Raw genomic sequence first — 566,194 nt, 5'->3', positions numbered from 1 at the left:
AGGCAATATCTCCAAGTTTGCGGATGACACTAAGCTGGGGGTCAGTGTTATCTGTGAGGAGGATGCTAGGAGACTGCAAGGTGACTTGGATAGGCTGGGTGAGTGGGCAAATGTTTGGCAGATGCAGTATAATGTGGATAAATGTGAGGTTATCCATTTTGGTGGCAAAAACGGGAAAGCAGACTATTATCTAAATGGTGGCCGATTGGGAAAGGGGGAGATGCAGCGAGACCTGGGTGTCATGGTACACCAGTCATTGAAGGTAGGCATGCAGGTGCAGCAGGCAGTAAAGAAAGCGAATGGTATGTTGGCTTTCATAGCAAGAGGATTTGAGTATAGGAGCAGGGAGGTTCTACTGCAGTTGTACAGGGTCTTGGTGAGACCACACCTGGAGTATTGCGTGCAGTTTTGGTCTCCAAATCTGAGGAAGGACATTATTGCCATAGAGGGAGTGCAGAGAAAGTTCACCAGACTGATTTCTGGGATGTCAGGACTGTCTTATGAAGAAAGACTCGATAGACTTGGTTTATACTCTCTAGAATTTAGGAGATTGAGAGGGGATCTTATAGAAACTTACAAAATTCTTAAGGGGTTGGACAGGCTAGATGCAGGAAGATTGTTCCCGATGTTGGGGAACTCCAGGACAAGGGGTCACAGCTTAAGGATAAGGGGGAAATCCTTTAAAACCGAGATGAGGAGAACTTTTTTCACACAGAGAGTGGTGAATCTCTGGAACTTTCTGCCACAGAGGGTAGTTGAGGCCAGTTCATTGGCTATATTTAAGAGGGAGTTAGATGTGGCCCTTGTGGCCAAGGGGATCAGAGGGTATGGAGGGAAGGCAGGTACGGGATACTGAGTTGGATGATCAGCCATGATCATATTGAATGGCGGTGCAGGCTCGAAGGGCCGAATGGCCTACTCCTGCACCTAATTTCTATGTTTCTATGTTTCTATTTGAAAACCCTTACATTTGTCTGATAAGAAGATGTCATATTCACCGTGTTCATCTTGCAACATAAATACAGGAGCTTTTATTAACTCCTGAACCTTTTTAAACATTTGATTAGAATGTTGATGATCTGTAGTGTAACCTTGATTCTGTAATCCTGGGTAGGTCTAACAAAACCCGTCAAGATCAGTTCTGAAATTTTCATTTGATGCAGGCTCAACTGCTTTGTGTGTTGAATGTGGGCAGGGGTGAACTCCCGGTTGCTGCTACCTGCCTCTACAATGTTTCTTACAAAGGATGTGTTTTACATTGTAAATGCTTCAGGGACGAGCAGTGATCGGTTGTACAGATTTTTCAAAGCTGAAATGGACCACAGGCACTAAAAAAAAATGTATTTACGTTAACGTTACCACGAGCAATTAAATATATTTTTGAATCCATTTGTTGTCATGATTTCCCAAGCTTTTGTAACAGAAGTCTTTGAGCAGACGTCATTGACCTCCACGGATCCAACGTCATATTAATGGGTTAATATTGATCTGAGGGAGTATATTAAAACCATGTTTGTGGTTCCTTGGTGGCAAATCCTATTAATGTCTCTGAGCTTAAATCAAACATATCCAAGTTGTAGGTCAGCAGTATGTGGTCAAGGCCCTCGCTGGTTGGACTTGCGCGTCATCCTTCACAGCTTGGTTTTCTGGGATCAGGTCACTCCATATCCATCAGCAAGTTGATTTTCAACCAGAAATAAGGCATTAGAGTCTAAAGAATAAGTAGAAGGCAGATACACTGTGCACTGGGGAAGCTGCTATCTCTTCATTTAATGGGTGCATAGATTGGAAAGTGTTTACAGATCACCAGTCATAACCTCAGGATATCAAAAAATACTTTGCAATTAATTATGCTGACTTGGAATCTTTGTAATTTTTCTTACAGAGCAACCAATGAATATACAACTCATGAAGTAATAATGATCAGAGTAATTTGATTGGAGAGGAAAATATTGACTTGCGGGAAGGTACGAAATTGGACAAAGGCAAATGACAATGTTATTAGGCAGGAGGCCACAAGGGTACATTGGGAGTAGTTGTTGTTGGGGAAGTCCACATCTAACATGTGGGCATTGTTTAAAGGCCAGTTGATCAAAGCTCAGGACCAGCATGTTCCAGTAAGGAGGAGCGATAAGGGTGGCAAGGACCAAATAGATCATAAATTGGGTCTAAAAGAATGAGAAGCGTAACCAGGGTAGGAGCAGTCAGGGTTAAAGGAGGGAATTAGTGCTTGTAGCTAGGGAATGTATGTAAGTTACTAAGTGAGTAGTTTGTATCTGTATTCACCAAGGAGAAGGACATGGAAGACGTTGAGTAACAGAGAATCTCAGTAACAGAGAATATTAATATGCAAAGACAATTTGTGATTAAGAAGGAGGGGGTGTCGGGGATCTTGAAGATTTTAAGGTGGATAAATCCCCAGGGCCTGATGGAATTTATCACGTTCTTTAGAGAGGCAAGAGAGGAAATACCAGAAGCCTTGATGAAGAACTTTGCCTCTCCTCTAGCAACAGATCTCGGAGGATTGAAGAGTAGCTAATGCTGTTCCTTTACTTAAGAAGGCAAGTAGAGAGAATCCAGGAGATTATAGACCAGTGATTAAGACCCCTGGTCTGTGGTCGGGAACTATTTGAGAGGATTCTTTGGGATAGGATTTGCTCCCATTTGGAAGAGAATGAGCTAATTAGGGACATCCAACATGGCTTTGTAGGTGACCAACTAACGATTGAGTTTTTGAGGAGTTGACAAAGGTGATCAATGGGGGCAGGGCAGTGGATGTTGTCTATATGGATATTAGTAAGCCATTTGATCAAGCATCCTATGGCGGGCACTTGGATATGCAGGGAATGGTATGATATGGAACATGTGCAGGCTGATAAGAATAGTTTATCTTGGCATTGTGTTTGGCATAAACAGTGAGGGCTGAAAGGCCTGGTCCTGTGTGGTAATGTTCTATATTCCAGGACAGCACAGCAGGGATAATTTCTCTGCAAAACAATGTCATGAGTCTTTTATGTCTACTGGGGAGAACAAACAGGCACTGAAGCTAACTAACAGTTTATCAACTTGGCCAAAATATGATACTTCTTCAGGCAAACCCTCAGTACCATAAATGAGGTTTAGCATAGATTCAGTGCCCAAGTCTCTGGAGTGAGATGAACAGCCAACTCCCTGCTCCAGCAGTGAAAATCCAATCACTTGGCTATGCTGGCACTATATCTCTCACTCACAGCATTAAAACAAAATCAATAAATCACATTCAATGTAAAAGATTCTTTATCTTACATGCTGCTTTCTGCACTGCACATAATGGCTGATAAATTGCAGCATAATGGAAAGCACTGCATATCATAAGGAGAGTAATTTAGTCTTGAGTACACAGGGAGCTTTATCAAATCAACTAACACAAGGCAAATATTTCTTGACGGGCAGACGTTTAGTGGAAATGGTTGATGTGAGTTAGCTTTTATGACATGTACTTTTGGCTCCCCTCCTTACTTCTATGGGTCAATACTGACATCTGGGCAAGTGAACTTAGTATTTTCCATTTTTGTTTGTAGCATCCTTCTTAAGATTTAAAACGCTGACCATTTTAACTTCTGAGGTCTGATCAGGAGTTAGTTTTGATGGATGAAGCGCTTGTGCTAAATTAGCAAATGGATTATAGAGGCAAAACCAACACCAGCCCCAGTTTTGTATTATCAGCATCATTCAGACACTTTAAGAAATAGCTATCTTTATATTATTATTCCAGTGAAGCGTTTGTAGAAAATGGGAGAATTCCTATGTTTTTTGGAGATCCTCAAATATATGGAAGGCACCACATGAGTTTTGCAAGAGATTTACAAGATTCTCAACTACAGCTGCTGATGGGGTTTGACCAAATAGGATAGGAGAAGGATTACATGGTGTGTGGGGGGCTGGCAGAGACTGGTTGGGCCAAATAACCTGATACTGTGTTGTAAATCTGATATAATTCTATGTATTAAGCCGTTTCAATATTTTGGGCATCCCACAAACTTATGTGCCTGCATTCTTGTAATAATGCAGTGACGTGCATGGTATCCATTCTTCTCTCAATAATGTTATTATTTACTGAATGCTTGCTGCAATAATAATTTGTAGATTGAAAGAATATATCATGATATTGGGCACATTTTTACTCCTCTATTTCAATATTCAGTCCTTTTTTGGCCGAAGAATGTTACTAGCTCCACCTTTTTTTACAAACACAAGTTTTGGTGCTGCAGAAAACTTGTTAAGAACTTCCCCTGGTATTATGTGCTGAGAAGGGCGCCTTTATAAATTACTGTGTGGGAAGGAGTCGCAGATGATGGCTGGCTTCCACCAAAGATAGACACAACATGCTGAAGTAACTCAGCGGGTCAGGCAGCATCTCCGGAGGAAAGGAATAGGTGATGTTTCGGGTCGAGTCACTTCTTCAGAGTAGAGGAGAGGGAAGCAAAAGGCATGGAGGTACAAAGAACAAATGAATGAACGGTGTGCAAATGGACAAATCAAAGCCACAGCAGGTCTATCAAGCACATTAAGGCTGGACCTCATGCATCATTCCCTTTCCCATTCGCCTCCCATCCCATGGCCAAACAACCATCAGGAGATTCAAAATGTACAGACGAAAGGCAATGGCAATGTACAAAATTCCAGGATGAGCCCTTGATGAAATCAAGCAAGTTCCAAAAGATTTCAGCTACCAGCCTTTTTTTTCCTCACCAACCACTGAAACAATGTTTTCCACCTCTGCAGTGGCTGGTGGACAAGAAGCAACAGGCTTTTCATGGGTGCGATCTGACACTAGCTGATATCATTATTAAAAAGGATATCCTTTACGTTCTCAGACTAGTTTCACTGATCTCCAGATTAAATTTACTGATTGGATGCCTTGTTGTCAGCTTCCTCTCAGCCAACAATGAACCATTCCACATTTACTTGATCATCGTCTGCTTTGATCTGTCGTTTTCACACCTTACCCTTCCATATCTCTAGTTTTCCTCTCCCCGGACTCTCAGTCTGAAGATGGGTCGCGACCTGAAATGTCACCCACTCGTTCTCTCCGGAGATGCTGCCTGAGTTATTCCAGCGTTTTGTGTCTATCTTCCACTAGCCTGGGATACATTTGCTGCTTTGTGCTTTGCAAGCAAAGATTTTAATTTTATAGTCTTTCCATGTAAAGACATGTATCTCCAGAAATACTGCCTCACCTGCTGAGTTACTCCAGCACTTTGTGTCCATCTTCGGTATAAATAAGCATCTGCAGTTCCTTTCTACATACGAATGAGATGGCGTTCCTTGGTTGAAGTGGAGCCATCACTTTTGTTGTTGGAGTCGCTCTCCATTGCACTGTTCACAGCACATCACCATTTCACCATGTTCTGGTTCCTGGAGAGCAGTGCTCTGGCACACTGACACTCCGAGGCCATCTTGTGTTGCTGGTCTGGGGCTCCTGTCCAGGCTCTCAGTGGGGTCTGCACTAAGTGAGCATTGCACAACATGTAATGGGCATGCAAAATGGTCCACCAACGCATATCAAATTTACAGCCCACCATTTGGTGCGTCCTCCCCAGCTTACACTGCTTAGCAACTTTGCCCCTTTTGAAAGTAAACAAAATACCAATTACCTTTCGGAATTTTTAAGGATTTGTCTGCTCAGGTGTTCACTTTAGCAGGCGGAGGGCCGTTAGTGCAAGTGTGATGAGAGAGAATTGAAGGGAGGATCTTAATGGTGACCCTGCAGAGAAACATTGCAGCATAAGGAGACATTGATCGGTTAGTCCTTTGTTGGTCTGACAGCATAATTTATTTATTCACCCATCCAATAAATTACAAAGAAACGGCTCTTAATTTAGACAAGCACAATCTGTCATTACTTTGACAATGATAAACACTCGCAAAATTTTAGCTGGGACAAAGTTTTCTCTTTGGTCTCTTTTCCTTGCACCCGCATCATTGATTCCCACAGGGTGGGGTTTAAGGTATGACTGGGGCATCACTTTGGCATTTTGTGATGAAAAGATTCAGAACCAGCTGCCTCTTAACTGCTTCTGCCACGTGCCATGCTGGATAAGAGTATGGGAGATCAGTGTACGTCTGCCAGGTTTTGCAGCAACCTCCACTGCTGGTTCAAGGCTCTGTGTCCTCTTGTCGAGCAATGTCCTGTAAAGTATAACAGCAATGAGTATTCCTGCCTCATTAGCAGGAATTAGCGGGCACTGCATATTCCCACCGCAGCAGTCCAAGAGCTGGAAGTGTGACTAATTGCTCCCTTAACTAGTTGTTGCACTTCTCATGGGGTAGATCATCCATGAGAATGATGTGATTAGTCAATGCTGCTGCTGGTAGCCCTTGGTTCCCAAAACCCATCACCCTCTCTACCTCAATGTACCAAGGGTGTCATGCAGTTTAGTTTAGTTTAGATTAGCAAAACAGCGCGGCCCTTCGGCCCACTGAGACTGCACCGACCAGCGACCTCCGCACATTAACACGATCCTATACACACTAGTGGCAATTTACAACTTTAACAAAGCCAGTTAATCTACAAACCTGCATGTCTTTGGAGTGTTCGTAGGAAACCGGAGCACCTGGAGAAAACCAATGCAGGTCACGGGGAAAATGTATGAACTCTGTACAGACAGCACCCGTGGTCAGGATCGAACCTGGGACTCTGGCGCCATATGGTTCAAAGGTTCAAAGGTTATTTTATTGGTCACATACACCTAGGTGTAGTGAAATGCTTCTTGCCATGCAGCACATAAAGAAAGAATACAGACATAACAGTTATAAGGAAATGTAAACATAAAACATCCCCCCACAATGATTCCCATTATGAGGGAAGGCACAATGTCCAGTCCCCATCCCATGTCCACCCATAGTCGGGCCTATTGAGGCCTCCGCAGTTGCCTTTACGGAGGCCCGATGTTCCAGTCCGTTCTCGCCGGATGATTGTACTCCAGCGTTGGGAGAATCCTCTCGGTGGCATGGGAAAACTGGAACGGCCGCTTCCCTCACCGGAGACCGCGTCTTCCGAAGCCAACAAGGTCACGCCGGATGGAGCTCCACCACTGGCGATCTCATCGAGAGATCCCAGGCTCCCGATGAAAAGTTCAGCGCCGCCGCCCGCGGCTGGCCGCTCCACAGTCCCGCAGCTCCGCGATGTTTTTCTTGGCAGTCTCAGTTCCAGCGCGGTGACCCAGGCAAGGCATCGCCCGCTCAGCAATAGCACTCCAGCGCTGTGCCGCCGCCAAAGCCGAGGTACTGGGCGGTCCCCTCAGGAAACGCCGCTCCAGGCCCGCTGGTAGGCCGCGAGGACGGGTCGAAAGTGCAGCCTGGAGAAAAGCTGCCTCTCCGATCAGGTAGGGACCCTGAAAAGTAGTTTCCCCCTTCCTCTCCCCCACCCCCCACCCCCCACATAAAAAGACTAGAACTCCAAAAAACAAAACACTAAAACTCGCTAAAATTTTTTAAAAAGAGTGAAAAAAGGAACAGCTGCAGGCTGGGCTGCCACGCCACACAGGACGGCGCCCCGTATAAGGCAGCGACTCTACCGCTATGCCACCATTCCAAGATTTGAAGTACAAAAGGTATCCTGTGCACTTCCATGGTAGACGTCACTGGGTGAAAGGATTCATAGACGGGCATCACAGGGCATGGTCACAGTCACAGTCTGGCACGCCCGTGGCTGAAGAAAAATGACTTGCTATCTGATGCCTTTATGGTAATGTGGCTAGCACCCCCGACTGGGCTCTGGTCATGTTGGGGGCCCCGACAACCGAACCTCCCTCGGGCGCCAGTGCCGAACCTTGGAGGCTCACTCACACTGATGGGCTGTGGGAGCGACATATTCAAGTCAGCGCAGACGGAGGCAGAGAGAAGGGGAATACCCCCCGCAGGAGAGACTGCAAACCCCGATGGACAATTGGGTTTCAAACCGATTCGTGACACTTGCTGCAATGTGCGTTGCCCCTCAATGGGAGACTTTGCAACACAATCGCAATGTATGCCCCAATCCACACACCCCACATACACCTGGAATGACAAACAGAATTTCAACTCCATGGCAACTGTCAACGTTGAGTATAATTCTGACCATTAGCCACACGTTGCCTTGAAAGACGTCAATACCAGTGACAATACCTGGAGACTTTATATGCAGGTCACCTGGGAAGATTTCCATTGGATGACTCGGTACCTTTGCTGATCATCTGGTCGATGATGTCCAAGTCTTACCTACTTGCTCCATGCACACTATAGATGAATGTACTACTTTAGAATGGAAAAGATCACCAGGAGAAAACCAGCAGAGAGGTCAAACAGTGAGCCACCAAATTAGCCATGAAACGAAAATTCTAGTCTGCATGTTTAGAGTCACAGCGTGGAAACAGGCCCTTCAGCCCAACTTGCCCACGCTAACCAACATACCCCATCTACACTAGATATATGCAAAAAGCTCGGGTTGAGACCCTTCTCCAGACCCAAGATTTCAGTCTGAAGAACGGTCTTGACCCAAACGTCACACATTCCTTCTCTCCAGAGATGCTGCCTGTCCCTCTGAGTTACTCCAGCATTTTGTGTCTATCTTCGGGTTAATCCAGTATCAGCATCCTACACATACGCCAACCACACTAGTCCCACCAGCCTGCTTTGGGCCCATATCCCTCTAAACTAATCTTATCCATGTACCTGTCTAAATGTTTCTTAAAGACTACAATAAGAAATCAGCCTGAACTACCGGCCTCAATTACCTCCTCTGGCAGCTTGTTTCATACACCCACCAACCTTTGTGTAAAAAAGGTTATCCCTCAGGTTCCAATTAAAGCTTCCCACCCTAACCTTAAACCTATGACCTCTGGCTCTCAATTCCTTTACTCTGGGCAAAAGACTCTGTGCATTTACCCGATCTATTCCTCTCATGCTTTTGTACATCTCTGTAAGATCACCCCTCAGTCTCCTGCTCTTCAAGAAATAAACCCATAGCCAGCTCAAACACTCCCTGTAGCTCAGTCCCTCGAGTCCTGTCAACATCCTGGTAAATCCTCTCTGAACCCTTCAAGCTTGATAACATCTTTCCTATAACATGGTGAACAAAACTGAACACAATACTCTTTACTCAGACAATTATTTTATTTTCTATTCAAAAAAACGATTTAGATTTGCATGAAATTGGTACTTCATGGCTGTCTGATAGGTTTAGTCAGTTGGCCACTGAAAGCACCATTTATTCCATTAACTTTCTCAAACCCTCATGAGCTCCACAGATTGATCCTTATGTTTTAAGGCTTGGTCACCTGCTAATTCATCATCTGCATCGTAGATATGTAATCTGGCTAAATATTCACAAATAAAGGCAGTTTTGATGTAAGTGTAGGGAGTGGATGAGAAAGTGAAATAACATGGAACTAATTTGGTCGAACGATTAATGGTCGCAATGGACTCGGTGGGCTGAAGGGTCTGTTTCCATGCCTAAGGTCTATAACCTTTAAGCTCTAAACACACGGTTTCACCACCATTTCTGAAATTTGAAAAAAAAGCTTGAAACCTTGTAAACCAAAGGCTCCTCACTATTTGTGACAGATGCACTTAAATATCCTTATAAAAGAGAACAGAGCTGTTTTTTTTCTGAAGGAAATGTTCTGGCATTCAACAAGAGAGATGAAAATCAATTAGGCTACATAAAAAGCATGTCTGCAGTTTTGCCTTCAGGAATTCTGTAACAGACATTTGCAAAACTTAAACAAAATAATTTTCAAGGACTGTTTGTAATGGAATGAAGTACAGTATGTTCTATGGGGAACACATGTCAACAATGCAGGTGCGTGTAGTGGGACCAGTTTGTACTGACGGTTGCATTATCACTGGGTAAGCCACTGTGGTCGGGTTGCCAGAATCATTATTGCTAGATGCATGGACGTTCAGCATAGAAGATCAACCCCATTGTCCTACGAATTATTTCCTCCCTTGGGTTCTCAAGCTCTTTGCCTTCATATTTGGTGATCATGGTCCTCTACTCCCCCATCCCCATCTATCTCAAATGAGCATTTCTGCAAGACAGTATCTAGGTTTGTTATCTAAGGAGCTACATTATATCATCGTGCACTTTCCTCCATTCCCCTCGGTAACAGCAAAGCTGGGACTTGCCTGGAACAGGCACCGCTCATAGGAACTGGAGGACTTTGAAAATGGTAACAGCCTGGGACTTGCCTGGAACTGGAGCGTGGACTTTGAAAATGCTGTCAAAACATGGCGCCTCTTGCATGCAGGCTCAGTAGACTATTTCTGTACACTTGCTATTCAAAGATCCGGGATATGGCAATACTCTACTGGACTGTTTGTCAAGAAAACAATTTAATTGTGTTAGCACTTTGCAGGTGTGATAATAAAAGCACAGTTGAACCATTGAAAGGTTTCCTATCCTTTCCCTCCTCAAATGCAGTCTGACCCGCTGAGTCCCTCCAGCACTTTGTGTTTTGCTCAAGATTCCAGCACCTGCAGTTCCTAGTTTCAGCATTGCAATCAGTTTGTTTGCCAACCACCTCAATGTGCCGAGCTATGAAAATAAACACCTCAGCTTCCCCAACCCCCACTGATCCGAAGATCCAAAACCATTTCTGGTAACTTGCCATTGCTATAGGGCGGCACGGTGGCGCAGCGGTAGAGTTGCTGCCTTACAGTGCTTTCAGCGCTAGAGACCAGGGTTCGATCCTGACTACAGGTGCTGTTTGTACGGAGTTTGCATGCTCTACCCGTGACCATATGGGGTTCCTCCGAGATCTTCGGTTTCCTCCCACGCTACAAAGATGTACACGTTTATAGGTCTATTGGTTTTCTATAAATTTAAATCATCCCTAGTGTGTGTAGGATAGTGTGAGTATCAATCGCTGACCTAAGGCGCGGACCCGGTGGGCTGAAGGGCATGTTTCCGCACTGTATCTCTAAACTAAACTAAACTAAAATCTATGAAGTCAGAAAAACTTGTGTTTCTTTTGTTTCAATGATGCTGGGAAGAACAGGACCACAATGTGAGATCAGAAAAGGACTTAATTCCAAAGAAATTTCAATTTACATCAGTGCTACAACATCTGCGATAAACACATTACATTGCTGATGGCAAAATGCTTGTTGGGAAATAATGTATTTGTGATGTCAGTTTTCTTTTCATTTGCCTTGTCACTGAAGTAGTATTTCTTTGAAAAGAACCTGATAAGATGTGACAGATTTTGCCTGAATTAATACACTCACATGAGCAGGTTTGATTGGCACCAGAATATTTAAGTTTGTATTATATCAATGCACCCATTTTGAAAGTCATGACAGCACACTTCCTGAAAACAATGATTTATCTGCAAAACATTTTACACATTTACATGGTGCACCCATGATCTGTCGGTGGAGGTTTGCGTGGACAATAATATATTATAGTGGGAGCTAGTCTGATAGCAAAGAGACGCAGGTGGAGGGGAATTTCAACCAGGAATGAGGTTACTAGTAATTCCCGCAGAGGTAAGGCAGCATCTCTGGATAGAAGGAATGGGTGAAGTTTCAGGTCGAGACCTTTCTTCTTGACCCAAAACATCACCCATTTCTTCTATCCAGAGATGCTGGCTGTCCCGCTGAGTTCCTCCAGCATTTTGTGTCTATCTTCGGTTTAAACCAGCATCTGCAGTTCCTTCCTACAACATTCAGCAGTGGCAATCCTGCCCAGAAACTAATGTTTTAGATGAGAAGAAAATTAAAATAAAATAGTATAATTGTATAATGTAAAATCTCAAGCAAGATCATTCGCTATGTCAGCATAATCAACTTAAAGGGAAATTAAAAAATACATCATCATGGGGTGACATGGTGGCACAGCGGTAGAGTTGCTGCTTCACATGCTTACAGCACCAGAGAGCCAGGTTCAATCCTGACCATGGGTGCTGTCTGTACGGCGTTTGTACATTCTTCCCGTGACCGCGTCTGAGATCTTCTGTTTTCTCCCACACTCCAAAGACATACATTTGTAGATTAATTGGCTTGGTATAAAATGTAAATTGCCCCTAGCGTGTGTAGGATAATGTTAATGTGCGGGGATCGCTGGTCGGTGCGGACTTGTCGGGCTGAAGAGCCTGTTTCCATGCTGTATCTCTAAAGTAAACTAAAACGAACTATATATATGTATAATATATGTATATATATATATATATATATAAGTGTGTGTGTGTGTATATATGTATATATATATATATATGTGTGTGTGTGTGTGTGTGTGTGTGTACGTGTGTGTGTGTGTGTGTGTGTATATTTATGTGTGTGTATATATATATATATATGTGTGTGTGTGTGTGTGTATATGTGTGTGTGTACACATATATACACGTATACTTGCACATATATATATATATGTATATATATGTATACCTGTGTATATATATATATACCACCAGGTGTTGATTAGAGTGCAGACCCCTTCACCTCTAAGCTATTCCGAGGATGCCGTGCAGACCGCCAGATGAAGGGAGAAGCGCACATGTTGAATGGCAAAGTCAGGTATGATATGGGTGATTCATGTCTCTGTGAACAGAGCACGCGGCAGTCTCTCAGTACTTTAAGGTACGTTAGTCTGGTTTGTTCTCTATAACTTGCACATTAGCCAGTAGTATTGCTGAAGAGGGGGGACTGGGAAGCACGTTGTTTCAGTCTCACCTGCAGGCATCCTATGAAGTTGTTTCACAGTGGAGCAGTAAAATGGAGTTCATTGAGAGACACAAGGAACTCGAGATGCTGGAATCTTGAGTCTGAAGAAGGATCCTGACCCGAGATGTCGCCTAGCCATGTCCTCCAGAGATGCTGCCTGACCCGCCGAGTACTCCAGCACTTACTGTATTTATAGGCTCGGGCTTCCCTCGACTGTTGCCACGGACAGGAAGATCTTCAGCCATGCGTTTCAGCCTGTACTCTTCCACACATGATGGTCATGTTGACCTTCAATCTACGCACTGCAGAATTGTCCAAGTGATCACCGCAGATCACTGTCTGCTACATCAGACCGGTAGCCCAAGGCACTGTGTTTCGTGCAAAGCAGCTGGCATCTTGAGCACTGCGATTTACCAGCGTTTATCTGCAAGCAAACAAGCATTGAAAACCTTTCATCTTCATACTGAATTTGATGTTAGTGATGAAGCCCCTCGTGAGCATGTGAATGCAGCCATTGGCTGCATTCACATGCTCACGAGGGGCTTCATCACTAACATCAAATTCAGTATGAAGAGGAAAGGTTGTCACTCTCTTGTTATGTAAATTATTGTGAACCATAAGCAGAATTCCCTCATGGTGACACCAGGGCTCTGAAAGAAAGTATCACTCTACTGTCCACAATCATACTGTGAATGGGAGCTCCAGTAGAAGTAGAGAACTATGACGGAGGAACCATCTCCACATTGTCTATTCTTCAGGATCTCCCCTCTCTATGGGAGATAGATATAGGTGAAGAAACATCAATGATGAATAATTAATCTGTGCAGGAAGCATGATAAAACAATGATCATCCTCAACGAGAGTCTCATGAGTTACGTTTAATGTTCACTGGAGTTACAGTTTAGTTTACTGTCACGTGTACCAAGGTACAGTGAAAAGCTTTTGTTGCGTACTATCCAGTCAGTGGAAATAGAATACATAATTGCAATAGAGCCATTTACATGATAAGGGAATAACGTTTAGTGCAATAAAGCTAGCAAAGGGCCAAGGATAGTCTGAGGGTCATCAACGAGGTAGACAAGGTACCATCACCATGTTCCCTCTGTATCAATGTCCTGTAGATGTTTTTGACCATAAATTCAACTGGATCCTCACATGAATACTGTATCTACAAGAATGGGTTAGAGACTGGCAACCCAGTGATGAATGCTCCCTCCTTTACATTGCAAATCCATTCTGTCATCCATGTCAGGGCCATGGAGGATTATTCAATACTTGCCTGGGTAAATAAAACTGCATAACAGGTCAAGGAACTCAAACTATCCAGGACAAAGCAACCTGCTTAATTGTCATCCCCTTAAATGTCTGAAGCATTCAATCTTCCCACCTCCAGCAAACAGACGCTGCAATGTTAAGCCAAGTACAAAATAGAGGTACTCACTCCGACAGTACCTCCAGAAACTGTGAAATCCACCACCGTAAGGGCGAGGACAGGAGGTGCATGGGTACATTACACTGTATCCATGTACCAGACACCCACCATCATGACTGGGGAATATATAGCTGATCTTCCCTCCTCACGGTCGAAATTCAGAAATGATCATCCGAGCAGAATTGAGGAATCACCTGCACCGGAAGGGTTGCAGTGACTGAATTAGATGGCTCACTGATTCCTTCTCAAAGACAATTGGGGTGAGTAGTAAATGGTGGCTTTAAATGTCTACAGCTTCTGAGGCCCAATTAGCTGTTAAATTAGATGCTTCAATTGAATGTTTTTACAGAAAAATCATGTTTCCATAAGTAAAGCATCATTTCATATAAGAATCATATTTGAAGAAGGGTCCTGATCCAAAATATGACCAGTCCACGCCACAGATGTTGGCTGACCTGCTGAGTTCCTCCAGCACTTTTTGCTTTACTCAAGATTGCAACATCTGCAGTTCCTCGTTTTCTCCTTGTCTGTACTTCTCAAATATAAGTAATGGAATTTTGGACCCTCTTTCTGTGTTTGAAAAGATTTGGTGATATTCTGGTTGTAGGTTGCTCCCTCTTCAAAGCTAACTACCTCTCAGCATGAACACAGGGGTCCAAACTCAGATTTAACAGCCCATTCACCACATAGATAATGTGCCTCGCTGTATCCTTGTGAATCTTTATTTAATCCTCCAAATTAAATGATATTCCCACTTCAGTCATTCGACAAATTGTTAATTGAAATATTGAATAGAAATGGTCTTGACATTGAAAACTGAATAACTGATCAAAACCTTATCCAAATCACAACGGGCCATGAACACAGATTGTGTAATTTCAATTAGCTGTATTCCGTGTAATAGCTGCCTTTTATGCAAATAACCAATTATATCTTATTTCACCAAATGTTTACAGGAGATTTATAACATCAGCTGAACCATTACAGTTGCTCCAAATGATCACATATTTCACTCAGTGGACTAGTTCTTAACAACTCTTGTTCTATCAAGTGAATTGCTTCCATATGTTCGTTGAAGAATTTGACATTATTCAACATCCTTACATCCACTGTATTTAATCTAGACCTCCATGAGTTACTACTTTAAAAAAAAAATATCAATGGTTCCTTCCATTTCTAGACGCATACCAGGACTGTGGGAACATAGGGACAATGAGGGGATATATTCCAAGGGATAAATGACTGATTCCTTGCAACATGTCCCATCATTCAATGGTATTCTCGCCAATATATTGCCTCTCTATAATTTCCCAAGCAAACAAAAAAGAGAGCTGCTGGGCAAATTTAGCAGGTCAGGCACATCTGTAGTGGGTGATGGATAGCCAACATTTTGGGTTGAGACCCTTCATCTGGACTGAAAGAGTAGAGGGGAGATGGTCAGTATAAAGAGGTGAGGGGGGGGAATGGGGCCAGAGCTGACAAGTAGGTAATGGATCCAGCCAAGGAGGGGTCGATTGCCAGATGGAATCAGAAGGGGGGTCTGGTGGGGACGGGTGGGGAGGTACGACAGGTGCTGGGAGGGGATATGGAAACAGGATAGGAAGAAAGGGATGCAGATATGAAATCTGATAAAGGGTGGGACCAAAGATTGTGGGGAATGGTGGATAAACTGGAACAGTGAGGGAGGGGATACAGAGCAGGAGTGTATGGCTGTAAGTGGGGGAGGGGTAGGAAAATGTGTGATAGGGGGATGGTTTGGAAAGGAGGTGTGTGAGTAAATCAGACTCAAAGATAGTTACCTGAAATTGGAGAGTTAATGTTGTTGGTTTGTATACATATGAGACACATAGATTGGTAGACCGTCAGAACCTTTCCCTAGGTTGGAAATGTCCAACACGAGAGTGCATAGCTATAACATGAGAGGGGTAAAGTTTAATGTGTGGGACAGGTTTTTTACACAGAGAGTAGTGTTAGCCCAGGACGCACTGCCAGGAGTGATGGTGGAGGCATTTATGAGGTGTTTAGAAAGACACATGGAAGTGCAGGAAATAGAAAGATATGGATGATGCGGTCATGAGATCAGTTTAACCTGGCATCATGTTCAGCACAAAAATTGTGGGCCGAAGGGCCCGTTCCAATGCTGTTCTGTTCTATGTTCTATGTTCTATTCAGGTGGATTATAGGTGCTGTTCCTGTGTTTGTGTTTGGCTTCTCCCTTGCAGTGGAGTGGACAGACAGATCAGTGCTTGCAACCGGGAGCTCCAGGTGGCCTTTGTGGACTGAGTGAAGGGTCTCAGCTAGTCTCACCGATACAGAGGAGAAAATGTCGGGGGGTAAATTGATAGGTTTGAGAAGGAGGATTTCTGGTTGGTAGTCTAAATTTGAGAGCAGAGCGAAAAATTTACACCCAGGCCAATCATGATTTAGGTCAGAAACAAAAACGATGGTAGAATTCTCATCTACAAATGGCATTTATACCCAGGTAATAACAGGTTTGAGGATATGGCACCAGAAGGCAGGAACGGGGTACTGATTTGGGATGATCAGCCATGATCACATTGAATGGCGGTGCTGGCTCGAAAAGCCAAATGACCTACTCCTGCACCTATTGTCTATTGCCTTTTGTCTATTGATATGGCAGATACCTGGAGAAAGATTACAGACCAGCCAAGATCCCATTAAATGGCCGAATATATTTGAAGCGATAATTCAGATCACATGCTTTTGAACTCAATAAATCTTCTTCTGTTTTGTTTTACTGGTGCTCAGAAAAAAAGATGGCTTGTCATTGGGACAGATAAGACTTGTCATACAAGTCATTGGGACAGATAAGAATTGCGAATGGATCCCAAAGGATCCAAAGCAGCCAGCACAAAAGCAGCCATCGCTAAATGAATGCAAGGCACTTTTGTTGACAATGTTGCTGTAATGATGAAGTGGTAATGGTTAAATACAAGGAGGTAGATGAGGAGAAGGTGAGGTGCAGAAGGGTTTGGTTCAAAGATATGAGGGGGGCACTGTCTTAGCATTGCATGCAGTGGGACTGGTTTCCATGCACACAATGCATTTGTTCTGTAATCTCAACCGCCAAATGCTGGGAGATTGTATTGTATAATCTCAATCTCCCAGTACTGGGAGGTGGAATTGAGAGTGGCTGGAGAACAGATTATGGCAATTGGAGAGGTAATTATAAAGATTGCATTGGGGAAGAAGATGGGTGGGAGAAGGTTGAGGCCTGGGGGAGTTGACAGAGGGGAAGGAAATTGGGAGGATTGCATAGCAGGTTGGGGTGCCGGAGGAATGTGGCCATTATGATTCAGCAGTGGGGAGGGAATCGAAGGATTGGGGAGGAGGTTACAGACCTTACCCAGAGTAGGCGAATCGAGGACCAGAGGACATAGGTTTAAGGTGAAGGGGAGAAGATTTAATAGGAATCTGAGGGATAACTTTTTCACACAGGTGGTGGGTGTATGGAACAAACTGCTAGAGGATGAAGTTGAGGCTGGGACTATCCCAACATTTAAGAAACAGTCAGACAAGTACATGGATAGGGTAGGTTTGGAGAGCTATGGACCAAATTAAGCAGGAGGGACTAGTGTAGTTGTGACATGTTGGCCAGTGTGGGTAAGTTGGGCCGAAGGGCCTGTTCCCACACTGTATCACTCTATGGCTCTATGACCAGATCAAGGGAGTGGGAGGTTATTAATCTTGGAGGATATCAGAAAGAATGGGGATCAATCCTGAAGGTGTAGGAAGTGCTAAAACGATCATTCTAGATGTTAAAGCAGTTCCTTGCCTTTATCAACAGCTTGAACTCTCAACAAAGGCTCAGGTATGAAAAGGTCCATTAAGACACGTTTACATCACATTTTTACAATAACTAAAATACATGTATGAAATATGTTATGTTTTCTATACATATTAAAGTATCTACCCAGTAACATAATTTATAGGTCCATTTGTTTACTGATTCGTTCATAAGTTCTTGGAGCAGAAATAGGCCATTTAGTCCATTAAGTTTACTCTGTCATTCAATCATGGCTGATCTATCTTTCCCTCTCAAGTCCATTCTTCCTGCCTTCGCCCCATAACCCCTGACATCCTTAACAATCAAGAATCTGTCAATCTCAGCCTTAAAAATATCAATTGACGGCCTCCACAGCCGATTGTGGCAATTAATTCACTGCCCTCTGACAAAATAAATTCTTTCTCATCTCCTTCCAAAGGTACATCTTTTTATTCTGAGGCTATGGCCTCTGGTACTAGACTCTCCCACTAGTGGAAATATCCTCTCCACATTCACTTTATCCAGGCCTTTCACTATTCGGTAAGTTTCAATGAGGTTGCCCCTCATTCTTCTAAACTCTAGCGAGTAACGCAATCATTCCTGGGATAATTCTCTGCGATACAGATCATGGTACAGGATGTTTCTGCTAGCCCCAGCACCAAAGTCTTGCACTACTGGTCCAGTTTATTACTTGTCCTTGTACCGGCAATGAGGCACGCAGTCACCACCATTAACTTTCAGTTAATCTAAGGTCTACCAATATCCAATCACAGTGCGATTGCCAGAAGAAGAAAATTTGATGCTATGTTGCTTTATCACCCTCAACAAGGAAAAGTGGGCAAATCTTTCACCTTGAAGGGAGACTACACTGTTTATCTACGCTGCTCCTACAGGGTTGCAGGAGACAGGAGACAGCAATCAGAATGGTATTAAAAAAACAGGAGATGCCTTTGATGGCGACACTCATGAAGAGATGAGAAGTAGGTTAATATATGAAATGCCTGTCTGTCAATTGTGACTTTTTAATGAATAACTAATTAGATGAGTTGCATCGGAGTAGCTAAGGTTATTATTCTAATTACAAATTGCAGCACACACTCTGATGTTCCTGCCATGGTCTGACCATTTAGATATTTTTTCTTCAGCCAAACCGTAAATATAATTTGCAACTTTCCACCCCACTGCATCCACACTCTATCCCATTACAATGGGTGCTTGTATATTTTTGCCGATTCCCGCAAGATGGCTTTCCGCTGCCGTCCCCGTTTTTTTATCACTGTGCTTCTACAGAAATTGTACTCGCACTGAATGCTACACCAACTATTGTGACTGGGTGTCAATCCTCACCAAGTAAATGGTTGCACGCTTCAACAAGCTTAGCTCTGGCACATATGAATAAATTCAGCAGTTTACTTTTTAAATGGCACTTTGCATCTATTTCTCTTATGTATATTAAAATCAAACTTGGTCTGAAGGACAATCACTAGTTTATATAGTGCAGGTAAATATTACATATGCGGAATTACATGGATAGGACACGTTTGGAGGGATGTGGGCCAAATACAGGCAGGTGGGACCTGTGTAGATGGGACATGTTGTGGGCAAATTGGGCCGAAGGGTCTATTTCCACGCTGTAAGACTCTATGATTATATAGAAATTATGATATGTAAGTAGTTCTTTCAACCCATCAAGTCCATGCTGTTATTCATCCTCATGTTAGTAGTTATCCTAATCAATGAGCCCACCCTGCTCAATTTATCTTTCTACCTGCAATAGCTTAGGTAACCTGTTCTAAAATGTTGACATGTCTCTAATATTGCAATGCAAAGCCTCTAACTTAGAAAAATGATTTCCCTATCTCTTCCATTGAATCCTTACATGGGAATCCTCATTCACTTTCTCTCTATTTACTTCATCCATACACTAATTTAAATTGCTTATGTAAATAAAAACTTAATCTCAACTGTGAGACACTTCAGTGCTGACTCTTTAATCAAAATGAATGGGCATCACAGAGCTGAACATGTTACGCACATTTTCAGATATTTAAATGTAATTTATGTTGGTATGTAAGTGCTACTAAGTGAGATTGTAGGGTGATTTGATAGACCAATAGACAATAAGTGCAGGAGTAGGCCATTCAGCCCTTCGAGCCAACACTGCCATTCAATGTGATCATCCACAATCAGTACCCCATTACTGCCTTCTCCCCGTATCCCCTGACTCCGCTATCTTTAAGAGCTCTATCTAACTCTCTCTTGAAAGCATCCAGAGAACTGGCCTCCACTGCCTTCTGAGGAAGAGAATTCCACAGACTCACAACTCTATGTGTGAAAAACGTTATCCTCCTCTCCATTCTAAATGGCTTAGCCCTTATTCTTAAACTGTGGCCCCTGGTTCTAGACCCCCCAACATCAGGAACATGTCTCCTGCCTCTAGCATGTTCAAATAACCCTTAATAATCTTATATGTTTCAATAAGATATCCTCTCATCCTTCTAAATTCCAGAGTGTACAAGCCCAGCTGCTCCATTCTATCAACATATGACAGTCCCGCCATCCTGGGAATTAACCTGGTGAACCTATGCTGCACTCCCTCAATAGCAAGAATGCCCTTCCTCAAATTTGGAGACCAAAACTACACACAATACTCCAGGTGTGGTCTCACTAGGGCCCTGTACAACTGCAGAAGGATCTCTTTGCTCCTATACTCAACTCCTCTTGTTATGAAGGCCAACATGCCATTTGCATTCTTCACTGCCTGCTGTACCTGCATGCTTACTTTCAGTGAATGATGAACAAGGACCCCCAGATCCTGTTGTACTTCCCCTTTTCCCAATTTGACACCATTTAGCTAATAATCTGCCTTCCTGTTTTTGCTACCAAAGTGTATAACCTCATACTTATCTACATTAAACTGCATCTGCCATGCATCTGCCATGCATCTGCCCACTCACCCAACCTGCCCAAGTCACCCTGCATCCTCATAGCATCCTCTTCACAGTTCACACTGCCACCCAGCTTTGTGTCATTTGCAAATTTGCTAATGTTACATTTAATCCCTTCATCTGTTCAGTTCAGTTCGATGCTGCATAACATTTCATTTTGCCTTAGCATTTTTCAAGGTTCCCCATAATCTTTGATTCAACTGCAAAAATGCTTTTCACAAAATGAAATTCATTGGTGACTGCAGTTATCGGGTAGATAGTTTATTGTTTATTATTTTTAGCAGTGCTTTTCGGTCATTGTGAATTACATGGCCTCCAAGCAAAAGCTGGTAAAAAGTTACAGAAAGTAAATAATGTACTTTTAACAGCGAGCTGAACCGTTTCGTAGCTGCAGCAGAGACGGTAAAGAATTTATCTTTCAATATAAACCATGGTCAATGTGGACACCTGGATTTGGTTCCATTACCTGAGGGACTAGGTAAGGATTATTTTGAAATTTTGAACATTATATGATCATTTCTTCAGAGGTTGACACCCTCCTGCTCCGATCTACATGGCTAATACTTTGTTCTTTGGCCTGGTAACAGTCTTGACAGACAAGCATCAAACTAGTGGAAAGGCCCACAACATCATAAATTAACATCACATTTCCTTTCAGTGTGTGTTTTTCTCCTTATCAAGATAAGGTCTTATATGCAGAGTCTGAAGCATTATTTATTTTGCTTTGCAGCTGCTTCCTGCCGCCTGAAAGCAAACATTATCTGTATAATCATTGCCCTATTTTTCCCTCTGTGGCCCTGGGTTTCTTTGTTTCAGTTTTGCATCTCGCAGGAAACCACGTGGCTGAGTGGATTTGTAAATATCCACAGATGATTCTCCAGGCTTCGTGAATGTGTGGCATGCATGGGGTTGTTTTTCCACGACAGGGTAGATGTTGAGATCTTTCCATTAGCGAGAGAGTCTCGATCAAGGAGATATAGCTACAAGATAAGGGGGCAGCATATAAAACTAGGGAACATGGGAATTTCCTCTTGCAGAGTGTAGTATGGTGAATCTCTGGAACTCTACCCTGAAGGTTATGGAAGTTGAGGCCCAAGTCCATAGCCCAGTGAAAGTTGTAACATTGGTGGATAAAGTGGTAAAGAAGGTGTATGGTATTCCTGCCTTCATTGGTCAGGGCATTGAATATAAAAGTTAGGGAGTTATGTTGGAGCTTAATAAAATTTTGACCTGATCACATTTGGACCATTCTATGCAGTCTTGGTTACCCTATTTACAGGAAGAATGTGGAGGCTTTGAAGAGAGTGGCAAAGAGGTTTACCAGGATGCTGCCTTGAATAGAGAGTAGTTTAGTTGACGGATACAATGTGGTAGTCAAAGGAGAATTTGGACAAGCTTGTATTGTTTTCATTGGAGGTTGAGAGAAGACCTAATAGAAATTTATAAAATTATTAGAGACATAAATATGGTAGACAGTCAGAATCTTTCTCTCATTGTGGTAATGTCAAATACTAGAGAACAAACAAGGTGAAATGGGATACGTTTAAAGGAGATGTGCAGGGCATGTTTTTTTCCACAGAGAATGGTGAGTGTCTGGAATTTGCTGCCAGCGTTGTCAGCAGATATAATAGTGGCATGGAAGAGGCTTTTAGCACATGGATAAGTAGGGAATGAAGGGATATGGATTACATGCAGGCAGAAGGGATTAGTCTAACTCTGCACAGGTGTTGTGGGCCAAAGGGTCGGTTTCTAATCTATACTATCTATGCTCAATGATAAGATTAGCATTAAAAAAACATGCTTGATGGTTGGCATGGACTTGGTGGGCTGAAGGGTCTGTGTCCATGCAGTGTCTCTGAGATTCTACGACTTACAGTTTCCGTCGGCTCTTGCCAGGTTGAATATTTTAAGCCAGGGTTTAGGCAGATAGATCAATGCTGGAGGCAGCGATATAAAACAAAGACAAATTAAAAAGGTGGGTAGACACTAAGACAGGCCTTCCGCAGAGGTAAGCAATCAGACGTATGCTGATTCTGTAGTTGTTTCCTCTTCCCTAGTCTGTCGATCCAATGCAGGGTCAGCTTGCAGTGTCAGATGTTCCTCAAAATTGCCAAATATTGCAGAACATGCTTCTGCATCTGTCAACCTGCATAAACAACCTGCTGCCTTCACCCAGGTGACTAGCCCTGCAGACCCCAATGCCATTGTTGATGTGGGTGTCAGTCCCAACCTAGTTTACAGTCTTTACGTTTTAAGTGACCCGGTTTGATATTAAAAATGAAACATAGAACACTTACCTCCTCCATTGCTTGAATTTATTGAAAGTGATATTTTTCCAAGCGGCAGACTCCTGTTCAGGGGATTCACTTTGTCAGGTTATACATTAAAAAAAAAGAATTAATGTCTGAGTGAATTTCTCCCTGTTTCAATTTGCTCCATCTGCAGGCAGTATTCTCAGGTTGGGAGTTTGAATGCTGTTTGTTTCTATTATATTTTTATGCACTCTGTCACCGCACTGGGTTATATTGATATGAGCAAAATTACAATTATGACTTTGAAAGGATGACATTAAATCACAATAATGTATCCTGTTGCCTTCACTCCCCACACATTGATTGCCCTTTCTTTTACGGAGGTCCAATGTATTCATCAATACCCAGTCATAGAGAAGGTTAATGGCTCTGATAAAGTTCCTTTTGATAAAGGACCACTGTTTCTGTTCTATAGATTGTGCCTGACATGCAAAGTATTCCCATCATTTTCATTTTTCATTTCAATTTTTTTTTTTCTAATTTCTAATTTCCAGCATTTGCAGTTTCTTTGATTTTGGCATTATGGCCGCTGGCTATCAAGCGAAGCAACCCACACGAGGCTTCCTCCAGTGTTGTACTTCACTGTGGAAGGTCAAGTGTGCTAGATGTGGGTGAAGGGCCAACAGAGAGGAACCATGGCCTGGCCCAGAATATATAATGGCAAGTGATTCACTTCACTTCCTAACATTGTAGTGACTTTCTACCACGAGTCAGGAGTGTGAGGGAATATTACTCTCCACTTGCCAACACCAACCTCACAGGGACAAAACACTAGCCGGCCCCACGATTTGTATCCCTCCACTACTCTAGGCATATATTTTTTCTATCAACAACGTACTGTTGCTACAGTGTGTGGCATCTACAAGCTGCACTGCCGTTACTTGTGCAGTGTACTCCAGCAACACCTGGCAGCCACGGTGGCACAGCGGTAGAGTTGCTGCCTTACAGTGCTTGCAGCGCCAGAGACCCGGGTACGATCCCAACTACGGGTCAGTCTGTACGAGATTGTACGTTCTCTCTGTGACCCGAGTGGGTTTTCTCCGAGATCTTTGGTGTCCTCCCACACTCAAAAGATGTACAGGTACGTAGGTTGATTGGCTTGGTGTATGTGTAAAATTGTCTGTAGTGTGTGCAGGATAGTGTTAATGTGCGGAGATCGCTGGTCAGTGCGGACGCAGTGAGCCGAAGGGCCTTACCGTGCTATATCTCTAGAACTAAAATAAAATCTCTCTCTCTCTCTTTCTCGCTGCTTCCAAAAACTATAACCAATGGCAGAGGACTGCATCCGAGCAAGGCCCCCCCCCCCTTTTGGGAACAAAGCACTATCAGCCGCAGACTGGCACGTAAAGCAATACACAATGCTGCAGACTTGGCACATAAATCAATACACACAGCGCTACAAACTTGGCTCGTAAAGCGATACACACGTCGCTGCCGGTTTGGCGCGCAAAGGGTTAAACTGACGCTGTTGGCTTAGTGCGTGGGGATTTAAACAAAGAGCTGTTGGCTGCAGCGATATATGTTCTAAATATAGCGTTACCGGCCACGCTATGAGCTTTAAACATAGCGCTGTAGGCACAGCACTATGTGTCACGGACAGTTTGGGTAAAATTCTCATATAACAAAGGTCTACTGTGGATTTGCTGGGAATGGAGGTGTATGGTTCAAGTGCAGGCAGATAAGATTAGTTTATTTTGGCATTATGTTCAGCACGGACATTGTGGGCCTAAAGGCCTGGTCCTGTGCTGTACTTATGTAGTGGCTGCACCGCTTGTAGCTCACAGCAGAAAAAACAACTGGGTATAAATCCACAACACAAAACTACCTTAAGTTCAATGCTAATGCGTCTCTCTCTTCACAACTGTGCATAGGGTAGTGATTGAGTCTGACAATGGGAGTCCAAGATAGTATAGAGGACATTGCTCATACCGTTTTTTTCATCTTGATGATCAATAAATTCACTTTAATATTCTCTATTTCCTTTATTGCTTGGTGGTTGGAGAGCCTGACTCAAAAAAGAAACAAATTATAATATATATTTTTTGGAATTAGATATATTTTCTAACAGTTAGAATATATCTGCTTTACAGCAGCATACCTGTGTAAAATTAATTGCATAGATCTTTAATGTTGGTGTCAGGAGAATCATGGACTCTCCATGATAAAATGTGTATATTTTCATATACAGATAATTTAATTTGTATTGAGTTGAGGAATATTGAATCATACATAGTGAAATGTTATGTTGGAATGTGTTGTCTGAATAACTGTTCAATGAAAATTCAGTCAAAGCTTTCAAAAACTAATGTGGTATTTTCTACAAAAGAGAAAAACTGTGGGTGGAAGAGCAGGGGAGTGGGCTTAATTAGGTAGCTTTTCCAAAGCAGCGAGAGAGATTTACTGCTCTGTGAGATTCTAGCTCGAACCATGTAATGAAAAATTGACAGGAAGAATTTCAATGCTGGTTTAGCATTGTGCAACAGACTCTGCGCATGTCAATGGGCAGAGTTTAGAACTGGCATTCTACCCAGCTTGATAAGTAAGTTAATAGAACAGTACTGCACAGGAACAGGCCCGTCAGACCATGATGTCTATGCCAAATATGATGCAAATTAAACTAATCACTTCTGCCTGCTTAAGGGGCTGTCCCACTGCGTCAACCTAATTCGCGGGTTTAGGAGAGTGAAAAAATTTCATGTTGAATACCTCCTTCAACTATGTAGAAGACCTCCTTCGACTATGTTGAAGACCAGCTTCGACTAGCTACGACTAACTGGGAAAATTGGACACTGAATAGTGGAGAGTGAAGACGACCTCCTTCGATCTCCTTCGACTATGATGAAGACTATCTACGACTACCCTCGACTACCTTCGATTACCTACAACTAACATGCCGGCCTACTATGACCGACTACGACTAAACCTACGAGTAAAAAAAGTATCGAATTTTTCCATGGCGACCTTTTTTTACCCGCTGGCATATTTTAACATATTGAAAAAAATGCCACGACCTAGCTGAGGCCTCGAGCACGCGGAGCCCACTCTCGAGCATGAAGGAGGGTTACGAAGACCTTCTACAACCTCGTGTCGACCATGCTGCGAGTATGAGTCGAGGGCAAACTCGCCAGAACTCGCGGATTAGTTTGCCCAAGTGGGACCGGCCCTTTATGATCCATATTCCTGATTTCCTGCATTTTCATGTTCGGACTGTATGTAAAACCCACGTAAATGCAGTGATAGTACCTGCCTCCACCACCGTGCCTGGCAATGCTTTCCTAGCACCCAGTACAGTCAGATAAAAAATACTTTATTGCACATTACTTTTCAACTTCTCAACTTAAACCAATGCCCTCCAATTTTTGACATTTCCACTGGGGAAAAAAAAGGTTCTTACTGTCCACCTTAACTATGCCTCTCATAATTTGACATACTTTTATCAGGTGACCCCTCAGTTTCCAAAGCCCCAGTGGAAGCCCCACTCTTTTATGACTCTTTTATGAAACAGAAACATAGAAACATAGAAATTAGGTGCAGGAGTAGGCCATTCGGCCCTTCGAGCCTGCACCGCCATTCAATATGATCATGGCTGATCATCCAACTCAGTATCCCGTACCTGCCTTCTCTCCATACCCCCTGATCCCCTTAGCCACAAGGGCCACATCTAACTCCCTCTTAAATATAGCTAATGAACTGGCCTCAACTACCCTCTGTGGCAGAGAGTTCCAGAGATTCACCACTCTCTGTGTGAAAAAAGTTCTTCTCATCTCAGTTTTAAAGGATTTCCCCCTTATCCTTAAGCTGTGACCCCTTGTCCTGGACTTCCCTAACATCGGGAACAATCTTCATGCATCTAGCCTGTCCAACCCCTTAAGAATTTTGTAAGTTTCTATAAGAAAGCAGTGAAGTACAGGCTACTTAGCTGAACATCTATCACGGGGAAAATGTTAGAAGCTATCATTAAATATATTACTGCTGGGCTTAGATAAATGTACGGTTATCATGCAAAATCAACAGGTTTTTGTAAGGGATAAAGTTCTTTCACCAATTTATTAGAGTTTTTTGTAAAAATGTAACATGTACAGCGGGTGTTCTATTATTAGATTTGATATGGTGCCTCATCAAAGATTATTGCAGAAAATAAAAGCACATGATGTAGGCGGCAGCATATTGGCATGGAGAGAAGATTTATTAAGAGTAGAGATAAATCAGTGGTTTTTTTCAGGTTGGCAAAAAGTAGAATGATGTACTACAGAGATCAGTGCAGAGCATCGATGTTTTACAATTTATAAGCTTAGATGAAGGCATTAAAAGGCTGGTTGCTATGTTTGGTTCCTCTATAGCAACCAGACTTTTGGTACCTTCATCCAAGTTTTTGTAAATTGTAAACATTGACAGATGAGAAAGTAATGAGATGGCCAATCTTTGATATTCTGTCCCCTGAAATGTTGTGAGACTAGCTCATTGAAGTTATTTAAAGAGGAGTTAGGTGCATTTTTGAAACAGTGGGAATTGAGGGTAAAAGGGAACTGGCCCCGCGAAGAGGTTGATACCTAGGGCAGATCACGGCATGGGTGGCATGGTGGCACAGTGGTAGAGATGCTGCCTTACAGCGCCAGAGACCTGGGTTTCAATCTGACTATGGGTACTGTCTGTATGGAGTTTGTACATTCTCTCCGTGACATGTGTGGGTTTTCTCCGGGATCTCCGATTTCCATCCACACTCCGAAGACGTACAGTTTTGAAGGCTAATTGTCTTGGTATAATTGTAAATTGTCCCTAGTGTGTGTAGGATAGTGTTAGTGATAGTGTTAGTGTACCTAAGAAAGACATAAAATGCTGGAGTATCTCAGCAGATCAGGCAGCATCTCTGGAGAACAAGGACAAATGACGTTTCTGGTCCCTGACACCCATATCCATGTTTTCCAGAGTTGCTCCCTGACCCGCTGAGTTACTCCAGCGTTTTGTGGCTTTCTTTGAGTGGCTTGAGTCCTGTTAGAATTTTTACAGGTTTCTATGAGAAACCCTCTCATACCTCCGCACTCCAATGAATACCAATCCTGCCATCACTGAAATTAGACTATTAACCCTTTATTGCACTCCATCCATTACAAGAACGTAATATCTCAGATATTACATGTGTGCGGTCCACTTGCATTAAATCCCATTCATCTCCTGACCTTTTGCTCACTGATTCACAGCCTTACTTCCTGCACAGCCCAAGCACATGCTCTGGGAGCAAGGCACAGCCTCCTGAAGCAATGTAGGCCAATGTTACCTGACATTTAAAAGAATGGACTTGTATTGACTCCGATTTAGCAGTTTTCCAATCCCACCCTGGCTTCTCCCACACAGCTGTGCAACTCTGGAGTTGAGATCTCAGAGACCAATCCTTGAGACCCAGACTCAAGGATCGGACTCTGGCCCGATAGGGCTGAGGAGTTTTCTTTGCACCCAAAGAGAAGTGAGGGCTTGGAATTCACTGGCTGAAAGGGCACGGCCCCACCACATTTTTAGGGTCCAGGAATAAACGTTTAGGGTACAGGGAAGTTGGAAGAAACAAATTTGTTCACTCTTTGTGGCCAGCATAGATGGACCAAATGGCCTTCTTCTGTGCTGTAAGTTCTATGAATGTATGTCTTCCCAATTGCACCATGAAAGGCTATTCTCTGCAGTGTCTCACCTCCCAACATCGGCTGCCCAAGTTAATAGAAAAGGAAGGCTATGGACCAAGTGCTGGTAAATCAAGTTAGTATAAATAAGTTCTTGATGATTGACATGGACTTGATGGGCTGAAGGGCTTGTCTATGTGCAGCATGATTCTATTCTGTTTAGAATTTTCTTTCTGAAAATTCCCTATGCGATTGTGGAATGAGTCGGCAGCTCCCAGATGCTTAATGATATCTGTCTGAGATTGTGTATGTATTTACAGAGCAATTTGGCTCATTTTCTACCCGGGAGTTCTTCCCACTCCAGTCTGCAGCTCTCAAGTAGTGTTATTACACTGCCATCAACACAAATACAGCACTTTCCCCATCTCTGTATGCACACAAATTGACGTAGACAAAATTGCTAATGATGGATCAAAGGACAGCCATTTCAAGGATTAGAGACGGTACGGACTGAAATATTTAACTCTGAATCGGGTACATGAATAACCTACTACTTTTTATTGAAATACACGCAGTGTGCCACACTGGTGCTGATCATCACTAATAAGTGGAAAGCCAGCCTCCTAACTCTGCTCTTCATTGTGTATGAAACAGCAGGGGTTTCATATCCATAGATTACCAGCATCAGAGAACGTTAGGCACACTGCTTTCGGAGGTGCTGCCTTACTCCCAGAGCATGTGCCAGAGGTGAGGCTGTAAGGAATGGCAAACCATGATAGATGCAAGCTGACGGGTTGTTGAGCACTACAGGAGGAGGTGAAAAGAAGATTTACACTATCTCACAGGAGCTCAGGGAGCCCTGCAGACGCACCTCAAAATGAAGGGTCTCGACCCAAAATGTCACCTCTTTATTTTCTCCAGAGATGCTGCCTGACCCGCTGAGTTACTCCAGCGTTTTGTGTCTGCCTTCTTATATTTTGGATGGCTGTGGGTCTTGAATGCACATCTGTACACACCGGCTGCTCTTGAACTGTGACAACCACTCCGCGCACACTGATCAGAAAAGGGAGTGCCGGGTTTTATTAGAACAGTGAAGCTGCAATGAATGAATTTGTCCCTGTCCTACATACCTGTCCATCCTTTTCACTCCTCCACTCCACTCCTCCATCTTCCCTCAGTCTTACCTGACAGGCTGTGAGTGACTGGAGCGCTAATGTCTTCCTGTCATTAGACTTTAGACTCAAGAGATACAGTGTGGAAACTGGAAACAGAACCTACCGAGTCGAGCAACCACCCCACACACTAACACTATCCTACACACGAGGGACAATTTACAATTTACAGATGCCAATTAACCTACAAACCTGTACGTCTTTGGAGTGTGGGAGGAAAATGGAGCACTGGGAAAAAAAGACACGCGGTCACAGGGAGAACGTGCAAACTCCGTACAGACAGCACCCGTAGTCAGGATCAAACCTGGGTCTCGGGATAGTTAATGTTTCGGCCTGAGACCCTCGTCACGTTGATAGAGGCAGAAGGAGAATGTTGGAAAAAGGAAGGGGCTGGGACAAAGCCAGGCAAATGATAGGAGGATACGGGTGAGGGGGTTTAGATGAGCGGACTGAGGCTAGAGAAGGAAAGAAGACAAAGGGGATCTGATGATGAGAGAAGCGGAGTGAAATATAAAGCCAGGAGGGAGATATGTGAAAGGAAACAGGAGGGAGAGGAAAGGGTAGTGGGAGGAATGTGAGCACACCAGGGTAGTAGGAGGGGGAAGGGGGGGGGGGTTGTTGTGGGAAACAAGAAAGAGAGTGTGGGGGGGGGGGGGGGGGGGGGGGGGGGGGGGGGGGGGGGGAAGGGGAAAGGGAGGAGAAATTACCTAAAATTGGATAATTCAATGTTTATACCATTGGTTTGTAAGCTACAAGAGTGGATTGTGAAGTGCTATTCCTTCAGTTTGAGTGTGGCTTATTCTAGCAAAGGTTAGAAAGATTGATTATGGAAATGGGGAGTTAATATGGTTAGCAACCGGGTTACTGAAGATTCCTGCATCCGAGGTTACTTGTGTCTTCATGCATGGATGACTCGGGGTGCCGAGATCTGTCCGGCACCGTTGCCCTTACCCACACCCACTAGCCTGCTCGTACTGATGCCAATCACACAACTAAAGAGCAGAAGCAAAGCTAGGTTTTCTGAGCCTGGGGCCCATGTACCGTCGCCTTCCAATCTGCCTTTGGTCTCCTTTAACAGAAACCCAGCAAAGGCCAGGTTGCTTTTATTTGCACCGTAATTCATGTGACAATGGCAGAAGGCAAAGTATGAACTAGTAGCAAACGAGGAGCAGGAGTTGTGTTTATTGTTTTCATGCCCCTCAATGAAGTGAGAGCGTGACCAGGGTGGTGTGGGTCCATGATGATGCTGGCTGCCTTTTTGAGGCAACGACCTACAGATCCCTTCGATGGTGGAAGGTCAGTACCTGTGATGGGCCAGGCAATGTTCACCACATTTTGTCGCCTTCGTTCCTGAGCATTCAGGTTTCTGAACCAGGGCCTGATGCAACCAGTCAACATGCTTTCTACCGTACACTTGTGGAAGATCTATAGAGTACTCATCAGCATACCGTACCTCATCAATCTTTGGAGGACAACGAGGCTTTCTTTATGATTGCAGTCATGTGTTGGGTCCAGGACAGATCTTCACAGATATGCTGAAGATAGACACTAAATGCTGGAGTAACTCAGCGGAACAGGCTGAGTTACTCAAGTCTGTGATGTTTTGGGTCAAGAATTTTCTTCAGACCTTCCTTCATAGAAATGTTGCCCAGTTGTGCCCTTGACTGCTGCCGAAACGTTGTCATCACTTATGCACAGACCATGGGCATGCACCGCTGAATGCTGGGAGAGGGAAATGGCATCTTGATATGGTGCAGAGTTTGCAGCAGTGATTCATGCAGAACTGGCAGCTGGCACCGCGTTTCATCTGCAAAGCCCCTTGTGCTCAAACTGGTTACTTGTCCCCAAAGAGGCAGTAGAACAATGGAGCGATCTCCTTTTGAGCAGAGAGACTGTGTAGGAATGGAGTTATTAAATGCCCCAAGTATCTCCAGTTCCACTGTGGAAGGAGAGAAGGCATTATCACTGTCACATTGTGCCTAATGCAATAACAGCCTTTAGAAGAGATTTGGACAGGCACATGGATAGCAATAGTTTGGAGGGATAAGCATCAAACCATGGCAACATGATCATGGCTGATCATCCAACTCATGTATAAGTTACCTGCCTTCTGTGCATGACCCCTATGACCCTTAGCCACATTGGGCCACATCTAACTCCCAGCAGGTAAAAGATAGCCAATGATGATCTGGCCTCACTGAGGTGCGGGTAGAGTTCAGAGCTCTCACCACTCTCTGTGTGAAAAAAGTTCTTCTCATCCTCCAAAACTGCATTTCCCCCTTATCCATAAGCTGTGACCCCTTGTCCTGGACTTCCCTAACATCGGGAACAATCTTCCTGCATCTAGCCTGTCCAACCCCTTAAGAATTTTGTAAGTTTCTATAAGATCCCCTCTCAATCTCCCCTAAATTCTAGAAAGTATAAACCAAGTCACATTGTCACATTGTGCCTAGTGCAATAACAGCCTTTAGAAGAGATTTGGACAGGCACATGGATAGGAATAGTTTGGAGGGATAAGCATCAAACCCTGGCAAATGGAACTAGCTTAGTCTGGTCAGCATGGATAAGTTGGGTCACTTTCTGTGCTGTATGACCCTATGACAATTATTGACATTGGTCTGAGATTTGGTTGCAGCAGGTAACAGATTGCAGTGATGATCTCCTCACTGAGGTGCAGGTAGGAACATTGCTCTCCCAACACTGTTCAGAACACTTTCCTTTCTCTTCCTCCAAAACTGCACCTGCCGACTGTACTCTCTGCTCATTGTTGTATTCCAATGCAAGAATTCTTGCTGAATTCAAATCTTGTAGCAAGAAATTTATTCACAAGATTTGCCGAACAAAAAAGCTTCAACACCTGCTTGTAACACCATGTAGCCTCGGTGACCATTATCCCCACATCACTGGCTATCCATGTGGACAGTCCCTATGCTGGTGCAATGTCATCTCCCTATCACTAACATGCCTCACTGACAATGTTCACAGCACTCCCTATCTCTGCCGTCACTCCCTATCTCTGGTTCTTCACATTTTCCAAGAGTCAAGAAATTTAACGCATATATCCCGAAGCAAACTATGGAAAGTCTGAGAATCTCAGTTATACAGTTGGACCCGCATGTCCATACACTTCTCAACCATCTGTCGACACCAGTTATACGTTACTCCAATGATATTCCCATCAAATCCAATCCTGCAATCCATTCTACCAATCATGCCACACAAGAGGTGACAATTAGTGCATACAGTGGCCGATTTTTAGGTACGATCAACCACGTGATTGAGTGTATTATTTTTAGAACAAACCAGCAAACCTGGCAATAAATTGCACAGTGCACAGGGAGACCACCACGTGTTGATTTGGCCACAGAGAGCACACGTTGAGGGGGCATTGGGATGAGCATGCACTATACTCTCTGTGAGTCAGCAACTCGGGCATTTGTCATCTGTCTGGCCCCAGTATAAATGAGCAGGTAACATGCAAGTAGAAGTCCTCTCTAAACTCTCATCCAAAATCTCAATCTCCTCCCTCATGAAACCCTGAACTCAGTAAATACGAGGAGGTGACTGATGCACGGAAGATTGGTGAGTGCTCTTTCCTCCAGCATTGTCCTCTGCTGGTAGCTGTGGTCCATGGAACAATGCACTGCTGTAGTTACAAAGTCCCCCTGACCAGCTGAGTCAGTAACTGTATTTATTTACAGTAACTAAATAGTAAATGGGTGTATTTTGGGCACGAGCTGATTTACACACTGAGGAATTGGATTCCCGCTGGGTAATTTAAACTAAAAAGCATTATGTTCTCAGAGCTAATCACACACCTATCAGTGAAAATTGGCTTTTGTGATGTATAAATGTTGAGATGTAATGGAATATGTACCCACTATTTTAAAAGGACGGAGGGAGATGTGGCCAAAGCATTATTACTCTCATTACCTGGAAGACTAACTGACAGCTAACCTAATGCTAGGTAGACAAAAATGCTGGAGAAACCCAGCGGGTGAGGCAGCATCTATGGAGCGAAGGAATAGGTGACATTTCGGGTCGAGACCCTTCTTCAGATAACATAATGCTAAGATTTAAGGAGAAATACAACGTGAAAATGGTCTCTAGCTGAGAACTCCCCTCCATCCAACAGTATGTTTCCTTGGTTTAACCCCCTCCATGTTGGAGTCTTTACTCATTCTCTGGCATATCTACACGATAATGCTGTCGCTCAGTTACACAGCTGAGGTCTACATTCTCCACTCTGTATCTTCCCCTCTGCTCTACCTACTGTACTTCAGTTGGACTAGATTGCATTTATGTATAGTATTATCTGATTCGATTTGGATAGCATGCAAAATGAAGCTTTTCACATGGCAATAATAAATGCAAAGCTAAACTTTGTGGAAAGGATTGATAGAGGAAACTAGCCACCTGTCAGTTTGAAATTCATAAGGAAAATTATGGAATCATAGAACGCAGAACAGTACAGCACAAGAACAGGCCCTTCAGCCCACTATGTCCGTGCTTAACACAATGCCAGGTTAAACTAAGCTCCCCTGTCTGTGTATGATACACATCTCTCCATTCCTTGTGTATCTATGTGTCTATCTAAAAGCCACTTTTGTGTCTGCCTTCACCTCAAAACTGACAGCCAGTTCCAGGCACCCACCACTCTCTGTGTAAAAAAAATTGCCATGCAGGGTTCCCCTTTAAACATAAATCACCGCTCATCCTATTGTTCTGAAGTCTCGATGTCAACCTGCAACTGAGCTCCGCCATAACTCAAGTTCCGCTCAACCAAGGGGTTTGGGGCCTTTTCGCCCGTCATTTCTTGCTTCACTGCCCCTCATTTATCTCCAGCTTTTGGGTCTCACAATGCCCTGTTTATTTCCGTCAAATTTCCAACCCAAGGAATGCCTCAGGCAGATGAAGGCTCTGCCAGGCTCTGAAGCCACAAACCAGAGCCAAGGTGCTTGGAGATTCTCATAAAGCAAGACTTTGCAGATGGTGGCAACCTGAAATAAAACAGAGAGTGCTAGGGTTATTCTACAAGTTGGGCAGCATCAGAGGAGAGAGAAACAGAGTTAATGTTTCTGGATGATGGCTTCTCACTGACCTGAATCTGCTGTGGAGGCAAAATCTGTGGATATATTTAAGGCAGAGATAGATAGATTCTTGATTAGTACTGGTGTCAGAGGTTCAGGGGGGTAGGCAGGAGAGTGGGGTTAAGAGGGAGAGATAGAACAGCCATGATTGAATGGCAGAATAGACATGATTGGCCGAATGGCCTAATTCTACTCCAATCACTTATGATCTTATAATTGAGCAAAGCACAAAGTGCTACTATGCTCAAAACTAGATTCTGCACCCTGTATCTTTCCCTTTGCCGTATCTACTGTGCTTGAGTTAGACTTGATTGTTTATAAGTACAGCACATCTGATCTGTTTGGATAGCAAGCAAAACAATGCTTTTCAAAGTTCCTCGGTACATGTGGCAGTAATAAACCTAAACCTAAACGTAAAATGCTGGAATAACTCAGTGAGTCATGCAACATCTGTGGAGGGAGTGAATAGGTGACATTTCAGATCGGGAGCATTCTTTAGACCCAGCCTGAATAATTAATTCTGATTCTCTCTCCACAGATGCTGACTGACTTGCTGAACATTGCCAGCATGTTTATATTTACCAGGAAATTTTGTTCAATTTAAAATTTACTGGGGTAACAGGAAATCAGGAAGCTAAATTTCAAGATCAAAGCATCCAATTAGAATTAGAATCAATAATGGATTTGTTCCAAACTGACAGAGGACATTGGGAAGTTTGTGATAGCTTTATGTTCTAGCAAACCACCATAAATACTGTAGAATGCTGCTTAATGTGGTCGATTTGCATTTCAAAATACATTCCACAGTGACCCTTGAGAGGTCTTGCAAATGTGCTACCACAATTAACAATGCTACCTAGCAGAGACTGTCTCTGCACAACCCAGGACCCTTCTGTTGCTAACAGGAAACTGTCAAATTGTCTCATTTTAATAAGCATCAGGAAAGCACCATCCACAATGTGCAGAGAACTGAGCTTGCTGCATAATTAGTCCAAGAGATGAAGACAGCAAAACCAACCAGGCAATCAGAAGCTATTAGCAGTTGCCGGGGGAGACTGTGGCGAAGCTGCCTTGAGCTGTCTTCAGAGAGAGGTTAGCGTTGCGAGGGCAAGCTAACAAACTGCAGAAAATAAACAAGGTGTGCAGGAGGAAGAACTAATCTCAGCGATGGTCCAGATCATTACAGCTCGCAGCGTGAAACCGCCGCTCTCTGTTTACCTCTGGATTCATGTCCAAATTATCTTTCAAAAATATGTTCTTAGGATATCAGACTGCTTGCTGGTGAAAGAGTTTCTATCTTTCATTCATTAAATGTGAATATCTTCATTAAATCTCCTTATACTGTCTCTTCTTTGTGTAGGATTTCAGTTAAATTCCCATTGGATATAGAGGCATCATCTCTCCAAATAATTCCTTCTTTTTGCTGGTATCATTCTAGTATCCTGATCCACATCCTCTCCAAGACCTAGGCATTCCTGGCCCTGGGTTATGTGGAGGCACTCTCTACCACACAGTACAATTGCCAAAAGTAGTGGTTCTATGTGGGAAAGAGTAGGGCTTCCTCCAAAGAGCTATCGGAGAGAAGATAGCTTCTCTTCTCTCTGTGGAAGTAGCCTCTCTCTATTTTTACATCTGTTTTTGCCCTGGAATGATAGAAATTTGCTGAGAAGCCTGTTGCACAGTGCCAAGCTCTGGATTAACTTTGTGGATCAATGCCCTAACCAGAGAGAAACCCAACTGAGTGGCTGGTGGTGGTGGGGTGGAGCTGGGCCATGGAGACCTTGGCAAGATATCTACTGGAAAGGAGAGGAATCAAGGAAATGGGAAGGGGCGAATGTCATGGAGTGAAGGCTGTAGACATTGACATATGTTGACTGGTGGTGAAGGGTACAACATAGAGGATTCTGATTGCAGGTGATTGTGGGGAGGGGGGGGGGTCTTCAGATTATGGATGAGGACCATATGGATGAGGATGATTGTGTTGACTGGTCCGGAGAATTGGAGGTTCTTGACACTGTTTCAGATCATGGTCCAAAGTGAAGTCTCTAACTCTCGCTCTCTCTTTTCCCTGAAGATGATGTCATGTGAGCTTGCTCAAAGCATGTAAGTATATAATCGATATGCCTGTGTTTCTATCCAAATCAACAAACATCTTAGTTGAAAGATCTATTTAGCCCTTAAAATACAGGAAGTAAGGTTCATGGAGGCGTAGAATTGGGATGATTAGACACAAAATGCTGGGATAACTCAGCGGGGCAGGCAGCAACTCTGGAGAGATGGAAGGGGTGATGTTTTGGGTCTCCCCTTCTTCAGACTGAGAGTCAGGGGAGAGGGAGTCTAGTGATATGGAAGGGTAAGCTGTGAAAAGAACAGATCCGTTGGTGAACCCCTCTCATGCATGAACTACTTATGGCTTACTGGCTCCTGCCTCTATTCAGGCAGAAATTAGCCGTTGAAATAGCCGCCTGTAAGTCCTGGCCAGTAGCGCCTCTCCCAAATTCAAACTGCACCCAATGGCAAGAGACTGCATCTGAGCAAGGCTCCCCCCCCCTTTGGAAACAAAGCGCTACCGGCCACAGACTGGTGCGTAAAGGAATACTCAGCACTGCAGACTTGGGGCACAAAGGTTTAAACAGAGTGCTGTCGGCTTAGTGCGTGGGAATTTAACCAAAGAGCTGTCGGCTGCAGCGCTATGGGTTCTAAATATAGCGCTACCGGCCACAGCTCTATGGGTCGCAGACTGTTCAGGCAAAATTCTCGTATAACACCATTCCCATACTGACCTCTCTGCCCCAGGCCTCCTCCACTGTCAGAATAAGGCCAAATCCCACTAGTTTCACTGTTGTCTTGTTTAGTTTAACCTGTTTGTATCTGCTCATTGACCCAGGGGGAGTGTGCAAAACTCTAACAGACAGCACCTGAGGTCATGATTGAATTAGGCCTCTGGTACTGTGAGGCAGCAGCTTAGTTTAGTTCAGAGCTTCTGTGGGGAAACAAGCCCCTTGGCCTAGCGAGTTGGCATCGGCCAATGATCCCCGCACATTAACGCTATCTACACACACTAAGGAAAATGTACAATTTTACCAAGCCAAGCTATCTACTAACTTGTACATCTTTGGAGTGTGGAAGCAAAACGGAGATCCCGGAGGAAACCCACGCAGGTCACGGGGAGAACATGCAAACTCCATACAGACAGCATCCTTAGGCAGGATCGAACTCTGCCGCTGAACGGCAGCAACTCCACCACTGCATCACCATGCCGCCCTTACTAAACAACAGAGAAATGCAGCTCTGACCACATTGCTGCCCCTGAACTGATGAAGATTGACAATTAGATAGTGCTGTTTGTATCGTTCTTCTGCATGATCCAACAGTAATCACAAGAGTTATTATGGTTAAGATTTTTACAAAGTAGTTGTACTGCAATATATCCTAAATATTTAACATTTAGCTATTTGAGGAGTGAGTGAGTTTCTAATTACACATGCAGGCATTACTATTGCTCAATATTTACTTGGCTTTAAAAAATGAACAATTTTGTGCAAATGCATTGCATTTTCTGACATGAATATTTCAAAATGTAAGGAACATTAAATTGTTTTTAATTTTCAAGAGAGTTTATTTATGATACTTCTGGTTCTATTTTAATTACGTGTAAATGCCGCAGTTGTTAGTGCTCAGGATAATGTATAACATTTTCATTAAAAAAATCTTCCTAGTTTCCTGTGATGATGGGCTGCTCAATCAGCTTAATGATAACATAACTGCTGAACACCAGGGATCCCACAGAACTGATGGCTGATTGCAATTGAAGCCCTCAGCACAGAGGTTGTTGAATATTTGTGGGGGGCTTTAGGGAATGCTGTCTCATCGCCACTGTTTTTTTCATAACATATCCATTCACGTTGGAAAGAAATGCATTTCCCTATTTATCTCTCTCCTCCGATCATCATTCATCTCCGAACTGAGACACAGAATTGCCATTGTGAGTGCCACAGTGGGCTTCACTGGATCCCCGTTCTAGCAAATTTTCACGCAATGAGTCATTGAGTGTTGAAGAGCTGAAACATTAGCTTAATTTTCATTTTTTTAATATTATAGAGGTGCATAAAATCATGAGAGGAATACATTGTGTAGATGCACAGAGTCTCTTGCCTGGAGTAGATAAATCGAGACCAGAGAACATAGGTTTAAGGTGAAGGGGAAAAGATTGAATAGGAATCTGAGGGGTAACATTTTCAGACAAAGAGTGGTGGGTGTATGGAACGAGCTGCCAGAGGAGGTAGATGAGGCAAGGACTATCCCAACATTTAAGAAATAGTTAGACAGGTACATGGATAGGACAGGTTTGGAGGGATATTGTCCAACTGGGGGCAGGTGGGACTATTGTAGCTGGGACATGTTGGCCGGTGTGGGCAAGTTGGGCCAAAAGGCCCGTTTCCACGCTGTATCACTCTACGACTCTACAATCAGCAATGCAGGAAAGGATATAGCTTCTATTTTATTTTATCTCAGATGCTTCTAATAAAGATGCATGTCCAGCGCAGTACAGGCAATTCTGCTGTAATGCATGTTTCCACAACTCAAATTGGATATAGGGAGCACTATTTGTGTTAAGCGGGATGAACTGGTTACAATGTGATTTCAATTGGAAACTAAAAAAAAACACTTAAAAGTTACTTTGGAAATTGGCACACAGAAAAAAAAGCTGATCTTGAAAAAAAACAAACTAGGGGAAAAACTGTTTCCATGCAACCCCTCAGCAGTAATCATACCATAGTCTATTAAGAGCATAGCTACTATTTTTATAGGGGGTGGCCATAGAAATCGACATTTCTATTGAAACTTGTGCAGTGATAATCCAATAAACAATACAGGATACAGTCTTTAGTATGTTTTATCTTGCAGCTACAAAATAGACTTAGTAAAAGACTTAGTAAAGACTATTATTTTTGAAAATGCTGCCAGAAAAGTAACTGTTATAGTGAGTCTGAAATTCTTTACCTTCTAACCTCTATTTCCTTAATGCTATATTTGATTTTGTTTTTCTATATGATTTTCTATAATTGATGTTTCGTAGCAATGCAACTATTACATTACAACAATACTACTACATCATAAATACTTCTTCTGAACGCCAACATATTTTCTCCACTGGAGTTAATTATGCTTTTCGGGTAGAAAGAGCAATGAAAAGAAGGAAGGATGAGTGGCACAGTGGCAAATTTGGCAGATCTGCTGCTGCACAGCTCTGGTAACATGGGTTCAATCATAGTCATTGAGTCATATAGCCCACACCAGCCAACATGTCCCATCTATGCTGGCTTTGGCATTGGCAAATAAAAAAAGGATAAATGTCCCAAGAGTGTAGGATGGTGTTAGTGTATGGAGTGATCGCTGGTTAGCGTAGACTTGGTGGGACAAAGGGCCTGTTTCCATGCTCTGTCATCAAAGTCTAACATCTAAAGTCTAACTTGTTGGTTGCCTACCGCAGGCTACACTGTGCCAGACTGTGTTGGGTTTAAACTGTTGCAAGTGCAACAGTCTCCACTAATGAAATGGAGACATCAAAAAAGTCAACAGTGTTTTATTGTCATGCAGCACAACAGAATATGACAAGAGACAAGACAAGATACAAGATACAAGAGACAAGGGACATTTATTGTCAAACGAACCAATTGCCACAGTGAAATTTGGGGTCACCATACAACCATACGAATTAAAAGAGAAGAACAGAACACAATAGACTTTAACATAAACACCCCCCACACAGCAGAATCAATGTTTACCACTGTGAAGGATGACCCAATGTTCAGTCATCCTCCTCTTTGACGTTAATTGATATTCACCCATGGTCGGGGCCTCCCGAAGTCCCCCGCAGTCGCTGCAACAGGCGGCCTGATGTTCAGGCCCTCTCGCCGGTATGATGGAAATCCAACGCCGGAACAGGAGAACATCCTCAGTAGCTTCGACACCCGAATCAGCTACTTCCTCCCGAAGTCCACAGGCGGAGACTCACGCTGGCGGCCCTCGGCAAAAAGATCCCAGGACTCCGCGATGTTGGTCAGCGCCACCCGTGGTGCAAACATAGAACACTGTAAACAATATATAATAAACAAGAAATATAATGTTCAGTGTGTGTATCCTAAAAGTTCAGTCCCATGCTGGGAAAGTGGTAAAAACATATCATTTATATAGGTTGGTTCTAATTGGTTTGTAGTGCGCAGGGGTGCTTTTAAGGTTTTTAGAGATGTAAAGAAAAAAATTACCTATTTACCAATTTATATTTATAGTTGTCCCAATGTTTGTGAATTCAAAGATGCCTGCAGCTGTGACCAGACTCCGGTTTCAACAGCTCCTGAGATTATAGGGTGGGGGGGGGTGAGCAAGAAGGAAGGGTGGGGGAAATCAACAACTGCCAAAGTCATCTAGTGAGGGTAGCAGGCTGCCATTCTGGGCTGCACTGCAAGGGTGATTGTATCTTTATGTCTGTTAGATGTCGGCTTCATTGCAACTCACCCAAATTTTCCCCAAATGGTGGAACAGCTTTACCAGCAACTGCTGGTGCGGACCAGATGCAGACCAATGAGCGCTGTCCTTTTAAGAGGTGCAACCAAATGAGCGCTTTCGCATTATGAGCTTCAGCCAATGGGCACTGCTCCATAAAGAGGTGCAACCAATGAGCACTGACCCAATATGATATAGAGCCAATCAGCATTGCCTTTTTTAAGAGATGGAGCCAATAAGCATTACCCCTTTAAAGGGTGCAGGCAATGCGCTGCCCCTTTAAGAGGGTGGCACAGGGGTAGAGTTGCTGACTTCCAGCACCAGAGAGCCAGGTTCAATCCTGACTACGGGTAATGTCTGTACGGAGCCTGCACGTTCTCCCTGTGGCCGTGTGGGTTTGCTCCGGGTGCTCCAGGCTCCCCCCACTTTCCAAAGATGTACGGGTTTGTAGGATAATTGGCTTCTGTTAATTGTCCCTAGAGAGTAGGAGAGAACTAGTATACAGGTTGATATGTTGGTCGACTTGGTGGGTCGAAGGGCCTGTTTCCACGCTGTATCTATAAACTAAAAAACGAGACTAAGAGCAGCTCATGAACTCTGCCCCCATGACAAGGAGCAGCCAATGAGCATTGGCCTTCTAAGAGGTGCTGCCATACTTCAATCCGCACTCTTTAGATTTGATAAATGCTCACAGTTCTTGAAGTTGGATAAGTACAAAGGCAATAAATAGCAGTCAGCACTGCCCTGGTGCTAAATCCCCGCATACATTTTATCCTGCATCAGGTCAAGCGGGTGAGTGCCCATCACACGTTCCGATTCTGGCTCATATTTTCCACCACCACTTTATCCCTTCTGGTTTATTATGACTTATGGCTTATTTGGAAAGATGTGGGCTGGAGCAGAGTGTGTGGGACCTGAAAATGTAGTTCAATTTGAAATTGATTAAGCCAGCTGAGGCAGCTACAGGCTCATATCCAGTTTCTTCAAGACACTCGTGTCTTGCTGCTGCCTGGGACATTACCTGGAGGTTAATACGGTCAGAACCCATCGAGAGCTGCAGATATGATTGCCAGATACTAACCTTGCAAAGGGAAATGTGAGGAATGATTTATTACTCAATAAAGTCAAACTGTAGGAAGGGATCTGCCACTTACTTTTTAAAGATTGAGAGGCCAGCAAGGTTACTTCTGCTCTGTTACCGATTAACGTTCCTCTTTGAACTGTACTTTTAGTTTAATTCAGTTTAGAGATACAGCATGGAAATAGGCCCTTTGGCCCACCAAGTCCGTGCCGACCGTCAATCACCCAACTACACTAGCTCTTTGTTATCTCATCTTTGCATCCGTTCCCTACACATTAGGAGCAATTATTTTACAGTGGCCAATTAACCTGCAAACTCGCACGTTTTGGGGAAATCAAAGCACTCAGAGGAAACCCATGCTGTCACAAGGAGAACATGCAAACTCTTCACAGATTGCACCAGATGTCTGGATCAAACCTGCAGTGAGGCAGCAGTACTAGGTTGGGGGTGGTTGCAGGTGGTTGCCGGAGGTTGCAGGTAGTGGAAGGTAAGATCTTCCACTACCTGCAACCTCCGGCAACCACCTTCAACTAGCATCGCAACCGGCTTCGACTAAAAAAATTACCGATTTTTAAAACGGCAACCTATTTTTAGTCTTGGCCGGTTTTTAATTTTTTGAAATAATCGCCGGAACATAGAAGAAGTGGAAACCACTTTTGACCATTAAGGAGTATGACAAAAACCTTCGGGAACCTCCGGGAACCGCACGGAAACCTTGGGTGGGGCGCAAAGTCTCCAGAGGTTTCCGTTCAGGTTTCCTAAGTGGGACAGGGGCATAACAGTGAATGGAATTGATTTTTGAGCTGACATAGACTAGATAGGCTAAAATGGTCTCCAATGTTGTAATTGAATATTGAGATTCTGCTAATATCAGAAGCCCAATGTATCAAGAATTGCCGATAGTCCATTGCCACCCACTCACCTTGACACCCAAAAACAATTATGGAGATAAACAGGACATTCTCATGCAGCCCATTGCCCCAGTTCTAGCCTTTAGCAGAGCTGTTAAATAAGCCCAATGCCTCTTTCTATTCACAGCCCTGCGCATATCTCCATCTCTATAAGTATTTGTCCAGTTCCCTTCTGAAAATATCTGTTGAATTCTGGCTCATAATAACTTGGTTTAGTGAAGAATCCACCTCATTTTTGTCTCCCATTCTTTATCTCATAGCCCTAAATCCCGGTGGTCTGACTGTCAAATTAATTGCCAGTGGAAGCTTATTTAATCCATCAAAATCTCTTGAGATTTGGGTCTTTATACTGTAGTTCCTCAGACTAATACCAGGCAGATGTGCTTTTCATTAATTGTCAGTGTTAATTCTGACAGGACCACAGTATCCTCGGGTCATTTCTTCCTCGGTAATTGCTGGCCTAGGGTTACACCCTCTTCACCTTCCCGCACACACCGGGACTGTTTCATAGCTGCAGGAGGCTTTGGCTCCTTCACGACTGCATGTTAGATGAAAAAGCTTTTCAGAATGAAGGCAGCAAAGGATCAAGATCACTGATGCTGAGGTAGATGCTGGTGGAACCTTACCCTTTGACTACCTCGGGGAACCAACGGGTAATTTGTGCAACTAAACCATATACTGTAAATACCGCTCAGAGACACAAAAAGCTGGAGTAACTCAGCGGGACAGGCAGCATCTCTGGAGAGAAGGAATGGGTGATGTTTTGGGTTGAGATGAGTTTATAGAATGTGATCTGGCTTATGTAGCTGTCTCGGAGCTCGTGGCTGATTTTTTGCTCTTTTCAGACACTAATTGAAGCTGTTGCACTTTTGCAGAATGTTCTGCCTTTGTTTCTGACGCTGTAAGCCAGGCTGCAAAGGTTAGTGTGTGTGAACAATCTGACACCATTGCTGGTGCTGAGCTGTAAGTACGGCTTGAAAGTGGGGGGGGGGGGGGGGGGGGGGACAGTTTGGTGCTAAACCCAGCAGACTGCCTCTCCAGGGCTGCTTTCTCACAGTCCTGGACACAATGGGAAAGGAATAAAAAATAACCTCCTGCCTTATTTTTAACATACTGTCAAAAAATCAATAGGCACAGAATATATTTTAACAAAAGAAACAGGTTAAAGGATGACTCGAGAATGAGTGGTGGTGAGCCCTTTTGGCCAGACCTGCAGCAAGAATGCATTTAACTCAAAGAAAACATTAAAGGGGCAGGTGGCTCTACTGGAAATGCAGTTTTATGACCTTGATGCATAAAGCTTCATATCTAATAAGGAACCACCAGGAATTTTAAAAAACAGGCTATAAGATGGAAATAATAAATAAAAAATACAGATTCATACACAAGGAACTTGGGAAATGAGAGGATGGCGAATCTGTGGAATTCAATGCCACAGAAGGATGCGGAGACCAAGTGCATGGATATTTTTAAGACGGAGATTCGGGTCATTTCTTCCTCGGTAATTGCTGGCCTCAGGTCACACCCTCTTCACCTTCCCGCACACACCAGGACTGCGGAGACCAAGTGCATGGAAGTTTTAAGACGGAGATTGACAGATTCTTGATTAGTAAGGGTGTCAGGAGTTATGGGGCGAAGGGTTGAGAGGGGAAGGTAGATCAGCCACGATTGAATGGCAGAGTAGACTTGATGTGCTGAGAGGCCTAATTCTGCTCCTTTAACATGAACTTATGAAGATAACACAGATCCTAAGTTCAGTACTATATTCAATGAAACTTAATGAAGATAACACAGATCAATTACAGCACGGAAGTATAAGTTGTGCCGAAACAACCTTAGTCCCACCTGCCTGCACTATACTTCAATGCTAAATTTATTTTTACCAGTCTCCCTAAACTGGAAGCTTTCCACAGTGAGTAGGGGAAGTTCCCCCTCAGGATTTCTGTCCCTTATTCTGAAGTCAAATCCCCTGAGGGCTTGCAACGTTTCCCTCACACAGTTCCCCCTTAACCTGGGGGCTGAGAATTAGAAACTTATTCCAGTGGTAACTTAGCTGTGACAGGTACACAACCTTCCTATAATTGGGCGACCAAAATTGTACACCATACTCCAGATTTGGTCTCACCAATGCCTTGTACAATTTTAACATTACATCCCAGCTTCTAAACCTGAGGGGCAACGTTTTCACACAGAGGGTTGGGGTGATTAGAACTGCCAGTGGAGGTAGCTGTGACAGGCACAATAAACACAATTCAAATAAATTGGACAACTACATGAACAGGATAGGTTTAGAGCGATATGGGCCGACACGGGTAAATGTGACTTGCTTAGATGGGGCCCCTTGATCAGCATGGATAAGTTGGGCCAAAGGTCCTTCATCCATGCTGCATGACTATGACTCCAATGCTATAATCTCCCTGGTCTGATCAAATCAACAGGAAAGCAACAACCATAGTTCCTTCAAATTTGGATCACCCCTAAAACCTGTTGAAGGTGTTAATTTTAACCAAAATAGACTTTATTCGTTAAATATACATTCATAGAATCAGGACATGCCATTATTTTCATTTGCTGTACAAAATAGTTTGATGTTAGAATATTTCAGAGTTACGTATGTTTCCTCAAACATTGCACCCGTTCTAGTGGCTGTTAAACAGGGGCCAGCCTCTCCGTGTTCAAAAGTGAGATCCTTCTATGAGATCAACAACATTGAGGCAGACCAAAGCTAATAATGGTCTACCAGCAGCAAGGGGTATTTACATCAGTATACATCTGAGAATAGCACAGAGTCCAATGTTATGCAACTACTCGGGAGTGCATCGGGTAGTACATTGATCCTGCCCTGGTCAAACAGATACAGCAGTGAAATGCATCAGGCTTGCAAAGTGTTAATAAACCTAGAATATTTCCTATTTCAACTTCTCTGCCTGGCAATGGTTAAGAGTTGGAACAGGATGATTTTCTTATCGAAGATAGAAACAAAATGCCGGAGTAACTCAGCGGTACAGGCAGCGTCTCTGGAGAGAAGGATTGGGTGAGAAGGAGAGTCATGGTTACTTTTTTACATATGTATCTTTCATTCATTTTCTCTCTACATCTATACCTCTCGTTTTCTGACTCATCTGAAAAAGGTTCTCGACCTGAAACGCCACCCATTCCTTCTCTCCAGCGATGCTGCCTGTTCCGCTGAGTTACTTCAGCATTTTGTGTCTAGCTGCAGTGTAAACCAGCATCTGCAGTTCACCTACACACTATAATTTTCTTATCGGTGGGCAATGGACTAATTCACTAACACGGGATTGGGAAGGAGACACATCACAAGCTCACAGTTAAGAAGTGTCTATGTAAGAATATTGAATCGGCAAGGCATGGAAGGCACTGGGCTAAGAGCTAGAAGGTGAGATTAATATACTGTAAATGGGAGTCACTGGTCACTGTGGATGAGGTGGCCTGAGCAGCCTATGCTTGTTGACTATCTGGTTAGGATGAAGATGGGACAACCAAAGTTAGGAGGGGACACATGGTTTGAGAATGTGTGGAAGTTGCTTTAATCAAATTATCAAGGGTTTGACATTTAAATTCTGAAAAGGACAGACTTTAGTTAAGGAAACCATGGATAGAATTGATAATCTATACACACAGGAACAAATTCCAGTACAAATGGGTGTGAAAAGTTAAAGATGACAGTAAAACACAAATTGCTGGAGTAATCAAGTACGTGAACTATATTTCAAGTTGGTAGGAGAAAGTATGCTGAAGATTGGTAACAAGAGCAGAAAGGACCGGAAACACTCTGCATGTCAGGCAGCATCTGTGGAGAGAGAAAGAGATTCAACGTTTCAAGTTTGAGACCTTTAGACAGAACTGGGAAAAGAGAGATTTATTTTAAAAGCTGATTTTAAAAAGTTGCAGAAAAGTTGGAAACGGTTAGTTTCTGTAGAGTTATTATCAGTGCAATAAACAATTTAATAAACATTCTGTTTTGGAAGCCTAGGCAAGTTTTATACCAGCTGGATGTGTACAGGTTGAATGCAGGAACTAGAGTATCAGAATGGGATGAGGACCACTCATCCATATCATCAACAGTAACAAATAATGAAAGCATGGTATATATGTGCCTGCTATTCAGAGCTTTGCAAAATACATTTGAGGGTCATTTTTCCTTGCTTGTTTCTCTTTGAGTTCAACTTAGGCCAGCACAATAACAGTTGCCTTTCCATTAACATCAATACTCACTCCCTTCTCCATGGTGTGTCCCAAGTCCAATACCATAGATGTACACTGTGATTTAACATCGATTAGCCTGTGTACAACACCATAGATGCAGTGCCGTAACCAGCCAACGTTTCTTCAGCAGCACCTCTCAACTTCTGGATCTCCACTACTTCAAATAACAAGCATAACCGGTGCATAAGAACACCATTGCCTCCATTTCCCTCCATCTGATACATCCTCCCATCCCAGATAAGCATTAGAGCCATTTCTTCACTGAAGTTGGGTTGCATCACTAAATACGTTATAGCACTTTCAGAAGCCTCACCATCTTCTGAAGGGCAACTAGAAATGGAAAATAATTGTTTGTCTTCCCAAAGCCATTCAATTTCGCACTGACACTTTTTAAAATGCTGATTATTGTTCCACTGACATATTGTGCTCTCTATGATAAACCCTGTGTTGTTTGAGGTAGGTGTTGGTATTCAGGTCTGATAAAAGACGTAAAGGTTAGTGTCAATGTCTATTCAGTTCAATGCAGTAGACAAGGACGATGTATAATTGTTAACCCTGAGTGAGGAGAAAGTGCTTTTAAAGCATCATGTATACCATTGATTCAGCAGTGAGATTTCATTTCATTCCTTTTGACGTTATAAGCAATTTTCAGATCACTGAGAGGATTTTGACATATATGTGTGAGTGGGTTCACACAAGAGTTTGTGTGAACACATCCTGACTCAGCACGCTCTGTCGCTATGTTCCTCTCTGGAACAATGGCAGTCTGGGAGAGGAGGTAAAGCCAGCAATGACGTACAGGTAGAAACATCTTTCTGCTGGCTGTCATTACACTCAGAAACGCAAGTACAACAACATTTTTTTTAATATGTATTAAATCGGCTGCTATTGGCAGGTTCTATAACAAGAAAGATAAATGCAGTGGACATGTTGACCTTTTCAATAATGCAAATAAATTTCCAGTACTTTGCTTTTTCAGTTTGATTTGGTGCTCATTAGGCTGAGAGATGTCGGTGTTGATGGCAGAAATCGCACACCCACAAGCCAACTCTCTGCAATCCATCAGCTCAGCCTTCGATCACAGCTCTGCCGGTCGAAGGAACAATCGGTAATTTAGCCTTTCGAGCCCTCAAGGTTTGTGAGCAAAATTCTTGTAAGCTCTGCGCAGCTGAGGAATGGTTTCTCTTTACTGGCCGGGTCTGAGACTCCTGTTTGTGCCTTCTGGAGAGTGAGAGCAAGAGTCAGAGAGAGATCCCACCTCAGTGCACCCTTCACGTCCTAGCAGTAGTCTCTATGGTACCAACAGGTTAACGCATTCACGTCATGGTCAATGAGGACATCAAGGTCAACAGCTCTCTGTTGCCTCCTGGTGAGCAATCGATGATAATGTTACAAATGTGCTTATTTGCACCAAGGGATAGTCATCAACATTGGAAGAGGGAATTCCTAGATCAGTGGGAAATCAAACATGGGCAACAAACATAAATGTGCCCAAATTGTGGAAGGCAGAGCACTGGCATTTGCAGCTCCCTGAGTTAAAGAAAACTTTAAAACACACCCAAAAGATCAGGCAAAATGCAATCAGGGCTACATTTTATTTAAGAGCGTTGCACACCTCCAATAAACACAGAGCAACAAACACAACTCAAGCCAACTCCCATGGCAGCTAAACCATGCTACCCTTCTGACCTCTTACAATTTTTTTGCAATTTGTTATTTTGCACCTGCAATCCGTAATCAATACAACCTGGAATAAATCACCTTGCCATTCCCAGATGAGTCAAGAGTCAAGAGTCAAGAGTGTTTTATTGTCATGTGCCCCAGATAGGACAATGAAATTCTTATTGCTGCAGCACAACAGAGTATGTAAACATAATACAAAACGGAAGATAAAAGTTCAGTGTGTCTATAGACCATAGACCATATATACACAATAAATAAACAGATAAAGTGCAATAATAATGATAGACTGTTTTGTTCAGAGCTTATTTGACGTTATGTTTAATAGCCTGATGGCTGTGGGGAAGTAGCTGTTCCTGAACCTAGATGTTACAGATTTCAGGCTCCTGTACCTTCTTCCCGATGGCAACAGTGCGATTAGTGTGTGACCAGGATGGTGTGGGTCTTTGATGATGTTGGCAGCCTTTTTGAGGTAGCAACTGCAATAGATCCCTTCGATGGTGGGGAGGTCAGATCCGATGATGGACTGGGCAGTGGTCACAACTTTCTGCAGTCTTTTCCGCTCCTGGACGTTCAAGTTACCGAACCAAGCCACGATGCAGCCAGTCAGCATGCTCTCTATTGTGCACCTGCAGAAGTTCGAGAGAATCCTCCTTGACATAAGGACTCTCCGTAATCTTCTCATGAAGTCTAAGCGCTGATGTGCCTTCTTTATGATTGCATCAGTGTGCTGGGACCAGGAAAGATCTTCGGAAATATGCACGCCCAGGAATTTGAAGATTTTGACCCTTTCCACCATCCGTTGATATAAACGGGATTGTGGGTCCCTTTCCTTCCCCTTCCAAAGTCCACAATCAGTTCCTTGGTTTTGCTGGTGTTGAGAGCCAGGTTGTTGTGCTGGCACAGTTTGGTCAAGCAACCGATCTATAGTGCACTGATTGCAAAGTTGGACCATGCAGTTGCTTCCTGGATCCACACTGCCCATGTCTGATACTTTCTCACTCTCAGACATGCTAATGCAGTGATCATCATACACTTTATATTTGAAGATTTCCCTTCATAATTCTGCCCAGGTCGCTGGGATGTCTGATGAGAAGAAACTGACCTGAGTAAATTGAAACCAAAGCTTGATAAGAAGTGAACATAAATAGCCTTTAGGTTGGAGTTGTATTAACCATAGTCTAGGTATATTCCCAAGAGGGAGAAGCCGAGAGGCAGAAGATCAGATCCAACTCGGGAGCGCTCCTGCGCTACCATCTCCTGCACTGAAGATCCTCGGACCAAGGCCGTCTTAAGGCAAGGGCACGCCATGGCCCCACGAGCATCGGGGCCTCATGCTAATCTATGTATGTTGTGACTTGCTGTCAATAAATAAATACTATACTATACTAAACTATAAATATTTATTATTGGAAAATGCATATTTTGCATGTGTTCCACTAAAGATAATGAACAATATTAGTGATAATTTTTAAGATAACAAGTGGACATTGGCATTCGCCTCTGATTTAGTATCACGGTCACCTCTGCAACCACACGTGCATGTATGTGTACGTATCTCACGCGCTACATAATTGGAAATCCTGGAAAGGGGAACCCATCGTATTTATCACAAACATTTGTGAGGAATTTATTGAATTAATGGGACAACTTGGTCTTTGTGCTATTCTTGAAGAAATAAAGTAAGTAAGTAAATAAGTAATTTTTATTTATATAGCACTTTTAAATCAAATCACGTTGAAGCCAAACTGCTTTACAGAGAAGAAATTAGATTTCCATACATCCAAATAAAATAAAAAAGCAAAAAGACACAGTACACTATAGGATTCAACTTGAAACGTCCCCCCACAGCAGAATCCACTGTGAGGGAAGGCACCAAAAAAATCCAGTTCTACTTACTTCTCCTCATAGTCCACCCGAGGTCTATAAAAGTCAAAGTTCATGTTCATGAACTGCTGTTCATGTTCTGTATGGGGGGTTGGAGAAAATTAAACATGCACTGGATTCTGTATCAGCTGACACTGAACAGGAAGTGAACACAAGGCGAGAGGCAGAAGGATTGAGCGAGAAAATGGAGAACCTGGAAATGACCTTTCTCACAATTCTTTGGAATTACATTCTTGGACGAGTGAACAAAACAAGTAAGGTTGTGCAGTCAGAGGATGTGAACATACTTGGTGCCAAGAATCTTCTTGAGTCTCTGAAAACCTATCTTCAGAAAATTAGAGACAAATTTAGTGAATACCAATTGAAAGCCAGTAGTGGGTGTCCAGATTCAGATTATAGCCATGTGAAAAAACGGGGAACGAAAACGAAATGTGTTGGTAGGGGCCCCAGTGCACTGCTTTGCCTGGGGGCCTATAATGCTGTTAAGACGGCTTAAGACGGCCCTGCCTTGGACTACCTTTAATCGGATTTTATTCTGCACTAAACATTATTCCCTTTATCCTGTATCTGTATACAGTGGTTCAATTGCAATCATGTATAGTTTATTTCGCTAGGGCGAGACCCTTCTTCAGACTCAGATAGTCTTTTCGCTGACTGGATAGCACGCAACAAAAAAGCTTTTCACTGTACCTCGGTACACATGATAATAAACTAAACTAAAACATTTGAAATTAAAACAGCAGAGAGACAAAAAATATATGGTAGAGATCCATTGTTAAAATTAATGAGAACCAGCTCTATGTTAAACAGGAAGTTTAACATAGAGAGATTGGGTAAAGTCTGGCAACAAACATAACTGGGAATCCAAACATATTTTATGGGCACGTGAACAAGAACATGGCTGCAAGAGGCGATGTGGATCCTGGGACCTAAAAGGAAATCTACTTATGGAGTTAGAGGGCATGTCTGAGGTACTAAATGAGTACAGTAAACTCTTGTTTTAACAGACCTCTTTATAACGGATTTCAGTTATAGCGGACCAAATCTATAGAAGACCAAATCTGTTGTTTCATGGGATTACCACGAGGTGGATGTAGCAAATGGTGTTTTTGATCTCTGCTTTAGTTTAGTTTAATTTAGAGATTAAGCATGGAAACACCGGGTCCGTGCCTCCAGCGATCACCCATACACGAGTTCTAACCTACATTCTAGGGACATTTCACTGCGTGTAGGATAGTACTACCGCAGTGGTTCTATCTTTCTTCCCACATTGCAAAGACAAATACATTGTGACAGTGTGTGTTTCCCCTGGGTGCGTGAGTTTACTGTACTGTACATCATGAAAACTGGAGAGTCAGCAATGTGGCTGAGGTTCTGGATGGGCTAACTAGGAAGGAAATGACAGTGGAAGGGGATTACTCACCTAGTCCAGGTCTAATGTATTTTGGATTGCTAAGGGAAGTAAGGGCTGGAATTGCAGGTACCCTGATCTGAGAATTTCCAAATAGATTTTGGTATGGTGCCGTTTTACAGGTCCAGAAAATTGAATAGGTTACACAAAAAAAAAAAAATTCACAAAAACATCTGAGGAAGTCCTAACTACTGCAAAGCACTCAGTGGGAAAGTACCAGGAAAAATATTTAGAGGTAAAATTAACAGTCACTTCTCGAAGTTTAAATAGATTATGGAAAGCTTTCATAAAAATGTTAAAAACTAATCATGATTCACTAACGATAGAGATTTGTGATCAGGTAACAGAAAGGGTCAATGAGGGTTGATGAGATATGAAAAGGACTTCAGCAATTTGGATAGAGAATTAGCCAAGTAGCAGAGAGTAAGTGTATACACATGGATTTATATGTATGTTCATTTAGGGACGGCACGGTGGCACAGCAGTAGCGCTGCCACCTTACAGCGCCAAAGACCCAGGTTCAATCCTGCCTACGGATGCTGCCTGTACAGAGTTTGTATGTTCTCCCTGTGACCGTGTAGGGTTTCTCCATGTGCCCCTTTCCCTCCCACACTCCAGAGACATACAGGTTTGTAGTTTAATTAGCTTTGGTAAAATTGTAATTTGTCCCTAGTGCGTAACGCAACCGTGTTAGTGTACGGGGCGATCGCTGGTTGGTACGGACTCAATGGGCTGAAGGGCCTGTTTCCTGCGCTGCACCATTAAAGTCTAAATTTATTACACATATATGTGTGTATAACCATGTGTACACACCTACCTGCATTAAAAATATAATAAGATTACTCAAAATGTTATTTTAGGCTGTTGGTTTATAAGGCCCATATGATTAATAAAAATACTTATTCACTATAATTGTAGTGCATTGTGTGTAGGAGGGTAAGTGCTTTATCCAATTCCACCGATGAGTAGGAATTGCCATTGATGGCATTACCTATTACATTGTGGCTGAGATGCGGCTGCCTCCAGCCATTGATGACATGCAGATGGATGACAGAAGCAACTAATGTTGGTCTATAATGCTACTCTATAAAAAAAAAAGCAACAAACTATCTTTGGTTCTATTGTGAAGCAACTTTCAATACAATCTAACTGTTAAAAAACCAACCAGGTGTTCTATAGCTGTCCTACTAGCAGTTATCAGCAGAATGTCCGCAATGCTTTTCTGGATCATGTCCAGAACTTTGAAGACATGCTGATAGAAGCGACAGCTCCGGCCCCAGGTTGCTGGGGCATTGAATCTCAACACCGTTAGTCTTTTCACAGAGAGTCACGCACCCATGGAGGCCTGTCATATTTGTGCACGTTTTTTGCAAGAGCTGTCGTATTTAAACCCCACAGCTCTGTATTTTGTCCAACTCGCTGTTAAAATTATCAATGGAATCAGCTTCCACTCTCTCTTCAAGTAGACATTTTAGACTCTATCAATCCTCCATGTGAAAATATTCTCAACTCTCTGTTAATGATGGTGGCGCAGTGGCAGAGTTGCAACTCTAACAGATGGTGTTATTTATCGTGTATCTTTGAACATAAGCGTGAACGTTTCATGCAAATACTTTTTTCAGCAGAGGATTACAGAAGGGTAAGAAGACAAACTGATCATTTTCTTTTGTTTTAAAGAGTATGAAGCACAAGGCAGTATGGCTTCAACAAACAGCCCTTCCCTCTCAGGCACACGCTGAGCAGGTTTCGCAACGTTTCGTAGTTGCCCTCTGGAACTGCAAGTGACAGGATGCAGAACTTGAACAGAAAAATTACAATGGGCAGCACCGTGGTAGTGTTGCTGCCTAATAGCGTAAGAGTCCCGGGTTCGATCCTGACTACGGGTGCTGTCTGTACGGAGTTTGTACGTTCTCCCTGTGACCGCATGGGTTTTCTCCAAGATCTTCGGTTTCCTCCCACGCTCCAAAGACGTGAGGTTTGTAGGTAAATTGGCTTTGTAAAATTGTAAATTGTCCCTAGTGTATAGGATAGTGGCAGTATCAGGAGATCGCTGGTCGGTGTGTACACGGTGGGCCGAAGGGCCTGCTTCCGTACTGTATTACTAAACTAAACTAAACCAATGCTTTTTAACATATGGCCTAATTCATGTTGGCTTATCTAAAATTCTCAACATCTTTAACATTTTTATCAGTTCCAATGAGGGCAAGTTATGTTTTACAACCTTTCTCATCATTGAAGTACCTCACTGTTCATAACATTTTGATGATCTTCTCGCCACAATTTAGAAACATAGAATATAGGTGCAGGAGGTGGCCATTCGGCCCTTCGAGTCAGCACCGCCATTCAATATGATCATGACTGATCATCCAAAACCAGTACCCCATTCCTGCTTTCTCCCCATATCCCCTGATTCCGTTAGCCCTATGAACTAAATCTAACTCTCGCTTGAAAACATCTAGTGAATTGGCCTCCACTGCCTTCTGTTGCACCAGATCTCAGGGTGAAAACGTTTTTCATCATCTCAGTCCTAAATGGCCTACCCCTTATCCTTAAACTGTGACCCCTGGTTCTGGACTTCCCCAATTTATATGTTTCTAATTTGTGTGGCTTTTACATATTTTCTTTAATGTGGTATTCCTGGTTATCCAAAGATTTTATCTGCGGTCTAATTAATGATTTATAACTCTCCAACATGATCCCTTTTGCCAAAAAACGTATGTTTATTTTTTTATGGACAAATTGGAACATAATTTGTGTTTAGCCTGATGTGTGAAACATTTCCAGGTCAAACAGTCTTATTGGGGAAGTTGAAGCAGCCACTTCTGAGTGCTTTGCACATTGGTGTGCCAAACCATTTCCAATGCCAGTCACAGATCACAAATCACAAGTTACACAATGCAGATTTCATGAATTTGAAAAGAGAGTTGGCCAAAATACATTAAGCATCCCCTCCTTTGTGGACTATTCCTTGTCTATTTAGGAGTATGTCGAGCTATTCAATATCTTTTATTTAAAGGAACTTGAGAGGGCAGCATTAGAACAGATTGCAGGCTGTTCAAACATATTTGAAATTTCAGACTGAGCAAAATAATAACATGGACAGCTTTGTCCATCATTTGGCTACTCTTTCAACGGATTCCTCACTGGTGACTGTATTGGCAAGATTTTGTTATTGGATGAGTGCTACCATGGCTGTTCTTGGACTATTAAGTGTGGTTTGGGGATCTTTATTCAACCCATTAGCATACAACCCATTAGCATTAATTCCCTCCCACAAACACTATTACGTGGCTGAGTTGTTGCAGGCTGGCTGGAATGGGTAGTTAGTTTTAAAGGCTGATGGCTTTGTCATAGAATTACGGAAACATACCCTTCGGCCTAACTTGTCCATGCTGACCAATTTATCTTCCTGAGTAGGCCCCATTTGCCTGCATACTTCAATGTATCCCCATTCAGCAGTTGTTTCTGGCTAAAAATCACTATAATACTGTTTCAAATTGTCTCTTTGGCCTATTTCACAATTTCTTTTTGCAGAGAAACCATCTGACTATTAGCACCAAATGCAACAATGTTTTAAACACAGCCAAAGCTTTCTGTTTGTGGCTCCAATTGATAATTGTGAGCAACAGCTTGACTATGGTATCACTTTATTAAGTTTCTCTGACACATTTCCATGGATGAATACTTCCTTTAGACAATGTTTTTCAAAAACAAAACATTTTATTCACAAAGGAACCGATCCAACTTTTGCGCAATTTATTATTCCACTTTAATAAAAAAATTAAAATAAAAAGGTTGATTGAGGTCTTGCAGTGCATTGCACAATTCCATGACATTCATTCCTGCCCTTTATAGCCCAGGATAAAGGGAATATCTGTGATAGAGCGAGGTCAGGATGCTGTAGGGGTAAGTTGTGCACATCCTTAAGTCAGATGGGGGAGTTCATGGCAAATCTAGAGGATGATATCACAATAAAGTGCAACATGGAACAAACAGCAGGGCTGTGAGATCAGAGTGTGAAATCCTTGCCTTTCCCAATCGCAAATGTCCAGCCCACCCAACACCTTCCCCACATCGTAAAACTAACTTGTTTTCTCCCTACTACATTTCTGATGAAGAGCCATCAACCTGAAAAGTTAACCCTGCTTCTTTTTCCGCAGATGCTGCTTGACCTTCTGAGCAATTCCAGCAATTTTCCCATCTTGCTTGTATTGCAGATTTCCAGTATCTGAAGCTTTTTTTGATTTTTAAGGGAATATTTTTGGTCTTACTTTTGTGAATCTGAACGTAGTGCCTGTACCAGGAAACTGCTTCAGTTAAGAAGTAATTGCAGCACAGTGGCGCAGCGGTAGAGTTGCTGCCTTACTACAGGTGCTGTGTGTATGAAGTTTGTACGTTCACGTTTGTACGTTTGTACATTGTATTTTCTCCGGGTGCTCCGGTTCCCTCCCAAATTTCAAAGAAGTACAGCTGGTAGGTTAATTGGCTTTGATAAAAATTGTAGATGTTCCCTATTGTAGGATAGTGCTAGTCGGCGCGGACTCTGTGGGGCAAACATCATGTTTCTGCACTGTATCTCTGAACTAAACTAAATTAAACTAAACTAAAACTTCTTTAAAGAACATTTTTCCTCAAGACGTCCATGCCTCACTGACCCCTTAACCTCTGACCTGCGGAGGTGACAATTGTTGATCAGAATACCAGCAGCAATCCTCTCTCTGACCCTTTTCCTGATCCGAACCTCTAAAGCCTTTCTACTGCTCGTCCATCTCATACTCTCCCATCAGAATCCTGTCCCTGCCATTCCGATTCCAACCTGACTCCAGTGTTTACCATCCCTGATCGTATATAACATCCGATTTCTCCCACCACACCCGCATCAGGATGGATTGCAAACATTGCAAAATGTAATGAAGTTTGGAGAGGACCCTTGCAATTTATTTAACAGTCTAAATAAATCTTTCCATGTAAATGGGAAAGTTTACCATATGGTACACAAAAAAGCTGGAGAAACTCAGCGGGTACAGCAGCATCTATGGAGCGAAGGAAATAGGCAACGTTTCAGGCCGAAACCCTTCTTCAGACCCGAAACGTTTCGGCCCAAAACGTTGCCTATTTCCTTCGCTCCATAGATGCTGCTGCACCCGCTGAGTTTCTCCAGCTTTTTTGTGTACCTTCGATTTTCCAGCATCTGCAGTTCCTTCTTAAACACAAAGTTTACCATATGCTGTGGGAGAGTGATTCAGTTTCTGGATCAGTCTCCAGGCAGATGAACATTAATCCAGAGACATGGCTCTCAATGCTGCCAGTCATTTGGAGACTTTAAGTCCAAGTAATTAAATAAAGCAGGAATAAAGAGCAAGCATCAGTGATAGTGACTATACAACTACTGGATTGCCAGAAAAACTCATCCATCCTCGGGAACGAAATCTGTCATCCTTACCCAGACCCATCAATGTTATTGACTCTTAACTGTCTTCTGAAAGAGCCCTTCAACTCAGGCGTAATTAGAGTTGGACAATAAACGCTGGCCTTGCCATTGATCTTTACACCTTGTGCACAAAGAAAAATAATTGAAGGCAAATTACAAACTGCATACTGCTTTCAGTGCTCCTTAACGGCAAATGGATTGCTAGTCTTAGCTCATCACCTATGGACTAATTCACTTTATTTGCATAAACGCAGATCAGGGTCAATATATTATCAAATAGTGGTCAAGTTCTAAGCATATTGGCATCATATTACAAATGGCAAACCAAACAGAATCACAATGGGATCAATACTCTTATCTTATTAGTGCACATTCAACACAACCTAGATAGTTGGGTAGTTGGGAATCCTGGTCGACTTGGTACTGAACTTTTGACACTCTTTTAGTAAAAACCTTCAGTAACAGAAATGCACACCATACCTTGAAATTAAATAAACATGCCTATAGAGTGTTTGAAAATGACCACCTGATCGTCACTGATCAAAACATTTATATTTCTGATTCATGATATCCATTCATTTAAAGATATTTGCAAGTTGTTTCTCACTGCCAAACAATTAACTGTTTAAATAGAAATAGAATGATACAATAAACTATTTACTAAAAAAACAGAGGGCAACCATGTTGTAAAGAGTGAAACAAGGTTGGGATAGAGACAGCCAGTTTAGTTTAGTTGAGTTTAGTTTAGTTTAGTTTAGTTGATGAGAATGAGGACGGTTGACTAATAGCCTGCAAACATTTCTCCTCCCCTTCCACCCCCAATCTGCCAAAATGTTGGTCTTTGTGCATGATGGGTCCAGGGAAGGCCCCGAGTAGTTAGTGGTCTGTTATTTTTTCATTATGAAATGGTGTTTAATCAATCAAGTAAATGTCTGCATTTTTGTTACTAAATGTAGTAGCTTTCTGCATATTTAACAAAGTCTCTATGTTCAAGAAGGAACTGCAGATGCTGGAAAATTGAAGGTAGACAAAAGTGCTGGAGAAACTCAGCGGGTGCGGCAGCATCTATGGAGCGAAGGAAATGGGCAGCGTTTCAGACCGAAACCCTTCTTCAGACTGATGGAGGGTTTCGGCCCAAAACGTTGCCTATTTCCTTCGCTCCATAGATGCTGCCACCCTCTGCATTACTCCAGCACCTTTGTCTAACAAAGTCTCTAACTCACTGTTCAAACCATTGGATGGAAAATATTCAGAAAATACAATCTGTAATCAGATGGCAACAAGAGTTTGGGCTCTGGAGGTAGTGGGTGGAGGTGCAGGTGGGTTATTTGAGCGATTTAGACAATGTCATATGTCATATTAGGCAAACAAAATAAAAATCTCAACATTTCAGGAGCTTACTTTGGTAACCATGGTGTATTTTGTGGTCAGAAGTCAAGCGAGTGAGAAAAAAAATCAAATAAATTGTGGTTTAGGCTGGTAGGAATAGTGGAAAATTGGTACTGTCTCAATAATTGATGTTTAATTTGACTTGTAAACCAGTGAGCGTTTTAAAATCAATAACATGATGCTGTTTTGAAATAGGGCCAAACTGCTAGTGAGTGTCTGGCACTGTTGAAGAATAAACACAATTTCGTACAAACACATAAAACCATGGTATGGTCATAATTCCATGCATGTTAAATAATGAAACATTATTCTGTTGCTGTTGCTTTTGTTGAAATCTGAACAGAAGCCAGATTGCTGATGAATTTTAATATTTGAATTAGGCACAGAGGTATGAAAACGCATACCTCCAGATCCAGGGACAGCTTCTTCCCAGCTGTTATCATGCAGCTGAACCATCCCATCACCAACATGAGAGTGGTCCTGACCTACCATCTACCTCATCGGAGATCCTCGCACTATCTTCAATCAGACTTTGCTGGACTTTATCCTGCATTAAACATTATTCCCTTTATCCAGTGTGGGTACATTGTGGACAGCTTGATTGTAATCATGTATAGTCTTTCCGCTGACTGGATAGCACGCAACAAAAAAAAAGCTTTTCACTGTACCTCGGGTACATGTGACAATAATAAACTAAACTAAAAACTTTCTAGAATCTTTAAAATGTCTCATTTCCAAATAAGAAATACTTTAGGTAAGGGTTAGTTCAATAGCAAAAGGTAGTGACGTACATTGTATGGATGTCCTTGGAATAAAGGCTTTGTCATCACCTTCAAAGGTATAAAAATGTAAATCCATTCTCATTTTAAATAAATCAGTGAAGGAGGGTCAGCTTGCTTAACCCTTTTCCGAACAGAGATCAGATTCGTCGATTCCCCTTGGCCTTTAATCGTGGTGGAAGAATTTGAATAATTAAATCTATAAAATGTTTACAAATTCTCTGCCGACACATGGATTTTGCATTTAATCTGTGGATATTGAAGAGAATGGGAACGGAAATAGAAGGAGGATGCAGCTACAATAACACTCTGTCCATGTTCCCTTTCCCGTCAACCCCATTCCTTGCAATATATTCCTTGCAGTGCAGTCTACACTGCAGCACATAAGTGTGAAAACGCACACCTCCAGATTCAAGGACAGTTTCTTCCCAGCTGTTATCAGGCAACTGAATCATCCTACCACAACCAGAGAACAGTGCTGAACTACTATCTACCTCTTTGGTGACCCTCGGATTACCCTTGATCGACTTTGCTGGTTTAAACTCGCACTAAACGTTATTCCCTTATCATGTATTTATACACTGTATAAATGACTATACAGTGGCTCGATTGTAGATATGCATTGTCTTTCTGCTGAATGGATAGCACGCACCAAAGTTTTTTACTGTACCATGGCACACGTTACAATAAACTAAACTGAACTGAATATCCTCCATTTAAGAATGTATTCGTTCACGTTTCATGTTGAAATGCACTTTCAAAACATCAGCCAACTATCTTTTGACTGTTAATTAAATGTGGCATGTCTGTATGTACTGAATTAGCTGGTCACACCCATGCAACCTTCGATCCTATTGAACATTTAATTTCTCTTATCTTAAATGCTGCCTTTAATCCATCTCATGAACTAAAGTTGATCAAATCATGCAGACAATTGTAGTAACGAGGAACTGCAGATGGTGGTTTGGACCAAAGATAGACACAATGTGCTGGAGTAACTCAGCGGGCCAGGTAGCATCTCTGAAGAAAAAGGATGGGTGACCTTTTGGGTCGGGTCCCTTCATCAGCCAGAAATCTGAAGAAGGGTCCCCTAAGTATGTTTCTGTCCCAGTCCCACTCCCTACATCGATTCAGGGCATTGTGTGACTGACACAAAGGCAGCGTATTCTCCTTGCTATTGCCTGCTGTTTTTGAGACCGTTCAATGGCATTAGATAGGTTAACAGTGAGAGGGGAGAGATTTAAAGGTGACCTCAGCGGCAGATTTTTCACACAGGGGATTGTGAAAATATGGAATGAGCTGCCAGAGAGATTGGTGGAGATAGGTTTAACATTTAAAAGATACTGTACATGTACAGGTTTATAGACAGGAACGATTTGGGGGGAAATTTACAAATGGGACTAACTCAGGAAGGCACTTTGATTGGCTTGAACAATTTGGGCCCGTGGACTCGTTTCTGTGCAGGGGCTGATCTACTATGAAATGAATTAAGGTTAAGCTTCAGGGCCCCTAATCCCAGAGTGGCCCCAGAAGCACATTCTTCCGATTTAAATCCCACAGCTCCTCCCGTGGGGCGGGAGCGGGAGAGAGGCGGCGATTAGTAGAGGCACGGATTAGGTGTGAGGTTTAGTTAAATTGAGGTAGGGTTAAGGTGTGAGTTGAGGTGTGATGTTTATTTGAGGGGCGAGGTTTAGTCGAGACGAGGTTTAGGTGCGAGGAGAAGTTGGGTAGTGAGGTATCGTCGAGGCGAGGGATTTAGTGAGGCGAGGAGATTAGTCGAGGTGTAGGTGTGTAGGTGAGGGGAAGTGAGCGTAGGTGGGGTGAGGAGAAGTGGGTGCCTGAGCTCAGGAAGGGAGACCGAGGTCCTGTTGAAGGAGACGAGACCACTGGCTTCTATGGCAGAGAATTCCACAAATTCATAACTCTGGGTGGAAACTTTTTTTCTCATCTCAGTGCTAGGCAAAGAGACATTTCAGGTAACATATTTTTTGTAAAGATTTTTTTAGCTGTATGAGGCCTTTATTGAAACGTACAAGATTATTAAGGGTTTGGACACGCTAGAGGCAGGAAACATGTTTCCAATGCTGGGAGAGTCCAGAACCAGGGGCCACAGTTTAAGAATAAGGGCTAGGCCATTTAGAATGGAGATGTGGAAATACCTTTTCACACAGAGAGGTGTGAATAGGCAATAGGCAATAGGTGCCGGTGTAGGCCATTCGGCCCTTCAAGCCATTCAATGTGATCCTGGTTGATCAGCAACAATCAGTACCCGGGTTCCTGCCTTCTCCCCATATCCCCTGACTGTTATCTTCAAGAGTGGATTGGCAGTGGAGGCCAATTCTCTGGAGTCTTTCAAGAGAGAGATAGATAGAGCTCTTAGAGATAGTCAAGGCTTATGGGGAGAAGACAGGAATGGGGTACTGATTGTGGATGATCATAGAAACGTCTATTGTCTATTTCATGGAATATATATCTTTTGGGGGTTATTTTACTGTTTATGTGTTAGAAAAAAACTAAGCTTCTGTTTTGTAAACTACCAGCAGAAAGCTTGAGAATCACTTTAAATGTATTGAAAATGCAGGAGCTTCAGGAGGTGTTGCCCCCTGAACCCCCACCGGGGCACTGCCCCAGGACCCCGCTGGGGAGCGTAACCAGCCTGTCATGGAACAACCCCATTGAAGAATATAACAGTTGTTACCCAGACCTTGTTGCTGGTTGGCGAAGGAGCGCCCCATAAGAGTTCAGCTTCAGCGCCCCAAAAATGTAGGCCCACCACTGTTTCTTTGCTGTATAACTCCATAACCTTCTAGCATCTGGCTGTTGAATCACACTCACATGATTCCATTCCTGTCTTTGTTTATCTGCTGCTGAAGTGATTAACAATGCTGTCGTTACTGCTAATCTTGGCTGTACTAAGACTCTTCTCTATTTGCCAGCCTCTTGTACTTAGAAATCTTAACTTTGTTTTCAAAAACCTGAATCCTTTGATTCATCCCACTTCTTTATCCCTTATATCTCAAGGGATTGGCTCCCCTCCAACTCTAGCCTTCTGCTCAATCTGAAAGTTAATCATATCATCAATGGTGGAGATAACTTTAACATCTAATTCCCCAGACATTAGAATCCCTTTCCTGAGCTTCTTCATTCTTTATGATGTGCCTTAAAACCTCATTTCTTTGGCTTGGCTTCTAGTCATGACTTCAATATTTATCTTGTGGTTCAAAGTCAAGTTGTATTTGATGACATTCCTTTGAAATGCCTCGTGACAGTTTGTTTTGATAAATATAGCGGTAAAATACCGAAGTTAGACTGCGGGAGTAATTTAGCGGGACGGTCAGCACCTCCGGAGAGAAGGAATGGGTGATGTTTCAGGTCGCGACCCTTCTTCAGACTCAGACTTTTCCCCATTGGTGCTACCTGACCCGCTGAATTACTCTAGCATTTTGTGTCTATCTTCGGTGTATAATCGAAACATCCGCAGTTCCTTCCTACACGTACCGATTAAATACATTGTTGTTGCAATTCTAAAACATAGGGATTGGCTTTACACTATAGAATAGAACTGAGAAGAACATGTTCTGATCCACTTTAATCACTTGCAAACACAGTAGGCAGTAAGTGTCTGTAAATTCTGTTTAATTTAAAAAAACTCAATTGAAGACTAGGAAAAGATATCACTGCTCAATCTGAGAGCACAGAATTAATATTTTCTAAAGGCTGAATCCTGGCATTGAAAATGACACGGTCTAACTTGTATTGATCATCTCTACTTACAAAGGAATGAAGGAATGGCAGGGGGTAACTAGTTTCATTATTGATACTTGTCAATTGGACTTGCTGAACAATTTTGATAAGAAAAACTGAACACTTTACACTCTCAGTGGTTCAAGTGTCAGGAAGGCAATATCATTCAGAGAACTCCTCTGTGTGATTCACAGCTAAAGAGGTATTTGTTACACAGGTGATCACTTTCCACTGCAAAATGAAAATTTGTGATACAAAAACTGCTGAGAATTCAAACATAGAACATGGAATATAGACCTGCACACCACAGGAACAGGATCTTTGGCCCACAATGTCTGTGCTAAGACCAACTCTTATAAGTCCGCACATAATCCATACCCTTCCATTCTCTGCATATTCACGCGCCTATTCAAAACCCTCATAAATGTCAGCACCATATTTACATCCACCACTATCCCTGACAGCATGTTCCAGGCACCCACCACCTCTGTATATAAAACTTGCCCAGCACACTCATTTTAAACTTTGCCTCTCTCACCTTGAAGTATAAATCTCTGTGACTCCAGCGGTCACAGAAGGAAAAAAAAAAACAAATTTAGAACTATTCTGTGCAGATATTAAATTAAGAAATGTATAATATCATGAGGGACATAGATAAGGTGAATACACATGACCTTTTTCCCAGAGTCGACGAAAGAAGAACTAAATGACATATGTTTATAATGAGAGGAGAATAAGTTATAAAGTTAATAGGAACCTGAGAAACAGCGTTTTCATACAGAGGATGGTGGAGAAATGGAACAAGGTAGGGCCAATAACAACCTTAGAAAGATATTTGGACAAGTACATTGATGGGAATGTTTTAGAAGGATATGAGTCAAATGTGGGTAAATGGGACAAGTTTAGGTGGCGTAACTTGGTCAACATTGACGAGTTAGCCCAAAGGGTATCTTTCCGTTTTGTGATATACAAATACTCCATGAATATGCATCAGATTGCAATAAATCTATTTTATTATAAATTTTTTCCCTTTCTATTTTTTTCCAAGAGATTACCTATTGGTGCAAAGTTATCAAAAGTTTTCTGCTGTAAATGGGTAGTCAATAAGAAAGAGATCACAACTGGAATGTGATGCCTGATAGGGTTGATGGAGGCAGGTACTGTATTCTTTAAGAAGGAACTGCAGATGCTGGAAAATCGAAGGTACACAAAAATGCTGGAGAAACTCAGCGGGTGCAGCAGCATCTATGAAGCGAAGAAAATAGGCAACGTTGCCTATTTCCTTCGCTCCATAGATGCTGCTGCACCCGCTGAGTTTCTCCAGCATTTTTGTTTACCTACTGTATTCTTTAGTTTAGTATAGTTTGTTTTTGTCACCTGTACCGAGGCACAGAGAAAATATTTTTTGATGCGTACTATCCATTCAGCAAAAAGACTATACATTATTGTAATCAAGCGTCCACTGTGTACAGATACAATATAAAGGCAATAAAGTTTAGTGCAAGATGAAAACCAGTAAACATAGAAAATAGGTACAGGAGTAGGCCATTCGGCCCCTCGAGCCAGCACCTCCATTCAATATGATTATGGTTGATTATCCAAAATCAGTACCCCGTTCCTGCTTTCTCCCCATATCCCTTGATTCCGTTAGCCCTAAGACCTATATCTAAAACTCTCTCTTGAAAACAACCAGTGAATCGGCCTCCACTGCCTTCTGCGGCAGAGAATTCCACAGATTCACAACTCTCCAGGTGAGAACGTTTTTCCTCACCTCAGTCCTAAATGGCCTACCCCTTATTCTTAAACTGTGACCCCTGGTTCTGGACTTCCCCAACATTGGGAACATTTTTCCTGCATCGAGCCTGTCCAATCCCTTGAGAATTTTATATGTTTCTATAAAAATCCCCTCTCATCTTTCTAAATTCCAGTGCATATAAGCCCAGTCGACACCTTCGAGTCTGATAAAAGATAGACTGGTATCTCCAATGGGGTACATGGTAGGTCAGGACCGCTCTCTAGTGGGTGATAGGATGATTCAGTTACCTGATAACAACTGGGAAGAATCTGTCCCTGAAACTGCATGCGACAAAAGTTTTTCACTGAGCTCTGAGCTCTATGACTCTATGATTCTTTAACTGCACAAACACATTTCAATTGGATCTCGATAAATGGAAGATATTCAGTCCCTAACTCTAGACTGGATTTTGAAGTTGAGTTTTCAATAATAAAATGAATGGTGAGAGTTAACCACATAAATATCCAATCTACTTTGCTTCCTTCTAAATAAAGTAACTATTCCCCTGACTTTTATTCGCAAAGTATAAGTAAATTGGCTTATGTTTTTTAAAAATGTCAAATGCAGTGAATTTCAATCAGTGCTTTCAATTCTCAAAGTTAAAATACTTAATCATACTTGCAGAAATGTGACATTTTCTAATTATCCTCAAGACTCTGAGTGTGACATTCTTCAATGCAATACAATTTTCACCGCATGCTGATTGCATTTTACACGTCTCACCCTAATATTTCTAACGTGCCACGGGTTTCTTATTAAATGAGAAAACTCATCTGACATCTTTCCATCTTGTTCATTCTGTTACACATTTTCTTATGTTGTGCTTGGCTCAAAAGATAATGACCCAAAAATACACGGTGTGCAAATAAATCGAAGCCAGTAAACTATCAATGTTGTAGTTCAAACACCTCACCCATAATTGGTGTGACAAAAATTTAATAGAGGGCTCTAATAGGTAATCGATACTGGTTCCTTTTTTGCCACCTCAAGCAGGGAGGTGCTTGGTGGGTCCATTGTTGGCTCGGGAAGGTGTGATCTCAAGAATGAAACAATGTGGTAAACTGTGGACAAACACAAAAATCTGGAGTAACTCAGCGGGGCAGGCAGCATCTCTGGAGAGAAGGAATGGGTGACGTTTCAAGTCGAGAGAGGAACTAGTTAAACGACTAGGGTGGAGGATGTGGGCAAGAAGGGAGGGGAGTGCGAGTTAAAATTAGAGAATTCTATGTTGCTTGGGCAGCTTACACCTCAGTGCTATAAATATTGACCTCTAACTTCAAGTAGCCCTTGCTTTCCTGCTCTCTCCATCCCTCCCCCTTCCCAGTTCTCTGACCAGTCTGACCGTCTCCGATTACATTTGCTGTTGCCTTCTCCCAGCTAACAATGATCTATTCGACATTTTCTTTGATCTCCACCCCCTTTGTCTCGTTTTCACACCTTACACTTCCTTATCTCTGTATCTTCCTTCTTCCCTGAATTTCAGTCTGAAGAAGGGTCTCGACACAAAACATCACCCATTCCTTCTATCTAGAAATGCAGCCTGTTCCGCTGAGTTACTCCAACATTTTGTGCCAATCAAAGTTCATACCGTTGGGTTGTATGCTAGCCAAGCAAAATATGTGGTGGTGTTCCCCAATTTGCAGATGGCCTCACTCTGGCAATGGAAGAGGTCCAAGACAGAAAAGTCAGTATGGGAATGAGAAGGGGAGGTGGAATGGTTGGCAACCAGGAGATTCCATAGCCCTGGGCGGACAGCAAGGTAACTGTGCTTTGTGTCTGTAATGAATTGAATATCTAAGCAACAAACTTTCAGTATAGGACGGGATAAAATGCTTTTTTTTCTTGGTATCAACATACCAACAGGCCAAGTCAATGGATATTTTTAAGGCAGAGATAGACAGATTCTTGAATCGTACGGGTGTCAGGGGTTATGGGAAGAAGGCAGGAGAATGGGGTTAGAAGGGTGAGATAGATCACCCATGATTGATTGGCGGAGTAGACTTGATGGGCCAAATGGCCTAAAACTATTCCTATCACTTATGAACGTACAACAGTTATAGATAACATCAGTTCATGGCAATGGCACAATGTCATTGAGAATAACTTGAAATTGCATTCTCATGCACCATGTTTGACATTGCTGAGCATCGGACCACTGTAATGATTGCAGGCAGTACACTGCAATGAAATTGAAGGGCTTAAGTTCCACACCTCACCCTCTCTTCCCTCCCTGATGGAAATAAAACATTTAGTGACCCAGAGGAGTATTTGCTGACATTGAACCTTCATTGATCATTGTTGAAACAGATTATCTAATTATCCCAATGCCTCATCTTGTGCAGTTTGAGCGTTTTTTTTCATTTCTCAAAAAAATCATTTAAAAGTGTAGCCTTGGCCGCATAGTGCTTTGAAATACCCCACGGTTGTAAAAAGCATTCTATAAAGGCAGGTTCTTACACTTGAATAATTTGTGCTGCTTGCCTTTCGCTCCATTTACAATAAAGCTGTTGCCAGTACTATGGGAACTGAATGAATAAAAGCTTTGTAGAATCAAAGCAGTGGAATCAAAATCATCTTGCATTTGCAAACTCTAGAGCAGATATGAGGCAGGAAATTGAATTATTGGGAATAAATTGACATTAACAAGAGTGGATTGGGATCTGTTGAATAACACTTGACCGATGGGGGAAGTGATTTTTAACAGACATGATTTGATTTCATTCTCCAGATGAAACCGAGAGGTTTTTAATAGAATTCTTTCATACCTTTTGAAAGAATGTCATTGGTATCAAATTATTGGGCATATTTGTCACATTGAGAACTTAGCTGTTAACTTCTTCAGAACAGTAATAAGAGGATCTAGACACTTCAGTCTTCAAAACCCTATGAATGTGGTGTGGGTTTGCAGGCTGAATTTTGATTTATTATGGGCCTGTTTTACTGTAAGACCGTGTGTATAAGCTGCACTGGTGTAGGTTTCAGGAAAATAGTATTTTACATGAAGACAAGTGAAACAAAGTGGTTGGAAGATGGACATAAATGCTGGTGTAACTCAGCGACCCTGGCAGAATCTCTGGAGAAAAGGAATAGGTGACATTTCAGGTCGAGACCCTTCATCAGACCGACAATTTCTCCAGATATGCTGCCTGACCCGCTAAGTTACTCCAGCATTTTGTGTCTATCTTCTATCTTCGGAAGCAGCACCTTCCAACTCAGCTTCAGTCATTTCTTTCAATCTCCCTTACCTCTGCCACCAATGTTTCCCACTCCCCTTCCCTTATGCAACAATTTCGGATGTCACCATGCAATATGAATGAAGGTCTACCAGTCTGATTCAAGTATATTGAAGTTGATTCCTTTGAAGGTAATGGAATTTAAATATTTACTTGAAACTGTAAATATTTACTTACAGTTCTCATTAAGCTACATTCTGCTTTTCCCTGACAACTGCTAAAATCCATCAGCAACTAGTTTGGGATGTGTTCTTAGCTTGGACATTGCCTTAATGCAGTATGTGGCATTGTTGGAGGTATGGGATCCAATAGTGGTGGAAAAGGAAGAAGAAAGTTTAGTTTAGTTTAGTTTAGTTTAGAGATATAACATGGAAACAGTCCCTTTGACCCACCAAGTCCACGCCGACCATCGATCACCTGTTCCTACAAGTTCTATGATATCCCACTTTCGCATCTACTCCCTACACACTGGGCGCAATTCACAGAGGTTAATTAATCTACAAACCTGCACATCTTTGCGATGTGGGAGGAAAATCATCGCCCAGACGAAACGCATGAGATCACAGAGAGAACGTGCAAACTCCACACAGACGGCAACCTGAGGTTGGGATTGAACCCTGGCCTCTGGTACTGTGAGGCAACAGCTCTATCAGCTGCTCGACTGGATCACCCCAAATAAAAAGGCAATAAAACAATACAATAACACTGAATACAATTAGGTCCAATCGTATAGTGTGTTTCATTAGAAGAGTTGTTTCAGTTATAATATACTACTTACATCAATGAAGCCCTTACATGTTGAACTTGAACATGTAACTTGCACAAATGCAACAGCACTTCCGCATTTACTTACATGGTCATGCATACTTGATCATATTTGACGAGCTTAAAATGCTATCGCAAGGAGCACATCCTGACAAAACTCACTGCACTTACTTATTGTTTATTCATTTTAATGACTCTCTCCTAACAAACCTCAAGATTCTGCATTACAGAAGCACTATATTCCATGAAATTAGATTTTTTTAAAAATGTTTTATTTATTTATTTATTTATTTATTTTTTATTAGAAGTACAGTAAATTACAGTAATACACATCACATATATCTTATTACATTTGTTGTACCACTTCGTTTTTTGAGCTTTAAAAAAAGGTAGAAATAAAAGAAGTAAGGAAAGTGAGCAAGAATCGTGAAGGTACAGGAAAGTGTTGAGAGAAGAAAGCCCCTTAGGGAAGAAGTTAGAGTAGGAAGTAAAGAAAGAAAAAAAAACCCTAGAAAGAAAAGAAAAAAAGGAAAAACAATCGCTCTATTATAACACAAAACTCCGCAAAAAAGGATATACCAACCGTGCTTTTTTATTTGTATTTTTATTTTATACCCCCCGTTACCAGATCCTGGTACCATTTATATTTTAAGTTACTATTGCACCTTATGCTTGTAATAGTTCCATAAATGCAGACCACGTCTTTTGGAAGTGGTCTGCTTTGCCTGCTAGGAGGAGTCTCATCTCATCCAGGTGTAGTGTTTCAAACATGTTTGAAATCCACATTTTTATTGTTGGTATTGGAGCTTTTTTTCCCATTTTTAGCCCGTAATTAAGTAAGTTCTTTTGAAACACGTTTAATTTGGGGTTACCTTCCGATATTCCAAAAATGATCCATTCTGCTTTTGGTACAAGTTTTATTTTAATTAATTTTGTGAAGATTTCAAATATTTCATTCCAGAATTTTTGGATTTTTATACAAAAAACAAAAGAGTGCGCTATGGTAGCTTCTTGTGACTGACATTTATCACAAATGGGTGAGACATTGGGGAAAAGTTTATTTATTTTAGTTTTTGAATAATATAGTCTATGTAATGTTTTAAATTGAATTAGAGTATGTCGTACGTTGATCGAGCATTTATGCACATATAGTAAGTGTTTATCCCAGCTCTCTTTTGAATTTTTTATAGCTAGTTCTTGTTCCCAGTCTCTTCTAATACCATCGGTTGTAGGTATTTCTATATTTAAAATAATATTGTATAAGTATGATATTAGATTTGCTGATTCAGCCTTTGTCTTCATGGCTTCATCCAATAAGTCTGGGGGCATGTTATGATAGTCTTTTGTGTATTTTTTCAGATAGTCACAGATTTGAAGATATTTAAAATATTGATTATTTTTCAAATTATATTTCAGTTCTAATTGTTGAAATGATAATAATTTTCCTAATTCATACGTCTCCGAGCGTTTTGATTCCCATTCTTTCCCATTGTGTAAATGATTTATCTATAATTGAAGGTTTAAACGACGGGTTATTAACTATTGGCATTAAAAGAGATAGATTTCTTAATTTTAGATTCTGTTTTATTTGTTTCCAAGTTCTAATTGTGCTATGTATCATTGGATTTTTATTATAATTTTTGTTATTCAGATTCATTGGTGAGAGGAGAGTCGCTCCTGTATTACACGGAGAGCAGTTCTCTCTCTCCATTACAATCCAGTCCACCTGCTGGGCAGAATTGTCCAGCAGGTGGATCATATTTTTAATATTTACTGCCCAATTATAGTACATAAAGTTAGGGAGCGCTAGACCACCCATCTCTTTTGATTTACTAAGGTATGCTCTTTGTATTCTGTGGGATTTATAATCCCATATAAAATTTGTAATGTCAGAGTCTAGTTTTTTGAAAAACTTTTTTGGAAGATATATAGGTATTGATTGACATAAATATAGGATTTGTGGTAAAAAGATCATTTTTATAACATTTATTTGACCTATTAAAGGCATCGGGAGCGTTTTCCAGAATTTGATTAGATTATTTAGTTTCTTAAGTAAGGGGCTATAATTGGCGTTAAACATAGAGTGATAATTTCTAGTCATTTCAATTCCTAAATATTTAAATTTTTCTGTGGCTATTTTAAAGGGGAATTTCAAGAGATGTGTTGAGTCTTTCAGTTTTATCGACATCATTTCACTTTTGTTCCAGTTTATTCTGTATCCTGAGAAAGATCCAAAATCCTCAATTAGATTTAATATGTTTGGTATACTGATTTTGGGTTTTGTGATATACAGTAGTACATCGTCTGCGTATAAGGATATTTTGTTATTTGAGTATTTTGTATTATAACCGTAAATATCCGGTGTGTTCTGATTATTTCAGCTAAAGGTTCAATTACCAGAGCGAATAACAGCGATGATAATGAACATCCTTGTCTATTACCCCTTGTTAATTGGAATTTCGTAGATAGTATATTATTAGTTAATATTCTAGCCGTGGGTTTGTTATATAATAATTTTATCCATGCGATGAAGTTCTCTCCCATTTGAAATGTTTTCAATACTTTAATCATATAATCCCATTCTACTTGATCAAACGCTTTTTCTGCGTCCAATGAAATGATAGATAACTCTTGTTCTTGAGGTTTGTGAGAGTGCATTATGTTAAGCAGACGTCTCAGGTTATTAAATGAATGTCTCTTAGGTATAAATCCCGTTTGATCCTCATTTATTAATTTACTAACATATTGACTTAGTCTTCTAGCTAGTGTTTTCGCTAATATTTTTTGATCCGTATTTAACAAAGCAATAGCTCTATATGAGCCTGGTTCTTCTATATCTTTAGCTTTTTTAAGTATTAATGTGATCGTTGATTCTGCTAGTGTTTCAGGTAAGATTTGTTCTTTAAAATTGATTGAATTGACTGAATTGATTAAATTGATTGAATTCCTTTATTGTCATTCAGACCTTATGGTCAGAACGAAATTTCGTGCCTGCAGTCATACATACAATCATACAATAATAAACAACTCTAAACACAAATTAACATCCACCACAGTGTGTCCTCCAAGCACCTCCTCACTGTGGTGGAGGCAAAAATCTTAGGGCTGCAGTCTCTTCCCTCCTCTTCTCCCTCTGCGCTGAGGCGATTCCCCACCGGGCGATGGCACAAACAGTCCCGCGGCTCACCGAACCCCGCAAACGGGCCGGCTCAAACACCGCGGCCCGGGGTGGTCGAAGCTGCTGCCCTCCAGTCCAGCGGACGCAGCCGCTGGCCCGCGGCTGAACCCAGGACTCAAGTCATAGCCGCCAGAACGCCGTCCCAGCCACCCGAGCACCGTTCCAGCCCCGAGCCGGATCGCCCTAACGTGAGTGCCGTTCCTCCCTCGAGCTGGGCCGCGTATGTATACATGTATACAAAAGCGTATGTATACATTTTCTGTAGACGTGGTGTAACTATGTCGTAAAAACATTTATAAAATTCATTACTGAATCCGTCTGGTCCTGGTGTTTTTCCATTCTTAAGTGTGTTTATTGTGTCTTCTATTTCCTTAGATGTAATTTGTGCTCCCAGTTCCTCTTGTTCCTTCAGTTGAATGAGAATTAAGTAGGGTTAATAACTTTAGTGTTAATGAGTTCATTTTACGAGACTGGTATAAATCTTTCACTCTGCTATTTTGTCAATAGTTTCCCACTAGTTACATATGATGGCAATTCCACCAAATGAAAGTTTTAATTAAAATTCTGGATTCGATTAGTTGTTTTTTGTCATATCAGGCATCCCAAGAGTTTGCACTTTCTAAATTGACCTGTTTTCCTGGATTAATAGGTACCAATTAAAGTTCTCAGATCTCCATTAGTCAGTGTACACCAGGATTATTTTAATGAGGTCTACTGAAGTAGCTAAACTAACACTTATTTCATGGTCAGCAACTCAATTCAGTCCTCTATTGCTACTCAAAAGTAACACATTTTCCTGCTTAACAGACAAAGGCTGAGCTGTAGCACATAAAGGAATAAATCATATATTGACAGATTCCATGACAGTCTAATTACTCTTCCCATTCCGATAAACTAGAAGTCAGATTTCTACATACCTCTCCATTATCCAGTCAAATATCACCCTGACAGTAAGCCTGCTGAGTCTAACACTGTGGGATGTTTGGTGTGCAGGCAAACAACTAGTCACTGTTGTATCTGGAGTCGCAAATACTCTCAGCTACTTCCCAACTCAAAGCAAACATGTTTCCAATGATGGAACCCATCTGCCCTTAATAGAGACCTTATTCTCCAATTACTTCGAACTCTGAGCTGGAATATGGCAGTGTTTAAGAAAGAACTGCAGATGCTGGAACATCGAAGGTACACACAAAAAAAAAGAGCTGGAGAAACTCAGCGGGTGCAGCAGCATCTATGGAGCGAAGGAAATAGGCAACGTTTCGGGCCGAAACGTTGCCTATTTCCTACGCTCCATAGATGCTGCTGCACTCATTGAGTTTCTCCAGCTTTTTTTTGTGTACCTGGAATATTGCAGGCAGCCTGCCCTCCTGACCTATGTCAAAATATCTTTGTGATGAAGGGAGTGCAGTATAGCTCAACCAGATCGATTCTTGGGACGGATTTTAGCTCAGCAGACTGGGCCTCTATTTTGTTGAGTTTTGAACGATGAGGGGTGATCTCATTGCAATAAGCAGCATTCTTCCAGGGGTTGACAGGGCGGATACACAGTTAATGTTTAGTTGGCAATGTCTTGGGGCCACTCTCATGAAAGACCCACCATGTGTCCAGATCATTTGTAACACTCACTCAATACTCCAACGGTCCAATGACCCAAACCAACCTGCACTTCACAGTCCACCACCACACCTACCACCCAGCAGTTACCCCAGACCCCAGTACCAATTGCCAGCCTTCACATATTTCTCACAGCTGCACCCTCACCCAACCAGCATTAAAAACACTCTTCCTATCAAGCCCCTTACAATCTTAGCTTAAACCCTTTCGCTAGTAGCCCTTAAATACTTGCAGTCTGCAGTTCACCCCGTGCATAGCTCAATCTCCTTGCAAGCCCTGAACCAAGCGTCACACAAATTACACAAAACGCTGGACTAACTCAGCAGATCAGGCAGCATCTACGGAGAAAATGGATAGGTACCATCATACTAAAGAAGTCTGAAGAAGGGTCCAGACCCAAAATGTCACATCTATTTTCTCCAGAGATGCTGCCTGGCCATCTGCATTACGCCAGTATTTTCTGTTTACCTTTTGTATAAACTGGCATCTGCAGTTTCACTTTATCACACAAATGTAACTTCCTTATTGTCCTCTGCTTTGCCTGAATTGTAGCCAAGTTGGAGGCTTGGAACAATCAAGAAAATGAGGTGAGGTGAAGGGGCTATTGGTACAGTGCGTGAAAGATGGAAGATAAGTACGGAACATACTTTTGTAATGTTTCATTGTAATAATGTATTTTGTAATGTATCTTTGCAATAAAAAAAAACATCATTGTCTCTTACGTGACCAAAGATGGTAACCACCGAGAATAACATAGACCAAACTCACTCACCATTATCCAAATGCATTCCTAACAGACATGCATCGAATGATACCATACTTGCATCAGATGCACTTGCCCAACTCAATGCAGGTTGAATCACAGAGCAATGGAAATATTTTTCCAGAAATAAGTTCTATTCAGTGTAAAAATATAACCAAAACCAGAGCTGTGCTAAGCTCTTTTCTCAGAGTCTGTACATTCATTAGTGCCATACTCAGTAGTGTTTGCACTACCATCTTTAAACAAAGTGTGCTAGCTACCCATGTGGCCCCTGGGTGATACTTTAAACATTAGAGTACGACCTCTTTGGCGACTCAACTCCCTTTTGCTTTCTAATGAGAAATTCTGCAGTTTTGTATCGGCTGACATGGACACATTCCTCGAGACTAATAAAACTGAGTTGGTATCATGTAGCAATGTTACAAAATTTTGAGATTTTAAAAATCAAGTCTGTAATTTATCCCATCAGATAAAGCATAAAAATAAGTTTAATTTGTCACCTAATTCACTTTCATATCTTCAGTATTAAAAAAAGTTATAGAAACATCAGACATAGAAAATCCATTGACTTAACACAAAACCTGTGATCGAGGACAGTCAAATGGCCATAACTTCCTTAAAAATTAAGAGAACTAAAATAAATTTTCAGTTATTTTAGATTGAAGCATTCTGAAACAAATATGAAACAATCTTACTTAGATGACTTGAAATTAAAGCATATAATTAGTTAGTTACCTAATTATAGCTAATTACAAAATTCAATTACTAGATCTAAACACCTATCAATTTCTTAAGAATAGATTAACATTTTTAAATAGCCTAAGTGTCCAAATAACATTCACACAAGAATTCACAATATAACATCATTTTAAAATCTCATTGTCATGGATTTATAGGCCAAATGGAAGGAATTTAATGTTTAATACCTGTAAATTAATGGCCATTTAAATCAACTTGCCTGTGGGTTTTTCTGGAACGTGACCACTTGGAACGTTGCGGTTTGCAGTGATTTAGATCCCCATATCTGCATGGAAAACACTGCCCATTGGTATGGGGACTAAATCACCATTTCGCAACATAAAATGAGAACTAAAGGTATCTTAAGGACCACTTTTATACATAAAAAATAAACCGCTTTCTTTTACCTGTCACCTACATGAAATCCGTCCCCGTTGTCGGCGTTGACGGCTTTAGAAGCCGATTTTATAATTAATCCAGCGCTGAACGAGTTGGACGATTAAAAAAAAAAAATAGACAGAACGCCGGTCCGAACGATTCTTCAACAAAAGCTTGCACTCCAACCAAATATAATCCAGGACAAGGTAAGAAAAAAAACGCGTTTTAACCCCCCCCCCCCCCCCCTCAAACGCGCCAAAATCGCGCACACGGCCAGTGGCAGAATTGCAGCGCCGCTGAAGGTAATTATTGTAACATACCTATATCATGCTCTTTACTTTGGGAAACTTTAAAAGCTTACTTGAGAGTTCAAATCATACCTTATACCTCATAGGCCAATAAAGAACATAAGAAGAAAATGCAAACCCTGTCACAGTCCATCTTGGTTCTGGACAGGCAATACTCTGAGGCACCCACTGCTGAATTATATCAAAGCCATGCTAATTTACAAGCAAAATTCAATCTTCTATCTACTAACCAATCAGAACAACTAATTCTCAGGACTCGTGGTCTCTATTATGAATATGGTGACAAGGCGAGCCGGCTTATGGCTCACCAGCTGAAGCGTCAAGCTGCATCACGACCTATTCCTCAGATAAGATTCACACACCAAAACATAACAAGCAATCCAAAAGAAATTAATAATACTTTCACAGTCTTTTATTCTTCTCTTTACACCTCAGAATTTCCATTAGATACAACGAATATGGAACGTTTTTAAAATTATTTGGAAATACCCACTCTTGATCCAGAAGAGGCAGAAGATCTAGATCAGGCTCTCGGGCAGGAAGAGATTAATAATGCCATTATGGCAATGCAGAGTGGTAACACCCCGGGACCTGGTGGCTACCCATTAGAATTTTATAAGAAATGTAAGGATAACCTCACACCAGTTCTTCGAGAAATGTTTCAAGAATCTTTGGAAATTGGTTCATTACCTCCCACCCTTTCACAGGCTTCTATTTCACTTCTTCTCAAAAAAGACAAGGATCCGACTCAATGTGGATCATACCGCCCCATCTCACTTTTGAATGTAGATGTAAAAATTTTGGCGAAGACGCTGGCTTGCAGTTTAGAATGCCAACTTCCCAAAATAATCTCAGATCAAACAGATTTTATTAAAAATTGTCATTCCTTTTCTAATATCCGTCGACTGGCTAGTGTGGTTTATTCACCCAGTGCTTCTCCATGTCCGGAGGTTGTTATCTCTTTGGACGCAGAGAAGGTGTTTGATCGAGTGGAGTAGCCATATTTGTTTAGTCTTGGAGAGATTTGGATTTGGTAAAAAATTTGTAGTATGGGTTAAGCTACTATATCATTCACCTTTAGCATGTATAAAGACAAATTATTCGCGATCTGATTATTTTCCATTAACACGTGGCACTCGCCAAGGCTGTCCATTGTCTCCGCTTCGATTGCAATTGAGCCCCTTTCTATTGTACTTAGGTCAACCACATTATTCCAGGGCATTAGGAGAGGAAACATGGAACATCGTGTGTGTCTATACGCCGATAACCTCCTTCTTTATGTGAGCGGCCCTACAGTCAGTGGCCCTGGAATTGTGTCCTTGTTAGATCAGTTTGGAACTTTCTCTGGCTATAAACTAAACCTCCGGAATGGTACAAGCTTGTACTGCTTGCAATTGTATTTCACCCCCATGCTATGCACTTGTACAGTTGCGTCGAGCTGAACCAAACACTTCTTACTTCTGGCCCATGGAATTTCACAGCAGAAGAACAATTAGCCAGAACTGAGTTACAGATAAAAATTGTTGTAAAAACAAATTACCGGGAACACTCAGCAGGTCAGGCAGCATCTGTGGAAAGAGAAACAGAGTTAGTGTCTCACATCAAGGACAATGCCCTAAAATATCATGTTCCTTACTTCATGTCATAGGAGCAGAATGAGGCCATATGGCCCATTGAGTCTACTCCGCCACTCAACCATGGCTGATCTATCTTTCCGTCTCAATCCCATTCTTCTGCCTTCACTTCATAATCCTATAAACCTTGACAACATTATAAATCAAGAATCTCCATTTAAAAAACCACAATCAATTTCACAGATAAGCAACCCTCTGACTAAAGAAACTTCTCCTCATCTCCTTACTAAAGGTACTGTACGTCCTTTTATTGTAGGGTATCCTCTGGTCCTAGATTCTCCCATTTGTGGAAGCATCCTCTCCATGTCCACTCTATCCAGGGCTTTCACTATTTGGTTAGTAAATCAACTCTGTTTCTCTCTCCACAGATGCTGCCTGATGCTAGATATATGGAGAACTCTTTATTTTCATTTCAGCATCTGCAGATATTGCTTTGCAGAGTGGCACAGTTTGCTGCCAGGAAATAAAATAAAAAGTGAAATGAAAGATGAAAGATGAAAGATGAAAATGGAAAATCAAACTGGAGCCCAACCTCGTTTTTCCTGGGATAGAAATTCATCCTTACTGCATGCAAGCTTCCAGATAGTGTCACCTAGGTCTGAAAGTTGAGTGCCATTGGGATGATTGTGGCTCACAGAAGCAAGTACAATGAACAAACTCGGCAAATGGAGTTTTCTGAGCATGACCTGCGTGGTTAAGTTTCGAGAGAGGTGTTAGCAGCACAATTCATTCTAAACAAGCTCAGACAAGCAGTTCTCCTCTCATGTGCCACAGTGACCCAGCACACTCCGAGCATCATGACTTAACCCCTGCCCCTTCACCATTCAAACTGCCTGACTGGATAGCACAACCTCCGATGGATTGGAGCTATAGCTTCATCACTGTGACCTCTGAATCACACAAAATACCACAACCAACAAACCACCTTCAGTTAAGGTAGCTTTTAAAAATAAAGTCCAAATCCCACTTGTTCTAAGCAGGGCTGACACCGCTGCATGTGATCAAGGGCAAAAATCTGTGGACTTTTAACCTAAAACCACAACCAAGATGATGTCGAGTCAATAATTGTTTTGTACAAATATCACCCATGACCGACTGAAACATTTGTTTGCTGTGTCCACATGTGCAGCTGTTCAAAGTTAGTACCAACTACTCTAGACTCCGTCTGGTTGCTATGGTAAACCATCCACTGCGGTGCCGTTCTTTGCAACATGTCCATGGCCTGGCACACCAAAATTAAGACAGCAGGTGTTCAAATAACTAGTTAGAGTTACAATAAACCGCTTGTTTTTATGAGCTTCGGTTTTAGTGGACTGACCTACTGGCCTTCACCGCCAGGCAGGGCTGTCAATGCTACCCCCGGCCCATGGCACCTCCACAGCCACTTCCAGGCCATGCCTGCCACTTACCTCCACTCTGGCTGGCAATGGGCCGCGCCCAATGACTCCACCGATCCTCATCTCTCTCCTGGTCCGGAGCCATCAACTCATCTCGATTCCAGGTCCAGTTCCGGACCGAGCGTCTGACGAATGGCCTCGACCCAAAACGTCACCTATCCATGTTCTCCTGACCTTAGTTTAATTTAGTTTAGGGATATAGCGCGGAAGTAGGCCCGTCGGCCCACCATGTCCGCGCCGACCAGCGATCCGAGTACACTAACACTGCCCTACACACACTAGGGACAATTTTCAATTATTCCAAGCCAATTAACCTACAAACCTGTATATCTTTATAATGTGGGTGGAAACCGGAAATCCCAGAGAAAATCCATGCAGGTCACGGGGAGAACGTACAAACTCCATACAGACAGCACCCGTAGTCAGGATCAAACCCGGTTCCCTGGCACTGTAAGGCAGCAACTCTACCGCTGCGCCACTGTGCCACCCTGTTAAGTTACTCCAGTATTTTGTGTCCTTTTGAGTATTAACCAGCAACTGCAGTTCTTTGTTTCTACTACTAATACAATGATAATCCCTTACTCAGTTATAATGGACAATCGACATTAATGGATACCTATTCCTTTTCTCCAGAGATGCTGTCTGACCCGCTGAGTTACTCCAGCTTTTTGTATCTATTTTTTGTTGAAACCAGCATCTGCAGTTCCTTCCTGCACTTCAGAGAGTATGCTTTATTCAACCAATTCCCCTTCCTCAGCACTCGGGCTGTCTCCTCCCATCCCTCAGCCCTCGGGCTCCTCCTCCTCCTTTTTCCTTCCTTCTCTGCGCCACCCCCCTATCAGTCTGAAGAAGGGTTTCAGCCCGAAACGTTGCCTATTTCCTTCGCTCCATAGATGCTGAGTTTCTCCAGCATTTTTGTGTACCTTCGATTTTCCAGCATCTGCAGTTCCTTCTTGAATGCTTTATTCAAGGTTCTTCTCATACGGTGCAGACATGTGCAACAGAATACTCCATGTTCACGTACATCGCACAGAGATGCCACACCTGTTTACACATACAGCGGAGGGTGTATCAGAGCACTCAGAAATATTTCAACGGATCAGAGAGAGTCACTTTGATCTGTGGGAAAATCATGTCTGAATATTTTAGCTGCAGCTTTGATGCGAGTCCCCGGCATGGTGAGTGGGTAGAGGAATGCTAATGGATGCTGTCTTCATGCATTTCCATAAGTCATTTGACACGGGTCCATGCATCAGATCATTTAGAGCTCAGTGCTCCAGGCAATATCCTCATTTAACCTCAAAAGCTGAACACGCACTCAAGCGCTAATGGGGAGCCCAACAACACTATGTAAAGTGAGCATCATAGTTAGGTTCGTTATGAATTGCCACAGTGCCCATAGATCAATTACTAATTCTTTCCTTCCTGTTTTCTGCTAATTTCTTCATGGGGTTTGGAGACTGGAGCCCTAGTGAATGGGAAGAGTGTGCAGGAACAGAGACTGTGCAGGAACTGGGGAGGGCGAGTGGGAAGGGGGTGCAGGAATGAGGATCCTGGGGCCTTGGTGAATGGGCGGCTGGCTGGTGAACCAATTGCCAAAGTATCAGAATTACCAAATATAGAGGGCGGCACAGTGACACAGCTGGTAGAGCCTTTGCCTCACCGGTGACCCATGTTCGATCCCAGCCTCGGGTGCTCTCTGCGTAGGTTTTGCACGTCCCCCATGTGTCTGCATGGCTTTCCTCTGGGTGCTCCGGTTTCCTCCCACATCCCCATCGACGTGCAAGATTGTGGGTTAATTGGCCGCGGTAAATTGGCCCCACTGTGTCGGGAGTGGAGGAGAAAGTGGGATAACAGGACCAGTGTGAACGGGTGATCGACGGTCGGCGTGGACATGGCGGGCCGAAGGGCCTGTTCCCGTGCTTTATCGCCAAAATAGAGCAGGAAAAGGGTGGAGAAGGAGAAAGAGGTGGAGAGGGAGATGGAGCAGGAGGAGGAAGGTAGAGAAAGGGCAGAGAAGGAGATTGTTTCATAATCAAACCGGAGAATATCATGAGCAGGTGCTTTGCATTCTGTACAGGTGATGTGTTCACAATGCCTTCTGGCACAGATCTGGAGGGCTGCCGAATCCTAATGGATGCAGCACTGGTCTCCATCTCCCACTCCTGCACAATGCAGTGGCTGAATAGAAACTTGAAATCCTCCATCTCTCAAGCTGTAACATTATACAGTTTCCCAGGTTAGATGCAATTGTAAATCAATTCCAACACTATCAATTGTTCAACAGTTCTTTATTATTACATTTACCATGAAATTCTTTTTTGCATAGTAGATCAGTAAGATTATTGCCTCACAGAAATACAATCCCCGATTAAGTACAGAATGCATGGAAACTGCCCATTGAGACCATATATAAGAATCTCCAGGTTTTGGTGCCATTTTCAAAGTCCCAGCAACTGCCGGCCATAAAGGCCAGTTGCAGGCGTCACTTCCACTAGATCGTCCCACAAACCAACATCCCTCTCCTCACCCGGCCACGTTCAGCCTTTGTGCCCCGAGCGTGCTGCTCGCAGCCGAACTTGAGGGCGCGTAAGGTAAAGACCCCCTGGTTCTTCTTACCAACCCTTTGTTCCAGCGTCCGCTGCTGTCGTCAATTTTCTCCATCCTCTCTCTCCGGTTCTCGCTCCTCAGGGGTGAACAGGTGCCGGGCTCGGTGGATTCCCAGTTCCACGGTGGGTGAGCCAGGCCTTTGGCCCTTCGGGAGCACATCATCCTGTTTGTGGGTGCAGGCTTGAATTAATAGAGGCCTGTTACTGGTGATATCTCATCGGAGGTCACTAGAAACGAGTATGGCTGTTTTCCTTGGAGGTCGCCTGTGCGTGACTTTGTTTAACATGGGGAGACTGGTGCACAGACAGCCACCACATGGCTCTTGACAGATCTGGGTCAGGATCCAGTGGCATGGAGTCCAAATGACCGGGGACCTTTTTCTGCTGCAGCCTTCATCCGCCTTCCCAGCCGTTGTGCCGCTCCACTAAGGTCAGCCATCATCCTCCGCCTGTTTCACCATTGAGGTCTTGGTTGGATTGCTCTATGTCAGGGACCTCCCCCGACCTTACCGCCGTGGGTGGCCCTACCAGGAGCATATCTCCAGAGGGCATCGCTCTCAGGATCTCATGACCACACAATCTCATGACCACCACGACAAGGTGACAATCCACGGACAATCCATGATATCTAATCCTGCTGATTTAGAGGCGGCACAGTGGCACAGCGCTAGAGCTGCTGCCCTACAGCGCCAGAGACCCGGGTTTCATCCCAACTGCAGGCGCTGTCTGCACAGAGTTTGTACGTTCTCCCTGTGGGTTTTCTCCGGGTGCTCCGGTTTCCTCCCATGCTCCAAAGATGTACAGGCTTGTAGGTTAATTGGTAAATGGTAAATTTTCCCCAGTGTGTAGGATAATGCTAGTGCACGGGGTGATCACTGGTCAGCACGGACTCCGTGGGCCGAAGAGCCTGTTTCCACACTGTCTGTCCAAAGTCTAAATCTATCAATAAAAAACCCGATTGCTATAGACTATACGAGGTGATTACAATGAGCACAGTACTGAGTGAGCACATGACGCATGCTGGAATCAAGTCTGAAGAAGGGTCTCGACCCGAATCGTCACCTGTTCCTTCTCTCCAGTGACGCTGCTTGTCCCACTGAGTTACTCCAGCATTTTGTGTCTCCCTAAAGTGTAAAGCAGTATCTGCAATTCCTTCCGATACATTGCATTGGTTCATCGTTTCTTTACAAATCTCGCACCTAATTTGGAGGCTTTGGTAACCATTCATTCCTACAATCCAGGGGGTTATTCAGGGGCGTACTGATGGAACCCCACATTATCGGAGGTTCATTCTTTTCAACGAGATATTGAAATGAGACTTTGACTGCCGTCTAAGTAAAAGATCTTGTGGCAATACTTTTTCATGAACAGGGCAAGCTGTCCAAGCCAATGTTAAACCTTCAACCAAAGCCTGATGCATTCCGTCAAATATTCTATTACTTGATGTCCTGAGCTATAGGGGGAGGCCAGGCAGACTGGGACTTTATTCGTCAGAGCCAAGGAGGATGAGGGGTGATCTTATAGAGATGTATAAAATCATGATGGGAATGTACAGTCTTTTACCCAGTAGGGGAATCAAGAAACAGAGGATATAGGGGAAAGATGTAATAGGAACCTGAGGGGTAACTTTATTACACAGAGGGTGGTGGGTATATGAAACAACCTGCCAGAGGAGATGTTTAAGAAGGAACTGCAGATGCTGGAAAATCGAAGGTACACAAAAGTGCTGGAGAAACTCAGCGGGTGCAGCAGCATCTATGGAGCGAAGGAAATAGGCAACGTTTCGGGTCGAAACCCTTCTTCAGACGGATGGGGGGTGGCGGGGAGAAGAAAGGAAAAAAGAGGAGGAGGAGCCCGAGGGCTGAGGGATGAGAGGAGACAGCAAGGGCTAACAAAATTGGGAGAATTCAATGTTCACGCCCGCAGGATGCAGACTCCCCGCCACCCCCCATCAGCCTGAAGAACGTTGCCTATTTCCTTCACTCCATAGATGCTGCTGCACCCGCTGAGTTTCTCCAGCATTTTTGTGTACCTGTCAGAGGAGATGGTTACAATTACAATATTTAAAAGACATTTGGATAGGTACATGGATTGGAAATGTTTAGAGGGATATGGGCCAAACCGGGGCAGTTGAAACTAGTGTAGCTGGGGAATTTTGGTCAGCATAAGCAATTTGGCCCGAAGGGCTTTGTTCCCATACTACATGACTCTACTCGTTGTAGGATCTTGCTGTATGGGGTTTTAATTGCCACAAAAAGTACTATATAAATACAACATTTGTTTCATTTAGTTCATCATGAAATATGTGAAATAACTAGTTTGGATATTCTTTGCTCTACCTCAAAACTTTACTTGGGATCTTTCTTGCATTTGGATAGCAAAATATTGCAGCTGATAGATGTGGTTTACATGGGCTTCAGTCAGCTCCTCGCCAAGATCTCACATGGGAGATGGGTGCAAAAGATTTCAACCCATGGGACCCAGAGCAAGTTGACAAATCAGGTCCAAAATTGGCTCAACAGTAGAAGACAGGTGGTGACAGTAGAGAGTTGTTTTTGTGATTGGATATCTGTGAATATTGGTGTTTCACAGGGATAGAAACATAGAAACATAGAAAATAGGTGCAGGAGTAGGCCATTCGGCCCTTCGAGCCTGCACCACCATTCAATATGATCATGGCTGATCATCCAACTCAGTATCCCGTTCCTGCCTCCTCTCCATACCCCCTGATCCCTTTAGCCACAAGGGCCACATCTAACTCCCTCTTAAATATAGCCAATGAACTGGCCTCAACTACCTTCTGCGGCAGAGAATTCCAGAGATTCACCACTCTCTGTATGAAAAAGGTTTTCCTCATCTCGGTCCTAAAAGATTTCCCCCTTATACTTAAACTGTGACCCCTTGTTCTGGACTTCCCCAACATCGGGAACAATCTTCCTGCATCAAGCCTGTCCAACCCCTTAAGAATTTTGTAAGTTTCTATAAGATTCCCCCTCAATCATCTAAATTCTAGCGAGTTTAGCTTGGTGCTGGGATCCTTGCTATTTGTAATATATGAATGATTTTAATATCGGAGGCATTATCAGTAAGTTTGCAGATGACACAAAGATTAGTGGCATTGTTGACAGTGCGTAGAGGAGTCTTGGGCTACATGGTGATGTTGATATGTTGGTGAAGAGGGCTGAGAAATGACAAATGGAGTTTAATCCTGGTAAACGTTAGGTGATGTTCTGTGGGAGTTAGAATAAGGGTTAGACATACACTATGGATGGTAAGGTCATAGGGAGTATGTTGAACACAGAAACCTTGTCAGCGCATGTAATAATAGGGTTAAGAAGACGTATGAAATAATGGCCTGCATTAAAAATGTTGTAGGAAGGAACTGCCGATGATGGTTTTAACCGAAGATAGACACAAAATGCTGGAGTGACTCAGCAGGACAGGCAGCATCTCTGGATAGAAGGAGTAGGTGCTGTTTTGGGTTGTTGTGGTATGTGGTGGGAGAATCCTGGCTAGCCGCAGCCAGACCCACTGGCAGTCCCGGCTCACCCGCTGAGGACCCGCGCTGGGGACCGTACTGGGAACCCAACCGGATGGTCGGTTCACGTGCCACGGACCCAGGACCCACCGGGAAGGTCCGTCTCACCCACCCAGAGTGGAAGGAGCTGGATGGAGGGCTGGTAAGCAGACTGGCCGCAGGGGTGAGCTCACTGCCTTGACTGTGGAGTGGGCCACTGGAGACCCTGCAACAGCCTGAGGCTTGGCTGGACGGGGCGCTGCTCCAAGAGGCCGAGCACGTGGACCGTACGGGGCCTACAGCGGTGGAGAATACCACGGCTATGCTTTAGCAGGCCAACCCTGCAACGCCACCAGGACAAAGGGACTGGATGGTCAGGTCAATAAAGTCCCTGTCCCACTTAGGAGACCTAAACAGCAACCTCTGGTGACAAGGTTTCCATGAGGTCACCGGAGGTTTTGGTCACTCTCCCTAATGGTCGAAAGTGGTTTCCGCGTGGTCGAGGCTTCATCTAGGTTGCTGCTATTTTTTCATCGTGATTAAAACCGGCCTCGACTAAAAATAGGTTGCTGTTTTAAAAATTGATAATTTTTTAGTCGCAGGTCTGGTCAAAGCCGGTTTTCTTCATAGTCGCAGAAGGTTTTCAACATATGCATGCGAGGTGGTAGGAGGTTGCAGGTCACCTCGACCTTGATTTTTTTTTGGGTGGTGGGCAAGGTCACCAGAGGTTGCTGTTTAGGTCTCCTAAGTGGGACAGTGCACTTACAACAACTGGGACTTGAAAATGGCGCCCAATCTGGTGACTGTATACTGTCTCAGCGTGCTTCTGCTATACACATACTGTATCTGTGATGCTTATCTAAGGTATACAAGTGCTTTTGTATTGTGATACTTGTATTGAATTGTATATACAAATGAGCTTCACTGTACCTCGCTACATGTGACAATGAAGTGCCATTGAACCATTAAAGTTATGCTTCAACTTTATTAAACATTGCTCTGACCTCAACTGGAGAAATGTGTGCAATTCTGGTGTCCAAACAATAGGTAAGGTATGGTTATGCTGGAGAGGGTGCAGAGGGAAATCGCTCGGACGTTGCCAAGGATGGAGCATTTCAGCTTTGAGGATGGGTGGGTCTGCTTTCCCTGGAGCAGACAAGATGAGGAAAGTACATGATTGAGGTATATAAAGTTATGAAGGGATAAGACGGGGTCAACCCCAGGAAATCGTTCCCCTTATTAGAGTCGGATAAAACTGGGGGACATAGATTGAGGGTTAAGGTAAGAAATATAGAGGGGATCTGAGGGGAACCTTCTTCATCCCGAGAGTGGTGAGTACTAGGAATGTACTGCCAGAGAGAGTGGTGGAAGCAGAGTTGCTGACAGTATTTAACAAGTGTCTAGATGAGAACTTAAATTGCCCAGGCAGAGAAGGGGATGGGCAAAATGTTGCAATCTCACATTCATGTAGGTTGGTGCCAACTGGTTGCTATCGACATGATATGCCGAATGGCCTGATTCCCATGCTGTATGTTTCTATACCTATATCCAAGTGTCCTTCCTTCTCTGAGCGGTAAGTTAACTTTGCAGCAAAGGATGGGATGGGTTGCAGTTTGACACAGCAGCTGCACAATTAGTTCATGGATTCAAACCTCTCTCAAATGCTTGTACATAACAATGGAAGCTATAAATAGCCACTGCGTTTTTATGTTAAACCTGGAACAGAAGCTCTCAGAATAGAAAATAATCCATTCTGTGCATTAGATTCCACTAACCAGGAATCAAAGGAGAGAGTTTGGTCCATTAAAATCTATTGGAATTTGATATAATGCACGTGCTTGATAAAAAGTTTGTCCAATCAAATGTCGCACGTGGTTTTGGAACTTAAATATCACAGTAAATCAAACAAACAGAATGTTAAAAGTAAAAGTCAAATTAATGTTACATTATCGCTCCATTCCTGTGATTTATTCTGTAAAGCCATGAACCCATTGAGTTATTGACTCGTGGACAGATTTGTTCTGGCACTTCATGTATTAAGATTACACATAAGAGAAAGCCTGCCTCAGAGAATTTTTGCCCTGAGCTGAAGGCTTTTCTCCGTGCTAGGAGTAGGGCGGCCTTTCACAGCAAGCTGTTGTATTCTGAGTGACATAAACTTGTAATAAGTACAAGCTGACATAAATCATCCTGGGGGGCCCAGATATCCAAATTATTTGTGCTGCAGAGTGAACTGCTGAAATGTCAAGTCACTGAGAACCCATCAAGTAGCTAAAGAATAAATGCCTGGAAATTCAATTGCATGACACTGTTTTCTTTCATCATTGTTCAATTGAAAATTGATTTTATTTTTCCCAGAGTGAAGTGTGATAACAATTATTTCTGAGTTGCTCTGCTCTGCAAGGGGTACATTATACCATTAGTCTTATGTAGGATATAAGGCATTTCTGTTTCAGGCTATAACGCCAGTTCTTGGGGTTTGCAGGGTCACACAGGCCAACATCACTTCCTGGACATTGTAGGGTCAGGGTCATGCAGGATGACGTCATTTCCTTAGGCATTTTGGAGTCAGAGTATGACATCACACCTTAAACATTGAGGGGTTACACAGGATGACATCACTTCCTTGGGCATTGCAGGTCTTGAACATTGAAGGGACACATAGGATGACATCATTTCCTTGGGCATTGCAGGACCACTTAGGATGACAATTTCAATGGAATTTGCACTGTCATATAACATAATTCTGTTGGGCATTGCAGAACGGCTTTTATTTAGTTGGTGGTTTCTGAGCATAGCTGAGAAGGCCCATGTTTATTGTCCATCCTTAATTTCTCCTGAGGAGGTGTTGGTAAGTAGCTTTCTTAAGCTGCAGCGATCCTTCCAGTGAAGGTGTTCCTGCTGTGCTGGGCACAGGGAGTTAAGACCATTGATGATAAAGGGCCAAATATATATTTCCAAGTCAAAGTTGCGTAAGATCTGGAGAGAACCTCTAGTTGGTGGTTTTTCTCTTGTCCTTGTCCTTTTAATGATAGATTATTTCATCATGTCCCTGACCTATACACCAGAGAGATAATGGAGAGGCTTTGGGGTGTCAGGAATAAAAGTCAGGAATCGCACATTAGACTACATTTGTAGTCACAGTATTTATGCAGCTGGCCCAGTTGAGCTTCTAGTGACAGTGAACCCAACTATGTTGGTGAGGGGGGCACCCAGCAGGGGTAACACCATTGAATGCCGAGGGGAGGGGGGAGGTCCTCTCGTGTTAGGAATGGCCATCACCTGGCACATGTGCAGCATATATTTATCAGACCATGCCTCAATGTTATAAACAGGGACAGACCGATTCATTTGCTAAAGTGTTGTGAAGGGAATTGGACATTGTGTGGTCATCCGCAAATGTTCCCACTTCTAATCTTATGATGGGAAGGAGGTCATCTGAGGATGATTGGACTCTGAGGGAATCCTGGAGCTGCAATAATTGACTTCCAATAACTATAACCATCTATCTTTGTGACTTACAACAACAGGGTTGGCTGGTTTCCATTTGATCTCCATCGACCTTGTCTGGGGAATGCCAATATTATAACCACACTGCAACAGTTTGCCTGGAGGGGTGTGTAGAAAGGGACTGCCGATGTTAGTTTATACCAAAGATAGACACAAAGTGCTGGATTAACTCAGCAGGTTAGGCAGCGTCCTTTGGAGAAAAAGGATGGGTGACGTTTCGGATCAGGACTCTTCTTCAGACCTTCTCCAGAGATGTTGCCTGACCCGTTCAGTTACTCCAGCACTTTGTGTCTATCATGCGTGGAGGGGTAGCAGGTACACAGGCAGAGGTCTTCAGTCATCTGACTAGATCCCACAGCCTTCATCTTATCCAATCATCGGACATTCCTAGGCCAACTTGGTCTTCTCAGATGAGTGGGACCCATATCAAGTAGCTTACTAAGTTACCTTTATCCTTTGGGCTCCATCCTATCTTACTTAATATCAACGGATAAGCAAGAGGAGGCATCTTCTGCCCATACCAGCTAATGACATTAATCTAAATTTGGCCAAAACCAAAATACCAACAAAAGCAGAAAAAGCTGGAAATTCTCAGAGTTAGGAAGCATCAGAACGTTTCAGGTTGATGACTTTATTTATGGATTATTTATAGTTTAGTAGGATATTTGTCATTTTAAATAAACTGTAGCATGCATCATTAAGTGCTGTACAAGATATCTGGCAACAAGTAAGATGATGAATGAAAACCGTTTAGCCTATTTGCATCTCATAAACAACCCTCTGTGGCAACATGTAATTAATTGCCCGAGACACATTCTCCTCATGCAACTTGTTTTCCATCTCACCTCACACTTTATGAGAAAATATTAAATGCTCACAAACTGTGCAGAAGACAAATGGGAAATATAGATCGCCAATTGCTCTTTCCATCTGTTGATGAGTGTCAGAATTGAATTCCACAGATATCATTTACAAAAGGTTCTTTACTTAAGAAGATAAAACAAAAATCAATACCTCATGCTTTGTGTGAATTTATTGCACCGAGTAGGCTAGGTCATTATTTAATTCTCACTGATGAATAAATGATCAAATCAGAATATTTGTGAATGAAAATTCTGTGCAATCCCAGTTGATTTCACAGACAAACTTGAATCGGCTGCCATAAATCAGATGTTTGAATGTTTCCTTTCATAGGAACAATTATTCCATTGTTCGCATATTAAGAGTTGGCATTATATCATTGAAGATGGGAAAGCCATCCCTCATCGAGATTATGAAGAAGCACTCTCACACCACAGAGTCGTAGGTCAGGATAATCTAATCAGTACTCTAACCACCATTTCTTTCAGTCGGAAATTATACACGATGTAATGGACTCGTCCAGAGTACAGGGCAAGATGTTTGGCATTTCTGGATATTGTTTTATCTGACAGTGTTTCAGCACCACTTACAATCTTTGTAAAACGTTTCCTCATTTCTGAATTTTTATTATTCCTTTTGTCATTTTCTCATCATGTCTTGGCAGTTCTTTATCTTAATTTTCCTCCTGCCACTCTATTATATTCTAAATTGGTATTCGTATTCCATCTGAAACCTCATTATCTGCTGGATACCATTGCAGGTTTGACAGGACTCCGATAGGATTACTGAAGAAGGGTTTCGGCCCGAAACGTTGCCTATTCATAGCAAAAGGATTTGAGTATAGGAGCATTCATAGCAAAAGGATTTGAGTATAGGAGCAGGGAGGTTCTACTGCAGTTGTACAGTGTCTTGGTGAGACAACACCTGGAGTATTGAGTACAGTTTTGGTCTCCTAATCTGAGGAAAGACATTCTTGCCATAGACATTCTTGTACAGAGAAGGTTCACCAGACTGATTCCTGGGATGTCAGGACTTTCATATGAAGAAAGACTGGATAGACTCGGCTTGTACTCGCTAGAATTTAGAAGAATGAGGGGGGATCTTATAGAAACTTACAAAATTCTTAAGGGGTTTAACAGGCTAGATTGAGGAAGATTGTTCCTGATGTTGGGGAAGTCCAGAACAAGGGGTCACAGTTTAAGGATAAGGGGGAAATCTTTTAGGACCGAGATGAGGAAAACATTTTTCACACAGGGAGTGGTGAATTTCTGGAATTCACTGCCACATAATTCATTGGTTATATTTAAGAGGGAGTTAGATGTGGCCCTTGTGGCTAAATGGATGAGGGGTATGGAGAGAAGGCAGGTACAGGATACCGAGTTGGCTGATCAGCCATGATCATATTGAATGGCGGTGCAGGCTCGAAGGGCTGAATGGCCTACTCCTGCACCTATTTTCTATGTTCTATGTTTCTATTTCCTTCGCTCCATAGATGCTGCCGCACCCGCTGAGTTTCTCCAGCAATTTTGTCTACCTAGGATTACAGAACACTGGCCCTCTGCCTCTGCTATCTGTAATGGAAGGGCATCAAAACTGATGATTTGTCGACTGTTATTTCTCCCTCTCTCTCAAATCGTAGATTCATAGAGTTTAGCAGCACTGAAAACAGGCCCTTCAGCCCAACTCGTTCATGCCAATCATGATGGCTATCTAAGCTAGTCCCATTTGCCTGCATCAGACTCATTATCCTTCTAAACCTTTTATATTCATGTACCTGTTCAAATGTCTTAAAAATATCGTAATTGTACCGGCATCCACCATTTCTACCCACCACTGTATGTGTAGTAAAACAGTAAGGCAACTCGTGCATTGTGAATAGAGAATGGAGAGGATTGGTAGGATGAAAGGTGTACATGGATGAGTGAAGAAATGGTTCACACAACAAAGCAGATGACAAAAGGGCATAAAGTGCTGGAATAACTCAGCAGGTCAGGCAGCATGGACAGGTGATGTTTCAGGTCAAGACCCTTCTTCAGACTGATTGTGGGGGGGGGGGGGGGGGGGGGGAGGGGAGAGCTGGCAGAGATGACAACACGTTGCAGGTAATAGGTGGGCAGTTAAGGAGGGGGTTTAATAGGCAGATGGTTGGAACAAAGGCAGAATACACGGGTAGACTTAGGAGAGGTTTAGAAAAGCCTAGTTAGAAAAGTATCAATTAGTTCAGTTTTAGCAGAGAGATACAGCACAGAAGCAGGCCCTACAGCCCACCAGGTCCACCTTGACCAGCGGTTCCCATACACTAGCACTATCCTACACACTACGGACAATTTACAATTTTTACCAAAGCCAATTAGCCTGCAAACCTGGACGTCTGTAGTGTGGGAGGAAACCGGAGCACCCGGAGAAAACATATTCGCTCACTGGGAGAACATACAAACTCCATACAGACAGCACCCACAGTCAGGATCGAACTCGGGACTCTGGTGCTGTAAGGCAGCAACTCTATCATAGAAACATTGAAAATAGGTGCAGGAGGAGGCCATTCGGCCCTTCGAGCCAGCACCGCCATTCATTGCAATCATGGCTGATCATCCCCGATCAATAACCCGTGCCTGCCTTCTCCCCATATCCCTTGATTCCACTAGCCCCTAGAGCTCTATCTATTAAATCCATCCATTGATTTGGCCTTCACCGCCCTCTGTGGCAGGGAATTCCACTAATTCATAACTCTCTGGGTGAAAACGTTTTTTCTCACCTCAGTCTTAAATGGCCTCCCCTTTACTCTAAGACTGTGGCCCCTGGTTCTGGACTCACCCAACATTGGGAACATTTTTCCTGCATCTAGCTTGTCCAGTCCTTTAATAATTTTATATGTCTCTATAAGATCTCCCCTCATCCTTCTAAACTCCAGTGAATACAAGCCTAGTCTTTTCAATCTTTCCTCATATGACAGTCCCGCCATCCCAGGGATCAATCTTGTGAACCTATGCTGCACTGCTTCAATCACAAGGATGTCCTTCCTCAAATTAGGAGACCAAAATGGTACGCAATACTCCAGATGTGGTCTCACCAGAGCCCTATACAACTGCAGAGGAACCTCTCTACTCCTATACTGAAATCCTCTTGTTATGAAGATCAACATTCCATTAGCTTTCTTCACTACCTGCTGTACCTGCATGCCAACTTTCAGTGACCGGTATACAAGGACACCCAGGTCTCGCTGCACCTCCCCCTTACCTAACCCAACCCCATCGAGATAATATCGTTGTGCCACTGTGCCACCCCACGTTCTTGTGGCATCTTGGGAGGTTGCAACCTCCATAAACCTGGTGAACAGTAACATCAGATCAAGGGTGAAAGCCAGGCAATGTATGGCACATGGAAGTGTGCTCTCCAGCAGGCATTTAATTGAATTAATTGTTGCATTTTTTTTCGCATTTTAAGTAGACAGGGTAATAGTGACACTGCCCTCAAACTGTAGATTGAACTTCTTCTGGGCCCAATAAAGTAATCTCATGCAAAAACTGTGCAGGTTATTGTCAGCAGCCATCTCAATTACTGCGCCAGTTGGCGTGCGATACCTCTGGCTATCACGTTGACGAGGATGCAGCGAAAAGGAACAGAGATGTAATGCCATTGACAAGTGCCCAGATTGATATTTACGCCATTGCCTTGGGCTGCCCTGGCTCTCTAATTGTCTTATTCTAATCCAACTAATAATAGCCACTGGGCATTCAATACATAAAGGCAATTTCACCGCATCATTTCTCCCAGGGTTGGGCATTGCAGGGTAGATCTTAACTCTGGGCAATGTGGAGGAGATGAGAGATAATCACTAGCATGCTTTACATCTCTCCTGGTTTTTTCTTTTGATTCAGTTCATGCACTCATGAGTCAAAATGCTTATTGGAGCAAGGAATATGTTAAGAGATAATCTTTCTGTCTGGACCCAGTCAACATTTTTCATTTCAACAATAGTCTTCCTCGTTCTAAACGCCAACCTTTAATTAGAATAGTCTGCTTTATGGTTTTAGAGAAGGGGTTGGGGGTTGGGGAAGCAGTGAGTGGTGCTGAGTGCTCAGAGTATGTACAACACTGCCTAGGGGATGGGACAATTCACCTTCACATTGAGCCAGAAGGAAAATCAGGAAAAGGGTCACACAGTTTGTGTCATTAAAAGAATTGCAGTACAATGTTTCAGCTGGAGGGATGGTGGTGTTATTAATGGACATGTTGGATTAGCCATTCATATGCCACCCAGTGGCTGGCATATGAATGGGTTTCTTTGATGCTCAATCAGGAACACTCGACTAGTCTTTTAATGATATGGCGTTTGACCAGCCCCCTCGGCCCAGCGACTCCGCATCGACCAGCAATCACCCGTACACTAGTTCTATCCTACACACGATGGACAATTTACAGAAGGCTATTAACCGACAAACATGCACATTTTTGGAATGTGGGAGGAAACCGGTGCACCCGGGGAAAGACCCTTGCAGTCACGGGGAGAACATGCAAACTCTGTACAGACAGCGCCCATAGTCAGGATCGAACCTGAGCCTCTGGCGGTGTAATGCAGCAGCTCTACTGCTGCTCTACGCTGTCACCCTCTGAGATGATGAAGTCAGGTACAATCATTACCTTCAAAGACATTCGGACACGCACTTAAATAGTTACGGCATAGAAGGATGCAGACCTAATGCAGCCAAATAGATGAGTAAAACTATGCTAGGACACCATGGACTGAAGGGACTGTTCCCTGCTGTGAAATGTGACTATCACAGAATTGGAAACACTGATTTAGGGGTAACACAGTAGCGCAGCGGTAGAGTTGCTGCCTTATAGCACCAGAGACCCAGGTTCAATCCTGACTACAGGTGCTGTCTGTACGGAGTCTGTACGTTCTCCCCGTGACTGCGAAGGTTTTCTGTGGGTGCTCCGGTTTTCTTCCACATTTCAAAAACGTGCTGGTGCGGAGGTTAATTGGCTTCTGTAAATTGTCCTTTGTCTGTAGGATGTAACTAGTGTACAGGGATCGTTGGCCGGCGCGGACTCGGTTGGCCGAAGGGCCTGTTTCCACGCTGTATCTCTAAACTTAACTCCATTTTGCACCTTTTATGAAATGCAGGGTCAAGCTCTCAGACAGGGCAGCAGTAAGTGGTTCAATCACCGCCTCCTGTAGACACAGACAGACTTTGTGGAGATGTTTCTCCTTCATCAAGTAGTCATCCCACCAAACTCTACACTATTCTTGCAGCCTATTTAGCAAACACCAACATTCTGAGGCATTCTGTCCTGAGGTGCCAAGATGCGGCACGTCGGAGGCCTTCCCGAGGAACCGGGAATCCAACAGAGGAACTGAAGGCTCGACTGGCAACGGAACGGGGAGGGAGCCACTGGAGACAACGGACACGAGGAGCAAGTGCCGCTAGGAGGGTTGAACCGCGGTAGTGAAACTAGTGGGAGAACTAGGGTGGTGGAGGAACGGAGAGAGAGGGAAAACAAGGGCAACTTGAAGTTAAATAAATCAATAATCATACCGTTGGGTTGTAAGCTACCCGAGCAAAATATGAGGTGCTGTTCCACCAATTACTGTTTGACCTCACTCTGACAGTGGGAGGAGGCCCAGGACAGAAAGATCAGTGTGGGAATGGGAGGGGGAGTTAAAGTGTTTAGCAACCGGGAGATTGTATAGGCCTAGGCGGACTGAGCAAAAGAGTTGAGTGAATCGATCGCAAAGTCACGGTGGCGCAGTCACGGTTGCGCGCAGCGGTAGAGTTGCTGCCTTACAGCGAATGCAGCACTGGAGACCCGGGTTCGATCCTGACTCAGGGTGCTGTCTGTACGGAGTTTGTACATTCTCCCCGTGACCTGCGTGGGTTTTCTCCGAGATCTTCGGTTTTCTCCCACACTCCAAAGACGTACAGGTTTGTAGGTTAATTGGCTTGGTAAATGTAAAAATTGGCCCTAGTGGGTGTGGGATAGTGTTAATGTGCGGGGATCACTGGTCGGCGCAGACCCGGTGGGCCGAAGGGCAGCGCTGTATCTCGAAACAAAAACTAAAACTGCGCTTGGTCTCGCCGATATATAGTATAGGAGTAGAAAAGCAATGGACAACAGCAACCCCTGCAGAACCTTGATGCTGAGAAATGAAAGATCAGCACAGCCCTCCATCACCTGTTGCTTAGCCTCCTTCACATCATTACTGCTCATATCCATTTATGGCAATTTGCTTGAACTTTGCTGATAAGTATTATTCAGACTGCTTTATTGCAGTAGTATTTTATTGCAAGTAGCGTATGTCCTAAGTGACCAACATGAGGCAAGGAGCTTATGCATGTCAGCACTGGAGCAGACATTACCTCAGTGTAGCATAGAACCCAGGATCAACAATGTCCTGACCCACCAAGCAACCTCAGGCGGGCTCTTCATCCCTGAAATGGACTCCTGGCAGCAGAGTAATTCTCGGTCAATATTAAGTACACTTTATCAGTCTGTGCACATAGTGTGGGAACAATGAGCAGTTAAACTGTCTGGCCTTTATAGCAACATACCTACAAACAAAGTAATAAAAGGTCAAAATTGGTCCATTTATTTATGCTGCACCGTACATTACAAGAATAAATTGCCAGAATGTCAACCAATACTTTTACTGTTACATATTTCAAAGAATAGACTGAAGGAAGATTAATGGGCTTGCAAAGCACTATTCTTTCAGCAGATTCATACTTACCTTCTCAACCCCACAGCAAAAGACAGTAAGTACTGGAAATCTGAAACAGAACAGAAAAGGAAGATCTTATAGAAGTGTACAAAATCACAAGAGTAATCGATCAGATAAACACAGAGTCTTTTGCCCAGAGTTGAGGAATCGAGAACCAGAGGACATAGGTTTCAGGTTAGGGAGGAAAGATTTAATCGGAATCTGAGGGGTAACTTTTTTACACAGAGCCTGGTGGATGTACGGAACAAGCTGCCGGAGGTTGTAGTTGAGACACGTGCTATTGCAATGTTTAAGAAGCATTTAGACAGGTACATGGATAGGACAGGTTTAGAGGGATGTGGATCAAAAGCAGGCAGGTGGGACTCATTTTAGATGGGGCATGTTGGTCGGCATGGGCTGAAGGGTCTGTTTCCACACTGTATGACTCTATAGTCAGTATTGAAGGTAGACGGGCAGTATATTTGGTGAGGAGTAATGGAACTGTCCCACTTAGGCAATTTTTCAGGCAATCGTCTGAAAAAACGGCGATTGGAACAGCAACTGTCAGAGCGGAACACACGCACACATTGTTTCCTTCACCAGCCCGTTATACAGGCAGGGGACAGGGCAAGCGGGGGGAGCACTGTCTGAGTGAAATTCACACGGTGCTAAGCCAATGTCATACAGACATACACCGCAATGAACAGGAAGGTTGGCGCTGTAATTAAGACGGTGAAAGCACAGTGTACGGGAAGCGTCACGTAAGTCCTTCCTTTAAATGAGGGGGGGAGACGGAGTGGAGACAACTTTTAAGAAGTCAGATATACACGGCTGTGAAGCCCAGTGGACATTGACATTACCGGACGGTTATCCTTGGTTCTGAAAACTACTGCTTACATTTTTTTTCCCAATGAAACTCACCGGTCAGCACCGGCTACAACCTACGAGAATGTACGACAACCTTCGATCTCCTGGCAACCCACTAGGACCTCCAAGCGACCCATCTACAGGACGAGAATTCTCGCTACTCTCCATGGCGGCTTCATTCTGGTCGCCCCTAATTTTTCAACATGTTGCAAAATTTGCGGCGACCATAATGAGGCCGCGACTAGTTCCCAGAATACACAACCATGAAGGCGACTCCCCGGCAACCACCTGTGAACATGTGGCGACCGCATAGTCTCCTGCAGTCGCCTAAAAAGTTGCCTACGTGGGACAGGCCTATTAGGATTAATGTTTCAAATGTGTTTTCCAGAATGGGATGATGTAACATCAAATAGAAAATAGGCCCTTTCTTTGCACTCATCTCCTTTCCAACCAAACACATGTATTATTTCTACCTTCCCCGGTTCCAATGAAAGATCATCAACCTGAAAGGTTGATTCTATTTCTCCCTGCCCAGGTGCTGCCTGACCAGCTGAGTGTTTCCACCATTTTCTCTATATATTTATTCAGGATTAAATCACTGATGTCCAACTAGTTTGTGGAGTTCGTTTCATTGTTTTTAGAGATGCATGAACAATAATGTATATAATGGCAGAGAACCTGAATGTCTTGGTGTGTGAGAAACAACTGCAGATGCAGGTTTAAATTGAAGGTAGGTACAAGACTCTTCGGGACCCGACCCGAAACGTTGCCCATTCTTTCTCTCCAGAGATGCTGCCTCACCCGCTGCAACATTTTGTGTCTACCTTCTGAAAGTCTTGGTGCTCCATTCTGGGCTGCAGACTGATTCCAGGCACATACACACAAGCTGCAAACGATACTTAAAGTATTGTGAAATTTTGCTCAGATCAAAATCAGAGCAATTGAGTTACAGCTACACTTAATAAATATTCAATGAGGCCTCTCCAGGTCATTCACAAGATTTATTTCACATTAGATCCTTTCCATTATCCCCATTAAGTAATGGCATTAGTGAGCAAATTATTTCAAGTGGTGTTCATGCTAATCCATTACTACCAAGGCTTCTTGAGTGCCACTGTGCATTATTCGACTAAACTGGAGAGTTGTTATGGAACTATCTCAGAGCCACGATATAACTACATCTACCTCAGTCCTAATGCACTGAAGGATTTGACTTCATAAGTTCTTTCCATATCCTGAAGCACCTGCTGCTCACTTTCTTTTGCACCAGCTATTTTGACTGAAGATTTGTACATCACATCTTGTCAATATGGTCATAGACTAATACAGTACGGAACAGGCTCTTCTACCCACTGAGTCAACACCAATCATTAATATAAATCTCTTTTATTCTCCTCACATTCTTCTTAACTCCCCCAAGATTCCACATCTCATCTACACACTAGGGGCGATTTAGTGACTAATTCACCCAACCACCTCCACATTATTGGGGCACCCAGGAAATTGCAAACAGTCACCAGGAAAATGTGCAAACTCCACACACAACCGGAGGTGTCTAGGAGTAAACATCATCAGCAACTTCGAAGTGATGGCCACGAAAGCACACCAACGCCTCTACGTTCTTAGAAGGCTTAGGAACTATGGCATGTCCCCAACAACTCACACCAACTTCAGCAGATGCGCTGTAGAAAGCATTTTATCAGGATGCATTTCAGTATGTTTGGGAACAGCTCCATCACAAGACTGCGAGAAATTGTAGAGAATTGTGGACGCAGCCCAGACCATCACACAAACCAACCTCCCTTCCATCGACTCCATTCATACCTCACGCTGCCTCGGCAAGGCCAGCAGCAGAATCAAGTTCAAGTCGCACCCTGGTCACTCCCTCTTCTCTCCTCCCCCATCAGGCAAAAGGAACAGAAGTGTAAAAATTCATATCTCCAGATTTAGGGACAGTTTCTTCCCTGCTGTATCAGGCAACTGAACCATCCTACCACAACTAGAGAGCAGTCCTGAACTACTATCTACCTCATTGAAGACCCTCATACTATCTTTGATCAGACATTATTGGCTTTATCTTGCACTAAACGTTATTTACGTTAATCCTTTGTATCTGTACACTGTGAGTGGCTCGATTATCATTACATATTGTCTTTCCGCTGACTGGGTAGTATGCAATGAAAGCTTTTCACTGCGCGCATGACAATAAACTGAACTAAACTAAACTTCACTGGTGTGAATAACCAGAATCTGCATTTTGTTATTCATACCTTATAATGACACCTGCCACAGAATCAGGCAAGCAGATTAATCTTCAACTTCAAACCGTGGTGGCCGTTCACCATTGTCCTGGGCTGCAAATGAAACAAGATTGATGGTATATTTTAAAAGTTATTAACGTTTAAAAAAAAACTTAAAACTGCGCCCCCACCCGCACATGCGCAGTTGGCGGAGAGTTCCCGTGCACGTCCCCCATGCAGAGGAGGGGGGAGGGAGGGAGAGGGGGGGAGGGAAAGTGGGAGAGGTGAGGGAGGGAGGGAGGGGGGAGGAGGGAATAGAGCGAGAGGAGGGGGGAGAGTGGGGAGATCAGGAGGGATAGTGGGGGGGGGGGATAGGGGGAGGTGAGGAGTAGGGGGGGTGGGGAATAGAGGGATAGGAGGGGGGTAGGGAGGGGAGAGGAGTTATGGAGGAGGGAGTGACTGAGGTAGGGGAATGAGAGGGAGGGGAGGTGAGGGAGGGATGGGGGAGGGGAGGAGGAGAGAGGAAAGAAGAGTGAGGATGAAGAGGAGGGGGAGGGAGTGCTGGGGATGAGGGGAAATGAGCCGCGTCTGCACAGTTGGGGGAACGGGTGAGTGGTGGAATATTGCGCTGGGGAACAGGTGAGTGGTGGAATATTGCGTTGGGGAACGGGTTGCATTGGGGGACCAAGCCTCCTGTGTGACATCGATCCAACGGGTCCCATTTAGTCTAGTTAGGCAATAAAGCTTTGATGGTAGTGTGATATTTTGTTGTTGCCTGAAGCCTAAAATCTCACAAACAATTCCATGGTAATAATTGGAGCATAATCTTTCAAGCCAGCATGAGATATCTCATTAAAAATGTTTTCTGATTGACTGCACAGATACATCAGTGAATGTATCTGTCTTCAGCAAGCCTACATTTCCAGTTCCTAATTATTGACTAAATGCTCCATCAATTATTTTCCCCTGTTAGTGCCATGTTAACATTTGAACAAAGGTTTCAGCACCTAAGGGTCAAGATGACAAATTGCTTCACTTCGAACAAAATATACACAAATTGCAAGGCCCAGGAGGGTGAGATGATGTGAGATAATTTTCTGGCGTTACTTTCTGAAGATACAGTATGTCCACTGTGTTCAGCTTCATTTGCTGTCAGTAGCAAACTAACCCGTTCAAATGGAATAGTACATGTAATCAGGGAGATTGAGTAGTTTTGCGACAGGGAATGGAGTTTATGTACACGAAGAATTAACAGCCCTGACAGAAGCTAACAATGTGCGATGCCTCTCAAAGCCACAACACCCATTACAAAGGGCAAAGGTTTTAGCAGTTTAAGTTAGTGACTGAAGTATCTAATTAAGGATTAGTAGAGGCCATCTACCCATCCAAAATTATACCCTTTTGTTCTGGGGGAAACTGCAGCCAATTCCCCAACTCCCCACCATCCACCTAGCCAAGTGAGGTTCCCACTAGTGGAAGAGTCTAGGACTAGAGGTCATAGCCTCAGAATTAAAGGACGTTCTTTAAGGAATTCGATGAGAAGAATTTTCTTTAGTCAGGGGGTGGTGAATCTGTGGAATTCTTTGCCACAGATGGCTGTGGGGGTCATCAATTGATATTTTTAAGGCAGAGATAGATAGATTCTTGATTAATACAGGTGTCAGAGGTTATGGGGAGAAGGCTGGAGAATGGGGTTAGGAGGAGAGATAAATCAGCCATGATTGAATGGTGGAGTAGACTTGATGGGCCAAATGACCTAATTCTACTCCTGTCGCTTATGACCTTATGACAAGATTGCACACCTCTCACAGAGCCAAGCCTGGCTGTGATTTCCCTTACTCCCTTACTGTAAAGTCATTCACAGCATCGTCAGAGGGAGGCAAATAAGGGATCTCATCTCTCCATCCCATATTTCCTATTCCAAATGCGGTGGGAGATGATATCTCTGTGATCTGTGGCCTTGTTGGTCAGCATAGTGTGTCTGCTTTGTAATAGTGACATAACCAGCACTGCACAATAAGGAAATCTAAATCTACAAAGGGTAGGACTCAGCCTTGTAAATAAACTCTTACCTGTGTGGTATCTCAGCTGCACGGAAGCGGAGAGGAGAGCTCTTCAGCGGGTCGTCCACAGAGCGCAGAAGATATTTGGGTCGCAGCTACCAGCCTTGGAGGGCATCTACAATACACGGTGCCTTTACATCCGGCAGACGTTACAAGGCCTTCTACGTCCGCACCTCCAGACTTAGGAGCAGCTTCATCCCCAGAGCTATAGCTGCTCTGAACCGGCCCTGCTGAGTGCCCCCCCATGAACTGTCTTCCTCGGATGGTCATGTCACACATCAACCCGGCACAGACCTATTTGCACTTTATACTGCTTTAACTGGTTTTTTTCATCTTGTTTCTCTGGGTGTCTAAATTTTTAGCTAATTAAGTTATTACATCAGATGGAAGTTGCATTCCAAATCTCATTGTACCTCTGTGCAATGACGATAAAAGATATATTATTATTATTATTATTACTTCTTTTTGTATGTGTGTTTTGAGTGTTAATACAAGGTGCTTTATTTGTCACATGTACAACTGCACAGAGAAATTCCTCTTGCATATCTACACATGCAGACGCCGCCAGGTTTTGGTGCCATTTCCGGAGTCTAAAGTCTGGTCTGCTCCTGCGCTCAGTCTAGGTCAGCCCCAGGGCACCTGCAGGGCCTTCCTCCGTCACCTTTGACCTGTTTGGCCCGCAAACCAACATCCCTCTCCTCGCTCGGCCATCTTTGTATCCCGGGGGCACCTCCTGCAGCTGACCTTGACAGCAATGCCCCAGTTCACCTTCCGACTGGCCGTTGGTCCTAGTGTCCTCTGTCTCTAGCGGGCCGCTCCTGGTACCACTGTTCGCCGAGCCTTTGGGTCCTTGGGGTAGTTCCTGGTTCCGTGGCCGGCCGAGCCTACGGGTGGGGTCCACGGTCCACGGAGGCTTCGGGCAGGTTCTCAGTGTATAAAGACTGGACCTTGCAAGAAGCGAGAAATAAGAATGGTCTCTGAGTTCGGTCATAAGGAAAGGTCTTTGTGTGCTGGGAATCTAGGGAAGATGGCAAGAAGGCATCTTTTTACATGAGGAGTTTCTAACACATATTAAGAGTTCTGTGCTTCATGGACCAGTAATACCACAGATGGACGTGCAATTGCAAAGAATGCACAAATGCTTAACAAAGCCATTCAAGAGAAGAAGAAAGCAATCCTATTAGCTGAAATGTGACCAGACACATCATACAATCCTCCAATTTACTTACACGTCAAGAAGCAACTGATGTACTCTTTGCAGAGGTCATATGGAAATTAAGCAGACACATTAATTGGGTGCCTTTAGCAATAACAGAAAGCTGCTGGTTTGAAATGCAAAAGCAAAAACATGGTGAGTAAATCAAAGACAATTCGGAGGCATTGAGGAACCTTTAATTACCCTGGAACTTCTCAGACTTTTCTCAACAGAGCCCAGAGAGTTGTACTGATTTGTCAATTGATTGCTAAGACGATTCAGTCCACATTATTCAGTATCTGAACTTATTTTTGCACAATCCCGTCAGGCAGCAACCGATGGATTCAACAGCAAGGGCTTCATCCATCCCAAGTGTCCAGGGAGCATTAGTGGCTGAAGAGAGGCAGAGAAAATGCGAGAAAATGCTGAAACAACTTACTTGTGGGAAATGCAATGGCAGTCATCCGGAACAGCTATGTAAATTAAAAACTGCCAAGTGGCACCGCAGCCAACTATCGGGTCATGTTGCAGCAGCTCGCGAGGCAAAGACCACACTGAAGATGAGTATGTTAATCTTCACTCTGTGGAAGCTGACCGCAATCACAATGAGGGTATTGGCTTTCTGAGTGCACGTACTGCAAATGGATGAAACAAAATCAAATGAACCAAGATTTCAAGACAAAGTTTTTAATTAACAGAGCATTGATTATTTTATATTCTTCTCAACTGTGAACCAGTATAAATTCATTGCCCATCCATAGTTGCCAATAAGGTGATGGTGCTGAACTAGTTTAGACTGTCAAGAGAGTCACACAGCAGGAAAGCAGGCCCTTTGGTCCATGCACCCATCTACACTAATCTTGCCCGAATCCCATTGTATTCTCCACTCCCAGAAACTACCATTCATCTGCATCTAGGGGAAGTTCACAGATAATTTTACCTACCAAGTATTTGAGATTTGGGCGTGCAAAGAAGATTTACAAGGATGTTGTCAGGAATTGAGGGGTTGAGCTGCAGGGAGAGGTTGGACAAGCTAATACTTCATTCCTTAGAGCACAGGAAACTAGGGGGTGATCATACAGAGGTCTATATAATTATCCAGGAACAAATAGGCTGAATGCACAGAGTCTTTTACCCAGGCTGGGGAATCAAAAACAAGAAGACATATTTTAAGGTGAGCTTAATACAAGACAAGACAAGTCCAACATATCCCAGCTATTAATACAGGTTAATACAAAACTTGAGGGGCAACTTTTTCACTCAGAGGGTGGTGATTATGTACAACAAGCTGCCAGATGAGGTAGTTGAGGCAGATACTACAACAGAATTTAAAAGACACTTGGACAGATATATGGACAAAATGTTTGGAGGGATATGGGCCACATGGGACTAGCTTCGATGTGGCATTTTGTTGGCATGGATAACTCGGGTCAACAAGCCTGTTTCTGTACTGTGTGACTCTGACCACTCTGACCAGGGCAAATCCACAAGGAGATTGTGCCTATAATATTCCCCACATGGCAACGCTAGTGGTCTGGATTGAACCAGGGTACCAGAGCTGTGGGTTGTTTCTCTTGCGATGCCACTGGACCACTGACCAATGGTTCAATGGTGCGTTATTGTCATGTGTGCACTGCAGTGAAATTCCTTTTGCATCGATCACACACGCACGAGTCATAATTTTTTTGCGCCATTTACAAAATAAAAGTCCAAAATTTGGTCTTGCGTTCAATGTACTGGAGCAGCTCGTGATCCAGGTTAGCCCCAGGCTGCTTCAGGGCCTCCTCCGTCGCCCTCGACCAGCTCGGCCCATGAACCCACGCCCCTCTCCTCACCTGACCACCTCTGCGTCCCAGGGGGTTCATCCTCCATCAGGCGCTGGAGGCAACATCTCGGTCCTTCGCCAACTGTCCCACCCCTCGCTCTAAGTGGCTCCCTCCTCCTTGGATCTCCAGTCTTCGGGGCCGAGCTCGGCGGCTTCCGATCTCCCCCCCCCCCCCCCCACTGCAGGCTGCGGACGCTGGGTCGTTGTCGTGGCAACGAGCCAGGCCTGTCGCCACACATGGCCACGGAGGCTCCGCCATGTCATCCTTCACAGGGAAGCACTGGAGACCATGTGCTGAATGGACTTCAACTGTGCTGTCAGTGAGTTGTAAGATTCTGAAGAAGGATTAGTGAAACATTTTCATGTTAGAATGGCACAACATTTGTGGGAAATTTGCAGAATAAATTTCAAGTCATAGAGTCAGCTCACCTCATCCATGTTAAACAAGATAGAGAGTCATAGAGTGATACATTGTGGAAACAGGCCCTCACCGGCCAACATGTCCCAGCTACATTAGTCCCACCTGTTTGAGTTTGGACCATATCTCTCCAAACGTGTCCTGTCCATGTATCTGTTTAACTGTCTCTTAAATGTTGGGCTGGTCCCAGTCTTAACGACCTCCTCTGGCAGCTTGTTCCATACACCCACCGTCCTATGTGTGATAAAATGTCCCCTCAGATTCCTTTTAAATCTTGTCCCCTTCACCTTAAACCTATATCCTCTGGTCCTCGACCGAAGATGCCCATCTAAGCTAGTATGATTTGCCCAGGTCTGACTCATATACCTCTAAACCTTTCCTATCCAAGCACCTGTCCAAATGTATTTGAAATAATATTATTGCATCTGTAAGGCAACAACCCTACCACTGAACCTCCTTGTAGCTTCTCAGTCACAGGAATTAAAATATGTTCAAAATAATGATTTCTATAGATCACAGAGTATTTCTTCTGTTCCCATCAAACCACCAGATAACGTTCATTTTGTCCACACAAAAATGAAGTCAACCTTTCCCATTTTCACAACTTTTTCCTCAGAGTTTTCTTACAGTTTAATGTACAGTATCTTGAAGAATTTAATTTATCGTAGCCATTTCAGCTGTAACATGCCGCAAGCACTTCACTGTGAGCTGTTTTCAAGTTTCAAGACGGAATCTCAATACAACTGTCCAGCACATAATTTAATTCCTCAGAAAGTCCAAATGGAAAAACCAACATGCCTCCTTTGTTATTTGCTTCCATTAAAACCTCTCGGCTTTGACAATGTATGAACATGAATAATGGGTGCAGTGCTCAGTGAATTCGTTCAACAGAGGGTTTAGGGACACACAAATAATAAAACATACAATGGTGGATGCATTCTGAAGTTACTGTTGGATATTAAATGTTCTCAGGTTTAGAAAATCCTAAAATTGAGATGTCACCATGTGATTTGATGGCATAGGAATCTTTGGATTGTAGGATTAGAACACCCTGTTCTAAAGCTCCAAATTGTGAGCTACCAATGTTAGGTGCACAGCTGAAGTAAGAATCCTTCACCCATCCCGTTTTGTAGCTGTCCATGTTGCAAGCACACTTTGTGGTATCCCGTCAACTACTGAGGTGAAAATCACTATTGTAACCTTTTATCAACAAACTTTGGGGTTTTACAATGTAGTCACGAGGAACTGCAAATGCTGGTGTTAAAAAAAAAGACACAAAGTGTCGGAGTAACTTGTGAGGCAGGCAGTATCCACCTATCACTGCTAGGATTTGTCATGCCCCCAATTTGCTTCCAGCTTTCTCCCCCACTGCCACAATCAGTCTGAAGAAGGATCCCGACCTGAAACGTGACCTATTCATGTTCTCCAGAGATGCGGCCTGGCCCGACTAGTGGAAACATCCTCTCCACATCCACTCGATCCAGGCCTTTCACTATTCGGTATTCACCTCTTCTCCAACACCAGCTCATCCTTCCTAGGATATGGAGCTCTAAACTGCTCACAATACTCCGAATGTACTCTGACCAGTGCCTTATAAAGCCTCAGTATTACACTAAGCATCTGATTAAGGACCAACTCCGATTCTCTCTCTGACCTGCGAAGTGTTTCGAGCATGTTCTAAAGACGAGATGGAAGCTTTCTCTGTACCTCTAAATGAATGATAATGCGAGTGATTACAACAGGGACCAATCTGAAGTTATACAAGAATACTTTGTTAATTCTTTGTGACTAATTAACAGCTAATTAACAGTACTCCTCATTCAAATAGCTCATCTGTGGATATGATTACAAGCATTCTCAAAGTTACACAAGCTCATTCTTCTGAATGATGTGGGCTGAATCTCAGACTTAAACTTGTCAGCGTACTCTTTCCCACCACTCCAGGTTTGTGTGCAGTGTTTTTACCTGTAGGGTCATAGACTCATACAGCAGGGAAAGAGGCCCACCGGCCCTGCTCATCCATGCCAATCCCATCCAAACTTGTCTCATTTGCCTATGCCTGGCCCATATACCCCTAAATATTTCCTATGTGCCTGTCCAAATGTATTTTATATGTTGATACTGTACCTGCCTCAACTACTTCATGGCCTGGCTATCACTGGCATGATCCAGAGTATTTGGTCACTTCAATTTCAGGTGCAATGCTGCATATGCCACAGAAACAGGCCCTTCAGACCCTAATTTACAAAAAAAAGAACCATAATGCGTGGAGTAACTCAGCAGGTCAGGCAGCATCTCTGAAGGACGGTTCTGACCTGAAATATCGTCTATCTGTGTTCTCTGGAGATGCTGCCCGACTCAGTTTCTCCAGCATTTATTGGCTTTGTTACTCCATGCTGACCTTACTGTCCTGAACATCCTCCATTGCCAGAGTGAGGCCACATGAAGGAAATTGGAGGAACATCACCTCATATTGTGCCTGAGTATATTGTAACCCGACAGTATCAACATTGGATTCTCCAATTTTAGGTAACTAACCTACAAACACACCCTCTTGCTTGTTACACCTCTCTTCCCTGTGCTAAAATTGCATGCACACCCATTTCTCCCTTTCCCCTGTCTTCAACCTGTATTCTTTCCTCTAGCTTCACATGTCATACCTCTTCTATCCTTCACTCATACTTTTTCTTCTTTTCATCTCTGGCCTTTGTCCAACCCTGTGCCAATAATCCCCGCCCCTCCCCCCCCCCCCCCCCCCCCCCCCACCACCTGCATCCACCTAATACTTACCTGTGGTTGTCCCACCTGCCCACCCTTTCTAGCTATCTCCCCCTACTACAATCAGTCTGAAGAAGGGTCCTGACCTGAAATGTCATCTATCCATGTTCTCCAGAGATGCTGCCTGTCCTGCTGAGTAACTCCAGCACTTTGTGTCATGAACTGCACCATATTGATGCTCACGATCTGTTCCCTTCCTTCCTCCCTTGATTTTCAGTCATGTTATTTGCTGCTAGTTCCCATAGAGTACCATGGACTGAGGCAGGTTGGCCTCGATCAAGTACAACATACATTCATACATTGTGGAACAGCCAATTCAGAAAATAAAATTGGCTTGGGCTTTTATTACAGTCAACTACAGTGGTTTTCATTTCTATAACATCCTCCAATATAATGATTAAAGTCAAGTTTGATAACGTTGAACAATGATAAAATTTATTGGGGATGTTAAAGCAAAGACACTTTCATCGCTTATTGTCAATAAAGAATCGACTTTATGTTCTAACCCGAGACATTTGAAGAGTGTGTCAGGCAGATATTTAAAGTCTAATGCAACTGGCAGAGAATAATTCATTGTGAACTGATAGCTCATATTAATGAAGGAAGATAAAGCAAAATTAATGAGGAATGAACTGCAGTTTTGTTTTGGTCCATAAGCAAGTGTTACACAGCTCAGTTAAGGCACAGAAAATGTGTGAATTCATCGGTTGTGCATCAGTGCAGAACACGATTGAAGGATTAGTTGAATGTCTCATGTCTGAAGAAGGGTTTTAACCCAAAACATCACCCATTCCTTCTATCCGGAGATGCTACCTGTCCCGCTGAGTTACTCCAGCATTTCCCCATTTCAAATAAGACCTTTCTAAAGTTGTTTTATTTCAGAATAAAATATTTCAGAATAAAATATTTCTGAAGAAACATCCGTGTTAAGGGTTAGTAGTCAAGGCATCTCTGTACAGTGATATCTGACTTTGACATCCAAACAAGTAGCCTTTGGAGAAGGTGTTATGTGGCATCAATAGAAAGGGCAACACTTAGTTCTGGGCAATGATTAGTTCTGACTGCTGAGATTACAGACCAATGTTTCAGTATGTTGTATGATTTGGATGTGATGGTGTGCAACAATTAGTGATCCCTCTCACCTCACAGAAGACAGTGTCAGTTTATAGAGTGCATATTTCTGCAGTAGTTAGAAAATGAACTGTTATTAAATGTTAGTGTGGCTTTACAGAGGAAACCTGTCTCCGAGTCAAATGGGAGCACACTTCACATTTCACAGGTGTGGCATCAAGCAGACCTGGTAACTTTAAAGTCACCAGAATTAAACAGGGAAGCAGCAGGTGAAATTTAATACTTATAAATGTGAAGATACATTTTGAGTGAAAGACCATGAAAGACAATACTGGGTCTCCTCACGTTGCAGATGACCTGGCCTACAGAAACCCTGGCCTACAGAAACACAACTTTATGCAAAATCTCCAATACAGCATTTTTCAAGTTAGTGATGCTAATGATTCATGAAAGACACGATACATTACAAATTCTGTTATTTTAATTATGGGTAGTATAAAAATGATTGTTGAATAGAAGGAAAGTATTATAGTAAGTGTATGTAGAGCTACACAATATGGATTACAATAAAGAATGGACATTATGATTCACAGAGAAATTGGCTTACGGATAGTTCCCAGGAATGGAAAAGCAAAATGCCACAAAGGGTGAACAGGAATAGAGGAACCTGGGTGTTTTTGTGCATAATTTTTTTTTAAAAATGGTAGATGGTGAGTGGATGTTTAAAGCAGTATATGGCAACTAGCCTTCATAGAGATAGTAAGTACAAAAACAGTGAGGTTACATTAAAACCTTATGGGCTAGATCTGGAGCAATGCATCAGTTCCCATCACCACACTTCATTAAGGATATGAAGGGCAAGAGAAGATATATTGAGAACAAGGAACTGCTGATGCTGGTTTACAAAAATTTTAATAGACACAAATTGTTGGAGCGGGTCAGGCAGCATCCCTGGAGAATGTGGATAGGTGACGTTTCAGGTCAGGATTCTTCTTCAATCTGAAGGGTCCCGACCCGAGATGTCACCGATTCACGTTCTCCAGTGATGCTGCCTGATCCTCTGAGTTACTCCAGGACTTTGTGTCTTTTTATATTTTGATCAAAAGAGTAACTGTACTGTTTACAGAAACGGGGGTTTCAGTCATACGGTTAGACTGGGGACAATGGAGCAATGAAGGTTGCGAGATTTGGAGAGATGTACAAGATTATGATGGATTTATTCATGCTGCTTAGCAGAAGTTGAATGAACAAGGGCCACAGATTTAAAGTGAATGGAAAACAAACGTCAGGGATGGGAAGGAGAATGTTTTACGTTGAGAAATCTTACAATGTGGAACCCGCTGCCTGTCTGGCTGCTGGAAGTAGAATCCATCAGTGCCTTCCAAAGAAGCTAAATTGGAGGACTACAGGGAAAGAGCAGAAGAATGGGACTCAAATGATACGACTCAAACTGCCCCAATTAAATCTGCATAAGGATATACGATCTCCTGAGTTTCCTCTGAGCGAGCCAGTTTCTTCCGAATCCCAAAAGCATGTAAGTTGTAGGAGAATAGGGTGGGATGGATGGGCTTGTGATACACGCAGTGGTTACAGGAAAATAAGTGGAAGCATTGGAATGCTCTGAGAGCTGATATAAACTCAACATGACACGAAGATCCAAAATAGTTCCTCAAAATAACAGGGTTGTTGATAGATGGATGAAGACTGTGGTGGAAACAGTGGAAATCACCCAACATGTTATAGCCATTTCCAATACTCCATCACTTAAGCAAAAGACAAACTGCTGGACTAACTCAGCAGGTCAGGCAGCATCAGTGGATTGATTGTGAATTAGCCTGAAGAAAGATCCCGACCCAAAACCTCATCTATCCATTTCCTCCACAGATGCTGCCTGAACCGTTGAGTTACTTCAGCACTTTGTGTTTTGCTCAATATTCCAGTACAGGTATCTGCATTTCCTTGTGACTGCATATCATTGTTGCATGAATTTGTTGTCTTATCTGTGAACATATGTTGTGAAATAGCCACGTTTTTTTCTAGGAAGATTAGGGCTATACTATACTAACTCTGCGAATATCTGAACAATATACTTTTGAGATGTTTTGAAATGACCAATATAAGATCATGGTCATATTTTCTTGCTTCCTCTTCACTTCTATCGAGAACAGGGAGCCCTACTACAACGGTGCAAGTTCCAACTGGCTTTGGAGTTGCAAAAAAAAATAAAATAGCCTGAGTTTAGTATTTAATTAAGGTTGGCATGACTGTGAGCCAGTTTCTGCCTAAATTCAAATCATATGCATTCACTTCCATCCACTTTATTGCACATTGGCTGGTGATCAAATGTTGGAATCATTCTGTACGTATACCCGTCATTGTTTACATCAACAACTTGGCAAAATGCTGGAGAAAAGATTTATGATGGGAAATTAAAATTAGCTCAAATTTTACATTTCATTGAAAAGTGGTATGGAATTCACCACAAGGCATTGCGACTCCTTCTCAAAGATGTATCCATGAATTCTGCAGTTAATCTCTAACAGCATCTTTGTATTAATTGACTTGCAAACATTACCATTGTGCACAATGTGCAAGGTGAAGGGGATTCTTCTTTCCACATATCAAGCAAATGATGCAACTATTTAGTCGGGTAGGATTTTATTTTTCACTTTCATTTCAAAAGACATTCCATTGTTGGAAGTACATGAAAAAAGAGTAAGCCATTAGAAATTAATGCTTTGTGAAAATCAAAGCACCTTATCAACTTTTGGAATGTAAATTAATTCAATGGGACTTCATACTACACAAAGTCGTTGCATACAATAGGAATGTATAAGGTGGGAAAGGTTGCAATAATTTCCTTGAATACAAGAGTTTGGTAAATTGTACTGAATGAGAACGACTTCAGAAAAATACGAGTGTATACACTGGAAGAGATTTCAGAATAGTTTACAATGGCTGTAAATGGGGGTAGGGTTACTGCAGAATTGTGCATAATACCTTGAGAGTGAAAGGGAAGTTATTAACTGGACCATTTTTTAAAAACTTAGCTGAGCACCATTCAATCCCAAGATACCACATTCAATGTAGAAAAAGGATAGAAAATACTAACATATGTGATTTGAAACCTCTGCGTCAGATCTCTCAATTCAGCCATTATGATAGGAGCCACCTTTCATTCAACAATAGGCCAAAGAGTTCCATAATCACTAGATGATGGACACTGATTGCTATGTGCAGCAGTTGAGACTTTTAGCAGATGGCCTGCCATCTACTTCCATTCATGTTGCTACTAATTTGTCTTCATTTTGGTCTCAAGCTGTTCCTTTATATGCAAGCTGTCTTGGTGCGAGCAATAAACATTACATATTAGAGAAAAGTGAAAATAAATTGCAAAAGGGTCCAAAATTTACACTCACAGTAGGATTCCAAAAAGTTAATTAAAACATTTATAGGTGTTCAGTATGACTGGTCTTTACATGGCAATCATTCAGAATGATAACTGCAGATCACTACGATTATAAACTACTTGCAATCAGCATTCACCTTCAATGTAATAGATGAATTATGCATTAACCTTTCTTTTAGCACATTCTGCATTGCAAATAACGTTATCTCTATCAAATAATGTTCCACAGCTTCATTCAAGTATTTTCTTAAAAACGATTTCATTATGTCTTTGCTGTCCAGAGACCTTGAATGAGTTGTGGTCAAATAGAAATCAAAGGGGAATGAAAAGAAAACAGCAGAGAAAGTGTTAAGTTCTTGTTTGGAATTATCAATCATACAAACTCTGACATTGGTGCAAAAGTCAGTGGGCAGGATCAGGAATGTCTAGTCGGATGGCGTAACCAGGAGGGAGCTGGAGACGTCGGGTGCTAGGAGTGGACCGGTAGGAGGGTGAATCAGGGTAATGTCTCTAGCGCTTTCAAAATAGGTTGCAGGACACAAAGATGGCCAGGCGAGAAGAGGAGATGGACCACTCCAGTACATTGAGTGCGCAGGCCGACTTGACTTTGAATAATGGCGGCCAAAATGGCGGCATTTGTATTTGTAGTATATGCAAAAAGATTTTCACAATGCAGTTGCGTGTGACAAATAAAACACTATTGAACAGGTCTCAACTGTGTAAAAAGGGATGACATTTTAATCTCCCTTCTCAATTGGAATTATAGTATTTTCTCCATATCACTTTCCTATAGAGAATGTGGAACGGACTGTCATCAATAGCTAACAATTCTCCGTTAAGCAGTTTGCTTATCAGAGAGCTGAATAATATTTGAGTTACAATTGCAGAGGTAGGTACCAGGTGGGTTGTTAAAACTTCACACAATGCAATCCTGTGCTGTTGGCAGAAGGGGAATGACATGTGAAGAATTGTTAATGTTGGATCAAAACGGACAGCTTCGCTAAATTACCTTTGGAGGTCAGATGGCATTTTGCACAATTTCCTCAGAGCAGATTAAATGAACGGGTTGGAATCGACGATAGGGCAGACTGTGCATGGTCTGGGGAAAGTACGTGCGAGCACATTGCTGTTCCACGTTATAACGATCTACACACAGATGCCCAGAGAAAAACACACTTTCATCACAACCTAGTAAGCAGTGTGAAACAAAACAGGGCAAGCAAAAAGCTGTAAATATATGCAGCAGAAATTTCAAAGTGTTTATGCAAAATCAATTTTCTGTGTACTGCTGTTGCTGGTAAATAGAGAAATGGAACAGGTATTTTGCACCTAAGGTTCCTCAAAACAGCTTATAAAATAAATGATCAATCTAAATATCAAGAGAATTGTCTTCTCTTTATGAATTTTAACGTTATGCTAAACTGATGGAAATATAATCAAGGGCTTAATTTAATACCTCACTAATGGTGTTGTACTCTCTCTGTAGAACATCATTATTGATTAAAGGATGGTTACTAAAGAGGCTAAGGACAAAACTCAGAATATTGTCGAATGCTGGTTTTATTGGTTGGTGGTTATGTAGCATTGATGTTGACACCACTAATTGTTACGTTTATATTTGTGTTCTGATCCTCCGCAATAAGGCATTACTGCAAAGTTGCCCAATGATCTGATTCTTGGAAATGCAAGAAACAATGAGGAAGGTTAAGACTACAGAAGGACACAGGCTGGTGACATGGAAGACAATGTATAATGAAGGAAAGTACCAAGTGTTTATTTAGTAGGATGAGGTAAAGCAATATAGCACAGGGCTTTGAGTGTACAGAACAGATTCAGCAGAATGATGTTAGGGTTGGCTGTTGGCAGACCAGCAACAATGAGGTAGTTCTTCTTAAGAGAAGGTACAGGAGGTATTTAATAGATCTCAAAATCACGACTCCTGCTTGAGTAAAGAATGCTGCTGATAACAGGAAGGGTTAACGACTCAAACATACATACTTAAGGTAATTGGCAAAACTACTTGCGATTACAGAAGCAAAGGAAATATACACAACAGGTTGTAATCTGTAATTCACCAACTGAATGTGAGGGAGATGTTTCCATAGAGCTAAAGGGAGAAGTGGATGTGGCTATGTGGACAGATTTGGACACTCTGGGGTTGGGGAGGGAGGGGGTGAGCAGGGAGTGGACCTGATTGATTGTAGTTTCAAAGAGGCAGTACAGCTACGATGGGCCAAACCACCTCTTGCTCTACTATATCATTCATATTTGATTCAAATGTTGACCATCCCTATGCCTCCACAGATGCTGCTCGACCCGATCAGTTCCTTCAGCAGTTTTCTATTTGATTTAGATTGCAGCATCTGCAGTCTCTTATCTTTACATTAACTCAGAATAACATTTATGGCACCAAGAATATATTATCATTTAAATTGATGGATTATTTTTCTACAATATTAATAAATGGAAGATACCTTGTTTCAAATAGTTGGTCTTTTTATCGGAGAACACTGCTGGAATAAAACAAAGTGCTGATCGTGCTCAGGTCACCCAGCATCTTGGGGGGGAGAAGTCAAATAACAAAGTTAAATGTGATTTGGGAGAGGAAGATGTTTGAGATGAAAGGTTCCAACCCAAAATGTCAATTGTTCATTTCATCCCAGAATTGCTGAATTCCTCCAGCAGTTTTTTTTGTTGAGATTGTTGACTTCTCATCAGAACACTCATGTAAAGTCTGATGATGCAAGGTCGTCATCTGAAATGTTAGCTCTGTTCCTCTCTCCACAGATGCTGCCCAACTTTGAAAATGTTTCTCTTTCTGTTTCACTTCACACTTTCTGCAGCTACAGCATGTTAAGGGGGGGGGGGGGGGGTTTAGACTAATAGCTGAAAATGACACAAGAAACGAGAATGACAAAACTTTTTAAGTTCGATTTCAACAAGGTTTAAAATAAATTAATCACATCGGCAAAGGTCGTCTTCCAGTTTTTAAAGAGTTTTTATTCGTTATTGTGATCTTTGGTGTTCACATAGGTCTTCGTTGCTTGCACTTGACTAGATTCCATTTCTCTAAAATAACAAGTTACCAGTTTACAAAAAAAAATAAAAGAAGAAAAACAACTTAAATCACATTCTACTGAAAACAAGTAAGTGGAATTTCCTTGGCTGTTTTAGCTAGATTCTACACATACAAACCATGGGACATGCAATTTTATTGTTTCTTTCACCCTGAACATCAGAGCACCTAATTCTACCTCGTGTCTGAGTCCCTGTTGTCAGTGCCATGATTATCAGTATTGTCAACAATATTGGGGCTGTGTGCGTTGACAGGGTGGAAAAGGGCACCTGTGTCCATCGAAGTGGTGGGCTGTTGACCAAAGATCCCATCATCCCCAAGGGCACTACTTCTGCTGAGCTGTTCTAACGTCTGATCCCTTTCGTTACTTTCTCTGAAGTCTGTTACTAAGCTGCTGGAGCTGCTAGGGACAGCTGAGTCCACCACAATCTGACTGTAACTGCTGTCCATTTCCGCTCTGCCAAGGGTACTTGGAGGGTGTGCGCTCAGTCGCATCAGGGCTTCATTGCCCGTCTGCGAGCCTCGGTGTATGCGGTGGCTGACAATGATGTTGTTTCCAAAGCCTCCCATGGAGGCAGTGGTGGTGCCTTGTTCTCGCTGTACGACTGCTGTCATCCAACCCTCAGCGATCAGACGGCGGATGCGAGACAAGGCATCCTCTCCTGGAATGTACTCTGGAGCATCTCCTGAAGAAGGATAAACAGAAAACATTCATGCTTACTTACAAGTTGCTTAAAATGATGTTCCGAACATATTTTGAAAGTACCATTGAAAGTCAATCACCAAATGGCAAAGTAGTTGCTTGGAAACTTATTCTGTGTGTAGATAAAAATATACTTTGATCATTCTCCTCAGCAAATCTCATTAACGTTTCATTTACTGCCCAACAGCAGCCAGCAAATAAATCCCTGCTTCTGTGTCACTCTATCCTCCCAGCTGCAAAATTGCAGAGCCATTTTGATCTTTGGTTTCTTCCCCATACCAGAAGCAAAGGTGTGTCACTGTGGCAATGATTTAAAAGCAGTAAACTGCAGAGATCACGCAATCTTTGCATTTATGATAGTCATGAGATTATATGGCAGTGAAATGTAATTTTGTCTGACACAAGACGAGATTCCATTGCACCTTTTAAATTAGATCATCTTTCGTCAAGAATGTCAGGAAATCATAAACTGGGCTTTAATTATTGGGATAGAGAAAAAAAATTGGGATCAGTTTATGGGAAGGACAAATTATGCAATCTCTCTCAAACCTCTTTCCAGATACAACCAGCTGCCATCTTGAATACCTTATTAATGAGATAAAATATTAAATATTTTTATTCCAGATCCATCAAAGAATTTGTTCGTCCATGACCAAGTTACAGGGCATGGCAAGATGATTTTAAACCTGACTCTGTAGAAAATCAAAAGCTTGTTAAAATTCATCGGGAGTCTTGGGTCAGAATAAAATAGCAGTAAAGAAAAGTCTTGGATGATTTGGTTCCATCGAGGAAAAGCAGATCAGACAAATGAAGGCAGGTTACCATGACTGATGCCATGCATCAGTTGGCACACAGCCACAGGGTGGGACTGGAGAAAGCAAACTATCTGCTACACAGAATGCAGATGCATGGAAAATCTAGAGATATAAAATAAAAACTCCACTGAGACAGGAAAGACAACATATTAAGATGAATACACTGACTCACTTTTTGTGGACCTTTAATGATTAAGCCCCCCCACCCGCAATTTATTTATAGTACAGTAAACCCCCATTATAACCGGCCATCGGGGATTATTGGTATCCGTTATTGGTGATTGTCTGCTGTAACTGAGTAGGATATTATTATTGCATGAAGTAGAAACAAAGAACTGCAGATGCTGGCTAACACACAAAAGGCCACATAATACTGGAGTAACTCAGCAGGTCAGGCAGCATCTCTAGAGAACATGGATAGGTGACATTTCTGGTTGGGACTCTTCTTCAGATTGATTCAGTCTGCTGAGTTACTCCAGCACTTTGTGTTGTCTTAACTTAAAACTGGGCGCCAATGCTGCTGGTCTGCACCAGTGATCCCTCTCTTTGTGCCGCTGCCCCCCGATGGGACATGCTTGGTCACTGTGGGGCTCCTTCCCCTCTCATCAGCTGTTGCTTCATCCTGTGAGCCGTTGCTTTGATTGCTCTCCGCTCCACTGCTGCCTCCTCCACCTTCTCCGCAGTCTCCGACATCTTCCAAGGTGGAGTATGTCAGTGACACCAAGGGAGGAGGAGGCGGTGGCAGTGAAGGGGGATAAAAGTTGAGTGGACAACGTGACGGGCAACAGGAAGAAGGGGCAGCTGAAGGGACAGGGGATGGAGCCCCACAGTGACCGAGCGTGTCTCGTCAGTGGCAGCACTGTCGGCCAGGGGCTACAATGTGAGCCCCAACAACCACATGTGCCGGACGGTGCGGCACAAGGTATGTGCTAATAGTAGCAAGAATAAACAAGACATTGGACAAAAGTGTTAGATGGTGTAAGTAATGAATTGTGATGAGTTGGTGCTGAGGGAGAGAGAGAGAGAGAGAGAGAGAGAAGGGATTGTGTGGGTATTGCATAGAGGTTCACTCATTGTGGTGGGATGAACAGAGGTTCAAACATAGGGAGGGGTTATTTAGGCAGGTAATGAGGACTGCAGGTGCCTCAGACATACCCACATTTTCCACGCTGGGGCCCAATATCTGAAGCCTACTCAGGCCTCAATGCTCATTTAAAGACACATCAGTGAATTGGGCGCCTCATTTGTGCAGTGGAATTTCGGACAGTAGAACGTGCACATGTGCATGGTCAATAGCCTTCAGCTACCAGTGAATCTTGCACATGGCAGTGCCAGAAAGACTTGCCTTATGGTCAAAGCCGATCACCAAGCCCAAAGGTTTGGGCACCCCAGAAAGAACAATCCCCGACAGCCTGAACCAATTACCCAATGTACAAACTTAGCCAGCCAAAGTCAGGCAAAATCAGTACACTACAGTACAATCCTAGTAAGTTTCAGTCAGATTGCATCCTCTCTCTGCATCCCTCCCACCACCCTATTTGCCCCAGTTTCACCATCGTCCTGCTTACTTTTACTGTTTGCATCCACTTATTATATCACCTTTTCCCCAGCCAACAATGGACCATTGGAGGATTCACCTTTCCTTGATCATCATTTCTGGCTTTGATTTGTTCTTTTCATACCGTTCATTCATTTTTTCTTTGTACCCTTTTCTAGGTTCCCTCTCCTACCTCTACTTTCCCTCTCCCCTGACTCTCAGTCTGAAGAAGGGTCTTGACCCAAAACTTCACCAATTCCTTTTCTCCAGAGTTGCTGCCTGACCCGTTGAGTTACTCCAGCACATTGTGTCTACTCACTGCACAACACCACTCAAACTCAGATACCTCATTGCAATCCCAATCAACGTCAGATTGACAGACAAGGCTTGGGCTTCCTAAAATTTGACCGGAACAAACTTTGGAGTTAGATGTCATATAACAGGATGCTCATGGACACCTGAAATCTGCTGACCAAGTCTTACTTGACCTTTACTGGGATTATGGGAGCCTTGCAGTTACCCAAACTGCTTTATGCCGACTCAGGGAAGGTTTGGCCCGAAGAATCCAAAGATTCTTTGGATAAATACAAGCATATTGTGGTTTATCAATATCTTGTGAGGCTCTTGTACATTTCAGATTGAAAACAGTTAGCAAAATTAACACAAGATTCAGGACTAAAGCAGGCCCTTAATTGAAGATGGTTTTGCATGAAGTATAGTTATTCATCAATAACATTAAACTGCATGCTAAGTCGGTACTGATCCGAAAGATTCAGCAAAACGGTGTCAGCAGTTTAAAGATGTGTGAAAAGGTTATCCACACACATTATTTAAGGAAATCACACAATACAAAGAGAATAACAGATATCTAGATGTGATTTTCAAAGCAATGCTTTCATCGTGAAGGTTAAATAATAAAACAGTTCTATCCTTACATTCTGCTTTATTTTATATTCAAATCATTTGAACAATCTACTTGATGAGCTATAATTATGCAAAGAAACCAATTTTTCTCTATTTACACGATCTGAATTCATTATGCAGGCTGCATCCTTGCAATTACCATGAAAGTCAAATCCCGTGGATGCATTTTCTAGCTCTGATGGGAAAACATCAACATAATCTATTAACTGGAAACACAGGAGACTGCAGATGCGGGAATCCGGAGTAACAAACAGTCTGCTGAAGGAACTCAGCAATTTGAACAACATCTGTTGGGGTGGGGTAAGGGATTGCAAATGCTTTGCATTGAAAACTGTTTTTCTGCACACTACTGTAAGCCTGCTCATCCAAGTATTGCTGTTCACCGACTGCCAGAGCTGCCTTTACATGTCACCATTGCATCACCCTGCTTCCTGCAATGACTCAATTCCATTTTCTTACCTTTTCTATCTTTGGCACACACGCTCTTAAGATGCCAACTTCCATACACAGTGCTTGAAATATTATCCACATTTCCTCAATTGCAGATTCTATTTCACCATAGTCTAGTGGGCCCATGAATGCAGTCATTTTGTGTTTGGCATTTCTGCTCTTCCCCTTTCATCTGCTTCAAGAACAAGGATAAGGCTTCACTTTGCTCTCATTTTCCAAATTCAGCACGTCATCTCTTCAATTTCCAACCTCTAATGTGATGCCATCATCAAACACAGCCACTACCCTCATCTTCCAGCATTTGAAACACTTTCTCCAGTAGTATCCTCTCTCCTACTTATGACACAGGAAATGCAACCCTGACACAGGAAATGCAACCAACTTGCACTTTTATTTCAAATATGTTCGCCTCTACACTAAGAATAAATGCAGAATAGCTGACCACTACGACCACTTCCATCCTTGGTCTCCCACGATGTTCCAATGAGGCTCAGCATCAGTGTGTAAGAAAGCTTCTCATCTTCCAATTAGGCTCATTGGCAGCAGTGACTGAGCTGGTGGAGCCGCTGTCTCACAGTTGCAGAGACCCAGGCTTGATCCTGACCTCGGGTGCTACCTGTGTGGTGTTTGCACGTTCTCCCTGTGACTGCATAGGTTACCTCCGAATGCTCTGGTTTCCTCTCACAACGTTTTTAAAAAAAGTTGGACAAGTACATGGAGAGAAGTTTAGAGGGTTATGGGCAAAACTCAAGCAAGTGGGATTGGTGAAGATTGGGCATGTTAGTCATTGTGGGCAAGTTGGGCCGAAGGCCCTGTTTCCACTATGTATGACTCCATGATATGCAGGTTTGCAGGTTAATGGGCCCCTAAATTGCCCCAAGTGTGTGGGGAGTGGATGAAAAAATGGGATAAAATAGAACTTGTGTGAATGGGTGTTCAATGATCGGTGCGGTCACGGTGGGCCAAAGTGCCCATTTCCATGCTGTATCTTTTAATCAATCAAACAGCCCTCTAGACTTACCATTAGACAACTACAACTCTGCTGTGAACTTGACAAGCAGCAAAACAGACGATTGACATTGAGACAAAAAAAGGGCTTGGTACATGAATAAGCCTACCCATGCTTTATTTAACAGTATTTAAATGATGATGGATTCTGTCTAGGGGATTTCAGAGTCCATCATCAAGGCCGTCTTGGCAGTTCCACCTCTGCCTAAATTGGCTGCCCTGGAGGGGAGGGTTGCCAAACTGGGTCTGTGGCAGATGGTGAGAAAAATCACAACACAGATTAACCTATTTGCTGGGTTTGGGTTAATCCAGAAGGACTCACCTCATTACAAATCTACCTGCTGATAGTGTTGTACAGCCAAAATCACATTGTTGACGTGCTCCTTTTTTCCATTGGTCTCAGTAACTCTGGTAATAACCAATGCTACTTGACATTAGGTAGAGTTGATTAATTTGACGAATAGGTGCTCGCATATTTGCCTCAGCCTTGACTGTGCTTGAAGATTAAGAACACTCTCACAACCTCAAACCAATGCAATCCTGCTTTACTAAGTTATCAAAGCCAGTGGGAAATTGATGAGATCGAGGAAGCTCGATGATTTTCATCGTTAACGATGGCAGAGCCCAACACACGGAAAAGAGTGAAGCAAATATACAACCATCTCTACTCAAATCAATCCACACTGGCCAATGCAAGCCGCAGAATTATTAGAGCTGCTATCTTACAGTGCCAGATATCCAGTTACAAACCTGACATTGGCTGCTGTCTGTGTGGAGTTTGAATGATCTCCCTGTGACTGCCAGAAATTCCCTTGGTGTGCTGTTTTTTCTCTTATATCCCAAAGACATAAAGGTTGGTAAATTAAATAGCCATTGCAAATTTCTTGTAGTGTGTAGGTGCGTGGTAGAATCGGGAAGGAGTTGATGGGATTGTGGGAAGATAAAAGGGGCGTGGGGTGGATTGATGGTCAGTGTAGAGGGCCTATTCCCATGCAATATCTCACTCTATGTTTTGAAATATCAAGAATACTAGCAAAGCAAAGACTATGTATAAATTATGTATAAATGTATAAATTCATTTGTAGGATAAATGACTAAAAATGTGCTTATTGTGGCCTTGACAAACATAAGGGTTAGCACTACACGCTACGAATCCCAGCTGTGGAGACACTGGTATTGTTGTCTCGTTGTAGGACATTGATCATCTTTTAATCTGGATTTTTAACTTAAATATTGTGTTTAAAAAAAAAAAAAATTATGATGTTTTTATGTGATATACCAAGATTTTATATGTATTTATGATATTTGATATGCAATGCTTTTTTAATGTAATGTTGCCCCTTGTCTGGACCTTGAGTCTGTAATAAAGTTTATTATTATTATGGCCCCCATCACCATCCTGGATGTATTGAAGAATACATGTGCTTCAGATCTAGAAGCTTGTTTAGGACTCTTTAGCTTCATCAGCTCTAGACTTTGTTAAATCCAAACATCAATATAGAAAATATATTGCATTGATAAGATGAGAGTGACTACCCTTGGCATCAAGGAGACTTATCATAACGATAAGTGAATCATAAAGAAAACAAATACTGCTGGAATCAAAACCTCATTAAAAATTGCTGTTACGGTTTATGTAATGTCATTTCAACCATATTACATGTTTTAGGAATTCTTCAGTGTCCTAGGTCCATCCATCTTTCTTAATAATTACAGCAAAGGGCATTCTGATCTTTTAATCCATGCCAGTTCTCAGCAGAACAACGACACACGTTTAATTACCTCTCATTTCCCTGAACGTTATTCTCTCTCACCCGCTCATCAATCTTGGTCATTATGCTGCTCACCTGCTAGGGGCAGTTTATGATAGTTAATTAGCCTATTTCAGCTACTTCATTAAAGAGTGCCAACCACACATGTTAAGCAGTGACCACCTTAGAACTATTGCAGCTAACACCCCTTCTTCCTCCCCTCTTACCTTATTCCTGGACATTCAATGCTATTGGGGCGGCATGGTAGCGCAGCAGTAGAGTTGCTGTCTTACAGCACCAGAGTCCCAGGTTTGATCCTGACTACAGGTGTTGTCTGTACAGCATTAGTATGTTCTTCCTGTGACACACATGGGTTTTCTCCGGGAGCTCTGGTTTCCTCCCACATTCATTGACATACAGGTTTGTAAACTAATTGGCTTGGTAAAATTGTAAATGTATGCGTGGAGAATAGTGTTAGCGTGTGGTGATCGCTGGTCGGCAGGGACTAGGTGGGCCTAAGGGCCTGTGTCTGCGCTATATCTCTAAATTAAACAATTGCCAAATCTCATGCTATATAGAGAGGGGGATTAGTCACCACAGATCAACCACATAAGAGCAAAACCAATGTGCAGGAAGGAACTGCAGATGCTGGTTTAAACTGAAGATTGACACAAAAAGCTGGAGTAACTCAGCCGGACAGGCAGCATCTCTGAAGAGAAGGAATGGGTGACCCTTCTTCAGACTGGTTAGGGATAAGGGAAACGAGAGATATAGACGATGACGTAGAGAGATAAAGAACAATGAATGGTAGAGATATAAAGAACAATGAGCAGGACCAATGCTGGGTAGCCTACATTAAGCGACTTGTCGCCTGACTTCTGAAAGCCTTTTCACCATCTACAAGGAATGTTAGGAGTGTGATGGAATACTCTCCATTTGCCTCCAACAACTCTCGGCAAAGCAGCCTACTTTGCTGACACCCCATCTACCAGCCACAGTATTCACTCTCTCAACCGCAGACACACTGCATTGCTAAAACATGTTCAAGATTACAGCTCTAAATATACAATCGTGCACCCATATAAAATTACTTTTCAATTATACAGTTTACTCTTGAAAATTATTCAAAGGAACTGTTTTTCTATTTTCTTCCATTCAAGCATCCTTAGTTTCAATCTCAGTTGTCATTGGTGAAAGCACCTCCCAGCAAGAAGAAACACTCTCAAATCCCTGCTGTGCTTGTAATGCACACAGCAGAACTCACAAGCCAGCAGTTAAACAGAGGAACAGATTTTATATGGCACTGAAACCTTCCGGTTGACATCAATTCAGCCCAAAGGGAATAAGCTTTTTGTACATGGTTAGTAAAGAGGCAAAATGTTGAACAACTCCAGTATCAGAAACTTAGACAGGCTGAAAGTATTTATGCAAACATTTGTTGAATCAAATTTCAACTTTCGTCAAGAACTGAAACTGAAACACAACTTGCTCTTTCCCCATGAGGCTTAATTTTACTGGATAGATCAACTGTGAAATTGTGTTTCATATTTAAGAGGATTAAAAAGGAAAAATAAAATATGCTAACACACAATCTTCTCAGGTGTCCTTGTCAAATGAAATGTTCTTGCACACACAACAGAATATCCTCTCATGCCAGGTACTGTTGTTCATTAAAGGACATACCATCTATCGCACAATACCTTCTGTTGCAAACACTACATCCTAATCGGTTGAAGGCTTCCACAGCATTAAAACATAATACCATAGTAATATTCTATCTAGTGTTGCCCAGAAAAAAATCCATGGTATTGGCTACCATGAGACGTCCTGCTTTGGTCTGATTTTACATTTGAGAATATAAATCTGCTTGAGCGCAAGGATTGGGGTCCATGCCCTCTTTAAGAACTATACCAAGTGGCTGATTCTGAAAGGCTGAGCACTTGGTAGCATTGGGGTCAAATGATTTGAGTCAATAACTTGAACACGCACCATATTTTTGTCCGAGAGACAGGAAAGTGGAAAGTTAACTAGCAACAGATCAGTCTCCCACCACGTAATGTATTCCACCGTCAAGCTGATCTGCAGGGGGCTATGTCTCAAAAAGGCAGCAAAAACCACCAAAAACTCACGCTACCCAGGCCACACTTGCAGCTTGTTACTACCAGTGGGAAGAAGGTACAGGAGCCTGAGAATTGTGACCTACAGCTTCTTCCCAGCACCATCAGGCTCTTGAACACTGCACAACTCTAAACGTAACCCTACTTCAGCAGCTATGATTTCTTGATTATTGTATATTTATTAGTGGGTTGTTGTGTTAATGGGTCCATTAAGCTGCAGCGAGTAGTAAATGCGTTGTTCTGTTGCTGGTACATATGACAATTAAACACTTGAGTCTTCACCCTGCACCCATACCATTCTTCTAATATTCTTCACTGACTTTACACACACCAACCAAGGCTGCTCAGCCGGCTCAGATGCCACTATCCCAGTTTCATCATTTGCACCACACAATTTAATCCACAGTGCTTCAATGCAAGTCTTATCCAATGTCCTTGCAGTCTATTTCTGTCTCTCCCTTCCAATTCTGCCCGTTTCCCACCCACAATTCCTCTCCTGTCTTCATATAGTATGTTGCAAAAGACAAAAAAAAGAATGCAAGATTATTGTGGTTGAGTTAGGAGGAAGACTGAGTGAAGCATTGACACTGGCACTTGCCAGTTAGATAATGTTAGGACTTTACATGTACATTCTATCTTTGTAAAACAAGTTTTATAAATTATCATGGGCAAAGCCAATAGAGATAAATAAGATAACAACATTACTTCATCTCTTGTATTTTAACCTGGAGTAGTAATTTTGGGCTTGGTCCAGATGCCAGCAAAAAGCAAAGAATATCTTATCCAGCCGATATCATGTCTTTTGTACATAAAAAAGATTTACAGGCAGTATTTACCCAATTATTTTTTTCGCTCCAAGGTAGATCAACCTGGCGACTATCAGCCATTAGTTTTGGTGAGATATGGAAATCTCAAACACTATTTTGATTCAACAGTCTTGCTATAAGTTTATTATTTTTACGTGCACGAGATAGAGTGAGAATATTTATTTGCGTGCTCTCCTGTTAAATCATACTGTGTACAACTAGAATGAAACTATGCACAAGTTTGACAGGTAGTGTGAATAGAAAAAAACAAAGTACAGAATATAGTGTTACAGTGTTATAGGGATACACTTACAGAGAAAATGCAGATGGGCTGCAATGAAATAGGTTGGGAGGTCAGGACTACACCCTTAATCTATGAGAGCATCGCTCAGTTGTCTGTTAACAGCAGGGAAGAAGCTGTTCTTGAATTTGGTGGCATGTGCTTTTAAGCTTTTGTATCTTCTGCCTGACCGGAGAGGGGAGAAGAGGGAATGACTGAAATGTTAATGGTTCTTGATTATGTTGGCTGCTTTCCTGAGGCAGCATGAATGTAGTCGATGGGCAGGGAGGCTGGTTTGTATGATGGACTTGGCTGCATCTTTCAACTCTCTGCAATTTCTTGCAGTTATTTGGCAGAGTTGTGATGCTTCTCGATAGAATCCATTGGGCGCATCAATTGAAGTTGATCAGAGTTGTTGCAGACATGCTGAAATCCCTCAGAGTAATGAGGAAACATCAATGTGGTTGGTCAGGACAAATTGTGGGTGATATTTATGCTTAGGAACTTGAAGCTCTTGACCATCACCACTTTGGGACCACTGATGCTGACTGGGATGTGCACACCACCCAGTTTAAGTCAATAACTACGTCCTTTGTTTGGCTGATATTGAGGGAAAATTCAGGCCAGAATAAAAAATAAATATTCTTCAACCATAAACTGACCACAAGAATATTCTACTTTTATTAAGGTTGATATTAATATATTGACATAATGTTTATATTCAATTTCTATGTCTCGTGGCTAAAAATAAAAGCCAGAAAAAACAAAGAAGAATCTACGTGCTTCAAATTTGGTGTGGCTAAGTAACCTATTGCTTTGATGTACTCTTTAAGTCATGCGGATAGTCATCAGAGTTAATTGACAAAGAATAAACTGTTTTTGGTCGGAGTACATCTTAGTAACTGATCAAAGACATTGCCCAGCTAAATTCAAATCAAGTGGAAAAACAAACAGGATTTTTCCGTCCGAGAATAAAGAAATCTGTGTTTCTTGTTCGCTATTTTCCAGATACTCATGAAGTCAAATGCTGTACTCTTTTCAAAGCACAGAGACTTTCTAATGAAAACACTCAGAATTTACCTGGTATTTCTCTTCAAAAAACGTGGGGGGAAAAATATCCAGAATAAAGTTTAGGATTCCCAGATAGATTGAGGCTTTGAAGCAAAGATGTTTCCAGAAAAAAAAAACTAACTGATACAAAAGATAACTGAAAAAATGAATATTTTTTGTCCTGTGACTTTAATTCTTAAAATTCTGTTTCAAGCATCAATTTGGAAATCAAAGGATTGAAGAGAGTTTAAAAATGACTGATTTAATTAATTCACCTTCTTCTTTGCTGTACTGATATAATCCCTTAATATGTTCCTCGGGATCGTTGGCTATTTTCCCAAGTCCTTGCCTGGTTCAAGTCGAGTCAAGAGTCAAGAGAGTTTATTGTCATGTGTCCCAGATAGGACAATGAAATTCTTGCATTGCTGCAGCACAACAGGATATTGTAGTCATAAATATAGATCAGATCAGTGTGTCCATATACCATAATAAATATATATACACACACACACACACACACGTATAAAGGGCAATAGGCTGTTATAGTTCATAGTTTGTTTGCAGATTGTTGCAGATTTCAGGCTCCTGTACCTTCTACCTGATGGCAGCGGAGAGATGACTGTGTGGCCAGGATGGTGCGGGTCTTTGATGATGCTGGCAGCCTTTTTGAGGCAGTGACTATGATAGGTCCCCTCAATGGCAGGGAGGTCAGAACCATCGTTATCCTTTCACCTACTTTCCTCCATTTTGATTAATATGTAGAAACTAACAATGCCATCTTAACCATCAGTTACGGTTTGCTTTGGTTTTATATTGAGAAAATCTTGGTGGAAGCATGAGAAATTTAGAACAATTCAATGAAATGGTACGGATGTTTTCGGCAGGATCACCAAAATGTAGAAGGCAAGACTTTGTGGGTCACCCTTGTTTATCGGTTTGGAGTGTAGCTTCTCCTAAGCTAGCACCAAACTCCTGTTCTTGATAAATCATTACAGGCAAAAATGCAATGATGCTACTTGCTGAAGAATAGTCACTATTTTGATGTTTTGCCTTAACTATACTAAATTGGAAGGAGCCCATCTTGTGCTTTTAGGAAGAGAGCTTATTGAAAATGCATCTGCTACTACAAGTAACTTGGAAACAGAGTCAGGAATGAGGCACATTAGACATGGGAGCAGTTATTGGTGATAGGGGGTAGTTTTGGAAAGAAAGTACCGACAGTGGATGATGGGGATAGATTGGTCAGTAGACTCTGGAAAGCATCCAGTGAATGGTTGAGGGGTTTGAGGGGCTCAGATTGTAAAGATAGCCAGCAACCAGTAATAGCAGCAACAATGATGGGCTTCAAGGTGCACGTGGTTGAGGGAATAGATGTTGACTTAGGTATGAAAATGCTACTCTGAAAAGGTTTGTTGAGTTTGTGGGCCAAAAAACAGCCGAGTAGTCAATAAATACATTTAGGAATCCAGCAGAAACAAAGAATAGTTAGGAGTTCAAACACCTTAAAACATGATGTATTTCTGGCAAACGGTATTGATGCAGCTAAGGGAAAATTAGATAGGCATCTGAGGAAGACAGAAGGTTAGGCTGATACATTCAGATAAAGAGGGACAGGAGCTGAATAGTTAGACAATTATACAAAAAGTTGATCTAAGTTGTTTTGTGATTGTAAAATTACTTGTATTTCCAGGAGAGGAAGGCAGTCTCCATGATGATATGAAAGGTGCAGGAAAGGGGAAGGTGGTGTTTGGCACCATACTGTGCGGTGCAGTTTGATGCAGCAGCAAACTGAACAATATGAGCTGCAAACGGTGGATGCAAGGATTGATACAAATATTAGACATGTGGCATTCACAAAGACATACCTGGGAACATGAATAATACAAATAGCTTTGACTATGGAGAATGGAATGAGTGGAGGAGGTTGATGCAGACAGGTGCTGGGGGCCAATGAGGGAAAATATATTTTTTTACAGCAAAGTGAAGTTTGGCATTCATTGTAAGGTTGTCGACCATTAAAGTGCGAGGAGTTATATTTTGGTGAAATCAGCTTATCCTGCTCATGATGCACCTTATTCAGAGTTCAAGACCTGCGAGTGTGACATCAGTGTTGGGGAAAATGCTGGAGCCCATTGTGAAGGATGTGGTATCACAGCATTTGGAGATTACGCCAGAGAGGAAAGATTTAACAGGAACCTGAGGGGCAATTTGGAAAGGTTTCGAGAGATGCTGGACCAAAAGCAGGCAAACTAGCTTAGATGGGTGATCTTGGTCGACATTGTCGAGTTGGGTCTAAAGGCCTATTTCCGTGCTGTATAACTTCTTCAACAGTGAAAGAAGCAATCAAAGTTAGTATGGATTTATAAAAGATAAATCACGCATCATATGTTTACTAGATTTTGTTTTGAGGATGTAATTAGGGGAGTGAAAGGGGGAAATACTAGTCTATAACTAAATGCTGTGCATCCCAGAGAGATGTGTTACAATCATTTCATCAACATGTCACTTATCCTGCCAATAGATCTAGATTTAGACTTAGATCTATAGAAGGCTTTTTGACATGGTTTCATACTAGGGATTAGTGTGCTAAATTGAAGCAAGAGATTGTGGGTAGTCATTGAGTCATACAGCGATGGATGAGTTGGGCCAAAGGGCCTATTTCCATGCTATGTCATATGACTATGACTATATTTGGATGTTCAGTCATGATCAATTTGAACGGTGCAGGAGGCACGAGGGGTTGAATGATTTTCCTTGTTCTACTATTCCATCTTTCTATTCTGGCTGTCTGAATGTGGATAGGCAGTAATGAGCCAAGATCTTGCTATGTAGTTTGTAAACAGCCGAGTATCATGGTAGCTGTGTCTGATAAACCTCTAATCACTCACCTCCCACCAAGAAACAGATGTAAGGCACAATTTCCACCTGTGATTGGGAATTGTTTGCGCACTTTAAAGTGCTCATTGCATTTTTCCCCTTTGGTGGCTTGGCATCAGGCCAGAGACACTGTAGGCGGTGATGATAATTTTGTTCCGTTTTAAGATATTGAGAACAATCCTGCAAATCTGTGTGTCATTCCATTTTGTTGCCAACCAAAGCTTCTTGTTGACAAAGTGAAATGTGTGGCTGGGGATTGGTAGACAAATTACAAATAAAAAAAATGCCTAAAACCAATAACCAGGAAAATGGCAGAAAAGTCACATTTACAGATAGAAGAGTGAGATATATATTCATAATAAATTAAAAAACAATATTAAGAATATATAATCCTGTCTTCCATAGGTCAAAAGAGAGAATCGGAAGGGAATTAGACAGAATCCTGTTGTCTCATAACTCGCATAAAATTACTCCCAAGGTTTATTGCAATTTTGTATAAATTGGGTGAATAACTCAAACTGCCATGTGCAGCAGCTATACAAAATAATTAATTGTTGTCATAATATCATTGCAAAGGAGAAAAGGGATTTTAGTGCTAAATGTGAATCATCCAAATGCATCAGATAATGATTCTCCTCAAAACATATTTGATCCAGTGTGTCTAATTCTTGCTCTAATACCCAGTCACAGAGGAAAAAGATGCAGCAGATGTGGTGCGAAGGAAAATAATCAGGGAAACCACAATGTTCAGGTACCACCACAGATGCCACCCAAAGACAAAATTCTGGTTTCACATTGAAGATGTCCTTGTTACTGCATCATATTAATATAGCGCTAAATTGGAAGAAAACACAGAACATATTTCCATTGTTGAACACGATTGTGGATGATCTGTACCCTGATTCAATGTACAAATCAGATTTTGCTTCAGGACAGATCAAAATGTAAAAATCATGCATGTTTAAGCTATTCTAATGGGGTCTTCTATGGCAGCAAAATCAACTTCAGAAACTATAACCTAATAGGCCAGGATCATCTGAGCCCTGGAGATGTACAACAAGGTAACAGACCTTTCAGTCAGCGTCTGTGCCGACCATCAACCTCCCACTTAGACACCAATCCTACCCTAAGCTATTTATTCTCCCCACAATACTTTCAATGCCACATAGATTCTACCACTCACCCATGCATTACGAGCAATTAACAATGTCCAATTAACCTGCCAATCTGCACATTTTTGGAACATGGGAGGAATCCTGTGTAGCTGGAAAACCCCCCACATCAATGGAAGATTATGCAAACTCCACCGGAATCTTCACCGGAATCTTCACCGGAATCTCCACCAGAATCAAACCCTGGTCATTACAGCCGTGAGACAGAATCTGTACCACTGTGTTACCCTCGCAACTAATGCTATCTATACCAGGGACCAACTATGAAGGTGGTAAAAAGTGATGCCAGATAGCAGCATCTGATGTACTTCTGGCATGGAAGCACATCATCTCCACCCTCCCTCTGATTTCTCCACCCTCTCTCTCCCTCTGCCTCATTTCTTTCCCTAACGTTTCCAGTACTGATGATCTGGAATGCTAACTCTGTTGCTCTCTCCACTTACGCTCTCGTTGCTAAGTGTTGGCAATGTTTTCCACTTTAATTCAGATGTTCAGAGTCTGCAGCATTTTGCTTTTGGATTATTGATTGCACAGTTCAGATCAATTCCTAAATATTCCGACAACAAAGCAGCTGATCTGGGCAGCATTTGAGCTTGAGCTGATTAGGTGGTAAGTAGCTCCTATGCCACAATAATAAAGGCATCTTGAGGAGGAAGTCTCATCTTGTACTTTGATATTACCATTGTCAGTCCTTCACAATCAATCTCTTGGGAAATTGAGGGATCAGCATTGACCAGAACCTTAACTGTATTAGCTATAAAAATGGAATAGCTACTAGTGCAGGTGAGATGCTGTTACATGATTCATCTCCTGCCTCTATAAAGCCATTCCACCATCCACAAGGGGGGGGGGCTCATGTTGTTGACCTCCCCGTGGTGAGCCCTGTCAACTGACTTCAGTCAGGAGAATAATAGTATAGTATATCTTTATTGTCATTTTCCTGAGTACTCACATACCCAGAGGAAACAAAAAAAAGTTGCTCAACCAGTGTCCATTCAGTGTGCAGTAAAAAATAAATAGAAATAAAAATACATATATCATGAACGAATTAAACACTCTACTCTCTACTAAACATCCAATATGACAACAACCAGAGACAGCAGCAGAAATAATGCAATCTCAGTTGTCGCAGCTTGCAGCCCTAATGCAATCTCAGTCGCTTGACGCCAACCTGGAGCATGCGCCCTTTTTAGGGCGGGCACCTACGGATGTCGAAACAGATGGCATCACCCTGTTGCAGCTGAATGTGGAAGGTCTAACTGGCTACAGCGCTTGGAGGGCGTTACATAACTTCTGCTGCCTCAAACGCAAGAAGAAGATCCACAAGGGCCACAAGGCATAATTCACAAATAGAGTGGGACCCTCGCTATTTGCCTGGATCTGTGCACCTCTAAAACACACAAACTCAGCAGCCACTTTATTCACACTCCATGAAAAATAATTCCCATCATCACTGGCACCTGTTTGAAGAATAAACACCTGATCTATCAGAGGGCGAGGGAGAAAACTTCTGGCAACTATTGTGACAGAGACACTAGCACAAGTACCGTTAGATTGAATCATCTTCCAAGTGAGAGACTGCAAGGATGTCTACCTCATCTATACCATTGATAAACGCTGATGATTGCTGGTCTGACAATTGCCTAATCTGCTCTGTTATCAATAGTAAGGCGGGGTCCAAAACATCAGTTGTTCCAGGAAGATCACTGTTCAAGTCCACAAGTATCTCACAGTCAACAGGGTCTACAATGTCCATAGTATTTACGCTTCATCTGAAGGCCACCATGATGGGTACCTGTAGTAAGACTCTTGGCTGCGACAGGAATGGTAAGAAAGACCAAGAGAATGAGGAAATAATTTACCATAAATATAAGGTGTTCCTGGATTGGAAGCTCCACCATTCAAGAGAATAAAAATAGTTCAGCAGACACACTAAAGCAGAGGTCCAGCAGAAAGCCTGAGTGAAAGAGCAGATGACAAGTGGAAAGAGCCTGGCAGGCCAGCAAATCAACTTCAGCCATGACAGATACAGGTTCTTCAGTGATCCAAAGGTCAAAAATCCAAGAATGGGTGAAATCATCAGGAACCGACAGCTGGAATGAACACATCAGAGATCTCCTTAATCCCGACTCTCCTAGATATGAATGCTTATGGTTTAATCCCATAGCAGCTTGGTCAACCTGGCCTTGGCATCATTCTTGATCAAAAATAAGTTGATAAGCCCATGTTCCAAATGAGAAAATAAAAATAAATGGTTGCCCTCGAGATGTTCTACAAGTCAGTGGTGAAGACCTTCAGTCAGAAGTCTGAAATGTCATTATTCACACCTGGCAATAGTAGGATGCACTAGGACTTTCACTACACTCAGTTGGCTTTGCTGTAACAAGATGCTGTATCATTTGCATGCGCGTCATCAGGCCTTTGAAACAGTTGCTCTATTGTATATTCTGTCGCAGGATGAGATTGCAAGTAGGCAGAGGTAAGCAAAAAAAAATTAAGGATGTGCTCAAAGCCTTCTTGAAAAATGTACCATCTTCACTGAGGTTGATGAAGGATATACAATAGATGGTATCTATTCTTATATCCATTCTCTGAAATGCTTCCAACACATTAACAAACATCCTTCCGTAAGTAAGGAGACCAATATTGCAACTGTACTCAAAATAAAGTCTCACCAAAGTCACCCACATTATTGAAATATAATATCTCACGAGCATTAATTCCCTTAGCAATCGCTGAAAATAGTAACTTGCAAAAGTCAAAAGATGCATTCCTTTCTGGCGGAATACAGATTAAACCTCATACTTTAAAAAAAGATTTTAATCAAATTATTAAATCTTACCAGTAGAATACTTTCACCCTTGTAATAAAAGTTTTTATTTTTCCCATATACTAGGTCCACCACTGATTTCCTGGCACCCTTGTTTCCAGAGCCTTGCTGGATGATCCATTTTGCCAGGTGTCACATAATAATGATACAATACACGTCTGACACACTAATTATATATAGCCTTCCCATGTCTCTAAAGCACCATATACTTCTAGAAATGTAAATAAAACAAAAATTAAATGTAAATTAAATGTGCTTGCGCTTGACACCGTGACTGTCACTTGGACCCAGCTTAAAAGCCTTAGCTAGGGTTTGATGCAAGCAAAATAAGCTAAGAATTACACAAAACCAAGGGATCAGCATTAACAACTGCAGATGTAAATAAATAACTCTTTCGGGACAGAGGGACACATGCCAAAAGAGCGTACACCACAGATAATGCCATTTGTGGCCGCCCAGGGAATTTTACGTGCCCTCTCGTAATTTTGTCTGGATTAAAGGATGTGCCGCACCATCAGTTGCAGGAAAATCATTGGTGGACCTGTGTATTCCTCAGTGCACCAACCTAGGGATGGGATTGCCTTGGCTCATTGGATCAGCTGTTGGAATAGGCTAGACTGAGATTAGATGGGCAGACAGCAAGTCTGGGAGGTTGGGTGGGAGACCTCAGGAGTGCCTGACTTGGAGGCCAGAGATTCTGTAGGCAGGGATGGGTCAGATGATCTGGCCCACAGAGATAGTAGTCACATATTACCGAGTGTGGAATTTCCATAAAATCATTCCCTTGTACTGCAATACACTGTAAATAGACTGTGCGGCTCGATCGTAATCACGTACTGTCTTTCTGTTGACTGGAGAGCATGCAACACAAGATTGTCACTGTACTTCGGTACACGTGCGAATAAACTAAACTGAAACAATTTACGTCACATCTCTCAAATCACCAAAAGCTGTTACATGGCTTCCTCAAATACTTAATTTTCGAAACAGAAAGCTCTGTGCTGATGCTGCTTGGGCACTGGTTTGTTACCTACCTGTTGACGCTGCACTGGCTCCTGGTGCTGAGGGGTTCGCCTCAGTCTGCTGGGCAGAGGAGGAGCTGCCCCCTGCATTCTCCAAGGGCCAGTCAGAACTTGTTCCAGCACTGGCCTCTGCCATCTGACTCGCCACAGTCACCAGTGGTGGCTCTGATTCACTCAAAGTCGACTGGCTCCCTGTTGCAACACAGTTATGATAAGCTGAATCAATTCATGAAATATCATAAACAGGAAATGTCTTTTTTAACCATGCTAATAGGATTAAATTGCACTTAAGAACAAACCAAATTATTTGTATGTCAATGTTATATATGCCCAACGAATATCCTGCAGAAGACTGATAAAAAAGAACCATTGAGAATAAAACAGATGTTGAAAGCAGGTTGGCTGTGAACTGAGGATCAACACCTGCAGATGGAAAACAACCTTTTACTGGAAAAAAAGTATCTAAACAAGTATAGACAGCCATATTTCTTGTATGCTTTGTGTTTTGGAGGAATGAAATCAGTCACGATAAAAAGGCATTTGATGACATTCAATATTCTACAACTGCAAACAAGATTTCTCTGCCTTACTCTTACTTCTGTGCATGGCCGTGTGCACTGTACAAGTGAAGTTCAACTTGTGCATAAGGAATTTCTGACTGGGCACCAGACTTGACAAACCTCAACAATTTCTCATAGGTGGCAGTTACTTTTATTATTTTTGTTTTATACAGTTATGTTCTTGTTTCTAGTACACTTCAGGTAATGTCCTGACATCCCGATATTTCTGTTCAGACAGTGAGAAATAAGGAAGTCACACTAAGCATGCTGCAATTCAGGAAAGCCGTACCATCATATCATAGAAACATAGAAAATAGGTTCAGGAGTAGGCTCTTCGAGTCAGCACCACCATTCAATATGATCATAGCTGATCATTCAGAATCAGTACCCTGTTCCTGCTTTCTCGCCTTATCCCTTGACTCCGTTAGCCCTGAGAGCTATATCCAACTCTTTCTTGAATACATCCAGTGAATTGGCTTCCACAGCCTTCTGTGGCAGAGAATTCCGCAGATTCACAACTTTCGGGGTGAAAAGGTTTTTCCTCATCTTAATCCTAAATGGCTTACCCCATATTCTTAAACAGTGACTTTTACAGGGTTTTGGACTCCCCCAACATTGGGAACATTTTTTCTGCATCTATCTCATTGGACACCGCTCATAAGAACTTGATCGTGGCCTGGACTTTGAAAATGGCACCAAATCATGGCGCCTCTTGCGTGCGGGCTCAGTGGACTATTCCTGTACACTTGCTAATCGGGGATATCCTTGGGTATGGAATACTGTACTGGATTGTATGTGAGAAAATAATTTCACTGAGTGTTTGCACGTGACAATAAAAGTGCCAATGAACCATTAAATTATTCCCTCAGCCTTTTCATTTCTATGTGACCAGATAGACAAGACCCGGGTTTAGCATCTCTTCAGAAAGCCAACATCAACGACAATGCAGCACAGTTCAATGTTGCCCTGAAACGTCAATCCAAACTACATAGTGAAATCTGTGACATGGTATTTGAATCCTTGACATTACTCCTGGAGATACACTGTCAAAATTGCCACTCGGAAAAAAAAGACTTGCATTTATATAGCACCTCTCAGGATAACTCAAAGCACTCTGTAGCCAATGACCTACTTTAAAGTGCTGTTTTTGGAAAACGTGGGAGTGAATTTGCACAACCAAGGACACACAGATAGCACTGCAGTGATCTCATAGAATATAGAATGCAGAAACACTGACTATTATGGCCCACTCAAACACCCTCTCATCCTGCCAATGCAAGCCTCCATTTTTCTTACCCAATTTTCCATTTAATGCATCAATAATATTCATTTCTACTTCTACCTGAAAATATATCACATACCACAAAATCATTTCTGAATTCACCTCTAATTTCACAGCATCTATCTTTTCATAAAAAGCCTCTGTGCATTCACACCATCTATTCCCCTCATGATTTTATACACCTCTGCAACATCATACCTCAGCCTTCTGTGAAAGGAAATTGAAGTGTTGAGATTGAGGCTCATTTGATAGACCTGGCATGTATCTGGCAAAATGGCTTTAGGAGCCACCAGCTGAGACAAGGTATTAACCTAACTGAAAAAGAGAAACTGCATCAGAAAAAACAGTAATCCAGTAATTAACATTTACTGACAAACGTGGTCTTGTTTCCCTGGGAGACATTGTCTCAATTTATAGTATATTCACGTATGCTGTCAGTCACTCCTGAGAGCAAGCAAACCCTGAACAATATCAAATTTAATCTTTAAACGAATGTGAGCCAATTTTTGCAAATCATTATTTCTCCTCGAATACAAATGAAAAGAACTCAATGACGAGATACCTGGGATGTGTGAATGTTTTAATTGCGAAAACTGTTTTACATCTTTCAACTTTAGAGTTGTGCAACCTGACATGGGGAATGACCACATTCTCATTATGTGCAAGGTTGATCATAGCAAGCAACTTGAAGGCAGGCTTATTGGAACAAGATGGGATAATGCACATCTAGAATGTTGGTGCCATCTGAAATTCTTTGTGTTCTCCAACTGCAGTAATGGGGATGCAAAATTCAGTATTACAAAGGTCAAAGCAACAGTACAGTGAGTCTGAGGGCTACTGTGCCACAGCTTTGACCATTCTAGCACTACATTGTACCTTCACATTTATAAAGATGAAGACAAGTCTTAGGAATTAGACTGCTAAGAATGATGACATCCAAAGACACTGGGTCATAGAGCATGGAAATGGGCCATTTGGCCCACATGATTATGCCGACCAAGCCGCCCCATCTACTAGTCCCACTTGCCCAGTTGGCCCATATCCCTCTGATCCTTTCCTGTCCATGTATCTGTCCAAATGTCTTTTAAATGTTGTTATAATATCTGCCTCAACTACCTCCTCTGGCAGCTCATTCCAAATACCCATCACCCTCTGTAAAAAAGTTGCCCCTCAGTATCATTCAAAATATTCGCCTCTCATCTTAAACCAATGTCCTCTGGTTCTTTATTCCCCTATCTGTGTAAAAGACTCTGCGCATCTACTCCATCTATTCCCCTTCTGACCTTATACACTTCAATAACATCACACCTCTTCCTTCTGCGCTCCAACGAATAAAGTCCGAGCCTGCTCAACCTTACCCTAAACAACATCTTTCCTACAGCATGGTGACAAAAACTGAGTACAACACTCCAAATGTGGCCTAACCAACCTTGAACAACTGTAACATAACATCCCAACCTTACAGCCCTTCTTAAATAGAGGCACAACATTAGCCGCCCTCCAGTCTTCTGGCATCTCACCCATATTTAATGATGATTCAAACATCTCAGCCAGGCCGCCTGCAGTTTCTTTCTAAACTTTACAGCGTTCTCGGATACATCAGATAAAGTCCGGGAGATATGTCTACTTTCAGACATTCAGCGCTTCCTTGACCATAACTGTGCTCAAGACACTTCCATTGACTGTCCGAGGTTCCCCAGTCTTCAGGTCTTTCTTCACGGTACAGAGGAAAAATACTCGTTGAGGATCTTGCCCATCTCCTGCGGCTCCACAATTTATTGAATTGTGGAAAGATTCAATTGGAAAGATTCAATTGGAAATGTCAGCAACTATTCCAACCATTAATAAAGCTTGGAAGAACATTTTGCCCTGATGCATTCTGTTGCACATGCCAAATTTAGTTTCTTAAAACTCAGTCAGTAAATAAAAAAATGTCACTTGAAATCAAATTAAATTGTATTCAATGCAAAATACCCAGAGATTTGGGCATTTAATTCAGTGTAATTTCAGTGTCAGGACTGTAAATTGTGATCTATCTACTTATCTAACACCCCCTCACCTGCATCTACCTATCACTCACCATGCTGTTCTGCTCCTCCTAATTTTCTCCCCATCCCCTAAAATCAGTCTGAAGAAAGGTCCCAACCCGAAACACTACCTATCCATGTTCTCCAGAAATCCTGCCTGACCCCGCTGAGTTATTCCAGCACTTTGTCTTGTAAACCAGCGGCTGCAGTTCCTTCTTTCTCCTGAGTAAGTTGTACACTGTTGTAAGTACTGCTTTAGGGGTCAGATGTTAAACTGAGGCCTGTTCTGTCCTTTGAGACGGACCAAAAAATTCCTAATCATTATTTTGAAAAGCAGGGTCCTCCAGAGAGCCCCGAGCCATATTCCTCAGCTTGGCCATTCTTCATTCTGTTGGGAGATCTCACAGTATTACCAGTACAGCACCCTTGTGTGACTGCACGTTAATGTTAGGCGCTCCCCCCCCCACCCCCCGGTGAATGCTATGTACTTACCTTTTTCTGTTTCTCTCCCGAGTACAGGCCTCGTGGCTGTGAGTCTGGAATCAAGGGGTTAAAGGCTCCTGTACTCGATTGGCCAAGCTGCGTCAGGTGACGGGTGGCTCATCTGAAGGTTAAATACCAAAGTTTCCCAGGATTCTCTCTCTTCTTCGTAGACCCTGACTTGTGAGCAGCCTGCTGGTGTGAGCTGAGGAAGGCTTGGCCACATGGCATAGAACTTTGTGTACTTTCACCATTACTTGTTAACAAATATTGAATTAGGACGGATAAGGGCTGACCTTAGTGTTTTCGTGTATTTTGTTTCAGGGTTATATCTCTTTAGGCAGGTTTTAGAGTCTCTGGTTCGACGGCCCATTACGTGGCTGGCTGGAGCACTGTTTAATTGTTTGTTAGTCCATCCATATCCCTGACTGGGTTGTTTGAATCAGGTTTGGGTTTTGTGTTCCATTGAATAATTAAAACTATTTTTGAACTTGAACCTGGTTTTTGACTTATGTTATGCGGCTCTGAAGTACCTGCATTCGGGAGTCGTAACAGTTAACAAGTTACTCACTGGCTGTAAAGTTTTTTGGGATGTCCCAAGGTCATAAACTGTGGTATTATGAATTGAAGTCCTCCTTTTGAAGAACCCATACTATGTTTTGTGGTAACATTTATTGGTGGTTCCCTACAAATTTGTTTATTTAATGCTGGCAATATATGCTGATTAACAGTAATTCTTTCTTGATTTTATTTGGATTTACACTTGGGGCAGTACAGTGGCACTGGTAGAGCTGCTGTCTCACAGCTCCAGGGTCCTGGGTTGGATCCCGACCTCGGGTGCTGTCTTTGTAGTTTGCACGTTCTCCCTGTGGATTTCCTTCAGTTGCTCCTGTTTCCTTCCACATCCCAAGGACACGTGGGGTTACAGGTTAATTGGCCTCAGTAAATTGCCCTTAGTGTGTAGGGAGGATGAGAAAGTGGGATTACATAGAACTAGTGAGAACAGTCAGTGTGGACTTGGTAGGCCAACGGCCCCGTTTCCATGCTGTTTCTCTACACTACGCGCTCATGAAAGGTAGCTGATCGTGCTAATGACAATCCTCCACTCAACATGATGGGTATGTTCAAAAGGCCCAAATGACACAAAACAGTTCATTGCCAGAGTAGCATGAATACAACTTCAAGGGAATATCATAATCAACACTCCTGGCTCGGAAGGCAGTAAGTCGGTATTCTGTCATGGGGAACTAGAGTTGCATGGAGATCTGATTTCTAAAGGTCATTAATGAACTGAGAATCTGGCAGTTTTTCCATGCCATGTTAAATTATCTTATAACTTAAACTCTATAACGTTCAGGAAAACAACCTCATGTGTATCAAGATTTTGTTGGGTAAAATAGCATGCAAGGTGAAGAAAAAAAAAATCACAATGGAATGAGCACAAATGACTCAGAATAAGATAACTTTTCCCTTACAACACCAAGGATCCTGGTATTGTAGTTGTAAATTGCAACAAATTGCAAGGTCAGCAAGAGGGCGGAAGAGGTCTTCCGAGATTTTACCAAAGATCCACGTGGACTTTCTTGCATACATTATAGAGACAGCGACAGGAGTCACATTTTAAAATTAAGTGTAAGATCTGAGGGAAAGGATAAAATTAATCTATGTAGTTTCTTAAAAAGTGCAAATGTCGTTAGGAAATACTAAATGATCTAGATAAAAGAAAATTGCATGACAAATGGTAAAAATATACACCAATGCACAATAAATCTTGACCAGAATACCACTGGAAATAATGCCCGCAACAAGTTGGCCAGGTACGAGATGAACTTTACCTACAGTTTGATGTCTCACCGGGAGAGATGCATGAGTCCTCAATTTTTCCAATATTTTCAAATAAGTGCAGCACCATTACAGCTGAAACCATGTTATATAATAACATTGCAGTTGCAATGTTTAATGTTCATCTCAGCGGCAATAAGAAAATCAACATCCATTTTCAGGGCATATTATAGGTGTATGTGTGGGTGTATGCGCAGTTGCGCGTGTACATGTGTGTGTGCGTCATTGGTATGTCCTACATGTCCCCTATTCTGCTTTCCAATATGTCGGTCTAGACTACTAAGTTGAATACAGAATGAAGGTGAAACAGAGAGGATGCAAATGAATATGAATATATGAAAAAATACATAACTCAAAAGATGCAATATCCTTGGGGGAATTATTGATCTTTTGAAAAGCAAAAATTTGTAGATGCTCGAGATTTAGTCTGGATTACTACTGTAACATGAACCAAGGTAAAGTAAGATTTTTTTTTGTTGCGTTCTATCCAGTCCGCGGGAAGACTGTACATGATTATCAATCAAGCCTTCCACAGGACAAAGTGAATAATGTTTAGTACAAGATAAAGTTCAGTGATCTGATTTTACTTCGGAGTCACGTGAGTGACTACGTGAAGAACCCACCCAGCGCGCAGGCGCGGCATTACGTCAGCAGTGCAACAGCGGCAGCAGCTGGAGCCAGGCTCTCCAGCTGCAGCATAAAGACGAGACCTCAGGTAAGTGCCTTTTTTGTTACAGAGTCGCGCTAGAGAGAATAATGGCCTCTCGCAAGCGACCAGCCAGGAGGACTGCCTGCCCTACTCCACCCGAGGACGGGTCCATAGCGGGACGGCAGCCTCTCGCAGCGGAGGAGCTTTTTCAACGCTCCCGCTCACCCGACACCGAGCCGCCCCCAGTGCTGCAGATTTCAACGCCCCGCACAGGGAGGAAGGCGACACAGAAAACCGACCGGCCGGTGTCCTCCGATGAATCGGAGGAACGGGAACACTCTCCCCCACCGAAAAGGGGAGACGCTCGGATAAGCTGCATGAGGCAGCTCCTCGAGCGTATGATTAATGAGGAGATGCGGCATCTCCCAGGAGGACGGGCTTTGGCCTCCTCCTCTCCACACCCTTCTGTACCCTCTATGTTCGAGGGCAGTAAGGGAGGCCAGGACTGGGCTGGCCTATCCCAAGGGCAGGCGGAGGATATCGTCAGCATGCCGGGCGTGCCGGAAGAAGAGCTACTGGGTGTAGTGGGCCGATATGCGGCACCACCAACAACTGGGATGGTGTTGCCACCCAGAATGGCGGCAACTATAAACAGGCTGTCCAACAACCCGCTGCAGGACAAGGCTGTCCAGCAGGCCCTTGACAACTACATCGCGCCAGAAAATTGCGAGGCGCTGAGGGTCAAGACGGTCAATGGGCAGATCTGGAACCAGCTGGGGCAGCAAATAAGGGCTCAGGAGGTCAAAATGCAGCGAGTCCTGAAGCTCCACTCAGCAGCCGTCACCGCCTTTGCTCGGTCCGTTGGGGATGAAGACCTGACCATACCCCAGCAGGATGCCCTCGCACTGATGTGCAGCACCACGTATGAGCTAAACAACCTACGGCGGGACAACATCAGGCCTGCCCTCAACCCAACATATGCCGGCCTCTGTAAAGCTCCAGCGCCCGAACGACAGGCGCTGCTATTTGGTGCGGATCTGGCCAAAAGGCTCAAGGAGTTGGAAGAGGCGGCAAAACCAGTAGGCCTCATGAGGGCAGGGCCAGGACCGAGCAGGGTGAAGACACCCAGTTGGCCGCACGCCTCGGCAGCCACCAGCAGATACCGAGCTGGTGAAAGCCTGGTGACCGCCTCCCACTACCCCCAGTGCTCTTTTTTAGAGCGGGGCCCAGGGCGGAGCCGTGGGAAGATGCGCCGCCCCACCGCAGCACCAACACGGACAACCTTGGGCCAGACCCACCGGAAACGACCCCACAAGTGAACATGGAGGTAGGTGGGTCTGGTTCCTGTCAACATACACAGACAAAGGGTGTAGTATTAACAGGGGGACGTTTGAGGTTCTTCAAGCATGTTTGGTGCTCCCTTACTAACAATCAGTTTATACTCAACAGTATTAGTGGATACAAAATTGAGTTCAAACCAGGCGTAGAACCGCCAGTTCAGCACATGCCCCAAAGGGTGTTCCTTCCCTCGGCAGTTGAGAAGGTAGAAGGACAAGCTGAACTTGATCGGCTCGTGGCTAAAGGCATCATAGAAATGACCACACACGAGCCGCAAGAATTTGTATCAAATATTTTTCTCAAAACCAAAAAAGATGGTGGATGTCGCATTATTATTGATCTGACATCACTCAATCAGTCTGTTGAGTATCAACATTTCAAAATGGAGACATTTGTCACTGCCAGACAACTGATCTCCAAGGGATACTACATGGCAAGCATAGATATCAAAGATGCTTACTATTTGGTACCCATTCATAAAGATTACTTTAAATATCTGAAATTTATCTGGAGGGGCCAGCTATGGCAGTACCGAGCTTTGCCCAATGGTTTAACGACAGCTCCCAGACTATTTACGAAAATTCTTAAAGTGGCCATGAAGAAATTGAGAGAACTAAAACATTTAGTAGTGGCCTATCTGGACGATGTTCTCATATTAGGAAGAACACGGGAACAAGCTGTCGCAGGAGTGTTAGCCACTAAACAACTCCTTGAAACTTTGGGTTTTATCCTTCACCCAGATAAATCAATATTGGAGCCTACTACTAACATGGATTACTTAGGCTTCACTATTGACACGATTCACATGACTGTCACTCTGCCCAGAAACAAAACAGTTTCACTCATTGAAGCTTGTAGCCATTTAATTGCTACACCGCAACCTAGAATACGGCATGTAGCCAGAGTTATTGGCTCTATAGTAGCAGCATTTCCGGCTGCCCAACATGGGCCCTTGCATTATCAAAATCTACAAAGAGCAAGGACTCATGCATTACGCCTTCATAGGGGGCATTATGATCGCAAAATGGATTTACCCGCTGAAGCCAAATCAGAACTTCAGTGGTGGGTTGACAATATTTGGCACAGTCACAGTCCTATCGCCGTAACCAATCCTAACATAACCATTGCAACGGATGCCAGTGCTTTAGGCTGGGGAGCTACTAACTCCATAGACAGCACAGGTGGCAGATGGACTAACTCAGAGGCATCGCTACTACAATCACTGGGCATTAACTTTTTGGAAATGCTCGCCGCCTTTTATGGGCTAAAAGCATATGCATCTGGTATGCGGCACGTGCATGTTAGAATTATGATCGACAACACTACGGCAGTATCTTATATCCAGCACATGGGTGGCATTAAATCAGTATCATGCGACAAATTAACTGCTATAATCTGGCAATGGTGTGTCGAGAGACATATTTGGCTATCAGCTGCCTATTTACCAGGCAAGCTAAATTTAGTGGCGGACACCAGGTCACGAAAATTCAACGACAACATCGAATGGATGTTGGACCCAAAATTATTTGCTAAAATTATCAAGCAATATGGTACGCCAGATATAGATTTGTTTGCGTCTAGGTTAAATCACCAACTACCCATGTATGTGGCTTGGGAACCAGACCCAGAGGCAGCAGCGGTAGATGCCTTCACGCTGGACTGGGGAAATTTCTTTTTCTATGCTTTCCCTCCCTTCTCCCTCATCAGTCGGGTACTCCAGAAAATTCAGGCAGACTCAGCCTCTGGCATTCTGGTCGTGCCCGACTGGCCTACCCAACCATGGTTCCCAATGTTCCACGACATGGTGGTAGAGACACCAATGGTCCTTCAACACCACCCCCAATTATTGACTCACCCGGTAACTGGCATTAGCCATCCATGCCACCAAAAATTGAAACTCCTGGTTTCCAGATTTTGAACAGGCCTTACCGGGGATTGGGGTTATCAGACAGAACAATCACCACCATGTCGGCATCCCTGCGAGTTTCCACCAAGAAACAGTACCTGACCTTCATCAGGAAATGGGAACAGTACTGTCTGGACGCAGGGACATCCTACAAGACGGCTTCGATCTCGGATGTGCTGGAGTTCCTGGCCCACCTGCACCATGATCTCAAGATGAGCTACAGTGCCATCAATACGGCTCGGAGCGCACTGTCCGCATACCTCATGCCGATAGAACAGCATAGTGTGGGATCCCACCCTCTAGTCATCAGACTCCTTAAGGGGATCTTTAATACCAAACCCCCTACACCTAGATACACTCACATGTGGGATGTGAGTGTAGTTCTGACACACCTTCGAGGTTGGCCTCCGGTGGGATCCCTGAGCCTGGAACAGGCCACTTACAAAACCCTCATGCTCATGGCGCTTGTCTCAGCTCAAAGGGTTCAGTCGCTCCATCAGCTAAATCTGAACTACATGGTGACCACCCCAGATACCATTACTTTCACCATGCCGGGGTTGGTAAAACAAAGTAGACCAGGTACATCAAACTCCCCGTTGATCTTCCGGGCTTACCCTCCAGAACCTAGGCTGTGTGTGATGACCCACCTTCATCATTATCTAGACACAACCCAAACGCTAAGAGGGAGAGAGAAAGCCTTATGGGTTAGCCACAGAAAGCCTTTTGGACGGGTAACCAGCCAAACATTATCCAGATGGTTGAAACAGGTCCTCAGCATGGCAGGGATTAACACAAATGTTTTTAAATCCCATTCAACCAGGGCAGCGTCCACCTCAGCGGCGGATAGGATGCAGGTTCCCCTCGACCACATCCTCAGAGCAGCGGGATGGTCAAGGGAATCGACATTCCAACGATTTTACAAGAAACCGCTGATGGAACAGGACGTCTTTGCGGATACCGTTTTAAAAACCGCAAAGTTATGATTTAAAGCCCATGGGAGCTATTTTGTTTTTTGTTATAGTTAATAAATATTTCTTTTATAACTAAACAAACTTGTTGGTCTCTAGCTACCACTTCCTCCCTCGATGATCTTTCGGCAGTGAGTGATATAACTGTTACACGGTTTGAAATCACAGACCTTTGAAGTCTTCACGTAGTCACTCATGTGACTCCGAAGTAAAATAGTAAGATTAAACGAGTACTTACCAGTACGAAGTTTGATCTGTATTTTATGAGGAGTTACGATGAGGGATTACGTGCCCTCCGCTCCCACCCTCATTATATAGATCAAATTCGGACTAATGTCTCGTTGGTCTTCACTATCTTTACTTCAACTAGTGTCTATCTGTGATTCCACACCGCTGCTTGGAAGTATGCCGCGCCTGCGCGCTGGGTGGGTTCTTCACGTAATCCCTCATCGTAACTCCTCATAAAATACAGATCAAACTTCGTACTGGTAAGTACTCGTTTAATCTTACTATTAAAGATAGACACAAAAAGCTGGAGTAACTCAGCGGGTCAGACAGCATCTCTGTTACGTAGATATTTTAAAGGTCTCCAATGAGGTAGGTGGTAGTTCAGGGCCACTCTCCAGTTGATGCTAGGATGGTTTAGGAGAGTGATAGGATAGGCCTCAAATAAAAGCAGAAAATGCTGCAAATATTCAGCAAGCCAGGCAGTATCCATAGAGACAGTCTTCTCTGGTGCTGCTCTGCCAGGCCTGTATTGCAGCCATCCTAAGCTAATGCTTGTTTTGGGGGTTAGTCCCCTTCAGTTTTCTCTTCAGTGTATAAAAGGCATGCTCAATTGGGTTCAGATCAAACGATTGACTTGGCCACTCAAGAATTGACCATTTTTTAGCTTTGAAAAACTCCTTTGTTGCTTTAGCAGTATGTTTGGGATCATTGTCTTGCTGTAGAATGAACAGCCGGCCAATGAGTTTTGAGGCATTTGTTTGAACTTGGGCAGATAGGATGGGTCTATATACTTCAGAATTAATTATGCTACTATCATCAGCAGTTGTATCATCAATGAAGATAAATACGCCAGTACCTTCGGCAGCCATACATGCCCAGGTCATAACACCCCCACCACCATGTTTCACAGATGAGGTGGTATGCTTTGGATCTAGGGCAGTTCCTTCTCTCCTCCATACTTTGCTCTTGTCATCACTCTGATATACATTAATCTTCGTCTCATCTGCCCACAAGACCTTTTTCCAGAACTGTGGTGGCTCTTTCAAGTACTTCTTGGCAAACTGTAACCTGGCCATCCTATTTTCGCGGCTAGCCAGTGGTTTGCATCTTGCAATGTAGCCTCTGTATTTCTGTTCAGGAAATCTTCTGCAGACAGTGGTCATTGACAAATCCACAACTGATTCCTGAAGAGTGTTTCTGATCTGTCGGGCAGGTGCTTGGGGATTTTTTTTAACTCAAGATAATTCTGCTGTCATCAGCTGTGGAGGTCTTCCTTGGCCTGTCAGTCCCATTGCGATTAGTAAGCTCACCAGTGCCCTCTCTCTCCTTAATGATGTTGCTAGCAGTTGATTTTGGGAAGCCTAAGGTTTGTCTGATGTCTCTAACAGTGTTATTCTCATCTCTCAGTCTCATAATAGCTTATTTGACTTTCATTGGCACAACTTTGGATTAAAGACTAGGTGCTGAGAGCTCTCTTATACCTGCATTAAGGAGGCATTTAAACACATCTGAGCAATTACAAAGACCTGTGAGACCATGTGTCCCAAACATTATGGTGCCCTGAAATGGAGGGACTATGTATTAACACAGCTGTAATATCTACATGGTGAGACCAGAACGTATAAAAATGGCCTTTAATAAAATCGGACAATGTGCACTTTAACCACATGAGATTTTTTCTATTATAAATCTCAAATTGTGGAGTACAGAGGCAAATAAAGAAATGATGGGTCTTTGTCCCAAACATTATGGAGGGCACTGTAACTAATCTCCAGATTGTTGGCTTTCCATCACTTCCATCTCCAAAATGGCACTGTTCAGTTCTCTCATCTAGTACTTTTATAGCTGATGTGTATCACTTCCAATCTCTTACCTTGGCTGGTCCCTGAAGTGGTAGCTTCCTGTAAATCCCTGTCTGTCTGGGTTTCTGCGTTCTGTAGCTGTGGCGATGGTGTTTGAGTTCCTTGGGAGGTAACAGAAGGGGCAGGGTTTCGCGGCTGCAGACCGATAGCATTCATTAGTCCCATGTCTCGGTCTGTTCTCCAAGACGTTCTGTTGGGCCTGGAACAGAAACAGATTTGTCACTCAGAAAAGTATTCCAATCATTGCTTGTCCAACTTGCCAGGTTCAGTGGTTGATGATTACTGCTTGCGATGCCATTTGCATTTTTCATCCCATCTTGCATTGCTTATTGTAGAAACAATGTACTGCATACGCTGGTTAATACACAAAGGGAACACAAAGTGCTTGAGGAATTCAGCAGGTCAGACAGCAGCTCTGGAGACTGACCCAAAACGTCACTTATCCATGTTCTTCAGCGAACCTGCCTGACCTGCTAAGTTTCTCCAGCATTGTGTGCCCTTTTGCTTTTTGTACTGCTCTCAAGCCATGCATCAATGTTCAGGGTGGCTTTCAGAATTCTTCTAATGATCGTGTGTGGATCAATTAGTCTTTTTTAGAAATTGTGGGTGAAAGGAGCTGGCTCTAGCAGCTTTCTTTTACTAGCGGGAAGATACCAACCATTACTGAGACTTCACACAGTGAGAGCATTTTATTGCCATTTGCATATTTGCGTATTGCCGGCAATAGCTACCTTTATTTCCTGTTGCTAACTGTCCTCAGGAAAGTCATGTTGAACCACTCTGTAATCTGTTGCAGTTCTTCTGTTGAAAATACTCCAACCATGCTGTTGAGTGGGGGGCTCCAGGGAGTGGACCTCAATGATAACAAAGGAAGAGTGATACATTGACACGTCAAGACAATGTGCAGCTTAGAGGTGTATCTGCAGGTGGTGGTATTCTCATGTTTTTCCACAACGTTGCATGGTACCAACTGCAGCCACCATGTGTCCATAGTGGAGGGAATGAATGTTAAGGGAGATGGGGTGCAACAAAGGAAGGTGCGTTATCATGAATATGCTTTATCATGAATGTGTAGAAAGGAACTGCAGATGCTGATTCATACCAAAGATATAGACAAAAAGTGCTGGAGTAACTCAGCGGGCGAGGCAGCATCTCTGGAGAGAAGGATGGGTGACATTTTGTGGGTTTACTCCAGCACCTTGCGTCTATCTGCGTAATCATGAATGTAGTTTTACATGTGCCTTGTAAATGGTGAAAATGGTTTGGGAGTGTCAGAATGCCAAGTCATTCACTGTAAAATACACAGCCTCTGACCTACTCGTATAGGTTTTTTTTAAATTGATATTTAGCTATTCAAAATGTAAACAACAGCAAATTCATTTTTGCTTTCATTTTTAAAGTTGTCTATGCTTTCAGAGAATAATCCATGTAATACGTCCACACAATTAAAGATACTTAAAATATATACATCACTCCATCGCATTATGAAACACAGTAGTAAATGTAAATAGCCACTTAGGAAATTTTGTTCCTTCATTTACAGAATGGCTTTATTTTTAACATAACCCACTTCAAACAGTTCACTACTGCATTGTTTAAATTGGTTGTGTTGTTGCATCTCAGGGCATTATAAAAACTAGGTATTGGGCAATCATCCTATCTCTGACCCTCAGAACTATTGGGTGTCACGGTAACAGAGAATAAAAATGACAAGGCAAACGTTAAGTGGAGGATGCACCAACCATGACTGGACCATTGAACTCAGAGCTGCGAAACCACTGCAGATTGCTTTGTAATACCAACTTGCAATTATCTTGCACTTTTGCTGCAAATATAATTTTCACAGTATTTCATGAATAACAAAATAGGTGAAATATTACCTAGTCAACAAAGGAGAAATTATGGACCAATATTGGAGTCCCAGAGATGCAAAATTAGATTCAGAGGGAAAGAATATTCAGGACAGAATATAGATGTGCAGATATAGGGTGGACTGGAGCCATAGAATCATTCAGGCGAGAACAGAATATATCCATGGCAGGAAGATAGCATAATTAGCAAGAGCAAGATAGCAGGACCTGTTGTAGGAGAGGACACAAACTGGAATTGATAAAGAACAGAGGATGAGAAGGTAGCTGGTAGAGTGAACTGAATCACATACTTCTTTTTACGATTGTCTCAAATTGTATTTACTGCAGGAGAGCATCAAAGCTCGGTAACACTGCTTGTGCTCAAATGTAGATCTCAGCCATAACAGCATGGCACGGTGGCATAGTGGTAGAGCTACTGCCTGTGTATGATCCTGACTATGAGTGCTTGTCTGTACAGAGTTTGTACATTCTCCCTGTGACTGTGGGTTTTCTCCAGGTGATCCAGTTTCCTCCCACATTCAAAAGACGTGCTTGTTTGTAGGTTAAATAGCTTGGTATGAATGTAAAATTGTCCCTAGTGTGTGTAGGGTAGTGTTAATGTGCGGGGATCACTAGTCGATGCCGACTCAATGGGCTGCGGGGTCTGTTTCCGTGCTGTATCCCTAAACTAAACTAAATAACACAGGTGGCGGTACAATGGCTCGGGAAACTCAGGTGCAACAGGGAATTGAGCACTCATACCAATCACAGTGGTGCAACGGTTGAGTTGCTGCCTTACAGCACCTGAGGCCCGGGTTCGATCCTGACTACTGGTGCTGTTTGTACAGAACTTTGTACGTTCTCCCCGTGACTGCGTGAGTTTTCCCCAGGTGCTCCGGTTCTCCCCCACGCTCCAAAGATGTACAGGTTTGTATGTTGAAGATAGTCACAAAATGCTGTAGTAACAGCGGAACAGGCAGCATCACTGGATAGAAGGAATGGGTAACGTTTCGTGTTGAGACCCATCTTCAGACTGGCAGCATCTGCAGTTCCTTCCTGCACATTTCATCTACTCCGCTGCAAAATCTCCTCAAGGCATGCCTACATTGAAGAGGTTCTCCTCCTCTTTCCGACAAGGCAGTCTGAAGAAGGGTCTTGACCAGAAACGCCACCCATTCCTTCTATTCAGAGATGCTGCCTGTTCCGCGGAGTTTCTCCAAATTTTGTGTCTATCTTCGGTGTAAACCAACCAGCATCTGCAGTTCCTTCCTACACAGGTTTGTATGTTAATTGGCTTCGGCATAGATTGTAAACGGTGACAAGTGTGTAGGATAGTGCTAATGTACTGTTTCTGTGCTGCATTTTTAAACAAAACAACAGATCAAGATTAATTGCCCAATTGTTGTCCTACAACAGGCTCAACTAATAGACGATGAACAGGGTTTGAGCTTTTGTAACTAGCGATTATCAGCCACGAATTATAAATCACATTAATTAAGCTCTGACGGCCTTTATGTGGATCCATCCGAATCACTGGTGGAATTTCAACACACAACGGCTTGATTATTTTTTGCTGAACAGAAAATCATCTGAGCTCAAGATCCTTGGATATGCACTTTCTTCATAAAGTTGCCGTTTGCTTCATCAACATGGCCCTGATTCTTGCAGAGTCAATCGATCACAAAACATCACTGAAGCACCTATCAGACTGAACCAGCAGTCATGGCTGTCAAAGAGTTCATATTTGTGACCATCTCAGATATTTGAACATTCAAGGTTCACAAAAAATAAAATGCACTACCGACATTTTTTAAATTAAAAAATGTAAACAATAATTACTTAAGCATTAAAAAAAAGAAACAGCTAAATATTAGAAGTCCCATGTAGAGTATCCTATGATATACTCTCTCCATGAATCTGCTCAGATATCAAATGCAAATGACTAAAATATATCTTCAGATACCTGGTCAGTAATGGGTTAGGAAACTATGCTGCTAATTCAACTGACTTGACAGTCTTAAAGGCCTGTCCACTTAGGCACTTTTTTAGGCGACTGCCAGTGATTAGGCTATCGCCACATGGTCGCCGGGGTGTCGCCTGTATGGTTGTGAGTAGTCTCCTTAGTCTCCCAAAGAGTCATAGTGTTTTTCTGGTTACCGCTGGATTTTGAAATGTTCAAAACTTTTCAGCGAGTCGGCAACTGTGGGCTTGTTGTAGCTTGTCTTCTCCTGACGTAGGTGCTGTCGTAGGTTGTTGCAAGGATGGCGTAGGTTGTCTCCAGTTACGTAGGTTGTCGCCAGTACAGACTTTAAAAAATCGCCTAAGTGGGACAGGCCCATTAGTCCAGTCGCCAGTTTTTCTGTGACCTGCTATGACTATGACAGTCGCCGTCAGTTGCCTAAAAAATTGCCTATTTGGACAGGCCCACTAGCATGCGACAAGCGCAACCTAACGTGGTCGCTTCAGCCGTACGGCCTCGCGGGGCCGGTCCCACTTCGATCGCCGGAGCCACATGGAGTTGTGCGGGGCTGGTCCCGACATCGCGCGGGGCTCCGAAGAACTGAAACTGTCCAAAAATTCCGCACGGCAACGGCCTGTCGGCCCGCAGCCGCATTGAGCCATACGCAGCGCCTCGATGGGCGTACGTACCGTCTCTATGCCGTACACACCGTCTCGACGACGTATGTAGCGTCTCGACGCCGTACGCAGCGTCTTGATGGCGTACGCCTAGCGTGTGGCGTTGCGCGATGACGTCACCGCCCGACTTCCAATTTCAGTCGGCCCGCCTCCTGCCCAGCTGATTGGTGAGTATGATGTTGGGACCAGCCCCGCACAACTCCAGACGGCTCCACGGTTGGAAGTGGGACCGGCCCCGCGAGGCCATACGGCTCAAGCCACCACGTTTGGTCGCGCTAGACGCATGCAATCGCATGCTGGTGGGACAGGCCCTTTAGTTATTCAAGTTTCAAATGCGTTCCCCCCTCATTTATTTTGAAAGCAGTATTAATTCATTCACCTCATCAAAGGACTACAGTTGGCCGGATTAAACACTGCTGCACATTATCATGACGCATAAAGACCATTGATATCAGCACAAAGGCCGATTCCTTTAACAATCTGTGTTGGACCTCAAAAGACAGTCAAAAACGGAATCCAAATTCAACTTCAATTCTACTTTACAGTAGAACCTATATGGCAACTGGCAAGATCTTCACTCTACAGGGAACTAAAATAAATAACCATTCTACTTGAGAGGGGCATGATTTGGGTCATACAATGGCATAACCATATCTGACAAACTTCAAGTTCAAAGATGCGGCTTTCTTAAGTTCAGGTAATACCGTGTAACCTTTGTGTTTACAACTGAAACAGTTAGTACCTGATTTATAATGAACTGGCTTTAAATTGATGCTTGCTTTAAATTAACTCCCATTGTGCAGGTAAATAATAATGATCTTGTAGCCAAGTGGTTTAATCACAAAGCAAAACAATTCAAGGGCTCTTAATCATTCCAATGTTTATGTCAGTAATGCCCTAAATTTAATTTTATTTGGATAATTTATGGTTTTAAACTTATCACAGAAATCTTATTCATTCAGAATCTCCCGCTGGCCTTGGATGAGACCGATAATTGTCCACTGGGGATGAGGAAAAATGTTATGTTCTTCTTCTAGCTACCCTTCTAATTTGCTATATTGCTTATTACATTTTATGTGTTTGTACTAAATTTCATTCATTTGTTCAGAACAGCAGATTTTTCCCTCTTTTGCACCCTGAATTCTATATTTTAACCTTGTATACTTCTAAACACCAATTCATGTAATAGAAACAGAAAACACTGGAATTGAGTGTCAGATTTCGAGTGTCTGCAGGTTTTTTTTTTCCATTTTCAGTTCAAATAAATAAAACTACAGTAATAATATCCATAACTGAAGTAGAATATTTGAGCCAGATTTACCCAGGTCGCTCATTGTTCCTGTTGCTGTGATGGGTGGAAACAGGCTCCGAAAGTTGTTCCCAATTGTTTTCAGTCTCCAGTTTTGATGCTCTGCAAAGCAGAAAAAGAAAACGCAGGTTAGGATCCACCTTGGGCTCAATACTTAAAATGGAGAACGAAGACTATCTGTACTCTGTACTGTGGCCTAAACCCGACTTGATTGTGTGTGCCATAGGTGCAAGTCTGTAGGCCCGTCATAGCAGCGCTACAGATTAACCTGTTCAGTGCCACCCCCAAGTGTACTCGGGTCAGAGTATACAAGTGAAAAATAATCTTGGCAGTGAATAGATTAAAGGATTGACCTAATAATACAATTTCTATCTTTTCCAAGTATTTATTCAATTCCTTTTTAGAATTTGCCATGAACCTGCTTGAGTCACCCGTTCGACCTATTCTGAGCAAAACACAAAGTGCTAGAGTAACTCTGTCCATTCCCTCCACAGATGCTGCCTAATATGTTGATTTGCTCTGGTGCCCTGCTTTATCAAGATTCCAGCATCTGTAGTTCCTCGTGCCTCCATTTCAGCCATTCCATCCAGATCATCATAATTTGCAGCATGATAACAATTTATTTTGTCCTACCCCAATACTCTTACTAATTATGTTGTCTTTGCACTCCAATTACAAGCAACCGCTCTCTTTCAATCTACAGTAAACCTCTTTCTTCCTGATCGGTCTAATTCATAACAATGTTTTCCCTGCCTTGTGTATAGTCTGCTGTAAGTATAGCCAAGCTACACCTGAGAAACAATGATGAGGCAGAACACCATTGCTTATTCAAAACACCACGGTACAGATAGCGCTCCACGCACCCTCAGCATCACGCTGACATGCCTCTCTGCATTATGGATTCGAATCCCTGAAATAAAGCAGGAACTGTCAACTTTCTGAGTCAGAGGTTTGAATGCCTCCACGAGGCCAAGCCAATTAACCTACAAACCTGTACGTCTTTGTAATGTGCCTTCCATTACAATCAAATAGAAATAGTAACACCTCAGAGCACAAATATTGCAGTAAAATACTAGTACATTACATACTTTCATTTGGCAAAACCCCAAAACTTCACAGCAGCAACATTGAAATTGTATTGAAACATCTCACAGCTGCCGTGCAAATTGAAGATTAATTAATCCATCATTCATTTTGAGGAAGAAATGTAATTATGTTTGTTGACATCAGCAATTCAGATATTGGGAATGGAAACAAGATTGGGAAATTTATCTTTCAAATTCCCCGCAGTATAAAGCATGGAGATAATGGATGAAATAATGATGTTGAAAGCTGCAGTGATGAATTACAAATGAAAGAAAGCTGTTCTCTGAAAAGGGAGAGAAAATCATTAATTGCACAAGGTAAAGAAATGAGAATCTGATTGACAAAAACAAAGCAACGTGTTCATAGATTTTAATAAAATCAAAGCGCACAAGAGCCAAAACTAATAGCTAAACAATCAGTGGGGGTGGAATGAGGTGAAGCTATGAATGTGGTCAAACGTTGGAGGTGCAGGGAACAGTCAGGATGACCGTGATAGACCGTCAAATGTTATACCATGTTTTTATCAAGGAACCACGTAAATACAGTGCCCTTCATAATGTTTGGGACAAAGAACCATCATTGATTTATTTGCCTCTGTACACCAAATTTGAGATTTGTAACAGAAAAAAATCCCATGTGGTTAAAGTGCACATTGTCTGGTTTTAATAAAGGCCATTTTTATACATTTTTTTTTCACCATGTAGAAATTACAGCTGTGTTTATACATAGTCACCCCATTTCAGGGCACCATAATATTTTGGACACATGGCTTCACATGCGTTTGTAATTGCTCAGGTGTGTTTAAATGCCTCCTTAATGCAGGTATAAGAGAGCTCTCAGCACCTAGTCTTTTCTTCGGTCTTTCCATCACCTTTGGGAACTTTTATTGCTGTTTATCAACATGAGGACCAAAGTCGTGAATGAAAGTCAAAGAAGCCATTATGAGACTGAGAAACAAGAATACAACTAGATGCATCAGCCAAACCTTAGGCTTACCAAAATCAACTGTTAGGAACATCATTAAGAAAAAAGAGGGCATTGGTGAGCTTACTAATCGCAAAGGGACTGGCAGGCCAAGGAAGACCTCCACAGCTGATGACAGAAGAATTATCTGTATAATAAAGAAAAATCCCCAAAGCACCTGACCGACAGATCAGAAACACTCTTCAGGAGTCAGGTGTGGATTTGTCAATGACCACTGTCCACAGAAGACTTCATGAACAGAAATACAGAGGCTACACTGCAAGATGCAAACCACTGGTTAGCCGCAAAAATAGGATGGCCAGGTTGCAGTTTGCCAAGAAGTACTTAAAAGAGCAACCACAGTTCTGGAAAAAAGGTCTTGTGGGAAGATGAGACAAATATTAACTTATATCAGAATGATGACAAGAGCAAAGTATGGAAGAGAGAAGGAACTCCCCAAGATCCAAAGCATACCACCTCATCTGTGAAACATGGTGGTGGGGGTGTTATGGTCTGAGCATGTAAGGCTGCTGAAGGTACTGGCTTATTTATCTTCATTGATGATACAACTGTTGATGGTAGTAGCATAATGAATTCTGAAGTGTATAGACACATCCTATCTACCCATTCAAACAAATACTTCAAAACTCATTAACCAAACGGTTCATTCTACAGAAAGACAATGATCTCAAACATACTGCTAAAGCAACAAAGGAGTTTATCAAAGCTAAATTGCAGACTTCAAGCAGACTTGCATGCAAAGGATATGCAACAAAATACTAAACATGACTACTTTAATTTACATGACATTGCTGTGTCCCAAACATTGTGGTGCCCTGAAATGGGGGGGGGGGGGGGGGGGGGGGGGGGGGGACTAGGTATAAACATTGTTGTAATTTCTACATGGTGAAACCAAAATGTATATAAATGGCCTTTATTAAATACTGACAATGTGCACTTTAACCACGTGATTTTTACTATTACAAATCTCAAATTGTGGAGTACAGAGGCAAATAAATAACTGATGGATCTTTGTCCCAAACATTATGGAGTGCACTCCATTATAGATTGACTCCAAGTGAGATTAGATTGAACTGGCTCAGTGCCAGAGACCCAGGTTCGATGACTACGGGTGCTGTCTATATGGTGTTAGTATGTGTGACCGCCTGGGTTTTCTCTGGTTTCTCCCACACTACAAAGAAGTACAGGTTTGTAGGTTAATTGGCTTCAGTAAAATGTTAATTTGTCCCTAGTGTGTAGGATAGTTCCAGTGTATGGGATGATTGCTGGTCACGCAGACTCGGTGGGCCGAAGGGCCTGTTTCCACGCTCTATCTCTAAAGTATAAAGTAAGGCAATGCATAGAAATTGACTTGTGACAATAGCTGCCACAGATCTTCAAAAGCAGCGCATATTGGAACCACTGAACGTGGCACCTCAAAGATGATAGCCCAACAACAGCCCCATAGATATCTGGTCGAGGGCCTTGGAAGAAAGATGCGTTTCCTGCCCATAATGCTGCACTCTATTTTGGGTAACGGGTAATTAGATTTACGAGGATTTTGCCAGGACTAGAGAGCTATAGGGAGAGGTTGAGTAGGCTGGGTCACTATTCCGTGGAGCACAGGAGGATTAGGGAGGATCTTATAGAGGTGTACAAAATCATGCTGGTGAGATTGGGTAGATGCACAGAGTCTCTTGCCCAGAGTAAGATAATAGAGGACCAGAGGACATAGGTTCAAGGTGAATGGGAAAAGATTTAATAAGAATCCGAGGGGTAACTTTTTCACACAAAGGGTGGTGGGTGTATGGAACAAGCTGCCAGAGGAGGTAGTTGAGGCTGGGACTATCTCATCATTTAAGAGAGTTAGACAAGTACATGGATAGGACAGGTTTGGAGGGGTATGGACCAAGCACAAGCATGTGGGACTAGTGTAGCTGGGACATTGTTGGCCGGTGTGGGCAAGTTGGACCGAAGAGCTTGCTTCCACACTGTATCACTCACTAAGTCAGTCAGCACATGTTGCTCGCTCTATTATCTCACTTGGCATAAAGACCACAACAGAAACAAGATTTAAGTATCTGAATTGTTTTCCAAAATCCGAGTGGGATAAGATATCAGAGCTACTTTCATTGCAAAGTGCCACACAGCTAATATTGGAGTTCAATACTTTCAAGAGCGAAACCAACAATAAGAAAACAAACTGACACCCAATGGCACCTGATTATGAAGATGAGTAGAAAGGAACAAAGTCAACCAACCTTCTGATCATTATGAAGCAGAAACAGATATCAGCAGAGATAATTGCTCTGCGGTTTTACATGGGAATGAAGCAGTATCTTTGAGAAACACAACAATCTGTCTGCAAAGTGAGCCGAATATAGAAAAGTACAAATTTTATCATTATTTAGGCTCATAAGCCACACAGTTTTTTAAAATTCATAGCAATTCAAAGCTAGTTTTTTTCCTTTATAATTTGCGCTATTGAATATTGACTTGGGTGTTTGAAGTAGACTTCACCATCAACTATTAATAAAATCTAGTTTATGAATGTCTCTATATAATTGCCTGTAATAATAGCATCACTAATTAATCAAACTTGAACAACATTTGTATCAAATATCAAATTAAAAATTTAATTAAGAGATTATTTAGAATTTCTTACCTGCGTGAATAAACTGAAAAAAACATTTGCCTTAATATTGTGGTTTAATCCAAGGCATTACAATATCGGCACATTATATTTCATTTGTGGAAAAAGCGCATTAAATTAATTTTAAGAACACCACCCAAAACAATAACTTAATAAGCCTCTAGCTGTAAAAGTAATAACAAAAATATAGTGAATTTAATATAATAGGACATTCTAAAGTGGTTGCAGAGAGGATTAAGATAGAGAGAAAAAAACTCATTAAGAGAAAAGGCACATCACAAAAAATGTTATGAGGAATGTCTTCAGTGAGTGGAGCAGATTGGAAAAGTTATGGAAAAAAATTCCAGGACCAGCTGTACTGGAAGTCACTGTTGTTTATCAAGCAGAGACATGAGCGTTCAATACTGGAAACTTGAGCAAAAAAAACCCCAAAGTGCCTGAGGAACTCAGCGGGTCAGGAAGTATCTGTGGAAGTGATGGACAGAGAACATTTAAGTTCAGACCGAAGAAGGATCCTGACCCGAAACATCGTGTCCATTCCCTCCACAAATAGTCACACATCATGGAAACAGGCCCTTCAGTCCAACTTGCCTAAGATGCTCCATCTACCAAATTCCACCTGCCCGGGTTTCACCCATATCCCTCTAAACTTTTCCTATCCATGTATCTGTCCAAATGTATTTTAATTAAGTTAGCGTCATACATGCTGCGGACCCACTGAGTTCCTCTTAAACGTAGTTTATTGGGTATCTGGGTTGGAGGTAAATGGGTCTTGGTGTTATGAAAAGCAGGATTTTGGATGAGTTTACGCCAATGGAGTGTGGAAGTGTGAAAACGCATATTTCCACATTCAGGAACAATTTCTTCCTACCTGTCATCAGCCAACTGAACCATGGAAACATAGAAAATAGGTGCAGGAAGAGGCCATGGTTGCCTCTTACTCCCCTTGGAATCTTTCTTCCTCTTTGGAATGAAGTGATCCTGCATCTTCTGGATTATGCCCAGAAATTCCTGCCATTACTGTTCCATCGTCATTCCTGCTAGGATCCTTTTCCAGTCGACCTTGGCCAGCTCCTCTCTCATGCCTTCATAGTCCCCTTTGTTCAACTGCAACACTGACACTTCTGATTTAACCATCTCCCTCTGAATTTGCAGATTAAAACTTTTCATATTATGGTTACTACCTCATAGCAGTTCCTTTACCTTGAGTTCATTATTATGGGGGGGGAGGGGGGGGGGGTAAATGTTGTTACCGAACTGAACTCACTGTGGAATGAATGCATTAACGGAGCCACTCTGCTGCTGGATCCGAAGTTGTCCCTGCCGCTGACGGTAAAGTCTGTGAAAGCGGCCCCATCAGAGACTGTGAGGCCTCGCATCCTCGGCGGTTCTGATGCCGGCTCTGTCACGCTGGTTGAACATCCAATGTTTGGCTTGAGGCAGCATGACAGAGCCGGGCCGGGCACCAGCGGTTGGGAAAAATGTCGGCGTTTTTGGAGCAGGGCCGGGCGTCAGCAGCCGTTATGGTCGCTGGCCAGCAGGAGGTGACAAAATGAGTGAGTGTGGGGGGGGGGGGGGGAAGGATTTTATTTTAAAAATGTGTACATAAAAATGTCCAAATGTTTTGAGGATTGTTTGAGTGAATGTAAAAGTGAATTAGCTAGCGAAATGGAAGAAATCACGGAGTTTCAGCGTGTGGTTTTGGTGGACCAGGGAATCAAAGGCCGAATCTGAAATACACCTACAATCACCTACACACACACACACACACACACACCTACAAACTCACACACACCTACACCCACACACACACACAGTTTTAATAGTATATAGATAGATGGATATAGATATATCAAGGGAGGTTTCTTTGGTGCAAAGAATATTGTAAACATTTAAGGTAAATGTGATGTGCCTGGAAGAGCATGTGAAAACTGAAACACAACATGAAGATCTTGACCATCATCAAGTATGCAGATGATACAACGGTGATTGGCCTCATCAGCAACAACGATGAGCTGGCCTACAGGGAGGAGGTCCAGCACTTAGCAGCATGGTGCGCTGACAACAACTGGCCCTTAACTCCAAGAAGACCAAGGAGCTCATTGTAGACTTCAGGAAGTCCAGAGGCGGCACGCACACCCCCATCCACATTAACGGGACGGAGGTGGAACATGTTTCTAGCTTCAGGTTCCTGGGAGTCAACATCTCCGATGACCTCTCTTGGACCCACAATACCTCTACTCTGATCAAGAAGGCTCATCAGCGTCTCTTCTTCCTGAGGAGACTGAAGAAGGTCCATCTGTCTCCTCAGATCCTGGTGAACTTCTACCGCTGCACCATCGAGAGCATCCTTACCAACTGCATCACAGTATGGTATGGCAACTGCTCTGTCTCCGACCGGAAGGCATTGCAGAGGGTGGTGAAAATTGCCCAACGCATCACCGGTTCCACGCTCCCCTCCATTGAGTCTGTCCAAAGCAAGCGCTGTCTGCGGAGGGCGCTCAGCATCGCCAAGGACTGCTCTCACCCCAACCATGGACTGTTTACCCTCCTACCATCCGGGAGGCGCTACAGGTCTCTCCGTTGCCGAACCAGCAGGTCGAGGAACAGCTTCTTTCCGGCGGCTGTCACTCTACTAAACAACGTACCTCGGTGACTGCCAATCACCCCCCCCCCCCCCCCCCCCCGGACACTTATTATTTTTTTTATTCAAATCGTTTGCTATGTCGCTCTTCAAGGGAGATGCTAAATGCATTTCGTTGTCTCTGTACTGTACACTGACAATGACAATTAAAATTGAATCTGAATCTGAATCTGAAGATATAGACACAAGGAATTGCAAATGCTGCAGTAACTCAGTGGGCCAGGCAGCATTTCTGAGGTGATGTTTCATGTCGGGATCCTTCTTCAGACTCACGAACTGAAATGCCACCTATCCATGTTCTCCAGAGATGCTGTCTGATTCATTGAATAACTCTAACATTTTTTATCTTTTTTATGACCATAAAAATGCCAAATGTGTTTAATAAAACTATCAATTATACCAAAAGCATTTATTTTTGTACTGACAACATCCAACTTCAGTTCAGATAATTAGCTCTGGAGAACAATAGGAAAACTGTAACGTTGGACATTAGGTGGCACTTCAATGAAGGCAAACCATAAAAAAAACAATATAGAATTTGAGATTGAAGATGGACATCCTTCTTTATTTCCAAACTAGTGAGTTGCTTTAGTTTTCAGCTTAAAGGTTATAAAATGACTCACCACCTCAGCACAGTGAAAAAGTATTGGAGGCAATGCTTCATCAGCAAAAGCATTGAAAAATTTACCATGTACAAAATCATGCTTGGGTAGATGTACAGAGGTTCTTGCCTAGAGTAGGGGAATTGAGGACCAGAGGACATAGGTTCAAGGTGAAGGGGGAAAGATTGAATAGGAATCTGAGGTGTAACTTTTTCACATAAAAGGTGGTGGATGAATGGAACAAGCTGCCAGAGGAAGTAGTTGAGGCTGGGACTATTCCATTGTTTAAGAAGCAGTTGGACAGGTACATGGATAGAACAGGTTTGGAGGTATATGGACCAAACGCAGGCAAGTGGAACTAGTGGAACTGGGACATAGTTGGCCGATGTGGGCAAGTTGGGCGAAGGGCCTGTTCCAACACTGTATCACTCTAATGCTGAAGAAACTGCTGCTCAATTCCTATTTATGTTTGTCAAGGTTATTTAGACACAAAGTGCTGGAGTAACTCAGTGGGTTAGGCAGGATCTCTGGAGAAAAAGGATGGGTGATGCTTTGGGTCGGAATCCTTCTTCAGACTCAGTCCGAAGAAGGGTTCCGACCCAAATTAAGAAGGGTTTCGGCCCGAAACGTTGCCTATTTCCTTTGCTCCATAAATGCTGCTGCACCCGCTGAGTTTCTCCAGCACTTTTGTCTACCTTCGATTTTCCAGCATCTGCAGTTCCTTCTTAAATACTTTACCCCTATCCATTTTCTCCAGAGATGCTGCAGTTCCTTCCTATACTGTCAAGGTTATTTTAATAAAATACTAAATATAATTTTAATTTTAGTAAAATACAAGGTTCAAATTATATTCTACTCCCTGCTGCCATGTAACTTCAGTCTCATTACTGTACAAATATGTGTGACTATTATAAATAATTTTCCATGATAAAATATTAAATCCATCAGCTCTTATTAAGTAATTTAACATGATGCTAATAAAAATTACATGGTGAATAATGGTTTTGACATTTTAGGTGGATTAATTAATGGATTTGCTGAGAAACATCTCCACCCTCAGCGAGAACAGGTTCAGCTTGATAATCTCATATCCAGGCAACCCTTCCAGCATTCATCTGCATCGTGAACTCTGCTTTTTCTATGACAAGGATGCAGAATAAAACTGAGCTGCATTCTGTTTAATGATAAACAACTGACAATAAGCCGGCATCTTAATTAATCAACAGGAATGCTAGATTTTATTTTTCTAAGATAACACGTGGCGTATCATTGCGTGCTTGTTCCCAAAGAGGATCAGGTATCTTACGTCACAATCGCCCCACTCTTAAATCTTTATTTATCTGTACACTGTGGAGGACTTGATTGCAATCATGCTTCTACTTTGACTGGAGAGCACACGACAAAAGCTTTTCACTGCATCTCGGTACACACATGATAATAATAAACTAAGCTGGAATTGCTCACTACAGTTCAAAGTTTAAGCTGAAGTCTGAAGAAGAGCGTGAATAAGGGTCCAGACCTGAAATGACACCTATCCATGTTCTCCAGGGGCACTGACACTGACTGACCCGCTCAGTTACTCCAGCACTTTGGGTCTTTTAAAAAAAAGTAAACCAGCATCTGCAGTTCCTTGCTTCCATAAATATTTTACTGTCGGTATGAGTTTGAATATTAGTGGGAAATGAAGATCTATAGTCAAGGATTTTTAGAGCAGTTGCAGCAGATCAAAATGTTGAAGAAAAATAGTGATTTTGATCAATATGAGAGCAGAGTAAATTTGATAGGACGGTCAGGAAAGATTTTGCTCTTTCCAGCAAAACATCAGGTTACCTATCGGGGGTGACAAATATAACAGAGTATTTCTAATGTGAGGCATTTATGTGGCACCTACAGACTCGATGTGAACCACAGTGCTTTACAGTCAAACTGTATCAATAGGTGCAATGCAGGTAACACAAACACTAATTTCTGAGTATTCCAATGTTTCTTGTCAACATGTTGAGGGAGATAGACACAAAATGCTGGAGTAACTCAGTGGGACAGGCAGCATCTCTGGAGAGAAGGAACGGGTGACGTTTTGGTCGAGACCCTTCTTCAGAGGGAGAAATATTGGTTAAATACTAGAGTGAACTACTTGATCAAAATCAAAATATTATTCTCGGTATCTTTAAAATAAAAATCCAACTGAGGAACTATAAGATACCTAATTTTAATGTCTCATTGGAAAAACTAAGTCCAGCACCACCGTGCATAACAAGAGTGCATATGGTCTCAACCTTGGTTAGGAAATGAAGTATCCAATCACTACATTTTTTTTTCAGTGCGTTACCGTGCATTGTTAGGCTTGCTTACTTCTTGACCTTCAAATAATGTAAATTCTTCAAAATACCTACTGAAAGGAAGATTTGCTATGACAAGTTCTTGATTCTTTTGCTGCATAATGCTCAAAGGCCATGAATCATCCTCCAATGCACAACATTGTTTAGTTTCATTTAATGCGAATCCTGACCAGCTTTCTGAACATTATGGAAGACAACATATGGGAAAGAAAAGAGCAAGTGGACCACCAGATAGATAAAATACTGGCATATTTAAGAAGTTGAATTGTTTAGAACATAGATGTGAGATGTACTTATGTTTATCATAAAGTATCCTTCTCCCCTAATTTAAATTTTAAAGATAGCAACCTGAATGTTGTGTGGTAAGTTGATTAAAAAGTTCCAACTGTTTTATTTCAAAGTGTGAGATTAAAATAGTGCAGTGTGAATTGGTAGAATCAAAAATTAAAGCAACCAGATGAAGGCGGGCGGCACAGTGGAGCAACGGTAGAGTTTCTGCCATATAGCATCAGAGACCCGGGTTCAAACCTGACTACGGGTGCTGTTTGTACGGAGTTTGTATGTTCTCCCTGTGACTGCGTGTATTTTCTCTGGGTGCCCCAGCTCCCTCCTACGTACAAAGACGTACAGGTTTGTGGATTAAATTAGCTTCTGTAAATTGTTCCTAGTGTGTAGGACAGAACTAGTGTATGGGTGATCCCTGGTTGGTGCAGAGTGGGTGGGCCTTTTTCTACACTGTATCTCTAAATCTAACATACCATATCCCTGTAAGAAAATAAGACCTGCGAACACCAATTCAATATTAATGATTCATGCAAGATATACTTGAAGGAGGACCATTTGGCATCCCGGGGTATGAAAATCTGGAACTCTTCCCCATTCACCAACCCACCACTATAAATCTGATGAGACTTGATTTCTTAAAACACTGAGACTGAAACTTTTCAATAGTTGAAAATGAGCCAAGGCTTCAAGGATAGTTGAAATTAAGATACAGGCTTCAAGGACAACTGGTCTATTTACCCTTTTGGACAAATATGTCCAAATAAGGACAAATATGTTTGTTCAAGAGGCCAAAATGGATATGGTTGGAACATTTTGGCAGCATGGAATGAGAGTGCCAACTTGAAGTAAGAGAAAGTAGACTCTGCATTTGCAGAGAACACAGGCAACTGTGCCATAAACTGCTCACTAATGCTTTCCGGCAATAATGATCACTTCAATGCCTGCTCAATTTGTTTTTAGTATGGCTGTATGGTAATTCGAGTTCTACTGTACCTTAACTGACACACATGATAATAAACAGATCTTTGAACCTTTGAATACCAAAGATAATTCCAGCCAGAGGCTGAAACTGCATGGTCACCAAGGAAACCATAGGCAAAGCAGATAAAAAAAATCACCGCCTTTTTTAAAAACAGAAAGTGTCAGGAGTGATGGAGTATGAGTGTAAACAGCAAATAGAAATGTTATTCACTATAAGTGTAACCATATAACCATATAACCATATAACAATTACAGCACGGAAACAGGCCATCTCGGCCCTACAAGTCCATGCCGGACAATTTTTTTTCCCCTTAGTCCCACCTGCCTGCACTCGTACCATAACCCTCCATTCCCTTCTCATCCATATGCCTATCCAATTTATTTTTAAATGATACCAATGAACCTGCCTCCACCACTTCCACTGGGAGCTCATTCCACACCGCCACCACTCTCTGCGTAAAGAAGTTCCCCCTCATATTACCCCTAAACTTCTGTCCCTTAATTCTGAAGTCATGTCCTCTTGTTTGAATCTTCCCTATTCTCAAAGGGAAAAGCTTGTCCACATCAACTCTGTCTATCCCTCTCATCATTTTAAAGACCTCTATCAGGTCCCCCGTTAACCTTCTGCGCTCCAGAGAATAAAGACCTAACTTATTCAACCTATCTCTGTAACTTAGTTGTTGAAACCCAGGCAACATTCTAGTAAATCTCCTCTGTACTCTCTCTATTTTGTTGACATCCTTCCTATAATTTGGCGACCAAAATTGTACACCATACTCCAGATTTGGTCTCACCAATGCCTTGTACAATTTTAACATTACATCCCATCTTCTATACTCAATGCTCTGATTTATAAAGGCTAGCATACCAAAAGCTTTCTTTACCACCCTATCTATATGAGATTCCACCTTCAAGGAACTATGCACGGTTATACCCAGATCCCTCTGTTCAACTGTATTCTTCAATTCTCTACCATTTACCATGTACGTCCTATTTTGATTTGTCCTGCCAAGGTGTAGCACCTCACATTTATCAGCATTAAACTCCATCTGCCATCTTTCAGCCCATTTTTCCAAATGGCCTAAATCACTCTGTAGACTTTGGAAATCCTCTTCATTATCCACAACACCCCCTATCTTGGTATCATCTGCATACTTACTAATCCAATTTACCACACCTTCATCCAGATCATTGATGTACATGACAAACAACAAAGGACCCAACACAGATCCCTGAGGCACCCCACTAGTCACCTGCCTCCAACCCTATAAACAGCCATCCACCATTACCCTCTGGCTTCTCCCATTCAGCCACTGTTGAATCCATCTTGCTATTCCTGCATTTATACCCAACAGTTGAACCTTCTTAACCAACCTTCCATGAGGAACCTTGTCAAAGGCCTTACTAAAGTCCATATAGACAACATTCACTGCTTTACCCTCGTCAATTTCCCTAGTAACCTCTTCAAAAAATTCAAGAAGATTAGTCAAACATGACCTTCCAGGCACAAATCCATGTTGACTGTTCCTAATCAGACCCTGTTTATCTAGATGCTTATATATATTGTCTCTAAGTATCTTTTCCATTAATTTGCCCACCACTGAAGTCAAACTAACAGGTCTATAATTGCTAGGTTTACTCTTAGAACCCTTTTTAAACAATGGAACAACATGCGCAGTACGCCAATCCTCGGGGACTATTCCCGTTTCTAATGACATTTGAAATATTTCTGTCATAGCCCCGGCTATTTCTACACTAACTTCCCTCAATGTCCTAGGGAATATCCTGTCAGGACCTGGAGACTTATCCACTTTTATATTTTTCAAAAGTGTCAGTACTTCTTTTACTTTGAACCTCATAGTATCCATAGCTACTCTACTAGTTTCCCTTACCTCACATAATTCAATATCCTTCTCCTTGGTGAATACCGAAGAAAAAAAAATTGTTCAATCTCTCCCCCATCTCTTTTGGCTCTGCAGATAGCTGTCCACTCTGTCTCTCCAATGGACCAATTTTATCCCTCCTTATCCTTTTGCTATTAATATAGCTGTAGAAACCCTTTGGATTGAACATTCCGTAACATTCCGTTATCTTGTCTTAGCAGTACTTTCCTCGGGTGTTCATAAGCCTCCACGGGCATCTATGATGTAGAAATCAACAAGATTCACTACTCTCTGGCGGAAAAAAATTCCTCTCATCTCATTCCTGAATGAATTCCAGAAAGAGGAAATGCCCTTCCCGCATCTCACCTGTCATGCTCCAAAAGAATGCCAGGTGCTTCAATGACATCACCACTTTTTATTCTAAATTCAAGAAAGAATGTCAACTTATTTTCTCTTCACAGCACTACGTCATGCATTATTCCAAGGCAGCTCTCACTGGGAGCCTGTACACTCTTGTTCATAAATCTCCTTGCTGTAAAGACCAACAAGTAGTTTACCTTCCTAATTGGTTGCAATACCCACTTATAAACATTCAGAGATTTGTGTGCAAGGGCATCCAGTTTCCACTGAACACCAAGGACTTTTAATTAATCATTATTTAAAGAATGCATTGTTTTGCTATCTTTTCCGTATAGTCAATAACCTTACATTTCCCCCCTATTATAATTCCACCTGCAGTGCCCTTGCACATCAACTTATCTTTAGTACATCTTCTAGAACCCTAGAACCATCAGTTCTGTATCATCAACCTTGACATTATGTACCTGGGTCCCTCATCCACATCATTGATGCACACTGGGTGTGCTTGTACATCAGTCACTGAAAGTAAGCATACAGGTACAGCAGGCAGTGGAGGAAGCTAATGGTATGTTGGCCTTCATTGCGAGAGGATTTGAATTTGGGAGCAAGGAGGTCCTACTGCAGTTGTACAGGTTCCTGGTGAGACTGTGTGCAATTTTGGTCTCCTAATTTGAGGAAGGACATTATTGCTATTGTGGGAGTACAACGTAGGTTGGTGAAACTGACATATGATGAAAGAATAGGTCGACTAGGCTTGTATTCACTGGAATTTAGGTTGAGAGGGTATCTTACAAAAACATATAAAATTCTTAACGGATTGGACAGTCTAGATGCAGGAAAAATGTTCCTGATGTTGGGAGAGTCCAAAACCAGGGGTCACAGTTTAATAGTACGGCGCAGCCGATTAGGACTGAAACGAGGAAAAACTCCTTCATCCAGAGAGTTGTGAATCTATGGAATTCTCTGCCACAGAAGGCAGTGGAGGCCAATTCACTGGATGTGTCAAAGAGAGAGTTAAGCCCCTGAACCATTGTACGAGGTAATTCCAGAGTTCTCCCGCGTTTTCCCCTGATTCGAACTCGGAGAATGTCCGTAGCGGGACCGTAGGAGTTCGTGGATGTCTCGTAGCGGCTCATAATGCTAACGGTAGGTACTCTGGAAATCCAGTAAACTCGTGACATTTTTTCAACACTGTGAAAAATGTCCACGAGTAAAAAAATACCTGTAATGAAAAAAATTGCTACTTTTTACTCGTACAAGCCGCTACGAGACATCCATGAACTCCTACGGGCCCGCTACGGACACTCTCCGAGTTCGAATCAGGGGAAAACTTGGGAGAACACTTGAATTACTTCGTACAGTGGGACAGGCCCTTTAGATTTATCTCTTAGGGCTAAAGGAATCATGGGATTATGGGGAACAAGCAGGAACGGGGTACTGATTTTAGATGATCAGCCATGATCATGTTGAATGGCGGTGCTGGCTCGAAGGGCCAAATGACCTACTCCTTCACCTATTTTTCTGTGGTTCTACGGGGACATAATGGGCAACTTGCTTGAGCAAACAATAAAATCCTCCACTTAATGCCTCTGCAGTCCACTAGAATAAAGGTGCTGACATCAGTTAATGGCGTTCTGTTAAACAGTTAATCTGTATTTGATTTGCAAGTCATGAAGTATATAAGATGTACAAACACCAGAAAATGTTATGATCTGTGGACTAACTTGAGTAATTATCTCTCCCTTAGTTTAGGAGATATTCATTTAATTGAGTTTACATACTACTCAGTTCCCAAGAGAACGTCGCCGGCACTGCATCTCAAAGTAACCATCATTACACCCAATCCTTCATAAGACAGCAACACTGGAATAATCAGAATAGAGGGCTGCTTCCTTCATTCATGACTGAACGTTTGCACTGAACAAACAAGAACTCAAACTGTGAGCATGCCTGTGTTTAATTTTCCTGAATTGTTAAAACCAAGGATTTATCCTTCAAAGGCAATGTCGATAAACCACCTAATTAAATCCCTCGTTGAAAGTCGTTGACAATTCTTCAGGCATTTAATGAGTTTCAACTCATTATTTTAAATTAGACTAAAAATACAGCCCATCCTCATGTTAATTCATTCTAATCTATACAATGATGAAAGTTACCACCAGCTGAAAGGCTACTTCATGGTGATATAGAACCGAGTAAAACGGAAGCCCCAGTTCTGAACTCCGGCCAGCAGTGAGCTAGCTGGCTGATGATATCCATCAAGTACAGTGCTAATTGGGCTGCCAGGACTCAACCGGAGAGCAGAAAAGGAGAGAATCAACTTTGGTTTTGGTCTGAGGGTTCCCGACCTGAACCTTTGCCTCCACAGACATTGCCTGACCTGCTGATCTACTTGAGCACTGTGTTTTACTCAAGGTTCCATCCTCTCATAGATTCTACCTCTGGGTTTTGGTATAATTGTTACCCTTGATGTTGAAGGGAAATTCAGGTCTTTGGCCATTTGGATGAAGGCTAGATCTGGCCTAAGAATTAGAAGCAGGAAACATCTATCTGGTCCCTCGTTCACCATTGAATAAGCTTGTGGCTTATCTTTCACCTCAACTCCACCTTCCTGCACACCTATCATATTGCGTGAAGACAGACACAAAATGCTGGTGTAACTCAGTGGGACAGGCAGCATCTCTTGAGAGAAGTAATGGGTGACGTTTCGGGATGAGACCCTTCTGAAGATGTGTCTCGACCCAAAACGTCACCCATTCCTTCTCTCCAGAGATGCTGCATGTCCCGCTGAGTTACTCCAGCATTTTGCGTTTATCTTCGATTTAAACTAGCATCTGAGTTCTTTCCTACATCTATCATATTGCTTGATTCCCTGAACATCTGTCTTGCATTTACTCAACCACAGAGTCCCCACTACGGTGGCTAGGGTGGGGAGGCCCCACTCTGGTACATTTAAAGTATAGGTTTTAGACATAAGCCCATGGACATGTTCTGAAAGCTTCACCATTTTTAAAAAAATTCACAAAGAAACTGAATTCTGCATCTCAATATTATGAGAAGGCTAGGCACATTATGTACAAGGAAATATCGTTTACAATTGGCTTTCCAAAGGCAGCACATTAAAACTGATTAATGTAATTGTAAGAAATCAAAAGTAGTGTTGATTAAAATGTAATATAATGCCACAGATTAAAAGGACGTACCTTCAGAAAGATGAGGAGGAATTTTGTTAGTCAGAGGGTGGTGAATCTGTGAGATTCATTGCCACAGACTGCTGTGGAAGCCAATTCAATGGATATTTTAATCAGAGATTGGCAGATTCTTGATTAGTAATGGTGTCAGGATTCATAGGGTGAAGGCAGGAGAATGAGGACTATATAAGACTCTCACCAGTGTCCTTTCTATACCCCGTAACTCTGCTCTCACTCCCCATCCCCCCCACTCATAACAAGGGCAGAGTCCCCTTTGTCCTCACTTTCCACCGCACCAGCCGTCACATACAACAGATAATTCTCCAACATTTTTGCCACCTCCAACTAGATCCCACCACTGGCCACATCTTCCCATCTCACCCCTTTCGGCTATCCGCAGAGATGGCTCCCTCCGTAACTGCCTGGTCAATTTGTCCCTTCCCACCGAAACCACCCTACTTTCCCTTGCAACCGCAGGAAATGCAACACGTTGCTTTACCTTCCCCCTTGACTCCATCCAAGGACCCAAGCAGTCTTTCCAGGTGCGGCAGAGGTTCACCTGCACCTCGTCCAACCTCATTTATTGCATCCGCTGCTCTAGGTGTCAGCTGCTCTACATCGGTGAGACCAAGCGGAGGTTTGGCGAACACTTCGCCCAACATCAGTTCGTAATAACCAACCTGATCTCCCTGTGGCTCAGCACTTCAACTCCTCCTCCCATTCCAAATCCGATCTTTCTGTCCTGGGCCTCCTCCATGGCCAGAGTGAGTCCCACCGTAAATTGGAGGAGCAGCACCTCATATTTTGCTTGGGTAGTTTACACCCCAACGGTATGAACATTGACTTCTCCAATTTCAGGTATTCCTTGCTTTCTCCCTCCTTCCCCTCCACTTCCCAGCTCTCTCACAGCCCACTGTCTACGCCTCTTCCTTTCTTCTTCCCGCCCCCACCACCCCCACATCAGTCTGAAGAAGGGTCTTGACATGAAACATCACCTATTCCTTCGCTCCACAGATGCTGCCTCACGCGCTGAGTTTCTCCAGCATTTTTATCTACCTTTGAGGGAAAGATAGATCAGCCATGTTTGAATGGCGGAGTAGACTTAATGGGTCGAATGAACTAATTATGCTCCTAGATCCTATGAATTTACGAAGTTATGTTTGTGATAAGCCAGTTAATGTTGAATGAAAACCCAAAAATGCGTCTAGGCTTCCTGCTTGAGCAACCATGACCAGCCAATATATATTACAAGTACAGGTCACCTCTTTAACCTGCAGCCAATGCAACTATGCATCACTGATCTGCTTTAAAGAAGTATCAGATAATCCAGCAAGATTCCCTCTGCAATGTGCCAGAAATATATATTAAAAAGTTATTTTTTGAGATTAATCAGTTACCTCAAATAAGAGGCAACATTTAAAAACATACCGGATGGTTTGGTATTAAAGGGTGCTACAAACTAACCACAATTTGTTGTACAAGACGTGTCCCTGTAATGTGAAATTTTATTTAGTAATCTACAGGTGGAGTTTTGACAATTTTTATTATTTCCCTCTACCAATTAGTTTTGTGTGTTTTACTTTGAGGACGCTTTGGTTTGTACAGTGGGTGTTGAAAACAATTCTACCATCAGCTTGTCAAAGTTTTTCAACCTGTGTTAAGGATCCTTGGGACTGAACAGTTCTGAGCTGTTTGTCATGGTTGTTCATTCTTTGCCATTTATAATGAATTTGGTGGAGGAATCCTTTAATGAACAAGAGCACTGACAGGAAATGGAGAGAGATCTTGATTGAGGAACAAAGAAACTGCCAATGAACTTGAAGACATGGCCCTTATCTTTTTTTAAAAAACAATGTTGAATTATAATAAATAAACATGTGGTTCCTCTGGCTTCACATAATTGGCAGTTTCTCAACAGGTTTTGTAATATTTCATAAAATTAAATGTATTCACTTATCATAAATACTCTTAATACTTCCATGTAAACTGAGAATCTATAACAAAAAAAGACTGAGAAAAATTAAGTATTTTGAGTAATATTTCACTGGTGTCTTTAATTCTAGCACAGGTATTTAAAAAATCTTCTTTAACATTATATTGAAATAACCTAATGTAATTGTACAGGCATCTGCTTGCCTAAGATGTCCTAATGAAAGAGAATAATTTAGTATAAACTCAAAAGTTCATTTGGAATTTCAATTGAACATTCATTGGAAGCTTGAATGGAGAGTTCCTTGAATCTGTTTAATGCCGATTATTTCCTGACAAATATTTCACAACTTGGTTTGGAAACTGGGTAAACATTTTAAGATGTTAGAAAGTGATCATTAGCCTGGGTTATCATCAGACAGTGAGAAATGGGAAAGTACATTATATAGTGCAACATCTGCGAAGTTCATTTTCTACATTCATGGAGAGAGAGTCAAGTTTAGTAAACATTGAAAGATTGGAGATGAGTAGTAGTTAACTTATCATTAATATTTCTTCCTTATAAATACATTTGCCATTTGACCTTGTGAGTAGAGTATGCAACCATACAGAGGATGAAGAATAAAATGGCAAATGCTTTTGGTCACTGGGTACATGACTAAATTACCTGGTACCTTTCAATTTGGCTAAAAAGGCTGATACTTATGCTCCACGACAAATTACAAAGAAAATTAAATTAAAAAAAAACACCCTTACAGTTTCAGTCTTTTGCTGTCGTTTAACTGTTTCAATGCAAATGGTGACATAAATAGCCAACTGTGTTTGCGTTTACAACATTTTGTCTAAAAAAAGAGTAGAGTTTTCTAATCTTCCACCACCCATGTTGATGTTAGTACCCATTAAAAATCAACGTGAACACGGAACAATGTCTTTTCAGGAATTGGAAACTGAGAATATAAATATCGGCATTGGAACTCAACAACAAGGTAATCAGTCTCTGTTGCATGAGAATATGTAAAGATTAATTTATGCAGCACCATTTTACATCTATGAGAAATATTGCAAGGTATCTCACAAAATTCTTGAAGATTAATTGACTAATGTAATTAATTGCGGTGTACTTTGAGACATTTGTGAGCAGTGGGAATGATACTGCTATAGACACAATATGGGTGCACACCTCGAGATTATTGTGATGTACGCAAAGTGGACAGTTTTGATACAGTAACCTTCCATGAACGGCAGTGAAATAATCAGCTTTTCTAACTTTCTCATCATTCATCCGTAAAACCAATGTCTATTTAATATGGAGAAATATCAAATCAAAAGTCAAAAGCCCCTCAAGCCTGTTCTTACATTTAGTTTATGCAACAGATGCATCTTTCAGAGTTATTGATGGTAAAGGTCATGCTGTTGAAGTGTCACAATGGTAAAGGTCACAAGAACCGCTTACTACTATTTCCAATATCAATCTAACCACATTGATCAATGTCAACTGTAGTCAATAACTCCCCTGTGAATAGCTTGTGATGTCTAAGTTAAAGGCTATATATTAATGAGTTGTTGTTCCATCTCAAACAGTTAACAATGACATCCAAACATGGTCAGAAATCAGTTCAAAGATGAAAATGATGTTAACTGAAGCCAATATATTGTACAGTTAAAATCAGCAGCTATGCACATTTTCCAACCATTGAAAAATGTCAATAGGTGTCAAGTATGATTCTGAATGGGATGTTTGTAGATAGCCATAAGAGTGATACAGCACCGAAATAGGCCCTTTGGCCCATCATGTCCATGCCGACCACACAGATGGCACAGTGGTGCATCGTAGAGTTGAGACCAGGGTTCAATCCTGACTACGGGTGCTGTCTGTACAGAGTTTGTGCCCTATAGTGACATAGGTCTTCTCTGGGTGCTCTGACTTCCTCCCACATTCCACAGATGTACAGGTTTGTAGGTTAAATGGGTTCTGTTAATTGTAAATTGTCCCTAGTATGTAGGATAGAAGGGACTGCTACCATGCAGTATCTCTAAAGACCAAGTTAGTATACTGGGCTAGTCACATTTGCCTGCATTTGGCTCATATGCCTCTAAAACACATGTCCACCCAAAGCCTTTTAAATGTCACAGGAACATGTGAAAAACAAAAAGTTCTGACAAACCAGGTTATTTTCCAATGCTTGAAGAACTTCAGAGTTGGAATCGGTGAGTCAATCTCTCGAGTCTGATCCACCATTCACTGGTGACCCGTGAGCCATATTGGCACAATGGCCAAATATTCTCAAAATGTGCATCACTGATTAATTATCATTTAAGCAAGAATTACCATTAACAAATGAGAGACAAATTTGTAATTCATTTTCTGGTAGGGATTTTGAAATTTCAGTTCTGGAAAAAAATCTATGGAAGATTTTTTTCAGACAAAATTATTTTTGAAAACAGGCACCCCCTACCTACTCATTACAAATGCTAATTATAAATGCAATGCCTTACTCCAGCTAAACCTAATGAAAGTAATATTTTAAGTTGATAAAATAAATGTTAAGAAAATCAGTCTATGCTGTCATCCTAAGAGTGCACACTATCGCTATTCCTTATTAGCCCACTCACTCTGATCACCTTTCATTGTACATTTCCTTCAGTACCCTACACATCATTTCCTTCTACTTGCATGCATCAGCAGTGCTTTAGTTTAATTTAGTTTAGAGAAACAGGCACTTTGGCCCACCAAGTCCACGCCGACCAGCGATCCTCGCACACATACACGGGACAATTTACAATTATACAAAGCCAATTAACCTGCAAACCTGTATGTCTTTAGAGTATGGGAGGAAATGAGAAATCTTGGAGAAAACCCATGCAGGTCATAAGGGGAACATACAAACTCCGTACAGACAGTACGCGTAGTCAGGATCGTACCCAGGTCTCTTTACATACTCTTTATATTGATGACTTAGTGCCAAGTAAACAGTTTTAGCACTAAGTCATGTATAAATTGCAAAACACAATTCCTTGCAAGCAATAGGTTCGGACAAAATGCATTTAAATATTAAAAGTTACTTACACAGGCCGGCAAATGACGAGGTCTCCCTTATTGGTCCCATAGGCCAGCCCCATCCCAGGCTCTGGAAGCCAGCGTGCTGAGTTTATACTGACATGTCTCCTTTGGTCTGGAGGCATTGGGTACAAAACATTGAACACTCTCTGCAAAGAGAGGAAATAGCAGTTAGATGCATGATCTGTATGCAAAAAAAAACCTCACTGTACCTTGTTACACGCAATAATAAAGAAACCATGGAAACATTGAAACAGACACACAGTTGGTGATTCTCACTTACATAAAATCTGACTTAAGCATGGATTCACGGAACATAATCCATACATACGTCGACAAGTGTCTGTATTTGGACATGGAAGTTTACCTCAGTGGAGGAATAGTTTGTTTATAATTCATAGAGCTCAATCATATGGAAAGATCATTGGTATTGGAATCTTACACAATAGAGATTTATTGGAAGACAACTGGTTGATAGAAAATGCAAAAAATGTTATTAATGTGCAAAACATAGTTTTTTAGAATTCTCCGCTTGACTGAGGGCTTGGTTGATCACAGTTGTTGCTTCCATTGAAATGTTAAAGGCAAGTGTTAAAAGTTTGAGAATTTTCACTCCAGATGTAGTAAGATTCACTGACAAAGAACTATTCAGCCTTGTCCTGAACACTATCCCTCACCTCAGTCTAACATTCTGTCACTAGCTGTATTCGTTGAAGAAAGGCAAGCTGCAACGGAGTGCTGAGGAACAAGTCTAGTATCATTCAATTATTTTAGAAGAGAAGCTGAATAATAGTTTTTAAAAAGAAACAATTTAAAAACTGACAACCTTAATATCTCATTAGTTTGTAGATCAGAAAGAATTGCTCTTCATTTATTTTAACTTATTAATTTAAATGTTATCAGTAATTACAGCATTTTAAGTCCATACACTGAATAAGTAACATCTGAATGATTTACTGATACAAATTAAATTAAGGTCAAGATCCTTAAAACAATAAAACATTTAAAGAAAAATTTTCTCCCGGAGTTATATATGCCAGATAAGGAAGTATAGATAGGATGCAACAGTTAATTACATTGATGTTGGGCAGCCAATTTTAAAAGCTGCAGTTGTCAACTCAATAATGACTTGACCTCCGTGCTTCATTGAAGATAAACAAAGTTTACTGTAAACTGATATTTTAACTGTAGCAGCAACTGGGAAATTGAGCTAGTGATAATGATTTATGACAATAAATGAGAATGCTTCAATATTTTTTTAATACTTTTTAGTGAAACGGCCGTTTGGATCTGGAATCTTTAGCATCGAAAGATAAAAATGTTACGATGTGTTCCACAGGAGGGTATCTTCCCTCAATCCGAAGACCAACACTAATGTATCTTGAAATTAAACATCTTCACAAATTAAGAGCACAAATTACACAATAAGCCGTGGAGAATAATGGTAGCCAAAGACAGAACCTGTGCTAAACCTCATCTCTGAACACAGATGACAAATGGTTAGAACAGATCTGGATCATCCATCTGCTCCCATTATTTTTGGCACGGAATATGAAGAAGAATTATTTCCTTTTCCATGAAATAGACACAATAATAAAATAATGGTAATTTGTTACTTTTTAAAGCGTCAATAATTTTCCTTCAAAGCATTTTGACTCAGTTAATACCAATCTACTACTTAAGTCTGTAGATTGCCCAATTCAAAATCATTTGCGGACACAAAGTTCTGGAGTAATTTAGTGGGTCAAGCAGCATCTCAGGAGAGCATAAATAGTTGACGTTTCGGGGCGGGATCCTTCTTCAGACTGAAGAAGTGTCCTGACCCTAAACGTCGCCTATTCATGTTCTCAAGAGATGCTGCCTGACCCACTGAGTTACTCCAGCACTTTGTGTCCTTTCGTGTAAACCGGCATCTGCAGTTCCTTGTTTCTCCAAGGTTTCCAGGTTGGTAACCTTGAGTGAGTAGAGGATGGCAGTAGAGTGTCAGGGAAGATGCCACATGGATAAAACAGCATACAATGTCCTATTTCACTCTCCCAACAAGTCAGACAGTTGCTGAAAGGTGAGCATGTATTTCAATCAAGAACAAACTTCTCACTGAAGGCTGCAATCTCCAAAAGATACACTTAAAAAAAACAGACAATCTCAACATTCGCCTGCTGCTGCCCTGATTAATTGATAATCATAAAGATATTTCAAAATGTATAATTCATTCAAAAAGCATCATCATTCAATGCACCTTCAAATAAACTTCAATTTTAATCTGGTCTCCACCTCCACCGTTCCTGTAAATTCTTTGAGGGCAACAACATTAAAAAAAAACACTGAAAGAAAACTAATTTGAACAAAATATAACTGTACTGAGACAGGCATGATGAGCTTTTCAACAGACTAATCCTCTAGTGTGAACAGATCACAGGGGTCACCACAATGTACAAAAATCCCCGTGCCTGGGAGAAGAGTTTATGCTAATTTTTGGCATGTCATTAAAACAATGAATAATAAATTGCCATCTTCAGTTAAAAATTGCTGCACACTGGGGCAGCACACTCTCAAATAACTGACAACGCCTGCCTCCGCGCTCTCCCAAGGACAGCTCCATGGTGAAGCTGCAGTAATACAGTGGAATAGGATTGGTCAACTACAGACTCGTGGTGACCTATTGCCATTCACTATATTCCACTTGCTTATCACAGGTTTTGATTAACCAAAAATAATAATTAATCCACATTAACTGAAGATTTGCTGTGCATGGCTAACTTCATCTTGTTGTCATTTGTTCTTTCCACTACAACTCAGTGGAGATTCGCAGTGAAGAAACTGCAGGAGACAAGCTAGCCAATTAAAACACCAAGCTTCTCATTGAATTATTGCCTGCATGTTTCATTCGGCCTCTGCTGACTCCACTTCAGACCACATCCCAGCAGCTAAGACATTCTTCCTAAAGGGCCTGTCCCACTGTACGAGGTAATTCAAGAGTTCTCCCGAGTTTTCCCCTGATTCGAACTCGGAGAATGTCCGTAGCAGGTCCGTAGGAGTTCATGAATGTCACGTAGCGGCTCGTACGAGTAACGGTAGGTACTCGGGAAATCCGGTAAACTTGTGACGTTTTTTCCAACACTGGGTAAAAAATTGTCTGCGAGTAAAAAAATACTCGTGATGAAAAAAATTGATACTTTGTATTCGTATGAGGAGCTACGAGCCATCCACAAACTCCTAAGGGCTTGTTACGGACATTCTCCGAGTTTGAATCAGGGGAAAACTTGGGAGAACTCTTGAATTACCTCGTACAGTGCGACAGGCCCTTAACAATATTCAAATGTCACAATCAACCAAATGTTTTTTTAAACTATTTCAATGATTGGTTAAAATCTATTTCCATTTTCTACTGTATGGTGAGAATGGAACAGGAAGAGGGAAGGGATATTTTTAAGGCAGAGATAGATAGATTATTGATTAGTGTAAGTGTCAGGGGTTATGGGTAGAAGGCAGGAAATGGGGATAGGAGACAGAGATAGATCAGCCATGATTGAATGGCGGAGTAGATTTGATGGACCGAATGTCCTAAGCACAGTACAGTGAGAGACAGTTATAAATACCACAGGAGAGACTCAGACCCATAAGAAATAAAACTATACATAACATTTCTAAAAATGAAAATCAAGACTAGTGCAAAATACAATATGAAAACTGTCCATGGTGATGCAATAAATGGACTGCAACGTTCTGTGTTGAGGTAGGATTGAGGTTGCGCATGTTGGTTCAAAACCTGGGCGTCGTAGGAATGCAGACAAAAGTGCTGGAGAAACTCAGCGGGTGCGGCAGCATCTATGGAGCGAAGGAAATGGGCAACGTTTCAGGCCGAAACCCTTCTTCAGACTGATGGAAAGTAGGAAAGCAGCTATTCCAGAACCGAATGATGTGGGACCTCAGGCTTCTATACCTCCTCCTTGAGGATAGTAGTGAGAAGAGGGCATGGCTTCCCGGATTCCCGGATGATGGGAATCCTTGAGGCAGGGCCTTATGTAGATGCTGTCGATGGAGGGGTGGAATGTGGCTGTGATGGACTGGGCTGAGTCCACCATTTGTAATATGCAGGTGTATGCATGGCAAAATAAAGTAGGTTGTTTCCAAATCCCCTTCTGTCTGTGTGCCAAACTCATCCTTCCATAGCGTTGGTGCTCGTTGTTTAACCATCCTTGCTCTGATGATAACACGGCTTTCATTGTGTCCCGAACCTTTCTAGTGAGCCTGCTGCCGTATTCTTTCTCAGTTAATATTGGCTAGCTTGTTTACAATTCCTTATCCTCCTACTGATACCAAGAGCAAAGCATTTTAAAATAATTCAAGGCATATAAAATGAAGACGAAGATAGCTGTAGTTGGTTTCACATAGTTGTGGGTAAAACAAGAGAGTACAGGTTTAAGGGGAGAGGGAGGTAGTTTAATGGAGATCGGAGGGATAAATAGTTCACATCAAAGTATATGGAATGTGCTACTGTTGGGCAAGAACTTCAGAGAGCTGAAATCGCACACCATCAGGTTTAGGAACAGCTATTTGGTCCATCCATCAGCTAGGATACAGTCTGATTCTCTACCTCATTGTGACTTTAACACTGCAATTGTTGCACTACAATGCTGAGAATTATATTCTGCATGCTGCATCTTTCTCTTCACCTGTTGTACTTAAGTTTGGATTGATAGTATTAATGTATAGTATTATCTCATTTGAAGAGATAGCATGTAAAAGAAAGCTTTCACTGTACCTTGGTACACATGGTATTAATAAGCCTAACCCAACTGACCTGCACAACTCAATTCCTACCTTGGCAGCAGGACACTACAGCCTACCTCTTGCACACCGTCATAGACTTAATGTCTAATTGTGTCTGGAATAACGCCTCGTATTTTTGAGCAGTCTTTTTCTTTTCACTGCTTGTAGGATGTGTAATATGTATAATTTAAATATAATTTATAGCTTTTCTGTGTTGAGCATGTGCCTGTGAAGCCACTGCAAATAAGATTTTCATTGTAGCTCTGCATATTGGCACATATGACAAATGTGTGACATAATTTGACGATATAGATAGGTACTTGAATGAGAGAGATATTAAATGAATGCAGATAAAATGGGATTAAGTCCATATTGCTCTATGGCCTGCTCATTCAGGTACCAGATGATGGTTACCACAGATGGGCCGAAGTGCCTGCTTCGACACTGTATGTCTCTGGAAAAGATGCAAAGTTCTAATAACAGGATCTTCAGCAAAAATCTGAAAACCCCACATTTTTAAAAATCATAAATTGATTACATTAAAAAAAAATCAAATTCTATCAATGGCATAATGCAGCCAGCTTTAGAAACAATACACAGCATACAAATGATTACATTAGCATAGTCTGCTGTGCAGATTATGGGCTGGCTGCCAGAATGATGCAAATCAACTTCATTATACAATTACATGACCACAATGATAAATTACATGGGAAATGTTCAATTCTTACTGAACACAGAGTTTGCCACAGTTAATGAACCTTAATTGTACTTTGTGGAGATGGGGCACCATGAATCCTGGGACAACATGGTATCTACAGGGCCACAGCTGCACAATGAGACAAAGGAAGAAAGAGGTTGCAAAATTGTCTGAAATGGTAATCATTAAAAGTAGTCAAAGGTACATTTAAGAAATAACTACAGATGCTGGAAAAATCGAAGGTAGACACAAAAATGCTGGAGAAACTCAGCGGGTGAGGCAGCATCTATGGAGCGATGGAATAGGTGACGTAGGAAATGCTACACTTGTCGCTTTACCTCCCCCCTCGACTCCATCCAAGGATCCAAGCAGTCTTTCCAGGTGAGGCAGAGGATCACCTGCACCTCCTCCAACCTCATCTATTGCATCCGCTGTTCTAGGTGCCAACTGCTCTACATCGGTGAGACCAAGCGCAGTCTTGGGGTTCACTTCGCCCAACACCTCCGCTCAGTTTGCATTAACCAACCTGATCTCCCGGTGGCTCAGCAATTCAACTCCCCCTCCCATTCTGAATCCAACCTTTATGTCCTGGGCCTCCTCCATGGCCAGAGTAAGTCCCACTGCAAATTGAAGAAGCAGCACCTCATATTTCGCTTGGGTAGTTTACACCCCAGCAGTATGAACATTAACTTCTCCAATTTCAGGTAGTCCTTGCTTTCTCCCTACTTCCCCTCCCAGCTTTCCCACAGCCTACTGTCTCCGCCTCTTACTTTCTTCTACCCCCCCCTCCCCCCCATCCCCACAAGACTCTGAAGCAAGATCTCGACCCAAAACGTCACCTATTCCTTCGCTCCATAGATGTTGCCTCACCCGCTGAGTTTCTTCAGCATACTAAGGTATATTGCTTGCTTTGGTTTAATCAGATTTGGAAAGCCTTCATTTTTAAATTACATTTATACAACATCACATCATGACTTTCTGCAAGAACAGAAACACAGTTTCCAGTACATTTCCCTTTGATGTGAAGTGATAAGTTATTATGTAGAGAGCTTGCTATGTCAAGATCATACTCTTTTGGTTTCAAAGAAGTTACCTTGAACATATTTGCAACCATTCAGAAATGGATGGCTTGTAGCTCAGGAAGTACAATCAACAATACATTTCTTCCTTCAGTATTACATTGCAGAGAGAGGGGCAGAGAGAGAGGGCAGAGGGCAGAGAGAGAGGCAGAGGGAGAGAGGCAGAGAGAGAGGCAGAGAGAGAGAGGGCAGAGAGAGAGGCAGAGAGAGGGCAGAGACAGAGAGAGGGCAGAGACACAGAGAGGGCAGAGACAGAGAGAGGGCAGGGCAGAGCCCTCACTCCAGCTCCAGGCTCAGCTCCAGCCCAGGCCCAAGCCCAGTCGCTGGGCTTGGCCCGCGGCAGCAGCCTCCCCACCAGGAGCCTGTCGGCGGACCCGAGGAATCCGAGCGATGCGTCGGGCGGGTGTCGACCCGAGGACCTCAAGTTCGGCTGCCGCAGTCTCCAGTCCAGGGCCCGACTTCATCTCCGGGCTTGTCCTATCTTCCACCGCCGGCGTCTTTTGAATAACCGGGGAAGGGGATGACGTCACTCGAAGTGCGTGGAAGATTCTGTGTGTGAGACGGCGCCGAGCAGACCCATTGTGACGTCATCAGCGAAAGATCATTTAAATTCAAAGTCTTTTGATATTTTTAAACATTTTCAGTAATGTCGAGAAATAAAACATGAAATGTTTAGATACTGTGATTTTGGACTTGGCGGGAAAAATGTCAACCGGAAGATGTAAAAATCTTATTGTTTTTTCACAAAGATATAAAAGCACACACATATACACAGATACAAGACCATATCTATCCATCTATCCATCTACCTATCTATCTATCTACTATCAAACTCCTATCTATTTGAGCCCATGTGATCCTAAATTTACGCCAATACGATACACGATAGCGCTATATTTTACAAGTTATTCAACATTTTCAACGTTAGAAATTCAAGTTTAAGAAAAATTTAGCAGATAAAATCCTTGCTGACCTAGCTTGCAACAAAGTTACGATCGAGGAATACTCAGTCGTTCTAGCATGTTTTTAGCTGAACAGGAAGGGGCAATTGCATTCTTTTTTAAAGGCCTCGAAGCAAGGGGAGAGGGAGGCAGTGCTGGGGGATACGCCCCTGCACAATTGGGGGCTATGGTTAAGTGCTGGAATATTGCGCTGGGGAACGGGTTGTGTTGGGGGACAGGCCTCCCGTGGGGGTTATGGGTGAGTGGTCGAATATTGCATTGGGGGAACAGGTGAGTGGTGGAATATTGCATTGGGAAACGGGTTGCGTTGGAAGACCAGGCCTCCCATGGGGGCTATGGGTGAGTGGTTGAATATTGTGTTGGGGGACCAGGCTTCCCGTGTGACAAGGACCCAACGAGTCCCACTTGGTCCTAGAATATATATATAGCTACTGTTACCTGAACAATAACTCTTACTGTGATTTGTAACTTTGGAAAAATTACTATGCTTGAAAATGCCAGCTTTACATTGTAACACGGTAACATTTCTGCAAATGCATGTTTGTACACACGTTATTAAAGATTAGCATGCTGCTGAAGGCTTTTTTAACATTAATTTCTCCAGAGATCAAGGCATTGCAGGCAAGAGCAACATTGATTGTTTATCCTTAACTGGCCTTGTGAAGGGTTACCTCCCCCTTAAACTCGGGGGTAGATGCTGCTCGTTGGTGCGGTTGATGTTGGCTTCCATCAATAGCTTTGCTGATGATTGAGAGTAGATTAATTGGAGGGTAGTTAGTAGATTTGATTTTTCTTATGCTTTGTGAACAGAACACACGTGGGACATTTTCCACCTTGTCACAAAGATGTTGTAACTATGCAGTTGCAGCTAGGCTGGAGGAGTATGTTAGTGCTGGAGGTGCAGTTAGTGCTGGAGCACACATCCTCATTGTTACTGCTACGGATACTGTCTTTGCACTATTCACTGCTCTCAGCTGTTATGATATCAGGTGGAGCGAGTCAAATTGACTGGGAACAGTTTTCCATGATAATGCAAGATCCAAGACAGATCATATTCCGGGATCCACAATCATAAAGATGGTGATAATCTTGCAGATGCTTCTGTTCATTATTTAACTGCTCACCATCACACATAGATGTGCTAGACTACATAGCCCTATGCTGATCCAGTGGTTGCCAGATTGTTTAGCTCTGTCCATTGCATGCTATTTTCACAGTTCAGCACACATCTACTTTAGTGTTGCAACATCACTGGGATGGCACCATTTTGTTTGGTATGCCACTCATTGCTTCAGCTTGCCCCTTCCCCTTCCTAGGGGAAGATTTATAATTTGGAAATCTTCAACTGGAATCTGCATTGATTACACTAGGTGGCAGCCTATTCCAGAAATTAGTTATTAAACAAATCGTCGGTCTAATCTCGTAAGAGTCGATTTCCAAGGAAAGCACATGGAACACTATTTAATTGAAATCTTAACTTTGTTTAATTCGTCATTGATATTCCATGAACTATTTCCTCCACTTTTTATGCAGATTTCTATCATGTTTTTGATATTCAATCCTCTTTATTTTAGCTTAGTTTATTATTGTCACATATACCAAGAAACAGTGAAAAGCTTTTGATTATGTGCTCTCCAGTCAAAGTAGACTATACAGGCACTCCCTGACTTACGTAATAGGTAAGTTGCATAAACTTGCAATTATATAAACAAATCACAAAAGGTGGTCCCTTTTCCTGAATAATCTGTGTAAATGTAACAGGAGGATGGAGAGGGCTTCCTGTCTGTTTCATAGATATTAAAGCATCTCCCAGGCTCACTGCTCTTTCAGTTTTGACTACTGTCAGTACAACAGTAGGAAGGCATGCAGGAATGATGGAGGCGGTGGAGAGCAACCACAGACAGCGTTCAAGTTCTTCAGATCTAACACAGGAATTTTCAACTTTGTTCCATGTCAACTCTTGCCTCTTCCAATAGCTACTTGATGACCAAGTGATGCTGTGTGTCAAGTTAGGTTTGGCAACACCCTGGTTTATACCCCAAGATATAATTATTAAAGCCACTACAGGGACTCAATTAAGGCTGTTGCTTCTCCTTTAACAGTAGTTGGAAATGTTTTGCTGTTCTCACCAGGTCATTAGCAACTTGAACTCAAACTGCAAATTTAAAACAAAGAAAATATCGATGTGATGCACAAATATAGCCAACTATAAATTTTCTTCTGAATGCACGCATCATGTATTTCCCCCCATAAATGCTGCTCCACCCACTGTGTTCCTCCAGCAATGTGTTTGCTGCTTCAAATTCCAGCATCTGCAGTCTCTCGAGTCTTTCATCATTTATTTCCTGTCTAACAGACCAAGTTATTTGAAAACAGACTTTCAAATTATTTTAAATAGCTTTTTTTTAGTTAAGTGAAGTCAAGTAACATGACAGCTCTTTCCTCAGCCCAATGCACAAGTTGATTTGAGGTGGTGATTGATGGCTAGCTATTCAGTACGATTGATTCACGTGCATATCCATATGTGGAAAGGCAAATGTATATTGTAACTCAATTGTGGATCCTTTATGTACTGCATGTACTGCAGTTGGAAATGTGAAACATTCTTTAAGGCACTAGGGAGGGAAGGGCTGCCGGGAAGGTGCAACTGTTTATAATTTATAATTTTATTATTTTGTACAGGAAGATACTAAATCCTCATCGTATTTCGCTGTGGATCTTGCAACCCGATTCGGATCATCTGCCTTACTTACCCCAAGATAGGAGTGGCAGATGACTGCATCTTCTTTTTGACCCTATCAATGAGACAATGGCCAATTCATTCGAACATTTGCATGTATTCGTTTGACAATCCAGTCACCTCAGCATTGTAGGCAGATTTACTCTTTTCATGGGAAATGTCTTGGTAATTTTTGGGGGGATCAGTTACTTTCTTCTTTCAATGAAACTAGTACTCAAAATATTAAACTGTTGTGTGAATAAAATTTGGAAAAATAAGTTAACAAAAATTTGCATCAAGGGGAACAGTTAAAGTTCTTTAGAGATGGATATACCATTCTTCTTACATTAAATTAATGGCTTACATGTGAGAACAGGGCAGAAAAAGGGAGAGATATTTTGGAATTTGAAATTTGAGAAGTGTGCAGTAAATGGAGTTAACAATGATTGGTTGTTATATGATCATTTACAATATAGTGTTAGTGGTAATAGGTGAGAAACAGACTTTATCATTACTGCACTTGGCTCTATTCAGAGATGTCACCATTACAATTGAGAAAATAAAGTGCAAACTTGATCAATGGAAACACCTTTGTTCAATTATATTTGAATTGCAAGAATCCTACGTTGTCAGCAAGCTACACACCTTCCTTATAAAATGAACTGGTCTCCAATAATGCTGTCACGACTGTGCAGCCATGTACAAATCTATTTCAATTTACCAATTCACAGGCAACACCATCATTGCGGGCCAGATATCAAATAATAATGGGAAGGAGATTGAGAACTGCATGACCTGGTGTCGAGACAACAGCCTCCCTCTCCATGTCAGTAAGGCAAGGAGATAGTGATTGACTTCAGGAAACGAAGCGGTACGCAAACCTCCAGTTTGCATTGAAGCCGCCAAAGTAGAGATAGTTAAAAGCTTCAAATTCCGAGGAGTAAATATCACCAACAACTTCTCCTGGATTACCCATCTTGAAGTAATGGCCAAGAAAGCATACAAATGGCTCTACTTCCTTCAGAGGCTGAGGATGTTCGGCATGTCCCAAACAACTCTCATCTACATAGTTGCGCCAGAGAAAATATTTCATTTGGATCACAGCATGATTTGGGAACAGCTCCATCCAAGACCGCAATAAATTGCTGAAAATTGTGGATGCAGCCCAGACTATCACACAAACCAACCTACCTATTGATTCCTTTTTATACCTCACGCTACCTCAGCAAGGCCACCAGCATAATCAAGGACAAGTCACACCCTGGTCTTGCACTTTTCTCCCCTCTCCCGTCAGGCAAATGGTATAGAAGGATGAAAACGCATAGCTCCAGATTGAGGGACAATTCCTTCCCAGCTGTTATCAATCAACTGAACCATCCCACCAACAAGTAGAGAGCAATCCTGAGCTACTATATATCTCATTGGAGACCCTTGGACTATATTTGATTGGACTGTACTGGACTTCATCTTGCACTAAACATTATTCATGTTATTCCCCTTTTTATGTATCTGTACGCTGTGGATGGCCCAATTGTAATCATGTATTTCTTTTCCGCTGACTGGTCAGCATGCAACAAAACCTTTTCACTGTACACAGGTACACATGACAATAAACTAAACAAACTAAGCTTGTGTATATAAGTCTTACATTTTATTAAAACTAATTAAATATCTTTTTCCATCCCACAAACTATTCATCTGCAGCTGACAGGAAGGCACTGCAACAGGTGGTGAAAACCGCTCAGCACATCATCGGTGCCCCGCTCCCTGCCATGAATGCCCTCCACCGAAAACAGTGTCTGAGACGGGCCGGGAAAATCATCAAGGACCCCTCCCACCCTAACCATGGACTGTTTGCCCTCCTCCCATCAGGGAGGCGGTACAGGAGCCTCAGGTCTCGCACAAGCAGGCTGAGGAACAGCTTTTTCAATAACACCATTACACTGCTGAACTCTGAGTCCTGTCGCTAGCTATCTTTAGACTCTCCCATTTGTATACAGTTATTTGCCTATGTACCAGTTTAATTCATCCACAACCCACACATTGTTAACCAGTATTTTTATTTGTATTTTTATTTTGTATTTTTATTTTGTATTTTTTATTTTTACTTCTACTATCTTGCACTATGACCAGACGCTAAACTGCATAATCAATTGGAAGTTAAGCAAATCAATAAAAGGATAACAAGGAAGATGGTTATTTTCTGGCACAATTTTCCCAACAAATCGCATGTTCATTTAATGACATTTGTATTAAATTGAATACAAATATTGAAGGAAAAGTAAAATATTCATGAATACAGCATTATGTAGCCAAATCAATCTTGTCTGGACATAATCAATAATCCAAGGGATTTATGCTGCCACCCTGTATTTAATTTATTGTAGCTCGGTAAACTACCAAACTAACCATAGAGTCACAGAGTCCTACAGCGTGGAAACAGGCCCTTTGGCCCAACTTGCCCACACCAGCCAACATGCCCCACCTACACTAGTCCCACCTGCCTGTATTTGGCCCAAACGTTGCAATAGTACCTGCCTCAACTATCTCCTCTGGCTGCTCGTTTCATACACCCATCACTCTTCATGTGAAAAAAATTATCCCTCAGGTTCCTATTAATGTTTTCTCCCCCTCACCTTAAATCTAGGTCCTCTGTTTCTCAATTCCCCTATTCTGGGCAAGAGGTTATGTGCATCTACCCGATCTATTCTGCTCATGATTTTGTACTCTCGGCACAGCAAGGTCATATATTTACAGAAATGTCAGTTATCATGGTGCATTTAATGTACAACATTACCAGACGATTCACAAGAGTATAATCAAGCAAAAATTAACTTGATGGAGAAGAATATAGTAATAGGTATGATTAGGTTTGGTCAAAGAGTTAGGATTTAAGTACGTTTTTAAAATAAAACCAATGATAACAGGTGTTGGTAAGAATGATCAAGGTCAAGACAACTGAAAGCACAATTTCAATGGAGAAGAAAAATAGGGAATGCACGATAGATTTGAGTCTTTGGAAGACTGCATAACAGGAGTTGAGTTATAGAAATAGATACACAAAATATTCTAGCACTGAAACTGTCCATTTTGTCCAACAGATCCATGCTTCTCATACTCATCACAAGCCTCTGTTCACCTAAAACCTTTGGCTATTTGCCCAAATAAGATGCACTTGCAATTTTGTGTTTTGTGGGCTACACGTAGAACTTGTTTTCAGTACATTTATTTCAAGAATGTTTTGTATGTCAACTGATGGGCCAGATTAGTGGAATGCGAAAAAAAACTGCAGATGTTGGAAATGTGAATAAAATCGGAAACTGCAGGAAACACTCACCCAAATGTGATTAAAAATAAATTGGATAGTTATATGGACGGGAAAGGAATGGAGGGTTATGGTCTGAGTGCAGGTAGATGGGACTAGGGGAGAATACGTGTTCGGCACAGACTAGAAGGGCCGAGATGGCCTGTTTCCGTGCTGTAATTGTTATATGGTTATATGGTTAAATGTCTGCTGAAAAGCGAAACATAGTCAATATTTCAGGTCTCTATGTCAGAACTCTGGGCACATTGGTGTGTATGGTCCATGGTTTGAGAACTATCGATTTGAATTCAACACCATATTCTTTCATTCCTTTCCCTCCATTTTATGATTTTCCGTTTAAACACAACTCGGCTGTTTCATTTGACTATATCATATGGCCAGGAGTTCTACATTCTTGCACTCCTTGAATTAATGTCTCCTGTAAATGCTTCTTTATTTTTAGTCAAGCTTACCTTATAATTATGTGTCTGTCTTTTTGTATGAAAAGATCTATGCTTACCTTGTCACTTTCCGAACCTATCTATCTTCTATCATCACTTCAGTTCCTGCATAGGCTTCCCAATAATGGAGACCAGAATTAGTCTTATTACTGTAAAATCTTGTCCAATTGTGATGCTTGACAAGATTACATGTTTACTGTTTTTTAATTATGTCCCTCTAGAAATGAATCCTGATGCTTGATTTGTTCTTGAAAGCCGGTCGTATTAAACAGCATAACAACCTTATGATCTTTGCACCTCAATTTCCAGATTTTGTTATTTTTAATTTAAATCCTCTTCTTCCAAGCTTCTGGTTTCTCTTTGTAAAACCTAATCAGGCTTTCTACCAAGCCTCTTAATGTATTAATGCTGGAAGCTAATTATGCTCTTTCAATATTTTGTTGCAGGCTTCCTCTGTATTAACTAACTTCCCCAATTTGGTAATGTGTCACAAATTTGGAGATTGAATTGTCGTCCAATTCGCTGATGTAAATGTTAAATAAAATTACTCCTGCACCAATCCAAGTGTAATACCTAGTATTTACAAATCTAACCCTTCTCAAGCTTGGAGAAAAGACGGGGGAAGAGCCATGGAGGGGAGAGGGGGGGGGGTATCACTGGGGAGGGGGGCAGGAGTCAGTGAGGGGGACCAGAGGGGAAGAGGCTGGAGCTGCAGGGCGTTGTGAAGGCGGTGCATTTGGGACTCACGGCGAGTGCTGGACGCTCTCCTCTGCTGGGATCAGATTTACCGCTTTCCGTTTGGTGACATCACCGCATCGCACCGCTTCCGGTCCCTCCGAAAATTGTGTCCGGTTGGAGCTCCGCCGGCCATCCTTAGCTCCAGTAAAGACGTGATGGCGCAGGAAGGGGCAGACCTTCCCGGGGAGTGACAGGAGAAGAAACCAATCCGCGTGCTGCTGACTGGCAGGAGAGGAGATCGATCTGCGCATGCACGTTTTAAAAATGTTTAAACCTCTCTAACTTTTACATTACACCACCGATCAGAACGAAACCCGTTGCACTCGCAGCACAGGAGAACGGCGAGTGAGCTGGCGAAAAATCGTAGACCTATCACGTACCGTTTTTGCGCAAATAGAAAAAATGCGCAAACCGGAAGAGCACAAGATCATAGCTTTAGGTATGTATAGATGCAGCCCTTCAAACAAGCACACTGGCAAGGACAGACGTGGAAAAAGACCCTGTGCAACAACAGAGAAGACTTCAGGCAAATTAAAAGTGATCTGAATGACAAAGGTGGCAACAGTCGAATGGAAGAGGGAAGGTTAACAAGGGACCTTTGAAACAAAACAAAAAATACGAAAAAAAAAAGACATCAACAATACACAATTCAAAGACACAATTCAAAGACACAATTCAAGAATATTTGAGGCCTTGGCTCCCTTTTAAATCGTTCCTCTCTCACCTTAAAGCTACGGCTTCTGGTTTTTACTCTTCTACACTGGGGAAAAGACTCTGGCTACTCACCTTATCTATATCCTGCATAATTTGACATCTCTATAAGGTCACCCCCTGCCTCCAATGCTCTAGAGAAAAGAAAGTCAGCCTATCCAGCTTCTCCATATAAATCATACTCTCCGGATCCTTTTATATATATTTTTGCATCTTTTAATGAAACCCTTACTATAAAAAGAGTGACCATAATTAAACACATGTCATGCCTACTGTGCAGAGAGGGAGAGGGTTAGAGGGAGGGGTTAGAGCGAGGGGGGTAGAGTGGGGGGAAGGGAGGGTAGAGATGGAGAGGGTGAGGAATCCCAGCTGGGCTGAGCGGGTTGGAGTATAGATATACATAGATGCTGACAATGTTTGTTTTGTGTCAGAGGTAAAATATGACTGGTCACGTGTGTGATGTCACACAGAAATTATTCAAACTGTGAGTTTTAAAAAGCTAGAATGTTCATATCTTTAGCAGACATTCATTATAGTTCTGTAGGTAGGAAAATAGCAATGAATAAGATTAATCTCTCACATGAATTTTTTAATGTGTTACTTTGTGATGACATCTGGTCACGTGTGTGATATTTTGGTTCACTTTCCAAAGAATGGGTCATTTGTTGAAGCATTAGTTTCGATGGTGTTTAAGTACAAAGCACCATTACATGTAAGCAGTGGGCGCTTATGAATTTTAATACTTTTTTGCTGCGTTTAAATCCCATCCTTGGTAAACAATCCTCAGATTAATGTTTTTAATAGCATTCATTAGTCTCCATGGTTTCCACTATTTAGAAGAACTCTTAAGGGAAGTGAATCATGCCTGCAATTTGCATATTTTGCCGATCAAATGCTGTTGGGTACATCATTTGCTGAATTGTTAACCTTTTGATGGCTGGATTTGAATACATGCCCATTGGATCAGTAGCCCAATAAACTCGTCATCACTCTTAGTCACTAATACAATTATCAGTTGAGCTGTTTATTAAATGGTACACAAAAATGCTGGAGAAACTCAGCGGGTGCAGCAGCATCTATGGAGCGAAGGAGATAGGCAACGTTTCGGGCCGAAACCCTTCTTCAGAGCTGTTTATTAATATGCCACAATCTGTACTAAATATCAACTACATTAATTCAGCGTAATGAAAATGCCCAGCATACTTGCAGTATATTCTGAACAAGAAAAGCCATGAAGAATACGTCATGCCGGGAAAACAGCATAAACACACAAAACCGGATCATTCTCAACATTTTACGGTCATGTGCATTTCCTCGGCTCTAACAGTTCCTCTCATTTACAGTGCCCTCCATAATGCTCCATAAAGACCCACAATTTATTTATTTGCCTCTGTAATCCACAATTTGAGATCATTCTCAAAACATTTTAAAGTGCACATTGTCAGATTTTTATTGTGCATTATGTAGAAATTACGGCTCTCCCAACAGTTCCTCACAATAGTCATTCAATAGTCTATTTAATTGTCAGTGCCCTCCAAATAAATGCCGTCCATAAAGACCCAGACACAATTTATTTATTTGCCACATCTGTGATCCAAGGCAAAAAAAAAACTTATCTCTCCAGCATTTGTAATATAAAAAAAAATCACATGTGGTTAAAGTGCACATTGTCAGATTTTATTAAAGGGTATTTTTATACATTTGATTTCACTATGTAGAAATTACAGCCGTGTTTACACATAGTCCTCCCAATTTCAGGGCACCACAATGTTTCGGACACATGGTTTCACAGGTGTTTGTAATTGTTCAGGTGTGTTTAATTGCCTCTTTAATGCAGGTATGAGAGAGCTCTCAGTACCTAGTCTTTCCTCCAGTCTTTCCATCACCCTTGGAAACTTTTATTGCTGTTTATCAACATGAGGACCAAAAGCTGTGCCAATGAAAGTCAAAGAAGCCATGACGAGACTGAGAAACAAGAATAAAACTGTTAGAGCCAAACCTTAGCCTTACCAAAATCAACTGCTTGGAACATCATTAAGAAGAAAGAGAACACTGGTGAGCTTACTAATCGCAAAGGGACTGGCAGGTCAAGGAAGACCTCCACAGCTGATGACAGAAGAATTCTCTCCATAATAAAGAAAAATCCCCAAACACCTGTCCGACAGATCGGAAATACTCTTCAGGAGTCAGGTATGGATTTGTCAATGACCACTGTCTGCAGAATACTTCATGAACATAAATACAGAGGAACACTGCAAGATGCAAACCACTGGTTATCTGCAAAAATAGGATGGCCAGGTTACAGTTTGCCAAGAAATACTTAAAAGAGCAATCACAGTTCTGGAAAAAAGTCTTGTGGACAGATGAAACGAAGATTAACATATCAGAATGATGGCAACAGCAAAGTATGGAGGAGAGAATGAACGCCCAAGATCCAAAGCATTCCACCTCATCTGTGAAACACGCTGGTGGGAGTATAATGGCCTGGGCATGTTTGGCTGCTGAAGGTACTGGCTCACTTAACTTCATTCATGATACAACTGCTGATGGTAGTAGCATAATGAATTATGAATTGTTTACACACATCCTACCTACAAAGCACCTCCACGATCTGGCCCCCCCCATATCTCACTGACCTCCTCTCCCTCTACAAACCCTCACGGTCCCTCAGATCCACATCAGCCGGTCTCCTCTCCATCCACAAATCCAACCTCCGCAGTTTTGGGGACAGAGCCTTCTCCAGGGCAGCTCCCAGGCTCTGGAACTCCCTCCCCCAACTGATCCGCAATTCCGTGTCCCTCACCATCTTCCAGTCCCGCCTCAAGACCCATTTCTTCACCTCTGCCTATCCTTAGCCCCACGTCCCCCTCCCTTTTCATCTGTGCTTGAATTGCCTCATATTGTGTTTTGAATTGAATTCTGTCTTTAATTTGTGACTAGTCATGTCTCTACTATTTATTTCATTCCGTATACATGTTTTTCCTCTACTTGCTAAATTTTTGTAAGGTGTCCTTGAGACTCTTGAAAGGCGCCAATAAATAAAATGTATTAATATTATTATTATTATCTGCTCAAGTTCAAACAAAACTCATTGGCCGGCGGTTCCTTCTGCAGCAAGACTATGATCCCAAACATACTACTAAAGCAACAAAGGAGTCTTTCAAAGCCAAAAAATGGTCAATTCAAGAGCACCCGATCTGAACCCAATTGAGCATGCCTTTTATATGCTGAAGAAAAAACTGAAGGGGACAAGCCCCCAAAACAAGCAGAAGCTAAAGATGGCTGCAATACAGGCCTGGCAGAGCAACAGAGTATCAACAGAGAAGACACCCAGCAACTGGTGAAGACCATGAATTGCAGACTTCAAGCAGTCATTGCATGCAAAGGATATGCAACAAAAAACTAAACATGACTACTTTCATTTACATGACTTTGTTGTGTCCCAAACATTATGGTGCCCTGAAATGGGGGGGGGGGGGGGGGGGACTATGTATAAACACAGCTGTAATTTCTACATGGTGAAACCAAAATGTACAAAAATGGCCTTTATTAAAATCTGACAGTGTGCACTTTAAACGCATGTGATTTTTTTTCTATTACAATTATCAAATTGTGGAGTACAGAGGCAAATAAATAAGTGATGGGTCTTTGTCCCAAACACTGTAACATTAGCAAAATCGCCCAAAAATCTATAATTGTCTTTGTTAATGGACATGATTGAGTACGTTGGCAAGCTTCAAAATACATAGTTGTATTAAGCTAATGGGAAGGGAAGAAGCTACCTTACATTACGCTGTCCAATTATTTTGCAATTAGTTGACAGTCAAAGGATTACAAACAGCTGTAATTAGAAGAGGATAGAGAAACCTTGAATTTCATGTGCTCATTTTGACCTGTGGCTCATTACTTTTCCGTAACAGCCATTAGGAAAGTCAACAACTGTTTTGCATTTGCATCAGACTGCTGCTCGGGAAGATTATAGTACAGTTCCCAGGTCTTTAAGCTGGGAGGCATTCAGTTAGATAAATGAAGAATTTTATTTTATATTTGCATTGTTAGATTTTGAAGGTAAATAAGAAAAATCACAGAAGGGGGAATTAGGAAAAAATGTTTACTTATCACTCATAAATAATGTGTCCGTCATTGTAGCCTTTGAAAGGACAGTAAGATTTGTTATCTCAAAACTACCAGCAACTCTGATGCTGAAACAGTGTCAGCTTGGTTCGGTTCGAACCACACTGCCTTACATTTGACTGCGTTGTTTCCATGATAAGATTTTAACACAATACAGCTTGATGTTCATGGGTACTGAAATCCACCGTTCAACCACTTGATCCTGTTGGACTCAATTCAATCAAAGCCAATTTGGATCTTAAACCGTTTGTTTGCTGTGCTTCTATATCCCTCAATAACAGCTTTAACAATAATCTATTCATTTAATTTGGAGACACAAGAAATTGCAGATGCTGGAATCTTGAGCAAAAAAACAAAAAGGCTGGAGGTACTCAGAAGGTCAGGCAGTATCAATGGAGGAAATAGAATTACGACGATTTAGGTCAGGGGCCCCTTCTTCAAAACTGATGGAGTTGGTGGGGCAAAAACTGGAAAAGAGGTCACTTGCCGAGCTTTGCTCGACCCCATCTCTCTTTTCCAGATTTCTCCCCCCTACCCCATCAGTCTGTATAAGGGTCCCAACACAAAACAAAGATTGTCCATTCCCACCGATGATGATGCCTGATCTGCGGAGTTCCTCCAGCTTTTTTTTTAAATTAACCATTCAAATTGAAGTTTTAACAAAGCAGATATTTTGGGGTGATGGTGGGTGGAAAAGGAGAAATCGTTCCCAAACCATGCTGTGATGCATCCCGATAAAATGTATGCTCCCTCTGATGCAATGACTGCAATGGTGAACGATATTGACGATATCGGCTAACTAGAACATGAAAGAGCATCACATTTCCCATCTGCACGCTCCACTGATGGACCAACTTGAATGCATCATATAGTCACTACGTCTGTCCTCTTGGAGGTCAGGTGGTTATCTAGGAACCCACATAAACTGCCATGTGCTCCGATGGTACTTGGCTCTGTCAACCGATACCCCACAAACCCCACTCCTCGGTGTGAGATCAAATTATCATTTGATGACTATGATTAATATAACAAAGACACAAAGAACTGCAGATGCTGATTTACAAAAACAAGACTGGAGTAACTCAAAAATAACAGCAACATTCTAGAGTAACTCAGTGAGTCAGGCAGTGTCTCTGGAGACCATGGATAGGTGACGTCTTGGGTTGGGACCCTTCAGAATATAACGATGGGCTTTTTATTTAGTGTAGCTGTCACTTCAAAGCACTGTAGATTAGTAATGGGGAAGGACAGTTCAATCAGCAGAATTTCAGTAAAATTAATCTACTGCAATCATCAGCTTTCTGTCAAAAACTGCTGCTCAATGATTGCTGAGAACAGATATTTTATATGAAATCGTCAACAGCATTAATAGGGATGGAGAGGAGGATGGAATTAGAATAAACTACAGAGGGTAGCGGACTGTTAATCTCAACTCATGACTGGGATCACACTGTGCAAAATGCCTACTTTTATGATGCTTCTCAGCAGCATCATTGAGTGGGCATGAAACAGCAAAAACATTCACAATTGTAGATGATTCTTCAATTCTAACAGACAATTCTAACAAATAAAAGGAAGCATAATTAACAGCATCAGTTTACAGAAACTGTTTATTTTGTTGCCATAGTTATGCAACGTATTTGATACCTGCAATGTATTTTGCAGCACACAGCGAAGGCTACTGCTCTGCTGTCCTTTAGATTCTCAACAACACAGATGACATAACGTACTCAGAATTAATCATCTGTCAGTGCTCAGGGGGGAGAGAGGGGAGAGAGGGGATAGAGGGGAGAGAGAGGGAGAGAGCGGGGAGAGCGGGGAGAGCGGGGGGGAGGAGGGAGAGAGAGGGGGGAGAGAGGGGAGAGGGGGGGGATGCGGGGGGGGGGGGAGAGGGGGATGAGGGGGAGGAGGGGGAGGGGGAGGGGGAGGGGGAGGGGGAGGGGGGAGAGGAGGGAGAGGGAGGGAGGGGGGGGGGGGGGGAGAGATTGGACTTGAAATTACTGCGTGTTCAGCGGCTTCATTCAGTGCTGACCCGGGCCAGACTCCCCACACGCTGTGGAAGGAACTCTTCATCCCCCCCCCCAGCAGTGCTGTCCTTTTAAAGGCGCTGTACTGAGGGATAGCCAAGTCTATCTTTGAAAGCATGGCATCTCTTTCCACTGTTATGCAGATGATACCCAGCTTTATTTGCCGCTGAGGGGGGAAGACGCCTTTTCTGTAAAATCGCTTCTGTCTTGTCTTGATGACATTAAGTCCTGGTTGGCCCTAAACTTTATTGGATTTAATGAAAAGAAGACAGAGGTGATTTTATTTGATCCCAATGGCTGCCGTGAACCTCCATTTGTTGATTTAGGTCCATTGTCAAGGTACGTGAAGCCAACAGTTGTGAACTTGGGTTTTAGGATGGACAGTGACTTTAAATTAGATCGCCAAATATGCGCGGTGGTTAAGTCCAGCTTCTTTCACCTAAGGAAGCTGGCGAAGGTGAAGCCCATTCTCGAGCGGCAGCATTTTGAGACAGTAATCCATGCCTTTATTACATCTAGGCTGGATTACTGTAACGCGCTCTATTTTGGTGTTGCTCGTTCTTCACTGGCTCGTCTCCAGTTGGTTCAGAATGCTGCTGCTCGCCTTTTAACAGGGACTCGAAAGAGGGAGCACATATCGCCAATTCTGGCCTCCCCACACTGGCTCCCGGTGCACTTTCGAGTTCATTTTAAGATACTGTTATTTGTTTTTAAATCTCTGAATGGGCTCGCCCCGCCTTACCTCTCTGAGCTGCTCCACCCATACGCTCCTGCCCGGTCCCTCAGGTCAGCTGGTCAGCTGCTCCTGGAGGTACCGAGGTCTAGTCGGAGGCTCAGAGGGGATAGAGCCTTCTCTGTTGCTGCTCCGGCACTCTGGAACACCCTGCCGTTGCACATCAGACAGGCCCCCTCACTGTCCATCTTCAAATCCAGTGTTAAAACACATTTGTACTCCCTGGCTTTTGACCATGCCTGAGGCTTTGCTTCTGTTTGTGGTGTTTTTGATGTTTCTTTATTTTACATGTCTTTTCCTACTATTTCTTTTGATTGTTATTTTTGGTGTGTATTAACCTTTTTGTCAATGATTAGTGATGTACAGCACTTTGTTGCAGCTATGTTTGTTTTTAAAGTGCTCTATAAATAAAATTATTATTATTTTATTATTATTATCTTTCTTGGCTAACAATCTAACCTTCGGCCTCCAAGATGCAGGTAAATTTTCAGGCCTTATTTTTGGGTAAAAAATAGCGTCTTCATTGCTGGAAAATATGGTAAAGGAATATGGAAAGAGGAAGGTTTATAGCCATACAAATGGTGGGAAAGAACCAGGCTAAGCCTGGGAGAGGTACAGAGCTATATATAAAAAGTGGCTCATAGGATAACTGACAGTGATAGCTCTGGAGACCAACTAGTGCAAAAGACAGCTCAGAGTCATGGACTGAGAAGAATTCCCCACATCGAACCTTGGCCAGGGTCATAGAGAGCAGGTAATATCTGATTCCAAGTAGCGACTCTTGGAATTATATGCGAGTAAAAGGATAATCACAACTAATAACGGAACATAGTTTTGCAAAGTTAGGGTCTGGTGTATAATATGTGCCGTACCACATTTGCAGCAGTTGGCTGTAGTTACACAATATATGTACAATATTGTCAAATCTTACTAACTGTATAGTAGGATTTGACTGAAAAGCATCCAAAGCTTTTCACTGTATCTCAGTACAAGTGACAACAATAAATCAATGCCAATTTATACAGACAAGTCGTATGTGCTACTTTAAATATCAAGATGAATGCAAGAAAGAGATTACACATAAAATCAAAGGAAAACAGATGGAGATTATGTAAGATCTCATATCTGGCAAAATCAAATCCAACATAACATTCATTCAAGTTCAGCAGTCATTCTGAAACAATGTGAAAGTTCCTTGCCTAAGGGTTGACGATGAAGTGGATTCCACCTTAATTTATAATTCAGTTTATTTTAAAGCAAACTATTTTCACTTATTGCTGTTCATATATCCAGAAGTCTTCATCTTCTGGATACATTTGTTGACTTATGAGGAACTTAACTTGACAATTTCCAGGAAAGTATTACCAATCTCCACAGCATTTGAAATTTATTTCAAAATAATTAATTAATTTTTGGATTGCCCAAAGTTGATAATTTTTTTAAGTTATGGATATTACCACTTGTAATAAGTTCTAATCATAGCTTAACAGACAAGTTTAATTAAACTTGCAGCAAAAATTACTCTTTGGTTAAAAGCCCCAAGGATCAAATGCAGCTGCTGCTCAAAACTGGGCAGCAAATTAAGAACATTCTGTGGATGAAGCTAATACATGGCATTACATTCAAGAGCTTTCGGGCGGTTCAAGATTTTTGTTGCTGAATATTTGAATGTACCTATTATTAATCTTGCAATCAATGTTCCAATGCAATCTATTACAAACATGTGACAAGAGTTAATTTCATTTTCTGCAGTGTTGCAATCTCCCCCCAGCAACTTTCTATCATGGCGAACTGCAGAGGCCTGCAGCCAACTGAGGGAAGCTCCACTCAAAAACAGCAGAGATATGCTTTCAGCCAAGGCTGCCCAGATTCATTTCAATCACAACTAACCAGCGACATACTTGTGACAAATGGAAATACCTTCCAGGACCTTAAATATCCATTCAACGGATTTTGGAGATTTTATACAAATCACTTCCCTCGGGAGCAATGGCTTCCTGAAAAAATACAATTCTTCCTTGAATCTAGTCTAAACGTTGGCTGAAGAGTTTTATGGGCACAACCTCTAATCTAACCACCTCAAACCAATACAAAAAGCTAATCTGGAAGCATTTGATCACCTAATCTATTAAAATAATGAATTACATTACATTAAATTTCTTTTTCAAAGGTAGGCACTTGAATGTTTGAAACCATCGAAGGGATTTATCAGAGTCGCTGCCTCAAAAAGGCAGCCAGCATCATCAGAGACCCATGCCATCCTAGCCATACACTCGTTTCACCCCTGCCATCGGGAAGAAGGTACAGGATCCTGAAAACTCTAACGTCCAGGTTCAGGAACAGCTTCTTCCCTACAGCCATCAGGCTATTAAACACAACAACCTCAAATAAGCTCTGAACTTCGTTAGACTATTATTATTATTGCACTACTATTGTTTGTTTTTTGAGCGTGCGTGTGTGTGTGTGTACTTGTCGGTATGCGTATATATACTCACTACCTTTTTTTCTCTCTCATTTATCATATTGTTTACAGTGTACTATGTTTATGTATTCTGTTGTGTTGCAGCAAGTAAGAATTACATTGTTCTATCTGGGACACATGACAATAAGGGGGTGGTGGGGGGTTGGTGCGCTGGATTACCCCTCCCTCCCAGAGTGGCCCGTCCTGCCTTGCAAGTGCATTGTGATTGTCACTCAGATTCTATTTTCCTGGAAATGAGTGAGTTTGAAGAAATCGGGCTGTTTTTTAAACTTTCAACGATTAATAACTTTGGAAATATAGGTGGAAATGCGACGAGTAGATGTTTATCGCCACCACGGGAAAAATGTGAGTAGATTGTTTGAAAATGGGAAGGCTGTGGCCTTATGTTTGGAAGAAGATAGGAATTTACCAGATTGACACAGAGATACATCGTGGGCACAAACAAGACAAAGACTTTTAGTTATATAGAGATATCAGACGAATAAGTCTATTTAGCACCAAGCATCCTTCACCATTTGAGATACTAAAATTTTACAAATTATCAAGAATAGATGGGCCAAAGTCAAATTTAGTCCTTCATTTTTATTAATTCTCAACTACCTTCACATGAAAACCAAGTCTTTTCCATACATTTCCACACAGAGCAAGTGGTCAACAAATAACTCACAGTTCAAGAACTTGGGATGATCTTCTAGCCATATACAAACAAGATCCACATATATATCATAGATACATTTCCCTGCTCAGTAACGACTACAATGCACACATAGTTATGCAGAACAAGTTTACACTTATTTTGAGTTACTTTGGAAATGGCACAAATGAGAAGGTTGGTGCCTCTCTCACATAATACCATGTGCCTCTATCACATAATACCTAACATAATTAAATGGAAATACAAGATTTTTAAAATGTGGAAAGAATGTGTGATTTTAATATTTCCCAAAACAGAGCAATCTTGAAGTTAATTATTTTTAAATCCCAAGGATGCTTTATTTTAGGTGGAGTAAGCACTTAAACGAAAGTACATTCTTATGCCTCTTAGTTGTCGTTCCCAAAGTTGGTATGAAATTGCCACAGGAAAGACTTTCCAGAGGATTATAGGTCAAAAGGACATAAGTGATAGGAGAAGAATTAGGCTATTCGGCCCACCACGTCTACTCCGCCAACCAATCATGGCTGATCTATCTCTCCCTCCTAACCCCATTTTACTGCCTTCTCCCCAGAACCCCTGGCATCCACACTAATCAAGGATAGACATGTGCTACATTTCAATTCCATAAAAATGTCTTGTATTTACAAATCATTTTGTAGGCAGAACAAAGTAACATCCTAAATTCCCCGTGAATATTTATATAGATCTCTGCACAATTTTTCATGTCAAACTCCATTAAAAAAATCTCGAATTAATGAGGTGATGCTCTCAATATTTATTTTGTGCTCTTTTATAATATAGGAGACAACAGTGAAGCTGAAAAATGGATCGTAATATCGATCGGGAAAACACAAGCCTGAGCATTGATTTCTAACTGCATCTACGAAACCCAAGCACTGGCTGTTTTTAAAGGTAGAACAGATCACACAAAGCTGGAATCTAATCAAGAGATTCTGCGATTTAGGCATAGAATATTGGAGACTACGGGCAAGTTCTGGACTAGACTACATAGTAAGAGAGTGTCTACTTAAGCACAAGATATATCAGGGAATTACTTGCAGGATGGAATGTAATCAAAGGAATTGGGTGTTTCTTTGAAGAATATAAGGCTATGTATTACAGGCTGGAATCCATTCTACAGGTTTAGGATTTATACCAAGGGGTATGTTTTTTTCATAGAGTGAGTGGTGAATATCAGGAACAAGCTGCCAGAGAAGTGAGCGGAGGCAGATGCAATTACAATGTTTAAAATGCATTTGGTCGGATACTTGGATAAAAAAAGCACAGGGATATGGGCCTAATACAGGCAAGTAGATTTAGACATAGACATTATGGTTGGCATGGAGGAGATGGCCAGTTAGGGCCTGTTTCCATGTTGTACAACTCTAAGACAACATGGAATCAGACTTGATGAAACAAAATGTGTTTTATTTTAAAAGCTGAAAGAGGAGCAAGACAACTTTTGTATCACAAACGGATAGAAACTACGTTTTCATCCTCCAGCCTGTGCAAAACTATGGGGAACCAGAGTCTAACCATTTCTGGATTAGTAATTCTTATCTTTTTTGATATTATTCTACCAAGCCATCACAATGCTGCAAATGCTATTACACCATTTTTTAAGAAATCATGGCCTTGATTGGGATATTGATAATTCAATTTAGATGAAACAGATTCTTCCCTTTCGACCGTGTTAGAGTGCCCCCCCCATAATGTTTGGGACAAAGACCCATCATTTATTTATTTGCCTCTGTACTCCACAATTTGAGATTTGTAATAGAAAAAAATGACATGTGGTTTAAGTACACATTGTCCGATTTTATTAAAGGCCATAGTTCTCCCATTTCTGGGCACCATAATGTTTGGGACACAGCAATGTCATGTAAATGAAAGTAGTCATGTTTAATATGCAATGACTGCTTGAAGTCTGCAATTCATGGGCATCACCAGTTGCTGGGTGTCTTCTCTGGTGATGCTCCGTGTTGCAGTCAACTTTAGCTTATGCTTGTTTTGGGGACTAGTCCCCTTCAGTTTTCTGTTCAGCATATAAAATTCATGCTCAATTGGGTTCAGATCAGGTGATTGACTTGGCCACTCAAGAATTGACAATTTTTTAGCTTTGGAAAAACTCCTTTGGTGCTTTAGCAGTATGTTTGGGATCATTGTCTTGCTGTAGAATGAACCGCCGGCCAATGTTTTGAGGCATTTGTTTGAACTTGAGCAGATAGGATGAGTCTATATAACTACAGAATTCATTATGCTACTACCATCAGCAGTTGTGTTATCAATGAAGGTAAGTGAGCCAGTACCTTCAGCAGCCATAACCAGGCCATAACACCCTCACCACTGTGTTTCACAGATGAGGTGGCATGCTTTGGATCTTGGCCAGTTCCTTCTCTGCTCCATACTTTGCTCTCGCCATCACTCTGATATATTAATCTTCGTCTCATCTGTCCACAAGACCTTTTTCCAGAACTGTGGTTGCTCTTTTAAATACATCTTGGCAAAGTGTAACTTGGCCATCCTATTTTTGCGGCTAACCAGTGGTTTGCATCTTGCAGTGTAGCCTCTGTATTTCTGTTCATGAAGTCTTCTGCAGACAGTGGTCATTGACAAATCCACACCCGACTCCTGAAGAGTGTTTCTGATCTGTCGGACAGGTGTTTGTGGGATTTTCTTTATTATTGAGAGAATTTGTCTGTCATCAACTGTGGAGGTCTTCCTTGGCCTGCCAGTCCCATTGCGATTAGTAAGCTCACCAGTGCTCTCTTTCTTCTTAATGATGTTCCAAACAGTTGATTTTAGTAAGCATAAGGTATGGCTGATGTATCTAAGAGTTTTATTCTTGTTTCTCCGTCTCATAATGGATTCTTTGACTTTCATTGGCACAACTTGTTGATAAACAGCAATAACAGTTTCCAAATGTGATGGAAAGATTGGGGGAAAGACTAGGTGCTGAGAGCTCTCTTATACCTGCTTTAAGGAGGCATTTAAACACACCTGAGCAATTACAAAGACCTGTGAAACCATGTGTCCCAAACATTATGGTGCCCTGAAAATGGGGGGGGGGGGGGGGGAGAGAGACTATGTATAAACACAGCTGTAATTTCAATATGGTGAAATCAAAATACCCTTTAATAAAATCTGCCAATGTGCACTTTAGCCACATGTGATTTTTTTTCTATTACAAATTTCAAATTGTGGAGTGCAGAGGCTAATAAATAAATGATGGGTCTTTGTCCCAAACATTATGGAGGGCACTGTATATTAAAGTGATAGGTACTTTAAGACCTCAGTCCCTTTTCATGAAGGCTCAAGAGTGGTTATGTTTTAACTTTGGAAGAGGAATTAATTCTCTGGAAAGCTTTAAATCCAAAGCATTTGAAAAGAACGGTAACAACACTAAATACACCGTAATTCTTGAGCTCCTCCAATATTGTGTCATAGAATCAGACAGCACACAAACAAGTCCTTTGGTTCACCATGTGGTGAACATGCGGAATTTTGTCCATGCAGAACATTGAGGTGCTTTCTGCACTAATCCCATTGTGAGTGTGCTAGGACTTAACTGTTGAGCACCAATTTTCAATGTCCATTATTAAGATGGCAGCAATGAATGAGTGATTTACAATTCACATTTCAAAATATAATGCAAAATTCTACTGCTTTCAGATTTATAACATTTTGCACATGCTTGTTGCAAGCATTTTATCCATTATTTTAAGATGTACATATTGTTGCCAATATTGCTCTTCCCAAATTGCTCGAGAAGGTGGTGATGAGTCACCTTCTACTGTGGCTACAGTTCTAGTTAAAATATCCTCACAACATAGATGGATAAAGGGTTCTCAGATTCAGAATGAGTGACGACAAGGAGGGCAACCTACAATAAATGGGGTCCTATAGACCCATTGCCCCTATCCTGCTGAAATATGTTGCTGGGAAGCAAGAAGATTTGCGCTGTTTCACCTGCTGGTACTGTGGTAGGCAGCTAACAGAGTAGTACTCACCCTCATTGAGGTTTCTCCACCGTGGGGTTGCTGCAATCGGAAGACTTGCGCCACCATATGCTCAGTAGACGGGTGAAGCAGGATGCGGCGGGAGGCCAGGCCAACCATCACGTACTTGCCCATTGGCGACAAACTGACAGAAATAGCATTGGGGCCTGCGGGACGGAATAACAAAATTGACCTTTTAGCTTGGGGTGACAAGTTGTCTTTGGAGGAAATTGACCTTGTGGAAAGACTCTATTGTTCTTAACAGACAAGTTGCACCCTGGTCACCCCCTCGTCTCCCTTCTTCCATCAGGCAAAAAGTATAGGTGTGTAAACGCACACCACTAGATTTGGGGACAGTTTCTTATCAGGCAACTGAATTATAATACCACAGACAGAGAGCAGTGTTGAACTACTATCTAGCTCTTGGATGACCCTCGGACTATCTTTGATCGGACCTTGCACTAAACGTTATTCTCTCATCATGTATGTATACACTGTAAATGGATCGATTGTAATCATGTATTGCCTTTCTGCTGATTGGTTAGCACACAACAAAGCTTTTCACTGTACCTCGGTACAAGTGACAATAAACTAAACTAAACTAACCTGCAACTTAAAAAAAAAGAATAAACCAAAACTACACAAAACATTTAATTTGCAAGTTATTACAAAGATAACCCAAAAAAACAATTAATTATTTAAAACAAAAAGTATGAATATCCAGAGGATTAAATGACAAATTATTCTTTAAATTATGCTACTTGGTAGATCAGAGTAGTTCCCGTTTTCTGCCTCACATTTCTCCGCTCTCTTGCAGCTGTATCACCAAAGTCATTCTAATGTCCTTGTAATAACAATGCAAATAGTCAAAACCTGAGAGAAGTGAAGCATGCCCAAAGAATTAACTGATATATGAACAAAATAAATTATATGTCTTAGATTTTTTTTTGAAGAGATGATAAAGATGATTGAGGGCAGGGCAGCAAATATTATTTCCATGGACTATTAGGCATTTGGCAATAGGCTGATTCAGAAGATTAAGATACATGGGATCTATGATGGCTTGGTAGATTGGATTCAAAATTCACCGCATTAGAACACAGAGGGGAGTGGCGGAGAGTGTTTCTCTCACTGGAAGTCTGTGATCAGTGGTGGCCTGCAGGGATAAGTGCTGGAACTTCTGTTTTGTGATATGGATGAAAATGTACATGGGCTGATTGATAAGTTGGTAGATGACACAAAATAATGGAGTTGAGGATCATCAAAAAGGTTGTCAAGGGTAAGGCAGGATGTAGATTAGTTGTGGACACACACAGAGAAAAGGAAGATGGAGTTTAATCCAAACAAATGTGAGGGGAATCGAGGACCAAATAATATAGGTTTAAGGTGAGGGGGGGGAAACATTTAATAGGAACCTGAGTGGTAACCTTTTCTCACTATGGATGGTGGGTGAATCGATTGAGATGCCAGAAGAGGTCGTTAAGGCAGGGAACATTGAACCTTTTAAGAAACAATTAGACAGGTACATGGATAGGACAGGTTTAGAGGGATATGGTCCAAACACAGACAGGTTGGACGTATCGATGGGACATGTTGATGGGGTGTGGGCAAGTTGGGCCGAGGTGCCTGTTTCCACACTGTATGATTCTATGAGGGGTCAAATACAATGGGAGGGTATACAGTAAACAGAAGGACTCTTAGAAGCAAGATTATACAAAGGGATCTTGGAGTGCAAGTGCGGAGCTCCCTGAAATTGGAAACACAAGTGGTCAGATGGTAAAGGAGGCATACAGCATGCTTGCCTTCATCAGGCGTTGAGTATAAAAGTCAGGGAGCCATACGAGTTGGAACAATCCATGTCCAAATTTCTTCATTTAAAATTTGTGCAACTGCAAATTCTCCACCCGAGGAGAAAGGGAATGTTCAGTTCAGTAAATTCAAGTACAAACAATTTTTTGACACCAAATAACAAGTGGTATGGTTAAATAATTTAATAACTTTCCTGAAGTGCCAATTAGATAAATCATCAACTGTGAAAACTTGTCTTTATCTAAATGACAATGAAAAAGGCTTGGACAAAAATAAGCTTTGTTACACACTTACCAAATCTTTTCGTATACAGCATCTCTCCAAGGTTATGAGGAGCAAGGGAATACACTGCTAAGATGCCTTCATCTGGAAATCCACGCTGACTGCTGGGAATGAACGCAGCCAGAAGCTGCCCATCTGCTGAAATGTCACAGCTTGCATCGTTGTAGATCTTGCAGTTTTGGACAAGGACATTGACCGAGGCTGAAATATCAGCAAAACCAAAGAATAGAGAGAAAATGTAATTGATTAATATTAGATGCCAGGAAAAGGCAAAACATTTAAAAAAAAAAATTGAAACATACACACAAAACTGAGTTTTTTTTCCACACATGGGTAAAATATTTGCTGCTTTTTATAGAATCTTTATATTTGAAATATATACCACAGTAACATAATAGTTGTAATATACTGTAGTACCAAATCAATTTCACATACGTTGAACAGCTCTTCATTTACACAGCATTTTCATCCAAACATTTAAAGTGCAGAACACTTAGGAACCACATATTACATTTTTTCTAAAATGAACTTCTGCTGCTATAGTGACAGTATTTTGATACTTTGATATTTTGTGATAAAAATTGCATGTAGTGAGATAGAGCATTGCTTTTATTTAGATTCTTCACAAATCCCTCCCAGCTATGGGAAAGTAAAAACACATTTTGCTGTTCCTTCTGTTCAGTTCCACAATTTGTTTAATTGCAAAGTCAAATGAACAAAAAAATCACTCACAGTGTGGGCTGCTAATTGTTGTGTCATTCATACCTGATATTAGGAAGACAATCAAGCTGCTGCCTATTAAAAATTAGGTTATGAGCAATTTGCGTTGTTGCATCAAGCTGTCCACTTTGCTCACAGCTCAATTAAGGTTTGACCAGCAGCTACACGAATGGGCAAAGGCATACGCATGGAATATAAAGTGGAAAAAATAGTGTTTTGGTAGGTTTTCCTTTAAATGATGAGAAATTGAAAGGTGCTGGTGTTCAGAACAATGTCAATGCCCTTGTACATGAAACACCTGACAGTTAGCATGCAGAGACAGCAAATATTAAGGTAACAAAAAATACATTGACCTTAATGGCAGGAGGATCGGGATACAAGCGATTTGCTTCAATTCTATAGGGCCCTGGTATGTCTGCATCAGAAATATTCTGTGCTGATCTTGACTTCTTTCCCAAGGAAGGTTATGCCAGTAAAAGAAAAGATTATCGCAAAAGAACACCAGCTTGATTTTGCGGATGAGTAGTTTGATAAAGATGAGATATGAAGCAGAATAGACCAGTACTTCCTTTAGTTTGGAAGAACGAGAAGTAACCTCATTGTAACATACAAAAATCTTATAGAAACATAGAAAAATAGATGTAGGAGTAGGCCATTCGGCCCTTCGAGCCTACACCGCCATTCGATATGATCATGGCTGATCATTCAACTCAGTATCCCATCCCTGCCTTCTCTACACACCCCCTGATCCCTTTAGCCACAAGGGCCACATCTAACTCCCTCTTAAATATAGCCAATGAACTGGCCTCAACTACCTTCTGTGGCAGAGAATTCCATAGATTCACCACTCTGTGTAAAAAATGATTTTCTCATCTCGGTCCTAAAAGACTTCCCTCTTATCCTTAAACTGTGACCCCTAGTTCTGGACTTCCCCAACATCGGGAATAATCTTCCTGGGGTGGAAGGGGGTAAAGGATTGATGTTTCCCTGGCTGGGATGTTTACAACCAGAGGCTACAGTGTCAAAATAAAGGTAGGCCATTCAGGTTCAGAGACGAGTTGAAATTTCTCCATCCAGAGGGTAGTAAACTTTTAACCTTTTTTACTCAAGTAGCATGTGGAGGCTCAAACACAGACTATTGATATCAAGCCTGATATCAATGAAATTAAGGGAATCAGGGGATATGAGTTTAGTGCAGTAAAATGGTTAACAAACACTGACTCAGGCTGCAGGCATGAAGGGCCCGACTTCTGGTTCCATTTCTTATGTTCTAAAGTATCCTGGAATCACAATGCACATTGTACTAACACCAATTACTGCTGTTGTAAACAAGTCAATACTAAGAAGTTACAAGGTGTTGGAGTAACCCAGCAGGTCAGGCAGTGTCCATGGAGGGAATGGACAGGTGACATTTCAGGTCTCGAGATTCTTCAGAATCTGAAGATGGGTGTCGACCAGAAATGTCACCTATCCATTCTCTCCACAGCTGCTGCCAGATCTGCTGAGTTACTCCAGAACTGTGTTTTACTCAAGATTCCAGCATCTGCAGTTCCTTGTGCCTCCAAGTCATAACTAGCTTTAGCAAACTCAGTCTTTTCTATTTAGTATAAATAAGTTAGCTCTTCACAAACTTCCATTTTTCCAATTTTACAATCTTCACAAGTATGCAATAAGGTTTGCCAGTCTAACTATGCTTACTGAAACACAATACATGGGTTGGGGCTGGTTAGGAGAACTGGGGAATTGTCCTCTTTTCGTCCAATGCTTCAAATTATTCAGTTTTTCACATCATGCAATCAGTTATAGCACTAACTAGAAGAGTGGTGGGATGAAGATCACACCAAGACTCGGTCAAATAGACAGCCACGCCTCATCTAAAAGACTTTGGCAATGTTAAATGGAATGGGTACAGCAAACTTGCCCGCCTGCAGGTTTGCTGTACCCCTCCCACTTCTCATTATTTAAAACTTACTTTCTCAAATACCAGTGTTTCCAAGTATGAATGAAAGGTAATTATCTAGAAGTATTGACATTTGTTTTCCCCCCACAACCTTAAGTGTGATTACAAGTCAGTTTGAGAGTGAATCCACTTGTCCTTTCAAATGTTCTCAATCTAGTAAAGACGGCGTAAAAAGCATATTGATTAACTCACAAGGATATGGCTTAACCTCAATTTGTCAAGAGCACATCTTTGTGCTGTGTGATCATTCCATTTAAGAAAAATACTGCAGTAGTTACTTTGTTGTAAGGTGTCCTACTGTCATGCTTTATACTTCAAGTGCACATACAAATGAGATTCTTATAAAGTGCATAGCAGGACAGGAGTAAAATGAACTTACATTTATTACTCATATAGTTGTGTAAATTTCTCCTCCCTACTCTGGGCTCCACATTCTCACCCCTGTTCCCTTCAACATTCCCTCTGGTTCTACATTTCATTCTCCAACATCCTTTCTTGTCATATTACACCATTTTGATAGAGGTCTTTAAAATGATGAGAGGGATAGACAGAGTTGATGTGGATCAGCTTTTCCCTTTGAGAATAGGGAAGATTCAAACAAGAGGACATGACTTCAGAATTAAGGGACAGAAGTTTAGGGGTAACATGAGGAGGAACTTCTTTACCCAGAGAGTGGTAGAGGTGTGGAATGAGCTTCCAGTGGAAGTGGTGGAGGCAGGTTCATTGGCATCATTTAAAAATAAATTGGATAGGCATATGGATGAGAAGGGAATGGCGGGTTATGGTATGAGTGCAGGCAGGTGGGACTAAGGGAAAAAAGTTGTTCGGCACGGACTTGTAGGGCCGAGATGGCCTGTTTCCGTGCTGTAATTGTTATATGGTTATATGGTTATTTTGTCTTTGGCAATTGCCACCTCCAGCCGTAGTGACTATCCCCATCATTATCACCCCCCACCCCTCCTTACCTGGATACACCTAACGCTTAACACTTGCCTTACCCTTTCCCCTCACTTCTTTCCACCAGTTATCGTCCCTCTAGCCCATCAGTCTGAAGAAGGACCCCGCCCCAAACATCAGCTGTCCATCCTCCTTCACAAATGCTGCCTGACCTACTGAGTTCCTCCAGCACTTTGTTTATTGCTCAAGAGTCAGCATCTGCAGTCTCTTGTGTCTCCATGTAACATTTTTACTTTGGCAAGAACATTGTCAATTTTCTTACCATGTGCCATACCAGCTTACAAGCCACCTCTGGGATATGAATGCCTGGATGATGGACACTCTTACACATACAAAAAAGCTCACATAATGTTAAATTCAAAAGACCAACTGTTCATTCCTGTGAATCGCAGAACTAGTTTTCTGCCTCCATTTTTAATATTGTTTTCTTTCTTATCAATATTGTGTTTTTACTGCCATTCAATACATTACTGTGGAAGTATGGATACCATATAGTGACTGTTTACTTACAGACAAAATCAACTTTTTAACTTACATTTGTAAGAACAGAAACCATTAATTTAATTTAACTTAGTTTGGCGATACAACACGGAAAAATGCCCTTTGAACACCAAGTCCACGACAACTATCGACTACCATGTTCACCCACTATCGCATCCACTTCCTACAGACTAGGGGGAATTTACTGAGGCCAATTTACTTAAAAAGCTGCATGTCTTTGGGATGTGTGAGGAAACCCAAACGGTCACTTGGAGTACGTGCAAATTCCACACCGATAACATCCGAGGTTAGGATCGAACCCGGGTCTCTCTGGCGCTGAGGCACCAGCTCCACCAGCTGCTCCACAGTGCTGCCCTAAATTACAGGCTGCCATTGTTATCTGGGGGCACCCTGTGTGTTCACCTCTCCAATCACGACACATAGAACCCAAAACAAATCCAGTGCTAATGTTAAAGAAATCAGATTGGTACTAAAACAGTATAAAATATCCTTAAAATGTGATTTATTTATAAAAGTAATTCCATGAGTCTAAGAATACGTCTAACTTACAAAAATATGCAGCATGCCAAACAACTTAGTTTAACAGAATTTGAACAGCAAAATGCAAAGTAATGCATGAAAAGATATTCCAGTTGGTGGTCACCATGGTTCAGTGAGATGCTTTGTTTCAATTGGATTGATGCTATAATGAGAAGACAGAGAGCCACAGTTGCCTGGATACCAACGGAGATCAGTCAACCTTCGTTTTAAACTGCATTGAAGTTGCCTCACATTTCAGTTAGAAATCATCAACATTATTTACAAATCTGCCATTGTACACACCATTTTACAATTGCATGCACCTGTAATCCAACATCCACCATTTATGATACAAACCGGCAATTGAAAAAATGTACCAAAATAAAAGAACCTCGTCATCAACAGAAATGGTGAAACAATGTTGTTTGATGCGTATCATACTGTCACACAGAAAACAAAGAGATCAATAAGTTGACCTCCTCTTGGGTTTTTGCTACTGCCACTTTACAACAAGCCACAAACAAATCACTTTGAATATTTAAAGATATAGTGCAGATAATAATAATCTGAAATAAAAAGGGAAAATGCCGGAAACATTCCAAATCCGCAGGAGGAGGAATTACTTTCAAATTGAGACTTCTTGTTACATGTGGGAAAGAGAGAAAACTAGTGAGTTGAAGTTGTAAAGAAAACAAAGGACGAATGACGCCACAGCTCTCCAACTGGGAAAATGCTAGCGTCCTACACTAAACTTCTCCAACTTTAGGTAACGCTCTTTCTACCTATATCAAAAATGGCCATTTTTGCCAATCATTCATCTTTCTTTGATTCTGACTGTGATTTTTCATTTTTGGTATTACCTGATATGCTGGGCATGCCCCACTGTCCTACTTGTAACACATCACCAAGATAAGAATAATCTTACTCTAACTTCCGTACTTAGTTTAGTGTAGTTTAGTTTAGAAATACAACATGGAAACAGCCCTTTGGCCAACTAAATCCACGCCAATCATTGATTAACACGAGCTCTGTTATCCCATTTTCTCATCCACCCCTTACACTCATCCCCCTTCTGTCGTGGAGTAGACTGACCCACCTTCCCCCTTCCTCCCCCACTCTTTGCACATTCCCCAATCCTGGACTTTCCACTCGTCACTTTAACTTCATGTTTCATGTATCTTGTTGTGTTTTATGACTTTTGGCAGACCAATTTCCCTCCTGGGATAAATAAATCATATCGTATCATACACATTAGGGGAAATTTATAGAAGCCGATTAACCTACATACCTGTATTTCTTTGGAATGTGGGAGGACATGCATAATCCACAGAGAGCAACCAGGGTTGAACCCAGGTCTCTGGCCCTGTGAGGCAGTGGCTCTACCAGCCGCCCCATTGTACCACACTTTATATTAATCAATTTGGTACTAGTCTATCAGAGGTTTTGCCTATGTCGTTTCCATTCATTCCTCATCCTCTCTGGAGTTTGCCAACTCTCTTCCCATTTTTGACAAATGGTTTCAAATCGGAAACATTAACCCCGTTTCCTCCTCCGACAGCTGCTGTTTGACCACTGACCATTTCCGGTCAAACTGATCAACTGGCACCATTGACATGCATGTGCTTCTATGTATAAAGTTATCTGCATTTATAACTGAGAATGCAAAAGAATATTTACAATTCGAGCATATTGATTAAACGTCCTTCTCAATTTAACTATTTCAGTCTTTCCACTTCACGATTCTGCAAGAGAAACCAGACAATGGTTTCCTCGCATACTTCAGGAGTGATTACAAGGTGTTATATTGATTCATTCAATACCACATAAGCTGTCCCTTGATAAATGTAACAAACACTTGACCGAGGTGCAATGCAGCATTACATTGAACACGATCAAAAAATTTTGGCTCATCTTTTAATTCACATTCTGATTCAAAGTCCAGGAGATTACTTTTTCCAAGATTTCTGCTGGTTAATTATGCAGGGGTAATCCACAGTGAATAATGCTCTCATCGGTTATCTTTCTTAAACAGTCTTCCCCTGTACAGCCAGGTGCCCTAGTATAAGCAGATCATTTTACTTGAAACTGATGAATTAAACCTGCAACTATATCAGAGATCATGCGAGACTTTAAAGACTTGCTTTATTAAAAAGCATAACTTCTGAAAATCCGCACTTTCAGCAAGAACATCTGTATTTTATTCCCGATTCAATTTGATTCTCACCTCGCCCTTGAATATCCACACACTCTCATAGCAGTTTACACTCATATAAAACTATTGCATATCATCCCTCGCGTACCCTCCCGCTGCCTCCAGGACTCTGCTCTTACTGTTTCTGTCTCTGTGACCCAGCACCTTTGGCTTCACTTGGACTCTCCTCTCCCTCTGTCCCCAGCTGCAAACACCACTGGGAGCTGCCGATGCCTTCTCAGAGGAAACATTGCATAGAAGTTCCCTTCACAACTTTGGGCACTTCTAGCTCACCTGCTGCATTTTGCAATTATATCCAAAAAGTTTTTGTTGCATTGTAGCAAACTCTCGTACTTACAACGTATGGAATTCTGATTAGGTGCAGCCACTTCCATGTTGTAGAATTGTCTTGTCAACTTATGACTATGACTCTCACTTCTATTAGAAATTATAGTAACTGCAAAAAGCTGTCTGTTCAGAATAACATTCAAACCACTTCATAGTTTGTATATAGTTCATGTACAAACTATGAAAGGTTTGTTTTGATCCCTAAACTACGTTGATCTTCACTTCAGTGAGCTTTATCCTTTCTGGGGTTCCACTCACCCCATGCTTCAAGCTAATTTCATGAAACATAAACAATATCTTCCATGAGGAAATGGACTTCGTCACGGTAACATCCAGCACTGACAACCACTGCAAATAAAAGAAAATGTCACTTGGAGGGAAGATCTAATTAGGGAAGGTAAGCCATTTCTCCCCAGCTTACCCTGAACACCACCTGAGTTTGAATTCACACCAAGGAAACCTCTAATTTTCAATTAGCTTTAGACCCAACAGACCACTTGAACCAATGTGTTGCTTGCCACTGCTGGGTGTGAACAGCATTGTCAGACCAGTCACCCTGCTGACTTTGAAATGATGATGACAGCAGGGTAACTCTTTAAAATATGTGCCATGAGAGGGGAATGCCTTGCAATTTGCATTTGCCTCTGTTGAAGTTGACAAATTGTGTTGTGTTGCTAGCTGAAGGTTGTTCTTTTTTCCGTACATACCGGTAACTTTGTTGCTAAGGGAGAACATCTAACTTGGGTCCATTAGAACTGACAAGTTGTGCCTGCATGTCTTGACATTTTGCCATGTTTAGAAACCCTGAAAGAACGGTGTAGCATGTGTTTGAGTATGTGACTCCGTGCGCCATGGCGGAGAGGGGCATATGTCCTAAGTTGGTTGAGAGAGATCTTGAACGCTGACTTACTTCAGCAGGGCAGAGAACTATTTTGAAGCTTAAAAGACAAATCTAGAGGTGACAGGCAATTAAAAACATACAATTCACTGCGATTTCAGTTAATTAAAACAATATTTTGCTGTTATCATGACTAATGATGTAAATTAAAATTCTTATCATTTTTTTAAAGGCTGAATTCTTTCTTTGCAGCCTCCTGCAGTCTCTAGTTGCTGCTCCAATTCTAGCTTCCGAGTACTCTCCAACTTTCCTCACCTTGACTTAGTTTAGAGTTACATGGAGACAGGCCCTTCAGTCCACACCAACCACATCAAGCAATCTTTTCCAGGTACGCCTTCCCTCCCCTCCACCTGAAATTCTGCTGCCCAGCAATCGTTAGATTTGGGCACCTGTTGTTCGGAGTCCTGCCCACCTCTGTGTGGCAAAAGGCAGCGTTACTATTAGTCAATTGAGCCAAAGACTAAGCGGAAGCTCAGAGGGGACCGTGCCTTTGCTGTGTCGGCTCCGAGATTGTGGAATGAATTGCCTCTGCACGTTAAACAGGCCCCTTCTCTAGCTGTTTTTAAATCACTCCTGAAGACATATCTATTCTCCATGGCCTTTGTCCCAGCTACACTATTCTCCATGGCCTCCATGGCCTTTGTAGACCAGTGAGGTGTTGAATTGTTTATTAACTTTATTTGCTTGGTTTTGCTGCGTTGTTCGTACTTGTGTTTTATGTTTTTTTTAATTTATTGTTTGGATTTTTGTATGTAATTTATGCGCCTCGTGTTAGTTGTATGTTCTGTTGTTCTGCCTGTTTTATGATGTCTTGCTTGTTTTCTTTTTTCTGTACAGCACTTTGGTCAGCTTTGGTTGTTTTTAAGGTGCTTAACAAATAAAGTTATTATTATTATTATTATTATTACTCCTGTGCCTGATAATTAATGCAGGCTGATGAGGCAATGGGAGAGAGTGAGGTAGTGGCGGGAGAGATATGAAAGGTCATAATCTATGAAAGGTAACTCGGAACCCTATAAAATAAATCCTCAAAAATAACTGATAAATGCTTACAGTTATTACCCAAACCAGGATGCTACTAGAGTCATAGAGTGATAGGGAATGTGGAAACAGCCCCTTCGGCCCAACTTGTCCACACCGGCCAACATGTCCCAGCTACACTAGTCCCACCTGCCTGCATTTGGCCCATATCCCTCCAAACCTGTCCTATCCATGTGCCTGTCTAACTGCTTCTTAAATGTCCGGATAGTCCCTGGCTCAACTACCTCCATGCCCCCACCACCCTTTGTGTGAAAAAGTTACCCCTCAGAATCATATTAAATCTTTCTCCCTTCATCTTAAACCAATGTTCTCTGGTCCTCGATTCACCTATTCTGGGCAAGAAACTCTGTGCAACTACCCGATCTATTCCTTTCATGATCTTTATACACATCTAAAAAATCACCCCTCATCCTCCTATGGTCCAAGGAATATAGTCCCAGCCAGCACAACCTCTGCCAAAAGCTCAGGCCCTCTAGTCCTGACAACATCCTTGTAAATCTTTTCTGCCCCCTTTCCAGCTTGACAACATCTTTCATATAACATGGTGCTCAGAACTGAACACAATATTCTAACGTCTTATACAACTCATCAGAATTTGTACATCGGGTCAGCAAGCAATGGATGAGCAGGTGGCAAGGCTGTGGCTCCCATTTGGCCACTTGAAAGGCAGGCTTGGTTGACTGTCCAGGAACCTGGTCCTATTGGATTACCAACAGTAGAGTCAAGAGTGTTTTATCGTCATTTCTCAGATGAAATTCTTACCTGCAGCAGCTCAACAGAATATGCAATGGCACAGTATACTGTAAACAATGTAATAAACGAGGAAAAAAGTTCAGTGTGCAGTCAAAAGTCATAAATAAAATACCAATAGATTGGAGTTAAAACAAAAGTTCAAGAGATGAGAAAAACAAAAAATGAAAACATGATAGCATGAAAATAATCAAAAGTTGTTTTTGGTATTCTTTTCCAAATATTGTACTGCTGAGACCACATCAAGCATATTTCCGGCATGTAGCGCAATAAATGAGGGAGATATATCCTGTTGAACTGAAAACTTATTAAATTCACAACATAAGAAATAAAATCTCAATGACACGGGATATTTTTATTAGCATCGACTCCTGGGTAACGGTAAATTAATGCGTCTCTGTAGCTGTGCAATTGGTATTGCTGCTACCAAAGTGGTCATCACAAACACTTCAATTAACCAGATTCCTGTCCGGCTGCTGGGAACATTACACACTCAAGCAACTTAACACCATCAGCTGCTTTCAGTGATTTATACACCAATCTCACAGTGAAACATGAAAGTTATCCTAGATTTTAAAAAGTATCAAGTACAATTTCTAATCTGTATTCAATCAACAAAATGATAGATATGCAGCATGAAGAGTCCTGCAGAATTGTGCAAAGCCAAGGACTTAGAATATGAATGGTTAAAAAGATAAGTTATCAGACAATGCAATACTTTTGTTTGCACATTTTAAGCCACTTTTTTCATCGATTGCAGGGAAATGCCAGTTCTCCAGCACATAGGAGAATATACCAATGGAAAATACAATGTAAAATGCTGATTTGCCAAAGAACCCACTGAAGAGATAAGCTATGAAAAATAAGGCATGTCATTTTAGCTTGCAATTAATCCTTTCATCTCCCACCTTAATTTGTCTGCCGCTCAACACCTACAGTATATCCTGCACTGAAGGAATGCCCCTTACAAAGAAATAATTTCACAGTCGGTGGAATTATTTGCCCTTGCCAAAATGACCATTCCTCACCTGTAAAGCGAGTTTACGAAAATTAATTGCTGGGTGAATGAAACTCCTGAGAAGTTAATCGAAGGTAGGCACAAAATGCTGGAGTAAGTCAGCGGGACAGGCGGCAACTGTAGAGAGAAGGAATGGGTCACGTTTATGGGATCGAGAAGCTTCTCGACCCAAAACATCACCCATTCCTTCTCTCCAGAGATGCTGCCTGGCCAGCTGAGTTACTCCAGCATTTTGTGTCTACCTTCGATTTAAACCAGCATCTGCAGTTCCTTCCTACACGAGAAGTTAATCGATATCTATTCAGGGTAGGATCTTTGATTCTCTCATTACTCCATAACCAAAACAGCCAGTATGCTCTCACCTGAATGAAGACCAATATCATTTCATGTAAATACAGCACTCTGTATATCTATTGTACTTGCATTTGACTTGATTGTAATTATGTACAGTATATCAGATCTGATTGGAAAGCATGCAATACAAATCTTGTCACTGTATCTCGGTACATATGACAACAATAATCCTAAACGTATTCTGATAAAAGGCCGCCGACCCACTCAAGAAGAGGAGAGAATAGCAAGAGTAGGCTATCCAGATCCCTCCAACCTGACCAGCCATTCAATACAGTGGCGCGTCTACCCCAGAAAAGTAGATCAGTCACATTCTACCTTTCTCCACACCCAAAGTATTAACCCTGTTCCTCTTTCCTAGGAAATTCAAATTTTCAGCTTTGTTTGATTTCCATGACATAACCAGAAACACCCTCTGTACCTTCAATTTCTCAATCATTCCCCCATGATCGGCCTGTTTCAGACCTTAGGTAAAGCACGAACAGCATGGACGGACTTGAATGCCAGGTCTCGAATTGTAAATACCACACTTAGCAGCATTTACAGTGCGCTCCATAATGTTTGGGAGAAACTTACAACATCGATCTGCAGGACATTACAGTTCCTAGCAGCTACTCATACTGAATGGCGTAGGCAAGCTCTTGTTAATATAAAACGCATATTAAGCGGAGCCACTACTAACAAGCACTACAATTGGCTAGTAGGAAATAACCAATCTACGTCTTTCCTTGTAGAAACAAAAGAAAGCAACGGTACATAGGAACATGGCTAAGCAATATAGGTGGTGGAACGTTAATAACGCATATTGTATAGTTACACAAAATCACCTTCTCTAGTGGGTGGCCTGCTAACCCGTCCGGCGCGTGTGCGGTTCGAATCCGCTTCACCTCCTTTCACTGGAGAAGATACCGGGGAGGGAATGGGGGAAGTGACCGGGGACCCGACGGGGCGGGGAGGTGATGAGATAGGCGAGCTAGTCGCCGTACGCTGCGGGGAGGCCGCGGTGGAAAGGGTTGCTGATAGTGGAGCAGCAGGACCGGCAGTGGGAGGATATACAATTGGAGGGTATACAATTCTGGTCTCCAATTGGAGGCATGGGTTTGAATCCCACTTCTGACACCATGTAATGAGTCATGTAATGAACATGATGCCAATCTGAAGAAAGTACTAGACCGTGCCAAAGACATTTAGCTCAAACTCAATCCCCTGAAGTGCAAGTTTCGAGTCGCAGGTTACCTACGTCGGACATGTTTTCACAAGTGATGGTCTCAGACCAGACCCATCAAAAACTTCAGCTATCAACGAAATGCCTAGTTCCTACTGACGTTGCGAGTCTACAAAGGTTCCTTGGAATGGTTAACTACCTGGGGAAATTTATTCCCAACCTCAGCTACATATCTGACCCCTGCGAGAACTGACACACAAGGACGCTGCATGGTCCTGGTATCCGCAGCACCAAAGAGCTTTTGACACTCTCTGGCTTGCGCCGCCCCTACTCTTGCCTACTTTACTTTGGAGTTATCAGTGACGCTCACCTGCGATGCGTCCCAGTACGGACTTGGCGCTGCTTGCCTGCAGACCACTATCGATGGTGGCTGCAAGCCTGTTTCTTACGCCTCTCGCACACTAACTGACACTGAACAACGTTACGCCCAGATCAAAAAATAATTGTTCGCAGTAGTTTTCGCCTGCACAAAATTCAAGGACTTTATTTTTGTGAAGTCTGTGAATATAGAAACTGATCACCAGCCGTTGGTGACTAGTTTGAATAAACCCATTCATGCTGCCCTAGCCCGCCTCCAACGAATGATGATGCAGCTGCAGCGGTATGATTTCAACATTGTCTATAAGAAAGGCAAGGACATGCACACAGCTGACACGCTATCAAGAGCCCCACACAAAACTAACGAACAACAACTCTCTGAACAGGACCAGTTCTCAGTAATGAAGGTATCGTATGTTCCTACTGATTGCTTGAGCAGCCTAGGAGAACATACGGCTGCTGACGAGACTTTACAATTGCTGTCTGCAGTCATCCGTCGTGGCTGGCCAGATAAACAACACAACACCCCGCTCGCAATCTGCCCATACTTCCTGGTTCACAACAGACTGGTATTACAGGACGGGATTATAATTAAGGGCCATTAGGCAGTTGTCCCAGTTGTCCTCCGGGACAAGTACTTCGACGCTGTCCACAGGGCCACCCCGGCATGGAGGCAACCCTACAACGGGCACAAAGCATGTTTTACTGACCTGGTATGACCAAGTACATAAGCGACAAAACCGAAGTCTGCGCCGACTGCAAAAGCCTGACGCCACATCAGCAGAAGCAGCCTTTACTGCCACACCTGGTTCCTCCTCTCCCATGGTCCACGTTAGCCACTGATATATTTGAATGGCATGGGAAACACTATCTGGTTCTTGTTGACTCTCATTCGGGCTGGTTCAACATCGATTTACTACAAACCATTACATCTGAAGCAGTTATCGAGAAGTTGCAGCGTCACTTCTCCATGCACGGCTCCCCTGCACGTCATCTGTCCGACAACGGCAGAAAGTTCACATCGTCTGTTCGACAACGGCAGACAGTCTTCCAAAAACTTTGCAAAACTATGGGACTTCCGACATATTACCAGCAGCCCTGAGTTCCCGCAGTCCAACATTCTCGCCGAACACGCTGTCCGAAGCGCAAAACAACTAATGGAGCAGTCATACCTTGCACAATCGGACGTATACCTAGACCTGCTCAACTTAAGGAACATTGCAAGGGATCCCATACTGGGTTCTCCAGCCCAACAACTGATGTCTCGCCAAACTCGTGCTCCCCTGCCTATGTCCCAGCAGCTTTTGCAGCCAACAAGTTCGTGCTTCGCCTGCAGTCCAGAAACAACTACAATTCAAACGCGATACACAGAAACGTTTTTTTGACTAATCCAGTAAGCCACTTAAACCTCTCTCCAGTGGACAGGTATTTCGCCCCCAGACCAATAAGGGCTATGGCCGTCTGGGTCACATCTCCGGCCCAGCCAAAGAAATGCGCTCATATCTGGTTGAAGCGGACGGAGCCATTTACAGATGCAACCGTCAACATATCCTTCCAGTGAAGGAACCGTGTCCTGTGACTCCATATCCAGATGTCTCGTGTTTTGTATACCCTCCCATGTTGTTTATCCAGCCAGCCACGCTGGATGACTGCAGACAGCAATCAGCAGCCGTGTGTTCTGCTAGGCTGCTCAAGCAATCAGTATGAACATACAATACCTTCATTACTGAGAACTGGTCCTGTTCAGAGAGTTGTTGTTCGTTGAAAACATGTCCGACGTAGGGGACGCACGGGAATGGCAGCATCTAGCAAAGTGGTTTAATTTCTTGCAGAAATTACAGGTTTTACCGTAAGCAATACAGAACTGCCGACCCGTAGTATGAAAATAGTTGCAATTTGGACCGAACAGCAGATCCTCTCTGCTGCCAGGCAGGGGATGGCTGGGAATGGCTGTTACGAGAGGAGGTGTCTGTAAAATTGACACTATACTGCGAATGCTGACCGGAGGGCACAGACTTAGTGTGAGAAGATGTTATCTCAGCAATCTGACCGCGTGCTCTGCTTGATTAGGGTTAGGTCAGTGTTATGAAGCAGTTCATCCCTTAACTTGCTATCAAGCATACCTCCAACAATCTTGTCACGGATGAGTTCATTGCACAGATCACGAAACTGGCAGCGTGCAGCCATGTGTTTCAATTCGCTGATAAAACGTTCAATCATTCATCAATCTGTTGCATACGAGCATAAAACTTGGGCCGTTCAATAATGTAGTTTGAGGGCAGGTCACACAACTGTCTGAACTTTGCAAGTAAGATGGCAGGGTCATGATGGAAACGTGAACGTGAACGGAGGAGGTAAGACTCACTCTCTGACACCATGTAATGAGTCGAGTCAAACAAATATAAAAATATAACACATGTTTATTAAAATCTAGTTACAGCATCGATCTGCAGGTCATTACAGTTCCTAGCAGCTACTCATACTGAATGGCGTAGGCAAGCTCTTGTTAATATAAAACGCATATTAGGTGGAGCCACTACTAACAAGCACTACAATTGGCTAGTAGGAAATAACCAATCTACATATTTCCTTGTAGAAACAAAATAAAGCAATGGTACATAGGAACATGGCTAAGCAATATTGGTGGCGCAACGTTAATAACGCATATTGCATAGTTATAAATAACCAATCTACATCCATCATTTATTTATTTGCCTCTGTACGCCACAATTTCAGATTTGTAATAGAAAAAAAATCACACGTGGTTAAAGTGCACATCGTAAGCAAAGTGCTTTTAACTACAGATGGTTATTCTTATATTGGTGAGCCCTGGCACACTACATCATGGCTGGACCATTGCATTAGTACAGCTGATGCACATGCCTCAGTTGCGGTGCATGAGCATTCTGTATGGGGCAGCAAAGACTGATCATATACCTGTTGCTATGTCAATAAATGTTGAACACCTACCTGTGGTTTCCAGAGATAGAAATAGTGTTAACACAGAAAAACTGGACTGGTCAACCCTCACAAAAGGAAGACATCCTAGCCTATTATGCTAATACAGATAAATCCTTACGCAATATTCATCTACCTAAACATGCAATTATGTGTAGTAATGTTAATTGTAAGGATGTGATGCATTGGAGAGATAGTTGCTCCATGTATAATGATATTGTACACGCTTTATATGTTGGCAGTAAGCCTTACTGCAAGCATAAAGATAAGACACATAACATCAAAATGAGCAAGCCATGAGGGCTGATTCCATGGCTAAGAAGCTGCTAAGTAACAATGTTACTGATTTTTGAGAAATTAGAGTTCTTAACTCAAAATACCTCTGCCATGAACTGTAGATGGAATCTCCGGAACAGCTATTATCACAGAGTTATGGTGGCAGCATTATGGTACTTTATTCAACTGTATCCAAAGAGATTTGTATAGGGTGGATAATATTGAGAGTAATGATTCAATGGTGATTATGTCACATGAGGTGTATCAAGCTATGAACAAGCTGTCCGACAACAAAGCAAGTGGCTTAGATCATATTTCTGCTGAACATCTTAAATATGCCCATATGAGGCCAGCTCCTCTCCTTGCTAGTTGTTTAACTGGCTTTATGATTTGTGGCTTGTTACCAGGCTCAATGTCGTCTGTTCTGTTAGTGCCAGTCATTAAGGACAAAGCTGGTAAACTAATCAATTCTTATGTGCTTTATTGATGCTTTCAAAGCCATTGATCATGTTAAGCATAGAAAGTTGTTTGTTAAATTGAGTCAAAGAAGGGTGCCTAAATACATTGTGAGAATTCCACCTGATTATGCAAATAAAATGGGGCAAACGGGTCTCAGCCCCATTTGGGGTTTGCAATGGTGTCAGACTAGGGGGAATTTTGTCCCCAGTTCTTTTTAATATCTATATAGATTATCTGTTCAAGCAATTGAAAGCCTACTGGGTGCATGATTGGTAATACTCTAGTGAACCATATTATGTATGCAGATGACCTTGTGGTCTTTAGTCCATCTAGCACTGGTCTCCAGCAGCTCCTTACAATATGTTCTGCGTATGGTGTGGACCATGATATCAGATATAATACTGGTAAGAGTGCTGTTATGATCTGTGGAACCAAAGAGGATGTCTAAAATGTCCTTATTTCAAATTGTCTGATAATAATCTTAGTGTCTGTAATAAGGTAAAATATCTTGGACATTTTATTACAGAACAAATGGCAGATAATGAGGATATTTATAGGCCACCCATATGATGTATGCACAAGCAAACATTCTCTTAACGCAAGTTTAGTGTGTGTACTGATGGAATGAAGATGTCTCTGTTCAGAGCATATTGTACACGACTCTATACTGCACACCTGTGGTCAAGCTACAGAAAAGTAAGCTTACAGAGATTACGACCCCAGGGTACGACCGCAGAACCAACCAATCCCCGTCCACTGATACTGTCCTCCGCCTAGCGGAGCGGGTCCTTACCATTAATAACTTTCCGTTTGACTCCCCCCATTTTCTCCAATACAAAGCATAGCTATGGGCATGCGCAAGGGCCCTAGTTATGCCCGCCTCTTTGTAGGGTACGTTGAACAATCTTTGTTTGAGGGGTAACAGGGCCCTATCCCCAAACTCTACCTCCGCTACAATGACGACTGCATTGGTGCTACCTCCTGCACCCACACACAACTCCCTGACTTCATCCATTTCACCACTAGTGGAAACATCCTCTCCACGTCTACTCTATCCAGGCCTTTCACTATTCGGTAAGTTTCAATAAGGTCCCCCTCCTCCTTCTAAACACCAGTGAGTACAGGCCCAGTGCCGTCATCATGCATTAAGCAATCATGCCTGGGATAATTCTCGTAATCCTTCTCTGTACCCTCTCCAGCACCAGCACATCTTTCCTCAGATATGGGGCCCAAACTTTCTCACAATACTCCAAATGCAGTCAAACCAGCACCATATAAAGCTTCAGCATCACATGCCTGTTTTTATTATCTAGTCCTCTCGAAATAAATGCTAGCATTTATTAACCTTTTGGGAATCCTGCAGCAGCACTTCCAAGTCCCTTTGCACCGATTTCTGATTTCTCTCCCCATTTAAAAAATAGTCTATACCTTTATTCCTACTACCAAATTGCATGGCTCCACACTTTGCAATGCTGTATTCTACCTGCCACTTCTTGCCTACTCTCCCAACCTGTTCTCTACACTACCTGCCCCACCACCTATCTTCAGTCTTCCACCTCACATATTCTACTGATGAGGACTTCCTCTCCTTCAGCCTGATAGCACAACGGCCTTGCGTTTTATGGCCACTATGGAATCCTGCAGTTGGTGCATGACACATTTGCAAGAGATTGCAGTTTGCTAAATAAGTTTATGTTGTGCAGAATCGATTTACATTATGGACTAAATTGAATGACAGAAAAAATGAATGTTGTCACTTCAATTTTCCACAGTTCTCAAAACACGAAGATTGGAGAAATGACGCCTGATGTGGCTTAATCAAAGGAGCCTAAAAAAATGTTTGAACAAGAATTTCTCATTTGAAGGATCATCACAGATAATTTATCAGAGTCTGGACAGCACATAGTCATAGAGGAACAGAGGTACAATTTTAAAAATGCCAAAAATGACAATCTTCACGTATTTTGATTTGAGTATTTTAGTTGGCTTATTGTTGGCAATTTTTGGTCCGACAGCTAATATATAATTAGTCATCAACTCTTTTCATTTTTTTTTTTTTTTAGATAATATGACCAGCTCCCTTGTTTTCTTGCATTTACTGCAGCAACACAATTAGGTGGAGCAGTATGCTTGTTTCTTCAAATATGTCCTAAGTCACCACAGCATTCTGAATTATACTTAAAACAAGATCTCCACAATCTTAATCAGCAAACTGGAACAGAAAAGGGATATTTACAGAAGTAGTGGGAGAAGGGAAACGTGGAGCTGACTGTATATATTTAGTTCATTTTAAATTACAATATTTAATTAAAAACATGCATTTTTTTGTCGATTGGGGAATAGATTGGGTAAAAGCACGTTTTGGCCTTGTCTGAGTCTTTTATCCACATTAGGGAAATCGAGAACCAGAGGGAATAAGTTTAAGGTGAAGAGGGGAAGATTTAATAGGAACCCGAGGAGCAACATTTTTTACACAAAGGGTGGTGGGTGTATGGAACAAGCTGCTGGGTGAGGTAGTTGAGGCAGGAACTATCACAACATTTAAGAAACATTTAGACTGGTACATGGATTGGATAGGTTTAGAGGAATTTGAGTCAAATGTAGGCAGTCAAGTCGTCAAGTCAGTTTTATTCGTCATGTACACATAAAGTGCAGTGAAATGAATTTGCCAGCAGCGGTACAATGAAAAAACACAATACACAATAAAAATTTAACACAAACATCCATCACAGCATTCATCACTTGGGTGGAAGGCACAATATTTGGTCAGTCCTCCATTTTCCCCCGTGGTCGGGATCACAACCCTCCGCTGTCGCCGCCGCGGGCATCCAGATGTGCAGACAAGGTAAGTCCAGTTAAGTCCTGAATCGGTGCTTCCCCACCAGAGACCGGTGCTTCAAGATGGGGTAGGCCGCTGGCCGGCGGTAGAAGATCTAAAGTCCCCACCGCGCCGCAGCCAGAAGCACCGCAGATCGCAGGGCCGGCGGTTGGAGCTCCTCTCCAGGGAACCCCGGTGAGGGATCCCGCTCCGGAGGGTAATTCCCCGCCGCGCCCGCAGTAGCAGTAGGCCGCGGGCCGGAGCTGTTCTCCTCCGGGGTCCCCAACGGGAGATCCCAGGCTCCGGATTCCGCGCCAGCTGGAGCTTTCTCCTCCTCTTCTCACCGAGAAACATTAAAAACTCACATTGAGACACACTAAAAAAACTAAAAAAGTAGAAAAAACTAACACGCTGCTGCCCACCGATGATAAGACTAGTGTAGATTGGGCATGTTGGTTGGCGTGGAAAAGTTGGGACAAAGACCCTGTTTACTTGCTATGAAACTCTGACTTTTTGACTGTTAATTTTATTGCATTAAATGTTATGTTGTACAAATGGATAAATACTAATCAAACAAGAAGCTAATGATTCCAGGCGAGGCTTCGGTCCCTTTGGTGGTCTCTTCCAGAGCAGTAAAGTGTCACAGCAAGCAAAGTTCTTGCCTCACAGATCCAATGACCCAGGATTAATCGTGAACAGAGCTGTCGGAATGAAATTTGCACATTCTCCCTGTAACCATGTGCGGGTTAACTGATGCTCCAGTTTTCCCCCAAATCCCAATGACGTGCAGGTTGATAGGTTAATTGGCCACTGTAAATTGCCCCAAGTACATAGATGGGTGGTAGAATCTGGGGGCAATTAATGGCAATGAGAAGGGGCGAGACGAAAGTGGGGTAGGGTAGAAATGGTATAGAAATGGGTGCTAGATGGTCAGCATGGACAATGGGTGAAGGGCCAGTTTCTGCACCCTCTAATCTAAAGCAGCTTTCTCCATGGCCCTGATCATATACTTTCCTAGCTTATAATATCTACCAATTCTTTGATCAGCACCAGCTAATATATGGGTTCATGGAAACAGAGATAATCATTGAACCCGTTGTGATCATAATCTCTGACAGAGTAGTGGTATTTACTCTCACATAACTGTAACATCTACAAACATTTCTCCAACTTTCTTACAAACTATTTGTGGAATTAAATTCTGCCACATTTTTCAGATGGAGCAATCCCAATCCCAACAATTCAGTGAAACTATTTACTCCCACTAGCTTGCTTTGTAGAGTTGTACAACTTCTACTCTGACTCAATTTCTCTATATTTCATTAAAATCTACCATCTTTACAATCTCCATTCAATCCATTTTTAATTTAGATTCTCATGCTAACTAACATCCTGATAAAACCTTCTCATATCCTTTCACTAAGCTTTACATCTTCCCTTGTGGACTTCTGAATCCCCTTAATACTCCAAATGAAACCCATCCAACAATTTATTTAATTTCTAATTTTCTTTGCTTTAAATTCTCTTTCACCATTAAGAAACCCAAGAAACACAAGTGAGTGCTCTCACTCCCCATCCCCCCCACTCGTAACAAGGGCAGTCCCCCTTGTCCTCACCTTCCATCCTACCAGCCGTCACATACAACAAATAATCCGCCGACATTTTCGCCACCTCCAACGTGATCCCACTATTTGCCACATCTTCCCATCTCCTCCCCCGTCTGCTTTCTGCAAAGACCGCTCCCTCCATAACTCCCTGGTCAAATCGTACCTTCCCACCCGAACCACCCCCTCTCCGGGCACTTTCCCTTGCAACCGCAAGAAATGCTACACTTGTCGCTTTACCTCCCCCTTTGACTCCATTCAAGGACTCAAGCAGTCTTTCCAGGTGCGGCAGAGGTTCACCTGCACCTCCTCCAACCTCATCTATTGCATCCGCTGCTCTAGATGTCAGTTGCTCTACATCGGTGAGACCAAGCATAGGCTTGGCGATCGCTTCACCGAACACCTCGGCTCGGTTCGCAATAACCAACCTGATCTCCCGGTGGCTCAGCACTTCAACTCCCCCTCCCATTCCGAATCCGACTTTTCTGTCCTGGGCCTCCTCCATGACCAGAGTGAGGACCACCGTAATTTGGAGGAGCAGCACCTCATATTTCGCTTGGGCAGTTTGCACCCCAGCGGTATAAACATTGACCTCTGATTTCAGGTAGTCCTTACTTTCTCCTCCCCCTTCTCAGCTCTCCCTCAGCCCTCTGGCTCCACCTCTTCCTTTCTTCCTCCCCCTCTTCCTTGCTTCCTCCTGCCCCCCCCCCCTCACATCAGTCTGAAGAAGGGTATCGACCCGAAACGTTGCCTATTTCCTTCGCTCCATAGATGCTGCCTTACCCGCTGAGTTTCTCCAGCATTTTTGTCTACCTAACACAAGTACCTGTCTGACAGCTTTATTTGATTGCTCTGCCTTCCAAGGATGTGTATTCAAACATAGGTTCTCTGCTCTGCCACACTTTTCAAAATTGTGCCATTCACAAGATTGTCATTGTAGAATATTTGTTTTCAAGTCCGTCACTCTGTATTTATGTATACTGAAATCTACCAGCTTTTCCACCATTTGTAACATCATCCTGAAACCTATAATTACAATCATCATGATCCAACCCTTTGCAAAGTTTTGAATCATCTTTAAACTTTATATCAATGCTCCCCACACACAAAACTACAGTCTTAATAATAATTACGAAGAAATGGAAGCAATATTTTTTGGGAAACGCTACTTCAAAATACTGCATGTATTATTCATGCATTCACCACCACTGTTTGCGTTCTTTCAGGGACACTTTATTTACACCACCGCATTTCCTTCAGTGGACCACATTTCAACTTTAACCACATGTGATGTTTTTCTATTACAAATCTCAAATTGTGGAGTACGGAGGTAAATAAATAAATGATGGGTCCTGTCCCAAACATTATGGAGGGCTTGGTATCTATTGAGGACTGTGCTGCTGGAAGTAAAAATTTCACTGTTTCAGTTCAACAGTAAAACATTGTTCCATATGACAATAAAACACACTTGACCTTTCATGTCATATTTTACCTTCCCACTGCAATAGCAGAGAGTAGCTAAGACCCTACAGTCTTGATTTATAATTCTCCAGCAGATAAGGATAATGAAACGTTGTAACTTCCACCATAAAACATCACATTTTAATTAATCAGCTCTATATTACAATGTTTTATAACAAGAAATGTGAAGCTCAAAATTTTGTTCTAAGCTATAATACTTTCTGATTACTTCCTGAAAGCTGCAGGTCCTGACCACATACCGGGGGCGTGTGCTCAGAGACTGTGCTGACCAACTCACAGAGGTTCTTACGGACATCTACAACACCTCTCTGAGCCAAGCCATCATACCAGCATGCTTCAAAGCCACCACCATCATACCACTACCCAAGAAATCCCCAGCCTCAACACTGAACGATTACCGGCCCATAGCACTCACGTCCATCATGATGAAGTGCTTTGAAAGGTTGGTCAAGGCCCACATAACATCCAGTCTCCCCTCTACACTTGACCCATTCCAGTTTGCGTACCGTCCTAACCGTTCCACTGATGATGCCATAGCAACAGCACTCCACCTAAGCCTGGCTCATCTGGAAAACAATAACAGTTACGTGCGGATGCTGTTCATCGACTTCAGCTCCGCCTTCAATACAGTCATCCCCCCACACCTGGTGAATAAACTCGGCAAAATAGGCATCAGCACCCCACTATGCAACTGGTTACTGGACTTCCTCACTGACAGACCACAGACGGTAAGAGTTGGCATCAGAGACCACCATCATGAACACCGGGGCCCCACAGGGATGTGTGCTGAGCCCTCTGTTGTTCACGCTGATGACACAAGACTGTTGTGCCAAACACAATACGAACCACATCATCAAGTTCGCTGATGACGCAACAGTGGTGGGCCTCATCAGCCACGATGACGACTCTGCCTACAGAGAGGAGGTACAACAACTCATCAGCTGGTGTGACATCAATAACCTTCAACTCAATGTTAATAAAACAAAAGAAATAACTGTGGACTTCAGGAAGAAACAGACAGCACACACCCCACTCACCATCGATGGCAGTGCAGTGGAGTCTGTGAAAAGCACCAAGTTCCTGGGAGTGCACATCACAGATGATCAGACATGGTCCACCAATACCATCTCCCTAGTCAAGAAAGCTCAGCAACGCCTCCACTTCCTTCAACGGATGAGGAGAGCCGACCTTCCCCCTTCTGCCCTCACCACTTTTTACAGGGGTGCCATTGAGAGCATTCTTACCAGCAGTCTCTCAGTCTGGTATGGCAGTTGCTCTGCTGCTGACCAGAAGGCACTACAGAGAGTGGTGAGGACAGCGGAGAAGATCACCAGATCACCCCAACCTGCAATCCGGGACTTATACCCAACTCGCTGTCGCAAGGGAGCAACCAATATCATCAAAGACACCACCCACCCAGCACACAAACTGTTCACTCTCCTACCATCTGGCAAGCGCTACCGCAGCATGCGGAGCAAAACCACCAGATTCAAAAACAGCTTTTTTCCTCAGGCCATCAGATTACTCAACACACTCAAGAAAATTCCATGAACATTTAACTTTAACTCAATGTCTGCAGTATGCTATTTGCACTTTTCTATATTGCACTTTTATTTTTGCACATTAATAACATCTCAAAATTTTACTACAGTCTGGCACACTGTGAATATTTTAAAGAATGTATATTGTCTATCTTATTGGTATATTGTCTGTCTGTGTTATAAATATTACTTGCACATTTGGAGTATGGGGAAACGCAATTTCAATCCAATTTATTTGAATTGACAATAAAGTTTACTTTGAACTTTGAACTTTGATTAAGAACACCAGAAATCTGCATTACTCTTTTGGCATGATCAACCAACTCAATTAAAAAGTGACGGTACTCACAGCTGCAATTCAGTTTAAAAGACACATTACATCTTCAACAGTAATCCCACAAGTGAGGTGGTAAGGTATGCATACCGCTACACTGTTTTTATATTTCCTTCAGTTATACATTTTTAGAAGACCAAGGCACTTTTATGATATTCTGCTGAATTGTTTTCAGGCAATGGAAATAGAAGGTTGCAGTAATATTGACTATTCTTTAAATGGTGCCAAGGTACACTGGAGCACATTTGCTATTACCATTTAATCTAGTTCTGATAGCAATTGTTTTCTCTTCAGAAAGCTGTCATAGCAAAGATATACATGTTTACTACACACTCCAAATCGCTTTACGTGACAGAAATCAATGGCACAAAATGCTGGAGTAACACAGCCGGACAGGCAGCATCTCTGGAGAGAATGAATGGGTGACGTTTCGGTTCAAGACCTTTCTTCACTCAAACCTTTCGACCCGAGACGTCACCCATTCCTTCTCTCCAGAGATGCTGCCTGTCCCGCTGAGTTACTCCAGCATTTTATGTCTACCTTCGATTAAACCAGCATCTGCAGTTCTTCCCTACAGAAGTCAATGGCATATTGGCAGATTTCAACAGCAAAATAATGCATGTTTATTATATTCAAAAATCAAATATAGAATCAGATGGGATAATCACAGTGTTGTTAATGGAAGTGGAGTGGAATGTTGATTGGAGCATAAAATATTCATGCTGTATATCCCTCCGGAGGTTAAATTAACAGAAAATAGTGAGAGTTCCAAGATTATAATAATCCACAGGCAGTTATCACTAAAGGTCTCCATGAAAATGAAATCTCAACGGAGTGGAACCTTTCAATCCAATCAATGCAGCAATGTGCCCCTGAACTGCGTTCAAATAAACTCTCCTGAAAGCTATTCATTCCTGTATTAAAACCAGAGGTAGAGGATTCAATAATTCAATCCAGTAAAGTTCACTCCTCTGTCAGTGTTTCATGCAAAAATGTTCATGTCAAATTGTATCGAGCGTACAACAGCTACCAAAATCCTGTTACTATTTTTATGAGAGATTTTTTGAGCATTTTCTTCCTTGGGAATTGCTAATTATTCCATGCATCAAATGCTCAGAGTGATTAGACTTAAATACGTTTCTAAGAATCTCAACTAATAGTAAGACCAGTCGTGAGGTTAACTTTATGCTTTGCAAATGATATTCCTGTACAAAATGATGCAAAGCTTCCTGTAAGTAGCTTCCAGATCCTGCTTGAGTTGCGTGCTGTCTTATAAGTTAAATGAAATACATTTAAGTGGATTCATATGCAATGCAGGGAATTGTGGCCTCAATAGCAATCACTTTTCTAGTGAAAGTTTCTTCAAATGGAGTATCATTGGCTAACAGCAAATGCCATGGCAACTTCAGGGAAAAAATTCTGTTCAACATCTATGCCCTCATCACATTCCCCAAGGATCACTATAAGGTTTGAAAACCACTCTTTTAGCAATCTAAAACTGGCCTGAAGGATGACCTCTTTAAACATTGGAACTACAATTCCTGTTCTGGGGGAAAAGACAAAAGGAAATTCTTTCAATATAATTTCAAGCATCAGAGAAGGCTGCCTGCAAAACTCAACCAGGACTCAAAACTATTGTGAAGGGTCAAAGAAAGGCAGTTGTCTTTGAAAATAACTAAACTCTATATAATGCACCTCCCTATAACACGTATAATCAATGGTTTGATTGAGGAGGTTTCAAAACGAACACCATACAATTAGACATAAAGACACACTTACCTGTCCATTCCAACAACCTTTCCAAAGCACTTACCATTACTGATCTCTGGAAGGTCAAACTTGGTGAAGTCCCACCACTGGAGGCGATAGGTGATGTTGGCAATGTTACTGGCCACTGCAGACTGCCCATCGCCTATCACAGCACCTGCCATGAAAGAATAAGAACAATTGATTAAGAATACTTCAACAATTACATTGTGCTTGTTTGAATAGAAAGATTTTATAAAAACTTGTTACACAAAGCTAAATGATCCGTTGCTTCAAAATGTAGCTGTCGCATCTGTATTTTCCAAGAGCAGGCATTAATACTGCTTTAAGAACCATTAGCACCATTTGCAAGATGAGCAACTCCAAATAATTATCTAAAACAATTTGACAGAATAATAGATCACCTCACCAGAGTGAACCATTGGAAACTGCAAGCACTGAAAAAGCAGCAGGTTTAAATACTTCCTTTTCAGTTCTGATATAATTATACATTTTTAATTTACTGAATTAATCAAAAATTAGAACGTAAGCAGAAGAATTCAAAGAAGTAGTCTTCAACGGGAAAGTGCAAATTAAAGAAACCCACACCACAAGAAAATGCATTATGTAAAGATTTCCATTTCTGCTACCATTGTTCACGGTGTCTTGGTGTCATCGCCTTTTGTCAAGGAGGTGATGTCAGCCGATTTCATGAAATGCTGTAGTCTGCTTTGTGAAGATGATCTCACGGTGCAGTTTAAACAGGGAGAGCCAGGCTTTTAGTTTATTTTAGTTTATTTAAGTTTTGATGCAGCGTGGAAACACACTCTTTGGCCCACCGAGTGCCATCTCAAAACCAACGATGATAAATACCCAAATCAAGATATCCCCATGCATCTCCTTCCCTTTCATAAAGATCATGGGTGCTCTTTTACCTTAGCACCATGTTTCCACAGCCCTTGAATGCCTTAATAACCAAAAATGTACCCGTGTTCAAACCTGACCTCAAGTACTGTGTGGAGTTTGCATGTTCTCCCCGTGACAGTCTGCATAAGTGCTTGCTATATCAGTACATTAACGTTCAGTGATTTGTTTATGAGGATACATGGATCCCTCTGAACACCACTTCTCACAATTTATAAAATATCCTGCTTTCCCATTTTTCCCCCCCATTAAAGTGGAGGACCTCCTTTTTTTTTTTAAATGCTGCTTTTCCTGGCCCATTCCCTTAGGCTGTCTACATATGAACCAAGGGAACAATGCTAAGCGAGTTCAGCAGTGATGCCCCACCCCAAGATGATTCATTTCCACTAACCACAACCCCTTATGCTTGATATGATCATAGGCAGTGGGGAATATTGCATTAAACTTCAGAAGAGCCTCCAAAAAAAATACTCTGAAAAATACCTGATTGTTGTCTAAACTCAACTCTGGAATACAAACTTTTATTCATAATAGTATCAGCATTTATATTGTGAATCAAGTGGCCCCGGGGGGGAAATCTAAACTGAGCATTGGTGTCCAGGTTATCATACAAATGTTGCTTAATAGCATAATAAACACCACTTTTTTAATAGACTGGTGGAATCTTTCCCTGCTAGTTTTGCATGTTCCCAATCAGGGTGGATTTAGATGAATCAGGGAAATTAAAGTGCAGTTGTGTCATATATGAAGCATAAGAAGCCGAAGATGCTTGGATCCTGTGCAAAACAGAAATTCATGGGGTAATCCGTGCAGGAAAGAACTGCAGATACTGGTTTAAATCGAAGGTGGACGCAAAATGATGGAGTAACACAGCGGGACAGGCAGCATCTCTGGGGAGAAGGAATGGGTCACGTTTCGGGTCGAACGGTTTGAGTCTGAAGGAGGGTCTCGACCCGAAACATCATCCATACCTTCTCTCCAGAGATGCTGCCTGTCCCACTGAGTTACACCAGCATTTTGCGTCTGCCTTCATGGAGTAACCTTCTGAGTTACTCCAGCACTTTGTGTTATATCTGAATCCATTCAACCATGTATTTTTAACAATCCTTAGGTGGGTCAAGGCAACCCCAGGTTTGCAAAGGCTCTTCAAATGACACTGGTCTTCTGCAGCACAGTGTATAGCAGGCAGCTTTTGGAAGATTCTTTTGGATGCTTAAAAATGGGGCATTGCACATTTACAAAAGATGCAGCAACATTTTTCATGAGAGCACGACGAGTCAAAAACCGATGGAAAATTAAGTTACAACTACATTTGAGGTCGAAATGGAAATATTCAGATCATCCATGGCCATATTTAAATAAATCAAGAGCCTAATCCTGCTCTAATTCCAATGTTCATATGAACCCTTAGATCCTAAGACCCATTTTAAAGGAAGTTATTTACTTCTGTTCATTTAATTATTCTCATGCACAGCATGTATACACATGATGGGGGATCTAGAAATGGTAGGTATGTTTCTAAAAGGGAAAAAAAATGAAATCTCCCATATCTTACTTGAAGAAAAACAATTCAATTTGATAACATTTTGCAATATTCAATCAACAATCAATACTTCCCTCACTTCGCATCCAACTTCTTTTCCTTTCAAACAGTCTTGGCTTCATTTTATTTTCCCTCCCAAGTTTCTCTTGAAACTGATTGCTGATAAATGTACTTAGATATCTTTTCCCTTTTAACTGCTGTAGAGATTTTCAAAATAATTTATCTGGGTCAAAAGCCAAGATTTGCTGCATGTTATTCAGCAATAATTTATATTCCAATTTCCTCTAACCAGTTCTGCCTTCTCAGCTGGGAGAATTAAATGGTTGAAGCAGGCTGTAAATCTCACAGTTCCAATAAGGGAAACCAGAGTGCTGCTCTATGGCAACCCTGAGACTTTATCATCTCCACCCACAAAAAGGCTTCACCAACAACTATTAGCAATGAAATGAAGAGTTGGTGACAAACACTACTGCCATAGTATCATAAAGTAAGAAAGAGGATTAGTTTGATACTTTATCCTTAAAAAAACAGCAAATTTTAATGTAAATCTTTGTCATGATTATAAGTTAGGGGGTGGCACGGTGGTGCAGCAGTAAGGTTGTTGCCTTACAGCGCCGGAGATCCGGGTTCGATCCTGACTATGGGTGCTGTCTGTACGGAGTTTGTACGTTCTCCCCATGACTGCCTGGGTTTTCTCCGAGATCTTCCGTGTCCTACCACACTCCAATGACGTACAGGTTTGTAGGTTAATTGGCTTGGTGTATGTGTAAATTCTCCCTAGAGTATGTAGGATTGTGTTAATGTGCGGGGATTGCTGGTTGGCGTGGACTTGGGGGGGGGGGGCACAAAGGCCCTAATTCCACACTGTATCTCTAAACTAACGGCAATAAACAATCAAATACACCTGTTTTTATAGTGTTGGTTGAAGGATAAATATTGGCCATGACACGTGAATTCCATCCCTCATTCCCATCTCTGCATCATAGTGAGAGCTTGTTGCAAGGTTTGAATGCTGTACCTAGTGCTGTTCTGCATGCTAGATAAGAGTTGTGTGGGAGGACAGTTACCTGGGATGCACCGACTGACAATGGTTCGAGATTGCATTGAGTGCATGCAGTTGTCGCCAAAGGAGTAAAGGAATCCAGATGAAAGGGTAAAGTAAATGGAAGTGGAAGTGGAAGTGTGATGGGATCTTGAATATTCAACAGAATGGAGCAAAGTTTAATGCCTCATCTTAAAGAGTGTTATTTCAATAATATAACACTTGTACATCACTTCATATAGTTGTAGATCCAGGTTATATTCTCAAATTTACAAACTAGGGCTTGAAGCAAACCAAAAAAATGCCTGCTTAGAATACTAGGATTATGGCATATGTGAAAGGATGGGAGGAGTTGAAAGCACATTATTAAACCCCAAAAGTACGGGCACATGGATATTACTGATAAGAGTTAACAATTAAAAAGGACATAAACGTGCGACATAATAGCATTGGAAAACGCAAACCACTTCCTTTTCAGTAATCTTTGAAAAAGCCAACAAGGGAACAAAGAATTCATTGGAAAAGTATCCTTTATGTATGGAAGATCAAAGCAGAAAATCAGATGAATAAATATAAAGTATCATCTCTTCCTTTATTTATCACAAAGTAAATGAATTCAGTAAGTCTGTAAGTGCTGGTGAAAACTACTGGTGCATTAACATTGTTAAACTCATGGAATAAAATGCGGACCATCCTTTGATCTCTACTAACTAAATCTCACAGTTCCAATACCCATTTGCTTAAGGGAAACCAGAGCGCTGCTCTATGGAAACACTGAGTATTTTTCATCTCCACACACAAAAAGGCTTCACCAACAACTATTAGCAATGAAATGAAGAGTTGGTGACAAACACTACTGCCATAGTATCATAAAGTAAGAAAGAGAATTAGTTTGAATACTTTATCCTTAAAAGAAACAGCATATTTTAATGTAAATTTTTGTCATGATTACAAGTTTGGGGTGGCATGGGGTGGCATGGCGGTGCAGCAGTAAGGTTGCTGCCTTACAGCGCCGGAGACCCGGGTTCGATCCCGACTACGGGTTCTGTCTGTACAGTGTGTATGTTCTCCCCATGACCGCCTGGATTTTCTCCGAGATCTTCCTTGTCCTCCCACACTCCAAAGACGCTAATTGGCTTGGTGTATGTGTAATTTCTCCCTAGAGTGACTTGGGGGTGGGGGTGAAGGGCATGTTTCCACAATGTATCTCTAAACTAACGGCAATAAACAATCAAATACAACTGTTTTTATAGTGTTGGTTGAAGGATAAATATTGGTCATGACACCTGAATTCCATCCCTCATTCCCATCTCTGCATCATAGTGAGAGCTTGTTGCAAGTTTTGAACACTGTACTTAGTGCTGTTCTGCATGCTAGATAAGAGTTGTGTGGGAGGACAGTTACCTGGGATGCACCGACTGCCACTGGTTCGAGATTGCATTGAGTGCATGCAATTGTCACCAAAGGAGTAAAGGAATCCAGGTGAAAGGGTAAAAGTAAATGGAAGTGGAAGTGTGATGGGATCTTGAATATTCAACAGAAGGGAGCAAAGTTTAATGCCTCATCTTAAAGAGTGTTATTTCAATAATATAACACTTGAACATCACTTCATATAGTTGTCGATCCAGGTTATATTCTCAAATTTACAAACTAGGGCTTGGAGCAAACCAAAAAAATGCCTGCTGAGAATACTTGGATTATGGCATATGTGAAAGGATGGGAGGAGTTGAAAGCACATTATTAAACCCCAATAGTACGGGCACATGGATATTACTGATAAGAGTTAACAATTAAACGCAAACCACTCTTCCTTTTCAGTAATCTTTGAAAAAGCCAACACGTAAGAGCACAAAGAATTCATTGGAAAAGTATCCTTTATGTATGGAAGATCAAAGCACAAAATCAGATGAATAAATATAAAGTATCATCTCTTCCTTTATTTATCACAAAGTAAATGAATTCAGTAAGTGCTGGTGAAAACTACTGGTGCATTAACATTGTTAAACTCATGGAATAAAATGCAGACTATCCTTTGATCTCTACTAACTAATGGACAGAAGTTATTTCTGTATTTAAGCGGTAAAGATTCATGGAGTGAAATCTCAACTATTATCTTGTGCAAACAGCATAAGTACTCTTAAGGTGAGTAAAGGAAACAAATATTTGCCACAGTGAAAGTTTACATGATATTTAATGGCACATAGTTTCATGAAGTTCAAAATGTTTTGCATGCGTCAGTTTGTGTTAACTGTCAATTATTTGCAATTATATAATTTTGCACAATTTGGCTGTTTATTATTGGTGAGTTAGTCAACTACTGAAACAATAATTAAAAAGTAATTGGAATTCTATATTATAATGACGGGTGGGGGAATAACTGTGGCCAAAAACTTACATTTATTTTGTGCATTTAAAAGAAGAGGATCAAATTGCTTGAGTCAAATTGGAGGAACAGCACCTCATATTTCGCTTGGGTAGTTTACACCCCAGTGGTATGAACACTGACTTCTCTAACTTCAGGTGGCCTTTGCTTTCTCTCTCCATCCCCTTCCCAGTTCTCCCACTAGTCTTACTGTGTCTGCCTACATTCTATCTTTGTCCCGCCCCCTCCACTGGCATCAGTCTGAAGAAGGGTCTCGACCCGAAACATCGCCCATTCCTTCTCTCCAGAGATGCTGCCTTACCCGCTGAGTTACTCCAGCATTTTGTGTCTACCTTTGATTGAAACCAGCATCTGCAGTTCTTTCTTTCTTTCTTTCTTTCTTTCTTTTCACAAAAAAAAATCAAGATTTGTTAGAAAGCTATCAGGGATAGGAGGGATTAGTCACATGGAGGTTCAGGAGAAGCTAGGGTTGTTCCATCTTCAAGCAGAATATATGAAGAGTAGATTTGATAGTGTTCAAAGCCATAATGCAACTGGGAGAAAACTATTTTCTGTGCCAGGAGTCAGTAAGCAGAAGAAAAAGATCTTAACACGTTGGTAAAAACTAGAGATTTCATCAGGAAATTTGTGTGTGAAGACTGGTCTACTTTCTTGTAACAATGTCATCAGTGACCATTTTCTGAATTGGTCAACCAGCATAGGAACCTACTTTTTAAGTCCACTTAAAACAGCATTAAAACTGAAGGTCCACAATGTAAATTGACCATGATTCTACTCAGTTTTGTGGAATGACACCTTTTAAATGACTATTTAATGTTACATTCAACAAGAAAAGTACGTCATGTAATTTATGAAGTCAAGACTGTTTAATTGTCAGATGCACCAGGAACGGATTAATGAAATTCTTAACTTGCTGCCGCTAACACAACAAATCAATGCAATAAATTATAAGTAGTAATAGATATCCAGAACATTATCGTGCAAACCAAAGTACGTGGCGCAAGTAGATAGTAATTGCAAATAGACAGTCCGTGGTGCAAAGTCCATTGTAGATCGTTGTTGAGGTACGGCTGTTAAGAATCTACAAAAAAATTACACATAAATCTGTGCTCGACACTTTAGGAAGAAAGTCAGGAGGAATTGGAGAGGGAAAAAAAAAATCTAGATTTGTTAGTAAGCTATCAGGGATAGGAGAGATTAGTCACATGGAGGTTCTGGAGAAACTAGGGTTGTTCCATCTTCAAGCAGAATACACGAGGAGTAGATTTGATAGTGTTCAAAGCCATAATGCAACTGGGAGAAAACTACTTTCTGTGCCAGGAGTCAGTGAGCAGGAGAAAAAGATTTGAACACGTTGGTAAAAACTAGAGATTTCATCAGGAGATTTAAGTTTTATATATACACACAAGAGGTTTAGTCCTCTCAAATACCCTACTTTGAAGAAGTGGAAACGGACCCAATAGCAACATTTGAGTGAGAATTATATTCTAGAAAGGAAAATAATTACAGATCTAAAGCAATAAGCACAGTGATGATTTAATTAAATGGTCTCCACTAATGAATTGAATGGGATCCACCTGTTCTGCAGCATACTATGATTTACACTGAACAGTCTAATTTTGCTGTGACCATTATTGAGTTTTGTACCCGAATCGTCTGCTCCACTGTAAGGAGAATCAGGAGCATATGAACTCTAAGATGAATAAAATAGATTTAAATTGTGGGATTCCAGTTCTGGAATAATAGTCAATGAAAGATGTGCTGAGCCTCCCATATGTCCCAAAGTGCTTCACAACCATGAATCACATTTGAAATCCAGTCATTGCAGGAGTGTATGTAAATACATAGTTGCCTGGTATATCACCTGTGTGCAAGATTTCTGAACCAAAGTTATTTGTACATGTCGCAACTTTCTTTGTGTGCTAGATTGTGATGGCAGCTTAGACAGAATGGTGCAGGAACATCCCGGTCTAAACTGGCTACTACTTCCCCTTTAACAGACTTGAGGATGTAAATAGGTATGAAATATAAATAGGTAAAATAATTTTCTCTGAGGAGTTGAAATTTGACACTCATCAGCAAAATGAATAAAGTAAAATAAATAATAATGATGTGTGTGGGCACAAAGTCCAAGGGCATGAAACTGTTTTCATGCAAATGCCTTTATCTCTGAAATTAATGGCATTCTATTCATACTATTCATACAGAAATCAATTGTGTCTTTTCTGTTTCTTTGTCTTGTTTGCCATCACAAGAGGATCTTTAATATGAAGGCAGATTTGCTCTTCCTCTGACAAGGAACATTTGCACAAGGATCTAGAAAAACATCATTTAAGCAAACTGATTTGTTTCAGCAGTGAATTGAGTCGCCTTGTGTGACATGGCTTGTCCGCCTCCCCACTGCGTTGATAAGTGGCCCAGGAAACCTATACACCAAATTGTGTCCACATCTCCTGTCACACAGAAGCTCTGGAACACAAGGCAACGCATTCATGGGACCATCCTTGTACATCTATCTGGGATATTGTGCATCAATCTGGGATCATTTACATTTGACCTAAGTATAAAAATGGAAATGTCCATTCCACCAGGAAAACAATTTTCCCATGAAGACAATAACATCCAGAATTAAAAATCACCGTTAATTCTAATAGTAGTTTTATATTTTGATTTTTTTTTTGCGCAGAAAGCAGTTATAGAGACATAGAGAATCACAGAGTGATACAGTGTGGGAAACAGGCCCTTCGGCCCAACTCACCCACACCGGCCAACAATGTCCCAGCTACATTAGTCCCACCTGGCTGCGCTTGGTCCATATCCTTCCAAACCTGTCCTATCCATGCACCTGTCTAACTGTTTCTTAAACAATGGGATAGTCCCAGCCTCAACTACCTCCTCAGGCAGCTTGTTCTATACACCAACCACCCTTTGTGTGAAAAAGTTACCCCTCGGATACCTATTAAATCTTTTCCCCTTCACCTTGAACCTATGTCCTCTGGTCCTCGATTCCCCTATTCTGGGCAAAAGTGTGCATCTACCCTATTCCTCTCATGATTTTATACACCTCTATAAGGTCTCCCCTCATCCTCCTGCGCTCCATAGAATAGAGGCCCAGCCTACACAAATCTCCCTTAGCTCCCCTTCAGTCCTTGAACCGTCGTAAATCTTTGTTAGATCCCTCTGGCTCAATATCTTTCGATAACATGGTGCCCAGAAGTATTCTTCTAAATGCGGTCTCACCAATGTGCTTATCGACTGCAACATATTCTATACTCATGACTCTTGATGAAGGCTAAAGTGCCAAAAGCCTTTTTGACCACTTTATCTACCTGCGCCTCAACCTTCAAGGAAGGTGCACCTGAAATCCTAGATCCCTCTGTTCTGCAACACTACCCATTTACTGTGTAGGCCCTGGCCTTGTTAGACGTCCCAAAATGCAACATCTCACACTTCTCTGTATTAAATTCCATCAATCATTCCTCCGCCCACCTGGCCAATCGATCCAGATCCTGCTGCAATCGTTCACAACCATCTTCACTATATGCAAAACCACTAACTTTTGTATCATCAGCAAACTTGCTAATCTTGCCCTGTATGTTCTCATTGATGTAGATGACAGATAGTAACGGGCCCAGCATCGAACCCTGAGGCACTGCCCTTTAAGCCCTCCTTTCTTACATCAGCACCTCCTATCCAATGTATATGACCAGTGGACATCATTTACACGGAGTCTACCACAACTCAAGGCCAAACTACACAATCACTATCACTATCACTAATTTAACTAAAGTATGAACTACTTCAGGACAGGAAACAAAACATTTCAAGCAATTTGTCTTTTTCCATTCCAGCTTCACTCAGTACTTTTTCATGGTCAATCTCATGTTTTTCTCCCCCTCACCTTTGCCCCTTCCCATCTTTCATTCCTATTTGATGGTAGCTTAATGCCAGTGGAAGAATGCAGTATATGCACACTGGTATGCAAAAAGAATGGAATAGTAGAAAAATCCACTTGAATAACTGTAATATGTTGGAAAATTGGCATAATTGCAAATCTCAGTCACCTGCATCTCGTCACATCACCACAACCCTCTCCCAACAGTACCCGGTTAATTCCTATTACTAGAGAAGCTTAGTTTTCTATACTCATCTTCTTATCCACCAGTAATGGATTGGGATAAAGAATAGCAATTTTGAAAACTGGCTCTATTATCTTTCTGCTATTGCAAATGTGAAACTATTACACATTTTGCAAATCATTTGATTAACAGCATTTGAGAACATTGCTATTGCAAACACAATAGAATTTTCAAATCTTCCATTAATAATCTTGCAAAATGATATTCATACAAATTTCTTTCTAACACTAGTTATTCAACAAGGCTTAGTTGTCGGAGCACTAAAATCTAATTAAAGTGTTAGCACACATCAATATTCCTTATATTGGCTGACATAACCTGACTTCATCACATTTCTGTAGATTATCCTTCAGGAACTCCCAGCAAGCTGCAAAACAGCTCATAAATAAAGAATTAATCTAAAAAGTCATTGCCACAAGGATGTCAATACATAATTTGAACAGAATACACCAGCTTATCCAACATTTATGTACCACACATTGGAAAATGTGAAAACACAATGTTTTTTTTTGATGGAGGGATAGAAGAGGAAAGAACAGGTATTGTTTGATCATTTATTTCTATGCTCACCGCATTATATGAGATTCTGCAGAGAAAACTGCTGCAGTCACAAATCTGAATCTACACAGTTCACTGCGACTTCCATGTGCAAAGACATGGGCGGAAATCCCGAGGGGGACGGTGGGACACGCCCCTCCCATGTTTTGTAATCCGGATTTTGAAATTCGGTGAAAAAAATCTATTAACTAAAGTATGAACTACTTCAGGACAGGAAACAAAACATTTCAAGCAATTTGTCTTTTTCCATTCCATTTCGCTTGTTAAATGTCTCTATTAACATCTAATTAACACGATGTGTCACCAATTGTGTTTTAACCTTCAAGTATTACTGAAGGTATTCACAGAATTTCTTAAATCTATCTGATGCGGGTACAATCTTGGATGGCATGGTAGCGCAGCAGTAGAGTTGCTGCCTCACAGCGAATGCAGCTCCGGAGACCCAGGCTCGATCCCGACTACAGGTGCTGTCTGTACGGAGGTTGTACATTCTCCCCGTGACTTGTGTGGGTTTTTTCCGAGATCTTCAGTTTCCGCCAACACTCCGAAGACGTACAGGTTTGTAGGTTAATTGGTAAATGTAAAAATGTCCCTAGTGGGTGTAGGATAATGTTAATGTGTGGGGATCGCTTGTTGGCGCGATCCCTGTGGTCCAAAGGGCCTGTTTCCGCACTATCTCTAAACCAAACAAAAACACATTTTATTTTCTGCAAGTTCTCTCATTGAGGTCTCACAAGATACTGGAAACTGATGAATGGAAAGAAGATGGCATATACAGGTCCACCGCCGATTTTCTGGCACTATGGTTCCAGGGTCTTGCTGGATTATCCAATTATCTGACCAACAGAGGCAATGGCTTCGAGATACCGGCCCGAAAGGTCGGCTTCGGAAGTCAACAATACTGAAATCAGACACTGGCACCATTGTAAGTTCAAGAGATGGCTCATCACACAAAGACATGCCAGAGAGTGTAAACGTTTAGTAGCGTCATTACGGGTCCACAACCTGCCTCTCACCATTCATATTACTAACATCTTCCAGAGAAGATAGATCTATTGACACAAGAGACATACAGGGTGGAAACAGCCCTTCGGCCCAACTTACCCACACTGACCACCATGCCCATCTGCCTTTTAAACCTATCCTACCCATGTACCAGGTAAATGTTTTTTTCTCAACTACCTCTTCTGGGAGCTCGTTCCATATACCTACCACCCTCTGTGTAAAAATATGTTCCCCCGCTGGTTTCTTTTAAATCTTTCCCCCTCACAAACCAATTTCCACTGGTTCTTGATTCCCCCACTCTGGGTAAAATGTGCATTTACCCCATTCCTCTAATGAACTTACACCTCTATAAGATCTTCCTGCGCTCCAAGGAATAAAGTCTCAGCCTGCTCAACCTCTCCCTATAACTCAGGCCTTTGAGTCCTGGCAACGTCCTTGTAAATCTTCTCTGCACCCTTTACAGCTCAGCAACATCTTTCATATAACAGAGTAACCAAAACTGAACACAATACTTTAAATGTGGCCTCACTAATGTCTTGTACAACTGTAACATGACCTTCCAACTTCTCTACTCAAAACTCTGATTGATAAAGGCCAATGTGCCGAAAGCCTTCTTGACTACCCTATCTACCTGTGACACCACTAAAAAGGAACTATGTACCTGCATAAATGACAGTCTGCATTTAATCAAATATCTCACTTGCTTTCATAATCCTGACTATTCCAAAACACGATAGATACTAAGAAAATCAACTTTTAACGTAATAAAATTGGGATAAACAGATAATCAAATGTTGAAGCCAAAATGACATTTTTAAAGGAAATTGAGGTGCAGCAGTAAAAGGATTTTGGGGTGACATGTTTTCGCCTATGGAAATATTCAGCCGATTCAACCTCAGATAAACAGATTTTCTACATCATCTGATATTATCATGTATAAAGTTTTTTCCCCATCATTATATAAAGGCTTTTTTCCATCCTGGTTTGGTCAGTATAAACAGCAGGCCAAAAAGTCCTGCAGCCATCACATACAGTGTCTGTTATAAGAGTTATACTTAAGCTGTATCTGAAGTTATTTTAGAAGCAGCACACATCCTGAACTGCAGTTATCTGATTTTCAGCCCGCAATAAATACAGGTTGGCAAACAGACCAACAGGCCTATTGTTAATTTACAACTGTCATAAGAGAAAGGTTTCTTATCTGATTTTTAAATTTCACAATAAATTTGGACTAATGATATTTCTGGCAATAGTTCACAAATTACGAATCACAAAATAGAACTTTAGAGCGAAATAAACCACTTCCAGTGTTGCTATTTTGTTATTGTGCCATGAGTTTTTATAATTGTGCTGAAATGTGATATCCATTTGTTCAAGTTGCAGATACAGTATAACAAGGTGACTGACTGTAACATGGACAGTAAAGAATTAACATAAATGTATGGCGGGCCTGCTGAACCAGGCTGCCTCTGACATGCTGGAAAATGTGGACCACTTCCCACATTCGGGAGCCATCCCTCAACAAAAGGCAGATTTCAATGGCGAAAGTGCACGACTGCCTTCAAAGTGCTATCACGGACTTGGATTGATTGAGGGTATAGTGCATTTGAAGGTCAAGACCAGAGTCTTGGAATAAAACTTATGGTCTCTTGGACTGCAGTGGTTCTCCCATATATACTTTTGAGATCATGTCTATCTACCGCAAGTATCTCAAAGTACAACAAAATTATTACCAACTACCATTGTTCAATAACAACATGTAAAAGACACAAGGAGAGCAAAGATTTAGGGGGATATGGGTCAAATGGGTTATCTTGGTCGGCGTGAGCCGAAAGGCCTGTTTCTGTGCTGCATGACTCTGTGACCTCTATGACTTCACAAAATCTTCCAAGTTCATGGCAAGGATAAGCAGTCCAATGCCAATGTCCTCCACTTAGCTAAAAACACCCAGCATTGAAGCCCTGGCTACTCTTGGTATACTGGGTTGGGTAGGTCATGTCAATTGTATGCCTGATACCAGATCTATATATAGATGCTCTAGTCCAAGTTCTGTCATGGAAGGAGATTACATGCTGAAGAGAGAACAAGATTCAAAGATGTACTTAGCGCTTCCTTCAAGTGGCAACATTGCCACCAACTGCTGAGAACTTGAGGCTCATAAAAGAGAGGGAACAGTCGGGATGGCATGAGAACCTGGAGGCCATTTATTAGGAATGCACAGTCGTCCACTTCCTTCCCCATCAACAGTTCCTACAGTGCCTCCATTAGCTGTCTCAGGGCCCACAAAGTATGCAAGTCATTCTCGATCCTGAGTGGTTGCTTAAGAATTCAAACCTGAGCCGATGCAGATTTAAAAAAAATTGTCTCTGATTAATAAAGTACATTTGAATTTAATTACAGTGCAATCAAAATTGTTTGTGAAGTTGTTCCTATTATAGCTTTAATCAAGTACAGTTTAAATTGTAGCTATAAACTTACTTCAAATCCTCTTGCTGTTTTTAAACCAGTTGTTTTGATTGGTAGGAGGGGAGTAGATAAATATAATCTGACAACCAATGCCAATATATCCTAAATTAGTCAAAGAAGATGACTAACAAATCTCAGACTTTGCAATCCACTTCAGGAAATGCATTGCTTCTGGCAGGGGCCTACAGTCAACACCAAACATAAGCATGCAAAAACAGTTATGATCTCCATCTCCCATCACTCAAGATTTATAATGTGGCTGAAGGAGTGGTGAAAGATGTGTAAAATTAATATGCTAACCACAAAATAGAAACTAACAAACCCTGATGTAATTGAATACTATAGTATGCTATCTAGTAACATGCACCTTGGCAATATTGCATCACCCTCTGTCAATGATATCTCAAGCTTTGTGAAGAATGATTGTTCTCTCTCATTCTTTTCCCAGTACTTCTTCCAGTCCAATCATTAAATCACACTCCTTTATGTTCTAGCTATGAATCAGCAGACAGTACTCTTGCCTCAGAGCCTGAAATTGTCAGATTTAAGTACTTCACAAGAAACTTAAGCACAAAAATCTAGTCTGCCGTTCCATTGTTGCACCCACAGTACTACTGTCTATTCCCAAGGCATTTTAAATTTCCGTTGGCACTTGGCATTGTCAACTCGTTGACAGTCAGGGATGGCAGCAAGACTGGAGCAGACAGTGTACTATGGGTGGAATAAAGGGCATTAATGTCAAGGACAAAGTCAGGGTCCCGAGTACCTCAATGTCAATCGTTCCCTTGTTCATGGCTCTCAATGGGATCCTCATCATCTTCATGTGCATCAGCGTTTACAGCTGGAAATGTGCATGTTGCGTTTCTCCCACCCTCTTTCATTTATGAACAATCATTGTTTATAGCAATGTGTCTCTTTGGAATAACTATATTATCTTTCACTTCTTGCAAAACCTATTCCTCAGACTTCACCATCCATCGTCTGATTGACATCTTGTCTGATTTTGTTGCTCAAAGCTTTCTCTCAATTTCTCCCTTCGTAAGGACATTTTGCTGTCGGTATTAAGTGCAAACTGCAGCCTAACCTTAAATCCCTCTAATGGCCAATCTTCAATTGATGTGATACTACCATGAATTCCATGTTAGACGAAAAGAAGGCAGTGCAATTGAAAGTCAGTTACGAAGACACTGTGTTATTACAGACCATTTATAAAAAGAGATCAAAAATCTATTTTCACTGATTCAGCTGTTAAACATGAATTTATCAGGTTGATGGCTCAGTACTTTAGTATGAATTATGGCTTTGCCTGATTTTGCTTCCTTAGTATTTCCTAATAAATTGTACTCTTTGGTACATTGTAGTAGATATTTCATCACAGCACATCTGATTAGCAATATATTGCACCACAAATCTAACCAGGCAACAATTTAAGCTGTTTTATTCACAAAGATGCTCCCAACAGTGCTGCTGATAAAAGGTTCATAAAAGCCTGCAATGAGCAGCAGCAATATAGATCCATGCCAGGAATGTGCACAACCTGAGGGAAACTTGCAGGTGCTGTGGCCATTTTGAATCTGTAGGTTTTACAAGAACACAATAGCAGCAGTAGGAGGCTACATGGCCTCTCAAGCCTAACCTACCATTCAACACTATCATGGCTGATCAAGGCTGGTCTCCAAATCCTCTTCTGTGGCAGATTCTCCTAATCTCAATTCCTTGATCTTTCAAATATTTATCTATCGCCACCTGAAACACGTAGAAAAATCGAGCCTCCTCCATTCTCAGGGGCAGAGATTTTCAGAGATTTTCTATACTCTAAGGCAAGAAATTTCCACGCGCCTCCGTTTTTCATGAATGCCTTCTTATTTTGAAACCAATTCCCCTTGTTCAAGACTCTCCCGTGAGTGATAACATCTCGACATCTACCCTGTCAAACCCCCTCAGTATCTCATACATCTGAATAAGGTGACATTTTTGTTTTAAACCCCTAAGAATACAAACCCAAACTTGCTTAGCCTCTCTTAATAATAAGACAACCTTGTTATACCATAAATTAACCTGGTGAATCTTCTTTGGACCGCTCCATTGCTAGTAATATCTTGGGGTTAAGATAATCTACATCCAAGATCCTCGACCACAATTCTCAATGATTTTAGTTCCACCAGTGTCTCCTGATGTCACAGTTAGTTACATTTTGCCTTGATATCAAGGTTAGCAACTCTCAACTCATCTCTCAAATGCAGTTTGTTATCAATGTTTAGATGATACAATCTGGTGTTCAGTGATCCTGACAAAATTCAAACTGAATATTACCAAAAAATCACGAAGTGTTGGAGTAACTCAGCAGGCCAGACCACATCCCTGGAGAAATTGGATAGGCGATGTTTTGTGCTGGGACCCTCCTTCAGACTGATTGTAATGGCTGTGGGGAGAAGAAAGCTGGAAGAGAGGCGGGTAGCAGGAGAAAGCCAGGCAAGTGATAGGTGGAGAGAGGTGAAGGGGGTTGGTTGACAGATGGATTGGCAAAGGCCAGAGATAGAAAGGAGACAAATGGCTGTGAGATATGAAGAGCAGAGGCATGATTTGTGAGGGTTGAGGAAGGAATGTAGATGGATAGGGACAGAGGGAAGGAAGGGAAAAGGGGGCTGGAAAGTGGAAGAAATGGGTGTGACACAAGAATAAGAGGTGGGGGGAATTGGTTGTTGATATTTTAGGTAACTAACCAAACCCCTCCCCCCTTTTCTGCCCCAATGCCTCACCCATTTCCACCACCCCTTTTCCCCCTTACCTCCCCCCCTTCCTCTGGCCTCAGAATTCATGCATCTTCTCTCCTTATCTCATGGCCTTTTTACTTCTTTTCCTCTCTGGCTTTTGTCCACCCATCTGCCATTCAACCCCTTCCACCTGCATCCACCTATCACTTGCCAGACTTTGCTCCACTCCCACCACTCCCCCCCCCCCCCCACTATAACCAGTGAGAAGCTGGTTCCAAGCCAAAACATTACCTATCCATGTTCTCCAGAGATGCTGCCTGACCCACTGAGTTACTCCAGCATTTTGTTTTTTGTTCAAGAATCCAGCATCTGCAACTCTTTGAATATTAGCAAGGCAGTTTATGATGACTAAGTCCTCTACGACAGCAATACCAATGAGATCTTTCATCATTTTGTCAATAACTCATCAGTAAATGAAACAGTAACCAATTGGATTTGATTGAGATTGCTTTTATTGTGGACATAATGTACCCTGGGTATCTTTCACATTCAAGGGTAAAGATTTGGGTTGTGGCTGTACCAGAAAGTTTTGGCCAGGGGCACAATAATTTTTTGGAGCACTCCGGCATTATAGAAGAGATGTTATCTGGTCCAAAGAGAAATTTCTGCTCAGTGCGCTCAGCCATATTTGACATCAAGTCGAGTGAACTGAATTGGCTGAAAACTGTGTTCTGTGTTGGCAGGAACGTCAAAAGGAAGGGGAAAATGGATCATTCACTTGGCATTTCTAGCTGAAGAGGATTGCAAATTGTTTGGGACTCATGCTGGGATTCATCTACCTTTCAAAGAATGTTTCTCAAGCTGCACCCCCGTTTTTATTCCTCACTACCATTCATTACAGCATGCAGTGCTTTGATATGTTGCATTAGTCGTGGGATCTCTTGGCTTCGTCAGTTGCCTGTTTTTTCTGCTGATTAAAAAGCATACTAACCCTGTCTTGTAGATGTGTCAGCTTGGTGCCTCATTTCTTTTTAAATATCACAGCACTCTTAATCTGAAACTGCATACACACTGTATCAGATTGGCAGATTGTTTTCCTTATCCAAATATATAGACTTCTATGACAATCGAGTTGACTGTTTTTGAAATTTCAGATTATACGAGCTCCTCAGCTGCCCTGGTGTAATTATAATGCAATAGGTTGATTAAGCTATACCTCTGGACTCAAATAACTTAACCACTGTTCAGAGATAAGTAAAAATAATTCCAGTCCCCTAATACATGCTTGATGCCAAATGGACCAAAAGGCCAATGGTACAAGTATAGCCAAGTCCTTGAGAATCCTTATCCCAGCATTATGTTAATTGAAGAACAACATCGAGGGGCAAAGGTACTGAATTCTGGAGTTAAATAAAAATACGACAACATTTATCTTACTACTGTTCTTCAAATATGGGCATCTCTGGCACCATTTATTCGCCAATTAAGTACAATTTAGTTAACATGATTTCTCTCCAAAGGCATCTTGTTACCTTTGCCATCAATACATTTGCAAAGGCAATGTTCAAATGTTCTCCATCAGCTCACAATACTACATACCAGAGATAAACCATCCACCTTGCACACAGAAGAATGTCCATTAACTCAATCATTGCTACCACTGTCACTGTAACAACTATGTTAAATATCGACTCCATATGCAGTTAAGAAGAAGAAAGAAATATCACCATTTTAAACAATTGATTTAAGACATAAGTATCTTAAATGGACAAATTAATATCCTGGGACTGTCCTCAATCATAGGTATGGCTCCTTTTCTGATTGAATAAGGAGTACAAAAGTTTATTTAAAATGAGTCTGAAAAAAAGATCTCGACCCAAAATGTCACCCATTCCTTCTCTCCAGAGATGTTGCCTGTCCCGCTGAGTTACTCCAGCTTTTTGTGTCTATCTTTATTTAAAATGAAATGAGATAGTAAAATAACAGTCAGGCAGTTTTTCTGCCTTAGTGCAGCAACATCAATGCACGAACAGTCAATAAACCATTGCACTAAATTTGTTACATAGAACATTACCGGCAGAAGCTAGAAAAAACTTGCCAGCTGAAGAGGAAAGCATAAACTAAAGAAAATTTAGAAAGCAGAAAAGGAACAGATAACAAACCGGTGTCTTCTTGATAGAGACACAATGAAGGTAAGCGTGGCCAATAATGAGGAGGAAAAAAAGTGGCTGGAAGGCTTGTGCGATGAGTTATTGTTCGTCTTCTAAGTGAACTACACTTAAGCAAATAGGATTAACATTGTGTTTCACGCTCTAAAAATCAGTTGACAGGCACAAAACATTAATGGCCACACTAGATTCTTAGCAGGCCAGAATTTAACGGCAAAATAGCTGGGAGGAAAAATGAATCTTTTACAAGAAAGTACAAGAAATGAAGGAAATCTAACGGTCAACGAAGAAAGTTAACACCAAGATTTCAAGCTACAGGTGCACAACCTTTTATCCGGTGTTCCAGAAACCGAAAAGCTCCGAAAACCGGCCATTTTTTCCAGATGTCGTCTGCGCACCAAAGCTCGCGTTTGGCGCCAAACCTGACCCAAAACGACCCACGGTCAACCCAGGTCTGTACTACTGTAGCGGCTGCCTCCTCCCCGGAGACCGGGAGACGCTTAAACATCTGTAAATCATTGCTTAAATGTTAGTCAGTTAGTTTGGAGGGCTTTTATGTGAAGGGGGGTGAAGGGGTAAACTTTAATTCTTAGTCCCCTACCTGGTCGGAGAGGCGGGGAGCGGTCAATGCCTTACCGGGTCGCTGTGCAGTAAGCTCCGCAGCGCTGTGGCCGGTGGGGCCGCGGGCGGCGCCGGTTGTAGCTCCGACCCCGGCAACTCTACCCCTGGCTGCGAGGTGCTCCAAATCCAGCGCGGCCCGCGGCCGGACGCCCCAGCTCCGCGAATGTCGGGAGTCGGCGACGTCGCAGCGCTGGGATACCAGCGGGGGGCGGGCAATGCCTTACCGGGTCGCCGTGCGGCAAGCTCCGGAGCGCCGTGGCCGCCGACACACAACATCGCGGGCCGCGCTGGATTTGGAGCCGCGCAGCCAGGGGTAGAGTTGCCGGGGTCGGAGCTCCAACCGGCGCCGCCCGCGGCCGGTGGTGCCCCCAGCTCCGCGGCTCCAAATCCAGCGACGCTCCGCGAATGTTGGAAGAAGGTGGCCACAGCGCTCCGGAGCTTGCCGCACGGCGACCCGGTAAGGCATTGCTCGCTCCCCGCTGGTATCCCAGCGCTGCGATGCCGCCGACTCCCGACATTCTCGGAGCTGGGACGTCCGGCCGCAGGCCGCGCTGGATTTGGAGCGCCGCGCAGCCAGGGGTAGAGTTGCCGGGGTCGGAGCTACAACCGGCGCCGCCCGCGGCCGGACGGAGCCCCCAGCTCCGCGAGGTTGGGAGTCGCCGACCAGATAGGTAGGGGACTAAGAATTAAAGTTTCCCCCTTCACCCCTACACCACCACCACCACATAAAATCCCTCCAAACTAACTGACTAACATTTATGCAATGATTCTCCCGGTCTCCGGGGAGGAGGCAGCTGCTCCAGACTTTTCAAGCCGCCCGCGCTACCTACCTACCTAATCTACGCTAAAAATCTTCCATTCTGAAATCCGAAAATGTCCGAAATCCGACAAGTGTCTGGTCCCAAGGCTTTCGGATAAAAGGTTGTGCACCTGTACCATATTTACAACATAGAATGGTACAGCATAGGAAAAGACCTTTCTACCCCACAATACCTGGGCCAAACATGATGCCTAGCTAAACTAATCTCCCCTGTCCACACATAACCCGTATCTTCATTCCCTGCATACCCATGTGCCTATCTAAAAGTCTCTTAAATGCCACTATCAAATATCTGCTTCCATCACCTCCCTTGCCAGTCCGTTCCAGGCACCCACCTGTGTGGAAAACTTGCTTTGCATATCTCCTTTAAACATCCCAACCTAGAAAAATAGATTCTGATGGATCTTCCCAACTACGCCACTCACAATTCTATATACTTCCATCACAACTCCCCTTGACCTCTGATACTTCCGGGAAAACAATCCAAGTTTGTCCAACCACTCATAGCTCATTCAGCCAGCACCCTGGTAAACCACTTCTGCTCCTTTGTCAAAGCATCGACATCCTTCCTGTAATGAGGCGGCCCGAACTGCACACTATCCTCTAAATGTGGCCGAACTAAAGTTTTACGTAACTTCCTGACGTACACTTAAAGCCCTGCTCAATAATGGCAAGCATCATACTACTCCTTTACCACTTTATCTACTTGTTACTTTCTGTTACTTTATTGTTACTTTCAGAGAGCTATGGACTTGCACTCCAAGATCACTCTGTTAAGGTTCTTACCATTTACGGGATACTTCTCCCTTACTTTCGACTTTGCAAAGTGTAACACATAACACTTGCTTTGATTAAACTCCATCTGCCATTTCTCCCATCATGTCTGTAAATGATTCATATCTCACTATATCCTTTACATAGAAACATAGAAATTAGGTGCAGGAGTAGGCCATTCGGCCCTTCGAGCCTGCACCGTCATTCAATATGATCATGGCTGATCATCCAACTCAGTATCCCGTACCTGCCTTCTCTCCATACCCCCTGATCCCCTTAGCCACAAGGGCCACATCTAACTCCCTCTTAAATATAGCCAATGAACTGGCCTCAACTACCCTCTGTGGCAGAGAGTTCCAGAGATTCACCACTCTCTGCGTGAAAAAAGTTCTTCTCATCTCGGTTTTAAAGGATTACCCCTTTATCCTTAAGCTGTGACCCCTTGTCCTGGACTTCCCCAACATCGGGAACAATCTTCCTGCATCTAGCCTGTCCAACCCCTTAAGAATTTTGTAAGTTTCTAAAGATCCCCTCTCAATCTTCTAAATTCTAGAGAGTATAAACCAAGTCTATCCAGTCTTTCTTCATAAGACAGTCCTGACATCCCAGGAATCAGTCTGGTGAACCGTCTCTGCACTCCCTCTATGGCAATAATGTCCTTCCTCAGATTTGGAGACCAAAACTGTACGCAATACTCCAGGTGTGGTCTCACCAAGACCCTGTACAACTGCAGTAGAACCTCTCTGCTCCTATACTCAAATCCTTTTGCAATGAAAGCTAACATACCATTCGCTTTCTTTACTGCCTGCTGCACCTGCATGCCTACCTTCAATGACTGGTGTACCATGACACCCAGGTCTCGCTGCATCTCCCCCTTTCCCAATCGGCCACCATTTAGATAATAGTCTGCTTTCCTATTTTTGCCACCAAAATGGATAACCTCACATTTATCCACATTATACTGCATCTGCCATTTTAAAATCCATATAACACAGCGTCAAGCACCTTTGTCACCTCCTCAAATAACTCAGTCAGATTAACAACACACGACCTGATATGAACAAAGTAATCAAGAAGGAACTGCAGATGCTGGAAAATCGAAGGTACACAAAAATTCTGGAGAAACTGAGCGGGTGCAGCAGCGTGGACAAAGTAATGCTGACTGTCCATAACTATCCCACTCTCTTCCAAATGTGTGTAACTCCTATCCCAAAGAATCGTCTCCAATCCTCCCTACCAATAATGTGAGGATCACTGGCCTACAATTTTCTGGATTAGTTTTACTTCCCTTCTTGAACAAAGGACCTCACCTGTGACTGGAGATGATGACATGAAGATCTTTGTCAAATTACCTGCATTCTTCTCTCATGCCTTTCTTAATAACCTGGGATAGATCCCATCAGGCCCTGGAATTTATTAACTGTCATGCTTTTCAGGAAACCCCACACCACCGTTGTTATATCAAATTGCCCAAGCCTTAATGTATCCCCCAACTACACTAACTATCCTCCATGTCATTCTCCTTGGTAAATACAGATGCTAAGTATTCGTTTACAAGAATGCATTTTATTTTTTAAACAAATGTAAAGACAATGGTTGATAATCGATCAACCACACACACTCCCCAAGAGTAAATATTCTCCCCTGGAAATCATTACAGTAAGATAGAACAAAATCTCATTAAGTTTTTACACAGGAGGCAGCCACTAAGTGCATAGTTTCCATGCCAGCTGTGAAAGACCAAAAGAGGCTGAATTTAGCTACATATTTCAATTACATTTCTACAGCCTACTTGACCTGTCTAGCCAATCTCTCCCCTCAACTGGTTGTGGCAACATACTGAGATTTCTGAACACTCTCTGGAGCCATTGTATATTTCTTAACTTATTCAACTTGCTCTTTACTACCTTATCTTCCTAACCTGTTGCCGTCCGGGATCTATGAATAGGCACTCATAAATTCAAACTCCCATTAATTCTCAGTGTCCCCCCATTTACAGTACATTCTCACCTTTATTTCCCCACCACATCCCTGGATCACATTCTTTTTTGCAGCTTTCTACTCAACTTTCATCACAATGAGCTATGTAACAATTTTTTTGTATCCAAAGCAAACTTAAAACTCACCATCTATACTTAAGTTTATAAAAGGAATACATTTGTTGAAATATCTTAAATATTTCACTTTTAGACTAATTTCAATTGTATTACTTCGAGATTAATATAAAGGCAGTATCTCTTTCAAATTCTGTAAAAACAACAAAAAAGCCTAGTGCTTTAATACTATTCTGTCCTACCAGAAAATTAGCACTGTGCCCGAGTTAACCAGATGGTAGCTCGTAAGTCTTCATGAAATATTAGACATTAATGTTTGATGTAGTTTGATGTGACATTGCAAATATACAGTGATATTTATAATAAAACGATCAATTTTGAAATGATTTACAATACGATAATCCATGGGTCACACAGTATGCAACTCTGCACTCAGTCACCTCTTTTTAACAAAGGAAATCCAGGCAACAGAGAGAGCTCTGATTGCTGATAAAATGGTTTCTCAAAGTAGGTCACTTGCCTAATACTTGACAAAAGGGAGCAATGTTCAATGCTTAGTGCCCTGCAGCACCAAAAACACTCTGTCCCAACAAAGAAACAAAATGTGAAAAGGCACTTATGTACATTCGCACAAACAAACTACTTGAGAAACTTCTTTCCGCACAAATCTCTCTAAAGTCAACGCTTCAATTTCGACGGACTGACTGATTGAAATGACCAAACATTTAAATGTTGCAAGATACAGGAAAATTTGATATAGAGTTATAACAGCTGATGATGCAAATACAGCCTATCTGGTTTGAACGAGTGTTCCAGAAATTATAAAACAAAGAAAATTCTGCAGATATTCCCCTCCATGTGTATAGCCAACTTTTATTCCTTCATTTCCCAATTTAATTTACTTCCATGGCACCTATTTTGAAAACTTTGAGTTCAATGAGAACAAAACTGTCGGGAAATTGCATTTTGCTCTTGGGTAATGCATCGAAACAATGCTGCAAATTAATGCCAAACTAATTTCCCCACAGAGAAAGTTGTGAAGCAGGGCTAAAATGGCATGAGGGAATTACTATTCAGAAACTTTGACGTGCCTGGACTTTCAGAAAGCATTTGATAAGGTCCCACATAGGAGATTAATGGGCAAAATTAGGGCATATGGTATTGGGGGTAGACTGCTGACATGGATAGAAAATTGGTTGGCAGACAAGAAACAAAGAGTAGGGATTAACGGGTCCCTTTCAGAATGGCAGGCAGTGACTGGTGGGATACCGCAAGGCTCGGTGCTGGGACCGCAGCTATTTGCAATATACACCAATGATGTAGGTGAAGGGATTCAAAGTACCTTCAGCAAATTTGCAGATGACACAAAGCTGGGTGGCAGTGTGAACTGTGACAAGGATGCTATGAGAATACATTGTGACTTGGACAGGTTGGATGAGTGGGCAGATGCATGACAGATGCAGTTTAATGTGGATAAATGTGAGGTTATCCACTTTGGTGGCAAAAACAGGAAGGCAGATTATTATCTAAATGGTGTCAAGTTGGGAAAAGAGGAAGTAAAACGGGATCTGGGGGTCCTTGTTCATCAGTCAATGAAAGTAAGCTTGCAGGTACAGCAGACAGTGAAGAAAGCAAATGGCCTGTTGGCCTTCATAACAAGAGGAGTTCAGTATAAGAGCAAAGAGGCCTTCTGCAGTTGTACAGGGCCCACACCTGGAGTATTGCGTGCAGTTTTGGTCCCCTTGAGGAAGGACATTCTTGCTATTGAGGGAGTACAGCGTAGATTTACAAGGTTAATTCCCGGGATGGCGGGACTTTCATATGCTGGGAGAATGGAACGGCTGGGCTTGTATACTCTGGAAATTAGAAGGATGAGAGAGGATCTTATTGAATCATATAAGATTATTAAGGGTTTGGACACACTAGAGGCAGGAAACATGTTCCCGATGTTGGGGGAGTCCAGAACTAGGGGCCACAGTTTAAGAATAAGGGGTAAGCCATTTAGAACGGAGATGAGGAAACACTTTTTCATACAGAGAGTTGTGAGTCTGTGGAATTCTCTGCCTCAGAGGGAGATGGAGGCCGGTTCTCTGGATATTTTCAAGAGAGCTAGATAGGGCTGTTAAAGATAGCCGTCAGGATTTATGGGGAGAAGGCATGAATGGGCTGCTGATTGGGGATGATCAGCCATGATCAAATTGAATGGCGGTGCTGGCTCGAAGGATCGAATGGCCTACTCCTGCACCTATTGTCTTTAAAACAAAATGTGCAAGTTTCGCAATGCCATCATACTCTGCTTTTTAGATGAGTGCACAGCAAATTATTGGATGGGCATTAGCCCTCAAAGGTACATTTTCCATGCCTGTCAAATACAAGCAAGGGCGCCATGCTGCAGGAGTGACACTGCTTTACTGGGTGTTGTGGACGTTTCCACCCATGATATAAATGCCAGGTTGGAAGTCCTGTGAGCCAGAGGAGGCCGGCAGTCCCCCTAGATCTGCCATAACAGCAATGGTATTTTCCATAATGATTCCAGCACTTGTTTGCTCTCAATGTGGAGTAATCAGCAGCTATAATAGGACTCCAGATCAGTGAGTGAAGCTGGGGAGGTAGAGTGTAGTTCATACCGCCAATCCTGCTCCATTCTTCCAGCCAGTGGCAGCTCCTAAACATGTCTCATAGTTTAAACATGTCATAGTTCCCCTGATAACAATCACATCATGTGTGTTGAAGAAACAAGGAACTGCAGATGTTGGTTTACAAAAATAAAAAAACGCAAAGTGCTGGAGTAACTCAGAGGGTCTGGCAGCATCTCTGGACAGGTGACCTTTTGGGTTAGGACCCTTCTTCAGACCCTATATCATGTGTGCTTCATGGAAACATATCATTCACCATTAGCAAAATGTGCTTATGATCCACAAAGAACCGACCCACAGCGAATGGAAATGTCTGTCTCGATTGCTCAAGAAAACCCTCGTAAGCACCAGTGCAGTCGATGGCTGCCTGTGTTGTGCAAAGCCACCAAAACTGGCAAATCCACTGCTGAGATGTTGCCACTGAATCCTGAGTGAAGCTGGGAAAATCATACCTGCAGAAAGATGCAGGACTGAGTAGCATATCACGCAGAGGTATGCTGTGACTCTTGCGGACAAGATCCTGACCTCCTGTTCTGTCTGCATGAAGTTACCTATTATCAAATAGGTTTATTCTCACACCCCATAGACATGTGGGTTGGGTAGGTCAATTAGCCTAGCAGCAACAGAATCGAAGGAAGTTGATGGAGAAGTGTAGAGAATTAAAAAGTGATGAATGCAGAATTACTATAAATGGCTGTTTGGTGCAGACTTGGTTGGCCAAAAGGACTATTCTTGTTCCCCACCTCTACGACTATACATGTTTGACGCCACAAAATAATGGCAGACAACTAACATGATGAGTGTATATGAATGTCTGGTCCTGTTTCCAGATAGGCATCACAGCACCTGCAAAACTGGTGCCACACTTCCCTGGTTAATTCACCCTCGTGTAATTTGCAATTACAAAATTGGCGCTAACCAATACAATTCCTCAGCAAATATATTATTGAATATTTATGGAAAACAGTGCATCTATTTAACATGTTTTTTAATGGGGGGATTAAGTAAACAGATAGGTCAAAATGTTGTTTCCAATAGTAAAGACCCAACCAACTTGCACAACAGCTTGTTTCTATTGGCAGTCGGTCTAAATGAATAGAGCCCTGTATAACCGGGCTAAGCTGCCCAGATATTACAACGTTCCACAAATCCACTGTGCCGAACATTGGTGTGCACTTTATTTCTCTTGATATCAACTGATATTCATATAAATTCTTCCCACAGGCAAGAATTTTCTGTTCACAAGACTGTTAATAGTCACAGCAATTCATCCAAAATGCCAAAATAGGAGACATAAAATAACACAAATCTTGCTGCAGGCTTGGGATGAGCATAGGTAATTTGCCACACAAAGCCAGTATAGTTCAACAGAATCTTATAAAATTCAATTAAAATTGAATTATGTTAATAAAACGAGGGAACGCTGACAAACAGTGAACAAGAGAGTGAAAATGGTAATGTTGTTCTAACAGTATTTAAGACAAAGATATTTGGTGCTGAATATTACTAACAGAAAAAAACAACACAAATTAGAAGATGTTATATTATTACTGTCAGGACATTGATGACCCCAAATTGAATACATACGTAATTCTGGCCTTTAACGAAGGGTTTGTTTCTTATTGTGACAATGGGGGCATAAACTTGATTAACTTGATTTTTCATTTCAGCATTTTCCTAATAACTGCTCAAGGATAGGGCAGGAAAGATCTGGTCAGCTTCTCTACGTAAAGATGGCCTAACGTGCGAGTGTGGCCACACAAGCCCACATACAGGATCTCTTGCCACAAAAGATCAATTTTTGAAGGCATTGTAATCACTTTACTAAAGCTTTGAACAAATTGGTAACTTTGATATTAAATGATGGCTGCCAGAAAAATATTTCTACCAAAATAAGAAAGTCTGAGTGGCACAGCACCTCACATCGCCAGACCTCAGTTTCAGTCTGTGTTGGGTTTGCACATTCTCCAAGTGACTGTGTGGGTTACTTCTGTGTGCTCCAGCTTCCTCCTGTATCCCAAAGGTTGTAGATCTTTTTTTTTTAAGCTTAGTTTAGAGATACAGCGAGGAAACAAGCCCTTTGGCCCGCCGAGTCCAGGTCGACCATCGATCACCCGTACACTTGTTCTATGTTATCACAGCTTTGATCAATACACACTAGGGGCAATTTACAATTAACCTAGAAATCTGCTTGTCTTTGGAATGTGGTGGGGAACCGCAGAACCTGGAGAAGTCTCCCACGCGATCACATGGATTCAGTCACGGCACTCGTGCATGATTGTTTCTTCATTACGGTCATCTCAAATTGGTGGCACCATAAATGACAATTACTGCAGACTGACTGCAATAGGTGAATACACATTACAGGTTTGTGGGACAATCACATTTTTAACAAAAGAAAATAATGCAGAAGTCACGATGATTGTTCCATATTGCAATGCTGTTTCACGAAAATTAAAGCCTTCGGACTGGGATCTGAGCAATGAGTACTTCTCTCTCCAATCAAGAGTCATGGCCTTCCTTGGTTTCTCTACCTTTCCTGACAACTGAACAGTTAAGCTCAAAAACAGACTGAAAAAAATGTTTAGGAGTGCAAGAAACCTTGCTGACCTTTCGGAATTGACTAAGCCACTTGTAGCCAAAGATAACAAAGACCAAATGTGCACGATATCAGCTTTCACAACCTCTGTCCCAAAGCCTATTTCTATCAAACAATCCAGCAACAGAAGGAAACGCTGCTCCTCAAACCACCTCCATCATTCAATGATATCACAACTGATCTAATGGAAACGTAAACTCCACATCATCCCTGTTTCAATAAAGTTCCCTTGCATGATTCTAAACTTCAGTGGAAACAAGCCTAGTCCTTTCTCAAAAAGCAATCTGCCCATCTCACATTTTAGTCAAGTAAATCTTCTCCAGACTGCATCCAACACATTTTCTTTAATACAATAATTAATACTGTACATAGAGATCTCACCGATGCATCTCTAACTGAAGTGTAACCGTACCGACCCAAAACGTCATTTTTACATTCCATTTCCCTAGCAATAAATGATTCTCTATTAGCTTTCCTAATTACTGGCTGTACTTGCCAAATAGGCGTTTTCTAACCATGCATGAGGACATACAAGTTTCTCTACACCTCAAATCTCTACAATTTCTTTCCATTTTGATTAGACACTTCATTTTTAACATTTCCTACAAAAATGAACAATTTCAATTTTTCACACATTGCACTTTATTTGCAAGATCTTTGATTACTCACTGAGGCTCTGTACATCTTTTTATAGTCTTCATCCATATAACCTGCAAGAGGTTGAGGCCACAGCACTAATCCCTGTGGCATAACACTCACTACATTTTGCCAACTATAAAGATTCATTTTTGGGTACCCTGTTTCCCAACCAGTCCTCCACATGCAAGAATATTCCCTCCTACACCACAGCTTTTATTTTCATCAATAACTTTTGATATGGCACCTTTTCGATTGCTTTCTAAAGTATATCCCACTTTAGTGTATTGTTTTGTAGATAGTCAATTTGCAAATACTATGTTCCACAATCAGCAATGTGAAAGCCTGAATTATCAATTCAATATGCTCTTGAGAGATCGATATTGATTAGAACTCAAAAGAGTTATATTGCTCAAATATTACTCAAAAGCAATATTTTCAGCAAGCCAAAATGGCTCTACAGTTTGGTGAAAGACGCCCACAGCTAAACATTCAAAATGTCAAATTAATAATTCATACTCTCAGCAGCAGAAAAAGTCAGTGGTTTGCAACAAGTTGCTTCCATTAGAACATTGAAAAAGGCTAACATGGCAAATCATAGAATTAATTTAAATTAGCACTCTGATGAGAAGGGAAATTATAGCTGAGGCTCATTTTCTAAAGCAGATAAGAGATCAGTGATCCCATTGAATCCTGTGAGCTGCAATAATTGCCTCAGTCCATTAATCTAGTTAACGTATTGAATATATTGCAAGCAGACTGGAAAATGTTAAATAAAACCTTGATGGCAAGCTGTTGACAGTTGTGAATAATTTTCCATTATTAATTTGAGAATATTTTGGTAGGTGAAACAGGGAAAAATGTGTTCCTCTGTTGTTGGCATAGAAAGGGATGAGAATCTGGGATTCAAGCACTTGAGAGATATACTTAACAGCATTGAGAGTTTAACAACAAGATTTTATAGAATCTCTTCTTAGAAATAAAGCAAAAAAAAGTTAGGGTTTACTCCGGAAAGGCAGGGTCTGCTGAATGACTCCTTTCATGTAAACCAACAGCTTTGTCCTCCTGTGCACAATGGGAAAAGATTTACACTCTGTATAGATTTACCATACACACTCGGTAAAGGGTGCAGAGACAAGTTACAAGGTTGGTGCCAGGACTTGAAGGTTTGAGCTATAGGGAGAGGCTGGACAGACTAGGACTTTATTCCTTAGAGCGCAGGAGGATGAGGGGTGATATTATAGAGGTATATAGGACCATGAGGGGAATAGAGGGGACCATGAGGGGAATAGAATGCACTCTCTGTTATCCATCGCAGGGGAATCAAGAACCAGAGGAGATAGATTTAAGGTGAGGGGTGGATAATTTCATAGGAATCTGAGCGGCACATTTTTGACACAAACGGTGGTGGGTATGGTATTGGACAGGGATATGTTTCAGGTCAAGACCCTTCAACAGGGTCTTGACTCGAAACGTCACCAATTCCTTCTCTCCAGAGATGATGCTAGTCCCGCTGAGTTACTCCAGAATTTTGTGTCTATCTTCGGTTTAAACCAGCATCTGCAGTTCCTTCCTACACATAAATGCATATTACATTGTTTCTTTTTAAAAAACAGAAATTAATTAACGTGTTCATAATTTAAATATGCAAATAGCTGCAGTTTTTTGCATGGCTGGCCATGCAAAATTAACAATTATTTTCCTTTACTCAATTAATATACCTAACAGTTTTCTCTCTGCAATTATATCACCCCATGTTTTAAATTCCACTCAAATACACAAACTTATGAATAGCAATTTGTTCTTCTTCTTCTTCATTTATTTACCTAGATTTAAGCTGAGGGTGGGATTTTTTATTTATTTATTTTTTTAATTGAATAGGAACCTGAGGGTTATGTTTTCCCCACAAAGGGTTGTGGTGATTGTATGGAACAATCTGCCACAGGAGGTAGTTGAGCCAGGGGCTATCCCAACGTTTAAGAAACAGTTTGACAGTACATGGTTACGACAGGTTTGGAGGGATATGGACCAAACATGGGCAGGTCGGACTAGTGCAGCAGGGACATGTTGGCCGGTGTGGGCAAGTTGGGCTGAAGGTCCTGTTTCCACGCTGTATCTATAACTCTAAACTCTTGCGCTCGAATCAACATCCTGAATTTACTCTTACAAATGGCACATTCTAAAGTGAATGCAGTATATCGAGGAATGACTCTTGATGAATTATTCTGGTTTTGCTGTTACTAATTGTTTTTTACAAGAATACTCTCTATTCATAATATGGCGATTAGTGTCATTTGGTTTAAGTACATTACTTTGGACAATATATGTGAAGCAAACAAATGACATGTGGGATAAATGCCAGAAAATAATCCCATTAATTCCTTTAGGACACATGGCAACAAGACAACACATGACAAGTGGCTCATATGCCATTCTTTATATGGAAACAAAATAACTGGTGACTTAAGCACACATTACAAAATTGGAAAATTAGAAAATTAGTAATCATTAATTTTTTGCCTACATTTCCAGACATCATTAAGAAATGAAGGAATTTGCCCATCTCCCTACTTAATCAAGGAGCATTCAAGCCAGTTGCGATCACCTCCAAAAAGGGATCAATTTGGCAAAATGACTCCGTGCTCCTTGACCCAATGGAGGATATCCTCAATGACAGGACTTAAATCTCCTGCAAACATGCTCAGTCATTTCAGATAAATAAAGCATAGGTTTTTAGTTTAGTTTAGGGATACATTGTAAAACTAGGCCCATCAGCCACCGGGTCCCAGACAACCAGCGGTCTCTGTACACTAGCACTAGCCAATTATTAACCTATAAACCTATACGTCTTTGAAGCATGGGAGGAATCTGGAGCACCTGGAGAAAAGCCACACGGTCGCGGAGAGAATGTACAAACTCTGTACACACTGCACCCGTAGTCAGAATTGAACCCGGATCTCTGGCAGGGTAAGACAGCAACTCTACCGCTGTGCCACCGTGGCGCTCTTGTAACCAATTATGTGATATTACTCATCAAATTAAAGCTAGCAGACTCTGCTGTTGTGCAATATTATGTGCTAAAGCTCTGGCTTCTGCTGACTGAAAGAAATATTAATTTTCTAGTTAATGTTCAATAATTTTTAAAACTGACCCATCTGGCAGTCTAAATAGTGGGAGGACATCTTTAAAATGTAATGAAAAACATCTGGAATTCACATTTTGTCATCTTGTACAAAACATGATATTAAAAAGGTGGTGGGGAGACTGATACGATGACAAGAGAACTTTTAGAACTATTATACCTCCATGGACACAAAAAGCTGGAGTAACTCAGCGGGACAGGCAGCATCTCTGGAGAGAAGGAATGGATGATGTTTCGGGCTGAGACCCAAAACATCATCCATTCCATCTCTCCAGAGGTGCTGCCAATTCTCCCAATTTTGTTAGTCCTTGCTGTCTCTTCCCCTTCCTCAGCCCTCCTGCTGTCTCCTCCCAGCCCCCACCCTTTGGGCTCCTCCTCCTTTTTCCTTTCTTCTCCCCGCCCCCCCCCCCATCAGTCTGAAGAAGGGTTTCAGCCCGAAACGTTGCCTATTTCCTTCACTCCATAGATGCTGCTGCAACCGCTAAGTTTCTCCAGCTTTTTTGTGTACCTTCGATTTTCCAGCATCTGCAGTTCCTTCTTTAAACTCTCCAGAGATGCTGCCTGTCCCGCTGAGTTACTCCAGCTTTTTGTGTCTATCTTCAGTTTAAATCAGCACTTGCAGTTCTTTCTTACACACATTATACCTCTTTGTTGATACAATTATTTTAATTTCTACACAAACTAACACACTTCTACTTGAACGTTACAATAGCGCAAACTTTGCTGGGCGCATACAAGTTTAAAACTATGTTTGGCGTGTTGTGTCTCAACCAGCACTTCAAGAGAAAATTTCCACTCAAAGGACTTTCATTGTTCAATGAGACTACAAGAACTAACTAGTTTATGCTCAGTGGCAAAGCTACTCCCATTTCAAAATACTGTGCAAAGATTCTGCCTAAATTCCCCTCTCACCTTTGGAACGTGACCCTTAATTACCGACGCTCCAGCCACAAACCAAACTATAAACTCCACTTACAATTCTCTCAGTCAGAATCTCTAAGGTCAAACCTTTCCTCAGGACCTGATACACAACTCAGATGAGTGATTTATTGCAGTATTGAGGAAATGCTGCATGGTTGACAGTGATGTATTTTAGTTAACAGATCAAGGACCACATCTATCCAAACCGTTGAATGGATACATTTTATATTGTGCCATTGTGAACTTTACAAGCAGGACGCTAATCCTTATTGACCTCAATACACACTGAACTTTGTTTAGATCTAAATACTCTGAAACGCTGAATTTGGATCAACAACATTTGTTTTCAAACTTATAGCGTTATTTTGTTATGGAGTCAGCAAATTTGCCCATTAGAATAAAGTGCAAAACTCATTGCCTACAATATATGATAATAGGCTTCAACCTACCTACTTTCAGAGATCCATTTAACATTCTGCAGAACAAGTATACATAATTTCTCATGCAAATTTGAAGAGCGAGAAGAAGCAACGTAGAAAATACAAGGGAAGATCAGTACTAGAAAAGCTGCTCTGAATTTCAGCTGACAGAACAGAAAATAAAATCTTGCCAACTCTTTACTGTTTAATACGCTGGAAAATTAATTAATAAATGGTTGCATTTAAGACATAGTTAGACAGGTACATGGATAGGACAGGTTTGGAGGGATATGGACTAAACTCAGGCAGGTGGGATTAGTGTAGCTGCGACATGTTGGTTGGTATGGGCAATTTGAGCCAAGGGCCTGTTTCCACACTCTATGACTTTATGTTTTGCAAAACAGCAACACATTGGAAAGTCATCTGGCTCAGGTTAGTATCATAATGGAGGATGAATTAGCACTTTTAGTCCAACTCTTAGCTTTCTAGTTGCAGATGGTTCAGTCACATATGGACATGCCAATATATTCAGTGGATAGTATAGATGTTTATACTTGAAGACCACTTTAGATTCCTGATACCTACTAGAATATTACACAATAAGACTTAGATCAGACTTAAACAAGTCTAATAAAATTTAAACCTGAAAAATTAGTTTTCACATCTACTGTGATGACTGTAGAGTAGGATTGATTGGAGATGTGGGAATACGCTGATGAGGTGGGAAACGAGACAAAGTATGCAGTTGAACATTTAAAGCGTCCATATGAAAGATAGAAGATCTTTATATATTCAAGACATTTGGTGCACAAAAGACTTGGAATGGATTGACAACATGGCATTTCCCTTCAAGGATAGCCTTTATGCACCTTGTCATCTTCTGGTTCAGGTCCACCACTGATTTCCAGCACCCTTGCTTCCAGAGCCTTTCTAGATTATCCGTTTTGACGGAAGAACAGAGTTCACGGTCTCCAAGAGAAGAGTCTAACGCTACTGAAACAGTCTGCCTAGACCGGCAAGATACCGGCCCGTAAGGTTAGCCTTGGAAGTCGGATATGGGAACAGATCTGCTGATTCCAACCAGTCCCGAGTTCCAGAGCCCCATCCATAGGCAGCAAATTTGACCCGCTGATTAGCCATGGAGGTCGGCCATGGTTACAGGTCTACAGCCTCTGGACAGGCTGGAGATCCTGAGCCCCAGTCGCAGGGAGAAAATTTGACCCGCTGATCGACACAGAAATCCTGATGAGGTTAAAATCAGCTGCTTCACCTGGATAGGGCACTGCATTTTTAGGGGAGGATTTCAAATGCGCTCATGTAATTCTCTCCAGACTAAAGGAAGTACCGGACCACCAGTTGCCAGAAAAACGGTGGAGGACCTGTACTAGGACTATACTAGGTTGACTAGAATAAAACGGAAACTCAATCTTGACTTGAATCCTAAATCCTAGCGCAGCCCAATAATGACTCTTTTTTTTTTTTGAAACCCTACACATAGGCAATTAGCAAATGAGGTGGGTTTCTACAAAGATTTAAATATTTTATCATTATTCTGACTGGCACTGGCTATTTCATGCCGGAATTATTTCTTTACTTTTAAATTCCCAAAGTTTAGAGACATACTGCATGGAGGCTCTTCGGTCCATCTTCCGTCCAACTTGCCCATGCTGAGCAACATGCCACATCTACAATAGTCTCACCTGCTTCCTTTTGGCCCATTTCCCTCTAAACCTATCCTATTCATGTACCTGGCCAAACGTTGCAATAGTACTTGCCTCAACTACCTCCTCCTGCAGCTTGTTCCCTACACCCACCATCCTTCGTGTAAAAAAGTTACCCCTCAGTTTCCTGTTAAATCTTTCCCCCCCTCACCTCAAACCTGTGTCCTCTGGTTTTTGCTTCAATAATGAAGGAATTTTAATGCTGCTTTTAGTCTATTTATGTAGGCTTCTGGATATCACCAAATAATTTGATTAACAATTTAATAACTTACTACATTTACTACATGCAACAGTATCCAAAAATACATCACTTTTTTTAATGCAGCATTAAAGCTGACTGGATTTCATTGATGTTGTTGCAGAAGATATTAATCAAATTTAAAGCTGTCCTCATGGGCTTTAAAAATGTTAAATAAATGTTCACAAAAGCATTACATTTCCAATTCTTTCGGTATTTAAATTCCAATTTTATTTGACGGAACTTAACTTGCACTTTTTCCCCCATTAAAAAATCTCCATGCAGTTTATTTTAAAATAATAAAACAAAAAAAAAAAAGGGAGATGGTAGGAAACATACAACCAATTTACATAAGTGTGAAAAATCAGATGATTTCTTGAACAGCAAGTGGTTTTCTTCATTAAATTTCCATTGAGATTGATAAAGACATCAGTTATCTTGTCCGTTTACCATATGTTAATGGAAAGCATGCATATGCAAATCTCAATGCAACTGCTTGAAAATTAATATCCCCTGTTATTGGGCCTCAAAATTTGTATAATTGCCACACCTCTGCAAGCATTATCAATGGCTGCAGTAATTTATCAATACACAAGGCATTTCAATTAGCTCCTCAAGCAGAAAACAACTTAATAAATAATAAAACCACTCTTGGAAGTAAACAATGCTTAATTAAGTGGATTAGAAAAGCTTTTATTCAAGGGCACCCATTTCCTATATGTAAAAGAGTTAAGTAACACTCCACAGATTATTTTTTCCCTCCATAAGAACTTATAGTTTAGAGAGCCAAGTTAAATCTTGCCAATTGATCCTTGGAATACAGCTACATGTTTCAGTGTTGATCATTTTAACTACAGTTCATGTTTATTGATAGTTACTACAGGAACAAATGTAAATATGAGATATGAGACCATCTCATTAGGAAGAATTGAGCAAAGGATACTTTGTGATGATGGGTCTCTGGGATACTTGGGTATCCTCAACCATTAAACACAAAATTAATATGTGGGTACAAAAGATTTGAACCTGAAAATAAGAATAGGATTTATCAAAGGGAAATCATACTTCAGTATTCCGTTGGGAGTTCTTTGCGAATGTCTATAATTGAGTAGATGCAAAGAAACCAGTGGATGTAATGTATTTGGACCTTAGTAAATATTTTGCCATGGTTCCATATTGGTAATTGGTAAATCAGTTTAGAGCGCGTGGAATTGAGGGTTGATATACCAGCATAAACAGCGAGTTAACTAACTGGTTAAAATCAAAACACTGGAGTAAAGGATTCTTTCCCAGGTCAGGGTACTCGCTCTTGGGTCCCAATTATTCACAAACTATATCAAAGAGATGGCAAAGGGAATAAAAGGCATCATTTCCACGTTTGCTAATGCCACACAACTAAGTGGGAATATGAGCTGTGAAAGAAGCTTCAATGGAACACAGATCAAGATGAGTGAATGGGTAGCAAAATAGCAGATAAAGTGCAATGTGGAAAAATGTTACGCGCTTCAGTCGGGAGAGATTAAGAATTAGAGACAAATTTGGAAATGCTGATGTCCAAACTACCTGTATATCCTTGTACACAGTGGTAAGGTGGGCGGAAGGGGGGAATGGTCCATTGGTACGTTTTGTATTGGATTTGCAGACAAGAGTAAAAGTTTCTTACTACAACTACATAGAGTCTCATGAAATTCCACCAAGACCACTGGTCCTATTAAAAAAAAAGTACTTTCTTTGGAGGGAGTGCTTGAAGATTTACCAGTCTGTTATACGAGGGAGCACTGAGTAGGTATAGTCTTTGGTCTTCAGAGTATGGAAGAACGAGACGCTATCTTATCAAAACAAGCAAAGCTCTTATACTGTACGACAAGGTAGATACAATGAGGATGCTTCCTCCTGGCCGCGGAATCTTCAACTAGATATCATTGTCCTGAGTAGTAAGCAATTGCAACTGAAATGAAAAATTCCTTCAAAGGATGATCAAATGTTCATCCTGAGTGGGCTGCGAAGCCTCTGCCATTGATTGGATTCGCAACTGAGATCAATTAGTTTCTTGATATTAGATAGATAAAGAGATATGGATTGAGGGGAGGAAAATGGCATTGATTTTGAATATCACGCATAAACATAGAAAATAGGTGCATGAGGCGGCCATTTGGCCCTTTGAGCCAACACCGCCATTCATTGTGATCATGGCTGATCATCCACAAACAGTAACCCATGCCTGCCTTCTCCCCATATCCCTTGATTCCGCTAGCCCCTAGAGCTCTATCTAACTATCTTTTAAATTAATTCAGTGAATTGGCCACCACTGCCTTCTGTGGCAGAGAATTCCACAAATTCACAACTCTGGGTGAAAATGTTTTTTCTCATCTCAATTTTAAATGGCTTCCCCTTTATTCATATTGAATTCAAAGTCTACTCCTGCTCTTTCTCAGTTCTGATACCTATCGGAAACTTACGAGCAAGGATTAAAGTCAAAAGAAATAAGTGAGGGGCATTGCATAACATTTAAATTATTCTGGTAAATATAATGAGGAATTGCGAATAAGAAGAATAATGTCCATATTTATTTTCTTTACACAATAATTTCAACATAAGCATACTACCCTCTAGTGGACATTTAACTCAAGATATTTATCACTGAAAAATTAATCCTACAAAATGGCCCAAACCCTGCTGGATGGTTGGCTAGCTGTCACTGTATGAAGTGCACATTAGGTCCATTTGCTCCATGGTCCAACCCAGCAGTCAGGTCCTGATCGTACTAATCCAGAGGAATTAACCCTGCACACCTCAGCTTTAAGCCAACTGTTCCAGCACAGTGCCATTCACTTGAATAGAGTTCAATAAAACCATCAATAAAAGGCTAAGTGAAGGAAAGTAGTTCAGTTCAGATCGTTAATTTGTCATATACAACGGGGTGTAATGAAATTTAGTAATTACAGTTTTATTATTACTGCAATTTAGTAATTGCAGTAATAATAAATATAAAAATAAGTACAACGAAGTGCAAACAGCAGAATGGTGCAAGGTTGTTTTTCAAAATCCAAGAGTGCAAAGGAACATTAACATTACAATGACAGAATAACCCATTGAAGTAGAGTTAAGAGTAAGAGTACATGGAGGCACCTCCAGGAATAAGGTGATTGGTTCCAGAGTAGGGCAATAGTAGGGAGGAAGCTGTGCTTAAGTCTGGAAGCTCTGATTGTCAAGGTGCTCTATCTTCTCCCAGATGGTAGAAGAGAGAAAGGTTGTCAGGATGTCAGGCAAACTTGATGATACTTCCAACCTTCCAAATGTAACTTGAAGGTGGACTGGATGGTTGGAAGTGACAAGGCTGTGTTCACTGTTCTCTTCTGGTTCAAGTGGTCAAGAACAGAATAGTTGACATCCCAGGCTGAGATGTATCCTATTTTCATTTTAAATATTTTCTAAAGGGCAACTGTAGAAATGGGGGAAATTCCTCATAGAAATACTGAATCTTCTCAGTCGCCTAAAGTAAATACACTGATTCATTTTCTTGATTGTTGCGTCAGTGTGATGGGACCAACTTCAGTTGCTGGTGATATGGATGCAAAATAAATTGAAGCTGCAACCATCTCTACAGCAGGGTCTGACGAGGACAAGGTTGTATTCACCCCCTTGTTTCTTTTAGTTAACAACCCAACTCTTTCGTCTTGCTGACATTAAGGGATAGGTTATTGTTCTTAACACATGACATAAGGTACTCAACCTCCATCCTGCACTTCACCTCATCATTGTGGTGGACCTGGCTGAGGACCATGGTATTACTGAGGAATGTAAAGATCAAGTTGGCATTGTACTTGACCACACAATCAGCTACACTTCAAGCAAGAAACTGAGCATACAACTCGGAAAAACACTGCTGGTGAGGGGAGGGGAGAAAATGTCCCCGTCCTCCTCCATTCCAGAGTGAGGCCACATGTAAACCAGAAGAACAGCATCTCATATTCCCTTTGGGTAGCTATCAACCCAATAATATGAACTCTGAACTCCAATTTTGGGTGATACATCCCTTACCACTCTCTTTTTTCCTGCCCTGCCCTCCCCCCCCCCCCCCCCCCCCCCCAGTGCAGTGACAACACATTTCTCTCACCCTCCCAGATACCCTCCCCTCCCCTTTTGGAGCCCATATTTCCATCTAATCATAACTCTCCTCTCTCCTCCACTACTTCGATCTCAATTCCTCCCTCTAGCTTTATATCTTATTTGTCCTTGTCTTTCAATATCTTTTACCTCCTGTCTTTGCATTTACTCCACCCATCTGCCAATTGCTACCTGTATCCACCTATCTCTGGCCCACCCCACCAATCTTTTCCAGATCCCCCCCCCCCCCCCCCCCCCCCACCGCTCCACTCCACTCAGTCCGAAGGGTCCAGATGTTGCCTGTCCACTCCCACCCCAGATGCTGCGTGACCTGCTCAATTACTCCAGGACTTAGTGTTTTGCACAATATTCCAGCGCTGGCAATTTCATGTGCTTTAAACAACTGTTCACTTTGATGTAAGGTAACGTTTGAACAAAAATATCAGGCTGGTCTATTTGAATGTCATTCATACTATTCATGGCAAGCTGATGGATAGCCTAAGAGCTCAGCAACTCTCCTACAGCTTAAGGTAGTCTTTGTATTTCACACTGATTTATCATTAGTTTAGGTTTCAAGAAATGTAGTTTTAAGCTTGCTGTTTTGGACTCAACTATCTTGATTTTGGAATGACAGAATGACAGTCTTACAAAATGCAGTGATGATTGATTTCTTTATTTCACCAATGGCAATAAGAATGCTGTTCAAAACCTTTCCAAGAACAAAGAGTCCTTGAAAATCCTATTGGGACCCAGTGCCATAGCTAACATCAAAGAAGCACAAACTCAACCCAAACACAACAAAGATATATGAAAAATCTGTCTTGTTCATTTCAATATTTGCCACAAATGTATTTGCTACACATCAATCTCTGCATTAAGCTTACTGAAGCACATTTTAAATATATATTTTATAGAGTACAAGTATGGCCATTAATTGTGCACGCTCATTTTTTCCCCAGATTATTAATTTCAGAAATGTAACTTTGTGGTGTAAAAACACACAATCTGCAAAGGTCATGTGTTTATTTTATTCACTTCACACAGACTGGAGAAGCTGGCCACCATCTTAGTCTAACTCAACAGCTGGTTATCCTTTAATCATCCCAGTTCATACAGGCAAGCAGCTCTTTTTTCTCCTCACTCAGTGGCATCTAGATTAGTTCCCATGTTCCAAGCCCTTCCTTGAGGATGCTGGCAATCTCCACGCTCCCTTTATTCCACAACAACAATTTCAACCTCACCACCCCCTTCCATCAGGCACCACACTCCATTCTAAAGGACTTAATTCCCTCATCTTTATTGTTCTAATTTTGATCAGTTCTTTTGCAGTTCAAGGCACTTCGCTCTGCCATCTATTCAAAGACATTAAACTCTTCACCTTTTCAGCTCCTTTCTCAATAGAGTCCAGTTGTAACAAACTGCTGACTTGAACTTCTGTCTCATGCGATTTTAATCTCTCCCCACAATTCATGCAGCGGCTAGAAGCACTTCATGGCAAGGTATTGGTTTATTGTCCCATGTACAAAGGTACAGTGAAAATCTTTTGTGTATTATCATATAATACACAAGTACAATCAAGCCGCACACAAGTTCAACATGGACACACTGATCTGTTTTGTAGTCAATGCCTACTATGTTCTGTTGTGCTGAAGCAAATCAAGAATTTAATTTCAGGGCCACATGACTATAAACTCATTTGAACAGGAAGTGCAAAGAGAAAAAGAGAAAAAGTCCACAATGAGGTTGGGAGATTGGGACTGTACCCTATCTTATGTTCCGTAGTCCGATAACAGCGGGCAAGCAGCTGTTACCAGGTCTGGTGGAATGAGCTTTCAAGCTCAACAAAAGGAAGAGTGCAAGAATGAATACAGTAGTGCAGCTGGTAAAACTGCTGCCTCACAGCATGAGAGGCAGGTTTGATCCGGACTTCACCTGTTATCTGTGTGGAGTTTGAACATTTTATGACCGCATGGGTTTCTTACGGGTGCTCCGGTTTCCTCCCACATTCCATGCAAATTTGTAGGTTAATTGTCATCTGTAAATTGACACCCTATTGTGCAATGTAGTGCAATGTAGTGTAGGGTGTGAATGCGAAAGTGGGATAACATTAAACATGTGCGAACGGGTGATTGATGATCAGCATGGTCAGTGGGCCAAAGGGCCTGTTTCCCATGCTACATCTTTCAATCGAGAGACAAGGTGCATGATTCAACATCATTATTGTAATTAAATAATGATATGCACACCAGGTCCTATAAAATTTAGAGTGCTGGTAAATCTGCAGAAACCATTATCAAAATGTAGTCCTCTTGCAACAGGACATTAGTTGTCATTTTGCAAGAAACAAATTGCTGGAAGAACTCAGCAGCATCTGGGGGGGGGGGGGGGGGGGGGGGGAATGGACAGACGACGTCTCAAGTCAGAAAATGGCATCAGTTCATTCCCTTCACAGATGCTGCCTGACCTTCTGAATTTCTGCAGCACTTTGTCTTTTGCTCAAGATTCCATCACCTGCAGTTTCGTGTCTCCATAGCTTGTAATTTACTCGAATCTCACATGCAAAAGTACTGTATTTGAATCAAAATATTTATTAGGGATAGAAAATAATAAATATTTTCTCGCTTTTTGTGTTGCATTGTGTTGCACACATTTGCAAGGTGACATACATCAAAGCCTGCCAATACAAAAAAAAGCACAATGGAAACATCCTGCAGATGCATGAAATAGTAAATTAAAGCAGAACATTCTTAAAAAACAGAGGTCAGGCAGCATCTGTTGTTGAGAAAAAATTAGTTAATATTTTGGATCAATTATCTTTTATCCCCAACTTTTCAAAATCCTGATAAAAGGTTTACGGTACGGGTAAAGAGCCGGGGAACAGGAGAGGCCAAGAGATGTGCTGCCAGAGGATGGAAAGCAAGTGTCAGAGACAAAATATGATAGTGCACGTGATGAAATGGGTGATGAAGCAATTAGTGAGAAGGGTCAGACTGGTACAGGTTTAAAAAGCAGAATAATTACTTGAAATTGCATGAAAAAGAAAACTGAATGCTGCAAATGTGAAATGCAAATCCTGGAAAAGCTGATTATCTAAAATTACTGAACTCATTTTAAAGTCCAGAAACTGCTTTTTGCCCAGTTGGAAGATGAGCTAATTTAGTTGGAGCTTATCCTTATCTTTGTTGGAACAAGGAAACAGGCTTACGACACAAGGCACAATGGTAGTGGGAGAGAAAACTGAAGTGACAGGCGACTGGAAGCTGAAGGCCATGACCTGCAGAACGAATAGATGGATTTTGTGAGGAAAATGTTTTGCTGAGGGGCTAGACACAGGGGGTGGGAGTGAACTAACAGAAACAAGTTATGCGGGGAGAGAGGGAAGCGGAAGCGAGTTGGGGAATGAGAGAAAGGACAAGAGAGGTTGGATGAAAACATGTTGCCACATTACATGGATTAATGGAAACGATCGCCGAACTCGGCCTGGGACTCACGGCCGCTGCGGTCCGGATCCGCCCTCACTTCTACTCCCAGAGCGAGGCCAAGAAAATTGAAGATAGACACAAAATACAGGGGTAACTCAGCGGGACCGGCAGCATCTCTGGAGAGAAGCAAAGTGGGACGTTTCGGGTCAAGACCCTTCTTTTCAGGCAGAAGAGTCTCGACACGAAACATCACCCATTCCTTCTCTTCAGAGATGCTGCCGGTCCCGCTGAGTTACTCCAGCTTTGTGTCCATCTTCAAATAGCGTCACGCACTCCAGACGGCTGTGCGTACGCATGTAATCGTGCCTGACCTTCGCTCGACCATCTCGGCTCAACGTGACCACGAGGTCGCGTAATTTACGTGCCAAGGACACGTAAGTGGGACAGGCCCTTTAATTGACTTTGGTAAAGATTGTAAATTGTCCTTAGTGTGTGTAGGATGGTGCTAGTGTACGGTGATCGCTGGTCGGCATGGATTCAGTGGGCCGAAGGGCCTGTTTCCGCTCTGTATCTCTAAACTAAACGTATTGAAGTCAGTAAAAACTGCAACATTTAGAAGGTATTTGTTAGATATTTGAATAGGACAGGGATATGGGACAAATAGAATAAGTGTAGAAAGGCAACATGATCAGCATAGATGTTTTTATGGTTCTATAACATCAATACGCTTCTGTTCATTTGTCAACATATTTGCCATTAATGAAACAGTTACTCAGAAACTCAACCCATGTTTAAAGTGATGATTGAAGGAGTATATTGAAGGGCTATAAATAACGTGGATATTATATATATATATATATAACCAAATGAGATTTGATAAAGTGCACAATAACAAAAACTGCAGATTGAAGATCAATATCATGAAACTCTTGGCAAATTGTTACTTTGAATGCTGCCATTTTCTCTTGCTGACAGACATTGCTTTCAAATAACCAGTTTAAAAACATTTCAGTTTAATAACTGTTACAGAGGAAATAGACTTGCCATGAACATTTTAACCTCATTTTGTACAACATTACTAGACACATGTAACACACTGCGTGAGGTTCATTAACTGTACTCTATGTTTAATTTGTTCAATTCAAAATTTCCAAAGCAATCAAACTTGGGCATTTATTATAAAACTGTTGTCAGAAAAAAAGCTAATTACAACTCTGTGTGTGCTGCCACTATCCATGCAGTTAAGTGACATCTAAGGCATAGCTTAATTTAAAAAAACAGCATGTTCTACATCAGAATGCAAAATGTAAGACGCTGAATGTAAAAGAATGGAAACGACTTCTAGAAATTGTGGGGTAAAAATATACTTTTATATTAAATTAACAAGGCAGCCCTAACCCTAAAGAACGCAACGCGTTTTTCTCAGACTTGAGAAAGATGAGTGATTTGCTTTTCCAAAATAGTACAACTTTCGAACAACTTTGCTATTTTCTGGATCATCTTCAAATTCACACAAAAGAGAGAACACGGATGTGCATAGGGACAACCATCTTTTAACATTCTAACTGTAAAGCAGAAAATAGATCGAATGTCGTGTCCAGCTTACATGTTGTTGCCTTTGTAATGACAATGGCTTTCTCTGGTTTTTACTGATACTTCTGATCAGTCACAACTTAAAAGTTTAATTTTTAAGCTGGAATTTTTGTAATAAAGATAAGTTGGTGGTGATAAGTTTCAGTACAAATACACAATGCCAATGTGTGATTAGGAGAGCAAGTAACAATGGACTGTCACTAAAGCAAGTCTGCAGAATTCACATTGTAGTCTTATTCTACAAAAGCAAATTTCAACAGAAACAGATCATTAATATTATTATGTAGGAAGAAACTGCAGATGCCGGTTTAAACCGAAACTGGTGTTACTCAGTTCTGTTTATTAGACAGGTAAAATAACACCTATAAAGATTTACAGCTACATTGATGTAAAATAAGAAGGGAGTAGTCAAATTCCTGTGACATCCCTTGCTGAAATACGACGAGTGAAGAGAAATATGATGTGAAATGTAAACCAAAGTGTGAATAAAACATTAACAACTCTTGCTTTTATGCTGCTTGCTCACAGCAGTGGCAATGGCAATGGCCAGTGAACACCATTACCAGGATGAGGAACTAAAGGGCGGAAAAAGAATAACAAATGGAAGAGTGCGACTTGAATCAGATCACTAAACATGAAAATATCTGAATAACTAGTTGTATTATGTAGACTGCAATTTGAGCACTTACATCGCAGTGACGCTTTTTTCTCTTAACTTGATAAATTTGCTTGATAAACACAATGCAATGTGAAAAAATCCTCCATCAATGGGGTTCCAAAACTCCACCGATAATGTTTACCTGCCAAGGCTCTATTGACAGAGGAATGAGTGGCTAATCCAGGCTGTCCACGCTCATGAAAGATGCCTGCATAAGGTAGATACTCGGGCAGCAGAAATCGCCTGTAAAAGGTAAAATATTTATTTAAATACAAACATGCACCAGTTCTTTACAAAGTGCAAGAGAAGGCCAAAAAGCAAGCCAATTAAAAATTGAGAGACCATTTACACCACAAGAATGAACCAAAAGTTCAACATTTTTGTTTTACCAAAGCAAGGTGAAAACTGTTGAATTTTGAAAATCCATTTTCAAATGTTCTGTTGGCACTCCGAATAATAGATTGAAATGTAATTTAGAGGCTAAATGAAGCAGTGTAAATATCATTGTCAGATTTACTCTGATGACAGATTAAGTATATTTTCCAATTGCACCTCATTTTTATATCAATTTTATAGGTATTTTGATAATTATGCATTTAATTTTACTACAATACTGTAAGACACAAGTGTAAGTGGAATTGTTATCATTCTTCATTTTGTTTCAGTATTTGTCATTCTTTCCACATGGGATGCAGCTGGAATTTTCAAACAAAATATGAAGTGCACTTTCTGCAGTCTATCACTGTGTGCACATCAATATCGACTCACCATATCTCAATGCATCTTATAAAGCATTCTTCAAGTACTTCCCACTAACACAAGAAAACCTATCAATTGCTTACTAAAGAAAAAGGGTCTTGACCTGAAACATCACCCATTCTTTCTTCCAGAGATGCTGCCTGTCCTGCTGAGTTCCTCCAGCATTTTGTGTCTATCTTTGTTTAAACCAGCATCTGCAGTTCCTTCCTAGATAATTGCTTACTAAAGTTGAGCACACGATTAAAAAAAGGAGGAAGCGTGCAATAAGTGTTGGACATTTCATCTGAGGGGCGTTGAGAAAATCAGGATCAACAAAAATAAATATTGAAAGTAATTTTTTTCTTGGAAATAATCAAACGATGGGAGCTTGCACATTATTGATGGAATCAATTCTCTTGCAGAGCATGGATTGAAGTTCACTATGATTGCAATCTGAGAGTGGAGACGTTATTCCGTGGGGTTTGGTATTCAAAGGACATCAATTGCAAGGGAGCTTTTTTTTTTGGCAGTGTATTCTGTGCAAATGCTCTGTGTGAATGTCCAGCATATTTTGTCTACTAGCCAAGTTCAGCTATCTTCAGGCCTTTACGTACGGTTCTATATTTTATTTGATTTGTTACTTATGATAAGTTCAGTTTTTAGTTAAGGTCTGCAAATATTTTAATGCTTTGCCTAGAGTAAAAAGTTTTAAAACGCTACTGGTGGACTCGGCAAATCATTCAGTGGTCCCACAGAAACCTAAACTTGCAACTTGGTTGTTGGACTGAGTATGTAGCAAAGAGATAATTTCATTGCAAAGTCAATTTGTGCATTTCTTCAATCATGTTACTGGACAGTCATTCAGATTGGTACTCCAGCAGGATGCTAACTTTGTAATTACCCTTCAACAGGTAAACATTGACAGTTTGTTTACTAATCAGTCTTACCGGGGGACAAAGCGACCCAATGATGGCGCAGTCATTCTTGCATTTCTTGGAGCTCGCTGCCGTGACCTCTCCCCACCGTCCCTTTAAATCACAAAAGGAACAAATAATGTTACATTTCCAAATTCCAATTAAAATAAGGTAGTTAATAATGGCATTCTTTTCAACTTAAATTAAAAGATTTGAAAACGTATACATTTCATCACTTAAAAAAACACAAAAGCTCGTGTTTCTAAAAGTCAAATTAGAACGAGATAAATGGAATATTGTCCCGTTTTAATTCGACATTACATCATTCCTAAAATAAAATGTTCTTATTGTATGAGCAATATCCCTTTTTTTTTTAGCAGATTTCATGCTAGCATCATAATGTAAGTGACATATTCACAATATAGTTTTATAAACACAGGGATTGTTAAAGAAAATTGCAGAGATGCCCACTAATTAATTGTATGTGGTCTAGTTATGCCCACACTTTCCAAGACTACATGTGGAAGGTGCATCTCACTGACTCACTACAGATCTCGGGTCCAGTGGTGTCGTCCTCAGGTGGCAGAGCCAAGAGGATCCACACTTGAAATGCTTAGAGACCTTCATGACATACCAACAATGCATGGCGCAGAGCTGTGCCAGAAGTTCTCTTTTTTTATAGTCTGAGTGATACAGTGTGGAAACAGGCCCTTCGACCCAACTTGCCCACATCAGGCAACATTTCCCAGCTAGACTAGTCCCAACTGCCTACGCTTGGTCCATATCCCTCCAAACCTGTCTTATCCATGTTCCTGTCTAACTGTTTCTTAAACAATTGGATAGTCCCAGCCTCAACAACCTCCTCAGGAAGCTTGTTCCATACATCTTCGTGTGAAAAAGCTACCCCTCAGATTCCTATTAATTATTTCCCCCTTCACCTTGAAGCTATGTCCTCTGGTCCTCGATTCCCCTACTCTGGGAAAGAGACTCGGTGCATCTACCCGATCTATTCCTCTCAAAAAATCTCTGTAAGATCACCACTCATCCTCCTGCACTCCAAGGAATAGAGACCCAGCCTACTCAATCTCTCCTTATAGCTCACACCCTCTAGCCCCATCAACATCTTCGCTGAATCCTTTCAAGCTTGACAATATCTTTCCAATAACATGGTGCCCAGAACTGAACACAATATTCTAAATGCGGTCTCATCACCATCTTATACAACTACAACATGACCTCCCAACTTCTATACTCAATACTCTGCCTGATTAAGGCCAATATGCCAAAAGCCTTTTTGACCACCTTATCTACCTGCGACTTGACCTTCAAGGAACCATGCGCTTGTACAATGCGTGTGTATCATGCAGACTCCCGAGACCTACGCGCGACAATACAACAGATAATCACTCCAACAGAACACACCTGATTTTTAGCAGCCCTGGGACACCCAACACATGAAGCTTGTACTTCTAGATCACTCCCCAGAGGCCTACCATTCACTGTGTTGGTCCTGCCCTTGTTAGACATCCCAAAATGCAACACCTCACATTTCTCTGTATTAAATTCCATCAATCATTCCTCAGCCCACCTGGCCAATCGATCCTGCTGCAATCATTCACAACAATCTTCAATATCTGCAATACCACCCACTTTTGAATCATATTTTCTAACATTCAGAGACATTTACAAACTATTCAAATTCAATTAGTAAATAATTAAAGAATATTGCATTAGTTTAAAAATATGCATGTATCAATGTATTAAATCTACGATTTTGATCCAAAAAAAAAATTCTGTCAGGCATCATTCAATATCTATTACCTTACGAATAATCTGAGATAGGGGTCAGGATCCAGTCTTTGATCAGAAATGCTACCATTCTTACCAATACTGCATTCTAGAATTTTGGTTATGTTTTGGGGCGGAAATTAGTTTAGAGATACAGTCTCTCTACGGCACACCGAGTTCACACTGACCAGCACGTCTTTGGAATGTAGGAGGAAGCCGGAGCCCGGAAAAAAACCCACGGAGAGAACATATAAACTCCATACAGACAGCACTCATAGTCAGGATCAAACCCGGGTCTCTGGCACTGTAAGGCAGCTACTCTACCACTGCGCCCAAATATAGATTCCATTATGAAGTCTCTTCTCACTACATGCAAATATGCAGTACATTATTCCATTATCTTCACACCTACGCCAGAGCCTGATCTTATTTAGTTCTTAATTCCATGTATTTCATTCCAACAAAAACCGTACCGGCGCCCCCTCTGCAAGAGGAGCAATATAGTAAATGGTCCAGATCTTGAGCTGATTGGTAAGCTCGTAACTCAAGTCCCTGCCGGTCATCTTCCACTAAGCAGCTGGTTCCCTGGTGACTGCTGAGGTGCATCAGGGCTCAGGGTCGGCTCCTTGAACTACATTAACTTCTAGTGGGCCCTGCCCTCAGCTGTCAAATAGATGACTTCCATGCTCAAAAAAATCAAACACAATGTATTTTATACATCATTCCAACAAAAAATGCATCAGAATTGACATGTTCCTGCTGGATTCCATGAGAAGTAGAATTGCCCCATGTTGGAAATCAGCTGAACACAATTTCCTGCCCTGCAGTCTTTAAAAACAGCTAACAATTCTTGCAAGCTGGAGCAATGCTGGAGTAACCATGGTGGAGATGGACTTGAGCTTGTGTTGGAAACTTCCGTAGGATAAGGAGGATCGTACCCGAAACATGGAACACACAGATGTCGCCTGCTCTACCGAGTCCCCAGCACTGCATTTTGGTCATACTTCCACTAAGATCGAGCCCAACCAATGGCTTCCATTCACTGGTGACTGCTGAGGTGGGACAACAGAGCAGGCAATATGAATGGCAATCAGGGTTGAAGTGTAAACTCCTTGAAAACTGACATTAACTTCTATTCTGAAGCAAAATGGGCCCTGCCCTCATATGCTGTCAAATAGACATACTGCTCTTGTCTCTGATATCCGTCAATGCTCAAAAAAATCAAACACAATGATTAAAGCAAAGTAATTCATTTGCAACAACTCAAGATAAAATTACCTTATACTTAACCAAAAACACCACCATCCTTTATCATTCAGACAATAGGCCCACTGGAAATCTGACCACGCAGCTATCAATAAACAGAGAATAGTTCGGGAGCGAAGAGACGCATCAGCGATTGACGTTCAGAGGCCATGCTGCAAGATGCTGATTCCGACTGAGAAGTTCCAGTGACGTCAATCATGCCCCAACATGTTCCCCACGGTAAGGGTAAGCACCTGAACACAATTGGGTAGACATGTCTCTCTGAATGCTACCGCTGCCTACTGGGTCATCAGGAAACATGTCTACAAAAGAGTTCTGCAGTTGCACTTTAAAAGCAGCTAACAAGAAGCCTTGCTGGGGCTAATTGTAACTACCGAAGATGCAACCCGGTGCCGGAGAACGACTCAACTCACGTTGTGGAGGAATGGACAGATATCGACAATATCGACAGTGGCTAACGAAGCTGAAGGGAGCTGTCCGAGCAGAGTGTCTGAAGGAGAATCCAACACCCAAAACATTGCCTCGGGGCGAGTACTCATTCCTTACACAGAGTGTCACCATTATTCAACCTCTACCGGACAAGTCCGTGGTCCTCCTGCACTTTGTACCGCATTTTGCCCCCCATTGAAGCTACCGTGGGCCTTTACCTCGGTAGAAGAAATCGAGAATCACATCTGCGCCTTCCTCCCTCGAACATGGACCGGTTGCAGTTCGCATACCACATTCATTTTCAGCTTGCTCATTCACTGGCACTGTGATCTCACACAGTAGTTTTAAAACTGGGGACAACAGATAGCAGGCAATACGAATGGGGCAATCCTTGTGCCTGGGTTTGGACTTTCTCACCGAAAGTAGTAAACTGTTAGGGAATATCTCACCCTCACCCTGAGGTACCCCAGGGTTGGTCCTCAGATCCCTCATTAACTTGTGGCTCAAGCAATTCAACTGACATGTGGTGCTGCTAATGATGAACAAACACAGTTGATCTAGCATCTGGTGCGGAAACAGCAAAATCAAAAAAACGAAGGAGCTGATCATTTCTAATAGTGTACAACCTTATAAATGGGGATATGCTGAGGGGTGATGAAATATCCAATATAACTATCACACGCCTAAAAAGGCAAGGCAGCGCCTAACCTGGCTCTTGGGAAATTGAGTGTCTCCAAGGAACAGTGCTTCAGCATATTCATTTTACCATCTGGTTCGGGAATTGCTTCAAACAAGAAGGCTCTCCTGAGTAGTGCTTCGGCAACGCACTATGGGAACTTCAAAGGAACTATACAACAGGAGGTGCACTCCAGCAAACAAAATCATTTAGAGACCTCTAATTGTTCCATCAACGCAGGCAAACGCTCCGTTGCAATGCAGTAAAAGGAGAGGTTGAAAGGAGTTTCTTATTCGGACAGTAAACTATCTCACCAGGGACTAACTCTACAGAACGTTTTGCTTCTATTATTTATTATGTAAAATAATATGTGTGCTATGATTGTGTTTATAATTTGTTTGGTTGTTTTGTTGTTTGTCTTTTGCACAAAAGTCCGCGAGCATTGCCACTTTCATTTCACTGCACATCTCGTATGTGTATGTGACAAATAAACTTGACTTGACTTGTTACATGTTTGCATAAATGAGTACAACCTGACGGCAATGCCATTAAAGCCACAAAACTCCAACAGTGGATATTTGTCAGTACCAAGACAATCTCTGACTATCTATTCCCTCAATCAATAAAATGCTGCAAAAGAAATCTGAAAACAGGCAAAACTGTTCCACACATTTCTGCCCATCTCCAAGAAAAACACAAATGCAAATATATCAACAAAGCATTCACATGAATCCAGTAGCACAAAATTAGAACATAAAATCTGCCTGCAGATGCCAGATGAAAAGACCGATTCTCACAGAATTTGATAAAATGAAGTAAATTGTTCACATGATGCCTGAAGAAAATGACCAGATCTGCACAAATTTTATTCTAAAAAATAGGATAGAATACTAATTTTAAGAGTGCTTAAAACACAAGTTTATATCAGTGTTTTTCTCATGAAGCCAATTACAATTTTCCTTATCCCCTGTCTAACTAACAAGCTTGGAGCAATTGTCCAAAACAAAATGTCTACAGTTAAAGTTTCTTCTTATTTGGAACTATTTTTTGTTCATCCCTTTCGTTCTGCCATCGTTATTTTCATAATTTTGCTACATCTTTCAAATTTATTACTTTCTCTCCACAGGATCTTAGTACCATTCAATTTACCTCTGACAGCAAAGAGAAAAACCTTCCACCAGGCTTAAAATATTGAAAACACTGCATGCAACATCCATCATTACACCACCTTCCCTTACACTTTGAAAGCCCAAGTCTTCTGCTGATTTAAATTTGCAATGAGGGAACTATTGCAGATCATCAATTTCGATGTTGTCCAGAAAACTGCACAGTCAGGCAGCACTCACAATGCACCAAGCACTGTCCAGTTTTATTTATCACTCCAATTTTAGTGACCAAAAGCAGAAAATTGCAAAACAGCATAAAACATAAATGTACTACTTTATAACCATTACACTGCTTCTGTCCATACCAAATTCAATTGACAGAATCTAAACCTAGAACCAAAAGATTAAGATGATCATAAAGGTGACTTCTCCAATCAACCTTCACGAAGAATTGCGATTTTTTTTAATGAAAGAAATTCTGTGTCTCACTGCAAAGGGCAAAATAAACTTGACAAGAATGCATACGCTGAAAATCATGTGGAACTGATTTTGTAAAGGAAAGGCAACTTTGAATGTAGAAGCCATAACTTTTATATTTTGTCCAAATTATCATCTTTGGGATTTTTGAATCTCAGTGGAACACAAAAAACATAACATCGAGTTATATCACTTCAATTTACTTTCCATTAACAAACCATGTTGTACAATTAGGTGTTTGACAAGTGACTGGAGAAATTCATCAGGTATGGCACATACATACAAGCGATAAGGTTAAACTATAATTGTCTCTTCCAGTGTCGACCATTATGGAACAGTCTCTTGGTAAATATTATATTCTGGAAGATGATATCATTCTTCAAGTCTAAAGGATTCCCAAAAGGCAATTATAATATAATTATTAATTTTCTTTTACACGCCATATGAAATTGGCTTTCAACATTGAGGATGAGGTTGGTTTAATTAAGTGCAAAGTGACAGAATCTGGCTTAATGCTTTGTCCAATGAAAAACCACTGAAAATGAGAAAAGATTAGTAATAGGATGATTGAATTTCCACAAGTAACAAGGTCTCTTTACACCTTATTTAATATGTTAGCAAGGAAGAATACTATTAAAAGACCAATTACATGCTTCATGAAGGAGGACATCATTAGCAACTAGATTATCATGAATATGTCCACAATCTTCTGCTTAACAATTCTTATTTCCACTCACACATTAAAAGTAGATTTCACTTGCAAGTTTGCAGGAGCAAACAACTGGCTTCAGCGAGAAAGAAATCTAAAAAAATACAATAATTATCTTAACAGCGCTGTCAATATCACCAGAAGTGATGGTGCTCAAGCTTTTCCACTTCAATGCTTTTAGCCAATTAGTACGATGAATCAATAATGGAAAACACATGGTTCTGTGTACTATACTGCACAGACAATTTATCTTTTTTAATGCAATATACGCTTTACAATACCAAAAGGAGAAGAAAAGGAAGTGCCAAAAGACCCATCAGGCCACTCAAAAGATAATAGTGGAGGATGATAAAAACCCAGCAGTAGTCATAACCCAATGGTAAAGAGCTCTTCAACAAATATAGCAGCATTATTTTCCTGGTGAATTGGGTAGTGTGATGATAGATAATTAACAGAAAGTATGTGAACCTCGTGCAAACACCTCCACAAACCAAATATTGTTACACAAGTACCCTGGATCTGTCCGGACTAGAAGACAGAGAGGCATTTACCTTTGTTTAAAATTTCCAGCTAAATCTATGAATTCTGAGCAACAGAAGCCCACTCAGCCCTCTGATCCTGCCCCAACGTTCAGGAGGATCACGGGTGAATTGAATCATCAATGTTTCACATCAAGATCCTGCATCAAGACTATACAATTTACTCCATGAGTGGTACTCGGGGTAGCCCAATGGCTCAGTTGGTAGAGCACAGCGCCATAGACCCATGTTCAATCCTGACCTCCGGTGCTGCCTGTGTGGAGTTTGCACGTTCTACCTGTGACGTGTGGGTTTCCTTCGGGTACTTGGGTTTCCGCCCACATCCAAAAGATGTGTGTGTTTGTCGGTTTATTGGCCTCTGTAAATTGTTATAAAGTGTTTAGTGAGTGGATGAGAAAATGGGAAAACATAGAACTAGAATGAATGGCTAGCAGCATGGACTTGGTGGGCCGAATGGCTTGTTTCCATGCTGTATCTCTATACTCTACTATACAATACTATACTATACTAAACTAAGGCATAACCTTCATTGAAACAAACCCTCACAATTAAATACATAAATTCTATTAGCTTTTTAGATTATATGCCATATTTCTAAACTTTGGCAAATCATGCATTAGATAATAGTGCCAAAATAAATGAGGAAATCTGAGGCATACAAACGCAAAATAGTAGAAATGTTAGATATGTGAAATAAAAACAATTATGCGGGTAACTCAACATATTAGGAGAGAGATACACACAGTAAACACTTTGTTCGGGTCAATAACATTTCATTTGAACTGATGAAACTAGGGGTCACAGTTTAAGGATAAGAGGGAAGTCTTTTAGGACCGAGATGAGAAAATCATTTTTTACACAGAGAGTGGTGAATCTGTCGAATTCTCTGCCACAGAAGGTAGTTGAGGCCAGTTCATTGGCTAAATTTAAGAGGGAATTAGATGTGGCCCTTGTGGTTAAAAGGGATCAGGGGGTATGGAGAGAAGGCAGGGATGGGATACCGAGTTGGATGATCAGCCATGATCATATCGAATGGCGGTGCAGGCTCGAAGGGCCGAATGGCCTACTCCTGCACCTATTTTCCATGGAAACAAAGCAGAGGGCCTTGTTTAGTTTAGTTTAGAAATACAACACGGAAACAGGCCCTTTGGTCCATTGAGCCCGCATTGACCAGCAATCCCTGCATATTAACACTACCCTACACACACTGGGGACAATTTTACATTTATACCAAACCAATTAACCTACAAACCTGTACGTCTTTGCAGTGTGGGAGGAAATCAAAAATCTTGGGGAAAACCAACGCAGGTCATGGGGAGAACGTAGGAGCTGATCATGGACTTTAGGTGGGCACATCATCCGAGGACGTACACTCCATTGAGGATAAATGGGGATCCTGTGGATAGGGTGAACTGTTTTATATATCTGGGAGTCCACATCTCCGAGGATATGACGGGCATCACACGCCTCAGCACTCGTGAGAAAGGCAAGGCAGCTCCTTTACCACCTCAGGCAATTGAGGAAATTCAGAGTGTCTCCGAGGATCCTCCAGTGCTTCTACGCAGCGGCGGTGGAAAGCATCTTGTCCGGGAACATTACCATCTGGTTTGGGAATTGCTCTGCCAAGGACAAGAAGGCTCTGCAGAGAGTAGTGCGTTCGGCCGAACGCACTATGGGAACTTCACTTGCCCCCCTGCAGGAACTATACATCAGGAGGTGCAACTCCAGAGCCACCAATATCATGAGAGACCCCTTCCACCCGTGCAACGGACTGTTCCAGCTGCTACGGTCAGGCAAACGCCTCCGTTGCCATACGGTGAGAACAGAGAGGTTGAGAAGGAGTTTCTTCCCAGAGGCCATTTGGACTGTAAACGCCTATCTCACCAGGGACTAACTGTACTGAACGTTTTTCCTTCCATTATTTATTATGTAAAAGAATACGTGTGTTATGATTGTGTTTATAGTTGTTTGGTTGTTTGTCTTTTGCACAAAAGTCCGCGAGCATTGCCACTTTCGTTTCACTGCACATCTCGTATGTGTATGTGACAAATAAACTTGACTTGACTTGACTTGAACGTACAAACTACGTACAGACCCATAGACAGGATCGAATCCGGGTCTCTGGCGCTGTAAGGCAGCAACTCTACCGCTACACCACGGTGCCACCACCGTGTTGAATAAATAATTTATATTAGCATCGAAGGAAGAGTGCAGCATGCCACAGATTCAAAAGAAAATATTGGTGAATTAGCAATGGGGATTCACCAGTATACTAGACATACCGACAGAAAAGGAATTAGGCACAAAATAGTAGCACATTTCCAGGAACTGGTAATTCCAAAACCAAGTATTTAAAGTAGTTTGGTGGGGGGGGGGGGGGTTAGACAGATTTAATAGGAATATGAAGGGCGTTTTTTTTTACACAGTGGGTATATGGGTTGCCTTCCCCTCGCTAACAATGATCTATTCTACGTTCCTTGAACCTCATCCCCTAAGTCTCGCTTTCACACCTTACCCTTTCTTATCTCTGTCCCTCCCTCTCTCCGAATCTCAGTCTGAAGAAGGGTCTCAACCCGAAACATCACCCATTCCTTCTATCCAGAGATGCTGCCTGTCCCGCTGAGTTATTCCAACATTTTGTGTACTCCTTTCCATCATTAATCTGACAATTGCCCAAGCCAAGCAAAATATTAGCTTTCAATCAAGATCAGGTGGAGCCAGAGTCACACTGCTCACTTGGTTAAATATAACTGATTATATGAGTAGCAATGTGCCATTAATTCCATGCATATCATTTTACTGCTTTCTCAGGAAATATAACCAACCTTACAACTAAATATAACCAATGAAACAATTATGCAAACTATTAGACCTTGAAGAATTATTCAAACCAGGAGCCAGTATAGATCAGCACCCATACGAATAGTCATGAATAGAATTGGTCTGACAGGACATTTATCCAGAGTTTTGGATGATAAGTTTATGAGGTACAGAAAAGGGTAGGCAACAGGAAGATCACTGCTTTATACCTACAGGCGAGGTGCTGGAGGACTGGAGAATAGCTTACATTGTTCATCTACTTCAATAATGTTAGCTACTTCTCTTACCTTACCTTCACTACCCTCATCAAGAAGGGAGGTAAAGATAGCCAAGGAAATTATCAGATGGCGAGCCTCACAGTGGTGTGGAAACCATTGGAATGATATTTTGGGTTTACTCGCATTCGGAAGAGAATGCGATAATTAGGCACTGTCAGCATGGCTTTGTTTGCAGGTCACGTCTTTCTTCCTTGATTGAAGTGGTGATGAAGATGTTTGATGACGATGGGGCAGGGGTTGTTGTCCACATAGACTTTCATAATGCACTTGACAAAATCCCTCATTGTAGGCTGATCCAGAAGATTAAGATGCATAGTGTCCCTGGTGACTTGGTAATTTGGATTCAGAACTGGTTTGTCCTTAAAATACAGAGGGTAGTTATGGAAGGGTAATATCTGGCTGGAGGTTGGGACCAGTGATATATGCTGGGACCTCTGATGTTGATGACACATACACTGACACATATATATACACATACATAAATAAATGACAGAGGGTTATAGAGCAAATTACAGAATCCTTCCTGTAATGGGGCGAACCAAACTGTGCACAATGCGCCAAATGTGGTCAAACCGAAGTACTATAAAGTTGCAAAATGACCTCCGGACTCTTGTAGTTAATACCCTAACTGATGAAGGCATGTATACCACATGCAGATAGAGTTTAATCTGAGCAAATGGAAGGTGTCGCACTTTGGGAGGTCAAAAGTAAGGGGAAAATATACAATTAATGGCAAGACCCCAAACAGCATTGATGTGCAGAGGGATTTTGAGGCCAACAACTCCCTGAAAGCGGTAACACAAGTAGATAGAGCGAAAAATCAGGCATGTGGTATACATGCCTTCATCAGTTGGGGTATTAAGTACAAGAGTCCAGAGGTCATTTTGCAGCTTTATGGTACTTTGGTTTGACCACATTTGGACAATTTGGTTCGCCCCATTACAGGAAGGATGAGGGGTTTTGGAGAGGGAACAGAAGAGGTTTGCCAGAATGCTGCCTGGATTCGCCGTAAGCGGTTGGATAAATTTGGATTGTTTTCTCTGGAATGTTGGAGGATGAGGTGTACCTGATAGAAGTATATCAAGTTGAGAGGCATGAATAGGGTCGAAAGAAATGTTTTCCGCCAAGGTGAAAATGTCAAAAACTAGAATGCATAGCTTTAGGGTCCAAGGGGGGAAAGATTAAAGGAAATGTGCATAGTGAGTTTTTTAAAACACAAAATGGTTGGTGCCTGGAATGCATTGCCAGGGCTGTTAGTGGAAGCAGAAACAATAATGGCATTTAGGAGTTTTTTCGACATCAGATGGACATACAGGGATGGAAGGATATGGATCACACACAGCCAGAGGAGATTAATTCAATTTAACTTTATATTCTCAAAGCATGTGAAATGAGCTGTTAAACTGACAATTGTGTTGGAATCATCAGGTAATTAAGAAAATGGTGCGGGAACAAGGGTTTCAGCCTGACACGTTGCCTATTTCCTTCGCTCCATAGATGCTGCCTCACCCGCTGAGTTTCTCCAACAATTTTGTCTACCTTCGATTTTCCAGCATCTGGTGTTCCTTCTTAAACATGCAGATTATGGAAGTGGTCAAAATAAATTTGCATTTCATTTATTTTCAAGAATATCCCTGAGTTATTAGTTATAGAAATATTGTTCAACTGGGTAATATTCACTATGGTACATTACGTGTTGAAATCTGCTTGTATACCCAAAAATAATTGGTACTCTTGGGGAAACTGAGTGGCTGTACTGCAGAAATATTTTAATGTTGAAAGCTTGGAGATCTCTTTTTGTCAATGAATTTGCCATCAAACACAAAAAGAAGAGGCTCGTCAGTCTAATGTGAAATAAGTAATTAATTACATAAAGCGTGCAAGGTGAGTGGCAGAGTGTGTAACATGACTGCATTGCTGGTCCCAGTAGATTTAGATCAGTGTAGAAACATGGACGAAAAACATCAGGTCCCTTGAGTATATTTTAGGAACTGGTCTCTTTGACCTGTCCTGTTAGGCTTTAATATTTTAGAGAGAATAACAGCTGCAATTTGCAGTTTTATTTAGGTATAAACAAAATCCAAAGCATAGGACATTAAACATACCTCAATCATCATTAAACCATAAACATAGTTTTAAAACCGAAAGTTCAGTATTTTAATTTGATTATAAATGCATTATCATAATTTCCTTCCTTCCAAGGCACTTATTGCTCACAAGGAAACTTCCCCACAAACGCATTGTTAGGAAAATTCAAATATAACATTAAAATCATTAGTGGAACACAACGGGCCATTATTGAACTGCAGAGGTGGTTGTATTAAAATCAATATCCAATAGTTACAGCTGAATAGCCTTTAAAGGCAATTGAAAAACATTTCAATTTTCTACTGCAAATAAGAAAATTAGCAACTTATTCCCTTTGGAAAATCGATATTATCAGGATGAGCAATGCATCAAAAATTTGAATAGTTGAAAGTGACCCATTAGAGCAATAGTTGGCCATTTCTCATTCTGTTGCTTTTATCTGAACACCACCTACAACAATTGATATTAATTCTCAAGTAACCTGCTCAGTTATATTTTTATCCTGTACTTGCCCTAGAGCATAAATAATAATTATTCTGTCCTATCAATGCTGTATCTGTCCAGTACGTATCTTTCTGTCGACGTAAAAGTTGTTCTTCAAAACTTGCTTGCTATCCAGTTCTATGAGTTCACAGGAGTCCATGAGTCCTCTGTGGGAATTGCAACTCTGTCACAGATCACAGTATTGCTGAATGCGACACAGATGAGCTTGTACCTTGGATTGTCATACAAGCCTTCCATTGCTTATTCATTACACCCACTTGCCTTTACAGGAGAGGGTCAAAATGCTTGATGGGAAGGCATTGTAGTACAGCGGAACAGGTTGAATAATCTTTATGCAGTAGATGCAGAAACAAGGAGCTGCAGATGCTGATTTACAAAAAAAAAACAAAGTGCCTGAGTAACTCAACGAGTCAGGCATGATCTTTGGAGAACATGGACATTTGGTGTTTCGGGTCGGGACCTTTGTCTTGTTTTTTGTCCAGTAGATGTTAAGTGTGAAAAACATTCTCTTGAAAATTTTAGTGCTGGCGAGTATCTTCCTCAGATTGTCCACTTAAACAAGGACTATGGTTAGAATGATCTTGGTTTTAGAGTGAAGGCAATGCACATTTTGCTGGCAGTGTCAGTGCTCTAACTATGACACGTCTTGGAGCTGCTGAGGAATATCTATGTTCCAAATGCTCATGGATCAACCTCAATCAAATCTAAGGAGAGAACAGTGATGCCTGCTGGAGGAGCACTTCAAAAACTTCAATCATTCCAGATACTTCTGAAGCAGAAGACATTTCTGTTGAAGTCATAAAACATGGGAGAGAAGCACTTCTGGCAAAAATTCAGAACCTTGTCCTTCTCATATGGAAAGAGATCATGTCAGAGGAGCTCGGGGATGGTATAAACATGCTAACTACAGGGGAGCTCCCTACTATCTGCCCCAGGGAAAGTAATTGAAACATTTTTCTCAACACCTCCCAGTGATTTTTTTTTCTTCCAGATGGTTTGTATAGCATCCTCACTGACCCACCCCAACCCATACAATGGGGTTTACAATGTGAAAAGTTTGGTTACATCACTGAGTCTTGCTGTGCTCAGAGCATTCCCATTACAGTAAACTACATAATGCAAATGCTACCTTCATATTGCAAAAATTCTGGGCCAACACAATCAGACTGAATGTTGCTGGAGTGCAGCACTCAAATGTTTTTTCTTTCTGTATATTTGTTGCACTTGCAGATAATTGAATTAAGTTTTGCTTTCATTAAATAGTAAGAATTAAGTAGAACGTACATTAACAAAATTCAGGGAAAGTAAATAGATACATTTTCAAGGAATAACAAAAAAAAATACAGAAAAATCAATCGAAGCCTCGAGAGTCTGCAAAATATCTTCCTTGACATTTATATTCCTTAAAAAAATATTAATCCATTGCCATACACTCCTGAAAATCAGATTTTTGACACAAGAAGCCGTTTGCAAGAGAATAATTTAATTAGAGTTGCATATTTGGCATTTGGAAAGCTATCAGAAGCTGTAAAGCAGTTCCTTACTTGTGCCAATTTTAATCCCGATTTACCCAAGGTTACCGAAAAGAATTTCTAAAACAACAAATATACATAGTTCGTTCACATCAGTGCAGCAATATTGTATTGCAGAAAATCAAATGTGAACTTATCTACTTGGGTAGGAAGAATAAAAGATAATAAAATAATGTTAAACGGCATGAGATGACTTGAATTATTCTGTTCGGAGAGATCTGGGCATTTCCCAAATAAGCAGCAAGGTTAATGTACAGGTCCAGCAAGCATTAATAAAGCAACTTTGAATGTTTTGGAGTCACAGTCACACTGATCAGATCAGATATTATTGCCTGTGCTGCATTGAAATGTAAACCAAAGTTCCTCTGTGCCTCAATACATCCTGACAATTCATCATTCATTGTGTATTTTCTTGAAGTCTAAATTAGCTTTATTCATCTTCCTAACATTCATCACCTCAAGTCTGAAAGGAAAGTATCCCACAATGATTTGAAAGCAAAGAAAAGTTTAGGAAAAGTGAGAAGAATAAGCAGTTAATCAGAATTTGAGCATTGACTCAGGCACAGAGGTTGTGCATTGGTTTGATTTTACCATCAGCGATAAAACAATAAAGAACAGGCCCTCTAAAAAATCTAGCCATCTCTGTGGCATGAAATTCCCCTTTTGTGATTGAAGTGGTGTCAAGCACAAGCTCCACTGATCAATGGAATTCAGCAACAGTGATAACAGCAAGCCGATTAGCAGCATGCCGCACTGGAGAATCGTCACCATAACGAACATTTTACACAGCTCAAAAATAAAATTTGATTTATGTAGAATCCTAAAGTAGATAGTGAAATATCACTTCTGGGGGAAAAACTCCATTACCACTTATCTACAGGGATTACAATCCCTATCCTCTGCTTTGTTTTGGTATTGAAGATTTTATTAGGAACAAATTATGAGTTAATAAGCTCTTCATGATTCACTTGCACCTCATGCAAAGGTTGACAGCTTCTGAATTTCCGCTATTAACAGCACAGTGGTCGCCATAAGTTGCTGTCAGCTTTAAGGCATAATGTCAGCAACAACTAAATATGCACATTATGGCTAGTTTTGCAAATAAAATATGCATTTGTCCCCAAGCCTATCACCATCCTCCCCCACCTCACTTACACCCCCCCCCCACCCCCCATATCTCATCTTCGGATCCTTATTACAATGGTCAATGAACACAAAAGCATAAAAGCCTTGTTACAGATCGCTTGCTACACCACACTTCAATCAGTGTGAACAGATTTAGTCTCCTTATTGGAGGAGCAATATGATCGCATTGGAGGCCATTCAAAGAAAGTTCACCTGATTAATTGCTAGGAAGATTGGGTGGTTTTATGAAGAATTAATGTGTTTGCATTTACGCTTTCATTTTAGAAGAATAAAAAATAATCTGACAGACCTTAACAGGGTGGACATTGCATAAATATTTTCTTTATGGAGGAAATCTACAATTTTAAGACAGAGTTGCAGTGCAGAGGAATATCCAAAAATGTTGCCATTTCTTCTAAATATTTTCTTATCTTTGGAGTTCTCCACCCCAGAGAGATACTGTAGTGGATTCATGGATATAGTCAACAGCAAGATAAGCAGATTTTCAGATATCAAGGGAATAGCAATAGGATACAATGTACTAGATCAAGATCAACTTTTCCCATTGAGTGTAGGGAAGATTCAAACAAGAGGACATGACTTGAGAATTATAGGGCAGAAGTTTAGGGGTAACGCGAGGGGGAACTTCTTTACTCAGAAAGTGGTAGCTGTGTGGAATGAGCTTCCAGTAGAAGTGGTGGAGGCAGGATCAATTTTATAATTAAAAAATAAATTGGATAGGTATTTGGACAGGAAAGGGATGGAGGGTTATGGTATGAGTGCAGGTAGATGGGACTAGGGGAAAATAAGTGTTTGGCACGGACTTGAAGGGCCGAGATGGCCTGTTTCTGTGCTGTAATTGTTATATGGTTATAAGTCTCGATCCAAAACGCCATCCATTTATCTCTCCTGAGATGCTGCCTGACCCGCTAGTTACTCCAACGTTTTGTGTCTATCTTCGCTTTAAACCAGCATCTGCAGTTCTTTCCTACATGATATTTATTGCTGCTGCTCTTGCTGTTTAGGATCCACGACGTGCAAAAACTGCTAGATTAGGGTTTTTTTCAGACTCATTTTACAGATACTTTGCGCTGTTCCTGGTCATGAGTTAGCAGTGAAATAGATTCTGCAGCTGATAATAACCACATGCATGCCCAGCCATTAGTTGCCAGTTCCATTTTTAAATCCCAGAGGAATTAACGGAACACAGCGAGTCAGGCAGCATCTGTGGAAGGGATGAACATTTCGGGTTGGGACCCTTCTTCCACTTGCATTTACATGGCAGGGCTAGCATAAAAGAACAGTGAATGCCCTTGGCATCAAGATGGGATTTGCTGTGGCTACCTTTTCTATTATCGACAAATACATTTGCAACAAGTAGTTTGACAAGGATGAGATGAAGTAGACAGTTGCAGTCCTTATTAGTTATAGCAGGTGAAATAAGGTTAGAATGCGAGAAACACTCTAATGGCCTTCCCAACAATCAATACAACAAATTCATGCTTCATACTAAATAGCTGAAATTGACTATCTTTGCCATTCAAGAAGGTTAGGCTCCCAGCAAGTTACTTATTTTCCAAATCATAAATTCCCTTTAATCTTTCTTTAATTTCTTTCTTTAGTTATTCTGCTGTTCCAGATTGTACAAGAGATGAATAATTTGACTACCGACGTGGAGATTACATTTATAAACTTATTATTTATCAGGAACTTAACACAACCTCTTCATACACTACACTGACTGTACATTTTACCCATCGTGTTACTATTCTCATGGTCTATGCATTTACACAATGCATTCCTCAAAAAGTAATTCCTGTTACATGGCAGTAGAACAGTGTAAATGATTAATGCCCCCAATCAGAAATCTTCAATGTATTCCTACTCCCATTAGCTTTAAGATCGGGATTCATTTTCTTCACATACAAAAGAACACCCAGTTTCTTTTCCCAGATGAAGGAAAACCAGTCAACAAACCTTAATAGTCAGATATTTATTATAGCCTAGAACAATGCATTTAGTTCCATTTTTAGAATATCAATAGATTATTTGTCTAATGCCTGTGGTCATGAACTTTTGCAAGAGTGTTAATCTATTAATTTCACTAATATTGAGCAGAATAACATTAATTCTGCACTATAAATACAAACTGATATGTTATTATAATTTATTATAATAACCAAAGGCAGTGACATTTCAGATATTTGCATATCCTGGACATAACAAAGACGTGGGATCTCAGTTTTAAAGCATCTAAGAAAAAACAGCAGCCTTTAATTTTACTTTTGCTTCATGACAAATGGTTTCTCATGTTCATCATTTAAATACTCTATTCAATACGAGTAATGCTTTCCACTTTTATAGCTATTAGTCCCTACAACTATCGAACAGAAAATTGGATAGTAATTACAACTGGCAGTAAATGCATAATTAAGTCTGTAGAATCAGAATTTGTTGCCCAGGTTGTTCTGCTCCTCCAGAAATTCTTCTCTACAGCATTAAAATAGATGAGAAGCCATGGGTACTAGCCCACAAAACACACAACAAAACAAAAAGGGGATATGAACAGTCTAATGTTTTAATTATTGACAATTCTACCTGCCACTGCAACTAACCCATACATAACTTCATGTTTTTTCATGATCGCTGGATCTACTGTTAAAAACAAGTATTAATCTTTCTTTCACTTTCCTCCTATGTTTTTTTAGTTCCCTTATTCCTGTCCTTTACTTCTCTTTTGTATATGGCGTGATACAGAATCACCTTTTCTAACTGTGTAGATAGGAACTACAGATGCTTGTTTACACCAAAGATAAGACACAAAATGCTGGAGTAATTCAGTGGGACAGGCAGCATCTCTGCAGAGAAGGAATAGGTGATGTTTTGGGTCGAGACCCTTCTTCAGTCTGAAGAACCTGGCAACAAACAGTCACCATCACATTTGACACAATTTCAGGCATTTTGTTTCTGAAGATAGACAGCTTAACAGAGGAGAGTGTTGATAAGCAAACGTATGATTTTTCTAAATGCCAGCTGCATACAACTGCTTGCCAACCTTCTCTGACCTGCTTCCTCTGCATTGACATCCTTCATTAAATAAGATGACCACGCTTTACATAATTGCGAGATCTCCCCACACCCCTATATAATTGAAGCATAACCTTCATACTTTTGCATTTAATTCTCTATCACAGCTGTCTGAGCTGCTGAGTTACTCCAGCTTTTTGTGTCTATTTTAAGAATATCTGCAGGTTGCCAACAGGCATAAGATTAAATGGAATTTGTATTAAGAAACAGTCATTTTGTCCTTCAAAACGGCATTGCTTCAAGCAAGATGTGGGTTCGAAGTGGGCATTGAATCAAGCTTAAAACATTGCTTAACTTCAGTCACATACCTCAGTAATTAAGATTTTACATCTTCCATGACAAGGTCTCCTCATCTTTGGCTTTACTGAACATCACTAACTTTGGTTTGAGGAAAATTAGAAACACACTATTATAATGGATGAGTATGAAAATAAATATTCCAAGGTTTCCTTTGAATCATAAGCTGTTTGGCTCTATTCTCTAAAGCCCAGGTGACACTAATAAGTCTAAATAAAATTTAAATACTGACAGCTTTTTATACCAACAAATTATTTCTATGTTACTCTGCAAGATTTCCACAAAATCTAATCATTCCAACCATGATGTGATTGGCAGCCACCCAGCACCTTGAATCGATAACACGTAGAATCACAGTCACAATGCACCAAGCACTGAATGAAATAAACACCGTCATTAATGGAGCAGTAGATAAATGGATCAGTAGATATGCCATAATTCAACCTAAAGATTAGGTCCACCCAAAATTTAGTGTGGTCAGTTAGCCGATCACAACTCAACGATCAAAGATGGGCAGTGGAGCCAATGGCACAGAAAGATGACTGGAATGGAAAAAATAAATCATATCAGTTTCTTTTCATGAATTAAAACCAAACAAGAATTGTTGCAAATACACAGATCGGGCAGCATCTTCAGAGACAAGGAAATATAGTTTTAGTCTGATAATGACTTAAGCAACGACCACAAAAGTCGGTGCTTTTTATCTTTGCTTACAATTGAAATCCAATAATTCCCAAAATTGTGGCATCATATGTGTAGCCCTGCAGACAAATAGGAGTTTTATTGAATTCTAGCCTGGTTACATCATTAGCAAAACAGTGTCGAATTGGTGAAGCTGTCATGTTAGAATTACATGAGGGCCATGGGACTAAAGGGAGCATTTCTCCACAGCTGCAGAAGTATCAGCAAGGAGAAATCTAATTTATTGGATAATTAGATCATTTATTAGATAATCTATTAGATATCTCCCTTCTTCCCCGCAACCCTCCCCTCCGCCCCACCTGGACTCACACCAATTTCCCCACAACTCCCCCACCTCCGCCCCACATACATTCCTTCTTCTACCTTCAAAATTCACAACCCTTCAATCCTTTTGTCTCACACCTTCCCTCTTTTCATCTCTGGCCTTTGTCCACTATCAGCCTATCACCCCCCCCCCCCCCCCTAGCTGCGTCAACCTATTACCTGCCAGGCATTGTCCCTACCCCCTTTCTCTTCCAGCTTTCTTCGCACTCTCCTGAACCTACAATCAGTCTGACGAAGGATTCCAGCCCAAAATAACACCTATCTAAGTTCTACAGAGATGCTGCCTGACACACTAGGTTATTCTGCACTGACATGTTTTTAAAATATAAACTAGCATCTGCAGTTCCTGGTTTCTAATTCATTCATTTTTTAGTAACACAAGCTGTTGATTTAACCAAAATAGCTAGGAAATTTTCCTCCATATTCAGATGCACAAAAAACTAAAATGCACTAAAGTGGTAGCGGCGACAAAATTATACCAATGCTCTCTCAATAATTAAATATGACACCTTAAATTTATGACATCATAAGTACAGTAAAGAGACACAATAGATACAACTAGAGATATCCTGGATGTAGGGCAGGTCTTAACCACCAAGCAATGCCTTCCATACTATTATTTTACAATTTTGTTAATATTAAATGGCAATGAAAGTATGAGGGATTGAAATTTCAGTGAATAGATTTAAAATCTCCCAAAATTCTTGCAAGTTTCACACAAGACATTATCACAGAACATAAATAGAAGTGAAATGTAAGCAAGAGCCATTGCGATATAGTTTTAAAGAAATTAAAATTAGAATAAAGGAATTTAGTCTACAAACCAAAAACCTTTGCAGAACTACAGTTCAGTTTCCTAATGTATGCGAAAGTACTGTGTTTTCAATTACACTATAAGACGTAAAAATGTATTCTGCAATCATGTCTGTGTGGGGATAGAAGAGGTTGACAGATCACTGAGAATTATGTTTCAGATTACTTGAATCAGGTTGAATCTGTCAGCATTTGACAGACAATAATTTATTTTACTGACTTGCATATGCTGTCCCAAAAATCCCAACGGTTTCATGATAAACAAGAACTTGAGTTGTAACAATAACAGATACTATACAACCAATGGTATGATTTGTATAGGACTGTTGCAAGCAAAATGTATTGGAGATCCTGGTGCCAAAATGGAATATAAGATTTCATGAAATTATGAAGCCGTAAAAAAACCAATTGAAACCACTTATGTTTTTGCTTCATTTGGCTCCTCTTTCATCCTGGGGGTAAAGACAAGATAGGTTTAAACTCCTTTGCGATTTGGATGTCAAAAGCATTCCACAGAAGAAGGGTCTCAACCCAAAAAGTCACCTATTCCTTTGCTCCATAGATGCTGCCTCACCCGCTGAGTTTCTCCAGCATTTTTATCTACCACAGTCCAACCAGCAGGCAGAACTTGGATCAAGTGGTTGCTTTAAACCATGTCAGCAGTAAATCCTGGCCTGATAACCCCAACCAACAGTTGCTGGAGGTCACCACTGCAGTCGTGCCTAGTGCATCCTCTAAAAGATCAATCTATACTTACTCAAAATCATCAAAATCCATTTCAGCACCATCAATGGGCTGGGCCGGACTGCTCGCTGGATTTTCCAAACTGGCACGCATTCGGTTCGGCTGGTAGCGCATCGAGCGCTGACGAATACTGTCCCTACGTGACAGGTACTGGATGATCCGATGGGCGTAATAGGCAGGGGATAATCTGAAAAGGTACAGGTATAGAGTTTCAATTAAACTCCACTCACTAGCACAAGTGTGGCTAATGATTCACCGCTCCACCAGAAAATAGGACATGAAATATGGAAGACATGTTAGATAGCTCCCATTGAAAAAATTAGGAAGCATCGTAAGTGGCACTGTATGATCAGAATAGTAAAAAATGTGCATCCATACTTAAAAGGTATTAGTACCAGAAACAGTTTAGTAGATTTTATCTTAATGGACTGTATGTAGTAATACAATATATTTCAACTATCATCACCAAACCATTAACAAGGACTTGCAGTTAGAACATTTTGACCAATTGTTCACTGGGCAAAATGTGCAAACATTTCTGGTGCTAAATCAGGTTCTACCATCATAGGGGGAATAAAACAAAATTAATTAATATAGAAGGATGACAGAATTTCCTGATATCAAAGCATTAAGCAGCACAGGGCAAGGACAATATCACCAGCAACTACCCAATCATTTCAAAGCCATTCCGATCAATGCCAGAAACGGTATTTCACCTTATTCCCAAACAAATTATTACTTTTCATGTATTCAATTATAATTAAAAATCTACAAATTTTCTCCCAGGCCGCTATCAAAGTGCTGATTAAAACTATGTCCCTAGAAGCATTTTGTCATTGCGCAATCTAAATTCACTTAAGATTCACTTAAAATGTACTAAATTCACTCAAATGATTCTGCAGATCTACTATTCTGATAAAGGGCATTTGACCAAAAGAATAATTCTGTTTCTCTTTGTGGGCTTGCTGCACCATCGAGTTTCCAGCATTTTGCTTTAATTTCTGGTTTACATCTTCACTACACTAAAGAGTATTACCCCCTGTGTTTGAATCTCACTGCAAAACCGACGTACCCATGCATATTCTATATAATGTCATGTATCCCCACATACAATGCTAAATAGTTTAAATGATGTTATTACTTAAGAATATCCATATTTTCATGCAACTTTTATAGTTGCAGTAAATTAGTGAGCATAGTTTGGCGGCGCGACTCGCGTTGCAGCAGCCCCTACAGCCTGTCTGTCTTTTTTATTTTTTGTCTAGTTAAATGTAGTTGTCGTGTTTTTTTAAATACTGTTTTTAATTGTGCATATGTGGGGGCGGGGGGAACCTTTAAAATCTCTTCCCTGCACGGGAGACCCGACCTTTTCCCTGTCGAGTCTCCTTTGTCGTTGGGGCCTAGCACCGTGGAGCGGCCTCCGGTCGCTGAGCCTGCGGAGCTGCGGACTTACCATCATGGGGCTGGCCGGCCTCGGAGCATGGGGGGCGGTGGTGGCTCGCTGCTGCGGCCCGACTACGGAGCTCGGAGGCTCCAGTGGAATGTGATATCAGGAGCTCGCAGGTCCGGGTGGGAAGACCGTATTTTGGAGCTCCCGCAACGCAACTTCTCCAGCCTGTGTCGCGGGGTTGGAACGACCCAGAGCGGGGTCGTACATCTCCCGGCGCGGCTTTAATGGCCACAGGACATTCCAATGCCCACCGGGGGCTCCAACTTTGTGACTTTTGGGCCTGGAGCCCGGCGTACATCGCCCGGCACGGCCTTAAATGGCCGTGGGACTTACCATCGCCCGTCTGGGGCTTCAACATCGGGAGAGAAATGGTGCAGGGGAGAGAAAAGACTTTGCCTTCCATCACAGTGAGGAGGAGATTCACTGTGATGGATGTTTGTGTGAATTGTAGGAATTGTTTTGTTTGTATGGCTGTAGAAACAGAGTTTCGTTTGAGCCTCTCTGAGGTTCAAATGACATGGAATAAATATTGTATTGTATATATTTTAATGGTCATGATAATAATTTTCAATATAGTCAATGATTTTTTTTCCTTTTATTTAGAGGACCAAAACATTTTCACAACCATTCATTTTATTCATCTTTGGGGACTCATTTGAAATGAATGTCTTAGTTCAGTCAAGTTAAATACTTAAAAACTAATAAAAACTATTTCAACTTCAATATTCCTTTAGAACGCATTTCAAATATATCTGAATATGTGCCCCCTTCTCAGTGTTCACGGGAAAATTAAAAATAAATGTTCTTACATCCTCTTTGGTTGACACAACACTCTGCTTAATGTAAAGTGAGTGAGGATGAGAGTTTTTCGTTTAAAGATCTATTAATCAGAGGTACGGTATTATGCAATGACAAATAATTAATCATTCACTTGTAAAACATGTTTACTTATGGAAGATCTCAATTTTATTTTCCAATCTTCATCTGCCAAGAGCCCAATGGCTTGCTGTGCCAAATGAATTTATTTCATTCCTGTAAATCATTCTAATTTTATTGCACCTGGAAGAAATCAAAATGAATTTGTATTTTTGGAGAATAGTAAAGGCAGCATCATGGTGAGATACTGCACCTGAACAGGATTTTTGGTTCAAGTTCATGCCACCCCAAAAAAACATCAATTTACACCAATCCGACAATGAAACCATTTTTATATCCTCATCACATTATCGTCAACACACCCCAGGGACAATTTATAGTGGCCAATTAATGTACGTACCTGCATGCCTTTGTGTTGTGCTAGGAAACCAGAGCACCTAGACCAAACCCATTCAGTCACAAGGAGAACCCATAAGGTTGTGGGGAGAACATGCAGACTCCACACATGCAGCACTCGAGTCATGTTGGAACCCGGGTCTCTGGAGCTACAAACCAGTGGCCCCATTAGCTGCATCACTGTGATACCCAAAGGGTTCATGTCCCCGATGGTCTTTTAAAACTGATGAAATTAGTATGCAAAACCACATTTGTACAAGCTCAAGATTACAAAACAGTGACAAGACCTAGTGATATCAGGAAATCCGAGAATACAATTCAGGTGGACTCGAGGGTAATGCCAGTTGTCTCAGGTAAAGGACATAGTTAAATATTTTTTTTTCCCTCAAAGCAGCATTAAACCAGCTTAAAAGAGGAAATTGCTGAAAATAATTATCTGGCTATATCTATGAACATATGGAGCAGAGGGACAGGGGGAGAGAGAGAGAGCGAGAGCGAGAGAGCGAGAGACAGAGAGATTGAGAAAGTTAAAGTTGACAGCTGTTCATCATAACTAGAAAAAGCTGCAAAAAAATGGGTGAGGTGAGAAGAAACAGGCCGGATCAATCGAGGGTAGGAGTGGTTCAATATTGGATGGATCTAAAATGTCATCATAAGTTCAACAAGCTGAATGGCTGGTTGCATAAATTATTCTATATAATTAAAATGGAGCTCGTGTTGAAGGGCTGAAATATTGCCAGTTCCTATCAAACCATAAAATCAACTTTATTTAGACTACAAGTTACCAGACTCTGCTAGGAATGCTTCAAATGAAATAATTTCTATCACACAATTACCTTCAAAGAAATAGATAATTTTAATTTTGTATGATTGAATTAGCATCAAGGAAGAGTACTTTGATTCACTGATTTTAAAAAGAAATTGGACCAAAACTTTAATTATAGTTGGACTTGCCATTCAAATGACCATGGATGTTATTATTTGAGATTTTCTAAAATCAATTAATGCAGTTACAGATCCAATCTTGGGTACCAACAGAAAGCCGTATTCTTGTTTAAATGCACAATGCTAATCTTGCTATTACAAAAACATACGCCCCAATTGATTTGTAGTTTTATCAAAATCATTTCAGTTGATTAAATTTAATCAGTGATGCAGCAGTCAAAGCATTTCTATAATAAACCACACAAGTTCCTTGTAATTCGCCAGCATATAACTAAAGGAAATAATTTAATAGGGGTAAAAAGATTATCTTGTGGATTTGTATATTCTTTCATATTGCTTCACTTCATCAGTACAGCATTTTCAATTGCCAGCCACACAATATGAAACATTTTAAGTCATTGCTACAGGAGGAGTAGGACAAAATTCTGTAATGAGATCCAAGACTTCTACTGGTTTACACTTGGAGTATTTCACATACAATCACTAAAATAAGATATTGAATCTTAAGGCCAGAAAATATGGCAACCTCAACTGTCCTAATCTAAAAAGAAATAATAATTCTATTTAAATCAACTATATTTGCAAATCTAAAAATGCAATACCAGAAATTGATGATAAAAAATTTAAAATATTGTCACTCCTTCTTACATTTTCCTAACATCTGCTGTTCAAGCAGGCCGAACAAGAGCCAGCACAGTGGCGCAGTGGTAGAGTTGCTGCCTTACAGCACTAGAGACCCGGCGTTCGATCCTGACTGCAAGTGCTGTCTGTACAGAATTTGGAATTTCTCGGTGTGACCATGTGGGTTTTCTCCAGTTTCCTCCCACATTTCAAAGACATGCAGGTTTGTAGGTTAATTGTAGGTTACAGTGCAGGATAGAACTAGTGTACGTGCAATCGTAGGTCAGCACGGACTTTATGGGCCGAAGGGCCTATTTCCACACTGTATCTCTAAACTAGATCTGTAAATTCCATCCACGTATATTTGCACGGTTGGGAAAACTGGGGGTTCAGAAGTGAGCTGTGTGTGCAGCGGGCGCCAGGATGGCGTGTGTGTGCTGGGTGTGTGGATGGTGGTAAAATCTGGACCATGTATTCGACCAAAGCAGGCCTACGAAATATAGGACAGATGTGCACTCACAGCCTGGGTTCGAATGCAGGCCAGATGCAAGAACAGAGCTGGGAACCAGGTATATGGCCGAAGTAGAAATCCCAAGTGTGGGTTAGGTGTGCAGCCATGGTCAGAGGGGGAACACTGGGGCTCAAGAACTTGGGTAAGCTTACAAACAAGCTGATATTTACGTACTATCTTAAGGGGCTGTCCCACTTGGGCGACCTAATTGGCGAGTTTAGAAGAGTTTGAAAAAATGTCATGTTGAAGATCTCCTTCGACTATGTAGAAGACGTCCTTCGACTATGTTGAAGACCAGCTTCGACTAACTTCGGGAAAATTGGACACCAAATAGTGGAGAGTGAAGACAACCTCCTTCGATCTCCTTCGACCTCCCTTCGACTATGATGAAGACTATCTGCGACTACCTTCCATTACCTTCGACTACCCTCGATTACCTACGAACAACATGCCGACCTACTATGATCTACCTCAGCTAAATCAACAAGTAAAAAAAAATTATTTTTTTTTTCCACGGCGACCTTTTTTTATTCACGGGCATTTTTCAGCATGTTGAAAAATATGCCACAACCTAGCTGAGGCCTCGAGTACATGGGGACTACTCTCGAGCATGAAGGAGCATGAACGCAAATACCTCCTATGACCTCGTGTCGACCATGCTGCGAGCATGAGTCGACGGCAAACTCGCCAGAACTCGCGGATTATGTCGCCCAAGTGGGACAGCCCCTTTAGATTCATGGAGAAATGGAGTGCTAAGACATCTTTGCAGCCTTACGGGCCTTGTTAGTGGTTTCCGTGTTTGTGTTGTCCATGAGAAGTATATTACCCTATCCCTTGCCAATAACTAGGACATAGTATAGTTTCATTTGTGGATTTACATTATAACATACATCTAATGCCCTCCAAACTACCATGCAAAAGTGGTTTTATGTTCTGCTGGTTTTCAAAGCTGATCAAACCTAAAGAGTTGAAGCTGAAAAACACCCAGTGGATCGACAGTCATCCTGTTAGCTGATAATTAAGTACAATTTTTTGTGCCTTTATGGTGACACTTATTTAACTTGTTTACAAGTGTTAAGGTTATTACTACTTTTCATGTAAAAGTATGATACAATTCAGTGTGAACTTGGCTGTGCAATCAGTACTCGCTCACCAAGCTCAGTTCGGTTTCAATTGTAGTGGTGGAGTGGAATGCAATATCAATCTTGAAACACATCGTGAGATTAAAATAATCTCAAGAGTTTACACAAACACAGAAGATATTCAGTACAGTTAATGAATTCAAAAACAGTTCACGCACACTCGTAAGGAAAACAAATGAAAGGAAAATCACGAAGCACTCTCTCAGATTCCTTTACATTTTAGTTACCACAATCAACCTGACAAGCCAAGGCTTGGGACACCCTCATTTTCATAGTTTCCCAAGCCACATTTCCTGTAACAGCTATAACACCAGTAGTTTGCAACATTGATGACGGCAACATCTTAAAATCATAATTTTAGGGTTGCCCCACATAATCAATTGTGCATTTCAACAGAAAAGTCAGGACACAGGAAACTCAAGAGAATGCACTTCCGCTCAGAAGATATACCCAGTTAAATGAAACACAGTGCCCTCAGACATTTAATTCACAATGTGCTTCCAGATCCACCTTTGACGAGAAACAGCATCAAGTACTCCCACTTGGCTGCATTGCTGAAGTCATTTACATTAAGATCCCGAAAAGTACCCAAATTATAATAATGGCAATGATCCACTGCATTAATGTAACTTTTCTAATGCAAACACCCCCACAATATTCAGGTCTATAATAGCTCCATTATATTCTATCATTAAGTTTTCTCTCTCTCCGCCCTGTTGGAATCTACATTGAAAATATCTATTTTCTTTCCACCAAAAGGAGATGGAATGGATAAGAAAAATGCAGCTTTGTAAGCATCAACGGTTACAGGTGTTTACACAGAAGCTGAGAATGTCAAGAGCTTCAAATTCCTGGGCGTGCACATCTCTGAAGATCTTTCCTGGTCCGAGAACACTGATGCAATTATTAATCAGTGCCTCTACTTCCTGAGAAGATTACAGATAGTCGGTTTGTCAAGGAGGACTCTCTCTAACTTCTACAGGTGCACAGTAGAGAGCATGCTGACCAGTTGCATCGTGGCTTGGTTCGGCAACTTGAGCGCCCTGGAGAGGAAAAGACTACAAAAAGTAGTAAACACTGCCCAGTCCATCATTGGCTCATCTATTTGGTGCCTGCAGTTTGGGTTACTACCTCGCCTTGTGTGGCCACTAACCATGTATGACATCACCCTCACAAGAGTCGAGAAGATAGAAAGAACAATCAGCTCTTTCGGGAGAAAGTGGTTAGGAGTTCCTCAGTGCCCGAGCAGCGTAGGCCTGTACAGTCAGGGGATACTCCAGCTGCCACTCTCTAGTCTCACAGAGGAGTTCAAGTGCACTAAAATCAGACTAGAGATGACCCTGGCAGAATCAAGGGACACTGTCATCCGAGCTAATGCTCCAACCCTGGCAACAGGACAGAAGTGGACGGCTAAGAATGCGACAAAATCTGCACTCCACCAAGGCGATATGGTACGGTAAAATCCAACACGGAAGAAGTGGCTTGGGGCTTGGCGGAAAGCGACCATGCTGGAACAAGGCATCATCACTGGAGTGCCGGAAGTTGGTCGCGGCCGAAGTCCGCCGACAAGAGGAGTTGAGTAGGTGTGCCAAGGCTGTGTCGCAAGCTAAACAGGGCCAGTGGATGAGATGGGAGAGTTTGGAAAAGAGGAAGATCAGCTGGAAGGACATGTGGGAGATGGGGGCGAGCAGAATAAGTTTCCTCATACGGGCAACCTATGATGTCCTTCCAAGCCCAAAAAATCTCAACCAATGGCTGGGCGAAGATCCATCATGCCCCCTGTGTTCAACGCCAGCCACGCTTAAGTACATCCTCACTGGGTGTAAAGTAAAGGGCCTGTCCCACCAGCATGCGATTGCATGCGTCTAGCGCAACCAAACGTGGTCGCTTGAGGCGTACGGCCGCGCGAGGCCGGTCCCAATTCGAACCGCGGAGACGTCTGGAGTTGTGCGGGGCTGATGCCGACATCATACTCACCAATCAGCTGGGCAGGAGGCGGGCCGACTGAATTTGGACATCGCACGGCGTCGGGTGGTGATGTCATCACGCAACGGCACGCGTTAGGCGTACGCCGTCAAGACGCTGTGTATGACGTCAAGGCGCTGCGTACGCCATCAAGATGCTGCGTACGCCTTCAATGCGCCTGCGGGCTGACAGGCTGTTGGCTCGCGGAATTTTTGGACAGTGTGGGATTTTCGGAGCCCCGCGCGATGTCGGGACCAGCCCCGCACAACTCCATACGCCTCCACACGGCCGGCCGTACGGCTCAAGCGACCACGTTTAGTCGTGCTAGACGCATGCAATCGCATGCTGGTGGGACAGGCCCTTAAGCCTCTCTCAAGGATGGTACACCTAGAGACATAATCAAGTGCTCAAATGCCTGGCAGCGACTCTGGAACGCAGGAGAACACCCAACAATGCCCTGCCGCCCAGAATAACCAACCCAGTTAAGACAATTGGCTTTGTTCAGGGGTCAACAAAGGCAATGGAAAATTCCACCAAGGACCAGGTTTGGACAGCTGGAGGCAGCCCGGGGTTGGCAGATGCTGGTGGATGTGGACCAACGGCTTACAGTTCCATCAGAGATAGCCATCAGAGATAGGACTTTTAACATCTAGTCCTGTGTATTTGTAAACATATGAACTTAAGCAAAATTATATTGTACATGATATATTCTCCACTGTACTATATAATGTCTCAGCAGTTTCCCAACCACTTACCTTTCTAACAAATTCCTCTTATTCTTGGTATTTCCTTCTCTTGTGTGGTCAATGTAAAGCCCTCAACTTCCTTGAACTTCCTCTATTAATTCCCCCCCACCCCCCACCCGCACCACAGTTCGAAAATAGCATTAAAAAATATTCCTTCCTTTGGCGTTGCTGAGTAAACCTGCTGAATCTGTGTCTATGGGCAACTAACCATTACTGTGAAGTTGATATGCAAAATACAACTTTATATAAATACACACACATTACACAATTTGGGTGAGTTACTGGAATTCACACTGCTTCTTTTGCCATTTGGAAAAAGTCCATGAATAAAGTGTTTTACACAGATTTAAGTTTCACTGTTACTAATTCGCTTATCATGCGAGCATAACTGCCAGACAAAGTAGGCATAATTGGACGATTCCTCTGGCAATCAAGCTTTGTAGCCAAAGCTTAATTTTATGCAGAAAACTTGCAGTTAACTTTTGCTGGAGAAACTCAGCGGGTGAGGCAGCATCTATGGAGCGAAGGAAATAGGCGATGCTTCGGGTCGAGACCCTTCTTATAGTTTTATAAAGTCAGCTTGAGATGCTACTAACTTCTTAATAACCAAATTGGTTGTTATGAATATTCTGCTGCAGAATGGTTGAGGCAGAGATGAAATTTCCATGCCGGTATCAAAATTAGATAAATGTTTTAGCAGAGAAAACACAAGGGAAAGAATGATAGTGAGGTGCATTTTTTTGGATTTCCTTTTACAGTGCTTCGATAATGCCATTATTCTCAATTATTTCAACAGTGACATTTTGAAAAGGCCTTCCACCAACAAATGTCTTTCATATGTCAAATTATATGAAGATAAACAGCTCTGTATGCACTGTACTCAAGTGTTTAGTCCATTAGATTTCATTGTTTATTTATTTCCAAACTGAAATGGAATTAAGGGTTATGAATTAATGATAATTCTGTGTGATATTCTAAGGGTCCAGTATATGATGTGAATCCTTAAAGTAAGTTTCAATCAATGGATGAATCAAATAAACTCATTATTTATTTAATTGTTTTAAATATAAATTCTATCAATCCATATTGTATAATGTATAAGCCACTAAAACATGGATTTAACCCCAATTGCATGCTGATCTACAGCTCCAGAACACAAAAAAATGCAAATCATCTTCAAAGTCAGTCACATTTTTTAGTGGACAGATAGTCAAATATTTCAGGAGGGTCTCAACGGGTCAGGCAGCATCTCTGGAGAAGATTTTGGTTAGGACATTCCTTCACTCATGTTATATTAACTATTCATATATTATATTCATATTATATTAAGGATATACGTCTGGTGCAGGAAAGTGGTACCGAGGTAAAGATTAGCTGTGATTTCACTGAATGGCAGTGGTCACCTTCTTCATGCTTCTATTCTCATGAGAATCGCAAAATAAATTCTATTTAAAGTAGGCTTTTCAGGCATTTGATATTGAGGATGGAATGAGGTGATTCACAAGTACAATTCTCTAAATTAGAAATCTCAAATCACTCATCACAGAAAGTGCAAGAGAACTAGACACTAAATCAAAATCTATCTTTAAGGAAAAAAATAATTCAAGCTCTTCTGTTGATTGGCTCATCAAAGCTTGTTCCAGTATGAAGTAACGGAGGAAAACAAGTTAGCAATGCAAAATTAAATGCAGATAAGCTGCTCAAATTATCCAGAAAAGGCACAATATAATCTTGAAATGGAATGATAAAGAAAAAATAGGGACAGTCTTCATGTAGAAAGAACATGTGGATATTTTCATGAAGAAAAGTTCCTTTGCTCTAGGTCTAAATTATATCTTGGTGACTATTGTGCAGCCAATAAATCACATCCTGCACAGAACCATCCAGTCATTTATAAAAATAAGCAAACATTTTCACCTGTTATCTTTCTACAAAGATCAACAGATAAATAATTAAGATTTGTGTAGAAAGTAACAAAAATATAAATAACATTCATAATAATAGTGTTCCTTTAAATTGCCTTACATTCCTAAAAAGTGGCTTCTGGCTTGCATTAAGAGGCACAATTTAACAACACTGTGCTTTGTTCTGTTACATGATGGCCAGATGAAATAAACTAGAAAAACAAATGAAATGATGATCCAAATACGAGGCACCACCTACTTAATGATTGAAAAAGAAACATTAAGTATTTACAATGGAAACATAAGAGGCATCAGACTTTTACATACCATTCTTAAAACACGCAACAATACAATAAATGATCAGATAATCTAAGTATATGAAACCATGATAGTTCAAAAACAAAGTACGTAAGCAACCATCACAGTGCTAAGTCCATTGCGATTTGTTGCGAAGGGAGGGTTGTATAGCGTGGAAACAGTTCTTGAACATGGTGGCAATGATTTTCAGCCTCCTGTATTCGCTTTCCAATGGCAGCAGCGAGAAGACTGTGAAGCCAATGTGGTGTGGGTCTTTAATGCTAATAGCTGCCTTCTAAAGGCAACGCATCCTCTAGATCCCTCTGTGGAGAGGTCAGTACCCATAATGGACCAGGCAATGTCCACCACTTCCTGTACCTTCTATTTTTGAGCTTTCAAACTTCTGATCCAGGTCATGATCTAACCAGTCAGTATGCTCGCCACTGTACACTTGTAGAGCATTTGTTGACATGTTGAACTCCTCAAACTTCTAAGCAAGTGTAGACTTTGGTCAGCTTTCTTTGCAATTTCAACAATACACTGGGTCCTGGACAGACCATCGGAAATTTACATGCCTAGAAACTTGAAGCTATTGATTTTCTCCATTGCCGTCCTGCCAACGAAGATAGGTGTATGGTTCCTCAACATTGCTTTCCTCCAGTCAATCAGCACTTTGGTCTTGATAGCATTGAGAACAAGACTTATTCTGCCACCACTCAAACAAATTACTGGTCTCCCTTCTGTATTCTGACTCGTTGTTACATATTCTTCATACAACATGGTGGTATTGTTGGCAAACTTAAAGATAACATTGGAACCACATCTGGCCACAGTCAGAGGTACAGAGTATAAAGCAAAATGTTGCTATGTATTCAGAGATATAGTGCAATCCCAGAAGTAATCAAACCTCTGACACGGCAGGACTGAAAACGTGGTAAAAGAGGAATTCCCTTACTTTCCGACAATGACTGAGGCTAGTAGAATTAAAAAAAACCTCTGATGTACAGTTACAAAACTTAAAATTACTAATTCAAAAATCACCTTTATTAATTAGGCAAAATAATTTTATGATTTAGATAAGTGAAGGCAGCTTTTCCTTGCTCATTGTCAGCACAAATCGCCATTGAAATGCCAGGTCTGGACAGGGAAGGATTACATGGACCAAATCCTCAGCATAATTCTGGTAAACCCTACATGACTGCCCTTCAGAGCTGAACTCCAAGGGTGCCCAGCGACAATGTCTCTTAGTCAGCTTGTTCCAGGCTCAGAGCAAGGTTGCATCTGGAACTAATGACCCATGAATAGTCAAGCAAACAAACATGTATAAGAAGCAAGATCAAACCAATCGGCCTTTCAAGCTTGTTCAATTTAATAACTAACGCTCAACTCCGCATGTCTGTCCACACAGACTGACCTTTCACTCTGTTGCTTACCAATCATCTATTTACTACCTCAAAAATATTCAAGTATTTTGCTTCCACACTCTTACCCTCAAATACTCATGACCCTCAAATAAAACGTGACCCTCAAATAAAACATTGACTCCTGGTTCCAGGTTCTCCCACAAGAGGAAATCCTGGCAAAAGATCTTACAAATGAAATCAAGTTTTTCTCCTAAATTAGTGGATACAAGCCTGGAGTTAAAACCTTCCAATTCCAGTGAGTTTTCTCTAAGCAGCTTCTAAAGCATTATTATTCCTTAAGCAGAAAAAGACGACACACCATTCCAGGTGCGGTCTCAAAGGCCCACGTAACTGAGGCATAAATTTATTTTCATATTCAATTCCCTTCATAACCAAACCATCCCATTCTTTTGCTTTCCTAATTACTTGGTATACCTTAGTTCTTTGTTTGCCCTCGGGATACCCAGATCAGTCTGCATTTTCGAGCCTCACAGTCCTTGTTTTTTCGCAGCAAATAATTTTATATTTTCTCACAAGAGAAATGTACCAGACCTTCATGTCCCAGACAAAAAAAGGGCTGCAGAAATTCAAACGTGACCATTCCTCTCAAAGATGTTGCCTGCCCCATTGAGTTCCTGCATCTGATTTTTGATCAAGATTTCAGCATCTGCAGAGTCTTGTGTATCCATCTTACTTTCTTATCTATCTGTCATAGTAAATTAAGCAACTATTTTTTCAGTGCCTTGATCCAAATTGTTGATGTAAATTGTCAAATGGTGAACCATGCACCAATTCCTGTGGGGCACCACTTTTTGATCAATAACAACAGAACCATTTATACCAACTCAGTTTCCTGTCAGGCAACCAATCTTGTCTCCATGCCAAAATCTTACCCAAAGGCATGCTGGATATCCCAGTTCAAAGGTTCAAAAGGTCAGTTTATTGTCACGTGTACCAATAAGCGAGTTCGGTATTCCGACTGCTCATACCTAGGTCACTCGCCATAAACATTGTTGGTAGCAGCTGTGTACATACAGACTTTGTTTAATCCGTATTTTCCAGCTTTGATTCTTCTAGGTAAGAAAATCCTTGCTTTCAAACTATGAAAGTTGTATTTATTGTTCCTTTGTACAAAGCTGCGATGATTTTGACATTTTTATTGCATTATGCTTCGGTGAGTGAGTGAGATCGTGCTGCTGCGTGGGTGCAGACCTGCATTTCGTCCGGGATCGGGGTTGGGTCTCCGGTGCTGCGGGCGCTGTTGAGTTGCTGCTGGGCCATCCTTGTCCCCTCCCGGGTGTCCCTTCCCTGTCCAGTGTGGCCCTGGGCTGGCGGGGCACCAGTGGCCCCAGGCGCTGACTCCAGCTCGGCTATGCTCTGGCTCCTGGGGGGGGGCTGTTCCTCAGCAGACCGTCGGCTGCGCGTCGCTCCTTGCCTAGTGGTTGTCGGTTGGCCCCCTCGGTGCCGGCAGGGGTTGAGCACCGGTCATCGGCGGGGATGCACTCGGGGTGTTGCGGTGGCTTGGCGGGTCAGGCAACATGTCTGGAGAAGGGTCTAGACCTGAAACGTCATCCATTCCTTTTCTCCAGGGATGCTCCCTGTCCAGCTGAGTTGCTGCAGCGCTTTGTGTGTATCCCCGTTGAAGGCTGGTGCTCGGCTTTCACCAGCGCCGGGGGGATTGGCCGTCGGCGGCAGGGTGGGGTGGGAATTGCGGCTGGCGGTCCCCGGCCCGTCGGGGAGCGGGTTCCTCAGGAGTTGAAGTGGGGTTGGGCTGGAGTTGGAGCTTCTCCGCGCTGGCTGTGGGCCTGGGGCCCATCGGTGTCCGTCAGTCCCGTCAGTTCTCCCGCAACTTGCATCCCCGTTCCTCAGATTAAATATATTTTTACACATAAATTATGAATAAAGATATGAGTTTATACACAGTTTATACAGCCCACTTTTTCAGTATGGCAAATGACCTTTGACAAATCTTATGATTCCTTGATTTTATGATTTTTCGGAATACCGAACTCGCTTAAGGTATACCGAAACCCAAATTACCATACAGCCATACTAAAAAAACCAACAATACACACAACTACATAAAAGTTAACATAAACATCCACCACAGCGGATTCCCCACATTCCTCACCGTGATACAAGGCAATGAAGTCCAAACTTCTTCCTCTTTATTCTCCTGCGGTCGGGGTAGTCGACCCATCCGCAGTCGGGGCGGTCAAAGCTCCTGCGGCTTGGAGTTCCCGAAGTCGGCCTCGAACCAGGAAGTGCAAGCTTCACGATGTTAAAGCCTGCAGGCTCCCATGGTTGGAGCTCCGAGGTCAATCCCTGTCAAAGGGATCGCCAGTTTCCCGATGTTAATGTGCGCAGGCTCCCGCAGTTGGAGCTCACAAAGTCGATCTCCAGCATAGCCCGCCTGCTTCATGATGTTAGGCCGCAGTGCGGACAGATATACGATATGGGGAAAAATTGCACCTTCGTTGAGGTATGAGATTTATAAAAAGTTTCCCCCAACGCATCTCCCCCCCACCCCCCCCACATAAAACAAGCTAAAGCCAAAACAACACTCAAACATATTTTTAACACATATTAAAAAAACAACAAAGGGACGAGACAAATTGTTGGCGAGGCAGCATTGCTGGCGCCACCCAGTTATTACCATTTCAACTCCCCCTCCAATACTGACCTTTGTCCTGGGCCTCATCCATTGCTAGGGTGAGGCCACACACAAACTGGAGGATCAGCACCTCATAGGGTAGCTTACAACCTAATGGTATGAACATTGAGTTCTCCAATTTTAGGTAACCAACCGACAAACAACTACTTTTTCTTTCCCCCACTCTTTCCTTTACCCACCTGGCTACGCACCTATTTTTCCCATCCCCTCTTCTTCCAGCTTTTCACAATTCATACTTCTTCTATCCTTCTCACACTTTGTCATTTCACCTCTGGCCTTTGTCCAACCATGCGCCTATCAACCCCCCCCCCCCCCCCCCCCCCCCCCACCTCACCTCACCTGTACCCACTATCACTTGCTGGGTGGTCTTGCCCCCCCCCCCCCTCACTTCCAGCTTTCGACCCACCCACCCAAACTACAATCAGATTGAAGAAGAGTCCCAACTCAAAACAGATATCACCTATCCATGTTCTCCAGAGATGGTGCCTGACCTGTTGAGTTACCTCAACACTGTGAACACTGTGCCGTTTTTGTTTTGTAAGCCAACATCTGCAGTTTTTCGTTTCTCTTCTGCTACCTCTTACCCCACGGGTTTCAAGTTTCTACAACACTCTTTGAAGTTCCACGGGATGAAATGACTCCTGGAAATTGAAGTGCGTCACATCTACCTGTTTGCCTTTAACCACAACACATTACTTCTTTGAGGGGCACTACGCAACTCAAAGATATTCACACACAACCAGAAAAGGCTCAATCTTTACCTCTTCCATTCCTTAGATTATATTTGATCACACCACAGCAATTTCTGCTGTACATTAACTAATGGACATAATCTACCTCCTTGGAAAATTTAAGAGAATTTGTAAGTTAGCAACTACTCTTTTGAACCTCTACAGGTAGTCGGTCAAAAGCAAATTGAATGGTTGCATCACGAATTGTTTTGGCAACTTGAACGCCCAGGAGCGAAGGAGCTGACAAAAAACAGTGGACACCAGCCGGCTCATCGCTTGCACTGACCTATAGGAGACCAAGCCTCGACAAGACAGCTAGTGCATGCAAGAACTCACACCACCCTGGCCATGCTGTAATTTCACTCCTGCTGTCATAACAAAGGTAGGAGTCTATAAAACATGACCTCCAGGTACAAGAACAGCTTCTTCCCAATAACCACCACACTTGAATACTACAAACACCATCTGAACTATTAACAATCTAGGTTGCACTACGGAGTTTGGGCTTTTGATTTGCACTGATATTGGGGTTTTTCATTTATTTAATAGTTTGTTTGTAATGTTATCTATGATTACTGCTTTTACAAAACTGTTATGCTGCTGCAAATCAGAATTTAATTGTTGTGTTTTCTGTACATATGACAATTAAACACTCTTGACTCTCTTGAGCACCTCAATCCATGTTACGGTCATGCAGAACAGGCAGTCGTGTTGCGCAGGAACACCACCTCACCAGGTTTTGTACAATGCCATTTCTTAACTGCATGCACTGAATAAGTATCAAACTCAAACTCCAAATGACATACAGTGAGGTTTCATGAATTTTGATTGTATCAGAGTCCTGCTTAAACGACGCAGTGATGATATGCAGCTGCTAAAACGGTACTCTCAGCTCACCTTCAACACCCTTCCATCCACCCACACAACAATGACCTGCTACTGGTGCCGGAAGCTTCTCCTTTGAGAATTTTTAAATGTTCAAGTCAGAGACAAAACAATTTCACAGGACAAGTGTGGAATTTTTAGCTCCACATTAAGTCCTAGGGTCTTGACATTAATGTTACAGCTTTCAAAAAAACACTAAGATATGTAATTCAATGCTGCAGAAAAATAAAAAATTCTCCCACGCACATATATGGCAATCACACAGCGTCCCCAAACTGTCAGAACCATTTCCATGTACACAGGACACATTCAGCTTTCACATGATGCTCCCACTATTTAAAGTTGCAAGCACCAAATTATTTTCTTTCAAACTACAAAAATTGGGGCAGCACCAAAGACAATTTTAATACCACAAATGTTTCCATTAGGAATTATCTTAAATAAATCAAGAAGTAGAATTTATAAAGTATCTAATATTGAAAAGTCGATCACCAGGCACTGCAATATCTTTTTGAAAAAGGGACACCAAACATAGTGTTAACTTTTTCAGGTCAAAGGTTCACTTAACAAGAGGCTTAGGATGCCAATTGGGTGCCACGGCATGGAAGATCGAAGACTAGAGCCTTTGAGTTGGAAGAATTTCCATTTCATCCAACAGTAGTGTCAAACAAACAGTCGTCATCGGAGTAGCAGTGGAAACCTTGAAAGGAGTGGTACGGAATTAGAGCTGGATCTTACCAGCATACTAATAAGGGAAAAGATCATATGTCTATCAGCAGAAATGGACTGTCAGTCAGAATATAATGTAAGGATTTCAGGGAAGGATACCACCATTCTTTCCCAGACTGCAGACCCACCCACGCAATGGATTCTTAACAGTCCTCAGCCATGGTCCACCAAGTTAACAATCCTCATTAAAAAAGGCAAACTGAGTTTTTGTTTATTTTTCCATGATTAGAAACACCTAAAATCCTAAACAGCCTTTTTCACCCCATTTTGATCAGGCCTGGTCACTGATCGTGACCCGCTCCAGCCTGTGGAACAGCAGCAGAGGAGAGGCACATACCACAATGCTGCCCTTGGTTGGTGCAGGTACAGCAATCACACTGGGCAGGCGGCGGCACACAAGCCCATTAGATTTCTATCCCCCAGCATCATCCACCTAACGACAAGAAATGGGAATACTGAATATTTCCCTTTTAAACTTTATGCGAGGAAATAATGCAAACATTCACAGAGTACTTGCAGCATTGCCCGATTTTTTTTCTACAACTACATTCACTGCCCATTAAAGTGCCCTCCATAATGTTTGGGACAAAGACCCATCATTTATTTATTTGCCTCGGTACTCCACAATTTGAGATTTGTAATAGAAAAAAAATCACATGTGGTTGAATTGCACATTATCAGATTTTAATAAAGGCCATTTTTACACATTTTGGTTCACCATGTAGAAATTATAGCAGTGTTTATACATAGTCCCCCCATTTCAGGGAACTATAACGTTTCGACACATGACTTAATGGGTGTTTGTAGTTGCTCAGGTGTAGCGGCACCTGCTGGTACCCGCGGGTAATCGAACCCTGCTTTGGGCATGTGACTGGGTGAGGGGTTGTGGTGTTCTTGCGCATTCTGGGCTACACCCATTCATTCGTCTCTGGCCACCGTTGTGGTTACATTATTGTTGCTGCTACCATTTTGTACCGTTGTTTCGTCGCTTTAATAATAAAGCCTTTTCAAAACAACTCTCGTCTCGACTCGCCTAACAGGTGTGTTTAATTGCGTCCCTAATGCAGGTATAAGAGAGCTCTCAGCACCTGGTCTTTCCTTCAGTGTTCCCATCGCCTTTGGAAACTTTATTGCTGTTTATCAACATGAGGACCAAAGTTGTGCCAATGAAAAAGAGGCACCCGAGGGCCGAGGGAGAGCTGAGAAGGGGAGGAGACAGCAAGGGCTACCGGAAATTGGAGAAGTCAATGTTTATGCCGCTCGGGTGCAAACTGCCCAAGCGGAATATGAGGTGCTGCTCCTCCAATTTCCGGTGGTGCTCACTCTGGCCATGGAGGAAGCCCAGGATAGAAAGGTCGGATTCGGAATGGGAGGGGGAGTTGAAGTGCTGAGCCACCGGGAGATCAGGTTGGTTAATGCAGACCGAGAGGAGGTGTTTGGCGAAACGATCGCCAAGCCTACGCTTGGTCTCACAGATGTAGATCGGCTGACATCTAGAGCAGCTGATGCAATAGATGAGGTTGGAGGAGATGCAGGTGGACCTCTGTCGCACCTGGAACGACTGCTTGGGTCCTTGAATGGAGTCGAGGGGGGAAGTAAAGTGACAAGTGTAGCATCTCTTGCGGTTGCAAGGGAAAGTGCCCGGGGAGGGGTTGGTGAGGGAGGGAAGGGAGGAATTGGCCAGGGAGTTACGGAGGGAGCGGTCTTTGCAAAAAGCAGACAGGAGGGGAGATGGGAAGATGTGGCGAGTGGTGGAGTCATTATGGAAGGCACTGTATTAATAGGCACACTGGTGTCAGAAGTTGCACACTCTTAATTTACAACAAACAATGGGTGATGAAAGTTTGAATATAATGCTGCTTTTCAGACAAAATGCTCCAGAGGTATCAACTTTCGGAATCGATGAGTAAACAGAGATGAGGCCTGCTTTCTCCAATAAAAGTTAAAGATTCTTCGGCTCAAGCTGGAATGGCAGAAAATAAACTAGTTATCACCACATGCTGTTTACCGATTGCATAGTTGGCTGCTACATTACATTACAACAGTGGCAACACATGACAAAGTTCATTCAAATCTCTTCAAATCAAAAATCCCATTCCTGTTGACTTACATTGTCTCTCAATTCCACAACTGGAATACCAATGGATAACCAAGATGAATATCTTGAAAGTTATAACATCAAGAACTTACTTCCCAAATATGCAGCTGCAGGTGACATTGTCAGTTTAATTCATTTTAGGTCATTCCTAATGCTTCTGACAGTCAGAAACTCTGATGTTCTTTCAGTGCTACTGAAGGCTATTTATTTAGAAATGTAGAAACATAGAAAATAGATACAGGAGTAGGCCATTCGGCCCTTCGAGCCAGCATCGCCATTCAATATTATCGTGGCGGATCATCCAAAATCAGTATCCCGTTCCTGTCTTTTCCCCACATCCCTTGATTCCTTTAGCTCCAAGAGCTGAATCTAACTCTCTCTTGAAAACATCCAGTGAATTGGCCTCCACTGGCTTCTGTGGCAGAGAATTCCACAGATTTACAACTCTCTGGGAGAAAACGTTTTTCCTCATCTCATTCTGGACTCCCCCAACATGGAGAACATTTAATAGTCCCAATTGAGTGGGTGAAGAACAAATTAATTAAAATAAACGATTTTGCACGCAAACAGCAAAAGTTACATTATGTATAGTATATTTTTCACCTAAACTTATACCTACTTTATCTATCTGATTAGTAGTTGGTCTCCAGCATGGACCTTCAATTCATGGTAAACTAACATAGAAAAAAGGAGCAGGAGGAGGCCATTCGGCCCTTCGAGCCAGCTCCGCCAATCATTGTGATCATGGCTGATCGGCCCCTATATAGAAACATGGACTAAAAAATTCCCAAAATTTCTATCCTAGCCTATCCTATATTTCTTTCCTACCATGAGAAAGCAAAGGGACAAATACATTTTCAAAACAAGCTGCAAGTTGAAAGGAAATGTTGAAACTGTATATATAAACACACAAAGGACGCAGTTGAAATGTAATATTTAAATATTTTCTATTTTTTTCTGGGGTGGCACGGTGGCACAGCGCTAGAGATGCTACCTAACAGCGCCGGAGACCCGGGTTTAATCCTGACTATGGGTGCTGTCTGTACAGATTTTGTACATTCTCCCCATGACCACGTTTTGTCCGGGTGCTCTGATTTCCTCCCACATTCCAAAGACGTACGGATTCATAGGTTAGTTTGGCTTCCGTAAAAATCCTAAATTGTCTCTAGCTTAGCGCTATTGTACGGGGATCACTGGTCAGTGCAGATTTGTTGGGCCAGAGGGCGTGTTTCCGTGCTGTATCTCTGAACTAAACTTCTCTGAACCCCATTGTGCGACCATCAACAAGATTTATAATTTAACACTCAAGTGAAATGCCCTATGAACGTGATAAATACTCACAATATTCAACAGATTAAAACCCACTTTTGAGAGTGATGAGCTCAAGGGTTCTTTACCCATTAAAACATTGTTGCAGTGGAAAGAGTTAAACATCAAAGAAATGGCTTCACTACAACTAGTTCATGGACTTGAAAGAAACAGGCTAGGGGATGCCAAGGTGGCTGGGGGTGGTTGAGTGGTGTGAGTTAGTTAGATTCAGGCTGCCTCAGCCAATCCCATGGAGACACGAGAGATTGTAGATGGTGGAATTTTGAACAAAATAGTGCTGGAGGAACTCAGTAGGTCACACAGTATGTTTCAAGTTAGTGAAGAAGGGTCCCAGCTAGAAACATTGTTGGCCTATTCCTTCCACAGATGCTGCCTGACCTGTTGAGTTCCTTTGGTGCTTTGTTTTTGCTCAATCAATTCAATGGTGCTCATTTAGGATGACTCAGCGCCTCAAAAAATCAATTTCAACATTCTGAGTTTTCATATCCCATGAACCAATCTGGACCTTTGGGAAGAAAATCTATCTTTACCCAGTTTAGTTCACATGTGATTCCAGGCCTACAGATGTGATGAACTATGACCTGCTCTCTGAAATGGAAGAGCACACCACTCAGCTGAAGGTGGTCCATCACCACTTAAGTGCAACAGACACCAAAAAGTGATCAAGCCATCAATAGCATTAGCCAAAAAAAAAAAAAAAAAAAATTCTGCCAAGAAGCTTTCAAGTTATTAATATGTATTCTTATAACAACCACCACAACATTTGGAATCCAAGTCTCTGTCTTGGATCCTACTCAAGCAGAATACTTCCAACTATTTTGCGTCATATAAATTATTAAAATAAGAGAAAACAAAACTAAAAAAAACAATAAGAAAGAAGCTCCATGGGCAGTTGTAAATTTCACATAGATCAAGAGAATGATAACACCATTAACAGGCAAAGCACCATATTAAAATGTTAAGTGAAAGATCTTTGTTCACACTCAGGAATACAATAACACCAGTCAGACAGAAACAAAAAAGATTGGCAAAAATCACATGCAAAAGTTGTGGCACTCAACATTTCCAATTCATCTTTCATGTTCCAGAACACAAAAACCCTGAAAATGCTACCAAAATTAGAAAGATTTCCCAAAATAGAAAATGCACACAGAGCCTTCCTTGATTTATTTTCTCCAGTCAATCTCTATGATTCAATATGAATGGAATGTTCTTTCAGACAGCATTGACATCTTACCACATATAATAGCTACTTTAGTTGCATTGGGAAGATTTGATCATTTTGTTTCTGCACACAAACTACAGCAATTAGGGTTAAAAGAAAGTTGATATATAATTAATGGAACACAAACTCTTTCAGGGTAGAGACACCATCCATCCAAAAAGTGGGGAAGATGAAAGCAACAAAAATGAATTGAGGACCATATAATAAAGCAGATAAAATGACCGCCCAAAAATAAAATGTACTGTTTCCGCTTTCATATATTTATCTATTAATTCTGACAAAAGTGCAGGAATACAATAGTGAGCCTTACCTGGCTGGATCCGGATAAATTGGGTGCTCTCTTGACCCTGAACCATCGTTTCGGGACAGAGAAATAAGTGAGGACTCCAACAGTCGCCTACAGGGTTAAACAAGATAGTTTCAGATGAGTGACAGAATAAATGTAAAAGCCAAACATTTATTATAACAAATTAATAATTCAGCTACTTTACATAACATTCCTCAATTGCTCAAAATATCAGAATGTTTCATGACAAAATCTAATAACCATTTTCGTCCCCTAGTCTTTTGTCTAGTTTGGTCCCCAATTTCAAACCTGACCCTGAGTGCTGCTTATAGAATCTGTAAATACTCCATGTGTCCATGTGGGTTTTCCCTGGGACTCCTGTTTCCTCTCATGTCAAAGATGTGCTGGAACATTAATTGGTGACTCCAAATATCCCAAAAGGGCAAGTAAATGGCCAAAGGATCAATATGTTGATTGGCACCTAACAGGGGCAAAGGGACTGATGGGATTGTCTGCAGAACCCAGGGTGAACCAAATGGGCTGAATATCCTTCTTCTGCTTTGTAATAAATAATTGAGGTACTGTCTCATGCAACAGTTCCCCAACCACTGGCACTCCAATACATTACGCAAGAGCCACACTTGTGTGTGAACGTTTGGACAGTCAAGGTATCCTTCTGAACATATCAAACCTTACATTTTCCTTGATCAACATAACACAGAAAGGAAGAGGAATTGGCGATAGTCACAGCCTCCCTTGTCTCAGGAACATCCCAGGGTAATAATATCAACTGCCCCACCTATATCAGGCAAGACATTTAATAAATGTTGGTGCCCCCTATACGTAGATTATCTCAGCTTGAGGTGCCCCTGTGCTGATGGTCATTGAGGAGAGTGTACTGTATTGATAGAGTTTTGCCGATGACCAAGTTTTGCCGATGACACACGTCCCCAGTTGCCCAGGGATAAGTAGAGACCCAGTTCCCCAAGTTTGATGACAAGTTTTGAAGGGATGATGATATTGAATGCCCAGATGTAGTCAATGAATGTTCACGTTCCTGTTATCCACGTGGTTCAGTGCACAGAGGAAAGTCAGTGAGATCATATCTGCTGGAGATCTGTTATGGCAGCAGTCATATTGAAGTTTGTCTAGGTCATAACGAGGCAGGAGTTGATATGTTTCATAACCAACCTCTTAAAGCACTTTATCACAATGGATGTAGGTCCCTGTTACAATTGAACAGGTTCAAGGATCTGACTAGTACAACAGAAAAAGGCTCACTCGTCTCTTTAGTTGCAAATCAGTTTTATTGGCAAGTGAGGACAAAAACAATGCTTGTCTTACACGGGGTCCATTTTACAGCAGCACACCTCTCTCTCTCTGCCTCCATCCACAGCACTGATCGTGACTCAGCCCGTCTGTGAACCCCTCTCGTACACGAACGTGTACTAACTTCTGGCTTACTGGCGCAGGTAAGAAATCAGGTGTTGAAATAACTGCCGGTAAGTCCTGCCGTTTCATTGTCGCTGTAGAATGAACTGCCGGCCACTAGGTTTTGAGGCAGTTGTTTAAACGTGAGCAGATAGGATGTGTCTATACACTTCAGAATTCATTATGCTAGTGCCATCAGTAGTTTTTTTTAAGTTTTAGTTTTAGAGATACAGCGCGGAAACAGGCCCTTCGGCCCACCAGGTCCATGCCGACCAGCGCTCCACACACATTAACACCATCCTACACCCACTAGAGACAATGTTTACATTTACCAAGCCAATTAACCTACAAACCTGTACGTCTTTGGAGTGCAGGAGGAAACCTAAGATCTCGGAGAAAACCCACGCAGGTCACGGGGAGAACATACAAACTCCAAGCAGACAGCACCCTTAGTTGGGATCGAACCCGGGTCTCCGACGATGCATTCGTTGTAAAGCAGCAACTACTGATGAAGATAAGTGAGCCAGTACCTTCAGCAGTCATACATGCCCAGGCCATAGCACCCCCCACCACCATGTTTCACAGATGAGGTGGTATGCTTTGGATCTTGGGCAGTTCCTTCTCTCCACCATATTTTGCTCTTGCCATCATTCTGATATGTTAATCTTCATCTCATCTGTCCACAAGACCTTTTTCCAGAACTGTGGTTGCTTTTTTTAAGGACTTCTTGACAAACTGTAACCTGGCCATCCTATTTTTGCAGCTAACCAGTGGTTTGCATCTTGCAGTGTAAGCTCTGTATTTCTCTGTTCATGAAGTCTTCTGCGGACAGTGGTTATTGACAAATCCACACCTGACTCCTGAAGAGTGTTTCTGATCTGTCGGACAGGTGTTTGAGGATTTTTCTATATTATAGAGAGAATTCTTCTGTCATCAGTTGTGGAGGTCTTCCTTGGCCTGCCAGTCCCTTTGCGATTAGTAAGCTCATCAGTGCTCTCTTTCTTCTTAATGATGTTCCAAATAGTTGATTTTGGTAAGCCTAAGGTTTGGCTGATGTCTCTAACAGTTTTATTCTTGTTTCTCAGTCTCATAATTGCTTCTTTGACTTTCATTGGCACAACTTTGTTCCTCATGTTGATAAACAGCAATAACATTTTCCAAAGGTGATGGAAAGACTGGAGGAAAGACTAGGTACTGAGAGTTCTCTTATATCTGCATTAAGGAGGCAATTAAACACACCTGAGCAATTACAGACACCCGTGAAGCCATGTGTCCCAAACATTATGGTGCCCTGATATGGGAAGAATATGTATAAACACAGCTGTAATTTCAACAAGGTGAAACAAAAATATATAAAAATGGCCTTTAATAAATTCTGACAATGTGCACTTTTACCACATGTCATTTTTTCTATTACAAATCTCAAATTGTGGAGTACAGAGGCAAATAAATAAATGATGGGTCTTTGTACCACACATTATGAAGGGCACAGTAAATGCTGTGTTTTTTTTATTGACTCAAGACAAATTAAAAGTAAATCAAATCTTTAAATTCAATTGAGCCTGCAGAAAAGTGTAGGCATTTGTTATGGTTTCTTCCTAAATTCTTCAATATAAACAGTGCTAAATCAATATGATGTGCAAATACATTACTTGTCAAATGCTTGTTTTATCAAGCCAGAAATACAGCACATTGATTGACTCCTTTAATGTTAAATAGATCTTTCAAGAAAGTGCAAAAATAGCTAATCTTAATACTCATGAGAGCTCTAGTTACCGTAGTCTGTTGATTTTTGCTGCCAGCAACTGATACACATCACCTATTTTTCATTAAAATCACATTAACTTGTTACACAGGTAAGGCCAGATTTGTAAATCCCAATGACAAAGCCATGGCAGGGTACATTCTACTATTGCAGCTCCACATAAAGTAGCAACTTCAAGATCTCCAAAATTAATTAACTAAAGTTCCAACATGAAGTTCACAACCATGCCTCTTGATTCAAATTGCATATTGCCATGGGGATCATATGCCAAATTGGCCTAAATATATGTTGGATTAAGACAGAAATGAAGACAAGCATATTTTAACATATTAGCAAGGAAAATAGGAAGAAGGTGATAATGTTATGGCAATTTGTTATTGCCTGCCAGTCATTCATCAGCCCATTCACACTCTGTCTTGTCTCAAACTTTGTGCACTAATCAAATGTGGTCCAAAATAAGCCCGAGGAACAACATCTTATTTTCTACTTGGGTACATTGCAGACCACTAGATCAATATCAAATTCAACAATTTCAGATAACTTACTTTCTTCATTTGCATTAGAACTGGCAAGTTATAGGACACAGTACAGCACACAGAAACTTCAGCTCACCATGTCTGTGCTGACCCTGATACCAATCTAAACTAATCCCAGTTGCTTGCATATTATTCTGACTCCCTCAAACTTACATTCATGTGTCCTTCTAATGCCTCTTAAATAGTGCCTTTGAATCCATTTCTTCCATCTCCTTAGCAACATGTTCCAAGCACCTGTTAAACAAAATTACCACACAAATATCCAAACTTTCCACCATCCCTCCCCAACTTAAACTTAGGAACTTAAGCTTAATACCAATTGACATTTCCCTCCTAGAAAGAGACCAACTATCTATCCTATGCATATCAGGTTGCCCCTCAGCCGCTGATGCTCTGGAGCCAACAATCCAAGTTTGTCCAATCTCTCCTTGTGTGTCACATGTACCCCAATTCAGGCAACATCCTGGTAACCCTCTCCAAAACCTGCACATCCTTCCAATACTCCAAATATGACCTAACCAAAGCTTTATATACAGCTATATAAAATTAACATTTATAGTAAATTGTTAAAGTAACATTTTTCTGCAACATTTACTCAATTTTTCTGTATCCACTGACTCTGCCTGCTGGGCCTTTCCTGTAACACCGTCCACTCCTTTCATATGTCCTTTTATTTGTTTTCTTGTTCTTTATCTTCATTCAGCTAACAGATAGCTGAACCACCATGACAAACCTGGCCCATCCCTCTCTATAAAACGTTCCCAGTTCTCATGATGAGCTTTTGATCCAAAACATCAACTGTTTCCCTTTGTCTCACCTGCTGAGCATTTCCAGCAATCTGTTTTTATCTACCTTTGAATAGATATCTTTTAACTAAACAGCAACATTTTGAAAATTAAATAAATAACTTTCTTTCTGAAGTCATCATGAAAGTTTCTACTGCACTTTAAAGTGCATTACATTAAAAATAAATATGATAGCACAGATGTAAACATTAAAACAGCAGAAGCTATTTAATATTCTTTGAAGTGGAAAGTAGTAACCAATGGTGTCAGAGCGATTCACGATGCTGTAACTGTTCTGGAGTCACAGACATTTTTTAATATGTGCGAAGAACCCAAAAATGGGAAGAGTAGCTAAAAGCAATTTAAGCAAGTTGTCGTCACAGATGAGAAATACTTTAAATTGAAGAAAACAGTAGTAATGCGGTAAAACAGTGTAATTGCCATCAAATGTAGGCAATTGATTTCTCATTTCCACCTTCAAAATGTGCCTAATTATTTCGCCAGCGCTAATATTTGATGTGTAGCTAAATTCAACCAAATCACTGCATAAAACAAGTTTCTCTTTGCTTTTATTTACAATTATTCAATAGGTGCAGGAATAGGCCATTCGACCCTTTGAGTCATTCAATGTGATCACGGCTGATCATCCCCAATCAGTACCCCGTTTCTACCTTCTCCCCATATCCCCTGACACCGCTATTTTTAAGAGCCCTATCTAGCTCTCTCTTGAAAGTATCCAGAGAACCGGCCTCCACCGCCCTCTGAGGCAGAGAATTCCACAGACTCACAACTCTCTGTGAAAAAAAGTGTTTCCTCGTCTCCGTTCTAAATAGCTTACGCCTTATTCTTAAACTGTAGCCCCTGGTTCTGGACTCCCCCAACATCAGGGACATGTTTCCTGCCTCTAGCTTGTCCAAACCCTTAATAATCTTATATGTTTTAATAAAATCCCCTCTCATCCTTCTAAACTTCAGAGTGTACAAGCCTAGCTGCTCCATTCTATCAACATACGACAATCCCGCCATCCTGGCAATTAACCTTGTAACCTACGCTGCACACCCTCAATAGCAAGAATGTCCTTCCTCAAATTAGGGGACCAAAACTGCACACAATACTCAACGTGTGGTCTCACTAGGGCCCTATACAACTGCAGAAGGACCTCTTTGCTCCTATACTCAACTCCCCTTATTATAAAAGGACATAATGCCATTTGCTTTCTTCACTGCCTGCTCTACCTGCATGCTTACTTTCATATGACCGGCTAAATATTTCTAGCATTTTCTGTCCTTACTTCAATAAAAATGGACTTCCAAAAAGCAACACCTATGATCCTTTGTGCAAGGCATGACACCAGCCAATGATGCTTTCGCCTCTTCTTCCTCGTTAATTCCAGTTTTGTTTGTGGTACAGCTGCTCAATTCCATCAGCGGATGCACAATTTTAGGTGAAATCAGAATATTGAAAATCATCACAACAAAAGACTTGAAAGCGAATGGAAGTTAGAAAACTAAAATCTGGAGACATATTCAGTCAACAATACAAAATTAATTTATGGGAGTGTGAGAACATTATCATTTTTAGTATACGTGTTATTTTCTGCTCCATTGAAGATTCACTTTGAACATTTTAGCACTTAATAATTGAGTACTAATGTCCGTCAACACACAAAATTGCTCAGTGAAGCACCTGCATTGCTATTGTGCACTGCCATAAGAATTGATACACAATTTCATGATGACAGATGAGGCGCACCCAGTACGAGGCAACAGACATTATATTTGTAACATAGATCATTACATGAAACACAGAAGCATTATTACCAGACTGGAAATCCACAATCTTCATTTTCAAAAAGTTTGCAATTACATTTCCAACATTCCAATGTTAATAGAATATATGAAAATCTAATGTAAAAGACTTGGAAAATAATTTAATGTAACAGCCTCCGTGGTGTTTGAAAGAACAGATTTTGCCAGACCAATTTAAAACTGAAGAAATAACAACCTGCAAAAGACTAAAAGGAATCCTTTTATGAACATGTCCCCAGATATTAGAAAGGATGAGAATGTCAGTAGTTATTTAGGAAAACGCAATCAATATTGTTAATTTATCGCACACAATGCATTTTTCCAAGAACTACGGAAGTTCTTTTAGTGATGGGATTTTACAACAATTATTTTTGGTGCAGGTTTATGTTGATATGGCTAGAGTGGCTAAATAATTATACCTTGGAGTGGTGTATTTATGAGCAAGCATCTGAGAGATGATGAAGGTTTAACCAAAGCCCAGTATGATAAATGATAATTTCTGGATTCTTTTTCCATCAAACCTAGAGTTAAGGGGCCATAGAGCACGGAAATAGATCCTTTAACCCAAGTTGCCAGTGACGACCAAGATACCTAATCTATGCTAGTCCCATTGGCCTGCATTTTGCACATATTACTAAAAGTAAGATCTTGACCACTTTTGACTCGCTGCGATGTGATTTCCAAGAGAACGTCACCGCTTACGCCTGTCATTTTTGGCCACCTCGCTCAGAGCCCCCCTCCGCCGGACTGGACCAGAGGATTTTTGCCATCGATAAAAAATCAGAGAGATATTAATATTTAAAAAAATGTTGCCATTCTCTTTGCTGCCCCTGCTGAAGGGAGGGGGATGGACTATAAAACCCGGAAGTGGTGTGCCTCACTCAGTCTCTGCAAGATGGAGGAAACGAGTGGGTCATGTCTCTCAGAGCTCTGAATAACACTGAACACATGTCTACTCAACTGTGAGTGCCCTTAATGTGGTTTGAAAATGAAAATATGGTTGGTTTGAATTAAAAGCCACTGCAAATGGTTGTTTGGGGGTTTTGCGTTGAAGTAAAAAGGCACTGCAAATGGTTGTTTGGGGGGGTTTGGGTTGAAGTGACAAGGCACTGCAAAGGGTTGTTTGGGGGTTTTGGGTTGAACCGGAGGGGGGCTCTGAGCGAGGTGGCCAAAAATGACGGCCGTAAGTGGCGGGGTTCTCTCGGAAATCACATCGCAGTGAGTCAAAAGTGGTCAAGATCTTACTTTTAGTAATATATAATAATAATAATAAATACTTTATTGATCCCCTCAGGGAAATTCAGATGTCCAGAAGCCCCAACCAACAAACCCACAGATTCAAAACGAACGCAGACAGAAAATACATAGAATACAATGTGGACACTACCTGAGTGCAATAAATACTTAAAAGACCAATAATTAACAATTAAAAATTACAAAATGCATCCCCCCCTACAGCCTAGCGGTCCGAATTATAAAATCTAATGGCTGCAGGAGTGAAGGATCTCCTGAACCGCTCCGTTCTACAGGGCAGGGAGAGGAGCCGGTTGTTGTTCCGAGTGCTCTTTTGACTCTCCAGAATTACATGGAGGGGATGCCCGGGGTTTTTCAGGATGACCTGCACCTTGTGCCTCATACGCCTCTCAAGCACATCCATCCCAGAGTCTACTCTCCCCTTCAGCACTGAGCTAGCTCGTTTAACCAGTTTGACCAGCTTCTTGTTGTTTTTTGCACTAATGCTGTTGCCCCAGCAGAAAACAGTGTAGAAAATAACACTTGCAACCACAGTGTTGTAAAACATGTGCAGCATGTCATTACACACATTGAAGGATTTGAGCCTTCTGAGGAAAAAGAGTCTGCTCTGGCCTTTTTTGTAGAGGGAGTCTGAGTTGACAGACGTTCAGTTTGTCATCAAGGTGCACTCCAAGGTATTTATATGTCTGCACCACCTCAATGTCAGCCCCTGCAGCGTTGACCGGCTGAAGGGGGAGCTTGGACCTGCCAAAGTTAACCACCATCTCTTTAGTCTTAGTTGTGTTCAGGATGAGACAAATGTAGGTATGTTACAAAACCTACCTGAATCGTGGCTGAGCATCTGCCCTGCCCCATGTGCGCGATTTTGGCGCTGTTTAGAGGGGGCGGGTTTAAAACGCGATTTTTACTAGGCTGGTGCAATCGAAAACGTTCAGCCTAGTAAATCATTAACGGAAAATCGCTGAAAGACCCCGTCGCAAAAGGTATTATTAGTTTTTATGGCCTTGTATAATAGTTATAGTAGTTTTAAAATCACTCTCTCAACCCGCAACCTCTCGCAGCCCCAGGGTTTTATAAAGCAAACAATTAAAGGTATGTACCTTATTTTTACATTAAAAGGGGCTTCTTAAGACCCCTTTATACAAAGTTTACTATAGCGAGTAGTTCATTTTGGGCTCTTTATATCCCGCAGTATTTTTCTGGGCATTTGAGGGCACAAATCCAGCGCAATGTGAACGTTCTAAACCAGCGCGTTCACAGGATCCCACTAGAAAGCTGATTTAAATTGACTTTAATTTACAGCAATTGAACACTAAATTCCTTCCATTTGGCCTATAAATTGATGTAAATGAGATTTAAAAATCATGTTTTATTGTGAATTATTTGTGAATATTATTTGGACACGGGCTATTTAAAAATGTTAATCATTTATTAAGAAATGGATAGATGTTTAGATCTAGTAATTGAAGTTTGAAATTAGCTACAATTGGGTAACTAACTAATTATATGCTTTAATTTCAGGTCATCCAAGTAAGATTATTTTATATTTGTTTCAGAATGCTTCAATCTATGATAACTGAAAATTTCATTCAGTTCTCTTAATTTTTAAGAAGGTTATGGGCTTTTGACTGTCCACGATCACAGCTTTTTTGTTATGTCCATAGAAAATCAATAGGGAACAAGATGCTAATTTCCGAGTATGAAAATGGCCATAACGTTTTTATTACTTGAGATATGAAAGTGAATTAGGTGTCAAATTAAACTTATTGTTATGCTTTATCTGATGGGATAAATTGCAGACTTGATTTTTTAAATCTCAAAATTTTGTAACATTGCTACCAAATGGAGGTGTGACAAATCCTTGCCTGATCTGTTTGATTTTGTGAAACACTGCAAATGTGTTTGGCTATAAACACTGCTTTATCTGGAAGGCATCCTTGCTTATATTCTGATGAGTTCATAGATTAATTGTAACCATAAAAGGGTAACAGTTGCATATTTAGCCAATTTTGCCATTTTAACGTATACGGGTGCACAACCTTTTATCCGAAAGCCTTGGGACCAGACACCTTTCGTAATTCAGAATTTGTCGGTCTTCGGAATGGAAATTTTTTTGCGTAGATTTTAATGGCTGGCTCAGTGGTAGAGTGCTCGGCTCATATCCGCAAGGTCGCGAGTTTGCGCCTTGATCCCGGCAGAAGAAGTTGGAGCGGGGCTGGGCTGGGCTGCTGCTGGCTGTGGGTCTCTGGGATCTCTGTGCTTGCGGTGGGCCTGGTGGTCGACGTCCAATTGTTCCTGACGTCTCCGGTGACTGCACTGACCTGCAGCCATCGCCGTCGTGAAGACAGTACAAAGCCCCCACGCCGGTGCAATGAGCGGGGAGCTGGAGAGGGGAGGGAAGGGGTCACACACATGGCCGGGAAGCAGAGGGGTGTAGGTGGGGTGAAATTGAAGGGAGCGACAATCTGCTGCTGCCTGCATGCTAAGTTTAAAAGTTCCCACGCAAGACTCACGATACACTGTGGGCAGGTAGCAGCAGATTGTCAATTATTAACCCTCCCGCGCAATATACTCTCACCTTCTCTTTTATGAATGGGGATTTAGTTCCCCTTTCTTCGAGGACCGACCGGAGGTTCCGCTGTCACCTCTGCGGGCCGCCCTCGGTGAACGCCCTGTCTCCCTGTCCCTGGGATAGTAGGGGGCGATCAAACAGCAAAATATCCCCCCTCCCCCTCCAACGCGACCCCAAGATCAAGAAGTACCTTCCACACTATCAGCTTCTGCCCATACACTGCGTGTTCCTCTGAAGTTGGAACGGGGCTGGGCTGGAGTTGTTGATCTGGGATCTCCGTGCTTGCAGTGGGCCTGGGGGTCGGTGTCCCGATGAGAGGGCGCAGCTCGGGCTGTGGGCGAACTGCCACTTGTCGCCGTAGCGGCCCATCAGGGAGCGGCTTCTGGTGGTCCTGACGTCTCCGGCCAGTTTGCAGTTTTCCTCTGGAGTTGGAACGGGGCTGGGCTGCTGCTGGCTGTGGGTCTCTGGGTTCTCCGTGCTTGCGGTGGGCCTGGGGGTCGGTGTCCCGTTGGTCCTGACGTCTCCGGTGACTGCACTGCGCTGCTAGAATCGCCGACGTGAAGACAGTGCAAAGCCCCCGCGCCGGTGCAATGAGCGGGGAGCTGGGGAGGGAAGGGGTCACACACATGGCCGGGAAGCAGAGGGGTGTAGGTGGGGTGAAACTGAAGGGAGCGACAATTTGCTGCTGTCTGCACGCTAAGTTTAAAAGTTCCCACGCAAGACTCACGATACACTGTGTATCGTGTCTACCGTGGGAACTTTTTAACCCAGCGGGCAGGCAGCAGCATATTGTCAATTATTAACCCTCCCGCGCAATATACCCTCACCTCTTTTATGAATGGGGATTTAGTTCCCCTATCTTCGAGGACCGACCGGAGGTTCCGCTGTCACCTCTGCGGGCCGCCCTCGATGAACGTTTTCAAGGACCTTTCTTCAAGGACCGAAAAAATGTCGCTATTTGGAGGTTTTCGTTATTTGGATCGTCGGATAAAAGGTTGTGCACCTGTAGTAAATTGAAGACAAACATCAGCTATAATTGTACCTTCTTCCTGACGATCTGCCACCATACCTCCAAAGCAGGAGGATGTAATTATAATACGATAAGTCTATGCATGAATTTCCCATTACAAAACGTAATTGGAGAAACTTAAGATTGCATGACAGAATCAGGTATGAATGCATACCTTCAAAGTGTTCCATTGCTGCACCTATACCAATTATCTATCATCACCACACTCCTTCAGATAAAGAGCAAGTCTCAACATCGTGCAATATTATAGCATGTTAGTTAAAATATAAAACCAAATTTTGAAACAGTCACAAGGTTCAACAAGATGGTCAAATGCCTCTTTCTCTGCTGTACAACTCGCTCTGACTCCAAGCCATTAAAATCTAGCAAAAGTGTGAAATTCTCATGATTTGAGTGAACTGCAGAAAAGAAAGATATATTTGCATAATTAGCACATCTTTAATTATTCATTCTTGGTTTGTTGGGGTTTTTATCATGACAACATTTATCAACCATTGGTATATTTACCATTTTACGTGCAGGACCCGAGTCACATGTAAGCCAGACTAAGTAATGCCAGGCTTCCTTCCTTGAAAGATATCCATGAACCACCGGAAGATCAAACCATCATGCTTTTGGCTCATCTGACATCATCCACATATCCTCACTTCAGTTCACCGCCCATATCTAGTCAAAACATTTCAACAAATGGCCCCAATCCTTGCTTCAATTCCTGACACAAGGTGCACCCAAGATTTGAAACGCACTTTTGATGGAATGATCCCTGTCCCCCAGCAAACTCCAAATACTTAATATACGGTTCAAAGTCTTTGCACTCTCCCAAGGCCCCACTGCCCAAACATACCATTTGAATTCTAACATAGTTTTGAATCCTTGAAGTTCTCACAGGATAGGACACTTATGCCCCTGTCCCACTTAGGAAACCTGAACGGAAACCTCTGGAGACTTTGCGCCCCGCCCAAGGTTTCCGTGTGGTTCCCGGAGGTTTTTTGTCAGTCTCCCTACCTGCTTCCACTACCGGCAACCTCCCGCAACCACCTGCATCTCCGGGAACCGCACGGAAACCTTGGGTGGGGCGCAGTCTCCAGAGGTTTCCGTTCAGGTTACCTAAGTGGGACAAGGGCATAACCCACTTCAGCCTAATCCTTGCCTCTGTTCAATGGACACTCCTTTGTGTCCTGACTCATCATAAAGAATGCATCCTCCCTCTTGCAGCCCTTCCACAGCAATGGGAGTGTTCCAAACCTCATGGATCGCTTCACAATTAAAGCTCTTTTTATTCAGGCATAGTTTCATGCCCCACACAGGACTGCCATTAATTTTATCAATTCTCAGACCCATACCTCTGGAACCAAAATATTAGCATGAGAAATAACTTGCATTTGTTCATGCTGCATCTTAATGACGCACTGCCTCCCAATTTTAGCACAGGTAAAAATCCTCTAGGTCTGAATCACATTCTTCTCAAATACTGCCCACCAGTTTTGCTTTCCTATTTCAACTTCCAAACATTTTTCCACTCATTCCAAAACTGGTACCGTAAGAATTTGGGGTAAGCTATTTAGAATGGATACGAGAAAACACTTTTTCTCACAGAGAGTTGTGAGTCCGTGGAATTCTCTGCCTCAGAGAGCAGTGGAGGTCGGTTCACTGGATACTTTCAAGAGAGAACTAGATAGGGCTCTTAAAGATAGCGGAGTCAGGAGATATGGGGAGAAGGCAGGAACGGGGTATTGATTGGGGATGATCAGCCATGATCATATTGAATGGTGGTGCTGTCTCAAAGGGCCAAATGGCCTACTCCTGCACCTATTGTCTATTGGTACCTCACCAATGAAATGACATAATCACTGAGAATATCCTTGTTATGTAATAAATTGCAGTGTCAAAATTTTATTAAGTAAAAGATTAGCTTGACTATTTTGGGTTCTGAATAAACTGAAGTTTTATAATTCTGTACAGAAATGGAGGAGCTGGGTAATCAGGAAGCCTGCATGCCAAGCTCTTCTGGTAGTGCTTCCTGTTATGCCCAAGCAAGACCATTAACAAGGGGTCTGAAGAAGGGGTTCGGCCCGAAACGTTGCCTTTTTCCTTCGCTCCAGAGATGCTGCTGCACCCGCTGAGTTTCTCCAGCTTTTTTGTGTACAACAGACCATTAACAATAGTGGGAGAGGATGTGTTTCCTGGGGACTTGGAAATTTCTGTAAACAGAAATCTTCTGCGGTGTTACTGATATTGATGTTTGCATTGTTAAGGCGGAATTGCAAATGTTGGGCTATTGATGAGGTTCCTGTTGTTTGGAAGTTTTGTAGCCAGAGGAGGACAAGTATTGTATTAGTGACAAGTATACTTTGAATGGGTATAGCCAGTGATTGATTTGTGTTAAAACATCATTGCTGCGTCTCTGTATAAACATGTGACTACGTTTCCAAAATATGATAAAATATGCTGTATGTATGTCTTTGTTCATTAGAGTGGTAGCTCAGGGGAGTTACGTGTCTGTTGTATACTTGACTGCATCCCTAACACTCTCGCCGGCTGATGATCAGTAAAGCTTGTGCTAGTTTACCTAACCCATTGTGAGTTGGCTGTTTTAAGAAAGGGGCCTTAACATCACTGCAATTTGGAAACTCTCTTTGGGTTTTGAAATTAATAATCAATCAATATCAATTTTATTCATCACTTGCACATAAAGTGCAAGTGAAATGAATTTGCCAGCAGCGGTACAATGAAAAAGAACACACATAAACACAATAAAAAATCTTAACACAAACATCCACCACAGCATTCATCACTGTAGTGGAAGGCACAAATATTGGCCAGTCCTCCTCCATTTTCCCCCGTGGTCGGGACCTCAACCCTCCGCAGCCACCGCTGCCGGCGTCCAGAAGTTCAGACAAGGCCAAAGTCCAGGTAAAGTCCAGGTAAGCCCTGAATCAGTGCTGCCCCACCGGAGACCGCGTTGAGGTTGGTGTAGGCCTCAGGCCGGCGGTCGAAGATTTAAAGTTCCCGCCGCGCTGCAGCCAGAAGCACCGCAGTCCTCAGGGTAGGTGGTGGTCAGAGCTCCTCTCCTTGGGTCCTCGGCGAGGGACCCCGCTCTGGATGGTAAGTTCCCACTGCGGTAGAAGTAGGCCGCGGGCCGGCGGTCAGAGCTGCTTCGGCTCCCGGGTCCCCAACGAGGGATCCCAGCGCCAGCTGGAGCTCCGCAGGCCACGGCTTCAGGCTGCTGCGGGCCAGCGAATGAAGCGCTCCCCTCCAGCAACCCCTGGCGAGGGCTCGCCCGCTCCCCGACGAGAGTCCACGCAGCGCCCGCCGCTGAAGCCCCATTCACTTCTCCGGGAAAGGCCGCCCGATCCTCGATGTTAGGCCACGGGGGAGGCGACATGGAAAAAGTCGCCTCTCCCTGGAGGAGGCGACCTAAGCGGTTTCTCTCCCTCCCCCCCACACACAAGATACACACAGAGACATAAAAAACAGACATTAAAACACACTAGAAACATTTAAAAAGTTGAAAAAACTAACACGCTGCTGGCAGGGCTACCGGCTTGCAGCGCCCCCACCGATATTTGGGGGTGCTGCAAGCATATTCCTGTGCAATGTTATGCAAACTGAGCACAGGAATAGAACCTTTGAGTAATGACATCTCTTCTAACTGTGAGACCAAATTAAACCAATTGCATCAGCTTGCACATGGGCTGTATTCCTCAATTCAAAATCAGTTTTGATTGGGACATGGAGAGATGAAAGGCATAGACAAATAGGGAAAATAGTGCAAAATGGGAAAGTTGGGCACAAAGAGAGAGCAAATACAAATAAAGGAAAGAAATATACCAACACCACAAGCAAGCAAATTTCAACTTTTAGTGCTTCAAGGGCGAATTCAAACTTACAAATTCTACTACTAATAAAAACTGAAAAAAATCAAAGAAATTGTATATGCTAGAAACTTTAAATAAAAACAGAAAAAGCAAGAAAAATTCAGGTCAGTCAGAAGCTTTAGATGTCAGAATCGTTCTCCTGAGGGTGGAAATGCCCATCACTAAGTGGGGGAAAGTTTAATGGGGGTGTGCGGTGGACGTCTCTCACACGCACACGCACAGAGAGAGTAGTGGGGGCCTAGATGCATGGCCAGCAGTGGTGGGGGAGCCAGATACAATAGTGGCATTTAGCAGGTCTTAGAAAAGCACATGGAAGTGCAGAGAATAGAAAGATATGGATCATGTACAGGCAGATGAGATCAGTTTAACGTGGCATCATGTTCAGCACTAACATTGTGGGCCATAAGGCCCGTTTCTGTGGTGTGCATGCACTAAATTCTATCAGGCAGAATCTGTGGAATGAGAAACGGTTACCATTTAAGTAAAACACAAATGCTGAGCTCGCTCAGTGGGTCAGGCAGCATCTGTGGGGTGGGAGGGGTGGTGGAGGAGAAATGGGCAGGCGATATTTCGGGTTAGGACCAGCACGTGGAATTACCAGGTCAATGAGCTGAGAAAGTAAGCTGTCTTTAAACATTGTTTAAGAAGGAACTGCAGATGCTGGAGAATTGAAGGTTACACAAAAAAGCTGGAGAAACTCAGCGGGTGCAGCAGTATCTATGGAGCGAAGGAAATAGGCAATGTTTCGGGCCAAAACCCTTCTTCAGACTGATCGGGGGCGGGGGTGGGCGGGGATAAGAAAGGAAAAAGGAGGAGGAGCCCGAAGGCTGGGGGATGGGAGGAGACAGCAGGGGGACTGAGGAAGGGGAGGAGACAGCAAGGACTAACAAAATTGGGAGAATTCGATGTTCATGCCCCCAGGATGCAGACTGTCTTGCACATGCCTTTAAACATTGTTGGGTTCCCTTTCATAGATATTGCTTCACCTGTTGAATATTCACAGCATTTTCTGCTGCTAAAACGACTTGTCGCTCTTATTGTTGATTGTGCCTAATAAAACTCTTAGAGCATCAAATTGTAGCTTTGATGTAAATGGGTCAGTGAGATTTTTTTAAATTTTAAACAGCATACTTTATTACTATTTTTGTCTTAACACCTAACTTGTATATGTCAAGTTGAAAATTCACCATCTTCGGCTCCCGATCATGGGGAGAATATTTATCATACCCCAGAACAGACCATGAAGCAGCTTGCAACTAATGGAATTTATTCCATACGTTGTATATTACAAGAATCTTTTGCAAACACAGGAATCTTAAATATGGTATACCACAAATAATGAAAAAAATACTCCACTTAATGAGTAGCTGAGCTGTAAGCAGAGTGAAAGAAAAAGGACTAAATTATTGAAGACAGAAGGATGCTGGTTTACAAAAAAAATGCATGAAGTAGTGGAGTGACTCAGGCGACTAGGCAGCATCTCTGGAGAACACGGATTGATGATGTTTTGGTTCAGAACGTTTTCAAACCGAAGGGGGGTCCTGACCTGAAACTTCACCTATCCATGTTCTCCACAGATGCTGCCTGACCTGTTGTGCTACTCCAGCATTTTGTGCATCTTTTAGGGCTAAATTAATGTTCATTCGGGAACAGAATGGATACAAGTTATTTATCTAATTACACAAAGTAGATATGTTGGATCATCACATCTTATCCCCTTTCAATTGGTAAATGGAGCACATGTAAAGATGGTAAAATAGAAATCAATTTGAAACATCCAAATTACCAATATGTTAATGACATCAATAAGATTTGCTCACAGAAAATGAGACGCATCCAGATAAAAGTTTGAGTTTACAAATATTGTGGAATCCACCACAGCAGAAATAATGCAGTCTACCTTCACATCCATTTCAACAATTTATGACATTAGGAATTTTGCAATCATAAATACAGGGTTGTGAAGATTTAAAGAGCAGCTATTCCACCACTGAAGTGCAGAAGAACTGCAATTATGACTTATATAATCTCTGTAAATGCATAGTAACATGTAATTAGTATTTGTGCTTCACTGTAAAATATTCATTTGGGAAGAAGTCAAAACGGTGAATGTACTTGTGCTCTGAAATCGTTTTCACATACTTGAAAAAAGAGTTGCACAATGGAAGCGATTGTCTTTCATCAGAAGACATTAATTTTACTTGAAGTGTTTTACATTACATCCATTGTACAGAAACAATACACTTCGGCAAGAAGCACTCGTACCCATATGAAAAATAATGATTTGCAATTGTTCGTTTTCTGAAAACGTCAAATGTCATCGCCAATGTGAACGGAAATGTTTAACTGTAACATCGGTCACTGCATTAGAAGTTCATCCTTGATTGGTAAACACTCATCATAGCTTGATGCATTGCAACTACGCTGCATTTTACTTTATTACAGTAAGGCACAATTTCAAACAGTTTTCTCCTTAAAAGAGTAATGCAAGTTATCACTTAGTTTCATGAGCTAAGTTCCACAGATATGAAGTTACCATGGACCATTATGTCAGCATGTTGGCAGCCATTTTTTGGGTGCAGTAGATCGTACAAGCAGAATTATGATCAAGGATCCACTAATGTGGTCATGTAAACATTGTTAATTTAGAGAAACATTTGCCAGAACAAGAGATCATTGATTTGTGCTACAGGATGGATGTTAATCATTCTCTTGAACTGGTGCATTTGACGGACAAACCCACCCTAATACTGTAACAAACAATAGGATTCCGTGTATAAACTGCCAAGAAGTCACCACCAGATTTCATCCGATATAAAGATGGTAAGATGCAAACTTTATTTGGCAGAGAAATCTACTGAGCCCATAAACTAAATATAATGTGTGATTGCATTATATTATAATATTGATACCAACATCTTCATCGAAGCAAGGGAACAACAGGAGAAAGGTGTCAAGGAGAGAATGCCAAATCTGAATAATATCAAACCATCCACTCAAAAATCAATTGGAGACTATTTTGACTACTTTATTGATCATTTGAGGTTTATGATTGATTTTACGATTAATGTAACGGTACAATAGTTAATTGGAACTTGTCCACAAGTCAGTGACTTCAGACATTCATATTGAATTACAATTGTCCATCACCAGATTTTGCAATTATTCTTATCATACTCATGACTTAAAGCAGCGTCAGGTTTTGTATCATTTATAAACTTAACATATGTACTCCAGACCAGATCATATATACATCAAAATGAAATTGTCTCAAAGTTGATTCATGGAAACCCCATTGTTCGATTAATTCTAATCAGATAAATCTGCATAACCATCCCTTCCTTCACAAGCAAATTATTATTGACTTCTTAATTAAGCAATGTTCTTTTTCCCCAAAAGTCAGAATTTGTTGAACATGTATTATTCAATGAATACATATACAATATTTAATTGCAATACATTAATGATATTCTCTTTTGTCACCTTCATTAAATTACACAAAGGTTAGTCATAGTTTTCCATTATCAAATGCCTGCTAACGAACACTTAATTGTCACATACTTGGCCAAGCAAGGCTTGACAATGCTTTCTCGTTGATGAGGAGTGATGGGTCTGCAGTTATTAGGGTTTTCACCCTCTCTACTTTGAACAAAGCTGTAACATTGCAATTTGTTAGTATCATCATCGGCCATATCACAGAAGAATTGAAAGATTGTGATTAGAAATTCCACCTGGCTTCCTCAGAAACATCCATATTGACCTGATGTCATGTTAACTTTGCACAGTGCCTATTTACCTGTGTTCTATCCTAATGTTAAGAGATATATAAATTTCACTCAGTAACTAACAAGCATTCTGCCTTTTTTTAAATTTCTTTCAGAATATCAACCACAATTGTTTTTAGCTTCCTATTGAAAGAATATTTTGCGTTCACACCTATTAAATCCAATTTCTCCCTCTATAGGATTATGTAACACATTTCCAACTTTACTTTCCATTATCATCTATCTAGGTCTTTCATTATCCGGTAAGTTTCAATGAAATTCCCCCATCCTTATAACCTTCCGTGAGTACAGGCCAGAGACTTCAAACACTCCTCATATGTTAACCCAAACATCCCCAGGATGATTCTTCCTCAGATACAGGGTTGAAAACTGTATACAATATTCCAAATGTGACCTCACCAGCACCTGATAAATCCTCAGCATTACATCTTTGCCTTTATATTCTAGTTCTCTTGAAATAAATGCATTGCATGTGCCTTCTTTACCGCCGCTGAACCTGCAAATTAACCTTTTGGGAAACCTGCACCAGCAGTCCAAAGTCCTTTTGCACCTCTTACTTCTGAATCGTCTCTCCATTTAAAAAGTAATGGTAAAGCTACCAAAGTGCATGACCATACTTTGCTGCACTGTATTCCATTTGCTACTTTGCCCACTCTCCCAACTCCCCCAAGCAGCCCCTCTGCTTCCTCAACACCACCTGCCCCTCCACCCATCTTCATATCATCTGCAAACCTGGCCACAAAGTAATAAATTCCCTCATCCGGATCATTAACACGGCGCGAAAAGTAGCAGACCCAACACCGACTCCTGCAGAACACCACCAAGTCAACCGGGAAAAAAAAATTAATTCCCATTCTTTGCCTCCATCAGCCAGCCAATCTTCTGTCCAAGCTAGCACCTTGCCACTAATAGCATGGACAACTATCTTGTTTAGCAGCCTCACGTATGACACTTTATCAAAGGCCTTCTGAAAACACACATGGATATCCTGCCACCAGTCACTGCCGAGGCACACGTGTTCAATAATCTTGACAGAAAACTCCGCTAAATCACAACCATCAATTAGAGGGGGGAAATGGTTATAAAATACTTCAAGACATAACTTCAAAAGTTTTAGTTTTCCTTGTATCACCAAACGTTCTTCAAGTTGCTTTTAATTCATTCCTCAAACCTGGGAAATGAAAATGTAGTTTTCAATGATGTTCAACACAACAGCACCACCAAATGGAGAGAGAGAATACAACCAACTGGTGCAGAGAGAACGCACAGATAATCTTGCTATACTCGCTAAATTGTTCATACAACATATAAAACCTAAAATGAAATTTGTACATGGTCGCATTCATGTAGAATCTTTTCGGTCTATCAAAATGACCAACTTTCCCCTCTGTCTGTATCAATTTTGCAAAGTGAAGTACTGCAATTGCAGTTTGTTAAAAAAATGCTGAACAACAGAAAATGTAAAAAGAGGCACAAAGTGCTGAATTAACTCAGCAGGTCAGGCAGCATCTCAGTTCAGTTTAATTTATTGTCATGTGTACCGAGGTACAGTGAATAGCTTTTGTTGCATGCTAACCAGCCAGCGGAAAGACAATACATGATTACAATTGATCCATTTACAGTGTATAGATACATAAGGCAATAACGTTTAGTACAATGTGAAGCCAGGCAAAGTCCGATAAAGGATAGTCCGATGGTCATCAAAGAGGTAGATAGTAGTTCAGTACTGCTCTCCGGCTGTGGTAGGATGATTCAGTTACCTGATAACAGCTAGGAAGAACCTGTCGCCAAATCTGGTGGTGTGCGTTTTCACACTTCTGTACCTTTTGCCTGGGGAGTGGGGAGAAGAGGAAGTGGCCAGGATGCGACTCGTCCTTAATTATGCTGCTGGCCTTGCCGAGGCAGCATGAAGTATGAATGGAGTCACAGAAAGGAGATTGGTTTGTGTGATGGTCTGGGCTGCATCCACAATTTCTTGCAGTCTTGGATGGAACTGTTCCCAAGCCAAGCTGTGATGCATCCTGATAAAATGTTTTATATGGTGCATCTGTAGAAGTTGGTGAGAGCTGCAGGGGACATGCCAAACTTCCTAAGCCTTCTAAGGAAGTAGAGACTTGGTGTGCTTTATTGGTCATTGTTTCAATATGGGTGGTCCAGGAGAAGTTGTTGGTGATATTGACGGCTAAGAATTTAAAGTTTTGAAGTCTTCTAGAGATCATGAATATGTGACGTTTCAGGTTGGGGCCCTTCTTCAGACTGGTTGTGGTATGGAAGAGAGAGCTAGAGGAGAGGGGGGGGGGGGGGGGGGGGGGGGGGGGTGTGTGTGTGTGCGTGTGCGTGTGCGTATTGGTAGATGGTTGGACAAAGGACAGAGGTGAAAAGACAAAAGGCTGTGAGATAAGAAGTGAAGATGTAAATGTGAAGCACGAGGAAGGGATATATCTGGGAGGAAGGGAAAAGGTGGCAAGATTGCAACATAATTGTGTGCATCGAGGTGGAGCGTAGAGAAGGGAGAGCGGAGGGGAGTGTTTGTTGATTAGTTACTTCAAATTGAAGAATTCAATGCTCATGCTGTTGGGTTGTAAGTTACCCAAGCAGAATATGGTGTGCTGTTGCTCCAGTTTGCCAATCTGACAATGGAGGGAGCCCAACACATAAAGGTCAGTATGGGAATGGGAAGAGGGGTTTAAATTGTAAAAATAATGGATAATGTAAACAAAATAATTCAACACAATTGCTATGTATGAACTACTCGAGACCACAATCAAGAAATAAACCTCAGTGAAGCTTGAAAAGGCCCTTCTAACAAATTGGCAGAAAGGATACATTCAGTCCCTTGACAAATGAAGAAACCATTTCCCAGAACCAGAAGACCATTTTAACACTAAATTAAGAATCTCATCTGTGCCCGTCTCACAAGCAAGTACCTTTCCATTGGAAGCTAATCAAAGCAAGAAGATGTAGCAATGATTCACTGCTTTTTGAAATTTGCCAAAAGATCTATCTGGCAAACTATTTCATCACCAGATATTAACATGTCATGTCAAATGTTTGTTGAAACTCCAGAACAAGAGGGAGCACTGCATCAAAGGTCCTGGCCGTAAGACGAAGGATTAACCAAAGACTTGCCCGAGTGATATGAAGTGTGCAGATTTTGTGGCATTTAAAACAAACAGGTATATTCCTGCAGGTTTGGCCAATATTCATCATAAAGTACAATTTCTAACTTAGAATCCCTACACATGTTCATGTACAGCAAAAGCAGATTTCAAGATCAATGAAAAAATCAGATTTCAGATCCAGCCTTAAAACAAGAAATAAGAATAAGGTGCTCTTTCTTATCCCTCCTCCAACAGTACTTCACCATTCACAAGATGAATGAACATCAGTATCAAACACAGGCTTTTGAATTATTATCTTGGAGTCCATCTTATACTTGATCACTAATACTCAAGCTGCATTCTTTAATCCATAAAAGGAATTTAATCAGATATGATTGAGCTTTATAACAGGACTTCAATTTGAATTAGACGGCAAGTCAAATTAAATGTAAAATTTTCCACCGATTGGTAGCCAAAAGCAAAGATCTTTGGCCAAAATGTTAGTCATGAAAAATGACAAAGTAACTGATGCTCAGTTAGGTCATTTCCTCTTTCGTTAACGTTTCTGGGCAGCGAAACTTAACAACTTGGACCAAGGGGTTTTAATTATCTCAAGATACTGAATCATAACTAAACTGCACTACGTCTAGAGAAACCTCACAGGGAAAAATTGCAGGAGCAAGTCAGATAAGTGTATTAACCTCAGTAACAAATAAAAGGGCAATAAAAAACAACAATAAGGTTACTACTATGGTCTACAAGTTGTATTTTAATATTATTTGTATCTACTTAACAGTAATCGGGGGTTTTTTACACTTTATTGACTGTCATCTGTGTTTCATTGCCCAGTCTACAAGTCACCACATTGCAAAACTTAAGGTAATATTTTATCTCTAGTTTACTGCAAATAATTCTTTCAAATGCATGGTTCACTGTATCAAGTCAGTTTCATACCAAATTCTATTGATTTGAAAGCTGTACTAATCTCTTTCCAATCAATGAGGAGTAAGCCATGAAGGAATGCCAACAAAAACTGCAAGGTCATGCACGATATTTCATGGCAGGGTCACCAGAAGCTTTGTTGGATGACAGAAGACAGTGCGAGTAACAGTAATGTTGTGGACCAGCCTCCTGTAACCATGGGTGTTGTATGAAATGATAGAAAATGTGAAAAATGAAGAAAAACAAGATGCAGGATAGGCCAGTTACATGGTCCAGCCATTTCATTTGGAAAATTCCTGGTATTCCAATTAGGGGACAAATCTAAAGAAAACTCCGGGCAATTCAGAAAATGATTCTAAAATCATTAAGGAAAATGCTACAATTGCATCAAATGTTATACCACTCCAAAACCTTGGGTCATTAACAAATTATATTACGTACGGAATGCTGAGACTTAAAATGAGGGCAAATCCAGAACATAAGTTTATTCCGTATGAATGTGCAGACTTTTGTGTTGATTATAAACCGAGCTCTTAAGGCAAATTCAGATTTTCTCCCTTTTACATTTTGATTAACTGGTTTCTTTTTGAATGTTTTTCACTTTCCCACAAATATTACAATGACATCTTCTTCCTTGCTTCCATCACCTACACATCTCCTGAAATAGTGGAAGATGATACCAAAAAAGAGCTGCTGGAGGAACTCAGTAGGTCAGGCAGCATCTGCAGAAGGAAATGGACAGTTGACGTTTTGGGTTGAAATTCTTCATCTGGACTGAAAAGGTAAACGGGATACAGCCAGAATTAAGTAGTGGTAAATAAGGGGGGGGGCAAGATTGGTGGATACAGATGAGGATTGATCAATGGACAAGGGTAGAAATACCAAGAGAGACTGGGAAGTGAACAAAACCTGTGGATTCTGGAATCTAATAAGAAAAGGTGAAGAGTGGAATCAAATAGGGAAAGATGATGGACCACAGGAATAATAGAGGAAGGGATTTTGAAGGTGAAGTGTGCGAGCGATCAGCAGGTAGAAAATGTGGGAGAATGGAAAGAAACAGGTGAAAAGGATCTGGGAAGTTGTTTTTTGAGGAAGTAACTAAAAAGTTTTGATGAGGGCAAAGCCATAGACGTTGTCTATATGGACTTCAGCAAGGAATTTGATAAAGTTCCACGTGGTAGGCTGCTCTAGAAGGTTAGATCGCATGGGATCCAGGGAGAGCTAGCTGACTGGATAGAGATTTGGCATCATGGAAGTAAGCAGAGGGTGATGGAAGATTGTTTTTCAGACTAGAGGCCTGTGGTTACTGATATTCCTCATTGATCTGTGGTGGGCCCTTTGCTGTTTGTGGATCAGATCATCAATTTGGATGAGATTAACAAGGCATGATTGGAAGGTTTACAGATGACACGGAAGTGGGTGGCATCGTAGGTAGCCAAGATGGTTATCAAAAATTGCAGCAGGATCTTGATCAGTTGGGAAGGAGGATCGAGGAATGGTTAATGCAGATTAATACGGATAAGTGCAAGGTGTCGCATTTTGGGAAGTCAAACCAGGGCAGGACCCACATAGTAATTGGCAGGGCTCTGGGGAGTGTTGTAGAACAGAGGGATCTAGGAGTGCGGGTAGATAATTCCTTGAAAGTGGCGTCACAGGTAGACAGGGCGGTCAAGAAGCTTTTCAGCACATTGGCTGCGGGGTTAAGGAGGCAGCGCCCAACCTGGGGAGTAGAGGTGTCAGTTTGTCCAGAGGCATGCGGAGAGGCACCAGCTGCCGCTGACTCCTCAATCCCGCTGCTCGGCGGCCGGCTAGGATTCCAGAGCATCGCCGATGCCTCACGTCAGCATCTGAACCCCCACCGCCTGTCTGGATAATGTGACCGACGTTAGCTGAGCTGAAGATGGGATCCAATCACTCTCACAAAACGCCGGTGTACGACGAGGACGGTAAGAACACTCAGTTCACTCAATGCAAACTTTAGGTCATTTGTTCCTTGCGCCCGCGGAAATCTCCAGCACGGTCAAGACGAGGGGGTTCTGAAGTTGCATTCTCTCAATTGAGGACATTTGCTCAACTCTCCTAGAAGCAACGAGCCATGGCTTTACCAGTGGTTGTCTGTCTAACTGAAACCTCTCTCTCTTGTTTCCCCTCGCACGTCTTTCACCCTCCTTTCTTTCTCCCCCACCTCTCATCACCGGTCCACTCTCTCCCCGTCTCCCACTTGCATCTGCCCCCTCACTCTCACCGTCACACCCCGCTATCCCCCACTACCAGGCACCGTGATCGCTTTTAAAAAAATTCTCGAATGACCTTTGACAAATCCCATGATTCCTTGCGCTTTTCAGAATACCGAACTTGGTTATACGGGCAAGAGAAAAATTAAACAAGTGTATCTGAATTGTCAATTTGAGTGCTTCAGTGGCACGCAGAAAATAAAATACAATGCAAGTTCTCGAGACACAAACATTTTCTCGGTCCATACACCATGCATGTAATAATAGATTCATATCATAATTGCTTAGAGGTAACCTAAGTGCCAATTAGTGTTCTTGATCTTCCAGTTCGAACACAAAGATGCAGATTTTAGAAAAGTGTGCCTACTCAGGCGAGGAACTGCAGAAACTTGGCACAAACCCATGTTCTCCATTGGCACTTCCCCAGCAAAGCTGCTCCCATGGTTCATCATTGGGGTCCCTGCAAGGGCTGGTGCTGGAGGGCCACAGCCAGTGGGAATAACGCTGCATGAAGAATAATGTCTCTCCACGTCATTTTGGCTGCACATTTCTCCCAGATGGTGATCAAAGAGACAGTAGGATCCAGCAATCTTTGCACACATAGAGCAAGTGGTAAGAAATCCCTAGTAACGGCTGCACTCGCCTTACTGGCAAGAGTACAACTCTGAACTCCACGCCCGAGAGCCAAACAGCCACTTGTGCCGCTTGCCCATCACCGGCCCTTATGTAATTTTACACGGAAAAACTGCACCACTTATAAAACAAATTATTTTTTTCTTTACAAAGTGTAATGAAAATCTGGGATTTTCATTTAAACAAGATCATGTATTGATGGGTCAATTATAATTTTTTACATTGAGTTCGACAGAGTGTATTTGAACGTCAATTTGGGGTGGTAGATATGGTCGTGGTACTTAACTACGTCCTGACTGAAATCACAAAACAGTCTTCAACATCTGAATGATGCATTTCCATCCCTATCACTGACATGGAATTAGATTATCTGGTCATTATCACATTGGCAGCAATGTCACTGCACAAGAATTTCATTAGGAGTTCCAAATGGAGGATAACATTTCAAATTCAGAACCAGACCACCTAGTATTTAATGCATAATTATGGATGACAAGATTTAACTGATTTGTATGATATAAGATGCTTCACTTCAAGTTCAATATGGCCATGTTAACATCAATCACAAATTGTGTGTTCATATACAATAAGTGTACAAAGAATGGATCTTAATTTATACCAGAATTACATGTTGGAAATCTACTGTTTTAAGCACCCAGTTTGTTTTCCTTTCTATTGTCACCATTTAAAAAAAGATTCACGGAATTATTTGCCAATTCATATGTTCTGAAAACTGAAAGGAAAAAAAATTACCTTCTCAGCAAATTTTCTTCCGAGTTTTCTTCAGGCATTTCTTGGTTTAAGGCCTCTTGTGAAACATTCGACATTCTGTTTGATGTTGGTTGACTGTACACCCGCTCCCAGTGTCCCGTCTCATTGTTAAATGTTAGGCCCATTGTACGCTCCCCCTGCTGACCAGAGCCATGCCGGGTAAATCTGCCTTCTGAGCTACTCAAGCCATGAGCCCTCCCCATGATCCCCCTACTCGGTGGCATCGGGGATTGGCTGCTTCCATGCCCTAGTGGTTCGTAATTGTTTGGCACATGCCAAGAGCTGCTCTCATTCGATGAGAAAAGTTGTGTGGTCCGCTCCCATCGCTGAGTATCATGGTTGAAAGTTAAAAGGTTATGGCAGGCTCTACAACGACTCAGATGTCCACCTGATGAATTGGAAGTGTTTTCGGCATTTTGCTGAGATGGGCCAGCTCTATTAGGTTCTATGTTGTTATTTAGGATCTCCTGCACCTGCTGGGACTGATTGGCCTCATCGCCAACCCGCTGATCCACGTCCTGGAAGCGGTCCATTTCCATGAAATAGCGGCTCAGGTTGCACTGGAGGACATTCCTGACAGAGGACTGATTGTTCGGTCTCTCTTCATCTATACTGCTGTTAGCACCAGTGTTGACACTACTGCTTGTGCCAGGACTAGAGACACCTCTCCCCTCAGAAGCTAAAGTGTAAACAGGTTGAGTGTTTGTCTCCTGCTGTCTCAGCACAGATAGCAAGTTTACAGAGGACGCACTAGTTCTAGGTGGTGGCATGCTTTCCAATTCAGACCTTGGTGATACGTTCAGCATTGTTCTTGTCCAATCAGACCCACTTAACCTTGAACTCTGGTCCCTGAAGCCTGGGGTGGTATTAGATGGTTGCAAACCTCCTGACTGGTATGCCGAGTGCCCTAATAAACCCCTCCTGCTAGTGGCTGCAGAGAGATTTCGGAGAGAGTTGCCAGAATTCTCATAATTTACAGTACTGAATGCAGAAGGACGGTCGGGAATACGCGGGTCGGGCTGGGATAAAGGCCTTTCAGGAGGAATACGAGGCTCAGTCCGTGCAGATGTAGAGTTGGTGGTAGCAGAGGATGCTGAAGGAGTACCGTCTTCATTGGGGACAGAAGTGGAGGAAGATGACCTCAGTGCAGAGCAACGACTACAAAAACAAACCAACCCCATGTGATGAACACACTCCTGAACTGGATAGCTGAAGCGATCACGGAGCACAGCATATACGGAAGTTCTACCACTTTCACCCGCTGGCAAGGCGTTCTCCTCAGCTTGGCTCTGATCTCCTGTTGAAGTATCTGATGACCGTGAGGATAACATGTGTAGAAAATTGTGGAGCAGTGGTGTTCGACGGACAGGCTGCGATTGGAGGAAAGATCGCTGGCGATACTGAGGTGCTTCAACGTTATCCAATGGAATTTCGCCATCATCGTCATTCTGGAACAAAATAAAAAATAATTAGAATATAAACTGCGGAATCCAAGATGTCTTAATCCTGCCACGTATTCTCCATGCCGGTCAACTAGCCATTTTCAACCCACATCATTTAATTTTATTTTGGGGGAGAATTGGAAAAATGCAATGAGCACCAATGGAAGGAAATTACACAACAAAACTTTATCCTCGGGATATACTGGTGAACTCTAAACTAAAAGTGCCCCTAATCGATCCAAAAGAATGTGCTTGCAATGACTTTCTGTGAAATTCAAAGATTCACTGCATAGATTCCATGGCCAAACAAGTCAATCTAGAGCAATAGGTAACTTTTTTTTTTTAAATGTAAATCCAAACAAAGTCACTGGAGCTCCACTAGCACATCCTAAAATTTAATGTGCAAGTTCACACTAGTATTTAGTTAAAGCAATGTGCTGTTACCCCTGCAATTTATAAACCCAAGGAAATTTGTGAATTTTCTTTGAAATAATTCCATTCATTCGAAAATTTTGCTTTGGTCTTTGGCTGCTTCAGATGCAACTACTTGTCTTTGGAAGCTTCATTTTCTCCTTGCCTAATCATTTCCTTTACCTTCCCAATATTTTTGGCACTTGCTGGCTGACAAGTTGAGTATAGTATTGCGATATTTCACTGATCAGAGTTGCTTCCCATTGATCATTAGCTCAAATCAAGTTAAAACCTGCAACTCCATTAGCTCCCTAGATCACCCAGTCAGTTTGTTCTAAGTGACTGCTCAGCACCCAATGCCCTTGAAGTATTTATGTGGTAATACTGCCTGCAGCTGACAAATAGCTTTTAGGTGGGGTGTTCCAGGAGCCAACTCAGGCTGTTCTGATAGTCCACAACAGATGCTGTCATTACAATCATTGCTAAATTACAGCAATCAAAGAATCAGAGGAATAAATTTAAAAAAACAAATAAGAAATTGAACTTTGGAAAAACAGGCGTCAAGCCAATAGTCCAGTTCTACTGCCCTAAATATTTGTTGATGAAAATGCGCATTACAACAAGGACTTCCATTAAAAACAGGAACATCACTGAATAATCTCATTGTCTGTAACTCATTCTCAGCTGGCCCACAGCAATGGCCTGTTTCTTTTATCATCGTTACTTTTTTGCATATCTTTCATTCATGTTTTATCTCTCTCATATCTATTTATATCTATATACACATACATACATATATATATATATACACATATATCTCTCATCGTCTACATCTTTTGTTTCCCTTTCCCCTAACTATCAGTCTGAAGAAGGGCCTCAACCCAAAATGTCACCTATTCTTTTTCTCCAGAGTTGCTGTCTGACCCGCTGAGTTACTCCAGCTTTTTGTGCCTAGCTTCGGTTTAAACCAGCATCTACAGTTCCCTCCTCCACAAACAGTTATAAATTCTGCTTCAGACCTTTGATCACTTTTGAAAGATCAGATATACATCAGTAACTTACCAAGCTGAGCACTACCCATTAGCTAAACAGTTGGACAAAGCTTTCAACATTATAATTTGGCTTTATTTTTTTCTCATATACTTGCTATTCCCATATTTCTTAACATCTCATTGAACGATGATTAACAAGCTGATATATGTTTGCAAGGATATAATCAGAGATAAATCAGAACGCAAAGATAATGTTGTTGCTATTTATATTACACAACACTTCACGAATGCCTGGTTTCAGTTCTGAACGTTGTCGTGTTCGGCACAATGTTGATGCCACACAACACATTGGAGGACACCCTCAGATGAGAAAAGAGGTCTTCAAGTTCCACAAGATATATATAATGATCACATCCAATGCTAGAACATGCACAGTCATCTGCAATAGTAAACTGGCAAGAATAAAATCAAATATTTTTAGCCCTCATATTGGTTAATCCACCACTTGCCATAGACATGTTCACAGATTGGACACAGTTTCCTCAGGACCCAGTGGTGGTGCTCCTGAGGAACTCTGTGATGGGCGTTGCAGCTGCCCATCCAGTATATATTCTGTCCCTTTGTTACCCTCAAGTGACTCTCTCCTGGAGGACAGATGTATTCACTGTGGAAAAGCAATGGGTGGTAATCAGAAGAAATCATTGCCCATTTGATACTGTGCTAAAACTTTGATTAATTGAAAGATACAGCATGGAAAAGGCCCTTTGGTCCACTGAGCCCACGCTGTCCATTAACCTGTTTACACTAGTTCAATGTTATCCCACTTTTGCATCTAATCCCTGCACGCTTGGGACAATTTACAGAGACCAATTAGCCTACAAGCCTGCTCGCCTTTCATTTATGGGAAGAAACCAGAGCACCCAGATGAAACCCAATTGGTCGCAGGGGGAACGTACAAACTCCACACAGACAGCAACTAGGGTCAGAATCGAACCAGGGCCTCTGGCACTGAGAGGCAACGGCTCTGTTTGGCCGCCCCCCAACTGTAAAACTTGATAAGGTCAATAGTCAACCTTGAAAATTCCCTGGGCCTCTGGAAACTGACTATACATGACTGTGCCATCACTTCTGCCTTGCCACTGTAGCAATAATTCCTTCAGTGCCTTCATGCTAATCCAACAAATAAAATTGCAAAATAATTACACATATTGTGAACATTAAGAGGTGGAATTGTTCTATTACGTATTTTCTATGATTGCTGTTTGGAATTTTTGATCCATGAAAAGTAATTACCTACATTAGTACCCGAGGTATAGTTACAATATGTTTTCTGTTCCATTTATGAGAATGAATACCTGTGGTATACTCGGGGAACCCTGACAGCAAACACTGTCAAGGACCTTGGAATATTAGCAGAATTTCTGAAATGCCTCTATGTCAAGTTGCAGCTTAACAGCTGTGGTTTAGTTCTCCTGCACATTCCCAGATGGACTGCCAGGCATATGCCCAGTTAGAAACCATGGCTGATCGTCACATAAATACTATCATCTGCTATCATCACAACCTGGTCTGGAGTCAGCCACGTCAAAGTTCAATCATTTAATTTGGTTTCCTTACGATAGAAATGGCTGTTCGGCCCTTCAAATCTATGCCAGCTCTTGGAGTCATCCCATTCCCCCTCATTTACTTCCCCGTAAATGATTCCTCCTCAATGCCCAATAACATTCTCCTACTCCCCACTTAAATAAAGAACAATTTGTAGCACCACTTTAACCAACTGCTCGGAAGTCTTGGAGATGCGAAAAGAAACTGGAGCACCAGAGGAAACCCATCCATCTACAGGCAGAGGGCGAGACTTCACACTGACAGCACCAGAAGTCAGAATTGATCCAAGTTGCCGCTGTGAAACAGCAGCACTGCCTTCAGTGTCTCTGCATTACCCCAAGCTGACACCTGCGTGCAGAAATACCTTGTTTAATCTTACCAGACACGTTAGCTGCTTCTCTCTCTCTCTCACAATAAAAAATGACATGTCAAAAGATCATCTTTAGATCGAAAGGAAAAATCATTTAAAAACCAGTAAATTACCTGCTGGTTTGAAGGATTAACAATTGCAGTCAGTAGGTTGTGTCCCAGGGAATCAAATCTGACCAGTCTGCAAAACAAAGCAATATTATCATCCTGATGCAGAGTCTCGACCCAAAATATTGACTCCTTTCCACCCATAAATGCTACACAACTAATTGAGTTCCTTCAACGTTTTTTTGCACAAACAATATCATTCACTTGTAGCGTGGCTCTGGTAAGAAATGAATTGAGGCAGCTTAGCAATATTAGCCAAGAAAGCTTTCCCGAAAAGGGTCCATGTACGAGGCACAACATTTCACCAAAAACAGTTCATGAAATTTCAGAGCAAGAAACTGTTTTCTGAGGGCGGCACAATTGTAAAACTATTAATGCAACATCTCAGATAAAATATGTTCCATGTTTATTGAGAGAAATTCTATATTGGAGCTTCAATCTCAAAGGAACAAGATAAACACCATAAATGAATGTAAATAATCAACAAGGAAACTTGTAAGCCCACAGCACATTGTTCAACTTGCACGCAAAAACTATTTTATGCTGTGCAATGAAGTACTTAAGGACCAGTGATTTACAGTGTCTGAACAAGGATTACTGTTTATTGCACGATATTTATATTCAAAGTGCTGGAGTCTCAGTGGATCAGACAGCATTTGTGGAAGGAATGGTTGGGCGATATTTCATGTGAGGACTGTTTTACACAAAATTCAAGCATCTGCAGTTCCTTCCGTCTCCATTCAGATTCTAACTTTGTTTATCCCAAATTCGATCAGATTCTTTAGAAATAGTAAACCATTAATTCAAATCGGCTGCCGTTATTTTCTTCCAATGCTAAGAACCCGAGCCAGTCATTGATTTTGCTGCAGGAAGGAACTGGTCGGCCACATAACTTGGAAATATAACGAGGAAGATGATTTCAGGGATATCTGTGGAGCAGATGACAGGCAAGAGGAACAAATAGTTGAATTGCAACTAGATCCAGGGTAAGTGGAAGTAATTGACCGATTGGTAAAATCCATGACCCATGGTAAAAGAAAATCTGCTTCACAATGCATCTTGCAGCTTATCCACAGTGTTCAATTTATTGTCTGCATTGAATCAATTTGCTTCACAGCAAGCCTTTATAACAGATTCATAGCCATTATTTATTTGCTTTCCAGTTGGCCTGTAAAGCCACAATAAAACATTCAGTAATGTAGCAAATGTTGTCCATTATGCTCCATCTCATCAAAATGGAACATTATTAATGATATAATGCACTGGTTGGTATCCAAGATTGGATAATGGCCAAATGCGTATTCCAACAGTCAAAATCATAATTTAATGAAGAAAACACATCACCGCAGAACAAAGACACCAAGAAAGAATCAAAAAATTGTGGGATCAGTATTATGGCTGCTAAGCATCTCCATTTGATTCTCAGTTAGAAAATAAATATTCCTAGCGTTAGAAAGAAATCTGCTTGAAAAGGAGATTAAACAATCTTCAAATAAAACTTAAGCACACATTTACACACACTGGAAAGCAAATGGCATTACAGAAGTTTAAAAAAAATCATACTTCAAACAACTAACAAATTCCTCAGATGGAGAGTTGAATATGTAGATATTGGGCAACAACTAAAAACACAGAACTTTGAATTGTTCATATTTACTGCAGATTGCCATGTTATTTTAAACATAGTAAATATGTCCTTGAAGATAAACACAAAATGCCCATGCGAGTACCATTCGGGGATAGGGCCAGTGTACGCCTGGAACAAGGCACTCGCATGGGCCCCAGCTCTGCCTGTCTCATTGTTGGGTACGTTGAACAATCACTGTTCCAGGCATACACTGGCCCAATCCCCAAACTCTACCTCCGCTACATTGACGACTGCATCAGTGCTACCACCTGCACCCATGCAGAACTCACCGACTTCATTAACGTTACTACTAATTTCCATCCTGCACTCATTTTCACTTGGACCATCTCCGACTTCTCCCTACCGGCTCTTGATCTCACCATCTCCATCACAGGGGACAGACTATAGAATGACATCTGTTATAAACCCACCAACTCCCACGGCTATCTGGACTACACTTCTTCCCAGGCTTCTTCCTCTAAAGACTCTTTCCCCGGCTCCCAATTCCTCCATCTACGCCCAAGGGAACAGGGGTTCCCCTCTTCCATTATAGACGAGGCCCTCACTAGGGTCTCCTCGATATCCCACAGCTCCGCTCTTGCTCCTCCTCCCCCCCATTCATAACAGGGACAGAGTCCCACTTGTCCTCACCTTCCACCTAATCAGCCGTCGCATACAGCACATAATCCTCCGATGGGATTCCACTAGAAGACACATCTTCCAATCTCCACCCCTTTCCGCAGAGACCGTTCCTTCCGCACCCCCTGGTCAACTCGTCCCTTCCCACCCAAATCACCCCCTCCCCGGGTACTTTCCCTTGCAACCGCAGGAGATGCAACACCTGTCCCTTTACCTCTCCCCCTCGACTCCGTCCAAGGACCCCAACAGTCTTTTCAGGTGACGCAGAGGTTCACTTGCACCTCCTCCAACCTCATCTATTGTATCCACTGTTCCAGGTGTGGACTCCTGTATGTCGGTGAGACCAAGCACAGGATCGGCGATCATTTCGCTGAACACCTCCGCTCAGTCTCCCTAAACCTACCCAATCTCCCGGTTGCTCAACACTTTAACTTCCCATTCTCACACTGATCTCTGTCCTGGGCCTCCACCATTGTCAGAGTGAGGCCCAGTGCAAATTGGAGGAACAGCACCTCATATTTCACTTGGGCTGCTCACACCCCAGCATTATGTACATTGACTTCTCTAACTTCAAGTAGCCCCTGCTTTCTCTCTCCATGCTTCCATGTTCTCCGGCCAGTCCTACTGTCCCAATTTATCTCCGTACCGCCCACTCCCGTGACATCAGTCTGGACTCGACCCGAAAGTCACCCATTCCTTCTCTCCAGAGATGTTGCCCGTCTCGCTGAGTTACTCCAGTATTTTTTGTCTATATTTGATTTAAACCAGCATCTGCAGTTCTTTCCTAATTAAATATTTCCTTAATGTTTTATTGAGGAGACTACCAGCACCAGTTATTCACGTCACAGCTTTAAGGAGATGCAAAATGCCAATTAGGTTGGATTACCACACTGTTAAGAGTTCCAAATTTATGTTCATTTCATTCCAAATGTTGCTACACAGTATATTTCCCCACTGAAGTAGATCTACTGAAGATGACTGCTACATTGTAAAAGTAAAAATCTCTCATCCATATTCTGAAGAGGGAAAGCAATGTCTAGTGAAAAGGCCAAGATCACCTCTCATCCAAAATGTATTACCTAGTGATCAGTGATGTTCAGCAGCTGTGGACACCTTTTAAGTGTACACATTTGCTAAAATGAATGCTGCACCGTAGCACTTAGCTGGATGCGTAAAACTCAAATTTTACTCAAAAGAAAATATATTGTACACTTATCCACTTGTCAATTCGAACACAAGGACAAAATAAAAAACAGGAACAGGAGGTTATGGATAGGAGCAGGCTCTCTCATTGAAACCTACAGAATAGTCATGGGCGGAAATCCTGGGGGGAAACGGGCATACCTCACCCCCCCATGCTTTGAGAGGTGGGGGACAACACCCCACCCCCCATGTTTTGTAATCCGGATCTTCAAATTTGGTAATAAAACAAAAAACTGTTAAAATCCAACCCACTTGCATTCATCTGATTTCATGTAGCATTGTCTTGGTGGTGCTCACAAACCTACACTTTTCTTGTCAAAACAACAGGCAAAATATAGGCCAAAGGAATGTGCCAACAGGAATCATCCGCATAAATTACTTTCCAATCAATGGCATTGAGGAGAATCAAATTGCTTCAAAGTTTGGGCAATTTTTGATATTTGCGATGGTCTTTTCAACAATGTTAATCCGTAATCATTGCAGCACCTTTCAGCAGTTCCGTTTACTGATAATTGCTGCGAACACTCACCGGCAAACGAACAGGAAAATAATGTTGTTTTGGACAGAAGGTTCATGAGAGGCTTTATTACGAAGAGCATTTTTTTTTAACTTTACAAAACAAGACGCGCTCCTTAATGGAACAATGCAAACATTATTCATGTACTTCAGTCAGCAGCTCTCGGTTAGCTTTAAGCACACTGACCTGACTCGCTCCATTTCACTTGCAGTTTTAACCACAGCAAACGGCTCACGCCGACTCCAGTCCCAGAAATGGATTTCATTTGCAGTAGCTATCAAGAGGAGTTGTGCCATAGGATGGAAGGCTAAGGATGCTATGGCCACGTTGTTCTCGGTAAACCAACTTTCACTGCCTCCCTGTAAATAAAATATTCAAGACCATTTTGCTTTGTTCACCACAACCCTGTCAATACATGCTAACCAAACACAGTACTTCAGAAATTAAAAAAAGGTAAAATAAACATTTTACAGTTAAAAAAAACCAAAAACCCACCATTTGAGATACGAGTTTTAGGCAATGATACAGAGGAGCAATATTTACTTATCCCACAGTAATCGACATACAGAGACAGAATTTTGCAGCCAGTCGTTTGTTAGTTAGAGCCACATGAATGAAAGATATGCAATTCAGGCTTTCAATAAAGTATGTTTAGCATTCAAGTACAAATCAACTGTCAGTTCATTTTTATAAGAGCTTCCCTCATCTTAGAGCAAGCATTTTCCATTTCATTCACTGGAAAACAATTAGTTCCAGTTCTACAGATTACAAACCTGTATTATTAATATTTCCATGTGCATCAATGAGCGATAGCATAGCCTCCAAACTTCATGGGGTTTTTTAAATCACAAATTATTTGACATTACGACGAGGGTTTTTCTACACTTACATGTAAATCCCAGATTCGAACCTCTCCATCCAGACATCCAGATGCCACAAGCCCTTGTATGGTAGGGTGAAAAGTCACACACCAAGGTGTTCTTCTATGACCCACCAGTGAATGAATACATCTTCCAGACTTAACTTCAGTGATGTAAATATTGTGATTTACATGTGTGGAGGCCATCAAAGTCCTACAAGGATTAAAAAGCAAATCATCAGATTAAATGGTAGGAAGGAACTGCAGATGCTGGTTTACAACAAAGATAGATGCAAAATGTTGGAGTATCTCAGCAGGACAGACAGCATCTCTGGATTAAATGGTACTTCAGCATTATTATTGACACGACATAGCTAAAGAACTTCAGATTTATCACTCACAATTAATGGCCTTAGACACTGAAATTGCCCAGATAATTAGTTACACTTATGCAAAATCCAGCAAGTGGAAAATGTTGTGGAAAGCAGTCTACCATTTCAGAGTTTATGACATAAGCTGGAGAAGCCAGGAAAGTGAAACAAACAATGCCAGAAACAGAATTACATTTTATTTTAGAAACAAGGAACTTCAGATGTTTGTGACCATACACTGGTGACACACGGCTATAAAAAGAGTAACGGTCCATTGTGCACCTCAAGCAGTCAATGAAGGGAAAGGCAAAAAACCTACTTCGCTAAATACACAATCCATTTTGAGGCTCTTCAGACAATCGTACAGACAAATGAATTGACAAACAAGTTGATTTGCATTGAAAAGTATATCAGATCTTTCCAAATTTCTCAAAATGTAGCCGCTCCACACTTTAGTCTGTCCCTTCCCTTTCCCCATGTGCACACAGCACAAAGAACCAGCTCATTTGGCACACTTGCCATTCTAGGCATGTCTAGGTTAATATTTGCTCAATCATTCTTAAGTGCATAAAGTAATAAACGACTTTATTGAACATGCAATAATTTCCTTCCAAACAGAAGTGAAATTCCTGCCTGTGTGAACTACTCATCCTTACTGCCTATCTAAAGAAACAAAGGGGTTAGAGCGTGCCTATTGCAGAGTCTCCTGTATCAGCTCGCCGCTCAGTGTTCGCTCATTGCTGCGTGGCAAGGTTCTCGCCTACATTAATTGCACTTTTGTTGAGGGGGTGGGGGCACAAAACGACCCTGTCCTCAAAGCTGGCAAAAACATGGACAACCAGCCATGTCATACCACTTGGCTATCAAACCAGTCACAATTAACCTCTGGAGAACAGAAAGCCTTGAAAACGGTCTTTCTGCTCTCCCTCCCCAATCATCCCGAGCCAAAATATCATTTATCCACAGAGGCTACCTGACCCACTTACTCCAGCACTTTGCACCTTTTCTTGTAAGCCAGCATCTGCAGTTTCTTGTTTCTAAAATTAATCAATGTTGGCGAGCATTTTGGACTTGCAAAAACTATCAAAACCTTAACAACGAGAAGGTCTTTACAAAAAAGTGAAACTAAATTAACATTTAAATTAGTTAATTTAAACAATGTAAATAACTTAATAATTACTTTGTTCCCACACAGCATTTCATTTCTGTTCAAATGAACGGTATCTCTGGCTGTGTGACAAGACAATAGACAATAGGTGAAGGAGTAGGCCATTCGGCCCTTCGAGCCAGCACCGCCATTCAATGCGATCATAGGCTGATCATCCCCAATCAGTACCCCGTTCCTGCCTTCTCTCCATATCCACTAACTCCGCTATCTTTAAGAGCCCTATCTAGCTCTCTTGAAAGTATCCAGAGAACCAGCTTCCACCGCCCTCTGAGGCAGAGAATTCCAGACTCACAACTCTATGAGAAAAAGTGTTTCCTCGTCTCCGTTCTAATGGCTTACCCCTTATTCTTTAACTGTGGCCACTGGTTCTGGACTCCCCCAACATCAGGAACATGTTTCGTGCCTCTAGCATGTCCAAAACCTTAATAATCTTATATGCTTCAATAAGATTCCCTCTCATCCTTCTAAACTCCAGAGTGTACAAGCCCAGCCACCCTATTCTCGCAGTATATGACGGTCCCGCCATCCCGGGAATTAACCTTGTAAACCTACGCTGCACTCCCCCAAGAGCAAGAATGTCCTTCCACAAATTACTGCACACCAAAACTGCACACAATACTCCAGGTGTGCTCTCACTAGAGCCCTATACAACTGCAGAAGCGTCTCATTGCTCCTATACTCAACTCCTCTTTTTATAAAGGCCAACATTTGCTTTCTTCACTGCCTGCTGTACCTGCATGCTTACTTTCATTGACTGATGAACAAGGACCCCCAGATCCTGTTGCACTTTCCTGTTTTCCTGGTAGCAATATGCTTTCCTGTTTGTTAGCAATATGCTTTCCTGTTTTTGCTACCAAAGTGGATAACCTCACATTTATCCACATTAAACTGCATCTGCCATGCATCTGCCCACTCACCCAACCTGTCCAAGTCACCCTGCATTCTCATAGCATCCTCCTCACAGTTCACACTGCCACCCAGCTTTGTGTCATCTGCAAATTTGCTAATGTTACTTTGAATAATATTTGCTAATGTTACTTTGAATAATATTTGCTAATGTTACTTTTTCATCTAAATCATTGATGTATATTGTAAATAGCTGCAGTCCCAGCACCAAGCCTTGCGGCACCCCACTAGTCACAGCCTGCCATTCCGTAAGGGACCCGTCAATCCCTACTATTTGTTTCCTGTCTGCCAACCAGTTTTCTATCCATGTCAGCATTCTACCCCCAATACCATGTGCCCTAATTTTGCCCACTAATCCTCCTTTGTGGGACCTTATCAAATGTTTTCTGAAAGTCCAGGTACACGACATCCACAGGCACTCCCTTGTCCATTTTCCTAGTTACATCCTCAAAAAATTCCAGACGATTAGTCAAGCATGATTTCCCCTTCGTAAATCCATGCCGACTTGGACTGATCCTGTTACTGCTATCCAAATATGCACTATTTCATCTTTTATAATTGACTCCAGCATCTTCCCCACCACCGATGTCAGGCTAACTGGTCTATAATTTAACTTGCACCCTATATTTAGACTACTGCTTGGGGGCCTGTAGATAAGTCCCATTAGGCTCTTTTTACCCCTACAATTCCTTAGTTCTAACCATACTGACTCCACATCTCCTGTTTCAATGTCACCCCTTGCAAGGGACTGAATTTCATTCCTCACCAACAGAGCTACCCCACCCCCTCTGCCCACCTGTCTGTCTTTTCGATAGGAGGTATGCCCTTGAATATACCAGTACCTTGCCCTGGCCCTCTTGTAGCCACGTCTCTGTATTACCCACAACATCATACTTGCCAATTTCTAACTGAGCCTCAAGCTCGTCCACTTTATTTATTTTACTTCACGCAATCATATACAACACTTTGACCTCAGTATTCACCTCCCCTCTCGCACCACTCGCAATTGGCCCTGACCATGCATGCAATTGCGTGCTTTTGGCGCGACCAACCGGAAGCGGAGTTCGCGCTAAGTTCGCGCGTGACGTCATACGTACAAATCAGCTGGGCAGGAGGCGGGCCAACTGAATTTGGGTGTCGCACAGCGTCGGGCGGTGACGTCATCACGCAACGTCACTCCGGGCAGTGACGCAGTCAAGACTCTGCATACGACGTCAAGATGCTGCGTACGACCGCAATGCGCCTACGTGCCGACAGGCCTTTGGCGTGCGAAGATTTCGGCCACTGCAAGAATTTCGGAGCCCCGCGCGATGTCAGGACCAGCCACGCACAACTCCGCGCTTCTAAGTGGGACCGGCCCCGCGCGGCCATATGGTGCCCGTGTGCCTCAAGCGACCACAAGGTCGCGTAATTTGCGAGCCAAAGTCGCGCAAGTGGGACAGGCTCTTTACTCTCTTATCCCTTCTCGAACTTTCCTTCCCATTAATTCGAGAGTCTTTTGTAACTTTTCCTCTACTCACTTCCTCTTTAACTCCATCTTTATACTCCCAATTTGTCAACCTCCCCCCCACCCACTATTTAGTTTAAACTCACACGTGTAGCCCTAGCAAACCTGCCTGCCAGAATGTTGGTCCTCCTCCAGTTAAAGTGTAACCCGTCCCTTTTGTACAAGTCACCCATACCCCAGAAGAGAGCCCAGTGGTCTATAAATCTAAATCCTTGCTCCCTGCACCAGTCCCTCAGCCACACATTCAGATCCCCTATCTCCCTGTTCCTGCCCTCACTAGCACAATGTACTGGAAGCAAACCAGAGATAACCATCCTAAAAGTCCTGCTTTTCAGTCTTCTTCCTAACTCTCAGAACTCACGTTGCAGAACATCCTTCCTCTTCTTCCCAATGTCGTTTGTGCCCACGTGCACAACTACTTCCAGCTGTTCACCTTCCCTCTCGAGGGAATTCGGCTCGTGACATCTTGAACCCTGGCACCAGGGAGGCTACAGACCATCCTCGCGTCTCGCCTGCCACCACAGAATCTCCAGTCTGCACCCAGGACAATGGAGTCACCCACCACTATGGTTCTGCCCAATGTCGTGCTTGCCGGTTGAGTCTCATCTCTAGAATTTGAACCACCGACGTATCCACCGCTCGGACTGGAAGTGTCGTCTTCCCCGACAGTTCATATAACAATAACCATATAACAATTACAGCACGGAAACAGGCCATCTCGGCCCTACAAGTCCGTGCCGAACAAATTTTTATTCCCCTTAGTCCCACCTGCCTGCACTCATACCATAACCCTCCATTCCCTTCTCATCCATATGCCTATCCAATTTATTTTTAAATGATACCAATGAACCTGCCTCCACCACTTCCACTGGAAGCTCATTCCACACCGCCACCACTCTCTGCGTAAAGAAGTTCCCCCTCATATTACCCCTAAACTTCTGTCCCTTAATTCTGAAGTCATGTCCTCTTGTTTGAATCTTCCCTATTCTCAAAGGGAAAAGCTTGTCCACATCAACTCTGTCTATCCCTCTCATACAGGGTTTTTGATGACCTAGGAGCACCAAACATGTTTTACAACTTCTAGAGTTACTAAATTACCAGTTTCGGTTGGAGAGTTTTTGTTTTATTAAAAAAAGCTGTTTGTTTACCTGCACCCTAAGCTCTCTCTCTCTCTCTAGCTGCAATAAAATATCTGGACAATTTATCTGCTTTGGAAATGTTAGCAGAGAGGATAAAGAATGAACATATTTGTAGCTGGGAATTTTCTTGTTCCGTTGGACCTTTTACACTCAACTGATTAATCAGATGTTGAAAATATCAGGTAAAAAGAGCCTTTCCAAGAATGCAGCAATGTCAGATGAAGTGCATAAATCCTGGAATAGGGCTAGAAGCTTTCACTTTCTCAGAGTGCTACTTTAACAGTACTTCAGGAAAATTGTGATCATGTTAAAGTAATCAATTATCATTTTAATTATTCCATAACCAGAATAATTTAAAAATCCATATTTAAAACATTAAGGAACGGTTTTAGAAATTAGCATGCATCACAAAGTTATTCAAAGTAGATGAATCATGCTGCCACTGACCTGTCTGGACTAAATGCCAGGAGGAAAGTTGATCGGGGACTGTCTGGAAGTTCGACTTTCTGTAAATAGAAAATAAAATAAGAGTTACAACTGCTCCACACCGAAATGTTTCTCTCAGTCTTTGAAGACCCGACTTGTTCAGAGCCATTTGTACAATTATTCCCAAAATGGGGATCTAGCCAGAACATCACCTGGGCAGGTACATGGACAGGAAAGGTTTAGAGTGAGATGGGCCAACACAGGCAGGTGGGACTAGTATAAATGGGGCATCCTGGTTGCCGTGGACTAGTTGGACTGAAGGAACTGTTTCCACACTGTATAACTCCATCTCCTCTAACAGTCCAGTCGTACAACAGTTTTAAATCTACAGACGATCTGAGATTCAACTCACCACCTGTGCAGAGCGAGCTGTTTCCAGACAGAACAGGAATTGAATACTGCAATTAACTTCAGTGCTTCTGGACAAATAAGGATTGTAAATTTTAAGTACAATTGTTTTGTGGCAAACGCTGTTGACAAAGATGCATGCGTGACAGGAAAGTATAAAAGAAAACAGACTCAATTGTGTTGTCTGTTGTGGCCAAATGATGGGCAACATTCACTGAAGAGCGAGATGGATGATATTCTAAAAAGATACCCATTTGTTAAACTAACCTACAGTTGCTAAACCTCAGAGTAGGTGACAATGAAAGAAAGGAGATTCCATTGTGAAACAAAATTTGCAAACTGTATCACTGAGGCACAATGTATCAGGATGATATGAATGTATCGGAAAGATATGAATGATCTTGATGTCTAAGAGAGAATGATGACTGTGGGAAATACGGCTCCCAACACACACTCTCCCATCAAGAATTGACTTGTGTTCTGCAGTGCAAGGAAATTTTCAAACACTTCAAAATTGCTCAGCACATAGCCCTTTTTGTTTTTAATATCATTGTATAGGCCACAATCTACTTTTCTAAGAATTAATTATTTTGCAATTCAACAAAAGAATAGCAAATTTAGAGTTTTTTTCAACATGAACTCCATTGCCTGGCAAGTCTTTTATTAAAATAAAAGCTTCAAGAAACGAGATGGCGAATCTGACCCAGCCGGCTGTGGTAAATGTTTGATTTTCCAATAGAAGCAATCAGGTTTATTACAGTGCATAGTAACTAACTAAAGAAATCCCGGAGTGTGACAGCATTTCATAAAGTGCAACTGTACTCAAACATCCTCTATTTTAAATGAAGTTAGTTTAGAAATGCATTTTTTTTTTTAAAAATTTAAAAAGGCCTTCAGTCCATGCCAACCACTGATGACACGTCTATGTTATCCCACTTTCGCATCTGCTCCCTACACACTCGGGTCAACTTATAGGCCAATTAACCTCCAAACCCATGTCTTTGGTATACGGGAGGAAAGGGGAGCATCCAGAGGACACCAACGCAGTCACAGGGCGAATGTGTAAATTTAAACGAACAGCACCCAAGATCAGGATGGAACCCGGGTCTCTGGTGTTGAGAAGCAGCAATCCCAGTTGTGCCACTTTAATTGCAACAGTGGAAACTATTTTAAGATGCAAGGCCAAACAAAACGGAATCAGCTTTGGTGTACTTGAAGGAGTTTCAACTAGAAATGGAGTAAACTGATTTTTAGAATTAAAAGGGATGCATTTTGATTTTGCTCACCTGACTTTCCCATTGCATCCATCGTGTCTTGTCCTCCACCAGCTCCTCAAGACATCTTTGACAGCCCAGTTCCTGGAAGCCACGCTCACGGCTAGTCAGGATTTGGATGGCATTCTTTGAATCAATGCCCTTCATCGCTACAGAGCTCAACATATGGATTCACAGCTTCCAGAGGCCAGGGATTTCAAATCGCCAACACTTGGTAGGGGTCACAGCTTGGAACAGCCCATCCAGAACACATCAGACAATGGTCATTAAAAACTAGAAGACAAAATAAATTAACATCAGTTGCAGTAAATAGATTTAATAAACTAATTTCTATTTTTGTGGTTTACAAACCTGTAATCCGCAAGATTTGTAAACCGCAAAAAAAAATTCATGAAACATAAAAAAGTTTTTATTCTTAGTCACAATTTACTGCTTGATAATTTCTCTCATTCATAATTGTTGATCACTCATTTAAGTTGTATGTACGGCTTCAGAAATGCAGGACATACCACAATCAAGAGAGCAGTATATAAACAAGGAATCAGAGCACAGATCTTCCTTGTACAGATTCCCTGCTCTTTGGAAATTAGGCTAAATATGAAATCTTATCAGTTTTCCAACTCTGCTTCTGATCCAACAAATGATTTGATTAAAAAAAGGATGAGTGATGACACACGGCTTAACATATCCCTAACTTGGATACGGAAAATAAAGACTTTTACAGCTTTGCTTTCAGGCACCGTTTTACATTTGCTGGAGCTTGAATATGTTTTGGGTCTTCTAGAGCAGTGGCGGAAAATATCGAAATACTGAACGAAGGCTAATGACTGCAAATCTGTTTCACTGAACAACACAGTTCAATATAACCAGATATTTAAGGCAACAGTTTCAAATGTATAGAGTTACCCAGCGAAGACATTCTGCCAAACTGAACTGCATTCGCAGAACCGAAGCATCGTTCATCAGTTTGGCTTCTCCATATTGAACAGAGAAGGCAGCCAGCATGATAAGGGTAGATGTGGTTGCCCAGAGAAATATCACACAAACTTCTTAAAAAGTAGTCAATGAAGATCGCCCAAGGATCAGTCATTTACACCGAATGCATTGGCAACCAATAACTATGGCCTGTATTTAAGTACAACTGCTCTGACTAATTAGACAAACAATTCAGACAGGCACCTACCATAGAAATACTAATGCTACAGAAAATGTGTAGCCTATCTGAATAGGGCAACCACTTTCCACTGAGAGGCATCCCGGGGATCATTGAATATTAAATCCTATGTACTCTTTCATGCAATACATGAAATAAAACTTGTTCCAAAGCCCATATTTAGCCCTACAAAATAACTTTAATAAGCAGAATAGTTGTTTCAATGAATTTACCATATAAAGACAGTCCCACAAGGCTTGAGATTTTAGCACGCCTCATCACTTTGAGTATGAAAGTTGGGAAGTCATGTTGCAGCTGTATAAAACTTCAGTTAGACCACATTTGGAACATTGTGTGCAGTTATAATCGCCACACTGTAGGAAGTATGTGGAGGCTTTGGAGAAGCCTCACCAGAAGAATTCACCAGGACATTGCCTGGATTAGCGAGTATTTAAATTTAAAAGAGACGTTAGACAAACGGATTGTTTCCTCTGAGGCACCAGAGGCTGAGGGGCCACCCAATAGAAGTATAAAATTATGAGACATTGCTCGATAAAGACTTTTGCCTCGAAGGAAATTTCAAATATTAAAATGCATAGGTTGGTGGCATTTGGAGTGATCTGCCAAAAGGAGTAGATGCAGATACTGTAGCTATAGTTAAGAAGCATTTAGACAGACACCTGGGACACGAACCAATTGCAACCAGATGCAATTTGCTTCCATTGACATTGTGGTCAGCAGAAACATGGTGGGTTGAAGGGCCTGTTCCTGGGGTGCAATGGTTGCCAGTTCTGATATAAACTGAGAAAGTAAGTTATCTGAAACATTGACATTTCTTTTGATCCACAAAGCGACATGGAATTTGAATGTTTAAGAAGGAACTGCAGATGCTGGAAAATCAAATGTAGACAAAAGTGCTGGAGATACTCAGCGGGTGCGGCAGCAACTATGGAACAAAAGAAATAGGCAACGTTTCGGGCCAAAACCCTTCTTCAGACTGATGTAGGGTGGAGGGGAAAGAAGAAAGGACGAGGAGGAGCCAGAGGGCTGAGGGAGATTAAGAAGGGGAGGAGACAGTGATGGCTACCTGAAATTGGAGAAGTCAATGTTCATGCCGCTGGGGTATAAACTGCCCAAGCGAAATATGTGCTGCTCCTCCAACCTCCGGTGCTCCTCCCCCGTGGAGGAGGCCCAGGACAGAAAGGTCGGATTCGGAATGGGAGGGGGAGTTGAAGTGCTGAGACACCGGGAGATCAGGTTGGTTATTGCGGACCGAGCAGAAGGGTTCGGCGAAGTGATCGCCAAGCCTATGCTTGATCTCACCGAAGTAGATCAGCTGACATTTACAGTAGTGGATGCAATAGATGAGGTTGGAGGAGGTGCAGATGAACCTGTCGCACCTGGAACGACTGCTTGGGTCCTTGAATGGAGTCAAGGGGGGAGGTAAAGCGACAAGTGCAGCATTTCTTGCAGTTGCAAGGAAAAGTGCCCGGGGAGGGGGTGGTGCGCGTGGGAAGGGACAAATTGACCAGGGAGTTACGGAGGGAGCGGTCTTTGCGGAAAGCAGACAGGGGAGGAGATGGAAAGATGTGGCAAGTGGTGAGGTCATGTTGGAGGTGGCGAAAATGTCGGAGGATTATTTGTTGTATGTGACGGCTAGTAGGGTGGAAGGTGAGGACTAGGGGGACTCTGTCCTTGTTATGAGTGGGGAGAGAGAGAGAGAGAGAGCAGTGTTACGGGGTATGGAAGAAACCTTGGTGAGAGCCTCATCTGTAGAAGGGGAGGGGAACCCCCATTCCCTGAAGAATTAGGCCATCTCCAATGCCCTGGTGTGGAACACCTTATCCTGGGAGCAGATGCGGGAGCAGATAGACGGAGGAATTGGGAGTAGGGGATGGGAAGAAGGGTGGGAAGAAGTGTACTCTAGATAGCCATGGGAGTCAGTGGGTTTATAGTGGATGTCGGTCAGAAGTCTATCACCTGCGATGGAGGTAGTGAGGTCAAGAAATGGTAGGGAAGTGTCGGAAATGGTCCAGGTGTATTTGAGTGCCGGATGGAAGTTAGTGGTGAAATGGATGAAGTCAGCGAGTTGTGTGTGGGTGCAGGAATTTGAATGTGATGTTTTTATGTTCAGTGCAAGTTAGAAGACCGGCAGAGGAAGGAAGATGAAGGAGTTGGAGGACAGTGGTGGGGAAATGAATGCCATTGGTTTTAGGGAGTAAAGTGGTGATGGGCAATAGAGAATGTCAGATATAGGCAGCTTTGGGCAAGGTGAATCCTGGTAGAATTTCTCACATCCATCACCTGCAAAAAAAAAAGACTTTCTGCCTCTCTAGAGAAGACTGCTGTCGGAAAATTGCACCCTGTTCCCAGGATCACAAAATGGCGATTCTTCTACATCATTGGCTGAAGTGTTTCGGGACATCCAAATTTGTCACAACAACATTACTAATTCAAATCTCCCTTTCTGATGTAACATTTAAAATATATTTTCTTCCTATTCTTCCTAGGATTTTAACCTATTGATGACTTATCACTTAACACTATCATCCCCTCCAATTATATCATCAAGCTTCACGATATGGGTCTCATTTTCTCGTTTGCAACAGAATCCTCGGCTTACTCATCAGGAAGTGTAACTTCATCTCCTCACTGACCATTAACAAAGGTAATCTCAGGGCTGTAAACCGCCCCCTCACCCCACCCCCTCTACTTGTTTCACCCATACTGTGGCTCAGCACAGCTCCAATGCCATCTATATATTCAGCAATTACACTGTTGTTGGCTAAATCCGTGGTGATGAGCCAACATACAAGCAAAAATGGTACACCAGGTTGAGCAGTGCCACACCAATAACATTTCACTCAACATTAACACCAATGAACCAATTGTTGACTTCAGAAAATCAGGAGAACAGACTGAAGAAGGGTCTCGACCAGAAAACGTCACCCATTCCTTCTCTCCAGAGATGCTGCCTGTCCCGCTGAGTTACTCCAGCATTTTGTGTCTATCCTCGATTTAAACCAGCATCTGCAGTTTTTTGCCACACAACCCTAATCCTACTTCGGCATAGAACATCTCTTGCACTACTATGGATTTGTTTTCTACTTGTGTTTTGCAGTAACATCTTGTTTTTCAGACTTTATCTTTTTATTGTCTTGCAAATTTATGTACAACTTGTTTAGTGTATTGTCCGAGTCACTGCAATGAAACAATTAGTTATGGAAGAAAGCAAGGACAGTTAACTTAACAGTGGAGAGCAATGCAGTTATTACATCAAATGCCCCAACAAGGTTGAAGAGAACCAGTTACAAAGGATTCAATTTCTCGTCTCCATTTCAACAATCTCAGCATTGGAACAGAAAGTAGGAACACAAATGAAAAGATTTGGGAACAGAAATGGCACAAGTTGAGAGATGAAAGTTACATTCAAGGTCCTTGAAAGCAGGTTGGGTTACAAGAAGAACTCGTGAGCAAAGATAGGAATTCTAGAGTGGGAGGGGAGTTAAGCAAAGGGGCAACATATTAAAAGGGAAATAGATCTGGACTTCTCCACAACAGCTAGAAAATTACCAAGATAACTAAGGGATCAGAAGTAGAAAGCAGATTAAATCAAGGAAGAAAAAAATATGGAAGCATGGGAGAGAAAGCAGGAATGATAGATAGTATAAGGAACAGAATAAAACCAAAATCATTCATCTGCTATAACTTTTCTAAATACCTTGATCAATCAAGTCAAACATCCACAAGGGCAACTTCTTACAAAAACCATGAACATACTTTCCTCGCCTGCATCTTTCCAAGATCTTCTTCTCCACAAGAGCCTCTAATATCCTTTACCCAATTCCCACCCAAGTAATAAGCTATCCAACTTTTTTTTGTAAATTCCACACCATTTGACATTAATGCAGTATAAATGTTATAAGCTTTTATCAGATTATTCAGAAATAATCTGGCTCCAAGTGATGTATGTGGTGCTCGATTCCCCCTCACAAGCTATACCCCATGCTCCCTTCGTTATAATATTATTCAACATATAAATACTATGAATTAAAAGTCTGCAATACCCAATAGTCCACAAAATCTGTCAGTTCAGAAAAGTCCCAAGCATGCGGGATCATTAGTTTTACTGTAGTTACCTCTGCTCGCATACTGTCTCACTTTTAAAGTTTTCCTTTCTTCAAAAAGGCTGCAACATCTCTGTTCCTTTAAACAATGGCTTCATCCCCAACTCACATTTCCTTCAAATGTTCTTATATGGAGTACTTTTTACAACTTCAGGGGGACCAAACCACATCACAATCAAATGTGAATACTTTTGGGAACACAGTAACCAATACAAACAAGTAACAAAATAAATGAATTTCTCTTTAACAGAGATCTGTTTTATTAATGTTGTTTAGCTCATTTTGGCCAAAGACACAAAATTCTATGAAGTTGTAGTCAAAGCATGGAAGCAGGTCCTGTGATTCAACTCATTGATGCCGATCAAAATGCCCCAACCAAGTTAGTTGCATTTGCCACATTTGGCTCATATCCCTCTAAACATCTCCTATCCACGTACCTGTCAAAATATTTTCTTAATGTTATTGTACCTGCCTTGACAACTTCATCTGGCAGCTTGCTCCATATACTCACCACCATCTCTGTTAAAGTTGCTCCTCAAGTTCTTGGTGAATATTCCCCTCTCTCCTTAAATTTATGCCCTCTAATACTCAACTCCCCTGTCCTGGGAAAAGGACTGTGCAGTCATCATAGCTTTCCTTCATGATTTTATACACCCTATAAAATCATCCCTCAGTCTCCTGCACGTCAGGGAGTAAAGATCAAGACTGCTCAACCTCTCCCATCACACAGGCCCTCGCCCAGGCAACATCCTCGTAAATTTTCTTATACTCTTTCCAACAATGGCATCTTATCAATATCAGGGTGACCAAAACTGAACACAATACTTCATGTGCGGCCTTGCCAATATTTTGTACAACTGTAACACAATGTCCCAACATCTATACTCAATTCCATGACTGATGAAGGCCAGCATGCCAAAAGCCTTCTTCACCACACTATCTGTAATACCACTTTTAGGGAACTACGTACTTGTACTCGGAGATCCTTCCACTCTACAACACTCCCCAGGGCCCAAACTATTCACTGTGAGGGTCCTGCCCTGGTGTGACGTCCCAAAATGCAATACCTCACACTTATCCAAATTAAATTCCATTTGTCATTCTCACCAGTTGATCCACCCAGTTGATCAACACCCAGCTTCAATTCTTGATACGATCTGGAAATAGTCAATGGGAATCTTTTCCATTTACCCACAAGTGCAGATGCCATGCTATTTAATTTCTCAACACACCACTCCTGCGATGAACCAGAGATGCAGCACTGAAAACTTTGCACTGAGCTGTGAGCTCTAACTTGCAAGTAGCACAAGTGTTCCTACGTTTCTTCCCTTCCATAGCTCTGAAACTACATTTATCAAAGATGCAAGTGATGCGAGTGCAAAACAATGTTCTACCTCATTCAAGCAAAGGCGTATCTCTGTGTTGTGACGAACTGGAGCAACAACCCAACTGATTACATCCCAACTGCTTCTCGAAACAGACCCAATTCGGCAGCATGAAAAGTGAATACTCCAGCAGCATGCTCCAAGCTAAATCAGCCACACCTAACTTGATACTTCAGGAACTACACTTGGTTCAGCTGCCATCCACACATTTCCCCCAACATTTCACCACAGTTCCTACCCTCAGTCCTTTACACACATATCAAGCCTGTGCTTGAATTAAGTCAAGAAGATAAACCTGCTGAAAAACGAGTAAAACAATATTTTAGCAATTTATTCCAGCTGGTTGATTCACTCATTTGAGCCACTGGGGTCTACAATACTGCACCACATTGGCTTATTCTATAATAATTGTTGAACTGAGATGGGAAATTGATACACGCATTCCAAAGTATTCAGCCTAAACCCATGTCTTTATCTAATAGAAAACATTGTCATTTCTCAATTAAAAAAGTACGATAGTATAATTCTTTATTGTCAAAATTCTGCTAATCTATTTGCCCTATTGAAGATATACTATAAAAAACAATTTCACAGGCAGAGAAATTGCACCAGGAATGCATTTCCAGGTGCAATTTCTCTGCCTGTGAAAATGTTTTTCTTCCATTGTTTTTGTGTACCATCACTTCAATTTAAAATGGACATTTACAAAAACATCCATTCTGTGCTGCTGTTTTCCAATTGACACCTAATCAGAGAATTAACCACTTTGTGCAATCCACTAACCCAAATGCTCTCACAAAGCAGAAAGATAAGAACAAGAGATCCATACAACAACAACTATAAGCTTCCCAACTTGTCAGAGATTTCAGCTCAAAAGCAAATCCGAACCATGAACAAAATTATCACAAAATAAATTTAGCACGGTAGAACTAATCTTGAAGCTTTCATTTTCATATTGATATTGTTTATTTATGTCACATTTCCTGAGATACAAATAAAAACTTTATTTGCATGGTTTCCAGATATATCATACTCTTCAAGAGTATAATCAAACCACATACACGTACAACAGGTAGTACAACAATAAAAATAGAAGAGTGCATAATATGATAAAGTGTTCGAATGTTACAGTTACAGAGAAAGTGCAGATAAAATAAGTGCAGGGGCTACAATGAGGTTGGTTGGGAAATCGCGATTACAGTCTTAATTTACAAGACCTTATTTTGTCCATATAGTCATAGAGTGACACAGTGAGGAAACAGGCCCTTCGGCCCAACATGTCCCAGCTACACTAGTCTCACCTGCCAGCATTTGGTCTATATCCCTCCAAACCTGTCCTATCCAGGTGCCTGTCTAACTGCTTCTTAAATGTTGGGATAGTCCCAGCCACAACTATCTCCTCTGGTACCTTGTTCCATACACCCACCACCCTTTGTGTCCATTTGAAGCAAAATCAAAAAGAAAAAGAAAAATAATCAGATTTAGGATTATTGGCCCCAATTTTAGTTTCAAAGCAGGCAATAAAACTTTATATTTTCCTATTGAATAAAACATTTTATCAAATGCCACCGCAAAGCTTTTGTAAGTAAAATCAATGTTACAATTCTCTCTCAAAAAGAATGACTAGATCTAAATAGTGTGATCACTAGCAGCCTATTTAAAACCAAGAGTACTTTTGGCTTAAGATTTGAATGCCTCATTAGAGTTAAAAAGCAAATCTATCAGGCTAACGGGTTCTAAACAGCCCAAAGTAGTGAATAATAATTGTGTAGGAAGAAACTGCAGATGCTGGTTTAAACCGAAGATAGGCACAAAAAGCTGGAGTAACTCAGCGGGTCAGACAGCACGCTGGAAAAAAGGAATAGGTAACGTTTCGGGTTGAGACCTTCTTCAGACTTGTATTATTTGCGTACTGTTCCTTCACGATTCCTCTCTTCTTGAAAAAAAATCACCAAAATAGAATCCTGGATTAACCAAATGGATTTTGCACAAACAAATTTAAAATAGAAGCTACTATTGTTCAGCAGCAAAATATTTCCAGTCCTTTCCCTGGAAAACGACTGAGACTAAAGACTGCATCATATTTCCTTCAGAAATTAGTAATTTTATACTATCTTTATTAATGATCACTAAATTATGTACAAATAAAATTAAACTAATCACACGTGCTGTGCCTCCAGCCGTTGTCTCGCTGTCAATGGACTGTATGGTCTCTGCAAAGTATGAAAAGGCTGCAGTCACAGATTTCAATGATTGTGCAAAAACCACAGCCAGAAGAAAGCATACAATTATGAACACTTGATCGAGTCTTTGGGGTAGATGTCCTCAATTTAAGGATTTTTGTTCTCACAAAAAGTGTAACATTTTCCACTCCTAATGCAGCTTGCACTTTCTCCAACAATTTTGGCTTTGTAGCAATCGCAATCCCCTGCATGTTATCACGATTTACAACATATTTCGTGCATTCTTCAAAACAGCTTCAAAATGCCTCAGCAATTCCAAGCTCTAAAAAAATTACTGCAAGCTGTAACAATTAATAATAAATTGAATGTAACTGATAAAAGAGTAAAAAGTGAGCATTTCATGTACATTAGCCATTTATTAAACTTTGCAGGATTGAAGGCGTGAACAATCCTTACAAATGCTGCCAAAATGAAAGTGCGCAAAGAGTTGGAACCCTTTGAACTGAATTCTAGGCTACAAAGGACTAGGATGTGATAATAATAACAATATAAGTATTAGGCATGGGGTAGAAAATCAGAATGAATTGCATGTGGCCCTTGGTTCTACAATGAAAAAGTCATCGATTCAAGGCCAGCCATTGCTTTACAAATATTTCACAAAAATGTGCAGTCCTATATGATATTCTCTGAATATTCAGAATGCAAAGCAGATAATTCAGAATGTGACATGTTTCATTTCGGGAAGACGAACCAGGACAAGACCTTCATGGTGAACAGCAAGGCACTTGGGAGTGTTGCAGAGCAGCGGGATTGAGCAGTATAGACAATAGACAATAGGTGCAGGAGTAGGCCATTCGGCCCTTTGAGCCAGCACCGCCATTCAATGTGATCATGGCTGATCATCCCCAATCAGTACCCCGTTCCTGCCTTCTCCCCATATCCCCCAACTGCGCTGTTTTTAAGAGCCCTATCTAGCTCTCTCTTGAAAGCATCCAGAGAACCTGCCTCCACCACCCTCTGAGGCAGAGAATTCCAGATTCACAACTCTCTGTGAGAAAAATTGTTTCCTCGTCTCTGTTCTAAATGGCTTACTCCTTATTCTTAAACTGTGCCCCCTGGTTCTGGACTCCCCCAACTTGGGGTGGGGGGGGGGGGGGGGGGGGGGGGGGGGGAAGAGTATATGTGCATAGTTCTCTGAAAGTAGCGTTGCAGGTAGATAGGGTGCGGGAGGTGGCTTTTGGCCTTCAGTTGGCATGCTGGCCATCAGTTAGGGAATTGAGCATTGAAGTGGGACTTCATGTTACAGTTGTAGAAAACGTTGGTGATGCTGTATTTGGAGCAGTTTGTTCAGTTTTGGTCACCCTGCTATAGGAAATATGTTATTAATCTGGAAAAGGTGTCAAAAAGGTTTATGAGGATCTTGCTAAATAATGAGTTACATGGAGAGGTTAAGCAGCAAGTATGTTATTCTTGGGAGTGGAAGAGGCAGAAGGGTGATATTATATGCACTCATGAGAGGATTAAACAGGATTACTACATATAGATTTTTTTTCCCCCCAGAGTAGGTGGATTAGGAACTAGAGCACATAGATTAAGGTGAGTGGGAAATGTTTAATAGTAGATTTAATTGTAAGAGGGACAGCTTTTTTCACATACAGTAAGATGACATGTGGGATGAACAAGCTGCTAGTTGAGGCATGAGCAATAATATTTAAAAGTAATTTAGGAGGGGATGGGGTGTGAGGGGGGAGGTGGGAGGGAAGAGAGAGCGAGGGGAGGAGGGGGAGGGAAGGGGGTGCCACACTTCTTCCTATGAAGACCAGGACTAAGCTGCCAGAACAAACCTGAGATCGACAGAGCCACTGCACATGCCCTGAAGATGAGGGACAGCACCCTGATGCAGTTCTGGACTTTTTACTATTGTGAATAAAATATATACTCAAGTGTAGGTGAGGGGGCGCAAGAGGGAGGGAGAGGGTGCAAGAGGGAGGGAGAGGAAAAGGATGCAAGCGGGAAGGGAGGAAGGAAAGGGTGCAAGGGGAGGGGGAAGGAAGGGGGTGCAAGGGGAAGCTAGGAGGGTACAAGGGGAGGTGGATGCAAGGGGAGGAGGAGGGATAAAAGGGGATGTGGTGACACTGTCAGCAAGATTGCATTGATGCCAGGGCACAGGGTTCACTGCCGGCCAGTTGCTGCCGTGCCCGTCGCCCAGCAGGGGGCTACAACCAGGTTGTCACATCTCCAAACGCTGCCCGCGCCCAACCCTCCCAGAGTGCACCAGGCCCGAACAGCCAAGCCCATAGCGGCAGCCCAGCATCTGGCAACGTCATGGGGGCAGGCGGGAGCAAGCAACGGCCGAGCGCTCCACCCACCGCCTCTACTCTTCCTTCACTCACTCACAATGCTGCATGTCTGCATTGCTCCATATTCAAAGCCAAGCCTTGCTCACCCAACCCTTGCCCACCCAACCCCTCTCTATATCAAAGATATATAAACAATAATGTACATATATACACAATATGTTGGAGTAACTCATTGTATCAGGCAGCAATTCTGGAGACAAGGGATGGGAAATCCTTCTGTAGACTCTATACTTTGTTCCCCTGACTGTCTGATGAAGGGCTCAACCTGAAACGTCACCTATCCATTTCCGCAGAGATGCTGACCCATTGAGTTACCGCAGTATTTTGTGCCCGTCTTCTGTTTAAACCCGCATCTGCAGTTCCTTCCTACACAAACCCAATGTTGGTTACTTCACCACCTGAACCTGCAATGCCCACGAAGAGCACGAGTTGTGCTGATCGTAGGACAGACCTTTCACACAAACTTATCTGCCAAACACCCATTTCACTGATTTGACATCCTTGTAGTATCGAAAAACAGAATTTTTCTAGTTTGCGTCCATGTTTCGGAGACCTGTGAAAAATGCATTTGTTGCAGTGGTGAACAAATCCGAAAAATGTTAGGATCAGTTTTAAGAATTTGAATTGCATGCATATGCTCTGGAGCTCCGGAGGAGACGGATGCCAGGACATATTGGTAGAGAATCCAGATCTGTGGATGCCTTTTGATGTAGCAATAAAAGATTTATTTCACGTCTTCAAAAGATACTTTGGATTCCTCACTAGGCTGTCCACCAGGGTCTGTATTTAATAGTTTCCTTTTTAATTAATAATTTTATTAGAAGCAATTGGACAAAATAAAAAGTTCGGCATCTAGAATTTTACAATTATTGTACAGCTTCATTTTTAACCTTCTAACCTAAATTGTAAAAATGAAAAAAAGGAAAGAAAGGGAAAGCAAGAAAAGAAGAAAGGAAAAAGTGAAAGGATAGTAAAGAAGAACGAGAAAAAGTCCCCTAAGCTACCAAAGCAGTGCAGCAGAAAGATAGAGGAATAAGAAAAAATTGAGATATACCTTGCCCCTCCCCCCCTCCCCGCTTCACCCAACATAGCATCGGATTTAAATTTAAATTTGTGTTTCACCTTACTATTGTTTCTAAAAATTCAGTAAAGGGTGTTCAGGTCTTGAAATTGATCTGGTTTTTTTCCGCCAAGACAAGCCTAATGTTTTCCAAATGTAGTGTCTCGGACATATCTGTAATCCACATCTTCAGTATCGGGTCTGTTGTCTGTTTCCAAAATTTAAGTATTAGTTTTTTCGCCGTTATTAGGCCATAGTTGGGGAAACATCTTTGAAATATCGTCCACTAGGGTCTGGATTTAATAGCTGTGATGTTAACTCTAAATATATTTTTCGAGTTACCATCTATCTCTATAGTTTTGGCTCAAAGATAACACTCATTTCAGAGGTGAATGCGAGCACTGCAACTTAAGCAAATTAGTCCTTATAGCATGGCTTCCTTTCAGGACCTGCTATCTCAGCGCCAGTGACCCAGGTTCAATCCTAACATCCAGTGCTGTCTATGTGGAGCTTCCATGTTCCTCCTATAATAGCATGCATTTCCTCCAAAGGTTACAATTTATTCCCACATCCTAAATAGGTAGATCAATTGGGGGGAGAAAATTGTTTAAGAAAATGAGGCAAATAATATAATGGTTTTGCACATAAGATTAATGCAAATATAGCCATAGGGCTTTTTGCAGGGCTCGCATTCACTCCTGAAATGAGTGTTATCTCCGAGCCAAGGTCAGAGTGAACTATATTCTCTGAATGAAGACTCTCTGATATTTTAGTGTAGGGCAAAGAGCTGCACTATTCAACGTTCTGCCTTGCAAATTAGATCGACCTGTCGAACCAAGGAAAATAAATCCCTTAATAATTGTCCATGTAATGGCAATACCGGTTTATCTCATTGATATTAGGAAGCCTTTTGTCTCAGAACAGCAACTGCCACTTTAAATTTGATTACTTTTGAAGGCTCTTCGGAACAAGGAACAGGTTCAATCTTGACCTAATTTGTACAGTTTGCATTTCTTCTGTGACTGCCTGTTTCCTCTAACATAACAAGGACATATAGATTGATAGAACACCTATGACCATTACTGTGTCTTACCCCACCTCTTCTCCCCTCGCCCAACAGGCAAAAGGTACAGAAGTGTGAATACCTCCAGATTCAGGGGCAGTTCCTTTTCGGATGGTATCAGGCAACTGAACCATCCTATCAACAATTAGAGTACCGTCCTGAGTTCTATCTACCTCATCGGAGACCTTGACTATCTTTCTTTATCTTGCACTAAACCTTATTTCTTTTATCATGTGGATGGCACGACTGGAGATGTACACTGTGTACGACATGTACACTATGGATGGCATGACTGTCATCACTTGTAGTTATTCCACGGCACAACAAAAAGTGTACCTCAGTACTAAACTAGATTTGTTATTCCCCTCCCCCCACATACAAATATCACATTTCTTCCATTACTGATTACTTCAAATAAATCTATTTTTATGTTCAGCTCTTGCCACAGAATGAAAAATTATAAACTGCTGCTGCTGTCTGTTCTATTATTCTTTTTAGCATCTAAGGCAGTGATGTTAGAAGAATGCAAGCACCTGGACTAATTATACCTATCTCTGTCTGCATAATCAAAGACTAATTATGTTCAAGATGCGTCAATCCAATTCATAATCAACTACAGCCACCTTCCTTCCCATTAAGTCTTCCTGTCAATGAGCAGCAAATGAAACACTTGGATTTTGTTTAAATGGAGGAATAACATTTACAGAGTAAGAGTAGACAGACAGTTTACAGTCCATGTTTAGTCAGAACCTCCTCCCGTCGCCCCCCGCCTCTCCCCCCAAGGTGGGAATGCCAAAGACTAGAGGGCATAGTTTTCAGAATCAGAATCACACTTTATTCGGCAATTATGTTTTGCAACTTACGAGGAATTTCATTGACCAGGTCAGTCATACAATTAAAAGTAAGAGATCACTCAAAAACAACTTTTAACATGAATATCCACCACAGTGACTCCTGCACATTCCTCGCTGAGATGGAAGGCAAAATAAAGTTCAAATGCTTCCCTTCGTTTTCCCTCGGTCGTGGGCTTCAAACCCCCGTTGACGGTGAGGAAATATTAGACAATAGAAATGATGAGATGATAACTTCTGTGTGAAGAGCGCATGTTAAGTTGCAAGAGAATGACTTGGAGCTGAGGTTTTCAGAACTACATAGCCCACAAAGGAATAAAGAGAACGCACACACATACGCTCACGTGTGCAAACACGCGCGCACGCACACGGCTTATTATAACATGGAGATGTTGATGTAAACAGGCATAGCTTTGTTTGCTTTGAAGCGGCTATAATTCTGTCAGAAGTTGTATTTGGTTTAGTTTGGTGTTTAGAGTATAGGTTATTGATGGGTTTCTTCTCAAGACATGAGCATCATGTGTCCTTTCTTTATGGCACATCTTTGAGCTTGGATGAGTCATAAAGGGGATTTACGGTTGTCTATATTGGGTCTTGGGCACCAAGGCTAGATAATAGTCTGTGATCTAGTTTGTGCTGTTTAAATGTATACATGTTGAGATAAGAGATAAGGCATAGGTGATGGTTGTGTGACCTTTGTATGAGGGTGGTTTCTTATGTTTATTGAAAACTGAGAAAGTAACTCTGTTTTGATAATCTTCCATTTGCTGTGTGGAATGCTATTAGTGAGGAGGCCTTACATTCCTTTCGTCCAGAGATAGAAGGGGGGTGTAATTAAATTAGACCCGAGCTTAGGAAGAAGCAATCAAGTGTGACAATTAGTGGCCTGTGTGTGGTTGAGGATTGTAGAAATAACTTAAGTCCTTACCATGGTAAGAATGGGGCAAAACTCATATTTAATCTATGTAATTGTATTTTAACTATGAAGTAGGGAAATTATTTGTGACGTGTATTGTGTTTAATTAAGATTGTGAGTATTAGACTTTGTTTAAATCTGAAGTTTTAGAAATAACTTGCTTTTCCAAAAGTGAAAATATATGTTTTGTGTGTATGTATTGTGTGATTGCTGTATGATGTGTATTTTATATTCCGAGAGGTGTTCTTTGAGAATTAGTTTTATATTTCTGTGGTTTTACTTCATTGAAATAAATTGATTTTGAGCAAAGAGGTTAAAGAAAACCACAGAGGGGGAAAAAGGTTTGTAAAGAGGCCAGAAAAGGGAAAATCATGTGACTATACGTGTTGTCAATCAGTGGAATGAATTTGGTTGGTTGGTTAATGCAAATAAGCTGAATGTATGGTAAACCATAATGATATGTTAATAGTTTGCCACTCCTTTTGTACCATAATTGTCCAATACCTATATAATGTGTTACGTTTGTGTCAAAGCAGTAGTTCTTTCGACCTGCCCCACAGTTTCTAGCTCTGTGTTGGAAGGATTAAAGAATTATCCAGCACTGTCAGAATAAAGAATTGATTTTAGTAGCAATGGTTTGAATCAAGTTTTCTTGAATTAGACTGACAAAAGAACTTAGTTTAACAACGGGATGATCTTAACTCCCGTAGCTGGCGGCGTTCAGGCCCTCCGTGTTGAGGCGATCTGCTCCTCCGCGATGGATGATCGAACCTCACGTCAGGGCTGGTCGAACCTTCCGCGACGTTGGAGCTCCCAACTCGGCCTCAGCTGAGACTGCGAGCCCTTGATGTTGATTCCGCGATGGGAGCGATCCCAGGCAAGGGATCAGCTCTGATGCTAAGTCCGCGCTCCGCGGTGGGGCTCACAACAGTCCGAGGAGGCTTCCAGCTCCATCGATGGTAGGCCGCAGAGCCCGGAGAATGTGATCAGAAAATTGATCACATCTCCGGGAAGGTAAGAGCCTAAAAAAAGTTTCCTCCAGCTAAAACAAACCGACGAACATTAAAACAAAACCTTTTAGCAAACTAAAAAATAACAAAAAGAGTGAAAAGACAAACAGACTGCCGGCAGGGCAGCCATCGCCCCAGCGCCCCTGGTGGTCTTAAGGTGAGGGGAACAAAGATATGGAGGGCATTTTTTTTTTTTTTTTTTTTTTTTTTAAAACTCCAGGGATGGTGGGTGCTTAGGGTGACGGCCAGGGAAGATAATTATGGCATGTTTAACAGGCACTTAAACAGGCACATGGATTTGCAGGGAATGGAGGGATATGGATCATGTGCAGGTAAATTAAGTTAGTTTCCTTGACCCAGGCATTGTGGGCAGCGTGTATGTTCCTGTGCTGTACCATTCTATGTTCTAACTGGAAGCAAGCTCTTCAGATAAATCCCATTTCCTAGCTCTTAGTCTGCAACTTTCTATGCATCAGAACATTAATATCCTCTTCTGGTTTTCTTAAAAGGGTGAGGGTTTCTGATGCCAGCACCATTTGAGGCACTGAGTTCCAAAGTGGTCATGGTGAATTTATTTCTCCTGCTTTCTTTTTATCCACATACAAATTTACATCTCTTAGTTAGATACTTATCTGCCGGAGAAAAGTGGTGAATGGAAAAGGCCTATTCAAACGGTTATACAACAGGCAAATCCAATTCAGCTCTCTCCAACTTCTACAGATGCACCATTGATAGGATTTTATCAGTATGCATCACAGCATGGTTTGGAAATACCTCCATCCAAGACCGAAAGAAATTGCAAAGGATTGTGGACACAGCCCAGACCATCGTGCAAACCAACCTCCCTTCCATTGCCTCCATCTACACTTCAAGCGGCCTCAGCAACACCACCAGCACAATCATGAACCCGTCTCACCTCGGACATTCCTTCTTCTTTCCTCTCCCGTCAGGCAAAAAGTACAGAGTGTGAAAATGCACACCTCCAGATTCTGGGACAGTTTCTTCCCAGCTGAGTTGGAGGGAGGGATGGGGAGGTGGGAATAGAGTTAAGCCCCTGTCCCACTTAGGAGACCCAAACAGCAACCTCTGGTGACCTTGCCCGCCACCCAAGGTTTCCATGAGGTCACCGGGGGTTTTGGTCACTCTCCCTAATGGTCGAAAGTGGTTTCCGCATGGTCGAGGCTTCATCTAGGTTGCTGCTATTTTTCATCATGATTACAACCGGCCTCAACTAAAAATAGGTCGCCGTTTTAAAAAACGATAATTTTTTAGTCGCAGGTCTAGTCGAAGCCGGTTTTCTTCATAGTCAAGGAAGGTTTTCAACATATGCGTAGGAGGTGGTAGGATGCTGCAGGTCACCTCAACCTTGATTTTTTTTTTGGGTGGTGGGCAAGATTACCAGAGGTTGCTGTTTAGGTCTCCTAAGACGGACAGGGCTTTAGAGGCACACAAACTGAACCCCATTCCTCATCCTACTCATAGAAACATGGAAAGATAGGTGCAGGAGCAGGCCATTCAGCCCGTCAAGCCAGCATCGCCAATACAATACAATACCTTTATTTGTCATTTGAACCTCACATGAGGTTCAAACGAAATGTAGTTTCTGCAGCCATACAATAAAAGAACCAAAACACACACCAACACTATTCACATAAACATTCATCACAGTGGCTCTCCTCCTCACTGTGATGGAAGGCAAAGTTCTTGTCTCTCCCCTGCATTCCATTTCCCTCCCGCCATTCAATATGATCATGACTGATCATCTAAAATCAGTACCCCGTTCCTGCTTTTTCCCCCATATCCCTCGATTCCTTTAGCCCTAAGAACTCGTTTCACTGTGAAAGCCAGAAATCAAAGCACAACACCCTGGTACTAAAGTACATGCCTTAAATTTCAACACGATCTTATCACAATCCAAATATTTCACACGAGAGAAAGTAGTATTCCAGTTTTGTTTCAACAACAAGAAAGCTAATTGCCAGGAATTCACAGAGGTCTTAAACCAAGCAGTGATAGACATCAAAGCTAATCAGTCACAGCAACTGTTTGTCAATGTGGTCAAACGCTGACAGAGGAATCATACTGACAAAGGAAACATCCAATTATGGTACAGAACAAATCAGAAAACAATACTTGTGCCTGGCCTGACCACTATGGATGCCTATATCCAAATTTAAAAAAATTAAAGGGAGACAAAAATGCTGGAGAAACTCAGCGGGTGCGGCAGCATATATGGAGCGAAGGAAATAGGCAACGTTTTGGGTCAAAACCCTTCTTCAGACACGTCATACACGTCACCATTGCAGGAAGAAAAAAGTTTGGTCCTGGACTTATTCTAGAACCCATGCATTTTCAAGCACCGATATGAATCACATTGGCAAGATAGCTTAATCGGGAAACAGACCTATAACCAAAGGAAATCAGAATAACAACACTTGTTCAGAAAAATAAGTAGCATAACCGCTACAAAATGACCACCATCTAACAAACATTTGAGGGGGGAGGGGAGTCGAATCACTCATCAAAAGCGCTTGGGATGATCTATGACTTGCTGAAGAACTACCATATGATCCGAGCCACGACCAGAAACAAACTTCAACAACAGACTTACATGGAAACAACCACCAAAGCCTGCAATGTACCAACCTAATACAAGGTAATGCATAGGATCCATCTTTCCCATGTCTCCACAAATCCACCTGAATACACGCAGCTTCCTCTCTGCTACCCTGATGATTGCAGGGAACTTGTCCGAGATTGAGCAGCTAGGCTGACTGATGACCATGTTGCTGAACAACTTCAACCGCATCCAAAGACACAGGTTATCCCTTTCCAGTTGAGTTAAGCCCCTGTCCCACTTACGTGTCCTTTGTGGTCTCGCGAAAGTTGCGCACGATTTCATGTGTTCGCACAGACATCTGGAGTGCGTGACGTCATTTTAAGATGGACGCAAAATGCTGGAGTAACTCAGCAGGACAGGCAGCATCTCTGGATAGAAGCAATGGGTGATGTTTCGGGTCGAGACTCTTCAGTCTGAAAGAAGGGTCTTGACCCGAAACGTCACCCATTGCTGCTGGTCCCACTGAATTACTCCAGCATTTTGTGTCCATCTTCATTTTTTTGGCTCCGCTCTGGGAGTAGAAGTGGGGGCGGATCAGGACCACAACGGCCGTGAGCCCCAGGCAGAGTTCGGCGATCATTTGCCTGCTTCTGCTGCTGTTGGAGGTGAGACGTTGCGTCACGCCAGGGTCTTGGGCCTGTCCCACTTTGGCCGTCAGCTACGCGCCAGGCCTTTGGCTCGCAAAGATTATGTTCGCTACAAAAATTTCGGAGCCCCGCGAGATGACGCGCACATCTCCATACCTCTCCACATTTCTCAGTGGGACCGGCCCCGGGCGGCTATATGATGCCCATGCACCTCAACGCGACGACGAGGTCGCGTAATTTTCGTGCCAAGGACACGTAAGTGGGACAGGCCCGTAACTGTGACATGAAAGAAGTTAAACATCAGCTGAAGCTGCATGCATTTGACACCTAGTCCACTTTAAAGAGACCTTAAATTCTCATGAGAAAGGCAAGCACTCGAACCAACTTTGCTTGAAAACTTGCAAACTTAATATATACAGTGCATTCAGAAAGTATTCTGACCTTCACTTTTTCCACATTTTGTTACATTACAGCCTTATTTTAAAATGGAGTAAATGATTTTTTTTATCAGCAATCTACCCCAGAATGAAGAAACAAAAACATGAGTTTAGAATTTTTTACAAAGTAATTAAAAATAAATAACTAAAATATCACATCTACATAAGTATTCAGGCCCTTTACTATGACACTCAAAATTGAGCTTAGATTCATCCTGTTTCCATTGATTAGCCTTGAAATGGTTCTACAACTTGATTGCCGTCCACCAGTGATAAATTAAATTGATTGGAAATGATTTAGAAAGGCACACACCTGTCTATATAAGGTCGCACAGTTGACACTGCATGTCAGACCAAAAACCAAGCCATGAAGGCGTCCGTAGACCTCCGAGACAGGATTGTGTCGAGCCAGATCTGGGGAATGGTATAAAACAATTTCTGCAACATTGCAGATCCCAAAAGGGCACAGTGGTCTCTGTCATTCTTAAATGGAAGAACTATGGAACCACCAAGAGTCTTCATAGAACTGGACGCCTGGCCAAACTGAGCAATCGGAGGAGAAGGGCCTTGGTCACAGAGGTGACCAAGAACCCGATGGTCAATCTGACAGAGCTCCAGTTCCTCTGTGGAGATGGGAGAACCTTCCAGAAGGACAACTATATCTGCAGCACTCCACCAATCAGGCCTTTATGGTAGAGTTGCCAGACGGAAGCCACTCCTCAGTAAAAGGCACATGACAGCCCGCTTGGAGTTTGCCAAAAGGCACCTAAAGGACTCTTAGACCATGAGAAACAAGATTCTCTGGTCTGATGAAATCAAGATTAAACTCTTTGGCCTGAATGCCAAGTGTCACGTCTGGAGGAAACCAGGCACCATTCAGCACCTGGCCAATACCATACCTACAGTGAAGCATGGTGGTGGCAGCATCATGCTGTGGGGATGTTTTTCAGCACCAGGAACTGGGAGACTAGTCAGGATCGAGGGAAAGATGAATGGAGCAAAGTACAGAGAGATCCTTGACGGAAATCTGCACCAGAGCGTTCTGGACTCCAGACTGGGGAGGAGGTTCACCTTCCAGCAGGACAACAATCCTAAGCACACAGCCAAGACAACACAAGAGTGGCTTCGTGATAACCCCGTGAATGTCCTCGAGTGGCCCAGCCAGAGCACAGACTTGAACCCGATCGAACATCTCTGGAGGGACCTGAAAATAGCTGTGCATCGAAGTTCCCCATTCAACCTGACAGAGCTTGAGAGGATCTGCAGAGAAGAATGGGATAAATTACCCAAACACAGGTGTGCCAAGCTCGTAGCGTCATGCCCAAGAAGACTTGAGGCTGTAATCACTGCCAAAGGTGCCTCAACAAAGTACAGGTACACAACCTTTTATCCGAAAGCCTTGGGACCAGACACTTCTCGGATTTCGGAATTTTTCGGATTTCGGAATGGAAGATTTTTAGCGTAGATTTTAACAGGTGGCTCAGTGGTAGAGTGATCGGTTCGTGGCCGCAAGGTCGCGAGTTTGTGCCTCGATCCCGGCAGTTACTTGGTGAGGGAGGTAGCGCGGGTGGCTTGGAAAGTCCGGAGCGGCTGCCTCCTCCCCGGAGACGGGAGACTGGGGCATTCGTAGCTCTCAGGCCGCTCCGTTTGGAGCTCCGACCCCGGCGAACTGATCCCTGGCTCCGTGGCGCTCCAAATCCAGCGCGGCCCGAAGCCCGCCGCCCCAGCTCCGTGATGTTGTGAGTCGGCAGTGGCGCAGTGCTGGGATACCAGCGGGGAGCGGGCAATGCCTTACCGGGTCGCCGTGCGGTAAGCTCCGGAGCGCTGTGGCCGCCAACTCCCAACATCGCGGAGCTGTGGCTGTGGGCGTCCACTGGGATTTGGAGCGCCGCGCAAGGGGTAGAGTTGCCGGGGTCGGAGCTACAACCGGCGCGGCCCGCCGCCGGACGCCCGCAGCCACAGCTCCGTGATGTTGGGAGTCAGCGGCCACAGCACTCCGCAGCGTACCGCACGGCGACCCGGTAAGGCATTGCCCGCTCCCCACTGGTATCCCAGCACTGCGCCGCCGCCGACTCCTAACATCGCGGAGCTGGGGCTGCGGGCGGCGCTGGATTTGGAGCACCGCGGAGCCAGGGATCGAGTTCGCCGGGGTCCGAGCTCCAACCGCCGCTCCATTTTCGATGGTAGGCCGCGAGGATGGGGCGAAGAAGCAGCTTGAAGGGATGCTGCCTCTTCGACCAGGTAGGGGACTAAGAATTAAAGTTTCCCCATTCCCCCTTCCTCCCCCCACCAGCAGCTACAATAGTACAGACCTGGGTTGACTGTGGGTCGTTTCGGGTCAAGTTTGGCGCTTAACGCGAACTTTGGTGTGCAGACGACATCCTGGAAAAAAATGTCCAGTTTTCTGAGCTTTTCGGTTTCCGGAATTTCGGATAAAAGGTTGTGTACCTGTACTGAGTAAAGGGTCTGAATACTTATGTAAATGTGATATTTCAGTTATTTCTGGGGGTATTGTGTGTAGATTGATGATAAAATAAAAAAATTAAAATTAATTCATTTTAGAATAAGGCTGTAACGTAACAAAATGTGGAAAAAGTGAAGAGGTCTGAATACTTTCTGAATACACTGTATAGCACACACACAAGCATAGCAATTCACGACAATGCTTTACCCATGTTGCCTCAGCACAGAGTACACTTGCTTGGTATGGAGGACTCCATCTTCAGGAGGAAAAAAATCAACTTTTCTGATTCATGTCAGACTGTGTTAAATCAATTAATATTAATATTCCATATTCTTGCAGGAAGAATCCCAGCAGTCATCCAGAGAGCAGAGGCAATCAAGCATCAAGTGGTGGAATCACAAACAATACTACTTTTAGGCAGCAGTTAGACATTTGAATCGGCAAGGCATAGTATATGAACCCAGTGCTGCCAAATGAGATTACTGTAAACAAGGAGAAAGGCCGGCATGGATAGTAGTGGGTTGAAGAGTCTATTTCTGCACTGTACAACTATTATGATTGAGAGGAAATGGTAGATGGGGAACATCTGACACCAGCTGCATGGTCATTGCGACCTCAAAATGCCCGAGGTCTTGCAGCAGCTTCTTTACAACAGAAAGGTGTGCACCACACGTGATAATTGCACCATCCACAAACCAACGTCACAAGACAAGAAACCCAACCTAGAGACTCAAGTGTAGATCAGTGCAATTGATTAAAATAAAAGAGATGCTGCTGAAACTCAGCTGGTAAGGTGGCATGTGTAAAAAGAGAAGCAGTCAAAGTTCGTAAGAAAGTTCGCATATCTGAAATGTTGACTTTTTTTACCCCATAAATGCTGCCCAACCTGACCCAATGAGTTTTTGCAGCATTTTCTGTTTGTAATGCAGCTGATTAGACACCCATGCATGTAGAAACAGAATGGAAGGCAGTTACCCCCGAATTAACTCCATACCCAAAGTTCAAGGTCAACAGACTAGATATAACGGCAAAGGCAACTTCTTTAGTCTGCCCACAAGCTGAGGACTATCCCTGCACAGTGCGGACCATGCTGGGGCGAAATTCACATGTTGAAATGCACTATTCAACAAATAAAAAATTACTGATGATGGATGGATCAAGAAGATGACCATTCAAGTATCTGAATTTTATGCATAATTATCTATCCTCTCAGTCTGCTCTTTTCCAAAGAAGCAGCCCCCAACATAGCCAATCATTCATTAAACATCTCCAGCAATGACACCGCCTTGTAAATTAAATCCTTTCTTTGTGCAGCAACTGACATTGTGTACAGTACTCTATCCATTGCTTATCTTGCATTTTAAAGAATTCCAGGGTTAATTCCATACTCTTATATTCCACACAACAGCCAATAAATGTACCATAAAACTTTTCATCTAAATACCCTGCCATCTTTCAGGATCTGTGCACATGCACGTGGGGCCCTCTTGATCCTGCATACTTCTCAGCTCAATATCCTACCATTTGTTGTGCATTCATCCCACATTTCTCCGCTTTGAATTTCATTTGTTGGCCACATTTCTGCCCACTTGACAGGTCCATGGATATTTTTTTCTAGAACCAACAGGCTTCCTCGCTGAATCATCCATATAAATCACATAAATAAGAGTTAAACGTAGGAGGCATAATAAAAATGTAATTATCAGTTGCACTGTCAATGTCTGCATTATCTGCAATATTCTTAAACCACAATAACAAAATGTAAGTATTATTTCATGTGATTTCTATCGGTGATTAAGGCATCCAGCCTGTAGCTCTGTGAACCCCACTGCAAAGAATCGTCGAGTCATTGATTTAGTGCCAGCAACTAAACATTGCATCCAAATTTCCTTTCCCACGGATCCCAGAGCCTTTTATTCTGATTACCCTGCCCTGATGTCTTGTCAGACTCCTTGTCAAAATCTACATATATTACATGCAATGCCCAAATCAACCCAAATAAGTGAATCATTCATCAGATATGATCTACACTTAACTTATCCATTCTGGCTATCCTGGAAGAAGAACCTTCACAAAGTACGAGTTAAACTATCCCTCAATGTTGCTGGCAGTAATTTGCCCACCAGTAATGTTCAGCTGACAGCCTGAAAAGACTCAATTATTCCGTTTCTCACTTTTGGAAAATGCTATTATTTCACTTCGCAGCCTACCAGTCCTCCAGCATACACGACGGTTAACCAATAATACATTGCCATTTTCTCGCTTACTCCCAAACAGGTTGCAGTACACTTTCTAAAGCTTTAAGAAGGAACTGCAGATGCTGGAAAATTGAAGGTAGACAAAATTGCAGGAGAAACTCAGCGGGTGAGGCAGCAACTTTGGAGCAACGGAAATAGGCAATGTTTCGGGTCGAGACCCTTCTTCAGACTGATGTGAGGGCGAGGCGGGTAGGAAGAAGAAAGGAAGAGGTGGCAAACCTGCAACGTGATCCCACCACTTGCCACAGCTTCCCATCTCCTCCCGTCTGCTTTCCGCAGGGACCGCTCCCTCCGTAACTCCCTGGTCAATTCGTCCCTTCCCACCCGAACCACTCCCTCTCCTGGCACTCTCCCTTGCAACCGCAGGAAATGCTACATTTGTCGCTTAACCTCCCTCCTTGACTCCATTCAAGGACCCAAGCAGTCTTTCCAGGTGCGACAGAGGTTCACCTGCACCTCCTCCAACCTCATCTATTGCATCCACTGCTCTAGATGTCAGCTGCTCTACATCGGTGAGACCAAGCGTAGGCTTGGCGATCGCTTCGCCCAACACCTCCGCTCAGTTCGTAATAAACAACCTGATCTCCCGGTGGCTCAGCACATCAACTCTCCCTCCCATTCCGAATCTGACCTTTCTGTCCTGGGCCTCCTCCAAGGCCAGAGTGAGGACCACCGTAAATTGGATGAACAGCACCTCATATTTTGCTTGGGTAGTTTGCACCCCAGCGGTATGAACATTGACTTCTCTAATTTCAGGTAGTCCCTACTTTCTCCTTCCCTTCTCAGCTCTCCCTCAGCCCACTGTCTCCACCTCTTCCTTTCTTCTTCTTCTTCCCTCCCCTACCCCCCCTCCCCCCTCATATTGTTTAATTCAACGTCAAGTCCTGAGCAATGTACCTAAAGGTGTTGTTCCTTGGGCTTATTTTGGACTTTGGTGGAACAGTACAATAGGCCAAAGGCACAGAAGTCAGTGGAAATGCAGTGGAAAATACAAGTTACTGCCTACGGAAAGCTCAGGGTAACCTTTGTAACCTGAATGGAGGTGCTCTGCAAAGCATGCATCTAATCTGCACCTCCAATGTAACAAGAAACATATCATGACCATCAAATGCAGAACAGATGCTTCCCGATTTACGATGCTTCGACTTACGATATTTCAACTTTACGATCGACAAACGCTCGGCAATGGCAGCGAGCCACACATCACTTCCGGTCACGTGATCGCATTGTATTCAATGCATTTTCAACGCGATATTTTCGATTTACGATGGGAGGAGATGTAGTCGATTAAACTGTGGGAATGGAATTTGTGCGCTTGTAATCCGGAGAAGGAAGTAGAGAAAGAAAAATTGAGAAAAGGGCAAAGTCAGATGGACCAAATGAAAATGAACGGAAATTGACAGAAAAGCTAATTAAACTTGGGACTTCTGCATGAGCATAGGAAATGTGGAGTTCATGAGGCACAAAAGACAACAAAACAGTCGCCATGAAAAAATGTGAAATATCAGATTTGATAAATTCAGAGGAGGTTCACCAGTTTTCAACTGTATACAACTCACCATGCTCGATATAAACATACTGTTAAAGAGTAATAGTTAATAGTTGTTAAAGAGACAAGAGGCAAAACAGCTGAACTTTAACTATTATTTTCCAAGCTCTACCTTTTTCCTTAACCTCCCCTCCATAGCTGACAGGGCTCTCAATCAAACATGTGTAGTAGGAAGGAACTGCAGATACTGGTTTAAACCAAAGATATAACCCAAAATATTGGAGTAACTCAGCGGGACAGGCAGCATCTCTGGAGAGAAGGAATGGGTGAGGTTTCGGGTCAAGACCCTTCTTCAGACTAGTCACCCATTCCTTCTCTCCAGAGATGCTGCCTGTCCCGCTGAGTTAATCCAGCATTTTAAGTTTATCTCAATCAAATATGTTCCATTTCTCACCTCTTTCTCCTCACGATAGGGTCCTCCACATCCCCATCACCCACCCCAACAAAATCCAAAACTTTTGCTTTTCGTTGGCAATCTTATACTTAAAAAAAAAAAGTTTTACTTGCCCTTTTTAGTCCTCGTCACCAGTTTGCAGTACAGATCTCACCCGACCTTCGTTCTTTTTGCATTATCCTGTCTTGTATGATCCTCCCCATTCTGGAAATTTCCAAGATGGGAGAACCACACTAATTTTCTTGCTGAGAATATAATTACTGTAAACATTCACTACCACTTCCTTTTACACCACCTGTTGTCCTGGGACAGAGTTACATATTTCCAAACTACTTGGGCTAAATTACAACTAGTAAAATTGGTCCAAGCCACTTCAAATGTTTGCTGTCACTCTTGGACCTTTTCTGAGTAAACTCTACCTAAATCAATTATATTGATGACCATCAAATTGTCCTTCTACGGATGCTCCTTCCACCCTTATTCCTCATAATCGTACGGAAGGTCCTCTCTCTCATTGGCCACATTATGTTGTGTTTTTTTTAAGTTTTTTTCCAATAATCTTTCAAAATTCTGCACCAGTGCTCTCACTTAACTTTTTTTCGCTGTTGCCAGCCGGACAACCTAGGCAGCTTTTTAAGTTGCCGAATGACAGTTTAGGTGGTCATTTAAGACGGCGCATGACGCGTGCGATAATGTGCTCGGACGAAGTGCGTAGTTATCAGTCGGAATTATGCTCAATGAAGCATTCACATATTATTTCTGCTTCAAATAAAGTCACAAACTAAACATATTCACCAATCAAGACATGATACATACCACAATGACATGCAGCAAAATTATAATACAGTATCTCAACTCTTTCGACACGTTGCAATGAATGCAATTTCTATTATTTCTTTCCATTTCCAAACAAAAATGTGGTTGGATTATTCAAGTGTATGATCAACCTGTGTCAATAAATCCTGGACCATGGTAACATATATGCTTAACCATGCACACTACAGATTGATGCAAACATGTTTTCTGTGAAAGACCGAAAATTATCATGACATGGCCATAGCATGGGTCTTTTCCTTTTGAATCTTCAATCATCAATCCCTGTTGTGCCCAGTCACAACCAAAGATCATAGAGCTCTGCTCTATGGTCTTTGGTCACAGCAAGGTAAGTTGATAAAGAATTGAATCAATCTGTTTGACACCTTTGAAGGGAGACACAGTAACAACATCAAGAGGGGAAAAATAGATACATAATATATCCCTTCTGCCCTAGGATTTTGTAATTTAAAAGTAATAAAGATAATGGAAGTGTATTTTGATTTTCTTTTTCTTGTAACATACTTGTTATTGTATTATTATTATTACCTGACCAGACCTATACCATACTTTTGAATGTACATAGTACTTCTTTTACTCTGTGCCCACTAAGAAGATGATTCATGGAATTAGGTGACTATATTGAATCAATCATGGAACTTGGCAAGTGAGAAGGGCAATAAAAATGGCTGAAGTGGCTATTTTTTTTTTTTGGGGGGGGGGGGGATATCAACTTTAAATGAACAGAAACATTATATTTGTGAGAACGTGTACATTTTCTGCTAGATATTTAAACCATTTCCTGAAAAGCAAAGTAGACAGAGCTGTTGAAATACATCTAAAAGTCACTTTAATTGTCATTGAGTCGCTCTCGAGCCGAGCATCCTCCTCATCAGGCTTGTCACTGTCAGGGTGAGGTCCCGAGGCAGATGCTGCAGCTGGGTCTTCTCCCTTGTCAGGCCTCCTTGCCCTCATCCCTCCTGCATGCCACAAGCTGATGACTGGCCGGGGATCAAAGTCCTTGATGTCACTGGCATGCAGCATGATGAGGAGCTGGTCCGTCACCTGGTCGTCCTGGAGAGAACTTCTGATGGGGGTCTTCAGCTGCTTCAGCCAGCTGGAACCTCGCTCAGCCTCAGCTGAACTTACCGATATGGTAAGGACAAGGTCAAGGAGATTGCAGATGCTGGGTAGCTCTTCTGGTGTGGGACTTCAGGAACACCATGCTGTATCACAACAACCCTTTCAGCAACATGGTTGTTACTTGGCACTAAACCAGAGCATTAGGGAGAGCTTCAATGCCCAAATTACGGGGTTGGTTTCTGATGAAAAAGTGGGGGGGGGGGGGGGGGGGGGTAGGCCAGAGACACAGAGACACAGAGACACAGACACAGAGACACAGACACAGACACAGACACAGGGAGACGGAGAGACGGGGAGACGGGGAGAGAGGGAGACGGGGAGACGGGGAGAGGGAGAGGGAGAGGGAGGGAGAGGGAGAGGAGAGGGAGAGAGGAGAGGGAGAGGGAGAGGGAGAGGGAGAGGGGAGAGGGAGAGGGAGAGGGAGAGGGAGAGGAGAGGAGAGGGGAGAGGAGAGGGAGAGGGAGAGGGAGAGGGAGAGGGAGAGGAGGGGAGAGGGAGAGAGGGAGAGGGAGAGAGACAGAGAGGGAGAGGGAGAGAGAGAGGAGAATAGAAAGACAGAGATGGACAGAGACAGAGATAGATAGAAAGACAGGGACAGAGACAGATACATGGATAGGACAGGTTTGTGGGGATATGGACCAAGCACAGGCAGGTGGCTTTGCAGTTTCTCCCCCCCTCCCGTAGGGTGAGGGATTTAAGGGCCTGTCCCACTTGGGTGACATTTTCGGCGACAGCCTGAAAAGAGATTGTCGCGTCGTGGTCGGGTCGTGACGCGCGGTGTCTCCCTGTCGCCCCAGGATTTTGGAATGTTCAAAATCCAAGGGCGACATTTGGATGTCTCATCATGTCGTGCGCCCTGCCACACACTGACGTATGCTGTCCTGCGGGAGACGCCCGATTAGGGTTGGGGTTAAGCACCATAGGTGGGCTGAAAAATATTCTTCCTTCAATGCATGGATTTTAAACATTAATATATTAAAGTTGATACAATAAACTCAATTGTGGAAATGAAAAGATGCCTGAATCGTTCAGTTTTATTTTGTATTGGTCCGCTTCCAGATCCAAATCACTGTCTCTAACTTTTCACAGGGATGGATTCAGTGAGTGTAGACTGAACTCCCCTCTCCCCATCCCTCCAACCCTTCTTCCTTCTTTTTCCCTTCCCCCCTCTTCCTCCTCCCGCTCCACTATTCTTCCCCTTCTCCACCCACACCCCCCATACCCTTCACCCCATCTCCCTCCCTTCTCCTATTTTCTAACCCCCCCTCCCACTTTCCCAGATGCCCCCCATTTGTGGACCCAGCCTGTGACAGCTAGATCCCACTAATAGTACTGCACAAAGTCTACTCCACATCATCTGTTTTAGTAACATTGACCATGGGATAAATGAAGACTTTGGGAACAAGATTGGAGCAGGGGGAAGGGAAGAAGGAAGAAGGGAAGAAGCGGCTCAGGCGCTCGACACCGTTGCAAATTGTTCTGTTTCTGTTGTTCCCTTAAAGAGCCTGTCCCACTTTACGATTTTTTCAGCGACTGCGGACGTCAGTGACTGAAACCGTCACTGACGCTCCGCAGTCGACGAAGAAAATCGCAAAGTGGGACAGGCCCTTTAAGGGAACAGCAACAGAACAATTTGCAGCAGTGTCGAGTGCCAATCCGCTGCCTGAGTCGCTGGTTCACAAACAAGCAGCAACACCACAGTGCAAGGCAGGGTACAAGGATAAAGCAGGAACTCTGTGAGAAACGCCGGCACAGTTTGCATTAGGCCATCCACATCAGCCAAGCTTTCCTTCGCTTGTCAAGCCGGGCAAAATGACATGGCTTTTAGGTTGCCCGGTGGGACTTTAGGTGCCCATTGGCAACCAGGCAACCATTAATTTAGAGCCATGTGCACCCTCTACAACTTTCCCAGTGATGCTACCCCTGTTCATATTTAGGGCAGTTGAAATCCTCTCCTATAACTGGCATGATTTTGATAAGTTCAAAATACATGTCTACATATTTAACAACATAAATCGTTCTTTCACCTTTGGGCCACTTACCTACATCCCTCTATTCCCTTCATAAATCAAATAAGCTATCAATCCCTGCTTTTAATAAATTTAGTGAGTGAGGTCCAACAGCCTTTTCAGCCAAGAATTCCAAAGATTTATTAACCCATGGAGAAATCTCTTCTCGTTTATGTCCTTGTGACAAGCAACTTATTTTGAGATACCTGGTTCTCAAACCTCAGACAGAGGAACATCAATTAGTCAAAAGCTGGACATTTTTCTATGTTTCAAAGAGATCCCTTCTTATTTTTTGCAAGCTCAAGGCAACAGAGCCAGTCAGTTTTATTAAGCACCAACTATGCTCCAACCCAGGCCTAAAATTTGGTGACAATCCACTACATTCCCTCGATCACATGTAAAAAACCTTCATTAGAAAAGGAAACCAGACCTATACATAATATTCCAGAAGTACTCTCACCGGGAGCCTGTAAAAAACAGCACTAAGTTCTTTAATATTACATTCAAATCCTTTTACAATGAAGTCCAATAAACAATTTGCCTTCCGACTTGCCTGCTGTTACTGCATGTTAACTTTCCAAGGTTCATGTACAAGGACACCCACATTCTTCTGAAAACCAACTTCCATTTCTCACCATTTAAAAAGCACTCCACACATCTACTTCTATTAACGTGGATGAACTAAATTTCTACATTACATTCTACCATGTCCTCATCTATTCACAGCCTGTCAAGATCCCCCTGAAGTCTCTCTGCAACCTCTTCACAGCTCTTATAACCATGGGTGGCAATATAATATTGTATTTATCAGACTTGGTATACTCATTCAAATGCTATACATGACAATATCCATCCATGTGCACCTTAGTTGTCATGGCCTCCTAACCCAAAATGACCCCTTTGTTCTGTGGGTTTTCTGTCTATTAACCAATCCTTAGTCTACGCACAAAATCATGTGCTTTAATTTTATTACTGCCAAGCAGCCTTACAAAAGGTCTTTTAAAAAGTCCCAAAAATAGCAAATCCATTCACTCCCAGCATCTTTTCTGCCAATTACAAAACTTGAATAGATGTGTGAACATTGTTTTCTCTTGCTTAAATCAATGCTGACTCTGCCCTGTTAACATTCATATAAATAGATGCCATTTTTTCTTCTGCTGCTGTCAATCTGCAGTTCCTCGTTTTCTTCCTCCCGTTCTTAAATAGTGGGGTTACATTTTCTATTTTCCAATCTGTAGGAACTATTCCAGAATCTATTAAAATTTACAAATTGACTACTAATACATCTCTAAAGCCACTGCTCTCAAAATCATGGGATGCAAACTATCAAATCATTAGGAGTTATCACATTCTAGTCCCACCACATTCCCCATCTCTATTATTTCACTCGTGATAATTTATTTCAACTCCTCGCTACCTCTACATCTATTGCTACACGTTACCTGTATGTTTCCAGTATCATCTCCTGCTAAGAAAGCCAAAGATCTCTCCATTTCCATTCCCCCCCCCCAATGCAGTTTCTTCAGTCTCAGCTTCCAAAGGATTCACTTCTGCTAATTCTTTTTCCCGTTATGGAAGATTGTGCACAACTTCTTCTTCTGTATTTCTTACTACATAACTATTATCAATATATGTAGGAAAAAACTGCAGATGCTGGTTTAAACCGAAGATAGACATAAAATGCTGGAGTAACTCAGCAGGACAGGCAGCATCTCTGGAGAGAAGGAATGGGGAACGTTTTGGGTCGGGACCCTTATTCCCAATCCGAAACTTCACTCATTTCTTCTCTCCAGAGATGCTGCCTGTCCCGCTGTGTTACTACAGCATTTTGTGTCTACCCTTATCAATATATTGGCCGTCTTTTATAGATTACTTTTCCAAACCATAGGTCACCATGCTTTTGGCAATATTACAAGCATTCCTCATTTTCTAATCCCATATTGAAATTCTCTCATTAACTATGCTTAGATCAATCTTGCTGTTCCATTTTTATGCTTCTTGGAAACATGCATTTGTTTTAAAATTTGGATTAATTCTTTAAAGTGTTAACCATTGTTTATCTCCAGTCATAGCTTTCCATATTGTTTCTCAATCTACTGTATCTAACACAACTCATATCTACCGTTTTCTTTATTTGAATTTAAGATTGGGGTTTCAGGTTCAGATTGAACCAAATCTTTTCAATCTTTTTTTTAAATAAATTTTGATCACCTTATGATCAATCTTCCCAAAACCCCATTTGGCAACATTTATCCTGTCTATTGATTCTTCAGACCTACAACTTACCATTTTGGGCCTAATATATCACACTCAGCAACTCGACATTGCTCACATTTCCTTTCTTCATCAATTCAGCTGGTTTCTTGGAAACATACACCTTGTTGATTTAATGATGGTTAAAGAGAAGATTTTCTCTTTAACTAGTATTGCAATTATCCTGCTCTTTCCATGTCATCTGATAGATCTGTAGTCAGGAACAGAGCAGATATTCCTGCTCCTCTTAAAATATACCTGCTCCTCTTAAAAGTCAGCTTTTCAAGAATAGCCATATCATTAAGGTTTCAACCTTCAATTTAACTGGGAAAAAAAACACTACTAAAGGCCTACCTGGAATTTTTTTACTGCCAACCACCACCAGAATGAATACTTTTGTTGATTTTGCTTTAGGACTTCCTTCAAGGACTTACAAACTGTGCACATAGACAACTGATCAAGCATTATTTATGAAACAGTTCAGACAAAGAATTCCTGGCGAAAACAGTAACTGCTTTTCTTTCCACATTTTCTGCCAAACCCAAGTCTTACCCACATTTTCTGTTCTTATTTCAGATTTGTAGTATCTACAAATGTTTGATTACAACTGACCTAACTGACTTGTTATAGGACACGCTGATAAGTAGTTAAAAGGGATGCAAGAGGAAAAGTGCTGGCAGAAATGGAAGATAAACAAGAACATACTCATGAAAGAAAGTGGTGATTTTATACAATAAATAACTACGGTAACCAAGCCTAAATTAGATTAAAGTCTACATTGGGAACACAAAATGTAGATTGCAGAAAACCAGACTTGAATACACAATTATGTAGGGGGATATTTTTGTAGAAAATGTGACTTTGAGAGTTGAAATAAGGAAAATAACCGCAAACACCAGCATACCACGAAGTGTGAAGTATACAGATCCTAAAGGGTAAGGTGGAGAATAAAACAACGAGAAAGGATTAACTAATATTTCAGTCATCATGGAGCCTTTGGGAAACATTAATCATGGAATGATAGAAATTTAGAGTCATAGTCATACAGCATGGCCCTTCAGCCCAACTTGTCCATGCCGACTAGGATACCCCATCTCACCTCACATTTGCTCGTTTGCCCCATATATCTCACTAAACCTTTCATGTCCATGTACTTATCAGCAAATAGTTCATATTATCACTCTCAATGTAGTTGTGCTCAAAAAAAAATAATTAATACATATTCAGTGGTTTAAAAATCAAAAACATTCAGCTTTATCAAATGATGAAAAACAAAGTTGTTTGCATTTTTTGTTAAATCAAGAACTTTGTTCCTACATGCCATCAGCATTATTTCTTCAACTCATTACACCAAAATATAATTCTCTACTAAATTCCCCAGAAATCACCAGCCTCTATAATCCAAATTTGCTTGCTTATCTCCTGCTCTCGACTTTTAGTTTTGCATTTTAAAACAACCTTTATGTGAGCATAATAATTTTCCTCATTCCAATAGTTCAGAGGTCCAAATAATTTCCAATTGAAAGTTTATCATGACCTACGAAGTGCTACCCTCCGCACTTGAGGCAATGTGCAGATTGAAGAAAATCTCTGATCAAGCCACAAACATTAAGCTTCAACATTCAACTGGAGATTACAACTGTCTGAACTCAATTTCAAAAATTGATTGCGCTATTTCTATTTACACTTCGTTGAGATGAAACACACATTCCAAAAATAATGCAGATGAATTATAACTCTGATGCTCAAGCTGATGGTTAAAGATATTTAAAATAATTTACCAGCTGTACTCTAAATTAACTGATCATTTAGACGCATTAAACTTCTATTGAAACAAGCCAATTGATCATAAACATATCTCTACCGCCATGCATATGGCATATGACATGTACTTGCATACAAAAATTATACTACTGATGATTTTTACCTCTCTCCCTCCTTAAAAAAAAATCTACAACATAGTTTAAATATGTTCTTCACTTAACATCCATTAAATACTTTTTGATGGATTTAGACTTAAATTTTCATACATGACGGGAAAAATCAAAGAATAAAATAGAACACATTATTGGCATTTTACTGAGCTAAAATCGTTTATGCAGATATAGACGGTTTATGTTCCAGTGAAGGCAAATGAAATCATCAAGAAATTATGTCAAAATTAAAAATAAAATTCTGCCTAGAATGCTTGTTATAACCATTTTCGAAATACTTGCCATCACTCCAATATCACGCATGGAGCTCTTCCCACATCCCACTCTAGCTCTCCCACATTTTGCCAGTTTTAATAACCCATTTTGACTAGAATATTTTTGCTAATGTAATAGTGACTGCACTTCTAAAGACATAAATCAGCAATGAAACACACTGAGATAGCACATTCTACACAGCATGCTATTACACTATATATCTACAGGACCCTCTAACTTGTCTTACTGAACTATTTTAAAATGGCTCATTTTCTGGGCTTCTCTTCGTTTTTTAAAAAAAAGGCAAAAATGAAGGCCTACGAAAACAGAGAGCTGGTTTTATACGTCTTCATACAAATGCCCAACAAAAAACATTATAAAAGCCAAGTATCTCCCTATCTCACGTCTCCACTCGATCATCTTTTCCTGCCCATTTTGTGCTGATAAAACTGCTGGTTAAACACAACCTGGGCAGACATTTTGTGTAGATCTCACCCTTCTAAAAAAGCATTGAACTTCTAGCCTAATGATACAATGACAACGCACAAGGGCAGCGCTTCACGTCCGTGAGACCACCAAGGGTAAATTTAATCCATGGAAGTAAATGGATGATGTGTTGAGCAGCAAAGTCTGAGAAAGACACCTTGACAACTTGCCTAATGGCAGAATTTCAAGCACGAAACGCCGGAATGTTTGCTTCATTTACCTTTGGAAAGGCGGAGAGGAACTTCCAGAGATTAAACATGTTGGTTAGGGGTCCGTAACCGAGCAGAATGATTGTCTTTGAGAGGAAGAAGCCTGGTGTGGCCTAAAACCCTTCCCCACATCCCATGATTTCTTGTGTTACAGACAGCAATGGCACTTGCAGGCCAGAGCAGCTGCTATCGAGCACCGGATGCCATCAGATGTCCAGGGGAAAGCAATCGAACGCGCACCATCGAGCAGCAATCCAACTCATGCCAACAGGTTGATGTCATTACATCAGGCTGGGGTATTTAAGTTTCGCTGATGGATCTGGGTACCAGATTTTGAATGGGTACGTGCCTCGATTCGCCGATTGCACTCCTTGTCAGACACATTGAAAGGAGAAAGGACACAAAACTCAGCAGGACAGGCAGCATCTCATCTCTGGAGAGAAGGAATGGGTGACGTTTCATGTTGAAAAGAGATTAGGCCTTTATGGTTCAGCGTGGATATGAAAGGTTTATGGATAGCAAAGGGTGAGAGGCAAATGGGCCAAACACTGTCAAATGGGACTAGCTTAGATGAGGCATCTTGGTTGGCATCAGCAAGTTGGGCCAAAGGGCTTGTTTCTGGGCTGTATTCTGTTAACTGGCATGGAATACAATTATGTGTGAGGTTGAAGGTGCAGAAGAGTAGAGCTCCATCCTATTCCCCATGGTCCAATCTCTCCCGACCTATGTCCAAGATACCTCACATGTACCTTCGTCTCTTTAATGACTTCCGCTTTCTGAGTCCCCACTCCCTCATCTTTACTATGGACGTTCAGTCATTCTACATCTCTATTCCCCAACCAGGAAGGCCTCAAAGCCCTCCATTTCTTCCCCGACCGCAGAACCATCCAATTTCCCTCTACGAACACTACCCTGCCTAGCGGAGCTGGTCCTCACCCTCAACAACTTCTCCTTTGACTCCTCCCACTTCCTCCAAGTCCAAGGCGTAGCTAATGGGCACCCACATGGGCCCCAGCTATGCCTGCCTCTTTGTAGGGTAGGTTGAACAATCCCTGTTGCATTCTTATATGTTTCAATAAGATCGCCTCTCACCCTTCTAAAGTCTAGAGTACACAAGCCCAGCCACTCCATTCTCCAAGCATTTGACAGTCCTGCCATCCCGGGAATTAACCTTGTAAACCTGCGCTGCACTCCTTCAATAGCAAGAATGTCCATCCTCAAATTACGGGACCAAAACTGCACACTAGGTGTGGTCTCACTAGGGCCCTGCACAACTGCTGAAGGACCGACTATTAATAATAATAATAATACAAATTTTATTTTCGGGAGCCTTTCAAAGTCTCAAGGACACCTTACAAAAGTTAACAGAAGAGAAAAAAAACATATAGGCGGAGAAAAATAAATAATAAGGACATCATCAATACACAAATTAAAGATAGAAATCGTTCCAAAGACACAAAATCAAAAAATCAAAAAACACAATGTGAAGAGAGAGCAGCGGCAGCTTAAGCGCGCCAGCGTCCACTCTCCCTTCCGACAGCCATCTTGGACACAGACTAACATGTTAACTTACACACAAAAAATCATCCCCCCACAGTGGATACCACTGTGGGGGAAGGCACAAAGTCCAGTCCCCAACCCCAGTTCATCCAAAGTCAGGCCTATTAAGGCCACCGCTATTGCCTCTACTGAGGCCCGATGTTCCTGGCCGTTCTGGCCGGGTGGTGTTGCCCCGGCGTCGGGAGAGTCCTCACAGCGGCTGGGCCACCTGGAACGGCCGCTTCCTAGCAGGGACTATTGACTGATGTCTATTACAAACCCACTGACTCCCACAACTATCTTGATTATACTTCGTCCCACCCTGCTTCTTGCAAAGACTATCCCCTACTCCCAATTCCTCCGTCTACTCCGCATCTGTGCCGAAGATGAGGTGTTCCATACCAGGACATCCGAGATGTCCGCATTCTTTAGGGAACGGGGGTTCCTCTCGCCCAACATAGATGAAGCCCTCGCTCGTGTCTCCTCAGCACCCTGCAGCTCCGCCCTTGCTCCCCCTCCCCCTAATCGCAACTGAGACAGATTCCCCCTAGTCCTTACCTTCCACCCCATCAGCCATCGCATACAACACATAATCCTCCAAAATTTCCACCACCTCCAACAGGATCCCACCACTAGCCATATTTTTCCATCTCCACCCCTTTCCGCCTTCCGCAGAGACCATTCCCTCCACAACTCCCAGGTTAACTCATCGCTTCCCACCCAAACCACCCCCTCCCATGGTACCTTCCCCTGCAACCACAGAAGATGCAACACGTGTCGCTATACCTCCTCCCTCAACTCTGTCCAGGGACCCTGACTGTCCTTTCAGGTTAGGCAGAGGTTCACCTGCACCTCCTCGAATCTCATCGACTGTATCCGTTGTTCAAGATGTAGATTCTTATACATCGGTGAGACCAAACGTAGACTGGGTGATCGTTTTGCAGAACACCTTCATTCAGTCCGCCTGAACCTACCTGATCTCCCGGTTGCCGGGCACATTAATTCTCCTTCACATTCCGACACAGACATTTCTGTCCTCGGTCTCCTCCATTGTCAGAGTGAGACTAAACGCAAGTTGGAGGAACAGCATCTCATATTTCGCTTGGGCAGCCCAGTGGTATGAATATTGATTTATCTTACTTCAGATAGCCTCGGCATTCCCTCTCTCTCTATCCCTCCCCCACCCAAATCGCACTAGCTTCTCGTTTTCACCCTACTAACAGCTAACAATGGCACGTTTCTTTTATCATTGTTACTTTTTTGTTTATCTTTTATTCATTGTTCTTTATTTCTCCACATCATCGTCTATATCTCTCGTTTCTCTTATCCCTAACCAGTCTGAAGAAGGATCTTGACCCACAATGTCGGAGATGCTGCCTGTCCCGCTGAGTTACTCCAGCTTTTTGTGTCATTCTGACATTGTTACCCGACCAGAACTTTTTAACTAAATATGGATCCATTGAGGTCTGAACTTTGAGGATGCAGTCTGAAATAATGGAAATGAGAGGTGTTATATTCTCACTCTCCATAAGGAAAGATAAGATATCAAGCATCTGCAGTTCCTTGTATCCTACCTTAAATTCTAACTTTTAGAATGTACTAATAAGGATATAACACCTGACTCTCAAATTTCCTCTGGTGAATAAAAAATACCACATGGTGTAGATTCGAACTTCAAAGATACAGGATTAAAATCTAAATGTTAAGATTTGCTGAATTGTCTGGTTTCAGAACTGTTCACAATCTTAGAAGATTTGAATTTCCTGCAGTTGATGAAATACTCCACATTGGAAGATGCTGTTGCAAATTAGGAAATCTTTGCCTCTGGTTTGCTCAAAGCAATGTCCCAGAAAGGGCAGCTACTGAAACGGGTGGAGAAATGGCAGATGGAGTTTAATCCAACCAAGTGTGAAGTGTTGCACTGTGACAGGTCGAACGCAAGGGGAAAATGTACAATTAATGGCATGACATTTAACATCAGTGATATGCAGAGGGATCTTGGGGGTCCAAGTTCATAACTCCCTGAGAGTGGCAACAAAAGTAGTAAGGAAGGAATATGGTATGCTTGCTTTTATAGGTTGGGGCGTTGCGTATAAGAGTCAGGTCATGATGCAACTTTAAAGGACGATGGTTAGGCCACATTTGGAGTATTGCATGCATTTTTGGTTTCCCCATTACAGAAAGGATATGGAAGCTTTGGAAAGGGTGCGGAGATGGTTTATCAGAATGATGCCTGGATTAGAAGCAATTTGCTACAGAGTGAAGTTGAACAGATGGATTGTTTTCTCTGGAATGTCAGAGTTTGCAGGGAGACCTGATTAAAGTCTATTAAATCATGTGAGACATAGATAGTCAGAACCTTTTTCCCCAGAGGGAAAAATCGAAAACCACAGAGCATAGCTTTAAAGTGAGAGGGGCAAACTTTAAAGGAAATAAGCAGGGCATGGTGGTTGCGGCAGATACGATAGTGGCATTTAAGGGACTTTTGGATAGATACATGGATATGCAGAGAATGGAGGGATATGGATTATGTGCAGTCGGATGCGAGTTGGTCTTGGCAACATGTTTGGTGCGGACATTGTGTGCTGAAGGGCCTGCTCGTGTGCTGTGCTGTTATATGTTTTATCTAAACGATGGCCTACAGTCCACCTATGGTAAAGCAAAGGTAAATCAGAGGTTATGTACACTGGTTTCTGCCATGAGGCTTGAACTCACAACTTGCAGTTCAGAGAAAGAGAGTGTTCCATGTGCCAAAACTGCACTTGAATGCATGAATCAATGTTACACATGTACAGTATGTTAACTGATCAGTTTTGTTTTACAAAGCCGTAAATTCATTCAGAGACCAAATTGTTATTATCATTCTTTAGAAGCAGCGAGTTTCTATATGTTATCACAATCCAATAAATGTGCTGGTAGATACATGTGAAAATTGGGTAAGGGCAGCAATGAGTCCGGCTGAAGGCCAAATAAACAATCCGTCTAGACAGGCAGAATGTCTTCTGGAGCAAAGTACCCAAAAGTTGTGGAATTGTTAACAAATACTGTGGGTGATGACAATTTGAAAATTCCACATGACGCAGCTACACGTTGCCATCATTTTTTGCTTTTTTTTAAGGATTTATTTAACTGTAATCTCACCATAAATGGAAGAATACTGGACAAATATATTCAGCTTTTTCAACTATAACAAATGTGAATTAAAGAAAATATTCAACACAATATTAAATAATTCAAAATCATTTAACAATTTGCATATAATCATAGAACAGTATAGCACAGGAACAGGACCTTCTGCCTATACTGTCTGTGCCAACCATACTGCCGAGATCAACTCTTGTCTATCTGCACATAATCAGACATTCTACATTCTCTGCATATCCATGTGTCCATCCAAAAGTCTCTTAAATGTCACAATCGTATCTGCCTCCGCTACCATTCCTGACAGCAGATTCTAGGCACTCACCACCCAATGTGAAAATACATGCACCATACATCGCCTTTAAACATTACCCCCACTCACTTTAAAGCTAAGCCCACTAGTATTTGATACTTCCGTCTTGGGAAAAATGGTCTGACCATCTGGAATCACAAACTGGAAAGTGTGCAGAGAAGATTTAATGAGGTTGTTGCCAGGACTCATGGGCCTGAACTATAGGGAGTGGTTGAGCATCCTAGGACTGTATTCCTTGGAGTGCAGGAGGATGAGGGGTGATCTTATAGAAGTATACAAAATCATTAGAGGAATAGATCAGGTAAATGCACATGGTCTCTTGCCCTGAGTGGAGGAGTCCAGAACCATAGATTTAAGGTGAGGGGGAAAAGAATGAATAGGAACCCTATGAAACACTTCTTTTTACACAAAAGGTGGTGAATATATGGAACGAGCTGTCAGAGGAAGTAGTTGAGGCAGGTACTATCACAACGTTTAAGAAACATTTAGACAGGTACATGGATAAAATAGGTTTAGGGGGATATGGGCTAAACGCAGGCAGGTGGGACTAGTGTAGATTGGACGTTGGTTGGTGTGGGTAGATTGAGCCGATGGGTTTGTTTCCACGCTGTATGCCTATCTATTTTATACATTTCTATCGTCTCCCCTCAAATTCCATCGTTCCAGAGAAAACAATCCAAGTCTGTCCAACCTCTACCTGTAATAGCTATTAATCCAGGCATAATTCTGGTAAATCTTCCCTGCACCCTTTCCAAAGCCTCCACATCCTACCCATAGTGGGTCAACCAGTACTGCATGCAATACTCGAAATGCAGCCGAATCAAAGTGTTAGAACGCTGCATCATTCTTGACTCAATGTCCTCACCTGGGAAGGTAAGCATATGCTTGCTATACCATTCTATCTGCTTGTGTTATCTCTTTCAGTGAGTTATGGATTTGGACCCTTCCATATGTCGATGATGTTCAAGTTACATTTATTGTCACATGCACCAAATGGTACAGTGAGATTTGAGTTACCATACAGCCATACATGATAGAGTTTAACATGAATACCCCCCCACAGCGGAATCAACGTTTCCCACTGTGAGAGAAGGCAATAAAGTTCAGTCATCTTCCTCTTTGTTCACCTGTGGTCGGGGCCTTTGAGCCCTCCACAGTCGCCGCTACGGACGGCCCGATGTTCAGGCCCTCTCGCCGAGATGATTGGAACTCTGGCATCGGAACGGATCGGAACACACTCGCGGCTTGGAGTTTCTGAATCGGCCACTTCCGACTGCGGCTTCCAAAGTCCACAGGCCGAGCTGGACGGAGGTCAACACTGGTGACCCCCAGCAAGGGGTTGCCAACCTCCGCGATGTTAAAGTCAATGCCGCCCGCAGCTAGAAGCTCTTGAGACCACAGCTCCACGGTGTTAATCAGCAGGCCCAACACTCCGGAGCTCAAAACACGGCGATCCCTGGCAAGGCATCGTCCCGCTCCTCGATGCTAAATCAGTGCTGCACCGTTGCTAAAGCTCTGGCAGGAAAGGCCGCGCCAATCCAGTTGGTAGGCCGCTAGGGGGGGGATGGGGGGCGATGATGCGACTCGGAGAAAAGACACATCTCCGTCCAAGTGGTGACTGGGAAACGGTTTCCCCTATTCCCCTCCCCCACCCCTACATAAAAAAAGACTGCGAAACCTTTAAAACATAATTTTATCACACTAAAAATAATAAAAAGGGTGAAAGGACGGACAGCTGCTGGCGAGGCTGCCACACTCGATGGCGCCACCCGATGGACCCGATGTCAAGGGCCTTGCCATTAATTGTATATTTTTCCTCTGCATTTGACCTCCCAAAGTTCAACAACTCACTCGTGCTCAGGTTTATCTCCACTTGATGTTTCCACATGCATTTCAGTAGCTGAACTAGACCTCACTGTATACCTTGACAGCCTTCCCCCCCAGTCTGTGACCCTAACATTCCTGGTGTCATCTGCAAACTTACTAATCAATTCATCTACATTTACATCTAACTCATTTATTTATAATCACAAACAACAGAGGTCAGAGCTAACATCCCCGCAGAACTCCACTGGTCACAAATGTCCAGCCTGAATATTGTCCTTCCACCACAACCCCCTGTCTTCTACCATTAAGACAGTTCTGAATCCAGCCTGAATATTGTCCTTCCACCACAACCCTCTGTCTTCTACCTTAAGACAGTTCTAAGGGTCACTATTAATCCTTTGTTTCTTAATCTTGTTTTTTACTTTTAACCTCTTTAAACTGAACAAGGGTATTTAACCGACACAATGATAAAGTTGTTATTTTTGCCTGACCCTCAATCACTCCATTGTGGCAGGCAACTGCTGCTCTGCAGCTTCTGATGGCCAGACATGTTTATGAGCAGCTGGGTCACCCAGCCCGTTGCCCCCTGGGAGATGTAGTCCGATCCGGCCCGGTGCACGCTGGTAATTGTAGGCTGAGGTGACGCCAAACCTACCCTTCAATTAACAACCGCATATACGCCGCGCCTTACTGAGTGAAACTATTTCCTCACGCTGCTCCCGTGCGCGGCCGTAAGCTGCCCTCGTGTCGCTTTATTTATTCGTGCTATTTTGGTCCAAGGGTGTTGTGGCAGGTGGTTGTGGCGAATGTGCGGGTGGTGAGAGAGAGGGGTGTTTGCGGAGCGTGGCGGAGGTAAACACACCGGAGGCCCGGCGGCTGGAGCTGATCCCGATCCTGGAGCCCGAGCTCGACTTGTACCCGCACCCGCACCTGATCCTGGTCACCGGCCTCTTGTCCAGGCAACAGCGGACTACACTCGCTGTGACCGGATCGCCGATTTAAGTTGGGGGGCGAGGAGTGAGGGCAGATTTCATCCTCGCTGGAATGTGAGGGGTAAGTGTCCGCCGGACCCTTGCCCACCCCCTCCCACCGTGTCAACCCCCTAGTCCCCATCCCGTCGTGTAAACAATCCACCTGTCAACCCCTCATCATCCCCCTCCTGTCGTGTCAACATCAATTCCCCCATCATGTCAACCCTTCACCCCCCCCCCCCCCCGTCATATCGACTTCTGTGTCATGTCTACCACACTCCTGTCACATCAGCCCCTAACTCTTCTTCTTCCTTAACTGCCCAACTTGCCTTCTCCAATCTCCCCTTCCCCACTCCTCCACACCCCCCCCCTAATTGCTTCGCCCCTTGATATTCAGTTCCGTTTCACCATTTGACCCCCACTTCTTTGTCCGCTTCTCACCGGTTCATCTGCTACATTCTGTCCTTATCTCTACCTTTTCTGTCCCCACCACAGTCCCATCCCAAATGCCTCACTGTAAAGGGATTGTTGAGCTTTTTGTCAATGTGCTATAACCAGAACCGCTCATCAGAGATCGTTACACTCAAGAATGATAAATTATTGACTCTCCACCACTGTCCTGTCGGTGCTGTCAATGAAGACAAGTACATAATCCCTTGGTTTTCCCTTCCTGAAGTCAACAATCGGCTCCTTGGTCTTGCCAACAGTGAAAATAAGATTGTTCTGACAGGCTCAACCAGATTTTCAATCGCTGACACTGAACACCCCCCCCCCCCCCCCCCCCCCCCTCCCTGCTGTCTTATCCTCCCTTTCCCTTGCCAACTGTCTCATTTCCCTCGGTTTCTCCCCTGTCTTCCTCACCTATCCCCACTCCTCTGTCCCAACCTGATCATGTCCCCTCAACTCTATCCACATAACACCTTCCCACACAATCATATGTCCATCTTGTCACCTCCCTTTATGTCCATATATCCATTAATCGACTCTAATTTCCACCTTTCCACTTCTTCCAACTCCTGGTACTGTTTTCCCATCTGCCCTTTCCTAATTCTGAAGAGATCATTGATCCCACATTCTACTCTTAAATATCTAGGCATGGTGAGCATCAGTCTGACGAAGGGTCTTGACCCGAAACATCACCCATTCCTTCTCTCCTGAGATGCTGCCTGTCCCGCAGAGTTACTCTGGCATTTTGTGCCTACCTTTAATGAGTTTACTATCTGTGGCCTTTCAACCAACAAATTTTAATTTCATAACTTCATAATTTCATAACTACATTTTATTTGTAATTTACTTTTTTTCTTTGTTCAACCTAACAATTTTAACGAGTATTTAAGAGGCATAGTTTACATTTTCTTGAAAATATTGTTGTCTTTCTCTTTGATTTTCAAACGTATCTAAAACTATGGGTAATACTGTAAGTAGTTCAGTCGGTTTCCTGAGAATCCTTTACTTTTTGCAAAATTAAATCCTGTGTGATCTGGTGCATAACTTTGAGTTGTAGATGAGCTATGTTACTCCACATGGAACAATCCACTTTGCTGTTGCTGAGTTTACTGATAATGTTTGATAATCGTATATTTGTGAAAGTTTTTAAGACTGTGACTATTAACATGTTGAAAAAGGACATATTTCCAATGAAGCTAAGCATTATGTTATGCAATACGAATGTAACAGCTTAAAATTTGCCATCCATTGCTGCATAAACAGTTTAGTCCAACAGTTAAACAGAAGTTGTACTTTTCCCAGAACAATTCTGAACTTTATGATATCATTTGGCCCAAGGACACCTCTTTGAATGCCATCCAATTCATCACCCAGCACTTACTGCATAATTGTGTATATAATTTTTTCCTTCACATATATTAAACATATATTAAATATACTGACCCTTCACTGCTAGAAATATTTATTTTGGCTTACTCCATATATGGTACGAAATACACTCTTGACCGTTCAGCACCCATGGGGAGGGGTTTGCTGGTTGCATGAGTATTTCTCAAAAAGGCATTACTGTATGTGTCACTATTATTCAACGCAGAATGATTATATAGATGAAGTAAATGAGCCATCCTTAAGAAAAGGCCACAGGCTCTGTAGCTTTCATTATTTTTAATAAAGTTCCCTTTCTTTTATTCACATGCATTGGCCTTGAGCTACATGCACCGTCAGGAAAACCTGTCATACAGTGCTGTCAAAATTGTCAAGCTTCATTGTATACGTTATATGACATTTTCAACATTTGTATTCCTCTCTGAATTCAGGAAGAAAAGTATAAGTTTTGCACTGCATGATTTCATATCATAAGTCATCGAGGAATCTTTCACATGAAGATTTTGGTTTTCAGCAAAAAGCAAACCACTGAAGAACCCAACGGGAAGAGGCAGCATCTGCGGAAGGAAATGGACAGACGAGATTTCAGGTTGGGACCTTCTTCAGACAAAGAAGGGTTCAGGCCCAAATGTCAACTGTCCATTTCTCACTGCAGAAGCTGGCTGACTCACCGAGTTTTTTTTTAAATTGCGATCTTTAGCTTTATCCAGTCTTTTCCATAGTTTGATTTCAATATGAAAACAACATATTATCGCTCTGTACCTTTTGGGAGGATTCTTATTATTATTCATGAACTGATCCTTGGTATGTTTTTCAGTAATGTGAGTTGTCACCTTGACCAACCTAATAACCATTCTTAGCTGATTAACGATCCTTTGACTATGAGTTGTCAAAGGATTCAAAAGATTTAAAGCAGAGGTCGGCAACCTACGGCCCCCGGGCCGAATGTGGCCCGTAACCCGAAATCATCCGACCATAAGGTGTTTTTTTTTTTAACCAAATTGATCCGGCCCGCAGACTTTCGTCATCTCCGGTACCTCCTGGGCCCGGGGCCGCGGTGCCCAGACATGGTGACATGACGCAAGGAGGCCTGCGCTAGCGGCCTCAATGGCGGAGCAGCGTCGAGTGCATTGAGTGCTGAGCTCTGGCTGTACCGCAAAGCCACTGGCATGACCGCGCACCTTCTGTGCCTGGGCTTCACTGTCGGGATTGGGGTTGTCAATATCCCGGGACGAGTGAGTGTGAATATTGAGCCTTCAGGACAGAGCCAAGGCTGTAGGTATGCCATGTTCGTGAGCACTCATAACTAGGGGCCAGTGCTCCGGGTGGCGTCCTGGAAGGGGCGGGATCTATGTTAACACGTGATTTGATGCCTGGCATCCGGGGTGGGATCCATGTGAACACGTGATAGATGTGGCCCGCCATCCGCTCACAGACATGCGTCCCAGCCCCTATGCAGAACAAGGTTGCCGACCCCGATTTAAAGGATGGTTTTAAAAATGATCATCCAAAGGCAATATGTGGCAGTTCCCAGCTAATGAACAGTGCTGTTTTCCTGAGAACTGTTTGTATGTTGGAAATTAACAGAAGCAGTGTGTGGGAGGGAATCATAAAAATAGCTGAAGGGAGATTGGCCAGGCACAGGAAGAATGGCCACCAGCAGTGAGTGAGCAAGTTAATCTGCTCAGTGTTCCCATTTCTGCTTGGGAGTAGGGTGCTGATGGTAGGGAGAAAATACACACAGAAATGCCCTGATAGAGCTGCTGCTTCATAATGCCAGTGACCCTGGCTTGATCCTATTCTGCATGGAGTTTGCATATTCCCATGTCTCCTGTGGGTTTCCTCTGGGTGCTCAAGTTTATATGTTAATTGGCCTCAGTAAATTACCCCTATTGTGTATGGATGAGAAAGTGGAATAACATTGACCAGTCCACTTGAGTGCTCGATGGTCAGCATGAATTTGGTGAGCCAAAGGGCTTGCTTCCATGCTGTATCTCCAAACAAAGTAAACCCACACGGGAGAAGATGCCTACAACTTAACAACAGCTGTCCCCATCCATCCCGCTAGTCACCAAATACTTATTCATATGTGAGGTGTCTCCATAAATCAGACTTTTGTAACCCAGGGAAGACCTGTGTGTGTGTGTACGCTTGACAAAACATATGACAGAAAAGTTTTATATTAATAATTAAGCACGCACACATCAAGAAGTGGAACAAGATGGATCCCAGATTCCTGTGAACCTTTGTGTTAAGGTGTGGTTGATATTACTGTAAATGTTTCTGCATTGAGAATAACAAGAAGAAAATCTCCCATCAAGTTTGGAAAAAAATCAGAAATCTGTTCTCGTCATACACCCTCAGAACTTCATCAACAATAAAAGAAGGTCAGGGAAGGAAAAATACAAACAATGCGCACCACCTAGTAACTAATTGTCTTGTTTGACAGAAACATTGTGGGCTGATGGGCCTGGTACTGTGATGTACTTGCTGTTCCATGTTCTACCTAAGTGACGTCATTGGGCGGCGCCGCGTGCGTCAGCCTCGCCAGCAGCTGTCTGTCCTTTCATCCTTTTTGTTATTTTTAGTCTGTCTAAAAGTGTGTTTCTGGAGGTCTTTTAGTCTTTTTTATGTGGGGGGTGGAGGGGGGAGAAGGGGGAAACCGTTTCTCTGTCACTTCCTGGTCGAGGATGCGTCTATTCTCCAAGCTGCATCTTCGCCCCCTCCTCGCGGCCTACTATCTGGAATGGAGCGGCCTTTCTTGCTGGAGACCGGTCAGAGCTTCAGCAGCGGTGCAGCACTGGATTCCATCGCGGAGCGGGACGATGCCTTACCGGGTGAGCTCCGGAGTGTTGGGCCTGCTGTCTAACATCTTGGAGCTATGGTTTGCAGAGCTTCCAGCCTCGGGCGGCGCTGACTTTAACGTAGTCCTGGGGGACCTCTTGCCGGTGGCCTCCAGCGTTGAATCTCCGCCCAGCTCGGCCTGTGGACTTCGGGAGCCGCGGTCTCCGGTAGAAAGTGGCCAATTCGGAAACTCCAAGCCGCTGAGAGTGTTATCCGTTCCGACGACGGAGCTCCGATCACCCCGGCGAGAGGGCCTGAAACATTGGGCCGGCCGTAACGGGGAGCTCAAAGGCCCTAATCACGGGTGAACAAAGAGGAAGAGGACTGAACTTTATTGCCTTCCCTCACAGTGGGAAACGTTGATTCTATTGTGTGGGGATGTTTATGTTAAATTCTATCGTATATTGTGTTTTTATTCGTATGGCTGCATGGTAATTAAATTCTCACTTTACCATTTGGTGCATGTGATAATAAATGTCTCTTGAACTCTTGTACCTCAGCAATTGGTAGAGATAAGTTTAGTATGTTAACTATTCACCAGGATGGCTTTCTCTAAAAATGTATAAAAGAAGATGCCCAACTCAGCCGTATCTTTTTGATGGGATGTTTGATGCCGCAGCACTTTCTGAGTGCCCGAGAGCATTGGTTCACCTCCTCTCGTCGTTCTTTGAATCAAGACGTGGGAGCATTAGAGAAGGAAGATTTACAAATACATGAGTAAATCAAACAATAGCCAAGTAAAATAGGAAGTGCAAAAAGAAAAAAGAACAGAGTGCCAAATATAGTGTTACAACTGCAGAGAAAATGCAGGAAAAAAAGGGCTTGGGCTGCAACAAGGTAGATTTGGTCATCTGGATTATATATCCTCACCTTAAGAAGTGTGCAGGAAGGAATTGCAGGTGCTGGTTTACAGATAGATACAAAATGCTGAAGCAACTCAGCAGGCCAGGCAGCATCTCTGGAGAGAAGGAATGGGTGATGTTTTGGGTTGAGACCCCTCTCTCCAGATATGCTGCCTGTCCCGCTGAGTTACTCCAGCATTTTGTGTCTATCTTGGCTTATGAAAGATCAGTTCAGGAATCTGATTAGCGCAGGGAAGAGACTGTTCTTGAATCAGGTGGTACATGCTTTTGAGGTTTTGTATCATCTTCTCAAGGGCAGAGGAGAAAATTGAAAAATGGTCCTTAATTATGTTGGCTGCTTTCCTGAGGAAGCTTGAGGTGTAGATAGTCAATAGAGGGGGTGAGTGGGAGGAACCTGGTTTGTGTAAGTTTTACTTTATATAGGGACATTGTGCAGATCTCTTCAATTTCTTGTGGTCTTGGATAGAGCAGATGCCAAATCAAGTTGTGATGCATCCCAATAGGATGCTTTCTGTGGTGCATCTGCAGAAATCTGTAGAAATTGTGAGGGAAAAACAATTGCCATTGGAGATGAGCCAAATTTCCTTGGTCTTCTGAGGAACCAGAGGTATTGGTGTGCATTTTTAGCAATAGCGTCAATGTGGTTGGACCAAATTATTATTTATATTTACAGCATGGAACTTAGCTCTTGACCATCACCACTTTGATTGATGCAGACTGGGCCATGTACTCCACCCCATTTCCTGAAGACATTGACTAGCACATCCATTTAGATGACATTGAGTGAATGGTCATCGTCTTGACACCATGTTACTATACTCTTTTATTTTCTTTCTCTACGCTGCCTTATTGTTCTAGATCCAATCCATTGCGATTTTGTCAGCTGCAAATTTATGTCATGTTTGAGCAAAATTTGACCGCACACTGATGAGTGTACAAGAAGTATAGTAAGGGGCTGAGAACACAGCCTTGCTGGGCACTGGAGTTGAGAATTATCATGGATGATGTTTTGTTGCCTATCCTTAATGTGTTCTGTAAGTCAGAAAGTCAAGGATGGAAATACATAGCACGGGGGTGTCCAGAATTTGGAGAGGAGTTCAGTGGAAATGTGTTGAAGGTGGAGCCATAATCAACAAAAAAAAAGTCTAACATTGGTGTCCTTGTTATTAATAAGATGATGTCTGTGGTTCTCGTGCAGCAGCGGGGAATTGCAGTGGAAGAAGGTTGGCTGGGAGACTGACATTGATTTATGCCATGACCATTCTCTCAATGCTCTTCATGACGGTCAATGTTAAGGACCACTAAATTGTTTTTATTTTGAATTGGGATGAAAGTGGTCCTCTTAAAGCAAGTGAAAACCTCAGAATGGAGTCGGGAGAGGTCAAAAATGTCTGTGAATACTACTGTCAGCAGGTCCATGCAGGTTTTCAGGACATGGCCGGGTCTTCAACCGGGCCAGTTGCTTTCTGCCAATTTACTCTCAGGAAGGCCTATCTGACCTCTGCGAGAGTGACCGTGGGTACTGGTGTTTGAGGTTATCGGGGTGAGGTGATGTTATCCCATCTACCTTCAGTTGTCTGGTTCAGTATCTGTTGCTCCCAGCTTTTTGTGTCTATCTTCGGTTTAAACCAGCTTTGCACTTCCTTCCAACATAGGCCTTCAGTTCAAAATGAGTACAGATTGCAAGTTGGAGAGGGATGTGTTGTTGCCAACAATACTACCCAATTTTACTTTGTAGCATGCACACCATGCCACAATTGAACGGGTGTCCGTGCAGTTACTCTGGAACTGTTGCTTGGATAGGAATTTTCTCTTGGTGTTCTTTATGGCTTGCCAAAGATAATAAGTAGATTTCCTTTTCAGGTCGTGATTGCTCACCTTCCTTGTCATTCATTCGTCAGCACGCTTAAAGATGAAGTCTGCAATGGAAGTGACGTATTGATTTAGATTTCCTTGAATATGGACCAAACCACCAGCTCAAAGCAAATATAGGATATGATCTTTTTTCACAGATGGTCACATAAAGAGTTTCTGTCCCAGATTTTGTTTGGAATCGGGGAGTAGAAGCACAGCCAAGTGATCAGATCTTACAAAATGCAGGCAGGACATATGTAAATGGGCCCATATCTTCAAACTAATGGTATTAATAGTAGACTATGCACTGAATTCCAGCTTCTGATCCTGGCCACAACCTGTCCAAGTTCCCAATCCTGCTCCACTTACACAATGTTCGCATTCCCAATTCCCAGTGTCATAGAGTCATACAGCATGAAAACAGGCCCTTCGACTCAACTCGTCCATACCAACCAAGTTTTATAACTGAACTAGTCCCATTTAACTGTTTTTGGCACACTCTTATGGGCCTGTCCCACTTAAGCGATTTTTTGGGGCGACTACAGGCAACTGCTGCAAAATTTTCAAAATGTTGAAACGTTTTCGGCAACAGTGACGACAATTATTGCTGCCGTAGGTTGACGTAGGTGTTGTCATAGGTTGTCGTAGGTGAATTCCATTAAAACTAGTTCCTGGCAATCTCCTAAAGAGTCGCCTAAGTGGGACAGGCCCATTAATCTTTCATATTAATGTACCTGTCTAAATGTCTTTTAAAAGTTGCCCTTGTATCCACCTCTACAACCTCCTCTGGCAGCTCATTCCCTATCAGTCTCTATGAAGAAATTGCACCTTGGGTCTCTTTGACATCTTTCCCCTCTCATCTTAAACATCTGCTATCTCATCTAGTTGGTCTACTCTGGGGGGAAAAGACCGGCTATTTCTGTGCCTCTCGTGATTTTATATACCTGTAAAGGTAACCCTCTCGGCTTCCTTCACTCCAGTCTGTTGACATCTTGGTGAGTCTTTTCTGCTACTTTTCCAGCTGATTGACTTCCTTCCAATAGTCCGGTAACCAGAACTGCGCACAATACTCCAAATATACTCCAGGTGTAGTGTGACAACCTAACTGCTGTATCCTATACCGTTACCATACCAAAAGCATTTTTTCACCAGCCGGTCTAACTGTGCGGTAGCTTTCAGAGAAATGTGTTCTTGTATCCCTTGGTCTCTCGTCTCGCCATGGACCTAGCATTTACTCAGAAGGTCCTGCCCTGGTTTCACTTACCAAAATGTATCACCTCACACATGTCTGAGTTCAAAACCATTAGTCATTTCTTGGCTCACCTTCTAACTGAATCCAAATCCTTATGTAAACATGGTTATGTGGCATTGAGGATGATGCCAGGTTTGGTAGTGAACACACCGACCCTCGCAGTGGGATGAACTCGCATCATATATTTTATTGACAGGAAGAAGAAAGTCCAGGATCGCTTGGGAGTGCTGTACCTTGCCATCAGGGCGCTTGTATTGTGGCGCTGGCGATCTCCCAGCAGCTCACTCCTGGTTAACCACAAATTGCTCAGCAGGACAGACAGCATCTCTGGAGAGAGGGAATGGGTGACGTTTCGGGTCGAGAGCCTTCTTTATTTCTGGTCTTAGAAGGAGGGAGAGTGGCGATCTCTGGCTTCTCCCTGCACTTCAACCTTGTCTCGAGAGGAGGCTTTGGCAGTTTCAGGTTTATTCTGGCAGATCAGCTTTGTGCTTGACGAGGCTATCCTGGTGATTCAGTCTTTGCCTCTATGTGTGGGCGCAGTCCCTCGTTGACCATGGGCAGGAAGAGGCATTGGCGTGTTGGGCTTTCCCAAGCAACTCGGTCTGGGCCTCAGTAGAGGTGCTGGCTATCTAGGGTTTCTTCCTGGCACCCCATTCTCAACCACACGGTGGTCTCGGGGGTGTCCCGGTGGCTCAGTCTTCCTCGAACCTGCAACAGGGGAACACAGCTAGCAGAGGATCCTCCCTTGAATGCCTGGGTTTTATAAGGCGTAGGATGACGAGGTTCAGGTGGGCCAATCCTATGTCGTCCAATTGGACCCAGATGTTAACAATGATGCTGGGAATTGGCCTCTCCTGGCATGTCAGCCAGTGATGGGGATCAGCGCGGCACCTGAGGCAGCGGGCACTGTCATAACAGCGTTCTTCGCTGTCCATTATAAGACCAATTTTGCTGTCTTCTGCAAATGTACAACCGATATTAACTACATTGTCATCCAAATCAAAGGTTTCAAAGGTATTTTATTGTCACGTGTACCAATTAAGGTACAGTGATATGCGAATTACCATACAGCCATACTAAAAAAGCAACAAGACACACAACGACATAAAAGTTAACACAAACATCCACCACAGCGGATTCCCCACATTCCTCACTGTGATGGAATGCAGTAAAGTCTAATCTTCTTCCCTCATTTTTCTCCCGTGTTTGGGGCATTTGAACCATCCGACAGGGCGATGAAGCTCCCGCAGCTGGCGGTTGAAGCCCCCGCGTCGGGGCTTTTGAAGTTCCCGCAGCTTGGAGTTCCCGATGTCAGTCTCTGAACAGAGACCGCGGCTCCACAATGTTAAAGTCCGCAGGCACCCACGGTAGAGCTCAGAGGCCGATCCCTGGAAAAGGGATCGCGAACTTCGTGATGTTAAGTCCTGCGGGCTTCCGCGGTGGAGCTCTCGAAGTCGGTCTCCAGCAAAGGCCGCCAACTCCTCAATGTTAGCTCGCAGTGCGGACGGAGATACCTTACGGAAAAAATAAATTGCATCTCCGTCGAGGTAATAGTTTTCCCCAACTCCCTCCCCCACCCCCATATAAAAAAGCTAAAGAACACTAAAAACACATATTAAAAAAACAACAAAGAAGAAAGGGACAGGCAGACTGTTGGCGAGGCAGCCATTTATATAGATTACAAATAACACTGGACCCAGCACAAATCACTACAGAATACCACTGGGCGCAGGCCAGCAATCAGAAAAATAACCTCCACTACCACTCTCTGCCTCCTTTCACCAAGCCACTTTTGAATCCATGTGGCTAGCCCACGATTTAACCTACCACGTGGTTCCTTGTCAAAGGCCTTGTTAAGTCTCTGTAGACAATGTTCACCTCCCTGCGGGTACACAATGCTGGAGTATCTCAGCGGGTCAGGGAGTATCTTTGGAGAACATGGCTAGGTGACATTTCGGATCTGGACCTTTCTTCAGATTCTATTGACATTAACCAGCATCTGTAGTTCTTCATTTCACTACCACACTGCCCTTGCCAGTCCTCTTGGTGACATCTTCAAAAAAACAATCCAATTTGTGTCATGTGATTTCCCACAGATCTACCAGAAAGTCAATATACAATAGGTGCAGGAATGGGCCATTCGGCCCTTCGAGCCAACATCGCCATTCACTATGATCATGGCTGATCATCCACAATCAGTACCCCGTTCTATCTAACTGTCGAAGCAAATGGGGTCCAGGGTGAGCTGCCTAGTTAGACCGCTGTTTGGTATCAGTGTGAGCATTGCAGGAAGGATGCTGTTCTAATTGGAAAACTGGTACACAACGGGGATTAATGCTGGGATCATTGTTGTTCATGATATATTTACAAGATGGATGTGAATGTAAAAGATATGATTTGTAAGATTACAGATGACCCAAAAATTGATTTTGTCGATTTCAAAGAAAACTTTTAGGGTACAGCAGGATATTGATCAGATGGAAAGGTGAGTGGAACATTATCAGATGGAATTTAATTCAGATATATGTGAGGTGATATATTTTGGGATGTCAAGTGGAAGTAGAATATTAGGGCACTGAGGACTGTTAATGAACAGGTGGTCTTTGGGGGTTTGAGTTTCCTTAAAGTAGCAAAGCAGGTTGGAAAGGTGGTGGATTAGGTACACGGATTCAAATTAGTGTCATATACACCAAGGTGCAAAGAAATTCTTTGGTCACCTGACACTCATAGAGCAAACAATATAAACACAACAATACGTTCAAAGCAGCAGAATAGTGTAAGATTGTAGAGCAATCTATGGTACTACAAAAAATATCGAATTGAATTGTATAATGTGTAGGAAAGAACTGCAGATGCTGATTTAAATCGTAGACACAAAATGCTGGAGTAACTCAGCAGGACAGGCAGCATCACAGGAGAGAAGGAATGGATGACATTTCGGGTCGAGACCCCTCCCCCCCCCATTCGTAACAAGGACAGAGTCCCCCTTGTCCTCACTTTCCACCTCATCAGTCGTCGCATTCAGCATATAATCCTCCGACATTTTTGCTACTCCCCTGAGTGACATCAGTCTGAAGAAGGGTCTCAACCCGAAACGTCACCCATTCCTTCTCTCCAGAGATGCTGCCTGTCCCGCTGAGTTACTCCAGCATTTTGTGTCTACCTTTGAAGTGTATAATAACAGATAACCAATTGACATCACTGTTTGCCGTTTTACCTCACTATTTTCATCTTGGTTTCCTTCAGACTTAACCCTTTAACATGCAAGTATAGAAATGAAGTAATAGAGAAATCTAAACAATTATTATTTTCTATGATTTCAATTATGCATCAGTCACCAAGCCATTTGAACAGCTGTGAAACATAAAATGAAAAGCATGCTTTCTCCAAAGGGGTAATGCCAGGTTTCTTGCACCTATGCATAAAGAGGTTTACTATAATGCTGCCTGGATTGGAAGGATTAGCTATAAGGAGAGCAAACTTAGATTGTTTTCTCTGGAATGTATGAGGCTGAAGGGAGAAGTATATAAAACTAAGAGAGGCATGAATAAAGTAAGACAATTCGGACCTATTTCCCAGGGCGGAAATGTCAATGACTAGAGGGTCATACTAGCTTGAAGGCGAGAAGAGCCAAGTTGAGTCGTGCAATTTTTTTTTTTTTACACAGAATCTTGGGTGCCTGGAACGCATTGCCAGGGCTGGTAGTAGAGCGTGATACAATTATGCTATTTAAGCAGCTTTTGAATAGGCATGTGGATATGCAGGGGATGGATGGTTATGAATTACGTTCAGACAGAAGGAATTAGATTAATCTGGCATCATGTTCGAAGGGCTTGTTCCTGTGCTGCACTGTTTGTTCTATGTTCTAAACAACTGGAGGGTTTTGAGATGGAGCAAGAACAACTTAGTATTTTGCATGTAAAGATTTCTAAGCTGAATATTAAAATTGCATACATTTATACCTGTAGGATCTACAACCATCAATATTAGTTATTTATATAATATTTTGTCTCTGTAATTTTTTTTCGTCATGAACTATCTGTATATCAGCGAGCAGTATACAGATGAGTTTCAGTTATCGTGGCTCTGCACTGAGCACTCACCAGCTCCTAGATTACCAATGAGGAACATTTAGAGGAAGTAATAATGAGCCTAATTTTCCACCTGATGTGTAGAGGCTGAAGGTTTTAAACTTTGGTGAGCTGGCTAATGGAAACTTGGCATTTTTCAAAACCACTGCAGTTTTCCCAGGGTTTTTACATGCACAATTTAATTGAATCTTTTCTTTTAACTTCAGATTTTTTTTCACCATGGATGGCGAGCTGAGTCCTCAGGATAAAAAGGACCTGGATAAATTTATTAAATTCTTTGCCCTGAAGGTACAAATAAAATATTCTTTATCAATGCTTGCAGAGATGTGGTGACAATTTTCACAGTTTAAACAAGAACCTGTACTTGGTGTATAGATTGAGTTGGATAATGAAAACGTTGCCTGCAGCTATGAATCTGGCTAGTAAATGCTCGCTTTCCTAGCAATATTAAGCAGTGTGTCACAATATTCTTTTCTAATTGTAACCTGTCACCAATCTGTCTCATGCATTCCAGACCGCATCTTTTCCATACCTACACCATGCGATGCACTCTTGAGAACTTTTGGATCAATGGAATTTCCTTCATCTCACACTTTGTTCATTGTGGCCATTTTATATTGCACTTTGTGGATTTGTTATATAAGGAAGACTTGTTTAAAGTCGTAAACTTTCATGCAATCAAGATATTCCAAAATGAATTTCAACCAATAGAGTGAAAATAAAACAAATGCAGATGCTGGAAATCTAACGCAAAAATAGAAAATGCTGGAAACACTTTGAGGTCATGCCGCATCTGTGGGAAAAGAAACAGTGTCAAATTTTCCCACTTGGAAATACTCTGAGTTCTGGCCTGCTGTGTATTTCCAGCATTTTCTTTTTGTTGTTTATGATGTCCAACAGAGAACTTCTGAAATTAATTTACTATTATTTAAAAGGAAATAGCAGTCAATTTGAATGCACTGAGATCCCACAAAGGGCAATGTGTGACACTCAGTCACACGACAATCTGTGTTTTGATTTTGTTCATTAAGGAATAAATATTGGCCTGAACAAAACAAAAAAGCATTGCATCAGCTGCTAAGCTCCAGGCGGTAGTGTGACAAGCTGAAAAGCTTTCCTTCCATAAATTGATAGTCGCCAGGCAATCTTCATGTGGAACGAGTGCATTGAAAACTGTAGTACCTATGTACTTAAAAAACAACTTGTTGGTTTTGTTTGAAATTTAGTTTGTGGAGAAGCAGAGTGGAAAGTAATACTCTTATTTTAATTCTACTCTCTCCATTTCTAGTTGATTTCTGCTAGAATCAAAGTTGTAAAATTTCACTTCTGAATGATTGCAACAAAAATTAGATTGATAAATAACATTAAAGGGCTTTGGAAGCAAATGGAATTAAACTATGGTGTCTTATTTCAATTATTCTGGAATCAGATGGGAAAATGGAGCTGTGGGCAAGATCCAACTTGTTGAATGACAGAGGCCATAGAATCCACTGCTCCTTCAATATCTTATGCTTTTAATAACATTATATTTTTCAGACAGTTCAGGTAATTGTACAAGCACGTCTTGGAGAAAAGATTTGCACCCGTTCAAGCTCTTCTCCCACAGGCTCAGACTGGGTAAGAAAACTCGTCCTATATCATAAATATTTCCCTTGGATGCTAACTGTTGCAAAGTTGTAGTTTCGTAGATTTCAACTACTCTTACCTCTATGTCCTGATGCATGGTTCTGACCCAAAATGTCAACCATTCCTTTCCCTCACAGATGCTACTTGACCTGCTGAGTTCCTCCAGCAAATTGTTTGTTACCCCTGTGCAAACTCTATATATCTAGGCTGATGATTTTGGCAAGCGATTGGTTTGCTTTGTAGAAATGGTTGAACAGCCAAGATGTTTTCATCCAGAAATGGCACTTTATGCTGAATGAAGTATTTCACTGAAAGTAATTACCTAATCAGAAAAATACTTTATGTATGGTTAACAGAGAGTAGATTGCTACTAAATATTCATATTAAAAAAAATATATAACATTTGATGGTAGTGAAAGCCCTAAATTCATCAACCCCTACTTGAATGAATATGAAGATGCTATAATAATCTTATTCGTATATAATTCAGTTGATGGAAAATAGCACTGTACTACCTATTTCAGTTTAACCTTGCAATAAAGGATATCCCTGAAGTTACCCATGAGGCAAAGAAAGCATTGGCGGGGCAACTTCCAGGAATTGGACGGTCAATGTGTGTGGAAATTTCGCTGAAAACATCTGAGGTACGGTTTGTAGTTTAATTTTTATCATTGCATGTCAATATTTGTATACTCTTTGTACCTTCTTAACTTTTTTGCATAATGCTCTAATGATATTAATTGATGAAAAGGATCAACACTGAGGTCTAATTCGATTATGTAGCAACTTCAAATAATCTGAGGAAGGAGGGAGCTTGCATTTCATGTTGGCAGACCGTAGAAGTTTCTTACCAATAACAGCTGCAATTCCTGGAGCTTTGCAAGGGCTAAATTTTCACTGGCCTGCTTGCCTTTTGCTATAAATAAAATACCACTAAGATTTGCTTTCACCACTGGCTTAAAGGTGCTGAATCATTATGCCTGAAAATACAGTTGCCAAATAACATTTTGTATTTACTGTCGCTATACAATCATCAATCTTGTATATCCTGTCTCCCTGACAACTCTGGAGAAACTGCATTGATTTCTTTGTGAGCTGATTGTACCCCGTCTATATATTTCAACCTCATCTTTGAGTGTTCTGATTTGCAGCACTGATACTGCAGTGGAACAGCTGGCTAAGTAATCAGTTTGTTGAATTTGATGCATTTGACTCTTCAGCTGTTCAATGGGTTGACAGTGCACTTGAGGTCATGAAATAATTGATATTTTTACCTTAGCCAGCCCGCAAACAAGTCTCCAAATGACGGATTAGAAACAGAAATCGTATAATTTACGGAATGACAAATTAAACAATAATATAGTACTTTTTTTTTTTTAATGTGTATCAAGCATTAAAAGACAATAGGACAGAGATAAAATTAAGCCTGATTTACTGAAGGATAAAGACAAAAAAAACATTCATGTCAGCTAAAACTGGAGCATGGAAACTAAACAAGTCCAAGAGTCATACTGATTCTTTCCATAAATCAGCTACTTGCCAACCATTGATAATTTTTTTTTTCTAGCCAGTTCCCTTCTCGCCCTCTAATTTCCTCAGATCTCCCAACAACGCCACAAATTCTTTGAAATGCTATTGCTGGATGGAGGGACATGGGTGAAAGGGGGTAGGGGAATGGAAAGATGAGTTTTATAAAAGGGAACTGGGGACTTGGGAGCGGTGGAAGATGAGGAGAAGGCGAGCGGAACACCCATTGACACCCAAATCCCTCCCACTGGCTTTACATTTCACCACTCCTCTTCGTTCCTTATCTGATACTCTGCTGACTCATTTTTACCTCTAACCTTATCACTATCTCCATTCATCTTCCAATTACACCATCACTCACCTGCATCCACCTTTCAATTGCCGGGCTTTTAGTCACCCACCCAAATCCATCAGTCTGAAGAAGGGCCCCGACCCGAAACATAATTTGTCCATTTCCCTCCACTGATGCTGCCTGACCCTATTGAGTTCTTAGAATACCTTGCTTTAAACAGATTTTTTTTTACATGTATATCATGTGAGTTTGGGCTTTATCAGTTGAAGAATGTAGCATAAAAGTAATTGTATTACGGCATAAAACATAAGATTTTGGCATAGATAGAGTACCAAGAGGAACTTTAATGGAGTTACTAAAAAATCGTGACTATTTTTACCGCGCAAATGGAATCAAAAAATTCCAATGGCAGATGAGGCAAATTTAGGTTTAAAAACAACAGTTGACCCGGGGAGCCATTTTTTTTACACATGATGAATTGCGATCTGAAATGAATTATCTGAAAGGGTGGAAGAAAATAATTAAGTGATCAATTTCAAAAGTTTGGCAAATATTTTAAAGGATGAATTTAAAGGTGACACAGGGAGGATCCCATTGAATAGTTTCACCAAAGAAATGGCACAAGGTGAAAGGTTGAATAGTTTCAACGTCTTAAATTTCATGAACTTCTTGGCTATAAGTGCTTAAAAACTTGACAAAGGTTTTTTGTTACATCTATGACTCTGACCAGTAATATCTCATGTTCCCCTGGGATGACACGTCTGGAATCCATTCAAGACGAAACTAACTAGCCAATTTTTTTGTGGCTGTCTAAAAGTAGTAGTGTCAGATGACGTGACTCACGTGCCTTTACGGCAGTTACCCAACAATAATCTGTTTATGCCTGACCTCAATTCAGTTTACATCGGAATTTGAGCTGCTTACCTCAGATTAGCCTGAACCAGACAGTATCAGAAAGAAAATTCTTCTCTTTGTATTTCTACTTTACACACAAGAAGGTGGATATATGCTGCTCCAGGTCTTTATTTATGGAAGCATCCTTGTCCCGAACCATCTTCCCCTTTCTGATTGCCAGATGTAATTGTCGCTGCAAGCTGTTATTTTTCCCTCTTCTCTACTTGCTCTAGAGGTGGCTCATTTAATCATATCAGAGAGCAGTTGAGAGTCGTCATTCATTTATAAGTTACTGCCCCTCAGTTTGTTGTGAAAGAGTGAGGTAGTTTTTCTGATGATTCCAGATTTCATAAGTATTCACACCTTTTCTGACATAACAGAACAAGAGCGAATGCCTTGTAAGGAATGATGATAAAGCACACACACTAAAATCCTATACTTCCAGCGGCGGAAGTCCGCAGGAACTGCAAGACAGAGATGTGTGCTGCATCCGTTCCTGTCAGAAACCAGCACCACTGCGTCGCTAATGTTTTCCACGATGATGAATGAATGAATGCTTATGGGAGTGGAGAATATTGAAGGTATAAACATCTACGGACCAAAGGAATTTCTTTTTAGGACGAAGTGGACATTAACACCTACACCTCATCCGTTTTGGACTACATCAAATTCTGCACCGACAACGTCACAACCCACAAACAAATAAAGACCTTCCCTAATCAGAAGCCGTGGATGAGCAGAGAGGTCAGACTCTTGCTGAAGGCTCACGATGCCGCTTTTAGATCCGGCGACGCTGAGGGATACAGCTCATCCAGGGCCAACCTGAAAAAGGGAATCAGGAGCGCAAAACTCAAACACAAACGGCAGTTCGAGGAGCATTTTCAAAACAACTTCGACCCTGGACGCATGTGGCAAGGCATCAAGTCCATTGCCGACTACAATAAAGTTAACACCCCCCCCCCCCCCCCCCCCCCCAGAACGCCTCCCTTCCTGACGAGCTAAACTACTTCTATGCTCGCTCGTTTTGACCGGGACAACAAAACACCAGCCATCAAAGCTGCCCCACCCCCGAACGAACAACCCCTCAGTCTCTCCACCTCTGCTGTACAAGGAGCACTGAGCAAAGTGAATGAGCACAAAGCTGCCGGCCCCGACGGCATCCCCAGGCGTGTGCTCAGGGCATGTGCTGGACAACTATCCCTGGTCTACACTGACATTTTCAATCTGTCACTGGCCCAGGGTGTCGTCCCTACTTGCCTCAAGACCTCTACCATTGTGCCAGTGCCCAAACAGTCAGCTTCAGGGAGTCTCAACGACTTCCGCCCAGTGGCACTCACCCCCGTCATCGCGAAGTGCTTTGAGCGGCTGATCTTGGCTCACCTCAAAGCCAGCCTCCCCCCCACACTGGACCCCCATCAGTTTGCCTACCGGCCCAACAGGTCTACAGAGGACGCCATATCTGCGGCACTACACTCTGCCCTGACCCACCTGGACAACAACAACTCCTACATCAGGTTGTTGTTCATCGACTTCAGCTCCGCATTTAATACTGTCATCCCCGCCAGCTTGATCACCAAACTCAGCGGACTTGGCATCATCACCTCCCTCTGCAATTGGACACTGGATTTCCTCACCAACAGACCACAGTCTGTTAGGATCAACAACCTCACCTCCTCCACTCTAACACTGAACACCGGCGTGCCACAGGGCTGTGTGCTCAGCCCTCTCCTCTACTCCCTCTTCACCCATGACTGCGTCCCTAAGTATGGCTCCAACACCATCATAAAATTTGCCGATGACACCACGGTGGTAGGACTGATCAGGGACAACAACGAATCAGCCTATAGGGAGGAGGTCCAGAACCTGGCAGCCTGGTGTACCAATAATAACCTCGTCCTCAACTCTAAGAAGACGAAGGAAATCATCGTTGACTTCAGGAAGACCAGAGGTGGCAGACATACCCCCATCCACATAAACGGGACTGAGGTGGAGCGCGTCTCCAACTACAAATTCCTCGGGGTACACATCTCAGAGGATCTGTCCTGGTCCCTCAATACCACCAAACTGATCAAAAAGGCGCAGCAGCGCCTTTACTTTCTGAGGAGGCTTAAGAAAGCTCACCTGTCCCCCCAGATCCTGTCCAACTTCTACCGCTGTACCATCTAAAGCATCCTGACCACCTGCTTCACGGTATGGTACAGCAGCTGCACCACAGCTGACAGGAAGGCACTGCAACGGGTGGTGAAAACCGCTCAGCACATCATCGGTGCCCCGCTCCCTGCCATGGATGCCCTCCACCGCAAACGGTGTCTGAGACGGGCCGGGAAAATCATCAAGGACCCCTCTCACCCTAACCATGGACTATTTGCCCTCCTCCCATCAGGAGCCTCAGGTCTCGCACAAGCAGGCTGAGGAACAACTTTTTCAATAACACCATTACACTGCTGAACTCACAGTCCTGTCGCTAGCTATCTTTAGACTCTCCCATTTGTATACATTTATTTGCCAATGAACTAGTTTAATTCATCCACAGTCCACACATTGTTAACCAGTATTTTTATTTCTACTATCTTGCACTATGACCAGACACTAAACTGCATTTTGTTGTACCTGTACTCGTATTTGTGCAATGACAATAAAGTTGAATTGAATACAACAACATTTTATTTTTTTTCATCTTGTCATATTTTGATTACTTATTTTGAACCATGCTGTTGCAAGTCATCATTATACTGAAGCAAAAAAGAAAAATGACAAAGTGAGACAGTAATTACCAGTCAGTAATAGTTAAAGTAAGATTAGTGTACTTACAATCTAGTACATATAATGAAGGATGTTGGTATGTAAAATGAGTCCCTGCCACTTCTGCTCAGAAATGTTAGCCATATATGTTAATGTCTGTTAAAACTCCAAATTGTTTGAAAACGTGTCACTTCCCCTTTCTTTTTATTCCAGGGAGATTCTATGGAGTTGGAAACATGGTGTTTGGAAATGAGTGAAAAGTAAGTTCATTCTTTGAGAATTAAAAATTGAAAGCAAAACCATCTTATCTTGGTAAATCAAAGGGGATTTGAGAACAAGCTTTGCTTTCCTAAATCATCCTGGAGCTTCAAAATATTGCAGTGGTAAAGAGTTGTCTTGCATTAGCATGTATGGTGGGTACTTGATTAAAATCCTGATGGGAAGATTGTTGCTGTTTCAAATAACACTATTTTCAACTACCGTATTTCCCGGAGTCAAAGACGCACCTGCGTCGAAGACGCACCCCCATTTTGAGTTGCTAAATTTTGAAAAAAGATTGGTGGGACAGGATCAAGGGGTTGATTTACTCAGTAGAAAGGAAGATGTGAAACTCCTTCAAGGAGGTGGCGGCTGGTTCCACTATCCGGTCCCGGCGGCTGGATAGTGGAACACCCGAGCTACTCCCCTCCCCGGCCTCAATGCGGTGGCTCCGTGTCCAGAGCTCCGCGACAGCAGTGAGTGAGTGAGTTGCTGGCATGATCCCTGACCCCCTCCTTCTCAATGCTCCTCGCAACTTTACCCCTGGCGGCCCAGCCAAGTTTGCTACTTTGCGCAGCCCAGGCTGTGTTGACCCGGGCTAGACTCCCACATTCTGTGAAAGGAATTCTACCCCTTCCCCCCCCCTCCCCCCCTCCCCACCCCCAACAGTGCTGTCATTTTACAGCCGCTTCCCACAGTTCTAGGGTCGAAGGCGTGGCAGATTCCGCAGAGCAGTCACTACACGAATGACATTGCTTGGCCAACTCCACTCCAAGTCTACCTTTCTTGGCTAACAACCTAACCTTCAGCCTCCAAGACGCAGGTAAATTTTCGGGCCTTATTTTAGGGTAAAAAATAGCGTCTTCGACAATGGGAAATACGGTACTTTATCCCTAATGTCAAATGAAATAGAAATGCGGAGTCTGTTTTGAGGTAACTTGTTTCTCCAACAATGATGATCTTTTGTTTTACTCAGGTGTGATAAAGAAATTAAGGTTTCCTACACTGTCTACAACAGATTGTCATTGCTGTTGAAATCACTCCTTGCAATCACAAGAGTGACACCTGCATACAAACTATCCAGAAAACAAGGACATGACTATGTAATCTTGTACAGGTAAAGGGCCATTTCCCAGCTACTTCTAGTGTTCTAATTTTGTTATTTTCTTCAAACTGTTTGACATTTTCACTCAAAGGGTGAAATGACTGTGCTAAATGTATGGATATATGATTTACTTATAATAATCCATCCCCATGAGGTAGTAAGACTCATTTGAAACTCATCATAATAAATGGATGATTTGCTAAGCCACTTTAGATGAAAGCAAATTCCATGTGACATTGAAATTGCACCTAAACTAAGATAGCGATTAAAAAAAAAAACGAAGTTAATGAATCAATGGATATTTACAACAATCCAACTGCTTAATAGTCATTTTACCATTGCAAGTATCTCCAATCTTTTTAAACCAAACCCAGATTTTCTCATGTGAGAGGATTTAAACCGGTCTTTAATGGATTATTATAAAACCTAAAGAAGGGTCTCGACCCAAAACGTCACCCATTCCTTCTCTCCAGAGATGCTGCCTGTCCTGCTGATTTTCTTCAGCATTTGTGTCTATCTTCGGTTTAAAAGGGCATCTGCAGTTCCTTCCTACACATTATAAAAACAAGCTTTAGTATTATTCTGCCACCTACTGCCATCTCCAAACTTTTTTTGAATAATTTTCCCTAAAATTTATTTATTTTAATTTTGTTTGTGTTAATCTACTGAATTTATGGCAATTATTTCCCTCAATTTAAATTTGCACAAAATCTGTTATGGTATGCTTTGGATTTGAAATCATTACAAATGATTCAAATTTTCCGAACTTATCCAATTAGTTTAAGGTATGGTCATTAATTATATTTTACTTGAATATTTGAGATTTTGTTTTGTTTTCAATTTTGCAGGATATATTTTGGAGAAGTACAGCTGAATGGCCTGGGTGAAGGTTTGTTTGTAAATTTTGTATCCATTCTTCTCGATCTTGCTATTTATGCCTAATTGGGAATTGCAAAACATATTTTAGAACATGAAGAATCCTTAACGTCATGATAATAAGGCAGCCTAAGGTTAAATTTGGTGCAGATTTCTCAGTCACTTGAAGAAATATGCTCAGATTGTATCCAGTCTTTTCCATGAATACTCATTCTGTGGGACTTTGTCCAGTACAATCCACCAAAGCAGGCCAATAGTTCTTTAACCACCTTGGCATCATTGCAATTGTGCATGAAACCACAGAAGCCTGAATTCATCTGTGCTTTCTTAAGAAATAGGATCAAGTAGTGACTAGGTGATGTTTTGGGTCGACACCCTTCAGACTGGGTCTGAAGAAGGGTTTCGACCCAAAACGTCACCCATTCTTTTTCTCTAGAGATACTGCCTGTCCCGCTGAGTTACTCAAGTTTTTTGTGTCTATCTTAGATATTAACCAGCAGCTGCAGTTCCTTTCTCACAAGTAGGGATTACCTAGCCCAGGGGTGGGGAACATTTTCATGTTGGAATGACGCATTAAGTTAGCTGTAATTTAATAAGGCCGCTTCCAAGAAACTTCAATTAGATTTACTTCAAAATGTACATTATTTTGTAAAAATCTAACTGTCCGAGTCGTGGCGCCATCGAGTGTGGCAGCCTCGCCAGCAGCTATCTGTCCTTTCATCCTTTTTGTTATTTTTAGTCTGTCTAAAGGTTTGTTTTTGGAGGTCTTTTAGTCTTTTTATGTGGGGGGGGGTTACGGGGGAAACTGTTTTTTCTCAGTCACTACCTGGTCGAGGATGCATCTTTCCTCCAAGCCGCATCTTCGCCCCCTCCTCGTGGTCTACCATCTGGATTGGCGTGGCCTTTCCTGCCGGAGACCGGAGACCGGCCAGAGCTGCAGCTTCAGCAGCGACGCAGCACTGAATCGCGGAGCGAGCGATGCCTTACCGGGATCGCCATGTTGGAGCTCTGGGGGCCTGCCGACTTTAACACCGTGGAGCTGTTTGCGGAGCTTCCAGCAGCGGGCGGACTCTAACATCGCAGATCCTGGGATCTTTCGCCGAGGATCGCTAGCATTGTATCTCCGCCCAGCTCGGCCTGTGGACTTCGGGAGCCGCGGTCTCCGGTAGGAAGAGGCCGATCCGGAACTCCAGGCCGCTGACAGTGTTCTTCCGTTCCGACGCCGGATCTCCATCATCCCGGCGAGAGAGCTTGAAACATCGGGCTGCCTTTGCAGCGACTGCGGAGGACTTAATAGACCCCGACCACGGGTGAACAAGAGGAAGAGGACTGAACTTTGTTGCCTTCCCTCACCGTGGGAAACGTTGATTTCGCTGTGGGGGATGTTTTTTATGTTTTATGTTAAATTCTATAGTGTGTTTATCTTATTTGTGTGCTGCATGTCAAATTTCACTGCACCAATTGGTGTATTTGACAATGTCCTTTGTCCTTTGACTATGTACTAACTTCAAGAAAATTAAAATGTTTGTTAATTCTAAAGTTAACTAACCTTTTAATTACTTTGTTGTGACTGCTTTCTAGAGTCGCATTAGAACTAAATCATGAGCATAACAGGTGTTAAAATAGCCCTCATGACTTACTAATGTTTTAATTGTGGCCATCAGTCGGGGAGGATTATTTCATTGAATCTTCTTTTACTCTTTGGTATTTGAAATACATTCATTTTAAGATTAAAATAAAAATTAATAAAAGACGAACAAAAACTTCTAAATAAAAATAAAAGGATTTGTTCTACAAAATTTGGATTCATTCAAAAGACCGCACTTAATGGCCTAGAAGGCCGCAGGTTCCCCACCCCTGATCTAGCCCTTTGAACGTGGCTCCACCATTCATTGAGATTATGGCTAATCTTTAATCTCAGTAACATATTCCAGTATTATCTTCAAAACTCCTGATTCCCTTGATGTTCCGAAGCAAAAACTGAAACGCACGTGTCATAGTGACTGCACGTTGTACTCTATGTAAGAAATTTAGTTCCACTTATCTCAGTGAATTATATCACTGATGTCTCTCTCCCTCTCTTTCTTGTAGGTTTTCAGACTGTACGGGTTGGAATGGTTGGAACTCCCGTTGGCACTATTACCCTGTCTTGTGCTTACAGAACTAACCTGGCTTTCATGTCTAGCAGGTAAAGTCTAATACTATCTTGTACTGATGGAGCTGGCATAAGAAAAGTTAGGATAAATCTTACCTAGCACACAGCCAACAATGGCCTATTTCCTTTATCATCATTACTTTTTTGCATATCTTTCATTCATTTGTTCTATATCTCTACATCACCATCTATATCTCTCGTTTTCTTTTCCCCTGACTCTCGGTCTGAAGAAGGGTCTTGACTGAAACATTTCCTATTCCTTTTCTCCTGGGATGCTGCCTGATCCGCTGAGTTACTCCAGCTTTTTGTGTCTATCTTCGGTTTAAACCAGCATCTGCAGTTCCTTCCTACACATAAATCAATTTGAATATGGTTTTGCAATTCTTAATCTTTTTGGAATATTGATAAGGGGTTAGATGATTACATCCGATGTTTATGTTTAAATTGCAATGAAACCTATTAGGGTTATGTAGTGAAATTGAAATGCTTTTAAGAATGACCATTTAACTTTCCCAATGAAATAAGGTGGTGCAATGCTGAGTGCTTATGAGTGCTTGTGAACACAACCATTCATGGTTGTTGCTACTGAAGAAGCACTTTGTTATCCATTGTCACCCCATCTAATGTTGAATAATTTGATGCTGCTTGCCCGAATGAGCAGTGACTAGGGTAAAAAAAAAATCTGCACCACTGTTTGCTCCTGGTGGAACTCTACCTCAAAATGTTACTATATGTCACCTTAAGTTGTAAGAAAGGGGAACTAAAATTAGGTCAGCATTAACTCTGAGAATCTGCTGTTGGGTGTTGAGCAGCATCCATAAGCCTATTCCTTTGATTGGAGATTGCATGAAAAGAAGGTAAGAATGAGCTGTTAGATTTTTATTATAATGTATTTTAAATAATCTAAGATTCACATTAAGTGCATTTAGTTCAAATGTTTTATCAAAAATGTCACTTTAATTTTCTCTTCCTGTTTTAATTGTTTTTATATGTTTCCAAGTGTCAATGACACACAGTGGCATTGGAAACCACAACAGTTTTGTCAGATGGTGAGGATGAAGCTACAGTTTTATTGCTTATCAAGGGGATTCAAATTAGTGTCATGGCCATTGCTTATTTTGACTTTACCACATCACCCACTTACATCAATTAAATCCCCATCATCATCAAAATCTTGCCAGTGCAAATCTCATAGCCATTTTGCAGAAAAAAATGAACATTAATTTGTGTGATCTGCCTGATTGCTCAAGTGTATTGCACGATAAATCTATGATTTTTAACATACTTTAGTGTCTTGTATTTACAAAACAGGTCGTGTGAGAAGTGTTCACATTTAATAGTGAAGACGATCTTGGACTCTTCTTCAACTTCTGTTTCAGTTTGGTGCAGGATCATGAACCTTCAGTGTGCATGAAATCTATTTGCAATCACAGTTCTGGATCATTTATTTATGTGCAAGCCATACAGTGGGTCAATACGTACTATTTGACAAATAGTTGACAGATGAACAAGTGCAGTATTAGTGGAAGATTACTAATTAATTGGGGAGAAAATGGCAGTGAGGTGATTTGAGCAGGTTTGTTGAGGGGAGGGGATGGGGTGGGGAGGGGAAGAGGAGGTTTGCTGCAAATAAGGTGAACAGGATGGGGAGGAAGTCAGTAGAAAATGGTGTAGTCATAGGTGGAGTTGGGAAGGGAAATCAGTGAAGAAAACAAGGAACTTACCTTACAGGAGAAAAATAGGTAATGGAAAATACTCAGTTGCCACACTCGTATATCTGCATTTAAAACACAGAATATTTCTGTACTCCCTCGATTATTAAATTGGATAGATTGTGAAACACTTCTTAGAAAGCAAATACAGAGTTGCATAACCATGATGCTTTGAAACATAGAAACATAGAAAACGGTGCAGGAGGGGACCATTCGGCCCTTCGAGCCACCACCGCCATTCATTGTGATTGTGGCTGATCGCCCCCTATCAATAACCCGTGCCTGCCTTCTCCCCATATCCCTTGACTCCACTAGCCTCAAGAGCTCTATCTAACTCTCTCTTAAATCCATTCAGTGATTTGGCCTCCACTGCCCTCTGTGGCAGGGAATTCCATAACTTCACGACTCTATGGGTGAAAAAGTTTTTTCTCACCTCAGTCTTAAATGACCTCCCCTTTATTCTAAGACTGGCCCCTGGTTCTGGACTCGCCCAACATTGGGAACATTTTTCCTGCATCTAGCTTGTCCAGTCCTTTTATAAGTTTCTATAAGATTACCCCCTCATCCTTCTAAACTCCAGTGAATACAAGCCTCGCCTTTTCAATCCTTCCTCATATGACAGTCCCGCCATCCCAGGGATCAATCTCGTGAACCTACGCTGCACTGCCTCAATCACAAGGATGTCCTTCCTCAAATTAGGAGACCAAAACTGTACACAATACTCCAGATGTGGTCTCACCGGAGCCCTATACAATTGCAGAATAAATTTTACACTCAGTTCATTGTTGGGGTTATTTCAAGAAGAGAACTAGCAAATGGTTGTTCTATTTGTATATAGCAATAGATCTAGGGCACTAAACACGTTTATATCGAATAATGGGATTAAATACTGATCTGACTGGCTAAGAAGAGCGCTATTGCTGGAAGTGAGATTTAGAAATGATCTTGCTGTGATTCAAAATGGTGGCATACTGATTAAATAACTCCGGTGTTGTCATCATGAACAAAAGGAGATGATTCAATTAAGGTGAATGCAGAACGTAAACTTAATAAATTTTACAATTAAGTGAGGTGTTTAAAAAATAATTAAAATATATGGAATAGGGCAAGGAGCTGTCATCAGTAGAATCGCTTGCTTTACTAACTTTTCTAATCACACCTTAGTCTAATCATACTTTAGTTCAAATACAGAAAGCACCCTGAGCACAGCCACAGTTCCCAAATGTGTTAAACTGATTCTTTAACGAGTCGGAATTTCAAAGTTTGCACTTTACACATTTGGAATTGTAGTAATCAGTGAGGAAAATACTAAACACAGAAAGGGACATACACTAGTGAATTTCCAAATGCAATTTACACACGGATGATTTATTTTCACGGAAGAATCAGGAGGCAAGAACATAATAAAATATGAACAGTAAGAGAGCAAATCTATACATAACTAAAACTCTGATCTTGTACTCTTCTGGTTTGTGCGGGTTTTCTATTTGCGCAAAAATGGTACGCGATAGCGCTATGATTTTTCACCAGCTCACTCGCCTTTTCCTGTGCTGCGAGTGCAACAAGTTTAATTCCGATCGGTGGTATATTGTAAAAGTTAGCGAGTTTTAAAAATCTTAAAAACCGCGTGTGCGCAGAACGATCTCTCCTGCCAGTCAGCGCTGCGTGGATTGGTCTCTTCTATCACTCCGCGGGATGGTCCGCCCCTACCTGCGCCATTGCGTCTTTACTGGAGCTGAAGGGCACTGTGGGTGGCCGGCGGAAGTCTCCAACCGGACACAATTTTTGGAGGGACTGGAAACAGCGCAAGAGATGCAGCCAAATAGAAAGCGGAGAATCTGATCCTGGTGGAGGAGAGCATCCAGCGCCCGCTGTGAGTCCCAAACGCACCACCATCACAACGTCCCGCAGCTCCAGCCCCTTCTCCTCTGGTCCCCCTCACTGGCTCCTGGCCCTCTTCCCCGTGATACCTCCGCCAAGGCTCTTCCCCCGTCTTTTCTCCGAGCTCTCCACCCCCCGCCGGCGCAGCCGTAGCTGCTGGTGCTTCCGGGCCAAGCCAAGGATCCGTGCTGATGCTTCTCCGGGGCATGCAAGAATGGAGAGGAGCGGCAACCTCGAGATCCTGGGGAGGGAGCGTGGGGAGGAGAGGGGATAGAGGGAGGGGGGGAGGAGTTATGGAGGGAGTGAATGCGGGTAGGGAGATGGCGAGAAAGGTGAGGTAGGGATTGGGGAAGGGGAGGAGGAGAGGGGAAAGAAGAGGAGGGGGAGAGAGTGTTAGGGATAAGGAAAAATGAGCTGCGCCTGTGCAATTGGGGGCTATGGGTGTGGTGGAATATTTTGTTGGGGGACCAAGACTCCTGTGTGGCAGGGATCCAACGGGTCCCACTTAGTCTAGTATCTCTGTAATGGCAAATTTCTGACTTTTCCAGCGTCCTCTTTTCCAGTTGCCATTACTACACAGGTACAGTAGGAGTGAACTAACGCAGACCCAATAGAACAGATCTTCCAGTCATTATTTCCAGTTTGGTTGTTTATTGAAGTAGTTGTACAAACAAAGAGATAAACGTACCAGGTTTTCCTTATTCTGCATGCAAGTTGTAGCTGGCTGCTGTGTCCTTGGTCTGGTAGGAACTGTATGCTCTCCCTCCCTGTGACTGCCACTTCCTGTTCCCTGTGCCCTTATATATACACCACCCTGTGCATCTAATCACCACCCCCAAGTGTCCAAAATAATACTGCAATATATATCTAGACAAAATAATATAATATGCCAACAATAGCATAAACATAAACATAAATGTCTCCTACAATCTCTTTGAGCTTGCTAAACCATTCCACAAGTGAGCAGCCAACCTAATCACATTAAAAGGAGCTATAAAAACTTTACACATTTAAAAAAAAAAGGTATGAACTATGTGTTGGCATTTAATCTTCTTTTCAGTGATACTTCAATCTTCTCTTCTTATGTTTTGCAGCTTAAAAAGCGGCTGCTGTTAGTCCTCTAGAGGCTTCATCTGCAGGATTTTCCTTGGTGCCAACATATCTCCATTGAGATGCATCAGTAGCATCCCTTACAAAAGAGATCCTATTTGCTACAAATGTTTGGAAGCATTTAGTTTCGTTATTGATGTACTTGAGCACTGTTGTGCTATCAGCCCAGAATATGGATTTGTCCAGTTGAAGCTGTAATTCTTTTCGCAGCATTGTGTCAACTCTGACAGCTAGGACTACAGCTGTAAGCTCCAATCTGGGAATCGTCATTTGTTTTAATGGTGCCACTCTGGATTTTCCCATTATGAATGCAACATGCACTTCTTTGTTATCATCTTGCAGTCTTAGATATGAAACAGTACCGTAGCCACTTTTACTGGCATCCGATAAGTGGTGCAGCTGTGTATATCTGATTTGACCAAAGCTTGTGGGCTTCACGCACGGGTCCATCTTGTTGAGAACTGCTAACCATCCTGTCCAATGCTGAGAGAAGGTTTGGGGTATGTTTTAATCCCATCTGAGTCTTTTCTTACGGAGCTCCTGCATAATCTGCTTGGCTGGCAGGGTAAATGGTGCTAGAAATCCTAAAGGGTCGTATATAGAGCCAACCACGAACAAGATGCCCCGTCTTATGTATGGTCGTTCCTGTGCAGCAATTCTGAACTTGAACACATCTGTTTCAACGCACCAGTGCAATCCCAGTGCTCTTTCCATTGGCAGATTGTCTTTGTCCAAGTCCAACTCTCAGGTCTCCTTGGTCCTGTTTTCTTGTGGAATGGATGTCAATACAGCATGGCTGTTGCTGATCCACTTTGACAGCATGAATCCTCCCGTTTGGCAGAGGAAAGTCGGGTCTCTTGCCATTTGAACTGCTTCCTGTTCCAAAGGCATGGATATTAAACAATCATTTACATAGAAGTTGTTCTTTACTGTGTTTGTCACCTCTGCTGGAAAATGAGCTATGTTCTCTTCAGCAGTCTTCCTTAATACGAAGTTTGCACAACTTGGTGATGACACTGCTTCAAAAAGATGTACCTTCATCCGGCATTCTACAAGATCTTGCTGCACATCACCCTCGGGCACCAAAGGAATTGCAGATAGTCAATATGCTTTTCTGATACCTTGACCTGATGAAACATTGCTTTGATATCAGCCATCAAAGCAACCAGTTCTTGTCTGAATCTGATGAGAACTCCAATGAGTGAATTGGCAAGGTCTGGACCCTGCAGTAGTTAAATGATGTTCCTTTGAAGACTGCGCCACAATCAAAGACCACCCTTAAGGTTCCTTTCCTTGAGTGATACACCCCATGATGAGGGATGTACCAGAGCTCTCCATCACTTTGATTCAGCTGGTCCACTGGTACCATTTCAGCATAACCATTGTCAATCATTTCTGTGAGGAAAGATGTATATTCATCATGAAATTCTTATTCTTGCCAAACTTGCATTCCAGGCTCTGGGTGAACTGCTCTGCAATGCAACGGTTACTTGGCATGTTGACATTTTCTTGTTTGAAAGGTAAGTCTATTGAATAGTGTCCATCAGTCATCTTTGCTGAGCGATTCATAATATCCAAGAATTTTACTTCTTCTCTGGACATTTCCTCTGTTTCCTTGCTGGTTCTTTCACTGAAGTCGTGATTGTGTTGTTTGACCAGTAGCTCCTCTGGGTTTACAATGGATATTCGATTGACAGCAGCTGCAGGGCAGCCATTTTCATCCCTGTTGTTGTTGTCGTCTCTTCTCAGGGGTCCATAGATGACCCACCGCAGTAGGGTCCTCACAGCGCATGGTCCATCCCCTTGGCTGTTGACCAGCTCCCAAGGTTCCAATACCTTTGAAGCATTTGTTTCGATGCCAGAGTCTATTTCAGGAATCATGATATCCTTCAAGTAAGGCCACTGTATCAGATTCTTCCTGTCTGGGAATGCTTAGCTGGGAAACAGGCATGGTCTTATGTGTGAAACACATCAGATGGTTGAATATAATTGTCTTTGTCCAGACTAGATATTTCCAAACCGTAGATATGATGATCAAGATCAAGGTACGCATGAGAATACTGGTCTTTTGTCCTGTAATGTTCAGCCGTCTCATCAAGCTTTCTGTGCAAGGGGCAGTTGAACGTCCATGATCCAAAAATGCGTATGTTTGCAACACCGTGTCCCCCTTGTGGCTCTTTACCTGTACTGGTACAATGGAGAAAATGCAGGTTTCATCACCGGCCCAAATACGCCCACACATATGAGGTGAGGGAACAGCATTACTCACAATTGGTTTCTCATTCTGTTCTGTATGTTCTGACTTCTCTTTGTCCTTTTGTTCAATGTGAAGTATTTCAAGATCATTTTAGTTGCACACATCACAAGTCAAACGACTCTTGCAGTCTTTGCTCATGTGTCCTATTTTCAAACATCCAAAACAGACTCCTTTCTCCTTTAAGAAGTCTATCCTTTCTCTGTGCCCCTTCTTCCTGATCTGTGGACACCGCCCCAATGCGTGACCACTATTATTGCATTAACAAACAAGAACCTTGAGAATTAGTGGTGGATACATTTATTTTCATTCTATTTGTTATCAGATTTTCTTGCACTGTTATTTCTACAGGTATCACAGCTGTTGCAAAACTGCTTCCTCTTGGTCCTGACCTTTCTCTTGCTTTAGCAAAGGTAGATCTTTTGACAGTTGCTATTGGCCTAGCATCCTGGATATTTCTGAAAAGTGGATCTGACAGTATCTTCACGTCTCTCTATGAAGTCTACCAGGTCAGAAAATCTTGCTCTATGTCCACGCCTTTCCTGTAGCTGACATGCCGTATCTCTCCACTTGTCTCTGAGCTTGTAAGGCAGTTTTAGAAGGATAAATTACCAAAAATAGGGGGGGGAGAGATACGGCATGTCAGCTACAGGAAAGGTGTGGACATAACGCGATCCACTTTTCAGAAACATCCAGGATGCTAGGCCAATAGCAACTGTCAAAAGATCTACCTTTGCTAAAGCAAGAGAAAGATCAGGATCAAGAGGAAGCAGTTTTGCAACAGCTGTAATACCTGTAGAAATAGCAGTGCAAGAAAATCTGACAACAAATGGAATTAAAATAAATGTATCCACCACTAATTCTCAAGGTTCTTGTTTGTTAATGCAATAAAAGTGGTCACACATTGGGGCGGTGTCCACAGATCAGGAAGAAGGGGCACAGAGAAAGGATAGACTTCTTAAAGGAGAAGGGAGTCTGTTTTGGATGTTTGAAAATAGGACACCTGAGCAAAGACTGCAAGAGTCGTTTGACTTGTGATGTGTGCAACCAAAATGATCTTGAAATACTTCACATTGAACAAAGGGACAAAGAGAAGCCAGAACATACAGAACAGAATGAGAAACCAATTGTGAGTAATGCTGTTCCCTGCACACTATTTTGCATGCGAGTTGCCTTTGAGGTGAGCATCATTAGCATTATGATAACTCCAATTATTTTGTTTTTATGGAATATGGATTAAAAATCATTTTGAGTCAAGTCATGATTGCCATTTGTATTTATTTTAATATTGGTAAGACATAAGTAAGTAAAATCCTGAAGAAAATAAATTAGGTTTAGACCATAGACAATAGGTGTAGGGGTAGGCCCTTTGAGCCAGCACCGCCATTCAATGTGATCATGGCTGATCATCCCCAGTTAGTACCCCGCTCCTGCCTTCTCCCCATATCCCCTGACTCTGCTATCTTTAAGAGCCCTATCTAGCTCTCACTTGAAAGTATCCAGAGAACCGGCCTCCACTGCCCTCTGAGGCAGAGAATTCCACAGACTCACAACTTTCTGTGTGAAAAAGTGTTTCCTTGTCTCTGTTCTAAATGGTTTACCCTTTATTCTTAAACTGTGGCCCCTGGTTCTGGATTCCCCCAACAGTCTCCAGTTTATTGTTCTCTATATATTTGGAAGTATGCATCAATTTCTGTACTCAAGAATGAAGGCAAGAACAAGGAATAGTGAGGGTTTTGCTCAAAGATACCAAATTGAGCCCTTTACTACAACCTGAGAAGGAGCATCGTCTCTCATTGGTCGTGCCAGATCAGCTGCCCAGTCAAAATTGAATGAGAACTATTTTTGGTAATTTGTTTGTGGCAATTGTAAGAATTGATAAATCTCACAACCTCTGTCCATTGCTTTATGTTCGTAGTAAAGCAGTTTTGGTGCTTGCACCATTGAGTAACAGTATGAAATGTTTTGTGGCTCCTTAATTTAATAAAGAAGTCCATACTTAAATTCTAGACTTTTAAAATATTTGGGATAGTTTGGGACAAGAGAATCAAAATTGAAGGTTTATACATATTTACTATGATTTGCAGTAGTTTATAAAAGAGACCTTGAGCGTGGGGGATTTCGTTAAAGCTCAGTGGATGGGTAGGTTGATGCAGCCCATTGCAACAGGGGCCTGACATTGCGCAGTCTGTAATTTCTGCACCTATTGCAATTTAAGTAAGAACCTATAAGTTTTGAATTACTGTGGGAATTATAATTTGACATTATAATAGCCAGCAGAATTTAACATTGCAGGAATATACTGGGTCACCACCAAAGACCAAATTTTAACAGATTAACATAGACTTATTTCTTTCCGTTGCTGCCCAGTGTTTTGTTTCTCTTGCCCACATCAGAGATTAATTCCACATTCTTGTTCATGCTTCAATGTACCTGACATTCAATTAGCTTATGAAATGTTGTCCGGGAGCAAAGAATACTGACTATGAAGCATGATAATTGAATAATGTACAGTAATTTAAGTAAAATAGATGAGAGGGTGAATTTATAGATTTTTTCCTTTGCTGTTGGCCTTGATGTAAATGTAAACTGCATGTAAACTCTACGGAGATAGAAAACATTGAAGCAAAGGAAAAGGAATGGCAACTTTTCAAATGTTCTATTTCTGATCATTCATTTTAGAGAGTAGATTTGCACTGTTTTACACAGGAGAACATTGACAGCACGCTAGCAAAAAAAGAAAATTCTTCCTCTAGCCCAAGGACCAGATATAAAATTTAAATATTAATTTGCCTTAAGTCAGCAGTCTTTTAATCGGTTGGATTTACGTAAGAAACTGCAGCAATCTTTTGAATTAATTTCAGTGGTTTTTAAATATGGCTCAATTAGAGTTGGCATGTCTTCAATGTGTTAAATGATGAAAGAATTATCAATCACGAGCTATTCGCCATAACTTAACAGAAATTGTAACTTAACCAAGAATACTGATATTTCCCACTGGTATTAAATTAAACTTAAAACACTGATTAGTAATGTAAGGACAGTAGTAGATTAACTTTTGAAGCATTAAGTAGAGAACAACAATTTTTGCTGATTGGGGAATCAATGAAAAGGAGTCATAAATCAATAAAGTAAACGTACAAATCAGAAATCTATTTATATGATATTATTGAAGTCTGGAATATTTTGCCCCAACTTCTTCCTGTCTCAATGTCTACTTAAAGGGAAACTGCATATAAAGAAAAATATTTTGAGCAGAGACATAACGAGCTATGTAGGAGAGGGGGATAATATATATAGTTTTCAATTTCTCTTGGGTAATCAGACATGGAACTAATGAGTCAAAATATCTCACTTCCTTCTGTTTTAGAAATGGAGTTTTATCACAGTACAGATTATAAATTAGTAGTAAATTCAAGGCTGCAATCTGATCTTGTGAATGAGAAGATGTTTGGAAAATAGTATTTCCATTTTTGCCATTTCATAATACATGAAGGATGATTCTTTAGTTCAGAGATACAGCGCGGAAACAGGCATTTCGGCCCACCAAGTCAACACCGACCAGCGATCCCCACAATTAACACTATCTTACACACTAGGGACATTTTACATATATACTAAGATAATTAACCTACATACCTGTACGTCTTTGGAGTGTGGGAGGAAAACGAAGATCTCGGAGAAAACTCACAGGGAGAACGTACAAACAGCACCCGTGGTCAGGATCGAACACGGGTCTCCGGCGCTGCAAAGGTAGCAACTCTACAGCTACGCCACCGTGGCCGCCATTTCTTTTTTTCATTTTCCTTTCCACCAATAACCCAGAGGCCGAAGGTTGTCAGATCAACTGTGTTGTGCTTTGTGTCTTGTTATAATTCAGTGAGCTTGGGCAAATCAAATTTGGAATGCAATTACTTTCCACATTTTCCTTGAATCCCCTTCTACCTTGGTTGTCCTATAGTTTTAAATATGAGAAGTAAGACATTCTGGAAGGAAATAGCTCTAAAATTAAAACCCATAAATGTATCTTTTGTCCAAAATACAACTGAGGGGGAAAAAGTGTGGCGCCTTTTCCACTGCACTTGCACCTTTCATTATCAGTGTGATTTTTCACCTTGCTGAACAGAATAGCTTTGGTTATTCTATACATGCTATCATTTTGATATTATTACCAGGTATCAGTTTTGACAAGTGGACTATCACTATGTCCCACTGCTTAATGTGATCAGTTAAGCAGGGAACATAATGGTTATCTTTTTTTCTAGGAACTCTTTTAAGTTGTAATTTTTACTTTGAATTATTTCACAGGCAGCTGGAGCGGACCCAGCCAATCATGGGAATTATCATAGACCACTTTGTAGATCGTCCCTATAGTGGATCATCACCACTGCACCCTTGTAACTACAGGTGGGACAGTAATATATAGTCATTAAGTATAAAGTGCACATTGACAGCTGTACTATAGAGTCAAGGTTTAGGCAGTTTATTGAAGTTGCCAGTCGTCCATTCTGGACAATAACATTGTAGCTTAGTTCTAGTTTAATGTCTTGAAGATAAGTTGTCACTGATTGACTTGGGAAGTACTCCTAAATGGTGTGATCCAGATTTGCAATGGGTGTGTTATTCTATTTCACACCAATGCTATATTTGACACTGGTGTAACATTGTGGGAAATTCTAATTTCCCAACTTAAAATCCAAACGCTTTTGAAAAGCAGAATAAAGATTATTAACCCTTTATTTTCTTGTCAATTTCATTTCATCTTTCATGTTCTTATTTTCGTTTCTCATGTTTTCTACGTGTTTTTCCCTTTTGAATAAGTAGTTGTACTATAGTTATGTGCAAATTTCTAAACTGTGTTCAAATACACCACCATTTTAATAGTGTAATATCCAGAGCATGGTGTATAAATGCACCCAAAAATAGTAGACTAGCAAGAGCTATTGAATAACCTCTCCCCCACCCCCCTAATAATATCAATAATCACAACTCGGAAAACTTTCAATTTGACATGTCTAAAAAGTGGCATTTCTTATTCCCTCATAGAACAACCAGGTTTTACCAGTCCCCTTTCTCTTGAAATTGTGATGTTTAAAGGGATAATGCTATCCTCTTTGTCCTTAATGTGCTTTGTGACTTCTTCCCACCTCAGATACAGCCAAGCCATGTGAACGAGCCCAGATTGCTTTACCCATGGTGATCACAGTCATTCTCAACTACTTAGCCTCAGGTTCATTCCAGGCTCCTGCTACTGATTTCTGCTACATTGCACCATTTACTGCTCACAGCTGCATCCAAACTATTTTAAAAGACTGAAGATGTATCTGCTTTCTTTCAGCTGACAGGGTTCAATTGCCAAAGGCATCTGGCTGCCTTACAGGCTTTCCAAAGAAGCAGTCATTTATCGAAATCCTTGTAAAAATCCTCTCTGTTGCATCCTTCCACTGAGAACGTGCAATCTGTGAGTAATGTCTGTGAGTCAAGTCTATCTGATCCTAATTGGAACATCCCCTTGCTCACTTTCTTCTAACCCAACCCCACCACCCACTCCTGATTACAGCGTCTATTCATTTAGTAACAATTTTTCCCAGGAACTGTATGAGTTGCTTCCTTACAGAACTGTTATATCCCTTATGAACCAAGTGCAGGTTGCCCGAGAGAACAAATTATGACAGCTGCATTAACTTTCACTAGTTTAACAGAGAAGACTGCTGTTGTCTAGATTGAGATGGGAACCAAATTGTGCTGTTCTGTGACAATGCAAGATCTTAATTTTTATAGTATTTCAACAAACAGCATTAGAATGGCCCAAAAGCTGTTTTAATGTTTCTAAAAGCTAGTAAACTATGTTCTCGCCATGTATTGTATCATAGACCTGTTTTAATGTTCCTAAAAGGCAGTAAACCAATTTCTTACCATGTATTTTATCACACGGGTGGTAGGCATCAAACCTGTGTTGGATAGCTTGGGGGTAGGTTGAGGGGTGGGGGCGGTGGGAGGACAACAGATGCTCTTTCTAAAATAAAAACACGTCAAAAATAGCAGGACACACATATCTGTGGGAAGGGAAACAAAATCACCGTTTAAAGGGCCTGCCTGTCCCACTTAGGCTATTTTTAGGCGACTGTCATAGTCATAGCAGGTCACCGATAAACCGGCGACTGGACTCCCCTTCAACATAAAATTTGAAATAGAATAATTTTACTTTAACAACAAAAACAAACCGAAGTCAGCACCAGCAACAACCTACGTCAACTGGCAACAATCTACATTAACCTGGCGACAACCTATGTCAACCTGGCGACTACTGCGACAGCACCTACGTCAGCAGAAGTCAAGCAATGCTCATTGGTGTCAAACCCACTGTCGCCGACTGTCTCCGAAAATTTTTCAACATGTTGAAAATCCAGCGGCGACCAGAAAGACGCTACAACTCTGGGCGACTGAGGAGACTACTCACGACCATACAGGCGACATACCTGGTGACCATGTAGCGACAGCCTAGTCGCCTGTAGTCGCCTAAAAATTGGCCCTTTGTCAGAATTCAGGATCTCCTATTTTTCAGTACTGATTTACTTCGATTTCCCCATTTTCAATCAAATGGAAGTCCTTCCAATGTAGTACTTTCAAGTGAAAAATATCAAAGACAATTGCAATGGAATGCTGTCTCATCATGCTTGAGCAAGGCATATAGTCAGTGATGTCCAACACATTTAAATGCCCAACGTTGCCTATTTCCTTCGCTCCATAGATGCTGCTGCTCCCGCTGAGTTTCTCCAGCATTTTTGTGTACCCCCAATTTAGTCATGTTGTGAATAGCCCAAAGAGGAAGTGGAAGATTAAAATTAGTGTTATTGTATTTGCCCATCATGAATAACCTGTGAAACAGCTTGTGTTTTGCCTGTCTCCACATCTCTGCCTCCCAATACTTTATTTGGAATCAATATTTCCTAAGAACATCATGCTACATCTTCATTGTTAGCAGAGACCTGGAGCACTGAGTGCAGTGCTGCTCATCACACTATAGGGATGATGAGACTGAGCTGGAGCACATGGGGTAAGATTCACCAAGATATTGAACTCAGCGGAAACTGGGTTTATTTTCTTGCAGTGAAGCTGGCTGAGGAATTCTTTGATAGACATGAAGGAGATAGGATCGATTGTAAAAATCCATTTAGTTGGTGAGGGTGTCGAGGGGGGGGGGGGGGGTGGGGTTGGAGGGGAGGGGAGGGGAGGGGGAGGGGGGGGGGGGGTTGGAGGGAGGGGGGGGGGGGGTGACATGGGTGACATGGACATGTTGGACCAAAGTCCCTGTTTCTGTGCTGTGTGTCTCTGTGGCTCTTTGTACAATTTTCTCCTTGTTTGTTATCTTGCAAACTGAGCTCTCTATGAATGGGACTCTCGAACATGAGATCACTAAAGCATTTTTAACACAATGCAAGAACATTTTTAATTTGGACATTTCAACCTCTTCCGCACACTCTTAATTATTGTCCTGCTCCTAATTTACACGTTTTGAGAACAATTAATAAGTTAACACGTTAGATCGTTAACATGTTGCAGGAAGATTTAATGCACACTTTGACACGGGCCATCTCCCTTCTTCAAACCTCATGCCAGTAGAAATTAGTGCCTTGACCGTCAACATCGATAAGCTTTAATGTAATTCAATTTAATCCATTCTCTGCAGTTAACATTCTATTTACTCATCTGACATTTGTTTTGTTTCTCAACCTTGTTCCATGTTAACATAATGTATTTGCTTTAACTATTTTTTATAACGCTAGTCCATACTGCATTGATGCTGAAACACTGATATTGGAAATGCTCTAAAGTAGTCATACATTTCATTACTTGATTACCAACTCTTACATACCCTCCGAGCAAAGATGAGCACTCCTACCTGTCCGGTCAGTTGTCTCCTCCATGCATTTTCCATTCTTACCTTGAATAGCATCTTCACCCTTGGTACAATGTAGCTTACTGGAAACACTGGATTTGACAATTTGAGATAATCAACATTTTTCACGTTTACTGCAAACATACCATCACCTACTGTTATCTGGACGACGCCTCTTCTCACGTACCACTTGCAAAGACGCTATTCCCTACTCAGTTCTGCTCCTAAAAATGTGTTCCCTTCTAGGACATCTGAGATATCCTCTTTAGTAAACATGGTTTCCCCCTGCTGTCATAGATGGATCAATCACCAACTCCTCCACTCTCCCATATTCCTCTCTCACTCCACCTTCCCCCAGTAGAACTAGGATAGAGCTCCCCTGGTCCCCACCTTTCACCCAGCCAGCCTCAACATCCAGCACAAGATTGTCCAACATTTCCGTCACCTCCAGCGTGAACCCACCATCAGTCACATCGCCCTTTCTCCAACACTTTCTGCCTTCTGCAGAGATCACTCCCTCCGCAGCTCCTCATTCCTTCCCACCCAAACCAACCCCTCCCCATGTACTTTCCCCTGTTACCACAGGAGATGTAACACCTATGTCTATACCTCCTTCCTCACCTCCATATAGGGATCCCAGCAGTCCTTCCAGGTGAGACAGGTTCACTTGCACCACCTCCTAACCTTATCTACTACATCCGTTGTTCCCGATATGGCCTCCAATACACCTGTGAGGCCAAGCATAGACTCGCTGACTGTTTCACTGAACTTGCGCTCAGTCTACCAAGGCTTACTGGATCTCCTGGTTGTTAACCACCTTTATTCCTCTTCCCATTCCCTTAATGATCTTTCTGGCCTGAGCCTTCTCCATTGCCAGAGTGAGATCACACGCAAACTGGAGGCACAGCACCTCATATTCCGCTTGGGTAATTTACAGGCCAATGGTTTGAACATTGAATTATCCAATTTTAGATAACCTCTCACACTGCCCGCCTCTTTCTCCACCCCCCAACCATGACCCACCATGGGCGCGCACCTATTTCTCCTGCAGCACCCACATTCCTTCCTCTGGCTTCACAATTCTCAACTCTAATCCTTCTTTTCACACTTTCTGTTTTAATCTCTGGCCTTTGTTCCAAACTTCTGCCTATCCAAAAAAAAACCTTGCCCGTGTTTACCTATTACCTGCCCCTCTTTGTTCTTCCTCTCCTTTCTCCCAGCTTTCTATCTTATCCCTTTTCAATCAGTCTGAAGAAGGGTCCGTACTCAAGATGTTACCTATCCGTGTTCTGCAGAGATGCTGCCTGACCCACTGAGTTACTCAAACACTTTGTGCCCTTTTTGTGAAACCAGCATCTGCTGTTCCTTGTTCAACATTTTTGTCAATTTTATTTCAGATATCCAGAATTTGACTATGTTTTGGTAATTTTGAAAGAACCTCCTTTTACAGTTTCTTCAGGCTGGCCTTTTGTTTCCCTTCAGCACCAGGTTTGACCTGAAATATTAGTGTTGTTTCTCTTCCAACGCGCACCCCAAACTGCTGAATTTTTACAACATTTACTGTATTAATTTCTTGAGTTTTCAGCTTTATTGCCTCTTCTGATACTCTGCATCCTCTTTTACATTATTTTCTGCCAAATCCTCATCGCAGTCTTAATACATTTATTTCGGACTATTCTCATTTCAGGTAAAATTTAGTCAATATGAAACATTAATGTTTTCACTGTCCACAGACACTGACTGACCAACTGAACATTTTTGTTTATTTCAGATATTCAGCATTAGCAACATTTTGCTTTTTTACTATTCTGTGCCTTTGTCAATTATTTCCAGTTGCACCCTACTCTCTGACTGTGTTTTACTTTCAGACAGAATCTATCCTCCACATGGAAGAATGCCTGCTATATTCTCCCCTGCATCAAGTTCAACGTATCTATCATGCCATTTCATGCTGTGCCTTGGTTTACAATGCCAAACATTTAAAAACCCTACTTTTGGCCTTTCTTTACTTCTGGAATTTCTTCAGCCAGCCACATGTTAAGGCCTACATTTCTTGGACTTTTATTAATATACATTTCCCACTTTGTTTTCTTCCCATTGATGGCTGATGTTTCAATCGACCTCGTCCAATGATCTCCACCTTCCTGTTTTTGAAACCCTCAAATTACATTTGCCACTTTTTAACATCTATCACTTTGACTTGGCAGAACTTTTTGTCCATTTACCGTGCTATGATGCAATTGAATGTTTTTCCACTTGACAGGTGCACTACCAATACAAGTAGTCAGTGTTCTAGGTTGAGTGCAATGCCAGTGTTACTTAGTGGTTGGTAACTTTAATCATCCTCCAAGACTGAGTTAGTTCCATGTTTGCCAGTGCTGGCATTGATTAAGTGAGAGGCACTACATGCCTTTCTTTGCATTCTTGAAGCTTGTAATTGTCAGAGAAATCAGACATAGAAACATAGAAAATAGGTGCAGGAGTAGGCCATTCGGCCCTTCGAGCCTGCACCAACATTCAATATGATCATGGCTGATCATCCAACTCAGTATCCCATACTAGCCTTCTCTCCATACCTCCTGATCCCTTTAGCCACAAGGGCCACATCTAACTCCCTCTTAAATATAGCCAATGAACTGGCCTCAACTACCTTCTGTGGCAGAGAATTCCACAGATTCACGACTCTCTGTGTAAAAAATGATTTTCTCATCTCGGTCCTAAAAGACTTCCCTCTTATCCTTAAACTGTGACCCCCCTCAATCTTCTAAATTCTGTCGTGTACAAGCCGAGTCTATCCAGTCTTTCTTCATATGAAAGTCCTGCCTTCCCAGGAATCAGTCTGGTGAACCTTCTATGGCAAGAATGTCTTTCCTCAGATTAGGAGACCAAAACTGTACGCAATACTCCAGGTGTGGTCTCACCAAGACCCTGTACAACTACAATAGAACCTCCCTGCCCTTATACTCAAATCATTTTGCTATGAATGCTAACATACCATTCGCTTTCTTTACTGCCTGCTGCACCTTCATGCCTACTTTCAATGACTGGTGTACCATGACACCCAGGTCTCGTTGCATCTCCCCTTTTCCTAATCGGCCACCATTCAGACAACATAGCTGCAGTGGTTGAGAACTTCAGGCACCACACACCCAGACTCCAACAACCTCCTCACCCCATCCCTCCCAAAGTCTAGACATACTTTAGTTTAGTTTTGTTTAGAGATAGAGTGCGAAACAGGCCCTTCAGCCCACCTACACACTAAGGACAATTTACAATTTTTACAACCAACTCGGTCACTGGCAGAACATACACATTCTGTACTCTGTACAGAACCCAGGTGTCTGGCACTGTAAAGCAGCAACTCTATCGCTGTGCCTCTGTGCCACCGTTGTACTTGAGAATGATGAATCAGAATAGAGAATCTTGAATGTGAGCCTGCATTCTAATCACTGTCAGCATTTACTGCAGGTGATCTTGTTCAGCTTTTCTGACGCATAGAAGCAAATTAGTTCAAAATATTCTTTCCAATTGATTCTTCATGAATGTAGAATTCTTGGGGTAAAATATTGCTGTGGATCTAATCCAAATTAAAGAGGGCTTTTATATATAAATAACGTTTTGGAGCAGTGTTTTAATATTTGGTGTACAGTGAAAATGTTGCTCCCTTCCTTCACATTGCTTGCGAGAGGCAGAGTGCAACAAGGCTTGCACAATGTTGCAGAGTTTCCTGCTCCTTTTGTGGATTATTTTAGGTCTACTTTAAATGCATCCACACATTAAACTTCAAAATACTAATCACCAAGCTTCTCTTCAATAGGTTAAGACATTTGAGATTCCAAAGGCATACTGGCAGGTTAAATAATCACTGTAAATTGTTGCTGGTGCAGATGGCTAGCAGTAGAATCAGTAAACTGCTGCTGGGTATGTGAGAGTGAATAGGTTATAAGGACATTTACAGGGGAATGAGACTGATGAGAATGGTCTGAGAACCTGCATGGACTTGATTGGTCATGTGGCACCTTAATAAAAGATGAGTAAAGCAATAGTCTCTTGAGCAATTGATTGTTTTGTCAACTAGAAATGACCATCTCATTGTATCTTCGTTTCTTTGAAGTGGCATTGTTAGTCTTTTTAAACTCTGATTTGCCATACAACCATTTAATGGGAACAGTGCTCTTTAATGTTGCTTTTGCTTAATGTACTGGGAAATGCAATCATATAGAATGAAAAGCTTTCAGTTTGGCAAGATTGCATTTTGGATATAACTATCAAACATAAAGAACTGAAAGTTCAGGTATTGATAGGTAATGTTTTTACTTCAAACATTGGGAAACCAAGCACTGAGAAAACTCGTATTAAATAGTGTAGGGTGTGATATCGGCAAAGCAATATGCGTTTTATGAAATGTAAAATTGCAAGCTGTCCCCCAAAATTTGCTAAGACCATGCATTTCTGTGCTATAGGCTCCAGTTACATTAACATAGAATTCTGATTTATTAGTCCAATTCTGAAGACGTAGCTTGTATTATATCGTTTGTCAAAGCACTGAAGTAAGAACCACAATAGAAAAGTACTATTATTGTGAGGGAATTGGATGCTGATGACATTTATAAATAAAATTGTAATAAAGTGCTGGTGTAAATCTAAATTACTTTATCTTCATCCCGTATGATTTGATAATAGATTGGAAAAAGTACGCAAGATAGATTAAAATATTTGTTGATGGCCTCTGCAGGGCACCAAATGAAGAGGATGCAGGAACTCTTCCTTCTGTTGATGATTCCCAGGAAGTGTGCACCACATCTTTCTCCACTTCCCCTCCCTCACAGGTAAGGGATAGAAAACACCCTTTGCCGCTTGTAATTGATTAAAGAAATGCTTCTTTTTAGATCAGATTTGGCAGGACCGAATAGTATAGATAATATTTGAATCGACCTTTCATGGATTCTTTTAGCAGTTCACATGGATTGGACACATAACCTTCCCATGTGACTGTGTGTGAGCCATGGTTAGTGCTTATAATTCACTTTTTAAATTTCAATGTCTAAAAATACTGTGTAAAATTATAACAGTACATCACTAAGAATAGAAGACCTTTATGCTGACCTGGCTACTTATGTCATTAAAGATTTGTATAAGACATGTTTGTGATTCAATAATATCTACCACATACAAATATAAAAATGTATGCCAGAAACTAAAATCAACACAGATGTAACCTATTGTACTGATCAGCAATATAACCTAATTGGAGTAATTTATCTTTTGCCCATTATTAAGATATTTGTATTCAGTATTTACTTTAATGTCATTTTAACTGAGTACTTACAAACACAGATGAAACGAAAAAATTGTTTCTCAATTGCACACTCAATTGCACACTTGCATTGCACACTCCAGAAGTAATCAATGATAATTTCAAACGGAATCACAACTTTTGTAATTTATTGGACAAAAGCTGCATCAACATAGGTTGCATCAACGGAGGATATAGGTGCTTGGCAGTTGCCTAGTCTGTGCAATGTCTCACCAATACAGAGGACACTACATGGAGTGCACCAAATGCAATAGACGTGGTTGGGGGAGGTGTATGCAAATCTCTGTCTGATCTGGAAGGACTGTTTAGGTCCTTGGAGGAGGTGTAGGAGGAGGTGTAGGGACAGGTGTTATATATCCTATGATTATAGGGGAAAGTGCATGGGGCGAGAGTGAGGGTGGGGGGGAAGGATAGTTAGGGAGCTATGGGCAAACCAACCTGTGACAGGGAGAGTGGTCCCTGCAGAAATTGGATATGTCAGCATGAAAGGAGGAGTAGGTGATGATAATTGTTCTGTTATTAATGGGGAAATGTAGAAAATGAAAAATCAAAATCGACCTACTTGCTGATGCTGGGAACATAATGCTGGATTGCTGGACAAAATTTTGTGGACAGGAATCCATCCTTAATATTAGTAAGGTACCTGTGACTGTCAGTGAAGAGAGAAAAGAGGCTGATGATAGGGATGGATGGTGTTTGGGGCATTGAGTCAGGTCGCCAATAGTAGGGCATGAGTTTGTGACTGGGAAAGATCATGAACTTTTGGGAAGGGCGGGAAATTTAAGATGAAGATAACACTGGGAAGATAACTAATTGTTTCATGAGACAGCTCTGGAAAAGAAACTGGTTAGTCAGGTTGAGGTCAATGTGGATTTTGTCTTTAAAGATATTAAGATTACCTGCTCTGAAAATAATTTGATCTTTACCTTGGTGCTGAAGAAGGTGCTAGAATCAGTTTTAGTCTTCAGAGAAAGAAGAAAAAATATAAAAATCGGAGCTCGTGCTCCTAATCATTATCCACTGAACTCCACTGCTTGAATAGAATAAAATTCAAAGTGCCCTTGGTGTTGGCAAATCCATTCCGGTCCGCACATGAGATGTGATCCTTTGAAAGATTGACACTTGTCACAGTTCAATGAGCATTCGAATCATTAATGAGAAGAGGAGCAGAGTTAATTTTGGAAGTTTAAAAGCCGGAAATTCGGCCTTGTCATCATTGGAGCTGAGGTAAGCAATTAGTCGAAGATTTGATCATTAAAAATTAATATGGAGTCGAATTGCAGTTGTATTCAGTACCAAATTGCTTCAATTGTGGGTTCATAACATTTTTCTTATTATCCTTTTTCAAATATTGTCACTTTTCTATCAAAGCTGAGTTTTTTGAAAGCTGCGTGAAAAGCTGCCCTTTTTTCTCTCTAAGTTCTATTTTTCTTTTCTCTTTTTTTCCTTCTCTTTTGTGTTTGTCTATGTTTGTATATAGTGTGTGTTTACTATTAGTAAAACACATTATCACACATCCAGGCCAGCGGTGATGGACACACTGAAGGTCCCCATGCTAGGTTTGACCTTTACGCAGCAAGTGAGTCTATACATCAACCAATTATGGTTTGTAAATGTGCAATGCCCAATGAATGAGCTCACATCAGGAGAAGGGTAAATGCTTTTTTTTACTGAGGGTGGCTGAATCCTAGGATGGGGCAAAGATAACATTGATTTATGAAGGGGAAATCATATTCGACAAATCTGTTGAATATGATTTGTACCTAGAAGAATCAATTCAACCCAGTAGATGTGATATTTAGGCTCTGAAAGTATTTTCAGTAAGGTGGTTATAGAATAAAATTAATGCCTATGGGATTGAGGTGAGATACCAACGTAGATGGAAGAATGATTAGTGAGGAGAAAATATAGAGTAGGAATAAAAACAAGATTTTAAGAATTGGTGCAGGAATCATGCTGTGGCCCAACTGTTCACCATTTTTATTAAATAATTTAAATTATACTATATCCAAGTTAGCCAATCATACAAAGCTGGGGGGAAGGGGGGTAATAATCTCTGTTGCACTAACATTCAGCAGGGATTTGATCATTTTATAATCTTGTAACACGAACTTTCAACCTTATTTAGGTTTTGACATAAAGGCAAACGTGTTTCTGAGGCAGGCATAGTCAGTCGATCTTTATCACTCGAAGAGCCTTTTATCCTAGCACACAGTTGCAATATGAACATGTCTTCTAAAAAAAGGAAACTCTCCTGTGACACTTATCACTGCTTGATTGTAATCGTTTTCTTTTAAAATTTACTACATCCGTGTAAAATAATTCCATAATTATGCATAAGATAACAATTGTCCCTCTTCATGTGCATGAGTTGATATATAATTATACTGCACAAAGGCAAACTTGAAGCACTGTACTACTAATTCCAGGCCATTATTCCATTACAGACTTTAATCTGAGTATGCCTGTTAATTTTGAAATGAAAAAACACTTCATGAACGTCGCAAAAACATATCAAAAGATGCAATTTGTGAATAATATAACATTTGTAAGTTCATTATGAGAAGTAAAGCCAAGCTGATAGATAATGGAATAGCAATTAAAGATTTTTTTAATCTATTTGCTTGAGCTAACTTGGATAATTTGACACATTTAGTTTCAATGGATAAATCATATGGTCCAGATGGACGCATTATAGTTGGTTGAGGGATTTAGGGAGGAATGTGAAAAAGACTGAGTCTTAATCTTCCAAACCTTTAGGTTACGATGGTGTGCAAGGAGTGGAAAAATGTTGATCAATAAAATAAGTATAGCCGAACTTACTAAGTACAAATCAGTAAGTTTGACCTTGCCAGTCAATTTTCAAGAAATAACGACCAAGGCCCAAATTAATGGTTATTGGATAAATATGGATTGAGCATGATCATAATCATAATTACTTTATTAGCCAAGTATGTTTTGCAACATATGAGGAATTTGATTTGCCATACAGTCGTACCAATAAAAAGCAACAAGGCACACAAAAAACATTTTAATATAAACATCCACCACAGTGACTCCTCCACATTCCTCACTGTGATGGAAGGCGGAAAAAAGTTCAATCTCTTCCCTTCTTGGTTCTCCCGCGGTTGGGGGCCTCGAGCCTTATATGGACAGGGCAATTTTGGCTCCCGTAGTCAGCCGCGGGCCCTCCATGTCGGGGCGATCAAGCTCCTGCATCGGGGGAATTCTCAGTTCTCCCGCACCGGGCGATCTACCCCTGGTCAGAGCTGGTTGAAATCTTCCGCGACTGGAGCTTCCTGACATCAGCCTCTTCCTGAGATTGCGAGCTCCTCAATGTTGAAATCCGCCGGCCGCGGTTGGAGCGTCGATCACAGGCAAGTGATCGCAGGCTCCGATGGTAAGTCCATGGCCACTCGGCGGGGCTCTAAGTCAGTCCCAAGCAAGGCCTCAAGCAGAGCAACCGGAGATACGATCCGGAAAACAATCGCATCTCCGGCAAGCTGATTGAAAAAAAGTTTCCCCTGACCCTCTCCCCCACCCCCACATAAAACAAACCAGAGAACATTAACACATAATTTTAAAACACTAAAAATAACAAAAATGACAAATATCAGTTGGTGAGGCTGCCATCGCTGACGGCGCCACCCGGTGGGAGAATTAAAGAAATCTAGCATTATCTTAGATAACTAGTTTGCAGCCAAATATATAGTTATTTGATGAGTAATTGAGAGTGTTGATGATGGAAATATGGTGAATTTCCAAAAGCTGATCTATAAAGTGCCATGTACTTGGCTTGTCATCAAGATTGAAGACCATGGAATACTATGGGCTGCAGTGGCATAATGGAAAATTAGCCATATAATAGGAAGCAGAGTAGTTGTGAAATTTATTTTTATAACTGGAGGGAAACGTACAGTTGTTATCAGGAATCAGCACTAAGATCATTGCTTTTCTTAATGCTACACTTGTCGCTTTACCTCCCCCCTTGACTCCATCCAAGGACCTAAGTAGTCTTTCCAGGTGAGACAGAGGTTCACTTGCACTTCCTCCAACCTCATCTATTGCATCTGCTGCTCTACGTGCCAACTGCTCTACATCGGTGAGACCAAGCGTAGGCTTGGCGATCGCTTCGCCCAATACCTCCGCTCAGTTCGCATTAACCAACCCGATCTCCCAGTGGTTCAGCACTTCAACTTCGCCTCCCATACCGAATCCGACCTTTCTGTCCTGGGCCTCCTCCATGGCCAGAGTAAGTCCCACCGCAAATTGGAGGAGCAGCACCTCATACTTCACTTGGGTATTTTACACCCCAGTGGTATGAACATTGACTTCTCCAATTTCAGGTAGTCCTTGCTTTCTCCCTCCTTCCCCTCCCCTTCCCAGCTCTCCCACAGATTGTCTCCGCCTCTTCCTTTCTTCTTCCAGCCCCCCCTCACCCCCACATCAGTCTGAAGAAGGGTCTCGACCCGAAACGTCACCTATTCCTTTGTTCCATACATGCTGCCTCACCCGCTGAGTTTCTCCAGCATTTTTTTCTATCTTTGCTTTTCTTAATAATATAGTTTGGTCTTGTACAGGGCATAATTACCAAGTGGAAAAGAAGTAAGAATTCCATTTAGTCAGCTTTTCTCTTATTATTTATTGGATCTGTAAAACAAAATTGTTTTCCTCTTCAGCGTTCCCATGGCATTGTACTCTGAATTGATTGTAGGATTGCCTGTTCACAAATCATTATGTCTGTGTAATATTTATTTCCCTTGGTATATTTCCCCTAGACTGTAGGATTTTAGGCTTGGTATCACATGAACTACTTTCTGAATTCTCACTCTTTTATTTTTGCTCTTTTCAACTTTGGTATATTTTCTGCTCAGTATTTAAAGACACAAAGGCCATGGATCCATTATACAGAACAATCTCTTACTACTTCCAGCATGTTAGATTAGTTTCCTGCATGTATGGTCAGTAGTAGTTTTGCATCTGGATTGATTATCAAATGTATCTTGCTTTAAGAAGATACTTGTGTAGGAAGGAAGTGGAGATGTTGGTTTAAACTGAAGATAGGCACAAAAAGCTGGAGTAACTCAGTAGGACTGGCAGCATCTGTGGAGAGGAATGGGCGACGTTTTGGGTCGATACCCATCAGAAATGTATTTTGTTTGCACATTTAGTATAGTTCTTGGTCAATAGACAATAGGTACAGGAGTAGGCCATTCGGCCTTTCGAGCCACCACCGCCGATATGTGCAAATCCGTGGTTCCAGTCAATCCTAAGAGCCAGATGGTCCACAAGCTTCTCTTTGACCACTATCATACTGAAGAATCCTTTGAGGCAGCACTGAAGTAGAGATCATTTTGATATTTCAACAAAATATATATTGATTTTTCGTACTACCTCAAACAGTAACAAACCACAATATTAAAGATTTTTTTCTCTCGGCTTACCTTCTGGCAATGTCCACAAAGGAGACTTGCAGTAGAAATTCATCCAACATATTGCACATCCCTAACCAGTGCTGTCTGAATGGAAGCACCAGAATTCACTGCTTTGTTGGCTTCAAGAAAATTGAAATTGCTCTTGCTTTAAATGATGGTGAAGTTTCTCCTCCTCCTCTTGGGGGTTGAGAGGACCTGTTTCTACTCCCAATCATTGGTCTTATCAGCCGCCTGGGGACTTGGTGTGGGATTGGCAGACCCTGACGAAGCAGCCAGGAAACCGGGTGGTTGGTTTGAGAGGGCCTCTGGGCTTTGGTATGGATAGATTGGAGGTGCCAAGTAGATTGGAGGTGCCAAAAACATCCTTTTCCAAGGTTTCTGTGTGAACCTTTATTATTAGTGAATGTTGTGTACACAACAGGCGCAGATTGGTATAAGACCTTATTTTGCAGTAAATGGAAGGCCTGTTCTCTTGTATGCTTCAGTGAATACGTTGACAGTAGTTTTGAGTTTGGACTCCAGACATACACAGATGTCGTCTATGTACTGCAACGCAGTGATTGAAATTGGAATGACCCTGATCCCGGAGTGGAGGTGAGATAGTTTAACGGTTTCCCTTTTGTCCTGTAGATTAGCTCCATTTGTTAAGAAGCATTTGGAAATACGATGCAGTATTTCGGCAAGGAAGACAAGAAAAGATTTGGGGCAATGTCACAACCTTGCTCAACAGTAATCTGCATTGGGTTTGTTGTATACCTGTTTAGATTATGACTTGCATGTAGTTATAAAATAGACATAAGATGGGGTGAACTTTTTGTTTAATTTACAAAGATGTCCTTTTTATTGGAAGAAATATATCTTTTAAAACGCTGTAATCAAGATGACTTGCTAGAGAGGGAGAAGCCTGGAGAGCAGGCTAACATATGACTTTGAGAGGAATTGAATCTTTTGGACAATCATAAAAAAAATCCTAATTTCTTCAGATCGATAAATAGATTTCTTGTTTATTTTTGATTGAGGACTATTTAGTAGAAATCTGGATGGATCATCTATCGAGAAGACTGATTTGTGCACCAGGTACAGATCGACAGTCAAACTTAAGTATAATGGGCACTCAAATGTGGGTCTCAACTGTTTTCTATAAGGTTCTTCACACTGATAAGGTGATTCCATAGTTTTGGAGAATCTGTTTATGTACCAGGTAGCATATGTCACAGGATTTCCTTGAAAGAAGTGCAAATTGCATCTATTTTTCTGCGTATACATTTCTGGTGCCTCCATCTGTTATGATATTGGTTAGTTCATAAAGTCAACCGTTACTACCTGAAGAGGAATTAAGTCTTGTTTAACAGCTGGTGGGAGAGTGATAGGGAAGAATGAAGTCTAATCACTGCACTAAGAATCTGTATATAACCATGAACAAATAATTTTTAGATTGGAATAGTAATGAAACTAAAATATCAAAATTCAGAATTTGTGTGGTTTGTAAACCTTGCATTGTAGTCTTGCTGTGTTGTCAATCCTTTGTTTCCTTCTTGTTCCTTGTGTGCTCACTCTAATTACAATTTAGATTCTGTCTCTGTTTTCTGTGCCTTTCTTCCATCTCCCAGCTCTACAGTTCCCGTCTTTCCTATCAGCCCTTTGCTACTCTCGGTGGTGGTTCAGCTGACTTCGCCTATTCCCCAGCAGCTTTAACTGCTGGTGTATCTGCTGCTCATCCTCATCAGGTAAACTCAAAATTTCTTGATTCAAAGACTTAACTTTTATCAATAGTGTCAATTAAAAGGTACCGTAATTTCAATAAAACAACATCAGTATTGAAAAAACCCGGGCAATCTTCCTTTGCTGGATTCAATTAGGAAACAATAAATAAAAGCCAAACATATGAGTTAGGAACAACAGTGGGCCACTCAAGACTGTTCAGCTATTCATTAAGATTACAACTGATGTGATTGTAATTTCAATTAATTTGAGTTTGCCTGTTGTAGCCTTTCATCCCCTTGTTTACCAACAATCTTTCTAGATTTGCCTTAAAAATATCCAAAGAATCTGCTTCCACCGCCTTTTGAAGAAGAGACTTCCAACAGTGTATGACTGAGAAGAAAATTGGAGATTTACTTATTTTGAATTAATAACCCATAGTTCTAGATTTTTCCATACGAGGAAACATTCCAAGTACATCCTGTGAAGACCCGTCAGGATCTTATCCTGCTCAAACTTCAATAGGATGGCTTTAGGTTGCTCTTTGTAGGACGTCTCAAAATAAACATCATTGACTGAACCCTATGTAGAAAAATCTCTGATTGGTTGGGGGGTGGGATTAAACTACACACTGATTATTTAGAATGTGCTTCATGAAAGATGATGGAAGGGAAATGAATATGCATTTGCATAAATAAAGTTTACTGCCCGTATGAAGGTGCAGGGGCATTGAAGCTAAGTAGCTCTTTCACAGTTGGCATGAGCTTGATGATCTACATGCCCTTGTTATGCTTTACAATCTTATCATCTTGCTTGCTTGGCTGTTAAACATTGAAGGCAACTAGTTGCAAATTGAAATTACAGTACTTAAGATGTATTACTTTGCACGTGATTTATAACTTTAAAGTAAGAATGTAAAGATTCAGATAAATACAAAAGTCTGTCTTTAACAGAGGGATGAAATACCACAAATTTCAGCCATGAATGATTTTGGACTGGTATTTTAGGACAAATTTGAAAATTTGATTTGTAGATGCTGAAAATCTGAACTACAACAGTAGATGATGAAAAACTCAGCACGTCAGGCAGCATCTGTGAGAATTTAAAAAAAAACACAAACTTGCTATGATTCATTAAAGCAGAAGAAAAATCCAAGAAAGTGGTAATTTGTATTCGTAAGGCTCCATTATGCATTGAGAAATGATGGAAGCAGCATTTCACCATTAAGTACAGTTGCACAGGGGAGGGAGAACCAAGCCATAGCCATCACACAGAGCAGGTTTCTTGGACATATTTGAATACTTGTATCTGAGCCAACTTAAGATATTGAATCAGGTAATAATAGATTTCACTGTAACGTGTCGAAACAGTTCTGATGCCAGTAGCTGTTAGAATGACAGTTCTTTGTTCTTGGCAGGGACAACAACCTGGCTGCTCAACACCCGGCTTGAGATCTAACTATTCCTTTGGTTTATGTTTCATTTGCAAGAAGAAGGCAGGGGCATGAAACATGTAGAATCTGTCCGCTAAATAAGAGGTTTAAATATGACATTTTTTGCTCTTTGCTGTCCAAGATTACATAAGTGGTGTTAGGTCCAATAATAATAATAATTATAATAATATTTATAAACTTTATTACAGACTCGAGGTCCAGACAAGGGGCAACATTACATTAAAAATGCATTGCATATCTAAAAATATCATAAAATACATATAAAATCTTAGTATATCACTTATAAAAGCATCATAAAGTATATATTTAAAAAAAAAAACCCCACACATGAATTAGAAATCTAGATTAAAAGAATGATCAATGTCCTACAACGATACCAGTGTCTCCACAGCTGGGATTCGTAGTGTAGTGCTAACCCTTCTGTTTGACAAGGCAACAATAATTACATTTTTAGAGTCTTTAGAATAAGACTGAATGAAACAAAATTCTATCTCTAAACTCCACTATTTGCCTTCTCCGATGGCCCTATGTTCTCTTACTCTGATAATCTCCAGTGCTGCTGTTTCCTCGAATGCAGAAAGACCAACTCTTCTCTCAACCTCACTCAAGTGTTTTGATTTTTTTCCTCCTGCGACTCTACTTGTGACCAAACTAGTTGTCTGCATTTAGTTCATGCATTTCAGGAAAGAAGTGACAGAAGAGGGCCCAAAGAAGGTTCAGAGGGAATATTGCTTATGAAGGAATATTGTTGTCATGAATAATTGTTCATTACTTTCATTGGTGATGAGATCAAGGGAAGAGTTAATTCGCTTGGGTGAAGTTCAAAGAGACCTCAAGATACAAGATACAAGAGATACAAGATACATTTAATTGTCATTTGGACCCCTTGAGGTCCAAACGAAATGCCGTTTCTGCAGCCATACATTACAAACACATAGACCCAAGACACAACATAATTTACATAAACATCCATCACATCGCTGTGATGGAAGGCCTAATAAACTTATCTCTCCACTGATAATCCCCCCCCCCCCCCGATGTCATCAAAGTCAAAGCCCCCGGCTGGCGATGGCGATTGTCCCGCGGCCATTAAAGCCACGCCGGGTGGTGCGAAGTCGCACACCGGCTCTTGGTGTTAGAGCCCCCGGCGTGCGCTCGCAGAGTCCCGCGGCCATTCCAAGCCGCGCGGGGCAGTGATGTTAGGCCCCGCTCCAGGGAAAGTCGCCGTTGCGAGAGCCCTGAAAAGCGGTCTCCCTCCAGGGACCCGCGGGCTCCCGGGTGCCGCCGTCCACAGACCTGCCGTTGGAGCCTCCGACTCACCGGTAGCAGCAGCAGCAGCAGCAGCAGCAGCGCTCCTCCACCGCTCCACCCGCTCCGGACTCGGCCAGCCCCGCGACGGCGACGGTGAGTCGTAGCACCAGAGTCCCCGGCTTCTTCCTGTTGGAGGCCGCTCCTCGTTGCGGCCCCAACGACAACGGAAACCCGACGAGAAAAGGTCGGGTCTCCAGTCCAGGGAGCGATACAAAACTCCCCCACCCACCCCCCCCCCCCACCCCCCACACACACACCCCAACAAAAAATAACAAAAACTACATTTAAACACAGACAGAAAATAATAAAACGCGGACAGACTGCAGAGGCCGCTGCTGACCAGAGTCGCGCCGCCCACTCTTGGGTGAATCAGAAGAATCTTATCTGGCCCGGCAATTAATAGTGGGCAAATGTTGAGATAATCATTAGAAAGAATAAAGGGGATTTGAGGATAATGTCTTTCAACCAGAAATTGCTCGAGATCTTGAGCTCTCAATCTGAAATCATGGCAATGGCAAAAGTCCTCAACACATAAAAAATGTACTTGCAAGTGCACTTATGTTCAGTCTAGTTCAGTCTTGGGAAATGAGGCTGATATAAATAGTGTTTTTATAGTTGCCATTGATTCTTGCACAAAATGTCTCTTTTAAATTTTTGATTCTACAAGGGAATCCAAGACGTGTGAATAAAAGTAATGTTGAATAGACTTGTAGAACTGCTCCAAAGGGATGTCAGGATGTTGTTACTACTATAGTTTGAGGCCTGATATAATGTTATGGTCAGTTAGTCAGTGGATAGTGCATTTTATAGAAATGCCAGAACCATCTGTTGAGCCTTCCTGAGGTGCCGTGGGCCTAACTCAACGAAACACCAATGAAGGGAGGTGCCCACTTGATAACCCCAATGGTATACTTGCATCTACAGTTTTGTTTTAAAGCTAATTAATATGTAGGGTTTTTTTTTTTTTGCAAATGGAGTCATTTTTTAAAAGTTGGTGTATTTCATTGTATAACACTGGTTTGGGCTTGGTTTTCTTAGTTGAGCGCTTATCCAGGAGTTATGGCGCAAGTATTGTGTTTTAATTGTAATTTATAGTTGACATTGATTCTTGCACAAAATCTCTCTTTTAAATTTATGATTCTACAAGGGAATCCAAGACTCATGAATAAAATTAATGGCATGTGTTGAATAGACGTAAAACTACTCCTAAGGGAAGGAAGGATGTTGCATAACGTGAGATTGAAGTGTCAATAAACTGTGAGGTAGTGTTTTTCTGACTATTGGGCACTGGAGCAAATGACATTCTGCTGTGCTGAAAATGCTATGTCAAGTGCACCTGAAAGATAACTTGCTATTTGGAATAAGTGGTTTGGAGTATTACTCACTAAAGGATGGTGGTAAACATGCCAATATTCTCAGGTAATTATCTTCTTGTAGCTACTAAATCTAGGCATAGGAGAACATACTTCATTTGCTTACTTTCATGGCAATCCCCATTAAGCTACCTTAATTTTTCTGATAGACATTATCCTTTCATTAGTAATCTGATGCCCCTGCAGGTCCTTGCCATCATTGTCATGGCACCCATTGAGGAATCACTGAATCGTCGCTGTCTTTGATGTGGTTTGCAATCCATTCTGCATCTCCCTTGTATTGCACAGCCAACAAATCATGCTACTTTTCAACAGTTAAAATGTGTTTTGTGCATTATCATAACAGCCACTTTATCATACGAAATGGGCTATGTAATGGAAAGTCCAAATTCACCCTTTACTCTCTATCCTCACGTGAACACCAGATGAGGTACCAGACTACAAAGTATCTCAGTTTGAGAATGCACCTTCAGGAAAATAGCAGAGAAATCAGCGAACAAAAATAAAGGAAATCAACTTTTTTAAAGATTAAGTGCACATTCATCCTGTACTGCACAATAACCTTTCTTCAATAAAATGCTTTGTCCAATAGGTGGAGAAACTGGTCATTGTGCATATTTACCCCAGCCTACGTTCAGCCTTTACTCAATGAATTTCACCTATTGCCGTAACAGGGAATGGAACATCTGAATAGCAATGATACCTATGTCAGACTCCAAGTTATTGACTCTAATTCTCCCTTCAACACTATAATCCCAACCAAGCTCATCTCCAAACTCCTGGACCAAGGATTCAGCACCCTGGAACTGGATCCTCAACTTCCTGACCCATAGAACAGGTTCAGTGAGGATCGGCAAGAACTATCCTTCATTATTACTTGTGCTATAGCCCCTATACACTCACCACTGTGCGGTATGTGCGGCTAAATTCTGGACAACACTGTAGTGAGCTGGATGATAAAAACAATGTCAAAACTGAGTACAGGAAGCCGAAAGATTGCATCAAGACAATAACTTCTCCCTCGGTCAGCACGACTAAGGAGCAAGTTATTGACTTAAAGAAATGAAGTGGTGTACACACCCCTGTTAGTATCTTTGGTGCTGAAGTAGAGATGCTCATGAGCTTCAAGTTCCTTGGTGTAAATATCACCAACAATTTGTCCTGGACCAGCCTCATTGAAGCTAAGTGCCTCTACTTCCTCAGAATATTAAGGCATGTCACCAAATACTCTCGCCAACTTCTGCAGGTGCATTGTGGAAAGCATCCTATCAGGTTGCATCACAGCTTGGTTTGGCAACAACTCTACCCAAGATCGCAATAAATTAAAAAGAGTTATACGTCTAGTTCGGTCCATCACATCATCACAGTCAGAAGAAGGGTCTAGACTCAAAACATCACCCATTCCTTCTCTCCAGAGATGCTGCCTGTCCCACTGAGTTACTCCATCTTTTTGTGTCTATCATCACATAATCCAGCTTTCCACCTCCTCCGCCTTAAATTCCATCTACGCTCCATGCTGCCTCAGGAAAACACCCAACGTAAACGAGAACTAGATTCAGGAACAGGTTCCTCCCCATTGTTATCAGACCACTGAACGGTCCTCCCTTAAGCTAAAGGTGGAGTCTCAATCTTTCAGCCTACCTCATAGCAGCCCATGCATTCCTTTTTTATCTTCATTTTCTCAGTCAAGGACCTGTCCGTCTTGGCCGTCACTTACGCGACAGGCCGGTAGTGACTGATGCGTGACGGTCGCGCTCGTCATCATGCGTCCACACAGCCGTCTGGAGCGCGATACGTAATTTGAAGATAGACAGAATGGATGATGTTTCGGGTCAAGACTCTTCTTCAGTCTGAAGAAGGGTCTCGACCCGAAACATCACCCATTGCTTCTCTCCAGAGATGTTTCCGATCCCGCTGAGTTACTCCAGCATTTTGTGTCTATCTCCAATCGTCTTGGCCCCGCTCTGGGGGTAGGAGTGGGGGCTTATCCAGATTCGCAATGGCCGTGAGCCCCAGGCCGAGCTCAGCAATCGCTTGCCTGCTTCTGCTGCTGTTGGAGGTGAGACGTTGCACCCTGCCAGGGTCTTGGGCCTGTCCCACTTTGGCCATCAGTAATGCGACAGGCCGGTGGCGCACGAAGATTTTGTGCAGGACGAAATCTGGCGTGCACTGCGCAACTCCACACCCCTCCATGCCACTCCACGCGCCTGTCCTGCGCTATCCACACGCTAGCAAGTTGAGTAAATGGCGCGCGATTGACGGCCAAGTGGGACAGGCCTTTAACTGTTATATTGCTATAACATTGTAACACTACATTCTGTACTCTGGTATATTTTACTTTGCATTACCTGTTGTACTTGTTGTAATGGCTTGATTGTACTCATGTAGAGTATAATTTGACTGGCTAGCACACAGAGTTTTATCCGTATCTGTTTCTCGGTTTACGTGGCAATAATAAATCAATATTAGTACCAAGATTCTAGCAAAGCATGTTTTCCTAGTTAATTTATCTTCGTCAAAATTATTTCCCAAGCCTACACTCGCTGTACAGCTACAATAAATATAATTCCTCCTGCTCCTAAAAGGCCATTTCAAGGTTTTTGTGTTTCATGTGTTGTTCAATTTTAACACACTATGTATTTGTTTCAAGTGAGAGAGAACTAGTTGTCCTTGGAAGATGCAGGGAATGTTTAAACAACTAAGAATCACGGCAAGGCAGGGATGATAGCAGCAGCTCAATTGTATTTTGTGGTTTTTATACCCACCAGTAGTTAAATGGACTGTCAGGTGGGAGAATATATTGATGGTTGAAGTCTACTAATGGCTATAAAGAGAAAGATTAGGTTGGTAGTAATGAAAAGCCTGTGACTTAATGGAAGAATGCTAGCGACTGGGATTGGGAAGTGTTCTTCAAGAGCCTAGGTGGAGCACTTCTCCTGACGCATAAGAGGACCAAACAGCTACTCATCCTGGGGATCTAGCAGCTTCTAACTCCATTTTATTATCAAGTAAACCCAACCCCAGAAAAAACGAGCAGTGCAAATTAAGTCAGATTCACACAAAAAGCTGGAGTAACTCAGTGGGACAGGCAGCATCTCTGGAGAGAAGGAATGGGTGACGTATCAGGTCAAAACCCTTCTTCAGACTGAAGAAGGGTCTCGGCCCGAAATGTCACCCATTCCTTCTCTCCAGAGATGTTGCCCGTCCTGAGTTACTCCAGCATTTTGTGTCTATCTTTGGTGTAAAACTGCATATGCAGTTCTTTCTTACACAAATCAGATTCACATTTGCACTGTACGAGCCCAATGTAAGCCTCCCACCCTCATGAGCGGGTTTCTTGTAACACGTCAGGTGGGACTTGCTGGTCTCTACTTTGTAATCTCCATTGTCTGGTGTCTGCTGTAGGAGTATAAACATGTCACATGTTTCAACATGTCACGCTTCCCATGAATATTATTTTCTCCTCTAGAATTTTTAGTGCATCTGAGGAAAAGAGTGAGAACATAACAAATAGGTGTTGGGTAGACCATGAATTTGCTCTGTAATTTAACAAGATCATGACTGATCTGAATTCCATCTTTTCCTGCCTGTGTCAATCTATCTGAGGCTTGGAATATCGCCTCCACTGTGGTGGAGAATTCCAGAGATTCGCAGCTCCCTGGGAGACGGAATTCCTTCTCATTTTAGTCTCAAGTTGTCTACCCTTTCTCCCAAGGCTCTAACCTCTTCTAGATTCCACGTCCTTTCATTAACCAGACCTGAAAGAACCTTTCTTACAATATCTACTCTATCAAGCTCCCTCTGGGTATTTTGTTTCAATGGTATTACCTCTCATTCTTCTAAATTTTAGAAAAAAGTTGAGCGTGAAGTGACCCTGCATCAACTAGAATCTGTGAGGGTTGTGCATTAACCAGAGTGTTCCTATTCTTCCAAACACTGCTCCATGTTGCATCCTGAAACCCTGTGGCAAACAGTATCATTTTAAATCCACTGTATTTTACATTAATGGAGTACAATATCAAGAGCTAAAGTTTATTTTTAAATGCAATGTACTGATGTATGTATAGCACTAAGTGAGCTCAAAAAGCAAAGCTGCAGCCAAACATTTCAATAGTGCCTAATCTGCTTTTCTCCATGACTGCAGTGGCATTGTATTTCACTCAAAGTGTATTGGTTAAATTGCATCTGAATTTAATTGAAGCTTCCACGGTAAGTGATTTGGTCTTGAATATTCCCCTTTCTTCTGTTCATAAATAACAGATGGTGATTCCTGGCAAAGAAGGTGGTGTACCTTTTCAACCTCAACACCCTGCCCATGGTACCCAGGCTGATGGTGACAGGATGCCAACCTGTAATCCCACAGATATGAATCAACAGGTGGCAGCAACTCCTTCTAGCAGGTACAGTCTACAGAACTAACAGTAGCATTTATGATGGTAATGATTGTATAATTCTACATCATAGATTATAAAATATCTGTAAAATGTAATGAGCACCGATTCAAGGCAGTTTTATTTTGGTTGGGTTCCCTCCTCATTTCAATTCATCTATAAGTTCCTTGATTGGCAACCGTTCCCAGATCAATCTCATGTTACTGCCTGAAATTTTGTAATAAATTAGCAAGCCGCTGTGAAACAGAACAACTGCTACCTCATCTTAGCACTGTTCACTTGACTTTCGAACATGATGTAACAAATTTATTCCATATCTTACATCATTCATTTATAAATGGACTGTGGAAATTAATACTGAATTAATTCACAATAAATATTTCGGTTCAGTGGCAAGAAGCAACAAGATAGTTAAGTGCTAAACTATTTATACTAATTCAAGTGTAATCAATCCTTTTGGAACATGTACCCAAACGGGTTATTTCGAGGCAATGAGCTTGTCTGGCCATCATCTGGACGTTTATGTAGAATAAGTTTGTAAATACTTTTCTGCAACTTGATAGATAACCTGCAATTCTTTTTTTTTTAATTTATTATATCTAATTGAATGACATTGAGAGCCCATTTTCCCCTCTGTGACTGTTCTTGAACTTGGAGCAAATGGTGGTGTTCTTCCATGCCATAAGGAAGGGTTCAGAGGAAAATATACGCATGCAGCCTAATGTGGATTAATTTAAAGATACAGTATGAGAACAGTGGGGTCCATGCTGACCGTTGATCACCTGTTCACTCTAGTTCCATGTAATCCCACTTTCTCCCTACATATCCCGGGCCATTTTACTGAGGTCAACTAACCTACAAAGTCTTTGGAATGTGGGAGGAAACTGGGGCATCGAGGAAACCAACATAGGTCATAGTAGAACGTGCAAACTCCACATAGACACCTCCCAAGGTCAGGATCAGCCCCGGGTCTCTGGAGCTGTGAGAGAGCAGCTCTACCAGCTGTGCCACTGTAATCTAGTTATAAGTTCCACCCAAAGTTCGCGGCAGAACCACTCAAAATTGGAAATTGGCGGCCTTATGTGTTTGCTTCTCTGCTCAAGGAAGGATACACCTGCCTTGGAGGAAAAGGAACGGATTTTACCTGCTTGGCATGAAGTTTTTCTTGGTGGAGATTAGATCTGTGCTCTTTGGAAGAATTTGGAAGAATCAAGTGATTAGATTGACACACGCTTACCTTTGACAGTTTCACTGGCTACACCTTCCTTGTGCAAGTCGACCTGGTCACCAAGGAACAAGAGTGCAGAACTTAAACTTGACAAAATAAGCCTTTTACACAGATTTAAAATATTAACAATTAGTCAAATTATCTTTAAAATGTGAACAAAAAATTAAACCAAAATGATTTTTTAACTGTTTGAAGTCAAATAAATGTATGTAAATGAACCTTAATGCTAGCTTGTAGAGCTACTGTCTCACAGCTCCAATCACCCAGATTCAATCCAGATCGCCAACACTGTCCGTGTGGATTGGGAGGTTAATAAAACACTGAATTACCCCAAAAGGGTAGGATGAGTAGAAGAATCCAGGAGGAATTAATGGGAATATGGGGAGAATAAAAATGGGATTAACGTGGAATTAGTGTAAATGAGTACTTTATCTTCAGAACAGATTCAGTGGTCCAGTGGTCTTATTTCTGTGATGTATAACTGCAGCTTTATCTATCTTGCACCTGTTCTTCTCCATTGTTACTGCGCCAGGTCTAATCTGACTCTGGTTCAGTGGGCAGATTCCCCAACAGACAAGCAGGGTTTGCAAGAAATTGGAACTCTGCCTATGGTCTCCATGGGGCTTCCAACAATGCAGCTTAGTTAGCAGAACCACCGCCAGGAAGTTCAGAACTTGTGTGCTTGTGTGGGACACCTATCACTTACTTCATTACACCACCACCATGAACACCCCTGACTCCCCCAACCCCAGACTTGTAGAGCAGCAGTTCTACATAAAATTATTTCCAGGAAAACCTGGTTTACAATGACGTTCTTTTGCTTGCGTATGGAATGCGCAGTCTAAAGTTGTAGGACAACTTGGTCTATTTGATCTTATTTGATTGTGCACGCTGGGTTGATTGCAATCGTCGAAACAGGGCGGACCACGTGAAGGTTGCAATCTTCCACCCCTACAATTACCTAAAATTCTTGAATGGTAGGTGCAGAGAATGTTTTGCTCAATTGTGGTTTAGATCAGTAATTCAAAAGTTCAGACCTTGGCATAACTCACTTAAGGCTGAGATAAGAACGTTTTTGAACTTTAAAAATTATCTTCTCTAAATGTATAAATATGTTGAATCATACAATATATATTTAAGATCAGAGATCAATTGATTTTTGAATGTTAAAATATTTGTGGAATAAGGTGAGTTGAATTGTTTGACTTTGATCAACCTCGATGCTATTGAATGGTGGAGCAGATTTATACAGAATCCAATCTTAGACCTGTTCAACAACAGTTTTAGGCAGAAATGTTGGTTTCCTCAAACTAAAATTCTTAAACTGTATGAGAACAATGAAATATAATAAAACCATCAATTAATTCTTTAGTAGGTTTGTCTGATCAGTCTTATCCTTTATTCGTTTTAAAGTGGAGAAGCAGAAATGTTATCAAAGAGCAGTGAAGGGAAGAGTGGATCACCACAAGACGCACTAGAAACTACCTTCACCAGGAAAGTGGGAGCATTTGTTAACAAACCAGCCGGTCAGGTATGATTCTAAACATGGCTTGGATTAAAGAATACTTTACTTTTGACACTACATTGTCAACATGTTACCTCCAAGAACTTGTCATAACTGCATTTCATATTAGATGTTCAACATTTATGGTGCTGTTTTGATAATTTTCAGCTGATCATACACTTTTTTTTACTGAAATACACCTTGATATATATGTTAGCATAAAGATATTAATATTGCAGAGTTAACAGGTCCATAGAGCATCCATTATCATGCCGTTATGCATGGCTCGTACCATATCCTTCACCCAAACTATTTTGTTGGGGGAAAAAAAAGAATTATTTATGAATTTTAGCATGGAAAACATTTCCGGCATCCTCCTCGGGAACGGTGCCTAATAAAATATGATACTGACCCATAAAGAGATTTGGGAAAATGACAGGTTTTAAATGAATGGTTTAAAGGATCAGTATGTACTGTAGAGTTTCAGGAACTGATGCAGCACAGCAGCCAAATAGTCAAGTGATTAGAATTCCGAATATGCAATGAGTCAGAACAACAGAAACACTGAAATTTCAAGGATTTATCGAACTGAAGTAGTTTCTACAGGAACAGATGATGAGGTTAGGGTGGGAATTTGATTGCGTAAGGATGTGAATTTTGAAATCAAGGCACTGCTAAACTGGAAGTCTACAGAGATCAGTGAACATGCATGATGAATGAATGTTAACTATGTGATAATGAATAGGAGCATTTTATGTTTAGAAGTTTCTTAGAAAATGGAAAATTGTCTGGGACAGCACTGAAGAAATCCAGTTTAGAAGTAACAACAGGGTGTTTTTTGTGTATCTTCCATTTAAACCAGCATCTGCAGTTCTTTCCCCACACATCCCGTACACCCATCCTGCTCTGTGTGAAGAAATTTCCCACTTTTTATTCTGGCAACTTTAGTAAGCGTTCCATAGACCGAAAATGTACCTCTTAATAGCTACCTTTCGTGGATGAAAATGTGTAATTTTAGCCAATCCAAATGAAGCTCATTAATTTTACAGTGCTCCACCTTATTTTGAATCAATTTTCATTGCCTATTTTAATCTTTTGAAAATCAAGATTCATAATATTGACAGGACTCTAACCTTCATTTAATAATTTACCACTAAAATAAAATTCAAATGGTTTCTTTTCTTGCAGTCACTTTTCTATTATCATTTCTCTGAGAGACAAAATCAACACTAGTCCATCCAGGGATTATCGTGTTGGTTTTGTCCCTAATAATTCCGATTGGAATCTTACAACATGTTAAATTAAGGCACTCATGATTTCACAGTTCTACTATTAAGATATCATGGGCATTTCAGTACATGTATATAAGACATAGAGCCTGATCTATTTCAAGATCCTTTTTGCCAGTTTGGATGGGCTACTTTGAATTTAACCTCGGCAATTATCCTTTCACTAGTGATGCAAAGCCAGCTTTGCAATGATATCTTAGTTTAGTTTAGAGATGCAGCGTGGAAATAGGCCCTGCAGCCCACCGAGTCCGTGCCGACCAGTGATCCCCACACACTAACACTATCCTACACACTCTGGGGACGATTTGCAATTATGCCAAGCCAGTTAACCCACAAACCTGTATGTCTTTGGAGTGTGAGATGAACCCGAAGATCTCGGAGAAAACCTCCACGGTCACGGGGTAAAAGTACAAACTCTGTACAGAGAGCACCCGTTGTCAAGATCGTACCCGAGTCTCGGACTCTGTAAGCCAGCAACTCTACCGTTGCGCCACCATGCTGCCTGATGGGCAGTGGCAGATGAGACCTTTTGCTGGTTCTTGAGCATCCACTGTAATAGACGAAACCCTTCAATGACTGTTAAAGCGAAAAATATGTTATTCTTTTTGCTTTAACAGGTAAGCTTTATAACCATAGCCCAGATTTCAACTGCTCTAATAGCAGATTTAATTTAATGGTAGATTTTGGTTTTGTCACAATCTTAAAGTTGCTTCTCAATTCAAATTAACTGGTTGCAGTTCTGTTTAAAAAAGAACTGCAGATGCAGGAAAAATTGAAGGTCGACAAAAAATGCTCGAGGGTGAGGCAGCATCTGTGGAGAGAAGGAATTGGCAACATTTCGAGTCTCTATCCTTCTTCCGACTGGAGAAAGGTCTCTACCCGAAACGTCGCCAATTCCTTCTCTCCATGGTTGCAGTTCTGTTTAAACTGAGAAAGTAGTGATAGAAATTGAATTTTAAGCATTAAATATATGTTTAACCATTTCCTCCTGTTTGTTAAGATCTCTGTTATGTATCTCAATGTTTCACAGCCTGGTTGACATTTAAAAGTGATAAAGTGAATGATTACAGATTACATTTTTTAGAAATATGTTTTTTTTTAATTCATGCTATGCCCAGATCTGTCCACACACCAAACTGAAGAAGTATCTCGACCCGAAACGTCACCCATTTCTTCTCTCCAGAGATGCTGCCTGTGTCGCTGAGTTACTCCAGCATTTTGTCTCTATCTAACTTTATGTTTTCCTATTTTACACAGGGCACTGCGTTCAACATGGATCTGCCATTTGCTGTATTTGCACCAAAAACTGTTGAATCTGAGGACACTGATGTCATGGTGAGTCTCGCGGCAAACATCCTGGAGTAATCTTCAGAAACTAGAACGGTTTTAAGGCTGCTTTAGAATGTCTTTTGACATACGCTCGTTGATATAAAACGCCACCTAATGGGTGAGGGCAGTTAACAAGTATTCTTACCTGGCCAAACCAGTGGCCAAATGCCTCAGTTCCACTTTTTTGCATTTGTATATCTTTCTCAGATCACTCCTGGATCAAATATTCTTTATCTCTATTAAACTTGAGAGCTGAATACCACTGTGACTTATAATCTTCCCATATTTAGCTTACAGTTGGTCCTTTCTACCTCTTTTTCCAAAATCTGTTTTATGTTCTGAAATATAAGATATCGGATCCTTGTCTTACCAGCATGGGTTATTATCCACCATTCCAAGCCTCCAATTCAATGAATTAACTATATTTCAGCAGGCTGATTTTCCTCAATGAGGATATGCAGGTAATCTGCAGCAAGAGGCTTTGTAAATGGTGCAGTCTACCGTGCCGTTTTGGAATGTGCAAGAACATTTTATTTTGCTGTACTTCTGCTGCTGTGTCCTTCCTCCCGGGAGCTGACAAACTAAGATTCACGAATGGGTGCAAAATCATGACCTTACGTCAATGTTTTGTCACTCATTAATGCAGTATCTTAGTGTGTCATCTGACATTGGCTGCCTGCCACTTTATTTGTGTTTGTGGATTCTGTTTACCTAATTGCTGCAGTTTAGCGAGCTATTACATCTGAACGGATAGCATCTTTCTGCTTTATTAACACAGGTAAATCCCCCTGATTCCCCAACCCAAGAATCACCCCTGCATGCAAGTCTTCACTCAAACCAGTCCAGTGGTAGCAGTGGCCTCATACAGGATGAATTTGTTATGGTGGAACTTGTAAGTCATTTTTTTCTGGCATTTTAGCTTTTTGTGTAATCAATCATACAAGTAACATCAGTCATAGAATGCAAATAAAATATTATGAGCATAAGAAAACACAAGATGTTCAATGCAATGAAAATGTTTTTTTCTTAGACTTGATAAATCTCATCTTTTTAAACTCTAGTTCCAGGGAATCTTCGAGGGGAAGGTTTGCAAATTAATGCTGAAAAATTAGCAAAAGCACAGTCAAAGCTGTTTTTTTATTTTATTTTTTACAAAAGTTGTCAACAAAACATCAGTCCAGAGAACTATATTCAAATCACACAGGTTGCTGGAGGTTTTCAATTTACCTATTTAAATAAACCTGGAATTTAATGGAAAAACCTGATACCTAGATCATAACCATCAATCTGCCAATTTGTCATAAAAATGTATCAATTTTACCAATCTCCTTCATAGAAAAGCATTCAATATCCTCACCCACACTGGACCATGATGTGACTCCAGACCTACTAACGTCCCCTGAAATGTCTCATCGACTACTCAATTTGGGGGCAATTAGGGATGGACAACAAATGACAGCAAAGCCCCCAGTTCATGAACAAATAGTTTCAAAATAATGAAATATACCATAATCAAGGAGTGGTTAATTAATAGAGCTTGGGGAAGCATCCCCATTATAGTAAGAACATTTCCATTGAATGTTTCATCACTTGGTGATCAAGATATGAATTGGGTTTTATGTGTTAAAAAAAAGCCAGGTGTACATTAGGAATGTGTGTCGGTGGCAGGGCAGGCATGTGGGACAACTCGCCTCCAGGTTGAACAGAATACTGAGGTTTTGTACCTCCAGGTGAAGCTGAAGGAAGTTGATACGATTGGCTAAAAGCAAGTCAACAAGAAGAATTCTGTAGCCACACACGTGCATAGAAATTGTTACAGTTATACTGGAAAATGTTCTTCCGCATCTCCTATGGGGGAGCAGTTTTCTTTTAACCAATACACCACATTAATTGGTGGTAGACAAAAAAGCTGGAGAAACTCAGCAGGTGAGGTAGCATCTATGGAGCGAAGGAATAGGCGACGCTGCCTCACCCGCCGAGTTTCTCCAGCTTTTTTGTCTACCTTCAATTTTTCCAGCATCTGCAGTTCTTTCTTAAACATTAATTGATGTTGAATTTTATCTATTGCATTTTTGACTATTTTACCATACTATCTATACCATCTTTCAGTTTCCTTTGATCCTCAGAATTATTAAGTTCAGCTTCTGTTATAAATTTGAATACCTTGACTTGTCATGCATCTCAACTTCCAGCAGTTCTATTCAATGTAGTTTGAACAAGTCTTTGATAATATGGGATTAATTCACTTTGGTATTTTTTTTTAATGTCTGAACAAAGATTAGCATAACACAGAAGTTAAAACTTCAACTGACACTGCCTGGCTATATTTTTAGTCATTTTTTCAAAATCAAAAAGATTCTTGAAAGTGGTCAGGCAGTCAAACATCTGAAGGTGCGAAATGTCAAATCTTGAACATGCTTTCCAAAATTACCCCAGGGGAACCGTTTTCTCTTTTCACAAAGTTAAGTCAAAGTTTACACACATTTACATGTCAAAAGATAAAAACATTTTGCATTGCAATTAATTCCTGAAGGATGTCAAATCATCAAAGTGGAAAGTTAGCTGGGCCAGCTAACTCCTATGGGGACAAATAATTATTTCTAGACACATCAGCAGGATACTGTTCTTGTGTTTGGCAAATTAGCATCAGTTTTTATGCATGTTGATTGTTTTTTAAAGATTTACAGACATTTACTATTTTGAACCTTGAATGGCATTTAGTTCAAATAACATTTGATCAGGACCACCCAAGTTTTTCCTTTTTGTTTCCATAGAAGGCTTGTGAATCTACTGTATTTTCCAATCATTTCTCATTTAACAGCCATGATTAAGCTAATTTGCTGCTTGTAAATCAAGTAGCTCATTTGCATCCCTATCCTTGCAATCAACTTATTTATTAAAAAAAAAACAATAACATTGAATGTAACAAATTTCTCTTCATCTGGTTTAGAAGCCTGCCTTTTCCAAGGATGACTTTCTGCCCATGGATCTTGGCACCTTTTACAGGGAATTTCAGAACCCTCCTCAGTTGTGCAGTCTCTCCATAGACATCAGCGCGCAGTCAATGGCTGAGGATCTGGTAAGAAATTAGTTGGGGAATTACAACAAAACAAGAATATATCAATCATTTGAAGATATAGCATAAACATCCAATAATAGACATGAATCAGTGTGCATTGAGTTTGGCCCTGGCATTTTTGACAGCTGCTGTTGTGTTCATTTTCACCCTGTGGTCTCACGTCTGTGATCATAATATTGTGCCCTGCTGGAGAGGAAGTAGCAAATATCCATCTGTCAGCAGCTTGATACCACAACAGAAAGCCAGAGTTCAAAAATGAAGAACTATTCCATCAGTATTTTAATGATACAATTTCTGGTCATTCCTTTTAATATAAAGTTCAGGTGTCAGATCACTAATTGTGGAACACCGACACAATGGAATGCTGCTTTAATTTTCTGCTGGTTTTTGTTTTCTACTGCACTATATTGCCATAGAGTGATACATGTGGAAACAGGCCCTCCCACCCAACCTGCCCACACCGGCCAACATGTCCCTGCTACACTAGACCCACCTGCCTGCATTTGGCCCATATCCCTCCAAACTTGTCCTATCTAACTGTTTGTATCTGTCTAACTGTTTCTTAAACGTTGGGATAGTCCCTGCCTCAATTATTTCTCTGGCAGCTTGTTCCTTTGGGTGAAAAACTTACCGCTCAGACTCCTATTAAATCTTTTCTCCTTCACCTTAAACCTTTGTCCTCTTATCCTCGATTCGTCTACTCGGGGCAAGAGAATCTGTGTTTCTACCCGATCTATTCCTCTCATAATTCTATACACTTCTATATGATTACCCCTCATCCTCCTGTTCTCCAAGGAATAGAGACCCAGCCTACTCAACCTCTGCCTATAGCTCAGACCCTCTAGTCCTGGCAACATCCTTGTGTCGTTGCTTCAAGAAATTATTATGCTGTGAAGTTTATTGTCATAGCATTATTGTAGAAGGAGTTGAGTGCAAGAACAAAGATGCCTTGTTCCAGTTGTGTAAGGCATAACATTGTGTATAGATCTGGTCTCCTTATGTAAGGAAGGATGTGATAGAGGAAATGCTGTGATTGCTGGATTAAGAGGAGGGTTAGAGGGTCACAGTTTTCCTGGAGGAGAGGTCAGGTAGACTGAGACTTACTCTGAGGTGTTAAAAGAGTGATAGGTGTTTTCATTGAAATGTATAAAATTCTTGTATGCTTGTAGTTTTGGAGTAGATTTTTTGCTTGACTTAGGTATTGCGAGCCAGGAGCCACAATCTCATATTAAGGGGTTGGCTTTTCAGGACAGAGATGAAACTATATTTCTTCATCCTGAGAATAACAAGTCTTTGCAATTCCCAACTCAAGGTGGCAATGGAGGTTCAGTTGCTGAGTATATTGAAGACTGAACTCAGCAAATTGTTAGATGTTAAGGCAATTTAGGGTTTGTGAAAGAAATGGCACGGAGGTTAAGAATCTTCTTGAATGACATGAGGGATCAAATGACCGCCTTCAGTTATATCTTATCTTCTTATGTAAGATTACTACAGAGTAAATCGGATGCCTGGGCAAAAAGATCCTGAACAGCTGTAATTGTGACCACTTTTACTGGCATTTTCCTGAAGGAACATAGGAATTACTTAAGCATTCATCATGATATTGATAAGAATCATAATCAATATAGAAAGCCAGATTGAAAAGATACAGAACAAAAAAGATGTGATCCCAGTCTGTAGAAGGGTCTTGACCTGAAATGTCACCCATTCCTTCTATCCAGAGATACTGCCTGACCCGCTGAGTTACTCCAGCATTTTGTGTCTATCTTTGGTGATCCCAACATTTTAGCTTTCCCCCCAGCGATCCTCTGGAACTGAAGCCCCCAACTCAATGCTCAGGTTCGCTTGGTGCAAGGTCCCACACTAGACACAACTTATCTGTTCAAAACTAACAGGGCTTTTATGCCTGTGACATTTTGTAAATTTTCTTTAACAAAAAACAGAGCGTTTCTTTCATTCAATTTATCTCTTTGTCAGCCTGAACAGACTTTGACGAGATGGCATAAAATGCATTACCCGAGAAGTATTGCACAAATTAAATTCAAAATTGATTTGAAGTTAGGAGATGATCAGCCATACAAGATAGAACAGTTAGAAGTGCCTAGTGGTGCCAAACAGTCTGGGTGTGCTTCATCTAACTGTGTAGATCATTGATTTGGATATAAGATTAAAGTTTGTGCAGATACTAGCAGTATAGAAAGTATAGTGAATTATTTTTTGAAACAAAGGAAGCTGCAGGAGAATATTGACAAAATGGTATAATAACCAAAAATAAATTATTGATGAGTACGAGAATTGTCAAATGTGAGATGGAGTATTTTAACTAGGATAAATGACCAGAGAGAGATGTGATACCAAAATTCGTTGGCAAATGTGAATGAGGTGTAAAATATAATAATCAAAATGTAATTGAGAATTGAAGTAGAACACTGGTAAAATCTCAGTCACACGTCAGCATTTAAGAGTAGATTGAACATGTGGTGGAGGAACAAGAATAAAGAAATATGGCCAGCTGGGCATTTACATGGAATTAATTTAGGTTGAGTGAGAGTTCCGACCAGCACCCTAAGAGATCTTCCCGATCTTCAAAAGTGCCAAGAGTCTTGTAATCAACCTGAAGGTCAGCTCCTCCAAAGACACTCCCAGCACTGTCGCACCCCATCACTGCTCCTTGCAATATCAGCCCACTTTAGCTGCGCAAGTTGAAGTTGGGACTGCAATCCCACAATTTTGGTACAGCAATCCCACAATTTTGGTACAAAGTTGAATCTTCTTACGATCGAAGAATAAGAAAATGTGAGCCTGCAACATTTTTCTAAAACTATGTTAAACAATGGAGAACATTAATTTGTTGATTTTCTCTCTTTACCCCAGGATTCCTTACCTGAGAAGCTGGCAATCTATGAGAAGAATATGGAGGAATTTGATGCCTTTGTAGACACCCTGCAGTAACCATTGACAATATCTGCTCCGGCTTCAGGGACAATACCTGCACCAAGATGAAAGTTGCTTTCCTTCTATAAATAAAATGTATATATTTTTAGAAGTACAGAATCCCCTTATTTCTATAGATGTCTATCTACAATCTGTAAGTACATTTTCTAGTTGCACTTACTGATCTGCTATAATTGAAAAGTGAAAGTCTACCATACTGTACACACCTGTAAATATCTTGTAAAGCCAAACAATATTTAATCAATGTATTTCTTTATATTGATGTAGGAAGTTTTGTGTGCTTCTTGTAAGTCTGGTTATATTCAAGGGATAGTTTTTAATTTAAATTATAGCATGTTTGTTTCAGACCGATGATTTGTAGCTTGTCACTTCACTGTAGAAAAATAAAAAAAATGAGCCAATTGGGCCAGTGGCAACTGGGTCCTCTGGGTGATAAAACTGTGAAAATGCATACCGTTTAGAATTTATAATCTCACAACTACCTTTGCATTTTGACATGCTGATAAATTAGTGTCATCTACTTCATAGAAATGTCACAACGAGATGTGCCTTCTCCAATTAACTGTAATTCGGGGATTTCCATGCAGTTCAGATTCCAACTGGTACATTGTATGCATGATTGCAGCATGATTCATTGTCCCAAAAAGAATGCCCCTTTTTCATTTGACATCATAAGATATCTTGATAGGTTAAAGAATTAAAGCCATGTCACACTTGAAAATGGTTGCACAGATCAATTGTGTAATCTTGGATTCAGAAATTACTTATGTGGAAGGATTTATGTGGCCAACTCTTCTGTGGAAATTCAAACAACTTTATGGTGCGCAAGAACTTTTCAAACAGTTCCCGAAGTAAATGAGTAAACGCAAAGAGAATAAATAAATATTAAAAGAAAATAGGCTGGCTGTCTGAACACAGCGGCAATCAGTAGATTCAGTGAGTCTCGCCCATCAGCTCTTACCTGCCCTAACCCACAAAACTCCACTGTTTTGGTTGAATTTCCAATTGTTTTTGGTGTCAACAAAGACAGCACAATGGCACAGCCACTGCATCAGAGCTCCAGCGATCCTAGTTCACTTCAGTCCTGATTGCACGGTGTTTGCACATTTTTCCTGTAATCAAATGGATCTCTTCCGGGTGCTTTGGTTTCATCCCAAATTCCAGAGATCTGTTTGAGGTATGTTAATTGATCAATAATGGATAGGTGAATGGTTGAATCTGAGGAGTAGATGGGAATGTAGGTGGGGTAAAATGGGATTTTTGGAGTTGGGTACTTATCGGGCTGGATGGACGGTGAGCCTGAGGGCCTGTTTCTGTAGGTATGACTCAAATTATTCCAAAACTGTTAATATTAGAGAAGGTTTGTATGCTAAAGGTGAATGAGCCTCTGAAAGTACATTTTTAGTATTTGCACTTCTAAATTTCCACATTAGCTCTATATCTTCCTCCATCTCTGAGAACTCTGCACATTCAGCTCTGGGCTATTTTGCACCTTCACCCAAGCTCTCACTCCTAACAAATGTATTGCCTTTTAGCCACAGCAAGTTCTCATTTCAGCACTAAGACCCGTCATCTGAACTAAAACAGAGTGAAACACCATCTTCCCCAGTTATGATTAAGGATCTTCAACCTGAAACTAACTTTGTTTCTCTTTCCACAAATGCTGCATGACCTGGCAAATGGTTTAAGCATTTTCTGGGGGGTTTTTCATTTTGATTTTCCACCATCTGCAGTTCATTTTTTGATCGCCATGTCTATGGCTTTCTCATCTGAAAACAAGTTCCTCCTGCACCAGCACCTGCCTGTCATCTATTAAAATCCTATCTGAAACCTGCTAACTGAGACAACTACAAAGCAAATTCAATATTGGCTTTCAAAAGGGAAAAATAATATTACCAGTAAAATGAAGCTAATCGACAAACACTACAGAGAAAAGAGCAGGGAAGATGATTGCAATAGACTGCTCGTGCAATGGACAGTTGAATCACTGCAACTTAAGTACTGTCCACTAGATGGCAGTGAGATCCCAATTATCACCTGAAAAATGGTGTATTAATGATAATGGTCAATTCAATGGTACTTTATTGCCACATATACCTAGCTACGGTGACATTCCTATTTTGCATATAGTTCAGTAAAAATTCACTGACAGGGAAGGAACTGCAGGTTCGGCACATTTTCTAATTTAATAAAATTCAAGTGAGTTCAGCAAACAGCTTTTGATCCAATGACAGGAATTGCATTTCAATGTATAAAAAGTACTTGGTCAAGAGCTATTCTTTATTTATATCAGCTGCTCTGGTATATCTTATTTATAGAGAAAAAAGCTGGTCCACGTGGGATGAGGGGAATGGGTGCATGGGAGGATCAAGCTCTCGTCTTCATCTAAACCCAGCCTGAGTTGGATGCATATCGTAATTTCTTCATTCCATCTGGAGCAGCATCCTGGTGCTCCTTACCATAACAACACAAGGAGTGGGCCTCTGAAGCCTGCCCCACCATTCATGATGATCATGGCTGATCAATGCTGGCCTCAGTTCTTCTTCTCTACAAATTCCCCCATAACCGTAGAAATTAGCATCGTGGAAGCATCTTCACCAGAGGTCACAATAACTGTTTATCACCAGCACCATCCTGAGGTCAATAAATCAAGTCAAGAGTGTTTAATTATCTTATGCGCCAGGACCGGGAACAATTAAATTCTTACTTGCTACAGCTTCACAGACACATTAAATGCAATTGCACAATAATAATACATAATAAATGATCAGTTATTCTAGATAAAACCCAACCATGATACAGATCTACCACCGATTTTTCTGCATGTTTGATAATCTCTAGATTATCCATTTTGCCAGATCAAGGCATCCAAGAGGAGTCATGCGGTACCGGAACAGTTTGCCTAGGCTGCCGGGACCACATTTCTATGGAGATTTCTGAGGGAGATTTGAAGTGCGCTCTCATAATTTTGTCCGGATTGAAGGAGGTGCCAGATCACCAGTTGCCAGAAAATTAGTGGAGGACCTGTAGTAGAAGCCAAAGTATGGAGAGCAACCTCAGTAGTGCATAGCAATTTGGTGCTGTGGTAGAGTTGTGCAGTCGGGCTGTAGCTCAAGAGCCTGATGGTGCCAGCCTTACTGGGAAATCACATGTCCATAGAATGTGTTTATTATATATACCAAAGCAGAAGGTTGTGTAGACCTTTCCTAGATTGGCACATGCTGAGCAAGGGGTACTTCTTGTCCACATGGTGAATTCCCCTTTCTTCCCCATTCCTACTGCACTAATAGGCAGGAGTAAAATGCTCTAAATGGATGTCGAGGTGGAGAAACCTAAAAGGACACCATGTAATGTTCTGTAATTTCTCAAACTATGCCTCATTTTATTCATACTCCTATCAGTAAGAAAGGTCTCAACCCGAAACATCATCAGTTCATTCCCTCCACAAATTCTGCCTGATCCGCTGAGTTCCTCCAGACCTTTGTATTTTGCTCAAGATTCTAGCAATCTGCAGTCTTTTGTGTCTACATATTATTTCCCCTGTTCAACTGGAATAAGATAAGGCACTTCAAAAAAGTCCCTGGCCAAGACACTGCAATTCCATATTAAGTTTGTGGTATCTCCTGTGGAAACAAAACTTTGTTTTCTGACCACAGGAAGGAGCACATGAGGTAGCTGGTCCAATACGTGTTAATAACAGTTGCAGCACCAAGAAGGTCATTTGTGGCAAGATGAAAGGAATTTGGGTAAATTTCCTGATATGAAGCTATACATCTGAAAAGACAAACTTAGCTTCAGTATAATTCTCCCTTCCCTCACCCAGCAGTTAGCTGCTTTGAATTATCTTGAGTCTTATTTTAATGGTGTTTTTCTGGTGTTTTTTTCTATAATCCAATATCATCAATGAAAAGCAAGATAAACGACTATGTAAAGAGATACAGCTAATATAATAATGTGAGGCTAACAGTAACAAGATAGGTCAAATATTTATGTTAGAGCATATCAAACCAAAGCTTTGAATTTTTTAAATCATAGAAAACTTCCATCACACATCACATGCAACCTGTCCTGGGGCACCTAGGCATCAATAAGTCCAATTATGTTCACCAATATTTACTACTCAGTCCATCACAACAGGCAGAGATTGGTAGATTCTTGATTAGTACGTGTTTCAGGGGTTAGAATTACATAGTCATAGTGTGGAAATAAGCCCTTCGGCAAAACTTGCCCACGCCGTCCAACATGTCCCAGCTACACTAGTCCCACCTGCCTGCGCTTGGTCCATATCCCTCCAAACCTGTCCTATCCATGTATCTGTCTAACTGTTTCTTAACCATAGGGATAGTCCCAGCTTCAACTACCTCACCTGGCAGCTTGTTCCATACACCCACCACCCTTTGTGTGAAAGAAATTACCCCTCATATTCCTATTAAATCTTTTTCCCTTCACCTTGAACTTATGTCCTCTGGTCCTCCATTCCCCTACTCTGGGCAAGAGACTCTGTGCATCTACCTGATCAATTCCTCTCATTATTTTGTACACCTCTGTAAGATCTCCCCTCATCCTCCAGCGCTCCAAGGAATAGAGACCCAGCTTACTCAACCTCGCTCTATTGCTCACACCCTCTAGTCCTGGCAACATCCTCGTAAATCTTCGCTGAACCCTTTCAAGCTTGACAATATCTTTCCTATAATATGGTGCCCAGAACTGAACACAATATTCTAAATGCGGTCTCACCAACATCTTATACAACTACAGCATGACCTCCCATCTTCTATACTCTGTACTCTGACTGATGAAGGCCAATGCCAAAAGCCTTTTTGACCACCTTATCGACCTGTGACTCAACCTTTGAGGGACCATACACCTGCACTCCTAGATCCCTCTGCTCTACAACACTACCCAGAGGCCTACCATTCACTATAGGTCCTGCCCTTGTTAGACATCCCAAAATGCCACACCTCACACTTCTCTGTATTAAATTCCATCAACCATTCCTGAGCCCACCTGGCCAATTGACCCAGATCCTGCTGCAATCTTTCACAACCATCTTAACTATCTGCAAAACCACCCACTTTTGTATCATCAAATGGTTACAGGGAAAGGCAGGAGAAGGGTTGAGAGGGAAAGATAGATCAGCTGTGATTGAATGGAGGAGTGGACCGAATGACCTAATTCTGCTCCTATGACTTATGAACAACAAGAAATGTCCAGTCATTATCACATTGTTCTTTGTTAGATGTTACTCGGTACTGTGTTTTTCCTAAATTACAACAGAGAAGTTTCAAAGATTGAAAGGCTGCATCCCAGAGTACTTAAGGAAGTAGCTCCAGAAATAGTGGATGCATTAGTAATAATCTTTCAAAACTCTTTAGATTCTGGAGTAGTTCCTGAAGATTGGCGAGTAGCAAACGTAACCCCACTTTTTAAGAAGGGAGGGAGAGAGAAAATGGGGAATTACAGACCAGTTAGTCTAACATCGGTAGTGGGGAAACTGCTAGAGTCAGTTATTAAAGATGGGATAGCAGCACATTTGGAAAGTGGTGAAATCATTGGACAAAGTCAGCATGGATTTACGAAAGGTAAATCATGTCTGACGAATCTTATAGAATTTTTCGAGGATGTAACTAGTAGCGTGGATAGGGGAGAACCAGTGGATATCTGGACTTCCAGAAGGCTTTCGACAAGGTCCCACATAAGAGATTAGTATACAAACTTAAAGCACAAGGCACATTGGGGGTTCAGTATTGATGTGGATAGAGAACTGGCTGGCAAACAGGAAGCAAAGAGTAGGAGTAAACGGGTCCTTTTCACAATGGCAGGCAGTGACTAGTGGGGTACCCCAAGGCTCAGTACTGGGACCCCAGCTATTTTACAATATATATTAATGATCTGGATGAGGGAATTGAAGGCAATATCTCCAAGTTTGCGGATGACACTAAGCTGGGGGGCAGTGTTAGCTGTGAGGAGGATGCTAGGAGACTGCAAGGTGACTTGGATAGGCTGGGTGAGTGGGCAAATGTTTGGCAGATGCAGTATAATGTGGATAAATGTGAGGTTATCCATTTGGGTGGCAAAAAACAGGAAAGCAGACTATTATCTAAATGGTGGCCGATTGGGAAAGGGGGAGATGCAGCGAGACCTGGGTGTCATGGTACACCAGTCATTAAAGGTAGGCATGCAGGTGCAGCAGGCAGTAAAGAAAACGAATGGTATGTTAGCTTTCATTGCAAAAGGATTTGAGTATAGGAGCAGGGAGGTTCTACTGCAGTTGTACAGGGTCTTGGTGAGACCACACCTGGAGTATTGCGTACAGTTTTGGTCTCCAAATCTGAGGAAGGACATTATTGCCATAGAGGGAGTGCAGAGACGGTTCACCAGACTGATTCCTGGGATGTCAGGACTGTCTTATGAAGAAAGACTGGATAGACTTGGTTTATACTCTCTAGAATTTAGAAGATTGAGAGGGGATCTTATAGAAACTTACAAAATTCTTAAGGGGTTGGACAGGCTAGATGCAGGAAGATTGTTCCCGATGTTAGGGAAGTCCAGGACAAGGGGTCACAGCTTAAGGATAAGGGGGAAATCCTTTAAAACCGAGATGAGAAGAACTTTTTTCACACAGAGAGTGGTGAATCTCTGGAACTCTCTGCCACAGAGGGTAGTTGAGGCCAGTTCATTGGCTATATTTAAGAGGGAGTTAGATGTGGCCCTTGTGGCTAAGGGGATCAGGGGGTATGGAGAGAAGGCAGGTACGGGATATACTGAGTTGGATGATCAGCCATGATCATATTGAATGGCGGTGCAGGCTCGAAGGGCCGAAGGGCCGAATCGCCTACTCCTGCACCTAATTTCTATGTTTCTATGAAAGGGATTTTTGGGTTATATTAAGGGTGCTATACAAATGCATGTTTTTTTTTTGAGTCATGGATTGTCTAAATGTGAGGCTCCTTACTGTCACAACAACAATCAATGTTAACATAATACTGTGGTAAAGTTTCAATAATCTGCTGTAAGACTGTTCAGCAATCTCAGTGGTTTGGCGTCACTGGACACTGACTCCCTCTAGCACATCACTGATTAGTTCTTTAGTTTTGATAGGAATACTTTCTACATGATTGTTACCAATTTCACACACAGAATAGATGACACAGGTTTGAAATACTTCTTCCCCAATTCTTGGCAAATTGATTCATATTGTGGGTTGTCAACATTAGCTGGAGTTGAGTCACTTTGCAAACTTGTTTGTTTGTAACAGCACTACATGACTTAAAATACATACAGTATCTCCTTTTTCTGGTTATCTAACCTCAGAGAGATGTCTGTTCCACACAGACCTTATCAAAATGGCCACAGTTCCTGGACCAATTAGTATTGTCATTTCATGGAAGTAAATCCTCCCAATTTTGTCAGTCACATTGATTTACCTCCCAAAGTTAATATATGAGTTTTTATTAAACTATCCCTAAAATGTTGAACCATTTCCTCTGCTTAAGTTGAAATGTTTTCTGTTGTATTAATGTTGTCCCACAGAGAGCTTCAGGCCTGGTGCGACATAGATTCCTAATAAATCAACATGGAAAGACCCCTGGGCCCAACTCGACCATGCCAACCAAGATGTCCAAGTAAGCTGGTCCCATTTTCCTGCACTTGGCCCATATCCCTCTAAACCTTTCCTATTCCATAGAAAGGAAGACTGGGATGCTGTCGGCTCTTTGCAGATGGAACTGTCTTTGCCTCTTACCCAGATGTTCCCAACTCATGCTCAATCCTGGCCACAACATGTCCAGTGACAGGTTGCTGCCTGAGGTGTCACAATTGAGCCACTCACCCTGTTTATATCTCATCTGGACTCAATTTACACATACATGACAGGTGTTAACCAATCTAATTTCTAAGCCACAAAACCAACACCTAAAGCTTGTATTCAAGCTTTGAATTCAAACTAATGGTTTATATGGCAAGAGAATAGATGTTTCTTGTGCTTGTCTGAGTGTTCTGTAGTAAACTTTGTAAACTTCTGTCAATATCTCAGTAGAACCCATCAAAGCCAAAATATCCAAGGGGTACGTAAACCCTCACCTGAGTCACCCGAATAGTGGGCAATGTTGCTGAGTTAGTGGCAGGCCTAGTCACTGTTTTCTTTAGCACAAAGCATTTCTATAATTAGCTTGAACTACCTGCATCTAACATTGTTACATAACTCCCTATTTACACAAAAAGTGTGACAAGTAAGTATATATTGTGACCCTCATTAAACTCACGCTGTCAGAAGATACCCATTCTACAGCAGTAATATTTATAGAAGGAAACGTATCAAATTAAGAAATGTCACATTTCGCTCCGTACTGTTTGTGATTACACAGGATTGATGCACGCAGTGACTACAACAGGAACTGAGACTTCTGTTTTATGTTTTACTTTGGCTAATTAAATAAATTGGAAAGAGCCGACTTTACTTCCAAGGGCAAGCACCTTTTTTGTCCAGCCCCCTCTTCTCTCCTAGTTTTCTTTTCCCGCAGCCCCTCTTGCAATCAGTCTGAAGAAGTTTCCTTACCTGAAATGTCATCTATCAATTTTCTCCAGAGATGCTGCCTGGCCCATTGAGTTACTCAATGAGTCCACCTTTTAAAAAAAATATATTTTGTCTTATTATCTCCAGCCAAGTTTTTATTTGTTTTCTGATTTTAATAAAACTTTCACAAAGTAGTCACTGCGTTGTGAACTCTTTATTTTTCTGGTAACTTTTCTGTAGGGAGGTTTACAACAAGGAAGCGAAAGATTTTATTGAACTATTAATCTGAATGTAGTCCTCTGAATGTAGACCCAATGACAATTTCCCTATCTGCAGCGCTCCTTGTTAATTATTTACTTTTGATCTAGCTGGACTTGGCGCAATGCAGATATAGAATGTACTCAGCACGACAAATACAATTAATGAAAACAAAGTCTTATCAATAAATTATGACCTGGGCTAAGAGTTATATTAGTGCTTCCTTCTTATTCATCAGATTTGCTGAATCTTAGCCACACATTCATTTCGTCATCCTGGCATTTCCTTATCCCACAAGTTTGTAATAACTTTCATTTCTTCCGTCAACTTCTCACCAACCAGCATCGGGGTGACTTGTGTGAAAGGTTAAACAAGACTGAACCACTGAAGGACAACTGAGTCAGAACTGATGTTAAAAAGCTGTTCGAATTTAGAAACAAGGAACTGCAGCTGCTGCTTTACATGAAATGACACAAAGTGCAGGGGCAAATCACTTGGTCTGACAGCATCACTGGGGAACATGGATAGGTGACGTTTCAGGTTGGGACCCTTCATTCTAATTGCAGCGTGGGGATGGGGGGGGGGGGGGGGGGGGGGGGATAGCTGGGAGAGAGAAGAAGCAAGTCAATGCACGGCAGGTAGTAAGTGGATGCAGGCAGATGGCTGGAACAATGGGCTGTGATTAATGCAGAAGGTGGGGGACAGAGGACTGAAGAATTGCAAATTGTTAAACTAGGAAGGATTGCACGAGGAGGGGGAGGGGGAAATAGCCGTGTCCAGGTGGGGCACTGGGGAGGTGGGGGGGGGGAGGAGGGAGAGACAAAGCAGTTCATTATTTGTATCAATAAATCAGAAGTACATTTACCCATTTTTCTATATTAAATGCCTTTGAGTATGATCATTGTGTGTTTGAGAAGCTCCGTTATGGATCAGACTCATGACCAGCATCTCTTCCATCGCATTGGTAGTACAAACTTGTGCAATCATTGCCACAGACATATGAAACAACAGTGGCTCAGCTGCTAGAGCTGCTCTCACAGCGCCAAAGAGGCGGGTTTGATCCTGACCTCTGGTGCTATCTATGTGGAGTTTGCATGTCCTCCCTGTGACAGTGTGAGTTTCCTCCGGGTGCTCTGGTTTCCTCCCGCATCCCAAAGAGTGACAGGTTTGTCGGTTAGTTCTCTGTGAATTGTCCGTGGTGCTTGGAGAGTGGATGTGAAAGTGGGATAATATAGAATTAGTGTGAAAAGGAGATCAATGGCCAGTTAGGACTCGTTATCTCTCAAACAAAATCTAAACCAATGCATTTAGGTCATTTAAAATATGCGTCTCATTTATTTTCACACAATTCATCCCAAAATAAAACCCAAATTGCTTCTTGATCTCCGACTCATTTTTCCAAAGTTACTCAAACTTTATTCCACTCCTGTTTCTTTTAAGTCATTGACTTTATTCTCACTGTCCCTATTTCGTGCAAAAAGTATGAATATCTGAATGTATGATAAGGGCAGCACATAGCATGAGAGAGGGAGAGAGAGAGAGTTGGAGAGAGAAAAAAGGAAGAGAGGGAAGGAAGAGAGTGAGATAGTGAAGGAGGGAGATAGAGAGTCAACAGCCATGTAATCCTCGTTAACGCCCTTATCAACATGTTGGAACTTCAGGGTACCATTTGCAACCATCACCCAACAATTTCAGTAAAATATACCTATTTCAAGGGAACTTTACTGGGCTGCTTCAGAACTTACTGCAAGCTGGTCAATATTCATTGCAAGGATTGCAATGTGTACTCAAAATAGCAGGGAGCACTTTCTTGCATTTAGTTGATTGGCCCAATGGCCTCACCACTGGGATACCCATTGCACATTCAATGGGTAGCTCAATGGTGAGAGCAGTTGGACAAATGGCAGTGTGACCATGCAGAGTGGATTGAGGACCTCAAGCCAAGAGTAAAGGCCCTGTCCCACTTTCCCGAGTTACGAACTCTCCCGAGTTTTCCCCTTGATTCAAACTCGGAGAATTATGGTAATAGCCGTTCGTAGGTACTCGGGGCTATTTTTTTAACTCGTGGACATTTTTCAACATGTTGAAAAAACGTCCCGACTTACCTGATGCCCCGAGTTCCTACGTCTGGCATTACGAGCTGCTACGAAACATCTACGGACTCCTACGGCCTCCTATGAGCTTGCTACCGACATTCCCCGATTTCGAATCAAGGGGAAATTCGGGAGAGTTCGTGAGTAACTCGGGAAAGTGGGACAGGGCCTTTACTCCCACACAGTCACAGGGAGAACATGCAAACTTCACATGGTCTGCTCCCGAGGTCGGGACTGAACCTGGATTCCCGGGGTTATAGAGTCAGAGACATAGAATCATATAGCATGGAAACAGGCCCTTCAGCCCAACTTGCCCATGCCGACCAACATGCCCCATCTACACTAGCCTGTTTTTGGCCCATAGCTCTCTAAACCTATCTTATCCACATGTTTTTTAAACGTGATAATACCTGCCTCAACTACCCCCTCTGGCAGCTCGTTCCATATACCTAGCACTCTTTGTGAACAAAAGTTGCCCCTCAGGTTCCTATTAAATATTTTCCCCCTCACCTCAAACCTATGTTCTTGATTCCCCTAGTCTGAGTAAAATACCCTGTGCATTTTCCTTATCTATACCTCTCATGACCTTATAACTCCATAAGATCACACGTCATCATCCTGCACTTCAAGGGAATAAGGTCCTAGCCTTCTCAACCTCATCCTATCGTTCGTCCCTCAAGTCCTGGCGACATGCTCTTAAAGTTTTGAAGCGACAGCACTAACTGCTGCACGATGCTATCTAGTCCACTTTAGAGTATGCCTGCTGATCCTAACTGATTCTCTTCCACTATGCAAACAGCATAGTGTAATCCTTCCCTCATACTTTGGACGGGTATCAGAACATGATTCAATGTGACAGCAAGTACCACCTTGAATGGGTGTAATTACCTCATGTTGGGTATTGGCAGCCAAAGCCACATCACTCATGTCAGTCTGTGTACTATTAAGCTGCTGTGAAGAAAGCAATGGGACATTCACATGGAGATAATGAATTCTTTGTAGCCTGGCTTTTCTGCAGGTTCCTTTCTGCAACATAAGAGGCATTATGATCCACCCAGACATGAGTAATAGGTAATGGTGTCATCATTTGAACATGACTCATTCTGCAAACTTGATTTCAACCATAAAGATATGGCAACTAGTAATTTACAACATCAGTGTGGATTTAGATTTAGTTCAAAGATGCATTACCAAGTAATCAATTGATATTATATTTTAGCGGTAGAAAATGAAGATTTACTACCAGAAATAAACAGAACTTACATTTACATGGCAGCTTTTGTAACCTCACCAAACCACAAATCAATGGTTCACAGTGAAATTATTTTTGCATATATTACACATGTGGGCACCTGCCATGTTTTGGCACCGTTTCCAAAGTCCAGCCAGCCTGCACCCTTGATCTACTGGAGCAGTTCCTATGAACCAACATCCCTCTCCTCGTCTGGCCATCCCTGTCATAAGGTCATAAGAGATAGGAGCAGAATTAGGCCATTTGGCCCATCAAGTCTACTCCACCATTCATTCATGGCTGATCTATCTCTCCCTCCTAACCCCATTCTCCAGCCTTCTCCCCATAACGCCTGACACCCACATTAATCAAGAATCCTTGTGTCCTGGAGGTCGCCTCCTGCAGCCGACTTTCAAGGAGCTGGAGGCATTACCAAGGTTCACCCTCCTACCGGCCCTTGCATCTATTCCTTTCGGATTCGGCATCTCCAGCTCCCTCCCGATTCCAGCGTTCGCCAAGCCCCCTGGCGGGTTCCCGGTCCTGGGGTCCCACGAGCCTTGTCGGCTCTTGTGCTTGTGGGCGAAGTGCCCGTGGCAAAAATGTAAACGGGAGTTTTCACAAACGCCAGCAAGATAACTGACAGGTAGTCTCATCAGATTCCGATACGACTGAAGAAGGGTCCCACCTTGAGATATCACCTGTCCATTCCTTCCACAGATGCTGCCTGATCCACTGAGTTCCTCCAGCACCTTGTGTTTTGCTCAAGATTCCAGCCTCTGCAGTTCCTTGTGTCCACCATGCAACAGTTTTTCTCAGTTGAAGGATAAGTGCCAAAGCACCTTAGACACCGTTACTTCACAAAGTACACGCCTAATTCAGCTCCACTAATTTGCCTCACCGCCAATTCAGATTTTATCTATTGTTCTAATAATTGAGCTGAAACCTTCATTTTATTTTTTCTCTCTACAGAGGGTGTACTTTCCAGAGTTATGCTTATCTTTCAGATTTTTAGCACCTGTGGAGTTTTGTTATTCATTTACATTTTATATGCAACGTGTTCCATTCTTGGCTAATCTGTCATAGAATCCTACAGCATGGAAACAGGCCTTTACAGGCCAACTTGCCCACACTGGCCAAAATGCCCCATCTACACTAGTACCACCTGCCTGCATTTGGCCCATTTACCTCTAAGCCTTTCCTATCCATGTACCTGCAAAATGTCTTTTAAATGTTGTTACAGTCCCTGCCTCAATTTCCTCATTTGAACTTGATTCATACACCCACCAACTGTGTGGAAAAGTTGCCCTTCAGGTTTACCTTTAACCTATTGTATGTCCTTTGGTTCTTGATTCACCCTATCTATTCCTCTCATGATCTTATACATCTCTATAAGGTCACCCCTCATCGTCCTGTGCTCCAAGGAATATATTCTGGTCTGCCCAGGCACGGAAATCGTTGTCAAAACATGGGGGGGGACACAATTTCTTGGCGAGCGCGCGCGAGCATGCGCGCACACACGTGAGGCTTCAGCCGTGGGCCCAGTGGGCGGTAACATCGAGAGTTGACCTGGTTGGTGACCGACTCCAAACTCCAGCAACAGCAGGTTCATCCGCCCCGAATCGTGGGGCGTGAATCGGCCCGTTCACGGAGCCTTCCATCCCCCGGCGTGGGCTTCAACATTGGGAGCATTGATCGCCTCGACGCAGCAATTTGACCGCGGGGCGATGGAAGATCCCGGCTGCGCCAGGCCGGGTGATGTAAAGCCCCACGAACGAGCCAATTCAAGCTCCGCTCTATGATCTCCATGACTCTGACTCATTTAAAACCAAACAGTGTGAGTTAATGCTTGGAGTTTTAAATAATCCTAACGTCAGACGGGAGCGGCTCCCCCAGGCCCACGGCCAGCGTAGAGAAGCAGCGCTAAATCCAGCTCAACTCTGCCTGTCTCGCCAGGTTAACCTACAGCCCTGCCTGGAGTGACAGGACACCAGTCCGGAGCCGTGGAGCTAGCGCTGCTTCTCTACTGTAAGCCTGGGTCGTCGTTCCCGTGTCCAGGTAGGGCTGGTGGGTTAACAGGAAGAGTTGAGCTGGATTTAGCGCTGCTTCTCTACGCTGGCTGTGGGCCTGGGGGCCCCGCTCCCCTCTGACTCCCGACGTCTCTGGCCACCCCCAGGTGTGGGACGTGGCACTCGAGCGGGGACGGGGATGGTCCAGTGGCGGTTCGGCAGCGATTGCGGCGCCGGAGACCCGGGATGGATCCTGTCTGCGGATGAGGCGCAGGTCTGTGTCCTGGGCTGCTGAGAGTGTTTTTCGCTTGTGACCCTATGACCTGGGCGTGCAATTCAAGCTCCACTCTATGATATTTGCTCCACGGACATCTCCCTCCTCCAATCACCGCGCTCTCAGTCATACCCACCTACTGCCGCCTCCGACCGAAACCTCCCTCCTCCAATCATCACGCTGAATCATCATGGACCCCCCCCCATTGCCTGCTGACCAACATCTCTCTCGTGCAATCGGTGCCCTCAATCATCAGTCCCACCCCTTGCAGAAGGCGGAGATTTCACCGAGTTTTTAAACCCGGATTACAAATAATGTGCGGGATCGTCCCCCCGGGATTTCCGCCCCTGAGTCTGCATCACTTCTCTCTGTAGCTCTGCCCCTTGGTTCCTGGCAACATCCTTATAAATCTTCCCTGCACTCTATGAGACCCCACTTTTGCATTCACTTCACGGACTCTAGGGGTGCAATTTACAGGCCAATTGCCCAATTAACCAACAAACCCGCGCCCTTTTGGAATGTGAGAGGAAACCGGAATACCCAGAGAAAGCCCTTTTGACCACGGGAAGAACGTACAAACTCCATGCATGCAGCAACCATAGTCAGGATCGAACCCGGGTCTCTGGCAATGTGAGGCAGCAACTCTACAGCTGTGCCACTGCTGCCAGGTTGTTGTACAAAATAATCTTCCCCCCTCCCTGAACACCACCGCTACACTGCACAATCTGGGAAAGATCACCATTCTCAGTTTGTCTACTTTGATAAACAGTGTTTGTTTTTTCATTGCTTTCAATTGATGAAATTAATCTGCAGAACCATATTCAAGTACAAGGGAGTTACAAAACAGTAGCAAGATCAGGTGACATGGAGAAATCTGAGATGCAGTTTAAGTGGTTTGTGCCTCAGATAGAATCACATGACTGAAAACATTCTCCATCTGCCTGGTCTTGAAGATATATAATTTATAGCCATCTGTATCGCCAACATTCCTGGCTTCTTACACATATTGTGGATATGGGGTGAAAGTCCATCAGAATTTTTTGTGCCAGGTAAATTAGAAAAAACATTGCTCAAGGTAATTTTTAATAATGTGGGCACTAAAATGCAAGGGAGGCCTACGTTGATGGTTACGGACCCATTCTTTCCCCTGGTTACCCTTTCCTCTTATATATTAAGGTCATAAGTGATAGGAGCAGAATTAAGCCATTCGGCCCATCAAGTCTACTCCGCCATTCAATCATTGCTGATCTATCTCTCCATCCTAACCCCATTCTCCTGCCTTCTCCTCATACCCCCTGACACCTGTACTAATCAAGATTCTATCTAAAATTATCCATTGACTTGGCCTCCACAGCCTTCTGTGGCAAATAATTCCACAGATTCTCCACCCCCCTGACTAAAGATATTCCTTCTCATCTCCTTCCTAAAGGAACGTCCTTTAATTCTGAGGCCATGACCACTTGTCCTAGACTCTCCCACTATTGGAAACATCCTCTCCACATCCACTCTATCCAAGCCTTTCACTATTAAAGTTTATAGAATCTCTTTGGATTTTCCATTACCTTATCTGCCAATGATATTTCCTGTTGCTCTTTTGCCCTCTGAATTCCTTCTTTGGTGTACTCCGACATCGCTTATACTCCTCAAGGTATTCGCTTCATCCCAGCTGTCTAAGATTGACATATATCTCCTTATTTTCCGAACCTCAATATCCATTGTGGAGGAGGAAACTGCAGATGCTGGTTTACACCCAAGATAGACACAAAATGCTGGAGTAACTCAGCTGGTCAGGCAGCATCTCTAGAGAAAAAGAATGTGACATTTCAGGTCGAAACTTACCTCTAGTTTCCCTCTCCTCTGACTCTCAGACTGAAGGAGGGTCTTGACCCAAAACTTTACCAATTCCTTCCCTCCAGAGATGCTGCCTGTCCCGCCAAGTCACTCCAGCATTTCGTGTGTATCTTCAATATCCCTGCCAGTCTTGCCCTTCATTCCAACAGCAATTTGTTGGCACAAACTGTTCCTTTCTCAGTTTTAAAAGCCCCCCACTTCCATACATTCCTTTACCCGTTCAGTTTCTCTACATCAACCTTTGCAAGTTCCTGTGCATCAAAATTGGTCTTATCCCAATTTCACGCTGAGAAGTGCTACCTTTGTGCATAATTATCAAAACCATTAGAATATGGATCATACGTGTGCGGCTCTAACCTTTCAATGTGGTTAGACAGTAGCTGTAATTGGACACAGCTCCCACACAGTGGGTGGTGGGTATATGGAACGAGCTGCTAGAGAGGTGTTAGAGAGGCAGGCACAATTACAATGTTTAAAAAACCTTTGGACAGGTCCATGGATAGGAAAGATTTAGAGGGATAGAGGCCAAAGGGCCTGTTTATATGCTGTTTTACTGTGAATCTAAAGTGGAAAATTTCAAACATAGAGGTTAGGAGATATGGATGAATTAACTTGAAGCTGGATGTTTAAGCAAAAATATGCAAATATGTTAAAAAAAAAAGATGCCAGCTCTGTCAGTGTCAGCCCTGCCTACACAGATGGCTGTAACGTTGGTATTGCTTGTTTGTTAGGCATGTACTGTTAGATGATCAAAGCCACAGATTACAACCTAAACATTTTGAACATTAGATTGAAATGTATGGATACAATAATGTTTTGAAGCATGTGTAGGAAGGAACTGCATATGCTGGCTTGCACTGTAGACACAAAATCTCCAGCATCTCTGGATAGAAGGAATGGGTGATGTATCGGGTCGAGACCCTTCTTCAGATGCTTTGAAGCATCTGTGATAACATTTATATTGGTTCAAATTATGAAAGGACACAGTATGAGCATGAAGTAAATGTTCTTTGATGTAAACTATGCACTCTGAAGGTACAAGGCCTAGCCTTTAATACAAAGCACCCTTCAGTAAAAAGACCTAAATCCTCTCCATCATTACTGACATTTAATTAGGCTCAGGCTCTCAAGGGTTGTAATAGTAAAGTTAGCCCTTCTTACCCAAAGATCACAGTCCTAATGGCTCTGAATCCCAAAACTAAGATAACGACATTAGATCCCAACGGTGGGAACGTATGTTTATTAGAACAAAAAGTTTCAAAGCTCCCGAACATTTCTAGCCACAGAAACTTCCTTTCAATAAATCTCATTAAACGTGAAGAAAACCAAAGTTAAAATGTCTATCCATTTATTTATTACACCACTGTCCAATTACAAAAAAGCACCATAATACAGCATTTAATAAATAGGGCTAGTAACAGAAAATGAAGTCTCTTCATTACACTTGGTAACAATATCAAATACTTCACAATGTAAAAGACCAGCAAAAATGATGCATCAATCACACAAGATAAAGGCTACAGTACACAACAAACAGACCAAAATAAGGAATATAATAAATAGCCTGGGTTCAACTAAGGTCAGAAACAAAATTGGAACAAACAAAGGAAAAGCATCAAATGTCATTATAATAAATATTTAATCTACACGATTTATATTTCTGATTTGTATCTCTGTTTATAGCTTATAATGAAAGGAAATCGGTGCACGTAAATATAAGCTAGTTATGGACGGTGGACAGGAGAGGATAGTAGCTGTGAAATTGCCCTTGGCATGTGTTTCGGGAGCTGATAAACAAGTGGAGGTGGATGGTTGTAGTTGAGGATAAGGCTTCAAACCAAAGATGGCTTCCCTACCCCAACAAACTTCAGCGCTCGCTCAAAGCAACTCCGTTCCAGAAAGCAAGCTGGTCAGCTGGTGTGACTCGTGCCATAAACATGAGAGAGGCCGGGTGCAGAGGGCAAGGAATCCCACAGAGCGTTCAGAAGTGGCTCTACATTCGACTGAATGGTCCACTTTACAACGCTGACAAAATGGGAGGTTTAAATTAGAAAACAGTTTCCCTTAAACAGGCCAGAGGATAAATAAATAAATTCCAAGACGAAAGATACAATCAGGATTATTTCGAAGAAAACAGTACGTTTCCTGGATTGGCAATAAAGCTGCAGTTATAGGAGTAACATCCCAATCAAGATCAAAGTTTCCCTTCCTATTTCCTGTAAATTCTGGCAAAAACCACAGTGGACCATTAAATAAAAACCCTCTTTTAGGTTTTTCTTTTATACTTTTATTAAGAATGTTAATTTATAACCACTCAACAATTGATTGAAGCTATTCTCTCATAACCTTTTCAAATGTGAGGCATTTTGACATTTGCGCAATCATTCTTCTTCAATGAAGATAAGGACTTGTTAAGGTCTGTCTGCCAGATAAGTAATTATTACTTTGAGAAAACAGGGGGGGATGCTCTGATTTGACCAGAAAGAGTTCATTTCCAAAGTCCAAAACTGAGAGAACGTTTACATGTATCACTATTCCCACTTTGCATTGAGATTTTCCAATGAAAATAAAGATAGCAGATACACAATGGCATTTTCACTATATTCTCTTATCCCAAAACCAGCCCATGAATCTGATCTACAGTATAGCTAGATTGTGGGTGATCATGGCTATTTCCCTACCACCGAGGGCACCAGAGAATTTTAAGCCCCTTCTTGCAGCAACTATTTGGGAGTCCCTTCTGCTGCAAGCCCTCCATCAATTGTTGACTGCAGTCAGAAGGTACCAGAGTCAGAAGCTACCACCAGTCCTCCCGGATCCCAGTCAGTTTCCCATCCCGACTCCAAATCTGGGCTCCCACTGAAGGAGTATGCTTTTACTAAGCACATTCTCTACCTAAAGAGCCATCCTAATCTAAGAATCAGAGGATGTTTTTTGGCCTGGCTCACTCAGAATGCCGGTTACACAAGTGTCCTGAAATACCAACACCTCACAAACAACATGAAACTCTTTGGTAGAAATGAAGGTTTACTTCAGGGTAATAAACTTGATGGGGGCAATGGCCTCCTCCAGTTGTGGTGGAGCTCCGAGCCCTGAACATCCACGATAAAAGGTGGAGCAGCATCAGTTTGCTTGGTGCCATTATTTTCAACAAAGGATATCTTTGTAATGTCCAGTCTACAGGAGGATAGAATACAGTGTGTTGCTGTTTATGAACAGAACCAGGAAACATGACGGCCCCTCATAAGGTCATAGTTGAGCTCAGCATGGAAAGAGGCCCTTCTGCCCACCGAGTCTGTGCCAAGCAATAATCACCCCATACACTAGTTCTATCCTACACTCTAGGTACAATTTACAGAAGCCAATTAACCTATAAACCCGCACGTCTTGGGAATGTGCTAGGAAACTGGAGCACCCAGAGGAATCTCAAGCGATCATAGGGAGAATGTGCAAACTCTGTACAGACAGCATCCAGTCAGGATCAAACCTAGATCTCTGGCACTACGCCACTGTGCTGCCCAAAGTGAGATAGTCACTCAGCATGGAAACAAGCCCTTTGCCCCAATGAGTCCACATCTGCCTACAAGCATCTATCCACACAAATCCAACATGAGCCCCATGTGAACCGTTCCACATTCTCATCCACCTCCCACTGACTCGACACACTAGAAGCAATTTACAGTGACTGATTAACCTACCTACGTGCATGTTTTTGGGAAGCAGGAGGAAACTGGAGTACACATGGTCACATGGAAAACGTGCAAACTCCACACAGACAGCACCCAAGATCCGGATTGAGCCTAGGTCACTAACACTATGAGGTAGCAGCTCTACTATGCTGTGTGTTTATTTCCAGCATACCCTGGTTTAACAGCATGGAAGATAGTGGGATTGAAGAGTTGTGACTAACACTACTAGATATCTGGTTCATCTGCAAAGCAGCAAGCTCTACCACAGAGCCATCGTCTAACCATTATAAGGTGTAAATGTCAGTATTAATTGTTGGTGGCGTATTGGCTCTTGCAGGGATGAATGAGCTCAATGAGATGGGTGTCATTTCTTTCATCATGTTTAATTGTTATAAATCCCCACATCTTCCTTGCCCGGATGCCTGGAAATTTCTACTCAGTGTTTCATCAGCTTGCCAGCAGGAAGCACGTAGGGCTGTCTCGGATTGAGTTTCACCCCCTCTGCCCACAACCCCAAACTCCTTTTACAGCTGTAACTGGTGCAGCTCGAGCTAAGTGTGCCCTGTGTTGACCGGGGTATGGTGGTACTATGTTGTCTCCTCGTACTGAAGCTTGGAGGTAAATGGCCCAAACAACACATCAGTCAGATACTAACTTGCTGCAACTAAAATCCATCTGGTTTCCTGATGATCGCTAAATAGAAAACTGCAGATGCTGTAAATCTGAAATAAAAACCGAACATGCTGGAGACACTCTGTGTCTGTGGAGAGAGAAACAGAGTTAGTGATTCAGGTCAAGAGTCTTTCATTACAACACATCCAATGTAAGACCATCGACCTGTATCATTGACCTTTACTCTCTCCCCACACATGCTGCCTGACCTGCTGAGTATTTCCATCATTCTCAGAGCTTGGATGTTTTCCCAATGAATCCGAACAGCGTTCACTGACTAGCGTGAGGGCTGGGAACATCCAGGGAAGCAGAGGCTGGGCTCAGATCCCAGAAGTGTGGATTTCCACACGATGGGGTTGGATGGCATTGCGGTAAAATTGGTCATGTCAGATCACAGCTGCTCAGTGGGATGACAGGGAAAGCAATACTGGCAACAATTACCATCAGACTGTACTGATCAAAGAAAGGGAAGGTCTACAATCCATCCTCATCGTGCCAAGGTTACGATCATGTTCCTAATGTTCAAATATTCAGCAAATCAAGCGTGGCATGGTGGAGCAGCGGTAGCTACTGCATTACAGCGCCAGTCCCAGGTTCGATCCTGACTACGGGTGTTTGTCCGTATGGAGTTTGTACGTTCGCCCCGTGACCTGCGTGGGTTTTCTCTGAGATCTTCGGTGTCCTCCCACACTCCAAAGGCATACAGGTTTGTAGGGTTAATTGGCTTGGTATAAATGTAATATTGTCCCTAGTGTGTGTAGGGCAGTGTAAATGTGCGGAGATCGCTGGTCAGTGCGGACTGATTGGGCCCACGGGCCTGTTTTTGCATGGTATCTCTACACTAAACTAGATCCATGGGATCCTACATGAACATCTTTGGAGGATTTTGCAGAGCAATGAGAAGTAGAGGAGCAATGGGCCACAGAGGGGCAATGGACAAAGGAGGGGCAAAGGAGAATGGTGTAGTAATGGAAAATAGAGGGTCAATGGGCAATAGAGGGGCATTGGGCACAAGGAAGAACAATCAAAGGGCACAAAGGAAACACTAAAGGAAAGGCCTTTGACAACAAGAAATATGCAGAAATCTTGAGGGGATTTCAGAAAATGAGATTTCAAATCTCACCCTGGTTGGTTGCACGGTTTTTTAAACATTTGTTAGTTTATAATGTTGTAAGATAAGGGACCACGATTCAATCTGATTGCCACCAAAACTGAATTGATTGGCTCATGCCCTTCGTTGCCCAATCTAACCCGTGTAACTTCCAGTCCCACACCGATGTGACTGACTTTTAACTGCCCCTGAAGAGGTCTAGGAAAACACAGTGTTGGCTGCACTGCGGTAATACAGGAAGAATAGGTCTATGGGGAAAACATCTTGGGAATGAACTGGGCTGATGGTCACTTCGGTCACCCCCTCACCTGCAGAGCAATTTGAAAATGAAGAGAAAGCCAATTGATTTTTTTCCAATCAGCAAATCAACAATAAAAATAACTATGATGCTTTTCTCTCGGCAGCGGGACAGATAAAAATATTTCATGAATATTTCTCTCTTGGCCCTTGAGCAACACAGGCCTTAAGCATCTGACCAGCATTGCTCAGCTTGAAGTGAGTTACCCGGACAGAACCGGCTTCTCCGGCCGATAGCCCAGACATGAGAGGATTTGTTTCTTTGCATGTTTATAGTAAACTTTACCCACCCACGTGCCAAGGGATGGGGAAAGGAGACGAGCAGTATGGCAGGAGTAGACAAGTCTAACACGCGGCTTCCGAAAGGGCACCCCCTGCTGGTACGAGCTCCTCGCTTTGGCCGTCTAATGGTTAGTGGCGCGTGATGCAATGAGGTCGCTGCATGTTTGCACCGAATGCGATGGGTGTGTGCAGCCACCGGTTGGCATGAATGCAGTCGTGATGCCCAATGGGATCGAGCATGCGACTCTCTCCCTTTCTGGAAATCGCGGGGATCTGCCCCGGCTAATCAGTTTAAAAAACCTGAGAAGATTTTCCTTCCGTGTTGTGGTTGAAGCTTGTGTACGTTTTACAAACAAGATGGGGAGGGCGGTAAAAGAAAAAGCTTTTTTAATTTTTCTGTTTATTCAAACCTGAGGTATTTGCATCAAGCAGCCAGGATATCTTTAAACTATTTAATAACATTTAAATCAGCCATAATAATAGATACACCACTATTTACATTATATTAACGTCTGCATCCATTCGCAATCAGTTCATACAGATTATCTCATAGAAGGTACTTTTCCAGCCTTAAGTGCTGCAGTCTGCATTTCAACTGGCTCAGTCACACACAAGGCAGGACAAAGTGCAATAAATGGCCTTCTCAGGTAGCAGTCCTGTGCAGACCACAGTACGATGTGGAAACATCAACACAAAATATATAATTAATAAGATAAAACCAGACTTTCTTTTCTCTTGAGTATTGCTTGAAGTACTTAAATACCGCACTGTACATCGTTAAACCGACCGGGTGGCTGTTTGCCCACATTTTCTTCTTTTTTTTTTTCACCATTGCCAGAATGTGTGTGGAGAAATGAATTAGCTTTTCTGAAAACGTTCAAGACCAATTTCAAGTGATGTGTCAATCCACTCTCTGCATCGCGCGAGAAAATGGCTCCTGCGCTTGCACTCTGCTTTTACACACAGAGAGTGCAGCGGCAGTGGTGTCTGCTGTCAGACCATAAATAACCACAGATTCTCCGTGTCGCCCAGTAGAAGCTGCCCTGCCAATGCCGTCACGACACCTCGATGATTTCCATGCTGCCCGAGAAGCTGGACTGCTTGCCGATTTTGCCCAGGTCTTCCCGGGACCTGCTCTCCGACATGCCGTCCTCAAACTCCATCTGGCAGCTGCGCCTCTTGAACTGTTTCTCGATGGTGCCCTCCTCGTGCCAGCTCCGCCTGGCGTCCCGCGGCTCCCCCGGCTTCTCCCGCAGCCTGACCGAGCCGTACTGCTCACAGCCGGCCGGCGGCGCGGTGCAGCCAAAGGACGGGTAGGGGGTGGGGGCGGTGCCGGTGAAGAGGTTGCTGCCTCCTCCCTTGTGGCCGGGCTGCCCCTCCGTGCCAAAGTACCACGGGCCGTTGACGGGAGGGTTGGCGGAGGCGGGCGGCTGCGCCAGTTCCGTGTGCTTGCCCCAGCGGGTGATGCTGCCGGTCCCCAGCTGCTGCTGCTGCTGCTGCTGGGCACTGGGGATATTCAGCAGCAGAGCCTGCTTCAAGTTCCCCTCCACACCGTTACCCTTGTGCACTGGGCAAGGTACGAAGGTCCTGGTTAAGTTCAAGCTGAGGGGATGCACGGGGGAGCCGGAGGAGGCGGACAGGCTGCCATTGTGCTTTGGTTTGCGCCTCTGCCGGGCTTTGGACTCGCAGCTGGCGTCTGACAGCGGGCTGTCTGGAGTCTGGACGTGCTGCTCCTGGCCAGGACTGCCCAGACTCACCTCCAGCTTGCACAGCTTGGGGATGTCGTCAGAATCCATCGGGGTGGCGGCCTTGCTCAGGCTGGGCGTGGCGCTGGGCGAGTACGAAGACTTGATGTCGAGGGAGAAGGAGCGCTTGAGGCGGTTGGTGTCCTGGATGCGCTCGGTGGAGAGGTGCAGGCCGTTGAGGCTCTGCTGCAGGGCGATGTGCGAGGCGTTCTTGCACTCGCCCCTGCCCACGCCTTCCTCCGCCTCGCCCGTCTCCTTCTGCCCGCCTTGCCCCGCCAGCTCGGGGCACGTCCTCTCCCTGCCGCCTCTGCTGCCGTCTCTGGCCTCCCTGTCCACATCCTCCTCCGGCCGGTCCGCCAGCGCCTTCTGCGGACCCAGGGCGCGGATCTTCAGAAGCCGCATGCTCTTCTCGTACTCCAACAGCTGCCCCATGAAGTTGAAATTGGGAGAGATGGATGGCCGCCGGTCCTTGATGAACCTTCAACACAAACACAACAACACTTAGCGACTGCTTGCAGTGAATCGATGGTGCAGAGACCACTGCCCACAGACCCAAGCACTTCAAAACTGTCGTCTACAATAAGTAACACAAACACTTCCCATTCATTCCCAGCATGCGATGCAACAGTGATCCATTTCATCATTCTCACTGCCACCTTTAGGCTTTAGGAGCATGAGGAGGCTACCAGGTCCCTCATACCTGCCCCGCTGATCAATGTGATCATGGCTATCTATGCTGGCCTCAGTTCCTCTTCCGACCCATAGTCTCAATACCTCTATCTTTTAAATATTCATCCATTTCCACCTTAAATATATTTACAGAGAGTTTCAGACATTTGCTATCCACTGACAGATATATCCACACACTTGTGTTTAAATGCCCACTCTTATTTTGTAGTTCCGCCTCCTTGTTTGTGACTCTCCCGCTAATGGTAACATCACAACATCTACCCTATCAAACCCCCTTAGGATCAGGATCTTACATGTTTGAATAAGATCAGCCTCATGCTTGTAAGCTCGCAAGAAATATAATGCCTTGCCTTGTAACAATCTTGTCTTGAACACCTCTTAAATACTAGAATACCTATGAAACTCCACTTCATACACACCCGTACAAACGCATACATATACCCACATACACATGAAAATAGGTGCAGGCAGGTATATTCAACATGATCCATCATGTCATTTAGTCTACCCTATTGCTTTCTAATCCACACTTACAATCATGTTTAGCAAATTGGTTCATCTGAATGGAGACACAAGATACCACAGATGCCAGAATCTTGAGAAAAACACAAGTGCTGGAGTAACTCAGGTGGTCAGGCAGCATCTCTGGAGGGAATGAACAGAAAAAGTTTCGGGTTGAAAGAAAGTCTCAACCCGAAACATCACCTGTACATTCCCTCCAGAGATGCTACCTGACCCGTTGAGTTACTCCAGCACTTTGTGTGTTTTGCTGGTTCATCTTAATTATGGGCAAGTCTCCTTCAATCGGACTCCATGGTTTGTAGCTGAGCAGCAGAGAGTGAAGAGTGTCTTCCAATCACCGTCATGGGGTTGGGAGGAAGAAACGAAACAAGGGGCTAGTGATCAACATCCACATGACCCACTCCAGTTTGAGGGTTTGGTCATTTACCTGTAAGCATCGTCTGAGGTGAGCCCCATGGTCTTCATAATGTAGGCAATGGCAACGGTAGCGGATCGCGAGATTCCCGCCAAGCAGTGAACAAGCACTCGGCAGTTGGAGACTTTCGCTTTGTCTAAACAGGAGAGAAAACAGCTTGAGATTAATGCACGTCCACAACTGTACCCCCACCCCTCTCTTGATTGACCAGGATGACTTTATTTTAGAGATACAGCATGGAAACAGGCCTTTCACCCACCGGGTCCATGTCAACCCATTCACTAGTTCTATCTTACACATTAGGGACAGCAGCAATTAATACACAGCAACTTCCAACCCTGGGATCCCTACGCCTTAAGAGACGTCAGTTCAGAATGGTGGTTCTCCAATACCCTCTCAGGGAAAATTTTGTCTGCATTACCCACCCAAAGAAAGTAAAAACCAAGGCATGATCCTGTGAATTGTATCGGGGGAATGAATTGTACTGAATTGTACTCAGTCCAACCAAACCTAGCACCTGCCCGAGTGATACCGAGATCTTGGCCACATGTATTACCTATACAAAGTTGCTAGACAGGAACACTCTGAACTTAGTTCTTCAACAGGAATGGGGAGGGCGAATTCAACAGGAGGGGGAGCGGAGCACCAATTGGTATCGCAATTGGAACTGCTGCAGCAGGCAGGCTTGGAATTTAATTTTAAGTCTACTGCTGAGTGAGGCAGGGGAGCGCTGGAATCTTATGTTCGGGAACGCCTTCAGTTGGGGGACCACGCCTCCTGTGGGGGCTACGGGTTAGTGGTGCAATATTGCGTTGGGGAACGGTTGCGTTGGGGAACCAGGCCTCCCGTGCGAGGGGACCCCCAGTTGGTCTAGTTACCTATAAAATCCACAGACTCGTCCAACCAGGGCAGAAGCTTCTCACAGTAGTTGTCATTGACTGGAATGCGCATGAAGTGACTCTCGGAGATGAAGTCCGGCTTGGGACACGAGTTGCTGGCGTTGAGAACGTACGTGATTCCATTCTGTTCCATGAGATCCTGCAGCAGGGAAACACACACAGGTTTATTGTACCTGCATTAAAACAACACATCTCTCCCCAGCCCAGCATTGGGATTGCTGAGGGCACATCGGCAATCAGTTGAGTGCCATTAACCACAGCATCATCTCTCTATTACGAAACATGCCCTATACTAGTGACAGATGTCGGTTCTGTGTGTTTGTGATGCCGATCTGCTCTCGCACACACATGCATGTACGCTCGCACGCACACACATGTATCATGAACTGATCACATGCATAATTTAAGCGATTTGAGAGATTGTCAGGCGTTGGGACAGATTACTATCCATAAGCATTGCTGATACGGTCAGTATTTAATGCCCATCCCTAAGTGCCCTAGTATAGATGATGGCAATCTGTACCTCAAATCACTCGACCCCCGTTGTCATGGTAACTCTGCAGTGTCACAATATTTGAAGCTCAGGTATTGCATTTGTAGATGATGTGGAATTGATGATATATTTCCGAGTAAGAATGGTGGAGAATGTGAGAGGGAACTGGCTGCTGGTGGGACACCTGACTGCCCTTTGAATTCCTAGTGGTAGAGGTTGTGGCTTTGCTGTCGAGCCTTGGCTAACTGCTACCTTTAGCAGATGGCACAGAGGGAAGGAGTGAAGTGTATGGGAAGGAACTGCAGGTGCTGGTTGACACCGAAGATAGACACAAAATGCTGGAGTAACTCAGCAGGTTAGGTAGCATCTCTGGTGAAAAGGAATAGGTGACATTTCGGGTCGAGACCCTTCTTCAGACTTAGAGTGAAGTGTGGGTGAAGTCAGGCGGCAAGCTCCAAGAGCAGGGGTGGGGAAGGATGAAAGACTGAAGACTAGAAACTGGCTTCAAAACTGGCATTACAAACTTGGATCTAATGGCTTGTTTCTGTGGTCTAGTTTTTAAATAGGAAACAGTGGCAGTGCAGTGCAGTGGAAGCAAATTCAAGTAACTCCCTGGTTACAAATCCGTGAAATCTAGCAACTGTAAACAAGGTCACTGCCGAATGTATTTTGTGTGTGAAAATGACTCGGAGGCCACCAGTGAAATCAGCCGTCACTTGGAAAGCTGGCTCAGTAATCCTTGCCACCCTAAAGCAACCCCAGTGAGAGCTATTTCCTCTTGTCACAGGGTTGCATGCAGTTTCTCCCAGTAAAATGTTATAGCCCACACTCAGGCTCCTTGCTGGAGGTGCTCATGGAAGAGCTCCACCCAAAATGCCTTCTTCCCTTCAGATGCTACCTGGCGTGCTGCCCGTGTCAACTTTTCCCTATTTACCACAGGTTTCCCACAATAAGGTGACACACTTATTCCCACCGTCTACATAAGGCTCTGCTGAAATTGAACAGGACACAAGGAAAAACTTTTTCCACCCAGAGGATGATGGAGCTCTGGAGCTCACGGACACCAAGTCTGACGAAGGGTCCCGACTTAGAATGTAATCTATCCATTTGCTTCGGACATGCTGCCTGATCCCCCGATTTATTCCTGCATTTTGTGAGGGGTTGGACAGGCTAGATGCAGGAAGATTGTTCCCGATGTTGGGGAAGTCCAGAACAAGGGGGTCACAGTTTAAGGATAAGGGGGAAATCTTTTAGGACCAAGATGAGAAAAACATTTTTCACACAGAGAGTGGTGAGTCTCTGGAATTCTCTGCCACAGAAGGTAGTTGAGGCCAGTTCATTGGCTATATTTAAGAGGGAGTTAGATGTGGCCCTTGTGGCTAAAGGGATCAGAGGGTATGGAGAAAAGGCAGGTACAGGATACTGAGTTGAATGATCAGCCATGATCATATTGAATGGCGGTGCAGGCTTGAAGGGCCGAATGGCCTACTCCTTCACCTATTTTCTATGTTTCTATGTTACTATCACTGACAAACAATGGGAGACGCAAATTTGGGCTTGTATCATTTGGGTTTACAAGAGTGAGGGTGATTTTATTCAAACAGGTAAGATCTTAAGAGGGTTTGAGAGGGTATAGATGCTGTGATGTTCCCATTAGGGGGAGAGTCACAAACAAGGGGACGTAGCTACAAAATAAGGGGCTCATTGCATTTAAAACACCAATTGTGTGTACACTTGGAAAACTGTGGTCTGAAAGGTCTATCGACCATGCTGGAAGGTGGCATTAGCCTGGGAACTCTCTGTCAACCAGCACACAAAATCATGGGCTGAACTGCCTGCTTCTGTGTTTTATTTCTAACTAATTTTATGTGTACAATAAACGGTTTATCTTAATAAATAATGAACGGCAAAAAAAAAATCGATGGGAGAACTCAGTGGGTCAAGCAGAATTGTTAAGGGGAAGGGAACTTTAGACATTTTGGGTCAAGATCCCGTTTCAGGACGTCACCACAGATGGTGCCCGACCCACTAAGTTCCTCCAGCAGTTTGTATCTGCTCCAATTTTCAGTCTCTTGCATTTCTGTCTTCATAAATGATGACTTCTCCATTGCTCTCCCTCCCTCCCTCCCTCCCTCCCAGGGTTGCCAACCCTCCAAGATGATCCCAGGCCACTGCTGCATCCGGCTTAGGAGACGTAAGACAGGGGCATCCAAAGCATCAGTTGCATTTTCACAAGGAAAATGTTTTGGAGGAAGATTAAAAATAGATGCTGTTCAACTGGTGGCCTGGGGTGAGAGATCATGTAATGAGAGCCCAGGAATTTGGAGCAGCGTAGTTGCCATCCTACACCCGTCGATGTGGGAGAAGTTTTTAAAAAAATTATTTCAAAAATAAACTTCATTCATAAAACTACATGCAAGAAATGATCAATCATTGAATGGCATGTATGGTGCCATTCAGTCTATACACTCATAGTGACCCTGGTCCAATACATTGACGGTATGAGCACGCTCTGTGTACAGGGCACCGTTGCTACTCATGTGGCCTCCTTCAACGATACAAAGGTGTTTGAGAGGCTTTTATACAGGCCTACATAGCCCCTCCATGTCTTGTGGCAGAAGGACCTTAGACTGCAAACTATTGCCCACAAAGCATTTGCATTGCCTTCACCAACCTTCCATGCATTCTTGCAGCTGGAATGAGCCAGGCAGCACCACAGAGGGAAATAAATCATTAAATGATGTATTAAAATAAGAGTAATCACCGGGGTGATTGACACCCTACTTGTACTGAAAAACAAAGCTTGAAGCTCAAGAGAGGCATATATATATATTAGGGAAGTTCTCCAGTGTTTACCGATAGTCAGCCCTGAAGCCGCATCCAGCCCTGTCAGTGGAGATGCAAACGTACCTTGTTCAGTACGTCTTTCTGCGACCCCAAGTAGAGATGAGGAAGGATTCGCGTGGGACCGATGTTGGCGACGGGTAAGCACGGCTGAGAGATGCTCATCGGCAGGAGTGAGGTGGGCTTTCCCTCACACAAGCCCGGGAAACAGGATGAAAACGCGGAAAATCCCCCTGGAAAGAAAGAAGGAAAAAAAACATGACCACATTGTTATCCCAATTCACCTCATGTCTGTCTGGCACAGTAACCCTGTAACAGACTGGCCCAAAGAATGCCTTGTCGTGTTAGCTTAACCAGGGTCATTACATGAATAAGAACAGGTTCTCTCTGCGTGGCTTAAGACACCTTTTTGAGCGAGATCCCGAGCTGCCAGAGCCCTGCCAATTATCACCGCACCTGACTTACTCCAAAGCTCTGAACAATCTGCTGGAACCATTCAGCAGGTCAGGCAGCATTTGTGGAAGGAGAAACTGAGCCAATGCTCCGTCAAAGGCTCTTGCTGTACAAGACCTCAAAACCTGCACTGAAAAGGCAGCGAAAGGATCTACACCAGAGTGTTTTTCAGCACTTTGTATTTTTAATTTCGATTTCCAGCATCTGCAGTTTTTTTTTGATTTTCACTTACTGGAAAGGAAGATGCAGTGAAACCTAGCTTCAACCACATGGAATGATTGTGGCCAGCTAGTAAGGATGTGGGCTTGTGATCTCACTTCTGATTCATTCCAGAGCACCTGGAGTCAGAGAGTCAAGCAGCACAGAAACAAGCCCTTTGACTATGATTTCCCATCTACAATAGTCCCACCTGTCCGTGTTTGGCCCATATCCCTCTAAACCTTTCACTCCATGTACCTGTTCAAATGTCTTTTAAATGTTATTCTAGCACGTGGCTCAACTACATCCTCTGGCAGCTTGTGGCATATGCCCCTCCGGTTCCTATTAAATCTTTCCCCTAAGAGTTCTTCTTCTTGATTCCCCTACTCTGAGGAATAGGAAAAGGTCTACTCATTTCCCTCAATATCTTATAGACCTCCTCTAAGACCACCCCTAATTCCCCTGTGCTCCAAGGGATAAAGTCTCTCTCTCCCTACAACTCAGGCCCTCAAGCCCTGGCAACATTCTTGTAAATATTCTCTGCACTCTTCCCAGCATAACAACACCTTTCCTATAATCCCGTGGCGAAAACTGGACACAGTACTCCATGCTGTGTGTCCACCTGCTACACACCACCACAGAGACGTGGTAGGGACCCCTTCATCTCGTGCTTTGCCTCACCCTAAATATTGTCTCTGCATGGAGGGCTGTTGCCACCAGGTGGGTGATTAGAATCTCCTGCCTGTGCTGGAACCAGGAAAACAAGAAAAAGCAAGGAACTGAAAGTGCTGGTTTACAAAGGTAAGACACAAAGTGCTGGAGTAACTCAGCGGGTCAGGCAGCATCTTCTGGAGGACATGGATAGGTGACGTTTGGGGCCGGGATCTTTGTGATTGTAAGGGGGGAAAGAAAGCTGGAAAACGTCTGATCTTCAACTCATAACATGTCCAATAACAACAGCCATCCCCCTAACACCCCCAGACACAAACTGCTGGAGTAACTCAGCGGGTCGAGCAGCTTCTCTGGAGAACATGAACAAAATGCTGGCGATTCTGGCGGTGTGTGGTTCGGCTTGGGAAAGAAAACATTTGCGGGGAAAACAGCTGTTGAAAGATAACAGAGTAGACCTTTTCCTATTGTTCAGAGGAGAAGGAAGCAATAATCGGCAAAATGGTGTGGGAGCAAGGAGAGTCTTTGCCCGCTGGCCCCAACAAATCTACTTACGTCTGTTACTACCATTCTACACTTTTACATCTCTATCCTCTCTGATGTACTCATGTATGGTATCATCTGCCTGGATTGCATGGAAAACAATAGTTGACTCTGGATCCCGGTACATGACAATAATAAACCCTCATCAATACCTGTGAAAGGAAAACATACAGTACTGTCTGCCAAAGTACTGCTTGGTGTCTGAACTACACCAGAATAGTAGGAGAAATCAGGGCATGACCGGTGAGTGGAAAGCACCAGATATAGGCGTGTGTATGTGTGTGTGTGCGCACATACTTTACTTTAGACTGAGATTCAGCATGGAAACAGCCCCTTCGGCCCTCCGAGTCTGTGGTGACCAGTGAACACCTCGCACACCAGCACTATCCTCCACACTAGGGACAATTTACAATTTTTACCCAAGTCAATTAACCTACAAACCTGTAAATTTTTGCAGAAACCAGAGCGTCCAGAGAAAACCCACAGGGCCACAGGGAGAATGTACAGACTCCATACAGACAGCACCCGCGGTCAGGTTTGAACCCGTGTCTCTGGAGGTGTAAGACAGCAACTCTACCGCTGCGCCACTGTGTCGCTCCATATGTGCATGTTCATGGCGAGCAGCGATCATCCATACACTAGTTCCACGCTATCACACTGCCGTACCCTGCACGGAGCACTGACAGGGAAACCAGTCATTTCACAACTTCTTCTGCTGCTAATCCCCAAAGTCAGAAAGCGGATGAAATATGAGTGCAGCTACGTTAAAAGTCAAAATACTTGCAAAGGCAGGTTAAGACCGGCTTGCTTTATATCTCTGAATCGGTTAAACATCGGAAAAGCAAATCCCTTATTTCCTATTTTGGAGCATGGAGTTTATTTAAAAATCAATCAGCTGGCAGCTGGGCCTGCTTCATGGCCTCATGGAAACGTTGAGCTGATTTTATATTAAAACACAAAACACTAAATTATCAGCAATGGAAACGGCGACTGTAGCAAATGCGATAAACAATAAAAGTTTCCTTTCAGAGTGTAAGGATGAATTGTCTCTCAGGGTGACTTCTATCATGGGCTATGAATTGGCATCACATAATCCATTACATTCAACTTTTATTGCAATTTTATATACTGTGATAAGAGTTTTCTGTGCCTGATTTGAATGAACTAAGTGTTCTGTTAGTCACCAGGGGGGGTGAAAAAGTGAATAAACTATGATCCACAGGCACTTTCCTTGTGTGGTTCTCAGGAGCTTTAGACTTTCAATGTTACTTTAGAGATACAGCTCCCAAACAGACCCTTCAGCCCACCAAGTCTGCGCCCACCATCAATCACTCCGTACACTGGCACTGTCCTACAAACCTGGGATCATTTTACAATTTTATCAAAGCCAATTGACTTATAAACATGTACGTCTTTGGAGAGTGGGAGGAAACCTGAGCACCCGGAGAAAACCCACATGGTCACGGGGAGAATGTACAAACTCCATACAGACCGCACCCATAGTCAGGATCGAACCCAGGTCTCTGGAGCTGTAAGGCAGCAACTCTACTGCTGCGCCACCATGCCACATAAAAATGATTTTCAGTCACCCACTTAAATCCTGACTCAATCGACCTTGCACTTGCCACCAAGACATAATATTAGTAGGTTCTGGTCTACACTCCAGATACTTGCTGAGGGGGCGCTGTGCTGTCTCAGGTTCGGTTCTGCAAATCATGGGTTAAGATATGGAACCATCTTGTCACAGAGGTGGGTGTGAAAAATCACATAACTTCTCTTTTCCTAAATAACATTAGCGGCATGGTGGCACAGCGGTGGAGTTGTTGCCTTACAGCGCCAGAGACCCGGGTTCGATGCCAACTGTGGGTGCTGTCTGTTTGGAGTTTGTACGCTCTCCTCGTGACCAGGTTGGTTTTCTACTGGTGCTCCGATTTCCTCCCACAGTCCAAAGACGTAAGGTTGTAAAAATTGTAAATTGTCCCTAGCGTGCGGAGAATGGTGCTAGTGTACAGGGATCGCTGGTCGGCGCGGACTCGGTGGGCCGGTGGGCCAGTTGCCACGCTCTGTCTCTAAACTAAACTTAACTAGACATCAACGTTCACCTCAGTGTTTAACCCAGAAGTAATCTGTCAGAATACTCCCGACCCAGAGCATCATCTATTCACTATGTCCTCCAGAGATGATGCCTGACCTGCTGAGTTACTCCAGTATCTAGTGTCTATTTAAAGCTGCATTTTGCCACTGAAATTTTAGTTTAGGTACAAATAACTTGGGAGACTTCATTATTGAAAGTGGATGGAAGAGTGAGATGGCGAGCAGGACGTTGCTTTGCAGAGAACCATAGTGGTCAGTTCAATGTTTGCTTCTTCCCTTTCTGTTCTCGGTTAAGTGCAAGAGGGAAAGATCTTCAGCCTTGGAGAAGCCTGCTACTGGTAATCCATGTCTCAGCTGTGCACAGGAGTGGAGAGGAGAGCTTCATGCTGTGTGCGAGCTCTTAACCTTCCCCCTATTCCTCAGTCGGCCCAAGGCAAGCAGGCAATGGTCAATGATGTCATCAACGTGTGCTTCCCTGGAGAGCTGGCTCTGCAGATAGGCCAACTGGGTGGCTTTCTAGCAGGGTCTTGCTGTGAATCTTTATTGTCGGAGGTTGGTGTTGTGTGGGGGGAGGGGGGAGGTTGGTGGTGGCTATTTGTTTTGGAAATGTGAAGCATTCACCACATTATCTAGGATGCATCAATCAGCAAACCAGTGATCACTTGGCTTCCGGCCTGTAACTATGCAAATACCCGTATACTCATCACAGTGACTGACAATGGAGTGACCTCTAAAGTGGAGTACGGACAGTACTGCAGTGAGAAGGATTGCAAACTCTTGAGGTAACATTCTTTTCCCTCCACTCTCTCCAACCCTAGTCATTCTTCTAGTCCCACCGCTCGCATCCTTGTATCCCTGTCGTTAGCACATCTTCGCCAGCCAACAACAGGCCATTATGGTCTCCACCCTTCCTGAGGTCATCTGTTGCCGGCCCTGTTCTGTTCTGGCCATCTCGATCTTTCAGTCTGACCCGAAACGTCACCTAGTTCTATTCTCCAGAGATGTTGCCTAACCCGCTGAGTTACTCCTGCATTTCATGTCTAACAACAATGTGGCTTTGCTTGACTCCAGTTGCAGAGCCGCTAGGTTAGGTTCGCAGCCTACCAATGGAGGCACACAGTGACCAGAACAACACTGAAACCGATCATCATTAGCACTTGTGGAGAATAAAATGGCATCAGCGTAGGATTAGTGTAAATGGATGGCTGCAGACGTGCTTCTGTGCTGTGTGACTCTTTGAGGAATTGAATTACTGGACATGTTTCCTAATGTACTCAAGTGTTAAACAGCGACACCCATCTTCTAATTGGTTTCTCTACCAGAAAGAACAGGTCTGATCTGATGACAATGGTCGGGTGATCCAAAGACCTGAAGTCCTTGGACTGCAAGCTACACCATGCCTCAAGGGAAAAGGGGAAGCACAGCCGAAGGCCAAGGTTGAACAGAAAACCCCTGACCTTACGAAGGGATGGTGCACACAGAAAGCGGAGGTTAAACAACAGTTACAACCAAGAAATGAGGCACGCCAACTTTTTCGTGCTGTCAAGACCAGCCATAGCCTTAGTTAAATGGATGTTGTGCAAGGCAGGATGGGGGCAGCAGAGGTTTGCAAATACTCAAGCCCAGAGCGGTGAGATCCAGCTCCTCCGTGCAAACCTGCTGACTGATCCATGCAGGAAGTGAAAAGAAGAGACAAAAATAAAGCTGGGACAGAACTTTTAGCATCAAGCGGTTGGCCAGACTCACTGTTATCCCCCATAATTTATTGGCCTGCTAATGACTACTGTGGTTGCTGGCACATTGCTCGGGGCTTTTATATGGCCTCACAGGCCCTAGGGGAGATGAAGCGGAAAATTGGTCTGATCTTAACAGCTGTCACCTCAGCAGCCTCTCCTCACTTGCTCCGAGAAAAGATCTTTTACTTTTACTAATTACCACAGCCAGCCCTGTGCAGTGTGGCGCCTCTTCCCCTTGCACATGAATGAAAAACCAAAGATTATTTGCCCTCACATCTTTCGGACGCATTTGATCCTTGGTGACACTGTAATCGTTTCAACAGTGAATTGAGTATACCTGCCCAAATGAAAAGCCATCTTAAAAGCTGGCCGCTTGCAAGACAAATTTTAAAAAAAAGGAAGATGATCATTAAAGGCTGGAGTAACTCAGACGGCCAGACAGCATCACTGGAGAAAAGGAATAGGTGACATTTTGCGTCAAAATCCTTCTTTAAAAAAAGAAGTCAGGCAGGAGGTAACAGACATCCTTTTTGGTGCAAATTAAACTTGTTCAAAAACCTAAGGGCGATCTGGTTTGGAATTTACAATCTGAGTATGTACAATACTTACAAAGTATCTTGAATTACCAAGGCATTGAAGGGTATGGATCCAAATGTTTTAGTTTAGTTTAGAGATGCAGCATGAAAACAAGCCCTTCTGCCCACCGAGTCCATGCTGGCCAGCGATCCCCTCGTACTTACATTCTCCTACACACACTAATGACAATTTACAATTTTACCAAAGCCAATTAACCTACAAAGCTGAACATCTTTGGAGTGTGGGAGGAAACCGGAGCACCTGGGAAAACCCCCGTAGATCAAGGAAAGTACAAACTCCGTACAGACAGCACCCGTAGTCAGGATCGAACTAGGGTCCCTAGCGCTGTAAGGCAGCAACTCTACCACAGTACCACCGTGCTGCCAAATACTGATCATTGAGATAAGTATAGATGGGTGTCTGAGGATGGGCGTAGATGGTATGGGCCAAAGGACATGTTTTGTGCTATATGCAAACATAGAGCCCACGCTGTCCCTGCCAACCAAAAAGGAAAAGTGAAGGGAGACGAACTGGATGAGTATAAAAAGCAGCCAGGACAGTGGTATGTTTGAGACACAAGAGTTACCATTGATCACATTGCTGGTGGAAAATCCGTTAAGGAGCCATGATCTCACTCGCCCTGCCCTGACTGCTGAATGAATGGCTACATGCAAATAGAAGCCTAACACTGATCCACTCAACAAACCAGCAATGCAGAAACACACCTGGAGCTCCTCTCCAAACCCAAGCCTTTTATTTGGAGAAACAAGGAACTGCAGATGCTGGATTACAAAAAGAGGCACAAAGTGCTGGAGTAACTTTGGTCAGGCATCATCTCTGGACAACATGGACAGGTGACGTTTCGGGTCGGGACCATTCTTCAGACTGAAATATCACTTATCCATGTTCTCCTGACCTGCTGAGTTACTCTAGCACTTTGTGTCTCAATCCACTTAGTTGGTGGAGGAAGTGATTGATAATGTTACGGATTTAATGGCACCTATTACCATCAAATCCCAAATCCATTGTCAAGAATGCAACAACTTTGTGATGGGGTGGGGAGGGAGGTGGAGGGAACAGCAATGGAACACAACAGCCAGACTCCGTCTGAATGAATTATGTGCCCAACACAAATAGATGGTTCTCAATAAATATCCGACTTATCACTAAGACCCCGTATCCTGAGATATGCTGAAGTTAACCTATCTTTGTTTACTCTACCTACCTTCCACCATGTTAGGTGAGCTCAGTGAAGCAGGTACTGTAGTGAAAATAATTATGATGCCTGAAATCAGAAGCAACGCTTTATTTTATAATATCAAGCGTAAATCCCACTGCAATTGCTTTTAATTGTTAAAAAGTTAAAGTGCAGTGACCAGCTGTTGAGAATCCCTTTCCTTTCAAAATGGGTGGATTCATCGTCATTCGAAGGGTAGGGCAACAGGCTAGCACATGGCACAGAAACATAACACATCTGAACTGTACAATGTACTCTCTTAACAGAAACATTACGCATTCACAATCTACACCCAGTGTAGTGTTTCATTCTGCTCCCCTCCTCCTCCTCCACGCCGCTCCAATCTGCTCTTTTAGCCGCATTACATCACCTCCTTGATTTGACAATTACATCACATCACGAATGATGCAAAGCACAGGTGCAGGTCAAAGCCCTCCCTCCAAAAGCCTGTCATAAATCATTCGTCTGCTGGGTCAGGGTACGTTCTGGGTCTGAACATCAGCTCGACTCCTTAATTGGAAAGCTCTGTCGATCCCCACATAATATACAGATGACTGAATCAACCCGAGCGCTGCCTATTAAATTATATCCTAGTGTTTGGCTAACCTGGAGGTAGTAATCTGATAGGTCACCAATTAATGGAGCTTGTTGCTTTATATTTTTGACTAAACACCCACTTTAGTTTGCTGCATCCTTCAGCAGGGTTCTCCTGTTCAGCTCATGTTCAGAACTAAATGTGAATATTCAGCAGCAAAGTGTAAACATTAAGTGGTTATTTAATTCTGAATTTAAAGGGCTTAGGACAGAGGTGAGTGTAGAGACAAGATCAGCTATTTTGGTCAGGATAGATTAATGCTGATCTAAAGCAAAAACAAACCCATGCACGCACACAGACATGCACACACAAATGCGCACACACACACGCACATCACAACACAACCACAGTCACAGAGCCTTTGCACTGCGATCAGAATCCACACAAATATACATAATCAAAATGGAGTTCACAGCTTTAAACCTTGTTTGCTAATCTAACATGTTAAACGGTCTTCATTTTGATATGGTCTGAATCTATTAAAACTAACAAACATGAATATTGAGTGCTTCCAAAATGTTTCACAGCGGGGGTCAAGTCGAGTGACTCGAGTGTCGGCAACTCAAGCGTCCAGGAGCGGAAACGGATGCAGAAAGTTGTGACCACTGCCCAGTTCATCATCGGCACTGACCTCCCCACCATCGAAGGGATCTATCGCAGTCGCTGCCTCAAAAAGGCTGCCAACATCATCAAGGACTCACACCATCCTGGCCACGCACTCATCTCTCCGCTACCATCGGGTAGAAAGTACAGGAGCCTGAAAACTGGTACATCCAGGTTCAGGAACAGCTTCTTCCTCACAGCCATCAGGCTATTAAACTCACCAACAAACAGACTCTGAACTGTAACAGCCTATTGCACTTTATCTGTTTATTTATGTGTATATTGAATTGAATTGAACTGTTCTGTATTTATGCTTACAATATCCTGTTGTGCTGCAGCAAGCAAGGATTTTATTGTCCTATCTGGGACACATGACAATAAACTGTCTTGACTCTTAAGACTGAGAAATAGTAACCAATCTATTGATCATGTAAAACCGATGATGCTTTAAAAAAAAAACATGAGTGTCTATGAAATGCTTTGGGACAGACTGAGATTGGTGAAACATCTTTCAAAAGATGACCAGTGTCCAGTGTGTGCTTTCTCCCCTTACCCAGCTTAATCCGGCAGAGGCCATCACCAGCACCCACTCATTGCATTATCATCAGACCATCACGAAACAGAGGTTTATGTGGAAAAACATGCACACATAAACTTATCTGACCTTGATGTTTATCTAGCCCGATCTGAAACCTGATGCCTGCAATCCACTGTTTGCTTAACTATCTGAATAAAGGATGCGTCTAAATTTGGGTGCAAAGGTAAAATAAAATGCAAGAATTGAAACGTTGCTTGAATAGTATATATATTATGTATTGCCCTTCCAAATTATAAATGTGTATGATTCCCTAAATATATGAATGTATGGTGGATGTGTCCCTTCCACATACAGCCTTGGTTCGGTTTTACTGGAAGAATGGTTTATTTTAAATGCATTTCACTGACAGGATCTCTGTACACGAGGAACATAAATTTGGTACCCCACAGCTCCGCCCTTGCTCCCCCTCCCCCTAGTCGCAACTGAGACAGAGTCCCCCTAGTCCTTACCGTCCACCCCAACATTCGTCGCACACAACCCATAATCTCTCTGAAATTTCCGCCACCTCCAATGGGATAGAAACATAGAAAAATAGGTGGAGTAGGCCATTCGGCCCTTCGAGCTTGCATCGCCATTCAATATGATCATGGCTGATCATCCAACTCAGTATCGTGTTCCTGTCTTCTCTCCATACCCCCTGATACCTTTAGCCACAAGGGCCACATCTAACTCCCTCTTAAATATAGCCAATGAACTGGCCTCAGCTACCTTCTGTAGCAGAGAGTTCCAGAGATTCACCACCACTAGCCACATTTTCCCATCTCCACCCCTTTCTGCCTTCCGCAGAGACCGTTCCCTCCACAACTCACTGGTTAACACATCCCTTCCCACCCAAACCACCCCCTCCCCATGTACTTTCCCCTGTGACTGCAGAAGATGCAACACTTGACGCTATACCTCCTCCCTTGACTGTCCAGGGACCCCGACAGTCCTTTCAGGTTAGGCAGAGGTTCACCTGCACCTCCTCCAACCTCATTTACTGTATCCATTGTTCAAGATGTGAACTCTTAAACATCGGCGAGACCAAACGCAGACTGGGCGATCGTTTCGCTGAACACCTTCGCTCAGCCCGCGTGAACCAATCTGATCTCCCGGTTGCTGAACACTTTCATTCTCCTTCCCATTCCTACACAGACCTTTCTATCCTTGGCCTCTTCCATTGTCAGGGTGAGGCTAAACACAAATTGGAGGAACAGCATCTCATATTTCACTTGGGCAGCTTACTTGGGCAGTGGTATGAATATTGTGGTATGAATATGAATATTGATTTCTCTCACTTCAGGTAGCCCCGGCATTCCCTCTCTCTCGATCCTTCCCCACACCCAAGTAGCACTCGCTTTTCATTTTCACCCTATAAACAGCTAACAATGGCCTATTTCCTATATCATCGGTACTTTCTTGCATATCTTTCATTCATTGTTCTTTATCTCTCCACATCACTGTCTATATCTCTTATTTCCTTTATCCCTAACTAGTCCGAAGAATGGTCTTGACCTAAATCGTCACCCATTCCTTCTCTCCTGAGATGCTGCCTGTCTCGCTGAGTTACTCCAGCTTTTTGTGTCTATCTTCGGTTTAAACCAACATCTGCAGTTCCTTCTTACATAAATTGTACACAAATTGATACTAAGGGACAACACGTTCAATAGGCACTCATTAACTGCATATTTTTCAGACTGGTCACAAAATTAATGCACATCAATCGTGGGATTGCAAAGAGGAAATGGCCAACAAAAAATTGTCAAAAGATTTGGCTGAAGATTTTTTTTTTACAGAGCAATGATCTAGAAGAATGTCTAGAGGAAGAAGATTCAGTGGAAATAACGTGGAATTGCAGCTCTAATTGTTAAGAAAAGGAGGCTTTTTTTTTAACGATTCTACACACCAACAACAAAAAAAGAACTCTGTCACTGATTTCACTGCAGTGTATTGTCTATGCAAGATGGCAGTGCGGTGGGCTTCATCAACAAAGTGTGGCGTGTCATGACAACTGCAAAGAAGTGTTCTCCAAGCGCTTTGTCTGAAACTTGTCTCACACGCCTGCATCCTGCTCCGAGAGGAATCCCACTTGAATGTAGCTGCTTCAAAGCTTGCTGGCTGCTGTGCGCCAGATGGATGACATCATGCAGCATAGTCTATCACTCTCAGGAGAACAGTGTGCTTCTTCTTCCCCCCCCCCCCCAGCAGCTCAATAACTCAACCACTTGTTACGCTCCATCAGACACAGCTTCCTAGTTGTGGACCTAACCCTCACCCACCCCAACCCCCCCCCCCCCCCCCCTCCCTCTCCCTCACCACCCCTCTCTTTTCTTATTCACTCCCTGGGGTCCAGCATATCTAGTCTCACTCCGCTTCTGTGCCCCCACCCCCAGCCCCCTCCTTCCCTCTAACCCCCACCCCTTGGCAAGTACTATGACATCAGGAGAATTTCATCCGGAGCGGGTTTTGGCTGGATAAGATAGCAAGCGTTTACGATTGAAATACCATTCCTCCTGCATGACATCAGTGTATCTGCGGTGCAACCAGAACATGCCCTAGAGAGGCAGAGATGCGAGCACCACCATTCGGTGCTCTATCCACTCTGTGTATAGGTGACATTACAAGGTTTAAGGTAAATAATCAAGAAACAAAGAAAACATATCACCCTTTGTTAGCAGTAAAGGACAGGGTGACGTATGATGGAGATAGCGTTAACATGGTGTTACTCATACACTGTGAAGTGTCCTCTACAGGGTATGTACAGTCATTACATAATTCACCAGCTATGCTCCCTCTCTCTCAGCTGTCACCCTGTACAATGTGAGTTAGATCCCGTGGTTTGAACGTACTGGGTTTCTGAAACGTTTCTTATTTTCTCAATTAACTTTTTTTCTCTCTCTGCAGCCGTCTCTCATTCCTGCTCTCCAGAGATGCTGCCAGCCAGGCCCGCTGAGTTACTCCAACATTTTGTGTCTAATTCTCTCTCTCTCTAACCCGGCCAACGCCGCCTGCACTTGGCGGCCAACGAGGGCACTTTAAACCATAAGCTCTTGAGAGCAAAGTGACCCGCGGCTCCGGCCAGACCGACATGTACAGTGAGGCAGCCTGTTCACAGTTCACGGCTCTCTCTCTCTCTCTGCCCTGCACAAGATCACATTAAAACTCACCCTGCTTCCAGCAAAGCCTCTCGGTACCAGAGATCACAACCAGGTTAAAGACCAGGGTCAACTATAACACGCCGCCAACACATAAAATACAATGCAGACAATTAATGCAAACAGACTCCAGTCGCTGGTTGCAACAATTAATGCAAACACAGACTCCAGTCGCTGGTTGCAACTTGTGCTAAAATCTTGTTTTGGGTGCTTAAATACCGAAATAAGCGCTCCATGCTTTATCCGCACCTCGGATTTCTCTTCCTTCTTTTATCCGTCTCACTCTGATCTTCAGTTTCATTTCTGTTTCGTACATTTTTTTGTTTCACAGGTGCGAGTTGCTGCGACGAGTCTCGTTGCTAAAAGGCGATCCGGAGAGAGAATGGTCCCAGCTCCGTTTTGCAGATCTCTGCAGGATGTGTGTTGGTGTGTGTGTGTCCCCGCTCTCCGGCTGTGCTGCCCTCTCTCTCTCTCTAGTGACTGTCAGACTCGGCTGCAGCGCTGCCTGGCCACAGCACAATACTCGCGGCTCATGCGTGAAATCGACGAGGGCGTGTTTCTGAATCCTCGCATTCCTGAATCACCGCGTCAATGCTTCACCACCTATTCCTCAAACCTGTTTTGGAAAAGCGACTCGTGCTTCTCTCCCCCTCCCTCCTTCCTTGTAGCAGTGGGGGAAATTCAAGCGGTCGAGAGGAAAGAGGTCATTATGAGATTGCAATTGAGATTTCCTGCAGGGAAGTACGATGCAGAATTGTTACCACTCCCCTCTCTTCATTTCAAACATGTTTGGCATCGAGTTATTCGCTCCATCCTTTTGCAATTGGTCGTATTTTTCCACTGATAAATAAATATATCTTAAATTTTGAGCAGGGGACGGGAGGGGATTGGAGAGTTGTTGTTTACTGGACTAACGTTGCACACATTTGCAACACAAGGGTGGGCAACGCTTTCTGTGGCATACGGCAGGCAGCAGGCTGCTGCTGATTGTGTATTGTGTCCGGGACATGAATGGGCCGGGGTACACAAGGACGCGTTAACGCTTGAAGTGCCGCGACCTTCTACTAACGTTGAGTGATTGTATCTCCCCCCATCCCCCTCCTCCCTCCACCCCTCCAAAATAAATAAAGACACAGAGTGCTGCAGTAACTCAGCAAGTCAGGTAACATGTGTAGGAAGGATTTGCAGATGCTGGTTTAAACCGAAGATGCAGTAAACAGAAAATGCCAGAGTAACTCAGCGGGTCAGAGGCAGCATCTATGGAGAGAAGGAACGTGTGACCTTTCGGGTCGAGACCCTTCTTCAGACTGAGTATCATCCCCGGAGAACATGGACAGGTGACTATGTTTCGGGCCTGGGTCCTTGTCCAGTCTGATGAAGGCTCCCAAACCGAAACATCACCTATCCATCTTCTCCAGAGATGCTGCCTGACCCGGTGTGTTACTCCGGCACTTCTGTAAACCAGCATCTGCAGTTCCTCGTGTCTCTACTACACCCAACTCGCATCCTTCAAAGAACTCCCGTCAGTCCCAAATAGTCTTGGCGGGGGCATTGTGCGAGGAGCGTGTGTTCTGTTGTAAGTCTGGGCACTTCAATGCATCCGCCCCTTGTTGTGTACAGGACCCGGGGGTCTGCTCACAGAGCCGGCCGGCCGGCAGCGTAAGGCAAAGAGCTCGCCCGCAAGCACAAGCGACCTCTCTCTCCCCTGCCCATGCCTCACTCCTAAACACACTTTGGGGGAGAGGAGGGGGGGAGGGATCTATTTGCAGCCGGGCCGCCTGCACCCGAATAAAGCAGGCGTTTATAACGTTGCTATAAACAGGGGCCGGAGAGGAAGGAAGCCGGAGAGGAAGGAAGGAAGAAATTAATTTAAGTGCATGTATATGTGCTGTCCGCCACCTGTAGATGTCAAAGCCCTTTACAATCATTGAAGTATTTTTGAAGTGTAGGCACTTGTAATGCAGGGGAAGGGGAAATGGGATTGTAAGAGCTAACTTCTTCCGACACCCAACTTGTGCCGCTGTCTGTGGTCCCCACCCCTGCTGCCTCTGTGGCCTCTGCCCTCCACTCTCTGCTCTGGCATCATCCTGCTACTTCCTGGAGATGTTTACTTGGGACAAACAATCCTCTCCCGCCACGCCGGTAGTCCACCCTCTCAGCCTGCAAGCAAAGTGACAATGAGAGGCAGACACACAGCGGGTCAGGCAGCGCCTGGGAAGGGAATGGACCCTTCTTCAGATTGATTCAATGAGGACAAACACACAATGCTTTAGTAACTCAGCGGGACAGGCAGCTTCTCTGGAGAGAAGGAATGGGTGGCGTTTCGGGTCGAGACCCTTCTGAAGAAGGAGGGTGTCGACCAGAAATGTCACCCATTCCTCCTATCCAGAGGAGCTGCCTGTCCCGCTGAGCTACTCCAGCATTGTGTGTCTATCTTCGATTTAAAGCACCATCTGCAGTTCCTTCCTGCACGTGATTCAATGATGGGTTCACTCATCAGCGCAGGAAGCCTCTGCAGGAAGAGATGCAACTGTGCTATCTGATGCTAGGTCCTCCACCTGAAAAGTTAACTGTTTCCTTCCCCACCGGTGCTGTTTGACTTGCTGAGCCTTTTCAGCATTTTCCTGTTTTTATTTCGGCTTTGCAGCATCTGCAGATTTTTTTTTTGTTTTCTTTAAAATAAAAGTGAGAGTTTGTAGCAGCCATGAGGGGAGCAGGCCATTCGGCCCCTCATACCACTTCCACCATTTTACTAACCACTGTCTATGTTACAATTCTTCACCCTGATCTGATCATTACTTTTCTTAACCCAGCAAATGCCAAATCATAACAAAGATAGACACAAAGTGCTGGAGTAGCTCGGAGAATCAGGCAGCATCGCTGGAGAAAAAGGATGGGTGACGTTTCGGGTCGGGGATCCTTTCTAGGGATGAAAATAGAGGAGAAGGGGGAGCTCATAATGGCCCATTGTTGGCTGGGGAAGAGGTGATAATGTAGGGATACAAGGATATGAACAGTGGGACGATTAGGGTGGGGAAGAGGAGGGAGAGAGGGAATGCCGGGGTTACTTGAAATTAGAGAAATCATTATTCATAATGCTAGGTGATAAGCTGGCCAAGTGAAATATGAGGTGCTGTTCCATCAATTTGTTTGTGACCTCACTCTGACAGTGGAGGAGGCCCAGGACTGAAAGGCCAGTATGGGAATGGGAAAGGGTGTTAAAATGTTTGGCAACCGGAAGCTCACGTAGGCCAAGGCACGGCAGCTTTGACCTAGCATTCCGACACCTTTTACGATTTCCACTAACCTTTGTCTGACAATGTCTTGCCTGCTCTCATTCCTCTTGTCCTGAACTTCCACACCAGGGGCAGTCGTTTCCCGGTAAGCCCACCGTCGACTATCTGCATCATTTTCAACTCGCCCAAAGAGATCAGTGGTTCTCAACCTATTTGCACAGATGGGTTGTAGTCTAGCTGTACCCACACTCTACTTGCTTCCCAACCATCAGTTTAAAATTGGATTTGTATCTGCTTTGTATCGACACAAGGTTTGCTGATTGGGCAGCTTGTGGCCTGTGGATTAGATCATCTCTCAACCTTCTATACTCGAAGGAATACATCAAGCAGTCCTCATCATTTAACCCATTGAAAGCTGCCACTGGGGAATACAGCAGCTGGTCAGTGAATGAGTTGAGTTTAGATTAGTTTAGTTTACTGTCATGCATACCGAGGTACTGTGAAAACCTTTTGCTGCGTGCTATCCAGTCAGCGGAAAGGCTGTACACGATTACAATCGAGCCATCCATAGTGTACACATACATGATAACGGGAATAGTGTAAATAATGCTTAGTGCACGATCAAACATATTCCGAGTCTCCAATGAATTAGATAGTAGCTCAGGACTGCTCCCTAGCTGTCGGTAGAACGGTTCAGTTGTCGTATAACAACTGGGAAGAAACTGTCCCTGAATCTGGTGGTGTGCGTTTTCACACTTCTATACCTTTTGCCCGATGGGAGAGGGAAGAAGAGGGATTGGCCGGGGGGTGCGACTCGGTTACATTGGTGGCCTTGCCGAGGCAGAGTGAGGTGTGAATGGAGTCAATGGAAGGGAGGTTGGTTTGTGGGAATGAGGGAAGAACCTGAATATGCCAGGTCCCAGCTTCTGTAATAAATCCATGAGGCAGGTTTGTGCTTCATTCAGAGCACAAACCTGCCTCAGGTCCCAAGATTTTGCTTGGGATCTACCAGGAAACAATGAGCAAGTGTGCCTTCAAGCCAGGAGAACATGAGATCCACACTGCCTCTTGTGCTGGGCCCGTGAATGAAACAAACCCAGGCAGAAAACAAATTGCTGGAGGAACTCCGCGGTTGAGGCCGCATCTGTTATCATGTAACGATCCATTACGAGGATGTTGCCAGGAATCGAGGGCCTGAGCTATAGGGAGAGGTTGAGCAGGTTAGGACTCTATTCCTTGGAGTGCAGAAGGATGAGGGGCGATCTTATGGAGGTGTACAAAATTATGAGAGGAATGGATTGGGTAGACTCTGAATCTCTTGCCCAGAGTATGGGAATCGAGTACCAGAGGACATAGGTTTAAGATGAGGGGGGGAAAGATTTAAGAGGAACCTGAATAGTAACTTTTTCACAGAAAGGGTGGTTTGTGTATGAAATGAGCTACTAGAGGTAGTAGTTGACACAAGGACTATCGCAATGTTTAAGAAACAATTAGACAGATATATGGATAGGACAGGTTTAGTGGGATATGGGCCAAACGCAGGCAGGTGGGACATGTGATGGGACATGTTGGCAAGTTGGGCTGAATGGTCTGTTTCCATGCTGCATGACGATGACTGTGGAGGGAATGTACAGATGATGTTTCATGTTGGGGCCCTTCTTCCGACTTTACCCTCGCGACCCAAATATGTCGTCTTTCCATTTCCTTCCAAAGATGCTGCCTGACCCGCCGAGTTCCCCCAGGATTTTGTTTTTTGATCAAGATGCAGCATCTGCAATCTCTTGCATCACTAATACCCAAGTGCTCAGCTTTTAGAGGGAGCTGAGAAACCTTCTCCAATGCTGGGGAGGATGCCTGGGCAAGACTCAGTAGCTGTGAATACTGAAGTCATCTCCTTCCCCACTCCATGAACCAAAGAAGGAACTGAAAGGACATCACTGTGCCAGGAGCATGCCGATAGATGTCGGATCAGGGGAACACTGGCCCAGATATTCTGTGACATTGACGTCCAGTGACATGAATCTGAAAGCCACAAATATTTCAAACGTAATGGCATGAAATCCCACATAATAGACACATTGTGCTTTCAGCCATTTCCAAATAGTTGGCAGGTTCTCACTCGGTTCCCAAATGATAGTTGCGCTAACTTTGGATAAGTATTTCCCTGAAATGTGATTCCACCAGGTGTGGGTGTTAGCAGGGACAGTGTCAGTCATGAAGCATGTGGAGCAATATACAGTCTGCTGCTACCACTCCTTTAGCAGAGACGGCTCCACAGGTATTAATCGACCTGCTGCAGGCGGGATCAGCGTAAAGAGCTTCCATCTAACCCTGGCCATAGAAACATCCAGCTGCATTTGTGGTGCCCTACGTTAGTTCCCCAATTCACCCTCCCAGCCCAAAATATGATTACATCCCACAGTGTGTCTGCACTAACACTTGGTATTGATTCTTTTGTTCAGTTTGACTTCCCCAAAATAGAGGAAAACAAAACTGAGATGAGGATAACATTTTTCCACACAATGATCTTTCCAACAGAGCAGGGAAGGGTAATGGGTGTTAAGCCAATATAACTTTTTAAAAAGGGTAATGGAAGTAAACTGGGCAAAGGCAAAGGGAAGATAAAATCACAGAACGACTGGGGGAAGGAAGAGTGGGAGAGTGTAAAAGTGGGCAGCTGTCTTTTTGATATAACCATATAACCATATAACCATATAACAATTACAGCACGGAAACAGGCCATCTCGGCCCTACAAGTCCGTGCCGAACAACTTTTTTTCCCTTAGTCCCACCTGCCTGCACTCATACCATAACCCTCCATTCCCTTCTCATCCATATGCCTATCCAATTTATTTTTTTTAAATGATACCAATGAATCTGCCTCCACCACTTCCACTGGAAGCTCATTCCACACCGCTACCACTCTCTGAGTAAAGAAGTTCCCCCTCATATTACCCCTATGGCAGATAGAATGGGATGGCTGGCTCCTTAAGTACTCTACAATCCCATGGAAATGGTCTCAAAGTGCTGGAGTAACTCAGCAGGTCAGGCACTCAACTCTGGAGCACATGTATAGATGACGTTTTGCCACCTGTCCTTGTTCTCCAGCGATGCTGCCTGACCCGCTGAGTTACTCCAGCACTTTGTGTCCCTTGTGTGTTAACTAGCATCTGCAGCTCCTTGGTTCTACACCAGGAAAATAGTTATTGAATGATGCGCTCTTTCTGTGGTTCGCAAGTGTGCGTCAGCGTTGATTTTCTAGGAATGTGTTTATTTTAATTCACCTGCACGGCCTTGCTTTGACAGAACGTGTGAGTGCAACAAGTTATAGCCGTTCAAGAGCAGTCACGGCACAAGCAATCGATTGATGCCTAATCTGTATGTGGCATTTCATGTAAGAACGGGGCAAATGCACATTGAAATAACAGAGTCATTCTGGCAAAACCATCATATGAGCTTCCGAACAGTTAACAACTGCTGGACATTCCAAGTTTGGTGACTAATGATAAACGTTAAGTTCAACTCTGATGTGAAACCAAGCACAAGAGAATCAAAGGATTTTAGGTTCAATTCCTTATTTCTCCTGTGCTATCCAACCACTCACTAGATGATGTCAGGGCATTAGAATTATCATTCACTTTGACTATAAGAAGTCAGGGATCAGTCAGGCCTCTTTACTCTTGTCTCATGCCAGCAGGAAGTGTATATAGTTCTGCGGTGTGTGGGATATCTGAGGCCCAGTATGTTGCACGCAGTCTAAAGCTTGACCACAAAGAGCTCAGGCTTTAGACTTTAGAGATGCAGCGTGGAAGCAGGCCCTTCGTCCCATCGAGACGGTGCCGACCAGCGATCACTCCGTACACTAGCACTGTCCTATATACCAGGGAAACCTTACAATTTACAGAAGCCAATTAGCCTACAAACCTGCACGTCTTTAGAGTGTGGGAGGAACTGGAGCAGCCGGAGAAAACCCATGCGCTCACAGAACCTTCAAACTCAGTACAGGCAGCACCCGTAGCCAGGATCAAACCGGGGACTGCAGCTGTAAGCAGCAACTCTAGCGCTGCACTACTGTGCCACCCTTTAGCTAATAGGCAATTAAACGGGCCGTTAATTGGCAATAGACAAACAATGCATGGTTCATTCTGCCCCTGTGGGCCTCGCTCAGTCAGTGAGGAACTAATGGTATTGTGGTGGTGGTGGTGGAAGAGTTGGTGGGTAAGGAAACTGGAAATGCAAACTAAAATAGAGCAAGGGGAAGGCAGGGGTTATTTAAAGCTCCCGTGTTTTATTGACCACCTGCAGTTGTATACCCTATCAGGAAACAACAAGTGGTGACTAACGGTTGCATTTTTAGGAAACACGGCATTGTGCAAAACAACGGCCTTTGCTAATACCCCACCCCATCCAAAAACTAACCCCCCCTCACAGCAACCTCACTCCCTCTTCCACTGAAGCCCAAGGGAACTACTTACAATAAGATACTGCTAAACACATATCCACCCCAAAACCAACCAATGCTTTTTCTCAGAACTTCCACTTTGCCCTCAGAAGGAAAGTCTCCCTTTCTTCCTGTGTCTCCTGTTTTGCATCCGTGACCGACAGCATCATCATCAACAGTACTTTTCCCTTCTTTCGAGAAGCAGTTCTGACGAGTTAGTTGCGAGTCAGGCCAGCATTCCAGCATAGTTGCTCTCCACTTCCTTGTACATTTTTTAAAGCTTTTCCAAGCTTACAGCAGCACAAGGATCTGGGACTCCCGCCAGTTCCCTGTCCCTGCCGCTTGCACCAGTTTGGGTGGGAACCTTCATTGACGACATCCCGGCATTTTTTTTCCCCTTGGTATTTTTGTGAGGGAGCCGGCTGGCCAAATTTAGAATCGTGTCGAAAGGGAAAAAACCCAGTCATCGTCTTGGAAATGTGTGCTCACACTGTGGTGACCTCATGGTTATACAAGAGCCTCGCTAATCGGCAGCAGATAAAAATGCTAAAATGGGTCACTGCAGCAGCTGTAGGCTGTTTATGAGTTGCCTGGCAAACTTGTTCAAATCAAGCTTTTCCAGCAGTGTTTAATCAGCGTTTAATTAAAGTGATACGTATGTTTCCGTTTAGAGTTTGCCCTAAAAACATCCAGAGGTGGACTGCAGCCCTGCCTTCCTCCACATCCTCCTACTGCAGAGGGAGATGTGTTGTGTCCTTCAGTAAAGGGCTGCTCCCTGTATCGCAAACACACATCAGATAGCACTAATATAACAAAAGAATCTAACATCACAGAACAGGAGGCCGTTCAACCCATCAATTCTATCGTGGCTCTTAACAGGGCAATCCTGTTGGTCCGGTTCCCATGCAAATAATTTCCTTTTAGTTTCGTTTAGAGATACAGTGTGGAAACAGGCCCCTTTTTGCCCGCCGAGTCCACGCTGTCCAACAATACACTAGTTCTATCCTACACTCTGGGGACAACTTAGAGAAGCCAATTAACATGCAAACCCGTATGTCTTTGCAGTGTGGGAGGAACTAAACATGGTCCCTAAATCAAGCTATGGAATGCCATCACATTTTCTTTAACACAGTGTTGGTTGAGAAATAAGCATTGGCATAAGCTTTGAAGATAATTCCTGGGCCGGTCCCACTTAGGCAATTTTGCAGGCGACTGCTGGCGACTGTTAGAGTGGAACACACACACATCGCATCCTTCACCAGCCCGTTATGCAAGCGGGGGACAGGGCAAGCGGGTGGAGCGCTGTCTGAGAGAAATTCACACGGTGCAAAGCCAAGGTGTTACCGCGATGAACAGGAAGGTTGGCGCTAACGCACAATGTATGGTAAGTCTTTTAAAATGGGGGGGGGGGGGGGGGGAGGGAGAGAGGAGAGGAGAAGGAGGGGAGACAACTTTTAAGAAGCTAGAGATACACGGCTGTGAAGCCCGGCGGACATTAACATTACCGGCCGGTTATCCTTGGTTCTGAAAACTACTGCTTGAAAAATTCGATGCGACCATAATGAGGGTGCGACGAGTTCTCAGAATGCGGGAACTCCTCACGACCGTGAAGGCGACTCCCCGGCAACAACCCGCGACCATGTGTCGACCATTCGACGACTGCATAGTCACCTGCAGTCGTCTAAAAAGTCGCCTGTGGGTCAGGCTCATAATCCACCAATAATTCTGTGGAATCTTTAGTTCTGCTTGATAGGTGGGTAGCAGAGACAAGACTGAAGTGTAACCATGACTGGATGGCGAAGTAGACTCGATGGGCCGAATGGCCTACTTCTGCTCCTATGACTTATGAACCTATCTCACTTATCTCTGACAAGCCACCATTAAGTCAGGAAAGGTGCGATATTATTCCACATTGCCATATTACAATATTGAAGGAAGTCAATTCGGCCCATCTGTTTTCTCTAGAAAGTCAAAGGTTGAAAGGAGACCTGATAGAAGTATATAGAATTATGAGAGGCATAGATGAGCTAGACACAGAACCTTTTTTTGAAACGCTAAAGACTAGAGGGCACAGCATTAAGGTGAGGGGGGGCATAGATTAAAGTTTAAAGGTTGAAAGTGTACTGATGGTGGGGTCAGTGTACAGAGAGAATGGGTCAATGTACAGAGAGTTCAGGTGTCTGTACAGAGTGGGGCCAGTGTACAGAGAGAGTGGGGCCAGTGTACAGAGAGAGTGGGGCCAGTGTACTGTCCTTGTCAGAGAATATATCCTGTGCTCTATTTAGTTCTGTTCTAAGAACTGTACTTGGTCTTAGTTAATTATTATCGTCCATTACAGTGAGTCCAATGAGTTCCTTCCTGCTCACTAATCCAATGACTTGATCATTCCCATTTACACCATCTGCCCATGCATTGGTGGAAACTGATTGGGGATCTCATCTCACTACAATGTTCACTGTTTTAAAGTGTGAAAGGTAATGTAAAGTAGTATTCCTGCTTGTTTGTTTTTCATCGTGTATCACCTTTTGTACTGTGCTCCCTCCATCCTTTCAGATGACCTATTTTGTCAGTTTACAATAGGGACATATTTAGTAAGCTTTATTAGCTTCAAATCACTTTGGGGTGTATTGAGATGAAAAAACATGTCATGCAAAAGCAAGTTCCTTCCTTTTGTATGTGTAATATTTATGGACTGCACCCTTGTTTGTTCCATCATTTTGATAAAACATATGCGAATAAGGTTTATCTTCCCACCAGCCTCTATGTTCACACATTGTTTTTATCCTGCTTGAAGAAAACTTGAAGATTTATCCCAAGACGCTGACGGTTTCTCCCTTCATAGATGCTACCTGATCTGCTGAGTACCTATGGCATGTCAAGCTTTTTACCACTGCCAGGTCCAGGACTAGTCCGAGTAGATCTTGCCTTGCTGCTGTGTGTGCTGATGCATTTCACGGAAATGCACTTTGAAGTTACTGCTTCAACATTTCACGTAGAAGGCTCAAAATAAAAATAATAACACACGACTTGGCTAAATAATATTATGCAGAATAGAATTGTTCAAGTCTGTTGTTTTATTTGTGATGAAAATAATAATTTTCAAGCAGTGGCAATCCAACTATTTATATAAAAAATAGACATTGTTATAATACAAAAAACACGACTTGGCTGCTGGGGTCAAAGTGGCAGAGTAGCAGTAGTGGTAAAGTTGCTGCCTCACAGCGCCAGAGACCCAGGTTCGATCCTGACCACGGGTGCTATCTGCACTTTCTCCCTGAGACCACGTGGGTTTTCTCCAGCTGCTCCAGTTATCTCCCACACTCCAAAAACGTACAGGTTTGTAAGTTAATTGTCTTGGAAAATTCTGAATTGTACCTAGTGTGTGTAGAATAGTGTTAGTGTGCGGGAATTGCTGGTCGGTGCTGACTTGGTGGGCCAAAGGGCCTGTTCCCTTGCTGTCTCCCTGAAACTCAACTAAACAACTAAACAAGTGAACAGGTGATTGTTGGTCGGCGTGGACTTGGTGGGCCGAAGGGCCTGCTTCCTCACTGTATCTCTAAAACTAAACTAAAAATCTAAACTAGTGAATGGGTGGTTCAGATTCAGATTCAGATTCAATTTTAATTGTCATTGTCAGTGTACAGTACAGAGACAACGAAATGCATTGTTACTGGTCAGCGTGGATTTGATGGGTCGTTAAGCCTGTTTCCGTGCTGTATCTTTAAAACACTATTTGTGTGATTCTATCTTCTCTTGACTGATACCCTGTGAGGTACCATTGGCTCCATTCTCCAGTGCCATGCAACACTAATGATGAATCATTGTTTTCCCACTGATGAAATCAGCCTTCCCTTCCTGCCAACGAGCTGTATGACTGGTGTTTGGACTTTAACTAGAGTGACCTCACTGAAGGCTAATCAGCCAAACATAATAGAGGAATTGTTTTCACGCGGTGACTGATAAGTTATCTAGTGACTGTATCGCATCATTTCCAAGGGCTGGATTGTGTGGAAACCTCTTTGAGGACGTGAAAAAGAAAGCAGCCGCAAATAAACATTTAGCCAATGTTGATCACAATGGCACGTACACAGGAGTTGGGGTGAATGGTGAGGTGATCGGGGGGGGGGGGGTTTGAAGGGAATTCATGTGTAATGTCACCTTGAAGAGCATGGGATTCAGGTGATTTCAGAGGCATGGCAGCTAGTCTTGAGCAACAGATCAGGATAGTAGTGATGGACCCTTACACAGCTGGCAGTGAATTATAAACCTTTGTTGCAACCCGACTTTCCCCCTTTCACATTTCTCTCAATTTTTTCCTGGTTTTTAACAATAAAGAGAAATCTCCAACAACTGTCCACTGGCAATGCAGCTCCACTGGCAACGCAGCTCCACTGGCAACGCAGCTCCACTGGCAACGCAGCTCCACTGGCAACGCAGCTCCACTGGCAATGCAGCTCCACTGGCAATATGGGCACCATTGGCAGTTATTGCCTGCACCTCCAGGACCTCATCAGCAGAGGGGTAGCACGGTGGCACACTTGGTACAGTTGCACACTCTCAGGTACAGCATGGGTATCTGTGTGGAATTTGCATGAATTCTCTGTGACTGCATTGGTTTCCACCAGGTGCTCCGGTCTCCTCCCACATCACATATATGTAGGACAGGGTGGTTCATTGGCCACTTAAATCGCCCCTGGTGGGTAGGTGAGTGGTAATGGAGGTGATAGCTGGGAATACAGGGAGAATCTAATGGGCTTAATGTGGGATAGGTGTAAGTGGATGGCTGATATCGAGGTGGACTTTGTTTCCTGAACAGCTTGTTCCTATGTTATATGACCCTATGATTATTTCTGAGCACAGGTAAGAACATTGAATTGTTTAAGACATGCTGGTGTTGAACTGGTGTGGAACTGCAGTCAACAGTACAGACTGCAAAATAAAAATGGCAGGTTGCATTCCCTGAAGCACAATTATGCTTTTTCAGCTATTTTTACTTTTTTATTTCCTAATTTATTTCTGCCATGATGGATATTTATGTTTAGTTTAATTTAGAGATTTAGCGGCTCATTGAGTCCACGCTGACCAGCTACTAGCACTACCCACTAGGGACAATTTACAGTTTTTACCAAAACCAATTAACCTACAAACCTGTACATCTTTGGAGTGTGGGAGGAAACCGGAGCACCTGGAGAAAACCCACACTGTCAAGGGGAGAACGTAAAACTCCGTACAGACAGAACCCGTAGTCATGATCGAACCAGGATCTTTGGTGCTGTAAGGCAGCAACTCTACCACTGTGCCTCCCCTGTTGTCCGGATTACCAATACAAAAGAGGCTTCTCTAAAAAAACAATGGCTACATTTCAAAGACCTTTAGATTGTTATGTGAAGTCCATGTGCACATTCTCAATATCTGATATATTTGTTTTCCTTTTCCAAAAATAAAGGAAGTTCCTTTTTTCCAACCTGGACTGTTGAAGCTAATTGTCTGGTGCAAACTATTCAGCATCTTTGCCTCCTGCAACACCCAGCACTAAGTAACAGAACAGTGTACATTTTCTAATGTTATTTTATCAGGACACCAACTTACAACCTGCGAAAACTTTGGTTGAGTACAGAATAAGCTCCTGGCCTGCATGGAAGAGATTGTAGAGGAACAGGAACTGCAGATGCTGGGACTTTGAGCAAAAACAGCTGAGTTCCTCCTGCACTTTGAAGAGACTTAGGATTCTCAGAATATTATGGATGCATTCAATAAATTCTGCCAAAAGCTGAATTCATTTCCTCAACAACTCTCACCAACTTCTACAGATGCGCCGTAGAAAGCATTTTATTGGGATACACCATAGCATGGTTTGGGATCAGCTCTATCCAAGACCGCAAGCCATTTCAGAGAATTGTGAATGCAGCCCAGCCCACCACACAAACTAACTCCCTTCCATTGACTCCATCTACACTTCATGCTGCTTTGGCAATGGCTACCAGCACAATCAAGGATCAGTCTCATCCTGGTCACTCCCTCTTCTTCCATCTCCCATCGGGAAAGAGGTACAGAAGTATGAAAACGCACAGATTTCTACTATAAACCCACTGACTCCTATGGCTATCTGGACTGCACTTCTTCCCACCCTGCTTCCTGTAAGGACTCCATCCCCTACTCCCAATTCCTCTGTCTATGCCGCATCTGCACCCTGGATGAGGTGATCCAAACCAGGGCATCGGAGATGTCCTCATTCTTTAGGGAACAGGGGTTCGCCTCTTCTACTATAGATGAGGCTCTCACCAGGGTCTCTTCTATACCCCGTAACTCTGCTCTCACTCCCCATCCCCCCACCATATAACAAGGGCAGTCCTCACCTTCCACCCTACCAGCCGTCACATACAACACATTTTTTACCACCTCCAACGGGATCCCACCATTGGCCACATCTTCCCAACTCCTCCTCTTTTGGCTTTCCGCAGAGACCGCTCCCTCCGTAACTCCCTGGTGAATTTGTCCCTTCCCACCCAAACTACCCCCTCCCCTTGCAACTGCAGGAAATGCTACACTTGTCGCTTTGACTCCTCCCTTAACTCCATCCAAGGACCCAAGCAGTCTTTCCAGGTGCGGTAGAGGTTCACTTGCACCCTCCTCCAACCTCATCTATTGCATTCGCTGCTCTAGGTGTCAGCTGCTCTACGTCGGTGAGACCAAGACTCTTCCTTTCTTCTTCCCCCCCCCCCCCCCCCCCCCCCCCCCCCCCCACAACCCCACATCAGTCTGAAGAAGGGTCTCGACCCAAAACGTTGACCATTTCCTTCGCTCCAAAGATGCTGCCTCACCCGCTGAGTTTCTCCAGCCTTTTTGTCTACTTCCAGATTCAGGGATAGTTTCTTCCAAGCTGTTATCAGGCAACTGAACTACCCTGTCAACAACTATAGAGTAGTCCTGAGCTACTATCTACTTCACTGGAGACACTCAGACTATCTCTCTTGTGCATCAAGAATATTAGCAGTATTTAATTCATGTTGACAATGTTCATATTTTTGCAATAGTTCAAACAAACTCCAAGACACGCAGTTCTCTAACATTTACATTGATCACCATTCTGATCCATATTTTATAGGAATGGTCGTGCTTATGAATTTGTTTCTTTCTGAACATATAGTGGGAACATACACTGCACTAAAGGGAGAGAGAGTTTAGTACCTTATTGCCAGAATTTGTGCTAAGACGTCTGAAAGAAAGGTTTATGTGAAGATTTTAGCCACAGGGATTGTTCTCTATTGTAAAAAGGTACGAAGTACTGGAGTAACTCAGCATCTCTGGAGGACATGGATAGGTGACGTTTTGGGTCTGGACCCTTCTTTATACTGAGACTTGTTCTCCAGAAATGCTGCCTGACCCACTGAGTTAGTCAGAAATGCTGCCTGGCCCACTGAGCATTTTGTGTCTTTTTTTTCATAAAGCAGCATTTGCAGTTTATTGTGTCTACATTGTTGTTTAATGTGTCCCCTTTACATTCTATGGATGGAGAGAGACATTTACCCTCTCTCCATCCTATGGGGTGCAAATAAATGTCATCCACTTTTCCATTGGTGGTTCTGATCCATTCTTCACTACAGTTCACGTAAAGTATCTTCATCTGACACTGAAATTCATTCCGCATTATAGCAAAAGTAAGACATAGAGAGTAAATTAACGCAGCCAAGATTTACTTGGAAGAAAGCCTATTTACACTTGACATCTCCAAACAAATATACTTATGCCAAGACACTGTATAAACCAATCCAGAAACGGTAACTGTGTGACACATCCCGGCAGTAAATATTTGACATCCAAAATAAAAACAGAAAATGATGGAAACATTCAGCAGGTCAAACTGCATCTGTGGTGACAGAAATGGAATTAGCATTTCGGATTGATGACTTCCATCAGAAATACAACAAATGTTGGCCCTCCATTCTGGGAATCTCACGCATAAAAACCACATTGCAAAAATAATTGTTCATCAGCCTGAACTGCCCTCCCATGATGCATAAAGCCCCGAACAAAGACTAAATCTCTAACCTCCCAGCAGGGAGAAATTGGGCTGGATTGGGCTCCATTTCCCTGCTTCAATCAATGAGCATTTAGTTTAGAGATACATCGTGGAACCAGGCCTTTCAGCTCACAGTGTCCGCGCCAATCAGCAATCCCCCTACACCAGCACCATCCTACACACTAGGGATAATTTACAATTTTTTTTACCAAAGCCAATTAACCTACAAACCTTTGGAGTTTGGGAGGAAACCGGAACACCCGGGGCAAACCCACACAGTCACGGGGAGAAAGTGCAAACTCCATACAGACAGCGCCCGTAGTGAGGATTGAACCGGGTCTCTGGCGTTATAAGGCAGCAACTCTACCGCTGCGCCACCGTGCTGCCCTTCATTTAGTCAGCAGGTTTTTTTGCTTAACAAGTTTACCTTCTTATCACAGATACTAAACTGATTTCCAGGATTTTTTGTTGTTGTTGCAGATTACCAATATCAACACTTTGCTTTTTGTCATTGTTTAATCCGTTGTGGAATTTTATTTCCATCAAACAAAGTTCACAATTTGGCTTTAGTGACTCAGCCTCTTGTTGACGTGATAAATAATTGCATGTGATACACAACGCAATGCCTGCTCCTTAGTTAAGTGGTGACTTCAACCGGCATTGATGATAAGGCCGTCACAGGGAGTTTTGAATGCTTTGATTTGGAACGCTGACCAGAAAGAACTTTCTCCTACTGTGTAATCTTTCCACAGCCCTTCTAAGAAATAATGACATACTGCACTATCGTTCCCAATTCCACGTACATTTTTTATCATTAGTAAATTACAGGTTAAATGACGGTGCTTTCCCCTGAATAAGCACTGTAACAGCTACTTCCCTGATGGATATTGTTTACTCATGTGAAATAAAGGAATATGTTAGGTCCAAGGAGTATTTTACATTTAAATGATTTTCAAACATTTACAAGTTACTGTATTTATATGGGTTGGAAAACTCTACCCCCTGTATAAGTGACATTTTCTACCATAGCACATCCATACTTGTTTCCATGGCAACAGTGAGCACCAGTATAACCACAGCAATGAGGCCTTCAGTATCGATTCTCAAGAGAGATGAAAATGCATCAGTTCACACCAAAGAAATGAAAGGTTCTTTTTCATCAAATGGGTAACACACCAGGGCACAGATAATGTTATTATTTCCCAAAGAGGTCTCCAGAACAGACATCAGGAAACAGTAGCATCTCATGTCTCTTCCATACAGCCAGATGCCACAGAGCCAGAGTCATCCAGCACAGAAACAGGTCCTACTGCCCAACTCGTCTGTACCGACCAAGATGCTCCATCTACATTAGTTCCATTCACTGACGTTTGACTCATATCCCTCCAAATGGCTCAAATGTAATCATGTCTTGTCTTTCTGCTGACTGGTTAGCATGCAGCAAAAGCATTTCACTGTACCTCGGTACACGTGACAATAAACTAAACTGAATTAAAAAGTTTCCTATCCTTGTACCTGTCCAAATATATTTTAAATGTTGTTTAAACTACTTTCACTGGCAGCTTGGATAGACACAAAATGCTGTAGTAACTCAGCAGGTCAGGCAGCATCTCTGGAGAGAAGGAATGGGTGACCCTTCGGGTTCAGACCCTTCTTCAGACAATCTGAAGTAATTTTGAAGAAGGGTTTGACCTAAAGCGTCACCCATTCCTTCTCTCCAGAGATGCCGCCTGTCCCGCTGAGTTACGCCAGCATTTTGTGTCTATCTTCCATGGAAACCAGGATCTGCAGTTCCTTCCCACACATTTCTCTGGCAGCTTGTTCCACACACCCTGACTAATTAGTCACACCCGGAACCCTTGGATGAAAAAAAATGCCCCTCAGGTTCCTATTGAATCTTTCACCTCTCACCTTAGAATTCTGTCCTTTCATTCTTGATGCTCCGATATAACCATGTAACCATATAACAATTACAGCACAGAAACAGGCCATCTCGGCCCTTCTAGTCTGAGCCGAACACTTATTCTCCCCCAGCCCCATCTACCTGTGCTCAGCCATCTATATCAGGTAGACATCTATCCTGGGAGAAATGCCTTGTGTATTTACCCTCTCTATTCATGATGCAATATACATCTATATAAGATCATCTCCCAGTCTCGTATTCTCCAACAAAGACATTTGGACAGATATATCGATCGTAAGGGTTTACAGGGCATTGAAGCAGACAAATGGACCAGCCAGGAACGGTAACTTGGCCGGCATGGATAAGGTGGAATGATGGGTCTGTTTCTGGATTGTGTAACTCGGTGACTATGAATAAACTCCTAGCTTCACTAGTAAATCTTCAATACACTCTTTCCTGTTCAGTAGTATTATTCCTATAGCTGGGTGACCAAAACTGAATACAACGCTCCAATTGTGTTCTCACCAATGACTAACACAACTTTAACATAACGTCCTAACCTCCATACTCAGTATCAATGCTGAAGGCCAGCGTGACAAAACCCAACGACTTGCAATGCTACTTTCAGGGAACTATGTGCTTGTACTTCTAGATCCTTTCGCTTTCCAACACTCCCCAGGGCCCAATACTTCATTGTGAAGGTCATGCTCTGGTTTGACTTCCCAAAATCCATCTCCTTGCAATTATCTAAGTTAAACTCCACTTGCCGTTCCTTGGTTCATTTGCCCAATAGCTCACAATCCGGCTGTAATTCTTGATAACCATCCACATGGTCTACAATAGCAGCTATTTTAGTGTCATCTGCTAGCTAACTAATCATGCCTTGTAGATTACCATCCAAGTCATTGATATAAACCACAAACAGTGATGGGCCTAGCACCAACCCCTGTGGTATGCCACTGGTCACAGGCTTTCTGTCTGAAAAACAAACCCCATTACCCCCTTCTCCTTCCTACCATGAAGCCAATTAGCTCGTACTCCCTGGATCCCATGTGATGGTAAAGTAAAGTATCCTTTATTGTCATTCAAACTTATAGTTTGAACGAAATTACGTACCTTACAGTCATGACAGAGAATAAAAGAACAGAACACACAATTAACACAGTTTAACAACCACCACAGTGAGTCACCTCCTCACTGTGATGGAAGGCAAAAGTCTTAAAGTCCTTGTCTCACCCTTCCTTGTTCTCCCTTAATCTTCCAGAGAACCCTACCATGTGGAACCTTATCAAAGGTCTTGCTGAAGTCCATATAGATTATGTCTAGGCCCCAGACCTTATTAACCTTCCTGGTTACTTCTTCAAAACGCAATCAATTTTGTGAGACACAATCTCCACACACAATACCATGCTGGCTATCCTGAATCAATCCCTGTCTCTTCCAATATGCATGTGTGATGCTGGACAAAGCATAGAAACGGAAAGGACTTGCACTCATCTAATCTCTTTTAAGGTACACAAAAATGCTGGAGAAACTCAGCGGGTGCAGCAGCATCTATGGAGCGAAGGAAATACGTAACGTTTCGGGCCGAAACCCTTTTCAGACTGAAAGGGGGTGGCGGGGAGAAGGAAGATTTTAAGTCTTTTTAGGATGTTCAAAAATGTTTTTATCCAATGATTTTCACACAGAGAGTGGTGACTCTCTGGAACTCTCTGCCACAGAGGGTAGTCGAGGCCAGTTCATTGGCTATATTTAAGAGGGAGTTAGATGTGGCCCTTGTGGCTAAGGAGATCAGAGGGTATGGAGAGAAGGCAGGTACAGGATACTGAGTTGGATGATCAGCCATGATCATATTGAATGGCGGTGCAGGCTCAAAGGGCCGAATGGCCTACTCCTGCACCTAATTTCTATGTTTCTATGTCCCTTTGAAGTGTAGTTATAACTGTAATGTGGGAAAACTACAGTTAATTCATGATCAGCAAGCTCTGAACATCAATTATGAGCTATTGATCCAATCATGCCATTTAGGAATGTTGAGTGAGGGATTTATATTGGTCAGAGGTCCAGGGATAGTCTTCTATTCTTGAATTAATGCCAACTTTCATGTCCTATTGAGACAGCAGATTGAGGCTCTGTTAACGTCACATCTGAACTCGGCCTCAATAGTTGCAGTCTCCCTTTGTCTTCTGAAGCTGTGCCTTTGGATATCAGTTTTTCTCTAAGTACAGGCCCTTCGGCCCATTGAGTCCATGCCGACCATTCATCACCCGTTCACACCAGTTAAATATTATCTTACTTTCCCTACACACTAGGGGCAATTGACAGAGGCCAATTAACCTGCAGAATCGCATGTCTTTCGGATGCGGGAGGAAGCCGGAGTACCCAGAGGAAACCCACACGGTCACATGGAGAACGTGCAAATTCCACACAGACAGCACCCGAGGATTGAAGATGACTCGCTTCTACTCTCGTTCCGTGGGTTCTGCAGAGACTGACGAGACCAATGCAGGACCTCCCAGAATCTACCACACATGGGGTAGGAGGTGCCAGATGGGATGAGCAGGTGGATAGTTTGTGGGTTGGGCCTTTACCTCCGCCATGAACAGTGGGCTTCTGTATACCCCCATGTCAAGCATTCACAGTTGCAAATGCTCCTACTTCATTGGGAACAGCCAGGCTCCAGGGATTCCTGGGAGAGTGCGGGAACATTGCATTATTTCAGAAAGGATGTGATTACATCCTTGAATCTTTTTGTCTGTCCATCTGGTGATCTCTTCCCATAGCTCGGAATAGCCCATCCTCACTCAGTGCCTGAAAAATGCAGTGGTTGTTCCCAACTGGAACACCAATACACATGAGATACATGGTGTTGCGATGTGAGTAACGTGCCAAACATGGTTCCTTTAGAATCACAGCGTTCATAAGTACATAATTCGTAGGAGAAGAAGCAGGCCTATCGGCCCATCGAGCCAATCCATTCAAATATGGCTGACCTATCTTTCCCCCTCAACCCCATTCTCCTGCCTTCTCCCCATAGCCCCTGACACCCTTACTAATCAAGACTGTTAAACCCTGCCTTAAAAATACCCATTGACAGCCTCCACAGTTTTCTGTGGCAATGAATTCCACAGATTCACCACCCTTTGACAAAAACAAATTCTTCCTCATCTCCTTGCTGAAGGTACATCCTTTTAATCTGAGGCTATGGTCTCTGGTCCTAGACTCTCCCACTAATGGAAACACCCTTTCCACATCCACTCTATCCAGGCCTTTCCCTATTCGGTAAGTCTCCGCTAGTGGGAAAGTCAAAGGATATTTTTAAGGCGGAGATTGACAAATTCCTGATTAGTACGGCTGTCAGGGGATATGGGGATGGGGTTGGGAGGGAAAGATAGATTGGCTATGATTAAATGGCGGAGTAGATTTGATGGGCCGAATGGCCTAGTTTTGCTCCTGTAACTTATGAACACCCTCTCTGCATCCACTCTATCCAGGCCTTGAGGAATTGAGATTCTGGGTTAAATGGACGTGAAACTAGTAAGGGTTAATTCAAGGGTTAGTGACTGATCCTACTTTTTCTAATTGCTCTCTGCTGCTGAGTATTCCTGGCATCCTTGGCTGTAACGTCTGCTCCGCCAGACTTCGTATTAGCTACTTCCTGCCGTGCACTGTTGCAGAGGGTCAGGCAGTATCGCCAGTCCCAACATCCCATGTTTCTTGCGTCAATACAAGACGCCTTGGGGGAGGTCGGCCCACAAATTCTTAGATGATATCTGAACGCAAAACAATTCATCTCCTCTCCATGTACCAGGTTTTAAGAAAGGCCAACAATTTCTCAGAAGCGTATGAACTCACGCACTAAAAATAACTCCCCAAAAGGAGATTGCAGACTTAACACCCCGCACAACAGAATAAAGGAAACTTATTTCCCGGTTCTGACTGTGAATGGGATTGAAAGAGCAAATACTTTAAATATTTACTGCATGAACAAACCCTTAAATCACACAAATAACTAGCTGGAGACCCAAACAATCTGGCCATCTGACAATTGAAAGTGTGAAGAAGAGTCTTGACCCGAAACGGTCACCTATTCCTTCTCTCCTGAGGTGCTGCTGCCTGTCCCGCTGAGTTACTCCAGCATTTTGTGTCCATCTTCGGTGTAAACCAGCATCTGCAGTTCCTTCCTACACAATTGAAAGTATTACTGCTTCTGAGGAGGAATTAACAGGTAAATATAGATTTCCATGCTTGGCATCACTTCAGTTTTGGTTTCCGAATGCAATTTTCAGGCGGTGGCATAGTTTGGTGTTGTGACATGAGGGATTCAAATCGACCTACTGTTCTGCAGTGGCTCATGTCTAGAGTTGGCACTGAATAATGATCATGACCCAAGGTCAGAAGAGGTTGGCAAGGATACGGCCAACACTGAGTAACATACATATCTATATATTCTCAGTTTGTTTCCCTTCCCTCCTCTCCTGCCATGAATACTTTTGACTGTTGCTAGTTACAGTTGTGTAACACAAGAGGCTATTCTTCACCCACAAGCTTTAGGGTGACAGATGGCAACTTACACTCTGCAGGAGAGGGGATGTTTCAGCCGTTAATGATCCCGTGCATCACCCAATATACCCTCAGTAGCAGGAATTACTGGACTATGTACTTAGTTTTAATTTAGTCTAGCTCAGAGATACAGAGCAGAAAGAGGCCCTTCGGCCCACCGAGTCCACACCAACCAGCGATCCCTGGACTCTAAAGTGTCTGTCCCACTTTCACGACTTAATTCAAAACCTCTGCCGAGTTTAAAGGACCTAAAAAAAAAAAATCAAGATCGTGGTAATCTACGAGATCCTACGACCTTCCACGACTATGTTCACAAACTCCTCCAAGCTTCTACGAGTATGTCTATGAATTCCCACGATTATTTCAATGCCCTCCTTACAAGTAAAAAGTTGCAATTTCTTTCATCCCGACCATTTTTTTACTTGTGGACATTTTTTATCGTGCTGGGAAAAACGTCCCAACTTACCTGATGCCACGAGTACCTACGGCTAGCATAACGAGCCGCTACGATATATCTACAAACTCCTACGACCTCCTACGGACTCGTTACAAACATTCTGCGAGTTTGAATCAAGGGGAAAACTCGGGAGAATTTGTGAATTACCTCGTGAAACACTATCCCACACATACTAGGGACAATTTATAATTTTACCAAGCCAATTTGCCTACAAACCTGTACATCTTTGGAGTGTGGGACGAAAGCGAAGTTCCAGGGGGTAATCTACGCAGGCCATGGGGAAAACGTACAAACTCCGTACAGACATCTCCCATAGTCAGGATCGAACTCGGGTCTCTGGCGCTGTAAGGCAGCAACTCTATTGCAGCGCCACCGTGCCGCCCTTGGCGATCTAAAGCAGGAAACTAAACTTTCCTCTTCCAGCTTACATGCCAGTTGTAGTGGCGACATTAGTTAGTACTCCATTTAGATTGCTAATTCAAGGCGGGATGAAACTTCAAGCGTTCCTAGTCTCTGTGCCTCTGTATCGCAATGGGCCGAGCAGACTTTAAAAATATACAGTATTTCATTTCTGGCTCTGGAATTGTGTACAATTGCACAGTTCATTTACACAAAAATACCAATTATTCTCAATTTTTTCCCTCTTCAGCAGGGAAGCACTTTAGCTCCTTACGTACCACCCGGGGGGGAATGGTGACAAATCCCTAAATATATTCTGTAATTGCAACATAATGGGGGGAAATATGACTCGGGTTTTGGTCATTTACAGTAGTTTATTTTCACAAGGTCTGTGAAACACAAGCTCTACAATAATCAACATGATTCTACTACTTCCACCAGGAATGCTGGCTAAAATAATGGACTTTTAAAGAGTCACTGCTGTCAATGAGAATGTCGAAGACACATTTTTTGTTTTGATTTTATTAACAAATTCAAGGCAATATGGCATCAACTATCTAAGGCTGTTGTACTGTATACTGCTAAAAGAACATGCTTGACTGATTTGTCAAAAATAAATGTTGTGAGCAGCACAGTGGTGTAGCTGGTGGAACTGCTGCCTCACAGCATCAAGAGACCCGGGTTCGATCCTGACCTCGGGTGTTGTCTGTGCCAAGTTTGCATGTTCTCCAACTCACTGCGTGGATTTCCTCCGGGTGCTCCGGTTTCCTCCCACATCCCAAAGACGTGCGGGCTCGAAGGTTTAGTTTTTTGTTTCGTTTAGAGACACAGCGTGGAAGCAGACTCTTTGGCCCATCCAGTCCATGCCGACCCCATATATTAGCACTATCCTACGCACTAGGGACAATTTACACTTCTTACCAAAGCCAATCTGTACGTCTTTGGAATGTGGGAGGAAACTGGAGCATCCCGGGAAAACCCACGTGGTCACAGGGGGAACGTACAAACTCCGTTTAGTAGGTTCATTGACCTCTGTAAATTTCTCCTGGTGTGTAGGGAGTGGATGAAAATGTGGAATTACATAGAACTAGTTTGAACGGGTGATTGATGGCCAGCGTGCCGCAGGGCCCGTTTCCAAACTAAACTAAGCTAGCGTTCCAAGTCATAATTAGATTTAATTGGATAAATTAGGGAGGATCTAAGAACAACTTTTGAAGATACTGTAACCAAAAAATTAGACAGTGGGGAGATGGACAGTTGCTGTCACACATGATCTCAAATGAACTCCTTTAAGATGCAAACCTATCCATTGGTAATTTTCACAATGAAAATGAATATTTACTTACTTTTCTTAAAAAATGCATGCTGTGTTTTAAGACCAAGTGAGCAGGGCTAATTGAATAGCATTTTTTGTTGCGTCAGCACATGGTGTGGTGATTTAGACATCCTCATCCTGTGACCATTCTGAAGGGTCTGAAATCTATCCCTGATTGTATCTGCTAAACATGTAACACCTTGAGAGCCACACTCAGAATTTGCTTCCATGAACTTTAACGGAACTGAATTTCTGGACCGGAGTGTTCAATGCATTTAGCATGTATTTTCAGTATGTTAATAAGGTCATAAGGAATAGGAGTAGAATTAGGCCATTCGGCCCATCAAGTCTACTCCACCATTCAATCATGGCTGATCATGGCCCTAGTGCGACCACACCTGGAGTATTGTGTGCAGTTTTGTTCTCCAAATTTGTAGAGGACATTCTTGCTATTGCGGGAGTGCAGCGTAGGTTCACAAGGTTAATTCCCGGGATGGCGAGGCTGTCACATGCTGAGAGAATGGAACGGCTGGGCTTGTATACTCTGGAATTTAGAAGGATGAGAGAGGATCTTATTGAAACATATAAGATTATTAGGGGTTTGCACATGCTAGAAACATGTTCCCGATGTTGGGGGAGTCCAAAACCAGGGACCACAGTTTAAGAATAAGGGGTAAGCCATTTAGAATGGAGATGAGGAAACAGTTTTTCACACAGAGAGTTGTGAGTGTGAAATTCTCTGCCTCAGAGGGCCGTGGAGGCCGGTTCTCTGGATACTTTCAAGAGAGAGCTAGGTAGGGCTCTTAAAGATGGTGGAGTCAGGGGATATGGGGAGAAGGCAGGAACGGGGTACTGATTGTGGATGACCAGTCATGATCACATTGAATGGCGGTGCTGGCTCGAATGGCCTACTCCTGCACCTATTGTCTATCTCTCCCTCCTAACCCCATTCTTCTGCCTTCTCCCCATAACCGCGGACACCCATACTAATCAAGAATCTATATACTAATCTACATTAAAAATATCCACTGACTTGGTCTCCACAGCATTATGTGGCAAAGAATTCCACTGATTCACCACCCTCTGACTAAAGTAAATTTCTACTCATCTCCTTCCAAAAAGAACGTCCTTTCATTCTGATCCTTTAATGCAACCGGGAACGATGTTCTCATGGTTCAACATTGGACTTGCCCAACATGAAACTAATGAATATATACACAGGAACCCTGCATCCTTTATTTTAAAGAAGTTGTAATTACATCCAGGCCGTCCCTGGGTTCTGAACGCCTGGCGTACGGACAGCCGTACAGACATGGGCCACGACAATTGGGGGCTGGCTGGGGTGAAGCAGATCTGGGCCACTGAGCAGACTCACCCACCCACTGAGTCAGCGAGGCCGGCTGGTGGCCATCCTTCCCGCACCAGCTCGCTCCCCCGTCACAGGCTGTTACTGTGTGATCCTCTCCCACACGCAGTTTCTGTTCACACCCCCTTTACAAAATCCAGTCACCTCGCGTTTTTACGCGTGCTTGATTTACATCTTTTCGGAATAATGGACTCGTCTAATTACTAACAAAGTTCAATTTACCCACTCCTAATTTCAGAATGATGTGTATACCTGGCGCCGAATGGCAGCGTAGTCGCGTACGGTGCCTGCACGTTTAATTTACGCAATGTTTTTTCAAACATGTAACCCCTGCGTAAAACTCAAGGTGCCTGTATTCAGTCTGAGAACTGTTCTCAGACTGGATTAAGCCTATCCAGAACCATTGAACAGTTCACGTACATAATTCCAATGCTAACACAAGACAACATTGAATTTGATTTTTGGTATGGATACCGTTTTAATTGGTTAAAAGCATGTCAGACCCATCATTTTTCACAGAATTACTGTAACCCAGACACCTCCACAATCACTTTCTTGTCCAGAGTTGCAATACAATCATCTTCCCTTCCCAAAAGTCCTTGTTATGAAGCAATACACCAAAATAATCCCAATCAGCCTCACTAGATAGAAATCTAACACATCAAACTACTTCCCAATTGCATAGTATAGTCATTCAAAACATCAACCTTCTTCCAAAATATCTCCAGTACAAAGAACTCTGCACCAACTTATACACAACATAACATTACCCCCCCCCCCCCCCCCCAACCCCCATTAGTTACTCTGCAACATTTCTGACTTTTACATCAACGCTTTTAATTGTAAAATGCGAAATGCTTTTTAATATGGCGCATGTTTATCAGAGTTTGAACATTCAACTGACTAAATATAGTTGACCTATGAATGCCTCTTTTACCTTGGAGACAGAAATGCTCTTTCAACGTCTAGTCAGATCTTTATAAAATATAGGTTTTTGTTGAGTGGTTTTGTTGAGATGAATTGTTGAATGAAAAACTAAATGCCTGTGGTATGAACCAGTTATTTTTATCTGGAGTTCACACACGTCGCAATCCAAATATAATCATGTTCCATATGTGCCCATTTTTGGCAGGATTTCTCCTTATTTATCGGAATTCAGCTGTACTACCAAAACAAGGGATGACAGATACAAAGTGAAAACTGGGATCAATCACAAACTAAATCAGAAGGTAAGTAGGAGGTTCAGATCTCTGGAATCTGTTTGCAAGCTGGTGGCTGGAACAATTGGAGCTGCCCATAAGACTAATTACAAACTGTTCTCATCTGGTCTCCAAAAACCACAACTGGGATGTCACTTGCAGTTCACCATCAGAAGGCAGCTTGACCCAGACATCAAACACATAAAGCCATGAGATAATGTGCCTTCTGATCCGATGATTGCTGATGGTCTCATCCATTCTTTTGTGCTTTCCTCTTCCAGCTAGGAAGAACTGTCAAGTGCAGAGCGTCATTCAAGACCTCGTCTTATGGAAGTGTTTTAAGTCATGAGAATAGATAGGGTGAATGCCTAGAGCCTTTTGCCCAGGGTAGGAAAATCAAGAATCAGTGGACATTGCCTTAAGGTAAGAAGATCAAGATTTAAATAGGAACCTGAAGGGAAAACTTGTCACTAAAAGAGTGGTGGGTATATGAAACAAGCTGCCAGATAAGGTAGTTGAGGCAGGTGTTATAACAGCACTTAAAATACACTTGAATTGGTACATGGATAGGAAAGGTTTAAAGGGATCTGGGCCAAAGCAGGCAAATGGGGCTAGTTTTTAGATGGGGCATCTTGGTCAGCATGGACGAGTTGGGCCAAAGGGCCTGTTTGCATGGTGTCTGACTCTATGCCTCGATGACTTCAAGATGCTCCACAACCAATGTAGCTGCCTTTGGAAAGGCAGCAAAATCGTGTGAGGAGGTGATAATGAACATAGAAGGTGCTTCAGTGATGATGATGATGAAGTAAGCATTGACCAGAGGCCAGACCCATTGAATGTCAGACCAACCTGTGATGGCAGCATCGCAGGAAATGGACAGCACCTGCCTTAGTGCTTCATTATGGGTCGACCTGAAGTCCGTGTCGTACAACAGGACTTGATGCAGGGTGGCACAGTGACACAGTGGTAGAGTTGCTGCCTTACTGTGCCAGAGACCTGGGTTCGATCCTGACTAACGGTGCTGTCTGTACGGAGTTTGTACGTTCTCCCTGTGACCACGTGGGGTTTTCTCCAGGTGCTCCAGTTTCCTCCTACACTCCAAAGACGTACACGGTTTGTAGGTTAATTGGCTTCTGCAAATTCTTAATTGTCCCTAGTGTGTCGGGTAGCGCTAGTGTACAGGGTGATCGCTGGTCTGCGCAGACTCGGTGAGCCGAAGGGCCTGTTTCCACACCGTATAGAGTCGGAGTCTGAAGAAGGGTCCCGTCCTGAAACGTCACCAATCCATTTTCTCCAGAGATGCTGCCTGACGCGCTGAGTTACTCCTGCAATTTGTGTCTATCTTTGGTATAAACCAGCCTCTGCAGTCCCTTGTTTCTACATGTTGTGGCAGGAGATGGCACAGCATGTAGACTTACCATTGTTAACTTACCCGTGCTAAGAATAGAGATGGGGTTCAACGGTGGTGCCATTGTCCTTTGCTCCGATGCATGGAATAATCATGCTGGAATCTCCCCTCACGAGCAGGGTCTATCCCAGAGTCCCTCCGGCAGTGATGTGGGATACAGCCCCAGTGGAGATTCTGTCTTTCAGGATTTGTTAATCCAACCCCCCCTCCAGCTTCATCAAGTTGAACTTTGGAATATTCCGAGATGGCCTTGACCACTAATATTCCCTCTGCCAATTCCTAGTCTTTTTTCTCTCCCCACTCACTGCCCCCCCCCCCCCCCCCCACTAATTTCAGTCTGAAGAAGAGTTCCAACCCGAAACGTCACCTCTTCTTTTTCTCCAGAGATGCTGCCTGACCCGCTGAGTTACTCTAGCATTTTGTGTCTACCTTCTGTATACACAAGCATCTGCAGTCCCTTCCGACACACCTGACCCTGCTTACCTGGCCACCATTGCCCTTAGCCAGAGCTTGCTGCAGCCAAACTGGCTGCTCTACTCCACGATGTCTGGCCTTCAAATGTTCTTCACTGGTTGTTAGAATGCGTCAGAGTTTCCCAAGGCTGCATAGAGCGCTGTACAGACGCAAGCTCATTTTTTCCTTTAAACTATTCATTAAAAAGAAATATTTTTAAGAACCCAACCTCAGCCACACTCCAGCTTGTCACGGTGTGTCCAAACCCTTGACTATGTGCAACACTACGCTGAGTTATAAGAAAACCACAGCTCGGCGGTGAAAACGTATCCTTGGACGGGCAGTCCGAGGCACACTACCAGACAAATATTTACCTTGCTGTGGCGTGGAGTTCAGGACAGAACCAGATTAGTTTCCCCTCAATTAATCACAAACACTGCATGAAAGGAGGCTCACATTTTTGCTTTGCAGCATCTGTGGGTTTTTTTAATATTTTGATTTTGCTCAAACAGCAGGTGATTCTGAGGGCTTGCGACTGGGACATGAGACGCGGCTCATGAGCAGGGCCAAACCTCAGGGCTCACCCTTTGTTGCCGACACACTTCAGACCCCCTCCGCTTCTGCCTGCTCCTTCTTCACAACTCCGTCGCCCCACTGCCGAGCCCAGCCCAGCCGCTTTGTAACGGCCAAAGATTTATTCATGTTGTCAAGCCCATCAGTCACGGGTTCAGCCAGGGGTCACCCGCACACAAGAATGCTCGCTTGCGACAAATGGCCTGCTTCCTGCAGCTCGAACCAGTGCCAACTGGTGACTTACACCCTGAGCTGGACATGTACAATGTGGCACTGTGGAAAGGTAGGAAAAAAGTTGTACCTTTCATAACTTTGGGTGGCACAGTGGTAGAGTTAGAACCTTATAGTGCCAGAGCCCCGGGTTCAATCCCGATAACGGGCGCTGTCTGTATGTTGTATCGGTCGGTTTTATGGTAAGGGATGATTGTACCGGGTTGAATGCAAAACAAAGCATTTCACTGTACATAGGTACATGTGACAGAACCGTATCATCGAATCACTGAATTCCCTGTGACCGCGTGGGTTTTCCCTGGGAACTCATTTCCCCGCACATTCCAAAGACATTCAGCTTTGTAGGTGAATTAGCTTCTGTAAATTGTCCACAGTGCCTAGGATAGAACTAGTGTTCAGGTAATTGATTGTCCGGTGCAGGCTCAGTGGGCCGAAGGGCCTGTTTCCATGCTGTATCTCTCAATGTGAAAAAAGTTTAGACGAAGTTTGCGACTTTTGAAATGTGATGACTGCAGTAATGTCGAAAATGTAATAGCCAATCTCCATCCATCACAGCCTCAAAACACCAATGGCATACGTATATGTAGAAACAAGGAACTGCAGATGCTAGTTTACCAAGGGCAAGACACAATGTGCTGGAATAACTCAACAGGTCGGGCAGCCTCCCTGGAGAACATGATTACGTTACTTTTGAGTCGGGACTCTTTTTCAGACTCATGGCAAGGGTGGGAGGAGGGAAAGAAATCTAGAAGAGTGGGGTGAATACATGAATAGGTGACATTTTGGGTTGAGTCCCTTCTGCAGAAGATTCCAAGCTAAAACGTCACCTATTCTTTTTCTTCAGAGACGCCGCCTGACCCGCTAAGTTTCTCCAGCATTTTGTGTCTATCTTTCTGCAGTTCCTTCCTACACAGTGGAGGGAATGACTTCCATGACTCACACAACGTTCTACTGATGTACTGATTCAATTCAGTTATAGTTTATTGTCACATGTACCTAGACACAGTGTCATTCTTTGCATTTGCATACAATCCAGAAGTAAGCAAAGAGACGCCACGTATCTGGCTCTAACAAAGTTACAAAGTACTCATTCCAGTCCTGAGGGTTCCTTGTTATTTTTCCCCCGGTGGCTCAGGGCCGAGTTCAGAGTCCGTGGTGGGCGAGTTGGGCCTACCGGGCAGGTCCTCTATCCTCGGTGAGCAAGTCCTTGGTCCACAGTGGGCGAGCCGGGCCCGACGGGTGAATCTTGGTTAGGATATTAAGCAGCAGCTCTACATTCCTCGTCGCCTTCCTAGACCCAACGTCCCACTCCTCGTTCATCCACCTTTGTGCCTCGGGGGCGCTTCCTGCAGCCGACCTTGAGGGCTCAGTCGGCCAGACCTTGTTCCCTCTCCCGCCCGTCGCATCTGTCATCATTGTCACCGCATGCACCCTCCCGGTCTCCAGTCTAAGTGGGATACCCTAAGTGGGATTCAGCTCAGGGACATGGCAAATGAGAACCATCCCAGGAAATGTGTGCAGCATGCCATGGATCACATCTCACACATACAGTGACAAGGGCATGTCAGCAGCAGGTAAAGTACCCCACAGACATAGTCCAATCTAAGTCGAGGTCTATCACCCCCCACCTCTATCCCTCAAACAGCAGAACTAAAAACATAGATTATCCAGTCAAGAATAGTTATGTTATCTTTCGAGCACAACTTGACACCTTGTTTTGTAGATCATAAATATGATTACACTGCAACAGAATGAACAGTGACTATGTAAGATGCATATAAATGCATTCTTTAGTTTAGTTTTAGTGTGGTTCATTTTCATGTGTACTGAGGTACGGTGAAAAGCTTATTTTTGTTGTGTGATATCAAGTCAGTGGAAAGACTTTTAAAGAAAGAAAAATAAAAGCAAGAGAGATTGAAATCGAGCCGCCTACAGTGTACAGATACAGGATAACGCGAAGAAGATTTAGTGCAAGATACAGTCCAGTATAATCCGATTAAAGATAGTCCGAGGGTCTCCAAGGAGGTGGATGGTAAGTCAGGACCTTTCTCTAGTTGGTGGTAGGATGGTTCAGTTGCTTGAAGACAGCTGGGAAGAAACTGTCCCTGAATCTGGGGGTGTCCGTTTTCATACCTGTACTGCTTGCCTGATGGGAGAGGGGGGAAGAAGGAGTGACCAGGATGAGGCTCATCCTCAATTATCCTGCTGGGTTTGCTGAGGCAGCGTGAAGTGTAGATGGAGTCAATTGAAGGGAGGTTGGTTTGTGTGATGGTCTGGGCTGCATCCACAGTTCTCTACAATGGTGTCACTTCTGTGACAACCTAATGACATGTTGGTACAGAAAGGCAGAAGGGGCTGTGTTTCTGTGAGGTAGAAATCAAATAAAAGTTGATTTTTACTGTTCTGTCAGGCAACAGAATTTCAGGAAAGCATTGTTAAGAGGTGTCTCTGGATGTCATAGCAGCATTGTTCCCGATACTGGACTGATGTGTAGTTTTGGAGAATTAACAATTAAAATCCTGTTTATAGATATGACCAGCCAGAGAGAAATATCATCGGGACATTGAATAGGGAGCGGTGTTTTAACTTTCTTTCAGCTTTTTACTTTTTGTTTGTAAAAATGACATAGACAGGGGAGAGAATGCTGGATTGGTTTTGCTGTTGCCAATGGAAGGATTTGTGTGGAGATTTTCAGGAATTCCCCAAAGCCAAGTTGCTAACATTGCAGGAAGACAACATCGCAGGAAGTCATATTCCTCAGTAACAAGCAGTTCCTTTTAACCTTTATGACAGTGCACAGTCAAACAATAAGTTAAATGAAGATAAAACACTGGCCATTATGAATAAGGCAGCATGGTAGTGCAGAGGTAGAGTTGATGCCTCACAGCACCAGAGACCTGGGTTTCATCCTGATACTGTCTTAATGGAGTTTGCACGTTCTCCCCGTGACCTGCATGGATTTTCTCCGGATGCTCCGGTTTCCTCCTACACTCCAAAGACGCACAGGTTTGTAGACTAATTGGCTTGGTGAAATTGTAAATTGTCCCTACTGTGTTAGTGTGCAGGGATCGCTGGTAGGCATGGACTCAGTGGGCTGAAAGGCATGTTTCCGCCTTGTGGTGTCCATCACCTCATCCAGTTCTGTATCATAGTCATTTAGTCATGGACAGATTCAAGATAGAACAAATAAATTCTTCTTTGCAGCAGCACAACAGAATATGTAATTATAGTATTTTGTAAATATAATAAATGAGTAAAATAAAGTTAATTGTGTGTGTGTGTGTGTACATATATACATACATATATATATATATATATATATATATATACACACACACATATACACACAGATACACATGCACACACATAAACATAGCAACCAACTTGCAAGTCTCTGAGATGTAGGAAGAAAACGGAGCACCCGAAGGTAAATGACAATGTCATTGGGAGAATGTGCAAACTCCTCACGGACAGCATCCAAGGTTAGGATTGAACCGGTGCTGCTGAGCTCTACTAGTTGTGCCAATGCACATTTCTGAAAGGAAGATTTGAATATGATTGTGAATTAAATCATGAACCTTTTGGAATGATTTTCATCTCTCCCCGAGATTCCCTCATTGACAGATCATGTTGGGAAAGCTGTTTTCGGTATCACTGGACCAGAAATGTCAGCATTGCCAACTAATCCCCACACAACACGTGAGGTCTTGTGAAGATTCCCTGGGAAAGCTGTGACCTGGGCATTTCTCCTTGTCGCCCCCTTGAATAATCCAAAGGGTTCCACTCCATGACGCCAATCTATCTTGCTTTATATTTTTCTTTCTTTAAATGTTATCCCTGGCCCTTCATAGGCAAGGTGGGAAGATGCGCACACATCCAGATTGAGAGACATGAGAGCCTAACTCTGCTCTCGACTGCACCGGAGAAAACCAGAGTGGAAGGGAACTGAAGAGCCCTTCTTCACGAGTCCTCACATTCTATTTCCTGGATTGGAGTTAGGCTGCTGCCCCACTCCCCTCCATACTGCTCCCCCCCCCCATACACATACACACACACAGTGTTTTGCCAGCACAGATGGAGTATGTCCCCACCACCCACACTGAATATTTATTGAGCAGCATGTGGTGGAGCAGACCCGATTAGCATATGCAGCGCCAAAAGATTTCTTTGTGACTTTCCCTTCAAAATACCCCGTGCTGCAGGCTGCGGCCAAGTCTGCCGGAGTCGATATCCCTCTCTCTCTCGAGCACAGGCACGGAATCAAGTCAAGGCCAAATCTACACAGGAACATTAGGTATGTGGGAAGCATGTACAAGTGACAAAATATCACAAACTTTCTGTCCATTCTAATATATGCAGCAACTGGGTGTTGTAAGGATTTAATTTATGTTGTGTCACTGTAAACTGAGGGTGGCCTAAAGTGCCTTACAACTAACGAAGCAGATTCCAACTCAAGTCACTCTTCTAGAGTTGAGTTTAGTTTAGTTTATTGTCACATGTACCAAGCAAAGTACAGTGAAAAGCTTTTGTTGTGTTCTCACCAGTCAGCGGAAAGACACTCCATGATTACAATCGAGCCATCCACAGTGTAGATACATGATGAAGGGAATAACTGGAATAATGTTTAGTGCAAGATGAAGTCCAGTAAAGTCTGATCAAAGTTTGATCAAGTGTCTCCAATGAGGTAGATAATAGCTCAGGGCTGCTCTAGTTGTTGGTAGCGAGCAGTCCTGAGCTATTATCTACCACATTGGGGACCCAAGAAACTGCAGATGCTGGAATATTGAAGAAACTATAAAGTGCTGGAGTAATTTAGCAGGCTGGAAAACCTCCAGTACATCGTGTTGTCATCACTTGCATAATGTAGTAAATGTGGCAGCAGGGAATATATTTTTCCTGTGTGGGGCGGAACTGCAGATGCTGGTTTCAACTGAAGACAGACACAAAAGGCTGGAGTAACTCAGCGGCTCAGGCAGCGTTTCTGGAGAAAAAGAAGACATTTCGGGTCGAGACCTGTCTCTTTATTCTACTGCGTTTTGAACTAATGCCTTGATTTTTTGCGGTTGCTTTAATTTTTCTGTCTTTAGAGATACAGCGCGGAAACAGGCCATTCAGCCCACAGAGTCCGTGCCGACCAGCGACACTAGCACTATCCTACACACTAGGAACAATGTTTTACCAGAGCCAATTAACCTACAAATCTGTACGTCTTTGGAGTGTGGAAGGAAACAGGAGCACCCGCGAAAACCCACGCGGTCACAAGGAGAAGGTACAAACTCCATGCAGACCGCACTCGTGGTCACGATCTAACCCGGGTCTCTGGCACTGTAAGGCAGCAACACTGCCACTGCGCCACCATCCCACCCCAGTCTTGCAGAGTTTGGGTAATGTATTAATATTTTTTTGTTTTTGAATTTTGTAGGAGTCCGTGCCCTTGATACCACCGCAAGCACGATTTCCATTGTACCTGTACATCACCATACTTGTGTACAAGACAATAATCTTGAAAATAAGATAGTAATAGCCAGAAACCTGGGGTTAACTCTTCACAGCTGACTAATGTGATCTTTCACATCCACTGGACAGGATGGATGTGGCCTTGGTTTAACCTCTTCTAAGAGAAGGCAGATCAAAACAAGACATGGTTGTTGATGAACTCTTCCTGTACCAGCTAGGTTGGCCCTATGCCCCTGTCTCTCTTGGCCTCCGATTCTAGAGGGTCATTCCACATTTTGTTACATGTCCACCACCAATTTTCCAGCAACTGGTGGTCCAGGCCCTTCTTCAATCCAACAAATTTACGAGAGCGCATTTGAAATCCTCCCCCGGAAGTCCTCCCAAAGATGTGGCACCTAAGCTGGGTGAGGGAGATGGTCCTGACCTCATCGGGATTTCTGCGCCGATTGGCGTGTCTAATTTGTCTCCTGTGGCCAGGGCACTAGAACTCTGTGGGGGCTGGAGCCTGCAGATACGTTCCCATAGACGACTTGCGAGACCGACGGCCAGTATCTCGGACTCCCCCCCCCCCCCCCCAGGTCTTGGCCTCTGTTTGTCCGGCAAAACGGATAATGCCGAAAGTCTCTGGAGCTTAGGGGGGCTGTAAATCTGTGGTGGACCTGTACTTCTTTACCGGTGATTGAGTCATGAGTAATTGTGAAGCTAATGTTGCCCCTGACTGGGTGTATGGATTTCACGAGTCTCCATCTCAAAATAAGGGTTTGTCCATTCAATACAGATAAGATGACATTTTTTCAACCAGTGGTTGAAGAATTTGTGGAAGTGGCGTGAAGGTTCAGTTGTTAAAAATATTCAAGTTAGCGACTAACTGATTTTTAGATACGAAGAGCATCAGGCGATATTAGGGTAGTGCTAAAGAATGGCAATGAGGTAGAAGATCTGCTCAGCCTTACTGGATGGCACAGCAGGCTTAAGGGGAGAATGGCCTACTCCTCTTTCTATACCTTGTGTTCATTCTGGCATTCACTCCACAAACATCTCCAATTCCCAACTTCACAATCCTTTTTTTGCAAAAAACTCCTGAAATCGTAATCTATATCCAGGCTTTTGGATGTCTGTATAACATCAGTGAAATGTCAATAATCCACTTTTAGACTATGAGAAAAGCACGAAGATTGACCCAAAATGCTGGAGTAACTCAGCGAGACAGGCAGCATCTCTGGAGAGAAGGAAAGGGTGATGTTTTAGACCGGGAACCTTGTTTGGTATTTGACTTGCTAGGTGATGCCCCATAGAGCCCCAGTTCCTGAGCTCCCTTCCCATTCATCAGGGCCTGGTTCCTGAACCCTATTCTACCTCACCAAGACCCATGATACCACACTCCCTTCCCAAACATCAAGATGACGGTTCCCATGCTTCCCCTTCACCCACTGGGATGCTGGTTCCCATCTCCCTGGTTCCTCTGCTCCCTATACACTCACATACATGGCCCTCGATTCCTATCTTCCCTTTCCAAAAGCCAGGGCCCCGATTCCTCCATACCTACCCGGACTCTAATTTCCCCCCACTCTCTTCTCACTCACCGCACCCCAGTGTCTGCACTCACTTCCCATATCACAGAGGTCCATTTCCCACATTCCCTTCAAGCTCACCAGCTTCACTGGGTAATTTATTATAATGCTATGTGATACCTGAAATAAATTGAATTGGAAATATTTGAGAGTATTAATAGGTAGAGCTGCTGCCTCACAACGCCAGCCATCTGGATTCAATCCTGACTATGGGTGCTCTCTTTGCGGAGTTCGTACATTCTCTCTGTGACTGGGTGGATTTTCTCCGGGTGCTCCAGTTTCCTCCCACATCCCAAAGATATGCAGGTTTGTAGGTTAATTGGCTTCTTTAAGTTACCCCTAGTGTGTAGGATGTGAAAGTGGGATGGGTGATTGATGGCCGGCATGGACTCAGGCTGAAGGGCCTGTTTCAATGCAGTATCTCTAAAACTAAAAACTAAAAATTGACTGGGAATTCTGCCAGTTAGGCTCCACCAAAGGCCCTCGGGTGCTTGATGGAGTTTCACAGCAGCATTTCCCATCACTCAACATTAAATTCTCTTATTTTTCTTGGCACATGTTATCTTGTTAGCGGTGTCATATGAATGCAAAGAGCTGTTGCTTGTTTTTGACTCAATGGGTGCAGAACATCTGGGCCAGGTGTTATCACATCAGTGCTGCCATCTACTCTGAGGCAAGATAGGCCGTTGTTTTCCAATCCAGATTCCCCTCAGGAGATCAGTTGCAATGTTGTGATTCAGATGCATGGAGTGCAAAGCTTGTGCCCGACAAGAACTGGCTGGAACTGGTCTAGTACCAGCTAAAGATAGATAGGGAGAATGACGGTGACACATTCTGTACGGAGATTGACATAAGGAACATAATCTCTCTCTATATCCTGGAGAAAGAAGACAGAATCAGCCAAGAGTTGTGCCATTTGCAAGTTACAGGGTTTTACATAACACATCAGCGCGGCCTGTGGTATGAAGGATGTGCAAAATCCTTTGGGCATCAGAGGCGGCACGGTGGCACAGCAGTAAAGTTGCTGCCTTGCAGTGCCAGAGACCTGGGCTCGATCCTGACTATGGGTAATGTCTGCACGGAGTTCTCCCTGTGACCGCTTGGGTTTTTTCTGGATGCTCCAGTTTCCTCCCACACTCCAAAGACGTACATGTTTGTAGGTTAATTGTCTTTGGTAAAAATTGTAAATTGTCCCTAGTGTGTAGGATAGTGCTGGTGTACGGCAGGGCTGCCAACTCCCACGCACTGAGCGTGAGACTCACGCATTTCACGAAATTCTCATGCTCTCATGCTGATTGCAGAATTTCTCACCCTCAAAGAAATATATTAAAAAATTAATAAAATTAAGAACGTCACAAACAATTAAATTCGCCCAAGGCTTCCAGCTCTTCTCCACACTCACCAATGAGGATAGGTTTCTGTCGGCGGGTTTCCCGTAAAGAACGAGCAATTTGATTGGTACCCATCGTACACTATTTAAAATGGCAATGTAGACAAAAATGCTGGAGAAATGCTTGAGTCTGAAGAAGACTCTATACTGCTCCATAGATGTTGCCTCACTCGACCAGTTTCTCCAGAATTTTTGTCTACCTTTGATTTTTCTAGCATCTGGAGTTCTTTCTTAAACATTTTTTTTTTTTTAATTTTATTTTTATTAGAAGTACGGTAAATTACAATTCTACACAACACATATGTCTTAATACATTTTTTGTACCGCTTCATTTTTTTTGAGCTTTAAGAAAAAGGTAGAAGTAAGGAAAGTAAAGAAAGTGTAAGAGAGTCGTGCAGTGCAAGAGTGTTGGGAAAAGAAAGCCCCTTAGGAAAGAAGTTAGAGAAGGAAGTAAAGTGAGAAAATAGACCCTAGAAAAGAAAGAGAGAGAAAATAGAAACAATCGCTCTATTATAACATTAAACTCCGCAGAAAGGGGACTACCAACCAAGTCTGTTTAGTTATTTTACCTCCCGTTACCAGGTCCTGATACCACTTATTTATATATTTGTTTGTTTTTTTTTAATTACTATTGCACCTCATACTTGTAATAGGTCCAGAAACATAGACCACGTCTTTTGGAATTGGTCTGCTTTACCTGCTAGGAGGAATCTCATCTCTTCCAAATGTAATGTTTCAAACATATTTGATATCCACATTTTTATTGTTGGTGTCGGCGCATTTTTCCAGAATTTAAGTATAAGCTTTTTTCCCATTATTAGCCCGTAATGAAATAAATTCCTCTGAAACACGTTTAATTCAGGGTTATCTTCCGATATTCCGAAGATAATCCATTCTGGTTTTGGTACCAGTTTTATTTTGATCAATTTTGAAAAAATATCAAATATTTCATACCAGAATTTTTGGATTTTTGTACAAAAAACAAAAGAGTGCGCTATGGTAGCTTCTTGACACAGGCATTTATCACAGATTGGTGAAACATTAGGGAAGATTTTATTTAATTTAGTTTTTGAATAATATAATCTATGTAATGTTTTAAATTGGATGAGCGTATGTCGTACGTTGATCGAACATTTATGCACCTGTAGTAAATGATTATCCCAGGTCTCTTTTGAGATTTTTATAGCTAATTCTTGTTCCCAATCTTTTCTAATTCCGTCTGTTGTGGGTATTTCTATGTTTAAAATGATATTATATAGGTACGATATTAAATTAGCTGATTCCGCCTTGGTCTTCATTGCTTCATCCAATAAGTCGGAAGGCATATCATGATAGTCTTTTGTGTGTTTTTTCAGATAATCACAAATTTGAAGATATTTAAAATATTGATTATTTTTCAAATTATATTTCAGTTGTAGTTGTTGAAATGATAGTAAATTCCCCAATTCATACAGATCTTCGAGCGTTTTAATTCCCATTCTTTCCCATTGTATAAATGATTTGTCTATGATTGATGGTTTAAACGATGGATTATTGACTATTGGTATTAAAAGAGATAGGTTTCTTAATTTTAAATTCTTTTTTATTTGTTTCCATGTTCTTATTGTGTTATGTATAATTGGATTTTTATTATAATTTTTATTATTCAAATTTATTGGTGAGAGGATCATTTAAAATGTCAATGTAACTGCAGCACTAATGATTCCATTTAACATTCATGGAAGCAAAATCTGCAGGTGCTGGAAATTTAAAATAAATTAAACATTGTTTTAGAGGTGAGTAAAAACCACGAGGGGAATATATAAGGTGAATGCATACTCTTTTTCCCGTGATATGTGATTCAAGAACTAGAGGGCATTGGTTTAAAGCAGGGGCGTCAAACTACCGGCCTGCGAAGCGGTCCAATCCGGCCCGCGGGATGATTTGGGGAGAAAGTCTAAACTGCACAATCCCGTGCAGATGGTGTGATAGGTGAAACACTGCGATGTTCCCAGCACCGACCCCTGAGGCACCGCTCACACCTCCCACCCTCACCTCCAGTGGCTCTATGTCCGTCGGTGCTGCCTCCAGAGCCGGGGATGAATCTCGGGCTAAGCTCTGTTCCGATGCCCGACTCCCGGGTCACTGACCCTCACCTCCCCCTGACCCCAGCTGGACTCAGAGCACCTGGGCCGGCCGCATTCCCAGGGGGAGGGAGAGGCAAACGCTCCCCGGACATCACCAAGTCTCTGCTCACTCCGGGTGTTGTCGCCGCTTCACTGATACACTCTCACACATAACCTAACACACACTGACACACACCCTCACACACAGGCACACACAAGGTTGAAAGGGATACGGGCCAAATGCGAATAAATGGGACTAGTTTAGATGGGGCATCTTGATCTGCATGGACAAGTTGGGATGAAGGGCCTATTTACACGCTGTAAGACTATGACACATTGTAGAATGGGTGCAATTGCTCTGGAGAGGATCCAGGGGCGATTTATGAAGATGTTGGCAGGGCTGGAATTTTATTTTTCACTTTGAAGAAAGATTTGATAAGTGGGATTGTATTCTCTTAAGAAAAGACTTAATTGAGATGAAATATACTATGAGAATAGGACCTGTTTTGCTTAACAAAGAGTGTAGGAAGGAACTGCGGGTGCTGGTTTAAACTGAAGATAGGCACAAAAAGCTGGAATAACTCAGCAGGACAGGCAGCATCTCTGGAGAGAAAGAATGGATGACGTTTCAGGTCGAGACCTTCAGACTGAAGAGGTTGAAAACCAGCCATAAAACACAATGACTGGAGATGTGTGTTATACAACTAAGGGCAGAAATCAGAATCATGTGTTCATCTTTATTGATGTGACACCATATTACAGAAAAAATAATTTAATGGGGTGGCACGGTGGCGCAGCGGTAGAGTTGCTGCCTTACAGCACCACAGACCCAGATTTGATCCTGCCTACGGGTGCTGTCTGTACAGAATTTGTACATTCTCCCTATGACCACATGGGTTTTCTCTGGATATTCCGGTTTCTCCCACATCCGAAAGAATCCAGGTTTGTAGGTTAATTGGCTTCTGTAAATTGTCTCTGGCGTGTAGGATAGAACTGGTGTATGGTAGATTGCTGGTCGGTGTTGACTTGGTGGGCCAAAGGGCCTGTTTTCATATATATGTATATATATATATAAATATCTTAATTTCATTGAACCATATATGGTTGAATATGTGGCATTATTTCCTTCTTGTTTCTATAGTCAAAGGGTAAGTTTGATTAATTTATTGCAGAACAGTGATGGATGTCTGACTCCTCTTGCCTTGTTTTC

General features: G+C 42.3%; 3 protein-coding genes across 12 annotated transcripts in view; 1 reads left to right on the top strand and 2 right to left on the bottom strand.

The window, feature by feature from the left end:
* Positions 1 to 115,924: 115,924 nt before the first annotated feature.
* LOC129705862 (activating molecule in BECN1-regulated autophagy protein 1-like) lies at positions 115,925 to 403,553 on the bottom strand. 4 transcript variants are annotated; one of them, XM_055649713.1, is made up of 19 exons: positions 403,361 to 403,548; positions 367,843 to 368,103; positions 366,170 to 366,228; positions 360,662 to 360,845; positions 359,959 to 360,131; positions 355,793 to 355,859; positions 350,842 to 352,307; positions 324,359 to 324,445; positions 302,135 to 302,308; positions 280,851 to 280,931; positions 279,308 to 279,408; positions 233,930 to 234,040; positions 207,860 to 208,048; positions 205,769 to 205,923; positions 176,290 to 176,429; positions 154,319 to 154,408; positions 148,522 to 148,709; positions 135,381 to 135,560; positions 115,925 to 116,712 (listed from the first exon to the last, which is right to left on the bottom strand). In XM_055649713.1, the coding sequence occupies exons 2-19, from the start codon at positions 367,993 to 367,995 to the stop codon at positions 116,201 to 116,203; spliced, it is 4,110 nt and encodes a 1,369-aa protein (XP_055505688.1). In that variant the 5' UTR covers positions 367,996 to 368,103; positions 403,361 to 403,548; the 3' UTR covers positions 115,925 to 116,200. The 4 variants fall into 4 exon arrangements, with proteins under 4 accessions (XP_055505688.1, XP_055505690.1, XP_055505689.1 ...); XM_055649715.1 differs by lacking the exon at positions 135,381 to 135,560 and having other exon boundaries at positions 403,361 to 403,553; XM_055649714.1 differs by lacking the exon at positions 302,135 to 302,308.
* Positions 403,554 to 410,983: 7,430 nt separating this feature from the next.
* atg13 (ATG13 autophagy related 13 homolog (S. cerevisiae)) lies at positions 410,984 to 483,021 on the top strand. 5 transcript variants are annotated; one of them, XM_055649707.1, is made up of 18 exons: positions 410,984 to 411,222; positions 413,488 to 413,562; positions 424,084 to 424,165; positions 425,414 to 425,494; positions 426,028 to 426,147; positions 431,172 to 431,218; positions 432,193 to 432,333; positions 433,170 to 433,210; positions 435,289 to 435,385; positions 446,618 to 446,716; positions 454,945 to 455,038; positions 462,572 to 462,688; positions 471,060 to 471,199; positions 473,832 to 473,949; positions 476,469 to 476,546; positions 477,319 to 477,432; positions 479,491 to 479,619; positions 482,494 to 483,021. In XM_055649707.1, exons 2-18 carry the CDS (start codon positions 413,543 to 413,545, stop codon positions 482,569 to 482,571), a joined length of 1,596 nt encoding a protein of 531 aa, XP_055505682.1. In that variant the 5' UTR covers positions 410,984 to 411,222; positions 413,488 to 413,542; the 3' UTR covers positions 482,572 to 483,021. The 5 variants fall into 5 exon arrangements, with proteins under 5 accessions (XP_055505682.1, XP_055505684.1, XP_055505683.1 ...); XM_055649709.1 differs by lacking the exon at positions 413,488 to 413,562 and having other exon boundaries at positions 410,985 to 411,222; XM_055649708.1 differs by lacking the exons at positions 410,984 to 411,222; positions 446,618 to 446,716 and having other exon boundaries at positions 413,490 to 413,562.
* A 17,112-nt stretch (positions 483,022 to 500,133) lies between these two features.
* The window catches only part of LOC129705859 (dual specificity protein phosphatase 8-like), a 197,157-nt gene continuing 131,096 nt past the window's right edge, over positions 500,134 to 566,194 (bottom strand). Inside the window, exons 1-5 of one of the 3 annotated variants that reach the window (XM_055649705.1) lie at positions 525,117 to 525,821; positions 512,528 to 512,694; positions 509,104 to 509,263; positions 508,238 to 508,361; positions 500,134 to 507,076 (exon numbers count right to left, since the gene is read on the bottom strand). In XM_055649705.1, the coding sequence (XP_055505680.1) occupies positions 505,909 to 507,076; positions 508,238 to 508,361; positions 509,104 to 509,263; positions 512,528 to 512,694; positions 525,117 to 525,213 (1,716 nt within the window). In that variant the 5' untranslated portion in view covers positions 525,214 to 525,821 and the 3' untranslated portion in view covers positions 500,134 to 505,908. Of the gene's footprint in view, positions 507,077 to 508,237; positions 508,362 to 509,103; positions 509,264 to 512,527; positions 512,695 to 525,116; positions 525,822 to 566,194 lie in introns of those variants that run through there. The other 2 variants (XM_055649706.1, XM_055649704.1) reach the window with 2 other exon arrangements.

Source organism: Leucoraja erinacea, chromosome 18, assembly GCF_028641065.1.
Source record: "Leucoraja erinacea ecotype New England chromosome 18, Leri_hhj_1, whole genome shotgun sequence".
Lineage (NCBI taxonomy): Eukaryota > Metazoa > Chordata > Chondrichthyes > Rajiformes > Rajidae > Leucoraja > Leucoraja erinaceus.
The sequence above is the reverse complement of the archived record's forward strand: the minus strand, read 5'-3'. Positions and strand labels throughout refer to the sequence as shown.

What these genes read in the sequence shown, in the direction of transcription:
- LOC129705862 (XM_055649713.1), bottom strand. Translation starts at nt 367,995, where the DNA reads ATGTTGAGCTCTGTAGCGATGAAGGGCATTGATTCAAAGAATGCCATC. An exon ending in CTCGTCATTTGCCGGCCTGT is followed by an intron (nt 154,409 to 176,289) that starts GTAAGTAACTTT and finishes TCTGCTTTGCAG; the next exon opens with AGCATCAAAACTGGAGACTG. An exon ending in AGGAACAATGAGCGACCTGG is followed by an intron (nt 148,710 to 154,318) that starts GTAAATCTGGCT and finishes TTTCTGTTCCAG; the next exon opens with GCCCAACAGAACGTCTTGGA.
- atg13 (XM_055649707.1), top strand. Translation starts at nt 413,543, where the DNA reads ATGGACAGACGAGATTTCAG. An exon ending in TGTTTGGAAATGAGTGAAAA is followed by an intron (nt 431,219 to 432,192) that starts GTAAGTTCATTC and finishes TGTTTTACTCAG; the next exon opens with GTGTGATAAAGAAATTAAGG. An exon ending in AGTCAATGGCTGAGGATCTG is followed by an intron (nt 479,620 to 482,493) that starts GTAAGAAATTAG and finishes TCTTTACCCCAG; the next exon opens with GATTCCTTACCTGAGAAGCT.